Consider the following 576716-nt stretch of genomic DNA (forward strand, 5'->3'; position numbering starts at 1 on the left):
ATCCAGACTCTTTCGCCGGGCGTATAAGCGGCAAATTGGTGGCGGAGATTGTAGCGTCGTGCGTCGCGATCTTGCTGACTAGTTATCCTGACGCGGTTGAGCTGTCATGCTTCCCCGGCACTTTCAGTGAAATCTACGGCATCTGCATCTGAACCATTGCAGTCATGAGGCAGCATAGCGTCAAGCATTGTAGTGACTTCTCGACCATGGACCAGAGCGAACGGCGTCATTTTTGTTGTTTCTTGGCGTGCCGTATTGTATGCGAATGTGACGTACGGTAAGATTGTGTCCCAGTTCTTTTGCTCCACATCGACATACATGTAAAGCACGTCTGCGATAGTCTTGTTGAGGCGCTCGGTAAGCCCATTTGTTTGTGGATGTTAGGCCTACGTCTTCCTATGGGCTGTGCCACTCAGCGTGAGCACAATGCGCAGAAGCTCAGCTGTGAATGTGGCTCCTTTGTCGGTTATGATGATCGCTGGAGCACCGTGTCTGAGGACAATGTCCTCGATAAAGAATCGTGCTGCTTCAGCTGCCGTGCCGCTCGGAATTGCCTTGGTTGCCGCATATCGGGTTAGATACTCTGTCGCGACTATGACCCCTCTGTTGCCGCTGTCAGATAGTGGAAAGGGTCCCAGGAGTTCTATGCCAATTTGAGCAAACGGCGTTTCCGGTACCGGAATGGGGTGCAATAGCCCAGCGGGTTTAGTCGGTGGTGCTTTGCGTAGCTGACACTCAAGGCATGTCCTCACGTAGTGCTTCAACTCTTCTGCGAGCCTAGGCCAGTAGTAGCTTTGTTTGATTCGTGCTAGTGTTCGCGTGTACCCAAGGTGGCCCGAGGTGGCTTCGTCGTGGCAGGCTTCCAAGATTTCGCGGTGGAGCGCTTCGGCAACCACTAGCAGATGGCTCTTCCCTGTTGGAGAGAAGTTCTTCCTATAGAGAACGCCATCGCGCAAACAGAATGAAGGTACACCCCGTGAAAATAATCTCAACACCTTCATAGCTCGCCCTTCCAATAACTCGATCAAGGTGTTGAGCTCTCGGTCGGCTTGCTGTTGCCGAGAGATGACGGCCGCATCAACAATCCTTAAAAAGCCTGCGCATTCATCCGCATCTGCGTTCGGTGATTCAATAGGTGATCTGGAGAGGCAGTCGGCATCGAGGTGCTGTCTTCCCGATTTGTACACCGCTGTCATATCGTACTCTTGAAGCCGTAAGCTCCATCGTGCCAAACGTCCGTACGGGTCTTTCATATTGGTCAGCCAGCAAAGCGAATGATGGTCGCTTACTACTTGAAAGGCGCGACCGTATGAATACGGGCGAAAGTTCGTGACTGCCCATACGACGGTCAGACATTCTTTCTCCGTGGTTTAGTAGTTGGACTCGGCACGTGACAATGTTCGACTTGCATAAGCGACTACTCTCTCGGCACCATCCTGCCACTGAATAAGGACAACTCCAAGGCCCACGTTGCTGGCATTGGTGTGGATCACTGTTGACGCATCCTCCTCAAAGTGAGCGAGTACTGGCGGAGTTTGTAGACGCTGCCGTAACTCGTTGAACGCCGCTTCTTGCTCCTCTCCCCATAGAAACGCAACGTCGTCTCTTGTGAGGCGGGTGAGTGGAGAGGCGAGATGCGCAAAATTGGCAATACATAGTCTGTAATAAGCGCAGAGACCCATGAAGTGTCTGACCGCCTTCTTATCCGTAGGCCGAGGGAACTTTGCGACTGCTGCAGTTTTATCGGGGTCAGGCTTAACTCCTTCTTGATTAACTACATGACCTAGAAACTGAAGTTCTTCAAACCCGAAGTGACATTTTTCAGTTTTCAATTTGAGTCCCGCGGACCATATGGCTTGAAGAACTGACAGCAGCCGCTTTAGATGTTCTTCGAAAGTGGCGGAAAAAACAATCACATCGTCGAGGTACACTAGGCATGTCTTCCACTTCAGACCGGATAAGACAGTATCCATGAGCCTTTGAAACGTGTCTTGGGTTGAGCATAAGCCGAAAGGCAGAACCTTGAATTCATAAAGCCCATCAGGCGTCACGAATGCAGTCTTCTTTCGATCACGCTCATCTACCTTTATTTGCCAGTATCCACTCTTAAGGCCCATAGAGGAGAAGTAGCGCGCAGGCCGTAGCCTGTCTAAAGAGTCCTCAATCCGCGGCATCGGATACACATCTTTCTTTGTAACATGATTCAGCTTGCGATAATCAATGCAGAACCACAAGCTACCATCTTTCTTTTTGACAAGCACCAGAGGTGATGCCCATGGGCTAGTCGACGGCTGGATGACATCATCCTATAGCATCTTTTCAACCTGCTGTTGTATTGCGTCGCGTTCTTTTTGAGCTACACGACACGAGTTCTGTCGGATGGGTCTTGCTGTCTCCTCCGTGATGATGCGATGCTTTGCCAGCGGCGTTTGACCAACTCGCGACGTAGACGACAAGCAGTCCTTAAACTGTTCAAGCAGTTCCATAAGCTGGTGTCAACCTGCAGGTGTTAAGCTCGGTCCAATGTCGACGGTGGGTGTACATGGCGTTGTAGGCGCCTTGGCTTCTCCTTGCATAGCAAAACAGCCTTCAATGTGGTCGATTTCATCAAGATACGCGAAAGCGGTGCCTATACTGATATACCGACGTTCATTTGTGAAATCTGTCAATAGAACCTCTGTACGCCCGTCGACTAAGGAGACGATGCCATGGGCGATGGCGACTCCTTGGTGGAAGAGAAGGACGGTTGCATGCTCCGCGACCGCTTCTTCGGTGAGCTGTGTGCCACAACTGACGGAAACAAGGCTGCAAGCCAGTGGCGGTATGCAGACGTCCTCGTAGATAATACGTAAGGTGCGGCGTTGTCGCTCTGTTCCATTGATCGTGTCGATAACAGGGTAAAACGTTACTACGCCGTCGCGTATGTTGACAACGGCGCCATACTCCCTTAAGAAGTCCATGCCTAAAATGGGTGATTTGCAGCACTCTGGCAGAATCACGAATGTGACTGCAAAAGCTGCGTTCCCGATCGTGTGCCTTGCAGTACATTTACCTGTAGGCGTCATAATCTGTCCGCCAGCATTGCGAATATAAGGGCCCGTCCATTTTGTCCTGACTTTCTTGAGTTTGTCTACCAGCGGCTTGCTCCTAATTGAAAAGTCCGCGCCAGTGTCTACCAAGGCCGTCACTTCGTGCCCGTCAATCGTAACAGCGAGGTCGGCAGTCACATTTTTGTCGGCATTGTGCACGTTTTGATCGGCGTCTTCCTTTCTCGGCAACAAGGGGGGATTTTCTGCAATTTGAGTACTTGCAACCTTCTCCCTTGAGGTCGCTGCTTTCAGTTTCCCCGCCGTGGGCTGGGAGAAAGACCTCTCACAACGTCAGCAAAAGTGTGGCTGTTCGGTGAGGCCAAACGTGCTGGAGACGGTGAGCGCGACCGGAGAGTAGAAGAGCTCACTTGCCGGCCAGTGCGGCTGTCGTTGAAGGGGACACGGTTTTCATCCGCTAGGCGACGCGTAGTGGCATATGGGCCGCCCTGGTAGCCAGCCGGGCGATGAGGGCAGAAACGATAGATGTGTCGTGGTTCTCCACGATTCTAGCACAATGGTCCACGATCTTCAGTGCGCCATATATCGGTCCTATATATGGAGCTGGGGCCGTCTGACAGGTTCCCGTTGGGCCCAGGCGGCGACAGGAGGCCGTTGATGGTATTGTGGCGCCGGCAGGGAAGACAAGGGATGGTAAACAGCGTCTGTATGGCTGTATGTGTTCGGCTGATACGGCGGCTCAGACGGCGACGGACGGCGGACCGCGTCTGCGTAGCTGTATGCATTCGGCTGGTATGACAGCTCGGTACGGATCTCGGAAGGGGCAAGCACCTGTCGGAGTTCCTGTCGTACGACTTCAGCGACGCAGGCAACCGGGTACTCGTGCGGCGGTGGTGCCTGCGGTAATGGTGCGAGCCTAGCGTTCTCCTTCGCAATTTCCTAGCGCACAATCTGGCGTATCAACTGGCGCAAGCAGGTTTCATCGTCCGTATCCAGTGCTGTGGCTCCTGTCGGTGCCCCGGCAATCAGACGATCGTACCGTTGGTACAGCTGCTGCGGCGCTCGCTCGATTGCTGTAGCCTCTTTAATGAACTCGTCCACTGTTGTCGGCGGATTGCGCACAAGGCCTGCGAACAGCTGCTCCTTGACACCACGCATGAGATGGCTGAGCTTTTTAGCCTCCGGCATGTTGGCATCTGTGCGGCGAAACAAACGCGCCATGTCTTCGGCAAACGTGGCAACACCTTCATTCGGCTTTTGGATGCGCGTATCGAGAAGTCGCAGTGCGTTTTCACGTCGATTTCTGTCCCCGAATGTGTCGAGAAACCAACGCGAAAAGTCCTGCCATGTTGTGAGACTTCCCTCGCGGTTTTCAAACCACGTCTTTGCACTTTTTTTGAGGGCGAAATAGACGTTGAAAAGCTTCTGGTCGGGGCGCCAGTGATTCGATCTCGCTACCCGTTCATACTTCTCCAGCCAGTCTACCCCATCTTCATGCGCGTCACCATGAAATGATTCAGGAATCCGAAGATTTTGAACTGTTACCTGAGTTGGGCTGCTTGGAAGTGCCATTCCTGGAGCTGGGGTGGCGGCCTTTGATAAAAACGATGTTTGCAGGACACCAAATTCGGGGCTCAAACCTTGCAGGCGGCGGCTCGTGCGGTGAACAGGCGTCTCGACGCGTGGGTGTCATGTGGGGCTAGATGCAGGTCTGCTCGCGGGAGTGCCGATCATGAGGCGACGGTAAACAGCACCTCCACCAGTGTCGCGATACACAAAGCTCAAGGGCTTTATTATAGAAGCACCGTGCCGTACTCGGGAGAAGATTACCAGAGAGGCGCCAACAACAAGAACGTCTTCTTCTTCTCTTGATGCCTTCCGGAATCTCGAGCAGCCCAGTCGCCGTCTTTGTGGGTGCCAGGGCGCACTTGTGCACGAATTCCGACGCGGCAATATAAAGTTTTGTTAGTGAAATAATCTCAGTAGTGGTATGTAATTTGTAAATCAGGTTATAAAAATTCAGGAGAGCGGAGGAAAAGACTGGACTGGTACACGGCACATTGTGGATCAAACCTTCAGAGAAAAATGACACGAGCACCACCATAGGCCTGCATGAGTGCACGTTGAGTTTTTGTTTAATCAATGTATCCCTTAATTCTTTAAAACTAAATTGGCCCCTCAATCCTGCTTTGAAATGGTTTGGAAATACTAATTCTTATGCTAATTCCAGTCTCCACCAATAAATAGTATTAATAACTTTCCTAGGCCTGGAGCTGCGTCGTTTCCCCAGCAGAGCTACAAAACACCAAGAAAGCTTTCTTTCACCTAAAGATAGATCAACTGGTTCCAGCTCTCATTACCCATGCTAACTGCCTGTGTAATTAATGTAATATGCTTAACCTAACAGAAGTATAGTATATGTGGCTTACTTTCTTACACTTTGCCTGAAAGAGGACTTGTACATCAGTCTCTGCTACTATGCAGACGTAAATACAATGTACTTTATCGACCCTTACGTTTAAGTGTACAAGATTGCTGTACTGGTGATAGAACACTTTTTCAGAGGACGGGGTGAAATATATTTTAGCCTGAATGACTGCTATTGTTAGATTGCTTGCGAGGCACCAACCTTCCGAAATGTTGCCATCATGCTCCTTCTTTGATCTTTTAGGAGAGCATTGCGGCTTGACGTCAACCAACGCCACTCTGCTTCGGCCACGTGGAAAAAGCCGAGCAGCTGTTTCACTTCAGGCCAGACAGCTTGCAGAGCTGCTTTCTCAGCAGCTGAGTTGTCCGTCATGAATGCCTGGCAGCACTGCAAACGGTGAAAAGGCCACAAAAAGCATGCAACAACGCATTTTGAAAAACCAATACATACTGAATTGGCAGGAGGGGTACAGGTTTACCTTTTAGTCTAAATCAAGGTACTTTTTTTCATTTCATGAGTTGGTTTATTTATGCTACTCTTCTCTCTTGTGTGCTCTTCTTTTTTAATGACTTTTCTCTGAAAAGGTTACATTCTAAACTAACCTATAGCAACAGCCTAAATAACGAAACTCAATTCACATACACACTGCAATACTGTATGCAAAAACATTGTCAGGATGCGAAAATAATGAAATTTCCGCATGAACAAGGCAACATTTGTCACTATATTGCAGAACAGACAACAAATATACAAGTAGTTGTATAGATATCAGAATTTTTTGGCATAACATGATTATAATACCACACACAAGCTTTTGCCGCCTGCTCAACTGCTGCACGGACCTATTGGTGACAAAGCTAGTAGGCAGCAGGAGAGATAATGCTGACTGTGATGCAAAACCACACCGTCCTAAAATATTATTACATGCAATGCATTACTCCTCCATCATCAGTGAATGCTCTTTTCTTTATCAGTAAAATAACCATCAACCACGCATACACCGAGAGCTACATATAAAATTTGCTTAAAAATTCCTCTGAAGGCATCACTACTTGTTGCTAGGCTAGTTAGTCATATTTACTACAGTGCAATGGGACGCGAAATGAAAATTCTATGCGGATTTTACGTCTCCCCATTTTGCATCTCATGACGTCATAATATTATGAAGTAGCAATTTTTTATTTTCAGACAGGTCCCCTAAATGAACAGTATTTCACTTAGTGCATCTTCGGGTTTAGTTGCTTCTGGCATGGGTGACTGGCATGGGTGGCATTTTAAGTGACTGTTTGAGTGAGCTGCCTTAAGCCTGCCTTTGCCATACATTTAATTAACTGAAGATTAGCCGGTCAATCATCAATTCAGCATGCAGTATCTATATATACAGATGTTAATTTTGCTGTTGCCAAAGAACAAGTACGGTTTACCATGAACCTAACACAATAGAACGCCCGACTGAACTTTTCTATAACTATGGTGCTCGCTGAGTCAACACTTGAAAATATCACAAATTCTTTGTTCAACAAGTTCAAGCGCTGTTTTTACTGTATCTTTAAAGCATAACTTTTTTTCAAAGAATTATAATTCCTTTGATTGCAATAAAGATTGAACATCTTCTATTCTGCTTTTCAAAAGGGAATTCAGATCAGACATTCTCGACATCTATATTGCACTTACTGCGAGCCCTCCAAAGCACAGCGGATAAGAGTTGTTGAAGAGGCTGAACGCTGCCTTGTATCCTTCGTTGATTATGAATTATGTAACAAAACAGCAATCAGAATAGCCCCAGCTTTGGCTGCGACAAGGAGCACTGTTATAGTACTGTGTAATGCATCACAAGATAATGTGGAATAAATGAAGATTAGTTCTCTTGCTGCTTCAAGCTCTTGCGCCCGCTTCATTATTTAAGAAATGGCAAGAACTGCCCAAAGGTCGCTTTCTGAGGAGCGAGCCAGCTTCACATCAAAGCCAGCATGGAAAAAAGGCAAATTTAAAACAAAATACCAGGCACAACACAATCATTTTCAAGAAAGTGAAATTAACCAAAATTTATGAGTACATACTTCAAGACAACGAAGAGCACACATCTCATGTAAAACAAAGTTGAGAGACTTTGTATCAGATAAAAACCTGACCCAAATTTCAAAAGGCGTTGGAAACCTCCTGTTTTCATTTGAAACACAGCGAAATTTTAATCTTAAAGTTATCACATTCCTAAAGGAAAAAAAATATATCATGCTTCCCAATTAAGCATGGCTTCCTTCAATGAATATTTCTCTTTTTCAGAGCCGCACTACTTCTTTCTAGCTTATTTTGGGATCCGTAACGCAACCCCTTTATTAAAGGGGTTGCGTTAAAAAGCAGCTTGACTTGGTGTCTTGTTTATATGAAGATGGTGCCTTCAACAGTTTTCTCTTTATTCAGATGACTTTGCAAGAAATGATGGTTCTTGGCACTTGCTTCACAATGAAGTTATATAAAAATCACTGTGAAGTTTAAAAACCGAATGCATGTTCTTGTTTCTGTCGTGGAAGGGGTGCCCAAGATTATTGAACCACAGTCCGCAGAATGCCCTTCATCAGTGGAAAAAGGACACTCAGCCCATGGCAGCAGTAGCGACGATCTTGGAGACAAGCCTAAACCCTTGTTTGCACTTGCTGCAGGTTAGTGCCCAAATTTTGTTTCTCACGACTGCTACTGGTCTGCTTAAAGTCACTGCTGCTGCCAAGCTTTCATTGCTATTTGCGGAGTGTTTTCCTTTCACTCTTACCAATTGTGGTATCGTGTATGCACGTTTCTTTTTTCCTGCTTATTTTGGTTTGTACTAAGGCTCAATGGCGAAGGACGTCGGGCGTGTCAGAGTTGAAATGAAAAATGACTTTTCTAAGCTTAAGGAAGATCTTCTCCGGGAATTTAAATCTTCAAAAGAGTCACTAGAGAGAGAGTTGAGAATGGAAATCCGTGAGCTTAAAACTGAACAAAAAAACGTCACCCAAAGCGTCGAATTTGCCCATGGAACAATCATGGACCTGAAGCTTAAGTTAGAAAACGAAGAAGCAAAAAACGCACAGCTCAGAAAGGAAAATGAGGCTCTAAATGCGAAGTGAATAGCGGTGGAGGGTACTGTAAAGGAGGTAAATAATCGTTTAGCAAATGCAGAGCACTACTCAAGGAACTGCAATCTTGAAATAAAGGGCGTCGAAAAACAAGCAAACGAAAGCGTTCCGGACATCCTATCCAAAATAGGTAGCGTCATTAACGAACCGATAACTGCAAGTGATATCGAAATCTGCCACCGTGTGCCGACTCGGAACAGTGACAATATGAAACTTGGACTTCAATTCAGGTCGCGTGCGAAGCGAGATGCAGCCCTAAAAAGCGCAAGGAAGACTAGGTTCACTAATGCTGACATTGGACTACTCGGCCGGACCCCAATTTATGTGAATGAGCATCTCTGCCCAGCACGAAAAAGGCTTCTCGGAATGGCCATTAAAAAGAAACGTGAACAAAAGTGGAAGTCTGTGTGGACTTCCAACGGCAAGATCCTGGCAAAACAAACTGATGACTCAGAAGTTGTGTACATCAACAAGGAGCAGGATCTTGCTAGGATATGCAATACACCTAGGTCGGAGTAGCAGCACGTAGTAGTATTTTTTTGGCAATATGAATTACTGCGAGTTATTCCCTCCCAGAATCAATTCAACAGAAGCAGCTCTCTCACAAATCTGTTCTTCATTTGAACGCCCGCGCAGCATCGAACAAAGAAGAATCCATTGTAAATTTTCTTAATCAATTTTCTTTTAAATTTAGGATTATAACGCTCACCGAGACTTGGTACTATGATGGTTGCATTATGCTCCGCCTTGATGGTTATAAGAATTTCTGCATAAATCACTCAAATCGTAGTGGGGGCGGAGATTCAATCTATGTCGATGCTGATGTTCAGTGTGAATCTGTTACTGATTTTTGTAAATCAACTGATGCATATGAATGTCTAACTTTAAGAAGCAACCTCGAAATAATATGCGTCATTTACCGTCCACCAAACGGGGATATTACGGTTTTCTTGAATTTCTTTTAAATGCTTTTAGAATATGTTCGTGCAAACAATTTCCACCTAGCATGTACTGGCGATTTCAATATTAACATCTTAGAGCAGAACACAACCGTAGTAGATTTCACGACCAAACTTCTTTCCACTGGTTTCACGAACCATATTGAGACAGCAACACGTGTCACCTTGACTACATCAACGGCACTAGACTTAATCATTACAAATTCTGAAGCAGTCGTCACTCAACTGGTACTATCGCATCGGATATTAGCGACCATTGCCCTGTTTTCATGTTCTACCAGCTACCAGAAGATCACGAATGCGCAGCTCAATCAATTTTTACCGTCCAATACATATCAGATAGCGCTCTCGAGTCCACCCAATGCGATATAGCTACACACGACTGGTCGTCGGTCCTCACGAAAAAAAACGCAGACGATGCCTACTCTGAGTTTATCAATATTTTTGTGAACTTGTATGCTAAACACGTTCCTTTTAAATCGTTTAGGCCATCTAAAATAACAAGAAAGCCGTGGGTAACTCGACTACACGCCTCAATGATAAAAAGCAAAAATAACCTTTATCACTCTTTCCTGCGTACGCGAACGTTAGATGCACTCAAGACTTTTAAGAAAGCGCGAAACAAATTGAACGCAGAACTTCGATCCAAAAAAGCATATTATCAGCAAATGCTTTCTGGAATAGCTTTAAAAGATCCTGAAAGCGCATGGAAAACAATAAATGATGTATTGGGTCGGGGGGCTACAAAACTGCCACTAAATCAAATCACATGTAACAACACCGTGCTGAGTGGCCAAGCAATGGCATAACATTTCAAACATCACTTCATCAATATTGCCACAGCACAGAATACTTCTATAGGTAAGGTTAGCTTAGCTAGCCGTTCTGTCGAAAGTGTATTCCTTGAACCAACAAATGAGCTAGAAGTACAAGCGACAATTATGAACTTGAAAAACAGCAAGGCATTAGATGCAGATAATATTCAAATAAAACCTGTAAAGTATGTACTGCGTACTGCGTATGCGTATGTACCTGTAAAGTATGTACTGGGAAGTTCCCTAGCGCGATGAAAAAGAGCAAGGTAGCTGTACTGTACAAAGGCGGTGATAGAAACAAGGTAGCTAACTACAGACCAATAAGTGTTATTTCCGTTCTTTTTTCAAAAGGACTTGAAAAAGTTATATTAATCAGAGCAACAAATTTTTTAGAAAGACAAAAAATATTATCGGATGCTTTATATGGATTTAGAAAAGGCAGATCAACCGATACCACATTATTAACCATAAAGGAACATATACTACGCAATATAGATAAAAACCACTTTACTCTAGGTCTTTTCATTGATTTCACAAAAGCATTCGATTGTGTAAACCATAATATTTTATTAGAAAAGCTTTCACTATACGAGGTACGCGGTAACGCTCTTGAACTTTTTAAAACCTATTTGACGAACAGAAGTCAGACAGTATCAATAGGCGAAAACCAGTCTTCTTATCTCACAATTAAGACTGGTGTACCGCAAGGCAGCATTTTAGGCCCATTATTATTTAATACATTCATAAATGGCATTCCCGACATAGACACTTCACTTAACTTCGTTATTTACACTGACGATAGCACTGTTTTATTTTCTGGTCCAGATGCAGACGTTTTGGCAGGAAAATGCACCATTTTTCTTGAGAATTTGTTTTACTGGTCCCAACAAAATAAACTTGCAGTGAATCCAACTAAAACCAAAATCATTGTGTTCCGCGCAAGAAACAAGCCATTGACAATCAATCGCGCCGATTATTATGCAGGGCAGGAAATCGAATTCGTCCACGAACACAAAATACTGGGCGTCACTTTCGAGGCCTGTGTATCTTGGGATACACAGGTTAATGTATTCTGCAAAAAACTATCTCATGCATCTGGACTGATGGCACGTTGTCGCACAATTTTTCCGACATCTGTCAAAATTCAAATATGTCACGCACTCTTCCAGGCACATATCAACTACTGCAGCCTAGTATGGCTAACAACTACTAAGACAAATAGTATGAAAATCCACGTGTTACAAAAAAAGATAGTCCGATACATTGCAAACATTCCGTACTTATCACACACTGGCGCTGCATTTCACGCCTATAAGATTATGACCTCTCATCACATATACAACTTTCGTATTTTGCGCTCGTTCTATTTTTCGGCTAGCTCCTTTCACGAATTCCTTACACACACAGCTTCATTAAAACCCGCACTAAGTAACATATGCACACGAAACACGGACCTGTCGTTCACACCACGTTTCCGCACGAACTACAAGTTACAAACCCTGGAACATAATTTACCTAGTATCTTAAACAGGTACAAGCATACCATGGGCTTTACTTTGAAACAGCTTAAAGATTATTTCCGAAACATGTAGCCTTATAATACTGTTTACTATCAGGATGCAATTGCAAATTGTACAAGTGGTTCTATTTTAAATCGCGACTAAACTTTTCAAACCTATATTATTGTTCGAAATGGTTTTGTTATAAATTTTTACTGTTGGTATATCTGTGATCTGTTGAAGTCTAATCGGTTCATTTGTGTATTTACAATATATACGTGTGTTAGTATATATGTCAGTATATGTGCAAGAATATGTGCATGTCATCTGTATGTGGTATTAATGGTTATGTTTTTTTCATTAATCTGTTTGATTTCCTGAACGTCACCACTGCTAAATGTTTTTAGGTTGCCCGGGCCCAGTCAAGCTGTAAAAGAACAGCTTTTTGCCCAGGTATGCCTACCAGAAATGTGTATATTGTTTTCTGGAAAATAAAACTGTAATGTAATGTAATACCTACACGGACTGTCGCACAACGTCAAGAAGACTGCTCAGCGCCGTGGTGTGCATGTAAATTTTTCAGCACCAAACAAACTGCCCAAACTTAATAAATGGCACCGCACGTGGGGTGTTCAAAAACCACAGATCGAAGCACGTGGAGTGCGCAGAAGGCGTTGTGCATCAGCTGCCCCTTTCTTGCGGCAAGTTTTATGCGGGCCAAACTTGGCACTGCGTCAGTGACAGGCTCAGGGATCATGACGGCAATGTAAAGCACAACACGAAGGCTTCCTTGCCGTCCACTGTCGCTCTTGTGATGCGAGTCACTGTAGGCCGATCTTTCCCGATTGTTCAGTTTTGTGCAGCCACTAGAGCAAGTTCAAGAATCTGCAGACTCCACACTGATCTGGGGGAATGCCTTCTAGCTCTGCCATTAGTCTGACAACATTCAAGTTTAAATGTAGACTGTGTGGCATTACATATGAATGCAGGTATGATAAACTTCCCACATATCAAAGACAGCTGTTACACCCTACACTTCAGTGTGCCTGTGGAAACATCAAATAACGTTCTCTTTTTTACACATCGTCTTGTAAACCACCAACATTGCTGCCCTAACACATCACGTCATCAGAGGTCTGTCTGTCATAGGTATGTGTTCATATACATATAAAGCCAACAAACAGTGAGACCAATGAAAGGTCATGGGAAATTAGCTATCACTGAAATTGAAGTGATGAAAATAATAAGAAAAACAATGAAGATGAAAGTCCACAGGAACAAATCTTGCCACCAGCGGTAGCCAACCGGCATGTTACCTTTTCATCCACTTTAATTTTCCTTTTTCCTCAATATTTTCTATATTTCTATTTCACCGACATCTAATTTCCACAATGTTTTTAGGCTTCACTGTTTCTAGGCTTTATATTGTCGCGGTACAACACGAACAGAAGACAGGGAGACGTTCTTCAAGAACAGCACAGGACGACCTGTTCCAACAAAACAGAACAGAGAGACGTCTTCTTCCTCTAAGAATCCCCATGCACCCATCGCCGTTGTCGTCTGCCTAGAGCACGCGTGTCATTTGTCCCTCTCTAAAAGAGCATCGCCCCGATGCTAGACCAGAAATGTCACTTGCGGAAGTGAGGGTCCAGTCATTCGCTCGCATACGGCTTCATGCGCACAACATGCACAAATTCAGGGCGGTGCCGCGTACAGTTGGGACTATCAGGGACGATCTCGTAGGTGACATCACTGAGTCGCCGCAATACTCGATATGGGCCGAAGTATCGCCTTAACAGCTTCTCGGAGAGGCCTCGTTTCCGTATGGGTGTCCAAACCCACACTAGGTCGCCGACTTCATAGGTTATGGTTCTACGGTGAGCATCATAGCGGCCTGCGTCGTAGTCTTGCTGCTGGCAGATCCGCAAGCGCGCGAGCTGCCGAGCCTCTTCGGCGCGTTGGGTAAACACATCGGTGTCCGTGTCAGTGTCGCCAAATTCGTGTGGAAGCATTGCATCCAACATCGTTCGTACATCCCGGCCGTGAACAAGGCTGAACGGAGTCATGCGCGTCGTCTCTTGTTTCGCCGTGTTGTACGCAAACGTGGTATAAGGGAGGATGTGATCCCAATTTTTATGTTCGACATCCACGTACATTGAAAGCATGTCTTCAATTGTTTTGTTGAGGTGCTCCGTCAATCCGTTGGTTTGTGGATGGTAGGCGGTTGACTTCCGATGAGCCGTTCCGCTTAGCAGCAAGACGTGATCTAAAAGCGCAGCCGTGAATGCGGTTCCTCGGTCGGTTATTACGACGCGCGGTGCGCCGTGTCGCAACACAACATTCTCGATGAAAAATCGCGCCACCTCGGCTGCTGTGCCTCTCTGGATGGCCTGTGTTTCAGCGTAACGTGTCAGGTAGTCGGTTGCGACGAGAACAAAGCGATTTCCCGCAGTAGAAGCAGGAAGTGGACCCAAAATATCCATTCCGATTTGATAAAATGGTGTTCGTGGAACCTGAACAGGTTGTAGGAGGCCGGCTGGTTTCTTCGGGGGCGACTTGCACCTCTGGCAGTCGAGACAAGTGCGAACGTGATGTTTCACGGCGGTGGTAAGTCTCGGCCAGTAGTAGCTTTGCCGCAATCTGCCCAATGTTCTCATGTAGCCTAAGTGACCAGAAGTCACCTCGTTGTGATAGGCTTAATGTACTTCCGCACGAAGAGCTGCAGGAATGACGAGCAGATAGGGGGACCCGGTCGAAGAAAAGTTTCTTTTGTAAAGGACGTTGGCCCGTAAACAAAACGATGACAATCCTCTTGCGAAAACTCTAGGTGCTTTCGCAGATCTTCCTTCTAAGTAATTGATTAGACCAAGCAACTCAGGGTCGTCCCGTTGTTGTTGAGCGATGGCGGAGGTGTCCAGAACACAAAGAAATGCTGTGTCATCTTCTTCGAGTGAACAAGCCGACTCTATCGGTGATCGAGACAGGCAGTCAGCATCCGTATGTCGCTTCCCCGACTTGTACATGACTGTCATGTCAAACTACTGCAGCCGTAGGCTCCAACGCGCCAATCGTCCAGAAGGATCTTTAAGGTTCGTCAACCAACACAGTGAATGGTGGTCACTGACAAATTGGAATGGGCGGCCATACAAATATGGGCTAAATTTCATAACCGCCCATACCACGGCGAGGCATTCTTTCTCAGTTATGGAATAATTTGCCTCTGTGCGTGAGAGCGTTCTGCTTGCGTAGGCAGTCACTCTTTCCGTGTCCTCCTGCCGCTGCACAAGAACAGCTCCCAAGCCAACATTGCTGGCATCAGTGTGGAGCAATGTCGGAGCAGTCTCATCAAATTGGGCCAGCACTGGAGGTGTCTGGAGACGTTGCCGCAAGAAGTTAAATGCACCTTGCTCTTCGTCGCCCCAAACAAAAGCAGCGTCATCTCTCGTGAGGCGAGTTAACGGCGACGCAATGTGAGCAAAATCTGCAATAAATCGCCGGTAATAGGCGCAGAGACCGAGGAAGCGCCTCGCAGCCTTTTTATCGGATGGTACGGGAAACTGTGCGACGGCGGCAATTTTTTTCAGGATCTGGGCGGACACCGGCATGTCTGACGACGTGACCAAGAAACTGTAGTTCCGCAAAGCCAAAGTGGCACTTCTCCGGCTTCAGGGTGAGGCCGGCGGATCGTATAGACTGCAAAACCGCTTCAAGCCGTGGAGATGTTCCTCAAACGTTGCGGAGAACACGATGACGTCGTCGAGGTACACTAAGCAGGTTTTCCACTTCAGACCCGAAAGCACAGTATCCATGAGGCGTTGGAACGTAGCAGGGGCAGAGCACAAGCCGAAAGGCAAAACCTTAAATTCGTATAGGCCTTCTGGCGTCACAAAAGCAGTTTTTTTCACGGTCCCTCGGGTCTACCTCAATTTGCCAATATCCGCTCTTTAAGTCCACGGAAAAGAAGTAACGTGCGTGTCGAAGCCTGTCGAGGGAATCGCCGATACGGGGAAGTGGGTACACGTCTTTCTTCGTCACCTGATTTAGTTTTCGGTAGTCCACACAGAAACGCAAGCTGCCGTCTTTTTTCTCGACTAGAACTACAGGTGATGCCCAGGGACTCGTTATGGTTGGATCACGTCGTCTTCAAGCATTTTCGTCACCTGTTGTTGTATGGCTTCACGTTCTCTGGGAGCCACACGATAAGATTTTGGTGAATTGGTCTTGCCGTATCCTCTGTAATTATTCGGTGCTTTGTTAGAGGCATCCGACTGACTCGTGACGTCGACGCAAAGCAGTCGGTGAACTTGGCTAGTAGCGTAAGAAGCCGTTCGCGTTCATGTTGCGGCAAAACAGTGCTGACGTCAAGTGCAGGAGCTGGGTCTTGTGTAGGCGCTTCTTCGAGTAGTGAACAGCAGCCGCGAACATCCGCAACACTGTCAAAATAAGCCACAGCCGTTTCTTTTGGAAGTTGCCGTCGCTCTGTGCTAAAGTTTGTTAGCAATAGATTCGTGCGCCCGTCGGTGACATTTACAATTCCTCGTGCGACAGAGATACCGTGAGTAAACAACAAAATGGTTATTTGGTCGGCAACTCCTTCGCAATGAAACGGTACGTCACATGCCACGGAAACAAGGGTACATGAATGAAGTGGGATTACGACGTCGTCTTCTGTTAGACGAAAGGACTTGTGTTGCAGGCGATAAGCAATGGACTAAACCAGGGCTCTTATAAAACGTCACCATGTGGTCTAGGATGTTAATTACGGCGCCATATTCTCTTAGAAAATCCATTCCAATAATCAAATCTTTACAGCACACGGGAAGAACAATGAAAGCGGCCACGAACGACGAATCTCCAATGTTAAGCCAGTCTTCAATTTCTTCTAAGGCTGCACCGCAATAGCGATCGGGAACCAGCGGATGAAGAACGTTTACCTGTTGCGGGATGGGAGACCGGCTGCTTTGGGGTGCTTGCGGTGGGCTGGTTTCGGCCATTGCCAGATGTGTGGAGCTCCTGGGAGGTGGTTGAAGAGGGCAGAACTCCGGGGCAAGGCCTAGCAGTCGACGAGTGAAGCGATACACGGGTGTCGTAACTGGTGACAATGCGTCCGGGCTAGATGAACGACTCCCAGAAGGAGTCCGGGGCATCGGGCGCTGTCAATACCCCGCACCTCCACCAGCGTCGCGGTACAACACGAACAGAAGACAGGGAGACGTTCTTCAAGAACAGCACAGGGCGACCTGTTCCAACAAAACAGAACAGAGAGACGTCTTCTTCCTCTAAGAATCCCACTGACCCACTAGATGGAGTCCGTTCATGCCCCCATCGTCGTTGTCGTCTGCCTAGAGCACGCGTGTCAATATGGTTGTGATTAACAAACTTGGTGCCCCTCTGTTTCCCTTCTCATTCATAGTAATGTGATGCATTAAAGTGATCCTAGCATAATCAAGTGCAAATACAATAATAAGTGCAAACAAAAAGTTAGCGCAGTACTATGACTAGCACACCGCTACACTGCCTCATTCAACCATGTTTCTTAGGCTTGTGCAGATATCCAAGATATTGGCTACAAGTCCAATAGTCCCCACTGTTCAATTCATATTACATCTGATAATTGACTGTTACATCTGATATTGACAAACGCACCAATACTTAGCACTTGTGTCTTTTGCTTCCTCCTTGGAACTTAATTCTTGGTGCTATTTTTTTTAAACGTGAAGGTGTTTTACTTATTCTGTACTGCTATTTGTGCAGAACATTGTTTTATCAGCAGAACGTACTGCATCTTTGTTTCAGCAGCTGCTATATATTTGAACATGAACAATTGCTCCGTCCGTAATAGCATGCCGCCCTACAACTGTGGTGTTGCCGTATATCGCGAGTTGCTAGTACCATAGAATAAAGAACCCAACTCGTACGCTACAAACCAAAAAACTGAGACATCCGTTCACCAGGCCTTCTCCTGAGGGACACCGCGCAGCTCGTTAGAATAACGGAAAGGCACGCAAAAGTGCGTACAATCAGCACCCCGAATGAAAAGCTTGATTTTGAACCCATCATTTATAAATAAGACAAATAAATAAATAAAGTAAAATAAATGCGTTAGACGGAAAATCGCGCGATGTGTTCGGCACCAAGTGAAACCGGCTTTAGGCGACGCGTATATTGACGTAAACAGCTAGCATTAAAGCGACAATAAATTTCGTTACGTAATAAAGAAATAATAAAACGTCCACTGATTTGTACACAATAGTGGCAAGGTTGTTCAGCAACCGCAAAACTGCTAATGTGGTATTGCAGCAGGAAATGTGTGCATGAATTAAGGTGTAGTACTATTTGTAGTATTAATACCATTAACGCCCCATACATTTGGCATCTTGTGGTTGCCTGGACGAAGTCCACAATCCAGGATGTGTTCGTGCGTAGGGAATAATCATCCACCCAACGGCAAGCTGAATCTTCATCACTGAAGCTGGCACGGAGGACCTCAATTTCATTCGAAGAAGCATTGTCGTCCCTAACACACCTCTCAGGGAGGCGGGCTAAAAACATGAGCCTTTTCGTGGGCGACACGCGAAGGCAATAATACTCCTGGATGAAACGGCATGGCGATGGTGCACAGATCGGGAGCGTCCGTAAACGTAATGTGACAATCCAAAACCCCAGCGGGGCGTACCAGACTGGGAACAAAATCGCATGTGCGCGGCGCGGACCGCCGTTGCTACGGCGTGACATCAGAGCGTCCGGTTGGGCGTTTCAGCCAATCGCGTTCAACCCAGTGTTGCCAGGTTTGGCTATTTATAGCCAAATTGGGCTACACGAAAAAAATTTTGGCGTCCACTTGGACGAGTTGGCTATGTGGCTATATTTGGGCTACTGAAAATCTGCGACTTGGCTTTGTTTAGGCTATAAGTAGCGCCCTAGTCCACGCTCCGGAGGTGGCTCTGATCGGGTAGAAGCAAATATCGAAGGCTATGTTTTAGTTGTCTGAGCCGGCCGCGTGTCTGTGCGTGTGTGCGTGCGCGAAATGACCCCCCTCCCCTTCCCTTCCCTCCCTGCGCCGTTGTCTGAGCCGGTGGCTTCGATCTTTGATGCACTTAAACTTACACCCCGCTTGACCGTTATGCACCCGATCTCCGGGCATCGGGATGAACCTGGGAGTAGTGGGTTTTTCACAGTACACTGTACGAATATCTATAGTACACTGTACGAATATCTTTCACAATGCTATGCTCATGAAAGTTGACCAATAACATTGGGTCGGGGCCGTCGGGCAATCTTGGCGCCGACATGAAAGAAGGGAAGCACGGGGGGATGACACGCTGCTGTGTGTTCATGGCCATGTCTTCTGGGTAAAGTATCGCGCCGGGCACAGCTTCGACCTACTCCACGTTTCTCGTACGAAGCTTTACTGCCATTTTCCTTCTCCTGCTAGATGATTAGAATAGGGGCCCCCAAAGAGCTTTGCGGGTGTTAGTTGCGGCATGCAGGACTGAAGAGTCCTGCATGCCGCAACTATCCGCAATCTCGAATGTAAGCATGCCGTTCATGCTTACATTCGAGATTCACTTCGATAGGCCGGACGTTAGATGGGATCCTCCTCAGAGAGGAGAATCCAAACATGGGAAAGTGAGCCAAGTATGCGAGAAGGTATAAAAAAGAATGGGAGCAAGACCCCGAGCCAAAGATGGGTTCTGGTGCTTTTACTTCTAGATGCATGGTTTGCCCGTAATGCCACGGATGCAGATACTCATTCTACATTGTGACAACATGGTTGCCACAATGACATAAGTGCACCACGTAACATGAACTTCACCTACCGAGTTAGCTTAGCTTGTGAGGTGTCGCGCTGCTGGCGCGAGGACGCGGGTTTGATTCCCGGCCACGGCGGTCGCATTTCGACCAAGGCGAAATGCAGGAACACCCGTGTGCTTAGATTTTGGTGTACGTTAAAGAACCCGAGGGGGCCAAAGTTAATCCGGAGTCCCCCACTGCGTGATGCCTCCCAATCATATCGGGGTTTAGGCACGTAAAACCCCAGCATTTATTAGAGAGTTTTAGAATAGGGGTCTCAAACGTTTCGGGGCCCTGAAAAAATAGCCATCGAAGCCACTGCGCATGCGCAAGACGCGAACTGTGTTTTGGTTGTGCATCGGGCACGCTATTTCATCGATTTAGCAGGAGCCCCAAAAGCTGCCCCCAAAAGCTTTCGTCAACGAACATGCCGGCACCCCTTGAAGCGACGGCTCTAACCTAGCATCAAACTGGGCTCGGTTCGTGGTAACGCATGAAGTTCGTAAGCTAGGAGAGGTGATTGCGGTTATCGCTTTCTCTCAACTAATATGTGTAATGAATATTGATTCATTAGACGCCGCTGATTCCGAATTCAATTGTCGATTTCATGGTTCGTAGGCCTAACACGGATTGACTTGGCTGGGTGAAGGTATGTAAAGTTGGTTACTCAAAACTAAGCGCAACAAGTTGCTTGCTGCTAATAAATTAACTTCTAAATAGTAATTAAACGCGAAAACACGAAAATATAAATTACTCTTATTAACATAAAATGGTATATTTTATTTTAATATTTATAAGTTTTTCTTTGACGCCGTAGTGACGCAGCAAACGCAACACGCTATCCGCAAACGCAAAACGCCTATTCTAAAACTCTTCAGTCCTGCATGCCGCAACTAACACCCGCAAAGCTCTTTGGGGGCCCCTATTCTAAAACTTTATTAGCACATTAACATGGTTTGCTTTTTTACAGTAACCGATTTTCACAGCATAACCGCTGTTATCAATTGGTTGTTTACCTTTGCTCTTTGTGGGCTGTAGCGACTTTTACCATTTGGAGCGAGTTACGGTCGGGACGTGTTCGTCGCCGAAAACGACTGTGCGCTTCTTACACTGGTGTGCCGTTTTGCGCAGTAATCTTTTAAAGCTTCGCTTACACTGATTCAGGGCAGCGAGTGGCATCTGTTGTCTGACACTTTATTTTAACGCATGGTCTTGCCGTGCTAGAGACCTAAGATGGCGGCTAAACTGGGCCAAGCTAATTGAAAAAAAAAACGAGAAAGCAAGATAGGACGATGAGACAAATAACACAAGATATTATAGCGCAGAAGACTTGTTTTAGCTCATAAAAAAGAAGCCCTGAGCACGTCGCAGATCGCTGGACAGCTGAACTTCTACGCCGTAAGCAGAGATGACGTGAAATATCGTTGATCATGAAGATTATTTTGCGTTCACTACAGCTAAAATGCAGAGTTAGTAGTTATTACTGTAAATCACAAAAATAATAACTTAATAATATCTGTCATAAAATAGAAGCACTGATTTCGCCTTCTCCAGCGATTCGCTGGAACTTGAGAGCTTCCGGGCCCAACCAAAAAGTGTTCCGTGCAAGCATGATGTCGCTGTTGTTGATGTCAAGGGCCAACCGCCACGGCGGCAGGGATATTTTGTTACGATGGGTTGTGCAAAAAAGGATTGCCGTAGTCGAATGTGAAAATGTCTACTCAAATAAAACTGCAAATAAAAATAGCTATATTTGGCTACAAAATTTTTTGCACCTTTTGTGTTAGGCTACATTAGGGCTACAACTTCTCTATCTTTTGGCTACGCCTCCTGGTCAGACCTGGCAACACTGGTCTGTGGCTATTCAGAAAAATTTTCAGTTTTGTTTGGGATGTTAATGCATTTTATTTCGCGTACACGTCACATTGACGTGGTGAGCTTTCGCGGTTTTGTGAGGTCGCGTGACAGACAGGCGAAGTGGGCGTACCCAGGTAGCACACAAAGTCTTCAAAACGTCGTATTAATGGATTCAACGTCAACAACAGATTTTTGGTTAAAATCGACGCTTTAAAAACGTCGCGGGCATGACAGCTTAAAAACGAGGGGTGAATACGTCTTGAAAACGTTTTCATAAGACTAGCCGTATCTGTTCAATTGCCTAGCGTACCGTGTTTTCGACAGCGCCGTTTTTGGCGGGAGAATTCGCCATTTATCCAATCTTACGCAAGGTGGCGATACCGTCGTCACATCGGTCACATGACCACGGTGTACATGTCCAAGCTTGTGGCCGCGGCTGCCGGCTTCCGCGTGAAACCGGCCTGTGCATAGTTCCGTAATTGCGCTTGGTTTGGGCTGTCGTGTGGTTCTGCCTGTTTTCGGGTGTGCTGTCCTTTGTCATTGTGATGAGTGAAAGAAAATGATGACGATGAAATGCGCGCATGTGACCACGCATGTGAGTGATCTCGCCAAATCAGCGATGGCCCAGTGGTATTGGGCCACGTATGGCGAGCACGTAGCGAAATGCTTCGTAGCGAGACACGCGGCTAGTCAGCGGGAGAAGGATGACAGCAGGCCGACATGTCGGACGCGGACAATCAAGGCTCTAAGGAACGCGGCCGTCCATGGAGCTGCCGCCCGACCGTTGCCCTTCGCCAAGGCGTTCGCCAGCGCAAGTACTGCAGCTCGGAGCGTGGCTTGCCCTACTGTGCTACCACTTGCCGGGAGCATTGCGGAGCGGCAAGTGGTAGCACAGTAGTGCCTTGGGCAATTGTTCGGCGGAGCACCGTTCGTGGCCTAGCTAATGGCCGCATATGCATCGCGCACTGCGGCTCGCGCGCAACCTGTCCGCTGGGCACGTTGACCATTCCTGCAACGTGCACTGCGGCTCGGATGCAGGCTGACCGATGAGCTCGAGTGAGCGGTCGTCTTCAGTTCGGTCGTCTCCGGTTCGGTCCGGTTCGGTTGCTCCGCATCGTCTCGGACATCGAGGCGTATCCAACGTCGTCACGTCATCGCCCCTCACTTCGGCAAGCCCTCGTCTCGTGTACACCTTACCGTGAGTTATCGTGACTGTGTCTTTTTCGGACTCCTATCAACCCTAGCTGTTCTAGCCTTGTATGTATGTCGTGTCATGTGGCGTAAGGTTCTAAGTGGTTGTAGTTTGATTTTATAGTTTTCGTAAATGAAGTTTGGTTTTAGTTTTCATAAAGGTAGCTTGGATTTTCACATCACAAGTTCAACTGCTTTTCTTGCGTCCTTTTCCTCATCGCGCGGCACGATAAACAAGTGTGACGAATGTCCTCGTGATTTCCTTTACACTCGTGCAAGTATTGCAGTGTTGTGCTGTCTTATTCGACACTGCGTGTGCAATGATTTGTTTGTATGATATTAATTTGTTGAGCGGCTTAGTTTTGCATTAAAGAGCGCCGAGTGGAGGGCACGAATTTGCTCTTCAATCTGATTGTCATGTCACCATGTGAGGAGCCTTTTCAGTGATGTTGCATTTAAGGCGTTAAGCTCAGTATGAGGATGAAGGTCCGAAGAAATGTTGCTTTTGTGTGCCTGGCATCGGGATCCGCCGTCGGGAGTGAAACTATCAATTTTGGCAGGATGCGGGAATTGCTGTCTCTGCGCACTTTGTCTATATCCCCTAGACAGCTGTGATCGCGGTATTTCAGTTTCCCGTTTCGCAAGAATGTTGCAGACAAGAGAACTGACATACAGGCTCTTTGTTAATGATTCATTACCGGAATGGTAGCGCAAGAGATTTATTTATTTATTTACATACTCTCAGGGCCCGAGGGCATTACAGAGACGAGTGGTGAGCACATATGAAGTCGTTGTTTTTGAAATTAATGGTGTCACTAATGGAGGCGGGAAGGTGGGGCCAGTCGTCGGCAGTGCGTGGTATAAATGAGTAAAAGTAATAGTTGGATTTGCATCGTGGTATCCCCACCTTCATTTGGTTATCGTTGCGAGGTGAGATATAGGATGGGGGAAGGAACAACTTATCTTTAAGAACAGGATTAGTGTAGTATATGTTATGAAAGAGGCACAAGCGCATAAACTTACGACGTACTGCGAGGTCTGGCAAACCAAGCGTCCATTTCATTGATTATACGCTTGCGTGGCGTGCATAATTTGATAAGATGAAACGGGCGGTCCTGTTCTGAAGTGATTCTAGAAGATTTGTTAGATTAGCTTGACCAGGATCCCAAATGGAGCAGGCATATTCGAGCTTGGGACGTACTAATGTTTTATAAAGTTGTGATTTAACGTGAACAGTCGCACTGGAAAAATTGCGACGTATGAAACCGAGCATGCGGTTAGCGTTATAAAATAGGTATTGGAGATGCACGTTCCAGGAGAGATTACTAGTGATATTTAAACCGAGATATTTGTAACTTTCTACAGAGGCTAATGGTGTGGTATTGAGGGTATAGTTCAAAGAAACAGGGAAAGAAGAAGTCCATCAGACACGCATGCTCTTACATTTATTAATATTAAGGGCCATTAAAGAATCGGAACACCAAGAAGATATGGCTGTAAGGTCAGATGCAGGGCAGCATGATCAGAGGCATTATTGATGACGCGGTAAACTACGCAGTCATCGGCGAAAAGTTTTATAGAAGAAGAAACAAACATGGGAAGGTCGTCAATAAATAATAGAAAGAGTAGTGGACCCAGAACAGACCCCTGAGGGACTCCAGACTGCACAAAAGCAATGGAGGAGTCATGACCGTGAGCAGATACATATTGGAAGCGATTAGAAAGTAAACATTCAATCCAGCGCAAGATATGAGTATCGAGATTAAGATTGCGCAACTTATGGAAAAGCAATTTTTGAGACATTGAGTCGAAAGCCTTCGCGAAGTCCAAGAATCTATTGTTAGTCCCTTGCCTGGAGCACTAAATAAACCATTAGTAACAACCAAGAGCTGGGTGTGACATGAAAAATATTTTCTAAAACCATGCTGACAGTTACTTGATATCTCGCGCGCCTAGGCGATAAGGCATGCGCTATGGTGGCGGCGCAGCGTTATCACCTTTTGGTTGTGCTTAAAAGCGCCGGCATTCAAGCTGGCGCGTGCTTTTCATTCCTGTAACATTGAACCGGGCGGTTCGCCCGTTGCTGTTAAGTAGATGGCTAAATAAAGCCGTATTGTTTTCGCTCCACCTTTGCGCTGTCCTTCCGTCAGACACGACATTAGTAAAAAACGATTTTGATTCCAGAAAAGCGATAAGATGCGAGTATTTGACATGCTCCATGAGCTTACAGGGTACGCTGGTGAATGATATGGGCCTATAATTAAATGGAAAGTCAGTGGGACCTGATTTGTGCAGTGGAACCACCTTCCCTCCTTTCCAATCATTGGGCAAGGTGGATGATTCTAGTGACTGAACAAAAATGTGCTATAGTATTAACGAAGAATACGTCACCGTGTTTTTAAGAAATTTGGAATTGATATGATCAATTCCTGCACAAGAAGATATTTTTAGCTTTGTAATCAAACTAGCAATACCAACAGCATCAAAAGAGACAGGGTTCATGGGAATGCAATCAGCAAACGAGATGTCAGGATAAACGTGCGGCGATTTAGCAGGAAAAAAATGACATGAATAGATTGTTTAATGCTTCACAGCAGTCATGCGGGGGTATAGAAACACCATTTTCATCACACAATTCAATCGAAGATGACTTCTTGTCACTGACTATATTCCAGAATTTCCGCGGGTTATCAGAAAGAATTGAAGGAAGAGTAACTTGATAACATTCGCTCTTAGAAAGTGCGATAGCTTGCTTGTATTCGTAGTCAGCAGTGACATAGGCGTGCCAATGCTCTTCACTATTGGCTGTCTTGGTGCGCCGAAAAAGTCTCTTCTTTTTATTTAGCAGACGTTTAAGACGTGCATTGAACCATGGTGCATGCGAGTTAGAAGTGATACGTATAATTGTAATGAAGCGCTGAATGAGTGACAGTACTTCCTTTTTAAATAGGCAACAATTTTTTTCAACGGTTCTTGAGTGGAAGTTCGAAAAATAGTCAGTGATGAACATTTCTAAAGCTGGGTTAATAGAATCAAAGTCAGCATTTTTATAATCGCGAATTTGTTTAGACGATTTAACAGATGGAACAGAAGCACGTAAGTCAAACTGCATTATACAATGATCACTTAGACCTGGCAAGTAAGATATAGCGGAAACAAGGTGTGGTGCTGTCGTGAGGATTAAATACAAAATGTTAGCAGAAAGTATTGTGCACCGGGTCGGTTTAAGGGCGAGCTGCGTTAACTTAAAGTCTAACCAAATATTGATGAAAGATGAGCACTCGGACGAACTATTGATTACTGAGAGAAAATCATTACACCAATTAATAGTAGGGCAGTTGAACTCGCATAGGATCAATAACGGATACGAAGGAAATCTTACCGTCAGATTGCTGAGTGCATCATGAAAGTCTGAACAAAATGCGTTGGATGAAGTAGGCGACCGGTAACACACACAAAAGATGATGCCCCTGTGCCCTGCGCGTATATGCACGCATACTAATTCAAGAGGCGACGAAAGTGCTATGTTGCTACTGATAATCCCGTCACGGACAGCTATCGGTACACCGCCACCAGTGCGCAGTTCACTATCGCATCGAAAGAATTTGTAGCTGTTGCGACATGCCAATATATCGCGGTGACTAATTTTACTCGAAAGCCATGTCTCGGTTAGCATCACAATATCAGCTTCACATGTATCGATAACTGCGGACAGCTGATCGCGCTTATTGCATACACTTCGTATGTTCGAGTACAGGACGGAGACCGGTTTTTCCTTAGTAGCATGGGGTGGCTATAACTGTGGCGCACGGGAATTGCTAGGACTGGCAGTGGATATGTTAGCACGGTTGGCAGTTCTGCCATCAGAAGGATCCATTTCACGTACTTGGCGGGCAGTATGACAGTAAACATAGCACTTCCTGTTAATATACAGCTTAGTGAAACGGAGCGTGAATTGTTGGCCGCTAGCCCTGCCAAATTCAAGTAGCTTTTTACGCGACTGACGCGTAGCCACGCAAAAATCTTCACCGACCGAGACGCTCTAGTCACGCAATTTGGCGCGTTGAGAAATTATGTTTTCCCTTAGTTTGGACTAAGCGAATTTAACAATAATGGGTCGTCATCGTTTCGCATTGTAATGGTCTAACTTATGAGCACGGGAGATACCATCGTCAAGAAAACTAAGGCTTAAAGTTCTAGAAAGGACATCGCGCACCTGCTCTTCAGATTGTGTCCATGTTTCAGATGGGTTGTCTGCGAGGCCATAGAAAATAAGATTGTCCCGGCGCGATCTCTCCTCGAGCTCATCTGAACGCGAGATCAAAGCAGCGTGGTCGCTGACGGCGTCGTTAATAATGCTCGGCAGATTTGTAACGTCTTGGGATGTGTCGTAGGACTGAAAAATGGACTCAACAGCAGCAAGACGGGTAGCCAAATCGGATATCTTTTTCTCCAGTTGCTGTTGGTTATTTTTAACGAGTGTAAGTATATCGATCAGCTCAGTATGACGAGCATTTGACTTAGCTGATAGAGCAGTAATTGCGGCTAGGACGTCGCTATTCTTGTCGTCCTGAGGACCGGGGTTTAATTCTGCATCCCCAGACAAAAGAAGTAACTTGACTACACATACACATTCGCTGGCAATGTCAAACAAAACAAGTGGGCCGGGGAAGAGCAGCAAAGAACGATTGCTAGAACGTCTAGCGTGCAAAGGCGGGTATCTACTAACCTGCACAACGTAGCAGAAAGAATGGTAAAGCGACAGCATGTTTGCCGCTCTACCCTGGCCTCTGAAGGAAGACGAGGATTTCCAGGCTCTTATATGTGTGGCAGAAGCCGTCGTCGTCGATGATGATGCCCTCTCGTGAATCCCAAGGAAAGCTGGCAGCGGTGGATTTCGATACAAAGAATTGCCGTCGACATGATCCACCATGAACAAGGTCAATCACGTAGTTATGACGACAGTTGTTCCACCGGGAGGCAGCCACGTGGAAAGAAGAGCCATAATCTGCACAACGTAGCAGAAAGAATGGTAAGGCGACAGCATGTTTGCCGCTCTACCCTGGCCACTGAAGGAAGACGAGGATTTCCAGGCTCTTATATGTGTGGCAGAAGCCGTCGTCGTCGATGATGATGCCCTCTCGTCAATCCCAAGGAAAGCTGGCAGCGGTGGATTTCGATACAAAGAGTTGCCGTCGAGAGGATCCACCATGAACAAGGTCGATCACGTAGTTATGACGACAGTTGTCCCACCGGGAGGCAGCCACGTGGAAAGAAGAGCCGTAATCTGCACAACGTAGCAGAAAGAATGGTAAGGCGACAGCATGTTTGCCGCTCTACCCTGGCCACTGAAGGAAGACGAGGATTTCCAGGCTCTTATATGTGTGGCAGAAGCCGTCGTCGTCGATGATGATGCCCTCTCGTCAATCCCAAGGAAAGCTGGCAGCGGTGGATTTCGATACAAAGAGTTGCCGTCGAGAGGATCCACCATGAACAAGGTCGATCACGTAGTTATGACGACAGTTGTCCCACCGGGAGGCAGCCACGTGGAAAGAAGAGCCGTAATCTGCACAACGTAGCAGAAAGAATGGTAAGGCGACAGCATGTTTGCCGCTCTACCCTGGCCACTCGGTTAGATGAGGTCAACTATCCGTCCTATTCCCTTGCCTTGTGCTACAGCACACCCATAGAATATTGCGTACCACACCGTGCTGTTATCGCTTGCGATTCAGGTTCTCTGGATTGTGTTTTGGCCCGTTTTATCCTACGTTATTGGTATTTCATGGTCTTTAGAGGAACTTCGTTTCCAATGTGACACGGGCAAATTCGATTTTCTTTGGCACCTCGGCATGGTTGCGATATATTGCGCTGCTTACTGGAGCCTTCTTCTTCTTATAGTTTTTCTAGTTCGCGAATGGATACCACATATACGCTGCATAACTCGCTAGTGGATACTGCATATGCGAATCGTGAATCCCCTTGACGTAAAATATCCTGTTACTCCAGGTAGTCACGATTATTTGCAGTTTGTGACTGGTGTCGGACTCTACGTTGCGTAGCCTTCGTGGCATTTAGTCGGCCGTCTGCCGAGTTCGTGCGTGTGCCAGTGTACGCACGGTGCTTGAGAAGTGCTCGCGCGGTTCTTTCGATTTGTGCGCTCTTCGTGCACTTTCCGCAACTAGGGCATACCGCGGTTCTTGGTCCTTGTGCAACAAACTTTCCTATCGTATCAGACAGAGCAGAGAAGCCTCTATTTAGGCATATCAGCGCACTAGGTAAGTTGAAGGATAAAAGTACGTAGCATTTGCTGCTTAGAGACCATGTGATGGATTATTTACACCGCCATCTTAACCATAGCAGCGCGGAATGGATTCGTGCATGATTACTTGCATAAATTGGTCCCTGCGGGGAGGTCTAAGTAGAAAATACGGTTACAGGGCAACAGTGTACCAATAACTGCAGAAGTATCGGACGAATGCATTGTGACTGAATGTGGTGTCTTGAATGGTAGTGAGCAGTTCACAGGTGACTTAAAACGTGATAATGCTTTAAGCGCATATCGGCTTTAATTATTCTCGCTCCCTTGGAATGTGCCAACTGATCGTTCTCATTCAGTCCACTGGCATCAACACAGCGGCCACTGATGAAAGTGCGGGAGAACACATGAACATACATTGGGACATCTTCCCTGATCTGCTTTAAAGGGCGTTCTTCAAATCGCTTAAGAAATGCAAGCAATCAAGACTTAGAGATTGACTCCAACCAAATAAGGAAATTTACGAGCCCGACGTTTCGGAACCAATTCGGCTCCTTCTTCAAGGGGTATTCTTCGGAGGTGGCGGTGTGCCGCTTTTTAAAGGTCCGTCGTAACAAAGGAGAGGAAAGGGGAGAGAGCGTAAGGTGCGGAGACACTTGGCAGGGCACCTGTTCTAAACAGACAAAATAGGTGGTGGGAATGGGGGGGGGGGGGGGGGGAGGGCTTCGGCGTCGCTGGTCGGCTGGGTTGACCGATGCTGGGCGCGCTTTAGTCGCGGGAATGCGTTGACGAGGGACAGGGGGGGGGGGGGGGGACGAGTTGTTTTGGTGTTGCTGACCTAGGGCGGGGGGTCCTTTCTTCCCTTCGTCGCGTCTGCAAGGCCATGAACATACAAAGAAGGAAGAATGCCATTCACGCGGTTTCTATTACCCGCCGTGTTCTGAATGTGCCAAGACTCGAGTAGTATCCTTTTTCGCCAGTTTGTCTCTGTTTGAAAGATTTGGGTTCTTGGAAAGAAACCTTGTGGTCAGCGTCTTCGGAATGTTCGGCGACGGCGCTGCGTATTCGGTTGAATGTTCTGACGTCGTTTTCATGTTGTCTGATTCTTTCTTTTAGATTTTTGGTTTCCCCGATGTACGATGCCGGACAGTCGGCACAGCTTATTTTATCGACGACGCCTTGAGCTTTTTCTTTTGGTTGACGGTCTTTTGGTTTAGGAATGAGGATATTCAAAGTGTTCATCGGTTTATGCGCGACTTTGAGGCCTTCCTTTTTCAATATTCGGCTGAGAGCTTCGCTGGTACCTTTGACGTATGGGATGGACACTCGTTTCTGTGGTCGAGGGGGAGTCAACGGTATGAGGTCTCGTAGTTTGCTTTTCTTTTTTTTTTTTTTTTGTCGGGTTGTTTTTCGAATGAATTCCTTTGTATAGCCGTTCCTTTTGAGTTCGTTGAGAACCGTTCTCCTTTCTTTCTTTTGATCTGATTCCAATGTGCAATGAGTTTCGACTCTTTTCAATAAAGAATTTACGACCGATGCCTTGTGGTTTGCCGGATGGTTGAATATGAAGTGTAGGTTGCGGCCTGTGTGGGTTGGTTTTCGGTAGACTGAGAATTTTAGATTGCCGTTGGTTCGTGTAACTTGTACATCTAGGAATGGTAACGATCCGTTTTGTTCGCGCTCCGACGTGAACTGTATATCCGGGCCTATGGAATTTAAATGGATCTGCAGGTTTTCGACTTGCGACTCCTTCACGATACAGAAGCAATCATCCATGTACCTGAGGAAAACTTTTGGCTTCGGGGAGAAAGTACTCAGAGCTCTGTTTTCGATATTTTCCATAGTTAGGTTAGCCATGGTGACGGAAATTGAGGCCCCCATGGGAGTTCCTTTCACCTGCTTGTAGTAGCTGCCTCGGAAGGTGAAGTAGGTATTTGATAGGCATAGCTCGAGAAGGTGGCAGATCTCGTCTACACTCAAGGGGGTTCTCTCGTCGAGTGTGTCGTCGCGTTCCAGGGCATCACTTGTTACTTGTTACGGATATAGCTAACTGAATGGGTACTCTGGTGAGCAAAGAGATCACATCAAAAGAGACCAGACTCTGGTGCTACCAAGTGAAGAGCAAATGCATATACAGGGTGTCTCAGCTAACTTTAGCCAGAATTTTAAAATATGTCGATACATTCTAACGCGACCAAACCCATGTTGCTTACCATTGTATGGCGTAAGTCACTATTTTTTGTATTCTGCTTAATTGCATAATTAGTTAAGAATAATGAACCAATTTCTGAAGCAACGAAGTTAGGAAAGAAGAGCGCTTTGCAAAACGTCCAATTAAACAGTTTCTAACTTTCTATTAAGTATTAGTAATTTCGCGCTTACTGCAGATGCCCTCAAAATACAAAAAATACCATGTGACATGCCCCCTTGTACGTCGTGATTGCAGTGCCCCCAAACGTTTTGCGTACAAAAGAACATAGCATTTAGCAGGGTGTTGCCGCTTAAAAGGGGACAGGGCACCAACGCAGGCGTTGGCTGCGTGATTTACGCCAGCAACCGTTATCGCTTGCGCTGTGATAACGCTTGCCCTGTCGCGTTTTAAGCGGCAGCACACCCTGCTAAATGTTATGTTCTGGTGTACGCGGAACGTTTGGTAGCACTACAATCACGGCGCGCAAGCGAGCATGTCACGTGGTATATTTTTTTCGCAGGCATCTATAGTAAGAGGAAAAAAACTAATACCTAATAAATAGAAAGTTAGAAACTGTTTAATCGGACGGTTTATAGACCACTCTACAACCTAATAATTTGAATTTTGCTTGCTTCGATGGTTATTTAATATCAGATAATTATGCAATTGATCCGAATACAAAAGATAGTGTGATTTACTGCAAACAATAGTCCGCAACATGCATTTGGTCGCGTCGTCTTAGTGTGCAGCAGCATATTCTTTACTCTGGCTAAAGTTAGCTGGGACACCCTGTATATGCCAGCGATAGTATGTAGGCACGCCTTTCTGCTGAAGCCACTGCATTTGCATTCAAAACATTTCAACTAACAGCGTAGTGCAGGATACGTGTCCACTTCGACAAAATGGAGCACTATTGCAAATATCTAGGCGCACTTGTCCAGGGCAACAAGTGTGTCTACATTAAATACATTTCATCTACCAGCATGTACGACAGTTCCATTGCAAGAGGCACTGAATAATGTTAAATGGTGCCCTCCCAAGCTGTTCATCAATGGAATTCGGCCTGGACTGTGTGCCAAATACTTTTCGAGGTGAAAGCTGGGATTCTATCAGCCATCGTTATCTTCCTCGGCCGAATTTTATATATGGCGCGCTCCGGCGCGTGTGTCTCGTGCTTCGTGCTGCGAGCTGCGAGGTTATAAAGAAAGGGAGGGAAATAAAAGCTTCTTCTGCTCCTGCTATCGGTCCGAACGGTTCTCAGATCTTCCGCTCGCTGACACACGTTGTTGTAGTGGACCTAACCTCGGTCGCTATAACGTGGTGACCCGGACGTGATCGTATGGCGAGCACCCCGTCATGGACGAGAGACCAATGACCAGCGCAAAGGGCCTTGCCACGTTGGAGATTCACCTGCCGTCCTATTGGTCACAAAATCCTGCAACCTGATTTACTCAGGTGGAGGCCATATTCGACCTTCGGCAAATTACCTCGCAGAACGCGTCGTTTCTCCATGCTGTCTGGGTACTCTCTACAGACAGAGGGGGCTCAGGAGTTTCAAGAAGTTGTGGACTCGCCCCACGACACCACACCCTATTACCACTTCAAATCGACGATGCAGGATCGCAAGTCCGTGTCTGCACGCAGGCGGCTCCAGCAGCTTCTTAACCAACAGGAGCTCGTCGAGCTTCGGAACTTCTATGTCGTATGCGGTGGCTTCTGAGTGACTAGGCTGGACGCAAACAGGCCGCTGCTGCGTGAACTGTTCCTCCAGCGCCTGCCGCAGAATTGGGTGGTCGCCTTGGCTGCCACACAAGAAGACATGTGCCTCGACAATCATGCCGAGCTGACCAACCGCACCGCTGACAATTCAGCAAGAGGTGCTATACCAGCAACGACCGTTCCGCTGTAGCACCTCGAAGATGGGCAGTCTCACCTTCAGTAAAAGACCTGAGTACCGTTCGGACCGATGGCAGAAGCAGAAGAAGCTCTCTTGTTCTTCCTTTATTTCTAACCTTGCAGCACGAGACACGCGCCGGAGTTCGTCGTATACAGACTCGACATGGGAACAGCGCGAAAAGCCTAAAGACGAGAAGGGGGAACACACATCAGCTCTGGTGTGTGTTCCTGTTTTTGTCCTTCGTCTTTTCGCGCTGTTCCTCTGCCGAGTACGTACGACTAGCCCAAGCCTCTAGATTCACTTGGGCCAAACTTTCAAAAATGTGCGAAGGCTACGTAGCTGGACAGAACCAAGGTAATGTTTGCCGTCGCTTAGAGATACTCAGATTATATCAGTGATGTCAATCTCTAAATAACTCTAGTCTGTTCATCTGACTGCATGGGCTGTTTACTTTGCTAAATAAGAAACTTTACGAATTTTGTTTGCATATTGTAGTTATTGTTTATCAGTTTCAAGTTCGAATTGTGTCTGCGAACTTTAGTCATTGTTGGGGTATTTTTAATTCAGTTTACTTTGTATTTCTTATACATTTTGCTGAAATCTTGCACTTTTTCATTAAACTTTTGCTTCGTCATAGTGTCCTCATTCCATGCGCACTTGGCGCAAAAGCCCTGGCCTGGACGCTTGTCCAGACGCGCCCATTTTTTCTTAGCGGGATTTCATTCCCATTTTGGTTGTAAACATCGTTGCTGCATACAAAAGACAGTATTCTAGATTCATTTTCGTGGACATGTTCATTTCCATGTGACTTGGTAGAGTATGCGTCGGCGTCGATAGGCAACAGTGCTTGGCACTGCACCAGGAGCTCTTTTGCACTCGACACTGTCGCTTCGACTAATCTGGAACCCCCGAAAATTAGCTTCAGATTATCGTAAACCTTCCAAGACCATTTCTAGACCAGCTTTTTGATAGCGTCTTAAAAACGTTTAGAAATTGCATATGAATAGCTTTGGCAAAGGGCTTATTGTTTCTTTCCCAATCCTATTTCTGGACGAGCTTTTCGAATACGTCTTTAAGACATGTTATAGATCGTCTCAGAAAAGTAATTAGGCCGGACATTAGCCGATATATACGACGTTCTACCGACGAAGTTGTCTCACTGATGTCATCTTTAAGCCCTTTTATCGTCCTGTATAAAGGCTATGGGTGGTGGCGTGGAGCAGAGGTAGAATACCCGGCCTCGAATCTGAAGGTCGTAAGTTCGAATCCTGCTCCAGTCCACTACATTTTCAGGCATGGAGTGGTGCCTGACACCCGCAAGAAAAAATATATTGCCGAGAGCTAGTGGGGCTATACTAGTTCAGGTGCAACCAAACTAGGAAGGCCCACTAAGCTTCATCAAAGTCACTCCCTCACCAGAACAGGAATTGGCCTCCCTGGTGCAGTATTCGGCCACTACCTCCCTCATGACTCTGACAATTAACCCGTGGCCCTCAGTCCCCAGTGGCTACGGAGCAGCTGACCAAGGCGGCGGTCAGACCTGCTACGCGGCAGAGGGTGCTAAGAATCTCTGGGTCCGGACAGGCCGCCAATGGAAACTGAACCTGGCAACGTTCAACACGCGCACCCTCTCGAGTAAGGCTAGCTTAACAGGACTATTTGAAGAATTAGCAGGCGTTGCCTGGGATATTACTGGCCTTAGTGAGGTGAGAAGAACTGGTGAGGCTTACACAGTGCTGACTAACGGCCACGTCCTCTGCTACAGAGGTCTTCCAGATAAGAGGGAATCCGGGGTAGGATTTGAAGTTCATAACAACATAGCGGGCAACATTGATGAATTCTACAGCATTAACGAGAGGGTAGCAGTCGTCGTAATAAAGCTGAATAGGAGGTACAAAATGAAGGTAGTACAAGCCTACGCCCCAACCTCTAGTCACGATGATAAAGAAATAGAACAGATTTAGGAAGATGTTGAATTAGCAATGAGACAGGTGCAAACTCAGTATATTGTAGTCATGGGCGACTTCGATGCAAAAGTGGGGGAAAAGCAGGTTGGTGAGCAAGCAATTGGCAACTACGGCATCGATTCTAGGAATGCAAGAGGAGAGATGTTAGTAGAATTCGTGAAAAGGAATAGGCTCCGAATAATGAATACCTTCTTCAGGAAGTGGACCTGGAAAAGCCCTAATGGAGAAACAAGGAATGAAATAGATTTCATACTCTCTGCCGATCCAAGCATAATGCAGGATGTAGAAGTGTTAGGTAAGGTAAAGTGCAGTGACCATAAAGGTTAGTGAGGTCTAGGATTTCACTCAATTTGAAGAGAGAAAGAGTAAAATTAGTCAAGGGGAAACAGGCCAACCTAGAGACAGTAAGGGTAAAAGCAGACCAATTCAGGCTGGTGCTCGCAAACAAATATGCAGCTTTAGAAAAGTAAGATAAACACAACATAGAGGTAATGAATGAAACCGTAACTAGGTTGATCCGAGAAGCAGCAATTGAAGTGGGAGGTAAGGCACCAAGGAAACCTGTAGGTAAGCTCTCCCAAGAAACAAAGGACCTAATAAAGAAACGACAAAACATGAAAATGTCCAACTCAAGAGATCAGATAGAATTCGCTGAACTGTCAAAATTAATCAACAAGAAGAAAGTAAGGGATATTCGAAATTATAACATGGGAAAGATTGAGGAAGCCGTAAAATATGGACGCAGCATTAAATCAGTAAGAAGAAAGCTTGGCATAGGACAAGGCAAGATGTATGCACTGAAAGATAAGCATGGTAATATCATCAGCAATTTCGATGACATAGTAAAAGCACCGGAAGAATACTATACTGACCTGCACAGTGCCCAAAACATCCAAGCTACTTTAATTCGAAATAGTGAGGAAACAGATACAGACGCTCTTTCTATAACTAGCGATGAAGTTAGAAGGGCCTTGAAAGACACGGCCAGGGGAAAAGCTGCTGGAGAAGATAGAATAACAGTAGATTTAATCAAAGATGGAGGAGATATCATGCTTGGAAAGCTTGCGGCCCTTTAACGCAATGCCTCACAACTTCAAGTGTGCCAGAGAGCTGGAAGAACGTCAACATTCTACTAATCCATAAGAAGGTAGACGTTAAAGAATTGAATTATAGACCCATTAGTCTGCTTCCAGTATTGTATAAAATATTCCCCGAGATCATTTCCAGTAGAATCAGGGCAACACTTGACTTCAGCCAACCAAGAGAACAGGCTGGTTTCAGAAAGGGATATTCTACAATGGATCATATGCATGTCATCAATCAGGTAATCGAGAGAGAGAGAGAGAGAGAGAAAAACATTTATTTAGACCATTCAGATCGTTGATCTTGAGGACGAGTGGGTGGTGTCCTCATTCCAGGACTCCACTGGCCATGGCTGCTCGACGTACTTGCTGGACGAGAGCTTGTTGTCCCGCCAGGGTATCGCCGGTCAGCTGTACCTCCCACCGCTCAAATGACGTGTTAGGCGTCTTTAAATGTTGAGGTTTGCCCCCGCACCCCCACGAGATGTGAAAGAGTGTAGGGCGTGTGTCGCCGCACCAGGGGCAGATGCCGCGATATGTTTGTGGGTATATTTTGCTGTATCTGTGTAGGTTTGGGAATGTGTTTGTTTGGATAAGTCTGAGGGCTATTGCCTCTTCAGTGCTGAGATTTTTGTGAGGGGGAGGATAAATCCTGCGGTTTAGTCGCTGGATTTCGAGTCGGTCGCAGTAATTTGATGGCAGGGGCACAAAGGTAAAGGGAGGGGATTGATAAGACGATTGGTTTTGCCCCGCTCGGTTAATTAGCGCTCGAGCTAAGGCGTTCGCCCTTTCGTTCCCCTCCAGTCCCGCGTGACCCGGCGTCCAAGTGATTTGATGGGTTTCTTGTAGCCTCGGGCCTAGAATTTGAGCCGCCAGCACCGGTGTTCGTCCGTTGGTAAAGTTTCGGCAGGCCTGTTGCGAGTCGGTAACGACATGAACTTCCCTGCCCACCCTGTCATGTTGTTTTATTACTAGCGCTGCGGCTATGGTCTCAGCCGCAGCTGGGGTCTCTGCCCTGACGGAGGCCGCGAGGGTTAAGGAGTTGTCTCTCCCGTTCACGGCGGCTACCGCGAAGAGGCCCCCTGCGGGGTACGCCGCCACGTCCACGTACTGTACGTACGGGTCACTCTTGAATTGTCGGCGCTGTCTGTTGACCCGCGCCTTGCGTCGTCCTTCGTGGAGTTCATGACTCATGTGCTTTGGTATGGGGTTCGCCGTGATCTTGCTTCTGACCTCGGGCGGGAGTGATCGTTGCCCATCGAGGGCACGAAGCTCCGTGGCCGTGCCGGTCCGGTGGAGGATGGCTCTGCCCGCCGCCGTGTTCTGTAGTCTGGCTTTTTGCGAAGCCATAACCGCGTCCGACAGCTCAGCGAAGGTGTTGTGGATGCCGAGAGCCGCTAACCTCTCGTTTGAGGTGGTAACAGGGAGACCCAGGGCCGTTTTGTACGCGCCTCTGATGATGGCATCGACTTGTTCTTGGTCGCGTTTGTTTAGCGAGTCGTAGTGATACGGCATGCTAAACGTTACTCTGCTGATCACCAGAGCCTGGACGAGACGGAGCGTGTCCTCTTCTCGCATGCCCTTGCGGCTTCTTGTTATTCGTTTGATAATCCGCGAGATCTGGTTGGTGGTGGACCTTAGGGTTTGGATGGTGTGGGATGCTTTCAAGTTGCTCTGGATCCAAAAAACCCAGAATCCTAGTCTTTTTGCTTTCCGTGATCTTGTGGTCCTCTATATAGAGTTCGATAGGGCCGGGTGACTTATAGATTCCTCCTCCGTGCACCCGTATCACCTCGGACTTCTCGGGCGCGCAACGCATCCCGCTCGCTGCCGCAAATCTCTCCACGGCCGTCGCGGCCTCCTGAAGGGTCGCCTCCTTTTGCGCGAGGGAGCCCTTGGTGGCCCAGAGCGTGATGTCGTCCGCGTATAGGGCGTAACCGAGGTCCGGGATCTTCCGCAGCTCTTTGGTCAGCGCTAGCATCGCGATGTTGAAGAGAATCGGGGAGACTATCGCCCCCTTGCGGCGTTCCTTTGTTCGGCACGTCGATCGTATCCGATCGAGTCTGGCCTATTCCGATGGTTGCCGTCCGGCCCGTCAGGAACGATTTGACGTAATTAAAGATGCGCTCTCCGCAGCTGATGTCGTTCAGTCCCTTGAGAATGGCCTCGTGAGAGATGTTATCGAAGGCCCCTTTCAGGTCGAGTGCGAGCAGGAGGTGTTCTCCTCCCTTCGGGATGCCCTTGAGAACTTCTTCCTTCAGGATTAGGAAAGCATCTTGCGCAGAAAGTCCCGGCCTGAAGCCAAGCATGGTGTGCGGGAAGAGGTCACCGTCCTCTATGTAGTGTTGGAGGCGAGCTCCGATGACCCTCTCGTACAGCTTGCCGAGGCACGAAGTCAGCGAGATGGGACGTAGGGCGTCGATCGCGGGCTTCTTGCCTGGCTTGGGAATGGTCACGACTTCCGCGTGTTTCCACTCGTTCGGTACGTGGCCCTTGCTCCAGAGTTCCTCGTTTAGGTATTCGGTCAAGTCCAGGATGTGCTTCGGGCTCAGGTTTCTAATCATGGCATTGGTGATTTTGTCAGCCCCGGGAGCAGTGTTGCGCTGTGAGGCTCGTGCCGCGGCATACACCTCTTCCTCCGTGATCGGAGCGTCCAGTTCTGGTCTTGGTTCCCCTTCGTATTTTAGGAGGCAGGGTCGTATGGGGTCGCTACCCAGGTATCTGATTTTTAGGGTTTCAATCAGATCCTGGTCATTCCCGGGGAATTTGTGAGCGATTTCTTGAAGTGTCCGACTGGTTGTCGATTTGGCCTTGTCGGGCTCGATCAGGCAACGCAGGATGGCCCACGTCTTCGCCGTACTCAGGGTACCTTTGAGCGAGGTGCAAAACTGGACCCAATTTTGCTGCGTCAGCTCGGTCGCGTAATCTCTGGCTTCTTCTGTTATTTGCGCGATTCGTAGACGGAGTTTCCGGTTTAACCGCTGTCGCTTCCACCGTTTGAGGAGGCCCTCACGGGCTTCCCACAGGTGTAAAAGCCGGCGGTCGACTTCGGGTGTCTCGACCGTGCGCTGGATGGTTTTGGTGGTTTGGATGTGGGCGTCTCGGAGGTGCTTCATCCATTCCGCTATGTCCGTTATACCGCTTTCGGGTGGGGGGTACTGCCTGTACGCCTCCCAGTCCGTGAGCCTAATTTCTCCAATTGTTCTCTTGAGTTTCGGTAATCAGGTAGGTTTCAGGTAATCGAGAAATCTGCGAGTACAATCAACCTCTTCATATGGCTTTCATAATATATGAAAAGGCATTTGATTCAGTAGAAATACGAGCAGTCGTAGAGTCATTGCGTAAACAAGGAGTACAGGAGGCATACGTGAATATCTTAGTAAACATCTACAAGGATTCCACAGCTACCTTGGTTTTCCACAAGTAAAGTAGAAAGTTACCTATCAAGAAAGGGGTCAGGAAAGAAGACACAATCTCTCCCATGCTATTCAATGCATGCTTAGAAGAAGTATTCAAGCTCTTAGACTGGGAAGGCTTAGGAGCGAGGATCAACGGCGAATACCTCAGCAACCTTTGGTTTGCAGATGACATTGTCCTATTCAGCAACAATGGAGACGAATTACAGCAAATGATTGAGGACCTTAATCGAGAAAGTGTAAGAATTGGGTTGAAGATGAATATGCATAAGACAAGGATAATGTTCAATAGCCTGGCAAGGGAACAAGAATTCATGATCGCCAGTCAGCCTCTAGAGTCTGTAAAGGAGTACGTTTATCTAGGTCAATCACTCACAGGGGACCCTGATCACAAGAAAGAAATTTACAGAAGAATAAAATAGGGCTGGAGTGCATACGGCAGGCATTGCCAAATCCTGACTGGGAGCTTACCACTGTCGTTGAAAAGAAAAGTGTACAATCATTGCATTCTGCCGGTGCTAACTTATGGGGCAGAAACTTGGAGGTTAACAAAGAAGCTCGAGAACAAGTTAAGGACCACACAAAGAGCGATGGAACGAAAAATATTAGGACTAACGTTAAGAGACAGGAAGAGAGCGATGTGGATCTGAAAACAAACGGGTATAGCTGATATTCTAGTTGACATTAAGCGGAAGAAATGGAGCTGGGCAGGCCATGTAAAGCGTAGCATGGATAACCGGTGGACCATTAGGGTTACAGAATGGATACGAAGAGAAGGTAAGCGCGGTCGAGGTCGGCAGAAAACCAGATGGGATGATGAAGAAGTTAGGAAATTTGCAGGCGCAAGTTGGAATACGCTAGCGCAAGACAGGGGTAACTGGAGATCGCAGGGAGTGGCCTTCGTCCTGCAGTGGACATAAATATAGGCTGGTGATGATGATGATGATGATGATGATGATGATGATAAATGCTAGGAAAACGTTGTGTATCTTTTGTGCTACCTGGGTAGCCAGAAAACATTGGACCAATAGCAGAGGGCTAATGGTGAAAAGGCGTCGAATCAGGAATGAGTATTTTTCTTTTGTGCGGTTTAATCATGCATAATCAGTGTGTACACTTTATATCAGATGGGGAGCTATCGCGGTTTTCGGGACGTCGCGTGACAGGCAGGCGAAGTTGGGAGTGGCCTGAAAATGTTTTTACCAATCGTGGAGGCTGATTTAAGAAATTGGAATCAAAACACTATGGAATCATTTTACGTTATAGCACCCCATGTTCTTAAAATTGCGAGGCGCCCCGCCTCCCCGGGGGCGCGGGCAGCCAGACAACCCGGCGGGTCTGAACAGCCGTACGAGCTCGTCGCCTAGCCGCTTTGAAAATCCGATTGGCCGCTCCGCTTTCGGTGTGAACGTAGCTTAAGACGCTCTTCTCTGGGCTCTTCGGGCGTATTGTCCTTCACTGTACTTGAAGACTGGTCTACCGGACAATGAGGTCCTCGGACTTTACAGACGGAATAACACGCTGGACATCCGAGTCGGAACAGCGTAGACTGCAGCAACTGCTCACCGCAGAAGATCTCGGTGACCGACAGCCCACGGAGCTTCTGCGATGTTTGCAGCACCTCACCGGAGACTGCTCTGCTACACTGGACGCATCGATCCTCCGCGAGCTGTTCCTGCAGCGGCTACCTGAGCAGATACGGATGATCTTGAGCCTATCGGCATCCGAATCCCTTGGCTCACTGGTACAGATGGCTGCTATGATGATGGACGTCGGTTTACTCGTACTCTCTCCCGTCGAGAGACGACGCACTCAATCACTAGACGCGCCGGTCCGTGACGACCAATTAGACCTCCTTGCCGCCAGCGAGATGCTTAACCGCAAGGTAGACCAGCTGACCGCTCAGATAAACTAGCTCAAGGGCAACCACCAACGTTGCGCGTCACGAGACCGACGCCACTCCCACAGTCGCGGCAGTTCGCCGAGTACTCACAGCGGCATGTGTGTTGGTACCACCACCGGTACGGTGCACACGCTGGTCAGTGCGCCAACCTTGCACGTTTCCGGGGAACGCGCCGGCTTCGCACTGAAGGCGGCGAGTGCTTTCGTCCCCAGATCCAGCCGCCTATTCCACGTCACCCACCGCATCGCTAAGGTGCGTTATCTCATCGACACAGGTGCGGAAGTGTGCGTAATCCCTCCTACGCTGGGGGACCGTCACTGACGCCTCACAACCCCCACTGTTAACGCTGTTACCGGTACGAACATACGGACCTACGGACAGAAGCCTGTCACCCTTGACATTGGCACGGTGGCTAGATGGGTAGGTGTGTCTCGAGCGTAGTTCACCCCTACTCCACGTCATGACGCAAAATTGGTGCTGCGGTCAGTAAAACGGTTCGGTAGCTCGCGCCGTCTGCTACTGGTAGCAGACGACAGAAGCATGTATTGGAATAGTTGTATGTCGTCTGTTCATGTCAGCCTGAAATGTGAGGACCTCCGGGTCTATGTTAGTGTTTGAAAGTTCCTAAGGAATGTGGAATGTTCCAGGTCGGAAAAATGACCGACGATATTAGCGGCGGCATCGATTCACCAAAGAAGACCACCAAGGAGACTTACTGCTTCACTCCGAGCTGCAAGTCGGCCTCTAAATCTGTGCGAAAGAGCACTGGAATTTACGAATCTGGGCAAGGTTTCCTGACAGCGGAAATGTTCGCCCCGGGCTGCTCAGTAGCTTACTCAGTATCGGCGACGTTAATGAGCAATCGGTACACCGAAAAGCATACGTCCATGAGCTCCTGGACGTTAGAAATTTGCAAGCCGCACATGAGGTACTCAGCGCCTGCGACATCGAGCTCCGCTGCGCTGCTACAGGGAAAAGGGACTCTAGGCTTATATTCTATATAACAGGCTGTGTAGGAAGGAAGCTCTTGCAAAGAACCAAGTGGGCCGATTGCTCAGGGACATTACTGAATTCAACAGAATCAGCTCCTCCTCCCGAGTCGTTGCACATGAGTAGGTCAGGGCTGTCGCTCCCTTCTGAAGCACTCAACAAACTGGTGGCATCGCTAGAAGACACCTTCACGCTGTACTTCAGTTTAAATGAGTTATAAAAGAACAGTATCGTCGACTTTGCTTACTTTCTGCAGATGAATCCTACGAATTGGATCGGCTGTGATCGACACAAAAAAGAGCTCACAAACGATGTTGTGATGTTCTATTCAATAACACGCATTTACTTTCTTGTCAAGGGCAGGAACATGGCCCGCGAAAGCAACAGCGAGAACAGGAAGCACTTGAAGCTAGGCGTGTGCTGTGAATAATGTTATGATGAGGTGGACCAAAGTTGCGACCTTGCTGGCGCTAGGCTATCTATGTTGGTGCGTCTGCTGACTCAAGTTACGAGAGCTTTTCTTGTATTTTAAGTATATTCATGAATCTAGTCTCAGACGTATTCCTTTATTTCATTGCAACCAAAAAGTGAATCATGTGCACTTACCAGCACAATTCTTCTCGTAACAATATAAATACCGTAACTGAGGCAGCAATAAAACACAATAGCAGGATTTCTCAAAAATGAAACATTAGAACTTACTAAATATCGCGTAAACACGTTTCCATATATCGCATAAAACCATTGCAGTATTGCTTTATGCATGGAAAAATGCATCTACGTCTTTAATGCAATGGTCTGGAGCGCCGCGTTTGTACCAACAAGTGTGACCAGTCGCCAAGCTAGAAAATGGACTTCAGCATATCGTGTTTTCTGACTAGACTACAATAACAAATTCACCATTCTGGCCTTGCCTACACAGCTCAAAACACCATTATTTAACGCGTACTTCAAAGCTAAAGTCAGAGGCAGTGATACTATCAAACACGCTGCTCGTCAACACAGCGCAGCCGACGTTGCGCGCGGCTGAACCGTTATACTGTCCACAGCGCCACTTCTGCGCCATGATGCGGAGAATTGGTGAAATAAGCTCGGTCGGCACACCTACCCATCTAGGCACCGTAACATTGGTTTGCAATGGACGTTAAGATAGATCTTTTTAATCGCCGACGTCCGTCTGCCAATTATTGGGGCGGATATCCTATGGCATTTTGAGCTTGTGGTAGACCTCCGCCGCAGCCGTCTCCTACATTCCGAGACCAACCTATCGTTTCAAGGCGTCTCATCTAGTTTACCACCCTTGCGTCTTGTACAAGCACATGCCAAAGTCTACCCACCGTAGTCTTCACTTCTCGAAGAGTTTTCCGATGTCATCCGTGCGCCTTTTCTCGAACACCCGGTGCGCCATGCACGACGTCACCCATCACATTACGACTGAGGGAGCACCGGTTTTTGCACGTGCTCGCCGTCTTGCTCCTGACCATTACAAGATCGCGCGGCAAGAATTCGAGCACATGTTCGAAGCTCGGCTACGTCTGTTGGAACAAGCGCGAAAAAGAAGAGGACGAAGCTCGTGCTTGGGACCACGCGCAACAGCAGCTAACCCACGGAGTCGTCTCACGGTTTATTCATAATAAACCCTTTTCCTATGGAACGGGAGGCTTGATTTCCTTCAAGTTGTGCCGAAACTCATCGGAACAGCGAACTACATCGATGGTACCAAGGTAATCGCCTTCCTGCCTACCGATTCATCGTACCGACCGTTGGCTGCTCATCGCGGAGTCCAACCATGGAAGCGCTCAAGCTCAAGCGCAAAGCCGAGAGATCGCAGCTAACGCGGCTTATTAACGACATCGAATCAACGCTTAGCCAAGACAGTGTTACGGAAGAGCAGCTTTGCATCCTTAGCGAACGCCTCAATCATCTTCACACCGACTTGAGGGCAACTGACTCCGACATCGTACCTCTGCTCTCTACCACGGAAACTGAAGCAGAGTTTGATCGGGTTGTCGATTACAATGATCGAGCCACAGCGACGTACGCGAAGCTCAAATACCGTATGCGTCAGATTCATGAATCACTCAACCGTACGTCATCGTCGACGTCAAACGAACCCGTTCAACGCACGCTGCAACCCGGTGTTCATCTTTCAAAGATCGAACTTATAAAGTTCAATGGTCGACCATCAATGTGGCCACCTTTTTTGGGAACAGTTCAACCAAGTGATCTACAACAATGGTGGCCTCACCGACGTCGACAACTTCACCTATCTACGCGCAGTCTTGACCGGTGACGCGGCATTGGCGATCGCGGGACTTCCAGCAACTGCGAGCTGCTACAGTGATGCCCTGGACATTCTAAAGCGGCGCTTTGCTAAGGACGACTTGATCATTCAGGATCACATGCAGCGACTCAGCGACTTGCAACCCGTTCGATCCCCCAATGACCTTCGTGACCTTCGAAGCCTCTACGACACTGTGCAGTCCCAGACACGTGCCCTCAAGACTCTCGGGATATCGGAAGATAATTATTCTTCAATGCTCTACGCCATTCTCCTGAAATCGCTTCCTCACGATATTATCCTCGATTTCAACAAGACCATCGCACGCCAGAGTTCCGAGAAAAGGGGAGGAGCTGGAAGCATTGGCGAACAAGCACAGCGCACCCAGCAACAGAAGGCGAGCATTAAGTCTGCTGCTTTTTATTCAAACAGAAATAGAGTCTCGAGAACGAACAGTCTTGCATGTTTCTGTACAAGAGGACTGCGTTGAAGAGCAAAGATAAAGAATTTCGCACTACGGCGACATCCACTTCGCGACCTTTATCCTTAACGAAACAGCCGTGCCATCAACGCTCAACCACAGAGTCTTTGACCTCATCCGCTAAACCCGTTCGTCAAAAAAGGACTGCTTTTTCTGCGAATCAACGACCCATTGTACAGAGCAGTGCGACTCGGCAATTCCTCTCGAGGAAAAGAAAAAACGCCTTCTAGGTGCACGTCGCTGCTTCCGTTGTACCCTGGAGCATCACGTAGCAAAAAATTGCATAAGAAAGGTAAAATGTGGAAAGTGCAATCGGCGCCATGCGGAAACAATGTGCGACCCAAGGTTGATGAAATCGACCGCCGGACCCCAGACATTCCCTAAACAGGTACAACTCGAGATGACTGGAACTGGCACGTCCAAACGGCTCATATACCTACAAACAGCTGTTGCTTGGGCAGCCGGCCAGGATAGTAAAATGCTGGTTCGCGTTTTATTGTATGGAGGCAGCCAGCGCACTTTTGTGACCGAGCAATTGGCTGAAAAACCTAATTGTCAAGTTCTCGATCGTGAGTGTCTTACAGTAGGACATTTTGGAGGGCATCATGACGAGAAGACTTTCTGACGAGTGTCTATCACTCTGAGTTCAGTGCATAGTTGCAAGACACTGTTGATCGAAGCTCTTGTCACGACCAAGATCTGCGACCAATCCATTCCGCGACCGAGTGGAGACTTTACTGACAAGCTCGAGCACCAAGGTTATTACTTCGCCGATAACGATCAAGCTGAAGGCCCAAAAGCTGCAGATGTCTTAATCGGCAGTGACTAGTACTGGTCATACAACGATAGGATGCAACACATCAAGGAAAAAATACAGGTGAAAGGAAAGAGCGTCAGTATGAAGAATGTACCAACTAGCCCAACAACAAGTTTTATTAATTGTACTGATCATTTGTCACGGGCAACGTACGGAATTTGGAGAACGGACTTAAAGCTGTCGAGACATCCTTAGGCTGGACTCTGCACGGACCAGTAGCCTCTTTTGCTACCGTCACATACTGCAACGAGACAATAGTACTGAAAGCGGCAGTGGAAGAATTTAAGATCACCACAGATAATTACTGGGACCTAGAAATTATGGGGATTAAACCCGAGGGACATAACAAGACACAGGACGTAGACCCAGTTTTGGACATCTTCAAAAGCACAGTCAAGATGGAGAATCGTCGCTACGTAGTTTCATTTCCATGGAAACCGACAATTCTCAACCACAACAATCGAGAAAACGCACAGACGCGTTTAAATCAACTTCTTCGAAAGCTACGCCGATGCCCTCAGCTTCTGCAAGAATATGATGCTGCCATACGTAAATACGCCAACGATGGTGTAGCCGAGAAGGTCACTGACGATACTACAGAAAACGCAGTGTATTATATGCCACACCATGCAGTAATCCGCGAGGACCGTACTACAAGAGTAAAGGAGGTCTTCGATGCTTCTTCACATGAAAAAGGGGAACTCTCGCTCAACGACAGCCTGTACTCCGGACCAAACCTCAATGCCGATCTCATAGGACTGCTACTTCGCTTTAGAAAGCATCGCATTGCTTTAGTAGCAGACATCGAAAAAGCGTTTCTGCAAATAAGCATCACCAGCACAGACCGAGACGTTTTGCGCTACCTGTGGTTGGAGAAAGCACCCAAGCCAGATCAACCGTTGTCTAACGTTGGCATCTGGCGTATGACCAGTGTACCATTCGGCACGACCTGTAGTCCCTTTCTTTTGGCGGCGACCATCCGTCATCATCTGGATCAAGCGTCGTCTGCTTACCCCGAAACTGCAAAAAGGCTGTGGGGTTCCATATACGTTGACGACATTTTAACAGGAGCGGACTCCGTTGAAAAGGCGTCCAAACTGCGGTCAGAAGCCACCGAGATATTCGCAAGTGCCTCCATGAAGCTACACAAGTGGGCTTCGAACGACCCACGCGTTCTTGGCACAGAATCGACGCAACCTCCGGTGTTACCTCTCGGACAACTGACAGGAGTACTGAAAGTCCTGGGATTGGTATGGCATCCTGACACCGACGTACTGTCGTTTAGTCCGGGAAACGCTATAGAGTTTGTTCAACAAAGAACTGATACCAAGCGGTTCATGCTACAAACGACCTCTCGCCTATACGACCCTCTCGGTATGCTGACTCCTTTTACAATAAGGATGAAGATATGTTTTCAAAACCTTTGGAGAAAAGGCGTTGACTGGGAAGAACCTTTGCCACTGGACGCTCTACACGAATGGAAGAGCTGGTGCAATGAACTTCCACAGCTCTGTGACATTGAAATTCCTCGGTACTACCGCAAGGGCGTACATGGGCTTGGCGACAAATACGCACTCCATTTTTTTCGCTGACGCCAGTAAATCAGCCTACGGTGCCATTTGCTACATTTGCACAGCAGGCAGTACGAACGACAAAAGCTCAACGATAGTCTTGTGCAAGTCCAGGGTGGCCCCAATGAAAGAGGCAAGCCTTGCCAGACTCGAACTACTAGCCTGTCTCGTCTCAGCACGAATGTACGCGTACGTGCGTCAAGAGCTATCCGAGGACATTACATCAGTGCAGTTTTGGACTGACTCAATGATAGCACTGTACTGGATTACCGGCGATCCTAAGAGATGGAAAGACTTCATTCGCCATAGGGTAGCGGAGATTCAGAGTAAAACGGACATCACATGGTGGAGACACTGCCCTGGAAAGCAAAATCCTGGCGATTTTTTTACAAGAGGAGTTTCGGCCCGTGAATTGACTACAAACTCAGCCTGGTGGACAGGACCCCATTGGCTTACTTGTGAAGAAAATAAATGGCCACCACACCGTAGACCGAACTCAACCGATCTTCCACCGAGTGTCACGGAGGAGCGTACTCATCGGGTACCATGCTTGCAAGTCGCCATGCAAGCCGAACCACCTATTATAGACATTCACAACTACAGGTCTCTTACTCGACTACACCGTGTTACAGCTTGGATACTGCGATTTACCTCGAAGTTGAAGCGGAAAAGTGTGTCCCGGGGAGCCCTGAATGCAGAAGAAATACAAGCCGGTGAACTATACTGGATAAAGAAGGTTCAAAGCTCAGCCTTTTCTCCTGAAATTGACCGCGTCTCCAAAGGAGCTCAACATATAAAGGATTCTATACTGCGGGACGTGACATGCTTCCACGACAATGGAGTTCTTCGAGTCGCAGGACGCCTACAATACAGTAAAAATCATACGATGAAAAACATCCAATCGTCTTACCAAAGGACCACTATTACTGCGAGCTCCTCGTCATGCAGCACCATCGGTCGCTTCTTCATGCAGGAGTTCGGGATACACTTGTACAAATAAGAGAAAGATTTTGGATATTACGAGGACGGTAGCTAATCAAGAAGGTCATCAGAGGATGCATCGTGTGCCAACGCTACAACGTCAAAGCTTTCTCCGAAGTGACTGCACCGTTACCACCTGAAAGAGTAACCGCTTCGGAACCCTTTCAAGTAACAGGACTAGATTTCGCCGGTCCTCTCTACGTTAAACATCCAAATGACTACGCCAAAGTGTATATTTGCCTGTTCACGTGCGCCGTGATTAGAGCTGTTCACCTCGAACTAGTAGAAGACATGACCGCCACAAGCTTTCTCAACGCTTTCCGACGCTTTGTGTCGCGGCGGGGACTTCCTTCTGTTATATATTCCGACAACGCCTTAGCATTCAAGAAGAGCAAGAGAGAGCTTTCGAGATTGTGGAAGTCATTGAGAAACGAAGAAGTTTGTAACTTCATCGCGAACCATCACATAAAATGGAAATTTATCGCCGATCATGCACCGTGGTGGGGCGGTTTTTACAAGAGACTTATCAGGTCGGTCAAGCTGACGTTGAAGAAGTGCATCGGCAAGGGACATCTTACGGAGAAACAACTACAAACAACTTTAACTGAAGTAGAAGCTGTGATCAATTCCCGGCCAATCACATACGTTTATAGCGACTGTCGAGATCTGGAACCCCTCTCCCCGGCTCACTTTCTCATTGGAAAGCAAATATCTGCACTTCCCGACCTAACACGCGGCGAGATCACAGCCGATGGTCGCCATATACTACCTATGTGGGAACAACGAGAAAAAACTCGAAGAGCTTTCTGGGAACGTTGGTCCAAAGAATACCTCTCGGAGTTAAGAACAATGTCAAGCTCCAAGTCAACGACACCGTTCGACAAAATAAGAAAGGTGACCTCGTCCTTCTACAAGAGCCCAGCAAGCCCCGGCAACTATGGAGCATTGTTCGAATAGAGGAGCTCCATAAAGGAAGGGATGGCAAGACAAGAACCTGTACCTTGAGACTACCGGGCGGATCTACCGTTAAACGGGTAGTTCAACACCTGTACCCGCTGGAATCAAAATTTTTGTGAACTTCTGCGCGCGGGGCAGTTGTTGGAACAAGCGCGAAAAAGAAGAGGACGAAGCTCGTGCTTGGGACCACGCGCAACAGCAGCTAACCCACGGAGTCGTCTCACGGTTTATTCATAATAAACCCTTTTCCTATGGAACGCGAGGTTTGATTTCCTTCAACGTCCGCCCTTCACCTGGTCCGTGGTCATCACCGCTACACATGGTCACCAAGCCCTACGGTGTCTGGAGACCGTGCGGTGACTACCGTGCCATCAACAAAGTGACCATACTGGACCGGTACCCCATCCCATTCATTTACGACTTTACCACGTTGCTGCACGGGTGCACAATATTCAGCAAGATATGCCTTGTCAAGGCGCAGCATGAAATCCCCGTCGACCTTCCTACGTACCAAAGACAAGTCATCATAATCATCACCATCATCAGCCTATATTTATGTCCACTGCAGGATGAAGGCCTCTCCCTGCGATCTCCAATTACACCTGTCTTGCGCTACACTCTAAAAACTCGGGAGAGTCTCGCAGGAGTGAAGGGGCTGATTTACTCTTCAAGGCGTTGTTTTACTCTCGCAAAATGTCGGGTGGAGTGAAATGCATTGTTCGCTCTATCCGCAGTGAGAGAGTGAAATGTTATTTCTACTCCGCCCTTCTTAGAGAGAGTAGAATGCCCGTTCCATTCTTGTGGCAACAGAGAGCAAAACGTAGCATATACTGCTGCTTACTGCATGAGGCTGGTCGGGAACATCGCGATGTATCGCTCACGTACGCAGAGCAAAGAACGCATAGTTTTTTCTTGTAATAGAACAGGCATCCAGCGCGCAAACTGGTGCGGAGATCAGCGCACTACTTTTTGTTGCGGAGTCGCTCCACCGCGCGCCCGCACATCATCGCGGAACAGCACAGCGCCGGAGAGAAGGCCGTTTCACACGGTGCGATTTTCACACAGCGACACAGCCATGGAGGAAGGAAAAAAACTAATAGGGAGCGTCACGTGACAATCTTGAAGCCTAGTCATAAAAATTTAGAGCAATGGGATGATGGGAAATAGGCCCTCACGTGATATTCAAGCGGTATATTTTACTCGGCTTGCTTCGGTGGCTCGGTTTCGTCTGCTGCGGGGGTTTCGGAATATGCGCACATAGTCGGCGTGGCAAACGCGCGCCGAGGTTAGTGAAGGAATTCAAGTGTGTGAAGCAGTTGAGTCTCGCCGCTTAATTAGCAGATAGGTGCCAAGGCTGTTGCGAACGAAGGCGTTGGTTACCCAGCATTGCGCCCAACAACCCGGGAGGACCACCACCTCAAGGACAGCTGGTTGCGTTGACGGGTGGTTTCAGGGAAACGGCAACACCTTTCGCCCTGCAAACGTGTGAAGGCAACCAAGCCACTCTTCCGAAGACGATTCGTTGCGTTTGGGGACGTCTTCTGGGAAACAATGATGCCTTTCGCCCCCGCAAAAATGTGCAAGTGATTAAGCAAACGTACATGGTCCGAAGCGTCTGTTTTCCCACGGGAAAAAAGTTCGTCCTGTCTTGCGCCCAAGGATGAACTGGCGAGCCGGATCCAGACTCGAAACATATTTAGGGTCTTGGCGGCCCGTAGTTATCAAATAGCGGAGTCGACACTGTTGCTCTGCTTAAAGTATTCGACCTCCCAGCAGACCGGCGAGAACTCCCGTCAGCAGCAGGCACACCCACGTGATGAAGTGTTGTGTGCCAGGATGCCTTAATCGAACACAATATCGGCGCGATGGTTTGTCCTTCCATAGGTAAGCACAATCAACGTTTCTTTTATTTATGAAAAGGGAACTGCAATATTGGCTAGTGACTACGTGCTCGTGTGAATTATAACTGACGAAATAGTGGCGCAGTACAGGTCAACTCATTTTGTCCAGCTTTGTCATAATTCCCACAAAGTGTTAAACATTTATTTCTCCTTAAAGTACTTTTATCAGCTAGCGTGCACGCCTAAAAATCCTACGATGTGAAACTATTTATTGTCAAACAATTACTTTTTCTGCTATAAAAATTAGTATTGACTGAATTTTGTATGTATTTCTTGTGGCTGAAAACAATCAAAATTGCAATAAAACTAATTATTTGAAGAAACCATGAAATATTAGTCTTCATGTAACATGCTAAGTTTTGGAATAGTCAATAAGAACAATAATTTCGTAGAGAATATTTTGCACGTAGTAACTCTGCTTGTGAGTGCAAAGTTCAATCATCTTGTTGCAAAGTTGAATTACTTGCCATGTTGAGGCTAAATACCATTTTTCTTTTTTTTTTCAGAAGATATGGTGTTGGTTGACAAATATTAAACAACAGGTAAATGAAATTTGGAATAAAATGACGCAGCTGTGCTTTAAATTACGGAAGTCAAAATCATTTTCATTCATTTATTAGTAGTACCCTGAAGCCCTGGAGGCATTACAGAGGAGGCAATACATTACATTATGTGTGTGTTACAGCTATGTATACGATATTTTTGTGTGAAACATGCACTGCGAAGTTACTACAGCTCCATTTTCCCCGAAATTCAATTATATGTATGTGTATCTTACAAGCACACTTAGATCGAACATAGTTTCTACACAATGGGATGGGGTGTGTAGGGAAATCATGCATAGATCACGCAAGGCCTTTTGCATGACTCTGAAAAGGCTCTGTAAATTCATTCCACAGCAAATGCTATTGTCGGATTTAAAAAATACCTGGTGGGTTATTCTTTAACTGCAGACGCTTGCAAAGGACTATGTCACAACAATGAGTCAACCTTAATGTGAAGCAGCTACATCCACGGGAACATCACAACATCAAGATGAGCCAGCAAGTTTATTCACAGGTGTACAGAGCCCTAATGCATGTTTCCAGTTTGATCATGCCTTTTTCATGACTGTGGTAGATGTCCCCCACCATTCCTGAAGTGAAGTTTGTTTTTCATATATTCAGGCAGGTCTCTCTCAAGCCACAATAGACATGGACATCTCTGAGGGCTTGTCTGATCTGCTAGCAGAGGGTACTGCTACATCTGCTAGCTCGTCCTTCCCTGATTCAGACATCGCTGATGAGCCTTCCGAAATCCAACATGTCCTGGCATGTTTGTGGTAATGATCACAGGGCTTGCTTAAGACATTTTCTTATAGGTGTGCCTTGTGTGGTTCATGCCTCATATGTGTGGTTCATTCATGTTCGGACCTGATTTACAAAAATCTGGTGTTTCCCTGTAATATATATTTTGGATTTCACCTTTAAAGTAATACTTGCAGTTTCAAAAATGCATATGAGACTGTCATACAGCTTTTTGTAACATGTTTTCGACAGATTTAAAAGATCTATTAGTAATGCTCAGAATGAAGAGAAAGATAGAACTGTTCAACCTATCATTGGACACATTACAGCCCTTTTTTGACACAGGTGACAAGCATACTGCGTTCAAATTTCATTGTCAACACTGGCAAAAGCAAGTGCTAATGAATGAAAGCCATATATGCTACATCATAATCTCATTTTAGTCAATCTAGGATAAGTAGAAGATAAGAATAATAAAACAAAGTGCAGCGAAACATTGGTATGCAAGATGAAAAACAACTTTTTTTCAGTAAACTTGGAATAAGGAAACACACTCCTTCTCTGAATTATACTTCAGCCATGCCCTGTCATTACACGCAAAATTAACGCCCTTGCTAGGCTCCAACATTTACTACAGTAATAAAATTTAGAACCTGCCAACTGTGCTCGTAAGCTTTGTCAATATCATTTTTTGGGACAGTACATAGCCACAGCCACTGGTCTCCCTAACAATGTCCGGCTTGCTGGTCATTATTGTGCTGAAATATTAAATGAAGCCAATGGTGTCGCTATTAGTCCTGGGTTTTTAGCTTCAACTGTGCATCTGGTATTTCGTTTGCACGGTTAGCAATTTCAAGCTATCTTGCAGTAAGCAACCCCTTATCATTGCACTTGGTGTATTTTGTCTAGTATCCCAGTCGAAGGCCCTCCAGGACGCTCAAGGGTGAAGCTTCTGCAGCGCTGCCTACGCACAACCCAGCGACACCTCGAACAGCAAGGCATACTGTCGCAGAAACGAGACGAGACAGCTGCGTTCGATGCGAATGAAATCAAGATTCTTCTTTTTTTTTCTTTATTGCTTTTCTTAGCGCGCGCGCCTTTGGAGCCCGCCGTTTTGTTCTTTCTCGTCTTGTCCACTCCCATGAGTTTCAATAGCTTCCGGCCGCGAAAATTTCCTTCTCATCAGTGGAAGCAACCTTCGAGTGTGTATAGGTGTTGAACAGTTTTCCTTTGGATTTTAAGAGACAGGAGCGCAGCTTGCCGTTGACTCCAGAATATACTTCAATGACCTTAGCCAGGTTCCAGAAGGATCTAGGAGTACGTGCACCGATCAAAACGATATCTCCTTGGTTCACTGTCATTTCTTGCTTATTTCTCCACATTTCTTCTATGCTGATCTTTTTTTTTCACCTTCTGTACTGTCTTTGATCCTATGCTTTCCACCTATTATATAAGCCGGCAGAATAGGTAGAGGCTCATCCGGTTCGCTGTATACATAGGTCAACGGTCTGTTATTAAGGACAGCTTCAACTTCACTTGTTAGTGTTTGCATCTCTTCTCTTGATAAGTCTTTTTCCAATAACTTTCCTCATTGTTGATTTCATGCTTCGTACCATCTTTTCATAAAAGCCTCCCCACCAAGGCGCTTGTTCTGCGATGTACTTCCATTTGATTTGATCCCCTTGGCTTGCTCTTTCAGAGACTTCTTCCTGTAGTTATTTAATCATACGATTGATGTCTCTGTTGGCCTTCTTGAACGTCCTTGCGTTGTCACTGTAAATGATGCAACATAGTCCTCGTCTCGCTGTAAATCTTCAGAATGCATGTAAGAATGCTTCTGTTGTCGTGTTGTCCACAACTTCGAGATGTACAGCTCGTGTAGTAGCACATACAAATATTGCAACATACTGTGTTGAAGTACCTTTCATCGCGTCCTTTATAAGTAACGGACCCGCGAAATCCACTCCGATCACTTCAAATGGTTGTCGCTCGTGGACTCAGTCAGCAGGAAGTGGTGCTGTTTCTTGGTGTAGCGGTCTGGCGTCAAATCGTTGGCACTTTAGACATCCATGAATTATCTTCTTCACGAGCTGCCTTCCTTGTATTATCCAGTACTTAGTAGGAAGCTGTGATAATCAGACGCTTATTCTTCCGTGCAACCTAAGTTGATGGATATGGCGTACCAGCAGCTTTGTACCAGCCGTCCACTTTGGCAGCACGATATGATGTCTTTCGTTGTATGATAATTCACTTTGAAGTAGCCGACCTTTGTGTCTTATCAGACCTTGATCGTCTTCAAAGACTTCCGTACCATGAAGAAACATCCTTGTCTTCGTAGGAATGCTCTTCCTCTGTACGATGTTTTCTCGTATGTGTTGTTGTTCTAGCTTGATTATTGTCGTCTCAGCATTCTTCAGTTCCTCAAAACTCAGATCTCCGATGATCGGTCTCTTTTTTCGCATATTCCGGATATACCTGAGGACCCAAGCTGTGGCTCTGTGTAATCGTATGTATGTGCGATACTTCTCCGCGTCAATCACTGCCACATTTGAGGTGCATGTGCTAATCGCATAACTTTCACGATGCTCAGTGTCGTCTTCTGCTTCAGTTTGTTCTGTAGTTTTCTTTTTCAGAACTGACCATTTTGGACCATGCCACAATAGTTCTGAGTTTATCAGACGCTCTGCGCTTACACCTCTAGTCATCAAATCAGCTGGGTTTTCTTCACTTACAACGTAATTCCACTCTGACAGTTTCGTTTTTTCCTTTATCTCCTTCACTCTGTTTTCGATAAAATTCTCGTGTTTTTTTCTTTCCGCGTAACCAACTGAGAACAATGCTCGAGTATGTCCAATATCTCGTTTCGTTGAGTTTTCTTACAAATCCTCTTCTGATATATTCAGAGAGGCGTGCAGATAGCGTCGCAGCCATTAGCTCGAGTCTTGGCAAATATATTTCTTTAATTGGAGCTATTCGTCCTTTTTCTATGAGTAGCTCAGACTGTTTTTGGTTTTCGTAGGTATTTATCAAGTAGGCTATTGGTAAGGGAACAAACAGCGCTAGGACGGGACGAAGTGAGTAGACAGACAAGGCGCTGAGTCTTGTCTGCGCCTTGTCTGTCTACTCACTTCGTCCCGTCCTAGCGCTGTTTGTTCCCTTACCAATGATTTACCAACCAGCCCAGACCAGCACACTCCTTCAGATCAAGTAGGCTGCTGTTCCGTAGGCGTACGGGCTTGCATCGGAAAACAAATGAAGATTCGTGTGAAGAGGCTGGCTGCCTTGGTTAATATCAAACCATCTAGGTATGCTGAAGCCTTGTATTAATCGCAGCTCTTGAATCCTGTTCCTCCACGACGCCGTTTCATCTTCTGGTTGTTGGTCGTCCCAAGATGTTCCCTTCCTCCACATGTTTTGTATTTGCCGCTTAGCTGTCACTGCGAATGGAGTGAAGGCGCCCGGAGGATCGTATATTCTTCCTGTTAGCTGTAGCATTTGCCTCTTCGTAATTGGACCGCTCGTATCGATGTCCTTTATGTCAAAAGATGGGAGGTACAATCTATCTTCCTCGAAATTCCATCTGATGCCAAGTACCTTTATCTGGGTTGAGGTTTCCATGCCTGTGTTTTTCTTTTGTATGTTTACAGTTCGCTGTAATCCAGGCTCATTCGTTTTGAACTTTCTGAGTGTCATTGACGCCTCTTGAAAAATGTCTTTTGACTGTTTATAAAGTTTTTCGGCTTCTTCTGGTGAGTTGGCTCCCAGTATCATGTCGTCGACGTAAATGTTGTTCTTCAGCTGCTTAATCGTTTCCGGAAAGCTATCTTCCAACTTGCTTAGGTGGTTTTGTACAGTTGCTGCAAGTAAAAAAGTACTCGGAGCTGTTCCAAACGTAACTCTTGACATTCTCCATGTCACGACTTTTGCGTCGCTACCACTTGGAATTCTGTCCCACCAAAGAAAACGCAATGCGTTTCTATCTTCTTCGTGTATTGAAATCTGCAGAAATGCTTTCTCTATATCAGCTGTCATTGCTATGTGATGGTGTTGGAAGTTCATCAGCATATGCACCAGATCACAATTGATATTCGGTCTTGTTTAGAGGTTATCGTTTAAAGAAAACCCTTTTGTCGACGATGAAGACGAATCAAATACAATTCTTATCTTTGTGGTTTGTCGATCTTCCCTTATTACTGCCTGATGCGGCATGTAGTAGCAGTGTGTCATCGGTCTACTTTTTTCGTCGACCACTTCTGCTACTCCATTATTTAAATAATCTCTGATCGCACTGTCGTAGCGCCGGAGTATGCTTTCGTCCTTCTGTAGCCGTCGAGTGAGTTGTCGTGATCTGTTCATAGCTACGATATTGTTTTCATCAAGTTCCACGTTATCTTTCCATAGAAATCCGACAGAATATCGCTTCTCTTCAAGTTTTAAGTGCCTCTTGAAGTGCTGAATCACTTCCTCTTTTCACCTGGTTTACTTCTCAGGGCACTTTATGCCTAGATTTTCAATATCCCGGAAATGGCTGAGTTCTGTCTGTATGACGCAGTTATCCACGTTGACGTTAAGTACCATTACGGTTCACTTCTCCATTATTGTTGCTCATATCCTAGCTTGACCTTGTACTGTCCAGCCGAATATGGTTTCTGCTGCTGTCAACCTTTTTTCTAGTCTTCGGATCCCACCTGTCATTACTTGCCAATACTGGTCTGATCCAGTAAGTATTCCAATTTCTATGCATGATGTGCCTTTACATGAACCGTCAGCCAGCTTGAATCCGTCCTCTTCATACTTCTTTTGCAGTGAAATAGGCAGGAACGGTAATCTTTCTTTTGAAATTATGTCTACCTCCAGTGCTTCCAGAACCACTTTTTCACTACTGGAGGTACTTTTCAGTTTAACTTCAACTGAATTCATGACTCTTTCATTTTGACCTCCTCCGAATAAGCCTATCGTGAGTCTTTGTTTTCCTTTAACCTTACAGCCAAGTTTCTCAGATATAGTCCTTTCAGTATGAATGATCTTTGGCTGCCAGCATCCAGTAGAACACGACAATAACATGACTGCCTTATACCTTCTGCTAATGCAACTGCATTCTGCAGAAATACACTTGATGAGTTGTTCATAAACTGGCAAGTAGATGTTTTCTCTTCTTGATTTTCATTTTCACTAAGAGTAGATGTTGTACACTGTGCTGTCAGTTCTTTGCTTCGCCACATAGACGTCGCATGCCATTTTCGACATATCTTGCACCTAATGTTTGCCTTACATATTTTAGCAGTATGGTGAGGCCTGGTACAGCGTAAACATTTGTTTTCCTCTCTGAGCTTCATTTTATTGTCTTCATATAAGGCATTGTTTTCCTACAATCATCAGTACAATGAGTGGTATTCTTGCAAAATATGCAAAACTTTGCAGCTGTACTTTGAAAATTAACAGTTCTCGTATGCTGCTTACTCTCAGTCCTGTGGCTGTAGCTTTCTCTCCTTTCTGTTGACAATTCCTCTCTGCACTCTACTTGATCTTCGATGTATTTCATCAAGCGCCTAAGAATATCTTCTTGACGTAAAGCCACATTCTGATCTCGTGATGAAGATCCACTGATCGCTTCTCTTTGTTTTAACTGGAATCCAATGTACATATCTACTGGCAAAGCTCTTTTCAGGATCGCAAGCAACATCGATGCATAGGACTCACTTTTCCATCCTAAGGGTTCCTATCTACGTATGTGCACTTGCACCTTTTGTGACAGCTTTCTTAAACCGTCATGGTCATTGAAGCTTGCTACTGTATTCAAGTTAGTTCTTTCATATGCATTTCTACCAGCACGTCATCTTTTCTGTACCTCTGCTTGAGTAGATCTATGGCATTGCCATAGTTACTGTCGGAAAACTGTAGTCCCTCCACGGCAGCTGCCGCTTTTCCGGTTTGTGATGACAGAAGGTACGTAAATTTCTGATTTTCGTTCAAGTGGGTTCTTTCGTGTACAGCTGTTTCAAATTGCCGCCAAAATCTCTGCCATTTAATTTTGTCGCCGTCAAACTTCATTAGTTCTAGCTTTGGTAGCTTCACTATTGTTGCTTGCTGCGGGTCTCTAGCTTCGGCATTAAAGTTGGGTTGCTCCCTCGCTGTTTGCCGTACTTCTTGCCGAGAAAGGTACGCGTTGATGTTTTGAAGAGCACTTATTATCTTTAACTCGTACTCATTTGTTTTCGCAAACTCTGAGTCACCTGGTTCGGGTTTTATGAACTGCTCCATCTACTCGTCCGCTTTCTTTAGCGAGTCTGCAATACCTTTAATCTGGCTGGCTGTCAGCGACATCGCTGTAGGATCGTGATTCTCCTCCAGTTTCTTTTCAGCATCGCTCACTAGGTTTGTTATTTGCGTCCTCAGCGTTTTTCGCTTCTTCAAAATCACTTCTCTGTTCATCTTGAATAACTGAGGCAACCGCTGGTCGCTTACAGATTCTAGCGGCGAGGCGTCATCCGAATCTTGGTCGCCCTCTGTGTTCGTGCCGCTCCTTTCCGTCTATCATCTCGTCTCGCTGCTGTTGGTTCGTTCCTGGGCCTCCTCTTCGTCCGTCTTCTGTGGCCAGTCCGTCGTTCTGGTAGTCCGTGGCCAGTCGGAAGAGGAGTAGCCACTAAATCCTGGTCACGGCACCATGTCGTAGGAACGAGACGAGACAGCTGCGTTCGATGCGAACGAAATCAAGATTCTTCTTTTTTTTCTTTATTGCTTTTCTTAGCGCGCGCGCAGGTAGAGGTAGAGGTAGAGCCTTGGAGTTACTGGCACATACCCACTCTGGGGGATTGGCCAAGAACCGGGTAGTTTGAAATAACAATCAGAAAGGAGATGTATAAAACAATACAAACATAAATGTGGGAATATATACGCATATGAGAATGAATAATTAGAATGTATCAAATGACTTGAATAGAATAAAGGAATAAATGATGACTAAAAAAAGAAGCAGTCATCAAATTTGAAGTAGTGAAGTAGTCATCAAATTTGTAAAAATATTTCGGAACCCTAAGCCCTGATTTTGTAATCTAAATCTTTCTGACCCTGTAATGTAATTCTGAATGGCATCGACAACCTTCCCGTCGCTGTGCCCAAGGGTAGAGGCCCCCAATGATAGTAAATTTTGAACATTTAATCCTAATCTAAGAAGGCGGAACGGTGTTTCTAAGGTTCTTTTTCGCAATTCAGAATATCTTTGACAGACAATGACAAAATGATCTAATGTTTCATGTTGTCCACAATAGGGGCAGTTAGGTGAGGGAACCAGACCAGCTCTGTGTACGTAAAAATTTAAAAATGGAATTCTGCAGCGTAGTCTAGTGATTGCGACTTCAAGTGATCGCGTTTGACCGAGTTTGCTATTCCAATAATGCGACAAGTGCTGAAAATCTGACCAGTTTGTTAAAGAAGGGGCGTGAAATTCACGCAGCAACATTTTTCTCCGAAATCCAGCCCCTATGATGAAAGCTGAAATTGGTAGGATATGAATTACCGGGCCATTCAGGTACGCTTTCGCCAACGAATCTGCCATTTCGTTTAGAAATAGGCCCTTATGCCCTGGTACCACACCAATCTCATCAAAGCTAAGTGAGGGGGCACTAACGATCTGAAAGCTCGCAAAACCGGGGAATTATCGGAAGCTGTGAGGGAGGAGCACAGAGATAAAGAATCCGTCACGATCACTGTGGAACGTGTTGATGTATTGAGTTTACGGAGGGCTAGAACGACAGCTAAAAATTCCGCTAGAAAGATCGGTACGAAGTCTGGGAGGCGAAGAGAGAACGACCAATCAAGAATAGGAGAAAATATTCCAATTCCACACTTTTCTTCATTTTGAGAAGCGTCAGTGGCAATAACTGTCTCGATCGGAATGTGCAAAAAGTAATCATTTAATATTGAGCTTAGCATGCGGTAAGATAATGCCTTTGCATTTTTAGGAAAAATATCATCAGACTGAATTTTAATGGAATTGGTGTGGTAAACAACAGGACTCACCTCACGAATTTGTACGTTTAATTGATCTAGGTGAGTTTGAATAAAAATAATTTGTGGTGTGTGGAATCGCGGCCAGTACAAGCCGAAAAACAAGTCCGGCTGGGAGATAATAACTGTTTGTGAACGCCTTATAGGGGATTCATATAGTCTTAAATATGACTGCACAGCTAATAATCTAAACCTGGTAACAAGAGATGGCATCCTAGCTTCCAGATGTAAAACTTCATTTGCTACAAATTTAGGTAGCCCTAAACATTGTCGCAAGGCCTGCCTCTCCAGAAGAACAAGGGGGCGAAGTTTATATGCAGGAGCTCCAGAGTACAGTACGCATCCAAATTCCAATACCGGTCGAACATGCATGCGGTATATTGTTAAAAGCGTTGCTCTTCGCATTCCTGATCGACTATTGCTCCGCCTACGCAGCAAGCCAACCGCCCGAACACCTTTTGTTGCAATATAGTCAATGTGTGCCTTCCAAGACAGTGAACCGTCATATATCACGCCAAGATACTTGACTGTTTGTACTTGTGGGATAATATTTAGATGATAAGAGAGAGAAGTATATATGGGGTCCTTTAATGGAAGCGCTAGCACAGAGCATTTGTTAACGTTGAAACAGAGATGCATCGAATCAAGCCATCTTTCTATAGCAGGCAAGTATGTCTGTAATACTTGATAAAGTTTTTTGATGTCATTTGCCGATGAAAAAAACGCTATGTCATCAGCGTACACTTAAGTATGTGCATCATCATGACATGGGATGGAACTCATTAGAATATTAAATAAGACTGATGAAAGTACTGCCCCTTGTGGAACGCCTCTTGACTGCGTGTACCTTACCGAAGAAATGCCGTTTTGGAAGCAATAAAATTCTCTGTTCCTTAAAAATTCTGAAATCCATACTTGAAGGTATTTTGGAAGGTTAATCTTCTGAAGCTGATTGATCAATATCACATGTTCAACACTGCCATATGCTTTTGAGATATCTAGAGTGACTAATGCCGCATACTGTCTTTGGCGCGGTGCCAACCGAATACGGCTCTCAAGGTCAATATGGGCCTGCCATATAGAGCACTGTGATCTGAAACCAATTTGTTTCGGACTCAGAATCGATCCTCATTAAGAAAATTTACAACACGAATATTGATAACTCTTTAATCAATTTTACTAAATTTGAAGTTAACGCGATGGGTCTGATATTGTCTAATATATAGCCGTCACCCGGATTTTTAAGCAAGGGAATGACCTTGGCAATTTTCCACTCCAATGGAACCCATGCCCTTCTGACGGAATAATTGATTATGTCTAATAAACATTCTTGTGATTCGTTATATAAAATTTTAACATGGTCGAAGTGATTCCATCGGGGCCCGGAGCCGCTGATGGAAAGCTTTGTAAGACATCTGATAATTCAGTCTTCGAAATTTCCGTGAAATCTTCCTCAGATGGGGATAGCAATGGAGCTAATGGTTGTTGGGAAGAAAAGCGACGTTGTAGTCCTCTAGCGATTACCTCCAACGAATTCTTTATTTTTCCTGGAGACTAAACTGCGGATTCTGCATTTATTGGTCGCGGAATCATTTTCTTGGCGCGTAGAAAGCTAAACAGCGCGCGTTTATTGTTTGATTTAGAAAGAAATGCAAAATGCTGGGTGTCGTACTCATCTTTAGCCTTCAACACTGTCCGTCTAAAAGTACCTGCATAGAATTTGTAATCCAGCCAGTTTTGATGGCATTGATTATGTAACAGTTTTTTCCAAGCTGCCTTCCTTCGCCTGTAGTCACGCGAACAGTCATCATTCCACCAAGGGGAAGAATTCGTTTCAACTGATTGTATAACAAATTGAGATTTTCCCCGCGATTCTTTTAAAACAGAACAAATGCTCAGTGCTTTCGATTTGAGATTAACATCAGTCAGAGAAGCCAATGCGGATCGCAAGGAATTTTGAAATTTACTGTAGTTGATGAAAGTACGCGTATTAGAAAGGCAGGAGGTAACTGGACGTAAAATATTAAAAATGATCGGTATGTGGTCGCTATTTGTGGCATGATCAACAGTCGACCAGGTGGCTAGGGAAATGCTTGAGCTTGCAAAAGTCAAGTCTAAGGCAGAAGCAGCCTGACCTCTGACGAAAGTAGGTCGTCCGGAATTTGCGCACGTAAGATTATTGTCCTGGGACCAGTTCCATAAGCGATTGCCACTCTGATCTGTTTTTAATCCCCATGTAATATGGTGGGAGTTAAAGTCCCCAGCTAGTAAAACATCTTTTCCGCAAGTAGTAATGATAGTATCCAAAGGGCGCGTGTCCTGAACACCTGAGGGAAAATATACATTGGCTATAAAAATGGCCGACAGGATGGAAGGCGTATGTCTTACACTAGTATTTCGTACTCGGAGGACAGTAGCTTTAGAGCTATCTTCGCCTTATGGCAAATTTTGGAAGATATCAGTGTCAGTAAACCACCTCCTCTCGAAGATCGATCTAATCGGAATGAACGATAATTTTTAATGAAAATTTCTATCTGGTGTAAGCCAAGTTTCTTGCAACAAGATAATATCAGGATTTAACTGAACGGTAAGACAATCTAAATCTGTATAAGCAGCAAATATCGAACGACAGTTCCACTGTAATACTCTCAAGGATCCTATTTTGAAGATAGTATTGCAGAAGCAACAACCTTCTCCAAAATGTTTTCCTTGAGAACTGTACTGGGCGGAGACTTTTTGGACTTGTTCTGAGGGGACATAGAAGAAGCTCGGTTCAACGGGGACCGGCTGCGTTTTTGAGCCTGTGCATCCAGGTCAACGTCTGTGGAGACGTGCAAGTCTAGAGTATGTTGGTCAGGATTCGAGGAAGATGCACAGTTTTAGTAGCTGTTTTCAGAGGGAAGAGTGCCAACGTTATTTATATCTCTCCTTTCTCTAATAGGTGCATGGAAGTTTAGAGGTGTCAGGAGTCATTGCTGTTGTTAACTGCAGAATATTAGCGATCTGGGTATTGACTACTTGAGATATGCATTCAGAGATGCTGACTTACTAATCGCTCCATTGCGTTGGCCATTGCTTTTTCAACTGCGGCGTTAATTGCCTGCGTAAGAGTCGCGTCTGTGAAAGAAGGATGACGAGCAGTAACACCAGCATACCCGTGAGTCCTCTCCTTAATAGTGGCAATAGCTTCTCTCCTAGAACACCTCCTTTTATCAATTATTTCCGGCACCTGCGTTTCTTCCACTCGAGCTGGACAGTCTGAATAGTCAGCAGGGTGTGATCCATCACAAAGGCAACACTTCTGATCTTGGGACGTACAATCACTGTTAGAGTGACCCTCACCACATGTGCAGCATCGTAGACCAGATTTACATCCGCCAGCACTATGGCCATATCACCAGCAATTCCGGCATTGTAGAGGACGTGACGCCAGCGCATCGACTCTGAATACTAAAGGCCACGCTTTAATTTCCGATGGGCAAGAAGTGCCTGCAAAAGTCGCAATCACTGACTCAGTGGGGACTCTCTTATTGTCCACAACGCGATTGCAGCGGTAAACAGCTACCACGCCTGCCATAGAAAGCTTCTCCAAGGTCTCGGATGGACTTAGTTGCGAGTCGACTCCACGTACGATGCCCTTTGTGCATGCAAGATGTGGTGGAATATACGCACTCACCGGGACGGAAGCAAATGAGGAACACTTAAGCAGGTCCGCTACACATGCCTGGTCTGGTGACCTGCATACTATCCCTCCTCGACCGAACTGCCGGACATCAGTGATGCTCTGGTAGTTGGGAGTCACAGCATGTAGTTGTTCTTGGGTAGCTTTAGGGTTGTTCAATCTGATAAAGGCCCCACCCAAGGGCACCAACGCGACGGGAATGCTGCTCACGCCGCTGCGGAGAAAGAGGTCTAAAAGTAGATCATCATTCTGTAGAGAAGCTGACCCCTAGGAGAATTCCTAGACATCAGTGTAGTCGCAAAGGTATCACAATGAAGAAAATGGGCTGCTTCAACCTAACTGAAAAGAAAAGAAATGAACACAGATACCAACAAAATTAATGAAAACTACCCGGTACTTAACCAACCCGGCCCAGAGTGCAAGCCAAGGAGAGAAGAAGCCGCGGTGCGGACAAACCAGCAGCGCGCGCGCCTTTCGAGCCCGCCGTGTTCTTCTTTCTCGTCTTGTCCACTCCCATGAGTTTCAATACATACTCCACTACGGCGTGCCTCATAATCAGAACAGGTTTTGGCACCTAAAACCCCAGAAAGAAGAAGAAAAATCAAGGCATATTATGGTAAGGATAATACTCGACGACTACAAATTTTACATATTTGTTTCCTTAGGTAACTGCAAGTGAAGTCGCATTTATTTAATGGCAACTGTTTATTAGCTGAAGCATAATAAATGTCCCTCAGTTAACTGCACTTGGACACTAACATTTATGATCATGGCCACAATGTAATTAAAAGCTGAAACATTTATATTCGGCCGCAACGGTATGAGTTTCCTCGGGGTTTGCAATAAACACCAATTGGCGGCCAATAATTCGTTTTCAATTTCTCTTTTCCATTCAGATGACACAATGAACTACAATTTTTTAAAATTTTCTATGCTCTTTATTTGTTCGATCAGTCACGATGCGCCATGATACAGGCAGACAAAAGTGGTCTTTTGTGTAGGAATATGAGCTCAGTATATTTTGCCCACTCAAACTAAAAGGCTTCTGTGAAACATCTCGTGTTTAACTATGCTACATTGGCCTCTTCTGCGTTAGTTGTTTTGTACTTTTACCTTTCCTGCCTGGGCCCAGATGGGCCGGCAGTATTTTCCAAATAAATAAACAAAATTAAGTGGCACTAGCAAGATCGTATGGATATCAGTTTTATGCTCTCACAGTTTCTAAGTTCACAAAAGTGCAAACGGAAACCACCGTGAGCAAGGTAATGACCTAAAATTTAGCATTATATTCTTCATGGCTTGCACAAGAGTGTATGCCACAACAATCAAGTACTTTATTCGGCGTACGTGATTTGTGTCATGTTGGTTGCTCATGCACCTGTTACAGCGTGTGATATTTTGCAGCCACAGCCAGCAGAAGACACGCCTGAAAAGGCCTTTCTGAGACATGAAGTATGGCGTTACTCACAATTACAAACTGTGACCAAGAAGAAGATCAAGACTCTACAGCAATCCCATCACCGGCTTTTGCAAAAGGTTGCTGATCTCCAAGATGTCAAAGAAAATTTATCTGACAATCGCATTCTAGGAAATGAGGATGTTGCCATGTTGCAGAGTCTTGGTGGGGCAAAAAAATACTTGCTCATGCGTCAACTGCCACGTAAGTCTGGTGCAGCAGTGTCCCCCGCTTACTCGCCAGAGCTCGGGGAATTGGCACTGACTTTGCATTTTTATTCCCCTAGAGCATACAGATATGTACAAGCTGTTTTCAACACATGCCTCCCGCATCCAAAGACACTGTGTAAATGGTATCAATACATTGATGGTGCTGCTGGCTTTTCAAGAGGCAATGACTGCATTGCTTATGAATGTAAAGCACGGCCACTCCACATGGTGCAGTCTGGTTGTGGATGTGATGGCCATTCCGAGACATCTGGAGTGGGATGAAAAAAGGTTCCATGGATATGTTGAAATGGGCATTGATGTCAATCATGACAACTTTGCAGTTGCCAAAGATGTATTTGTTATAATGCTTGTTGCAATCAATGGCAGATGGAAGCTGACGATTGGCTACTTTCTAGTGGATGTGTTGCTTATTTTTCTGACAAGCACAATCACCGAAGCCTCTCGCTATTTGTGAGTACAGCGCAGATATAAATATTATACAATTATAGTCCTGCAGTGAAGGCGTTGCATACAAGGCATTGTAAGCAAAACTGCAGCTACAGTCAAGGATAGCTGATCCCATTGACCTGTTTTATTAAAGGTATCAATAGTACGTGTGATATAGTTTACTTTGTATAACATTATTGTACAAATCCCCTGTGGCATAAACGTATGCTAATACTGATACCATAGAGCAGTGGCACAATAAGTTTTTGTACTTGCTGTTTATAATTTTCTTTTGTGAATTATTTTTGCAATGTAATTCATTTAAATTATAAATGTGGTTTCCTTCTGTGTTTGTGTGAAATCTTCTGGCTTCTATAGGTGCAATAAACATCGAATAAAAATGAAACAATTGCAGTTGTCATAAAAATGTGCTTTCCATAGTACAAGTACACCAGCAACACAATGAATCCACAAGTGCAAATGAATTCTGCCATTTTCCCCTTGCCGCTATGTATTCAGTTTTAATGCCGATTCACACTAGCAGAGGAAGAAGGGTCCCCCTGGAAGTGTTTGACTCTAGGACATAATTCTGCTGTGGAGCTATACTCGCATTAGAAAACAGCTGAATAAACTCTAGATATTGCACAAATTCCGTCCATTTGCTTTACTATACAACGAAAATCGATCCCCGAGGCGCGTCTCAACAGCGTCTTCGCACCACACAATCTTACAAAATAGTGCATGTAAAGATGAATAAACGGCGACGACTTCGGCGTATAGACTGCAGGCTAATGCTATTTATTCTCTCTAAATAAAAGACGCACACAAGGGCCTTTTATTAAGTGAAAATGCGACAAAAAAGTGCCCCTCAAAACATTTCGTTTCTTCCTAGGTTGCAAGACAGCGGGACAAAAATTTGCAAGATAATACGCACCGCAGCTTAAGGTGCACAGCGGCTGATTTGACGAAACTTAATAAGGAGTACGTGGGAAAAATAGACCACACTCGGGCGTTCTGGTCGCGTTTCGAGCCGCGAGCGCGGGCAACTCCACTAACCGTGGTGCTAACCACAAGTGATGCCTTGAAAATTTTCTGTCTTCATGAGTCAGGCGCCCCAGTCTTGCTCCGCGTTTCAAGGCATCGCATTTGAAGCGAAGAACGACGCGCGCAGTAGCAGAAAGCCACCACCCGCATACGGGCCTCCAAGCCTGTGACGGCAGGCGCCACTAAAAGTTACCACGTGCCATACAATCACGAATCCTCCGGCAACCTTGTGGGCCTATTCCTAACCAAAAGGCACCGCGCATAGGGCCCCCCAGAGAGGGAGGGGCGGCCTCAGAGGAGGTTGGCTTGCCGAGACTAGCGGAATCACGTGACGCTCCCTCCTAGTATTTTAGGGGCGAAGCTCCTTAGGGTGTGGGTCGTTCCCTCCTCTGTAGTAGTAGTAGTATGTAGCCACCTCTAGTTTATAAAAAGCTCAATAGATGGCGTTGTGTGTCCGTGCGTGAAAGAGACGCCGAAGCCTGTCGCCAGGCTGCTACCTCTAGTTTATGAATTGCTCAATAGCTGACGTTGTGTGTATATGTGCTTGGAAATAATATCACTAATAATAAGAAAAGGCGCTCGTTCTTGGCATTCATGGTTACAGGAACAGACCGTTTCTACTCGTCGGCGATTTCAACGTCGACGTTGCAGACAGAAGTAAGGACTGGTTGATGCAACACACGGCAATCAGATATGGACTCAGATGCATATCGTTAGACCACCCGAAACCAACCACCATCAGGGGAACTTGCATCGATGTAGTGTTTGCCAACTTTACGTTAACACCCATACAAGAACCACTTTCCCTGCATTTCACCGATCACAAAGCGGGGATAATGAAGGGACCACGTAAACCAAAAGTACAATAAAAGCTTGATGTTTAATATATACACGGTGTTTCACACTCTTTATATGATGCACTGGGCGAATTTCACGAAAGAGTTTCACGGTTTACCGATTATTCCCTCCGGAGCTTCGCCCCACTCATCATCATTCACCCCGTGGATATGCTGTGATTTTTTCTTCCTCCATGGACACAGCGAATTCCGTCGCTCAGCGACCGCCGCGACGGGATTCCAACATGTTGGTATTTCCGTCGCTGAGTCGCAGCGATCGGCGCGATGTGGGCGGAGCAACGTGACGTAACAGCAAGCGCCGTCGAAATAGGCGCTTTCCTGTTTACCGCGTGTTGGAAGCTCAGCGGAGCAATGTCGCGCACCAGTTTTCAATGATGTTTTAACAGAGCGTACCCACCAGTGCCTGTGGCTCAGGAGCTTCATGAACAATTTTTGTTTTCTCGAGCTCACACAATTCGTTAAAATGAGAAGGAAGGAAGGAAGGAAAACATTTATTAGGTCCTGCTAGTTGTGAGTTGCCTCACAAAGTGGGCTGTTCCCACGTTGGGACCGGCAGGCAGAGCCTTTTGGCCGCGTCGTGGGCTTGCTGGACGGCCCATAGTTGGTCGGTCAGGTCCGGGCTGCGAATCGCGGTCTTTAGCCGGTCCCGATTTTTTCGTTGGTTCGGTTGCACGACCAGAGCATATGTTCTAAGTAAAGTGGTGCATTGCAGTCTGCACAATGTGTGTTGGGATATTCGTCTGCCATGTAGAAATGTAGTCTTCTTGGTGTGGGATAAGTGTTTGTTTGTAGTAGTCTTAAAGTAAGTGCCTGCGGCCTTTTTAATGTGGGGTGTGGAGTGCTAAATTCTCTTCGGCAGAGATAGAAATGTTTTGTGAGCTCGTGGTATGTAGAGTGGGCATCCCTGTTCTCTTGGAGATGGTTTGTACCCTCGAGGGTGGCGCCGCGGAGGGTCGGTTCTCGCGCGCTCTTATGAGCGATCTCGTTGAGATACGGAGGGGGGGCTTCTCTATTATGCCTGATGAGAAGCTGCACGTCATCCACTGGAGCAGACGCCGCCTTCAACATACGACACGTACCCACTTGATCGTCACCGTCGGGAACCTCTTTATCGCTACAAATTGTGGCAGGTGCTTGCACACTCAATGGTCGCTTCTTCTGCAGAAGCATATACTCCTCCAGGAGAAGAGTTGTGGCTTCGATATATTACCGCAACCACGACTTGCTCAACTCTAGACCTGCACAGCACTCAACTCTAGACCTGCACTCTAGACCTGCTCCAGCACGCCTAGTCTAGTTCACTCCTTTTGCCGCTAGGGATAGAACGTACGAGCAGAGTGGCGCTAGCTATAACCTGTTCGCTGTCGTCTGCTTCTGTGATCTGCTCCAGTGCTCGTGCGGCTCGTGCCGCTATTTCGGCAGTCACAGCGCGCTTACATTGTAAATGCCTAAATTCACGCAAATAAAAAAAGAAAACAAAATTTGCGAATGATTTCTTCTCATTTCAATTACGAGATAGCGTAGGAAGAGCGGTGCAAGAACGTAAAACGAGTACAGCCGGCCGACGATAACGTTTCCTTCCGTTGCCTTCGCAGTATGGGAAAATAATGTGATCAAGAGAACATTCATAGGATATAATATAGTGCAATAGAGTAATAATGAAATACAATAATAAAAAACTTTATATATTGATATGAACAAGAAAATTTATAAGAATCACGCAGACGATATGTATACGCAGACCACACACAGACAGCGAGAACCTGCAGACGCTGCAGAAGGCATGTAACTTCAGCCTTGGCTGCATGCAGCTTTCTTGAGTTAATTACAGATGGGATAACGTAAACGATCACATTATGGTATACTGCTGTGTGCCATCCATCATGTAAGTTAGAAAAAAGCAAGGGGTCTAGCATCAGTTTCCACAGTTTCATAAAAACTTTGCGATGCATATATGGCGGACCGAACAAACACGTAAACAATCACTCGATCAGATAATTTTTTTTTCTTGTGTGGAGCGGTGTGAAATTTCCGCATAATGGTAGACCCAGAAAGAATTCGTGTACTATTTTACACGTTATTGCATAGCACTACAATGACTACACTTACACAATTTGGCACACTAGCTGTTGTCTTCACAAGAAATTGTCACATATGCTAGCAGTCCGCCACAGCAGAAGAACAGGTGCACACATTCGAGTGAGTGAGTAAAAACTTTACTGAAAATAAAAAAAAAACACCGCTCAGCTGCACACCGAGTAGCAGACGAACAGGTTATAAAAGCGCCACATATGGCCACCTGTTGAACGAAAGTGGGCGCAAGCGGCTCCCATAGAACCCGGATATCTGTGCAGGTCTGGAGTTCCAGTAGGTCGTGACCGCAACAATGGGGTACTAAACGAAACCACCCCACCGACGCCACACTAGCCGCACGCTCATACTTGCGGTGTTGTGCAGCGTTTCACTCGCCGCGGTTGCAGACTAAGCGGTCGTCAAGTCTCAACGCGTTGAAACATTAAAAAAATAGTGTACTGATTCTATTTTCAAATAATAATAAGAAAATTTTATTATATGGCTAGTTTACACGTTGCTTTTATTTAGCGATGCAGGCTTGAATGCTTCGTGAGCAGGGGGCGACCTTCGGCATCGCTGCGACGGAAATCGTGCTGTCGCAGAGGCATGTAAAAACTCTCGGCAAAAATCGCTCTGCGACGTGCGCGGCAGAGCGATTTTTTTCGCCCCAATCGCGCCATGTGAAACAGCCTAAAGACGATCCGTCCAGCGGGCAGGCCGGGGCAGGCGGCGGGTGCCAAGGCCGTCTAAGAAAAATCTTGTGTCAGCCACGTTTCGCCGCCGCGAAAGGAGAATAGTCTTTCATCGTTCGTTGGATTGAACAACAAATCCTCCACGGTAAGTGATTTCTAACTTACCTGACACGTTCTGCGTTTATGACATACTATGGCTAGAAAGTGATCGCGAAGATTAGCCGCCGCGATTGCCAACGGACTACGTATGCGTGCTGCGTCATTCGATGTCAATGCGGCTCCTGCTTTGCCCAGGGGCCGCTGCGAAAATGGTGCTAAAGAGCGCCCTCTGTTCTGAACTGGGTAGTACCAAGCTCGGTCGTCTGCTTCGGAAAGCACGTTTACAATATGGACCCGCCACTTTCGGTTGTGTTGTACCACGGTCTGCAGCGTATATCGGGCACCGACGATTTTTGTCGGGGGTGGCACGCTGCTTAAAGGCATGAAATTATGCAAAGCCCAATACGTGTACACCGTTCATAAAATAAGCGGCGAAATTTTAGCGCGGTGTCAATCGCAAGTGAAGCGAGTCGCGTACGAAGTTGAACTTTAGGTAGGGTTTGCACGCTGCTAGATTCAGGCGCACAAACGCTTGCTATAAATGAATTCACAGCAGCGATAAGCAGACATCATGTGTATGGAACTGCTCGAGCGCACGATCGTACGCGCCGCGACGGCAGCGCGGCAGCATGCTGCTAAACGGCGGGCCTCCTGCAATCTTTGTAGACTGCATGCCGCTAGACAAGTAGTTATGCCTGCGCTGTAGTAGCGGTCATCTGTCCCTTTGTCAACCGATAAATACCTATGCAATGCATATCAGCACACAGTAACGTACGGGCGAATCGCGCTGCAGCGCGAGCTTGTGCGCTGCTCGCTTGATGTAACTTTTAATGACAGCGCTCGAACATCGATGTGCTGTAATCAATACTGCCTGGCTGGTGCTGCCTCAACGTGCTGGCTTGAGGTCACGGATGAGCACATTTAACTCTCAAACCTGTGCTGTTCGTAGTGGGGTAGTGGAGTTATCCAGTGCGCCCGACGCTCTGCTTCGTGAGGCCTTGATGGAAAACGGTGGAATCTGATGTTAGGATCCAGGCCTTCGTGCTCGTGGCAGCTCACGACGCAGCAGTAACGACGGTGACGCTTTTTAGAGGTTGAGCTAGGTCTCTCCGGATCGGCTTCGCCGATTCCTTCTGCTTCCAGCATTACGTCCCACGGCACACGGAGAGTCCGCTTTCGTTAAACTAGGCTGCGGCCAGCTCGCAGCGTGGTCGGCGTGGTCTGTGAGAACTGACGAGCCTTTTCGCACTCACAACACGGCTAAACTTGGGCTAAGAGCGTGCTTCGCCACAGTCAGAGCTCAATAGCACCCAAGCTGGTACTACCCACATAACTTTTCTCGCCGCCACCAGGCGCTGCTACTATACCTCAAACTCCAGCGCAAGACGCCCATAGAAAAAGCCAGTCGTCGCGATGACGGCATGTGATTATCACTTGCCGCCATCCGTAAGAGCTTTGAAAATCGCAAACGCTGAGTGAACCATGGTGTGTTCAATAAAGAGTGAGGCGCGGCGTCGCATAAAAAGGCTTCTTCACCAGCCCATGATTCCGTGCCTATGAGGAGCGAGCTTAGCGTGTGTTTTATGTGTGTGAATTTATTTAATTTGGCAGTCTACGGTGTGCGGAGCGCTGTTTAACTAAGGAGTTACATAACAAAAGGCTTCAGCTTGTGTGCGGCATGCTTTGGTTATATTAAGGCACGCGCATGATAGTGTGTTTCGCCCATGGGTAATCTGCGGCCAGTGAAGTTTCGTGCAGCGCTAGTGCCAGTTAGAAACTTGCCGCAGGCATACAGCGGCACGCTGCGTGAGGTAAGTTTGACGCGTCATCCTAAACTGCCTGAATATGCATTGGGAATTCTTGTTTTTTGGCTGAATAAGACTGACCTTTTTTTGCTAACGCATAAAATTGGTATGAATTTATCTCTGAGTTTGTGTCTCGTGTTGCGGTTTTCGAGCACGGTGCGAATGTGAACAAATGAATGTGCTCTCACAAAAGGCAGGACAGCTTTAACTGTCAGGGCGCACGGCTGCGATCAGTCGGATACCCTTGTTCTATCACGGTCGCCGTTGCGGAAAGCCTCCTTCAAAAATTGAAGGGTAAGCGGAAAGCCAAGCCGCTAGTAGAAAAAAGGCCTCAGGTTGTTCCGTACATGCATAAAGTGGCCCACAATTAAAAAAAAGAAAGTGGCCAGTAGGTACAAAGTACATACCTATTGTTTTTCGGCTCCACGGAAGCTTGCTGGCTTGTGCCCGCGCATTGTAGACCCGCAGAAGTTGACCCGCTGTGGTAAAAATCATACAAGGCCGTATGTGACTTGCGCGGTCGGTGTGGTTACGAAGTTCCACTTGATTGCGGCAGGGCTTATATCGGCAGACAGGCCGTTGCATCAATGATAGGGCAAGGAAACACGAGATGTCTATCAAGAATAAGATTAGTGCACATTTACCTATGCACTGCGATTCCTGCACATGTGAGGCAGTCAGTCAGTCAGTCAAATAACTTTACTTATAGGCCCTGTGAGTTTGTGGGACGGGCAAATGGTCCCGCCTAGGTGACGGCCAGGAGCTCTTGAGCCCTGGCGGCTTTCTCGGCCCGCTGGACAGCCCAAACTTGATTGTCAAGGGCAGAGCTGAGCAACACAGTCTCCCAGCGCACGCGGAGGCGATCGCGAGAGGCTGCATCCCCATTATTGTTTGTTATGCCTCGACATTCCCATAGCATATGTTCCAGATTGGCTCTAGAACCACAGTTTGTGCATTTATCTGTCTTGCACATGTCTGGGTAAATGAGATGTGAGATCGCCGGGTTCGGATAAGTTCTGGTCTGTAATTGGCGCCATTCGACAGACTGCTTTTTGCTGAGTTTTTGGTGAGGTGGTGGGAAAATGCACCTTTGCAATTTGTAGTGTTGTGTGATGTCATTAAATCTGGTCATACGATCCTTCCATTCCCACTCCTCTCCATGCTCGTTCTCAGGAGACGCTAAGGTGCCGGCCCTATTCTCGGCCGTGACTCGGTCCGTAAGCCCTCGAGCCACGTCATGCGCCGTCTTATTATTATTGCTGTCTCCTGGCGAGGTGGAGGTGTGAGCCGTTGTCCATATTAAATAAACATCTTTTTCTTGACTTTTGGTACCTGCCATTAGGATTCGTAGTGCTTCAGGAGAGATTCGGCCATTAGCGAAATTTCGTACTGCCGCCTGAGAGTCACTGACTATTACGTCCGCTTCGGTCTGTGATAGTGCTAGCGCAATAGCTATCTCCTCCGCAGTCTCGATGTACATGTGAAGCAGACTTTTTCCATATCCGCATTCTTGGCAAAAGCAAAGATTCCCTGGCACGGGAATTAATGGAGGCGTATTTCATTGCTATGAAACGTGACATCTGTGTCAGCGGCTTTACCCAGCACCGAACGCCAATTTCTGCACTATATGATTGGGTAACGATGAGAACTTTGAGTTATGTGCGCAAATGTACGTGCGCAGAAGGCCCCTTCTCCTACAAATTTGAACCCTGTCTGCTTTCAATAAACTAGTTGCAAGTAACGCTCTTTCCTGTCCTGATCTTTTTTTTTTCCGTCCTTGGTTGCGTCTTAACACTACGGAATGTCTCTTTAGAATTGCGCCTCCAGTGCAAGCTACGCTAATCTTCTTTTTCAAGTATTTTTTTCACGCACATTGTCAGTTGCTTCATTGCTATTTCCCTTGTTTTGTATGAGTGTTTTGTTCCACATTCTTTATTTGCTTATGCGTTTCATGTAGTTGTGTATAATGAGTTGTGCATTCGTATTTTTTACTCTGGTGTATTGTCAGTTGCTTCGTTTTTATTTCTTTTGCTTGTTTCAATGTTCTGTGATCCATCCCTGTTTTGGATGCCAAAAAGAGGCTGGCAGTATTATGTAAATAAATAAAATGAAATAAATCATACATTCAATGACACCAAAAATGAGTTTTCCGTATTCCTCGAAGTGCACAATATTTCTGTAGGGGCAACTAGCCCTTACAAACCTGAATGCTGTAGCAAGTTCTCCAAGCTCCAGGTGTTCTCGAATGTGGTGCTGCCGTGTGTGGTCCTCTGCGACAAAGCTCGATAGCTTCTCAAAGAGCTGCGGCGTCATGCGAAAGAACTTATAGAAAAATTCGTTGTCACCCGGACGCACCCGTTGCATCGGTAAAAAATGGTGCGTTATAACCTCACAGTGCGCCCTACCCACGTACACATGCATGTATCAGAAGCTGTACACTTTTCACGGATACAAGCGCATAGCCACTAGCCATGATTAACTTAATCCCTTGCATTGTTTATATGCATAAATACAAACATTGTGTCGGCAAAACCGGACATACAGTGAATGTTAGACTAAAAAAATTGTGCGGCCACCACCGAGTAGTACTTGAAGTAAGGGGGGGGGGAGGGGGGGGGGCTGGCTTCCTTCCATATTTAAGGAGCAGTGCCCCCTCCCCTAGCAGGCCAACTGGAGTGTAGCACTCTGACCCATTGTGGAACCCAAACGCAGCACTGTGGCACCCAAAAGTGAGATGTTGCTTTCGGTGACCGCGTCTCCGTCTCGGAGGTTTTCCCACGTGACTTCTACTGCAACAGTCGCTTGTGGCGGTAATCAGCAACACACAGCGCAGGTTTACGGCAGCTATCGGCGTCTTGCTCTGTGGCACGTTGTGTCGAGAAAGTCACACTGCGCTCACGGAGATTTATCATTGCACCGTACTCGCGAAGAAAGTCCATACGGAGAATGATTTCATGCGAACAGTCTTGGAGGACGAGGCAGGTGATTACAAATGTTAGAAGGACCGCCTGTTGGGCTAATTGGTCTAACATAGTTACTTTCAGATATAGCTCAAATAGGTACACACATGCACACATGAAGAAGAAGACACGACAGACGCGGACGAGCGCTACTACCAACTGTTTATTACAATCGACAAACCCTCCGATTTATAAGGTGAACCACGTACGCCAGTGTCAGACCCTCTTGTCCATGCGATGTGATAAAAACAAATCTAAATAAGTTAACAACACTACTGTCTGCCTCAGACAACAAAGTTCAAATAGTTCCGTTCGGCACTGTGCAAAAGAATTGACACTTCGCTTATGAAAATAGCCGAATTCTTGTGGGTATAGGATGCCTCTAGAGCCACTCGCGCCGTGTAGTTTTTAGATTTGCCTAAGATAGTGGTCTCATAAAATCGTGCCTCGCAACCACACGTGGTGATTTGGGCAACGAAATGTGCATACTTGTCCTCTTCTTTCTTAACTTTTAGCGCTTGCTCCCTGAGCCATGAAAGTGGCTACAAATGTCGACGCACGAATTTTAACTCTTGCAGTACAGCGGCCCAGCGGAACAACAACGGTACCTCCAGCTGTACGAATGCGCGTTCCAAGGGGTGATAACTTTCTTAAGAATATTTTCCAGTTTTACGCTAAAAATTTATTTAATAATTGACACCTGTGTCCACCAGTGCACTAACCTGTAGACCGTCTATAAGCACAGGCATGTCAAGCGAGACTCGGTCACCAGGTTCAGATGGAGTCACAGGCGATTCTTTGCCGCTGCACTAAAACGGGGGATGTGTCCGATATGACATCTTCCTTACGCATAGAACTTGCCGTTTTCAGTGAGTCTGCGACATTCCGTGGGAGTGCCGATGGGAGGTGTTCCGCACTTCCCAGCGACGTCGCCCCCGAAGTTTTCCCGACGGGGGCTTGGCGAGCGTCCCTGTGACGTCGCCGCGAAATGTGGACGAATAGGTGAGGGTTGCCTCGTCGTGAGAAAGGTACCCGTTGATGGGCCAGCTACTCTTCAATTTCCCTTGGCTTCTGGCCAACGAGGTGAGTTGATGGAGAAACCACGCAGCCCAATTTGTCGACACGGACACTCGCGGTAGATGTGACCGGACTCACTAATATAATAGCAGAGTCTCTCCGACGTACACCAGGGATCAGACTTCCGCGGGGTAGCTCGGCGACCGTCGACGTTCAAACCAGCGTGGCACCACCGTGGCACCACCGTCGCCTAGAGAGATCTTGTAGCGGACGTCTCGGAGTGCTTTGTATTCAAGGAAATTAATGCTGATTACAATTTTCTTAACCGCATCGACGTCAAGAGGAAGGCTGCACTTCACGACCTTCAAAAAGAATTTCAGTCTCGCTTCACTTCTTCGTCTAAAGTCCGCCAAACACCCCTTACCAAGCACCGAATTATTACCGAGGACGATGTTCGCCCGGTCCGACTACATCCCTACCGCGTTTCTGCTAAAAAACGCGAGGCTATTCAGACGCAAGTAAGCTCGCCGATTGAGTCATTCAGCCATCCAGCAGCCCGTGGTCGTCGCCAGTCGTTATAATGAATAAGGGCGGAACACCACGCTTCTGCATTGATTACAGGACGCTAAACAGCATCACAAAAAAAAAGACGTTCACCCGCTCCTTCGGGTCGATGACTCTCTCGACAGGTTGCGGCACGCGAAGTACTTTTCTTCCATTGATTTATAAAGTGGCTATAGGCAGATTGAGGTTGATGAGCGAGACCTAGAAAAGACAGCGTTTGTAACCCCAGACGGCCTTTATGAATTCCGAGTTCTTCCTTTCGGCCTCTGCTCTGCTCCGGCCACTTTCCAGAGGATGATGGATACCGTTCTCGCGGGCTTGAAATGGCAAAGCTGCCTTGTTTACCTCGATGATGTAGTCATATTCGCTGACACCTTCGAAGAACACCCAAAGCGCCTAAGAATGGTATTGGAAGCGACTCCCTCAGCTGCACTCACGCTAAAACCTCAAAAATGTCATTTCGGCTATGAAGAGCTGAAATTCCTTGGACATGTGAGTGCAGATGGAGTTCGCCCCGACCCGGACAAAACTGCAGCCGTCGCCGCTTTTCCTCTACCATCAGACAAAAGAGCAGTGCGACGTTTCCTTGGCCTGTGCGCTTACTATCGTCGATTTATTGCCAACTTCGCCAAGATAGCCGAACCGCCCACGCGACTCACCCGAGACGGTGTACCTTTTGCCTGGACCACAGAGCAAAAGACAGCTTTCGAAGAGCTACGACAGCGCATGCAGACAGCGCCTGTACTTGCCCATTTTGATGAGGAGGCAGATACAGAGGTCCACACAGATGCTAGCAACGTCGAACTTGGGGCTGTCCTAGTACAACGACACGACCATGCTGAGCACGTCATAGCTTACCTATGTGGCTAATGCCACCTAGGTAAGCCAGGTGTCATCCTAGAAATTTATTTCAAGTGCATGCGTCTTACAAGCTCACCGGCTACAATTCGTAAATTGTAATATGTGTCGTAAAGTAATTAACTAAGAAGTTCATTAAACAATTTTGTTAATTAGTTGAATATGTGTTTCGACTTTTCGTGCTACTAATGTACGCCTCTTCGAATAACCGAGCTTAACGATAAAGATTATGCTGTCACAGGCGATTTTTTACATTCCGTAAAACTTGAAAATGAACACCCTGTATTTGAGCGTATTTGAGGGGCGCACGCGCTATACTGGTCGCCGCCATATGAGCCCCTCCTCCTCCCCTCCACTGTGGGCAGACTTTAAGCCCTGCCGCCAAGAAACTTCCGAAAGCAGTTGGATAGCATTTTAACCGGCCAGGTTACAATTTAAATACATTACACTTCATATTCTAGACACACTTCTGAGAGACAGAAAATATAGGGAATCATATCTCATCCACAAGATTAATATATGTCCACGAGCACACAGAAATGTTTCAAAAGGTGCTCTTGAATCCATGTACTATACTAATGGTACGAATATATCTAGCAGTACTTAACGTTTCTTGTAGGGGTGTAGAAATACCGAATAGTAGATTAAGACGGATGTCGACGGATATAAGACGGTACCCTCTGGAATAGCAGATAATTTATCGTAAAACCTAATGCTTACAAATTTCGCGCAAGAAAAGAGGGTGCTGCACACGCTTTGTATATACATTAAGGTCTACTTCTAATAAAGTGAACTCCAAATGAGTATTCCAGCAGTGGTTAAAGCACTGTTCTAGTGTATGAAGGTCTGGGGTGGTATGCAGGATGCGCCCAGTTTCTCGTTCGCACGAGTTTTACCCACGTTGGCTCGACGGCAGTCAGTGAACGCAGATAGCAGGGAACGCGCAAAAACAATTGGCAAAAATAAATGTCGATAAAAAGCCGCGTATGACTAAGGTCCCTGTAAGTATGTTCCAAAGGTAGCGCCAACTATTGTTCAAATAGGAAATGAGAATTTCCTCCCAGCCTTCTACCCCTCTCCTGCATTCTTCGCCGTTTTCCGCTCTCCCATTGGACGAGGCTTGACACGTGACGAATAACCCGCGCGGCTTTCGTTATCGCGAGAAAACGGCCACGGAAAAACGGCCGGGACACATGTGCGCTATGCGTGAGTGTAGGATTTTTACATTTTTGAAGACGCGCTCGGCTGCAGCACGATGGCGACTTGCTGTGCTGTTCAATGTTCAAATAGCATTGCCAAGGGGCGCAAGCTTTTTGCCGTTCCTCGTGGCAAACGAAGCCTCAAACGGCGAGCGATATGGCTCCATCTTATCGGAAAAAAGAAATTTGACTGCCACCGAGGGAGGTCATTACTGAGGGAGCTTCTGGTCGCTGTTCTCACCCAGTTAGTCGTTGGCTGATGGTGAACTCGTTCGCGAGTTCGCCATCGTCGTTCACGAGTTCACCATCAGCCAACGACTGAGTAAAAAAAAAAAAAAGTCCCGGTTTATGCTCTGCGGCAAACAACAGGGCGCATTTTGGCAATATGAATACCAGCATGACTTCTCATAAAATGAGCATAATGGAAGAGTCGCCAATTAAAGAGCAAAACGATAAATGCGAGCGCACGCACGTGAACCAAGGCATATAACTGAGGGGGAAAGAAATGCGCGCGGATGCATTTTGGAAATAAAAAAAAACATGTTGAGGGTATTTAGCACATAAATGTCTCCGCCGTGTTGTGTGTGCATAGCTTGATGAAGCTCTTTGTTTTCGTAAATGCGTCAGGTAAACAGAACACCATTCGATTACGAGAAACAATCAGCAGTAGTAAAGACTGCTTAGGATTGTGTTAAACTTCTTCTACCTTTCAGTTTCCTCGTCTGTGCGACGCAGATTTTACTGATAATTGAAGGTACTACATATCTTACGTAGGTATCTTACGTACGAACAGCCTTGTGAAAATGCGCCCAGAACAGTCGTGTTTCAAGCAAGCGCTTCAGCATGCGATACGAAATGAAGCGGCCAGTATCGGCCGCGTGCTTCGCTCACTAATGGCGGCCGAAAGGGAGGGGCAAGGAGGAAGCGGTGCGGAGAGGAGGAGTTCGCACTACCTTTGAAAAATACAGGGATCTTAAGTATGACAACATGAGCGCACCTCGCTCGGCACAGTGTTTCCACTTTTCAAGCACAGAAGACTGCGCTACGAAACGTGCACCAGCGCCGCGTATTGTTATCAACGTGCTATCGTAATACAGAAATGCCGGGACTGTCCCGCTGTCTATCTGCACACTTGCCGTGAGCAGCTTGCCATGCCTTTCTTGGGCCCGTCAAGGGCGTACCTCCTTTTTCGAGCGTTATCTTTCTATCCTCCTTCGAATGCGAACAGGGTACATGCGGTGCAATCTTGCACCTACACTTTCCCTCAATCGAATGCGTTAAAATACAACAAATAAAACAACGAATAAATGTTTTTCTTAAAGTATCTGTTTTTTGTTTCGTATGGCCTAAATTTGTGATGACAAACGGAGAACGAACGAATTATTAAATTTTGCACTTTTTGCCGCGAGTTGCGACACTGAGGCCAGCGCCTCCTCCATTCTTTCAATGCCAGCGAGAGGCGGCCGATCCAACGGTTCACCACCTTCTCCGATTGCCCTTTCCTACTCTCCCCCGTCGGCTAGCGTTCGGGCCTGCTTTACGGTATTGGGGGAGAGTACACTCTGGGTTGGGCCTCACGACGGAATTCGGGGGAAGTAATCCCGACAGACGAAGCGTCTACCGCCTCTCCGCCGGAACGGCAGCGGTGCGCGCTCAGACGCACGCATGACAGAAGCAGTCGTACCTAAAGTCACTGGAACCTGGAAAGTACCGCAACCACCGGAGCGCGCGCGGGCAACACTGCGCTGCTGTTGCCACATTTGGTCCAGCGCGTCTCTCGGGCGGCAGCAGCTCAGCTATGTAGCTTCGCTATGGGCAGTTTATATTATAGCAAATCAACAGATTTCATCGTACTTTAGATAAAAGATGAGATGGTGCAACTCCTATGTGTGCGAAGCAGTACAGATAAGTACGATCGGAAGATTTTTACAGGCGACAAATTGCATGCAGGGAGACCAGCAACAAGACGGGAGCTCGAGCGGCCGGCCTTTCGCTTGCTCTCCTTCCCGATAAATTTTGTGCTCGTTGGGAAGCTAGCAAAGGAATATACTAAATTGCTTAATTGCATAATTGAGCAAGATTACTCGTGTTTTAAGCATTTTATACATCGCAGGCCTACGCGAATCTCAGGTTTGTTTACATTGACTGTTTTGCCGTCGTAGCTAACTCGTAGCTATTCGACGCGCTGCAAAAAACACGAGCAGCTCTTCCTCGGGTTTTCTAGGCTTGCTACGGTGAAGACCGGCACGATCTTTGTCGCAGTGGGCCCTGTGAAATCCACACACAAAAAAAACGTGTTTCGCTTAGCTAGATGCGATATAAATTACATGTACTCGGAAAGTGAAGCATTAAACTGCGCACCCCCCGTTCTGTGTGTCACACAAAATATTTTAGGCTGACTAGACATCAAGCGTTGCCACGCGTCGTTTAAAAGCAAGTATGTAATAGCTGTCGAACGTTGCTACTGAGTTACCCGCGCTCGAAACGATTGATACAGATCGACATCGACGAAGATAAACTATCCCTGACTGCAGTACAAGCAAAGAGATGCGAAAACAGAGTTTTCGCAACACAATATTTGACATGGACAGGTCGATAGATCGTTATTGCAGCGGTTTTCTCACTAGAGAGAGAGAGAAACGTGGTGGGAAAGGCAGGGAGGTTAACCGGAAAAGATTCTGGTTTGCTACCCTGCACTGGGGGAAGGGGAAGGGGAAATGAAAGGCGGAAAGAATAGGGAAGAGAAAAAGCAGTCACAAAAAAAATTAAGGTATTAAAAAAAAAGAAAAAGAAAAGGAGGAGGTTCGAAACGTCTGTGAGAACTATAGTCTGTCAGATAGTCCACTCGATCGCAAAAACTTCAAGAGTGCCTTGACTGACTTGTTGTGTGACGACTGTATAGGCCGGCGTTCCAGGACTGTCTGCTCCGAAAGCGGCCGGTCGTCAAGACGTGCCAGCGCGGTCGCGAATGACTGCCTATGTGCGCTGTATTGGGGACAGTGACAAAGTACGTGCTCGATTGTTTCCTCGTCGCCGCAGTGATCACACGCAGCACTATCCTCCCATCCGATGCGGAAAGCAAACGACTTTGTAAATGCGACACCAAGCCACAATCTGCAAAGTACTGTTGTTTCGGGTCGGGATAGTCCAGGTGGAGGTCGAAGTCGAAGACAGGGGTCCAGTCGATGCAGACGTGTGTGTTGCAAACTAGGTGTGTTCCACAACGATTGTGTGGCATCGTTTGCAAGCACTCGAAGTTTCGCAGCTGCATCTGTTCGTGACAGCGGGATTGGTTCCTGTGCGCCGTCTTCGTGAGCAGATCGAGCAGCTTCATCAGCATATTCGTTGCCCATTACGCCACAGTGGCTAGGGAGCCACTGAAAGGTGACGTCGTGTCCTTGCTCGACGAGGCAATGAAGGAGCTCTCGGATTTCTAGGACTAGTTGTTCGTAGGGTCCACGGTGTAAGGCGGAAAGCAAGCAATGTAGCGCTGCCTTGGAGTCACTGAAAACACTCCATTTGTTAGGTGGTTCCTCACGAATTATGCGAAGTGCGCTACGAAGAGCAGCAAGCTCCGCGGCTGTCGATGTCGTCTGGTGTGATGTCTTGAATTTCAAGGTGGAGACTTTCGCAGGAAAAAACACTGATCCTGCAGAACCGTCCACGGTGGTTGAACCATCAGTGTATAGATGGGTATGATCACTGTATTTTTCGTAGAGCATGATCAGCGAAAGTTGCTTGAGAGCTGGTGATGAGAGTTCGGCTTTCGTTCGAATTCCAGGCACTGTCAGTCGAACTTGTGGCTGAGCCAAGCACCAAGGAGGAAACAAAACTCTCGTTGCAGCTGTGTAACCTGATGGAAGGTATGTACGATAAGGCAGTATTGTCTGACAAAAAGAGGCACGTGGTCGGTCTTCTGGCAGTGAGGCTAGATGGTGGGAAGGGGCGCGAGCAAGGTGCCTGACGTGTGCTCTGAGCGCTTCCATAATAATGTGAATCTTGGCTGGGTAGTCATGTGCAATTGCAATGGTTTCTGATGTTGATGTACATCGTGGCAACCCTAGACAGACCCTAAGTGCCTGAGCACTTTCGATTGTACGAATGTTAGTTCTACAGGTATTGGTCAGCACTGCCAAGCTGTACCTCAGATACCCGAGAAACAGCGTCCTGTAGAGTTGCATCATCGCGTGTACTGAAGTACCCCAGGATTTTCCTCCAAGAAACTTGAAGAGATGAGAGATGGCTGTCAGGCGCTTCTTTAGGTTGGTGACATGGGGACTCCAACAAAGGTCACGATCGATGATTACCCCTAAGAACCTGTGCGTTCTGACGTAAGGGATATTTTGTCCATCGATGGTTATGGTGTATGGTGTCATTCGTTTCCGGCTAAATGCGATCAATGCGCATTTTTCTGGGGAAATCTTGAGGCCTTGTTCAAGGCCTCACTCACTAGGTTCAAGGTTTTCTCACTAGATTGTCATTTATGACACAGCTGCCCGCATTCCGACACTCTTCTAGTGGCATTTTGCTTGGATCTGCAAATTTCTGAGTATTCTCGCCTCGCCTTGTTTGCGGAAGGCAAACCGCAGTCTTCAAAGCAAACGCGTGAAGAAGCATCTCAATCACATTATGGCATTTACGCAGTTCGATGATCCCGCAAAGCTTCTCAGCTTTGCGGTATCATTAAGTTCACCTAGCGGGAGTGTAATTGTCACGCATTATTCGGTGCAGCCAGATAGCACAGCGCTTGCTGTCGCTCTTTCCGCTTAACTGGTATCGCGAAAAGCGCTTTCCCGGACTCCCGTTGGTTGCTGCACCCGAAAGCGCAGCACCCGGACATTTCATGTTGTTTTATTTTAAGTCTAGGAAAGTTACATGTGCCCTAAATTACACAAAATTCAGACAACGACCTCGTCGATGGCTCATAACGCGCGGCGTGTGCGAGCGATGACTTTGTTTGCTTGCCCACTACGGCGCGGCGTGGACCATCTATGTCGGAAAGTGATCACTTGACGGCAACTGACCAATCGGCGGCGCAGCGGCGAAGGGAAAAGGGTTGCGGAACTTTCCATGTTCCAGTGACTTTTGTCGTACCCTCTGGGTAGCGTCACTTCGCGGCAGCTCACTGAACCAAGGCTGACCAAGGGCGGAGCGCGCGATTCCAGTGGCATTGAAAAAATAGAGGAGGCGCTGCTCCGATACGCCACCGATGACAGAGCAACCATATCAAACGACAGCTGCGGTACGTTGTCGCTGGAAAACAATACATACGCCTTAGCATCGTCGTCCAACACGGCACATTGACGCCTTGCAAGCAGCTACAGTGGTGGTGGGGAAACTATTTCCGAATAGGGTCCTGAAGGACACCCGACAGTTGGTCAAGGTGTAGAGGGCACCTCCTAGGCTCTGCGCCGCTACGCGGGCCTTCTGGACAGTCCAGACTTGGTCTTGTAGCTCGCTGCTCCTAAACGCGTCGTCAGACTTGTTCTTGTCCTCCAAATAGGAGACCTGCGTCGCGCATCCCCACAACATGTTTCCCAAGTTCACATGTTCACCACACTCTGCGCAATTGAATCATCCGTTGTAGCCTGGGTAGATTCGGCTCATACGCCAAGGATTGGGGTACGAGTTCGTCTGTAGCAAGCGGATAGTGACTTACTGCGCCCTGTTAAGCCCTTTCTTTGGAAGTGAGAATTCACTACGTCCTAAATAAAAGCGCCTGGTGAGCTTATTATATGTCTGAAGCTGATCTTTAAAGGCCTTAGGAGGAGACAAGGGGGTCTGCAGGGGAGCGTGGCTGGCAAGTCCTCGCGGGGCCCTATGGGCGGATTCGTTAAGGTTCCACTATCCTCCCACGATATCGCCCATATGGGCTGGAAACCAGACTATAGAGTGGAGACTAATGGGTCTACCTTCGAGTAACTTAGAAACCTTCGTATCTACCACTCCCCTAGCAGCTACAGTGACGTGCCGATAAATATTTTATGTGCGCTACGTCACCACAATACAGGCAATGAACCGTGTTGTGGGGCCCCCACAGCCTTAGAAATATGCATAAACCAGTGAAAGTCGGCGCTTTGTTTTTGATCGTGGTGCTCAGTACATCACCGATGACAGTGCGCTGTGCGTGTTTTAATTCGGCGGTTAAGATTGTTGATGCCTCTCACCTAAGCACCGCGTTGCTGTTGCCTACGAATAAGTTGGGCGGGGCCCAACCGTGTTGGGTGCGCGCACAAGAGTCACATGCCTCGCGTGGGGCGTGACCTACGGTTTTGATTGACAGGTGAGCTCGTATCAAACTCGTACATCGCGAAAACCCCTCGAGTTGAACTCGGGAGCACGGCGGCGGCAGCAGCAGCAACCGTCAATATGAGCGTCTGGACCTGTTCGCCCACATGACCCACGCAGAGTTTCAGCGCCATTTTCACCTTTCCAAAACCTCAGTGCGCTGGCTGTGTGACGAGTTAGCCGAAGGACCTCGTCTGCTGAGACAGCGTGGTGGGCAAATTATGCTTTCCGAGCACAGATTGCTGTGCTGGGCTGCGGAGGAAGACTTCGTGCGATCGCTACAGCCCTCTCTGGCTTCAAGCGCTGTACGTCCACCGCGCCCCAGCGCCAGGCCAGGTTCGGCGGCGTCATCGGATTACTGGGGCACCTGCAAGGACCTGAGGTTCAAACCGGACCAACCAACCTTCGAAGGAGAAGTGGTCACATTATACAGGAAGACTCATAATGGACGCCGGGCTGCCTTCCGATGCAACAGGTGCCGAAAGCCCTTTTCGCACTTACACGGTAGCGCTGCACTGCATGGGCAGAGGGGCGAAAGAAGTTACTTCGCCAACACGGACCGCCTCGGTCGTCCGAACGCCCACCTCTCCAGGCGGCAAGTGATTTGGCTCACGTATTGCGTGAGCAAAAGCGTAGACGTGTGGCTGTTGAAGGAGATAACCGGCGACTTGTTTCCTCTGTCGGAGCACGCCATCGCCGACTGGAGGAGCTACGCCCGCGAGGTCGTGAGGGACGAACTTCTGGCGCGGCCTCCACTCGGTGGCCCCGGGTAGATAGTTCAAATTGACGAGTGCCTTCTTCGCGGCAAGCGAAAGTACAATCGAGGCCGCCTGATTATCGCCGACAACGTTCCGTCGTGCCGCCAAAATTACGGCGGGGTTAAAGATCATGGACCATGGGTCTTCCGTATGGTCTGCGCAAACATACGGGTGCTGCAACTTTTCAAGGTCAACCGACAAGACGCGGCGGCATTAGGCTCCATAATTCCAGCCAAGGTTCAACCACAGACCATTATACACAATGACGAGTGGGCCGCATACAACTGTATCCCAAATTTAGTGGACGCAATGAGAGCGAGCCTCAATCTGCATTGGGAGACAGTCAGCCACGGTATGAACTTTGTGGGTCCCATCACGAGCGTTGAGACGCAAACAATATAAAGTCATTGTCAAAAAGTGAAGCGCCACCTCGTCAGCGGTGGGTACAGGGTAACTGCAGCGCAGCTGTTGTCCCACCTGACATGGATGTGGTGGCAGTAAATTAACGGCCACGTGCGCTGCAAAGAGCCTTTCTTGGGTTTGCTAGAAGCCATCGCTCGGCGCTAGCCAGTATGAAGGTGCATCACAAGTTAAACGAAAATAAAGCGTAGTTTTCTGACCCTTCTATTAGTGTTTTCCGCCATTCTTGAGTGCGCGGTAAGCACGCGGCAAACCACTTCTGCGCTAGCCGACGCCCACTTCGTCTTACTTTGGCGCGAGCAGCGAGCGATCTGTTGAAAGCCCAGTGTGAAAACCAGGCGCACACCAATCTGTGCTCGGAAATGGGAGCGCAAGAACGTAGCGAGCCACACCAGAGGAAAGAAGAGGGAGAGCGTTCCCTCGTGGTACAACGCGAAACGTATTAAATTATGAATTGGTGGAACACATTCACTGTACATCTTGTAAACATTAATATTCTTCTAAACCACGGTAAAGTGACTAATAATATCTACTAAATGCATTTATTTTATGACTAGCTTGTGCCTGTAATGCACTCGATGGAGCGACAAACAAGTGAAAGAAGGCACGACCATGTACCGATATATCATCACGTGAACCCCAGTTTCTCGACCGCCCATATGGCAACGCCCCAGGGTTGATGGCCACTAGAACCAATAAAACTGGGGGCGTGCCGACGGATAAACTTTGTCTTGGTACCATTATTTTTTTTTATCTTGGGGCGTCGCCAGAGTTCGTGAAGATCCCGAGTTTCGCCAAACTCGGCACATCCTGCATACACTGTCAACATAAATGAGCCTGAATGTTTTTTTATGGTTGAATACCTTTTAAAACTCCATCGCCCAATATATTTATATCAGAGGTGGTCATAGCGCTAAAATACACGGACAAGAAAGAGATAACAGGACGAGCGCTAACTTTCTACTGAGTGTTTATTTCGAGAAACAACCGTATTTGTAGGCCCGCATACAGAAAAGGCCCAATCATCGCACATGAAAACCAGCCGCATCCTGGAACGCAAATTCCTTTGTAGTCAGTGCAACTGAAGGGAAGCTCATGCAGCTATCACCAGCCCTCGCTATCAGAGTGGCTTCAACAACCTCTCGCGTAACTTTATCCACATTTCTATACCAAACGGAACACCCATTGAACAAGGGTTTGCACCCACAATCACTGCAATGCACAGAAACATGACCATCTCGGTATCGGTTCAATTTTTGTTTGTGTTCTATTAACCTATCATTCAGACACCTCCCAGACTGCCCAATGTAGACTTTCCCGCACGATAACAGAAGGCGATACACAACATTCTTTACGCAACGACACAAAAGGGGTCTGATGATTCTTTTTACAACCTCCGCGTTTCTTGCCAAACGGATCAGTGGCACTGCATAAACTAAGCAATTTCTGCGGAGCGGAAAATATAACATCTACTTCAACCTTTCGTCCAATCTTTTTTAGAGCGTGTGATACGTTATGCAAATAAGGCACAACAACCTTTTTCATGTTGTCACTACTGCTCACGTGCGTGCCATTCTGTTTCTTTAGCTTCCTTAACGCACTTTCTGCTACTGATATAAGTACATGGTTGGGGTATCCTGCGTCCAATAGACGTTCTTTTTGTATGTCAAAGCTGCTAGACATTTTATGGGGGCATGATTTGCGGAACGCGTTGTCAAGACACAGATTTGCGATTGCTCGTTTCACCAGCTTAGAATGTGATGAATGATGCGGAAGCAGCATCTTATTGTCACGAGGATGATATTCCCAACAAATATGATGATCGAACAGAAAAATTCTTAAGTGTAAAAACTGGATGGAATTATTCACTGGTAGTTCATGCGTTATCTCCAGATTGTCAAGACATCGAGAAAAAATGTTAACTACATCATTTACAGATTGAGTGGAATCAAACAGGACTAGGTAATCATCCACATATCTAAAAACTTTGGAGATCTTCCCCGCTGACATACAGGTTTCTAAAGCATTGTCATAATGAGCCAGGAAAATATCACTTAGTATGGGTGCCAGACACGACCCAATGCAAACGCCTCTCTTTTGAAGGTAGATGTGTCCATCGCATTCAACGTAGGTTGATTGCAAATAAATCGTAAGAAGTTCTAAGAACCCACTAGCTGATATGCCTGTCTTAGTCTGAAACCCAATTACTCCAAAATGATCAATGCATTCTTCAACAGATGCCAAAAGGGGGCTTTGGGGCATGGAGTAATACAAGTCCTTCACGTCAATAGAACAGGCTGAGATGCCCTTGTCACAATTCGTTCTAAAGAACTGCACCACATCACACGAGCTTCTTGCAATGAACGGATCATCGATGTGCAATATTCATAATGAATCCTGAAGAAAACTTGCGAGCGCTTTCTGCCAAGTACCTCTCTCTGACACTATCACTCTAAAAGGCCAATCCGGTTTGTGAGTTTTCACAGAAAACATGACTTTCAAGTGAAGGTCCTCACTTTTCTCCAAGCGCTTCCCTAGCCTGGCTAGGTTGAGGCGAGAGCACAACTGCTTCCCCCTAGCCTTTACTTTCTTTAGTGACACCTCATCGCATCTTTTCATTACAGAAGTTACTGCTTCAAAAGCTTTTGATGCAAACTCACCCTCAGTGAGGACAACAAAACCACCGTCTTTATCCGCTGGTAGGATGCACAGAGAGTTGTCCTGTAGAAACTGTTTCACGCGGCGAACAGGCTGATGGGCCGATGCAGGTTTCTTTCGGGACACAACACTGACACATTCATTCACGAGAATGTCATGATCTTTATCCGGTGCGGCCTTTGCTACACATCTCGCCATGGAAATCAGCTCGGGTGCCGACTTTTTGGGTTCTATGGCGAACTTTGGTCCCAGGCCAAGCGTATTTTTCACGAAGTCAGGAAGGCGAACATCCCCCGACGTCTTTACCGCCTTAGTCGAAGCGCGCCGCTGCTCTGGAAAGCTGGCTCGCAGTCTTACCAGAGTGACAGACCACAGCCATTCTGTAGTCTGATCTGTGATGCGACGGAATTCTTGGTAGCGACCGTAGGCTTCCGAATTGTGCCTCGAAGAAAAAATGATGCGCTGTTGTAGAATACTCCTGTATATACGGGCTTGCCGGTGCCACTCAGTTGACAGTTGACAAGAACTTTATTAAAAGGTCCTGAGGAAAAAGATTGGGGGAGCCGAAGGCACCCCAATCAAGTTGGTGGCTCCGCCCATGACGGAACCGGGATCTGGTGGCTCTCGGCGACGTCGCGGGCCCTCTGGACGGCCTGTCGTTGATGCATAAAGTCTGCGCTTTGCAGTAGGGCGTCCCACTTGGACTTGTCGTGAAGATCAGAGCCCGCGTTGGACGGGCACAGCCAGAGCATATGGTAGAAAGAGCAGAAGTCGTGCCCACATTTGGAGCACGATTGCGGGAAGTTAGAATCTATCCGTTTGAGCGCTCTGGGGGTGAGCTCAGATCTAAGAATTTTTCCGATCCTCATCCCGTGACCAAATGAGGGCGCAAAGCCTCCGAACAATAGCTTGACTTCATCTGGAAGAACTCTGGCTCTGAAGTAGAAGGAAAGCGCCCTGGCACGGCAGGTGGCAATGGCGATGAGGTGTGCATTGCAGTGATTGTGGGTACAAACCCTTGTTCAATGAGTGTTCCGTTTGGTATAGGAATGTAGATAAAGTTACGCGAGAGGTTGTTGAAGCCACTCTGACAGCGAAGGCTGGTGATAGCTGCATCAGCTCCCCTTCAGTTGCACTGACTAGAAATGAATTTGCGTTCCTGGATGCGGCTGGTTTTCATGTGCAACGATTGGGCCTTTTCTGTATGCGGGCCTACAAATGCGGTTGTTTCTCAAAATAAACACTCAGTTGAAAGTTAGCGCTCGTCCTGTTCTCTCGTTCTTGTCCGTGTCTTTTAGCGCTATGACCACCTCTGATGTATCTAACCAACTAGCCCAAAAAGCCATACTTGTATACAATATATTTACTTCATCACCATGGAGTAAAAAAGCATAAAACCATAATTTTACCTCCTTCCCGAAAGGATGGAGTAAAAAACGGGATGACCTAATATTACTTCCATTTACAAAATGGAGTTTATTAGTGTGAAAACCTCCTGCCGTGAAATAGAGTGAAAATGTATTTTGTCCGTGCACTGTAAACACAACTTACAGCCGGCATAGGTACGAGATACGACGCACCACCTTTTTAAACTCGGCGCCACATTTTATTTCATCAGCGGGAACGTATTCAATATAAAAAAGCCGGCAGGTCCCACGCCGTGTGGGAATCGATGTTATGCGAAGCAGTGTACGGGGTGCCAAGTTAACAAAACGACCATGGCAGCACCGACGCGTAGGTGGCTGTTTCATGACTTACATGACACGCATGTCATGACCTATCATTTAATTCGAAACTCATTTCAGTGGTTTCTCAGCGTTAATCTTTTTTCGCTGACCCATTGTCATTTTTGCTGAGTCAAGCTTATGACTGACTTCTACCATGATCCTTTAATGCTTCCTTCACTCAGTGCCCACGCCTTAACCCATTCCAGGGGTTTCTGAGAGTTAATCACTTTTCGGTGAGTTAATGTCATTTTTGCTGAGTCATGCTCATGACTATGAGTTCCATCATCATTCATTAGTGTTTCCTTCACTTAGTGGCATGGCAAACCAATTGAACAACAAAGTTGAAACTGAAAACGCCGAACTGAAGGCAGCCAACAGCTCCCTCACGAGTGAATGCGCGCTGCTGAGAGACAAAGTGACTGGGAATGAACTTAGAATAACTCAACTAGAACAATACTCTAGAAATCTAGAGTAAGGGTGTTCCTACGACAGAGAACGAAAAACTAGAGAGCGTGCTTGCAGCTATTGGCAATGCAGGGAACGAACCGGTATCAGAAAGCGACATTTGAGGTTTGACACTGTGTACCAACACGGGACGCCTCAAGACATAACATTGTTGTCCAGTTCCATAGCCGCTCAAAACGGAATGCCCTGCTTGAAAAGGCACGAAAAAAAACGCGTAATCACATCCGACATTGGATACCAGGGGCGCTATAACGTAAAATGATTCCAAACTGTTTTGATTCCAATTTCTGCAATCAGCCTCCACGATTGGTCAAAACATTTTCGGGCACTCCCAAATTCGCCTGTCTGTCACGCGAAGTCACGAAAACCGCGATAGCTCCCCATCTGAAATAACGTGTACACACTGATTATGCTTGATTCAACCGCACAAAAGAAAAATAATCATTCCTGATTCGATGCCTTTTCACCATTGGCCCTCGGCTATTGGTCCAGTGTTTTCTAGCTATACGCCCACTTCGCCTGTCTTTCACACGACCTCCCAAAACCGCGAAAACTCACCACGTGTACGCGAAAAAAATGCATTAATATGCCGAACAAAACTGAAAATTTTTCTGAATAGCCACAGACTGCCCCGTTCCGAAAGGAATAGAAGATGCTGCCCGCCGACCGCTCAGGCCCTCGCTACTCCCACCTGCCGGTGAGCATGTACTTATTTGCGCGTGATAAACCTTTTTGAGGGGCAGTAAAATGTTACCTATCAAGAAAGGGGTCAGGAAGGCGACACAATCTCTGCAATGCTATTCACTGCATGCTTAGAAGAAGTATTCAAGCTCTTAGACTGGGAAGGCTTAGGAGTGAGGATCGATGGCGAATATCTCAGCAACCTTCGGTTTGCAGATGACATTGTCCTATTGAGCAACAATGGAGAGGAATTACAACAAATGATTGAGGACCTTCATCGAGAAAGTGCAAGAATTGGGTTGAAGATGAATATGCAGAAGACAAAGATAATGTTCAATAGCCTGGCAAGGGAACAAGAATTCAGGATCGCCAGTCAGCCTCTAGAGTCTGTAAAGGAATATGTTTATCTAGGTCAATTACTCACAGGGGACCCTGATCATGAGAAAGAAATTTACAGAAGAATAAAATTGGGTTGGAGTGCATACGGCAGGCATTGCCAAATCCTGACTGGGAGCTTACCACTGTCGTTGAAAAGAAAAGTGTACAATCATTGCATTCTACCGGTGCTAACATACGGGGCAGAAACTTGGAGGTTAACAAAGAAGCTCGAGAACAAGTTAAGGACCGCACAAAGAGCAATGGAACGAAAAATCTTAGGAGTAACGTTAAGAGACAGGAAGAGAGTAGTGTGGATCAGAGAACAAACGGGGGTAGACGATATTCTAGTTGACATTAAGCGGAAGAAATGGAGCTGGGTAGGCCATGTAATGCATAGGATGGATAACCGGTGGACCATTAGGGCTACAGAATGGATACCAAGAGAAGGGAAGCGCAGTCGAGGACGGCAGAAAGTCAGGTGGGATGATGAGGTTAGGAAATTCGCAGGCGCAAGTTGGAATACGCTAGCGCAAGACAGGGGTAATTGGAGATCGCAGGGAGAGGCCTTCGTCCTGTAGTGGACATAAATATAGGCTGATGATGATGAGTTAGTACCCATGTCCGAACCCATTCTAGTTACATACCAAGTTAACAAAACGATCATGAGAGCACCAAGACGTAGGCGGCTGTTTCACGACCTACATGACACACATGTCATGATATTCATGTCATGGCCTATCATTTATGCTCGTCTTACACTCTCGTCATGCTATGCCAATTTTGGTACCTAGCATGTTAACGAAATGATCATGAGAACACCAAGACGTATGCAGCTAGATAGATAGATACCGTCAAAGTGGCACATGTTCGCCAAGAATGGCTTTGCAGTTAAAACGTGAATTCATTCCGAACACTCATGGATGTACTAAAATCGGTCGTTATCGGTAGTTTTCTTTCCCTCACAGGAAATCTCATTTGTAAATGCAGTAAAATCAGTAAAATCGATGCTAGTGTGGCAGTCGCATAAACTAGTGACAGTCGAGTCTTTACGACTCTGCAATTGTTCCTTCTTTCGTGCAATACTACTTTGAATAATCAGCGGCCGTTTCTACAAGCCTTTGGCGTCACCATGGCAGCAACGACATCTTGATGTCTTCCTCAGCAGGAAGACATCAAGACAGTGTTTCCGACCACCTCGTCGATGACAATATGAAGACAAGATCATAGGCCTAACATGCATCGACCCCACCTCTAGGCCGGGCAGCAGGCCCGCCCGACGAGCCTCATCCAGCGGAGCCAACCTCGCTTGAGTCACCTCAGGTGAACCGTGAAACGTGGTAAACATGGTGAAACGATTTTTCGTGCACGATGAACATAGCTAGTGGTGCCTGCATTCGGAGTTGTGGCGTTTACTTGGGACGCCTCGGTCCCAGCGTGCAAGAATAACATTGTTCAAGAATGGCGGGCTATGCTGCGTGAACCAAGTGAGCCTGAACGTTTCGGGCGCCGCGTTACATGTTACATGTAGCGGAGGAGGTGCCTTTAATGTGGCGCTACCACTATGTTTAGAAAGTAGATTCAAGTTGAAAATGCCATTCAAAACTACAAAGTGGGCCGATTCGATGAAGAAAATATAGCGTGTCTGTATTTGGGTGTGTGTGCGGGAGGAAAGAGTGCGTGCGCACATTTCTTGAGTGTATGTGCGCGTGTTTGAGCGCGTGCGTTTTGACTGTGTGTCTGTACGTCGCTGCTTTTCCGTAGGAAGCTTACGCAAGAAAACTTTCATGTGTGTTCGTGTGCACATAATTTTGTTGCAGCAGCGCTTGCATACACTTGCTTGCGGGGTTTTGAGATCGGTCAGTGAGCACGTAGGCACAGACGCGCCACTAATCACAAGGCGACGCGAAGCACGGGGATTGCAAGCAAGTTGCGGAGGCGAGAACAATCGCCGGCTCTTTGTGGACACTGACCCCACCGGAATGCGCCGTGTTCATTGTCGCTAGCGTGCCTGCGTGTTCTCCCTCTCCCGGCGAGGAGGATACCGATCAAGCACCCTAAAAGTGTCATGGTCAATGGGCGCGATGCATTGCTTGAACGTCAGTTTGGTAGTCAAATTTTCGGTACGTGTCATCCAAGACTTCTATCGTCAGTGATTTATAGGAAGACTCCAGGTCCATCCGATTTTCAAATACGGGATGGTCTACGGACTTCTCACAATGCCACACGTTGAGTAAAAAGCATTTGCAAATATTTGTATGTCGGCTGCCATGTTAAGCTGCTTTTTTTAAAAGTAGATTGCGTTTCTTGTCTTAAATGTGGTTACCAGAAGTTAAGGAGAGCGATACTTTGCATTGAATTGAATTTATTTCCAACATGTTTACATACAACATATTTGAGGTGTACGGGAGTAAAAGCCGCTGAAAAGCAGCTTGACAAAGCTCCCATATCCCTATTGTGTTATATGGTTAACTTTATATGGTTCACTCGAGTAATTAAATTGTTACAGTTGACTACGCAATGTTCTGTCATTCAATGTAATCCGCGCTTCCTTTTATCAGTACATCTGCATCGTGTTGTTGTCGTGCGCGTTTGTTTATTGAATGTGCGTTATGTCAGACTTTTGGCCTTGCTGATGTTAGGTACACACTTTATATTATTGTTAATCTATAGGTATCATTTCAGGTAACATGCTCTTATTACGCATAATTTTCCTCTATGATTTGTCTCCCGTGTGCTGCTGTAATGCCTACAGATAATAAAGTATACCTCATACAGTTATCTGAAAAACTGCATTTTATTTACTTAGATCATAACGTGCGCTGAAATGCTAACAAGAAATACATATGCGAGAATGTACTCCTGTCAAGTATTCCATTCGCTAATGGTCTAATGGTATCAAGAAAAAAAAACGCTTAACCTTGCACTCGGCCGCGCAACGCTTGAAACAGCGAAGTTGGGCGATCGTAGCGCAGCATTTTCCGGAAGCGCGCGCGAACTTTTCATCCTATTACTCATGATGATAATTTCTTTTCGCGCGTCTCAGACTTTCCGCCGTCACTGCGCGTTGCATAGCGCAGCTTGCAACACCGACACCGCGCTGCAATGCCGACAGCAGACCCGCTCTGTGAATGCGCCTCTCTCTCTCTCGCTCGCTCTCATAGCGCGCAAAACCTCTTCACCTATGAGCACGAGCGTGCGAATGCGCCAGCTGTGGACGAAGACGACGACGCTCGAACGCAATCATATGGTTCGCATAAATGCATATTCTGCAAGCGTGGCTGGATAGCTTCACCAGAAGCTGAGCAAAACTGCTGCCTTATTGAGAAGAGTTCAGGGTTTTGGTTCGGTCTATGGTGTACAATGTCAACCCACTTCGCAGGTATTCAGTGGAGGCAAGACTTTGAGTACTTAGGTATCGGTACTCTCTCAATATCGCAATAGTAATCCACAGTGGTCAGCGGAAATTGCAGAAGTACAACGTAAAGCTAACAACTGGCAGGGGCGACAGTCGTCCATATTTATCCGAGCTGAAGCTTGCAATCTGTTTCTAGCAGCTCGACTTATGTATGTCCTGCAGGTATTACACTCCTCGCGACTTAGTTTGCAAGGTTTCCATCGTGTGTTTTCTACCTATGTGTGGAGCTCACGTGTTGAGGCCATGCGGCGTGATAACCTTCTTTTTCCCCCCTTGACAGTGGTTGTCTTGGCCTAGTTCACCTTTTTGTTAGGCAATTTGTCTCCCGGTTATTCTTCTTTTGTGATGTAAACAGTCCTTCACTAAGAGAGATGCTACAACTTGGATTAATGAATTACCTTCCAGAAATAGTTGTGTCGTCATCTGTCAGAGATGCACCACCTTGGGGCTTCTTGAAAGAGGTTGTTGAAGGCTTTCACTTTCTTAAAGCTCGCTTTAGCTTGGATTATATTTTCACTGCATCCCGTAAAGAAATTTCTGCTGCACTCATAGACACATTGTTTCCTGTTCCCCATTATCGTGCGCCATATTTGGAATGTTACTACTTAGATGTACTTAAGCGTGTCCGTCGAATGATCATTCCTCCATGGATCAAAACTTTTTCCTTCAACTTACATTCGGCAACCCTTCCTGTCAAAACCTGGTTAGAAAAAAGGGACTGTTTCGTGCCGTGGTCTACAAACTGCCGTTTGTGTCCACATGCTGAAACGATTGATCACTGTTTTGTCGATTGTAGGGATGCAGTGTTCTTCTGGGACATTCTCCAAAAGACACTTAAAAAAGATTTAGACATCACACCAAGCACAATTCGTTTCTTACCTTTTGAAGATCCCCCTAACCCACCATATGACATGTTCATGGTACTTGGCCTACATAGTCTTTGGCGCAGTAGAATGTGTGACAGGCACGCTGAACTAGAGCACTGCAAGGGCTCGGGCTTACGCGAAAGCCCGGGCCCGGCCCGGCCCGTGGGCCAGGCCGGGCCGGGTAGAGGAGTTTTTTCACGGGCTCGGGCCGGGCTCGGGCACGGCGTGTGCTTTTTGACCCGTGCCCGGGCCGGGCTCGGGTTTTTTGACACGGGACCGGGCCGGGCTCGGGCTTTCTGCGAGTTATTCTCGGGCTTCTCAACTCTGAAAAACATGTGTTTTTTGGTCTCGGGCCGGGTTCGAGTCGGGCTCGGGCCGAGCTCGGGCTTAAGGTAAAGGGGTGGCGGGCCGGGCCGGGCGGGTAACGTAGATTATTTCCGAGCCCGGGCCGGGCCCGGGTCTCGCCATAAAAGTTTTGATCGGGCTCGGGCGGGCCGCCCAATGTAAAAACGGGCCCGGGCCGGGCCCGGGCCGCAAAAATCGGCCCGTGCAGTGCTCTACGCTGAACCACCGCGAAGCACTCGGTCGTTCTTTCAGGAATCTGCTGCCTACGTTCGCAGTGTGTACCCTGCTCAAGAAACAGCGCCGGACTGGATGCCTTTATTGGACGCTTGCACATGTTTGCCTGACTCTTGAATATGTACCTGTAGCGCCTTGTTGTTTCTTGTGTTGCTGAAGATTCTGCTCCCATGTAATAAAGGAAAAAAAAGTGGCTGGATAGCTTAGTTATTACGACGCTTGCCTCGGTACCGGGGGCACGCGGATTCGAATCCCGCCTCGGCAAGAAAGTTTATTTTATTTTATTTGTTCTACTTTCTTGATACAACCCACAAATTACGGCTGGCTTAAACAGCTTCGCTGTAAACATCGTCGTGCAAACTTGAAACTTGTAAAAGTCACATACTCTCGCCTACGCGAAAGCGCAAATGCAGGCGTTTTATTTATGTTGAATTCGTGTTTCGATTTAGGTTATTGAACAGAGTTGACTAGCCGAGAAATGGCAGTTAACTAGATGTGTAGATAAAGGCTCTTACTATACTTCAATTCTATATTGGTCTCTAGTGAAGTATTTTAAAATAATTCAAAATCTAACTAGGAAGGTGGAAAACAAAATAAGCTACGGTAAAGATAGTTACCGGCACAAAACATAGCACCTGCAATACTTCATCGGTCACTAATAAGTGTCCTAAAGGCACGGCACCAAAGCTTCTTCTTCAATTCATTGCAGGAAAAAAAGTACAAATAATGTAGCAGGATCTCGAGAAACCCTCTTCAGACATACCATTTACTCTTCTAGCGGCCATCGTCATCTTCATCGGCCGCCTTTTATTTATGGCGCGTTCAGGTGCATGCGCATGTGCCTCGTTCCTCGTGCTGCGAGGTTAGAAAAATAGAAGAAGAATAAAATATATATTCTTTCGCTCCTGCCCAACACGCCCTGCGCTTGGTGTTCCAAAGCGCAGATTCCACGCGGGTTTTGGTCAAGTAGCTGGTGGTTTTCCTATCGATCTTTGCTTTTTCAGCTAATTGTTTTTGACGCTTCTTTAGAATAGCTTTAACATATTAGAGTAATTTCGCGCTCATCTGCAATGTCTCTCTCATCGCCAGGCCAGGAGGCATACTCCTGGTCGGCTTCCATTCCTCACCCTGATTGGCCTGTGGAGCTTTTCTTACGCAGTGGGACCACCAGCGTACCTGTGGCTTTAGTCCCGAGTGATGGCGAAATGTTTCGCATGAAGAATCCCAAGGCGATTCAAACCAAACTTCGGTGGCCTCGGTTAATTTTCAACAGATCACCGAGGTTCGACAATTTGGCCGAGGGGGCATCCTTTGCTGCTCGCCAGACCAGGCTTGTGTACAAGACAGGAGAGTAGCCAGAAATTTTTTTCGGGGGGGGTTCACCGGCCCGACCGGGGGGGGGGGGGGGGGGGGGAGCGTATGCTTTTCTCTACGTGACGTGCTCGATAGTAAATATCGTAGTTTAAGCAGACTCTATACATGTATGTCAAAGACATGGGACCCCCCCCCCCCCTCGCGTGTGCTTGTGCAGAAATTAAGTAAAAAGTAAAGTAAGTTCAGTAAAATACAGTAAGTACGACAGGTACAATGGGCGTTAGGAGCAACGGTCTCGCATCACGCCACTGAATGGACCAGTCTTCGAAAACGCATCATTGAGACGACCCGCCCGATCGGAGAAGACATCATTAATTGTTAATCTTCGTTAAGCGTAGATGGCGTCGTCCTCGTCGGGGCGAAGTGCGTTTCACAAGTCAAGGCCGGCTATACACGTCAAAATGCATGCGTGACCAGGCTATACCTACTCCCATAACAATAGCTTGTTCGCTGTGTCTTTGCGCTAGAAAACTTAAGTACGCGCAAAAGCGCGTAAGGCTTTTTTTTTTTTCGAAGCTTTCGTCGCCCTGCTCCCTCATACGAGAGGGTTGCATTTCGCGGCCGCTGTGTCTTCCGCTGTGTGCGAGCGTGCAGCCGTCATTTGCTTTTACGTCAACAGATTCAGAATGTGTACAGAATATTTCGCCGCACAGCATAGATATGGCATGTGCACGCATTTTAAGTAGTGCGTGCTAGAGACACTGCACTTAGTGCCTAGGCCGATTATTTAAGCCGATTATTTTACGTTGGCCTGCCCGCCCGAGCCCGACCAAAAAATTTATGGGGAACCCGGGCCCGGCCCGGGCCCGGAAATTTTCTACGTTACCCGCCCGGCCCGGCCCGCCACCCCTTTACCTTAGGCCCGAGCCCCGCCCCAGCCCGGCTTGAAACCGGCCCGAACCCGGCCAGAGACCGAAAAAGACATGTTTTTCAGAGTCGAGACGCGCGAGGATAACTCGCTGCACGTTACATGCACACCACCAGAAAACCCGAGCCCGGCCCGGGCCCGCGTCAAAAAGCACATGCAGTGCCCGAGCCCGGCACAAGCCCGTGAAAAAACTGCTCTACCCGGCAAGGTCCGGGCTTTCGGGTAAGCCCGAGCCCGTGCAGTGCTCTAGTGCGTGCATCTCATTTCTGCTTCACTTACGCCGGTGCAAACAGGAAGCGGCCTCGTACCTCACAGAATCTCGACTGTTTGGTGTACTAGTGATGCAGGAATGAACTCCGGTCTTGTTCAGTGCATAGTGCACATAATCAATTTCTCAGGAGGCGTGAACTCCGACGAGAACTGTCAGCGCCTGCAACAAGAGTTTACTTACGCTGTACTGCGCACAACAGTAATCCATGCTTGTCGGCTGTCTGTTTCGTGGATTCTGTTGCGAGTCGGTGGAATTTCACTGCTGTCATCAACCCCTTCGTGTGTACATTGCTGGTTTGGAATTCCACAACAAAACAGCAACTACCAGCCTTGCGTAAATGCTGGTTTGGGATTCAACACAACAGTAACTACCAGCCTTCCGTAGGGGCGCAATCGCAAACAAGAGACGTTTCGCGCGCAGACTAAGGCTATGTTCACACTTGGGAAGCGGCAAGCGGGCGGAAAGGCCAAAGCGGCTGGAAAATCTTTTCCGCGCATGTCCAAGTTGTTCACATTTGTTTTGCTACCGCCGCTGCCGCTTTCGTCCACATCCATCTAGTCTGCGTACGTTTGCCGGCGTGGTGGCGCTCATTATCGCATTATTTCGAGCGGTATGCTCATTCATTGACCCACCCGTCATCAAAAGTGATCATCTTGCGCAACTTCGCGTGTCATCTGCGACCTTCGGTAAATTCCTCGTTGGCGTTCCGTGATTCTCCTCACACGGGCGCGGTAGCGCTGAGTCACAGGTTAGTGCCTAGGCGTGATTATATTTCTTTAATACCTCTTATTTACAAGTTGTAATAACATTTCATCATTTCGTATTATTGTCGGCGCCTCCAGGACACCAAAGCGGCAACGGGAACACCAAAGCTAAAACCCTGGCTGGCCCTTGTGTTGAGGCTCGCCGAAGCCTGCGCGTCCTACGTGAGACCTACGCTCCCAATCTATCGTCGCGACGAGAAAAGCACCCCGTGACTTCTGCAACATACCGTTCACATGCGAGGAGATTTATGGAGCGCCAACGAGAAATCTGCCTAAATATTGTCTGCCATGGAAGTGAAAGAAGAAATGGCTTTTATACTTCTACCTACTTGTTTTCTAGAAATGGACAATGAATAAACGGAAGACGCGAACACCTCGGAAACGGTGGTGGTGGGTTCGCCTGGCCTTGCAAAAGCGCCAGAAGTTGGGTCACGCCAAGGCTTCGTTGCCGCACCTCCGGTCGCGCGATATTGAATACTATCGCGAGTATCGCTGACAGTACGTTTTAGTACCACTCTTGTCGTAGAGCAAGGGGTGGTTCTCGATCGCGTCGATGAGCATTGCAGCCTGCACTTTTGGTGCCATGTTCAATTAAATTACGACCGGTTGTTTACATGCTAGTGTAGCTTCCGGTCGAGCAGAACGACTTCCCGCCGCGTTTCCGCTTCGCCATAGCGAAAAAATCGGTCCGAGACCGATTTGGCTCGCCGCTTGTTTTTCTGCCTGTTTTGCCGCATAGGCGGGTGGATTTCTCAAGATTTTGCCGCTTCCGACAGCTCCGAGACCAAGTGTGAACGTAGCCTAAGATCCTGCGCGAGCGCGGCCTAACCGGCACCTGAAGGGAAGCGGCGGAAATGTATACCGGGAATTTCGACCACCTGGGGTCTTTAACGTGCACCTAAATCTAAGTAAACGGGCCTCGAGCATTTTCGCCTTCATCTAAAATGCGGCTGCCGCATTTTTTGCTTCAGAATGCGGCCGCCACATTCTCGCCCAAAACCTCAGAGAGTGTCGATCAAAGCCTTGACAAACACCGTGACAGTTTTTTTCCATATGCAGAAATGAGTCGCTGTAAATTACCAACCCAAACAGAAGCGCCCAGGAATGAAATTGTGATAGTAGCACCGGTTCCTTGAATTATGTCAGTGCGAAGCGACGAGAACAAAGGGTGGGTAAGTGGGGCGGGGGGGGGGGGGTTGCGGAAAAAATTTCGGGGGGGGGTTTGAACCCCCCCCAACCCCCCCCCCCCCCTGGCTACGCCACTGGTACAAGATTTACTGAAGAGCAATGTTTTTGCGACACATCCGGTGAGCAGCTACATTTCTCCTCACCTCGCATGTACCAAAGACCTAGTCCGTGGTGTTAACATAAGTCTGTGGCCCGCAGACATTTTTGAAATGTTTTCATCGGCAGGCGTGATTTCTGTGTATCATTGCAGTCGTGTCGCTGATAATAAGCGCATTCCCACAGAAACTGTCATTGCTACGTTTGCTGGCTTGAATCGTCCATCAGAAATCAAGGCATGGCCACTCATATACCGAGTTGAGCCTCTATCACCCCGTGTCCTTCAGTGTTTAAAATGCTGGTGGTTTGGACACTCCATAAAAGCTTGCAGATCAAACATACGATGCCGCGTTTGTCGAGAAGACCATAAATCAAATGAATGTTCTTCACGTGATGAATCCTGCTGCCTTTGTAGCGGTACTCATCCTGCAGATGAACCTAACTGCCCTGCAAGGACAAGAGAACTACAAATCCTTGAAATAATTGATAGACGCCGATGCTCTCGTCGCGAGGCCATTGCAAAAATTCAGAGTAGGACTCAAGGATATGCTGGTATAACGGCCCGTCAAACATTAGCTGTGGATAACTCAATCTCTCAGGCTGTTGCGGCTTCCGTCGAAAAGGCGTTGGAAAAAGCAATGGAACGCATCATGGTGAACCTCACCGATTCCCTTGTTCAGGCAATGTCCACACAATTCGGTCAGTGGTTTCAAATTGCTAATAAAACCAACACTGAGGGTCAGGAGCCTGTTCTACCAAAAAGTCAATCTAGTCAAGTGTCAACCGCGATACCAACGATAAAAAACGATGTTGCAAAGCCATCAACTTCTGAGAACGTTGACCACACCTGCCTTTCAGACATAGATGCGACCGAAAATCAAGATGTAGAAATGGACCCCCGATCACTTAAACGCCCAAGATCACCGGTAAACAAAAAATCTAGCTCTCCCACCAACTCAAAGGCTAAAAAGTACGTGAGAGAGACTCCTACTAAGAAAGACTTCTTAAAAGAGAGTGTTTTAGACCAAGCAGTCTCTGCTGCTCTGCTTTCTTCACCATAGGAAGCTTAACAGTAATTCAATGGAACTATCGTTCCATACTTTCCGCTGCAACAGATTTATCATATCTTGCTTCTAAATATTCTCCAGATATTATTATTTCACGGGAAACCTGGCTTCCTGCTGATCAAATTTTTAATCTAAAACATTTCCGATGTTTTCGATTGGATCGCCTTTCCCGAGGCGGTGGTTTAGCTATCTTTGTGTCAGCAAAGATCTACCATATAGCTACGATAGAACATCAGATAATGTCACCAGAATGTGAGATGTTAGTATTGGATACAACGCTTCCTGGTTGCACGCCATTTCCCCAAGTTAACGCGTACTTCCCTGCAGGGGTGCAAGATACCCGTTATCTCGATACCATTATTGCTAACAGTCAGAAAAACGTCATACTGGTAGGCGACTTTAATTCCCACCATGTATTGTGAGGTTTCCGAACGGATACTTGTGGCAAAAGATTGTGGGATTGGACTTTATCAAATCATTTCTCCTGTTTAAATTCAGGAGTACATACTTTCGTTCGCGGTCAGTCACGTTCTGCCCTAGATCTTACGTTTGCCAGATCGAGCATTTCAATCACATCCTGGAACACAGTTGACTCCGGTACTAACAGTGATCATCTACCTATAATTTTTGAACTAGTTACTCCGTCAACTTGTTTATATAATCATGTGCGCACTTTTGTAAATTACTCAAAATTTAAAAATGTGGTAAAATCAGCTTTAAACGCTCAGGAAGGCATGGAGAAGAATATTAAGGCAATGAGCCTTTGTTCAAGACTAAAACAAACATCAAATAAGTCTCAATTTGTCGTACCATCTACTAAAGGTGGTACTAAATTGCTAATTCATGGTGGAATTCTGACTGTGAGCGAGAGTTTAGACGTCAAAAAGCTGCATGGAAGAAACTTTTATATAACCAATGCCCTGTAAATTGGGCAGATTATACGTATGTAGCTGCTACATTTAAGCGAACAGTCGCAAAAGCTAAGGACGATTACGATTCGAAACACTACACATATCTTTCTAAGTCTAGTAATAAAAAAGCTCTGTTTAAATTTCTACGATCCCATAAAGTTATACCAGCCCCAGTGAATATTGACTCAGTCGTTCTATCAACAAAGGAGTTATCATAGTCACTTGAGAAAATTGCTAAAGGTCTAGCGCAGCGATTTACACATAAATTGCCGACAGGAGTATCGAAACCTCCCTCAGGAGACGACTTTGTGGAAGTCACAGTGACAGAGCTTGAAAACATAATTAGATTATTACCGGCGTCATCCCCAGGCCCACATGGAATTACAACACGAATGCTAAAAGTTTTGTTTCATTATGCGCCTCAAGACCTATTCAATATAGTAAATTTTTCTCTAAAAAATTCCTGGATTCCAAGAGAGTGGAGGGTAGCTAAAATTATTCCACTGTTGAAGAAAAAAGCAGCTGGACTTAACCTAGACAACATAAGGCCAATTTCTCTTACTTCCAATGTCGTAAAATTAATAGAAAGGACTGTTCATGGGCGCATAACACATTATATGCAGGACAATACAATTCTCAGTACTTGTCAGATTGGATTTCGTCCCGGGCACTCGATATGGTGCGCTCATGTAGATCTAGAGAGCCGCATTAAACTAGCTCGTCGCAAACGAGAGTATGCAGCTTTGGTGACGCTGGATGTGGCTAAAACATACGACACTGTAGAATACCTTATTCTATTCAATAAACTGAAGTCTACTAATTTACGGAAGTATATTACCGCATGGATATATGAATTTATGAGAGATAGAGAATTTTATTGTTATCAGCACGGCATTTCGACGTCTAAATACAAGCAAACAAGAGGTGTACCACAGGGTGCCGTTCTTTCGCCCATTTTGTTTAACGTTTTGCTAAGCACAATTCCTTTGTCCAGGGAAGTGAACGTTTATGTTTATGCGGACCATATCGCATTTTTTACATCTGCAACTAATGTACACTCACTGCACCAGTCGTTGCAGAATTAGCTTGGAAGGCTTGAGACATGACTAGATGAGTTATGTATGTCAATAAATGTTAACAAAAGTGCTGTACTAGTTTTCCCGTTAACTGCACCAGTACATATATCCCTCTAATATCACCAGGAAACCATTCCTCAAGTTGACTCGGTGAAATACCTTGGTGTCATATACGATGGAAAGCTTGTCGGGCGCACTCACATTGAAAATATCGCAACAAAGGCAGAAAGTTCCGTAGATATGCTCCACCGGCTCAGTCACCGTCACTCTGGACTACGCAGGGATACTTTAATGATGATATATAAAATGTATATTCGGCCCATATTAGAATTCGGTTGCGTGTTATTTTCCGGTGGTCCCGCCTATAAAATTAAACCTCTGATAATATTAGAAAGAAAATCTCTACGATTATGCCTTGGGCTACCTAGATTTGTTGCCAACACTGTGTTATATCAGGAAGCTAATATACCCACTCTAGGTTGCAGATTCCGCATGCTTACGGTCCAGACTTGTAAAAAAAAATTTATGATTTTCCAAGGAGGCGTTCATAATACATATTTTTCACTGAACCGTCTGAGTTTTTTAATGTATCGTGGTCGCGATTACACAATCCTCAGATAATATTTGTGCACGCACAGTTACAACAATTGAATTTGTCATTACGTCAAGTTTGCCATTCGAATAATGTCTTAACAGACCTCAAAATTGAATTCGAGGACATATTTCCAAATCATGCTAAACTATTGCCTAGCAGACATTTAAATAATATATTAAAAGACCAGCTAAACCAGCTAGCTACTGACAACATAATAGCTACTGACGCTTCCGTGTGCAATGAGAAGACAGGAGTGGGGATCTTCTCTGAATCTCTTCAATGGTCTTACTCTCACCGCCTTCCCGACTTCACACCCATTTTTCAGGCAGAGCTAATAGCGATTATATTAGCCGTACGAAAAATTCCCCAAAACGATTCACTATAGCTGTTATTGTGACTGAGTCACGGTCTGTATGCACAGCACTTACAGCCTCGTCAAATTCAAAAAATTTTGCGAACATTTTGTTCAATGGTTCCTTCGTACTTGCGGCAATTATACTTGCTTTGGGTACCGGGACATCGCGATTTGCACTTGAATGAAATGGCTGATTCACTCGCACGAGCATCACTTAATGGCCCTGTCATATCTGTTTTCCCGACATCAGCTTATGTCACCGCGGCTAGGTACAGAAATTTCTCTATATCGCAAAATTCCGCAAAATCTATTTTAACATCGTCTTCTGATTTCCACCATCTTCGCTTCTCATAGAATAATAATTGGTGTACATCAAGGCAATTGGAAGTTTCCATTACAAAATTGAGATGCCGTATACCGCCACTAAATTTTTACTTACACAGGTCTGGTCTCGCTGTATCCCCTTTATGTTCTTTTTGCAATGAATCCGAATCCATTGAGCATTTTTTCCTTTCGTGCCGCCGATTTTTAAGAGAAAGAAATATCTTAGAAATTGCATTTCGAAAACTTGGCTTATTATTAACCTCACCAACCATTCTCTCCTTTGGGGCGACTTCACTGGGACGCAGTCACAGGGATGCTTTTCTTGCAGTTTACAATTTCATTAGAGATACAAAAATATTACCTTGCGGAATTTCTAGAATTGTGAATTATTCCTATTATTTCATTTCTTTATGACAAAATTGCTTTATCTCAAAATTAAGATTAAATCTCAAATTAAGAATAAGTTTTTGTAAAATTTATCATAAACAGTTGAAACCGCCTGCTTCTTGGCCAATCGTATGCGCCAAAGTTTAGGAGACAAGACAAGGTCGGCCCGTCTTGAATGCGCACTTGGGAGCGCGACGGGACCAAGCCAAAGCCGCAGCCCAAACCACAACCACAGGTAACGCAGGTAGCATTGCCAAAGCCTAACAAGAAAGACCCTAGAATAGCTCAACTAGCAGAAGAAGACGCGCGCCTCAAGGCGGAGATTCAGCAAATGAGGGCGGATTTCGAATAAATTCGGGAACAAGGTTCCACTCCTCAGCCCCCGAGTCGAACTACAGCAGCAGCAGGTGCCGCAAAGTGCACTGACCCCGCAACGAGAGCAGTCGGTTCGCTCGGTCAAACGCAGGGCCCCTCGCCTGACGGAGGAGGGAAACCTGGTGGAACCCGAGTCCAGTAGCATCCTGTTGGGAATTCAGCAGTCGATTAGGTCTTTGCAGCTAATGGTCCAGCAACTAGCAGAAAGCATGGTATAACGCTAGCGGGTCGAGTGACGCGTATCGAAGCACACATGGCGCCTGCAGCTGCTAAACATATCCAGGGTGTCAATCATGGCGAACAACTCAACTAGAGAGCTGGTCGTGTGGTAGTGGAGTGGCGCTAGCTTCAAAAAACGTAAGGGTCCGCTGCTGCAGTTCCTTGCCTCACAGGCGGACAAACCGCACGTCATAATCTTACAAGAAACTTTGCGTAGCGAGGCGACCCTGCCCGGCTACCGGGTCGCCTCGTCGAAATTCGAACAGGGTAAGCGCGGAGTGGCGACCCTCGTCGCGAACAAATGCTCTTTCCAGGAACGAGATTTGAAATTAGGCAACATGAAAGCGGAGGCAACCGCGATCGAAATCATACCGAACGGTTGGCTGAAAAACAGCGTATTCGTAGTGAACGTCTGCAGCCCGCCCTCTGACCACAGCCAGTCGTTCGCAATGATAATAACGAAGGCGACATCAATGGCCAGGGGGGCCCCGCTAATAGTGGCGGGAGATTTTAACGCGTGACATAGGCGTATCCAAAGGGGGGGGGGGGGGCAAGGGGGGAACTTGCCCCCCCCCCCACTCTCAAAAGGGGGGCGGGGCAAAGTATGCCATTTGCCCCCCCCCCCCCCCCACTTTTGAAAGCGGGCACTTTTGGCTGCACGTTGGAGAGTCCAAGAAAGCCTCAGCAGAAGCTAAATTTTCTTTCAAAATAGAGTGGCCACGTATGTAATGCTTTTATTTACTGTGTATCCCCTGCTTGGGCAGCGAGGACTGTCTTTTGTGCCTCCTTGGGACACTCTGTAGCGGAGGACGCGCGGGATTCGCCATATACGCTCGCGTTGCGGAGAAGGCCTGGCGCTCGGCAGTTCCCGCCCTAATAAATGTCAGCTTGCGCTACTTGCATCATGCCTAGCTTTTTGGGCCGATAAATCTGTATTTGAAAACACAATGAGCTTGCCATAATTACCCTGCTGGCGAGGGGTAGGTCCGTATAAACAATTATAATCAGCCGCGCCCAACGACTGATGTGCCTTACACGAAATCGTTGGGTTATCAAATGCTGGAACTATTTAATCTCTGTCCAGAAATAGCCTACCCATCGTGGCAGTCTCAGTATCTTATCACCATCAAAAATATAATCAAACCTCTTACAGGTATGACTGTAGAATTTCACTGTGTGATCACGACTTATTGTAGACATGTTCGTGAAAATGACCTTGGTCGAAGATCATTTCAATACCAATAGAACACTGACTTAACTTTTTTCTAAAGCGAAAAAGAAAAACGGCGAAAAACCAAGACGCAGGACCAGAAAGAGGCAAACAAACTAAAAGTACGTGGATGCTTCAAATAAATCAGTTGTAAGTCCGGCGACTGTCTCTGTGTTTGCCTCCTTCTGGTCCTGCGTCTTGATTTTTCGCAGGTTTTTTTTTCGCTTTAGAACATTAACCAACTAGGCCAGCAATTCACGCTTCTAAATTTTTTTCTAAAGGCTTGTGTCACTTCTCACCTTGTCGATTTCATTTTCAGTTTGTTTCCAAATAAGAGCTGCTCTATTACTTCTTTCCCGACAGCAGCAAAACAGCAGATGTTTCATATTATGAAAGAATTAGGGCTACTTTTTGGTGGCGTGAATCGAAATTTTGCACTGTGTAGGTTTCTTATGTGCTCCCGAAGACAGTTACTGAATGGTCTCTCCCAATTTTTATGTGTTGTACACGGCATTCAGTTGTTTTCCCTCGTTATTCTAGGTAAACTATGCGGAGTACTATGCCGAGTTATTTATTCGGAGTACGGAGAAATTTTCTGAGTGACGAGCGATAAATCTTTATTATGTGTAGGTTCTTTACAGCCTTTGTAGAAAGTTACTAATTGAAGCGTTCCAGGGTGTCATTACGTTGCTAATTGAAATGTTTCCCAGACTTCTAAAGCAACAGCACGAGAAACGGTCGAAATTCCGTCAACATAGAGAAAAATTTTAACGCAGTGCGTTGCGAAACTTCACTTTCCTGCTTTAAAGCAAGTTATGCAGATAATTACTAAACCCTCGTTCTTCCATGTGTTTTCGTGCATCATACGAGATTCTTAGTTTGTTTCGCCACTGTCCTGTATGAGCTAAAGAAGGTATCTTGTTTACATCTGCGGATAATTAGGGTGATACTATGGGTAATATGTAGGCAATGTTCCAAATGTGTGGGTTAAATGTGCATTTTCCAGTAGAATGCGTATGCAAGTGGTCCATTGCGTTATTAGTCTGTTTTACGAGTGGTGTAAAACTAAGACGGCTGTGCTGGCATAATGATAACTACAACTGAGATCAAATTTTGCGAATATAAGTGGAACAAAACGCGAAGTTTATGTGCGATGGTAAATGCTTGTTGATCAAATACAGATTTTTAAAAATTGTAACCAAGTGTTCGAAAGTATCATGCTACTGCTAGGTTTCCCAATGTCCCAAAAGAACTCTGCGTTTCAGATATTTTATACTTCGAAGGAATAGACAGGTTTTAAGTGCAATGCGTTGCATATTTTAACGTTTCTGGCTTATTTAGAAGCCTCACAAAAAATTATTGTACCCTCATATTTTATTTCTTTTTACATTGTCTCGCGTGATATACTGGGTTCGCCTGGTGTCCTCACCGATCTGAAGGTGGCAGCTTCATTATGTTTGGTGACTGTAAGGACAAGTTAATAGGTGATGTGTAGGTGAAGTTCAGAGTAGATGGGTAATTGGGGCTTTCACAGTAAATCACGTATAAGCACTCTAGAGTGTTATGAGCGTGTCTAATGAGCGGGGAAGAATTGATCCGGCTGCCCTGGCAGAACTATAAAAGCCATCAAGACTAAATTTAGTGAAGATTGTTGGTACGCTATGGGAACTCTCTGTGCGAAGTTAAATGCAGTTGGATCAAACACAGCCTTTGTAAGACATTTCTTATTCGAGTGTTAGAGCGCGTGATATGACAGCTATCAGCTATGCTTCCCACTGTCCCGACATAGCTGTAGGTTACAACAGGTTTATATTTTCTGGGAAGGGGAGGGGGGGAGGGGGGCATGGAAACTGCAAGATGCGACAAAATTGTTACATTCCTGGTGCAGTTAGAAGCGTTGGAAATAATTATGGAGCCGTCTTTTTCCTTTCCCTATTTTCAGGCGCCATAATACGTTCAGACTTGGTTTCAGCGATGTCCTCGGTGAACTAAGCAAGACATTTTGTTTATACTTAGCGAAAATAAAGGACGCGTAGGTTATTGACAATATGTAGGTAAACTTCAAAGACAGAGCATGCAAGCGATCCAGAGCTTTGTGAAGGCGTTCTGCGAACAAAGAATTTATCCCATTGCTCTCGAAGAACTGTGAACTCAACCGATATCAAATCTAACGGAAATTGAGTAAGGAAGACGGGGGGAAGCAGAAATGGAAGGAGGAAGCACGCCATGGTAAATGTTATGGCCAAGTAACATGTGTGTTGATGAATTACTGGCTTTTTAAAAATTCCCAACAAGAAGTGCTCGCAAGCATTACACGGGGACGAAAGTTTCAAACGAAAGAGTCATATATGAGCAAGTTTTTAATGTATGCGATGTAATTACAAGAAAATTAAAGTTTTATCGCAGCTGTTCGAAAGAAACAGCTTCGGTGGAAACCGGGTTAAAATCCGCGATGGTCGCAGACATCTGCTGTCTTTTTTTTTTCTAGTGAATATTGCAAGTAGTATATGTTGATTGTACTTAATTTTGTTGCGTAGACCCTCGATAATACTATTACTTAAACTAGAGATACACTTATGATGTACATTTCCAAACCAAGTACACTTCATTGTTTAATTAGTAAAATTGGCAGTAACAGATGTGCCTTTTTTATGTGCGCTGTACTGCGGCTATATATATATATATATATATGTCACAAAAGAACGCGTAATCCAAGCGCGCGCCGTGTGTCACGCAAGTCAGCGAAAGAACACGCTGGCCCCGCGGCAACTTCAACAGAGGGGGAGAGCGCATACGCCTCAAACAGCAACGCGAACAACGGCGCCTAGATGTCTAGAAGAGCATCGACGAAGCGACGTTAACCGGAGAGAGAGAGAGAGAGCACACGCGCGCCGAGACACCTTCTCACCCGGCGAATCGAGAGAGATAACTACAGCGTGAGCGATCACCCCCCCTCGACAACACTATGACAGCGGCGGTCGAAGGTACCAGAAAAGCTTCGAAGATTCCCGGGCTTTGGCTATGCTGCGAGATCACGACTCGGGTAGGAATGTTTGAGAACGCTTGTGACGGCTATATAACCGCCGTACGAGAATCGTTCAGGGAAGTTCGGGAGTTCAGTCCGCACCGGTGAAGTGATGTAACGTGAAGACCGAGCGTCTGCGGAAGAAGGGAATTCCCCGGCAAGCTAGTCGACGAGTTCATCGAGCGTCTGCATATCCGGAAGAAGTTCCTTCTTCGAGATTTGCCCGAGCTACGCCGAGATCGTCTGACTCCAAGACCAGCCAGCACGGGTGAATACGATTGGACACTTAGTGTTCCTTTTCATTTTGTACTTTACGTGTTGGACTCTTAGTGCTTGTCGTAAATTATTTTCCTGCGTTTTTGTGAATACCCATCTGAACTGTATTGTGTTGTGTCTAGCCTAAGTGTGCACGTGTGTATGTAACTGCCTAGTTTGGAAGAATATATTTTGTTGTGTTTTGACAACTCTGGGCTCTGACTCGGTCTTTGGACAGCAACCGGCGTTCGCTGGCGCACCAGAGGGCCCATTCTTAATTGTCCTTGCTATCGTGGGATTATTTTCGGAAGCTGATAAATCGGCTTTGGAATTTGGTCCGGCGTCTGCGCCTCGTTCACGGGGTCTGTGACAATATTTCTGGCGTCGGCGACAGGACCTTTCTGGTGAAAATTCTGTGTCCATAGTAGGGAGAAAGAGCCGAGGATCGTTTACATTGCTATTGTAAACGAGTTTGAGTGTTCCACCACGGTTTTCTAACTTGTGTGCAGAGAGCAGTTCGATTGTTGAAATCTAGGCAGATATTTTTTGCACGCGGCTAGAATTTTTAAGGGCATCATGGATCTCGAGAAATTAGTTGCCCTTGGTGAGAAGATGGGTCTTTCCGGAGCTGAACTACGGAAATGGGTTAACCAGAAGGAAAAAGAAGCTGTAGAATGAGAGAAGCTAGCGGCCAAAAGAGCCAAAGAAGAAAGTGAAGCAAGGGAGTGACAGATAAGAGAAGAAAGAGAGGCGATGGAGCGTAAAAAAGAAAGATAGGCGGAGAGAGAAAGACAAAGACAGCACGAGTTAGAACTCGAAAAACTTCGTTTGGCGCAGCGTACAGACGCTCCCGCTCTGGCAAGAGCCGATAGCACTGAAAGGGACTTCCGTCTGAGCCCAAGCAAGCTGCTTGTTGCATTTGATGAAAGAAAAGTTGACTTGGATGCTTATTTGCACAGATTTGAGACAGTTGCTAAAAGCCAGAATTGGCCAAAGGATCAATGGGCCACTGCGTTGAGCACATCTTTGAGTGGCGAAGCACTTAGTGTGTACGGTAGACTGACGCCAACCGATGCCTCTAATTATGGAAGGGTGAAAGCCGCTTTACTAAAGAGATTTATGTTCACCGTAGAAGGCTTCTGAGACAAGTTTAGGACTGGAAAGCCCGCCGATGGCGAGACTGCTACGCAATTTGCCGCGCGGCTCAGTCACTATTTTGATAGGTGGACCGAACTTTCAGAGACTGCAAAGGAGTACGGTGCGCTTAGAGAGCTTCTGATCAAGGAGCAGTTCCTCATCAGTTGCCACCCGAGCCTGTCACTCTATCTGAAAGAAAGGAAAGCTAAATCCCTTCAAGATATGTTGGAATTGGCAGATCAGCTTTTTCGAGCACAGGGAGGCACCAATCTCTCTAAGATCAAAAAAGAGGAGCCAGGGGACGCAAAGAAACCGACATCCGATGAAAGGAGAAACCCTGAGAAGCCTGTTCCGAGGTGTTATCTTTGTAATCGACTGGGCCACCATGCTAGCAATTGTCGGAGCAATTTTACGCGCCCCTATGATGTCAAATGTTTTAAATGCGGGCGAACTGGGCACAAAGCCGATACATCTCGCAACGGAGGGAAAGAAGCTCCCCAGGCATCTTGTGTGTATGCCCCGCCAAAACACCAAGAAGACATAAACGCCGGCTTTGTAGAACTACGAAAAAGGAAAAGAATTCCCGTAGTTAACGCTGTGATGACACCACGCCCAGAATTTCTCGTTAAAGGAATGCCTGTACATGAGGGGAAAATTGCAGGAAAACAAGTCACGGTGTTACGAGATACCGGCAGTATATAGCACAGTGATTGTGCGAACAGACTTGGTCAATGACGACGAGCTCACGGGTGAAACCAGTTTAGTTTACCTGGTCGATAGTACGGCTAAGAAGCTTGCCGAAGCCAAGATTGAGGTCGAGACCCCCTATAACAGTGGGAATGTCACTGCGCTTTGCATGGACAGCCCACTGTATAACCTAATTCTAGGAAACATCAAGGAAGTTCGCGCCCCAGACGATCCGAAACCTTTGGAGGAAGAGCTGAAGATCGAACCATCGACGATTGAAGAGCCACGCGGAAAACCATCAGCACCTGACGAGAACACCGCGGCAGCGGTCATCCGAGCTCAAGCTCAGGTGAAGCCTTTCCAGCCCCTTTCCACGCCCGAATCCGAGGAGAACCCGACCGGGACTCTGAACTACGCCAAAGAACAGGAGCAAGACGAGTCCTTGAAGATATGTTTCTCACAAATGGGCAATGATCTCAAATGCCGCAACCGCAATTGTACAGGGGAGTTCCGGCGAGAGAATGGTCTATTGTACAGGTACTACACGGAAAACGGACGTCCAATCCGACAGCTCGTAGTGCCCAAGAGTCGCGGAGAAATCGTAATGAAGTTGGCCCACGACGTAATTATCGCCAGTCATCTGGGTGCCGAGAAAACCAAAGACCGAATCCAGGAAGAATTTTTCAGGCCCGGCGTCACCGCCGATGTAAAACGATTCGTGGCATCGTGGGACAGTTGCCAGCGTACTGTGCTAAAAGGGAGGGTCCCGCATGTGCCGCTCAGCAAAGCATCTATCATTGACACACCCTTCAAGCTGGTGGCCATTGATATAGTAGGCCTTATCCACCCACCATCAGGACGAGGGAACCGCTATATTCTAACGCTCAGGGACTGCGCCACGCGCTATCCTGACGCAGTAGCACTCCCGAGCATTGAGACCGAGCGAGTCGCGGAAGCTCTCGTCGACATGTTCTCGCGTTTCGGGGTGCCGCGAGAGGTTCTGAGTGATAGAGGCACCCATTTTACCTCAGAACTAATGAGAGAAGTGGAATGCCTTCTATCAGTGCGCCAACTCCACACCACTCCCTATCACCCAATGGCCAACGGAATGGTAGAAAAGTTTAACGGCACCCTAAAAATGATGCTCAAGCGCATGTGCGCAGAAAAACCTAAAAACTGGGACCGTTACCTAGGGCTGTTGCTATTTGCTTACAGAGAGGTACCTCAAGCAAGCCTCGGATTTTCACCCTTCGAATTACTATACGGCCGACATGTCCGCGGGCCTCTGGCAATCCTGAAGGAAGTATGGACCAACCAAGAGCTGGGCGAGGATCTAAAGACAACCTACAAATACGTATTGGACCTCCAAAACCAACTGGAAGCCACGTGTCGCCTGGCCCACGAGGAACTTCAAAAAACAGGAGCACGCTACGCGAAACACTACAATCGGAAAACCAGGGACAGGAAATTCAGGCCAGGTGATAAAGTCCTCATCTTGCTTCCAACCGAGCACAACAAGCTCCTACTTCATTGGAAGGGGCCATTCGAAGTCCAAGCAACAATCGGGGATTTCGACTACACTGTGAAGACGCCGAGTGGCCCAAAAATCTTCCACGCTAACTTATTAAAGAAATACACTGAGCGAGAAACAACCCGAGATACGCCGAATCAGTGTGAAGCCATCGTAGGAGTAAGAGACACGGGCGAAGAACAAGAAACCCCGTCCCGGAATACGCAAAAACAGAAGGGGTAGAAGACGTAAAATACTCCCCCAAATTGACGAGCCAGCAAAAGGAAGAACTGGAGGAAGCAATGTCGACGTATTCCAGCATCTTTTCCAATGTTCCGGTCAAGACTAAGTGGATAGAATGCCACTTGGCGCTAACAACCGGCGTCCCAATTCACGTCAAGCAGTATCCTTTACCATTTGCTACCTCTAAGGACGTCAAAGCTGAGGTACAACAGATGAAGGCTCTCGGCATAATTGAGGTCTCGAGGTCACCCTATAATTTCCCAGTACTACTCGTGGATAAGCCAGACAAAACCAAACGCTTTGTGGTCGATTTCCGGCGTCTGAATGACGTACTAAATGGGAATTCAGGACCCATGCCCAGAGCCGACGCGGGTTTCGCCAGTGCCGCGAACAAGAAATACTTCTCTAAATTAGACTTCGTGAAGGGATACTGGCAAATCCAACTTTCCGAAGAGTCTAAATTCAAAACGGCTTTTTTGACGAAATCCGGCCTCTACCAGTTCCGCTATATGCCCTTCGGCATAAAGACAGCACCCGCCGTGTTCGCCAGGTTGATGCGACAGATTACCCAGGGAATTACCGGCGTCGAGCACTACTACGACGACGTGCTCATAGCGAGCGCAACCTGGGAGGAGCACATCTCGTCCCTACGACACCTCTTCGATCGAATTGAAGCGGCGGGTCTGACCGTGCGTCCAAGCAAGTACGAATTCGGAACGGAAGAGATCGATTTCTTGGGTCACCGAGTCGGGAACAACAAGTTGGCACCACTGGGGAAAACTCTGGATAAAATCCAAGCTGCACCAGCACCGAAGACAAAGCGTCAGGTGCGGGCATTTCTCGGTGTAACCAGCTATTACCGAGAATTCATTCCGAATTATGCCGAGATCAGTGCCCCACTCACAGAGCTGACTAGGAAGGGCGAGGGCAACAACGTCCAATGGACAGTGGCACACGAGGAGGCATTTAGGAAGCTCTAACAGTGCATATCCAGCCCCCCGGTGCTTCGCCTTCCCGACCTCTCTAAAATGTTTATACTGCGAACCGACGCTTCCTACACCAGCCTAGGCGCCGTCCTCATGCAGTCTCATGAAGGTACACTCCATCCGATAGCCTATGCCAGTCGCAAGTTACTTCCCCGAGAAGCTTCCTATAGCACCATCAAAAGGGAATGACTCGCTCTTGTTTGGGGAATTTAGAAATTTAACATGTATTTGTACGGAGTACCTTTCTTGGTCCAGACTGACCATCAACCACTCTGCTACATTAAGCAAGCCAAGCATCTCAATAGTAGGGTATTACGATGGAGTCTGCTGCTCCAAGAATATCAGTTCCGAGTCGAACACATCAAAGGAAGTGAGAAGGTTGGTGCCGGTTACCTTAGTCGAACTTGAATGTGTTGACGGTTAGTGCGTGGTGCGAAGTGTTTTGGTTTAGTGCACCAAGTGTTTATTTATGCATCATGGTCATAGTGTTTGTTTGTGTTCTGTCAACTACCCTGTCATAGTTTTGTATACTTTTTTTGCACATAATATATTTCATATGTTTGCCTTGTTACGCGAGATATGTGTTTTTGTATAGTACAAGTGTAATCGTTATGCGAGAGATGTGTTATTGTGTAGTTCAAGTGTACTTGTGCGAATTGTGTGTGTATTCGATGTATCGCGAGTGACGTGGTGAATTGTGGTGGACTGATTATGGACCTATGGACTCGTACGTAGTGGACTTTTGTGCGCGCTTCTTTTGTGGTTTCTTGAATATTGCATAATATTCTTAAAGTGGGGGGCAGTGTCACAAAAGAGCGCGTAATCCAAGCGCGCGCCGCGTGTGACGCAAGCTAGCGAAAGAACACGCCGGCCCCGCGGCAACTTCAACAGAGGGGGACAGCGCACACGCCTCAAACAGCAACGCGAAGAACCGCGCCTAGATGTCTAGAAGAGTCTCGACGAAGCGACGTTAACCGGAGAGAGAGAGAGAGCACACGGGCGCCCCGAGACACCTTCTCACCCGGCGAATCGAGAGAGATAACTACAGCATGAGCGATCACCCCCCCTCGACAACACTATGACAGCGGCGGTCGAAGGTACCAGAAAAGCTTCGAAGATTCCCGGGCTTTGGCCATGCTGCGAGATCACGACTCGGCTAGGAATGTTTGAGAACGCTTGTGACGGCTATATAACCGCCGTACGAGAATCGTTCAGGGAAGTTCGGGAGTTCAGTCCGCACCGGTGAAGTGATGTAACGTGAAGACCGAGCGTCTGCGGAAGAAGGGAATTCCCCGGCAAGCTAGTCGACGAGTTCATCGAGCGTCTGCATTTCCGGAAGAAGTTCCTTTTCCGAGATTTGTCCGAGCTATGCCGAGATCGTCTGACTCCAAGACCAACCAGCACGGGTGAATACGATTGGACACTTAGTGTTCCTTTTCATTTTGTACTTTACGTGTTGGACTCTTAGTGCTTGTCGTTAATTATTTTCCTGTGTTTTTGTGAATACCCATCTGAATTGTGTTGTGTCTAGCCTAAGTGTGCACGTGTGTATGTAACTGCCTAGTTTGGAAGAATATATTTTGTTGTGTTTTGACAACTCTGGGCTCTGACTCGGTCTTTGGACAGCAACCGGCATTCGCTGGCGCACCAGAGGGCCCATTCTTAATTGTCCTTGCTTTCGTGGGATTATTTTCGGAAGCTGATAAATCGGCTTTGGAATTTGGTCCGGCGTCTGCGCCTCGTTCAATGGGTCTGTGACAATATACTTGGCGGAATCCGAGACCTCTATGAGACACTCATTGCCTTTTGTCACTGCATCATCTTGAAATTTTATATAGTGACAAGAAATAAATGTAAACTCAAATAATTTTGCGGGCTTCTGTGGTTCACCATGTGTGATTGATAAATAGGTCGAGGGCTGTTAAGTATAAAAATAACTGATAGACACATTGCTAGGCTCTTTCGCTTACTGTAATAGTGATTCGCAATCTATATATATATATATATATATATATATATATAGAGAGAGAGAGAGAGAGAGAGATATATATATATATATATATATATAGAGAGAGAGAGAGAGATAGATAGGTAGAAAGGTCATATTTCTTGCGGTTTGCCCCCCCCCCCCCCCCCCCCCGCTCGAGAAATGGTTGGTACGCCACTGAACGCATCCCACGAAGCCTGGGGTTACGCGAGGCCAATGCCCATGGGAGAGCGGCCTTTTGGAGGCAGTCACGAAGTGCTCGCTAGAGCTGGTGACGGACCCTCGCTATCCGACTCGACTAGGCACGTCGGTGGCGCGGGGCACGATGCCCGACCTGACCTTCGCCAAAAACGTCCGAGGGGCCGAGAGGCGCAACTTGCACGAGAACCTCGGCAGCGACCACTACATACTGGCGGTGACGATCCCCATCAGGGTGGCACCATCGAGAGAATTTAAGGTCACCGACTGGGACGCCTTCCGCAAAATAATGAAGGAAGACACTAGCGAATACGCGGACCTAGACAGCCTCTTTAGAAGGCTCAATGAGGACGTTAGCACCGCGACAAGGGTCATCCAAACCGAACTGAACGTGGAAAAGATGGACGCGAGATTGGCACACCTATTAGAGGCAAAAAATTCCATCACGACCAGGTGGAAAACGCAAAGACTAAATTACAGACTGCGAAAGAAAATAGCGGCACTAAACAGGGAAATCGAAGCACACTCGATCGCGCTTTCCAAGCAACAATGGAACGAGGTGTGCGCGTCGGTAGATGGACAAATCAGAACAGGAGGCAAATGGAACCTCCTAAAGAAACAGTTAGACGACAGGCAATCCAAAGGTAATCAGAGATTGGCAATCGATAGGAATTTACACAAGCAAAAGGAGCAAAACGTAGAGCGATCTCCTAAAGGATACGTGCCACAGGGCAGATAATTTCTTATTTGTTCATTGCATCATAGCCTTCTCATAGAATTCTCACAGCCCTGAATTTGAGCTGTTCTTATTGGTTTGACTACAGTATCAAAATCAAATTACACCTGATCGTAATCTAGACTGCAAGGGAATTCAAAAATTGCAAGAAACCACCTGTTGTGGTAGTTAAATAACTCCTTTTAGCAGACCATGTGCCTGCTTCTTTTACTGAGCTGCTCATGGAAATCGAAAATACGCTTGATTTAACACAGTTTTGCTGCAAATAGCGGCTATATCATTGTCTCTAAGCACAACCTTTCGTCTTTTGCATCGTGTAAGTCTGTCTCCTGCTTGTTGAGGGACAAGTCTACCCGCCGCGGTGGCTCAGTCAGCTAAGGCGTTACGTTGCTGAGCACGAGATCGCGGATCCAATCCCGGCCGCGGCGGCCGCATTTAGATCGAGGCGGAATGCAAAAACGCCCGTGTGCTTGCGTTGCAGTGCAGGTTAAGGAACTCCTGGTCGTCAAAATTAATTCGGAGCCCTCCACTACGGCGTGCCTCAAACCCCAGAAAAAAGAAAATGTGGGACAAGTCTTGACAAAAGTCACAGGCCTGCGCGACACACGCAGCACAGTCACAGCGTAAGCTGGCGGAGCGGCATCATCATCATCATCAGCATATATTCATGTCCACTGCAGGACGAAGGCCTCTCCCTGCGATCTCCAATTACCCCTGTCTTGCGCTAGCGTATGCCAACTTGCCCCTGCAAATGGCGGAGCGGCTAGAGCGGTGCCGAAATTGCTACTCTTACGCCGCTGGCCGACAGACAGACACACAGACAAAGAACTTTTATTTTGGTCCTGAGAAGACGATTAGTGTCCCCATTAGGGGGCATCACCTGCGGGCCGCACCCACGATGGAGCCGGGAGGTTGAGTCTCTCGGCGATCTCGCGGGCTCTCTGGACTGCCCTGAGCTGCTGTTCCTTGGCGGCACTGGTGACGAGCCGGAGCCAGTCTTCCTCCAAAGAGGAAGAGCCTGAGCCCCCGCGCAAATCTAGGCACTGCCAGAGCATGTGCTTAAGAGTGCACCTGGCGGAGCGGCTTAAGAGTAGTAATTTCGGCACCACGCACAACAGGGTCTTCCCGGCAAAGTCTGTTCGCCTCGTGTTGACGAGAGCGATCTCAAATGTCCGCCCGACGTCGACGGCGAGCTGCGGTTTGTAATGCTCTCTGCACAGCAGTCAGCTGAGCCCGATGATGCTTGGTTGTAGCCGCGTAAGTCGCTCTACGATTAGCTTCTTCAGCAGCGGTTCATACCTTACGAGGAGACGCCATAACGTGTACCGAAAAGGTACCGAGAATACGTGGCGCACATCTAACATCGGGATCGCGTTTATTGCGTGCCTCGTCTGAATCGCATCTGGTCGTCTGCGCCTGTGCACGCAGCTTTTGCAGGCGCCTTAACTAGATGGCGCCACCATACTGGCGGAGGCTCGGGTCGTCTGCGCCTGCGCGCCAGTGTATCCAGGTTTGGCTATATATATCCAAATTGGGCTACAGAAAAAAAAATTGGCGTCAAGTTGGGCGAGTTGGCTATGTGGATATATTGGGCCTACTGAAAATATGCGTCTTGGCTTTGTTTCGGCTATAAATGGCGCCCTAATCAACGCTCCAGAGGTCGCTCTGATTGAGTAGAAACAAATCTCGATAGCTATGTTTTAGCTGGCTCAGCCGGCAGCGCGCCTGTGCGTGTGTGTGTGCGCGAAATGCCCCCCCCCCTCCACCCCTCCCCCTTCATTCTCTGCGCCGTTGTCTGAGCCAGTGGATTTGATCTTTGATGTACTTAAACTTACATCGCGCTTCACCGTGAGACACCCGATCCCCGGGCATCGGGATGAACCTGGGAGTAGAGGGTTTTTAACAGTGCACTGTAGTACTAACATCGCTATGCTAAGAGAGCAATAAAATAGGGTCGGGCGATCGTGGCGTCAACATGAAAGAAGCACGGGTAGATGACACGCTCCAATGTGTTCTTGGCCATGGCTTCTTGGTCAACTATCGCGCCGGGCACAACTTTCGACCCGCTTCACATTTCTCACGCTAAGCTTTACTGCCATTTTCCTTTTCCTGAGAGATGAATTTTTGTTTGTGCTTACATTAGAGGTTCATTTTCATAGGTTAGACTTAAGATCGAATCCTCCTCGGAGAGGAGACTCAAACCATGGGGAAGCGGGCCAAGTATGCGAGAAAGTATAGTAAAGAATGGGAGCAAGACCCCAAGCCCAAGGTGGGTCCTGCTGCGTTTACTTATAGATGGTTTGCCCATAACGTGATAGATGCAGGTACTTATTGTGCTAATATCGAAACATGTTTGCCACGATGCCATGAGTGCGCCACGTCCCAGTGTGTTAGCTTAGCAGGTGAGGTGTCACGCTGCTGGCTCGAGGACGGGGGTTGGATACGCGGCCATGGCGGCCGCATTTCGATCGAGGCGAAATGTAGGAACTTCCGTGTACTTACATTTATGTGCACGTTAAAGACACCCAGGTGGTCAAAATCAATCCGGAGCCCCCCAATGCTTCATGCCTCCCAATCGTATCGTGGTTTTGGCACGTAAAACCCCAGTAATTATTAGCATATCAACATGCTTTGCTTTTTGAGAGTAACCGGTTTTCACAGGATTACTACTGCTATCAATTTGTCATTTACCTTTGCTCTTCGTGAGCCGTCGGGGCTTTTGCCATTTCAAGCAAGTTACGTTCGGGATGTGCTCGACGCCGCAAACGACTGCGCCCTTCTTACACTGGAGTGCCGCTTTGCACAGCAACTGTTTAAAGCTTCACTTACACCGATTGAGACAGCGAGTGGCATATCTGTTGTATCTCACTTCTTTTTAACTCATGTTATTGGCATGCTAGAGACCTAAGATGGCGGCCAGGTAAATGGAAACTATATAGAGTGTGTCCCAGGTAACCCTGGCCAAGGTAATTAACGAGAAAGCAAGATAGGACGATGAGATAAATAACGCGAGAAATCATAGCGCGAAACACTGGTTTTGGCTCATAAAAATGTCAGTTTCGCCCTAAGGGCTAAGCAATGAATGCGATAGCAACACAGCAATGTCATACGAAGTAAGGTGAGCGGCTTTGGTAGCAATATGAATTGTAGTAAACATGAGCTGATTAAGTAAGCAGGTGTGCTGCGGCGTAAGTAGACCGACATGAAGAGAAACTCGATGACCACGAGAAGGCGCGTGTGAAACGGTGGTGTTGATGAGAAGCGCTTCCCGTGGGCAGCGCGCGCGAAGGGACACACCTGTAGCGCTGCACTGCCGATCCGGGCAGCATTACATGTGTAGCGTGCGTTGGAAAATGTGGCCCGGCTATTACTAACTGAATGAACAAGCGTGGTGTGAGCGCGCACAAACAAACATGAATAGATCACACTGAATGACTGCAGACAACGACTGTCAAAACGCTGGCAGCAAGCCCATACGCTGCAGCGGGCGAAGGTACGTGCGGTCTATCGCTTCAACAGAAACTGAGCGGCGAATGCACAGTGCATAAAGGTCAGAGCCGTGTTGAGATAAGAGACGGTGCGGTCGAGCGACGAGCGCGGTTGTTGGCAGAGTAGAAGTGCCCCCCTCCCGCTTCCTCCGGCGCTGGCTTTCCGCTTCCTTGCTTGCGCGTGGGAGATTGAGTGCGTTCGCTCTCCGTGATAGCGCGCGTCCCCGCACGCTTCCGCTCGGGCATACGGCGCGCGGCGAAGATTTTATCTATACGGAACCTCACGGCGACGGCGACGACGACGGCGACGGCAACAACGACGGCAGAAATCCGGTTGAAGTGTCCATATAATTGCTATCGCAATAAAAAAGAAGCCGTGGGCGCGTCACCATCGCAGACCGCTGGACAGCTGAAGTTTTTATACGCCGTAGGCAGATGTCACGTGAGAGCTCAATGATGCTGAACATTATTTTGCGTTCACGTGAGCTAGAAAGCAGAGTTCGTAGTTCTTATTACTGTAGAGAACTAAAAATAATAATTCAGTTCTATTTGTCATAAAATAAAAGCACTATGATTTCGCCTTCTGCAGCGATTCGCTGGAACTTGAGAGCTTTCGGGGTCAACCAGAAAGTGTTCTGTGTGCAAGCATGATGTCGACCGTCATGGCGGCAAGGACATTTGGTTACAACGGGTTGTGCAAAAAAGGATTCCCGTAGTTGAATGTGAAAATTTATATAGAAATAAAACTGCAAATAAAAATGGCTACATTTGGCTACGAAATATTTTGCTCTCTTTTTGTGTTTGGCTACATTTGGGCTACACTTTCTCTAACTTTGGGCTACGCCGCCTCGTCCGACCTGGCAGCACTGCTGCGCGCCTGCCTAGGGCGCGTTTATGGGGCCTTTTTCTGACGCTGATAACAAGCGCTTGATGGCTCAGTGGTAAAGTATCCGACTCCCACGCAGCGGGCCTCGGTTCGATCCCGGCGGAGGCAGGGTATTTTTTTCGCATTTCGGGCGATCGCGGTTACCAGGCGGCGGCAGCGGCGGACAACAACGCGAACCGAAATGGCTATTAGAATGAGCCCATAACAGCTTACGCTGTAAAGCGAGCGTTTCGTAACTTTGAACGTACACCAAGTATTGGTTGGAGCTAGAAAGTTTTCATACAACCTGAACGTATTGAACGTAACCATTAAAGGACAAGAGAAAAAAAAAACGTTGCGCAGCAGCACTTTTCACCTAGATGCAATGCTTTTGGACACTCTTCAGGTGGGAAAATGTATATTTAAGAGAGAGTAGCCTTGAATACGAGTGGTTGGGGCGGGGAGCCGATTTGCAGGCATTGTGTCTCATGCATGTAGTGACAACACTGGTTGAGAAATGGTTGTGGCACTGCTGTCCAGTAAATAGGTCAGTACTTGTATAAAGTCCCCCGAGTGAGGGGCAAACGTGTAAGATATGTTGCGGGGGTAAAGATTGTGGTTTTAGGAGACAGCAGGAAATTTCAAGCTCTAGTCGAGCAGCTACAATATGAAGGACCGCGTAAATAGTGGGAGGCCAACATAAACTGAGTAGGAAGGACGTAACTGTTTAGAGCATGAAGTAGAAATTGAAAGCATGAGGAATGATTGTAAGTTTAAAGAAGGGTATAGTACTTGGCGGCGTATTGCCAAGCTAACACATTGGAACAAGAGAGGTGTGCTCTGAGGGAAATAGTTGAGAACATGCTAAATTTTACATGGAAATATGCCGAAACACTGACTCATACTCAATCAGTAAAGTACGCAATAATTAATAAACGATGTAAGTATACTGAAAGGGCATTATAGACGACAATGGAGAGTTAGAGATTGTTGGGCTGGATGTAAGTATTGCAGGGCAGGTGAGAATGCAGGTGGCAATTTCTTCATTTTTATCTCTTGTGCATTTGGTGTACAATAGTGCTCTTCGTCTCCAAGTACATAAACGTTGTGTTAAAACACTATTTTCTCATGCCTTTAGCATAGCAGTCTTATTACAGCGAAGCTGTCTAGGGCTAGGTTCCCCAGGATCGTGTCCGTGTGTAGAAAAAAAACTATCATCATCAGCATTGGCTCGAGCGTCGTCATCTTCTTCCGCCGCTGGCTCGTTGGCACCTCTCGGTTTGCGCTCTTGCTGTTGGATGCCGTGCCGAGCATGAGCGCGTGCTCGTCACGCGCAGATCGACCGGCGTGTGCAAAAATTTCGGCTCCATCTGCGTGGCGGTTTCCCGCCAGTTGTGACTTAGCTAAGTTGTCAAAACGGATGACTAAGATGACTGATAGGTCATGACATTAGTAACAACACATGCTCGTCAGTTATGTCACGGTTAACGATAGTAAAATCACGTGTGGCGCATACCAACATTGGATATGCGGGTATCAGCCAGGGATGGGCGGGTATGAGCCAGGGATAAGAAATAAAGAAAGAAGGTAGGAAGGAAGGAAAGAAACAAGGAAATCACGTGTGGTCATACGCACGTTGAATTGTGCGTATGAGCCTACGAGAGCAGTAGCGGGAGAGATCTCACAGGATCCTGACGCTGCCGTGCAGTGTGCCGCTGCTATGAACGCTGTAGCTCATACGCTAGTCTATGACGATGGGTCGGACTTCGCGCAGCAAACGCACTACTTGGCCATCGCGCTGGGCGAAAGCAAGACGCCGGTGTGTTTGCTCATTGAGGAACATGCCGAAGACGCTCAATATAGTCAATAATGATAATATATAACTTCACTATAGCAATATTGACTACATCAGACCCACCATAGTCACAGATTCGCTGGCTTCCATCTTCACAGTAGCGGAAGGGATCTGAACTTTTGTGTCTTGTCCGGTGAAGTCTTCTGCTGCAGTGCTTCTGAAGTGTAATGCGAAGCTATATTGCAGATTTATGTCAGTTTTATAGTGAGGGCACATCCATGCTCCTGGAGAAAGACCCATTGTGGAGAGATGTCGTTGGTAGTGGCTTTACATTTTATGCTCTTGTTTTTCCATGAAGAAAAGGCTACTGTAAATTTATTTATTTTTTCTGCTATGTGTACTATTTTTGTGTTCGCAATGACTTAGTGGTCATCGCGGTAATCGCGATTTTTAAATTGGGAAGCTAGAAATTTCCCCTACCTTTCTTTTGTCATGCCCAGTTACCTAAGCTGTGCTTTGTGTTCGGTCACAATAACTAGGATTGTTGTTTACAGAAGCTTCTTGCCTTATCACATTTCCCGCAGCATTCAGGATCATAATTAATTGTACAAAGTCAACTCTCATGATTCTGTTATGTTGCTAATGCAGCAAGCAAGATTCCAGCATAGCCATGCGCTGCGCTTATTGGTCAATATTCTCAGACAATGGAGTCCCTTGTTCCTAGTGGTTAACCGTGAACAGTATTCTCGCATTTATGAAAGCTAAAGGTGATTTGCTGCATAAATTCCATGTTTACAGCTCAAAAGTATAGATTTTTTTCTAATTCTGAATCAACTAATATATGTTGTTAAATATATTTATACTGTTGGATACAATCATTTTTCGGTAGAGAAAGTTTAACTTGTACTTATTTATGACTAGCTATTGCATGACTGCCTGCCTTTACAAAATGTGAACTCACACATTTGAAGCTTCATTCAGTAACCAGAGTACTCTTTGCTGATTTAATAAACATTATTTGCTCATTATGTACTCACATGCTGCAAGCCCTAATCTTACACTACCGCACCGAGTACAAATATTTCAAAAATTGGCAATGTATTTTAACTCACTTCATCCACCTGTTGTGGCCAGCAGAGTCCATTAATGAACAGTGGTTTGTTTTTATAGGTCCTTTATTGATACTGCTCTTTGCACCTAAACAGTAGTAAATGTGGAATATTTTGGCACTTGCTCTGCAGTAAAAAAGAGCCCATTTTCAAGCGACATATTTTATACCAGACCATGCAGTGCCTTCGCATTGCAAAAATTTTAAGAAACCAGAATTGTTATTGAAAAATCTGCTACACAGCACTTTTAGTCCAGAGAGCTATCATATTCACATAAAAAAAATTAGGTGCAAGAAAATTCGTTATCATTTTCGTGCCGAAGTAATCCTGCTGAGCGAAAATTCATAATAATGATCTTGGCTCAAAGCTTATATAAAGCAAGTTCATGCGTGGAAAATATTGTTCCAGCCTATCAAAAATGTTGGCCAGTCAAGCTTTGCATCGACTTTCCAAATGAACTTTTCAGAATGCTTTGCCATGACATTGGTGTACAACATAACAGGTGTGTTTTTTGTCATGTGCTTGCTCTGCGTTTCATGTAGTTCCGTATTTCACCTATTCCATATACCATTTTTTTTTCAAGGCAATCAAAACTCAAATTTTCGTACTTGCAATTTACTGCTAAAAATTCCTTTACTGCAAAATGTATTCCTTTGAGTGGCACAATGCACTTCGAGGCAAACTCGGGCTCTTTCAGTGTTACCATATAGTTTCTCCCTATATAAGGACAGATTTGATCAGTTCTTGAAGTTTAAAAACATAGTTTTGTAGGAAATGTAAATTTTGTACTTACAAATGTGTTTGGTGATTGCGCATACTTAGGTTATTGTTATTTATGTATATTGTGGACTCTGTATTCTATCATGGAATAAATATAGTTATATTTCCTTGAAAATTCAGTAACATATGTCTTGCCGGTCTGTATTACATATTATACAGATCTAGAAATTGTAGTAACCGTTGCTGTCACCGGTGAAAGATAAACATGTATACGTGTCAATATACACGCTCCGAAGTATAGAATTTACTAGGTTGTATTTGTGCAGTGAAGACAGGTTTGACCCTGAATTACTAATATTTATAGTGATCCACACGTATAAATGTTCTGTATGCCCATCGAAGCTTCAAGTTCGGCTATCAGGTGCGGTGTTTGATAGCACCCTTCCTCTAGGGTGCTATAGTAGCACCCCAACTGTTGGGTGTAGGCAACCACACCCTAAGGGTGCCCGTCCGGCGATAAACTGATTTACACCCTTAGGAGCGTTAAAATGTTTAGTGTGCAGGAGGGCACATAATTAGTTTATTAGCTTATATTGTGTGTTGGATTAAATAACTAATAAATTAATGCAATTGAAAGTGGGTGAAAAAACAATTGGCCGCAGGTGGGGCACGCTCCCACGTCTTGCTGCCGGAGCATTGATTCCTTCAGGTAGCATGTGTGGGTTTATTAACCAGTTGCCTTCATCCAAAGAGATAACGCACACGTGACGCCTGCGGTAGAAAGGATGTTCCACATCTGCCGTCAAGGCGTGAGTGGTGGCACTGGCTAACGCTCCCAGGGTTAGTTCTAGCAGAGTACAGTTACGTGGCCAGACTTTGTTTACTTTAGGGCACCTATGTGACTGAACTTTGTGGGCTGTTTTTCTGAGTTGACTTTCAGTATTACTGTGGCAGTAGTGTACTTATGTTACTGGATTTAGTGTTATCGTGATTTGGAGTCGACTTTTAGTTTTATTGCGTGTAGGTTAATTATTTTTTTTATATCTGTATGTGAAAAGGAGTAGCCGGCGCCAATTAAAGACGACATCTCCTAAATACCATATCTTAAAAAAACATAACTACATCAGAAAGTGGGTGGGAAAACGGCGCCGCGGAAGCTCAATTGGTAAAATCATCGCACGCGTAATGTGAAGACGTGGGTTCGTGCCCCCCTTGCGGCCAATTGTTTTTTTTTTTCATCCAGTTTCATTTCCATTAATTTATCATTTCTTTAATTCATTTAATAAGTGCAAGCAATTTCCCCTTGCACTCTCGGATTTTTGGCGTCTTATGATATGATTAATAAAAATAGAGCCCTCGGTTTGCTTTCTTCTCGTTTATTGTGTTGGGCATTAGCAATCTAGAAAATGCGTGGCTCTTCAGCTTTGAGAGGACGGCCACTGTTGCGGCTGCGTGCATGTCTCATTGAATATTCGAACAGCCAACATAGGGTTAAGGGGCGGAAGAACTTCTTGGACGTTGGTCGTGTTGTGATAATTAGGAACAATCCTGTGCCGTTGCCCATGCTGCAATAATAGTCAGACCTGTGCATAGCATACCATATTTCTTGTTTGCGACGGTTTTCTTTGTATACCTTCCTTGAAAATTCTGTTTGCGCATGTCCTTCAAACTGTTGCGTGCAGTATAGACTTCTTGTAGTAAGTTGAATTCTAATAATCACTTTCGAGAACTCTTGACTTCATTTCTCTTGTCATTTCACTGTCACTAATTGCTGACCTTTGTTTATTTGATTCTATTCACTCTGTTCCCTTTCCGACCCAAAAGCCAGCCAATGAGTAGGCAGTGAAAGTGTCATTTCAATAAAATGTCGATCCGTCGAAAATGCTTTAGCATTAACCCCTCGCAAGCTTCTTGACGACGACACTGCATGCATTTTAATCTGAACACAACGACACGTACTTTCACAAGATATGTATGAACGTTCTCAATGCCAGAGGCAACATGGCAAGTGCGCCACAGCGCGCCACAGGGAGATTCCTAAGGTGACTCCTAAGGTGTGACGTCACACCACCCTCTCTGTTCCTCACACTTTTATCACCTCCTCTCCCTCATTCGTTCCTACACCCGATTTGTGGCGTCACACACTTCCTTCTCTGCACTATTTCCAGCGCTCTCACGCTAAGAGGTAGCCGACGAACGCCACCGGGATTTCGCTCACATGAGCGTTCTAATGCTGACGCAGTAATACATAGATTTGCAACATCGTGTGCAGGCATACCATAATAAGCAAGGGCGGAGAGAAGTCAGTCGAGGCAGATGTTCGAGGTCTCATTTATTAGGACAGGGAGTACACATAACGGTTGGCCGATAAAACACTGGGTATACAGCGGGACACAGAGGGGGCCAAAACAACGGACAAAGTACACAGTCTGCCGCACGCCGAACGCGTGTGTGAGAAAGAACTGCTCTCCTCCGCCGGGGGGCGCCCAACGCCACCCGCGAAGCTGTGTCACCTAGTTTCGATTATTTAACTGCGTCATCTACTACATTTTTCTACACGTTGCCCAATTTTCTGAGTCGACGACAGAAATTGCTGGCTCTCTGCTCTCCTGCAAGCCATACGATTATCTTCAAGTTATCGCTAAGCGCAGCTTAGCTTCTTTTAAAACAAACTGCAGACAGCCACTACTCCTGTTTATACCTTAGACATAATAGCGAGTTCAGTATAGCGTGAAGCGCTTGCGTTAGCGTTAGCGTGCGACGCAACGCTAACGCAAAGAAAGGCTGCACTGCGCGCCACAAGGTAGTGTTTTAGAATAGCGGAATGGAGCAAAACGCTAACGCTAACGCAAATACACTTGGGCGCCATGTCGAGGCGTATACAGCAAACATGAGCAAACATGAGCGAACTCTCTCGTTAAGCCTACTGCGCCGCTAATCGAGAGCGAATATCGAAAACAACGCCCATTTGTCACCTGTACGCCGCTGTCGAAGCATCATCACACAAATCTAAAGCAAACACGAGCATTCGTGGGGAACGAATAAGCCGAACAGTGCAGGCCGACGATCTTAAGCGGGCAGCTCTCACTTCGAATGGCGCCGCCATGTTGCCGTACGTGAGGCTCCCCTTGCGTGCGTTACCTTTCACTGCTAAATCCCGAAAATAGCGTACGTACGTAAGAGCTCCAGCACCTTTTACGTACAGAGCATGCGCAGTGTGGTGCACGCAACGCCAACGCTATTGGCGTTTGCTGCTTTACGCTATACTAAAACTGACTAATACGTATAAGCGATAGTGGCTGCACTCGACGTTTCTGTCCCTGGACGCTTACGTGTACAGGAGCAGTGTTGTCAAGGCCCTGGGGTGCGTAGTCTGCAGTATCCAGCGTTCCTGCCGCCTAGTGCGGCTTCACAGATGGCGCCGGGGCGGAGCCAGTTCTTTCTCTCTTGCGGACACGGAGGCGGCGCGCGGCGGCACTCACTACGGCACACATGCACCCGGAGGTGCACCACTGCAGAACAGGCCAGCGACTGACTGAGGCCTCACGAATCCTGCTTTTTTTTTTCGCTTTCCAAGAAACAAGACCTTGTCCACATTGGTACAACTCTAATACTAACCTCTAATGTAGCACTTTTCCGATTGTGAGGCCTATAATACCACCAAATTTTCGCACAAATTATGAGGGACGACCACATCAAGGTACCTTCCGCGAAATGCCTCAAAGCCTTTCTATCCGTTCACCGCCGCTGGCAGGGTGCAACTCCGGGTTTGCTATGTACAGGCCGAGGGCGTCATGGTACGAGGCCCCGCCTTCTGACAGAGTGGAAACTCTGTGACGCATCTCAACATTGTGCGGGTGCAGCTGGCCGCTAGCGACGCATTTTTTTAGGCTTGGTTTGTTCTTTGTCGGTTTTAGGTTGCTCTTAACATAATTAATGTTGGCTGGTACACTGGGCGCCGTAAACTACTCTGAAACACGACACGCTATCATTACCAGCTTGGAAATAAAGAAACAGAAGGGCCAGAGCAGATAATGGGAGCACTCGTGATGACATGTGTCACTTTCCCCTGGCAACCATTGTTCAGCCGTGTTAATCAACCTGTACAATTCTGTAATTTTGTGGTGGAAGCGAAAATTGCTACACAGGGGCGAGCGTATAGTTTGTTGGAATTATCTCGCATTCCTTGGTATATGGCGCCACAGGTGACCACTCATCTGTATATAGTTCCACCATTGATAAAGAAAGGTAATTCTTTACTAATGCCCTTCAAAAGAGCAGAAAATATGGCTTGTATTCACTAGAGTAACACCAATCAATGACATTATTCGTTTGATTAACGTGGGATGCGTTTTCTCGTCACTGAGCGCCGCACCGACGACCCGAAATGGCGGATACGTAGTTCTGTAGGCTAGCACTTCAATGCGTGATGTTGGCACCATACTCAAACCCTATCTAGCACCGGGCACTAAGAATGGTGAAATGCAGCGGGACCTCGTGAACCGCCATGATGCCTCCGGCCACGAAACCACATTCCTTGCTGGCGCGCAAAATGAAATGCATGATATAATTTCCTCCTGGTAAGGTGCCTTGTAATTGGGACACTTTGTCACCAAGGGAGAGCGTCACACCGTGTTTTTAGGTGCGTAAGCTCAAGGCATGGAGGAAGATGCACTTCAGTACTCGCCAATACTAGCTGGAACGTCAACAAAACTCAGGGGTATAAATAAACTTTCCAGGGCATAAATTAACGGTGCTTAAAATGTAACAAAACATACACTTATTTGAAAAACGATTAACATGGCAACGCCAAAGGTTCACAACCGTGAATGCAGGAGCACACGCGCAACGCTGACTACGTCTCCAATCGAGCGCGTGATAGACTGCTTATATTTCTGGCGCATCATTTTTGCTGCCGCCGATATGGTCGATGACGACACTAAAGAACAAATGCGCGCACAGGAAAGAAACACGCACGGTGAGGAGGAGAGCACAATTTTCTCCTGGAAAGCCAAACATTGAACAATATTTAAAAATCCCATTTGGTCTCCCTATAACGGCAAACAGAACGACATGGCAACACGAGCTGATTTATCGTACGTATGAAAAATTGACGTCAGTAAGCCGAGATCTCGCAGACTACGGGTGAAAAGTTGTGCGAAAAACAGGAGTGAAATTGCCCATTCAAGCGATGAGCTATGCCGAATTGCTCGTGTGCTGTGATGGCGCAGCCAACATGTGGGGACATCACTTTCGGAGATATCACCTTGAGTGATTTATGGTTCAGCAAAACCACTAGAATCGTCCAACCCACCACGCTTACGTCCCCCGAAAATGATCGTGTCACCGAAAGTCATCAACAGAGAATACGACCCCAAATCGGCACAGATTTACTACTAGACAACACGTCCAACGAATTCAAAGATGCTACACAGAGCCATCGAAGCGTCTTGGTGTTAAATTTGACTTAAGAGTAGGGATGACAAAATGATTCCCCCAGGTCCTGACAAGCAGACACGATTTTCCTTTATTAGTTGAATGATTAGGCGTGAAAAACGCGGATACATCAAAGCAAAAGACAACAATAACGCTGCCCTTCTTCTGGGCCTAATCTTTCAAATCATTAAGGAAACTCGCTCTGCGTTTGGTTGCTCTACGCTTTTATTTCATTTAGTTTGTTCTCCTGGTGTAACAGCTTATCTGTTCAATACACATTTGCTGTATCAAGGTGGGGAACTGGGTGACTGGAACAAGGACAAGATACTGGAACAAGGACCGGACACTGGGACAACGACCGGACACGAACATAACTACCTATTGTGTGCCGTTGTTGTTGAGTGTCGCTCGTTGTTCTTTGTCTTCTGCGCCTTTTACAAACATGCATTTGCATATTAATTTGTAAAAATATAACGGACGTGCCCCACACACAATACTGACCTGCACGTTATCGGAATTTCATTAAAAGAGTACTTGGATTAAAAGGAAGTGTTTTGTAGCTTTGATGTTGTAGTTTATTATTATGTCAAGCTGGTTCCTGATACCGGTCTACTTTCTCAGCTTTTGCAGTTCTTCAATGTCTGATGTTTTCTTGTAAAGTATGTGAAATTTCCTGTTTATCACGAATACGCTTCTCTATCTTTTAGTGAAAAAAAAACTACAAAAAAAACACACACACACACACGAGAAAATAAAAAGAAGATAAAAAGGCTACTAGAGATACGACAACAAGGCAAGCGCTGCCTAGTTTCGGCTGTCCTGCCTTCGTATCCACCTTCCTCTCTCTTACACTGTTATCTTTAATCGCATCTCATATTGAAAGGCCCAGCAGCACACATTACTGCATTACTCTGTTGTTCTTGCGAGATATGTACTCTCCGTCGCTTTGTCGCTGTATGGTATTTTCAGCAAACCGCGCTTTTGCTTTACCGGATGAAGCTGAAAATGTTGCTCGCCGTGAGTGCTTCTTCTGTCGCCACTTGGTCACTTCAGCGGTGCCCCATGTGCGTCACACAACTGGAGCTCGTTAAGATGAAGTATGACGGGGCGTCCGTGCCCAGCCGCGTCAATCATCTTTTATGCACGGCGCTCACGAGTTCATATTTATTTCAGCCCCATAAGAGCTGCAATATCCGCCTCGGAGAGGCAAGAATGTTCTTATCGGCTTATTTCAAGCCACAAAGAAAACACGCGCTCATTTTGAGTGGGACAATGTGTAAGAAAAGGACTGGCAGTGAATTGCGTTAATGGTTGGTCATTTAAATAAATAAGAATAAGACATCCTAAAGCAGCAATCGACTGAAACATGTCTAACTCGATTGTGCTCTCTTTTTTAAAATTTAGGACCATGGTGGCACACTATTTCTCTCGACAAAGTCAACGCAAGGAAGGACGGATGACGCGACAGTTCTGAATAGGATCTCGTCCCGTGGTCAGCGGGCCCCTTTTTAACTAGCACGGACTCGACAAAGGCAGCGCATCAGCGAGTTTTAAATAAGCACTAAAACGCGACGCACCTGAAGGACCGACAACAACCGCCCGAGGAGAGAACATCCCTTCCATCACCCAGAACAGCAGGCGAGTTCTGGTTTTGGTGGAACGCACTAGCTACTGCGCGCAATCCTTTATTCGCGGTAGGGGGTGGGGGACAGGGTACGTAATACTTGCTCTGGTTTTATTAGTGAAACGAGTGGCTTGGCCTCTGTTTTTGAGCGTATCGAGACAGCAAAGTTTAGCGAGGCATGTTTCACTAAAGACGCCTGTCTCGCCGAATGAGTCAAGTGTTATTCGCAAAGGTAAACCTCGTTAGCACGTACGGTTGGACTACCGAGAAATACTTCTACTATTAATTTAATAAAGGAAGCCATGTCTTCATTTGGTAGTGCACAAATAGAGCGTACTTATCAGATGGTCATTTTGAGGCAAGAGGTTCCTCTCCTCGTCTGTCTTTTCGTAGTTGTCCAGCTTGCATACTGAAAGCTAGCGTCTACGGAAAGACCGGATAGTACTGACGACGTATGTTTCTAACGGAACTAACACTTACGAGTATTGTCAGCAACACTACTTTAAAATACTAACATAAAGAACCTTTTACCGCAAAAGCTGCGTTGAGACTTAGTCGACCAGATTATTTGGCGAAAACGCGCCGGAATTTTCGCGCACCTACCCTATCAGCGATATCAGTAGTTCAGTCCCCTTGTATTTGCAGTGAGGTTGGACTTTATCTTTGCGCGTGCAATTCGTACACAATTTGCGCACGGTCTTTAGCTCCTAATGTATTGGCCCCTTGGCGCGCCTTGCAACGCGCAATCTTCGACTCTAACTGCTTTTATATAAGATGACGCTGCATTTTCGTGTCGACCATGCGCGGTTCATGTGCTCACAGCAGAAGCAGGTTGAACTAAGTCAGTAGGGCGCGTGCTAGCAGTGAAATACATCAGGCTGCTGCAACCCCCAAAAGTGAGAGCAATTCCGGGGCACTAACACAGCCAGGGCAAGCTCTTGTTCGGGAAAGCACAAATAACGACTCATCGTCTCCTACCCCAAAGCCAATCTAAGAACATTTAAAGGGGCACTGAATCACTTTTTGAAGATGCTAAGTTGCGCTACGGATTCGTAGACAATGCTGCCGTAAACATGCGAAGCCATTCTGGTGTAGCAGGCAATCTTTCGCTCTCTCCAGCGGCTTTGCAAGCCCCGCTCTTCTTTCGCCTTATGCGACGTCAGCGATGACGCGAAAGCAAGAGATCGACTCGCAAGTGACTGCCAGCTATTGAGTGAACTATAGCTAATCTCACATGCTCAAGGTTTTTTGGGTGAACTATAGCTAATCTCACCTGCTCTAGGATTCTATTAGCTAACGGTAAAGCGGTCCTACTTGACCCAAGCAGCGCTAACAAAGACAAGAGCGAATAAATTAAGGTAGATTACCGCATGAGCGCTCACGAATGTTGGCACACAAGTTGTGGCTGGTAATGCATCCAGACCACCCTCTCACCGCCCTCTAGCACATTTGTAGAGTCTCGATGGCTTCACCGAAAGCAAACCACGGAAAGAGAGAAAGTGAAAGAACAGAGCATTCTTATCGGCGCCACCATAGCTGAGAGGTGAGAGCGAAAGTGAACGTTGCATTCTTTACATCTCCGTTCTGATTAGGTTCTTCGCAAAACTTTCTTCGGCTATATATTCAATTAAAGGTACCCGGCATATTTAAGTAGGTTACTCCGGCATCACACACAAAAAAAAATGTTCCAGGGCCCCTTTAGGAAAAGTTCCCTTGCCAAAAAAATAACGGAATGTTTTTATAACTCCTATGTTGTTTCACTCTGCACACATAAATGCACAAAAAAATGAAAGGAGAGGATCTTGAAAATTGGGTGCATATTTTTTTTCGCTTCCCTCCCCCCAACCTCTTGCATCATTCCTGGTATCAAGGCCTTTTTAAACAACTAATTTTGTAATTTGGTGGCGAGACAAACAATACACATCTCAGCGCTTTCTATCGAGAACGCCTTCTCAAACACGAGCTCTGTTGATAATTGTGCATCCTGTCACGCCATCCTGTGCGCGGAAGAATATTGGCCAATGGTGTCTTCGTGACTGATCACTTGCGTCTCGCGCCTTTGCTGCCAAAGCCAGTGTTGCCGACCCAAGGGTAAACATCGGGACAGGGCTGGCACGTCTTCATGTAGCGGAGGCCGCCCTGGTAAGGCACGTTGCAGACGGTCGGCCTGTGGCATGGCTCCGGTCGGTCACCCCTGGGCGTGCACTGCCATGGCTCGAAGCTGTTGATCCTGCGAAGCAAACGCCCGGCGATACACTGGGCTTAATCTGGAGACACGAGTAAATTGGCAACGCACTAAAACTAGTAGAAAGCTACAGCTGAAAAAAGCAAAGTGTTTCTGCCGTTGAACGCTTCCATAAAATTTAAAGGTGAATAAGTTCTGCGGTGATGCATGAAAGCTGTAATTTTTACATGCAATATTGCAATTACCTCATCTACCTAACAACACGAACGTAACACGAAGCACCGAGGAAATTTTCTGGTAAATTACTATTCGCCAACTCCCACCACCTTTTGGTTTTTCGAAATGTCACCCAGCTAGTACAGCTAGAATAGTTGACCAGCAACAGATAGGCAAAAAACACGTCAGCCTTTAATAATGGCTGCACCTTTACGAGCGCGCTTGCAACCACGAACTTCGTCGTTCTCGCCTCAAGGGGCCAGTGTCGCCACGTGCCACCTTATATCGCGTCATTGCTCCCCTCTCAAAAGCGACCAGCCCGGTCGCTTCAAGAGCAGCGGGCGAGCACTATGGGCAAGATTTCCAACATGAAAAGAAAGAAAAAAAAAACATAGCGGAATGTACACAATGCTGAAGCGGTTTGTTAGGGTTTCTTATCCCTCGCGTGCGTAGTACGGCTTCATCCGTACTACGTGGACGACTTCAGCAGGGGGACGGCATCGGTTCGAGCTAGGGTCAGAGCTTTGAGGCACCACCTCATAGTTCACATCACTGAGGTGGCGTACAACTTCGTAGGGGCCGAAATAGCGGCGCAACAATTTCCCCGAGAGCCCACGGTGTCGGATAGGTGTCCACACCCACACGCGGTCGCCTGGTGAGTACTGGACGTTCCGTCGGGTCCGGTTGTAACGGCAGGCGTCGGTATTCTGCTGGGTGCGGATACGATTCCGAGCAAGCTGGCGAGCTTCCTCTGCTTTCTCGACGAACTCTTCAGTGGTGTCATTTCTTGTGGTTGCGTGGTCTAGCGGTAGCATGGCGTCTAAGGGGGTTGTAACGCGACGTCCGTAAACGATCTCGAATGGTGTAAACTCGGTGGTCTCCTGCACAGCGGTATTGTAAGCAAACGTCACGTATGGGAAAATTTCATCCCATGTCTTGTGTTCCACATCAATGTACATGGATAGCATGTCGGCCAATGTTTTGTTCAGGCGCTCTGTTAAGCCGTTAGTCTGGGGATGATAGGCTATGGTCCTTCGGTGGTCGGTGTGCGTCAGCGTGACGACTTATTGCAACAACTCCGCTGTAAAGGCTGCACTGCGGTCAGTAATGAGCACAGCGGGTGCACCGTGACGAAGCACGATGTTGTGGACGAAGAAGCTGGCGACTTCAGCAGCAGTTCCCCGCGGCAGAGCTTTTGTCTCCGCATAGCCAGTTAAATAATCAGTTGCCACGATCATCCACTTGTTTTGCAAGGAAGACTTGGGGAACGGACCAAGAAGGTCCATTCCCACATGCTGGAACGGCGCCGGAGGCGGATCCAAAGGCTTGAAGGAGGCCGGCAGGCTTGACGAGTGGGACTTTACGCCACTGACTGTCACGGCACGTTCGCACATAGCGCTGAACCGACGAATAGGTGTGGCCATTAGTATTTCTGTCGTATGCGCGCTAATGTCCTCACGAAGCCTAAGTGGTCGGCGCAGGGATCGTCGTGACACGCTTGTGAAACTTCGTCGCGCAGCGCCGTCGGAACGACGAGAAGGAACGTTTCTTGGCTGTTCTCGAATTTTTTCTTGTACAGGACATCGTTCCGCAGGCAGTACGATGTCAATCCTCGTGAAAGTGGGCGTGGGACAACAACGTCAGCTCCCTCGTGATATCGGATGACTGGAAGCAGTTCAGAGTCTGCACGTTGATAGTCAGCGATGCGCACCATGTCGACGACACCAAGAAACGGCAAATCAAGCTCCAAGTCGGAGGATGCCAAGGGAATAGGAGAACGTGACAAGCAGTCAGCGTCGCTATGCTTATGGCCCGATCTGTAGACAACAGTTATGTCGTATTCCTGGAGGCGAAGGCTCCAACGAGCGAGGCGACCCGACGGGTCTCGTAGATTGGCAAGCCAGCAAAGCGAATGGTGGTCACTGATCGCTCAAAATGGCCGGCCGTATAAGTAAGGTCGGAACTTGCTGATTGCCCACACGACTGCTAAACATTCTTTTTCGGTGGTTGAATAATTAGCTTCTGCTTTTGTAAGACTACGGCTCGCGTACGCAATTGCACGTTCTGCGCCGTCTTGCCATACAATCAGAATGGCCCCGAGTCCTACGTTGCTTGCGTCTGTGTGAATTTCAGTTGCCGCGGTGTCATCAAAATGCGCCAGCACTGGAGCGGATTGAAGGCGTTTGCGCAATTCAGTGAAGGCCTGCTCTTGGTCTTCCGTCCACGCAAAGGGCACATCTTGTCGCGTCAGTCTCGTGTGAGGTTCAGCAATCCTTGATAAGCCTTCAACGAAACTACGGCAGTAAGCGCAGAGGCCCAGCCTTATCTCAAGGAAAACAGCCAGAGAAGTCTGTCACTAGGCCCAGCAGCTGATCCTTCTGTACATCTGCTAAGTCAGCATTAATGTGGACGCAGGTACTCAGGCTGGCGTGAGTTGTTGCATCCGGTGAAGTCACTTGTAACGTGCCGACGTCAGAGAAGTCAGAAATATCGTTCAGAAAGGCTACAGCTGTACCTTGAGGGACGTGCTGATACTCATGGCTGAAGGCTGTCAACAAAACTTGCGAGCACTTATTCTGTATTCGAACAAGGCCCCGGGCGATGCAGATGTGTTATTCGAGCAACAGCAGGATATTTACCTCTGCAATACCCTCATAGTCGTCTAATGTGTCGCTGGTTACGAGGGTCAATACGCTGCTCCTTGGCGGCACCGTGATGTTCTTGTCGACAATCCTCAAGGCGTTGACACACGTGTCGTCAGTGCTGCTCCCTGCTAAGGCCTGCGCCGTTGAAAACGTTACCAGCGACTTTTGTAAATTAATCACGGCTCCATTATCCTGCAGAAAGTCCATTCCCAGAATTAGGTTCCTCGAACAGCTTGGGAGGATAACGAAATCTCCGAGGTACGTAAACCCACGAATGCTCACTCGCGCTGGGCATCTTCCTACCGGGGTTAGCAGATGGCCTCCTGCAGTGCGAATCTGCGACCCAGTCCATTCGGTAGAAACTTTCTTCAGCTTGCAGGCAAGGTCCATGCTCATAACTGAGGTGTCCGCTCCAGTGTGTGTCGATTAACGCCGTCATTTCTTCGTCGTCTACGGTGACGGGAATGTTCGACGTTATTACCTCTCGTACGGTGTTTGACTGCGTCCGTACGTCTCCGTCGTTCTGTTTTCGTCGTTGTCGTCGTAGTGGAGGATCTTGCGCACAGTCGACGTCAGCGGCCTCACCTCCGGAGGTCGCTGAACTCAGTTTTCCCGACCCACCGGGCTAGGCGAGCGGCGTCTGAGAGCGCCGCGAGAGAAGGCTTGGCTTGGTGATGGTGACCTGTAACGAGCAGGAGACGACGAACGGGGCTCGTGCCATCGTTGATCACCATTGCGACGATTCGCGACGAAACTCTCTATTTCCGGCGGCCGCTCGCCAGGTCGTGGACGAGGTGTATTCGGCGAGAATCCTCGGAGCCCCACATGACGATAAGGACACATCCTGCAGATGTGCCCGGCTTCGCCACAATGATAACAAAGGGGCCTGTAGTCTGCGGTGCGCCAGACGTCGCTCTTCCTAGTTCTTGCTTCGGCTATGTGCGGTGGGCTGCGAGGCCTGAAGCTTACGTCCATTTGCTGAGTGGGGTGTACCATGCTATACGCACTTGAGGGTGGTGGACGGAGTACTGCTTCAGCGTAACTCATTTCAGGACGCGGTCCCTGCGGTGGTGCCTCGTACTGTTCAGGAACATGGACGGCCTGTCGGACCTCGGCGCGCACCATTTCCGCAATGGAAAGTTGTCCCACAGAGGCAGCGGTCGTCTGCATCTTCTGCAGTTCTTCCTTGATGACAGCCCTGATGAGTTCTCGCGAGGCGCCGATGTCGTTGCCGAGGGTAACGGCAGAGAGCTCCCTTGAAATCACGGCGTCGCGGTTGTATTGCCTGGCCCGCTGTTGAAGAGCCTTTTCCATGGTAGTGGCTTCGTCGTGAAACTCTGCAAGTGCGTCGGTGGAATTCGAATGAGGCCAGCAAAGATTTCCTCTTTGACGCCGCGCACTAGGTGGCGCACCTTCTTTGCTTCAGTCATAGAGGGGTCTGCACGTCTGAAGAGCCGATTCCTGTCTTCTACGTACGCCGTCACTCGCTCATTCGGGCCTTGAATTCTTGACTCCATTGCTAATTCCGCCCTCTCCTTCCTGTCCGCACTGGCGAAGGCATTGAGGAACTGCCGACGAGATTCTTCCGATAACGTCAGTGTCGCCTCGTGGTTCTCAAACCATATTTTCGCAGAATCTTCAAGAGCGAAGTACACGTAGCGTAGCTTACGCTCGTGGGTCCAGTCGTTGAGGTTGCCGACCCGCTCAAAATGGTCAAGCCAGTCGTCGGCGTCCTTTGAAGCACTCCCGTGGAACGGATTCGGCGTCCGGGTCTAATTGACGACCACGTGCGATGCTGCAGTAGTGGCAGGAGGTGGTTGGTTCGTCATTCTACTTCGTTAGGGTAGCAGACCGTGCTGTGGCTGGAGTCCCTGGAGACGTCGGCTGGTACGTACGTGCACAGGAGTAAGCTCGGCCGAACTACTCGCCGGGCTTAAGTCTGGGGTACGCGCCGGAGACCTTAACATCGACCGTACCCAACACATCCACCAAAAATGTCACCCAGCTAGTACAGCTAGAATAGTTGACCAGCAACAGATAGGCAAAAACACGTCAGCCTTTAATAACGGCTGGACCTCGGAGAGCGCGCGTGCAACCACGAACTTCGCCGTTCCCGCCTCAAGGGGCCAGTGTCGTCACGTGCCAACTTATTTCGCGTCAATATAAATATTAACTTATTCAGTGTTTCGGTGCTTTTAGTTATTTATTATTGTACCCTCGTCTACGCCCGCCTAGCCTCTAGCTAATTAAGTCATGAGCTGTACCGATTGCTCAGGAAAGATGATAGAGTCAGTAATTCACGACTAACTTTCCTGAAACTGCAAAACTTTCTTTCTGAGGAACCTATTCGAGCATCGTTTGTATTTTCTTGCTGCTTTCGTGCCAATGGCAGTTCGGAACGATAGCTTTCATTAGCCAGTTTTGGCCGACTTTGGCCGAATGTCGGGCAATCTCCCACAATAAACCTCACGATGACTGTTGATGCACTAGCATTGAATTAATATAGCGACACAGCGTATTGCCAAAACGAGTTATGACGCAGCGGGGCACCTAAGAACACTCGACGACATCAAATACTGCCGCCGCAAAGCCTCCGAAATGGGACGGTGTCGTCATGCAGCAACCTCTTTGTACGCCACCTGGTGGCCAACAAGTCCGCGCGTGGCCTCCGAGACGAACAGCGAGCCGCGCTTTCCGCACACTCGGTGACCCAAGTTGGACAGAGCGGCACATACCCCCACTGGCCCAGCCAGTGAGCCAGGTAGGCGGGAACACATGCTACGGCCAGACTGAGAAAGATGGCCCTCCGCCCGGGCTCGAGCCAGGTGGAACATGCGGCCACCGGGCTCGCGGTGACTTACGTTCGGGCGACGGCCCAAATAAACATGTGGGAAGCTGATCGTCTCCCGCCTTTCCACAAGTGGTGACTCCCACGTCGGCAACGCGCCACGTCCTCGTGCCTCCCGATACTCGCACCACACATTCACTGGCCAATTATCGTCGGTGGAAACCTGATCAAGCCTCTAGGCCTGCCCCCTCCTGCAGAACGTGGCACCGAGCCGAACAACGACGCGATGCCGAATCCCGCTTTGCAAGCATCTCCTCAACGACTCGACCAAGGTGAGTGTGACCGGGCCTTACGCCTACCTGCACACATCCTACGCTTGTTCGGGGTCAAGGCGTTGTATGTCGACATGCCGGAGTTCTGGTTTATCCAGCTGGAGATGCATTTGCAGGTGAACAATGTGACTGTCTCACTGCTGCGATACCACCAGCGCAGCGGAAGATGCTTCAAGAAGTTCGCTCCGAACGCCAGCGGTCATCCGTCGGTCTCGATTTTTACGAGAACTTGCGGGCAGCCGTAAACGTTCATTACGGGATTCCCCTACCTACACCACGCCAAGAACCTGTCGTCACGAGTCCCACTTAACCGCCGCATTGGCCTGTGCGGCCGCTGCCGACTGGCTTACACAACACGGAAGCTGCATCCTCGTCCACTCCAACCTCAACGCCCTCTTCCCCGTTTCGGACGCTTCGCCACTTCGACGCGCCTCGCTCAAAGCCCTCCGACACCACCACGAACTTCGAAGGTGTTTTGCTGCAGCGCCAAGTGGGCCTTTCGCCGCATGATGCAAAGCTGCAGTCCTAGGTTACGTACGGGCTGTATCATCTACCGCCTCAGCACCGACGACGCTCAACCCCCACGCTACACCATAGCGTCTTCCAGCTAGCTACTGCAGCTGCCGAGGCAATCTCCGTTACTTTCCTACGCTGCCCGTCCTCTCCTTGGGCCGACTTGCCGTCAAGCCCCTCTGGCGACTGCACTGACAAATCCGACATTGGCAGCTAGCAACAGTACTCAAGCGACACAGATAAAGCTGTTGGACTGACACCACCATCCCAAGCCACGATTCCCGATGGTCTCTCGCATCTTCCACTCCTCCTGTCTTTCGTGTCGTACGGGCACCTGAGCCCATTCACCTCTGACTGCTCCGACTTGCACTGGCTTTCGTCCCTCTGTGCCAGTGCCACAATCGAGTGCCGCTCGACGACGACTAACTTGGCCCTTACTCATTTGTCGTTTCTAGCGCCACTTGCGTCCAAGTCCATTAACCGTATTACGACCGAATTCCTGCCAATGTGCTTCGTACCCTCTTGCCGGCAGGGGCTCCGGAACCGGGGGAGCAGTGGGGGCAGTGGCTCCCACAGGTTCTAAGCCAGTGGGGGCATGCCCCCACCGCCGAGCCGATGAAAAGCAAGAACATAACAAAGATCGGTGTAAGCCTTTTCCTAAAAAGCGCTTTGTCTAAATCGGACTGCAGCCTTCATTTATCTGCACTGCACTTCGTCAGTGGTCATTGATACACAGGGTTTCCCATCTATCACGCAGCACGATTTATCACGCAGCACGCCTCGAGTGTAATTAAAAGAGGAAAGGCGTCACATGAAACAAACCAAGTGCGTATCGTTTCTAGTGCAGTGGAGTAGCTGCCAGTAATTTTTTTCGTTACTGAGATTGAATTACCTAATTGTAATTAATTATCTTATGTCAGCATTGTGTCACATTTTGGTGGAGGTGCTGGGTACATCTCATGCGAGACGGAGCTCCGAAGCGGACGTAGCCTGGCCGTTGCGACCATGCCGACTGACGAAGCGGCTACAACAACGGCGACCACAACGGTGCCCGCCATGCCAACCGCCATCTTGGCTCAGCCCCGTGACCCTGGCACGTTTACGGGTACCGACAACCTGGACGTCGAAGATTGGCTCCGGCTGTATGAGCGTGTCAGCGGAAGTAACAAGTGGGATTAGACCGTTATGTTAGCCAATCTGATCTACTACTTGAAAGGCACGGCAAGGGTCTGGTTTCAGACACACGAAGAGGAGCTAACGAGTTGGGAGCAATGCAAGAAAAAGCTGTGCGACCTTTTCAGGAGGACAGTTGGTCGACAACGAGCCGCGAAGAGGGAACTCGGAACTCGCTCCCAGACGTCAGACGTATATTCAGGACGTTCTTGCCCTTTGGCGAAAGGTGGACGAGCGAATGCCAGAAGATGAAAAGGTGAACCATGTGCTGAAGGGCATAGCTGACGATGCCTATAACCTGCTCGTGTACAAGAACTGCACCAGCATCGACGACATCCTAAGTGACTGCAGACGGTTCGAAGAAGCTATATATATATATATATATATATATATATATAGAGAGAGAGAGAGAGAGAGAGAGAGAGGGCGACAGAGAGGTGAACTACACGATGCGACATGAGCCGCCAGACGTCGCCCCCACACATCAGATATACTTCCGGAGCCCCTGCTTGCGGGACACGCGCGATATCGCACACAGATGTCGGCGACTCACGGTAGCACTCAAAAAGCTGACTAGAAGACTTTTCAAGAGCGTGCCCATGCCTCGAACACGAAGGCTTGCGTGCCCGCGCAAAAGCCTGCGCCAGGGCGTATCCGTTGCTGACGACATTCCTACCTCGCTCTGTGCGCACAGCGTACCTGTCCTGGTCCAGGGGCACTAACATTCGCCCCACTCTTCACGCAAAGATGCCTTGTGCCAACTTGTCCGCTGTACTATTCCCGGTTAAAAATTAAATTATGGGGTTTTACGTGCCAAAACCAGTTCTGATTATGAGGCACGCCGTAGTGGGGGACTCCGGAAATTTGGACCACCTGGGGTTCTTTAACGTGCACCTAAATCTAAGTACACGGGTGTTTTCGCATTTCGCCCCCATCGAAATGCGGCCGCCGTGGCCGGGATTCGATCCCGCGACCTCGTGCTCAGCAGCCCAACACCATAGCCACTGAGCAACCACGGCGGGTATACTATTCCCGGTCTCGATCTACCAAGAATCTTCACAAAGGAAATTCGCTTCCAACGGACTCGACTCGGACTGCCTGAACACGACACACAAGCTTTACACTTCGTGTAAATTCTAACCTTTTGCTATCACCTTCGTTGTTTTGCCCTGTTGACGAAACTGTGATTTTCACGGTAGAGTTGTTTAAGATTTTTGTTTCCCCGCGTAGCGTTTGCAAAATGAATGATTGAAATCAACTGTATTCAAGGTCCTGCAGGCCACGAGAGCTTTGGGCTCTCATGGAGTGGGCGTCTCCCACGACGGAACCGGGCGGTTGAGTTTCCTAAACTCACCTAGCGTTGACGTCACTGCGCACAGCTGCGCCTCGCTTCACCTTGCGATAGCCAATCGATAGCCAATCAATAGCTAATTGATAATCGATTAGTAATGAATAAATTTCGGAAAATGCTGGTGATGACTTGATAGTGCTTAGCGTAGCCCAAATACCTGGCGAATACCTTGCGATGGCCAATCGATAGCCCATGAATAGGTAATCGATAATCGATCAATAATCAATAAACTCCGCAAAATTCTGGAGATGACTCGGTAGTGCTTAGCCTAGCCCAAATACGTAGCAAATACCTTGTGGTATCAACAATAGCTAATCAATAATCTATCAATAATAAATAAAAACCGGAAAATATAATTGTACATAAGAAATGTGCTTGAATTTGACTTTACTCTGACTGCTTGACCTAGCTAAGTGAGAGACTCTACAGTCCTTGCATAGAAAGGTCAGCTGCATGGTTCAAAAATATAGCAAAAACCGAGCATCACCTCGCAAAACTTAGCGAAACCAAGCATCACCTCGCAAAAATTAGCCAAACCGAGCATAACCCGCAAGGCCAGGACCAGCTAAGTGCCGATCAGCTCCGCTGTTTCTTTAGCCTTGCGCCACTAGTGCAAGCTAAGCTAATATTTTTTTTTTATGCTTTAGCATTCTCCGGCTACTTTACGAACTTTGCGAGGGTTATTTATTTAGTTATCTAAGCTTGCATTTATGTATGCTTGTATTGAACTGTTATCCCGCCTACCTGGGTGATCAGTGATTGAGTGGGTCGAACTACTTACTGTGTAAAGAGTTTTCGAAACCGTACCATCTTGAGTCACTGAGTTTGTGCACATGCGTCCCGCACTTGAAAGAACCTCTTTGACGCCGAGACTTTAGACGCGACACTTTAGGGTGCTGTTCGAAAAAACTATTTGACGTCGACTAGGAGCACCTCTTTGATGCACTGGAGACAGACCGAGTGCAGCACACTCAGCAGCGGTTTCAAATGCGTACTCCTTTCTTATCGGAATGGCCAATAGCCCACTTTGTGAATCCTGCGGGTGCAAAGAAACAATGGCACACCTTCTTTGTGCGTGCCCTCGTTTCAACGCGCAGAGAGCAACTCTCTCAGCCACGATAGATCAACTGGGCAAGGAAGAGATCAAGGGATAGATCAGTGGGCAAGGAAGAGTGGCCACCATGCGCACGCTTGACAATCCGTTCTGCTTCCTTGCTGTACAGATTCCCGTTCTTCTTGGCACGTGGCTATCTGCGCCAGTCCGGGGATATGCCGACATCGCTGCAACGTCACCGTGCTCTGTGGCAGCAAACTGTACCGACGATTTCAACGCTATCGCCAACGTAATACTGCGACCAACGCCACCTTGCACCACCGGCACATCATCGGCGACAACCGAACATATAAAAGCCTGCGGTTCCAATGAATTCTTCAGTAAGCAAGGAAGAGTGGCCACCATGCGCACGCTTGCCAACCCGTTCTGCTTGCTTGCTGTACAGGTTGGTGACTGTCCTTCCTTGCAGGCTAAGCGTACCGGCAACATTTGTACGCTGCTCTTTGCCTGCCCACTAGTGTTAGTTTCTACAATATATGATTGCATACATGTTGTTAAGCTTTTAATGTTAGCAGGCGACACTGAGTCAAATCCGGGACCAACCGATGCTAATCCAAATGCCGATGTGCTAGCTGCTATTACTGCCTTGTCTGAAAAATCGGATGCACGTCACAGTGAGTTGATGGATACTTTTAACACAGCTAAAGGCGAACCAACTTGAACTAGAGCAGAAAGTGTGCGACCTCACTAGCAGGCTTGCGGCTGTCGAATCCCAGGTACTGTCACTGGACAGTGAAGGTGTTCCTGCATTTAATGATGTCATATCCGAGGCTGTTCGTATGGAGTCAGGTGCATTAAATTCACGGCTAGACGATCTCGAGGATCGCTCCCGTCGAGATAACCTGATTTTCTTCGGTATCCCGGACACTAGCTCTGAAACTTGGGCCGAGTCTGAAGAACACGTTCGCAAAATTCTTTCAGACAAACTAGATCTATCTTTTCCCGACGAAGGTATTCATCGTGCACACAGACTGGGCTCGTATGTATCGGAGAAATGTCGACCCATCATTGTTAAATTCGGTTCTCCCAAATTAAGAGACAAGATTATATCGCAACGTACAAAGTTCAAAAATGGCAAAGTATCATTTAGTGAAGACTTCTCTCGCGCCACACGCCAGTCCCGCAAAAAGTTGGCTGAATTCGGTAAGGCTTCGGGAGAGAAGTATCTCTTGCGGTTGAACCGATTGTACATCAAGAAAAAGTGCTACGTCTATTGTTCCACCACCGATCGTGTTTGTGAAGTAGATATTGCCGAAAGGTGTTCCAGCGAGATCAGAGGCACATCTGTTGTTTCGGCTTCGACGAATATTATCCCGAATGCTTCATTTGCCACTAGTAATTCATCGCTATAGCTACCTGCTCGTCCTGTCGCTAAACCAATTTCCTTCCTTTTCTCCAATGTGCGCAGTGTGCGTAATAAACGTGATGACCTATCTTCAGCCATTGATTCGTGTTCAGCTGACATTGTTATCTTGACCGAAACTTGGCTCTCGAGTGATATTGCAGATTATGAAATCCTTGAATGTGAAAGATTTTTCAATTTTTTTCGCTGAGACCGTATCTCGCGCTCGGGTGGCGGAGTGTTGATCGCCGTACGTGACGGCTTGAGTTGTTGTGTTATAAATATTGCTACTCATTTGGAAATCGTGTGTACGCGTGTCACTCTGGGATATCGTGATTTTATTTTTTGTGTGTGCTATCGGCCGCCCAGTTCACCCTTGACATTTAATTCAGATTTACATGACGTAATAAATGAGTTAATTGTCCGGTTCCCTTCATGCCCACTCTTCCTTCTTGGTGATTTTAATTTTCCAACAATTAACTGGCATGACTCTCCTCCCTCATCTGACTGCTCATCTGAGTGCTCTCTCTTCATCAACCTCTGTCTGGATTTTAATTTTAAGCAACTTGTCCTTCAGCCTACACGACCTACTCAGCATTCTGCTAACATTCTTGACCTCCTTCTCACTACTACACCCCAGCTTGTTTCCTGCTTAAGATATTTACCTGGTTTGAGTGATCATTGCCTCATTTATTTTGAACTACGCACGTCTGTTCCCGCTACCAAAACACCAAAAGTTATCCGAGACTATAAAAATGCTGACTTTGAGTCTATAAACCGCGAACTAATGGATTTTATCACCCAGTTTATTCCAAGTGTCCACACGCGCAGCGTTGATGAAAATTGGACCTTATTCAAAGAAAAAGTCAATTTTTTAATTGATCAATTCATCCCTGAGAAACGTATTATATCTAACTGTCATGCTCCCTGGTTTAACACACGCCTGCGGCGCCTGCTGAACAAGAAAAAAAGACTATTCTGGCGGGCCAAGGCAACCCAAACGGCCGAACGCTGGCACGCTTACGCCACCGCTAAGACGGATTGCAAACAAATTTCGTCTGAAGTAAAAACAAATTACTACCAGCACACGCTCCCGTTCCTTCTTAGAGATAATCCAAGAAAATTTTGGAATGTGGTCAGCGGGAATAAGCCGAATACATCTTTGCGATGATCACAACACTCCGATACACCAGAGTGACTGCTGCAAAGTGTTAAATGATTTTTTTGCCTCGTGTTTTTCGTGTACCCTGCCGAATGTTTTCCCTCAGCCTTGTACATCTGATTTTTTACCCATGGCTTCAATAATCATTGATTCTGTTGGCGTAACATGTTTAATTGAAAGACAGAAGATTTCATCTTGTTCAGGTATCCACGGCATTACAACGAAGTTCTTGAAAAGTACATCTACCTGCTCATCATTGATTCTTCGTGAAATCTTTGAACAGTCATTGCAGAGTTGTTCCATCCCTCTTGATTGGAAGGTGGGGAAGGTGGTTCCATTGCATAAATCAGGTAGTAACGCTTCAATACTTAACTATCGGCCCATTTCATTAACGAGCGTTCCCTGTAAACTTCTTGAGCACATTATTTATTCTCATCTTATTACCTTCCTTGAATCTAACAACTTTTTCAATTCATGTCAACATGGCTTCCGAAAATTTTTTTTCGTGTGAGACACATTCTTTCACTAATGATTTATTTCACGCTATGGATGCTAACGTTATTGTGGATTGCATTTTTCTAGACTTTGCTAAGGCCTTTGACACTGTTTCTCATGATCTCTTGCTAATTAAACTCGATGCTCTTAATGTTAACGATTAAGTATTAGGCTGGATTAAATGTTTTCTTTCCAACCGTAGTCAATATGTTTCAGTTAATGATTATGACTCACCTCTTGTTTCCGTAACCTATGTAGTACCTCAAGGTTCTGTGTTAGGTCCTCTCCTGTTTTTAATTTATATTAATGATCTTCCTAACAACGTTATCTCCCATATAAATCTTTTCGCAGATGACTGTGTGCTTTATCGTTCTACTACTAATCCCTCTGATGAAGCATGTTTGCAATCAGACTTGGACGCAATTTCTTCATGGTGCAGCGAATGGCTCATGACGCTTAACACCACTAAGTGCAAACATCTGCGTATTTCCAGCCGTCCTCCTGAATACACCCCTCGCTATCTTCTCAATAACTCTCTCCTATCACCTATCTCATCGTACAAATATCTTGGTATTCACTTAACGCACAATCTGTCCTGGAAAATGCACGTGAACTACATATGCAACCAGGCTAACCGCACGCTCGGATTCTTACGGCGCCATTTCACAGCTTCTAATAGCACCGTTAAGCTTCATCTGTATAGTACATTAATAAGACCTAAACTAGAATATGCTTGCTCCATTTGGGATCCTAATCAGATAACTTTAATTAACATTTTAGAGTCTGTTCAAAATCGCGCCGCCCGCTTTATTGTTTCAAATTATTCCCGAACAGCAAGCGTATCTGCAATGAAATCTGCACTTGCTCTTCCCATTCTTTCTCTGCGCCGTAAATATTTTCGCTTATGTCTTTTCCACAGAATTTATTATACCAACCCTATTCTCAAAGATAAGCTACTCCTCCCTCCATCTTATATATCTTCACGCATTGACCAACTTCAAGGTAGGAATACCGCAATGTCTAACTAGGCTTTGCATAAACTCATTTATTCCTCGAACTGGAAATGACTGGAACCATCTCCCTGCCTTCATCGCTGCCATCACCGACGTCAACAAATTTAAGGAAACTGCCGCCGATTTTGTATGCCCCTCCTCTCTGTAATGCCTCTGGCCCTGAGAGTACTGAAATAAATAAATAAATAAATAAAAACTGGACAAACGCCCAATAACAGAAAACAACATCCTTGGAAACTGGCCTACACGAGCAACGGCGCGAGCCACCCTGAAGGCACTGCTGCGTTACTTAAAAGACACCGGATACAGTGACAAATTGTGACTCTTCACTGTGTGACGTAGGATGGAACGTTGACGCTATTCAACACGAGAACACCTTTGCAGACTGCGTGGCAGTGACCACAGAAACAGTTCTGTTTTGTGTGTGATTTTCTTTTCTTGTTTTACTTATTTTTTTCTCTCTCTTTCCAGTCGCATCCCTTTACCCCTCCCCCGCTACAGGGTAGCCAACCGGAGATACCTCCCTGTCTTTCCTTTGATGCCAACTTGGGTAATTATGTATGTGCCACTGGGGAATGGACAATGACGAAAAAGACACCTTATCTGGTGTTGAGCGGCATCAAACCTACGTCACAAGGCAAGAAAAGCAAGCCGACCCATTAGCAGGCTGCGTCACAAATGCACTGGGCCGTTTTCAATGAACGCCTTTGACGCCATGAATGCCCTGGACATGTGCCGCTCTCCAATGAGCAACTTGAGTCACTGAGTCAAACGAAGAAATAATTCTCAGCGTCCGCAGATTCCGGCGCGAAATTCTCGTATCTAAGGCCACGCACGGACGATCAGCCTGTCCAGAGAAGCGTTCCGCGTGACGCGTTTTCTCAGCGTTATTCGAACGGCGTGCCATGCATTTCGGAGGCTTCGCGGCGCAAGATGGCGCCGACATTTCTTGGGGTTCCGCTGCAGTACACGCCTCATGAATGACTCGCTTTCGAAGGTCGCAACACGTCGCGTCGCTAGATTGATTAAGTGCATTACCGGCCACAGTCATCGGGAGAAGTGGTAATTCTGCCATACTGTCTTAATGAATAAATCAACAAAATTATCCAGTGGCTCGATTCTTACAAAGAACCTCTAAGATGGCATATTGGACGAGTTGGCAAAGCTTCATGGTAGCTTAGTACACAGCACCGTCGCCTTCCTTCTCATTTGTACGCACGTGTCGCGCTCAACACACAAAGAACGACAGCAACTGGTCTCTGCTATTGCAAACGTCGATAAGAGCCTGCTATCAGGCGAGTTTCTTTTGGGTCCTTGGTCCAATGCAAACAGCGCAGCCGTGGTTACAAGTGCCTTTCTATAAGCCACTGGGGTCCAGGCGCACGGCTTCAGAGACGCCACAATGTTGCGAACGTGTATATACGCAACTGTTCCTCATATCATCATCATCATCATCATCATCATCATTCATCAGCACTTTTCCTACCGGTCCCTTTTCCCCAGTGTAGAGTAGCACTCAGGTCGACCTCTCTGCCTTTCTGTAAATAAAGCTTTCTCTCTTACTCTGTCGCGCTGTAGCTACCATAGCACAGAAGCCCGAGTAACCATTAGGTCATTCACGTTTTCCCCCACAACGGCGTTCCTCATAAACACATCGTAGTTTTGGCAGGTAGAACCGAGAAAGTGTGTTTAAAGTAATTTAACGCATCATCATACACCCAATGTGGGCCTATCCCGAATACTCTGCAGTCTAAAATGTAAGCTAATCCGCAAGAGAGTGCATTAAAAATAGAAACGAGTCCGAAGCTCCTCCTACTCGCCTCACGTGAGGGGTGGCGCGATTGAGTGCGGTGCGCAGTTACTGATCTCATATTTAACCAACGACTCACTCAGGGAGACATTGTCGTTCATTGACTTCAACTGGAGGTTGAATCGTCTTCCAGGTTTTGTTATATCCTTAGTTGCTTACGGCTGCTAAGTGTTCTTGGCATGACGAGGTATTATGTATTACCATTGTCATGTTCATACGACATTTACGAGTAACCTAACCAACAGTTTCTTTCTAGAAGCATTACAATATACCGAGATCTGGAATACGCGAAAACCGCCTGCAGTCGTCTAAGACGTTGCCTTCCAAATAAAGAGAGCAACATATATGGATGCAAAGTTAACACACCTGCTGTTGGGCGTCGGGTTGCGGATCCACTGGATGAGCTGCCAGTTGGTGAGCAGCCAGACATCGCCCTTGGACAGTATGTGGTCGAGGAAGCGCAAGAAGCCCTTCTTGTGGTGCTGCGTATTGAACCAGGCCGAGTGATAGAAGAGGTTGAAGGGCGCCCGGTTGCTCTTGTAGTGGCGATTGAAGTTCTTCAACAGCATCTTGTAAACACCCTCGTCGTCAGCCGGGTTTGAGCATGCGTCGCCCATGGAGCAGCGACCACCGCGAAGGTCGATCCACATCACCATGCCCACCTGCGTGTGGCGAAGCGCAAGCCCCACGTTAAGCCTGCGAGAGCCTTTTTACGAACGCGTGTTTCACAACGGTCTGATCAACCTGTAAAAGAGCGTACCTGTGGATGAGAATGAGCGAGGCCAATGAAAGCAGCGAATTCAACGAGAAATTGTGTTCAGACAGAAAGGAGGAACGCTCACCTAATATAATACCGTACACTCTGTTTTCCCGCCAAAATGGCGTTCTGTATGCCATATAGGTGTACAGAGTGTCACATCTAACAAGAGCCAAAGAGGTTAAATATACAGGTTATGAGATACGAAGACGGGACCAACGGCGTTCTGCCAAAAATAAGTCTTCGAACTGCCTCTGTCCCTGAAGTAAATAAAAAAAATAGGCTGGAGCATTTTTTTGCGACAGACCAGTGACAACCGAGACGCATTTGTGTCATCGTGCTGTCACGCGGTATCGCAGATGCGGCCCACGCGTGCAGTCAACAGACGCGGGGCGCATTTTGCGGCGCTCATCGATCGGCTCTGCCCAGCAAGGACACCTTTCCGGCTTCCGCTGCTGGCATGAGCGTTTTGCGCGCACACACTGTGCGCTTCACCGAACTCCATAGAGTGGTCTCAGCGTAACGTGAAAGTAAGTCTATATAGTCTTTCTGTGGGTGCTCACAAATGCCGCTTTTCCTTCGGTGTCACCTTCGACTTTTACAAGCTCGTGCGTATCCTAACCTTGCGGTTCTTCACGCTATATACCCTGAAAGTTATCCCAGTGCGGACTGCCCTGCCTGTGGACTAACGGCAACATTGAACCATGTGTTGCGGGATTGTGAAGCCATCGGCTCCGCCTTCAGCGAGGATAGGTGGGCTACGCTTTTGGGCAGCCCCGAACTCAACGACCAAATCCTGGCCGTCCAGAGTGCCCGCGATCGGGCCATCAAGCTCGGCTTCTCTGGACCTCAATAAAGTTATTTCACTCTCACCATCGAGGTGCGACGCCTGCAACGTTCCTCATAACTGGCTCGGTGTTGGGCGTGCGAACTTGGATAACATTTTCGGGTAAGCACCGTAATGCGCTTCCTGGTGGCTACGTCTCCCTTTTCTCCGCGTCTGCTCGCGCTAAAATGTTACATTCCTCGTAACGTCAGGGCTCTGAGACGCCTGCAGATCAACTGTAAACTTTGCTATCGCTTGCAGTGCTTCGCTTTCAGGTTAATATGCTTAGTCATACACAATTATATAGATGATTTACAATTACTTATCCAATGACCGATATCTGAATGGAAAATTCTCATTCGAAAACACTATATCGATGATGATGATGATTTAATGGCATCGCTTTGAAATGGGGCGGTGACATATAGTTACTCCATCTCCCGCTAAAGGGAACCATGTGTGGATGCGAAGCAGCGGGGAGATGGTTAACTTGAGCGGGAGATGGTTTCGCGGCAGCGGCCCGAGCGCTCATCGCGGCGCTGCACAGGAGAGAGAATGAGGCGCGCGCGCTCCGTCATTTTCATACCGCGGAACTACCGTGGCGCCCCCTACCCTGGTGCCCCCACATTATGCAGCTGTCGCATCACCTGTCGAGCGCGCCGCTCCGGATCCCTAGAGGAGAGAAAGGGGGAGCGTAGGAGAGGAGAGAGAGGGGGGGGACACGCATTCGCTGTGGGGGTGTTGGACGCGGGCGCCGCTCCGTACAGGATTCCTAGAGGAGAGAAAGGGGAAGCGTAGGAGAGAAGAGAGAGGGGGAAGGGACGCGCATGCGCTGTGGGGGTGTGGCACGCGGGCGCCGCTCCATTGAGTATTCCTAGAGGAGACAAGGGGGAGCGTACGAGAGGAGAGAGAGGGGGAGGGGACGCGGGACAACAGAGCCACCGCCAAGAAATGCTTCGCATTTAATAGTCACCCAGCCTGCTTGATTTAATCAAGGATGCTATACATGTTTTTGTGGTATTTTTGTATACATTTCTTTAATCTTTTTTCCCCTCAAAATCTACCTTGTACCGCTGCCCATGACTAACAGATCTGGTCGTATCAATCTCTCCCCTGTTTTTTCCCCCCAACAATACTCTAAACGTCTCTTGTTTAACTCGAGCGCTCACCGGTTGATGCTTTCGTCCACTTTAAGTTCTATCGCTTCTGGAAGGCGTACGTAACGCACGGGTCTCCCTGGGTGAATCCCTTCGCATTCCATTAGGATGTGCTAAGTGGTCTCCAAATTAAAACAGGTTAAAGCGCACCGCATTTCCCGCATTTCGAAATTGTCGCGCAAAAAAAAAAAAAAAAAAAAAAGTGGAGCGAGTGCGCGCCCACGGCCTTGTGTGAGCGACAACAGCGCTCTCAAAAGGCGCCTAAAACAACCAATGCCAGTAAATGGCTTTTTTGTTGACAACGTGGCAGTGAAAATGCGTCAGCCTAAATGGTGGCTCCACAAGCCCCTAGCGGACGAGCCCTGCTAATGGTCGCGCGGCTGCTTTCACCAGGCAGCACGAACGTCTTGTCAGTTTTACGCGATCGTTCAGCCGGCCGCTTAGAAATGCCACTTGTTTAAAACCATCTTTGAGGTAGCTTTTCTTTTCTACTCATAACAACATTGAAACGTTCAAGAAATAACTGAGAAAACTGATGCAGGCTAAAAACTATGCCATATGTTGCTCCTTAATAAACAAAAAATCGACATTTGAACTTACGTCGTTAAAACAAAATTAAGTTTCTCAATTATTTACGTTAATTAGCTTATTAACGTATTAGCACCAAGTGTACTTTAGCACCAATATTAACACGCTATCATGCGACGCGTCCGTCAGACAGTTCGCAGAAATTAGCAACTGTTTTGCTTGTATAAATCTGATCACACATGCCACAGGAATAACAGACAAAATTGCTACCTTGCTTGATGTGGACATTACCAATTTCCGCTCAAATCACTGTACTGCTGGGATTCTGTCTGCTGAGAAACGTGATCACCTTCCGATTTCCTGCTGCATACCCTGTTCGCCCACCAAACGCGTGACAAAAAAAGCAGCCTTATTTAGAAGTATTAATTCCACAGCCTTGGACAAGTTCCCTGTGGGCAACAAACTGCACATGCGTATTTAAAAACGACAACCCAAACGCAGCATATGACGCATTTGTATATAAAGTGTGTTACAACCAGGCGTTTCCGCTAAAGCCTTGTAACCACAGGCCAAAGAGGGCAAGGAAGCTATAGGTTGATGCCAGACTTCTGAAGTTCATCAAAGATAAAAAAATGAAATGTATCATTACTTTGTAAGTACAAGCATTATTGAAATGCTGGCCGAGTATAAAAATCATCATCATCATCATCATCAGCCTATATTTCATGTCCACTGCAGGACGAAGGCCTCTCCCTGCGATCTCCAATTACCCCTGCCTTGCGCTAGCGTATTCCAACTTGCGCCTGCAAATTTCCTAACTTCATCATCCCATCTGGCTTTCTGCCGACCTCGACTGCGCTTCTCTTCTCTTGATGTAACCCTAATGGTCCACCGGTTATCCATCCTACGCATTACATGGCCTGCCCAGCTCCATTTCTTCCGCTTAATGTCAACTAGAGGTTAAACTATAGTATAAAAATATATAGTAATAAAGTAAACGCCGAGTTAAAATTTGCGAAGAACAGGTACTGTTAGGGGGGATGAAGGGCAAAATAGACTGAAAATGCGATTTTTCAATTTTAGTGGCACAATATTCCAGCACCCTTGACAAGTGATGATGATGATGATGATGATTTATTGGCATCCCCTTTGAAACGGGGCGGCGACAAATAGTCACCTAGCCTGCTTGATTTAATCAGGTATACTATACATGTTCTTTATCTTGCATTTTTGTATACCTATCATTATTTTTTCTTTTTCAAAAATTTACCTTGTACCGCTGCCTATGATTTTAAGAGATCAGGTCGCATCCATCTTTTCCCTACTTTTTTTCCACCAGTACTCTAATCGTCTCTTGCTGATCTCTACGGCTGATCTGTTTATGTTTCCTTCCACTTTAAACCCAAGCGTTTCTGGGAGTTGCACGTTACCTACGGTTCTCGCTGGGTGGATCCCGTCGCATTCCATTAGGATGTGCTGAGTGGTCTCTGGATCTTTACTGCAGCATACACATGTCTCATCTAATTCCGAATATTTGTTCCGATATATTTTCGTCCTTAGGCAACCGGCTCGAGCCTCAAATAGCAAGGCACTGCCCTTTGTGTTATCGTACAGATTTTCCCTTCTAATTTCTTTCTTCTCATTCTTGTAAATCTCCATTGTCCTTTTCGTTTCCATTCTTTGCATCCAATTCACGGTCTCTATTTCTCTCACTTTCTTTCTGATGACCCCTGGTTGTCTATTTACAGTTTCGATTATCCTGTACTTGGTTGCCAACTTCCTTGACCTCTTCCTCCATTCTGTGTCCACGCTTTTCATGTAGAGATACTTGTGCACTTTAGCTGCCCATTTATTTTCATCCATGTTCCTGAGCCTTTCTTCAAAACTAATTTTGCTTTGTGCTTCTCTGACTTCAAAAGAGGCCCAACCCATGTCTCCATGCACTGCCTCATTTGTCGTATTACCGTGTGCTCCCAAAGCCAACCGGCCTACTGATCTTTGGTTAACTTCCAAACCCGCCAATATATCCGATTTTAAGCATATAATGGCATTTGCGAATGTTAGCGCTGGCACCATTACTCCTTTCCAGATTCCACGCACCACCTCATACTTATTGTGGCCCCACAGTGCTCTGTGTTTCATTAATGCTGCATTCCGCTTCCCCTTTATTTTCAGATTATCTTGGTGGTTGATTGAGTAATTCTTTCCTTCGTTTATGTGTACGCCGAGGTACTTATATTGCTTCACTATGGGTATTACTTGCTGTTGAATTGACACCACGAAGTTACTCGTGTGCTCATTAAAGATCATAATCCCTGATTTCTCTGTGCTAAACTTAAGGCCTAGATTTGTCGCTGCGTTCCCACAGATATTCGCAAGTATCTGTAAATCTTTTTTATTGTCCGCTAGTAGCACAATGTCGTCTGCGTACATCAGTCCAGGGATCTTCTGTTGCACCATTTGTCCATTACGCATGTAGGATAAATCAAAACCTAATTCGCTGTTTTCCAGTCGTCTTTCTATGCCCTTGACGTAAAGCGTGAACAACAATGGTGACAGAGGGCATCCTTGCTTCAATCCTTTGTGAATTCCCACCATTTCATTTCCTTTTCGGCCTTCCCATGCCACTTGTACTTGGTTGTCTCGATATATCTCCCTCAGCAGCTCCACGAAATCGTCATCTATGCCTTCGTATTGAAGAATATCCCACAACAATTCAAGTGTTTCCTCGAAGTGGCGCCCTCTAATGCGCAACGGAGGCATTCAAAAATGGCGTCAAACGCACTTGCCCCCGTGGCTGCGCCTCCTTACGGCGCGAGATCTTGTAAGGGGTCTTGACGTTTGCTTTGTTGCGAACGTAATGACGGGCAAGCGTTATTTTTATGTATAATCGTTCAGATTGGCAGAATTCTATCTAAATAAACGGTTTCAACCGCTCAGTCTAGGGCCGAAGGGGGTCGTCACAGTCACTGAAGTTTGCTCGCGAAAGTTTGTTTGCATCTGCGTTCCCGCCGTTTCACACCAACGCTCGTGCGTTCTGCAATTCTTACCATTTTGGACGGCTTGCAGCTGCGATTTGTTTCCAAACGCACTGAACCAATGCCTCAGTTTTCACCAAATCCGCGCAAGAAAAGAAAATTCTGTGGAAACCAATACCGCAAAGTGCGCTGTTAACACAACACACCGAGCCAACGCCGGTGAGTGCAAGTGCCGCCAAGTTTGGAAATGCCCCGCGAGATTTCTTTTAGGGGCGAAGCTCCTTAGGGTGTGGGTCTGTCCCTCTTCTGTAGTATGTATTACAAGTAGTAGTAGTAGTCGTCGTCGTAGTAGTCGTCGTTGTCGTAGTAGGTAGCCACGTCTACCTTTATCAGAAAAAGAAATTCCCAAAGTTGTGTCCGTAGCGCGGAATCGAACCAGGGACCCCTCGCTTCCGAACGCGCGGCGCTAACCACTACGCCACGAAGCGCACATAGACACACGCACCACGATGGCAATAAATACCCAACATTAACGAAAGACTGCGCGTTTCTAACGCGTCTGTGCTAGCGCGTTACGGCCCGTGAAAGAAGCTGGTGTAAGACGCTGTTGCCTCTCCGCCTTACCCCCGTATTCATAAACGCTCCTCGACTTGAACTTGACTTGCCACCGCCTTGGGCAGCGCGTTCGAAACGCGTTGAAGGCGGTGGCAAGTCAAGTTCAAGTCGAGGAGCGTTTATGAATACGGGGGTTATACTCTCTCAGCAGTCATGTGATGGAGTCGGCAAACGCGGTGCACGTTCCGGCATGTGTAAACGGCTGCGTAAGACGCTGTGGCCTCTCCCCCTTACTAGAGAGTACTGCACGTTTCTAACGCGTTTGTGCTAGCGTCCCCTTAAGGGGCATATGATGCAATTATAATGAAGGGCGCTGTTATAAAATAGGAATGACGTCACATATGGCGCGTGTCATTGGTGGAAGTCAATCGTTCGATTTAGTGCAGCGAGACTGGGCGAATTACACGGAAGATTCACGATTTACCGATGATTCCCTCCGGAGCTTCGACCACTCATCATTCACCCCGTGGATATGCGGTTTTTCACAGCGTAAGCCGTTATGGGCTCACTCCAATAGCCGTTCCTGGTCGCGATGAAGCCGCCGCCCCGTAGCCGCTATCGCGGGAAATGCGAAAAAAAGTACCCGCTCTTCTCCGGGATCGAACCCAGGTCCGCTGCGTGGGAGTCGGATACTTTACCACCGAGCCACGCAAGCGCTTGCTATCAGCAGAAGAAACATTCCCTTTATACGCACCCTGCGCCTCTGCGCCGGCGCGCCTAGGTAGGCGCGCAGGCGCAGACGACCCGAGCCTCCGCCAGTATGGTGGCGCCATCTAGTTAACGTGCCTGCAACCACCGCGTGCGACGAGATGCAATTCAGACGCGATGCGATTCAGACGCGATGCGATTCAGACGGGGCGCGCAATGAACGCTATCCTGATGTTCGATGTGCGCCACGTATTCTGCGTACCTCTTCGGTACACGTTATAGCGTCTCCTCGCCAGGTACGAACAACTGCTGAAGAAGCGAATCGTAGAGCTACGTGCGCGGCTACAACCAGACATCATCGGGCTCAGCAGACTGCTGTGCAGAGAGCATTACAACCGCAGCACGCCGTCGCCGGGCGGACAGTTCAGATCGTTCTCGTCAAAATCGAGGCGAAGACACTTTGCCGCGAAGACCATGTTGTGCGTTGTGCCGAAATTGGAGCTACTGTTGCGCCGCTCAACTAGCTTACGCTGTGACTGTGCTGTGTGTGACGCGCATGCCTGTGACTTTTTTTTGACGATGTGGGTGCAAACTCATCTGGATTTCGTATAATAGACATTGCTTTGCTGAATGACTTCATTATGCGCGTTTCAATCTGCAAGAAGTGTGGTGAGGGCACCCTTCGACTCGAAGAGAGCTTGAAGAAACGCTGTGGCCTCGCGTCATTGGAGATTTATTTAGCGAACAATAGACAACCGGAGTAACGCCAAGGGCCTCGAGGACTTTCTTTCTGGCATTGTTGCCGTCATTGTAATAGCAGGTTTCACAGTGAAACCTGCTGTTTATGATGGGGTCAGCTATTACAATGACGGCAACTATGCCAGAAAAAAAGTCCTCGAGGCGCTTGGCGTTACTCCGGTTGTCTATTGTGACGCTGCACTAAGCAGGACGGACAAGGACAGGATGAAAAAAAAGCAGATTTTCAAGCCTCTGTGGAGAGGAAGAAAGAAAGAAAAACCAAGGCGAGTGAGCGAAAAGACTTCAAAAGACAGGCCGAAGAGAATAATGCTGAAGATTATGCAGCAGGAGCGCTTTAATATGACTTGACGGAAACTCGAACTTTCAGTGCGGTTTTCTCCAAAGCACTACTTTTCGTCAGAAAAGGAACATTTTCTCTGTGACCACTTCAGCTATCAAGTGGAAACTTCTGTGACTTCTTTCTGAATAGCATTCGCTTTTACTGAACCAAAAGAAAGGTTTTGCTGCCAGAACATTATTTTATACAAAAGCTTTTCTTCAAGAAAAAAAGCCTTCAAAGTCCAGTCCTCATGGATTAAATTTTTTTACTAAACAATGCTGATACCTATAAATATTATTTTGCTTCAGTAAAACACTCTGGACACATGCAACAACCACAGGAGTTTTCAGCTTTCTACGCGTGAAGCGTTTTTTGAAAAATGTTCCTTCAAAAATAAAACTAATTAAAACATATATTGTTTTATATTTTATTATTAGCTTCGCAATTTCTCACGAAATTCATACTGTATTTAGCAAACTATCCAATGAAACAGCTTGCAAAATTTGGTAGAGTTTGCTTTATTAATGACAGAGCTACAGGCGGTAGTAGTAGTAGACCTGAGCTAGCTATTAATCCCCCCTTAAATACTGTTGTCTAAGATAAAGAAATGACGCCAGAAAGCTATGGGAAGAAGTAAAAAATTTAAAATCGCAGAAAAAGCAGGTCTCGCAGCTGCGAACAAGTGCAGGCGATGTAACAGGTTGCGAAGCAGCAGCCGAACTGAATGAGTATTTTGTGACCAGTGCAAATTATATTGACGATCAGGGCCTTTCTGTGTCCTAAAAGATTCCAATCTTATCAATTCTGTAATACTGACCCCAGTCTTTGCAGACGAAGTCGTGCCAATAATAAATATCAGGAATAACGCAGCCGCTGGCTTTGGCGATACTAGACCAACACCAATAAAATACGTAGGTGTCATAATAACTCCAACCTCAGCGTATATTATTAACAGAATGTTCAAAACTGGTGTCGTTCCAGATTGTTTAAAAATTGCGAGAGCATGCCCTGTTTTTAAAGGAGATGATAAGCTACACTTAACCAATTACAGGCCAACCTGCGTCCTCCCAGTCCTTTCGAAAGTATTTGAGAGCGCGTTAAATATCAGGTTGCACCGATTCTCATCAAAGTACAACATAATAATAATAATCATCATCATCAGCCTATTTTATGTCCACTGCAGGACGAAGGCCTCTCCCTTCGATCTCCAATTACCCCTGTCTTGCGCTAGCGTATTCCAACTTGCGCGTGCAAATTTCCTAACTTCATCTTCCCATCTGGTTTTCTGCCGACCTCGAATGCGCTTCCCTTCTCTTGGTATCCATTCTGTAACCCTAATGGTCCACCGGTTATCCATCCTACGCATTACATGGCCTGCCCAGCTCCATTTCTTCCGCTTAATGTCAACTAGAATATCGGCTATCCCCGTTTGTTCTCTGATCCACACCGCTCTCTTCCTGTCTCTTAACGTTAGTCCTAAGATTTTTCGTTCCATCGCTCTTTGTGCGGTCCTTAACTTGTCCTCAAGCTTCTTTGTTAACCTCCAAGTTTCTGCCCCATATGTTAGCACCGGTAGAATGCAATAATTTTACACTTTTCTTTTCAACGACAGTGGTAAGCTCCCAGTTAGGATTTGGAAATGCCTGCCGTATGCACTCCAACCCAATTTCATTCTTCTGTAAATTTCTTTCTCGTGATAAGGGTCCCCTGTGAGTAATTGACCTAGATAAACGTACTCCTTTACAGACTCTAGAGGCTGACTGGCGATCCTGAATTCTTGTTCCCTTGCCAGGCTATTGAACATTATCTTTGTCTTCTGCATATTAATCTTCAACCCCACTCTTACACTTTGTCGGTTAAGGTCCTCAATCATTTGCTGTAATTCGTCTCCATTGTTGCTGAATAGGACAATGTCATCAGCAAATCGGAGGTTGCTGAGATATTCACCGTTGATACTCACTCCTAAGCTTTCCCAGTCTAAGAGCTTGAATACTTCTTCTAGGCATGCAGTGAATAGCATTGGAGAGATTGTGTCTCCTTGCCTGACCCCTTTCTTGATGGGTAACTTTCTACTTTTCTTGTGGAGAACCAAGGTAGCTGTGGAATCCTTGTAGATGTTTGCTAAGATATTCACATATGCCTCTTGTACTCCTTGATTACGCAATGCCTCTATGACTGCTGGTATCTCTACTGAATCAAATGCCTTTTCATAATCTATGAAAGCCATATAGAGAGGTTGATTGTATTCCGCAGATTTCTCGATTACCTGATTTATGACATGGATATGATCCATCGTAGAATATCCCTTCCTGAAGCCAGCCTGTTCTCTTGGTTGGCTGAAGTCAAGTGTTGCCCTGATTCTATTAGAAATTAGAAAGATATGCCGTTTGATTTTCGAAAAAAAAAATCATATGAAATGGCGCTTCTTAATACTAAACATGAAATAACTAAAAGAATTCGTCAGTCCTTCCACTAAGTGAAGATGCTTAACCATCTTCTTGAGTTAACCATCGGTTTCTTTAATGCCACTGACAATATTGACCATGCTCTTGTCTTCACGTTCAATAAAGTGAACACAACGTTGCAGTAAATACAGATAAATAGAAAATAGTTTACGTATCTTGTGAATATATTTATAAGTAGAGATGTTTATGTATTACAAATTGCAAACTTGAAAAAAAAAACAGGAAATGACAAGTGCGAGTTATATAGTATATTTCAGCGCCATAAGACAGCAGCTCTGGCATTAAAATAAGATAACTTACATTTAGGAACCAGATGCATACTCCATCTCATCATAGGTCAAACAATTCTAAAAAGAAATATCGCCAAGCAAGTCATGCAACGGGATCGTGATGCAAACAATCGACTGCCATCGCGAGAGACGCCGTGTTGTATCATGCAACCATCGCTGAAGCGACTACTGCATTTTCTTTTTTTGTAAGCATGCGTCCTTCCTAAAATATCCTAAAATATCAGCTGTCCATTGGTATCAAATACTATATTACGATCGCGTGCCTCTTTGAAAACAACACCACAGCTACTCTGTTACCTTCTCAATCCATGTTACACATTGGATGAGTAAAAACACCATCCCAACAAGAAATAATAGCGACTAAAAGGATAATTTCGCCATGAGAAGGCTAAGATGACCTGTATAAAGTTAAATTTGACTATTTAAAGTTAGACATTTCGTTTTTAAGAAGTTCCAACTTTGTAACTTTGAAGGTCTGCATCGTGTATTGCTACCAATCAGGCCCAGCGTACTTTATAAAGCAGACGATTGTACCGCTTGAAGTAACAGCGCACAGTTCACAAGACAATGCAGTTACAGTGTGAGAAGACCATTGTGTGACAAGTACAATAAAATTTGGCTGGTAGATTTTTCATGGGCATTGATGAGTTAAACATAACACAAATGTGTCTGCTGACAGACTGTCATGGCTCGCCAAGTGCAGAGGGTGCATCTTGACAGCTGAATGACATGCATACCAAAGTACCCACCTCCCACACACCCGGGAAGGACTTGCTCGGGCAGGGGGTGATCATACACTCGTGGTTGATGGCGTAGTCGAGCGTGTAAGGCCAGAAGGGCGGGTTGTTTTCGAACACCGGCATGGACGAGTCGTAGGTGAAGTTGGCCTCGTGCAGCATCTCGAACATTTTGTTGCCGCCAATCTGCAGGAATGGGGCGCGCATGCCTCGCACGTCCTCCAGCTTGACGCCGCCGAACAGGTGCAGGATCTCGCGCTGGCCGGCCACCTCTTTGAACCACTGCTGCTTGGAGAACTTCTCGCCGAAGCTGTGCCTGCGTCGTAACACATTCACTCAGCGATGCGGCTATATTACTGTGGCAAGAAGCCTCTGCAGTCAGTCTCCTTATCCGCTCATTTTAAGACTGCGTATGACTCAAAAATTTACCGCCTTTCCACTACTGTGAAGAGGCGTGCAAGCGAAGCTTGTGTTGACCCGTTCGTGGCACGAGCGCGTGCGGAGCACGAGCTGAGCTGCGGAAGACTATCACTCCCCGAATACGGTCAACCACGTGCGGCCCCGGTGTTTATCACTGGGTTATTTCCGAGGGTTCAATAAAGTATTTCTCTATTATGAGGTTACGTTCGGCTGCGACGGAGAGAACGCGGTCGCTTAGCAGCATTCGCCCGCCATTGGCGCTTGCGATTCATCAAAATTAAATTGCTTGAAAATTAAATCTCTCCATTACGTAAGACAATGAATGGCTCTTACCCCCCGTAAACGCGGCCTCGCCATTGCGAGTGCACGAGAGCGTGCCACGAGCGAGTGGCACGAGCGCGTGCCGTTTACATGTTTGATTTATTTACGTAGAAACGTAAATGTAAAATGTAGAAACATTTACGTAGAAACGGAAACGTAAAATGCAGAAACATTTACGTGTTTGTTTATTATCTTACGTCCTTACGTAAATCACACATACGCACACACGCACTGGCACGCACGCGCGCCCGCACCCATCAGAAGTGGAATATGATACAAAACAATATTAACATTATTTGATAAGAAAACACCCTACACAAAAAGAGAGAAATATGGAAGGAGCAGGATGGCAACTGCCACCGAGAGGTGCACAACGCCATCCTACTCTCTACGAAGGAGGGGGTGCAAAAGGAAGTTGAAGATAAGGAGAAGGGAAGAAAAAAAAACAACAGCATGATGACAGCCCAGAAATACGAAAGTAAAGCAAGGCATAGAGTGAGAAAGTAGGAACAGAACGTACACACAGGAACAGAAAAAAACAAGGTCACACTAATTACAGACGGATGTAAAAATACAAAACTAAGGTCAGCAAGAAAATATGATGCGTGGGCCAGACACAGCCTGTCGATAAAATGGAGGTAAGCGAAGCTTGTCGTCTGTATCTGACCTTCATGGTGATTTTCTTTCTTCCTCTCTCTTTCTCTCTTCCTTTCGCTCTCTCTCTTTCTTCCCTTCTCTCTCTTCCTCTCTTTCTTTCTTCTCTCTCTCTCTTTTTGTCCCTGGTATGCGCTATTGAGCTTAGACCCTTTTTGCACTATCGCCAGGATCGGCCCACTTTTCAGCGTGCCACCACCACCGCCGCTGACACATGTGAGCCTATAAAGCTTTACTTAACAGCAGCCCTTCCCCTGTCGCCAAAATGGGGGCAAGCGAAGCTTGTGTGTGTATCTGACCTTCGTGGTGATTTTCTTTCTTTCTCTCTCTCTCCTCTCTTTCTTTCTTTCTTTTTTTTCTCTTTTTGTCCCTGGTATGTGTCATTGGGCTTGGACTCTTTCTGCACTATCATCAGGATCGGCCCACACGACAGGAGTATGGGCCATTGAGCTTGGACCCTTTCTGCACTATCATCAGGATCGGCCCACACGACAGGAGTATGTGCCATTGAGCTTGGACCCTTTCTGCACTATCATCAGGATCGGCCCACACGACAGGAGTATGTGCCATTGGGCTTATACCCTTCCTGCACTATAATCAGGATCGGCCCACACGACAGGAGTATGTGCCATTGGGCTTATACCCTTTCTGCACTATCATCAGGATCGGCCCACACGACAGGAGTATGGGCCATTGAGCTTGGACCCTTTCTGCACTATCATCAGGATCGGCCCACACGACAGGAGTATGTGCCATTGAGCTTGGACCCTTTCTGCACTATCATCAGGATCGGCCCACACGACAGGAGTATGTGCCATTGGGCTTATACCCTTCCTGCCCTATAATCAGGATCGGCCCACACGACAGGAGTATGTGCCATTGGGCTTATACCCTTTCTGCACTATCATCAGGATCGGCCCACACGACAGGAGTATGGGCCATTGAGCTTGGACCCTTTCTGCACTATCATCAGGATCGGCCCACACGACAGGAGTATGTGCCATTGGGCTTGGACTCTTCCTGCACTATCATCAGGATCGGCCCACACGACAGAAGTATGTGCCATTGAGCTTGGACCCTTTCTGCACTATCATCAGGATCGGCCCACACGACAGGAGTATGTGCCATTGGGCTTATACCCTTTCTGCACTATCATCAGGATCGGCCCACACGACAGGAGTATGTGCCATTGGGCTTATACCCTTCCTGCACTATAATCAGGATCGGCCCACACGACAGGAGTATGTGCCATTGAGCTTCTACCCTTTCTGCACTATCATCAGGATCGGCCCACACGACAGGAGTATGGGCCATTGAGCTTGGACCCTTTCTGCACAATCATCAGGATCGGCCCACACGACAGGAGTATGTGCCATTGGGCTTGGACTCTTCCTGCACTATCATCAGGATCGGCCCACACGACAGAAGTATGTGCCATTGAGCTTGGACCCTTTCTGCACTATCATCAGGATCGGCCCACACGACAGGAGTATGGGCCATTGAGCTTGGACCCTTTCTGCACTATCATCAGGATCGGCCCACACGACAGGAGTATGTGCCATTGAGCTTGGACCCTTTCTGCACAATCATCAGGATCGGCCCACACGACAGGAGTATGTGCCATTGGGCTTGGACTCTTCCTGCACTATCATCAGGATCGGCCCACACGACAGAAGTATGTGCCATTGAGCTTGGACCCTTTCTGCACTATCATCAGGATCGGCCCACACGACAGGAGTATGGGCCATTGAGCTTGGACCCTTTCTGCACTGTCATCAGGATCGGCCCACTTTTCAGCGTGACACCGCCACCACCGCCGCCGACGCTTGTGAGCCTATAAAGTTCACCTAACACCAGCCCTTCCCCTGTCGAGAAAATGGGGGCAAGCGAAGCTTGTCGTGTGTGTATCTGACCTTCATGGTGATTTTCTTTTTCTTTCTTTCTCTCTTTCTTTCAATCTCTCTCTATATCGTTCTTTCTCTCTCTCTTTCTTTCTTCTCTCTCTCTCTTTCTTTCTCTCTCCCTTTCGCTCTCTCTCTTTCTTCCCTTCTCTCCCTTCCTCTGTTTCTTTCTCTCTCTCTTTTTTGTCCCTGGTATGCGCTATTGAGCTTAGACCCTTTCTGCACTATCATCAGGATCGGCCCACTTTCCAGCGTGACACCGCCACCACCACCACCGTGGTGGTGGTGGTGGTGGTGGCGCTTGTTAGCCTTCTTGTGCTTGTTAGCCAGCTTGTCAGCACTTGTTAGCCTATAGATCTTCGCTTAAAAAATTACAAACACTAGTATTCAGAGTAACAAATGAACACGGTGATATCTCTACAGCTGAGAAGTATTACTTCTAACAGAAAGCAAACTAATGTAACTTCCAATGTTCAGTGCCTTGAAAAATGCCTTGAAAAATGATTCAAGGGGCACTTAGTTATCTCTACGTGGATGAATGGGAAAGCATTAGGACTTATTGATGATATTGGATGAATGGGAAAGCATCTTGAACCTATTAAAAGCCATCTGCGCGGTCGCCCGGGTGGCAGGAGAAGAACGCATCCCCCCTCTCTACCCTCCCCCCAGAGCGTTGCGTGCGACGCAAGACGGCACGCTTCCTTCCCACTTACCTCACTTGCGTGCGCGAAATTGAGCCGCTATCACTTGCTCATCCTCGAACGCTGTACTCGCACATACAGCATACGGCGCGCAGTCACGATTTCATCGGCATTGGACTTTATATGTAACCTCACGGCGACGACCACGGTGACGCCAGAAATGCGCCTGTAGTGTCCATATAGTTGATAACGCAATAATATCATGCAAATACACTATGCGAGCATATTGTCTATGTGTGTATAATGATGGAATGCCATGATCACGCATAAGCTTAGTAGGGGAGTGAGTCCTTTTATACTTCCCATAAATAAATCTGACATCTTTCCGGTGTAACTACTTCAGCTTTTGTATATCCTGTTAAGTTTGGGGATCCCAAATCATGGAAACATGTTTTATTTTAGCACTGACGTACGAATTGTATATCAATTATCTGAGCTTTGTTAGGTCGTTTCCAAATTTCCTCCTTAAAAACACAAATTCGTAACGGCTGATGCACAAATGTCAGAAACATGAGCTGACCAGGCCAATATTGAAGTGATTTTAACGCCGAAATATCAGTTATTTGTACTACTTCGTGATTGTAAAGTGTATTGGCTTAAATACGAGGCTGTAATTTGCGTTTGATTCTTAGTAAGACGGCTGTCAGAGCACAGCTCTTAGGCGCCCGTTCATGCGGCGAGCGTCGGCGTCGCAGCTCGTAACCGAGCGAACGAGCACGGCGATAGATGAGAGCGAACTCGGAGCGCAGCGGGTGAGGAAAGGCGGCGCGAGGCGGAGAGCGGAGGAGCAGGGTGCAGCGGAACCATGAAGCGGAAAGCGGAGCAGCAGGGTATGCCGAAAGTGTTAGAAGAATACGACGCCGACGCTCTCCGCAGAAACGGGCGCCTCAAAGCTGCGTTCTAAAAGCGTTGTGCCGCGCAAGACGGACTATGGCGACTATGGATCCTAGATCGCGACAGAGTAGCCGCATCGTTAGGATGCCTCGATGTGCTTGCTCGCCTCCGCTTCGTTCGCGAGGGCGCGCGCATCGAGGCACTATACGCGTCGTCTGTTCAGCAAAGTACTGCATGAGCGGAGGTCTGTCTGCGGCGGCTTCTTCACTCCCCATGGATTCAACCAGCAACGTTCATTTCTCGTCGCACCAACAAAAAGTAGCAGTGCCCCATTGCAACATAGTACCACGTGCGCATTCATATTTTCCAAGAACTTGTTAACGATTAAAATTCCCTACCCGCATCACTAATGAGCATCACTGATACCATTCAATTTAAAAAGATCCTTACGGCGATGATTACCTAATTACCGTATTTTTGGTTTTCACTAACTGATTTTTGTATAATGTTTTGGTTCTCGCATAATATAATTATTCTTCAATTGTTTTATTATATTCTTTTAAGAAGATTGCTCGCATTATTAATAGTTTTCCTCTATTGTTTTATATTCTTGTACGAAACGTGCTTTCTGTTCTTTTTTATTGTTGTGAATTGCTATTCCCCTCTGAAATGTACTCTGTACCCTGAGGGTAACATAAATAAAAAAGTTGTCGCAGTTTCACCTGAAAGGCGAAGCATCAATTGCGATAGCAAATTTGTAGAGAGCTATACGGAGTAATGATATTAGCTTTATCAGCTGTATAAACTTGGACATGCAGCAGCACCGGCAACACGCAGAACTGTTGTCGACGCCGTCGGCGTTTTGCCCGCGTTCTTTTAAAATGCGTGTGGCGTTGGTGACTGTTGCCGGAGCCTCTGATATAAATAGGCACTTGGTGCCGCAGCTACAGTGTACTAGAAGCTAGTACACTGTACCGCAGCCCGCAGCTAAACGTCGCCTCTCCCCCCCCCCCTCCCCCACGGCCTCTCGCGCGTTGGAAGAAGGCGCGTTTGCTCCACATATATGGTGATTGTAAAGGAGGAAAGAGACGCCTACTTCTGCAGCCCTTAAGCGAGCACGGCGCAGAACGCGCGTTTGTTCTCCGCCGTGCGTTCACTCCCCGTGAAAGCATGCGCCCCTCGCGCCTTTTCACTCGCACATACAGCGTTCGGCGCGCGGCGGCGATTTCATCTTCATTGACGTCATACGGAACCTCACGGCGACGGCGACGCCGACGGCAGAAATGTGCTTTTGAGTGTCCATATAATTGCTATCGTAATAATAAATAAATAAATAAATAAATAAATATAAGGCGTCTGCTTTTAAAGCCGTTCATTTCTCTAGGTGACCAGACACGGGAATCTATGACTGTGTCTTAGCCAATCGTATTCGTCACACCGTTCGCAAAATCCCTTCCATGACAGGACACCGTTCCGCCGGACTCCGCATCCAATGTTGCGCGATCGCCCCCGCATAGGAGGCAACCACGTGGCAATTTGAGAATCTGAAGTCGACGGAGCTCGTACGGAAGTCCCCAACGTTGGCCCCTTGCATCAATTAGCGGGATCTCGTGGCTGTCGGCTTGCAGGGACCAGGAAAGCCTGGCCTTCGCAGTCGTTGCCACGTCTACAGAATCCGGTGGTCGTTGTCACCTTGAGGGGAGCTTCTTTGTTAGCCTTTTAACAGTGGGCACCAGGTCTACGTCGCTGTCTTGGCGGGCGCTGATGAAGGGGCTGCCTCGTGGGAAGCACCTAAGGAATGCCTTTTGACGTTTTCAGACGTAACAGCGGGCCGGCGGGCAGGCGGGTTTGTGGCGACGGCGTCTGACGACACAATTCCGTTGTCATGGGTTTGAGGCGGACATGGAGGAGGAACATGGAGGCGGGTGGCAGAGCCGTTGTTCATGGCTTCCGGTTGAGCCTCCAGTCGATTAGGAATTTCTAATGACTGCTGCTTTTCTTCGCGGACGGTGTCGGCAATTCATGCCACTTCAAGGTTGCGACGATGGGAACATTATTTGTAGTGCTTCGCGCACGAGCGAGCTGATGGTTCCCCGCAGGTCATTGGAGCAGAGTGCATGAGCAGACTGCATGGGCAGAGTGCATGGGCTCAGTCTGGCATCGAGCGGCGGTTGAATTGTCTGGTGCTCATTTCCAGTGTCTTCTAGGTGAACGAAGCCTCTGGCAGAAATTCAGCTACGGTAATCGGCGGGTTGCGCGTTAGTCCGGCGAAGAGATCTTACACTACCCCACGCATCAGCAAACAAACCTTCTCTTCTTCGGACACGTCGTGGTCGGCGGGGCGGAATAGCCGAGTCATTTCCTTGGTGAAAATCGTGACGCTCTCATCTAGTAGCAGCATCCGGACTTGCAACAGAGCGTGAATTCACTCTTGGCGCATCACGCTCGTGAAAGTCTGTACGAAGTCTGCGAAATAGGTCCCATGTGGTTAGGGTGGATTCGCCGTTCGCAAGCCATGTCCTCGCGGCGTCTTCCAAGTAGACGTATATATGGGGCAACTTCTCCCCAGCGTTCCAGCTGTTGAATGTCGAGATCCTCTCAAAAGTCTCATGCCAGGTTTCTTGGTCATCCGACGAGGACCGACAGAAAATAGGTGGTTCCCTCGGCTGCTGCATGACGGATGGTGCATCCGTCATCGTGGCTGCTGGCTTGACCTTGGTTTTCCTGGTAGTCTGGAGTAGACGTCCGTGCTCCGGGGTTAGCTTTTTTGTCCGCGACTAGCCCGATGGTCCGGGGCGACGCTGTTGCTGTCACCGTGGTACGGGCTAGGGTCGCGGCCTTGAAAAGGTGTTCGGAAAATAAACGATGAAGCACTTCTACCAAATATCACGTTGTATCGGTAAAGAACCACAGTGATACAACGCAAGTCATGAAATTAGCTGTTAATGGGCGATCCTGTGCCCAGCCAAACAAGTCGCACTCAGCAAAATGCAATTTGATTACAGAAGGCTCAGCGAGAACATACACAACAGATGTAAACAAGAATAAGATTCGAATAAGTTACATATCATGCAGACGCGCCTTGCACTGAGCGATAATTTTCAGTGGTTGGCCGGTGAAATGCAGAGCCCGGTAGAAGGATAAATAAGAACACGTGCCAATATCTACTCGTGCTTACCTACATTTACTAAAATGCACTGAGAAAATTGAGCACCTTTAGACGCAGACATGCCAGGTAGGTGTAAGTGTGAGGAAGCGCGCACCGCCGTGGGTGAGCGTGAGTCAGTGGTGTCAAGGATGAGTGCTCCGTGCGAACATGAGTGGCTACCTGTTGTACGTGAGTTTGACTGTTAGTGGACATGAATATTGGCGTGAATGAGTACGTGTAAGTGTAACCTGATAAGTGGGCGTGTCAGTGCATGTGAGTAGACGTGAGTGCGAGCGTGACTCTGATCCCATCTCTTCCTCGGAATCAGTAAGCCTTGTATTGAACTGGTGATTCAGATGAGTTATAATCCTGTAAGTTCGAATCAATGAGTGAGAGCGAGATTCCACGATCTTGAATGGAGTGTGATCTCATGATTCTGTTAGTATGGTCGTGCGTGTTACAGCGTAAGCCTGAGTGAGCCTGAGTCAGTGGTGCGAGCCCGTGGGTCTATATCCTCATCAGCCTATTTATGTCCACTGCAGGACGAAGGCATCTTCCTGTGATCTCTAATTACGCCTGTCTTGCGCTAGCTGATTCCAACTCACACCTGCAAATTTCCCAACTTCTTCACTCCGCCTAGTTTTCTGCCGTCCTCCACTGCACTTCCCTTCTCTTGGTACCCATTCCGTAACTCCAATGATCCACCGGTTATCCATCCTACGCATTGCATGGCCTGCCCAGCTCGATTTTTTCCCTCTTAATGTGAACTATAATATCGGCAATCCCCATTTGCTCTCTGATCCACACCGCTCTCTTCCTGTCTCTTAACATTAGGCCGAACATTTTTCGTTCCATCACTCTTTGTGCGGTTCTTAGCTTCTTCTCGAGCTTCTTTGTTAAACTCCAAGTTTCTGCCCCATATGTTAGCAACGGCAGAATTCAATGATTGTACACTTTTCTTTTGAACGACAGTGGCAAGCTCCCAGTCAGCATTTGGCAATGCCTGCCGTATGCACTTCAATCCAATTTTATTCTTCTGTAACTTTCGTTATCATGATCAGGGTCCCCTGTGAGTAATTGACCTAGATAAGCGTACTCCTTTACAGAGCACAAATGGTTTCCAGCAGAACGTATGCACACGGACAGAAAGGGACGACGACACACGCTGGGACGACGACACACAACCAACGAGCTCAGGCAAACACTATTCTGAAGTTCCTTTACAGACTCTAGAGGCTGACTGGCGATCCTGAATTCTTCTTCCCTTGCCAGGCTATTGAGCATTATGTTTGTCTTCTGCAAGAAGTAGGTCTATGTGGGCTTGCCTAAATCTGATTCTGGCAGGTCTTAGTGGGTCGGCTAAATCTGTTCTTGGTGAGTATGAGTCCGAGTGAGCCCACCTGCGTAGAATATCGGTGAGTGAGTCCGAGTGAGGAAAATGTTTAATATGTGAGTGAGTCCGGATTCTGCTGTCCTATTTTAGAAAAACATTTCTATATTCGCCACCCTGGTTTATTTTAGGCACTATTGAGACTGCGCATTGTTGGATTCGGGAGTCTTGGTATCGGAGTCTCAGTGAGAGTCGCGCCTACGCCACCGGTGCGTCTCGTAACGGGTAGCTGGCCTACGCTACCGGGGCGTCACGCGGAGGCTTAGCAGGCCCACGCCGTCGTCCGCACAGACTTCATGAAGGGTGCTTCTTTAGTGCGAGGCCGAGAAGTAGAGGAACAGGGCGTTTATTTACATCAGATAGGTAAACTTCTTCACCCCGCCTAGTTTTCTGCCGTCCTCGACTGCACTTCCCTTCTCTTGGTACGCATTCCGTAACTCCAATGATCCACCGGGTATCCATCCTACGCATTGCATGACCTGCCCAGCTCCATTTCTTCCGCTTAATGTGAACTAGAATATCGGCAAACCCCATTTGCTCCCTGATCCACACCGCTCTCTTCCTGTCTCGTAACATTAGGCCTAACATTTTTCGTTCCATCACTCTTTGTGCGGTTCTTAGCCTCTTCCCGAGCTTCTTTGTTAACCGCCAAGTTTCTTCCCCATATGTTAGCACCGGTAGAATGCAAAGATCACACATTTTTCTTTTCAACGACACTGGTAAGCTCCCAGTCAGGATTTGGCAATGCCTGTCGTATGCAGTACAACCCATTTTTATTCTTCTGTAAATTTCCTTCTCATGATCAGCGTCCCCTGTAAGTAATTCACCAACATGAACGTACGCCTTTACAGACTCTAGAGGCTGACTGGTGATCCTGAATTCCTGTTCCCTTGCCAGGCTATTCTGTGATGAACGTCATGCCGTGGGCATTACCTTTGTCTTTTGCATAATAATTTGCCACCATGTAAATTATTAAACCAAGGCAAAAGACCCAAGGCCGCAGAAAGCAGATGGGACATCATAAGCGCCAATTTAACACCTGGAAAAGCCAGCGAAAGGTTACTCTACACTCACAAACCTAAGCTGTGCCGAAAACACTACGTCTTTTTTTTAATAAATGAACACCCAAATCAGTGAAAATGAACAGTGAGAATGTTGCATGCAAGAAATCACAGCATCGCCATCTTGTCCAAAAATATTTGATGGCATCAAGAGCGCTAAAAGAAGCAAGCAACTTACAACGACAATAACTCCTTATCAAGCTCATCAAAGTGTGTGCCAATGAAGAACACTCACGTGACGGTGTGCGAGGCCAGCTCGTGCCCCTTGGAATAAAGAGTCTGCACCTGGCCGTAGTCGGTCCACTCATGCGACACGTAGAAGGTTCCGCGGATCGGGCAGCCGTTGGGGTTCTTGCGGCCCGTGTCGAAAATTTCCGTGTAGTGGTCGAAGTTCAAATCGTTCACCGCATCGTCGAATGTAAGAAGCACCACCTGCATACAACAAGTCTCTTTTCGTCTTTGCTGTGGTCAAGAGGAAGCTTAGTCGAAAGTCGCAAAGTGACATCTTGTGAAGAAAGCGAGTGGTCGCCCAATCACCGCGCCAAAAAGAGTTAGCTTGTAATATTTGCTATCCTGGGTGTATTCCGCTCAAACTTCCTCTAGTAAGGCTCTCAAGCAACTGTATGGTAATAATGTACCTAAAAACAACTGGAAGCGATTGGATATAGCTTTAGTGCATTCTCTGATCTCCACGACCAAGCCCGTTGTGGTACTCATCTTTCTGGCCCACAGGTTAAAGGGATCTCCACCTAGCGGATTTCCGCTGAACTATTACGTCATACTCATGGCCCACGGGTTTTATAACAAAATGAGACGTGCAGAATGGCAGCACAAGGCAGACAGGAGCCAATTGACAAAAAAAAAGATATTCTCCGACGATTACGATGCTCCCTAATGCGAAATCTGAGGACAGCTCTATACGTGATTTCATTTCGCGATATATTAAGACATCACAGCGATCACCGCACCGACTGGCAGAGCCATGACGCGCGACACTATACTATATAGACCGGCCACACAGTTGCCCCTACCCGGCAGCAGTGTTGCCAGGTTTGGCTATATATAGCCAAATTTAGCTACAGGAAAAAATTTGGCGTCAACTTGTGCTAGTTGGCTATGTTTGGGCTACTGAAAATTTGCTGGCTGGCTTTGTTGGCGCTATAAGTGGCGCCCTAATCCACGCTCCAGAGTAGAAGCAAATCGAGTAGAAACAAATCTCGAAGACTATCTTTTAGCTAGCTGAGTCGTGTTGTGTCTGGCAGTCCTTCGGGACACAGGAGGCCGGCGCCGACTCAGACGCGCCAACCTGGCGCCCCTTTCTCGCGGCGAAGAATTGTCACCTGGGACTGAGGGATTAGCAGTTGGTCTCCGGGCTACTCATGCGTGGCTAAACGGCAGCGTCGCCCCTTGCTGCGGTCCCGTGAATTACCAGCGCCGCCTGAACCACGACGACGCTACGCCGACTGCTGCCTTTCGAGACAGCCACCGCCCTACCTGGTTCCGCGAACTGACCGCTATGGAGAGGCGAATCTTGAAAGGGGCCCGTGTCTGGCAATCCCGGGGGAACGACATCAACGTTCGGTTGCCAAGGTGTCAACCGCTGCCTGTGTTCGGGGGCGACCTAGCAAGATTGGAGGCGGAGCCCGGCGGGAAACGACGACACATCACGTGCGGGATATGGCCACCTGATCAAAAAAGACTGTCATTGGCTAAAAGAACTAAAGTGTATTCCCTCGTCGAGTGAAAGAGGGAAACGGAAGGGATAAAACAGGAGGCTTCACCATGTAGAGACGCTTGACCATGTAGAGCACGCTTGACGATGTAGAGCACGCTCGACCATGTTGAACGCTCGGAGATGTAAAGCTACTACATGCAAAGATGTTAGCACGTAGACGGCTCCAATATCATGGAGCCCATCTTGTAATATACCATGTACAGTGTATATAAAACAGTTTTGTAATCACTATGGATAACCCTTCCTCTCGGCACCTGGCACGGCACCATACATGGAAACCTTCGTGGACGCTCGGACCATCACCATTCGCAACAGTGGCTGGCAGCTTATGGGATCGGCCGGCGTTGGCTACATCGGTGTGGTGAGTGCTACGTGTTTGCTTCTCTTTTCGCCAGACTCATTAGCGCAGGTGACTAAGTCGGTAATGGTGGTTTGGTGTTGTTGGTGATTTCATCTCGCAGACCAAGAATATAGTGTCTCGTGGGCTAGGTTACTAAGGGGAAGAAACACAGGGTGCACTGTAAATACGGATAAGTTTGAAATCCAGGAACTCCTCAAAAGTTGTGAGCCGATGGGCATTTTGGTTCGCCCTGCGGTAGGCAAAAGTCAACAATTGGAGCTTTTACAGAATGAGGAAGTGAGTTGGGAGAAGGCCGGTGAGGCCATGAAAATTGTTTTGCTGGGAAAGAGCACGAAGCGAGAAATTCTGCAATCTCCCTATGTGGTAGCGATAAGGACGGGCTTAGTGCCGGAATTTGCTCTTCATGTCGCCAGAACTCTCTAGTACAAGTAGGTAGTTGCTAGGAGAGTAACTGTGTGTTTTCTGGCGGGCACCGTTCTGGAAATTCACCTTCTTTAAATAGCGATTTTTAGGAAGGGTGAATTTTGAAGGCAAACTAGATCGCTATGGAGAAATTCAGAGTGCAGGACCTACTTCTAGTTTTTGAGGAGTTAGGCATTTCGATTGACTCCGCAAAAACGAAAGAAGCGGTTCTCGACGTCATGAAGGCAGAAGAAGTGACGGTTGAGGAAGCCGACGAGGCTTGGGAAACCATCGTTGAAAGAATGCAAAAAGCAGAGGAGTGCAAGAGGCGCGAGCTTGAAGCTGTAGAGAAGCGCGAGAGGCGCGAGCGTGAAGAGCTAGAAAGGGAGCGCGTAGAACGAGAAAAGCGCGAAGAAAGAGAGCATGAGATAAGGCTTAAACAACTTGAGAACGATGGTCGTCGCATGGGTACGGGTAGGTCCGAGTTCAAGATGAAAAACCTTCTGCATCCCTTCAGAACGGGCGAAGACATCGCCCTTTACCTCGTACACTTTGAAAGGGCATGTGAAAGAGTAGGCTTCAGTAAAGATGTTTGGCCGCAGAAGTTGTTGACACTTTTACCATGCGAAGTTTCAGATGTGATTGCACGGCTGAGTAAGGAGGACTATGAAGCGTATGACAAGGTGAAGGCTGCATTGTTGCGCAGATATCGCCTGTCGGCAGAGGCTTTTCGCCAGCGCTTTAGGTACGCGAAGAAGGGAAACGAATCTCACCCGGATTTTGCTTACGAGATTAAAGTCAACTTAGTGGAGTGGCTTAAAGGCGCACAGGTCTACGGCGATCACGACAAGGTAATTCAGTGCATGGCACTCGAGCAGTTTTATCGAGGTATTCCCGAGGAAGTAAGGCTTTGGGTGCAAGATCGGATGACAAATTCAGACGTAGACAGAGCGGCAGAACTCGCCGAGGATTACTGCACGCGCCGAAGTTTCCGCAGTACGGCGCGACGACTAGAGAGAAGCGACAGAGCGGGATTCAGTTTTGGGAAGCCAGAGGGTAGGAAGTCTGTCCGTAGGAATTTTAAACCGGAGACTTCAAAATTCCCAGGCACGCATCAAGAGAAAGATGCTGACGCACCTAAAGTAGAGCAAGCTACGAGGGCGCCCGCTGACAGTGCGCGCGCACTTGAGACGCGGAAAACAGTTGTCTGTTACAACTGTGGAGAAAAAGGCCACATGGCCAGGAATTGTGAGAAGCAGGTGGTATTTGCCACAATTCAGGACTCTGATAAGAACCTGCATCTGTTGAGGCCTTATATACGAGAGCTTTCAGTGAATGGTCGGGTGTACAGAGTATTGAGAGACTCTGCGGCAACGATGGATGTAGCTCACCCTAGCTGTGTATCTCCCGACGATTTCACAGGAGAGTCCGCTTGGATTCGGCAAGTGGCCCAAGAGCGAAGCGTTTGCCTTCCAATAGCGAGGGTGGTGATCGAAGGACCTTTCGGCCAACTGAGTACGGAGGCGGCAATTTCGGCCAGCCTGCCAGATAACTTCCCCTGTTTATTTTCTAATAGGTCGGAGGAAATGCTGAAGGAACGAGGAGAATCTTTCTCCAGTGAAGCAGCTCCAAAGTCAGAAGCACGTAAAGAGACTCGGAGACTGATAGGCGTGTTCCCTATTGAGCAGTGGTCAGAGTACCATGGGGCGATTCCCGAGGCAGCTGCTAGCGGTAACGAACCATACGTGTCAGTAGCCGAATGCGAGGGGAAGACAGTTACTGAAGAGAGCAGCGGTTTTCCCGCTTCAGAAACCGAAGGCCCTTTAGGCCAAGTGTGTACGGAGGCGGCAATTTCAGCTAGCCTGCCGGAGAAAGTCGCCTATTTTTCGAACAGCTCAGATCAAGTGCTGAAGAAAAGACGTAAGCGCAAAGCGAGAAAGGCGGACGCGGTCGAGGCGCTTAGAACCAAACTTGCGAAGCGCCACTGCGACAGCGGTAAATGCGCAAAGGTGAAGTCCCAGCCAGAGACTGAAAAGGCGAAGGAGGGCAAATCCTAAGCTTAGGCGTTTGCTGAGATCAGGGATCGGCGTGACGCACGTCGCGAAAAAGAGGGTTTCGCGAAGATCCAGGCGTGGTAACAGTCACCTAACCGCATCGAGTACAGCCCATCGTAAGCAGAGGGACAAAGGGAAGCGTCCTGTAGGCTGTTACAATGGCCGATCACTCGCAGGGGGAAAGAAAAGAGTCTGCCGAGCAGATAACTGGAAAGTGCGCGCCCGGGTCTGTCAGTGTATCGCCTCCCAGTACTTAGAAGCGGCTGTTCGAAAGTCGCAGCTACAAGGTGTGTCAGGCAAATTAGTGGGTTTTGCCTTCTTCGCGACGACACCTTGCGAAATCCCCGGAATGCGCGACCCCATCGAGTGCGTTTGAAAGTAAGGGGTGCGTTTGGGGCCCGAGAATAAGTGAACAAGGAAGACGGGTGGCAAATTTTTCTTTTTAGTATTCATTTTATGGGAGATGCGTGTTGAATGTTTGACAGGCGTAAAGAATGCCGCAGTTTGTTATGTTGTTAACCTCTTCGGCTCAGGTTAGACCAACTATTTAAAAGGGAGAGTGATTACGTGACGACAGCTATAGAATTGAAATGCAAAATGTCAGTTGCATATAGTTTGGCATGTCACGCGCAAGCGGCTCAAGTTACTGTTTGCGCGAGTTTGTCATAAGTCGTAGATGGTTTGCCCATTTGTTTATTTAGTATCTCGGCACTATGTAATGATTGTGTAGCTTTTTTGTGCTAAGTGTTACGGACTATGAATTACTGAAGGCCATCTCTCCCTTCGCCTTCCTGATCTGTGGAAGCTCTAATTCATAATAACTTAGCTTCATTACATTAACCCAGATGGTGTCTGTTTCCGAAGACACATCATCGGAAGTTTTTTTGCTACTTGTCCGGATCAACGAGCACCTTGTGTTTAAGGGTTTTCTTTAGATAGGGGGTTGTCAGATTTTTGGAATTGGTAGAGTCTGGCGATGAGAGTGGCTTGCAGTGGCGCTTGCAGCATAGTGTGTGGCTGACAAAGGTCGCTCCTTGGAGCTTGTCATCTTGCATTTCTGCAGCCCAGTCAGAGCCCACCTATGAATAGGCCTTTGGCGAGAAGATCATCATTCCTGGAAGCAGCGGCCCCATGGCTTTGAGCGAAGCAGGCATCAAACCGGCCGAGCTGCATGGAACAACTCGACCTCCCGATGCATCATCTGGCGGCGGGGGTGCTGTTGTGTCTGGCAGTCCTTCGCGACACAGGAGGCCGGCGCCGACTCAGACGCGCCAACCTGGCGCCCCTTTCTCGCGGCCGAGAATTGTCACCTGGGACTGAGGGATTAGCAGTTGGTCTCCGGGCTACTCATGCGTGGCTAAACGGCAGCGTCGCCCCTTGCTGCGGTCCCGTGAATTACCAGCGCCGCCCGAACCACGACGACGCTACGCCGACTGCTGCCTTTCGAGACAGCCACCGCCCTACCTGGTTCCGCGAACTGACCGCTATGGAGAGGCGAATCTTGAAAGGGGCCCGTGTCTGGCAATCCCGGGGGAACGACATCAACGTTCGGTTGCCAAGTTGTCAACCGCTGCCTGTGTTCGGGGGCGACCTAGCAAGATTGGAGGCGGAGCCCGGCGGGAAACGACGACACATCACGTGCGGGATATGGCCACCTGATCAAAGACTGTCATTGGCTAAAAGAACTAAAGTGTATTCCCTCGTCGAGTGAAAGAGGGAAACGGAAGGGATAAAACAGGAGGCTTCACCATGAAGAGACGCTTGACCATGTAGAGCACGCTTGACGATGTAGAGCACGCTCGACCATGTTGAACGCTCGGAGATGTAAACGCTACTACATGCAAAGATGTTAGCACGTAGACGGCTCCAATATCATGGAGCCCATCTTGAAATATACCATGTACAGTGTATATAAAACAGTTTTGTAATCACTATGGATAACCCTTCCTCTCGGCACCTGGCACGGCACCATACATGCAACCCTCGTGGACCACGCACAAGTCGACGTTCGCAACAGCCGGCAGCACGGCTATGCGTGTGGCCGTGCGCGAAATCCCCCCCTCCCCCCTTCTTTGTGTCGTTGTCTGAGCTGGTGGCTTTAATCTTTGATGCACTTAAAGTTACACCGTGCTAACATTTGCGCCAGTAACTTCGTCTCATCTTCGTGTTATCGGTTTCAGCCATCACACACCCTGTACCCGGGCATCGGGATGAGCCTGGGTGTAGAAGGTGTTACAGCCCACTGTATTAACCTGGCTATGCTCAGAAAGGGAGAGCAGTAAAATAGGGTCGCAATGAAAGAAGGGAAGCACGGGTATATGACCATGGCTTCTGGGCGAAGTATCGCGCCGGGCACTGCTTTCGACCTGCTCCATGCCAGTGTTGCCAAGCCAATTTATAGCCACATTGGGCAACAGGAAAAAAATTTTGGCGTCGACTTGGACGACTTGGCTATGTGGCTATATTTGGGCTACTCAACATCTGCGAATTGGCTTCGTTTGGGCTATAAGTAGCGTCCTAATCTGTGCTCCAGAGGTGGCTCTGATCGGGTAGAAGCAAATATCGAAGGCTACGTTTAAGCTGGCTGAGCCGGCCGCGTGTCTGTGCGTGTGTGCGTGCGCGAAATGACCCCCCCTCCCCTTCCCTTCCCTCTCTGCGCCGTTGTCTGAGCCGGTGGCTTCGATCTTTGATGCACTTAAACTTACACCCCGCTTGACCGTTATGCACCCGATCTCCGGGCATCGGGATGAACCTGGGAGTAGTGGATTTTTCACAGTACACTGTACGAACAATGCTATGCTCATGAAAGTTGACCAATAATATTGGGTCGGGGCCGTCGGCCGATCGTGGCGCCGACATGAAAGAAGGGAACCACGGGTGGATGACACGCTCCTGTGTGTTCATGGCCATGTCTTCTGATTAAAGTATCGCGCCGGGCACAGCTTCGACCTACTCCGTGTTTCTCGTGCGAAGCTTTACTGCCATTTTCCTTCTCCTGCTAGATGAATTTTTGTTCGTGCTTACATTCGAGATTCACTTCGATAGGCCGGACGTAAGATGGGATCCTCCTCAGAGAGGAGAATCCAAACATGGGGAAGTGGGCCAAGTATGCGAGAACGTATAAAAAAGAATGGGAGCAAGACCCCGAGCCAAAGATGGGTTCTGGTGCTTTTACTTCTAGATGGTATGCCAGTAACGTCACGGATGCAGATACTGATTCTACATTGTGGCAACATGGTTGCCACAATGACATAAGTGCACCACGTCACATGAACTTCACCTACCGAGTTAGCTTAGCTTGTGAGGTGTGGCGCTGCTGGCGCGAGGACGCGGGTTTGATTCCCGGCCACGGCGGTCGCATTTCGATCAAGGCGAAATGCAGGAACACCCGTGTACTTAGATTTAGGTGTACGGTAAAGAAGCCGAGGTGGCCAAAGTTAATCCGGAGTCCCCCTCTGCGTGATAATTCCCTATCATATCGTGGTTTTGGCACGTAAAACCCCAGCATTTATAAGAGAGTTTTAGAATAGGGGCCTGAAACGTTTTGGGGCCCTAAAAAATAGCGTCGAAGCCACTGCGCATGCGCAAGACGCGAACTGTGTTTGGGTTTTGCATCGGGCACGCTATTTCGTCGATTTAGCAGGAGCCCCAAAAGCTGCCCGTCAACGAGCATGCCGGCACCCCTTGAAGCGACGGCTCTAACCTAGCATCAAACTGGGCTCGGTTCGTGGTAACGCATGAAGTTCGTAAGCTAGGAGAGGTGATTGCGGTTATCGCTTTCTCTCAACTAATATGTGTAATGAAGATTGATTCATTAGACGCCGCTGATTCCGAATTCAATTCTCGATTTCATGGCTCGTAGGCCTACACGGATTGACTTGGCTGGGTGAAGGTATGTAAAGTTGGTGACTCAAAACTAAGCGCAACAAGTTGCTTGCTGCTAATAAAATAAGTTATAAATTGTAATTAAACGCGAAAACACCAAAATCTAAATTACTCTTATCATAAAATGGTATATTTTAAATATTTATAACAACTTTTCTTTGACGCCGTAGTGACGCAGCAAACGCAACACGCTATCCGCAAACGCAAAACGCCTATTCTAAAACTCTTCAGTCCTCCATGCCGCAACTAACACCCGCAAAGCTCTTTGGGGGCCCCTATTCTAAAACTTGATTAGCACATTAACATGGTTTGCTTTGTTACAGTAACCGATTTTCACAGCATAACCGCTGTTATCAATTTGTTGTTTACCTTTGCTCTTTGTGGGCTGTAGCGACTTTTACCATTTGGAGCGAGTTACGGTCGGGACGTGTTCGTCGCCGAAAACGACTGTGCGCTTCTTACACTGGTGTGCCGTTTTGCGAAGTGATCTTTTAGAGCTTCGCTTACACTGATTCAGGCAGCGAGTGGCATCTGTTGTCTGACACTTTATTTTAACGCATGGTCTTGCCGTGCTAGAGACCTAAGAAGGCGGCTAAACCAGGCCAAGGTAATTGAAAAAATAAAAAAACGAGAAAGTAAGATCGGACGATTCGACAAATAACACAAGATATCAAAGCGCAGAAGACTTGTTTTAGCTCATAAAAAAGAAGCCCTGAGCACGTCGCAGATCGCTGGACAGCTGAACTTCTACGCCGTAAGCAGAGATGACGTGAAATATCGTTGATCATGAAGATTATTTTGCGTTCACGACAGCTAAAATGCAGAGTTAGTAGTTATTACTGTAAATAACAAAAAATAATAACTTAATAATATCTGTCATAAAATAGAAGCACTGATTTCGCCTTCTCCAGCGATTCGCTGGAACTTGAGAGCTTCCGGGCCCAACCAAAAAGTGTTCCGTGCAAGCATGATGTCGCTGTTGTTGATGTCAAGGGCCAACCGCCACGGCGGCACGGATATTTTGTTACGATGTGTTGTGCAAAAAAGGACTGCCGTAGTCGAATGTGAAAATGTCTACTCAAATAAAACTGCAAATAAAAATAGCTATATTTGGCCACGAAATGTTTTGCACCTTTTTGTGTTTGGCTACATTAGGGCTACAACTTCTCTAGCTTTTGGCTACGCCGCCTCATCGGACCTGGCTACACTGGCTCTCTCGCCGCTAGGTTACGGTGTTTCCTGCTGTTGAAAAGATGCGTTCACTGGGCACCTCTGTAGCAGGGATGGGAAGGTATCGCAAAGCAATTTTGGAGATTCCTGGATACAGTGAAGCTCCACGCTCTTCCCAATATTTCAAAGGATCATCCTTTCTTGGGATCAGCGGCTCATTGAAGTATTTTTCAACTTCTTGACTATAAGGTGCGAGTTCATTGTGCTGGTTCTGTTTTGATGCCAGCAGTTCAACAGTCTACCAGACCCTAGCCTTATTTGTTTCCGGCATGACTTGTCGATGGCTTCGGATTTCGAAAGTGCTGGGATGGAGAATTCATGCGAGCGTGTCGACCTGTAATTTCGACTACCATCAGCTCAGCAGCCTGTGACTGATTGGAAATGGCATAATCTCCTTTAATCTAAACATGCACTCGCTTTTGAACCAGCGTATACCGGTGAAAGTTTTAACGAAAGGCCTACTGTAACAACGTTAGCATTAGTTTTAACCACACCACCCTAACGAAGTTGCACCATAGACCTTTGTCGCGTTTTAGATATTCGTCCTGTCGAATGTCAAATTATTCGGAACTTCGAATGCCGGCTATTCGAAAATCGAATCGAATTATTCCATTAGATATTATTCGATTCGAATTCGGAACTTCAATATTTGCACAGTCCTACTTTCTTTCTCTCTTAGCTGAGCTGTCCATATTTTGTTACATGCATTGGACCGGCCACAAGCCACTTTAGGCTATCGGCCCAAATAACCTTTCTGTATATTTTTTGTTCATGAAAATATAGTTCCATTGATTGATTGATATTGCTGTGCTCTTTACATTCATTATGGGTGACACCACCTACTCGGCAAGAACGACAACGATGACGACTCGCCAAACGGCAATGCAGAGGTCGGGAAGGAAAACTTGTCATTAAAGAAAGAGGCCGCACTGCTGCCCACATTCCACGCAGAAGGGAGCGAATGAAAGAGCACCGTACGGAGTTCGTCCTCCAATCTCACCTGCGGCGTCTCGTGGGGCGGCAGGTCTCCCGGTATCTCGGATCCTCCACAGTGGCAGTCGGGAAGGCGGCACTTGCGTGCCTCGCAGCGGCCGGCCGTCTCCAGCGGCGTGGGCGTTGCGTACAGGTTTCGCGGCCTAGCCGGCGGCGGCGCTGGCGTCGTAGGCACCGGAGGACGAGTCGCCGGACGGCTGAAGCCCTTGGGCGGTGCTCGACGCGTGACCGGCCTGCGTGTGTGTGGCTTTCAGGCAAATCGTGCTAAAGGCACGTTTCCTTCACCCCATACAAACTATTTCCTAAGCATAAATAAAGTAACATTTAGTACATATAAGCTGCTGGCAGAGGTACCAGGTCTCCTGGAGCCTTCGGTGGGCCCGTATGCCAGAAATCTGGCAGTCTGGGCAAAGTTCTGAAATCTCCTTCTGAATCGGTGCTAAAAAAGGTTGTAGCAGTTTCACCTGAAAGGCAAAGCATCAATTGCGATAGCAAGTTTGTAGAGGGCTATACGGAGTAATGATAGTAGCTTTATCAGCTGTATAAACTTGGACATGCAGCAGCACCGGCAACACGCAGAACTGTTGTCGACGCCGTCGGCGTTTTGCCCGCGTTCGCACAAAATGCGTGCAGCGTTGGTGACTGTTGCCGGAGCCGTTGATATAAATAGGCACTTGGTGCCGCAACTAAACGTCGCCTCCCTTTCCTCCCCCCCCCCCCCTCACGGCCTTTCGCGCATCGGAAGAAGGCGCGTTTGCTCTACATATATGGTGATTGTAAATGAGGAAAGAGACGCCTACTTCTGCAGCCCTTAAGGGAGCACGGCGCAGAACGCGCCTTTGTTCTCCGCCGTGGGTTCACTCCCCGTGAAAGTGCGCGTCCCTCGCGCCCTTTTACTCGCACATACAGCGTTCGGCGGCGCGAGGCGACGATTTCATCTCCACTGACGTCATACGAATCTCACGGCGACGGCGACGGCAACGACGACGGCGACGCCGACGGCAGAAATCTGCTTTGGAGTGTCCATATAATTGCTATCGCAATAATAATTTCGCAGGATTCTAACCTAATGTACAAGTCCATTATGTTTACAAGACTAAAATAAAAATTTGGAGGACACTTAAGCTTCGCCTTTAGGAGTGGAACGCGATAGCATTTGAAGATTCCTGGCTACTTATCAGGCTTTCCCGGCAACTGCAGCTTTCTTTTTTCTCCAACTTCGCCTCCGCGTTTGGCTGCCGAGGCCATTTGGATGGTGTTTTTGCAAGCAACCTACCGCGGCACGCCTCTGCATAAATGGTATAAATGCTTGTGTTTGAGTTTCCGCGTAAGTCAATTATGTCGTCGCCTATATTGAAATTACAATCCGACGCTATCACGTCTGTAGTTTGTGGTTAAGTCGTACTTTACGATTTTTCTGACGCATCTTACTTTGAGAAATTCAATTAGTTCACTAACGCCTCTGTGCCACGCCGATGGCCTACGTGGTCGGGTTGCTTCGAGATGATATTGTCGCAGTATGTACTGTGGGAAGAAGAGGGCATGGTTGGTGTCCTGCGAGACGACAAAGAAGATGCTGGGTTTTCGCTTCTCTACACAGCCATTAAAACACATCTGTAAATACCAGCACGCTTCTTCCTTCGCGTAACATTATTGGTGGAGGTGCGGGGTAGTCACTTGTGCAAGACGGAGCTCCGCAGCGAACGTAACCTGGCCGCCATGTCATCCAAAGGGGAGTCTTCAACCGCGGCTCTGTCGACGCCACCGACGGTCATCCTAACCCAGCCCCGCGACACTGGCATTTTTTATGGGATTGACAACGTTGACGTCGATGACTGGTTGGTAAATTACGAACTGGTCTGCGCCAACAACAGGTGGGATAACGCGCTTATGCTGGCCAACGTAATATGCTACCTCAAAAAAACGGCACGGGTCTGGTTCGAGACACATGAGGAAGAGATTACAAGTTGGGAGCAATGCAAACAAAAGCTTCGTGATTTGTTCGGCAAGCCCATCGGCCGCCAACGTGCTGCTCAGAAGTACCTTGGGACCCGACCACAGACGCCCACTGAATCTTACGTGACGTACATCCAGGACGTCTTGACTCTTCGTCTGGTCTTAGATCATTAATGAATGTCGCCGCTTTGAAGAAGCGAAGAGCCGCCGCATAGTTCAGCAGTTCACGCGTCTACCCAACACCGCTGCTTCATCGACGTGTGAAGACCTTTGTCTTCAGCGTGAGCACACCCCCTCTGAGAACGTCGTACGTATAGTCCGGCGAGAAATTGAAGCAGCATCTCCTTCAATTTCTCCCTGAAGCAACGATTCCCGGCCGCTCGTGTCCCTCATTCAATCGGTCGTTCGCCAAGAACTTTCCAATGTAAGTTTGCAATCCATCTGCTCCGCCAACCGTCCTGACTTCGGTTCGTCTGCTGCCTCTGCCCCTGTTCACCGGAACCAGTGCGGTCCTTTCCCGAGCTATCGCAACCGGGCCGAATGGCGCACACATGATGATCGACCCATCTGCTTCTATTGTGGACGTGTGGGCCACATCTCTCGCCACTGCTTGGCCGGCCCTCTCTCGACCAAGCTTCCCCGCCTACCGCCACTCCCCACTGAATCCTCGCCCGCCTGTGCCCTCCAACGAGTTCGAAGATACACCTGACAACGCTCGAGTCACTGCGACTAACCGCTCACCATCACCGCACAGTAGCCGCTCCCGTTCACCCCAGCTGCGTCGTTCCCCATCCCCTGCTTACCGTCGCCGCTCTCCTATGGGAAACTGACTGGGGCAGCTCCGGGAGGTGACGCTGCTCTGGCACCCCGGTCTGAAATTCCTCTGTTGACCCTGCCTACTGATGGGAACCTTCTGGACGTGGATGTGGATGATTTGCCTGTTACAGCTCTCATCGACACGGGGGCGCAAGTTTCCATCATGAGTGCTGACCTGCGAACGCGCCTGAAGAAAGTCGTTATTCTTGCTCCGACTTGACTGCTTCAGGTCGCCGAGGGTTGAACTCCAGCTGTACTCGGAATATGTGCTGTACGCGTCAGTCTCGCCGGCCGCCACACGTCCGTTTTGTTTAGTGCGCTCGAACGCTGCCCCCCCCCCCCCCGCCCCCCGATGTGATCCTCGGCCTCGACTTTTTGACCGCCCATTCTGCTCTGATTGACTGTTCAGCCGGTGTTGTCCAACTTGACCTACCCCTTTCCATTGACCTTCCTGCTCAAGCCCCAACTCAGCTTTGTTCTGCGGATTTCATTCATCTTCTTCCCCAAGCAGCAACCTGCATCACCGTTTTCGCCTCTCCACCTGTTCCTGACGGTGATTATGTCCTCACTCCCGCGACTTCACTCCTGCTTTCCCACAATGTCTCTTTCCCACACACCATCATTTCTGTAGCGGCCAATCAGACCTGTCTTCCCATCCTCAATTTCGGCCAGTGCCCCCAGGTACTTCCTCGAGGGATGTCGCGTGCCACGTTGTCACCGTCCCGCGAGATATTTCAGCTCTATCAGTTGCGACATCTTCAACCAGTGCTCGTTCTGCGCCTTCTGCATGTGCCCCGGCCGACGACATTGCAAAGATGATTGCGCCGGACCTCGACCCCCAATCTGCCGCAGAGCTCCGTCACCTCCTCGAGTCCTACATTTTCGACCTGAACGATCGCTCTTTGGGTCAAACTACGGTTGTGAAGCAAATATTCACAAAGTGCTTATTCACAATATTCACAAATCACAAAGTGCCCACTGCTGTTTGTTTTTAACATACTGTATGGCGACTATTAAAGTCCACGAGCACAGACAAAGGACCTCACCTCGGAGTTGTGGTGGTTGTGGTGGTTGTGGTGGTAGTAGGGGTAGTTGTCCGATATTTCACGCGCCTCGTGGGCCGAGGAGTGGTGGTGGTCGGGTACGGCTCCTCGTCATCCGCGTACGCGTATTCCGACTGTAGCTGGTAGTTGTGGTCGTAGTCCTGGTAGGACGGGTACGTGGGCACCCGAGTGGGTGCCTGTGTTGCCCTTTGCGTGGACGGGTATTTACTCTCGTACGTCTGCGTCACCGGTGCCCTCTGCACCGTCACCAGTGCAGGTGGGGGGATTTGCGCCACGAGCGTCTGCTGGGGCGCCTGCTGCGTCCTCGGGTAGAAGCGGGCGTCCCTGTTCCTCCCGCGGCTCGACGGTCGCACGCTTGAGTCGCTCAGCACACGCTGCACGTCCGGTTGCACAGCTGGCAGCTGCTGCCGCTGCTGGTCTTGCAGGAATGCTCGAAACTCGTTTTCGTCGTCGCTGTAGCTTCCTCCGCTCGAGTACTGATAGCGGTTCTGGTCCCGCGGGTACGTGACCAGGACCACATCCTTGCGGCCTCCCACGTCCGCGGTGGTGCCCAGAGATGGCGCGCGCGCGCTGTTGCCGCCGTACACGGACGGAATGACGGCGTCGTCCTCGAGGTGAGGGCTCGGCGCCGCCAGAATGGCAGTCTGGTCCCTCTTGAACACCTGGTCCGACTCCTTGTCCTTCTGATCACCCGTGTTCCGGTAGAGTGGCTTGACGAACACACTCAGAGAATCTGGCTGCTTGGGCTGCTTGTCCAACCGCGGGATGAACTTGTCCGGCCGACCACTGTCCGAGCCGAGAATCTTCCCGTCTGAGTTGACCAGCTGCGGCACGGCCTCGTCATACTGGGGCTGTTGCGGGTCGTAGCTGTTGGACTTGGGCGCCGAGCTCTTGCGCGGCCCTCCTTCGAGGCCCGGCGAGACCGTGTCGTGCTCGTCGGGCGCCTCGGTGGAGTCCTCGTCCTCTTCTTCGCTCTCTTCTTCGTCCTTGCTGTCCTCCTCCTCGTCGTACAGCGTTTGATACTCGGGCGCCACGGTCGGATGGCGCCGCGTTGACGGTGGAGCGGGCGTCGTCGTCGTCCTCAGCGTCGTGGTCGTGCGAGCCGTGGTGGTGGTCGCAGGCCGACTTCGGAACCGCGTCGGCCTCGTTGTCTCGCTCGTCTGACGACCTGCGGACGACTTACGCGTGCCGCTGCGACGCTGGCTTCCGCCGAAGGTCTCCTCTTTCTTGACTGGTGTTGGCGTCGCTTTCCTCGACGCTACAGCAGAGAAAGCCAAAGAAACGGGCGCTGAATCAACAGTCTGTATATGCACGCATTTTTGGCCAACGACATAACATTCTCGGGAGTTGGAACCACAAAAATTCTAAAACGTACAGCTAAGAAGCACAACGTATGCGTCTACGCCATGCGGCATCGCAACTACGGTAGTAGCGAACGCTAAAATGCGCGAATGTTTAAAAATCCCACGTTTGTGCGTTAAAGGAAATCTTTCGCTAGAAGCCAACGCCGATTTCGCTATATAAATAAATCTAAACCGCAGAGGTGCTTTTATCAGACAACCACTGGACCGACAAATAAAATGTGTTGCATTTGCGATAAATAGGTTAATACTAGTGACTCAATAGGACGCAAAACCTGAATCTGTGGCGGCTTTTCCGTATCAATATAAATTTCGCCCATTTCAGATACACTATCAGGCGCACTTACAGAATTGCAGCATTGTCTTTTATTGCCGAATAAGACGCTGTTGGGCGAGTTTGTTATGGTCGACGTAAGACATTTTAGCGCAATAAAAGAAACCAAAGGACCGAGAAGGAGGAGAAGACGAAGACAGTGGACAAGGCTGACTTACAGAGCTGTAGAATGATACGATACAAAATCTGCTTTCACAGACATCATATTATAACTTTCTTTAAATGTACCGCACCTCATCAAACTCGGGGCAATGGTCACCAGAAAAACGATGTATCTGTTTCCATGTCTGTCGATGGGAGCAGCGACCTAAAGGTTTCTTTTAAAGGAACCCTACAGAGAAAGACCTTATCACTTTGGGCTGATAAAGTATTCTTTGAAATCTCTATTTTTGTCAATTTCGCGTTAATAGGTATTTTCTAAAAATACATAATGAGGATAAAAGTCTCTTTTTTATTTTGCGTCGGAACCCCAGCGCCGGTACGTCAGTGAAACGTCCTGTATTTTTTCGTATTTTGGTCCCATTCGGCTTCTTCCCGAAAATTGCGATGTTCAGTCTTTGGCTCTATTAGAACACGCTTTAGTTCACTTTTACCGGTAAACCATTAACTAGGCCTAGCAGCCGCCGTAAAAAATTCATGATACCCCGGTAAGCTGGTTGGGAAACCTTTCGCGCTTTTTCTGGCTTACCAGGCCTCTTCTCACAGAAAGCGCGGAGTTCTTGGTGCAGCATTAAAAGGGTAAGTAGCGTGTGCTACTGCTTTCTCCTGAAATGCCGCCGTAGGAAAAAAACTAGCTAAAACATAGTTCTATGATGATACTGATGATTTAATGGCATCGCCTTTGAAACGGGGTGGTGACAAATAGCCACCTAGCCTGCTTGATTTATTCAGGTATGCTATACATGTTTTTTATCTAGCATTTTTGTATACATCTCCTTAATCGTTTTTCTTCCTTCAAGATCTACCTTCTACCTGCGACTGCAAGAAATGCGGTCGCATCAATTTCCTCTTTGCTTTTTTTAAGTGCGGCGCACTTTAGGGGCCAGAGCTGTCGGCGCCTAATGTGTCATGTCGTCACGCCCAGAAAACACAAACGCCAAACAGGGCCAAAACATGGCAGTACCGGCACGAAACCGGATAAAATTAAACTAAATAGATTCAGAATAATATAAAATACAGGAATACTCATGAATTAAACGAAATAATTAACAGAACTTTGTTAAAATTGCTTGTGCAAGGCTCGGGAAAGTTATGCAAGCCTAAAGAAACAGCGGAGCAGGTGATCACCTAGCTTCCTCCAGTTTCGCTAGGCTCGGCTACGTTTTGCTATTTTCGGCTAAGTTTTGGTAGGCTCCGGATGATAATCCGGGTGATAATCCGGATGAGCACGCAATCGTCGCATTCGTTCTCCGCGGCACGACGAGCTTCCAGCTGAGCGGCTTCTTCGGTAGCGTAGTACTTCTACGGCCATCCCATGTTACATGTACTCAGTGCGAAGTCTACGAGAGTTGCCATTGCGGCTACTTTATCTTTATAATCAGGGTGACGTCATGGCCAAGCTTTACAAAGTCTTGTCATGACTAAGCAAAGCAAGAATTGCGGCGCGAAGCAATGGCATGGCTGGGCGAAGCTGGCTAAGTGATTGCTAGGCGGCCCCATTGACGGAGCGGGTCTGCTGGAACGCGGTGTCGGCATTGCAACGCGGTTGAACGCGCTGTCAGCATTGGAACGTGGTATCGGTGTTGCGAGCTGCGCTATGCAACGCGCAGTGACGTCATCGCTGGCGCAGCGGCGGAGGAACGTTGCTGGAGCTAAGAGAAGCGAGGCGCAGCTGTGGCAGGTTGTTGCTAGGCAACGCAGGTGACGTCATCGTTCAGCGAGGTTCTTTGTTCGCGACACACGGACTGATGGTCGGCTTAAACTGCTCCGCTGTTAAAAAGTGCCACGCGCATTGAGCCAAACAACCACGCACATGGAACCAAAGAAACAGCTCCACTCAACGTGAAAGCTGGGGAAGTGCGGATCATACGGGCGTGTTAGAACCGGGTAATATTAAACTAACTAGACAAAGAATAATATAAAATACATGAATACTCATGAATTAATAGAACTAATTAACAGAAATTTGTTCAAATCGCTTCTAACACGCCCGGCTTCACCAGCTTTCACGTTGAGTGGAACTGTTTCATTGGCTCCATGTGCGCGGGGCAATGCCTCCATGTGCGTAGTGGTTTGGCTGCATGTGTTGTGAACACTGGCTCAGCTTTTTCTTTTTGCACCACTACTGTAAACGTCTCTTGCTCATATCGACTGGTGACCAGTTGACGCTTCCGGAAGGCCACGTTAAACCCAAGCGCTTCTGGCAGGTGTATGTTACCTACGGTTCTCACAGGGTAAACCCCTTCGCATTAGGATGTGCTCAGTGGTCTCCGGCCGGATTTTCGCTAGAGCATACACGTGCCTCATCCAGTTCCGAATATTTTCTCCGCTATGTTTTTGTCCTTAGGCAACCGACACGATCCTCAAATACCAAGGCACTGTCCTTTAGGTTATCTCACAGAATTTCCCACAGAATTCGTCTCTTATCAGTCTTGTAAATCTCCGTGGTTATTTTTGCTCCCATTCTTTGCATCCAATTCACTGTCTATGTTTCCCTCACGTTCTTTCTGATGACTCCTGGTTGTGTATTTACAATTTCGATTACCTTGTACTTGGTTGCCAACTTTGTTGACCTCTTCCTCTATTCTGTGTCCACGCTATTGAGGTACAGATACCTTTTTTTTAGTTTGAAGTTTATTTGTCCGGCCTGCTTACACGAGCGGGAGCAGAGGCTAGAGGCTACATAGCCTGACAAAAGGCCTCTGCTCTTGCTACAGTTCGTCACGCAGGCCTATGTACATGACACAATATTGCACCTCTAAACCTTTCGAGAAAAAATTATCTTTCACAGAAGAGAAAAAGAGCGTAAAAAACAACTATGGCACAAGTCATGGTACATTGTCAACATTCACACAACTAAGCGAACACATACGTGTACATCAGGTGAAAAAAAAATCATTTCTATCTCCCAATGCAACACGACAAAGTAGGGCAGCACAGAAATATTTCATTATTTATTTGGGCACTTTAGCCGCCCGTTTATTTTCATCTATGTTCCTGAGTCTTTCTTCAAACCTAATTTTGCTCTGTGCATTTCCGATTTCAAAAAAGGTCCAACACATGTCAGCCTGCACAGCCTCATTTGTGGTTTTACACTGGGCTACCGTAGCCAACCGGCCTACTGATCTTTGATTAACTTCCAACCCTGACAAGATATCCGATTTCAAGCATAGAATGGCATTTGCGAAGGTTAGCGCTGGCACCATTACTCCTTTCCAGATTCCACGCACCGCCTCCTACTTATTGTGACCCCACAGTTTCATTTCTGTTTCATTATTCGTGCACTCCGTTTGTCTTTATTTTCAGAATATATAGGTGGGTGCTTGAGTAACTGTTTCCTTTGTTTATGTATACACCGAATTATTTATATTCATCACTATGATCATGACTTGCTGCTGAGTTTACACCAGGTAATTTCTCGTCTCTTCTTTAAAGATCATAATTCCCGATTTCTTTGTGCTAAACTTGAGGCCTAGATTTGTCACTGCGTTGCCACAAATATTCGCAGGTGTATGTAAATTTCATGCATTGTCCGCTAGTAGCACTATGCGTTACGCGTACATCAGTCCAGGTTCCTTCTGTTGTACCATTTGCCAATTATGCAGGTAGGATAAATCACACCTTAATTGGCTGTTTTCCAGTCGTCTTTCTATGCCCTCAACATAAAGTGTGAACGACAATGGAGACAGAGGACATCCTTGCTACAGTCCTTGGCGAATTCCCACGACTTATTACGTTTCTGACCTTCCTTCTAGCCGCATTTCTAAGTGAAACACTAAGCGGACATAATCTCCACAAGCTGTCCTGGCTGCTGCTTTACAACAGGACCTTCCGTATCTAGCGCATGCTGTTATCAAGCTGGTAGTAATCGGTTTGAGTTGAACACTTCTCGCCCAGGGACAAACGCTTTCGTTTTACTGTCATGCAGCTGCTGGGGAGTGCTGTTAAGGCCCCATATGCTTGCTCTAAGCTCTAGCTCTTATGTGTTTACGTAAGGCATTGACATGCTTGAAGTAAGCAGGAGCAGCGTTTTGCATTGACATCGAGCACACTCAGCCACATAGCCAATTAGTGGGCCAGTGCAGCGTGCACGAGGTAGAATTAAAACATTATATATCGCGTGTGCAGCTAGTTAGAAGCGGTTTGTTATTTTCTTCCTCGAAGTGAATAGAGAAAACACAATAATTTGCCTATTCCTGTACGAAATCCCTGCACCAGCTCTTTCCGGAAAGAATGAACATGCTTCTCGTGAAGCTGAGCCTGAACATTTGCACAACTATGGGAGTTGAAGCACCCGCCTATTACAGAAAAGAAAGAATAAATCACGTGAAGCATTGATATATGCACAGCTCTGTGCACGCTAGTCAGGTGCAACTTTCTTTTGCGGCGGTCACGATTACTCTATTGCGGCTCATTCATGCATGAGAAACAGAGAACCTTCCAATTCCGTGCAGTCTTGTTTATTTGTGTAACGGAACAATCACTGCCCAAGTTACGAAGTCGACACTCGCACCCGACGGCTTTCTGCTTACCTGTCTTTCGTATCAAAACGCCATTTCGTGTACGGGTAGACCTGTGGGCGCTTTCTCTCCGGAAAGGGAACACCCAAAGAAAGACCGCCGAATAAACGGTAATAATATGCTGTTATCACTGGTCCGCAACGTAGGGAGGCAACACTATCGCGTAGTTTACTACAACAAAACCCGACCATGCACGTCGTCTTTTCTATTTAAAGTCGCTATTTCTCAGGCGCCACAGGAAACACAGTCACACGCGTCTAGTGTCTCCCTGAACGTCGATCGCAGGGCCTGAGCACCGTCCTCTTTCGCTGGTCGTTGGTGCGCCTAAAAATGGCACAGCGGGCAAAGAAATATTTGCACATTTCGCTCAACAGATGCGGCAAGAACACGGCCAAAAACGCACTCGAAGGTATGATCCCTAAGGGCACCTAGACTGCACTCGTTGCAGATCGCTTTCAAAAACACAGGGTCCGCGCGGCCGCGCACAGCCCAGCCATAGGCAGCCAGCTGCCTGAGTAGAACCTCCCCCCGGGGCCTTGCCCGTGGTGGAAGACGGCAGGCTTCCTCCCCGCTTTCTTCCTTTGCGAGATCAAACCGCCATCTTCGGCTCACCCTCGCATGCTTTCACTCGCACTACAGTATACGGAGCGCGGCCACGGGGACTTTATACGCACTTGCGCTTTATACGGAACATCACGGCAACGACGACGGCGGAAATGAAGCAGCAGTGCATTTGCAAAAAAAAAAAACGTTCAACGAACTTGAGCCAAAGGAAGGTGTTCCACAGTCCAGTTCCGCAGCACGCTGTCGACACTAGGCAAGAAACCCGCCGCGGTGGCGTGTTAACCCCGAGGACGCCGGTTGGAACCCCGTCCGCATTTCAGCAGGGGTGAAATGCAGACATGTACGGTGCATTCAGTGCACAAGGTGGCCGCAGCTTATCCGGAGTCGCCTACTGGATTTGTCTCGCCTTCGTGCTTGGGGCTTCCGACTTTTTTTCCGGCTTAGTTTATTACGCTCTATCTGGGCCTAAATTGGCCTAAACTTCAAAGCAATTTATACATTTTTTAATACAGACTCTGTCAGCACGCATGCAAACTCTGCCAGACTCTACCAGTGGCCGAATACTGCACCAGGGAGGCCCAGTCCTGTTCTGGTGAGGGAGTGCCTTTGTAGGAGCTTAGCGGGCCTTCCCAATTTAGTTGAACTTGGACTAGTACAGCCCCACTAGCTCTGGTGTCACGCGCCATTCCAAGCCTGAAATTGTAGTGGACTGGAGGGTGATTCGAATCCACGACATTCGGATTAGAAGCCCGGTGTTCTACCACTGCTCCAGCCCACCATGCGCAAGCTGGAATCAGCTAGCGCAAGACGGGAAATTGGAGATCGCAGGGAGTCTTCGTCCTGCAGTGGACATGAAACAACAAAAAAAGAAAAATAGGCTGATGATGATGATTATGATATGCTACCTAGCACTGGAACGACCTTCCTGCCCGCGTCGCTTTGATAACGGATCACTACTAATTCATGTCTGCCAGCGAAGAACATTCCAACCCACGACTGCCATGCACTAGCTTATGCCCACCCCTCATGTAATGCATTGAGGACCTTTGATATAGAATAAAAGCAAAATGAAATAAAAAACAGCTACCAGCTGCACGTACTTGGAAAAAAAGTTAAATTGCATGCATAAAGTGTGTTCGTAATTGCGCTGCATTTATTTGAAATTTTCATTCAGCGCTTCAAGCTTCGTGTTCGATTCCAACAAGTACATTGGACCTCGCATAATTTTTTTTTCTTTCACGCACGGAAATGTACGCTCTTACACCCAATTCCGTCGCGACATTCATTGACATTATTGTATTGCGATAGCAATTGTATGGACACTCCAGGCACGTTTGTGCCGTCGGCGTCGCCGTCACCGTCGCCGTGATGTTTCTATAATGTCCAAGGGCGATGACACCGTCTCCGCGCGCCGCATGCTGTAAGTACGAGTGAAAGCGGGCGAGACAAGCCAATTGATCGCGGCTTAATCTCGCGCGCGCAAGGCAGGAAAGCGAGGAGGAAACACGCCCCTTCCGTCGCGCGAAAGGTCCCAGGGGGAGAGGAGGGAGGGCGGCGGCGTTGTACTCCGGCAGCAACTGCGCGTTGCACGGCAGCGCGCGCCCTACCTGCGTCGGGGGGTGAGTATAGGTGCGACGGCGGCTTGCTGCGTTCGAGACGCTCAGCTTGCGTAGAGGCGACGCACAGCACGAAAGTCACTTCGCTCGCTGCGAGGGTCCGCGCTCATCGAGTGTGATGTGTTCATGTTTGCCTGTGCGCGTTGACACCATGATTGTCAATTTAGATAGTAAGCGATTGTTGACAAGCTTATACGGCCGATAAAACTAACATCCTTACTTCGTATAGCTATCCACGCATTTGCTATCGCAATCGATGAGTCGACTTTCGGGCGAAGCTGCGACTTTTAACTACTGCTGCATTCAGTTTACTAATCTACCTCCTTGGAAGTTTTCTTTAATTCCCGTGAATGCGGTGAATGCGGCATATCCACAGCGCCAGGAACTAATCTGTCGCTCGAGTTCGCTCGGTGTGCTTTTCCTGACCGCCGCGTCACAGGAAATAAAATGATTTACAGTTATTTTATTGGAAACAAAACGGTAATTCATTGGCATCTGACTGCTCAATCAAACTGCTTCTTTTCATTAATTCCTGGTGAAATTTATTCAGTTACGACTATTGCAATTTCCCTGCGCCACCGACTTCCTGGGCCATAGTCCTCCGACTTCCTGGGCCATAGTCTTCGGATCTTTTTTTGTCAATCAAAGGAGGTGACACATCCGGCAGGCCACTTACCTCCAGCGCACTGCACGTTTCGTGGCCAGTCACATGTCTGCAGCTCGACGCTGAAGTAGAGGCCGCCCGTGCAGCTCTCGTGCAGAGCGTCGCCAAACACGCACACGAAATACTTGCTGCAGTCATTGTCATCCGCGTAGTAGCCGAACTGCTCCGGGCACTTGAACTCGTCGCTGGGCGCGCCCTCTGCAAAACAAATGCGGAATCAAGAATGCATGACGCCTTTTAATTTCTGCGTGCGTTAGTGCGTGCATGTGTACAGTTTGTAAAAGTGCGAATGCGTGCAGGCCTGGCGTTCGGCTTCCTTCAGGGGTGATACGCTTGGGAAAGGAGCCTGCGCCCTGAATTCCCGTCGAAACCAACGTGAGCACGGAAAAAAAGTGGTGTCTGGGCAGCTCCCATGGCGGTCGTTTCCCATGTGCGTAAAACTGCGAATGCACGCATTCGCACTTTTACGCACGGGGGCACGCACGGGGGCACGCATTCGCACTGGTAATAAATGATCACGAAATACTGATACCTATGGGCCATCCTGCCCACTGTAAGAACATCGCAGACGCATCATGTGGCTGAAAACATGCGTGGCCTCCAAGCTGCAAGAGAGAGTAGTGACCAATTGTTCGAGATTGTAGCTTCCCTGCCGCCTGCAACCGAATAATATTTGCCTGTCCCTATAATAAATATCATGCCCGAATACTTGGAGTGCACCAGAGAGTGGAAAGAATGCAGCATGATATTAAGAAGACCGGCTACGTTGAAGAATTGAAGATTTGGGGGCCCATCAGCTCACTTTCGGTATTTTGCAATATATTCACCAATGTCATTTCCGATAGAATCAGGACGACACTAGAATGCTTTCAGACAATTGAGAGAACAAGCTGAAGGGGTATTAAACAATGAATCAAGTATATGCACTAATCAGGTAATTGATAAATGAGCGCAATAGAAACAACCTCTCCATATATCTCTCAATGATTAACAAAATAAGTTTAGATTCAGTACAGATGCCAGCAGTTAGGCAGGCATTGCGTAGTGAAGGCGCCCAGAAAGAATACGTGAATATTGTTTCCGTTTTAGTGACGCTGGACAACCACCGTGGTGCAAGGTAGCCAAAAGCAACAAATGAGTACGCATTGCAGAATCATAGCAGATGTCTATAAAAATTCCCCAGTTACCTTAGTTTGTAAAAAAGGAAAGCATGTACCGCTCAAGAGAGGAGTAAGTCAAGGAGACACAAACTCTGCAATGCCTTCGGTTTGCAGATAAGATTGTTCTGTTCGGCAATGCTGCAAATGACTTGCATCGAATAAATGAGAATATAAGCAGACAAAAAGTAAAAGCAGGGTTGAACATTAACGTGCAGAATACAAAGATAATGTTCAACAGCCTCTAACGCCGAAATTTCGGTTATTGGAATTTAGAGAAAGACAGTAGCCTGGCAAGAAAACGAGAATTCGCGAGAATCATTGCTAGAGTACGTGTACTTATTTATTTAAATATACCTTACAGGGCACCTGGACGCATTTCTTAAAGGGGGATATACACGAAATGTTAATACGTAAGTATCAAAACACCGGTTGGAGCAATTATTCCGAACAACTTAACTAGCTCACTTAACGGCAGTGATCATGTGTTAAAAATAGCCCCTGACTCAGCAAAAACCCATGGCTTTTTGAGGAGTTCCCTTGCACTATGTCTGCCGTCTGTCCGCAAACTTGCTTATGAAACCTTCGTGCGCACAAAACTCAAGTTCGCGTTTGCCATCTGGTCCCCCCATCAAGCTTATCTAATTAAGGCTCTGAAATCAATACAAAATTTTGCGGATCGCTACATTTCCTCTAATTACGGCCGCTGCACCAGTATCGCGAATGTCAAATCATCCCTTGGTCTTACCACTCTGATCTGAATTGCGCCCAAAAATCAGCCAGCTATGTCTTTACCGCAAGCTCTATTACAGTTTCCCTCATCTACGAGGAACACTTCTATTGCCCACTGCCCAGTCTTCTCGCTGCCTTTTTAACTATCGCGATGTACAACGCTTGCAAGGATCTACTACGGCTTTTAATCAATCGTTCCTGCCCTCTGTGATTGAAACATGCAATTCTTTGCCTAATCTCATTGTCAATGAATGAAATCCTAAAAAAATTTAGATGTTAAAGAAACACATGCAGTAACCACTGTGTCCTTTTTACCATTCATTTAATTATTTGTTGCTAATTGTATGATTTACTGCGTCAGCGCTTTTATATTGTTACTGGGAGTATTTACTCAATAGAAAAAGGCTAGCACTTGTCCAGTCAAGACTGCACAGACCACACAATTATCAGCAGGTTTTAAGTCCGACAGGACAGCCACTCCCCCACTACAATGTCTTTGTCTTCGCCATTGCTCATGACATTGATCCCGGCCGGTGAAGCACCGTCCCGGTGCTTGTTGTGGTCAGAATGGGTTATCACAGTTGTAACGATTGAGGTGGGAAGCATGTATGATGTCACTTCGTGGTGCGACAGTCGATGAGGTGGATGCCATGGGAGTTATGGATGGATGGATGAGGCTGAACCATTTAAATCGGGCGGTGGCATACGCCACCTAGCCATGACTATTAACATATTTTCTACTTTGTGGTGGGTGAAATTTCACTCCTGCCTTGATTTTAGCCACCAATCGGATAACCTCCGTTTGGTTACTTCTACCCGCTTAAAGTCTATTTTGCCTTCACTGTCCCTGAACCATAATGCTTTGAAAAAATCAGCCACGTTGCTTTGCACTGTAGGGTTAACCCCTTTACAGAAAAGTATGAGGTGTTCAACCGTTTCCTCTTAGCGCATAGGTGACAGGCGCCACCTGGCGCAGCACGCGGTAGGCCCCGACTTACCGCGACATTTACTTTTCACACAGGCCGACACGACGAGATGGGAGCCAGAGAAGGACGAGAGAGCCCGGCGGAAAATAAATATCCCGGTGTCAACGATCGTAAATGGACTTTTGCGCAGTCTGTGATGGCGAGAGCCGAGCGCGGGCTACTGTGCGCGCGACGAGCGCACGCGTGATGGCACGTTGCGCATAGGAAGTCGTGGAAGTGGAGGACGGATCAGAAGGGAGCAAGGTGTCAAAGGGTAATAAGGTATGGCGTCCGAAGAGTTTGAGTCACCGGCAGTTTCATGACGCGATGAGTTGTATGCAAATGTGAAGAACGGAAGGGCAACGTCCCAATCGTGGTGGTCATCGGAAACGTACATGGAAAGCATGACGGTCAGTGTATGGTTGAGGCGTTCGGTGAGTCCATTGGTTTGAGGGTTATATGAGGTGGTGAAGTTGTGATGAATAGCACATGATCTAAGTAAATCATCATCCTCACGAGATTGGAAGCGGCGACTGCGATCTGTGAGTAGGTGACGTGGAGCACCATGTTGGACGATGACGTCGTACAGTAGGAAGTCGGCTACGTCTGTGGCGCAGCTGGTTGGTAACGCCAGAGTAATTGCATATCGCGTGGTATAATCTGTAGCGACGGCAACCCATTTGTTGTCTTTCGTCCAGGCCCACTCGATAAAACAGCTCGGTTGGAACGTTAATTGGCTGAAGGATACCAGCAGGTTGAGTCGCAGGTTTCTTTCGACGCTGACACAGGTCACAAGATCTGGCGTAGCGGTGAACGGAACGATAAAGGCCCTTGCAGAAAAAAATTCGACGTATGCGATCATAAGTTCTCGAGACGCCTAAGTGCCCGTAAGTGGGGGCGTCATGAAACTGGACGAGGACATGTCTGCGCAGATGATGCGGGACAACGAGCAGGAGTTCTGAGCTGTCTGGGTGCATGTTGCGGCGGTAAAGAACGTTATCCTGAAGCAAAAACAGGTTGAGTGAAGAGTCGAGGTTGCCGGATTGCAGACGGTCAATAAGAGAGAGCAACCATGGATTTCTACGTTGTTCCTCGGTCACATTGATGAAGTCTGTCATTGCTAAGACGTAGGTGTCGGGGTCTGTTTGAGTGGTGGTCAACGAGGTGACGGGATAGGCAGTCGGCGTCGTTGTGTAACTTGTGAGATTTGTACACTACCGAGAACGTGTACTCTTGTAATCGTAATACCCAACGGCCGAGCCTCCCTGTGGGGTCTTAAAGTGTTGAGAGCCAGCAGAGCGCATGATGGTCTGTTATGACCACGAACGGCCGTCCATATAGGTATGGACGGAATTTCGCGACAGCCAAGACCAGAGCTAGGCACTCGATCCCGCTGAGTATTGGTATAATTCCTTTCCGACTGTGACAGAAGACGACTAGCATATGCTATCGCACGGTTGGCCCCATTCTGTGTTTGCGCGAGGATAGCACCAATGCCATGGCCACTTGCGTCGGTACGAAACTCTGTTTTAGCAGCTGAGTCAAAATGAGCCAGCACAGGTGGTGAAGTGAGGGCAGAAATCAGCGACGCAAAGGAAGTCGCTTGATCCGAGCCCCAAGAAAATGTCGCATCCTTTTTGAGTAGGTCCATGAGGGGTCCAGCAATGTCCGCGAAGTTGAGAACAAAGCGGCGAAAGTAAGACCAGAGCCCAAGAAAGCTGCGTAATTCTTTCGTGGACCGTGGAACGAGAAACTCGCGGACGGCACGGACTTTGTCAGGGTCCGGTTGGACACCAGTAACATCAACTAGGCGTCCAAGTAATTTGATCTGGCGGCGCCCAAAGGTGCATTTAGATTAATTGATCTGGAGGCCAGCCCGGCGAAATATGTCAAAAATGACCGACAGACGCGGGCAGGTGGCTTTCAAAGCTGGTCGAGAAAACGATGACGTCGCCCAGACAACAAAGAAAGGTTGACCATTTAGGACCACGTAGAAGAGTGCACATCATGCGTTCAAAAGTTGCAGGTGCATTACACAACCCAAAAGGCATGACCTTAAATTGGTAGAGGCCGTCGAGTCTGATGAATGCGGTCTTTCCGCGGTCGCGGTCATTGACGGGAATTCGCCAGTATCCCGAGCGGAGATCTAACGACGAGAAACGTTTGGCACCATGGAGGCAGTCGAGGGCATCATCAATGCGTGGGAGAGGATACACATCCTTCTTCGTTACCCGATTGAGATGGCGATAATTGAGGCAAAACCGCCAGCTGTTGTCCTTTTTCACAAGCACTACGGGGATGTCCAAGGCTAGAGGAAGGCTCTATCACATCTTTATCAAGCATTTTCTCTACCTCCTTTTCGATGACTTGGCGCTCAGAGTGAGACACTCGGTAAGGGAGCTTGTGAAGGGGGCTGGCGTTTCTAGCGTCGATGCGGTGGGTCACGACATGTGTACGGCCTAGTGGACTTTTCTCAACATCAAAAACGTCAAGGTAAGAAATTAGGACAACACGAAGTGCTTCACTTTCGGAAGGTAAGAGGTCGGGGGATATCATTTTGTCCAGAAGTACCTTGGTTGGCGCCGGTATGACAGGTCGGGTCACGGTCTCAGCGTCAGCTCGCTAGCGAATGCAGAAGCAGTACATTCTTCCAGAGGTGACATTTCGGCTAGTGAAATTCCTTGAGGAAGAATATGGGTCGAAGTAGAAAAGTTGAGGGCTGGAAGCAACGTTCCGTCGTTGGCAACAACCACTATGGTATGAGGAAGTGTGATGTTGGGCGAGAGTATCTGATCTGTGAGGGGAGCGACCACATAGTCACCATCAGAGACTGGGGACAAACGGTGACATAAGGACGTAGGTAGCAGCTTGAGCGGGTAGTCGTAGAAGCTCCACGGAACGTAGGCGAATGTTACTTGATGCAGCGTCATCAGGACACAATGGCAGTTCGAGCGGCAAAATGCCAGTAGAACAATCGATAAGGGCAGAGTGGGCGGTTAAGAAGTCAATACCAAGAATGACATCATGTGGGCAAGCGTCGAGAACAGCGAAGAGAACTGAAGTGGGATGGCCGGCAACAGTAACGCGGGCAGTGCACATACCAAAAACCGGTGTTCGGGTGCCTTCAGCTACTCGCACAGCAGGGGAGACGGCAATTGTCAGCACTTTTTGTAGGCAGCCTCGGAGCGTAGAACTCATAACAGATATGTGGGCGCCAGTATGAATGAGAGTAACAACGTTCACACCGTCGACGAGAACACCAAGCAAACTGCATCTCGAAGTATGTGTCAATAGAGGTTTTTTGGTCCGTGTCCTCAATGCAGCCTCACCTCCCGGAGCTGCACTGGCTAGCTTCCCGGGTGGTGTCCGGAGTAAGCCGGAGAAGGAGAGAGACGGCGTTGAGGGGAGCGTTACTGGCGACTGTGAGGTGACGGCGATCGGCTAGACCAGTGTCCTTGTGCAGCAATATCAGCGTACGTCAATTCGGAGCGTGAAGCTGGTGACGTTTACGGGCCGGAAGGTGGTTGTCGAGATGTGCTAAAATACGGGCCACGATCTTGGCGGCGGTCACCGGGGACGCGTGATTGGTAATACGGATGATTGCGGCAGTGGCGTGAAATGTGGCCGACGCGAGAGCAAGAAAAACAGATTGGTCGATTGTGTTGCGTCCTCCACTCAGATGAGTTTCTGTAGCGGGGTGTGAACCGGGGAGCGGAAGCGGCAGTAGCAACAATTGGGACGGTGAGAGGACCGGAAGCGCACATGGGCGGAGCTGCGTGACTGGTAGCTTGTGGAAATAGGATGCCCATATTCGGTTCTCCACAAGAAAAGTAGAAAGTTACATGAAGAAAGGGGTCAGGCAAGGAGACACAATCGCTCAAATGCTATGCTTAGAAGAAGTATTCAAGCTCTTAGCCTGGGAAGGCATTGGAGTGAGGATCAACGGCGAATATCTCAGCAACCTTCGGTTTGCAGATGACATGGTCCTATTCAGCAACAATGGGGACGAATTACAACAAATGATTGAGGACCTTAACCGAGAAAGTGTAAGAGTGGCGTTGAATATGAATATGCAGAAGACAAAGATAATGTTCAATAGCCTCGCAAGGGAACAAGAATTCAGGATCGCCGGTCAGCATCTAGAGTCTGTAAAGGAGTATGTTTATCTAGGTCAATTATTATTTACTCAGAGGGGAGCCTGATCATGAGAAAAATTTACAGAAGAATACAATTGGGCTGCAGTGCATACGGCAGGCATTACCAAATCCTGACTGGGAGCTTACCACTGTCGTTGAAATAAAAAGTGTACAATCATTGCATTCTACCGGTGCTAACTTATGGGGCAGAAACATGGAGATTAAAAAAGAAGCTCGCGAACAAGTTAAGGACCACACAAAGAGCGATGAAACGAAAAAATGTCACAGTTTCGCCCTAAGGGCGAAGCAATGAATGCGATAGCAACACAGCAATGTCATACGAAGTAAGGTGAGCGGCTTTGGTAGCAATATGAATTGTAGTAAACATGAGCTGATTAAGTAAGCAGGTGTGCTGCGGCGTAAGTAGACCGACATGAAGAGAGACTCGATGACCACGAGGAGGCGCGTGTGAAACGGTGGTGTTGATGAGAAGCGCTTCCCGTGGGCAGCGCGTGCGAAGGTACACACCTGTAGCGCTGCACTGCCGACCCGGGCAGCATTGCATGTGTAGCGTGCGTTGGAAAATGTGGCCCGACTATTACTAACTGATTGAATAAGCGTGGTGTGAGCGCGCACAAACAAACATGAATAGATCACACTGAAGGACTGCAGACAACGACTGTCAAAACGCTGGCAGCAAGCGCATATATATACGCCGCAGCAGCGGGCGAAGGTACGTGCGGTCTATCGCTTCAACGGAAACTGCGCGGCGAATGCACGGCGCAGAAAGGTCAGAGCCGTGTGGAGATAAGAGACGGTGCGGACGAGCGACGAGCGCGGTTGTTGGCAGCGTAGAAGTGCGCCCCCCCCCCCCCCCCCCCGCGCTCCCTCCGGCGCTGGCTTCCCGCTTCCTTGCTTGCGCGTGGGTGATTGAGTGCGTTCGCTCTCCGTGATAGCGCGCATCCCCGCACGCTTCCGCTCGGGCATACGGCGCGCCGCGAAGATTTTATCTATAGGGAACCTCACGGCGACGGCGACGACGACGACGACGGCGGCGACGACGGCGACGGCGACGGCAGAAATACGGTAGAAGTGTCCATATAATTGCTATCGCAATAAAATATTAGGCCTAACGTTAGGAGACGGGGAGAGAGCAGTGTGGATCAGAGAGAAAACGGGGATAGCCGATATTCTAGTTGACATTAAGAGGGAAAATGGAGCTGAACAGGCCATGTTATGCACAGGATGGATAAACTGCATGTGGACCATTAGAGTTACAGAATGGATACCAAGAGAAAGTAAGCGCAGTCGAGGACGGCAGAAAACTAGGTGAGGTGATGAAGTTAGGAAGTTTGCAGGCGCAAGTTGGAATCAGCTAGCGCAAGACAGGGGTAATTCGAGATCGCAGGGAGAGGCCTTCGTCCTGCAGTGGACATAAATATAGGCTGATGATGATGATCATGATGATTTGCAACCTCTTGACGGACGACGGCTTGAAAGAGGCATATTGTCGCCAAATAGTTGTGAGCAGGTGCCTGATAAGCGGGTGGAGCCATGGCTTCGAGCTCCTAGCGAACAATCCTGGTCAGGTTGTTAGACGTCGAGAACGGAGGGGGCGTCACAGGACTTCGCCCGAGGAGGTCGCAGCTGGGTTCGGGAGTCTGGTAAAGCATCGAGTAATCCCCGCCTGCTTTTTGCTTGTTCAAACCGCCGGCATTGTTATGATGGAGTCAATCGTGCTGCAGTGCTTACGTATGAGTATCTTGAAGGCATCGTGACTTTCAACACGTGGCCAACCTTGTCCGCTTCTGGTATGTCTTTGTCAATTGTGCGGCACAAGGATTGCACGTCTTGGATCTATGTGACGTACGATTCCGTTGACGTCTGAGCTCTGGCCGCGAACTCGTGCCGCGCTGTCATTTGTCGTGCGACCAATCGGCCAAACAATTCGCGCATCTTCTCCTTGCGTACGTCCGAACTTGTCAGTTCTCTTTCGTGCGTGTTAAGCCCCACGACAGCTGTGTTCCGTAGGTACAAAATGAACTTGGCGAGCATTAACGCCATATGCCACCTCTGGTGCTTGCTGACGCTCTCGTAATATAGGATACAATAGTCAACGCCATTGTTATCCATGCCGTAAAACGTGCCGGGATCGAGGGGATGCGAAAGGACCACGGCTGCCGGAGCCGCGGGCGCGGGCTGCTATGACTGCGTATTGTCTTCGGCCATGGAGGCGCGAGTAACGTGGCCTCCGCTCCGAAGAATCAGGGCCGGGTGGAATAGAGCCCGCATACTCCCCCGAGAAGATCTTACGGGGTGTATTTACTGAAAAGTAAACGGCTATAGCACTTGTCTAGTCAAGACTGCACAGAGCGCACACGTTTGAGCAGGTTTTCAGTCCGACAGGAGAGACTCTGCTCCTGCCCCATTACAACGTATTTGTCTTCGCCATTGCTCGTGACAATATTATTGTACCATTCTTGTAGCAACTGAACATGTTTGATGTATGTCAACATTGCTCGAACGTTGACCCCCCATTATGTCTATCCAACCTATCAGAGCTTATTCAATGCAATATTTTGGTTTATTTAATTTATTTTAACCGTATGATTTACTGTGTCATTTGTGACAACTCGCATGACTGATGTATGAATCATTTTTAGAAAGTTGCCCACCCTCCCACACTCTTATGTAATACCCGCAAGGCCTCTAAGGGTCGTAATGATACTGATGATTGTCTGCGCTCGCAGACAAGGGCGCCGCAGCTAGACTTTTGTGCACCGTTTTTAAGTTTCACTTTGCAGTCTTCTGCACTCTTGATGGAAAGTCTCCCGTGATTAAATGTCTCCCGTGATGAAAACCAAGCTTTTGCAGAGCACCCAGAGCATAGGGTTTGCCTTTATCAATGATATGGACACTCCAGGCAGATTTCAGCGGACGACGTCACCGTCACCGTGAGGTTCCGTGTAACCGTGAGGTTCCGGTGCCGCGCGTTGATCCGCAGCGCTCTCTTCCTGTTTTCTAACGTTACGCCTAACATTTTTCGTTCCATCGGTCTTTGTGCGGTCCTTAACTTGTTTTCGAGCTTCTTTGTTAACCTCCAAGTTTCTGCCTCATCATTTAGCACGGGTACAACGCAATGATCGTACACTTTTATTCTCGACGATAGTGGTAAGCTCCAAGTCAAGACTTGACAATGCCTGCCGTATGTACTCTAAGCCATTTTTATTCTTCTGTAAATTTTCTTCTCATGATCAGTGCCTCCTGTGAGTAATTGACCTAGCTAAACGTACAGACTCTAAAGGCTGCCTGGCGATCCTATCGTCCACCATAACATTCACCAAAGTTATTGGACAAACACTGCTTGACAAATGCCCGCGACACTACTGAACACGGCAAAGCCTTAGGCGGATTACGCGGTGATGCACCGCGCGACTTCGAAGACCATTGACTTTACGCGCCACACAGCAGCGCCTGTCGTATGTTTCACGTAAATTATTCAGTAAACAGTGTTGAATGTTCGTTACGCACTCACGTCCCGCGAGCTTCGTTTGTATGGATAGAACGTACAAAACTTAACCAAGTGAGGAAGTGAGATTGGTGACGTGTCCGGCCGATAACTTTCCTCAAAGCCTGTGCAAATAAATCGACGCAGGAATATTTTTTATCGACCACAGCAACACGCAAGTGCGGACTGAGATACTTTCTGAAGAGGCATCTTTTTATTGCGATAGCAATTATATGGACACTCAAAAGCAGATTTCTGCCGTCGGCGTCGCCGTCGCCGTCGCCGTCGCTGTCGCCGTCGCTGTCGCCGTCGCCGTCGCCGTCGCCGTGAGGTTCCGTATGACGTCAATGGAGATGAAATCGTGACCGCGCGCCGCCGAACGCTGTATGTGCGAGTGAAAGGGCGCGAGGGACGCGCTCTTTCGCGGGGAGTGAACGCACGGCGGAGAACAAACGCGCGTTCCGCGCCGTGCTTGCTTAAGGGCTGCAGAAGTAGGCGTCTCTTTCCTCCTTTACAATCACCATATATGTGGAGCAAACGCGCCTTCTTCCGATGCGCGAGAGGCCGTGGGGGAGGGAGGGGGAGGGAAGGGAGGCGACGTTTAGCTGCGGCACCAAGTGCCTATTTATATCAGAGGCTCCGGCAACAGTCAGCAACGCCGCACGCATTTTGAGCGAACGCGGGCAAAACGCCGACGGCGTCGACAACAGTTCTGCGCGTTGCCGGTGCTGCTGCATGTCCAAGTTTATACAGCTGATAAAGCTAATATCATTACTCCGTATAGCTCTCTACAAATTTGCTATCGCAATTGATGCTTCACCTTTCAGGTGAAACTGCGACAACTTTTTCATTCTTCCTCGCGGAACCGTAAACACAAGGAGCACCGCGCTTATACCGCGAAGGCCTATACTGGAGCCGCGCTCTTTCACCTTTAGCAATATGGCCACTGCCGGCCTCACTCGCTACCGTAGGCGGCAGCTCGGACTGCCACTCCGCAAGTTTTATATAACTTTATTGGTGTCCTTTTACAGCGAAGCTGTATATGACTAGGATCCCGGGATTTTTTCGTCTCTTTAGCCAATACTCAACCAATCACAGCGGTAGGAGCGCACCGCGTGCGCCACTGGGATCCTTGCAGCACCACAAGATGGCGCTCGCATCCACGCGTCCGGGAACAACAGGAAGCCAATGCTAGATCTCTGTGAGTACCATAGCCTCGTTACCCGCCGCGGTGGCTCAGCTAGCCAAGGCGTTGCGCTGCTGAGCACGAGGTCACGGGATCGAATCCCGAGCGCGGCGGCCGCATTTCGATGGAGGTGAAATGCTAAAACGGCCGGGTGATTGCGTTGTAGTGCACGTTAAAGAACCCCAGGTGGTCAAAATTAATCCGGAGCCCTCCACTACGGCATGCCTTATAATCAAAACTGGTTTTGGCACGTAAAACAACAGAAAGAAGAAGAACCATAACCTCGTTGTAGTGAATAGCCTAAGTGGGACGGGCTGACCACGTGGGAAGTTGGAAACAGGCAATCGACCATTGATTACTGTCTGATGACAGAATGAAATTATTATACGCTGATAGAAATACCCATTTGCTATGTGCTAAATGGTATGAAAGCCCTTGTCAAGCCTTGATGGCTTTTTGCTTTCACCCCACAGTATCACTGTTGTGACTGTTGTACTCTCTCATCTGATGCTCAAATAAACTGATTTGATTTGATTTGATTGACGAGGAAGGGTACAGCAGAATATGGAGTTACCATAAACGCAATATTTTCAAAATTAGATATGTAACTGGGTAACAGAGCAAGGATCGAAGAATGGCCAGTCCAAATTTGAACGCTGAACAACTAGCAAATATAGTCACAAGAGCGGAGAAAGAACTTGGCAAATGGACAAGCAAGGATTTGGAATATAGTGATCTTCTAAGTGTAATGGCGATAAAAATACGGAAAGAGAAGCAATATGCTAGTTGGAAAGGAAAAGAAAAACTTCGCGGTTTCGATGAAATATGGATTGCGATGCTGTAGGATGAAGTTACCGCAGCATGAAGTAGACAGGAAATAGGAAATCTGCCGGGAGAAAAGATATATGGTTCAAATACTGGTTCAAGCAAATATAAAAGGGTGAAAGTGAACGTTTCAAGTTCACCCTTCAAGTTTTTCGTCCGCGGGTCCGAACTGTTACTTTTTCAGCTTCCTTCTTCCCACCTGCAGCTAAAGATTGGAACGGCCTTTCCCAACATATCGTCGACATCACCTGTGAATCATCATTCGCTGACAATTCAAATCACGTTTTCTGCATAGATATACATGTGGCGTTCTCATTCGTGTTTTTGCTGACCCCACCCCTGATGTAAAACCCCTACGTGGCCGCTTTAAGGAAATAAAATGAAAAAAAAAATGAAACGTTGGTTGTCAGAAATACGTGAGAAAAAAATATGGTTGATCCCTTTTTCATAGGAATCGGTGGAAGTCGAAAGTGAAACGTGTCTTCACAGAAGCTGTTGCATGTTTGCTTCGTGAACTCACGGTCCGCTGAAGCACGATTTGCGGGCCGGCGACCATGTTGCAAGTTTGCTTAGCGCGCGGCGTCCTGATGGCCAGTGGCTTCGGCGTAGGTGCGAGCATTCTGGTCCGGCTCCGTAGTGACTACGGCAGCCAGTCAGTCGAGCTGCGACGCGCACAGCTGCAGGAATGCCAGTGGCAGAGTTCGCATCTTGCGCCGCGAACGCGCGAAGGCATTCTTCTTCATGCTGGCATGTCTCTCGCTGGAGCGAAGCAAGAGTCGCCAGGCGAAGTCGTTACCTTTCTGCGTCTTTTAGTCTTAGGTGGCGCCATCGCAAGCGAAGCAGTAGAGAGAGAGAGCAAGGAGAGGAAAGGCAGAGAGGTCAACCAGAAGAGCGTCCGGTTTGCTACCCTGCACTAGGGGTGAGGGAAAGGGGGATTAGAAAGAATAAAATAGGGAGAGAATGAGTACTGAGTACACGTGGGACGATGTACAGGGACACTATAGGCGGTCTCTTAAACTGGTGCACTTCAAACACTGCACTAATGCACGCATCGCTTTTTGTGCCAGTGACGGGTGTAGCCATGGTCCGAGTATCTTTGACTCAGAGAAGGGTCTCGAGTCCAGTCGGTTTAAAGTGGTCCTGAGAGAGAGGCGTTGCACGTCGTAGCGAGGACAGGTACACAATAGGTGCTCGATGGTTTCCTCGCACATACAGGCTCTCGGCCATTCCCATTCGGTATGAGTAAGCGTTCGTGAACGCCACTCCCAGCCACAAACGGCACTGCAAGGTTGTTTCGCTGCGGAAAAGGCTAGATGGCAATTGTAGACGCAGCAAGGGGTCCAACTTGTACAATCGGCAATTGAAGGCACTTGAAGCAGTAGGCGATGCACTGCTGATGCACGCTGAAGCCGCAATCCGTAGGCGATGAGGCTCCACAGGCCAATCCGACGCTACTGCCTACACGAGGCCATAGAAGTACATGGATTTGTCTGGTCTTCGTGCTTGTGGATTTAGACGTTCGTGTTGCTTTTGTTTAGTTCGCTTTATATGCCTTCATTGCCGTAAATTTCACAGCAATCTATTCGTTTTGAAGTGCAGAAGACGCTGCGAACGCGCACAATCGCTACTAATTACAATATTTGAGCTTGTGGAGGTGGCAAAATCGAAACGCGCCAAGCGTATCAATGCACTGGCTTGCCTGCGATCAATTCATAAGGGCGTTTTATGTCGCTTGTCGATGCATGCGTCCCTGGGGTACATTCTGCTCCCGGTCACCGACGCGTGCGGACGCAGGATGGTTGGCTCAGAGCGAGCTGCATGCGACAGCGGTCGTCAACGGCCGTGGTAGCGACTAACGAGGATTAGCGACTAAAAGAAGGCAAAAGCAGTTCTATCGTGTTGCGATGGAACAAGAATTAGATATAATCGCCGTGCAGGAAACAAAAGTTCAAGGCGAGGACCAGACCGACGGCATGTTACGCCCGTTCTCGGCGCATTATAATGTGGGCGTCAGTTATGCGGTGGGGACGTCCGGAGGGTGTGTATTATTTATGCGTAGTTGCTTAGGAATTGTTATACAGTCTGTTATAAGCTGTCCATCGGACCGCTTTGTAGTTTGTGACTTTGTTTTTGCCGGCAATGACTGGCGCGTGGTTTGTTTGTATGCTCCAACTGAAGTTGCGCAACGTCTAGATTTTTTTCTGCCGCATTAGTGAGTATTGTAACACTGACCGTATACTCATCCTTCTCGTTGATTTTAATTGTGTTTGCTCAGCACGAGACAGAACGAGTACTACGCCACATCGTGAGACTAGCACGATAAAGTTAATGAATATCATCAACGACTTCGCTCTTGAAGATGTGGAAGAATGTATTACCAGTGGGCATAATGTCCAATTCACTAATTTTGAAGGTTCTAGTCACGCACGCTTAGATCGTGCATATGTGTCGCTGGATATTGTGCCTCTGTGTAAGGATTATTGCGTAACACCCCTCTCCTTCACTGACCATTGCCTCGTGATGTTTAGCATTTGCAGCAAAAAAGAAAGAAAGGGAAAATTTAACTGTGATTTATGAAAAATTAATAATAAACTACTTGCTGACGATGATTTCAAAACTTTAGTACATGAGAGCATACAAGAACTGTACCAAGAAAATAACTCAGAAGTTGGGCCGAAATAGGAAACACTTAAGCAGAAAAGTAAAATGAAATCTGTAGAAAGAAGCCGCAGACTTAAACATGAAGAACGAATTCATGAGAGACTGTTACGTTCAAACTTGCAAACCCTTGTCAAAGAAGAGTGTCTAACGCCTGGAACGTTTAAGGGAGATCCGTGTGGTGAAAGAAAAATTGCAGTTGTTAGACATTGAAAGATTTCGGGGTGCAATTATAAGAGCGAGAGCAGAGAAAACGGTAATGGCCAAAATGCCTACAAAGCGCGCACTAGGGACGAAAAAAAAAAGTTACGCGCAACGTAATATAATTGCAGAAATAACATACAATGGTGCCTTGACAAGTGCGAAAGACGAGATTGAGAGCCTTTTATGAGTATTACAGTGCTCTGTTTTCTTTAGGTACGGTAGATAGCCACCACTTCAAAAATGAATTTTGTCCTTCATACCACAATTAGATGACGAAACAAAGGATAGATTGGAACTTTCAATCTCGGTAGGAGAAGTAGAGAAAACAATCGAAGACCTAAATCCCGGGACGTGATCTGGACCTGACGGGCTAAGTGCGGCTTTGTATGAGACCTTCAAGCGAGAAATATCTCCTATATTGGGGCGCTTATTCAATGAAGCATTTGAGTTTAAATCTCTGCCTCCATCATTCCTCACTTTCCATACTATTTTTATTCCTAAAACGAACTATTCTTTGAAACTTCGGCAGGTATCAGCCTATCGTCTTATCAGTCTGACAAATGCAGATTACAAAATTTTTATGAAAATAGTGGCTAGAAGGTTGCAAAGCGTAATAAAAGAAATAGTGGGCCCGCATCAAACATGTGGAATAAAGGGCAGAAGCATCTTTACCAACATTCACAAAGCGAGGTGTGTATTAGAGTGTTGTGACGTCATGAAGGGTGCAGTCGCGATGCTCTAGATTGATTTTGAACAGGCCTTTGACCGCGTGCCACATGACTTGCTTATAACTGTCTTAGAACATGCAAATGTTGGTACAGTAATAACAGAAGCTGTTCGCATGGCGTACAGTGGTTGTAGTACTCGGCTCGTTGTTAAGAAAGAAGTTGGAAATCTCATCCAAGTGCAGCGCTCAGTTCGCCAAGGATGTGCTATTTCCCCTCTCCTTTTTTTGCATGTTTATTGAAACCTATTGCCTAAGTATTATAAACCGCAGTACATTTAGCGGATTCAAGCTACATGCATCTGAAGTACGCGTTCTGGCCTATGCATACGATAAAGGTGTTTTTTCTTCAAAGTATAGCGGAAGTTATTACCACTGTAAAACGCTTTTGTGAGGTAAGCGGTAGTGCAGTCAATTGGGTAAATGTGTAGGTTTTTGGCATGGCGATTGGGACCTCACGCCGCAGTTTTTCCTAAATGTGCAGTGGGGAACAACCCCGGTAAAGTATTTAGGCGTACCCTTAGAAAATTACGCCGACAGTGATCCCTATTGGAGGAGACAGACAGAAGAAATCCGAGAAAAAGCCGAGAAATGGAAGGGCCGAGATTTATCCATCTTTGCTCGTGCTACGGTTTGTAATTTGTTTATCATTAGTAAATTGTGGTATGTGTTGCAAGTGCTCTACTGTTCTCGAACGAATGTGCAAAGACTTCATCGAGTTTTTGCCGTGTTTATATGGAGATCGACATGGGAACGAACAAGTCGGACGAACCTTTTACGGCGTGTTCGTGATTGGGGCTTAAGTTTATCGCATTTATTTCTGAGACAGCTTGTAAATCGTTTTTTGTACATTCGAGATGCTCAGGATCCTTTCCTGCGCACAGTTTGCCAAGTACAACTGGTCAGTGCTTTGCCCAACTCTGTCATCTCTTCCAATAAAATGGAAGGTCGACTACAGGGTTACCTTAAAGAGGTTGTTGAGTCGTGCCGCTTCCTGGAGACCCGTTTCCCGATTGAATATTTAAGCGCAGTGTGTCGTAAAAAATTGTATAATGATTTATGTGATATTGTCACGTAGTAGTGACGCTGAAGAAAACAGTCGTAAAACCGTGTACGACGAAACTGGTTGTTTATTGGGCGAACCTGTGCCCACAAAAGCAAGGTACACTCAAAGCACAACGATAGCGGCGAACACAGTCGGCGATCGTCGAAAATCTGATCAGCTGCGAAACGCGTCGGCTTTTATACCTGAGTCATCGAAGGTTCCAGATTAATCCCTGATGCCCGCGTGTCTTCCAGAAAGTTCTAGACAATTCGCGTCGCTCATACAATCAGATTACATGGGCGTCGGTGACCACAGACGACGGATAGAAGCATCGATAACGTCCTAGAAGCTTCCAATGCAGGCGCGTCCTGCGCCGAGCGATAACGTTTAACATTTGTCAGCCAATGTTGAAAGCGGCCACCAGTGAAAGATAAACATGTGTACGTGTCAATACCCTCCCCTTAAAAAGCATCGTCCCGATGCTACAAACAAACACGAAAGCGAAAACAAAACCATGCGTAATAAACAAAATAACAAAAAAAAACAATAACAAAATAACAAAGTACCTAAGTTTGTCAGCGGGCGTAGAAAGGCTTAAGACGCACCACGTGGATGACTTCAGGTCGTGCCCGGCGCCGCTGTGATTGCGAAATGCCGTCTGGCACGACCTCATAGTCCAGTGCGCCAATACGTCGGGTGATCTTATATGGTCCGAAATAGCGACGTAACAGCTTCTCGCTAAGTCCTCGTCGGCGTATCGGAGTCCAGACCCAAACACGGTCACCGGGCTGGTACTCGACGTAGCGTCGTCGAAGGTTGTAGTGTCGGCTGTCGGTCCTCTGCTGGTTCTTGATGCGCAGTCGGGCGAGCTGTCGACCTTCTTCGGCACGCTGCAAATAAGTGGCAACGTCGAGATTTTCTTCGTCAGCGACGTCTGGTAGCATGGCGTCAAGCGTCGTTGCCGGGTTCCTTCCGTAGACCAGGTTGAACGGCGCCATGTGCGTCGTTTCTTGCACGGCCGTGTTGTATGCGAAGGTCACGTACGGAAGGATGGCATCCCACGTCTTGTGTTCGACGTCGACGTACATTGCCAGCATGTCGGCGATGGTCTTATTTAGGCGCTCGGTGAGGCCATTCGTCTGCGGGTGGTAGGCGGTGGTGCGGCGATGGCTTGTCTGGCTGTACCGCAGGATGGCTTGAGTTAGTTCTGCCGTAAAGGCCGTGCCTCTGTCGGTGATGAGGACTTCTGGGGCACCGTGACGCAGGAGGATGTTCTCAACGAAGAATCGGGCTACCTCGGCGGCACTGCCTTTGGGCAAGGCTTTTGTTTCGGCGTAGCGGGTGAGGTAGTCCGTAGCGACGACGATCCATTTATTTCCGGACGTCGACGTCGGAAAAGGCCCCAGTAAGTCCATCCCGATCTGCTGGAACGGTCGGCGAGGTGGCTCGATTGGCTGTAGAAGTCCGGCTGGCCTTGTCGGCGGTGTTTTGCGTCGCTGACAGTCTCGGCATGTCCTTACGTAATGGGCGACGTCGGCAGAGAGGCGAGGCCAGTAGTATTTTTCTTGAATCCTCGCGAGAGTGCGTGAAAAACCGAGATGTCCAGCCGTTGGGTCGTCATGGAGAGCTTGCAGAACCTCTGGACGCAATGCTGAGGGTACCACGAGGAGGTAGTTGGCTCGGAGAGGCGAGAAGTTCTTCTTTAGGAGAATGTCGTTTTGCAAGAAAAACGACGCCAATCCTCGCCTGAACACCTTCGGCACAATGACGGTCTTGCCTTCCAGGTAGTCTACAAGGCTCCTTAGTTCCGGGTCGGCTCGCTGTTGTTCGGCGAATTCGTCGGCACTGATTGGTCCCAAGAAAGTGTCGTCATCCTGGTCGTCCTGTGGCGGCGGTTCGACGGGGGCGCGAGACAAGCAGTCGGCGTCAGAGTGCTTTCGCCCGGACTTGTAAACGACGGTGATGTCGAATTCTTGAAGTCTCAGACTCCATCGTGCGAGGCGACCTGAAGGATCCTTCAAGTTAGCTAGCCAACACAAGGCGTGGTGGTCGCTCACAACTTTAAAGGGCCTGCCATAGAGGTAGGGACGAAACTTTGATGTAGCCCAGATGATGGCGAGGCACTCCTTTTCTGTTGTGGAATAATTTGCTTCCGCCTTCGATAGCGACCGGCTAGCGTAACTTACAACCCTTTCTAGTCCATCAGTCCTCTGCACAAGCACGGCGCCGAGTCCTACGCTGCTTGCGTCGGTGTGGACTTCGGTATCGGCGTTTTCGTCGAAATGCGCAAGTATTGGCGGCGATTGCAGGCGTCGCTTCAGTTCTTCAAATGCTTCGAGTTGCGGCGTCTCCCACTTGAACTCGACGTCGGCCTTCGTGAGATACGTCAGTGGCTCTGCGATCCGTGAAAAATCCTTGACGAAGCGCCTGTAATAGGCGCACAGTCCAAGAAATCTACGCACTGCCTTCTTGTCAGCGGGCAGAGGAAAGTTGGAGATGGCCGCAGTTTTCTCAGGGTCGGGGCGCACTCCAGACTTGTTGATGACGTGGCCCAAAAACAAGAGCTCCTCATACGCGAAGCGGCACTTTCTGGCTTTAACGTGAGTCCGGAGGTTTTGATTGCTTGAAGAACTGTTTCAAGGCGCCGCAGGTGTTCTTCGAAGCTTGAGGCAAACACAACGACGTCGTCCAAATAGACGAGGCAAGTCTGCCACTTCAAGCCTGCCAGTACTGTATCCATGACGCGTTGGAAAGTCGCAGGTGCCGAGCAAAGACCAAACGGCATGACCTTGAACTCAAACAGTCCGTCTGGTGTTATAAAGGCCGTCTTCTCCCGATCCCTCTCGTCGACTTCGATTTGCCAGTAGCCGGTTTTGAGGTCCATCGACGAAAAATACTTTGCATTGTACAGTCGATCCAAGGCGTCGTCAATCCGTGGGAGGGGGTATACGTCCTTCTTCGTGACCTTGTTGAGGCGACGATAATCGACGCAGAAACGTAGGGTTCCATCCTTCTTCTTCACTAACACCACGGGGGACGCCCACGGACTCTTGGACGGCTGGATGATGTCGTCGCGTAGTATTTCGTCGACTTGTCGCCTTATGGCCTCGCGTTCGCGCGCCGAAACTCGGTACGGGCTCTGACGCAATGGGCGGGCATTTTCGTCGGTTATGATGCGGTGCTTGGCGACAGGGGTTTGTCGAACTTTTGACGACGACGAGAAGCAATCCTTGTATTGCAGGAGCAGAGCTTTTAGTCGTTCTTTCTTGTGCCTGGGAAGGTTCTGATTGACGTCGAAAGTTGGTTCAGGTATTATAGTCGTCGTTGCGGGTGCACTGGAATCCGTGAAGGCGAAAGCACTGCTGGCTTGTACTATTTCGTCGATGTAGGCGACCGTGGTGCCTTTGTTAATGTGCTTGTATTCGGGGCTGAAGTTCGTGAGCATCACCGTTGCTTTCCCTGCACGTAGCTCAGCTATGCCTCTAGCGACGCAAATTTCACGGTCGAGCAGTAAGTGATGATCGCCCTCAATGACGCCCTCCATGTCTGCAGGCACTTCGGTGCCGACGGAAATCATTACGCTGGAGCGAGGCGGAACGGTGACTTGTTCTTCAAGCACATTCAAGGCATGGTAACTTATGCTTGTATGCGGTGGTATCGCGTTGTGCGTTGAAAGCGTTATTGACTTGGACCTTAAGTCGATGACTGCACCGTGTTGATTTAGAAAGTCCATGCCTAGGATGACATCCCTGGAGCAGTGCTGCAGGATTACGAAGCTCGCCGGGTAAGTGCGGTTGTTTACCGTGACTCGCGCTGTGCAGATTCCAGTCGGCGTTATTAGGTGGCCTCCCGCTGTCCGGATATCGGGTCCTTGCCAGGCTGTTTTCACTTTCTTCAACTTGGCGGCGAACGGGCCACTGAAGACGGAATAGTCGGCTCCAGTGTCGACGAGAGCGGTGACGTTATGGCCATCGATGAGCACGTCTAGATCGGTAGACCGGCGTCTGGCGTTGCGGTTAATTCGTGGCGTCGGATCACGGCTGCGTCGGCTTGCTCTGCTGCTGCTACGTCGCGTCGGAAGGTCTTCTTTCGGCGGCGAAGTGTTGTCAAGGCTGTTGCTAGGCGGCGTGCTGATATCTCGTCGTGATGAATCGCGAATCGTCGTCGTCGGCGGCGTCGGAGGATCTTCGGCATTGCGTCGTACAGCAACCGCACCTCCATCGGTTGCTGCCTTTAGTTTCCCGGATAGGGGCTCACGGACCGGCCCCGGGCTGGGCCAGTGTATGGTCGGCGCTGCGGCGACAGGTAACGTCCTGGTGACGGCGAGCGTGAGGGTCGTCGTGGTTGCCACTGGGCTCCGGCGAGGTAGTCGGCGATGTCACGTGGCCGCTCGCCAAGCTGTGGACGCGGCGCGTTGACGGCGAACCCTCGTAGGCCCATCTCGCGGTATGGGCATCGGCGGTAGACATGACCAGCTTCCCCGCAGTGATAGCAGAGCGGGCGGTGGTCGGGGGCGCGCCAAATGTCCGTCTTTCTCGGGTAGCTGCGCTGGGTGACGGGCGGGCGTGCTGGCTGCGGCGGCGGCGGTGGGCGACGGAACTGCGGCGTTACTTGGCCCTGGTGCGAGCGTGAAGGAGGGCCTTGACGACGGGCAACGGCGGCGTAAGTCAGCGCTTCCGGCTGGGGTTGCGGCGATTGCGGCTGCACATCAGGAACTCCAAGTGAGCGCTGAACTTCTTCTTTGACGACGGCGGCGATAGATGCCACTTGAGGCTGCGACCTGGGTAAGAGCTTCTGCAGCTCCTCGCGAACGACTGCTCTGATGGTCTCGCGCAGGTCGTCGGCGCCTAGAGCTTGAGCATCGGCGTAGTTGGTCAGGGCACGGCGGTTGTATTTCCTGGCGCGCATTTCAAGCGTCTTCTCGATCGTTGTGGCCTCGGAAAGAAATTCGGCGACAGTCTTGGGCGGGTTGCGCATCAATCCGGTGAATAGTTGCTCTTTGACACCCCGCATCAAGAACCGAACTTTCTTTTCTTCAGACATGTCGGGGTCGGCGTGGCGGAAGAGGCGAGACATCTCCTCCGTGAAGATCGCGATGTTCTCGTTCGGCAATTGCACCCTGGTTTCTAAGAGAACCTCTGCCCTCTCCTTTCGTACGACACTCGTGAAGGTCCTCACGAAGTTTTCACGAAAAAGGTCCCACGTAACCAGGGTGGTCTCTCTGTTTTCAAACCAGGTCCGAGCAGCGTCATCCAACGAAAAATAGACATGGCGTAGCTTGTCGTCGTCGCTCCATTTGTTGAACGTCGCGATCCGCTCGTATGTCTCCAGCCAGGTTTCAGGGTCTTCAGCCGATGATCCACGGAAGGTCGGGGGCTCCCGAGGTTGTTGCAGCAGGATGGGGGACGCTGGGTATGCTTGTTACACACGAAACAGTTGTAAAATTATGAATTTGGCATTATGTGGTTTACTGTTATACCAATGCAATAAAGAAAAAAAGCGTCCCTGGCGTAATGGTTTAAATCTCGGGCTTCACTGCTAGAGGTCCTGTGTTCGAATACTGCCATCTGACAATTTTAATAATGTTTTTTAGTGTATGCTTATTTATTGTATAAATATTGTATAAAACTCTATGCATGAGGCTACACTTGGTTCTTAATTCTATGTTTACACCACGTTGGAGTCTTCGCTGCTCTATGACTACCGAAACGCTCCCTGTCGGCGCTCATTAGTGTCACGATGCAGTACTTCGCTTCACCGCTCCTAGATGGCGTCGCCGAAGCTGACGTCACATCCGTTAACTCCGTTGTCAAAAATCTGTCGTAAAACCTGGCATGAAACACCTTTGTGTTAAAAGAAGCCCGCACATCGAATATTTTGGAAACACAAACTTATTAGCCAAGAAGTCTGGAACAATACAACGTAGCCTAGAGAAACATGGAAACAAACTGGAAGTGGACGCGGCATTAAATTATATCCGAAAAATAACAGCGGATTCCTCCCAAGGCAATGACGAGGTGGCATTTGAGAAAAAGAAAAAATCACCGCCCTTTCCACTCCGCGAAGATGGTCGAACAGCGAAGCTGTGTTAGTTACACCGAGTGCTATGAGTGTTACATGTATCATAAGAAGCCAACAAACAATGACACCAAGGACAACATAGGGGAAATTACTTGTACTTACTAATTTATCATTTCTTTCATTCAATTAGTAAGTACAAGTAATTTCCCCTATGTTGTCCTTGGTGTCATTGTTTGTTGGCTTCTTATGATATAATAAAAATCCGGCCCCTCGGTTCCCTTTCTTCTCGAGTGTTACATGTGCATGTGTTGCACGTGATACAATTCCGTAAACACAGATTAACAACAGGAACTTATACTGAAATGTTGCGAGGCGAGAAGAGGCAGCGACTTCCGACGCTACTCTGCGAGTGTCCAGTTCTCTTACCGAACCTGCCGAGCTGCCGCCAGAGGCATCGACTGCAGTCACGGACAACACGCGCGTTCGGCGCTAACGCGGGGAAACGCGGACGGCGTCAGCAGCAGCTCTGCGCGTTGCCTCGTTGGTGCTGCTACATATTTGCGGTTCTCTTAGTGTTTTTTTTTTCGCATGAGGTTTCTCTCTGTGTTTTGCCGTGCTTTTTTTTTCGCGTGCAAGTTGCACGGCCTATTTTGCGCACCACTAATGAGAGCAAGCGACGAGCCCGTTCTTGAGCCAACTCCCGCTGACGCTCGCGGTAGGCAGCCTCTTCCTCAGAAGTACGCAATGCCCGTGGTATTCATATAGTCGCATCTCAGCTGGGCTGCGATGCGACTATCCCTCCGAAAGTGTGCACCGTTATTCCCCCTAAAGTGTGCACCACACAGAAACACATTCTCTTATATCCATCGCCTGTCCTCCTGGCGCCAAGCGCGGCCTCTCATTGGTCGCCTCTTCCCGAGCGTGCTTCTCTTCCTCTGCTGGTCACATCACCTGCCCTCCCCCGGCGCGGCTATCATCCTCTCCTAGTCATGTGACCTGCGTGACAACGAAGGCTCGACGAAGAACAGCTCCGCTGTTAAAATAGTATGAAAGATAACTAGATGAAAAAGTTGTCGCAGTTTCACCTGAAAGGCGAAGCATCAATTGCGATAGCAAATTTGTAGAGAGCTATACGGAGTAATGATATTAGCTTTATCAGCTGTATAAACTTGGACATGCAGCAGCACCGGCAACGCGCTGAACTGTTGTCGACGCCGTCGGCGTTTTGCCCGCGTTCGCTCAAAATGCCTGCGGCGTTGGTGACTGTTGCCGGAGCCTCTGATATGATGATAAGTGGTTCTTGAGGGAAAGGGAAAGGTTGGCGCTATCTTCTGCAGCCCTTGAGGGAGCACGGCTCAGCGCCAACGGGGAGGGGTAAGTGGGAGCGAAAGAAGGGATAATATAAAATAGGCACTTGGTGCCGCAGCTAAACGTCGCCTCCCTTCCCTCTCCCCCCCCCCCCCCCCGCGGCCTTTCGTGCGTGAGAAGAAGGCGCGTTTGCTCTACATATATGGTGATTGTAAAGGAGGAAAGAGACGCCTACTTCTGCAGCCCTTAAGGAAGCACGGCGCAGAACGCGCGTTTGTTCTCCGCCGTGCGTTCACTCCCCGTGAAAGAGCGCGTCCCTCGCGCTCTTTCACGGGGAGTGAACGCACGGCGGAGTGAACGCTGTATGTGCGAGTGAAGAGCGCGTCCCTCGCGCTCTTTCACTCGCACATACAGCGTTCGGCGGCGCGCGGCGACGATTTCATCTCCATTGACGACATACGGAACCTCACGGCGACGGCGACGGCGACGGCAACGGCGACGGCAACGGCGACGGCGACGCCGACGGCAGAAATCTGCTTTTGAGTGTCCATATAATTGCTATCGCAATAAAAGGATCTGGCGCTGGCGAACTTGAACTGGAAGAAAGCTGAAGAGAGGTCCCCTAAGCGCACAGCCACGGGGCTAGACGAGGTTCCCGTTCGGCTGATTAATGAACTAGGACCAAAAAGTAAGGAAGCTGTGTTGAAAGCAGTACAAAAATTGGCCATTATGGACACCTTTCTTACTGTTTTAGCTTTAATTAGTTATTACAGTTAGCACGAGTTAAGTCGTGGGCTTGGTTTGAGCGGTGAAATAAATTTTATGCACAAGTGTCAAATGACCCATTGAGCGACATGCAGCACCACTAACGTGAAACCTGGGGAGGTGCGAAGCATGCAGTGATGCACCGCTAACGCGCTCATACTGCCTTATGCAATAGCTCATAACCCCGTAAACGCGGCCTCCCCATTACGACGACAGAAGAGAAGTGAAAGTCTACGCTGGAATGAAGAGCGGCAACGCAGCCAGCTGTAGAAAAGGACGACGACGACAAACGCGGGAGCAGTGGCACGAGCGCGTGCCGAGCGCGAGCATGAGCCGCTCGCTTAACCATGACGACCATGTCCTTTTGTTGCGCAATAATAGTTCAGTAATGGACTACCAACTTGCCCGGAATGCTGCTCTCATTAAGTTATTCTCAAGTACATTTCTTATAAAGTGGTCCCCCCCTTTTCTACCCCCTAAACCTCACCTTCATGCTAATGTGCAAACGCTTTTAACTTGCTTTGTGGCGTCGACATGCCGCTCAAGAACTATCGGCTTCTGCGTTCGGAAAGGCTTACCCCCTCAGGACGTCCTCACCCTTTTAGGATCGGTGCAACCTTCGGGGCAACACATCAAACGGGTGAGCAACATCATTCGTTCGGAACTATTGGCTAGCTGTTAAAAAGTTGAATGAAATGCGGCGTCTCATCAACCAAAATGTAGAAATATCGTGGAAAAGCATCTTGGGGCGACTCCTCGGGATCCTGGAGAATACCAAAGTTAGCAACAAGCAAGAAAGTAGGCTACATGACGACGCCCACATCCCGGAGGACATCGCCAGCGTGCTTCGTAAATATGGACTCGAACCAAAAACCACAGCTCACGAGTTAGCTGCAGTAAATAGAAGTATGGCGGCAACAGCGAGAAAGGTGTTTACTTGTGGGTGCCGATCGTCTCTACAAATGTGCTGCGAATCGCAATTGTGGGGGCAACATGTGTTCAACTCAGCGTATTGTGACCTATTTGAAGCAAAAAGATCTGTGCCTTTTACAAGCAGACAAAGAAGGCGGCTTCGTTGTTTTACCTAAAGGTACGTTGAAAGACAAAGCTGTCATTGCCATCAACAAGAATTTCGCCCCCCCCCCCCAAAAAAAAAAAAAATCCGGACATCACGCATGAAGAAAAATTTTCTTTGTTTCTGCGAAGATAACAACCTAACGAACTTGCGAAAAAGCACAGAAAAAAAAAGCAAAAATGACTCGCTTGCTGTGTTTTTTAGTACAAAAAGGCACAAGCCGGATACCCCTTTCAGAGCTATCGTCAGTGAACGTGGCACTTGGCAACTCGAGGTTAGCCGTTTTTTGTTGAATTTCCTCAAGCAACTAAAAGTCGATGATCCTTTTTTAGTTGCTAACTTCGACGACATCGTCAGCTTTTTTCGTGATAACCATAGCATTGGTTTTGGCCTTTCTGTAGATATAGACAATTTATTTTACTCTATACCGCATTGCGAATAGTTTGTTGCTATCAAAGCACGCATAGATGCCCGTGGTGAATTGGAATTTCAGACTACAATAGACCGATCCCACCGGCCAGTTTCACGAGGCCACCGCTGCCGCGGTGCATGCTGGTACTTGTAGTCAGCCGGCCGCTCGAGCCGCTCGGAGTGCCTGTGCGTCCTGTTTCCGAACGCTTTTTGGCAATTTTTATGGTTCGTGTAGAGCCATCGTGCGATGGGAGGATTGACCTGCTGCGTTCTTGGGTGCTAGAACAACCACACAAGGGACAAAGGCTTCGGGTTCTATGTGTTTTCTAAAGAGCGAAAGGTTCGAGAGACGTGAATCCAACGGATTAATAGGTGGTAGTGGTACTACACAGCGCGAGAAGAAATACGGGGACGAATAGCGGCCGCATTTCGATGGGGGCAAAATGCGAAAACACCCGTGTACTTAGATTTTCCGGAATTTATAGATTTATCGATTATCTATTATCTATTGGCTATCGATTACCTATCCCAAGCTATTGACCACGTATTTGGGCTAGGCTGAGCACTACCAAGTCATCCCCAGCATTTCCAGAAATTTATTAATTGTTGATAGATTATTGATTAGCTATTAATTGGCTGTCGCAAGGTATTGGCCATGTATTTGGGCTAAGCACTACCAAGTCATGCCCAGCATTTCCGTAATTTATTAATTATTGATTGATTATCGATTAGGTATTGATTGCCTATCGCAAGGTATTGGCCACGTATTTTGGCTAGGCTAAGCAATACCAAGTTATGCCCAGCATTTTCCGGAATTTATTGATCATTGATTGATTATCGATTAGCTATTGATTGCCTATCGCAAGGTATTGGCCACGTATTTGGGCTAGGCAAAGAACTACCATGTCATCCTCAGCATTTTCCGTAATTGATTATTCATCGATTATCGATTAGCTATCGCAAGGTATTGGCCACGTATTTGGGCTAGGCGAAGCACTACCAAGTCATGCCCAGCATTTTCCGGAATTTATTGATTATTTATCGATTATCGATTAGCTATTGATTGGCTATCGATTGGCTATCCAAAGGTATTGGCTACATATTTGGGTAAGGCTAAGCACTACCCAGTCATCCCCAGAATTTTCCGTAATTTATTATTATTGATCGATTATCGATTAGCTATTGCTTGACTATCGATGACTTAGCGATGATTGGCTATCGGTGTTTTTATGTTAAAAACGCCGCGTAGCTTACCCAAGAACTTCTAGATATCGCTGTTACCGAAGTCTGCAAGTCGTGCGCGAAACCCCTGTAGGTAAGCATCATTACGGCACGAAAGTTTCAGCGCCGCACTTCAAACCTGTCTCCAACAGGTATACAAATCCTATTATGTCCGTCGCTAAGCAAACATAACGGTGCAGTCACCGAGATGCACGTGTGCAAAAATAGTAACACAGAACGACCGCATACATCAACATGTACTACATACAAAGCTCGAACAAATATGATGCCCAACGCGTTATCAGCGGGTAACAACCGAAATGAAGGAGCCGCAGGCTCTTTTCAACATTCCCCTCACATGCTGCAATGAACAGCTGATGTAATTTCTTAAAATACATGACGAATTTTTCTCGGTGGTGGAGTCGTAGAGATGTCTGGGAAGCTCGTGCGCAGTACACAACGAGCGCGGATTGCGGTTACAGTGGCTGTACTGCGGTTGTGTGGTTGACCAGTTGACTACAACCAAGATGGTGGCCGTGCTACTTCCGGAAAGCCGGCGCAAGCGCAGATCGGTCGGTGGGATCGGTCTATTGGTCTTAGTTCTGACAATTTTCTGGCCTTATTGGAAGCCTATCGCAAAAGTACTTTTATTCTTTTTGACAACCAACTATACTTACAAAAGAAGGGCATATGTATTGGTTCGTGCTTAGCGCCCTTGCAATGTGACCTATTTCTTTCTGAAATGAATACAATCCTTGACAACTGCTTTAAGAACACGCATGGGATAAAAGTATTTAGATATGTAGACGATTTTAATACTTTTGGACGAACAGTGTTCCTCAACTGACAATGATGTAATAAGCACAGTTTTAAGCTATTTTAATCTTCATGGCAATGGCCTATCTTTTACCTACGATATTCCGGTTAACAACGTGCTGCCGTTTTTAGATTTAAACCGGAAGTTTTTAAAACATGTCTGTTGGAGCTATTCACCACGTGCTGAGAAAGAGCTTTTACCATACGATTCTGCCCACTCGAAAATTATTAAACGAGGGATCGCTACAACCTGCCTGGGGTCTGCGCTTAAGAAATCGTGCGTTCACAGGATCGGGACGAGTTTTGACAATCAGATTCAGCGTCTTTTAAAAGCCGGCTACCCTCGCTCGGTGTTGACGTCAGTGGGGGAATCTTTGCTCCCGAAGCTGAAAGGCAACAAAAAGCCTAAGGTTGGCGATGAAGTCGAGCGCAACGCTAGAAAAAAGGCACAAGTGGTGCCGTACATTCACAAGGTTAGCCACAACGTTAAGAAGGTGGCGAACAGGTACGGAGTACCAGTGGTTTTTTCCGCCCCGAACAAGCTATACCCGTCTCTGCCCTCGACTCGCGGGTGGCGCTACGAACGGGTGCACAGTACAGCACGTTCAGCGTTACGTGCATTTCTCCACTGGAGTGGTTTACCTCATTCCCCTCAGCTGTGGAAAGTGCTACATTGGGCAAACGGGGCGCTGCCTCAACGACCGAATGAGAGAGCACGCAAATATTTTAAAGAACGATACCTCCGCGCACTTGTCTGCGCATTGCAGATCTTGTCCAGACTGTGAACCGCTGTTTTTTAATGTCAGGATCCTGGACAAAAGCAAGAACAAAACCGCTCGTGAACTGTTACAGGCCTGCCACATCCAAATCAATGGTCTAGCCTGCGTTAGTCAAACGACCTTTACTATTCGGAAGTGAGAATGTTAAGCATATAATGTGACTGCACTGCCTTCGGCTGACTGGTGCCCTTTGTGTGTTTTATGCGTTTGCGCATGCGTATGTTTGTGTATACTGTGAGACGTCGGCCGATGCGATGCCTTTATTTCTGAGCAGCCGCCCGAGTCAGAGACGAAGCACCGCACGAGACAAAAGATGATGATGAGTCGTATGTACAAATGAAGACGACGATATGCACAAATAGCGCTCACACAAGATGATGAGTCGTATGTACAGATGACGACGACGATATGCGCAAAATGCGCTCACACTAACTTCCCCCCTTCAGGAAAGCGGTCAGCAAGACCGCAAGCTAGAAAGGGTAGGTACGGCGAATGTAAGGTTTCAGGCGAGAGACGTGAACGATTTCAGTAGAGCGGCGGCGGCGGTCAGTAGCTGAGCTGACAGGAGTGACGCGGTAGTTAACGGCCGAAGTTCTTTGCAAAACGGTGTAGGGGCCGAGATATCTCTGGAGAAACTTTTCACAGAGGCCCGGTGCGCGAACAGGTGTCCACAAAAGAACTTCGTCGCCTGGGCGGAACGAAGCAACGCGACGCGTCGCATCATAACGAATTTTCCTTTTGTCCTGAATGGTAGCGGTGTTGGCGCGAGCAATTTCACGGCAGCGGGCGATGCGAGCAGCAAATTCTTCAGGAAGAGACGCGGATGGAGCCGCAGGTGCTGAAAGGAGTGTAGTGTCCAAGACGAAAGACGGCGCACGACCGTACACAAGGAAGAAGGGACTGTAATTGGTTGTACGTTGGACGGCAGTATTGTACGCAAACGTCACGAAAGGTAGGATGGTGTCCCAGTTGGTGTGATCGGGTCGAACATACATTGACATCATGTCGGACAAAGTTCGATGAAAACGCTCGGTAAGGCCATTTGTTTGCGGATGGTACGCTGATGTGGTCTTATGGGTGGTGTCAGAGGCCTGGAGGACTTCACGAAGAACATGCGAAAGAAACATCTTGCCACGGTCACTCAGGAGGACACGAGGTGCGCCGTGGCGCAAAACGATAGCGTGCACGAAAAAGTCGGCGACTTCGGAGGCAGTACCAGAGCGGAGAGCAGCTGTCTCCGCGTACCGCGTGAGATGAACCACTGCGGTAACGATCCAGCGGTGACCAGCGGGCGTGAGTGGGAGGGGTCCGTACAAGTCTATGCCCACAATTTCGAAGGGGGTGGACGGGCATGGTAGAGGCTGCAGAGGACCGGCTGGAAGGGATGTCGAGCGTTTTCTGTGTTGGCATGACGCGCAGGAGCTAACGTATTTGGCGACAGAGACGGAAAGACCCGGCCAGAAACAACGCGTTTTGATGCGGTCGTAGGTCTTAAGAAAGCCCAAGTGGCCAGCCGTCGCGTCGTCGTGAAATGCTTCTAATACTTGGAGTCGAAGTGAGCGAGGTATGACTGGTACCCACCGGTTACCGGAAGGATGGTAGATTAATCGAAATAACGCTCCACCCTGAAGCTTAAAACGTGAGAGTTGTCGCCTTAAGCGACTGTTGGGGGGTCGTGCCAAGCCAGTAAGTCGGTCGATCAGCGTTCGGCAGTATGGGTCAGTACGCTGGAGTGAGACGAGGTCAGTGGACGGAAGAAAGTCAACTGAGGCAACCGCCTGTCCCGGGCTACTGGACGTGTTCTGAGACGTGTGGCTAGATGGGGACGTGCAGACCGAAGGTGAAGCATGGGCGTTTGGAGACAGCGGGCAGCGTGACAAAGCGTCGGCATCTTGATGTTGTTTGCCGGACCTATACGTGACAGTAAAGTCATATTCCTGCAAGCGCAGTACCCAACGGCCTAGGCGTCCAGACAAGTTTTTCAGGGACGACAACCAACAGAGGGCATGATGGTCGGTCACAATTGTGAAATGGCGGCCGTAGAGATAGGGTCGAAATGTTTGTATTGACCACACGATGGCGAGGCATTCCTGTTCTGTAATTGTGTAGTTGCGCTCAGCAGGAGAAAGCGTCCGACTTGCATAAGCCACGACTTGCTCTTCAGATTTCTGATTCCGCTGCAGCAGGACAGCGCCAAGTCCATGCCCACTGGCATCAGTGTGTAGAATAGTAGGGGCGGTTGCATCGAAATGACGGAGCACGGGCCCTGACGTGAGAAGTCGTTTGAGGGTCTGGAAGGCGGCTTCACAGTCGTCCGACCACACAAAGGACGCGCTCGAAGTCAGAAGTTTGTGTAGAGGAGCGGCGATGGTGGCGAAGTCACGGACAAAGCGGCGGAAGTAGGACGCGAGTCCTAGAAAGCTGCGGAGTTCTTTAAGTGTGGTTGGTGGCGGAAATTGCAGCACTGCAGCGATTTTATCGGGATCAGGCTGGATGCCATGCTTACTGACGACGTGGCCCAATACTTTAATGCTTCGGCTTGCAAAGCGGCACTTTTTAGTATTGAGTTGGAGACCAGCCTTTGCTAGACACGTCAGAACTTGGTCTAGACGTTGTAGGTGCTGGGAGAAACTCGACGAAAAGATGACAATGTCGTCCAAGTAACAAAGGCATGTCTTCCACTTTAAGCCACGGAGTACTGTATCTATCATACGTTCAAACGTAGCTGGCGCATTGCACAGTCCAAAAGGCATCACGTTAAATTCGAAAAGGCCATCAGGTGTAGCAAACGCCGTCTTTTCTTTATCTTGCTCATGCATTGGAATCTGCCAATATCCTGAGCGCAAGTCGAGGCTCGAGAAATACTCGGCACCTTGTAAGGTATCCAAAGCATCGTCAATACGAGGCATAGGATAAACATCCTTGCGGGTAATTTTGTTTAGCGCCCTATAATCGATGCAAAAGCGCACAGAACCATCCGTTTTCTTAACAAGCACAACAGGAGAAGACCAAGGGCTTGCTGAAGGCCTTATAATGTTGCGTGTCAGCATGTCGTTCACTTGTTCTTCTATAACTTTTCGCTCCGAAGGTGACACACGGTACGGGCGACGGCGAATGATGCGAGAGCCGTCTGTTTCAATTCGATGAGTAGTTACAGCGGTCTGACCCAGGCCTCGCGAAGAAACGTCAAAACAAGCTGCATGCTTCATTAAAATGGTGAGGAGTGCATCCGTCTGGGCCGGATTGAGATCTCCACTCAAGGTGGCCTTAATAGCACTAGTGTGGCCTTCTGCGGGCGTACAATGCGCGGAAGATGTGGCAGGCGAAACACTGACGACACATACCGGCGCAGCGTCGGCGAGCTTGGCGACGGTAGACCCTTTGGGCAGTAGTAGTGGCTCAGGAGTCGTGTTAAAGGCTGTGAGGCTGGCATAGCCACTCGAGAACCGGACCAAGCAAGAAGCGATGGCGAGTCCTCGAGAAATGCAGCGCTGAGAAGGTACAACCAATGCGTCTCCGTCGACAATGTCTGTTGACTCAAGGGTAAGAACACGTTCTTCGTCTGGTTGTATAATAAAATCCGCTGCTGCAATGAGGTTGGGACACGGGGAATCGAAAACAGCATAAGTCTCGGTGTCGCTGATGTGGATGCTTGGGTCGCCGCACGAAATTAGTGCAGAAGCAGCAGACAGGAAGTCCCATCCTAATATCATCTCATGAGCGCACGTCGAAAGCACCGCAAATTGCACATGGTGACGAATACCGTCTATCAGGACGCGAGCTGTGCACTGTCCGGTAGGAAAGATGGGAACGTCATTGGCACCACACAGGACCGGACCAACATACGGCGTTTGCACTTTTCGCAGACGGAAGCACAGTTCACGATGTATAACAGAAATAGCGGCTCCAGTATCTACAAGGGCGTCGACGGAAAGACCTTCCACACAAACTGAGAGCAAATTGGCGGGGCGAGCAGGAGGAATTGGGACAGTCCGATACGATGCAGTTTCTCCTCCGAAAACTGCAGCCTCTAGTTTTCCGGACGGGTGTCCACAACGTGGGAAGCAGCACGCAAGGGCGATGAGGAACGGCGGTAAGGTGAAGGAGAGCGACGCCGGGGCGAGCGGGATGCTCGAGCCATGTCCTGGGAAGGTGAAGGAGAGCGACCGGAAGAGGTTGTGTATGGTCCGGGAACGTACGAATCTGGGCCTGGTATCCTTTCTCGCTCAAAGGTGTCATAGCCTCGCCTTTCACCTGGGTGACGCCCGGGAACGTAGGAGTCAAACCTATGTGCGCTGTCTCGCTCAAAGGTAGCATAGCCCCGCCTTTCATCTTGCTGACGCCGACGGCAGAAGCGAGAAATGTGGCCGCGAATACCGCAGTAGAAACAAACAGGGCGCGACGACCGCCACGGAGAGTAGTACGGCTCTGCAGGAGTATTCGCTGCCAGCGAAGCTAGGGGGTCGCGGTAAGCTTCGGCACGTGGAGACGGAACAGTCGAGGGAGGCCGGGAGGCAATTTCGGCATAACTTGGCGGACGAAATGGTGCAGTAGACTTGTCCATTTGGACGTTTGTCATCGACGCCAGTTCGTCCTTGACGATGTCACGCAGTCCAGGAGGAGCGGGGCGAACGGTTGCAAGCGTCGTAGGTCCAGAAAGATGGCCGTGAAGCTCCTCCCTGATGAGAGTGCGTATCAGGGCGCGCAGCTCAGCATCACCGTTGAGATGAGGGTCGGTAGAGGCGCGTGGCAGGCGAATAGACTGGAGCGTGTCTAGACGCTGGCAGGCCGTGATAATATCCCCAACGCAGTTTGGGTTCTGCATGACGAGAGCATTAAAGGCGACCGTGTTGATGCCTTTCAGTATGTGGCGAACGCGATCAGCTTCCGCCATGTCACTCTGTGCGCGGCGGCAGAGAGCGAGGACGTCCTCAATGTAGGACGTATAGGACTCGTCTTGCTCTTGTATGCGCGTTGCCAGCTTCTGTTTCGCGACGGCGGAGCGTCCAGAGGACATGCCGAATATCTGGCGAAATTGCTGGGTGAATGATGACCAGTCCGAAAAGTCACTTTCGTGGTTAAAAAACCATGTCTTCGCAACTTCGGTCAAGTAAAAAGCGACATACCGCAATTTGTGCGTGTCGTCCCAATGATTGGCGTCGCTGGCTCTGTTGTAGTGATCGAGCCAATCGTCGACGTCGTCGCCGCGGAGGCCGGCAAAGACGGGAGGATCTCGGTGTGTGGTGTTCACCGTCCAGGTAGGCCCAGCGGGCTGAGCAGAGGTGGTAGCAGCACTGGTGGACGGGTTGGTTTCTGCCATCACCGTGGTAGGCGAGAGCAAACGACGACCGGATCGGAGCTCCAGGGGAATCGGGAAAGTAAGAGGACGTGGGAATCGAAAGCACTCTCCACCACTTGTGAGACGTCGGCCGATGCGATGCCTTTATTTCTGAGCAGCCGCCCGAGTCAGAGACGAAGCACCGCACGAGACAAAAGATGATGATGAGTCGTATGTACAAATGAAGACGACGATATGCACAAATAGCGCTCACACAAGATGATGAGTCGTATGTACAGATGACGACGACGATATGCGCAAAATGCGCTCACAATACATAGGATGCCCTGCTTCGGAATAAATAGTTGTGAGTGTAGCGCTCGTCTTTCCTTTCCTCTCGCCTCTCACTGTTGTCTTTTATTTCGAGTTTTGCGCTACTAAGTATCATGTTCAGTTAACACCAACTCGCCCAAGAAGTTATTCTGCATAAGGTGAAGCACCTTATGCTTTCGAGCAAAAGTGTACGACGAAATGCATGGGCGTTCCAATTGACTTTTTGATGAAAACGCTGTTTTATGCATTGAAGCTTAAAGTAACTGGAACACCAATGCATTTCGTCGGACACATTGAAAATTAATATCTCGAAACTGGTTCAGTCCTGAGTATTCATTCTAAGTGGATGCGCCTTGCGAACTCAGCAGCTATAGTTCGTAGGTCTAAAGATGTGCCGTAAAATAATTAAGTAAAAAAATTATGGGGTTTTACGTGCCAAAACCACGATCTGATTATGAGGCACGCCGTAGTGGAGGACTCCGGAAATTTGGATCACCTGATGTTCTTTAACGTGCACCTAAATCTAAGTACACGGGTGTTTTCGCATTTCGCCCCCATCGAAATGCGGCCGCCGTGGCCGGGATTTGATCCCGCGACCTCGTGCTCAGCAGCCCAACACCATAGCCACTGAGCAACCACGGCAGGTAACTAATTAAAAAGGTAATTAGTGTATTTGTGTTAATTATTCAATTAGGCGTTTTGATTTTTCGTGGAAGTAATCGCCACCTCATCGAGTAGTTTAGATCAAGGATTATAATTGTGCTATCTGCCACAGGCAATTTGAAAAAAAATTGATGCAGCTAAAATGAAACATCCTGTGTATACAGAACGAGCGGAAACAAAGAATTTAAAAAGGACAAACAAGGAACAATCAGTGGCGCATATCGATGGACCGTACGCATGTCTGAGGCACAATCAAAACAAACACTGCAAAAGTTACAGCAATAACCCCCCCCCCCCCCCCCCATAGGTATTGTATCTCTTTTTCAGATAGTGTCACTGAAGGCTTGCTCACGCACCTTTCTCCTAATTTTGCAATTTCTTCGACCTCCACAATCTTCTGTTTCTTTCTACGTCCTCCTTCAGTCGCGCTTACACATTCTATCATAGCTGAGGGGGCGATAGCAGTCGAGGTCGCTGAAGAGTTTCTGCGCCGAACGGAAGTACGTCCTGTACTGTTCCCGCCAGAGTATAAAGTACGCGTTTTCTTGTGCCTGAAATGACTATAGTGGCCACCAGAGTAACAATTTTCGTTGTGACCGTTGTGAGGGCGCAAACTTAGGTGCGATTACAAAACAAGCTTTGCGGAGTGTGCAACACGCTGTCGCACCCCGTTGGGGTTAGCATTCTTAGGGTACTTCACTAACTTTCCCTCGGGGGCCAACGATCTATGTATGCATGTTTGTCTCTGACAGTTTACCCCGCCTACCTGGGCCCTGTTGTCCAATGGGTAGCGCATATGGATGCTGTAATGTTTGAGCTGGATATTAATAACCTGTTCCGCAATTTTTGAAAAAGCAGAAAGAACCGAGCTGGATCGACAGTTCCTTAATACATTTCTTTCTCCTCATTTTTAAACTGCACTGAGTCTATAGAAGAGCGTTGACTTAAAACAAGGTACTCATGGTCATAAGTAAAGACTGAAAATTCCGGAATAACATGATAGACACATCGCTTATTCACTATAATGGCCTCACTGCCTCTCCACCGGCTCTGACAGAACAAACTTGACAAAAATAGTTATCAAACGGTCTTATACCTGACGTATCAAGTAACAGTTCTCGTAAAGCCAAGGACGTCGAATTTCTTTCCTTGCACTTATAGGTAAGGGCACACACAGTTCGCTCCCTTCGTTAAGAAGGCTATGTGCGTTTATACGAAAAAAAAAAGTTAGGGTTGATCCCTCTTTCATAGGAATCGGTAGAACACGAAAGTGAAACATGTCTTCACTGAAGCTGCTGCGTGTTTATTGCACGTGAACAATGCATAATTGTAATAGCACAAATGCGCACAATGTCTAATGATATTTGGTCGGCATGGCATCGTTCGATGTGAATGCACCCACACTGACGTCAAGTAGCACATCTCCTCCATCTTGACGTCGACGACCATGACCTTGTGGTAGCTGAAATGACCTGGTCAGAGTGGATGGCAAATGCCGCGATAAGATGCATGTCCTTGAACGTGTCATTGGTGTCGGTGACGAGCTGTAGGTTCAGCACGTTGGCTATGTGTTCGATGCGCCACTTGGCTTTGATAAGTCGACATTAAAGTCGCGGGCGACTATCATGAGGGCAGTCGTGTACCCTCTCTAGTGTACCCTGAAATGAAAATTAAATTACGGGGTTTTGCGTGCCAGAACCACGATCTGATTATGAGGCACGCCGTATAGTGGGGGACTCCGCAAAAATATTGGACCACCTGGGGTTCTATAACGTGCGCCTAAACTTAAGTACACGGGCGGCTTCGCATTTCACCCCCATTGAAATGCGGCCGCCGTTGGCGGGATTCGATCCCGCGACCTCGTGCTGAGCAGCCCACCACCATAGCCACTAGCGACCACGGCGGGTCGAGTGTGCCCTAAGGAACGCCGTAGATCGTAACCATTTATCGTATGTGCGGTTTTCTCGGAATTCCTTTCACTCGATGTGAACCGCACCAACTATACCTTTTCTTTTCCGACAGCACCGTGTTTCCATGCACGCGTATTAGAAAGCACATTCTTTGTATTCAGCGCACGCACTCTTTAGATGCCATGAAGGAAACGTGACTGCTTTCGCCATTACTCTACTTTTCGTACTGGGCTGGCACGCGCTTCGCGTTTTCAGTGGCACAACGAAGGCTCACTGCCTGAAGCCGTGCGCAGCACGTAGCGGCCTTCGAGTGGGCACCTGTAGTCGCCGACAAACCATCTGATTCGAGGCGTGCCGCCATGTTGGTCGGCAAAGGAAGGCGCTTTCGTTGTCTAGCGGGATACTATCGCCATTGCTGACTCTGGCCATCGTGTCAACCGAAACAGTTGCCCGGGAGATGCTGACCGCGCTAGAGAAAAGAATATGAAAATAAACATGCAATTCAAGATTACACGTGCTGCAAGGAAGCATGTGAAATGTTTGCTGAAAGTGGTATGCGAGATCCTCCTGACGTGCTGCAAGTCCTTTATTAGGCCCCTATGGCTATGCTTTAATGAGCTGGCGATGCTGTACATATAAAATATTGGGCAGAACCTACGTCGAAATGGCTATCGACAGTAACACGTTTTGCATTGAATAAATGTAGCGACACAGCGTATGGCCCAGTAGAAAGGCGTTACGTAAGAGGCTTTTACTATACAGCGGGACTCCTGCATTAGTACATCTCTTTCGCGCTTTGAGGATGATGACGATGATGTTGAAGAAGAAGGTGATAATTTATTGGCATCCCCTCTGAAACGGGGCGGAGACGAATAGTCACCTAGCCTTCTGTATGATATACATGTTTTCCTTCAAGTATTTTTGTGCATATATCTCCTTAATGTTCTTTTTTTTTTCTTCAAGATATACCTTGTACCGCTACCTATGCCTGTAACAGATCCGGTCATATCAATCTCTTCCATGCTTTTTTAAGCGGAGCTTCATACGTCTAGGCGAAATCATATATGGCTGTAAGCGAAATCGCCTGTGTAAGAAAAACTATCATCATCATCATTGGCTCGAGCGTCGTCGTCTTCTGCCGGAGCTGGCTCGTTGGCACCCCTCGGGTAGCGCTCGTGCTCGTGCTCGGCACGCGCTCGTGCCACTGCTCCCACTTTCTTCGTTATCTTCTTCCACAGCTGGCTGCGTTGCCGCTTATCATGCCAGCGGCTCCGGATTAATTTTGACTCCAGGTGGTCAGAATTCATCCAGAGCCCTCCACTGCGGCGTACCTCGTAATCATAACTGGTTTTGGAACGTAAGACTCCTGAAAGAATTTAAATTCTCTTCTGTCGTCGTGATGGGGAGGCCGCGTTTACGGGGGTATGAGCAATTAATTGTCTTACGTAACGGACAGATTTAATTTTGAAGCAATATCATTTCGAAGAATCGCAAGCGGCAATTGCGAGTAGTTGGGTAACCATGCAGCCGAGCAAACTCGAGGCATCGAACGCAAGCGACAACGGCGGACTTCGTACATACCGTCAGTGACGTCGTTCTCCCCGTCGCAGCAGAAGGTGTGTGTAACCTCATAATTTAAAAATACTTTAATGAACCCTCGGGTTAGCCCTGTGATAAACACCGGGGCCACACGTTTAAGCTTCGCTGGTTGACCATCTTCACGAAGTGGAAGGACCGCCGATTTTTTTTTCTTCACCAATACTCTAAATGTCTCTTGCTCATCTCGACTGCTGACTGGTTGATGCTTCCGTCCACTTTAAATCCAAGCGCCTCTGCACGTAAGCTACGGGTTTCACTGGGTGAATTCCATTAGGAGTTGTCTCCACATTTTGCTGCAGCATGTTAAGCACACTCGGTGCCATACAAATTGACGAACGCTGAGAAACGCATCATCTGTTCACGCTGCGCCACCTATTGGCACAAGTGGCCTCCGAGACGAGACGCGAAAACTGAGCGTGCCGCAAGTTGGCGACAGATTCTTTGCAAAGCTGCACATGAGCAGTGCATTTTTGGCGTAGCCGTCGGGTCCTTGAGGAGCCCTTGTTTCAATTCCACTAAGCATCGAATAAATTTAAGGGACCTCATTGTAGAGCGGCACATTTCCACTGGCACACATCCTAGCTGACATCAAAGACGTTCATGAAACAACCTACTGGCACATATCAAGTTGACATCAAAGAAGTTTATTTCATTCATTTATTAATGCTGTTAGCCCATTTTTCGCGCCGTTACTGGGTGGAAAATATTTGTTACAATGCAGAGAATGCATTGACAATTACAGCCTTGTAAACATGTATATACAAAATAAAATTAATGTGCGCAACCTGCGACTTGCAACAAAATACAAATGCGGTAGTAGAATCCACGCACAGCAACATCAATATTTCCGAGTAGTTGAAATTCGCTACAAACCAACTATCGTGGTTAATTTGGTAGGTCAAGGTAAAGGTGTATAGATTTTTCACACGAATTGACAGAGTCTGCTTGCGTTATGTGCTGTGGCGGCGACTTCCATTCTTCAATTGTTCGTGGGAAGAATGAATATTCGAATACGTTGATCCGAGCTCGGAAGGGTGTAAGTTGTCGGTTGTGACTGTTCCTCAATGTGGGGGCCGACCGATGCTTTATGTATAGTCCGGTGTTAAAGTTAAACAAGTTACCCCGCAAAAGATAGAGCAACTTAAGTCTAGCAACTCTTCTCCGCTCTAGCAGTTGAGGTAATTTAAGTTCTGCCAACATCCCCGAGACTGAATCTGTGGAATTATATCTGTACAATAAATCTAGCCACCCTTCTTGGTACTTTTTCAATCCTTGCTAACTGATTTTTCGTATAGGTGTCCCGACACGATACAGCCATATTTCAAAGTTGGTCTTACGACAAATAGGCGGTTAGTTTCGCTCTCGTGGTTGCCTGCCCTAGTTTCAGGCGCAAAGTCCACAATTCTCTCTCTACTGCACTACATAAGCTATGAATGTGCCTATCCCCATTTATATTTTCAATATCGTTATGCCTAGATACTTCAAGTAGCTTACTTTCTTTAATTTGTGTCCTTCGAATTCCTATTCAAATGGAAGAATATCTAATTTTGTTTGTTATTCTTATAAATGACGTTTTGCTATGATTTATTTTCATTTTCCATTTTGTGCACCAGTCATGGACACTACTTAATGCCGTGTTTAACGTAGTTTGATCTTCTTTGGATGTCATATGTGAGTAAAGCAGGCAGTCGTCTGCGATTAACCGAATCTTAACACCTGAGGAAACTGTCTGTACAATATCGTTGATATAACACAGAAATAAGACGGGAACGAGCACGCAGCCCTGGGGAACACCTGATGAAACGCTCAGAACGCCGGATTTCGCGCTGTTGATTTCCACATACTGCGTTTTATTTTAAGATATGATTTAATCCAAGCGACAATAGCACTATTAATTCCAAAATTCTTTAGTATCCTTATAAGTTCATTGTGTGAAACCCGATCAAATGCTTTTTAAATATGAAGACAAATTGGATGTACCTGATCTTTATCATTGATTGTTTTTGCTAACTCGTGGACTGTTTCTACGATCATTGACAATTTGCGTGTAAAGCCATGCTGATTAGGATTAAACAGATTTTGGCCCTCAAGGTAATCAAATAAACTTGCTGATATTATATGTTCTAGTATTTCGCAGCATGTGGACGTGATTGAAATTGGCCTGTAGTTTTCAACACAATGTTTGTTTCCCGTTTTGTGAACAGGTATAACTTATGCTATTAACCAGTCTCAGAGCAATTTGCGCTTATCCAGGGACAAGCTAAAAATTATGTTTAAATATTTAGACACCGATCTGCATAACGTTTTAAAAACTCATTAGGGACGTTATCAGGACCAACAGACTTTCTTGTGTCAATCTCTAGTAAAAGCGATAATATTCCTTGCTCAGATATCATAAGATATCATATAATAAATAATAAAAAATCGGGCCCCTCGGTTCCCTTTCTTCTTGCTGAGATATAGTGATATCTGGCATGCCTTCCTGTTCGTGGATAGTTTCTGCGCAGAGGTCTGCGCTTTCAACTTCAGAAGGCACGAATACAGAGTTAAAGAACTCGTTACACTTTTCAGCAATTTCTCTGTGATCGGTTATGATGTGGCCTCCGAAATTTATGTACTGAATGCTATCTTGCATTGAATTGAACTCTCTTGCATTGAATTCTGTCTTCAGAATACCGTCTTGCAGTCGCGTTGTACACGACTGCAAGACGGCGCTCTTCCTTCCTGCTTCGTTCGCTTGCGTTCACTTGCACATAGAGAATGGCGATGATTTCATCGCCCGTGCACTTTATACGGAACCTCACGGTGACGGCGGCGTTGGGGCAGAAATTCACCTGGAGTGTTCGTATAATCGATATCGCAATAAAAAAGCAGAAAGAAATGTCCGTAATAGCACGGCTGCAGGAATCAATAAAATCCCAATCTAGCTAATCAAATAGCTGGGTCCAAAGAAGAAGGCACTAATGCCATGGAACAAGGGATTGCAATGAAGCAAATTCCCTTTCGCAGCGTGAATGCAAGATGAACGTTATTTATAAAGGCAAACGTGATAAAGATAAGACGCGATCGTACACACACTTATAGTAACGTCGGTGATATATGGAAAGAAAATGCAAGCCGTAAAATTGGAGCTGTCAAAGTGGGTGGCGAAAAACGATATACTGGGGAAACTACACAATGGGTTCAGACCAGCCAGGCACTTAGAGTATATGTTTGTACTAACTCAGTGCATAGAAATTTCCGTAGATTTGAATATAACTTTATGGATAGCTTTTCTAGATAATAAGGTAGCTTACGACGCCGTAGACAAGGAATTGCTGTGGGATATTGTCAAGCACGAGGGCGTAGACCACGGTTTCGCGGAGCTGCTGAGGGGGATATATAGAGACAAACGAGTACGAGTTGGATCTGAAGGTCGAAAAGGTAATGAAGTGGTGGGAATTTAGCAAGTATTGAAGCAAGGATGTCCTCTGTCTCGATTGCTGTTGACGCTTTATGTTAAGGGCGTAGAAAGATGACTGCGTGCTTATATTAAGTTTCATACGGATGTTATGTGCGTGGCAACCAAAGCGAAAAAAGAAGACTGGAAAACAGTGAATTAGAGTTTGAGTAATCCTACAGATGATGCAACAGAAAGTCCCTGGACTGGTGAATGCGGACGATATGACGTAAAGGTAATGAAGTGGTCGATATTCACCATGACTGAGTCCTGAGTCTTGATTGTGTTTAACGCCTTCTGTTAAGGGCATAGAAAAACGACAGTTAAGAAGTGAATTCGGTTTTCATGCGAAAGCAACAATTGAGCGAAAAAGCCGGCGACGCCTGTGGCAGTGAAACGGTAGCTCCATTGGCTGCGATGCAACGTCACGAGCGCACCTCGACGAAGCACAGCGGCCCAATCGGAACACGTGCTGGGGCAATAGTGCGCCAGGTGTTGTCTGACGGGAGAGGGCATCGCCGCTACGCCACGTCAGCAGGTACGGCGACGCGACGCTGAACGTCTTTTGTGAAGTGTGGCCAAGAAAGCTAGCGTCTGTTCGCTTCAAAAAGCCAAGTGGAGCGGCGTCGAGTGGCCGCGATGAGCCCCGAGAAACGTAGTGAGCATAGAAACGCGAAGCGCCGATGCGTCGATCCTGTGCAGTGACGCTGCAGCTGATCTGCAAAACTGCATAACATACCCCGCAGCAAAGCTCGAAAGCATTACTCGGAGCGCAAAACTCGAAGGACCGCTCAGCGGCGTTGAATTGGACGTTAATGCTTTTGCATTCACAATTATAAGAACTGCTTAGGTATGACCGCATTTCTTTTATCTACCTTAGATTCGTAATGGGTTCACCATATGCCCATTACGTGGGCATATAGTGACAAAAGGTCCCTGGATTTATGTATGCGTAGGACATAGTGCTACTGGCGGACAGCGCTTTTGAATGTAAGTGGCAATGAAGCAATGAATTGAGCCTTAAGTTTAGCACACAAGTTGGCAATTACGATTACTAATGAGGAGAGGAGTAATTACGTGCAATCAATTCAACAGGAAGTCACACTCAGAAATGCAATGGAATTGCCTATGTTGCTTGACATTAACGAGGAAGAACCTAGTCAAGCGCGCACCAAACTGATCTACCATTTCAATAGAAGTAGAATGCAGCAATAATTGAAACATAGAGCGAATTTAGGCTAGAATAAATCCGACGTAGTGCATGGGAGTGGAAAAACTGTAATGATGCCAGCGCTGTCGTTCGCTAGTGCAATTCTGTGCCATAAATCAGAAATCTGTCGGGGTTGGAGATGAACCATAGCGTGGTGGGCCGATTGGCTTTGGGGGCCCACGGTAAAACTACAAATGAGGCAGTGCAAGGTAACAGTGCATGGGCTTCTTTCCAAGTCAGAGAAGCGCAGAGCAAGACTAGTTTTGAAGAAAGAGTAAAGAAAGTGGATGAAGAGAAATGGCCGGCTGAAGACCCAAATATCCCCACCCGAAGAGCGTGGACCGGAATGGAGGAAGAGGTCAAGAAAGTGCGCAACCAAGTACAGGGTAACTGAAAGTGTCAATATACAACCAGGAGTCATAAAAGAGGAAGTGAAAGAAACCGAGACGGCAAATTGGGTGCACTGGAAGGAAACATATACGACCAGGAGTTTTACAAAAATGGTCAGAAAGAAATCAGGATGGGAAACGAGCATGACAATCCAAAGTCTTGCTATTTGACTCTCGAGCTGGCCGCCTGCGGACCTAAACATACTGCACCAAGTATGTGCCGCCGGGTGAAGCATGTGTGTGCTGCGAAAAAGAAGTCTGGAAACGACTCGGCACATCGTAATGAAATGGCGAGATCCGCAGGGAGCGGCGTCGGGATTCAAAGAACATGGAAGGATTAACTGGTCTGCCGTCGAGATAAGGAAGAGGCGATTAGAGTATTGATGAAAGAAAAGCCGGGAAGATATTGATAGAGCCGCAATCATTGCAAGTTTAAGTAATCGAATAGTAGAGTTAAAGAGGTTTTAAATACGAAAGTTATGGTCGAGGTCAGATATACCGTATATCTAAAAGGCCATATAGCGGTAAGTGTAGTAAAACCTGAATAAATCAGGCAGGCTAGGGGATATCGCCCTGTTTCAAACGGTAAGCCAATAAACATCAACGACAGATGAACATGGCGACGCCATCGCAGCTCTAATGGCGCATTCTCGCCACATACGAACCGACCGTTGCGTCGGATGATGTCTGGTAGCCTCCGGAGTGCTGCTTACTCTGGGCAACACCACAGGGTTCGCGTGCTTCCTATCGCGGTCATTGCTTCGCCCTTCGATCGAAAGTGCACTTATCAAACGTTTGCCCATTTATGGCCTTGCATTTGTGAATCTGCTACAATGCGGCCACTGGTTCTCATGATAAAAAGTTTCACTTCCGTGTTATGACCGATTTCAATGACGGAGAAGTGAATCAATTTTTAAGTGCCTTTAACAATATTGTGCACTCTCCGTTACAATGCCAAAATGACTTGGCCTTTTCAAGGAATGGAAATGCGTTCAGCAGGCAGCCGTTCCGCAGCTTCCCGTGCTCAGGAGCAGCGAGGCTTTCACCGCCTGGACGCCTTTGTTGGGGCGGCGGCCATCGGGGCCAACGGGCAAGGACGGCCGCCTTTGTCAAGGACGCTGTAAGAGGGCGGGCCTCTCCCGCCCGAGGGCAACAATGTCGCCATTCTCTAATCCCACAACTGGCGAGGTAAGCAGTGATCGCAGGCATTTGGAATCCCACCACTTCTCCACAAAAGCTTTCTTGGCAGTGATGTTGTGGTGACAGCTTTACGAAGCAAGTGTATCCGGAAATATATTCTCCTTGAGTGGCAGGCGTTAGTTCAGCCAACAGCCTTGCACACAAACAAATGACATGCAAATTACGAAATAGAAACGTTTTATTTCGAGTTATAGTTAATTTACTTTGCTTATCTGAAGCTCTCAAAGTTCTAGTTACACTTCGAGGCTGAAGCTCTGAAATCTTCATTTGTGGTGGCAAATTCAGCCAGGCAAGGAACAGGTAAGCAACGTTGTTGGAGAGACAGTTATGATGGTCGGGTGCTGCCAACCCCCTTGGCTCTCATTCTGCAGGTGGACGGCACCCTTATTGTATGCGTAGTTTCGAATAAGCTTCGCCTATAAGCAAATATTTCGAGAAGCAGTCGGTGAATTTCGTGACTTCTCTAAGAAGCCAGATAGTTTAATGGGCGCAAGGTCGCACAAGGAGCTCGCGGTTCTTAAATACCTTTTCATGTCCTGCTTTGATTAAAATAATCAAGCGTGGGAATTTGGCGTGCTCACCCCTGACTAGGAAAGAATTGTTATCGTTGTTTCCCCTTCAAAACCAGCACGACAGCACACCTCGAACCTTCACTTTTATATCTCCGCGTTTATTCCGCGTCCTTATGATAAATAAGAGCACCCTGGCAAAAATATACCCGCGTACATCATTACTTCGTACAGCCTTTGACACTGCGATCTCCTTCCGTAACTGTGCGTGCAAAGCATGGAACGCTTTTTTGCGAAATACACAAACTTGCATTTAGCCAAATGAGTTCCCCGAAGAATGAGTTCAAGGAAAATATTATTTCGCAGCTTTCGTTGATCTTCTCCGTGTCGATACCCTTCGTCCTTGTCTCTCATTGGCACAGTATCTTTTTAGTGGCACGACCATCGAGTGACACTCTCGCTTCTTGCGCAGCACTTCCGGTTTACCTCCTGAGACGACCGGAAACAAAATTCAAAATAAGTTAGAAAAAATGGAAAAAAATAATAAAGTACAAAATGCATGGGTTTCATTATAGATATGATATCAGAGCATAAGTTTAGTTACAATTTGAGTTACTGCAGTGTCTGGAATATTTATAATTAGAAATCACTGATTACCAGGGGGACGAAATTCAAAATAAATCAGAAAGAATAGAAAAGAAATAATATAGCACAAAATTCATGGGCTTGCTGCAGCAAAGTCTGGCTGCAAACAAGAAGACACACAGATAGTGCACTGTCTTCTTTTTGCTTAGCCCCGTTTTTAGCGCTGTTCGTTTTTTCAAGTCATATACCAGCTACATATATATGACAACGGGAAAAAGATTATATATATATATATATATATATATATATATATATATATATATATTGTGAGCGCATTTTGGGCATATCGTCGTCATCATTTGTACATATTAGTCATTATCATCCTTTGTCTCGTGCGGTGCTTCCCTAATTCCGTAAAAAACGGAATTGCCATGTCGTGCCTTAAGTCTTCTCTCACCAGATCATGCATGCACAAAATGAGCGCCAGTTTTATTGCACAGGTCCGGCGTCTATTAGAAGCAGGTTATCCTCGCATGGCAGTGGCCACTGTAGCTGAACGCCTAAAGAAGTCGATTTCGCGGGGGACGGACGTGATTGCAGAAAGAAGTAATAGCTAGGAAAGAGTCGTGGCTTTTCCTTACATTCATTCAGTATCGCACAGGCTTGAGAAGGTTGCAAGTGTTAATGGTGTTAGTGTTGTTTTTACTGCTCCCAATAAGGTAGGTAAGATATGCGCTGCAGTGGAGAGGAAAAATTGTCGCAGTTTCATCGGGAGGGCGAAGCATCAATTGCGATGGCAACTTAGTAGAGAGCTATACGGAGTCAGGATAGTAACTTTATCAGCTGTATAAACTTGGACATGCAGCAGCACCAGCAACGCGCAGAACTGTTGTCGACGCCGTCGCCGTTTTGCCCGCGTTCGCACCGAACGCGCGGGCATTGGTGACTGTTGCCAGGGCCTCTGGGTGCGGCTCGGAAGTTTTCGACGAGATCAGAGCGGGAAACTCGTCGAGCAGCGTTGGAAGTCTTTAGAACCTTCTCGCCTCGCACCGTTTTGTAGCGTTAGCTACACTGGCCTAGCCAAGCCCGTTTCGCGCGGCACATCAAGAGCCGTGCTGCGCATGCGCAAGGGTCAGTGATGTCACACGGCTTGCGCACCGGAGCCACCGGAGCCGGCACCTCTCGCGCACTCCGCAGCCGCCGCGCGCGGATCACCGCCGCCGGTCTGCGCATTCCAGAGGAGTGACGTCGTAGCCGTGGTAGACGCACTGGCGCCGGCGCGCGCTCGCTGTGCAGTCGCCGTCTGACACTGCGCTGGAGCCGCTGCGCTTCTGACTGGCGTTTGCCAGTGTGGTATAGCCATGGAGAAGGAGAGCGCAAATGCTGCTCAACAGCGCAGAAGAACGGAGAAGCTTGACTCATAAGAATAATCTTATCTTAAGAATAATCTTAAGAATAAGCTAAGAATAATCAGCTGAACCTTTGCTAACGCTACGCATATCCTGGCATAGCCGATCTAAGCCACTGCAACTTTTTATTTATTTATTTATTTATTAATTTATTTATTACAAATACCTACAGCGCCCGAGTTGGGCATTATCGTAGGGGGGTTAATTACAAACATAAAGGTCATATATTGAACTTCAAGAAAAACATCATCATATCATTTATGGTATTACAAATACAATAGTAATTACAGAGAAAGACAACACATCGAAAAAAAAACATTCGATTATAAAATTTGCTACACAATGCATGAAACGGTACACTAGAAAATATTGTCTACAACAGATTCATGTAAAGTTCTCTATGGCAGATGAAAAATTGGGTGCAGACACTATCTCATCCGGGAGAAAATTCCATTCCGCAATTGTTCGCGGAAAGAATGAAAATTTAAATACATTAATACGACTTTGGTAGGCCCTTATTTTCTTGGAATTGTCGCGTCTCTTAGACTGATAATGAGGTGGTTTTAAATATATGTTCTTATCGATTCCTGTGTTACCGCTGTTAATGTTGTGTAAAAGCTTTAACCTGATCATTTTTCTGCGCGTGGACAGTAACTTCCACCCCAGATTTTCCCTGATTTGCGAACCTTTTATACAAATACGCATTTGGTGGCGCAGATAAACGTCGCCTCCCCTCCATCCCGTCCCCCCACGTCCTTTCGCGCGACAGAAGAAGTCGCGTTTGCTCTCTCTCTCTCTCTCTCTCTATATATATATATATATATATATATATATATATATATGGTGACTGTAAAGGAGGAAAGAGACGCTTAATTGTGCAGCCCTTCAGAAAGCACGGCACAGAGCGCGCGTACAGTGGCTAGCCTATTCTAGCCACTGTAGGGCGCGTTTGTTCTCCGCCGTGCGTTCGCTCCCCGTGAAAGCGCGCGTTCCTTGCGCCTTTTCACTTGCACATACAGCGTCCGGCACGCGGCGACGATTTCATCACCGTTGACGTCATACGGAACCTCACGGCGACGGCGACGACGAAGGCGACGGCGACGCCGACTGCAGAAATCCTCTTTGAGTGTCCATATAATTGCTATCGCAATACAAAGAAACATGTGAAAGGCAAAAAAAAAGAACAAATTTTTGTCCAGTGAAGCACATCAAGAACAACAATTTTACTGACTGTCGTATGGGTGCGGTTTATAAAGTTCCCTTTAGCTTTGGCCATTTCTACGTAGGGCAAACAGGGCGGTGTATCAATCAGAGGCTAATGGAACATAAAAGGTCGTTAACTGGCGGGTCGCCTTCCAATCTTTCCTTAGATTGCCAAGACTGCCAAGATTGTAACTGCACGCCAGAGTTAGATGAATGCGCGATATTGTACAGGCATAGGAATGAAGATACGCATCTGATGGTCGAGGCTTGGCATATCAATAATGGTAGAAGTGCGTGCGTGAGTCAGCCTTCGATTATAAAGAAGGGATCAATTTCCTGAACAGTTATCTCTCGCGTAGACCGGCACGTGTACCCGATTGACACAAGGTGCTACCATTCCAGAGCATGCGCAGATGAGTTTTGTGTCTTCTTTCTGTTTTCGCCTCATTGCTCCCTTCAGTTGATAGTCGGCGTTTGTGTTGTCCACTTCTCTCCTCTTGTGTCCGTGTCTGCACGCTCACCTTTTTTGCATTATGAGCCGACGAGGGCTCTCCTGCTCCTGCTCTCGGCGGCTCATACCCTAGCGCAGCTAAAACGCATGTATGCGGAGCAGGCTAAAGAAATCCAATCGCTTAAAGAAGAGCTAGCAAAGCAACAGGCCCCCTCATCGCGCGAGGGTAGCATTAGCAGCGGCCCCGTCTCGATACGCGGCGCTAAAAAACGAGCAGGCCTGACGCCTCAGGCTGAAGAGCAATCCGAGTTTGAACGGTTTACAGCTAACATATACGCGATACTAGAAAAGTACCGCGCGGAGACCATGACCGAGTATGGCGCTTTCAACGCTAAACTCGAGAGCATGCAGAAACAACTTAACGAGCTGGCTACATGGCCAGCACAAATGTCACGGGACTCATCCCCTGACCTGACCCTAGTACGCAACGTATCGAATCCCACATGGGTTAACCTGCAAGCTAACCTAGGTAGTGATCACTTTATCTGTAGCACTACATTCAATATAAGCAGCCCCGAGCCCAGACACTTTAAAATAGTAGACTGGGACTTCTTTAGGCAAATTCGAAAACAAGACACCAACCATTACTCTTCCCTCGCTGAACACTTTACCAGACTACAGCGGGATGTAAAACAAGCTACCAAAAACATCTCTACAACACGCAACATCGACCACATGGACAGCCACCTCGCACATCTCCTGGATTCTCACAAAAGTCTTCAAGAAAGATGGAGAACGCAAAAGCACAATCGTAGGCTACGAAAAAGAATCGCAATGCTCAACCGACAAATCGAAGAGTACAGCCAGACACTAGCACGCCAACAGTGGAATGAGGTGTGCAATTCGCTCGACGCACGCATGAGAAAAGGTCTAAAATGGGACCTTCTCAAGCACCTGCTCGGCGACAAGCCCACCAAGTCAGAGCAACGACTAACCCTAGATAGACTGTTACACAAAGCGCGAGGGCAGCAACTTACAGATGCGCAGATTTTAGAAGCTACAGCAGCCCGGTATCTATGCACAGAACCTAGCTCGCATGAAGACTACCCACCTTACGCGGGGGCCACTCACGACCCATTTGAGGAGGCTATAACCAGCGCTGAAATACGCGCGGTAATAGCAGAGCTCAACACTAAGTCGGCCCCGGGTCCTGACGGAGTCACCAACAAGCTACTCCGCAACCTGGCTGACAATGACATTGAATCACTAGCCACCCACAAGAATGAGGTTTGGAAGCAAGGGAGCGTCCCGCCAGAATGGAGGGCCGCGACCGTCATTCTCATTCCCAAACCGAACAAACCCCTGGAGCTTGACTCTCTACGACCCATTTCCCTCACATCTTGTGTGGGTAAGGTCATGGAGCACGTCATTCTCCGCCGAGTCACAAAACATGCAGAGCAAGAGCACCTCTTCCTATTCAATCAAGTCGGGTTCAGGCCGGCTATGGCCACGCAGGACGTACTCCTCATGCTGCAGGAGACGTTACTTAGAGTAAGGAGCAAAGACCTCAAAGCAATTCTAGCTCTCGACTTAGAGAAAGCTTTCGATACCGTACGCCACGCTCATATACTACACGAGATTCAGGAGGCAGGCCTAGGTCGCCGCTTCTACGAATACATCCGCTCTTTCCTAAGAGCCAGAACGGCTACACTTAAAGTTGGAGATTTCAACTCACACACCTACAACCTAGGCCCGCGCGGCACACCGCAAGGGTCGGTGCTCTCACCGTTTCTTTTCAATTTAGCCCTCAGACAACTTTCGCAAAAGCTGAAACATATCGAAGGCGTCGAGCACGCGTTCTACGCCGACGATATTACTATTTGGCGCAATGCAGGCAGCGACGGACAAATCGAAGCAAGCCTTCAGGAAGCAATCAATACAGTACAAAAATTTTTAAAGCCCACGAGCCTCAGACTATCGGCAGCTAAGTCCGAGTTGCTGCTTCTGCCACCGCAACACGGCCGCAACAACGGCGAACCAACTATACACCTCTCCATAACGGGCGGCTCGGATATCCCGATAGTGTCGTCGGTTCGAATTCTGGGCGTTACCCTGCAGGAGAATGGCAAAAACGACGTAACAGTCACACATCTCACCAAAAAAGCTGAGGCAGTCATTCACCTCGCCCGACGCGTCGCTAATAGACACGCGGGACTCACAGAAGAGAGCTTACTACGCATATTTCACGCGTTCTTAATGTGCCACGTTCACTACGTTGCCTGCGCTCACCCGTGGAGCAAAGGCGATGAAACTAAAGTGGACAACCTCATCCGAAAATGCACGAAACGAATACTTGGTCTACCCATGACGGCAAGCACGCAGCGCCTGCTAGGCCTTGGGGTACACAATACGTTCAAAGAAATCACAGAAGCACAAAGAATGTCCCAGCTCATACGCCTGTCCTCGACAGCTGCGGGCCGGGAACTCCTCTCACACATAAGTCTTCCTATCCCAACTGAAGTCAATGATCCAACACCATTACCGCAACACCTTCGTGCTAAAATCACAGTACTACCCTTCCCCAGCAATATGCACCCGGTGCATAATCGTACTCGAAGAAGGGCACGCGCTCAAGCATTACTAAAAGCGGCCGCCCTACACGCGACAGACGTGGCTTTTGTAGATGCCGCTAAATACGCCGACAAACCCTACTTTGCGGCTGCGGCGGTCGCCCCAGACGGTACAGCCCTCAATGCTCTTGCTATACAAAGAGAGCCTGCGAGGCCGAACAAGTGGCCATTGCCCTTGCTCTAGCCCTCCCTCAGCGCGACACAATATTTACCGACTCCAAACCCGCTGCACTGGCATACCGCCGCGGTACACTATGCCAGGCGGCCTTACGCATTCTAGCATACGCTCAAATAAACGAAGACAAGCATATCCACTGGTTCCCGGGGCATGAAGGCCTCAACGTTCAACCAGGGGTCCCCAACGGTAATGAGCTAGCCCATAACCTCGCGCGAGATCTTACGCGCCGCGCGGGGACGCGGGCCGGCTTACCGACCGGGAGCCCCAACACGCACCCGGAGCCACTCCTCTCCTATCACGAGATTTGCTCGGCCTATAAGTTATCGAGAAAGGAATTTCCCTCACCTAACCCAACACTAAATAAAGCACAACAATTAACGCTTAGACTGCTGCACACGCACAGTTACCCCAACCCCTATATATTGTCACGAAGTAGTGACGCTGAAGAAAACAGTCGTAAAACTGTACAACGAAACTGGTTGTTAATTGGGCGAACCTGTGCCCACAAAAGCAAGGTACACTCAAGGCACAACGATAACGGCGAACACAGTCGGCGATCGTCGAAAATCTGATCAGCGGCGAAACGCGTCGGCTTTTATACCTGAGTCATCGAAGCTTCTAGATTAATCCCTGATGCCCGGGTGTCTTCCAGAAAGTTCTAGACAATTCGCGTCAGTCATGCAATCAGATAACATAAGCGTCGGCGAAAACAGGCAATGGAAAGAAGCATCGATAACGTTCTAGAAACTTCCGATACAGGCGCGTCCTGCGCCGAGCGATAACGTTTAACATTTGTTAGCCGGTGGAAAGCGGCCACCGGTGAAAGATAAACATCTATACGTGTCAATATGCAGCAAATACCTCCCAGATATAAGGCCAGAATGCCCTAAATGCAAAAATCCAAAGTGCGACTTAGATCACATGCTGTGGCAGTGTCCCGCGCTAAACGCTTGCTTCGGGTCTCCTGCCACCGAGGACGACTGGATCAACCACCTCAGGAGCCCCGACAGGGCCCTGCAACACCAGGCCGTCCAGAAGGCCCAACAGGTGGCTGGCGAGCTCGGACTCCCAGTCCCCACATGGGCGGAGCCACCGGGCCGGCCCACGTAAGGGGTGCCCAGGCCCCTTCAGGACATTTAATAAAGTTAATTCTCTCTCTCTCTCTCATACCCACATATCCAACACGAGTATGACCCACACATGGTTTGTTTCTGACCTTCGTTCCCCCCTTTATTTCGTTCTCTATTTTTCATCCTTTCTTTCTTTCGTTCATTGTTTCCTTCCTTCCTTCCTTCCTTCATTCTTTCTTGTCCCTGGCTCATACCCGCCTGTCGAATGCAGGTATGTTCCACACGTGATTTTATTATAATTAATCGTGACGTAACTGACGAGCATGTGATGTTATTGATGACATGACCTATCAGTCATGTTAGTCATACATTCGTACCCTTCCATGCCAATTTTGGTATATACCAAGTGTACAAGACGCCACAAAACGACATGCCACAAAATTGTTGCCTACTTCCGGTGTACACGGACGCGATCTCCTGGAACTGACGCCTATAACAGCGTCGCTGTCAAACAGAGCAACTTTTCACGCACGGAGACAGAATAGCCACAAATACAACAGCACCGGCGTCTGTCTAGTCTGTCCCCGTCCATGTAAAAGGTGTCACGTTGTTTTTTTCACCATTTGTCAAACCAACTTGCCCAAGTGTCAGCTTTCTTGAACATTTGGCAAGGGCAGATTTTGTGTGGCTTGAAAATCTGAGGGCTCCGCATCGCTGCAAACCAAGGCGTAGCGTGGAAGCAATCAGTGGAACGTGCCACAAGTGTGGCTGATATCAAAGTTGAGCGGCACGATATGTAAAGCGTGGTGGGCTGCAAGTGCGGGCGAGGGCGATGTTTGCCGATAATTGCATTCACACGAACCGCATTCAATACCGCTCGGTTGGGAGGATTCTGAGTGTGGTGCCCTTTAATATTCCAATGTAGCCAGAGTACGAAACACGACGATACAAAATGCACATCTTTCACACGAGGACCTCGATGGTGCGCGGACCCTCTTAGTCGAAAACCTCGACTTTGAGCGGGACATGAGCGCGGTGGTGCTCGTGGGTCTAGAGTGGCATCGTCGACGTGCTTCGCGAGGATAAACGAGCAATGGAGCTACATAGTAAAACAAGCTTTGTTGGCGCATGTCGGAAAAAAAATCTAGCGCGAAACAAGGTGACAGAGTAAGTGCTCAGTTACAGCGAGTCCTTTGTTTGCACACCAATCCGAGATATTTAATAAACAGCTAAAAAAACTTGACTTACGACAGCTGGTGGTTTATTACACGGAACTGAAATATATGCTGAAAAAAGGCAACGACGATAGTTAACGTCGAAAATATAAATACGGCATTGCCCTTCCGATATGCGTAGACGCAATAGTGAACACATGCTCAATTCAAAGTATCTACGAATCAACTTAAATTTACTTTTTTCTTAGATAACGAATGATTCAACAACGCATCGTGGATTAGTTGGTCGAATGTTAAACCTCTCGAGCAATTCAAGCGCCATCGCGTTCCTGCTTTTTCCGAGCACTTTATGTCAGGCGGGGTTCAAGAGCGGCCAGCACAATGCATCGGCAAACGGGCAACTGCTTTATTCCTAATTGAAAGGCACTGTTTCCTGGTCAGATAACTTACTAATCGTTCCGTTCGCCCACGATGCCCACTCGGGATGACCACTCGGGAACAAGAATTTTAATTAAAATATAAGACGCTCTATCAATTGTCCATATGGACTGCACTGAGTGCTTTATGGCACGCTGCAGTTTCATGACCTTAAATTGCTTGAGAAATCTGTTCTTCTCTCGAAATCAGTGAAAACATGAACAAAAGATTCTCGACACGTTCCATCACTGAGATGCAGTGGGTCTCGGAGATCAATTGTGTCTTTCAATCGAGACGTTGGGAAACGTCCTTTCATGTCCTAATGAACCACGTGAACACCATTTGTGATGTATAAACCAACGCCACTATAAGCAAGCGCTCCTTGCCTAAGCTGCTCCCCGCTAACATCACAGCCGCTCTTTGAATTTTCCTCTACGCAGTTCAGTTGTTTGAGACTCCCATGACGCCTACTCGACGAGATATCGAAGCCAAGCCCGGAGAAAAGGTGAAACATGAAAGGTCTACATTACATGCTCCTCACCCGAGCGGCTTTAATGCGTAATCGGACCACCCACGCATTTGATTGCGTTGCCTCCAGGATTGGACCTGGGTAGAAACCGCATTAAAATTATCGCGGGAGCACTTGTGCACTGCGGTCAAGATCGGCCCACCTAGTCACAATCGTTGAGAACACACAGACTCCGGGTTGGCCTATTAAACCATCTCTGGAATGATGCTGTCTCCGGCATCAGCGCACTTTACTCGGCAAGGCGCACAACACGTCAAGCCCGGGGGATGCAGGCTCGTGAATTGTTTGTGGCGTTTTACATTCAGTGAAATGGTGACCACTGCATTTATAACGTATCCGTTATGAAAATGCGACTTAGATTTAATTAGTAGACATTTGAATAGTAGCTGAGCAGACAATTCACCCTTGCTTATTCTATTGCATTTTTGCCATTAGCTCTCCACGAATGATGAAATGTTTTCGGGCCACGCACTATTCCCGTGACTGTCACGCGACGTCTCGAAAACTGCGAAAACGCCCTATCTGTTATGGCATGTACACAAAGATTATGCAAGATTAGGCCGAACAAAACAAAATAAAATATTTCCAATTCTACGCAATTTTCGCTATTAGCTCTCCGCTAAACGTTTTGACCTCTGGCAACTTCACCTGTGTGTCACGTTACGTCACTCGACATCACAAGACCATGAAAACTCATGATGTCTAAATGACGCGTACGACTAAAGATCCAACATCAACCGAACAAAACTGATTTTTTTTTTCGGGATTGCCGGAGAAAAGAATAGACGATCGCTGCTCGCCATCACTTTGGCACTCAGCGCTGCCGGAGAGGATGGATTTTCTTGCGTTTATTCGAATTTTTTTCGTGGCAGTAAAATGTTATCGAGTTCTTTCTGCATGACATCGCTCTGCCAGCTATTCTTCGCTGAGGCGGCATTTTCAACTACTCGTCGCAAGCCGCCGCAATTTCGAACTGGCCACCCACCACAATTAAGCTAAACAAAGTGAAGCAGACCGATCACAGACGCCCTCCTCATCCAAACATCTACGTTCACTTCGCTAGCTCAGATCCACTGAATCCCTCTCCACTTCTGTGCGCTCCTCGCATCTTGTAAGCCAATTAGATAAGAAAAGAAAAAGCAGTAGCCCCTCCCCTTTCTAGGAAATGGGGGTAAGCGAAGCTTGTCGTGTGTTTATTCGGTGTTCCTCCGAACAAATTGTTCTGACGAGTACCACGTTGTGCTCGCGCCGCAACCGGTCATGCACACTGCAGCTGACTGCGAAGTTCCGGCTGAGAAAATCGCGTTGAAACCTGGCCTTCGCACCGGGGAAGTTGGCACTAGCGTTTCCGAGGCGTGCACCACCGTTGTCGGGTTCCTGGAGGACTATACGACGCTGACGTTTGGCCTCAACATCGCGCTCCCTCAACTCGGGGTCCGCCGCTCTTCGCAGAAGTTTCGCCTGGGCTTCAGAAGCCTTCACGCTAGAATTGGCACGTGGACGACGAGCCCTTTCCCAAGCGCGTTCATTCTAGATGCATTTCGATAGAATTGCTTCAAAATTAAATCTACTTAAGGCAATGAATGGCTTTAAGCAATGGCTCATACCGCCGTAAACGCGGCCTCCCCATTACGCCGACAAGAAGTACGTTCTACACTGGAATGATTAGCGACAACGCAGCCAGCTGTGGAGGCAGACGACGACGACGACGAACGCGTGAGAGGCGACACGAGCGCCTCCCGAGGGTCGCCAACGAGCCAGCTGCGGAAAAAGAAGACGACGCTCGAGCCAATGCTGATGATGACAATTTTGTGTGTACATGGACACCACTGAAATGTGTGAGTTATCACAAGTTTCACTTGAAAACATGTGCAGGTAGACATTGCTATTTACTTTTAAAGCAAACAAAAGTGACCTATAAAGAAGGAGAGCGTTTTATTGGGCTGCTCAATCTATGGTGTGGGTCACGGCCTGATACTTGCGTCGGTGGTTACGTAAATTGGACGTCAGGAAATTGAAATGAGACCAGAATGGCATAGCTTACGTTCTAGGGCACAAACATGCGCCTTGCCGTCGCTCTTGTACTCGTCTTTTTCACGTCCTATTTATTTATTTTTTTATCCTAAGCTGCAGTTATTACTCTGTGTCAACAGCTCACCATCTGCGAGCTATTTTCTTGTTGCTATCCAACTGCATTGGGAAGCACCTATGCTGTTCGTGAACTGCATAGTCAGGCGCGGACATCCAGTATTAGCAATCGAAAATGATTCCAATAATATTAGTGTTAAAGCTCCTATACGTTGAACTGAGATTAGATACAGACAATACAGACGTGTTTATGCAAGCATAATGAAGAAAAAAAGACTCATAAACGCTACGGTATTTAACTTTAGGCCGAGAAAAACGCACACTTTACGGGATGAAGAAGCTGACACACATGATACCGCATTCTGTGAACGCGCCGTATCACTAAGAGCATAACGGAACAAAGGGCCTTCAACAAGGGTTTATAAAAAAAAGCACATTCACTGACTCTTCAGATGTACCGTTTGTTTGTTTCTGTAGGCAATGCTCTTGGCTCATGTGCGATTCTCTGCATCAGTATGTATACGAAAGCAACATTGCAATAGACAAATCCCTTGCACTGCTTCATTCGGCTAATTGCTTGTTGCCAAAATACGTGTGCACGCTCAGAATTGTTCGCCCACTGTGGCTGCTTAGCGGCAATGGCGTTGCGCCGCTGAGCCGCCGGGGCCACGGCGGCCACATTTCGATGAGCGCGAAATGCTAAGACGCCCGTGTGCTGTGGATTGGGTGCACGTTAAAGAGTCGGCATGCCTCATAATCGGATTGTGGTTTTGGCACGTTTAACCCCATATAGTTTAATCATCTAGAATTGTGACGGGATTGTCGGTTATTAAAATACGTCTGTACAATATGGACATTTTTAAAATGATATCCTTCTCATATAGCTGGTCCCTTTTTGAGGTATATACGAGACCAAACGAGTAAAGAGAAAGAAAAGAAAAACGTGGGTGAGGAGCCAGGAACCTTGCCTGGCTAACTTGTGCAGGGGAAGAGGCTAAAGGGAATAAAAGATGATGGAAGAAACAACAAAAATTATAAAATTCACTAAATAACGCTATGCTACGCGTTACAAGTTTTAAAGTTGGTCGCACAATTCACAAGTCCTTAAGAACGTGAGCAGAGCACTTAAGGCCTTGAGCCGAAACCCACCTTGACCATCCACTTTTTCGAGCGCGGTCGCGAGCATTTTCTTGCCACGTTGCAACGGGGAAAGTCACAGAGCAGAAGATCGTTTCTGAATTTTCTTAATACCGCAGTGACCACTAGTAGATGACATTGTGCCCCTTGTCGATTTAGTGACGATGAAGTACCGAATGTCAGCGATTAACTGCACGTTAGGTCCATGGTTGAAAGGGAACCGCAGACACTTCGAATCACAAAGGATGAACCATGGCTGCGACGATTCGTCACGAATAAACTCCAGCGCAGCACATATAGATGCGAGTTCTGCAGCCGTCGATGATGTAATGTGAGCCGCCTTGAAATGGATGATGATAAATTTCGCGTGAATTACCACTCCTCCACCTGAACAGAAGTATGTGTAAACATGGAGGCACTCTCTGTGATACTCATGCAACAATAAGTATGAAGTGGTGCGTGGAATCTGGAAAGGAGTAACAGTGCCAGCGCTAACGTTCGTAAATGCCATTTCATGCTTAAAATCGTATATCTTGACAATGGTGGAAGTTTACCGAAGATCGGTAGACCAGTTGGCTTTGGGAGCTGAGGGTCAAACCAGAAATTAGGCAGTGCAAGGTGACATGCATGGGTTGGGTCTCTTTTGAAGTCAGAGAAGCACTCAGTAAAATTGGTTTTGAAGAAAGACTCAGGAACATTGATAAAAGTAAATGGACGGCTAACGTTCACAAGTATCTGTATCTGAAAAGCGTGAACACAGAATGGAGGAAGAGGTCAAGAAAGTTGGCAAACAAGTACAGGATAATTCACGAAGAGTCATCAGAGAGGATTAGGAGCCGCTAATCATTCCAGCGTAGAATTTCACACCTCTGCTGTCGTCGTAACGAGAAGGGCGCGTTTATGGGGGTATGAGCCATTCATTGTCTTACGGAACGGACACATTTAATTTTCAAGCAATTTAATTCCGAAGAATCACAAGCGGCAATAGCAGGCGAGACCAAACTCGAGACATCGAACGCAAGCGACAACGGCGGACCATCAGTGAAGTCGTTCTCTCCGTCGCAGCCGAACGTGTGTGTAACCTCATAATAGAGAAATACTTTAATCAACGCTCGGGAGAAATGGCTCATACCCGCCCGTATGGTAGAGGCTACAAGCAGTGACTCATCAATGGTTCATACCCCCGCAGCAGCCGTCGGTAGTGGCAGGCTAAGTCCCAGTTTGACCTTGGCTGAGCTTGAAGGTCAGATTTACGGAAACAGGCCTTATCTGGGGTTTTACCTGGAGTAGTAAAGCTGTCGCGCTAAAAACACGTCTAAAAATGATCCGATTGACGTCAGGTTTCTCAGGGAAGTTCCTGTAAACAAAGTAAATAAGTGGCTTTGAAAATGAAATATGGTACACTTCGGTCTGGATGGGAATCGAGCCCGGGTCTCCGCGGTGCGAGACGAACCCTGAAGCCACTGCTGCTCCACGGTTGTGGCCTACTAAGGGTGTGCCTGGTTGCACACGTCACGTGCTCATAAAGACGCGATCGTGCCACTGCTCGTGCGTTCGTCGCCATCTTTTTCTCCGACGCCACTCATAATGCCAGCGTTCACATACTGCCCCTCCCTCTGCGAATGAGGGGAAGAGGGAGGACTTAGGGGACGTTGTTTTCAGGAATCAAGTTCGGTTTCTAGTTCAGCCACCTTCCTGTCACTTGTCTATCTGTGCTTCTCGATTTTTGCTATTTTCAAGTTTGGTAGCATTCTCCCAGTATAATCATGTACTAAGTAGCCCAACAATCCACTCTCATGACCTCTGCGAAGTCACTGACAGCCCTGGCCCACTACCAGTAGGTGCGGCGATTCGGTGAGTTCTGTCGTGCTCTCCAATGAACAGTTGCCACAATTCCTCACAAACGTGTCTTAATCGTGACAATTAGTGTGCAATGAGGTCTTGCTTAATTTTTTTTTCTTTTGCGTGCACGGCCACCGCTGCTGCGGACGCGCGGAGGCAAGCGCCATCTGGATGGTGTAGCAAGTAACTGAGCGCCATTCCCACTAAAACAGACCTCAAAGGGGGGAAAGGGGATGTTTGAGTTTTCGTTAAAAGAATTATGTTTTCTGGTATATCCGACGCTATCATGTCAGTAGGTTGTGTGTAAGTCGTAGTTTACGAATTTTCTGATGCATTTTGTTTTCAGAAATTCAATTAGCTCAGTAACGCCTCTGCATAAGGCGTTACTGAACTGGAACGGACAACAACGCCGACGCCCAATTTTATGCTACACGGGGCCCTTAACGCTCTCGCGTTAGAAGCAGGCCCTCTGCCAGTAAATTATCTGGGGCGAGAATTACGGTGTTTTGTGCACATAGACAGGTGTGTGCACCGTCGCATGGGTGTCTCTTGTACCCGATATTTCATGACATCAGAGCACCACCTCAATAACAAAATTGTGTTCATGAGGTGTGCACTCTTCATGCTTGCGGAAATAAATATTATATGTCCTCGCTTCGAGATAAGGCGCAAATTTTGAAACAATTCTTAATCAAAGTGCCATTTTCCCGCTTGCTTTGCCTAAACCGCTGCTGCTTAAAGCCCGTCCATAACCTCTTATATACCTTTCTTGTGTCTGCTCAAACCTGGCGCAAGCGCCGTCGATGGCAACCCTGATTCGGGCCGTTTTTCTCAGCGAGGCGACGCAGCCAGCCCTGGGTTGGAAAGTGGCGGCGCATTGGTACGTGAGTGCTAGCTTTGCGCCCAGAGATTAGCACGTCATTTGGCTTACGCCGTCAAGTATGCCGTACTGATGTGTACCCACTTCTGAGGCGAAGAAGAAAGAGCAAGGCGTTTCCTTCCACGAAATTCCCAGCGACGCCGAGCTGAGACCGCAGTAACGGATACGCGCGTCGCAAGAAAGAGATGGTTGCCGAATACGCCGTCGTGCTATTCTGTTGTTTGCCGCAAGCACTTCCTTCCGACTGATTTCAAAGAGGGATGCAAGACCCGAAAGATGAAAAGAGGAGCAACTCCCAGTGTGCGTGACGGTGACCCCGAGTGTATGCAGCAACCAGCGAAGAGAGCCCCGAGAGATCCTGCTGTGCGCAAGCTGCCATGCCGTGCCCTGCCCCAGTTAATTCATTATTAATCATAATTCCTGATTTGTCTGTGCTCAACTAAAGGCCTACGCGGCATAACATTCGTATGAAACTTAATATAAGCGTGCAGTCGTCTTTCTACGCCCTTAACAAAAAGCGTGAACATCAATGGAGGTAGAGGAAATCCTTACTTCAATGCTTGCTGAATTCCCACCCCTTCATTACCTTTTCAACCTTCCCATCCAAGTTGTACTCGGTTGTCTCTATAAGTGTCGCTCAGCAGCTCCGCGAAATCGTAATCTATGCCTTCGTGTTTAAGAATGTCCCATAACAATTCCCTTGTCTACGTGGTCATAGGCTCCTTTAATATCAGAAATGCTATCGATAAAACTCTATTCTGAGCTACTGAAATCTCTATGCTCTAAGTTAGTACAAGCATATTATCCTCTAAGCGCCTGCCTGGCCTGAACGCATTCTGTAGTTCTCCTAGCACATCATATTTCTCCAGCCACTTCGAGTTAAAATTTTATAGCTTGCATTACCATTCTATATATCACCTATGTTAAATTAACTGGGCTGTACAAGCTTATTTTATCCTTATTCCCTTTGCCTTTATTCCCTTTGCCTTTGTACATGAGGTTCATCTTGCTTTCACGCCATCCAACGGGAATTTTCTTCGTTTTAATCACTTGCTCTATGGCAGTACCGAGCAGTGCCTTACTCTTTTGCACCTAGGTTTTAAGCGAAGCTTTATTGGCTCACAAGTTTTGGGCGGCGGTGGTGGTTGTGGTGGTGTCAAGCTGAAAAGTGGGCCGATCCTGGTGATAGTGCGGAAAGGGTGCAAGCTCAATGGAATATGCCAGGGACAAAACGAAAGAAAGAGAGAGAGAGAAAAAAAGAAAGAACGAGAGAAACAGAGAGAGAAAGAAAGCGAGAGAGAAAGCGACAGAGAGAGAGAGGAATAGACAGAGAAAGAAAGAAAGAAGAAAGAAAGAGAGAAAGAAAGAAAATCACCACAGAGGTCAGATACACGCACGACCAGCTTCGGTTACCCCCATTTTCTCGACAGGTGATTTTTTTGATTAGCTATATTGGGATATCATCGGGTCCTGCGGCCATGTTAGTAGAGACATCTTTGCTTCTTTTCTGCAGTAAAAGTTTTCTATGCTTTTCTATAACGAAGTGCATGGTGCTTCCGAAATCATTCGTTATACAGGTCACTTCGTTGCAAAGTTCGCGCACCGCACACCTCACAATAGAACCGGGACAGAATTATTTCTTCGCTATACAGGCTGTAGACGTTCTGGAGGCGCTCGATTGTACTTGTCAAACATGCGACAGCATATGTGTAAAACGTCGTTCATCCTGCGAGACCCGCACCACCGGGAGAGGTCGGTGGCCTCCGATTACCGCTGCCGTGTTTTGCATGAGAAACTCTCGTGCCGGTTAATCATCGCTTGCAGTGGATCCACTGATGATCTGGTCAACGTGGCCGAAGCATAGCGCAACCAGCCCGCTTCCTCGTATATGCATGCACCGGGGACGTTTCCTCGACGAAAGACCCACAGAAACGGCTCTCGAGAGAGTTGACCGCTATTTTCCTGTGGCCGGACGAAAGAAGAAAGAAAGCTGGCAGAGTCAACGGAGCCTTAATTATGTGGCCTTAATTTAATCGAAGCATTCGTCGTAGGAACCGGTCACACTGTGATGCCTAGACTCGTCCTTGGGCGCCATTCATTTTGCATTCATAGCGACTTCCCCGCTGCGGTTTTCTCACCATTCCGGGTGATCTGCACGGGATCGGGGATGCCTGTCCGTGGCACTACGTTTGGGAAGGTTGCAGGCGCAATCTATGACATTCAACCAACGCAGAAACCACGCTAACCACAAGTGTGGTGAAAGAAACGTGCATTCAGCACTGCCTTCTATTATTTAACCATTGCTTCAATCTACACGCTGGCCAGCCTTGTGGATACTGTGAGCAGCTCGATTTGCAAGACTCTAGCGCTGTCTTCCACCTAATGTTTGCTTCAGTCATGCGTACATACCGGGTTTGAAGGAATACTACCAAAATTATTTGAAAATAGGAAATTTCAGATATTTGACGATTTTCTCTGGATAATATTCACCACAGAGGCACTCATTTGAAAATCTTTCTATGGAAATTTCAAAATACTTCATACCACCCGATCTCACACACAGAATCGAAACTGAAGAGCCGAAGAGCTCAACTGTGACGCCCTTAAGAATCCATGATTAACGTGACTACAGGCCCCTCACCATCGGGCGACCGTCCTCATCAAGCCGCGATCTTCATGCTCGCCCGACGGAGTACGTCACTCATCCATGATCGTCTACTGAAGTTCAAAAGGACAGACTAATTGGTATGGCATCATGTACACTTCAGCACAAACCACACGCGGACGTAGAGAGAAAAGACGGGACACAGCACCAACTAACCACTGAGGGTTTATTTCCCTTGAATTGAAATACATATATATCACCGCACAACAGTAAAGAAAAAGAAAAACGGAACCATTCACTGGCCCTTCCACTCCGTGAAGATGGTTAACCAGCGAATCTGAATCGTGCGGTCCTGTTGTTTTTCACTGGGTTAATCCCGAGGGTTCACTAAAGTATTTCTCAGTTATGAGATTACACACACTTTCGGTTGCGACGACGTCACTGACGGTATGCCCGCAGTCCGCCGTTGTTGCTTGCGTTCATTCATTTATTTGTTCATTTATTCATGATACTTCAAAGGGCCCAGAACGCGACATTACATGAGGGGCCGGCAAGTAGAAAAATGGCGGCACAGGTTAGATGGCGTGACTTGAAAGATGGTCTTCAATAGCAGCTTTGAAACAGGAAGTGTCGGTGATGAGGGCGATGTCAGAAGGAAGGGTATTCCATTCTCGGGCTGTGTGCAGAAAAAAAGAACGCTAATACGTGGTGGAATGGGCGCGTGGTAGATACACAGCACTGGGATGCATGTGGCGGGAGAAACGATGCGCTGGAATGATGATTTGGTTACATATGGGCAGCGAATGAAAGAATCTAAAAAATAAAAAAAGACGAGCAATTTGGCGGCGGGAGGAGAGCGAGAGAAGACACAACCGGGATTTTAAGGTTGAGACACTTGTATTATAGGAGTAGTCAGAAAGAATGAACCTGGCAGCATGGTTCTGAACTGATTCAAGGGAATTAATCATATTAACATGGTGGTTGTCATAGATATCACTGGCATATTCTAGTTTAGAACGGATTAGGGTTTTATATGCAAGTAGTTTAACCGAAGGAGATGCTGAAGACAAGTTACGGCGTGAATAACCTAGTAATCGATTGCAGGAATTAGTTAACTGATTAATTTGGTGCGTCCAAATAAATCACTCGATATATGCATTCCTAGCTATTTAAATGTCTCATACTGTGTTAAAGTAGAGTTCTTAAGGGAGTATGAAGGCACTACGTAATTACGACGTCGATGAAAGGACACGTGGGAACACTTACTGACGTTGAGGGAAATGCATCATTTGCTGCACCGTGCCTGGATTTGAAGGAGGCCTACCTGAAGAGCGGAACAGTCTAAAGCATTTGTTATTTGACGGTATAAAACGCAATCATCCGCAAAAATGCGAATGTCCTGAGTTTGCTCGGCGGCGTGGTTCGCAGCATTCGCCCGCCATTGCCGCTTGCGATTCCTCGAAATTAAATTGCGTCAAAATGAAACGTGTCCGTTATGTAAGACAATGAATCGCTCTTAGCCCCTTAGGAACGGCTGCTGCCCCCGTAAACATGGGCTCCCTATTACGACGACAGACGAGAAGTGAAATTCTACGCTGGAATGATTAGCGGCAATGCAGCCAGCTGTGGAAGCAGAGGACGAACTCGGGAGCCAACGAGCCAGCTGCGGAAGACGATGACACTCGAGCCAACGCTGATAATGATAGTTTTCTGTGGACAGGCGATTTCGCCTATACATATGAAGCTTTGCTTTAAGAGTCACAGAACCAGATCAACCCAGCCGTCCGATCTCTGCACAAGAGTGAACTCGGCTTCGCGCACGCCACGTAGGTGTGACAAGAAGCGCTGAAATCAGTTCGTGTCTTCTGAGACGTGCCCCTGCGGGAAAGAATATGTGGTTCAGACGGGCAGCTGAGATTGTGTGAGCACCAAAATAACGTTGGAAAATTAACTTTCTCTGATCTTGTTGTTGCGCATGTGTTGTCGCTAGAGACCGGATTTTAGGCAAATGCCGTTTTTGTTCCTTGCGCCCCTACCGCCCCATTTTGATATATGAGCATGAATTAGAGGTTAAGAAGGGCTTTTATAGTGTTTTTATAGTGCCTATAAATGCATATTTTGCCGTTTGTGCCTAAATGCCTATAAATGCCTATAAATGCCTATTTTCAATATCGGCGCCTATATGAACACTATTTAGCCTCAAGTTTCGCTTTCGAGTGCAGTTAGAGACCGTTATTCATGTTACCGGGCAACATTGACTGTTCGGAACTCTATGTGGTTCAACTTAGTCATCTAGTTCGATCAACTCCCGGAAAACAACTGCTAGCAGCACTGAAATGGGACGCGCCGGCCAGCATACGCCGCCGCGCTGACATTGCGCGAGCGGTTGGCGAATGCGAAACCGCGGAGAGCCGTCAGGGGAAAGGAGAGTAAAGAGCAAAATAAGAAAGAAAAAAAATGTAGTGTGCACGCGGCTTTTTTTGTTTGTGACTTACTTTTTTAAGGTGTTCACTGTCGTTAAGCGTTCCTTCTCAGCGTACAGGATCATTCTCAGTGACAAGAGGAACAATTTTGAATTCCAAAATCTGGAAATGGTGGTAGTTTGCAATTGTTTCCACAATCTTCACAGTCATTCTTAGACTACGTTGCGCGTGCTCTCCAAACAGATTTCTTCAAACACGTGCACTTCAAATGGGCGGAAGTGTATTTGGCAGTGTTGGAGCGTTTTGCCTGTACAATTCCAATGATTTCATTGCATATGAGAAAATTGCCAGAGTTTTACCTAACAGTCCTCATGTAAGAACATGTTAATTTCTTATTAAATTGTAGTCTCTCTTGCATTTATTATTTGTCTGTTTTTGTTCTCTCTTAATTTAATTGCGTCAGGCAGACATAAAGTAGCACTTTTTTTTAATCAGTATTCCCAGCTTTCAAGTGTTCTTTTTGATTCTTGTTTCACTTTATGCAACGCTCGAGTACAGTGGCCATTGAACATGGATATGAGCAGTGTGCTTGTTGAATTACGCCAAATGATCGTCATTAGACCAGCAGTTTTATGGGACAATTGCACGGCTATGTTGAACTGTTGGCATCTTTGTGCCATCATAAACAATAACATTTCTTGTTTTCTTGTCGTAGATACAGGTCGTGCACGTCTTCGTTTGAAATTATTTGCATTTATGTAAAAATTTATTGTGCCTATATTTACGGCGTTGGAGGCCTAAAACGTTGCTTTGCCTGCCTATTTTTGGCGCCTAAAACGCGCTTTTTTAATGCCTAAAGATCGGGCCTCTAGTTGTCGCTGCGGATGCAAGCCTCTGTTTAGCCATACTCGTTCGCTGGCCAGAAACTATGTCCAGCTCACCAGGGAAACACCAGAAGCTCTAGATGTTAAGATTAGAATCAAAACATCGATCGGTCGGTTGCATTATTCAGAAAAGAAGGGCAGTTTTTGTCACGTAGCAGCCGGTGTCAGTTGAAATTGCTGGGTTCATCTGGTTTGTGACATTGTACAGCGAAGCTTTATATGGCTAGGGTTCCAAGTATATTTCGTGTCCGTGCGTCAACAAAAAGGTGAGCGTGGGCCGATCCTGGAGAAAGTGCAATACCGGGCAGACCCGACGCGGAGGTGAAGCAGGCTTCAAGCACTCCGTCCCTAATAATAATAATAATAATAATAATAATAATAATAATAATAATAATAATAATAATAATAATAATAATAATAAATGGGTGTACTGGAATCGTTTACGAACAGCACATGGGACCACAAGCAGGAGGCGTTGCCATATGCGCAAAGGACAACCCTTGACTCGCAAGAGAACAATGACACCGACTGTAGGGATGTCTGTGCCGTACAAACGAAAGAAGCAATTGTGATGTCCAATGTGTATACATCTCCAGGCACCCCCAACTGTGATATCGGGAAGTTCATGACCAGGCACTTTACATGGGTTAACCGTGATGACTCTACCCTGTTATCACCGTAGGAGACTTCAATGTAGACATTTCAAAACCATACAAGAAATGGTTCACTCAGTTTGTACTAGAAGAATTTGGTTTAAAGTGCCACACCAATCCAATTCACTCGACTACTCAACAACGGTCGTGTATAGATTTAACTTTGGCCAAGAATCCGTCTATGGTTGTAATCGAACCAATCAGCGTATATCACTGTGATCAGAAAACTAGCGTTACTACCATTACCAAATGATGAATATAAATACATGTACCGTGTGTGATCTGCTACATCTTCGCTGGTCATCCACCTTCACAGAGTGGAATGACTCTTCAGTTTTTAGTGGCACGACCACCGAATGACACTCTTTGTTTCTTGCGCAGCAACTTCCGTTTAAGGCCCGACTTCCGGTTTGTAAAAGAGGTGGGACGAAAGAAAAAATAAATCATAGAAAAATAAAACCAGGTAGATATCGGTGTTCTACTTATGGTTGATGATAGATATGACATCAGAGCACAGGTTTATTACAGTGAAGAGCTAATCAAGTGTCAGCAATAATTAAACAATTAAGGAAAGTCTAACTGCCACACACCAAAGCACAGAATCGTACACTTTGATGCCCACCGCCTCATTACAGGTTCCCGCGAAACTCCAAGACCAGAAGTGACGTCATCAGTGACGTCCCACCTAAACCAGGGGTACCAGCTCATCACTCATTAAAATAAAAACAAGCTAATTAGAGCTACACACCTCGTGACACGCAGTGAACGCTTGCCTAACACAGCGGAGGGCTGACGTCACTTCCTCCTCTCGCGCTTCTCTCCCGGCGCACACCTGTTCCGTCGCGCCGTAACGAGCGCCGGCGCGCGAGCTGCGCGCCAGCGCTCGTTACGTACTCTCACGTCAGTAGCGGAAGGGCGCGTAAGGTGCGATTCGTGTAGATTCGTGCGCCGTCTGTTAGGGGGCTACGCGTGTCACCCTCCTCGCCCACCTTTGCTCCGTCGCCCGCTCCCAAGCCACACGCTACCGTCGCTTTTGCTAAGTAACGCCAACCTTTGATGTGCGCCGCTGTTCCTGATTCGTCGCCCAAACCAGTTCCGCTTCCAGGGTTTCCGGTTCCAGAATTTTTGCTTTTTGCACGCTCGCACCTCTGCATAGCACTGACGTCGCTTCTGCTTAAAACCAGAAGCTGGGATACGTAATGAAAACGGATGAAAAACCAACTGTCCGCAGGTGGGGAACGAACCCACGTCTTCGCATTACGCGTGCGATGCTCTCACCATTGAGCTACCCCGGAGCCCTTTTCCCATCCGCTTTCGGGGGTATTTATGTTTTACAGCTAAACTAACCCTGGGAGTGCTAGCCAGCGCCACCACTCACAAACCTAGGGGCGGATGTGGAACATCCTTTCTGTCGCAGGCGTCACGAGCACGTGATCTTTTTGGTGATGGCAACTGGTCAATAAACCCACACATGCTACCTGAAGGCATCAATGTTGCCGGATTCAAGCCCTCGTTATGTAACGAACGAGAAGAAAGGGAACCGAGGGGCCCGATTTTTATTAATCATATCATCATCATCATCATCATGATATGATTAATGATGGTGATATAATAATGATGTTGATATGAGTGTTAGCCAGCGCCACCACTCACAAACCTGGGGGCGGATGTGGAACATCCTATCTGCCTCAGGCGTCACGAGCACGTGATCTCTTTGGGTGATGGCAACTGGTCCCTCATATGCTACCTGTAATTTGATATTGATACCTGTGTGTACAAGTAATTTCCCCTATGTTGTTCTTGCTGTCATTGTTTGTTGGATTCTTATGGTAGAATCCCGTAAGTGGCACCACGGCATTTTGTTAAAAGGCTGGTTGTTAAGAGATAGAAAATTGCGTTTTGTCATGCCAGGTGGTCTCCTGTAGCGGAAACAAAACTATACTTCCTGGTGTGGAATTTACTAACTCGACAAATTACACTTTGACGTTCGCTAAATATTGAAAGGCTTACAAGTGTTTGTTAACTTGAATATATTCTTGTTAGAAGTTCCAGTGAACATACGCATCGAGCGCCCATTTTGCGAGACGAGCACTGTTTCGGTTGCTTCTACGCCAGCCATGATGGCAGCAGAGTCCTACACATGACGTCACCAGAGCTGTTGACGATAGCGGGCACGATGGCATCAACGTTAGGAGTACCGACACTGTATTAGGATAAGATGGGGTCGGGTCGCCCATTAGGTAGCTGTCGGGGACGGATGTAGAAGGATGCAGAAGTGCATACATTGCTGTTCTCATGAATAAAATTACTCTTGGAAGGTATCGCTCGGTCTTGTCTATCCTTTCATTTTGCTTCTTTTCGCCATGGCGAAACGATGAATGCCATACGAACGTGTTGAAATACTATTTTACGAATTAAGGCTTAAGTGGCAGCATGAATTGCAGTAAGCTGGCTAAGTAGACACTCGTGGCGTGGTGTGCGCAGACACACATGCACAGAAAGAACTCGATGCCCACGAGCAGCACCGGCGAGAACTACAGACAGTGTGGTCGCCTTGCATCAGCGTCACGTTTCTGTACTTTGGCATGCTCACGGCGGGCACGATGCGCGTCCGCTTTGCGCCTCGCCCTACTGTTCCCACAGCGCAGCGTCTGCAGCGGGCACTGCACACGCAGGTTGTTCCTTCGGTGGAATGCGCTCAAGCTCTTTGGCCAGCGTTCTAACACCGGGGAGATGATGCGATGCCTCACTGCAGAAGCCCCGCACCCACAGGTACTGCCATGGCTACTACGTGTGGGAAAAAGTTGGCACAAGCTGGCGTGGTCTACGTAGCTGTGTTAACATTCGTTCCAGGAAGCAAAGCTGTCCAACCAGCTGCTTCTGAGCCTGTGTGAATGAAACACGAACACGCCGAGACATATTTCGCCACCTGGCGTTCCAATTATGAGACAAGGGAAAAGCGTATGAGTAATATGTGAGTAATATTTTTCAGAAAACGAATGAAACCCCAAAGAAATGAGTACTTTTTTGTGTAATTATCAACGGCGGCGAAAGATCGAATGGAGTGTTCACATAAATGATAATGGGAGAAAACGCGCAAAACGCCTCTGCGCGCGGGCTTGCGCGTGGGAAATGCTGTTCTATTCGAAAGGGAAACAGCGCGAAAAAAACACAACAAGGGAGACACACACCAGCGCTCACTGACGACTGATTCCATCTGCGGAGGCATGCGCTTGTGGCCTAATGGTTAGAGCATAGGGTTGGTGCGCTAGGGGGTGCTCTGTTTGAATCCTGCCGTCGGACAATATATATATATGGATCATCGCGGCGACCAGCAGTTTCAGGGGCCCCAGTAGCCAGCAATTTTAGGCTGCACTTTCCCCGGAATCGGCCTACGGTAAGAGGCTGGAAACATACCAATTACAGAAAAGTGGTGGCGCTAACTTGCTAAGAAAGACTGTCTTTAAAAACTTACTCAGGCACTCAACAAGGGCTGCTGAGGATGAAGGGAATATAATGAAACCCAGAACATTTGGGGGATAAATGAATGTACGATTTTACGAAGAGCTTGGTAAAGGCTGCAAGCGCTAGCGTACGCAAGCGTTGTTCCGCGCTTTAAAAAAAAAATCTGTAGTCAAGGGTTGGAAGTTAAGGAAAGGGCGTGGAACAACTTGTGTTGGGGGCCCACGGTAAAAGCACAAAGGCGGCAATGCAATGAGACGCGGGTTGGGTCTCCCTCGACGCCGAAGAGTCGCAGCCGGCGATGGACTGTGAACAAATATCCGTAACTCAAAGCATGGAATGGAGCATGAGCTTTGCTACCAAGAAGGATAATTGAAAGTGTAAATAGACAACGCGGAATCATTAAAAAAATATCAGAAAGAAAAACACTGCGGAAGACATTACCTAAGGTTAATTGCCATGTTTGCCATGATTAATTGCCATGATTAATTGCCAGGTTAATCTGCCATGTGCCTCAGTTATACGTTTGGGCCAGCAAGCAGGCAGGTTAGGCACGGCAGTGCACCACTGGCAAATCAGTTGCTCACGACGCGTGAATTGCAGCACGCAAAATGAATGAACTGCCCAGATCACCGAAAAGAGAAAACCGTTTTGCAAACGAATATGTGGCAATTGCCGGTATGTACTGCCCATGATTGCCATGTCAGCAGATTTCGCTCTCGTAACCTCACAGCATGAAGGCTTCCAGCGCGGTGGCTTCCGGAAACAGACGCCGGCAGTGCATAAACAGCCTCGAATGGCGGCGTCCTTGGCTTCGCCGTCCTTGTGTCGGGGGCTCTTCGCCGCCGCCGTAAGAATGCGTGTTCCGCCCGTAACCGGTTGGTGCCGCCTCCTCTGTCTTTTGAGCCGGTCAGTTTCGTCACACACTCGCTCGTGTTACGAGGGTCACTGTGTAAGCTCGATCAGAGCTCAGCTGCTCCACAGTGAAACCGCGACAGGGAGTGGACGCGTGTCGGCCTCCTTTGTGTCCACTGCACTGTTTTCAATCGAGAACCACGGGAACAACTTGCGAAACTGTTATGAAGCAACTGTCCTGCGTATTTCTCTGTCTTGTGTTGCCGTTATTTTTGCGCTGCTTTTACCACGAAGATCAACAAACTCTCCCAGTTGTACACTCTATTGCAACAAACTTTTAAAGGTTAGACTTAAGCTTTATATTGCCCGTTTACCCTAAAACGCAGTCCGTGACAGCTCTGGCCATCCAAGCCCGTTGCAGATGAAATGAACTTTCATAAGTTTATTTTATTGTTCATTTATCTTATTTTTATTTGCAGTACTGTGAGCCCCTTGCCGGCTGTTACTGGGTGGGAAAGAAGAAATACAGGAGAAAAGCACGCTGCTATAGGAAGCACAATTCCAGCAATAGCTGAAATGTCTACTAGCCACACGCAGAAAAATAGCTCGTCTCAAGTTTCTTTATATGATCCTTGAAAATAATTTTAATTTCGACCCCAGGCAGAATATCTCCCCGTATTGACAACACATTCGCCATTATGCCATACACACCTAGAGGCGACCTCTTTAAGTGCTCGTTCCTCCCAAAAACCATTGTTGAAGTTAATAAACTCGATCCGCACTTGCATTACAACACCAGTTCAGCTCAGACTTTTCAGAGAAAGCCGCATTTGTGCTTCCTGTAGCAATATACTTTTATTCGGTATTTTGCCACTCTGTAACAGCCAAAAAAGCGCTTACAGTATTGTAAATAATAATAAAAAAGTTGTCGCAGTTTCACCTGAAAGGCGAAGCATCAATTGCGATAGCAAACTTGTAGAGAGCTATACGGAGTAATGATATTAGCTTTATCAGCTGTATAAACTTGGACATGCAGCAGCATCGGCAACACGCAGAACTGTTGTCGACGCCATCGGCGTTTTGCCCGCGTTCGCTCAAAATGCGTGCGGCGTTGGTGACTGTTGCCGGAGCCTCTGATATAAATAGGCACTTGATGCCGCAGCTAAACGTCGCCTCCCTTCCCTCCCCCTCCCCCACGGCCTCTCGCGCGTCGGAAGAAGGCGCGTTTGCTCTACATATATGGTGATTGTAAAGGAGAAAAGAGACGCCTACTTCTGCAGCCCTTAAGAAAGCACGGCGCAGAACGCGCGTTTGTTCTACCTGACTGGAGCAGTATTTTTTTATTTGGAGTGTTGCTACGCTGCGCTGCGCAACACCCCAACGACCGCCGCTTCGCGTCGGCGCCCGGCACCACCGCTGCCGCCTTGGCACCGGGGTTCAAGCGACCGCGCTGGCAAACAGAGAGGGAGAAAAGGAAAAGGGTGGGAAAAAAATTCTAGCCGGGGCAGGATTCTAACCAGCGTAGGCGTGATCCCGAAGCGAGCGCCGTAACCACTCCAGCCATACAGCCACTTTTTTTTTCTTTATTGCATGGGAGCAGTATCTTCAGCAACACAAGAAACAAGGCGCTACAGGTACATATTCAAAAGTCAGGTAAGCATGTGCACGCGTCCAATAAAGGCATCCAGTCCGGCGCTGTTTCTTGAGCAGCGTACACACTACGAACGTAGGCAGCCGATTCCCGAAAAAACGACCGAGTGCTTCGCTGTGGTTCAGCGTGCCTGTCACACATTCTACTGCGCCAGAGACTATGTAGACCAAGTACTATGAACATGTCATTTGGTGGGTCACAGAGATCTTTGAAAGGTAAGAAACGAATTGTGTATGGTGTGATGTCTAAATCTTTTTTTAAGTGTTCATTGGAGAATGTCCCAGAAGAACACGGCATCCCTACAATCGACAAAACAGTAACCAATCGTTTCAGCATGTGGACACAAACGGCAGTTTGTAGACCACGGCACGAAACAGCCCCTTTTTTCTAACCAGGTTTTGACAGGAAGGGTTGCCGAATGTAAGTTAAAGAAAAAAGTTTTGATCCCTGGAGGAATGATCATTCGACGGACACGCTTGAGTACATCTAAGTAGCAACATTCCAAATAAGGCGCACGGTAATGGGGAACAGGAAACAATGTGTCTATCAATGCAGCAGAAATTTCTTTACGGGATGCAGTGAAAATATAATCCAAGCTAAGGCGAGCCTTAAGAAAGCGAAAGCCTTCAACAACCTCTTTCAAGAAGCCCCGATAAGTGGTTCTTGAGGGAAAGGGAAAGGTTGGCGCTATCTTCTGCAGCCCTTGAGGGAGCACGGCTCAGCGCCAACGGGGAGGGGTAAGTGGGAGCGAAAGAAGGCCAAGGAGCAGGTGGTGCATCTTTGACAGATGACGACACAACTATTTCTGGGAGGTAATTCATTAGTCGAAGTTGTAACATCTCTCTTAGAAAAGGACTGTTTACATCACGAAAGAAGAATAACCGGGAGACAAGTTGTCTAACAAAAAGGTGAACTAGGCCAAGACTACCACTCTCAAGAGGAAGAAAAAGGTTATCACGCCGCATGGCCTCAACACGTGAGCTCCATATATAGGTAGCAAACACACGATGGAAAGCTTGCAAGCTAAGTCGCGAGCAGTGTAATACCTGCAGGACCTACATAAGTCGAGCTGCTAGAAACAGATTGCAAGCTTCACCTCGGCTAAATATGGACAACTGCCGCCCCTGCCAGTTGTTAACCTTACGTTGTACTTGTGCAACTTCCGCTAACCAGTGTGGATTACTGTTGCGATATTGAGAGAGGGGTACACCTAAGTACTTAAAGTCTTGCCTCCACTAAATACCTGCGAAGTGAGTTGGCATTGTACACCATAGACCGAACCAAAATCCTGAACTCTTCTCAAAGTTCATACAGCCACGCTTCCAGGAGTTGCATTCATGCGAACCATATGATTGCGTTCGAGCGCCCTCGGCGAAAGAAACCACCTAAAACGCGGTACGCGCGAGCGGCGTGGCGCCAGCAGTCGAACGCTGTATCTACTATAGCAATTGGAGTGTTGCTTCCCGGTCGGGGTGATTCGGGATGATGTGGTTCGGCATGATTATTCCCACCAAGGACGCCTGCGCTTACGCCAGAACCGACGCCAACGCCGGATTTTCTGCAATCGCATTAATTACAAAATAATAAACTAAACTTACGAAACGGGTCGACATAGATCCACGCCATTCATCGCAATGCTGCGTCGTATGCTTCCGCTATTCTCAGCGTCTCACCTGTGCTTCCGTTTATGCCGTTTTGATGTCCATGAACACGTCCAATCAAAGACACGTTTGATCGCCTCGATGGCGGGTCAAAAACAAAAATGGCGAAAGTAAACATGTTAGCCCCCGCTGAAGAGATATCAAAACGAGGAAACACGCTGTGTGCCTCGTGCTGTTCAAGAATAGGCAAACTAGGCCAAAGGCACTGGTGCTCATCGAAATATGCGTCCAAGAATGTTGCGCGTCGGTGCGGCGGAGAAGGGCACTCCGACTTTTCCTGCAGCGAGATCTGCGTGCACCCACACATTGGATGTAGCTGCCTAAGCGTGCAGCGTCCGAGCCACGTGAATGGCGGCGGCGCGCAGTGTCGCAATGGCGCGTCCACTTATCGCCGCCCGGGTCACCGCCGGGGTCGTGAGAAACGCGGCCAGTCGGCGGCCTCTCGGCGCTGCCGCGGGAACGTGGCCGCTTTGCTCCGGATCCACGCTTTCGTCCGGGGCCCACTCTTCGTGATGGCTACCCCTTCGGGGTGGCGACAAACATTCTGGCTACGCCTACTTCATCTCGTGTGGTGGCCACGCCTTTCGCCGGCCCCAAGAAGCCAATCGTCTATTACCCATATCGACCGTGCACCCGTTAACGCTCTCATCACCTTTGAACGAACTAAAGAAATGGCTGCGGCTTAGATCGGCTAGGTCCGGTTATGCAAGACAAAGCTCCGTCGTTTCCGAGGCCGTCGTCGAGGCGCACATTGCCGCCTCTAAAGATCGTGCCTGCCGTCTTTCTGCATTCTTCTCCAGACGCGTAGCTCGCCGAAGTTGCCGTTCTTCACTCGTTTTAGCCGGCCGCCTTGCGCGCCCGCACTCACGTTGCCGCTTTATCTGATTCGCAAGCCGAGCGAAATCTGCAGGATGGTCCGACGCAGCCTTTGGGACCACGCAGACCTCGCACCCACCTTCCATCGCACAACGGCTATAGTGAGAAACTGCGAGGCGGCAGAGACACCAACTAGACGTTATATAGGCGGTTGTAATATATCAATACATATGAAGGGAAGAGGAATTCAAGAATAAAATGTGCAGGATGCCTAAGCAAATCATGGACCACCTCGATTTTTATTTCTGCCGTGTAATACTATAAAGATCTGGCTTACACAGACAGCAGGATATTTATGAATGAAGTAAGCCACGACTAGATTTAGTGCTGTTTGATTGGTGCTTCCATATAAAAACATTTTTTAAAGACCATAGCAAGGACACTGTCTACATACGGGGCCAGACTTGAGTGCGCCGAATTTTCGACCACTGCGTAGTGCTCTTCCGTTTGCCCGAAGTATATTGTGCAGCCAGATAACGGTGTGACGAAAACATATGAGCGACGCCCTGCAAGGCGGAAAATGCTGAAAGGGCGCGGATGGCTCAAGAACAGACGCCGATTTATTTTTCCAGTGGCTGGTCCGGATCTGCCACAGTCCCTCCAGCAGAGCTCCCATGTAGCAAGTGGCATTGCACGCGCTGGGACCACGAATGCGCACGTGACTGCAACAACAGCATGGTAGTTGTGATCGAGTGCTTGCACAATTTCAGTTACGTCAGTGTAAAAATGGTTACCTAGTTAAGAAACAACTTCTCACTTGATCAGCTGAGACCTTCTCTGCGAGGCACACTTTTGCCGCCCTTGGGTTGGCGAAGGCCAAATTAAGAAAAAAAAATTAAATATAGTTTGCTGTCTATAGAAATACTAAGCAAGTGGGCGAATGATTAAATTACGACAAAAACTGGCACTGCAAGAATGACTACAGTGCACATTCACAAACATTTTCAGATTGACATGCATAATATATAATAATGTAACCCATTACATCCTTGATTGATTTATTGATTGCTTTATTTGCTGCGTCACAGTACAGTGTAACAGGAGGCAGAGGGAAAATCCGTTCAAATGACGGCGTGGGGGGATCCTCCGCCCCCTTTTCTGTGATCGTATGGGGGAAAATTATTTTAAATTGATCATTGTGTAACAAAAAAAGGAGCAAGTTCTGGGCATGTCCATGTCGGGGTGCACGTGAAGGGGACGGTGTTGTGTGGTAAACTGTCACATTAGAAGGCTTACAAAAAACCTCGTTGTCACGATTTGCCGCCATCTCCAATACGTAGGAATGTTGCGCTTCTACACGATATACGAGTTGGTGAATCCACCGATGTATATTTATTTAAGATAAAGCGCACAGCGCGCCTTTGTACTATTTTCACTTTGCGTACGTTCTCAAACGAAAGAGCTTCCACGTGATAGCAGCATATTCTAGTTTAGGAATGTTAACCATTTCAAAGGCCAAAAGTTTAGCGCCAGTGGAATGCCCCTCTAACATTATTAGCTTTTTTGGGGAACTTGATCCAGCTAGCGGTATGCGTCTATGTGTCTATGGCTCGTATTCACAAACGGGACTTATCCTTAACGTATGATATAAGTAGCCAGTCAATGCTTAACGCGTTTCATAGGCAAATCTTGCACTTAAGGTAAACTTTAATCGACACTTGAGTGCCGGAAAGTAAAGTACAGCTATTGGCAACCTTAAGTGCGACTTTCGCTACTCTCGCCTAGCAAGCAAGATGGTAGACTGCTACGGCAGCCTCGCCGACTTTGCCGATTTCGCCGGAAGTGTGCACGATATTACGGAGGATGAGGCATACCGATACGCGCAGCTACTACGGTCACGGCTTAGGGATCGACAGAATCCCATGAAAGTATACAACGACGCGGAATTCTTGTGTCGGTACCGGTATGTCGGTGTGTACCAGTATGTCGCGGGGGTACCAGCAGTTTTTAAGTTGGACCCACGACCACGGCGTCACGTTCTGGCGGCAGTTGAACTCGTCCTGTATTTTTTTCCACGACTCCCGTTTTCGACTGACGAATACAGCGTCCGTTCTCTTGTTCTCCACCACGCTGCGATGGCGCGAAACGAGCTCCAGGAGCACGGCGCGTACTCCTTCGGAAAAATTCGTTTTCTTTTTTTCCACCATCCGCGCGGGTTGAATACAAAGAACACACACACTCTCTCTACGCACAAACACCGCACGTTTTCAGCAACAAAACCAACAACACATCTAAAAAAGGTCGGGATGGCGGCACACACAACCGCAGTGGCTGCGAGAACCAATGTGAACTTGTGGCCAGACGAGTTTGAGTAAAGCGCTGAAACAAAATAGTTATTTGTAGTTTACTCGACAGAATGCGCGTGCAAGCACTGAAGCATTTATATCCGCATTACTCTGCAGCAAAAATTAATGTTTTACGATTGAACTGATGGTACACGTAAATTATTTACGTATCCTAGACTCCAGACAACATACTTGACCCGAAAAGTGTTAGGCCCGTATTCACAAACGGAACTTAAGTAGCGCGTCAATAAGTGCGGGAAAAGTACAAGGGTTAGGAAAGTTTTGGAGAGCACTTCAAAAACAACACTTAAGTATCACTTTCAAAAGTAACACTTTTCGGGTCAAGTATGTCATCTGGTGTCGAGGGTACGCAAATAATTTATGTGTACGATTGGTTCAATCGTAAATATATATATATTTTTGCAGCAGATTACTGCGAATATAAATGTTTCAGTGCTTGCCGCGCATTCTTCTGAGTAAAATGCGAAGAACTATTTGGTTTTAGCGCTTTACTAAAACTCGTCTGGCCACAAGTTGACATTGGTTGTCGCAGCCACTGCGGTTTGTGTCGCCGTCCCGACTTTTCTTTTTTTTTTTTGCTGAAAACGTGCGGTGTTTCTGCGTAGAGAGTGTGTGTGTATTGTGTTTGCAACCCGCGTGGACGATGGAAAAAAAAAGAAAACAAACTTTTCCGAAATAGAACGCGCCGTGCCCCTGGAGCTCGTTTCACGCATTAATTAAATTAATGAAATTTATTAAACATTGCTCGATTGATTAATGTGGTTTATAGGCGCAAGGTCCAGATGTGGCCAACGAGCGCCAATGCCAATTAATCCATTATTAATTATTTATTAAACATTAACGAGGCCCCCGGAGACAACCTGAAAGGTTCCGGCGAATCACAGCGCGATCAGAAGCTGGAGCAGCGGCGGCACGGGGTGACCGCGTTCGTTGTCTTCTCCGGCCAGTGGCATTATTTCCAAGAGCCGTAGCACTGCTTGCTTGGAAAAGCGGTACCGCCACGAGAATTCCGCGTCATTCCATGGTATTCTGTCGATCCCTAAGCCGTGGCCGTGTGGCGGCGCGTACTGGTATGCCTGCATCCTCCGTAGTGTGGTGCACACGTCCGGCGAAATAGGCAAAGTCGGTGAGGCTGCCGTAGCATTCGGCCATCTTGCTTGCTAGGCGAGAGTAGCGAAAATCGCACTTAAGGTTGCCAATGGCTGTACTTTACTTTCCGGCATTCAAGTGTCGAATAAAGTTTACCTGAAGTACAAGATTTGTCTACGAAACGCGTTAAGCATCGACCGGCTACTTAATTCGTAAGTTAAGGGTAAGTTGCGTTTGTGAATACGGGCCTTGCTTTCGAAAGTGTCGTTTTTCAAGTACTCTCCTAAATCTTTCCTAACACTTGTACTTTTCCCGCACATATTGATGCGCTACTCAAGTTCCGTTTGTGAATAGGGGCCTATGTATGTGCACGCCTTTCCAACCAGCTTTCCATAGTCGCGGAGCATTGGGCTGCTGTGACCAGGGCTGAAACAACTTGCACCTGTAACTCAGGCAGCTTGCTCCCGGTGCTCCGGTGCGATATTCAGAAACGAAAATTTCCTACTCTCCTTGCGACCAACGTTTTGCAGCCAAATATATAGAAACGGGGCAAAAATGGTTTGCCAGAGCAAACTAGTGTTGCTCTTCATCGCCTTTCTGAGACTCTAGATAATTGCATAACGGTTGTCGAGATGTCAAAGTTGCTTCCATACGTCGCCTCCAACGTTGTCACAAAGGTCGCCTACAATGCGTCCTTTGAGTGCCTACAGGGCTGTGTGTCCCCGTAAACTATTTGCCCGGCATTTTTCCACAATGAATATCGAGGCTATAGGATAGACCTGTCCATGTTCCGAAGCCCCTGGCGCTCGCGTTTTTTGGAAGCACTGAAACCAAGTCCCCCCGTGGCGACACCCGTGCCACATGAAGCGTCGCTTTGGCGTAAGCGAATTGACCAAGTCAAAGGCAAACAATGGCACCGAGCACTGTACTCGTCCTTGTCGGGAGTAACGGCCGCGAGTTGACAAACAAGGCCTGGGCGACAATGGCCGGACACAGAGAGCCCAATTACCGAGTCGGTAGCCGCATCGGCGCGCGGTTTCCTCAACGTTTCGCAAAACCTTGCCGCGGTACAGGCGTCTGGTAAGCAACCGAGACGCCAATTGCGACCAACGTTACTGGACTTTCGTCATTCTATTCAACAGTGCGCAACGAAGCGTGAAGCCCACTGAGCTTCAAGTGCGCATTGGGAACGCGATAGACCCCACGTTTGCAGTGCAAACAATACTGGCCAATATACACCTCCGCTTTTATTCGAGTGACTTTAAATTGAATTTTGCACTTACAACATTTCTGGAGTTATTCGCATGCATCTTTTAGCGAAGCTGATCACACTATTTGCTCCACTTTTCATTGGCAACAAGCGCCAACGCCTCTGCAGGGCACCTTACTCCTGCGGCGACGGCGAGTGGCCTTGCCTTGCCTGCTTGCCGTCCAGAGAGCAAGACGGATTTCACAGAACATTCACTTTTGTGATGGCGAAAGTGTGGCCACGCTTGTGGCTGTTTGTGGCCCTATCGCGACCACTCCCAGTAAACTGGGTGAGAAAAGTACAACTTTCAGTAGATCGGATTGTAGGGCTTGCTGTAAGTTCAATGGCATCGAATATATTCACTGTAACCAATGCGTAAAGGGACATTACGACAAGAACGCAGCGCTTTCACGAGTAAAAGGAAATTTTATTTAGTTAAATTACAGTCACGTGATGGTAACAGAAAAACAAAACTACACGCGTAACCGTCTGAAATGACCAATGAAGCACCACAAGGCGATAAAGGAACTTATTATTCGGTTATGAACACCATTAAAAGAAACTCTGTTTCGGTCCTGCAAAGGTTGGCTGGTACACGCATTGGTTACCTGATTGGTGAATGTGGAATTCTTCCATGACTTTGGGGGAGGGGGGGGGGGCGTTACTTACAATAAATTAATTCCGACTTGCCCAAATTGCAGTAATTCTACAGAAGGAATGTGCGAGGGATTTTCCAGTCAACTTTTGTTAGTGTGTATTGTTTTGACGTCGCCGGGCAGGTGACGTCATACCATGTACATGCGCATGTTTCAGTTCAATTATTTACCATAAAGTCCCCACAAGGGGTATCACGTAAGTGGTCGAATCTTTACTAAAGAAACAACACGCGATGAAGATTGTTTCGGCAGTTACTCAGTCACATCTAAAAAAATTAACCAACCCTTCCCCTGTCCAGAAAATGGGGGTAAGCGAAGCTTGTCGTGTGTTACCTTGATCTACTACTTTTCTTTGCCCTTAAATTCTACTTTTCCTTTCATTTCGTGCAACTTTCGAGCCTCGGCTACGGATGCCTTCACGAACGGGTCGGCACTTCTACGGGTATGTCGACAATGGTGGACCAAGTTCGCCGTTGTTGCTTGAGTTCGATGTCTCGAGTTTGCTCGGCGGCGTAGTTAGCAGCATTCGCCCAACATTTCCACTTGCGATTCTTTAAAATTAAATTGCTTCGAAATTAAATCTGTCCGTCACGTAAGACAATGAATGGCTCATACCGCCTTAAGCAATGGCTCATACCCCCGTAAACGCGGCCTCCCCATTACGACGACAGAAGTGAAATATGGAATGATTAGCTGCAACGTAGCCAGCCGTGGAAGCCGACGGCGACGAACACAGGAGCAGTGGCACGAGTGCCACCCGAGGGGCGCCAACCTACGGAAGAGGACGACGATGCTCGTGCCAGCTCTGATGGTGATAGTTTTCCGCGTACACCGACTCAGACACAAGCGAGCCAATACAAGCTTCGCTTGAAAAGGCCAGGTGATAGCAACGATATTGTGAAGGAAGCCGCTCCGGTGTTTGGCTGCGCGGGGAAAGTAGGCTACTTACAAATTAGCAGCCCGTGGGCGAAGCTTGCAGTTGGTCACCGCTTCGGTGAGATATACCGGGTGTTATTACGAAGATTTTAGGTAATATTGCCACGGTGCCACGAAAGGGACAAAGACGACGCTCACCAACAAGACGACGTAGTGGGGCTAACCTAACGTTCCGCCATACTGGTTGTACCAGCCTTATCTTCTGCAGAGTAAACATGGTCTCATTTAACCTTACATCTCTGCCCGTTTCATTTTTGGTGGAGCTGCTGGGTATTGCACAAGACGGAACTCCGCAGCGCGCTTGTCCTCGGCCGTCCTACCATGCTCACAGACGACCAGGACGCTGGGTCAAGCACGGCGTCAGCAACCGGCGCACACGGGCCGTCAGCACCCGCGACACCGCAACCGTCAGTCGTCTTGACCTATCCGCGCGACCGCGGCACCTTCTCTGGTAACGGCACCGACAAAATCGACATCGAATAATGGCTCGGTATATACGAACGACGCGTTCGTATATACACAACCGACGGTACCCACAGTGATGCTCGCAAATCTTCCCTTTTACCTCCAGGGACCAGCACGCACCTGGTATTACACATATGAAGAAGAGCTGAGCTGGGACGTATGCAAGCAAAAACTTCGTGACCTCTTCGGCAAGCTCGCTGGTCGCAAGTGCGCCGCTGCGACAGACCTATCCTGTCGGGCTCAGACAGCTACCGAGTCGTACGTTGCGTAGATCCTTGATGTCCTAGCTCTTTGCCGCCGCGTCGATTCCAGTATGCCCGAGGCTGACAAAGTGAGGCACATTCCGAAAGGCCGATTATGCGTTTAATTTGCTTTTTTTTAAAGACTGCTCTGCGGTAGACGAAATTATTCCTGAGTGTAGACGTTTCGAAGACGCTACGAGTCATCGCATCGCCGGACAGTTTGTGCGGCTTCTCAACACCACCGCTACGTCATCATGCGAAGACGCTCATTCGGCCCTTTAATCGTCCACTACAGATAGCGTTGTCCGAATTGTGCGGCGCGATGCGTACAGATGCTAGTGGCTATGGAATTGGCGCGGTTTTAGCTCAGTGTCAACGTGAGCGTGACAAAGTTATTGCGTACGCAAGTCGCCTGCTTTCACACGCTGGACGCAATTACTCTATGGGCAGTGAGCATATTCCGGCCGTACTTATACGGTCGACCTTTCACAGTTACCACGGACCATCACGCTCTCTGTGATGGAGCGTCCATCCAACTGGTCGCTTAGGTCGGTGGGCACTACGTCTTCAGAATTCACCTACACATTGTTGTACAAGTCTGGTAGACTACACCAGGATGCCGATTGTTTGTCTCGGTACTTGCACTGCTGAGCACGAGATCGCGGGATGAAATCCCAGCCGCGACGGCCGCATTTCGATGGAGGCGAAATGAAAAACACCCGTGTGCTTGCGTTGTAGTGCACGTTAAAGAACCCCAGGTGGTCAAAATTAATCCGGAGCCCTCCACTACGGCGTGCCTCATAATCAGAACTGGTTTTGCTACGTAAAAGCCCAGAATCAATCAATTTGTCTCGGCACCCCGTCGACGCCCCAGGCTCCAATGATGGAACTGCAGGAATATTCACGCTCTCCGCTTTCTACGATTCTACCTCCGCTTTCTATCTTATACCGGCGGAATATGCGCACAGAAGGACACGAACTGCTGATAGTCGTTCCCACTCATCCCCGGGAAACTGTACTCGCGCAACTCCATGATGTCCCCACTGCTTGCCACCTGGGTGTTTCCAGGACCTACGATTGTGTCCGGCGACGATTTTCCTGGCCTGGACTCTACCATACCGTGCGACGTTATGTCGCTGCTTGCGAACCATGCCAACGTCGTAAGAAGCCTGCTTTGCTTCCGGGTGGAACCCTCCAGCCAATTGATATACCCACCTAACCGTTTTTTCGTGTTTGCCTCAACCTGTTGGGCCCTTTCCCTACCTCCAGAGCTTGAAATAAGTACATCGCCGTTGCAACCGATTGCTCAACCCGCTACACCATCACATCAGCCATCCAGACCAGTTGTGCTACCGACGTCACAGACTTCCTGCACCAAGACGTCATCTGGCACCACGGAGCTCCTCGCCAGCTTCTCACAGACAGGGGCCGGTACTTTTTAATTATCTGGAGTTATCGACGGTCTACTTCGCTCTTGTACAACGAAACACAAGTTCACGACAGCATACCACGCTCAAACGAACGACCTCACTGAACGCCTGAACCGAGCACTTACAGATATGCTATCGATGTATGTCTCCTCAGATCATCGTGACAGGGACGCCGCGCTCCCATTTGTGACGTTCGCGTACACCTCGTTCCATCGCGACACCGCTCTCTACTCCCCCTTCTATCTCCTCTTTGGTGGTTACCCGACATTGCCTTTCGACACGCTCCTGCCAACTGCTCTCGAGTCCCCGTCTGAGTACGCTCGCGACGCCATAGCTACAGCCGTCAAGGAACGCCAGATTGTCCACCATCGCCTTTCTGAGTCGCAGGCAAGACAGAAGTCTCTATGACAACTGTCATCGTGTTGTCCAGTTCTCTGCCGGCTACCTCGTCCTTCTTTGGACTCCTTCACGGCGCGTGGTCCTATCGGAAAAACTGCTCTCCCGGTACTCTGGCCCTTACCGCGTCGTCCGACAGCTCAGTGGTGTCACCTATGAAGTAGTGCCGGCCGATGCTTCCCCGTCGTCCACGTCATCTGATATCGTCCACGTGGGTCGTCTCAAGCCATACCATGCGGCCGCCATCTAGAATACGCCGGGTCAGCGCTTTCGCCGCCGGGGGTAATGTCACGGTGCCACGAGAGGCACAAAGACGACGATCACGAACAAGACGAAAGAGAGGACGTAGTGGGGCTAACCTAACGTTCCCCCATACTGGTCGTACAGGCCATATCTTCTGCAGAGTAAACACGGTCCCATTTAACCTTATATCACTGCCCGTTTCAATATTTAAAAATAACCGTGTTGAAATAAAAAAACAGGCAAGTTTGCACTCGGTCGCGCAAGGCTTCGGCACAGCGAAGCTTACTGGCTGCTACTGCTAGGTATGAACTTGGTTGCTGCTAGGTCTTAACTTGGTTTAACTTAACTACGCATGTAGGAAGGTATTCTCGAGTGATCATTTTCGGAGGTATCTTCCCTTTCGATACTTTTCGCGTGACTAGCGCTTGACTTGTCGGCGCCTACGAGTGACAGCGTTCCTGGCATGCCACAAACGCAGGCAGGCTAACCAAGGTTGGCACAGTGCCAAGAACGCTGCTGCTTGCCGACGCCGAACGCATTGGAGGCAGGCTAACCAAGGTTGGCACAGTGCCAAGAACGCTGCTGCTTGCCGACGCCGAACGCATTGGAGGCTAGACGCTCGATATCAATCGGCCAGCTTCGCGGTGTCTCGAGCTTGCGCGGCGTAGCGGAAGCTTTCGCCCTGTTTTAGATGCGAAGCAGCTTATGCCGGGGGCTTTGTCCGTCCTGCGTCCCGCGGCGTCCCACACCCCCACAGCGCATGCGCATCCCCTCCCCCTCTCTCTCCCCTCTCCTACGGTCCCCCCTTTCTCTCCTCTAGGAATCCGGAGCGGCGCGCACGACAGGTGGTGCGACAGCTGCATACTCCGCTGGGGGCGCCACGGTAGTTCCGCGGTATGAAAATGACGGAGCGCGCGCGCCTCATTCTCTCTCCTGTGCAGCGCCGCGATGAGCGCTCGGTCCGCTGCCGTGAAACCATCTCCCGCTCAAGCTAACCATCTCCCCACTGCTTCGCATCCACACATGGTTCCGTTTAGCGGGAGATGGAGTAATTTTTTTCTCCTGGCTCAGCGCGCCGCGGAGAGAAGAGAGGCAGGGGTCGGGAAGGCAGGGAGACCGCATGCGCATGCACGCGGTCTGCTCCTTTCCTTGTCCTGGTCGCCGTGGATACCACAGCTACGCACCACAAATCACGGCTGGCTTAAACAGCTTCGCTGCTAAAACACGGTTCTTTCGGGGATATGCCGTTAGTGGTGGCGACCATGGCGGGTGGTGCATGTCGATAGGTGGTAATTCGTTACTTATTAACTAAATCACTTAATTAACCTTTAAAGCTTTAGTTTCAGCTGGCTTTCGTAATTCGGAGATTGGAGCGAGCTCTCCCTACAAGTCATATCAACTGGCATCAACTGGCGCTGGCATCAACGCGAACTAAGCCGCGAAAAGACAGCGCAGGGCGGACTTCGTCCCCACCGCAGACGGTTTTCAAGATACAGCGTCGCCCCCCTCCCTACCCTTCCTCCGGAGCATTGCGCGCGACTGGAAGACAGCGCGTTTCCTTCCCGCTTCCCTCCCTTGCGCGCGCGAGATTGAGCCGCGGTCGCCCGCTCACGCTCGCACGCTTTCACTAACACAGACGGCATACGGCGCGTGGCGACGATTTTATTGCCCTTGGACTTTATACGGAACCTCACAGCGACGGCGACGACGATAACAACGGCAGAAATACGCCTGGAGTGCCCTTATAATTCTTATCGCAATGAATTTTGATAACGGTGGAACCGTGGCACGACGAAACTCAGCTACAAGAGCGCGTGAAACCGAAACAGGGAGGCTGCGGCGAGCCCAAAGCCTCTACGCGATGTTCTGCTAACGTCAGCCAAGGATGTGATATAAAACTGATATAAAACAGCGCGCGTAACCTGATCTCGGAGGCCATGTCTCCACCTTGTCTCTCCTTGATGCGAGCGTAAATGGTATTTGCAGAATGATTCGAAAGTATACTTGAACATTGATTTTAATTTATTATTTTTTCCTTAACATTACTACGTGAGCTATTTGCTTCCTACTTCAGTGCGTGTGTATTGCGCAACTTTTTAACAGCGAAGCTGTTTAAGCCAGCCCATATCCTCCTATATACTGGCCAGCCGTATACTTGTGGTGCGCAGCCGTGGTAGCCATGGCAACGCGGAGGAGCAGGAGGAGGAGGCCCCGTGCATACGCATGAGGTCTCCTCGCCAGCTCCCTGCCTTCCCGATCCCTGCCTCCCTTCTCTCCGCGGCGCGCTGAGCCAGGAGAAAAAAAAGGCGAAAGCTTGCACTAGGCCGCGCAAAGCTCAAGACACAGCGAAGCTGGCCGATTGATATCGAGCGGCTAGCCTCCAACGCGTTCGGCGTCGCAAGCAGCAGCGTTCTTGGCACTGTAGCAAACTTGGTTAGCCTGCCTGCGTTTGTGGCATGCCAGGAGCGCTGTCACTCGTAGGCGCCCACGCGTCCAGCGCTAGTCACGCGAAATGTCGCGTAAAGTAAGGTACCTCCGAAAACGATCGCTCGAGAATACCTTCCTACATGCGTAGTTAAGTTAAACCAAGTTAAGACCTACCAGCAACCAAGTTCATACCTAGCAGTAGCAGCCAGTAAGCTTCGCTGTGCCTAAGCTTTGCACGACCAAGTGGAAACTTGCCTGATTTTTTTTTTTATTTGCGACTTTCTGCTCTACAGTCAAGACAAAACGGACAAAACGGAATGGAGACCGAGAAGGCACAAAAACTGAAAACCAGAACTATGGTATACAAACACTCATATGTACAGGTTGATTAAGAAATGTAGACAAGCACAAAAATATCGCAGTTTCATCCGAAAGGCAAAACATCAATTGCGATAGCAAATTTGGAGTAAGGATAGTAGTTTTATCCAGCTGTATAAAATTGGACATGCAGCAGCACCAGCAACGCGCACAAGTGTTGTCGATGCCGTCGGCGTTTTGCCCGCGTTCGCACCGAACGTGCGCGGCGTTGGTGACTGTTGCCGGTGCCTCTGGGGGCGGCTCGGAGGTTTTCGACGAGATCAGAACGGGACACTCGTCGAGCAGCGTCGGAAGTTTTTATTTACCACCTTCTCGCCTCACAACGTTTTTATATAATTACGCATTTGGTGCCGCAGCTAAACGTTGCCTCCCCTCCCTCCCGTCCCCCCACGGTCTTTCGTTCGACGGAAGAAGTCACGTTTGCTCTCCGCCGTGCGTTCGCTTCCCGGGAAAGCGAGCGTCCCTCGCCTGCTTTCACTCGCACATACAGCATACGGCGCGCGGCGACAATTTCACCGCCGTTGGACTTTGTACGGGACCTCACGGCGACGGTGACGTCGATGGCAGAAATCTGCTTGAAGTGTCCAAATAATTGCTATTGCAATAAAAATTCAGAGCCCTTCCACTACTGTGAAGATGTAAGCCAGCGAAGCTGTGACTACGGTAGGTCTGCTGTAGTGAATATTACCTCCCCCCCCCCGCCCCCGATGAGAATGGGCGTATCGTCATTAGGCATCAGAACATGCCTATCATGAACGTTCCGGTTGACAAACTCGCGTCGAAACCTGGCCGTCGCACCGGGGAAGTTGGCGCTAGCGTTGCGGAGGCGTGCACCATCGTTGTCGGGTTCCTGGAGGGCAAGACGACGCCGATGGCTCTTCACTGACGTTCGGCGTCAACACCATGCTCCCTCAACTCGGGGTCCGTGGATCTTCGCTGACGTTTCGCCTGGGCGTCGAAAGCTCTCACGCTAGAATCACCACGTCGCCGACGAGCCCTTTCCCGAGCGCGTTCACGGCGGTGCTGCTTAAGCGCGTTAGGACACGTCGTCAGTTGCTCATAAATGGCTCATACCCCATTAAGCAATGGCTCATACACCCGTAAACGCGGCCTCCGCATTACGACGACTGAAGAGAAGTGAAATTGTACGCTGAAAGAATTAGCGGTAACGCAGCCAGCTGTGGAAGCAGACAACAGCGACGAATGCGGGAGCAGTGGCACGAGCTCGTGCCGAGCCCGAGCACCGAGCGCAAACTTCACTCTCTCCCAGCTCACGCTCTCCCAGCTCGGCGATGCTGCGCACTACAACGAGCCCAACCTAGCGAGCCTTTAAAGGGACACTAAAGAGAAACCGGAAGTTCAGCTTTAATGGTCGATTATCCTATCACAATCACAGACATCCCATTATTACTACGAACAGAGGTTTAATAAGCGAGAAAATAGCGAAACACTGAAGGATAGGTGCTGACGCCCCTTCGAATTTCCCGCACTACACGTTCGCGACGTCGGAGATCACAAACGCAGCCCGGCCGCGATTGGTCGAGAGCGATTTATCGCTGTTAATAAAACGCAAAATGAAATACACCTTAAACGTACAAAACAGCATTTGCCAACTTTTTATGCCGTTTCAAGCAAGGACGTACAAGTTTGCGCAAAATTAAGTAAGTATGAAGAAAAAATGGCGTGGCGCTACATGCGGCCGCGATGGTTTTGTAGTTTCGTTTTTGCTCCATGCATCATCGCGCGCGCCTGTTCCGCTCTAGAGGGTTGCAGTATTTGGTTGCGTCTTGCGTGGCTCGAAAAACGTTGACTTCGCGGGAAACAGCCAGAAAATGCCTCGTGTGTGTAGTGTTGAAGTCTGTATAAACGGCGTAAGGTGCTTGCTTAGGGGCAGCGGCAGTGTTGACCCGACTGTGTGCTTTCATGTGCCGCGCGATGAGCCCCGGCGTTCGCAATGGCTCAGTGCTCTGCCGATGATAAAACGGCAAAAAAGCCAGAGAAACCGATGGTGTGCACTCTTCATTTCTCGCCCTGGGATTATGTATATAATCCTGCCCTCGGAAAGTATCTTGGCGTGGCCCAGAGGCCAGTCCTTTCTCAAGCAGCTCTCCCATCAATGTCGCCTTCATCAAATCCCCTACGGATGCCCCTCCAGCAGCAAACTGGCGGCTCAGTGACTGCTGAATGTCAATAAAAATAGCTCCGTCGCATGCCCCCGCGCGAGGGACACGTGTAAATTCAGAGCATGGTGGGGTTCCGTGGTGTTGTTGGTGTGGTGGTGGTGGTCTGGGTTGAGAGAGAAGAGAGAATCATAAGTAGGTAACGTAAAGTTGTTATTATTTTATTGGCATCACTGCGATTCTTATTATTATATTACCCGACCGTGGTTAAGTTGTTGTCGAACCACAGCCGGTCGCACACGTCGCAGCTGTGCCCGAAGCTCCGGTCCAGGAACTCGCGTTTGAAGCGCGCGTCGGCACCCCCAAAGTCCCGTTGACGTTGCCCGACGGCTTCCGCGCCAGCGCCCTCCGCGGCGACGGGCTCCGCGGCAGCGGCGACGGCCTCCAGACGACGACGCTTGCTCGCCGCCGCCTCTCGTTCCCGTACGCCGGGGTCCGCGGCCCGACGCTGACGCCTGCCCGCGGCTTCTCGTGCACGCTGCTCGGGATCCGCTTGTCGACGTTGACGCCTGGCCGCGGTTTCTCTTTCACGAAGTTCGGCGTCGGCAGCACGCTTACGACGCTTGCGTTCGGCGTCGGCAGCGCGCTGCCTCGCCGCCTTGTCTTATGCCGCCGTCGACGAAGACGATGGTACGATGTCTTGAACTGGTGCTTCGCCGCTGATGTTAGATTGCGTCGAGGTACTAGTTGAAGGTCTTGCTTCCATCGCTTATCAACTGCGACTGCCGACGAACGCAAGAGAAGAGAGCGCAGGAGTTGACGAGTGGAGCCCGCGCCAACCCGCTTTATTGACCCTTTTCGCGGAGCAGTTTGTTTTAGAGAAACGAGATGGCGCTCACGGCGGCGCGCCATATCTCTCCTCAGTGATCGCGCACGAATACGAAACAATTACCGCTTCTACCTTGCTTCTGTGCGATCAGCTGTCGGAAATGCAACTGAGTTTTCGCTAGCACACTGTGATCCAATCATGCTAGATTGAATCATGTGGATTGAAGACGTGTGCAGTAGTTGGCTGCAAAAATAGTGACTGGCATGTTAAGGAACAGAATGAATCTGTGTTGCCAAGTTCGTGGACCGCTGCTGAAACTGTCCGAACGTGTTACCGGCACTTCGTGATGTAGGGCTTTCCTCGAGGATACATAAATTTGCTCATCCGCCAGCCTTGTATCGCTAACCTTCAAAGAAAGGGCTTCATCCCAGGAACGTCGGCAACAGTGAGTACCGCTCGGTAAACAATAACGAAGGGAGTAGCGCCGCTTGCTGTCATAGTAGTTTCGCGCAGTTTCTGCGCACATCTACTCCAACTGGCACGGAAACTTACGCGCACTTTTTCACCAACGTGTTAAGAATAAGAGAATGGGTGCACACTTGAATATATGCGCGCTATATACGCCCAATAAATGACGGACTACACCGATGGCGCACGAATGGTCGAAGCTGAATGCTTCGTGACGGTCCACAAGAGTAAGCGAGTTACTAGCTTTAATATATATTTGTTACAAGGTATTACAGTGTACAAAACAGCTACTTTTCAAGCCTTGTGCGCAGCAAGAATAAATCTATCGGCACTGAGCACACCCGCGAGCGATTAGGCAGAAAATAATCAGATAGTGGCCGCACCGAGGAACTTCACTGAGTCAGAAACTGACAAGCCACTGCTTCAAAATATTTGCCGAATAAAGAACAAAGAGCAAAACACACTAACCCTGACTGAATTCATGAGCGGAATGTTTGGATAGCTTGGAATACATATTTAGCCCCGCTTTTAGACCAAGCACCATATACACTGCTTGCCCCGTTTGGAGCTTAATCAGCTCCGAAAGCGTTTTTGCATGTTCTCTGAAGCTGTGATGAAAGCTTCGTGTCGTCCACCTAGTCACCGTCTACGATATCTCCGAAAACAGAGGTTTTCTAAGCCGCGCCGGCGTCATACACTTCCATTGGAGACAAGGAGGCAACGGAAGCAGTTGAGGCAAGCAATGGACGCGTCACCACGTGATCAAACATGGCAGCGCCCACGGGATCGCCGCGAAAAGGGTCAATATTCCTAGCGCGCGCGTTAGAGGAAGAGGGGGTGGAAAGAGGGCGCGCTATCACGCCAGCACCTGCTGTTGCTACGTAAAGTCCCTATATAAGAAAAGTACCGCCATCTACTCTTTCCTCCGCCGCCTCCTCTCCTAAAGCGCTTGCTTTTTCTTTTTTACTTTTTGCTTGCGAAAGCCAAGTCGACGGTGCCGCACCTAGAAAGTCCACGTTGGAGCTTTCAGGCCGGGCGCGCGCCGCCGCCGCCGCCGGCGACTGCGGCTGCGCAGAGGACTTTCAAAATGGCTCTGAGGTGGAAAAAAAGAAAATATAAAGAAGTGAAAAGCGCGTGCTATCATCGTCCAATCGGAGATACAGGAGAGAGGGAAGCGGCGTTCATCGAAGGATGGCGGTACTTTTCTTATATAGGGACTTTATTGCTACGGTGCTTGCAGCGCCGGAGCGCGACTCAACTACGACGCTCCGCGCGCTGCACCTGTGCTGCAAGCGTGATGCGGGAGAGGAGGAGTGGGGGAGAGGGCGCACCTGTGCTCGAGCTGTTGCGGACGGACGGCGCACGCTACATGTGAGTTAAAGAAATTCTCTGCATTTAAAAGCCACGAAAAAAAATGTCACAGTTTCGCCCTAAGGGCGAAGCAATGAATGCGATAGCAACACAGCAATGTCATACGAAGTAAGGTGAGCGGCTTTGGTAGCAACAACACGCAGAACTGGCGACGATTTCATCTCCAAATGACGTCATACGGAACCTCACGGCGACGGCGACGGCGACGCCGACGGCAGAAATCTGCTTTTGAGTGTCCATATAATTGCTATCGCAATAAAACCATACCGAGTACGCACTCAACTTTCTACGCTTGTTCTGTTGGGGACATCGTCGACTGGCGGACCGGCCGCCTCGCCTTCCGTCGACGAAAACGAAGCTTCGCTTTCCGTCGGCGCGGCCGGCCGCTCACCGCCATCGTACGCGGAAACACCTACCGCGAGAGCACGGAGGATGATTTCATGCTCCGTTTCGATGAAGTCGCTCAAATGCAGTCCTGTTTCCCTGGCGAGCTCTTCGTTGCAAAGTTCAGCGTCAGCAACGGTATCCATCGCGGCCACAGAACACCTGAGCAAAAGTCGCAGTGAACGCAAACGCAGCGGCCATGCAGCCTATGATGGAGCGAGCGCCTCGGCCGTTTACGCAAGCGGCGACGTATCATGGCGCCCTCGGATTCTCTGACAGCAATGAAATCCGTGACGACACTGGTTCAGCGCCGAATCTTGGGTGAGAGAAATTGAGGAAGAGATATTTGGTCTTTTTTTTTACGAATTTCTCCGCTAATATATAACTCATATATTTGCGCCCAACAAAGCTGCATGCATTCCTGAAGGTCCCTCTTTTATTCCATCCGAATTTCCTGTTTCTCTTAAGTGTCCCTTTAACACAGCTACGTTGTAAAAATATGCTGCGGAAGTATGCTGGAGGCCTCTTCCGTCAGAAGAAGAAGGCGCCGAGTAGTGCGGACGTGCATTTATCGGCTCCTGCTTTTATCAATGTTTACGACAGGATTTCCGAATAGGAACCAAGACAACTGTGTATTTATCGACGCAGCAAGTCTCAACGACCCTACCGATATCGGACTTTTATCGGTAGATAGACTTTTCACCATTTTGTAAATTTGTGATCTTTCGACCCCGGCAAGGCAACGGGGGTAGGCCTAGGCCTAACCCCGCTGAAGTGGGACGGAATGCCCGAAGTAGAGATGGTTGAAGAGGTGGGCATCACCCACGAAGAAGCAAATGCCAGGATGGACCATGGAGTTAAGAAGAAATAACAAGAAGGCTCGACTTGAGGCCTCCACCTCGTCGGGCAGTGCAGCACGTTTTGGCGGGAGGGGCAACAGCTGCATTACCGCTCCGCAGGACGTATCGAAACGCCTCGTGGCCGCTTCAAGGCTTCCTCGACTCCCGAGGGACACTATACGCATCATTATAAGACCGAGGGATGGCCTGAATGTAACAAAGGTCAATCAAATACGTTTCGCGCAAGCCCTGGCTATGGCGGCAGCTTTGGCTCCGGCGGAAACGGTGCGCAATATCATCTGCCCCAACACAGCTCAGAACATCTTTGCGGTTTGCACGCCGCACAAGAAAAACGCAAATGCCTACGCAGGAATTCAACAAGTTCGGATGAGCGAAGGTACGTACAAGGTGTCGGCTTACATCACCGCCCCGGACAGCACGTGCAAGGGAATCATACGAGAAGTCGACGCCGATATCAACAACGCCCAACTCGAAACGATGATCGTTAATCACCGAAACCCTGGGACCCTGTGGCCCTGGAGGCTCGAAGAATCAAGACCACAAAGACGGTTGTCGTGCTGTTCGCCGGCATGAGAGTGCCAAACTACATGTTGTGTGGCGCCAGCACGTTTCGCTGCACGTTATACAGACGACAAACGGATGCTTTGTACGGGTGTGGAGGCCTCGGACATAGAGCGGATATTTGCCCTAACCCAAACAGGACGGTGTGCCTAAGCTGCGGAACAACATCTCCAGTGGAGGGACATCAGTGCATCCCAAAATGTTCATTGTGCGGTGCACAACCTCCTACAGCGGACAAGAATGCAAAATTCCGCGAAATTCAGACAACAGCTTCGTCGTCGGTCGTCGGCGCCGCGGAACAACCTTTTTTGACGAGTCATACTGTCCGATTGAAAACACAACGCGTGCCCTGATTTGCCAGCGTGCCGTGACAACCGAGCCAACAAGGGCCATCAATGCCCACCGGCAGCGACATATGTAGCGTTTCCAAGTGCCCTACATCGTCAGACAAAGGAGGCGGCGGCGCCGAAGGCGCGCCAAGAAGACACAGGTGGCTCGCGAGAGCCAATCACGTAATTCCACCGTGTCAAGCGCGCCCAGACGGGGGCCGCTCCGTCACACCAGCTGCTCGTCGACGGAGTCTCTCCAGGGGGCGCTCCCGTTCCAGGGGGTGCTCTCTTAAAATCATAGGCAGCGGTACAAGCTAAATTTTTGAAAAAAGGTATACAAAAATGCGAGATAAAGAACATGTGTAGTATACCTGATTAAATCAAGCAGGCTAGGTGACTATTTGTCGCCACCCCGTTTCAAAGGGGATGCCAATAAATCATCATCATCATCATCATCGTGCTCCAACTCCCAGGTGTGGATCTCAGGAGGAGCCAACCTGGGCTGATCGAGTCAAGCCACAGACAACGACGCTGAAAGATGTAACGCAGGTAGCATTGCCAGAGCAAAGGAAGGACACGAAGGTCACTTTTCTCTTACAAGGAAATGCTCGTCTAAAGGCGGAAGTGCAGCAAATGAGGGCCGACTTCGATGCTTTTCGAAAGGCCAACGCCCAACAAAATGTTAGTGTTCAGAAACCTTCCACCCAGGAGCAAGGGTCGCAGGCTAACCAGACCAAGCGCAAGGCCCCCCCTCCGCAGGACGAGTCGGATTCTGTGGACACTGAATCTAGTAATGAAATTCTTGAGAATATACAGAAGTTAAAGAAGCAGAGTATGGAGAGTAGTAGCATGCTCAACCTGAGAGTGGGGGTGGGGTGGTCGAAACAAAGCTAGCGATCGTGGGTACACCAAACGCCACGAACCAGGGTTCAGTACGGACCACGTCGGGCACGGATGGTATTAGCGCCCCTAAGGAGCTTTTAATGTAATACAGGCACCATGGCGGGGAATACTAATGAATTGGTAGTTTGGCAGTGGAATTGCGCCAGTTTTCAAAGGCGCAAGGCTCCACTACAACAGTATATTAAATCACAGGAGTTCAACCTGCACGTATTATTATTACAGGAAATTTTGTGTGAGTCTCCGTCCTTGGTGGGCTATCGAGCCGTTGCGGGGCGGGATGAAAACAAACGAGGGATAGCAACACTAGTTAGTAAGAAATGCTCTTTCCAGGAGCATAGAATGCAGCTAGGCAGATCCAGGGCTGAGGCACTCCTCGTAGAAATGATACCCAATAGCTGGCTTAAGCACAGCGTCTACAAACTCAATGTATACAGCTCACCATCCATCACAGCAGAGGCAGACCTTTTACTCCATCTTAGCTAAAGCCTCTTCTTTAGCTAGAGGTTCCCCGTTAATCGTGGCTGAAGATTTTAATGCCCCGTACACTGTATGGGGTTACACAAGGCAAAACGCGAAAGGAATAATCTCGTTTGATTGGCGGACGACTGCGCCCTGGAATTAATCACGGACCCACGGTTCCCCACACGGATGGGGACGTTCGTAGCACGGGATACGACACCGGACTTGACATTCGTTAAGAACGTAACCGAGGTGGCGTGGCAAAACCTTCAGGAGAGCTTGGGTAGTTACCACTTCATCATAACCATCTCTGTCAGGGTGAAAGCCGCGCCTCCCAGGTTTATTCGAGTCACCGATTGGGATGTTTTCCGTACAATCAGGAAAGAGGACACCGAAGAATACGGTAGCCTAGGCGACTTATTCGAAAGGCTAAAGAAAGATTCCGAGCAGGCTACTAAGGTGGTCAGCACGGAGGTTGAGATCCCAGAATGGATTTGCATTTGGCGCACCTTCTGGAGGCGAAAAGCACCATTCGGGCACGTTGGAAAACACGAAGACTCAACCGCAGACTCCGGAAGAAAAATAGCGGAACTCAATAGAGAGATTGAAGAGTACTGCGCAGAACTAGCTAAGAAATTACTAGCAACTCGCTAAGCCAAAACGTCTGATAGCTAAGCAACAACGGAGTGAGGTTTGCTCGGCGGTGGATGGGCGAATGCGCACGGGAGGAAAGTGGAACCTCCTTAAACATTTGCTTGACGACTCGCAGGACAAAGTAACCAAAGGCTTGCAATTGATAGGATAGTGCGGAAGCACAAAGAGAAAGGAGGGTCAGAGACGGCCCTCATCATGGAGCTGGCTAATCGATATCTACCGATAACTGGTCATCGGGACTATCCCAGCTATCGGGATAGTCCCGAGCTCCCAGCTACCGGCTATCCTCAGAAATAGGGTGGCTACTGGTTTTCATTCCATTACGTGAATTCCAGCCCACGTGGGTCCGAAGATTCTTATAAATCTCCCAAACCCCAATGAGCTTGCTCATAACCATGCGCGAGATCTTAGCCGCCGCGGCGCTATGGAAGCGCTTTTGGGGGGCTCAACGAAATTAAGCACAAGCGACCCATTACTTACTTTCCACGAAATAGTTTCTCACTACCAGTTAGAGCGGAGGAGTTTTCCACAACCGCATCCTAAGCTTAACAGGTATTAATCGTCGATTTTTAGAATGCTCCAAACGGGGTCATTTCCTTCGAGGGACTTTCTAAGTCGCATCGCCCCAAAGATAAAACCACACTGTCCAGATTGTGGTATGCATTTCTATACATTGGCTCACATGCTCTGGCAATGCCCTGCGTTACGTAACGCACCGTTCAACAAAGAAGTGGACTATAGAACAATGCCCTTAAAAGCGGCGTAATCTCGGTTCAACTCCAGGCTGTCCAGATGGCCTGCGAAAGGGGGGAGGACCACGGTCTTCCCTACGTGCTTCTGCAAACGTCGGCAAGGGTCTTACCGAGCAAGGAAAATTCCTGCGTTGACTCGTGCCTACTAGCAACCATCCGTCATTAGCAGCAGCACGCCGAGCGACACATGAATCTTCTTGCCGTCGTCCAAGCCAAGCAGACCCAACAATGACATGGTAAAACCTGACCCACTTTATGGGGACAACTCAAGCCGAGAGACTTGGAGCCCGTTCAACGAACAAGCATGTGAGGACAACTCATGAGCGCGTCACGAACAGGTGTCAGTTTCTGACGGGACTGAGCGAGTGGTACGAGCTCCATTTCGCTGGGCACAAGAGGAACACATGGGACGAGTGCCAAACGAGCTTTCTGGCACCTTTCTAGGAAAACGCAGTTGAAAGGTGGGACCAAGAGATTTTCTATAAATATCGATCGGGAAAGTCCCTAGACTACTTTTTAGGAAAAGGTGGCTTCTTCAGAAAGCAAACCCGGAACATCCGGAGCCTGCTGTCATGCCACTTATTATTATGTGCCGTGCCACTTGAATGATGAAAAGGACTGTAATTAATCCTTTATTAGTTCCTTTCATGGAACTAATCACAGGCGTTCTTTATTTCATTTGAATTATTATTGGTGACAGCCACTGCTACACGTACACGACAGATAGAAATAAAAAAGGCAATATCTGACCTATAATAAACGTCGCCTCTGCCAATATAGGCGGCATTCATGAGAGACGTGCGAGCCAATGTGCTACCCAAATTACAAGACTCAGATTGGCCAATGCATCTTACAAAATAAACGGGCACCAAATAAACACAAGAAGAAACAAAAAGGTCGAAATACATTTTGAATTATCACAAAAGTGTTCACACACATCAACAGCCTCATAAGGCATTAGTATTTACATCAACTATGTCCATGCACCTCGGCGTCTTTGACGCATGAAAACAGGGTCCCATTAGACGTCGTTAGGTGTCTGCGCAGTGTTCCGTTATAGCGCGTCTCGAGGAAGAAAATAAAATCATGACCCTTGCTCTTAAATTGCTTTGTGTCGAATAAAAAGTTGTCGCAGTTTCACCTGAAAGGCGAAGCATCAATTGCGATAGCAAACTTGTAGAGAGCTATACGGAGTAATGATATTAGCTTTATCAGCTGTATAAACTTGGACATGCAGCAGCATCGGCAACATGCAGAACTGTTGTCGACGCCATCGGCGTTTTGCCCGCGTTCGCTCAAAATGCGTGCGGCGTTGGTGACTGTTGCCGGAGCCTCTGATATAAATAGGCAGTTGGTGCCGCAGCTAAACGTCGCCTCCCTTCCCTCCCCCTCCCCCACGGCCTCTCGCGCGTCGGAAGAAGGCGCGTTTGCTCTACATATATGGTGATTGTAAAGGAGAAAAGAGACGCCTACTTCTGCAGCCCTTAAGCGAGCACGGCGCAGAACGCGCGTTTGTTCTCCGCCGTGCGTTCACTCCCCGTGAAAGACGCGCCCCTCGCGCCCTTTCACTCGCACATACAGCGTTCGGCGGCGCGCGGCGACGATTTCATCTCCAAATGACGTCATACGGAACCTCACGGCGACGGCGACGGCGACGGCAGAAATCTGCTTTTGAGTGTCCATATAATTGCTATCGCAATAAAATTGAATTTATTGAAATTCAATTGCACATTGTGTCATTGCGCATCATTTTTCGCGTGGCTGGAAATGTGTAACACCGAATATAGTTGCATAATTTGCATGCAGTCACATAGAGTTGCAAATATATCTACATAGCATCGGCAGTTCAGACAAGCTTCTGGGGCCTACTTCTCTGCCTCTCTGCAGATATTTTTTGAAGCGAAAACTTCATTACGCTACCTCGGGCGGTCATCGGCGACTCAACAGCTTTAACCCTGAGAGCTAGAGGTCAAACCACAAGAGAGTATTAAGGCGCGTTTATAGTCCGACGTTATCGGCACGCGGGCGAGCGTCATCAGACGCCCGGCGCGTCGGAGCGCATTGGCCGCGCGTCCGGTTACGTTGGCGGCGCCAGTACGTCGAACCATCGATCAAACTATAGCCGCTGTTGTTCTCACCAACGTTACATAACGTGCGCGCGCGTTCCCGCTAGGTCGGACTAAAGTTGGGCCCAGCTGCGAGTTGAAACCAAGTCTCACTACTTTAGTGATCGCCGCAGTGTCGTCGTGAGCGTAAAAAATGATGAATAAACACTGTATTCATTGCAAATATGTCGGTATATCATTGCGAAACCACACCTCGGCCACAGCTCGACAATGGGCCTAGTCAGGGCAGTGAAGCTTTCGCTATCAACCAGGGTTAAACAAAGCTAAACCACACCCATTTTTTTTTCTCTTCTGCATAGTGCAGTACAGCGCTCACAGTCGTCGCTAATGCAAGTCGTTCAAGAGTATCGTGAAGCCAGCCGTAGTTCTTCAACCTAAATATGATTTTAAAAATGCGCTCGTATCCTCTGTCCTTCGCGCATCAGTCACCGTATTCTTTCCCCACCAAGTGAACTTGGATGTTTTGAGGCACGGGGACATTGTGATCGCCTGTTCGACATGGCTGCAATGGCGACGCCTATCCGAGCAACTCTGAAGCAGCGAAGGACAGAGCAGGTGCACAGTTCTAGGCTGTCCCTCACAGACTCAGCATCTCAAGAGAAAAACAATACGACATTCCCGTCTGTAAAGCCGCTGTCGCTGTTGTGGTTGCGTACAGGATTTCGCAAACCTGGGCATCGTTATGATACACAAGGATCAGCGCATACGTGGAACAACTAATGCTTATCATATCCAGAAGCAAGCACAGGTGTGTGTGAGTCAAACATCTCCTTAACGCAGGATGAATATGTATACTTGAATAATGCGCAATGATGTGTGTACGGTGTTTTGTTCTCTTGTTCTTAATTTACTTCACTTTCATTTTTTTGTGCGTACCGTTGTTTGTCCCATGTCATAACAGCAAGAAACAACACTTGCATCGTTGCTTGTCGGCCGTGTCCGCTTATCGCGCTGCTACACAATGAACGTCTGCCAACTCGCCCAATTCGCTATTATTTTCCACAGAATAATCGAGAAATCTTGAATGTACTTGAGGAAAGCATCATCGTCTGCCAACAGTATTTGACCTCTATTCGGCTGGTGTGTCGCAGTTGCCGTAGTACATCGCCAAACACGAGGCACGAGAACGCTCATGTATCATGGCATCAAGGAATCAAGTGTCAGGATGTGTTTCCTTACGATCAAAAGCTTACTGTAGCGCTTGTAGTATTAAGACACCTTAGATAGCTCGTCCGTTTACGGTAGAACAAGTCAGCTGAGGGTATACGGCATCATGAAATCGTCGAACAAATCGCCCTGGCTTGCCTTGACGGGGCTTGCGCAAGGTGACCGCAGCGCGCGCGTGAACTGTCGTTATTGCGCCCATTTTAGAAATGCGTTCAGCGACAAAGGTGCGGTGTCCGCCAGATGGGCGTGGTGCCTCACGGCTGCCACGGCCGGAATAGCACGCCGGCTCTGGCCGAGCCTTTTCTCGGCATTGCGGTCAGGGCTGTCAAAACGAGCCGCGCTGCGATGTGGCCCGAGGGTAGGTAACAGCGCGGCAGCGCATACCGCGTTCTCGGCTGCCTCTGCATCAGCGGAACATCGTAACAGGCATGTGCTGTTAGACTCGCATGCTCCAAGAAATTTCAAAAGGGCCGAGAGAGGCCCGGGCTACTTTATTCCTTGCTTTTCTGGTCACCATTCCGGCGCAGCACCACACTGATGGAGCACGCAAAAGAAAATAATTGCTGTGGAATCGTTAAACTGTACCGACGACGACGACTCCCTCGTTGGGTGGCGCTTAACGACATTCAATCTCGTTCGGAGCAGTGACCGGCAGGCCCAGGACAGTGCATCGTCGCAGCGTTCCACACGTGCTATACTGGATTACTGCAAAACTAAGAAAGTCAGTCGACTTCGACCGGTAACGGCGAAATCACTACCGTGCGAGCTACAGGGCGGAAAACGCGGTAGTTCTCGAGCCCTGCTCGGAACAAGGAAGGGCGCCCGCCGTGACTTCCTCGACTGGAAACGCGCGTCGTGACGGGCACCGGTCGATCCGCGTCTGGTCACTTTTTCCGGGCCGAGGAACGAGCATCGGCGACGCACGTTACGCAAAAGAATTCGGGTCGCGTCAGAATCGACAAACCCGCTCTCGAACACGTGGCGAAACGAGTTACTTAATGGGCGTTCTCCCAACGTTGCACGTCCCGCGTGCAAGCCGCCTCGAGAAATGGCGCTGCGGTTAATGAATTACGGCAGCAACTGACGTCAGAGCGACCGAGTGTTCTGTAGCTTAATATGGGCCAATTATGTTTATGTGTGTCTACGTGGGGTCAGTAAAATTCTTCAGTTCCGAGTTACCCTGTGATTCCACCCCCTGTCGGCTGCCACGGGGGTGCACACGAAGTTCCATCTCGAAGCTCGGGATTGTTGGAAACAAGGCGGCAAGTTGGTCAATCTCGTTCACTGTGAAATGCTCCGTGATACACGCAAGAAGCACAAGGGCGTTTCATCTCTGTGGTCTGCTGCATTTCACAATGCACATAGGCTTCACTCGCCATGCCTTGCGCCGAATTCGATCAAGCATTTACAAGAAAAAACTGAGATCTCGTGACTGTAGCAAGTAGATTTTTTCTTCTAGTTAGTGTTATTGCAAAAATTGTCGAAATTTTGGAATTGCCAAGTACGTATATACTCGTGTAATGGCCGCAGGTTTCCTTCCGAGACTTGGGGTGAAAAACGGGGGTGCGGCGGTGGAGAAGAAGACATAACATTTGTTTTTTCGTGAATATATTCGATGGTACTTGCCTTTATTAAACTACAGTACTCGCTTCCACTGGCTCTGGCTATTCTTGGCTATTGCAGGAGCGCGTCACCTGCCGGCTGGAATACAGGGTATGACCGAAAAGTAATGTTAGTCAGTCAAATAAAAAAATGTCATATGAGTACAACACTTTCAAAGGTTTCAAAATAGGCTCCTCCTGCGTCGTTACATCGCTTCCAGCGAGACTTCCAGGCATCGAAGGCGTCACGGTAGGCCTCCTCCGGAATGTCCTTTAGTGCCTTGGTGCAAGCCTCTTTTAAAACTGTCCCAAAATGATGTCCTTTCATGGAAGTTTTCAAGCGCCACTGGTAGACTTGACGTCCTGACAGACAATTTTCACCAAAGGCCGTCTTTATCATAGGAAATATTTGCACTGCAGACTTGCTCACACAAATCTTGAAGGCAATCCTTTGCTCCAACGAGCGCTGCATTCCGGCTTGCATGGGAAATCGAGTTTCACGGAAAAGCCTGTCCTTACTTTCCAGATGGTAGCAGACGATAAAGCGACCGCGCTTGCGTAAGCTCACTTCCCCCTCCACCACCGGTCCTAGCGCGCTGTGACGTATAGTCGCCTCACAATATAATCACGGGCTTTTCGGACAAACCCTGTAAATGGTGATGCCCCACAGACAAGTGACGTCTCGGAGGCAGCTGCTAAATCTCGAAGGCTGTGCTTTTGCTACCTGGAGGCACCGAAAACTTAAAAAAAAAGCTTCAGTATTCTCGTACCACACAACAACCTTCTCAAAAATCAAGGGTGTGGCTTATACACAGGTAATTTTGAAATATATCTTTCGGTAGATTTTTTTACAATTTTCTGGGTGCGGCTTTTACACGGGTGCTGCCATTACAGGAGTATATACGTTAACAATTCTAGCTCTTTATAGGGCTTACGTGTGCCAAGAAAACGAGTAGCACTCAAAGCACAACGACAGCGGCAGGAAAAGTCGTGGATCTTCGCAAATCTCATCAACGGATCAAGTGCTTTGGTAATTTAAATATAACTAAATTTACATTGCAGCATAATCGCTGGCGTGCATAGCAGAAATAAAAGTCATATACCAAGTTTTCACTGCGTAACTCAGTACTGAATAATGGTATCACTATTCTGTGCTGTTAAGACATGTACAGCTGGAAATATTGACCAATTTACACCGCTCTCAAGTATACCAGTAATTCGTGTGTGAGACTGTTGCTTGAGCATTGTTACAATATCGCGTAAGTTGCCAACCAATACACCTATTTCGAACGCTTTAGAACAGATGCCTCTTACACTCTATTTCTGGTGCACTATTACGGATTTGTAAACTTGGATTTGCGTAATCCCCATACAGTAGAGCACTGCACGGGCTTGGGCTTACCCGAAAGCCCGGGCCCTGCCCGGCCCGTGGTCGGGCCCGGCCGGGTAGAGCAGTTTGTTCACGTGCTCGGCCGGGCTTGGGCACGGCATGGGCTTTTTGACCCGGGCCCGGGCCGGGCTCGAGTATTTTGACGCGGGCCCGGGCCGGGCTCGGGCTTTCTGGTGGTGTGCATGTAACGTGTTATCCTTGCGCGTCTCGACTCTGAAAAATCTGTTGCCCCGGCGCAGCTGCTCCTGCGTACTTCCCCTTTCTTCTTCCGTCGTATTTTGCGCTGTTTGAACAGAATGTAAAAGTCCAGAAAGGCCGAAGTCGCCTCAACCCAAAGGATGCCATTCTATTCCTTACCTAAATCAGTGTAATTAATGCTTTCAGCGCGGTGCAAGCGCGTTCGCGACTTGCTGATTCTTCAAAGGCGAATTGGTAAAAAGATGACTGGTAAGATAAGATAATTCGTCACGCGGCTGAAATATGGCACTTCGTCCATCCATGATTGCAGGCATGTTCTCAACCGGCCGCCTAGCAGCAGCGCATTACGCTGCACCATGGAGGAACGAGAAGCTTTCGTTCTCCATTTAGTCCATCCATGCGCTGCGCTAACGTCCGGTCGTGGCTGCGCTTCGGCTATAGTGTACTAGAATACGGTTGAGTGGGACGAGCGGCTGGGGCGGCGCATGCTTTGCAGTGAGGCGCCCGACGTGGAAAAAACTGTGGCGGCGCTGCGATCGAAGTGGATTGGGCCGCATCAAAGTCGCGTCGTTGCAAAGTGCTAGCGATACTGCTCGGCAGGGTCATTCATACTACTTCACGCGCTGGTATTGGCATTCAGACCGCTCAAGTGGTGCTCATAATTTCATATGACATGTATTTATGCCTTAAAGGCAAATTCCGTTCATTGTCTTTATTTTATTTTTTTAATGCCGCTCGGTGATCTTTTTCGGCCTCGGGCCGGGTTCGGGCCGGTTTCGAGCCGGGCTCGGGCCGAGCTCGGGCCTAAGGCAAAGGGGTGGCGGGCCGGGCCGGGCGGGTAACGTTTCGGGCCCGGGTGTCGCCATAAAACGTTTGGTCGGGCTCGGGCCCAACGTAAAAACGAGCCCGGGCCCGTGCAGTGCTCTACCATACAGTCGTCGTCATCCATTGGTTGTCGTGCCGTCATCGCGGTCGTTCCATTGTGGTAATTCTAACTTCGACATCCGAATCATGTCATGCCGACGTCACCAAACTGTCATCGTCAAATTATTGTCGCCGTCATCCTGCCGTCGTCATTAGGTGACGTCATTCCATTGTCGTCATGCCATCGATGTCATTCCTTCTTCTATCGTAATCATGTCGTTGAATCGGGATTGCGCCGCGGTTCTCGTACCACCGTCGTCGTCAGACAGTCGCATTCGATTCTCATACCGTCAAAGTGACGTTGTCGTCTCACTCCAGCGTCGTCATCTGGTTGTCGCCCTTCTTCGTCGTCATACACTTGTCATCGAGTCGTCACACTCGGGTCTTTATACCATCGTCATTATTTAGGAATCGTCATCTCATTGTCGTCATACATTGTCGACGGCGGCAAGCGAGTGCTATGTGGGACCATACCGGAGTACATATATCGCATATAGCCGAGGCAAAGCAAGTCTCAGACAGACCCCCACAAATGTTAATGTGCATCACTTGAGAAATACGGCGTGTCACTACATTTCACGAAGCATTACCATCGTGGCAGACATCGTGAAATGAGTTCTGTCGTAACCTTTAGTCTTTTCCTACTTGGAGAATGTTGCGCTGCAAAGCACGAGGTCGCGGAATCAAATCCCGGCCACGGCGGCCGCGTTTCGAAATGCGAAAACACCCGTATACTTAGATTTAGGTGCCCGTTAAAGAACCCCAGGTGGTCCAAATTATTCTGGAGTCCCCCACTGCAGCGTGCCTCCCAATCAGATCGTGGTTCTGGCCCGTAAAACCCCATGATTTTAACTTAGAGGATGGCTACGTAAGCAAGAAAAAGTACAATGTTTGCTGGAACGTTAAACTCGCAAAACAATTCCGTTGCGTCCGCGCTGCCGACCAGCCGTGGCGTTGCGCTGCCAAGGCATGGGCGCTAAAGTCCCTATATAAGAAAAGTACCGCCATCTACTCTTTCCTCCGCCGCCTCCTCTCCTAAAGCGCTTGCTTTTTTCTTTACTTTTTGCTTGCGAAAGCCAAGTCGACGGTGGCGCACCTAGAAAGTCCATGTTGAAGCTTTCAGGCCGGGCGCGCGCCGCCGCCGCCGCCAGCGACTGCGGCTGCGCAGAGGACTTTCAACATGGCTCTGAGGCGGAAAAAAAAGAAAATACAAAGAAGTGAAAAGCGCGCGCTATCATCGTCCAATCGGAGATGCAGGAGAGAGAGAAGCGGCGTTTATCAAAGGATGGCGGTACTTTTCTGATATAGGGACTTTAATGGGCGCGGGATGACATGCCGGCCTTTATCGATGGAGGCAAACACGCCCGTGTACCATGCATTGGTGGTCAAAATTAAGCCGCTGTGCTCCGCTAAAGCGTGCCTCATTTTTACAATGACGTTTATATTCGCCTGGCGCAAAAGTACTTTAAAGGAGTACGTTTATCTAGGTCAATTACTCACAGGGGACCCTGATCATGAGAAAGAAATTTACAGAAGAATAAAATTGGGTTGGAATGCATACGGCAGGCAGTGCCAAATCCCGAATGGGAGATTACCTCTGTCAGTGAATATAAAAGTGTCCAATCGTTGCATTCTACCGGTGCTAACATATGGGGCAGAAACTTGCAGGTTTAACAAAGAAGCTCGAGAACAAGAGCGATGGAACGAAAAATGTTAGGCCTAACGTTAAGAGACAGGAAGAGAGCGGTGTGGATCAGAGAACAAACGGGGATAGCCGATATTCTAGTTGACATTAAGAGGGAAAAAATCGAGCTGGGCAGGCCATGTAATGCGTAGAATAGATACCAAGAGAAGGAAAGCGCAGTCGAGGACGGCAGAAAACTAGGTGGGGTGATGAAGTTAAGGAATTTTGCAGGCGCGAGTTGGAATCAGCTAGCGCAAGACAGGGGTAATTGGAGATCGCAGGGAGAAGCCTTCGTCCTACAGTGGACATAAATATAGGCTGATGATGATCATGATTACAGTGTAATGACACGATAGAAGCTTGCGGGAGAAGCTGTCATTTCGACAGCTTGACAAAGCCGCAGGCCCACGCGTTGGCGTTCACAGCACTGACATAAACACAATCGGCTATAACTTTTCAGCAATTATATAAGAATTACGCAAATTACTATCTATCGTGTAAAACTATCTAGCACGTAAACCCACGAATTTCTTTTTCAGCGCTATCGATCTTATTTGGCTATTCTGGCCTATTGCCACCACCACAGCGCTCGTTGTCAATGTAAGAACGCGGTATATCGAGGTGACAGTGTGCCGAACTATCGGTGTCGGTAGAATGAATACCCGTCTGCCAGAATAACGCCCTGACCAGTCAGATGTGGACAATGCGCCTATGCTGTAGAGATTGCCACTCACGCGTCTAAGTGCGCCTAAGCACGCAAGCATCGTCTCGATCTACGCGTCTCAATGGTCGAAAGACGCTTGCCGAAGTGTGGTGTCGCGCACATAGAGACGCTTCCAGGGCCGTAAGTGAGTGTTCCGCGACCCCCATTCGGAGATATAATGACTAGAAAAAGAGCCGTGAGTTCCGAAGCGGGCGACACGGTTGCAATAAAGACCTCATTGCACCACTCGCGCTGTTCACGAGGACACCATCCGAAAGCACCTATTTCGACGTGTTGTTTGAGACAAGCCCAAAAGCCATCGCATGGCACGGTGCTAACCGGGCCATGGTCAGGCGATACTCTGATTAATCTCATTCGTCGCTACAAGTGGCGTCGTTTTCTTCCGTCCTTCTATTGCGATAGCAATTATATGGACACTCCAAGCGCATTTCTGCCGTCGGCGTCGTCGTCGCCGTGAGGTTCCGCATAAAGTCCAACGGCGATGAAATCGGCGCCGCGCGCCGTACGCTGTGTGAGCGAGTGAAAGCATACGAGGGTGAGCCGGCAATCACATTTCAATGTAGCGTACGCAAGGGAGGATGGCAGGCCGGAAGCGCGCGGACTAATTTCGCGCGCGAGGCACGTGGGGCAAGTGCGTTCTGCTCCATCGGGTGCTGCTCACAGCCCGCGCTGTGATCTGCGATGTGGGACGCCCGCGCAGGCCCCATCTTCAAAGCGATCTGCGATGGGGACCAAGTGCATGCGCCGAGTGCCGGTGGCTTCGTATGCGCTGTGCTTTCGGACATTTAGTTCGTGTTGAGGGACAGCGCGATGGTCAATTTGCCCACTGCTGCTGGCGCGCTTTCTCACTCCCGCGTTTTCACAGCGAGTTTCCGCGGTCATCGAGCGAGATGTGTTCATGTTTATCTGTGCACGCGTGACACCGTGCTTGTCTATTCAGTTAGTAAGCGAATGTTTACAACTTGATACGGTCCATTAAACTACTACCCCTGCTTCGTATAGCTCTCTAATAATTTGCTATCGCAATCGATGCTTCGCCTTTCGGGTGAAACTGCGACTATTTTCTCGTTCCCATCACGCCTTTCTCGCATTGTGCGAAGGCGCCTATAGCGAGGATTCGATGGCTGGTGCCTGCAAGATATATATAGAAAACGGACGGGGCACCACACAGCTTGCACAGACGCTGAAAGCGCTGAAAGTTTAACGCAAGCATCCCTGTCGACTCGCTTTCTTGCAACGACTATCTGGCCGGTATCTGGCCACTGGCTGTTCTTGCGGGCCGATCTCGCAGGTAGTGTAGTTTCAAAATGTGGGCCGTTCCCGTGGGTATGTGCCATTACTGGGTATATGCCGCTACTCAATGAAACGCGATCTGACGCCAAGTTGGGTATGGGCGTATGTGTCATTAGGTATGTGCCGCTGGGGCCACTGGGTGCGTTTAGTGTTGAAAAAGGTTCCATGAACCTATATGGGTTGCTGGGTATGAAACCAACAAACACCAACGTAATGACACCTATGTAATGATTCGCGTTACGTAGACGTCAAATGAGTCTGCCTAAAATTTGAAGAAAAAGCGCAAACTAGGCCGAAGGGAAAAAGGACCTGCGTTTCCCACAGCGCATTTGTACCCGTTACACTGTCAAGTGTTGCGTGCTCGTGGCATTGTTCGTGAGGAATAGTTACTGGCACCTCGTGAAGATTGAGAAGGAAGGACACCACCCGACGCGTACGCTTGGCGGCTATGTTGTTGCGCTGCTAAGCACACGAGGCCGCGGCGGCCGCTGGGGTCGCAATGCAAAAACGCCCGTGTCCCGAGCATTGGGGGCCCCTTAAAGATCTCTGGCGGTCAAAATTAGTCCGGAGTACCCCACTATGCGTGTCTTCTAATCAAATCGTGGTGTTGGCCCAGAATTCAAAAAGGAGGAACCTTGCTCGTACAAGTGCCGTTGCAACATAACGAACCTCCCCCGCGAGACGGCGGCGGCCGTTACCTGACCTCATAGTGAAAGGTCGCGCCTTCCTTTTCTGAAATAAACGCGCCAAAAGAACCCGCAACGCAACAGCGGTGAAACGCAGCGGAAGCGGCCGCTCGACGACACTGCGGCGCTGAAGAAGTGTCAGCTGGCGAGACAGTAGCGCCACCTGGTGCACGCACTGATGCAGTCATTTCAGTCCAAAGACTTTGCGCAGTCAGGCGCCCACGAGTTTTCGAGAGTCACCGCAACTCCTACCTGCCTGTCTGCTTCTATGGCGCTCTCAGTTGCTGTTGAGACGCAATTACTCACGCGTAAATTTCTGCTGCTATTCAATTAAAGCCAGTGTGAAATGATTACCGGTGCTGACAAGCATACTCGCTAAAAATTTGAATTTGCGGCTTATACAAACCATCGGTAGTGATCACGAATAATTCATTCTGTTTCAAATGTCGCAGTACGTAAACAAGTCTTTCGATGAGGCCAGCTATATAAGGCTTGTTGGTACGGCATCATTTACTTTTTTGTAGCGTAGGCAGAACGACCGCGCACACATAAAGGCACATGTGCCACACACAAAACGCTCCCTTCCAACAATAGGTTCACAGCCATTTCTACAGGCCCTCAAAAAGTCATAGGACACATATACGAGTATATTGCTTGGTAAACAAACGATACTGGTGAAATCACAAGCACACTGTCTTGAAGCCACATTGATCAAAATCGATAACGAATGAGCGAATTATTGATGCACGCGTCACCAAATGCTACTATGTTTTTATTTTGCTTCCATAACCAATCGCTCATAATACCTGTTCTTTTAAATCTATGTTGACATTTCTGGCAAAGGACGGCAAGTAAGCCGTCAGCCGCCACGTTATTTACCTCTGCGCTTCTGTTAACTATCGTTCACGTGTGTCCAGGTTCGCCCATTCTTACCACAGGTGAAGGGAATACGCTATACTACAGAGGTGGTGCGTTCAGTGAATTAGTTTCTATGTTTAATTTACACAGCGATCCCTTCCTACTCTAGGAAGTTAGCGCTGTGCGTTGTCTAATGTGCCTTTCTGATGTTGCGCATGCGCTACAACAAAGTGAAAATGATGACTGCGTTCAGACGTTCGGGGAAGTAACACGCATCCTATAGGTGGATATTTTTAAGGCGAAAGCCTTAAGGTCTATGTTGGCGGTGAGCTTTCCGTGAGACTTTCGGTGACCTTTCCGTGACCTTGCAGTGGCCTTGGCGAAAGTGCGCCATGAAGAAAAATAGCGGAAGACGCAAAGAGTAAAAATACGCCTAAAATGCTCGGATTGACGTCACATTTCTCAGGGTATTTCCTGTAAATAAAGTAAATCAGCGGCTTTAAAAAGAAAATTTGGTAAATTTCGGTCTGGGTGGGAATCGAACCCGGGGTGCGAGACGAGCACGCTTCCCTGAAGCCACGGCTGCTTTTGTTTTCTCTTTATTGCCGGAACTTTCACTTTGCAAACACCATTGCATAAATTTTTGCCAAAGAAAGCAATATATAATTATACATATACACATTACTTTCAAACTTGCATGCATACATGTTGTGCGGTCAGCCACACTTTGGCTGGCACTGTCATGTCACGTTTAAAATTCTTTTAATGTTGCGAGGCGCTCAATCTTCGTCAGCCAATCCGGGGGGCATTCTTGATCTTTAATTACGGGGACGAATTTGGAAACACCCTCCCGGAAAAGTAGTCGTGCAGGCCTTCGGTCAGGCTCGCACAAACAAAAAGAACTGCCATTCGAGCCCACCACAAACAGTGGAGACCCATTAGCATAGTGAGGTCCAAGGGCAGTCCGTCCTCATTTTCCACAGTTAAAAATCTAATACCTAATGAATTTAAGGGCATTTCATTCTGTAGTGTTTTTTGAAGAACGTCCCAATAATAAACCCCTTCCCAACAATGAAACAAAAAAACGCGGTCGATTGTTTCCACTTGTTTACATATAAGGCAGTTTGCTCCCCAAACTTTATAAAATGAGAGGGATAAATTATCGCCACAAATATACACACGATGAGAGGCGTCTAGGAATGCCGTGACGATTATCAGTAAGCCGTTGCCATTCTGCAGATAGATTTAGAAAATACTTTTGAGTTTGTCCCGGATGATATTTTGTTGTTAGTTCTTGAACATGTGAATGTAGGATCAATCATCGCTGATGGGGTAGCTCTGGCGTACCGGAACTGCTCAACACGGCTGATTATTAATAAGACACTGGGAGCCCCCCTTAACATACAGCGTTCCGTTCGCCAGGGAGGTCCACTGAGCTCGCTTTTGTTTGCCATCTATCTAGAAAACTTTTGTATGGCAATAATTCAGAACAGTTGCATAAGGGGCTTCAAACTCATGGAAGACGAAGTGAAACTCTTAGCATATGCAGATGATGTAGCGGTGTGCTGTACATCGAAAGAAAGCATTACACAAGTAGCCACATTTTGCAACACTACAGGTAGCAGTGCACATTGAAGTAAATGTCTGGGTTTTTGGTATGGTGAATGGCAGTCAACACCGGAAACGTTCGCCAACATTAGGTGGATTAAATCGCCAGCTAAATACTTGGGCGTACCACTCGAACATTACCGTCGTAATGAGGAGTACTGCCTCGACGAAGTTAAGCGAATCAAGGAAAAAACAACAAATTGGAAAGGCAATCATATATCAATGTTTACGAAATCCACTGTATGCAACTTGCTTTTAATAAGCAAGATATGGTACGTCATGCAAGTTTTCTGTTGTTCTCGTATAAATGTGCAAAAGATTCACAGAGTTCTTGCTGTGTTCATTTGGACATCAAAATGGGAGAGATGTAGCCGCCCGAACTTGTTTAAGTGAGTCAAAGACGGGGGCCTAGGCCTGTCACATCTTTTTGTGAAACAGCTAGTGAACAGGTTTACTTTCTTTCTAGACGTGCGTGACACCTTTCTGCGCACAATGTGCCAGTTGCGAGTGAGCAAGCATCTGCCGGCTTATGTGGTGAGCAATTTAAGTATGCCGGGTGTTCTTCGAGGGTACCTACGGGAAATAGTTGACAGTGTCCGTTTTCTGTCCGTACGTTTTTCTAATGATTACCTTTTTTTGGTGTCACGGAAGAAATTATACAGGGATACACTTGACGTGATCATACCGATTCTTATGTACAGAGCCATAAACAGTGGAGGACATGACGTTTTAAAGCGTGTTAAAAAAGTTGTCGCAGTTTCACCTGAAAGGCGAAGCATCAGTTGCGATAGCAAATTTGTAGAGAGCTATACGGCGTAATGATGGCAGCTTTATAACCTGTATAAACTTGGACATGCAGCAGCACCGGCAACACGCAGAACTGTTGTCGACGCCGTCGGCGTTTTGCCCGCGATCGCACAAAATGCGTGCGGCGTCGGTGACAGTTGCCGGAGCCTCTGATATAAATAGGCACTTGGTGCAGCAGCTAAACGTCGCCTCCCTTCCATCCCCCCCCCCCCCCCCCCACGGCCTTTCGCGCGTCGGAAGAAGGCGCGTTTGCTCTACATATATGGTGATTGTAAAGGAGGAAAGAGACGCCTACTTCTGCAGCACTTAAGGGAGCACGGCGCAGAACCAACACCACCTAGAACTTCTAGTCTAGGTGGTGTTGGCAGAACGCGCGGTTGTTCTCCGCCGTGGGTTCACTCCCCGTGAAAGCGCGCGTCCCTCGCGCCCTTTCACTCGCACATACAGCGTTCGGCGGCGCGCGGCGACGATTTCATCTCCATTGACGTCATACGGAACCTCCCGGCGACGGCGACGACGACGGCGACGGCGACGACGACGGCGACGACGACGGCGACGACGACGGCAGAAATCTGCTTTGGAGTGTCCATATAATTGCTATCGCAATAAAATGCAGGTGCAGCCAAGTACCGAAGCCGCGGCTGCTCCACGGTTGTGGTTTACTAAAGATGTGCCTAGTGCGTGCCTGATTGCACATGTCACGGTCACAGAGACGCGCTCGTGCCACTGCTCGCGCGTTCGTCGTCGTCGTCTTCTTCCACAAATGGCAGGCTTTCGTCTTCACGTTTTACAAACTTGTAACACTTTCTTGTTTTTGTTGCTATAAAAAGTTGTCGCAGTTTCACTTCAAAGGCGAAGCATCAATTGCGATAGCAAATTTGTAGAGAGCTATACGGCGTAATGATAGTAGCTTTATCAGCTGTATAAACTTGGGCATGCAGCAGCACCGGCAACATGCACAACTGTTGTCGACGCCGTCGGCGTTTTGCCCGCGTTCGCACAAAATGCGTGCGGCGTTGGTGACTGTTGCCGGAGCCTCTGATATAAATAGGCACTTGGTGCCGCAGCTAAACGTCGCCTCCCTTCCATCCCCCTCCCCCCCACGGCATTTCGCGCGTCGGAAGAAGGCGCGTTTGCTCTACATATATGGCTATTGTAAAGGAGGAAAGAGACGCCTAATTCTGCAGCCCTTAAGGGAGCACGGCGCAGAACGCGCGTTTGTTCTCGGCCGTGGGTTCACTCCCCGTGAAATCGCGCGTCCCTCGCGCCCTTTCACTCGCACATACAGCGTTCGGCGGCGCGCGGCGACGATTTCATCTCCATTGACGTCATACGGAACCTCACGGCGACGGCAACGGCGACGGCGACTGCAGAAATCTGCTTTGGAGTGTCCATATAATTGGCAATAAAAATGGTGCTGTTCAGCACGAATGTAAAGATAATCGATTATATAAATATGGCTGCCATAAAACAAGTTTGCAATAAGGGGTTGAATGAAGCAAATAAATGGTTGACTGTAGCCAGAGATATGTTCAGACAAAGCTGCCGCTGCATGCACATTAGCGGTAGCGATCAAGAACCTACGTTACTGTGACACTATATGTGGTTTCACGCAGCCGTGATCGACCGCATGAGCGCTAAAATCCAGTGGCGAAAGCTAGAAATTTGGGCATTTGTTCTCATTTTGTGCATCCATTCAATATGCTGGTTCCCTGCACACCTGGGAAACATCGAGATGGCCCCCCTGAATCTCCAACGAGATGGCCCTTAAGAGCGCGCGCGAACTAACCCTTTGCAACGCCGCCCTCAAGGGTCCGGACCATCTTCGAGACGCCCCAGGGACGCCCCACTTACCTATAACGAGCTCACTTCTACCTCAGCCAAAGAGAATTTGCCGCACCGCATCCCACATTCAAGTGGCCACACGCACTCACTTTGAGACTACTTCAAACCAATACATACCCCACACCCAAACGCCTACGTACAACATGGCGGAACGATTCCCCTATACACAGTGCGCGAACTGTGATGAATCACTTTACCTCAGGCATATACACTAGCCTTGCAACCGAACCAGCAATGCCGATTACACTCAGGACATGGCGAGGTTCGAGGCTGCCATTCCGGATCAAGTTGAACAGCTTTGGATAGTCCAGCAAGCCCACGACGCGGCCGTGAAGCTCCGTCTTCTGGTCCTGACATGGGATTAGCCCTCCTATGGGCCACTTCACAGCCTTGTAGGACCCAATAAAGTTTTCCATGCATCCATCCATCCCATTTTGTGCCAGATGCTAATCACTATAAATAAGTGATAGCGTCAGGGAAGGTATACGGTAATTCTTAAGTATGACAAGAGTGTATGACAAACATAAATCATAGGTCATGACATGAATACTGTCACGTAGTAGTGACGCTCAAGTAAACAGTCGTAAAACTGTGTATGACGAAACTGGTTGTTTATTGGGCGAACCTGTGCCCACAAAAGCAAGCTACACTCAAAGCACAACGATAGCGGCGAACACAGTCGGCGATCGTCGAAAAACTGATCAGCGGCGAAACGCATCGGCTTTTATACCTGAGTCATCGAAGATTCCCGATTAATCCCTTATGCCCGCGTGTCTTCCAGAAAGTTCTAGACAATTCACGTCGGTCATACAATCAGATAAATAAGCATCGGTGAAAACAGGCAACGGAAAGAAGCATCGATAACGTTCTAGAAACTCCCGATACAGGTGTGTCCTGCGCCGAGCGATAACGTTTAACATTTGTTAGCCGGTGCAAAGCGGCCACCGGTGAAAGATAAACATGTATACGCGTCAATATCATGACATGTGTTTCATACATGTCATGAAACAGCCGCCTTTTCTTGATGCTCTCATGGTTTCCTTAACTTGGTATGTAACTAGAATCGGTTCGGACATGGGTTCTAAATGAAGGAAACACTAAAGGATGATGGTAGGAGTCATAGTCATGAGCATGACTCAGCAAAAATGACAATGACTCAGCGAAAACAGATTAACTCAAAAATCACTGAAATGGGTCCGGACATAAATGATAGGGCATGACATGAATTTCATGACATGCGTGTCATGTAGGTCATGAAACAGCCGCCTCACTAACCAGACGTCTCTTGCATAACAATCGTTCTTGCAAATAAACGAGAGCGCCTTGGTGCTCTCGTTTATTTGCAAGAACGATTGTTATGCAAGAAACGTCTGGAAACGTACAATTTTTAGCCTTTTATTAACCAACAAAACGTGGAAAATTAATAAATTTGTTTATCATGACATCACATGAGAGAACTACGCCAGGAAAATATTCTAAAATAAGTTTTGTCATTGTACCTTGTTTCACACTTAATGAAAAAGATTGACTCCAACCAACTTTTGCTTCTTCACGGAAACTTCAAAAAGCGCTGAGGTCACCAAAAAGGTTTTTTTTTCTTTTTTTTTTAGAAAGATCCTTTTATGAAACGGCATTCACGCAATCGCCAACAAGGCCTATTTTTTTACAAGAGAATCGGCGATGGTCACTTTTGCGGTCTGGGACGTTTCGGGTGCAATGACTCCCATGTTATAGTTTTATGTTAGAGCTACCGCTGTACATACATACTAAAAAAAATATTCCAAATTGCCATCGGAGCATTTTTACCGCTCCTTCGAGCACTGAATTAAATAAATAGAACAAGGATTTTGTGGGCTTACGAGCCAAAACTATGATATGGTTATGAAGCACGCCAAAGTGGGGGGACTCCAAGTTAACTCTGACCACCTGCGGTTCTTTGACGTGCACCTAAACATAAAGCGCTCCTGCATTCTGCCCCCATCGAAAAGCGGCCGGGAATCGAAGCAGCGGCCTCGTGCTTACCAGTGCAACGCCGCTGAGCCAGCGCAGCGCGGAAGCTCTCCGTGAATGGCCGAACACATGAAACCTGTACATTTATAATAAATTCAAGTGGAGTTTCGTAAGTGCTACTTTCAGAGTTGTAAGCTGCTGCACTGACACCAGGCGAGATGGACTGTGCACTCGTTCTTTCGGGCCTCTCAGAAATGTCACCGAGGTTTTTCAAAAGCATGTAACTGCCTTGTTCCCATTCGACAACGTAACGTTCTCAGTCGTGTCCTTAAGCGACTGCATGCAACCTGGAAAGTTGTGGCCGGCTCTGCTATATATGCAGCGTAAGCCATAATTTCTTTTTTTTTATTCACTGTTACAACAAGAGAGTATCGAAAAAGACGTGTGGCAGGCGTTTTCGAACTGTTCTTACAAAAGGCGGTAATAACGCTCTGGACAGCAGAACTCCCAATAAAATATCTAAAAAATGTGTTGCATCAATGGGTCTGGTGGCATCATTAGTGGGCCTGGCGGCAGCATCGCAAATATGCGCCACACATTTGCCTGCAGGTATGCAACCGGCATGGTTGTAAATGCTTTGGAAGAGATGATCGTTTCTTGTTGCTGCTGCCGGACCCTCCCGCGTTTTTTTCCAAGAAGAGCTGCCTCTCTTGTGCACATTTTGAGAAACTTGTTGATTCTTTCAGGCGACATAGAAAGAAACCCGGGTCCCAACACCGAGAGAATGTTGGCCGCACTGCTATCAGGACAGGCTCGTATAAGCAACCAAATATCAGCACTATCCTCAAAAGTGGCCTCTTTTTATGAGGCCCTGTCCAAGCTTCTCGCCAACACTGTTTCTAGTCTCTCGGATGTCACACGAAAGGTGGAGCGCAAGAACGACGACCTTGAAAATCGATCGCGACGGAATAACTTGGGAATTCACGGATTATCTAAAACACCCAAAGAGACAACTGACGCACTTCTTACTTCAATACTACGCATGCTGACGTCAAAGCTTGACGTCACGTGTGATAACATCGAGCGTTGTCACAGGCTTGGGCGAAAAAGGACAGGGAAAGATAGCCCTGTCATCATGAAACTGCTGGATTTTCGAACTAAATCAGATATCTTATATAACGCACGAAAACTGAGAGATTCAAAAATTTATATATTAGTGAAGACTTTTCTGCATACTTGCGGCAGGTGCGCAGATCGCTGTGGAAGAATTCTGCTGAATTCAGAAAAGTCGCCAAGAAATTACGGTTACAACAAGAGCACCTGATTATCGACAGTTTTCAGTACGAGTGGAGCGACGTCAGAAAGTGCGTTGTTAAGGCGTCTGATAATATTGCTCCCAGGAATTCCAACTGACTTCCACATAAAAGGACGCTGACACTTCCGACCTTTAATGCGCGCAGCTTGGTTAATAAATGTTTGCTTCAACTGGCTTGTAGGATGTCACAAACGATCAGTAATATCTGTTACTGAGGCTTGGTTAAATGACACCATTTCTGAGAGTGAATTTTTGCCCCCGGGTAACTCGGTATTGAGAAATGACAGGAGTGTTGGTCGCGGTGGTGGCATAGCGCTTTTTATTTCTAAATATAATAAACACTTTGGTGGCTCTACTATTGTGATTGGCGCTGTATACCGTCCGCCAAATTATGTCAATTCAATCCACGCTGTCACCGATTATATGGCAGTAAACAGGCTACAGAATACTAAATTATTAATATGTGGCGATTTTAATGCCCGTTGCACAGACTAGCGTTGCATAGATCGAGCCATCTGTGGCGCTCCAATCAATCTCGCTATGTCATATGATTTAGCACAGGTCCTTAGCTCGTACACCCTTGAATCTGCAATTTTGTATTTGGTCTTTCTGAGTGATGAGTTCCTGTACAGTGAATGTGACGTTGTCGAAGGCATCTCCGATCACAAGGCGGTAATTGGCCGTTTAGATGTTGCACTAGAGCCCAATAAACCAACATACAGTAGTGTCCATGACTTTTCTCGAGCTGACGACAATTCGATCGTCGCCTCGCTTGCATCATATTTCGATGAGTTTGTTTTCTAGTGATGCAATAAGTGTTGACTTGTTAGTTGTAATGTTTCACGTCGTTGTCAAAGAGTGTATAGCTACGCTCGTACCCAAAAAGTGTGTAAAACGAAACCCGAAGCACCCATGGTATACTAGAATACAGGTGATTCGCCGGATAAAGCGCTTTCGCCTTAGCTCTCGCAGTCAGAAAGTCCCACAAAACTCACTGCTAACATCACTTACAAATATTCTTAAGACTAAAATGCAGAATGCTAGAGACTACAACTATAAGAACACTTTCAAGTTTCAAGTTCAAGTTTCAAGTTTGACTTTGACGACATTCCTAAAAGAAAACCCATCTGAATTCTGGAAAACAGTTGTTCCTCCTGGTGTCCAACTCAACTTCCATGTTCGTTAACAGACAGTCGTGTTATAATGCTGTCATGATCTCTGAAGCGTGCAATACTTATTTTAAAACAGTTTTTATCGAATATAACGGCATTATCCCTACTTTTCATTGCTCTAGTGCTTCGGCATATTTCCCAAAACTTCAGATAACAATGTTTAACGGAGTTCACAACCTTTTGTTAAATATTGATACTGGAAAAAGTGCATGACGAGTTAACATTCCAAACATGTTCCTAAAGAGATACTCTTAATACTATGGGCGTTATCTGACTATCATCTTTCAAAAATCTATCGATTCACAAACTGTTCCTCGCGTCTGGAAGGTTGCTCAAGTTGTACCGATACACCAACCTAGCAATAGGCAAACAATTTCCAATTATAGACCACTTTGTTATTATCTACCTGTTGTAAACTACTACAACACGTAATTCAAAAGCGTATTGTACAGTACCTCAATGATAACAACATCCTTTCACTTTATCAGCATGGTTTTAGATCTCGTTTCACCACGGTTACGCAACTAATTCAATTCAATCACGTGTACGACGTTGCCACTACACTTAATATTCGTGGTCAGATTGACGCTATTTTTGTTACCTACTCCAAACCATTCGACAAGGTATGTAATACTAAGCTGCGTATGAAGCTTGGCACTATTTTCAGACGTATACACGGCAATCAATTGCTTGCCTGGATAGGAGACTACCTCTGCGGTCTCAGGTTGTTTCATTTCATCAAGAGCATTCATCTTCAGTCGGTATTTCCTTCGGCGTCCCACAGGACTCCGTATAAGGACCACTTTTATTCATTATTCATATTAATGATGCCGTGAACGTTGGTACTAACACTGCTATTAAACTCCATTTGTAGCAGACGACAGTATCTTGTACTCTAACTTTACCAGCGTGAATGACCAGGAGATGCTGAATAACACGTTCAATGCCTTTTGCAGAAGCACGTCGATTTCATTTATTCCAGGGTCCTAAATCGACTTGTATATTTAAAAAGAACGCTAAGAATAGCAACCAAGAAATGCAAACTAGCAGCTTACAAATCCCTCGTGATCCCCGTTCTAGAATATACATCTGTTGCATGTCCGCTCGCCTCACTGCGTATCTGCCGTATCAAAGCTTGAGGCTGTGCAGAAGAAAGCTGTTAGATTCATTTGTAATCAATATGATCGCAATTTCTACCCTTCTCTGAATGCTGGCCTGCTATCACTTGAGCTGTTGGCCATAGACGGATGTGTTAAAGGATTATATGTTGCACAAAATTGTACACGCTTCTGTTATCGTCGATGTACCTGTGCCATTTAGCTCCTCAGCGAGTAGAACGCGTAGAGTAAATCCTTTTAATATTGTTCCCTTCCAATCTTACTTAGATAGCTTCAAATCTTCTCTTTTGCCATTTACCATTGAATTGTGGAATAAATTACGTACTTATCTCCGAGAATGGCCACATGAGCGTTTTGTAAAGGAAAGTTCTTTACATCTGACATCTTGATTACATGTTGAGCGGCCGGAAATTTTTAAGCACTACCATCTTGTCCTTCTGGATTAGCCACCGCATCTTCGAAGATGTAAGTAATCAACATGTTGTAATGATGTACTTACTCACTTCTGCTATGTCTCAGATCTGGAACAGCAGTATTCGTAAAGAAAATAAATAAACCAGGTGGCCTCAATCAAAAAAAGTGAAAATGGGAAATGAGAGCAGTAGATATTTTGTTGAAAGTAGGAAAAGATAGAAAAATTGAGCCATTCACCCAGCATATATTAAAAAAAAAACGAGCGAATTCACGAAGTGGCGCATTCATTTCCAATTTGCCGGCCGCCTTCGCTATGTCCAGCCTCGGGATTGGCTGCGGTTTTCTTTTACGAACAATTTTAGCGTAAGAGTTTCTTTTCAATACACGCCCACAGTGGTAATGCAAATAACAAGTGAAAACTATGAAACATGGCTTGTGAGGAAAGTAGTTTTTACAAGCCATATTATTAGCCCTGTTCCAACCACATCTTAAAATCTGGTCCCTAGTTTAACTACTGTTCATCACTTCCTACTTTATCATGTCGGCTTTTCCTGGGAGTGGCCGGAAATTTTTAAGCACTACCATCTTGTCCTTCTGGATTAGCCACCGCATCTTCGAAGATGTAAGTAATCAACGAGATACTCCGTAATACGTGCTGCCCGGTTATGAAATGAAATGCGTTTATTTACCACCATGTACAAGAAACTGATAGGGAGAAACACTTTGCTAGAATTCGCACATTGTAAGTGCAAATCCTGTCCAAAGCACAATCAGCAATGCGTAGAGATTTTTCGTCCTTGTGAACATTTGGAAAAACAGACGGCACCACGGCCGATACCACCCCATCTCCGGGGTGATTATTATGTTCACGGCGCCAAGTTTGCTGTTGCAGTGCCCAGGTTTAACCGCCTCTAAAGCTCAAGAAGAAATGGTACCGAGGGGCCCATTTTTTATTAATCATATCATAAGAAGCCAACAAACAATGCCCTTCGGTTCATTGATGCCTTCAGGTAGCATATGTGGTTTTATTGACCAGTTGCCTTCACCCAAAAAGATTAGGTACACGTGACGCCTGCGGCAGAAAGGATGTTCCACATCCGCCGTCTAGGTTTGTGAGCGGTGGCACTGGCTAACACTCACAGGGTTAGTTCTTGTTGTAAAACAAAAATACCCCAGAAAGTGGATGGAAAAATGGCGCCGCGGTAGCTCAATGGTAAGAGCATCGCACGCGTAATGCGAAGACGTGGGATCGTTCCCCACCTGCGACCAGTAGTTTTTTTCATCCATTTGCATTCCCATTAATTTATAATTTCTTTAATTCAATTAGTAAGTACAAGTAATTTCCCCTATGTTGTCCTTGGTGTTATTGCTTGTTGGCTTCTAAAGCTCAAGGGCGTTTCTAGTGCTTGCTGTGTGTACTATTTCTGTTCACCGCCGCTTAGGAATGAGTCAACTATGCATTCTGAAAGAGCGCATCACATAGCCCGCTAGTCTGTTAACTTCCCTACATTTCAATGTTTCAGACCAATCTCACGCAATAAAGGTACATTGAAGACAGACAGATATACAGACAGTACTCGTTCAAACTCTCTTCATCCATTTATCTCAGCGCTTTATAATGAACAAAGTGAAAGCCAAAATTCTTTTTTTTTTAATTTTGCACCCGAAATCTCAGTTTCTCTATTTTGGTGTGACGAAATATATTTCAACGTATTTGGATTGGTTGGACCTAGGAGAAGTTCTTGAAGCTTTCAAGCTGATTCCTTGGTTTCTTAAGACCCCAACGTACCCGAAACAGTTTAACAGACCAAAGTAGATGTTTAAATATCCATAACGTCACGGCTCTCTAGTGCGGAAAAATGATTACGGCTTCACCAGTCTCCTATTTTTTTATCATTTGTTTTTATTTTTTATCTGATTTATTTGGTGGTATTTGAACTGTTAGGAACTATTGTGGGCAGCTTTTTCAGAACATTTGATTGTCTAACTATCATTCAAAATTCACATGCAAATCTCCAGTCATAGTTAAAATGGCAGTATTGCTATCGCATACTAGTGACCTGTTCTTAAATATTTATTTCCATAATGCCGCCTTTTTACATGGCAAAACTTAGCAGGATTGAGTACCGATTGACGAAGCAGAGAATATATAGTTGACTAAAGCGTGCGTTACAACAATATTAGTAAAGGAATTTGCAGTATGATTTGGTTTACAACTCAAGAGGCAGGTCGCAATGCCTTTTTTTAGGTCATCCTACTGCTCGAAAGTGTTCTACAAAAATTAATACACTATACATTTGAATAAAATGATAGCGCTATTTGAAGAGCCCCTGCAAGAAGTTTTTTATTTGCTTTGTACAAACGCGTTGATGGGACAGGCAGGTCTGTCGGTGACAAGCAATGTTCCCTATAGGGCCTCATTTTTCAGAATGAGCCTATGCTTCGTGCTGCGCTTCGGACAGATGCAGCAAAGCAACTTCATCACCATCATAAAGTTTTCTCCATACCGTGAGTGAGAACAGAAATTTCACAGACACATGTTGCCACACCGTGTGAGCTAATAATGCTAAAACAAAGAATATATTAGAAGCGACAATTTCCTTCCTGGTTTTGATTGCCTGCGAAGCGTTTGCTTTCAAACTCTTGTTTTTTCGGTCTTTTATTAGTTGGCTGGTAGGCGCACCTACCTTCGCGTATTTATTTATAGAGGCAAGTGGCAGAGGTAATCTTGCGTAATGTGAACGCTTCAACTTCAGCTCACAGATGAAGCTATTTCTCGTGATCACAGGTTAGAGAAATATGTGCCAAACAAACGCCACCCCCAGTATCGCCAGGTTTTTTATTTTTAAGGTCAATCATCCAATTTTCACGGCCAGGTCAAAACTAAAGGCAGCCGACATCAGTGTTTCGGGGGATCATAGCATCTCCACTCGTACATCTCGAAAAATGCTGTCAGAATTCGGGAAGGCTAACAGAAAACACTACTCCCAAACTATCCCCTGTTCCCCACCCAACTCGAGAGGACTGGGAGGCGACCGTGCTCAGCTGCTCCTCACTAGAGGAACAACGAGCTCTGGTCCAACGGGCTAGAGTGGCGGCTTGGACCATTGACGTCCCGGACTAAGGACGACACCTAGTTTGATGGGGCTCACGGGCTTCACCTCTCTCTTTGTTCAATAAAAGTTTTCACCACCACCAGCGTCAATACAATAAGCTTTATATGAACAATAAATGCACGTGTTTGCGAAGTTGATGTTCGTGTAGTTCCATCTTTTCACACCCGTGAAAGCGCCTCCCCTGGTCATAGTTCCTCTCCATCACAACAATCACCGGAAACCATTTCTTCGTCTGGCGAAATGTCATTTCTTTTTCCAACATACGTAGGTTTTCAATAAGCGTAATGATCTTCCATCATTTATTGACACGTGCAATGCTGATGTTATCATACTAACGGAAAGCTGGTTATCTTCAAAGCTATGCAATGCTGAAATATTTGAATGTGAAAATAATTTGAATTTTTAGGTTGTGACAGCGGCGGCAGAACAGGAGGTGGCGTCCTAATCACTGTGTCTGATAACTTTCACTGCTTTCAAATTCATATCGTCAGCACTTTAGAATTAGTGTGCACGTGTATTCGCATCAGTCAGCGTGACATGATCTTTTGGGCCTGTTACCGCCCACTAACCGGGCCTTCTTTTTGTTCTGAGCTTGATGACGTATTGAATAGCATTATACTCTGGTACCCTCACTCACCAATATTTTTAATGGTCGATTGCAATCTCCCTAAGATAATGTGATGTGGCATGTTTCCAATACCCTTTGGTACTTCTGGTTTAGCAGAGGATCTTGTGAATCAATGTAATGAGTTTAATTTTGCGCAACTAATAACTGAGCCAACCCGAATAACGTCTACAACTGCTAACATACTTGACCTCGCCCTCACTAATTCCCCCGATGTTGTTACCTCCCTGAACATGTTTCCTGGCCTAAGTGACCATTATTTCATAAGCTTTAGGCTAGAGGAGAACATCAAGCGAGTTCCCAAGAAACAGAAATATATATGGAATTATTCAAAGATTATTTTCTTTCTATTAACGAAGAACTATCACATTTTATTGATGACTGCATGCCTAATTTTTCTGAACAAACCATTCAGTCTAATTGGTCTTTGTTTAAAAATAAAGTGAAGAATCTGATTAATAAATTTGTGGTCATTGCGTATAATGCCTTGCGGACATCGATCGGCGTGGTTCAATAGTTCTTTAAAACGCCTTCTCAAAAAAAAGCGCAAGTTTCGCAAAGCTAAGCAGTCTAAAAACTATGAGTTGTGGAATAAGTACAATCTTGCATTTTTAGCATTTAAAAAGAACAGCATGTGAAGCGAAGAACTTTTTTTTTCAATAAATCTGATCCGGAAATCGACGAGGGTGGAGGACATTCCCATCAACTAAGCCGTAATACTGCAGCATTACCGACTCGAAAGAAGAGAATATCCTTTACCACATTCAAAATTAAGCAAGGAAGAAGCCACCGCCCTCAGCAGACTACAAACAAATACGTATGTCCATGGAATTATCATGCACCGGATGCATCCCACTAAATTCTCATACCTATGCCGATATTGTGATGTACCAGACACCCTACAACACATGGTGTTGGTGTGCCCACACCGCGAGAAAAACAGTCAAGACGATGCCTCAGAAACGATACAAGCCACCGAAGAAACGTGGGAGGCAATGTTAACGGCACAGAGCCTGGAGAATCAGCGAAGTCTGGTGGACCGGGCCCGGGCTGCGGCATTAGCCAACGGCTTTCTGGACTGAGAGAGCCGCCCACCTAGGGCGAAGAAAGAACACTTTCTCGCTGTTTCTAGCAATAAACGTTCATTCCTCCTCCTCCTCCTCCTCCTCTCCCATCATTACTTACCAAAAATATTAAAAAGCTTTGGACCGTAATTGGTGGTTGTAAAGGCAGTACAATCTCAAAAAACGGTGTCCCTGCTCAGTGTCCTATTCGGTGACGGTGTCCCTATTCCACTTTCTCGATGTTGTTCTGTGGTAAATTCACGTTCGCCATGTCCTTTTCCCAAGTGTCAGCTGTCTCCCAAGTGTCATCTGACTATTGTAAAATGCATTACCCACCGATGAGTGCTGGCTCAGACATTCTTTTGGTGTGTTGCACACAATGAAAAACTTCAAAATTGTCTTCGTCATGCGAAACGGGCGGTATCAACTCAAATTTTTTGAAGAACACTGCAACGTACACGTCTATTATATTAACAGAACTTTTTTCACAGTCCATCGTTTCTGGCCTGTTACCTTTCGATTGGAAGGTGGGCAAACTGGCACCGCTTTTCACGTCTGGTGACGTTCATTCACCATGTAATTACAGACCTATATCATTAACTAGCATTCCTTGCAAACTATTAGAACATAATATTTACTCATGTTTAGTTAACTTCCTCGAGTATACTGCATTCTTTACGACGAAGCAGCATGGGTTTCGTAATTTATCTTTGCGTAAGACGAAGCTTAACCAATGAAGTTTTCGCAGCTCTTGATAACGGGTGTTTCGTCGACTGTATATTCTTGGATTTTCAGAAAGCGTTTCACCTTGCATCTCACCTTCTACTTCGTTTTAAGCTAAGCAGATTAAACATCGACCCCAATATTTCTGCCTAATTCACTGAAAACTTTCTTTCTAATAGAACGCAAATTGTGACAGCTAACAATACCTTTTCCTGTACTTCCGGTGTACAGCAGACTTCTGTCCTCGGCCCACTTTTATTTTTAGTCTACATGGCCAGTGTAGTTCAATCATCCATCAGGCTATACGCTAATGACTGCGTAATTTATCGCATAATATCATCTGACACTGACCTTGCAGCACTTCACTCTGACCTCAACACTATAACTAACTCGTGCAACGCATGGCAAATGCATTGGAACGTTAGAAAGTGTAATGGGAATCTCTCGAAAACCTTCTTCTTGTAACCCTCATCTGTAACATATTGATGGCTTTGTACTAGACGAGGAGTTCACCTACATACTAACCTTTCTTGGCAAAATCATGTTAACTGCATCGTTAACAATGGTAATCGCACGCTAGGTTTCTTACGCCGCAACTTTCCAAGGGCACCATCTTCTCTTACATTAACATTATACAAAACACTTGTGAAGTCTAAGAGTGATTATGCTTGTGCTTTGTGGGATCCTAGTAAAGAATTTCTTACTAAAATGAGAATCAGTACAACACTGTAGTGCGCGTTGTATTCCGCCAAATTATACCCGCTTTTCAAGTATATCATCGATGAAACACACTTTGAAACTTCGTAACCATTCTCTGCGCGGAAAAATGTTTTATTTATCCTTATTTCATAAGATTTCTCATAATCCACATCTGAAAAATGAACTTCTTAACGAGCCATCTTGATTTTCTTGTCGTACTAATCACCGTAATAAAGTTGTAGTCAGTTTTTGCCTTACTAACATATTCATTCTTGCCAAAGACATCGAGGGAATGGAAGCACCTGCCCACCTTCGTCGTCACCATTCCAAGTGCTTCTGCATTTAAATCCGCTGTCGACGAATATTATTGTATATACTAGTTGCTAACAATCACAACAATCATGTAATTTCTTTTTTTCCCACTCCCTTCTGCAACGCCTCCGGCCGTTGAAAGTAATAAATAAATAAATAAATAAATAAATAAATAAATAAATAAATAAATAAATAAATAAATAAATAAATAAATAAATAAATAAAATGTCGTGGTGTGCTGTCGTCTCGATTGTCACCACCTCTTGGGCCGGATGGTTCTGTCACTGTGCATGGCTATGATGTCGTTCTTCTAGAGTGTCCTGGCGATCCTGAGATTTGGTTGCTTTATCACGAATATGATAACCGGTGCTGGTCTCGTGCTGTTCTTATAAATGTCAAATTTCATGAATAAATGTCAGTTGTAAGCAAGCGCCTGTATGTGTCTCGTCCTTGTCTTTGGCGCTACTGTTTTTTATAAACTTAGCTGGGCAAGTCAGCACTGCCAAACGCAGCCAGCCCTCGGCGACCATATATGCGGATCACATCTCGTGCGGCCAAACGAAAGACGGATGGCTCCTACGAGAGACGCGCGTCACACCCGGCTGCATCGAGGCCACGTTTGGCGCTCCTCGAAGCTGCTCATACGCGCGCTGTCCATTATCGAGCGGCCGCGCATTGTCTGCCAAGTGGGTCGGCGGGCCTAATAAGACCGCCAAGGGTAAAAAGCGGGTCGCTCGCTCACACGATTCACCAGCGGCCGAAATGATTCGCACACGTCTCGCCGATTTCTATGCCACGCGCGCCACCGGGAAGGCCTCGCCGGGCGCCTTCGAGTCATGAGCCGCCGGGGAACGCGCCGCGAGCTGCGTCGAGATGAACCGGCACGCGTGCACCAACCGAAAGCACCACTGCCCTCGCAACACTTGACTACCAAGGGCGTCACATCGCCTTTATTGGGCACACTATTTCTCTCCACATGTTATCATCGCATTTAAATCGGTGTGTCAGGCAGAAACATTCTCACTGATGGTCCACTGCGAGGACCACTGGCAAATCCGATAATTTCAGCGTTATTTTATGCCGAAGCTGTACTCCACGTAATGACCAACGTATGACGTACACTACGCCGAGATTGATACCCCAAAGGTCTAATTGAGATAAATTAATTTAACGCAAAGGCTTTTGAGATTGGCTGTGCAGTTATGGATAACAGACCTTTCCCTGTTTCCAAACAGCGTGACGTAACTGCGAGTACCTCTTCCATCTGCGGCACCTCCGAAGTTCGTCAAAAGACGTTCTTGGAACCGGCGACACTTGTATGCAAGTTGCTGCGATCACAATTCCTCCATATTGATACTTTGTCAAGTGACAGCCCACATGGTGTGGCCCACACCACCCAACAACCCGGCCTACCCCATCCTTCCCGAGAGAGCTGGGAGGCTGCACTGCTCCGCTGCTTGACCATACAGGACGAACGTGCCCTGGTGGACCGAGCCCGGGCTGCCGCAAAAGCCACAGGGGTCCCGGAATAGGAACCCCTCCTAGACTTTGTACAGGGCGGGCCCTTCTGGCTCGTCCCAAAGTCTCTCTTTGTACATAGACACAAGAAATGTTTTTTCACTCACTCACACTCTCAATCAGTCGAGATATTGCGCGTTGCATTTCTCGGCCATTTTCACATTCATTTGACGCAATGGGCCTCTCAGACTAACTGCAAAATCATTTGCTTTTCCCGTAAAGCTAAGAGGCATCTTTGACATTCATTGTGAAAACCACGTAGCAGTTGCCACGTTTCCGATTTAAGAAAGGCTCCATATAAAAAATAATTGCGCTTCATTGACTCAACAAAAGCCTAGGAACAGATTTCAGTTCTTGTCAATCAGCAGGCTGAAAAATTACTTTCTTGATCAGATAGCACGGGCACGTGAGCCCGTGTAGACAAACAGCCACGTTTCCTTGCTGAGTGAAGACGTTTTTCTTTGCATGAACACATTGTCGGGAACGCCGATTAGCAGCATCGGGCACCGCGCTGCGCTGATATGACGGTCTGCGCACTGTGGCGCAAGCGTGGCTTCCATAAACTGAGGCCAGCGCAGCAAGCGCGTGTGCTACGCCCAAGTACACGACAGCTGCCGATGTGCTTGAACGCTTGCCTTGAACCGTTTGTAGAGTTCCAAATTCACTGAATAAATATTGCTTGGTTTCCGCAAGGTTTCCGCAAGGTCGGTGACGTACCACCCCCGCCCGAACAGAATTCAACATCCCACACCCCGTGTTTACCTTTCACCCTATAGATTTATGCATCATTTGGTGACACATGACATATGAACTTCACATTCATCTTTCTCGTCATCGGTTGCGATGCAGTGGTACTTATCCTACAATTTATCAATTTACTTCGAGAACCGAAGAAAAAGAAATATTACACCTGTGCCATCTAGTGTCGCCTGAATGTAGCTTCATGTTAGGCCAGAATATACCATTTCCCGTTTAATTGTGGAAAGAATCAACGTCGCTCAGTCCGGGGGGTCTGAGCAGGTCGGCTGAGATGCAGAAGAATCAAAATACGTTTACGGTACCTTCATTCAAATAATGAGTCACGAACCGCGAGTAAATCAGCCCTTGTGCGGAGAGGAACCTAATAGGTGTCCAGGGATGACTCACCTGCATGGAAAACAAATTAGGATTACTTGCAGATTTACATTGCTGCATCATAGTACGAATTTGGACATCGTAACAAGCGCTAAGGAACGCGAACACCAAGAAGAGACTGGATGGGTGCTAGTGCCCACCTCTTTGTGTTCGCGTTCACCAGCGTTTCTTACGATGTTCAAGTTCTGTTATCACCAACTAGCCCAAATTTCTGTGTTTGATAACAATACGAGTGTTCACTTTGTGAACCAATGGCACCATTTCATCGACACACCAAGCACCAGCCGCGGTGTTCGAGTTGTCCTGCAGAGCCCGGGTTAATTGTCCACCAGGGTTTCCTGAATGCAGGAAGGCGAAAACACTCACGTGGCCACACTCTAAAAAACAATTTGCCGTGCATGAACGCGGTTAAACCAACTTTTTCGAGCGGACTGCACCGTTTTGCTCGCTTTAGGAAAGGACACAGATGCTGCTCGGCACCGTCAGAAGCTGCCGCATCTACAATTGCACGACAACACACACACGCTGCTCGGCGCGGCAGCAGCAGCGAGCGAATTGACCTTCCTGCTGCGTCTCGCTTTAACGCAAACTAAGCGTCGGAATCACAGCGCATACGAATCTACCAACACTCGGCGACTTTGTACACCTTGCAGATCGCTTTGAAGATGGGGCCCGCGCGACCACGCACTTTGTCCACATCGCAGATAGCTTTCAAGATATGGGCGCCCACGCGGAGTACGCAGCAGCCGCCGGTATTGGCAGGCTGAGTCCCAGTTGGAGGTCAGATTTACGAAACCAGGGGCGCTATAACGTAAAGCTATTCCAAACTGTTTTTATTCCAATCTCCAGACGTCAAATTTACGTAACCACCGATGCAAGCATCGGGCGGTGACTCGCAGCGTTGTCTGCACAAACCAATCAGTCTCCTCGTTTATAGATCACCTTTGTTCGCTAGCAAAACCAATAACATTGTCTGCATTGAGAGGTGTTTGTTATCTAATTGGCTGACACGAGGCGAGGAGCACGCTCTAGTGGAGAGGGTTTCGATGGGGCCGAGCCAGCACAGTGAAAATAGATAACCGCATGAAGAGGGTAGTGCCGGCTTCTCCCATTGATCCGCTTTGCCTTACTTAGCTTGTGGTGGCTGGTCTAAATTCGCGGCGGCGGGCAACGGAAGGATAAGAATGCCACTAAAACGGATCCTCGGCAAGGAAGAATTGGCAGAGCGATGTCTTATACGTGCCGAAAGGGCTCGATAACGTTTTACTGCCGCGCAAGAAGGTTTATGATGCGCAAATAAATACATGCTCACCGGCAGGTGCGAGTACCGAGGGCCTGAGCGATCGGCGGGCAGCCATCTTCTATTCGTTTCGGAAGGGGGCAGTCTCTGGCTATTCAGAAAAATTGTCAGTTTTGTTCGGCATATTAATCCATTTTTTTTCGCGTACACGTCACTATGACGCGGTGAGTTTTCGCGGTTTGGTGAGGTAACGTGACAGACAGGCGAAGTGGGCGCAGCCCGAAACCATTGGACCAATAGCAGAGGGCTAATGGTGAAAAGGCGTCGAATCAGGAATGATTGTTTTTCTTTGTGCATTTTAATCATGCATAATCAGTGTGCACACGTTATATCAGATGGGGAGCTATAGCAGTTTTTGTATTGTCGCGAGACAGACAGGCGAAGTTGGGAGTGGCCCGAAAATGTTTTCACCAATCGTGGTAGGCTGATTTCAGAACTGGAATAGAAAAGTTTGGAATACCTTTACGTTATAGCGCCCCAGACGCTTTTGGAGTTTGTACCTGGAGTAGCAGAGCTATCGCTCAAAAAAATCTGTAAACTTAAAAAAAATTCACAGATATTTTCTCTACCATAAAAGAAATTTTCTGTGAATGCGCTATGACAGAACCATGTTAAAAGAAAAAAAACTGAAATTCTGTGTTCTTGATCTCCAGCCTATAAATCGAGTCAACACTAAAATATAGCCGTTTTAACTTATTGTAGCTGCAGAAAAAACTACAAAAAAAACATTTTAAAGTTTCACACGCAGTGTTTTTTGCGTACATCACGCACGACCAGCTGTCTGCGGGACGGCTGTGGTGCCCCGCGGCATATACAAGATGGCTGCCCTTCAAGTGTCTGCACTGCTCCGTTTCTTCTTTCGCCAATCTGTGAGTGGTCTTTTTTTCAAGTACATTACAAAGAGTGCACGACATAATTTTTAAACCGATACTTTCCGCTGGTTCATGACATAGAACAAGACCATTATTCCCGCAAAGAAAGTTCAGGTGGACAGACAGACAAAATTTGACAAAGGTGACAAAATTTAGCAACTACGTGTCCCCACATTTCAGCGTACGTTGCGCTTTGTGAGACAACGTGAGATTTGGTTCTTAAATTGAGCTCTAGTTCTTCGTTACAGCACGCGTAAGGTCTGGCCAGTGTGCTTGACGAATGTCTCACTGTCGCCTTTTCGAAAGGTTTCTTTTTGCTGTGGCTTCGAGAAAAAAAAAAAGGGTGCGTGAGTTCTCAACAACAAAGCTCCGTCCGGGACATTATCTCTTAGCTACGATCAGTTGTTTAGTTTCTTGAAGTAACCGGAAAGTGCGACTTTTTTCTGTTGTGGAATATTTTATTTTATTTGTTTGAATGCTGACACATGAACCCGCCGAATATAAGGGCACGCGGATTCCAGTGCTGACTTTATTGCTTCGTTAGCAGCGGTTAGAGTGTTTTAGTGCGCTAACGTCAAACAATGATTTTGTCTGGCCACTGACTACGCCGTTTCATTTTGAAAATAGCGGGAACACTGGACTGCGAGGCTTGCTGCGCAATGTACACATTTTAAAAACCCAGTGCTGAAGCAGCGAAGTTATGCAGCGGTCACGCTCGTGGCCCCCAATAATTGCTCTCATACTGGCCTCACTTCCTGACTCCTACCAAGAATAACTAAATGTATGGATGACGGACCGCAGAAGGTTAGAAATAAATGGACAAATATTTGCATAAATTGGGCTGCAGCTAAACTTTTTGTAAGAAGGTAAAAATGCAGCATGTGTCAATTTCACTTAACTGATACTATACATTTAGCGTAATATGTCCACTGCTTTGCATTATCGGAACTATTTTCTACATTGTGCCATATCACTTGATATTGTTACAAAAGAAGGTCACGGTTTCGGCCGAAAGGTGAAGCATCGATTGCGATAGCAATTTAGTAGACACCTATACGAAGTAAGGATAGTAGTTTTATCAGCCGTATAAGCTTCTAGACTTTCGCTTTCGCTTACTAACTAATTTAACAAGCATGGTTTCACGCGCGCACAACGAAACATGAATGCATCTCACTCGATGAGCGCTCACGCTCGCTGTATGAACGCTGGAGCGAGAAAGCGCGGCGGCAGCAGCGAGCGACCTTTGTCCCGCCGCTCGTTTCAACGCAAACTGAGCGGCGAGAACCCACCGCACACGAAGCGATCAGCACTCGGCGCACTCTGTCCCCGGCGCAAATCGCTTGCAAGATAGGGCCGGCGCCGCAGTGTAACGCCCCAGTGCCTTGCGTGCGACGGACGAAGGCGCGCTTCCTCCATTGCGCGAGCTCCCCCCCCCCCCCTCGCACACTTTCACTTGTCCATACAAGTTACGGCGCGCAGCGAGGATGTTATCGACCTGGGACTTCACACGGAACATCGCGGCGACACCGACGGCAGAAATGCACCTCGAGTGTCCATATAATTGCAATAATATCTCAAGTTTGATTTGTTTGCGACGTAGGTAAGGTGCACTCCAAGGGTCGTGAAATGCTGTAAAATTGCGAAATGCTGTAAATATCTCGTTCACTTTTTTTTCGTTTCTGCTGTTCAACGTTACTGCAGACGACACACGAGAGCTCGGATTACAAGGTGGTCACGGTGAATATAGTTTTGTGTTTCATGCCCTGTGCGCCTGCGCGGAATTTTCAGCGCTGATAGAAGCGGTAAAGAAAACGCGACGATAGCACAGACGTTCCTAGAGTGTACGAGCTTTTGTGGTAGACTCTCCCTCCAAACGGTGAAAGCACGTTTACGCACTCTGCGGAGCGTGTATGCACCCAGCATGGCCGCGCGTCGCAAAGCCGCCCTGACGCCGGGAATCCGGTCATGCCTGGCTTCTTGTCGACTGCTGCATGTATTGCGCGCACCTAGCCTTCATTGCGGGGAAGCAAACTTCACTTCTTTCTGGTGCTTTACGTGCCGAAACCAGTTCTGATTATGAGGCACGCCGTAGTGGAGGGCTCTGGAATAATTTTGACCACCTGGGGTTCTTTAACGTGCATTACAACACAAGCACACGGGCGTTTTCGCATTTAGCCTCCATCGAAATGCGGCCGCCGCGGCCGGGATTCGATCCCGCAATCTCGTGCTCAGCAGCACAACGCCTTAGCTGAGTGAGCCACCCCGGCGGGTAAACTTCACTTGCATTCTTATATTTCAGTTGCAGAAAAGCCATGGCTTCACATTTATGCATCGGATATACCATGTGTTCTTCGCTTTTTTTTTTTTTTTTTTGCTGGGAAAATAAAAAGAAAAGCGCATGGAGCATATGGCCCAATTCGGCGTATTGATTTGGATTACCTGAAGAATTGAGCTTTACTTGAGGGACAAATCGCAATGTCCAGGTTGCTAATTAAAGCGATTTCCTAAATAACTTCATAATCATTTTCTTTGGGGCATATGTTCCAATTCCGAAATTGAGGCCACGTTATCAAGTCATTGCTCTGTAGTAGGAGTTGTAACTCTAGCAGCACTTTCGAGGCCTCCGTCTCCAAAATCTGCTAAAAGAGGCATTGGCGTTACAGTTCAATTGATCCTAAACCATTTTATGCACGCATTCGCGAAGCTATAAGCTGGAACGCCCATAAATTTCATTGCAGATTTGAATGAAGGCCTGGATATCTCAAACGTCTCGATGGCGTCACCTGGCGAAAGATAGGGGCAATGAGATCGCTGTGGAGAGACCCTCGTTCATCAGTAGACATAAATAGATTGACAATGACGATGCTATTAATGATCGATCATCACCATCATCATCTCGAAAGTGGTGCTCGATTTAAGATTTCCGCTAAACAAGCATCACTTCTCCACTGATCGGCTTCAATTCCGCAGTTTCAACCATCCGGCCTAAACTGAATAGTAAGATTAGTTCAGAAGAGGTATAAAAAAGGAAGTCATGAGAGGATGTGGATGTTCGTCCCTAATATCAAACTCTAACTGCATGGTTGTGAAAATGTTTCAGCCATAGTTGCACAGACAGTTTGTTAATATTGTCACGAATAGTTGACACGTATAAAAACAAGACTAACCACACAACCAACACCGTGGGAGGGTTACACTTGCAGCTGAATGGGTGGAGCTCCACGTGGGATGTTTTGCTTTGTTTGGCTTCATTGACTGTTGTTCGTTTTAATTGAAGCAATAGTCGTTCTGAATGTGTCTCTTTTGTATGCTTAACTGTATCATCTCCTTGGCCTGCGGTGCACGACACTAGACGAATGTTTGTACCCCAGTGGTTGTGCGTCTTAGAGCCATGCACGTTCTCGGGCTTACCCGAAAGACCGGGGCCGGCCCGGCCCGTGGGCCGGGCCGGGCCGGGTAGAGGAGTTTTTTCACGGGCTCGGGCCGGGCTCGGGCACGGCGTGTGCTTTTTGACTCGGGCCCGGGCCGGGCTCGGGCTTTCTGCGAGTTATTCTCGGGCTTCTCAACTCTGAAAAACATGTATTTTTCGGTCTCGGGCCGGGTTCGGGCCGGTTTCGAGTCGGGCTCGGGCCGGGCTCGGGCTTAAGGTAAAGGGGTGGCGGGCCGGGCCGGGCGGGTAACGTAGATTATTTCCGTGCCCGGGCAGGGCCCGGGTCTCGCCATAAAAGTTTTGATCGGGCTCGGGCGGACCCGCCCAATGTGAAAACGGGCCTGGGCTGGGCCCGGGCCGCAAAAATCGGCCCGTGCAGTGCTCTAGTGCGTCTCGACGCGATCAAGCTCATCGCGCTCTTCTTACTTTCCTAGAAGCAACACGAACTTGGGGGCACGTTTGTAACCCTGCAACTATTCCTTTTATCTTACATTCTTTAGTAGCGTGACCTGCAGGGACGGGCCCTACTGTATGTTGTACTTCCTTCTTTGAGATTTGTCATCTCGCTCTTTCTTTCCTCTTTCCTCCTTCCTATCTTTCATTTCTATGTTTCTATCTCCTCCTTTCTGAAGAATCGGCAGGCGTTGTGGTCAGTGCAACTCAGTGCATAGTGATTTCAGTAGCTCAGAATAGACTTTTATCGATAGCGTTTATAGATCATAAAGGAGCCACGCTTTTCAGGTACAGATACTTGTGAACTTTAGCCGCCCATTTCTTTTCATATATGTTCCTGAGTGTTTCTTCAAAACTAATTTTGCTCTGCGCTTCTCTGACTTCAAAAGAGGCCTAACCCATGTCATCCTGCACTGCCTCGTTTCTGGTTTTTCCGTCGGCTCCCAAAGCCAACCGGCCCACCGATCTTTGGTTAACTTTGAACCCCGACAAGATATCCGATTTGAAGCATAGCATGACATTTTCAAACGTTAGCGCTGGCACCATTACTCCTTTCCAGATTTCACGCACCATGCACTTATACTTATTTTGGCCCTAAAGTGTTCTGTGCATCATTATTGCTGCATTCTAGTTCCCCTTTTGTTTCAGATTATCTCTGTAGGTGCTTGAGTAAGTCTTCCCTTCGTTTATGTATACGCCGAGGTACTTATTCAATATACTTGTTCAAAATAATTCGGTACGCTTCATTCTTTCCATCTGTAATAGAACTGCAGCATAAGCACTATGAAAAGTAACCTCAACACACCGCCATTAGCTTCTCGCCGAAAAATATCCCGTCTAGCTCTGTTTCATAAATTATACTGTCACCGTGTGCTACGAAATGATTTAATTATACGCAACCAATGTATGTTTCTCATCGCATTTATCATTATCTCAAAGTAGGTATAGTATCGTGCCACACCAAAAGTGTTTTTCAGTCATTTCTTCCGCGAACATCTCGGGAATGGAACTATCTTCCTCCAGACAACGTTACTATTACTGATAACAATGCCTTTAAACCAGCACTAGCTAATATTGCATAAGTAGCAGCTATTTTGTACTCTCCCAACTGTCTAGTTTTCCCAACTTGACTTTATGGTCATTTCATTTGTACCTTACCTAACATTGTATAAATCAGCAATGATTACTTCTTCTTTTTATTGTAACCTACTGCATTCTTGTAACCTTTTGAAACTGTCCATACCACTCCACTCTGCAATGCCCCCTGGCTTTGAGGGTAATACAAATAAATAAATAAAATAAAATATTGCTTGACTATGGGTATGACTTGCTGTTGAATTGACACTACGTAATTACTCCTCTTCCTTAAAGATCGTAATTCCGAATTTCTCTGTGCTAAACTAAAGGCCTAGATTTGTCGCTGCGTTGCCACGAATATTCGCAAATGTTTTCGAATTTCTCGTATTATCCGCTAATAGCACTAAGTCGTCTGCATACATCAGTCCAGGGGCCTTCTGTTGCATCATTTGTCCATTACGCATGTAGGATAAATCAAATCCTAGTTGGCTGTTTTCCAGACGTCTCTCTATGCCCTTAACATAAAGCGTGAACAATAATGGAGGCATATGACATTCTTGCATCAATCCTTGTTGAAGTCCCACCATTTCATTTCCTTTTCGACATTCCCATACCACTTGTACTTGGTTGTCTCTATATAGCTCCCTCAGCAGCTCCACCAAATCATTTCAAGCAGTTCAAATCAAATCAAGCAGCTCCACCAAAAATTTTGGTCTCTCAGACTGATTTGTTGTTGTTGGATCTGTTTGAGTCTCAACTACGCTTTCTTTCGTGCCAAATTTATCCCTAATAACGTCTGGGGTGTACCGCAGCGCATCGTCTCCTTCGTAGATGTTAACGTCTTCATCCCTTATAGTCGTATGCTAATTTTTAGTTCGAGCTACGAGTATATGGATCCAGAATCTTTTTGGGGCGCCTTTGTGTCCAACGTTCACTTACGCATTTAATTTTCTCTTGTGCGAGCTCACTCGCCACCCTTTTCTTTTCTCGGTATTTGTTCCATCTAAGGAGCACCTCTTGTAATCCCAACTTTGCAGGCTTCTCTATGATCCCTAGACGCCTGCTCTTCTATAGCTTGCCTCCCTAGTTCCACCACTTACGTGGTCTCATCTTTCCAAGCCAACAATTGTTTTGCCGTGTCGGATGCGCGGAGGAATCGCCCTCTGGTGGTGCTGCAAGGAACGCAGCGGTGCACGAGACGCGCGCCTCCCGCTGAGATTGGTTGAGTTTTTGAGTGCGGAGACAAAGAAATCCCGAGATCCTAGCCATATACAGCTTCGCTGTAAAAATCAGAGGACACGTAAGCACTTCTTATTAGCAGTGAACGCGAAAGTATTAATGTCCAATTGAACGCCGCTGAGCGGTCCTTCGAGGGATCAGCTCCTCGCGGACAAGCGAGCGCGTCGTGACGCTTGGCCAATGCCTCCTACGTAGCGGATCCAAGGCAGGTGCGCTTGGATCCGTGACGTCATGCTACCGTGCCCGACTGCCACGGAATCTAATGGCGACGCTCCCGAGTAAACTGCGGTGATTTTCAAGTCATCGCTTCCGCCACGCCGGGCTTGGCAATGGAAATTTCGTTCCAAGTGGCATCATGTCATAAAGCAAAGTTCAATGGCTAGCTATCTAGATTAGCCCACACATCTGCACGCCAAGAGGACTTCTCGTAGATTACCTTTAATTAACGGCACCACGCATTGCTTCAAACGAGCATACAACAAATCCGGGAAGATGAAGGCTCACTTGCATGACTGTGCGAAGGAACCGATCGTTCTGATCGCGAAAAAGCGCGATACAACTTGTCGCACAAATAAATGTGCCACACCAAGATGACCTTTCTTTACGTGCAAGAACAAGTTTGTACGACTGGTTCTTTCCCAAGTCGATGCCCATATGAAAACAGCGACGACACGGTGAATGTTTTGAATGTTAATCCGCGAAGCAAACAGCACATTCATGACGTACCATATCTTGGAGGTTAAAAATAGGTTACAGACTATGGCGCGCGAGAGCATTGATAATTGTCGCCATTGACACGCATTAGCATTTTCCTTTTCTGCCGCCGCTCGTTCATTCCAGTACAGCACCGGGTCACGATAAGAGTCAAGTCGCACGCCAAAATAGGTTGTTGCTATGGTTGGCCACTGAGGTCGAGAGAAGTAGTGTAGCGTTTCATCCCATTCGCCATGCCAGAACCCATAAATCTTCGCCCAGTTTATTCGCGCCCCGATGCATTTGCAAAAGGTTTCAACTACCGCCGCGGCCTCACAGATACTCTCTATTAATATGTCGTGCCAGTAAAAAAATTACTGACACGTTTTATCGTTAGTGTTTTGTGTTTTTGTTGGTGTATAATGTCAAAGTCGGCAATAAAGAGAAAACTAGCGCTGGTTTAGCTGAGTGGGTAAGCCACTCTGCTTCTGAGCGCGGGCTCGTAGGTTCGAAGCGCACTACCGCCAACGTTTATCGCTTCATTTTATTTCAGTTTTCGTGCATTCTGTACTTCGTGCATAGTGCGCAATTCTTGCATTGATATATGTCAACACATGCTTGCCCCTTTATTGTTGTTTTTGTTTCCTGCACTACTCTCTGCCACCATGTAAAAGAGTGTCGGGACTTTCACTGTAGGTTTTAGTTCTGGGCCCTCCGGTAAAAGAAGAGGTAGTTACTCTGCTGAAACCGTCCTTGATCAATGCGAAACATTTCAATCGTGGCGCAATGTCCCAACGTCCTCCCGGGGACCGGCACAAGCACGGGCCGCGATGCCCTGTGATCTGAGCCAGAGGCCATCACGCAATTGTGGGGTTACACGTGCACAAAAACACCATTTGATAATGAGGCACGCCGTAGTGGGGGCCTCCGGATTAATTTTGATTACCATCTTTGCCCCCAATGCTCGGGTTTTGCATCTCGCCCTGATCTAAATGCGGCCGCAACGGCCGGGATTTGATCCCGCGGCCTCGTGCTTAGCAGCGCATCACCATAGCCGCTAAGCCACCGCTGCCGGTGCGGTCGCAGACGTTACATACCGCAACAAACTCGTCTTAGACAAAGCGTGCTGCTGTTCTTCGGCCACGTGTATCTCGTCGGCCCGTCACTACGCCTCGACGATTCGGTACTCGTCGCCTACCTTTGCACAATCTGTGCACGCTTCCGCTTGATACTTTCGAGGGTGCACTGTTGCAGCTGCAAGTCGAGGCGCAGCGTGGCGCAACCAAGCCACTTGTGGCGCGCACAACCTCACCGGCGACACGGAGGGAGACACCAGTCCAGCATAGGAGCGGCAGCATGGGGGAACGCCACGTTACTAGATTACCTCTTTCTGTTTGCAAACTCCGGCGCAGCGGATGTCACCCTTGCCTGTACCGCCGAGCGGGGGCGCGTTCGTCGCCGTTTGACTAAACCCCTACATCAAGGGACTTTACGTTTGACCGGTCTGACGGCGGTACCGGTGATTCCTCCGGCTTCTCGGACCCCACACTGGCGAAGTCAACACAGGCGTGGTTTTGTGCCGGGTGTTTCTTGGTTGCCTCCACCAAATTTAGTAACATTGCCTTCAACTGTGTTGCGCGCAGTGAGCGCAATCCCTGTGAGTCCCAGCGAGATATATCGACGCAGCTCGTGCGGCCTGTGCTCCGGCTGCAACTTGTGACAAGAATGCACTTTTTCTCCCAAGATTTTAACCACCGATAAGAAAGCAAAGACAAGATGGCTGTAGCAATAAAAAAGCACGTCTTTTGTAACTGTCTCTTCAAAAGTGATTCCCAGTTGATGTTTGTTGCATTGTTCAAAAAGTTGACAGTCACTTTAGCATACGCTAAAGAGAATGAATGCGAAAGCGAGCGCGCTCACGAGAAATTAATGAAATTCCTTGACATTCTCATTAAAATGCGTTGTTAATGAAAAGAAAATTGAATGAGAGTCTGGCGTTTTATGTGCCAAAATCGCGATATGGTAATGAGACGCGTCGTAGTGGGGGAATTAGGGGTAATTTTGACAACCTTTAACGTGCGGTTGCTTCCTATGGTTCTTTCCTCCACGTCGTGGGTTCGAGTGCCTTAATTAACTTTACATTAATTGTGCCTTAACGAACTCTCTAATTACCACCAAAAGTCGTGGGTTTGAGTGCCTTAATTAACTATATCTTACTGAAATGTGCCTTAGAAATGTGCGCACGGTTATGCATCACGTGTTCCCATGACGTTGCCGCCAATGCAAATCCCGGATTACGGACATGACCAAGAACTTTGTGTGGCTGCGACTACAAGGCTCGTCTTCGGGCTTCCATCCGCATCGACTTCGCCAACAGTGCCTGACGTCCATTTAAGCAAGTGGCCGCGTTGACCTGCCTTTCAGTGGGCATGGAAACAGTGCGCTTCGCACAGCTTCTAATCACCGTATTTTCGCCATGCAGGTGTGTGTTGAGTCTACCCTTTACGCTAAAAGGTCTAACGACCCATACTTAATGCTGTTTCCATGCCCACAAGTGTTGTGCGAAATAGCATGTGACTGTTGTTCTATACTTCTATTGCTTTTACAATGTGGTGATGTTGAAGCTAACCCTGGACCTAGCACGCGTTCCGAGACTTTAACTGAAATAGAATCGTTACCGGAAAATCCCGCAGAACAGATGAAAGTACTGTTGGAATTACTAAAATATGTACACGCTCGTTCCCTCCAAAGTTCAAAAGCGCAAACTGAACTGGCTGCTGACGTGAAGGCTATTAGAAATGGGCAAAAGAACATAGAAACATAAATCCCCGGAATACAAAAAAAAGACTGTTCGAACTTCAAGAGAAATCGCAGAATTTCGATCAACTTGGAAAAGAATTAAAAGAAATTCACAACGTATTTGGCCACTTTAACAGACCGCATGCAGTAATTCCTTTCAAGCACGCCTTGATGAATTGGAAGATAGATCGAGGCGTAACAACTTAATCTTCCATGGTCTTACTGGCGCTAAAGAAACCTGGAGCGAAAGAGAAAATAAATTGTCAACCGCGATAAAAGGAGTGTTTGAATCCTTCAGCAACGACTTGATTGATCGCGCGCACCGTCTTGGTCCGTTTTCACCTACGAAATGCCGTCCCATTATAGCAAAATTTACGAGCTTAAAAGCCAAACAAAAAATTATTTCACTTCGCAACCAGCTGAAATAACACAACATTTCAGTGAGCGAGGACTTTTCCCCCCGCACCCGTATCTCTCGAAAAAAAAAAACTAATCAATTTTGCTAAGAGTCAACCGGATTCCCCTCAGTTCAGATTGCGCCATAATAGATTGTTCATGCACAACAAATGCTTCAGCTACAGCCTTGACTTGGACCGAATTTAAGAAATGGATACGCGTGGCTTTGGGGCCAGTCACCGAGACACTACGGCGCCGCGTGTTTCACCTTAGGAAAGGCAGAGGGGCATATCATCGCAGTCGAAATTATCCGAAGTATCGGTACTCTTCACTAACGCCAGAAGTGTTCTTAGTAAACGTAACGCTCTCTCTTCCACGATAGATACATGCGGTGCGAAAATAATCGCCTCAACCTGATGCCCGCGCATGTGCTTCACTCGGAGATATTTCATGATGCGCACCAGTTTACAATTTATCGCTGTGACCGCACTGAACGTAGAGCAGGAGGTGTGCTGGGCCGCTATTTTGTAGCGATGCCTTTAAAGTAATAATGCCTTTTCGCGCTTATCGCGCTTTGTCAGTGGTCAGAGCGACGGTCCGCTCACAATATCAACGTTGATAACGCGAGGGGACCGTCGCTCTGCCCACTGACAAAGCGCGATAAGCGCGAAAAGGCATTATTACTTTAAAGGCATCGCCACAAAATACCGGCCCAGCTTGCCGTTTCAAAAGACATCCCTTCATCACCTATCCAAATTAACAGCGCTCTAGAAATAACATGGGTTATAATAACTCTATAGGTAATTCTAAACTGATTCTTGGCACTTGTTATCGGCCACCGCCCACATTTATTAACGAACTGCATGACACTATCAACATAGTATCTTCTCGTTTTCCTTCCCAACCTTTGTTTTATCCAAACATAATGTGGAACTATTACGTCTTTCGCCATTCTCGCAACAAGCTGAGGACTTTCTTAATTTATGCTCCGTTTTTTCTCTCGCACAGTTAGTCACTCAGGCCACAAATAACGTAGCTAACACCCTCGACTCGGTATACTTACAACCTCGCTTCTCGTATCACATACTTACCAGGAATTAGTGACCACCTCTCGCTCAACTTTATAATTAACGCTCCTATCCCTAATAAGTCCAAACACTGGAAAACTATACGCGAATATCGGAAAGCTAACTTCGTAGCAATAAATAATGAACTGTCTCATTTCTATGACTATTTCGTTAAACACTTAGATGATCGTTCAGTCCAATCTAACTGGGATTTGTTTGCAAGTACAGTTGACAGATTAACTGAGAAATACATTCCTAACCGCACAATCATTTCAAATGCGCAAGCGCCATGGTATTCCAGTAATCTAAAGCGCTTATCGAACCGGAAAAAGCGCTTCTATCACTTAGCGAAATCATCCCCCTCCGATGCGCGCTGGGCAGCTTATAAATCCGCTTCAGATATCTATATAGCAGCTCTAAAAACTGCCAAAGACAACTACTTGTCTAATACACTACCATAAATACTAAAAACAAATCTCAAAAAGTTTTGGCAAGCAATAAACCCAACCACTAATAATGCTATTTCATGAGAACATTCATCTGGAAATGCTGTTTCCGAGAACAGATGTGTGACCGTACTAAACGATTCATTTACAAGTCAGTTTTCGAAAACTGGCAATGTTGAACCTCCTAACGCATACCAGTACAAGTACTTACCAATGCATCCTGTAATTGTTGCAGTACCTGGAATTAACAAGCTAATAGATAGCTTACCGTGTCATTCATCACCTGGATTCGATTGCATTAACAATAAATTCCTTAAAAGCACTAGCCTCTTTAGCTACATGACACTGGCAAAAATTTTCCAACAATCCCTGAACTCATGTAAGCTTCCAAAGGAACGGAAAATTGGGAAGGTGGTTCCAATCTTTAAATCCGGCCCCAGAAACTCACCTCTTAATTATCGACCCATATCCCTTACAAGCAGTAGTTGTAAGCTGTTAGAGCACGTAATTTTCACCAATCTGGCAAACTTTCTAGAGTTTAACTCTTACTTCACTACAGCACAGCATGGCTTTCGAAAATCATATTCCTGCGAAACTCAACTAGTATGCTTCACCCATCAGCTGCATCGTATCCTGGATCGCTCATCCTCCGCTGACTGTGTCTTCTTGGATTTTAGTAAAGCATTTGATAAAGTGTGCCATAATCTACTACTTTTTAAACTGAGCTTACTAAATATCGACCCTAACCTTCAAAAGTGAACAGAGCATTTCTCTACAAACCGTTTCCAATTCGTCACTGCTAACGGTCATAACTCTCTACTTACTGAAGTACAATCAGGTGTACCACAATTGTCTGTGCTGGAACCACTATTATTTCTTATCGATATTCATGACCTAACTGTTACAATATCCTCTAACATACATCTGTTCGCAGATGATTGTGTGATCTTCCGGGAAATTAACAGCTCTGATGATACTTTAACACTCCAATCTCATCTGGATAATGTAGCTGACTGGTGCGGGAAGTGGTTAATGAAATTAAATATTAAGAAATGTAAAATAATGCGCGTATCCAGATCTAATTCTACTCCTACCACCTATCATCTTAACAACGTTACCTTAGATTTCGCCATGTCATATAAATATCTCGGTGTACACATTACGAATAACTTAAGTTGGACCATTCATATAGAGTACGTCATTAACAATGCTAATCGCATGCTCGGGTACTTACGGCGCAACTTTTCGAAAACACCGCCTACTTTAAAACTACAGCTTTACAAGAAACTTGAATATGCTCAAAACTTGAATATGCATCTGCAATATGGGATCCCAGTCACGTTAATCTCATTACCTCACTTGAACTAGTACAAGATAACTCTACCCGTTTCATTCTTGCTAATTATAACCGTACCGCGAGTATAACCTCAATGAAAACTAACCTAGCACTTATTCCATTAGCTAACCGCCGCAAAGTCCCCCGTCTTTCGCTATTTCATAAAATTTTCCATCACACCACGCTTCACGACGACTTCATATTGCGGCCTCAGTACATTTCAAACCGCGTCGATCATCGCAGTAAGGTGGGAATTGATTCATGTCACACGAAGTCTTTCTTTCAGTCTTTCATCCCCCGTACATCGCAGGAATAAAACCACCTTCCCTCAAGTATCTTAGCCATCACCGATAACAAACTTTTTCGCGAAACATTAGCTAACATTGGATGATCAGGAGAATCATTGAATTACCAGAACTCACTGCACTGGTTCGTTTGATTTGTCTTTCTTTACTACTCTGTAACCACTCCCCTCTTTAATGCAATATGGCCCTGAGGGCATCTTAAATAAATAAATAAACATGGAAGGTCATGGTTTCGAGTGCCCTAATTAACGATATTAATTAGAGATGTCCTAATGAAGACCACAAAGGGTTCGAGTGCCCTCGCTTTCAGTAACACCAAAAGTGGTGGGTTCAAGTGCCGTAATTAACTATATATTAATTAAGGTAGAGTTAATTAACGCACTCGAAACCACGACATTTGTTGGTGGCACCATGAAGTTTAATGTCATAACGACGAATGTTGGATTTTTCGGCCCATATAAGGCCTTAACAAATTGTTTTCAATTCGTCTTTTCCTGTTCTCGTCGTTTTTCGCGCTTATAGCCTTATCTTTCACTGAAGTACTTCGGTATCTTGCTTTTAAAAAACGCGTATCCTAGCATTGAGTGTTGTCGAACAAACGAGTGGTTCTAGGCTTTTTTTCGGCAGGTTCAATGTTTTTTTTTTCGGCAGCATCAGATACCTATGTTACGTGGCTCACCGTAAACACGTGATCTTATATAGAACTGAATGAAAAATAACTGGAACCCGTATCATCTTCACAACTGAATGAATAGGAGTTCCGCATAGCACTAGCTAGATTGAGGCATCTCAGTCACATCTCTGCCGTGCGGCATCACTCTAGTGGCTCAGGCGATACTCTAGTTGCACACTCGAAATAACGTTTGCTCACAATCTCGGAAATAAATCCCCTTACACAGAATTCACTGCGTAAATTGCGCTTAACGCTGCGCGCAGGATCCGTTACTATGATGCGACCGGGCCAATGACGTCGGAAGCGCCACCTCACGAGCGAGAGCCGAAGGGGGCCACGTTTTGCCGGTGCATCCCGGCGGAGTTTGCATTACATAACGAGGGCTCAAATCTGGCAACATTGATGCCTTCAGGTAGCATATGGGGTTTATTGACCAGTTGCCAACACCCAAAAAAGATCACGTGCTCGTGACGCCTGCGGCAGAAAGGATGTTCCACATCCGCCCCAAGGTTTGTGAGTGGTGGCGATGGCTAACACTCCCAAGTTTAGTTGCAGTTGTAAAAAACGTAAATACCCCACAAAGTGGATGGGAAAACGGTCCCGCTGTAGCTCAATGGTGAGAGCATCGCACGCGTAATGCGAAGACGTGGGTTCCTTCCCCACCTGCAGACAGTTGTTTTTTCATCCATTTTCATTTCCTATAATTTATCATTTCTTTAATTCAATTAGTAAGTACATGTAATTTCCCCTATGTTGTCCTTGGTGTTAATGTTTGTTGGCTTCTTATGATATATATATGCAAAGAAAATGCAAATGAAAGTGAAATAAAAGACAACGTTCGCCGGTGAGTAATTCGCGGTGGTGTTGAATAACGCACGTTTCAATTCCCACTGGAACATATGTGGCGCAAAATGCGCCATAACCCACCGTGGTTGCTTAGTGGTTTTGGCATTGCACTGCACGAGATCGCGGCCGCATTTCGATTGGCGCGAAATTAGCGAACGGCCATGCAGTGCGCATTGGGCGCACGTTCAAGAACCCCAGGCGGTCAAACTTAATCTGGAGTCCCGCGTAATGCGGGGGTTGTGAGTTGCCCTCGACTTGACTTTAAAATTTTTGGTATCGGCGTGCGAAAATTGTTTATGTAACAGTGGTTTGCACAAAGCAAGCTCAGCCAACATGTCGAGGCTGCAGAAATACCCTTCTCGAGACACACTCGCTCACGTGACCGACCAGACGGCCTCGCTTGCTTTTCGTTCTACGCCTGTGAACCAGGAGCACCCCCAGCAGTGTCGCGATGAAAGCAGCCGATGTCGCGCACCTCACCGATGCCAGTGGCGACCCAGAAAGCGGCGCTCTGCACCAGCCGCCTTTCTCCTCCGAATCGCGATAACCGCATCGAGGAAAACGCTTTTTCCTGCTTTCGCTGTTCGGTTCCGGCTTGACAGCGCGGCGTGACCTCCACGCCGAGCAGATTTCTGAGAACGGACACCCTGCGTGAGTGCTGTGACTTGACCGTACACATGCGTTTGCGCCAAGCGCGGGCATTCACTTGCACAACCTTATTTCGCGGAGAAAAAGAAAATAAATTTTCAATAGAACACCAACAAATAAAATTGATTTATCGCTCTGGAACAAACCACGTTAAATAGTGTTGGAGGCACGCCACCGAATTCCATTGTGAAAGCTATATTCGGGTCCTTTAAGTCAGCCATATGCGTGTAATAACACCCTGGATGCCTTGAAATGTGCATATTGTTTCAAAATAGATATAAAAATAAAGATTTTAGTTGGCACTAATAAATAGCCGTACTCTTATGCCGTCATGTTACAGATAGAGATATAAGCCAAGATATATGCACGAACGATTTACAGAGTCCAGCAATATAGTCAAGATTTATTTATTTTATTTATTTATTGGTTACATGCATCGCCCCGTAGGGCATTACAGCAGATTGTTCATGATGTATGTATGTGTGTGCGTGTGTGCGTGTGTGCGTGTGTGCGTGTGTGCGTGCGTGTGTGCGTGCGCGTGCGCGTGCGCGTGCGCGTGTGCGCGTGCGCGTGTGCGTGCGCGTGTGCGTGCGCGTGTGCGTGTGCGTGTGCGTGTGCGTGTGCGTGCGTGTGTGCGTGTGCGTGCGCGTGTGCGTGTGCGTGTGGTGTGTGTGTGTGTGTGTGTGTGTCCAAGGCTGTCCGTCGTCTCTAGGCTCTTAGTGGCCAGCGTCGTCGTTCGCAGAACCACAAATCTATCGACGTCCAATTGCGAGGTAGCTGCGACTAAACGAAGCACGAAAACGTACGGGCGCTTTATTTGTAAAAGAACACAGCCATCTCCTCTTCCATACCGCTTTCATATTTCATCAAAAATGAAACAGCATTTCAGCATCACGTCAATAACCGATACTTTTTTTCCTTAAATACGTAAATGATCCTGTTCCTATCCATAGTGAACCAAAATATATAATCTACGCAGATGATACAACCGTGCTCTTTTCGTCGCGCTACATTGCAAGCCTAATTTCAACCGCCAACTCTGCCCTTGCTTGACATTGCCATTGACATTGATGGTCACAGGACAATGGCTTAAAAATTAACACTGACCAAACGAAAGCTATTTTATTTCGAGCCAAAAATAAATATCTGAACTTAGAGACCGACATTATTATTATTATTATTATTATTATTATTATTATTATTATTATTATTATTATTATTATTATTATTATTATTATTATTTCATATACCTCACAGGCTCCAGAAGGAGTATTGCGTGAGGGGGGCGGTACAGATAACAAATAACAATTGTGGAGCAAGAACATGTTATACGGTTACACATATAAGAACACAACGAGAATCAAATAATAAACAAAGAACGCAAAATAAAATAAAAACGAGAAGAAAGGAAGGTGAACTAACAGCTGTTAGCTATCCTGTATGCAGTACAGCAAACAATCTTAGCACAAATGCTTACATAAATATACAACAATGAAGTTAAGAACAACAAAACTAAAACCGACACTGATTTTTAGTGAAGTACTAGCCAAATATTGCACTGATTTTTTGTCTGAAGATTACTGGGTCATTAATGTCAGCGATGTTATCAGGAAGACCATTCCACAGCGCAATGGCACGTGGCAAAGCTGAGCAGTTGAATGCATTGGTGTGGCCGAAGATGCGTTGAAAACTGAGATGATTATGCAGACGTCTAGATGTGCGAGAGCCGTCTATTAGGTTCTTCGAGAATTGAGCTTGTGCGGACTGCGAAAACGCTAGGTGTGTTTTTTGATTGTCATATCTCATGCACTGGTCACATAGACTTCCTTTCAGGAAAACTTGCGCAAGTCGCTGGAATACTGTTAAACTTCTCTTGTACAATGCTCTCTTCCCGAGTCGCATACACTACTGGTGTCTGGTGTGAAGTACGACGTCTACTACCAACATTTATCGATTATTCCTGCTTAAAAAAGGATAATTCGTACTATCTGTAATACTGCAGCAGATGCTCATACTGCACCTCTCTTCAAACAGCTGAAATTACTCACGCTGCACTCTCTGTTAGACTTGAGGCTGTCGTTCGCATATATCGTAAGGACGAGGAACAAAACCAGCCATGCATTACGTCCTTGACGATGAGCAACACGAGAACAAGACCAGCGTTTCGACAAGCAGACCTGTCTTCTACAAGGCGACGTATGCTCTCCTCGGCACATAGGCACGGTTCTTCTAAAGGGTGGGTAACGAGCGAGGTCGTGCTAGCGGAGGGGGTGTACAATTGAAAAGAAAGTTGACGCGCTACTGAACGTCGGTGGAGGAATGTGAGGAAGCCGGTTGACGTGTCATTGTAGGTTCTTTTTGCGGAAGGGGCCCGGACGACGTGCCGATCCGCTCTCGAACGAGAAAGTTCCTTGGCGACATTCTGCCGCTGTTAATCGCGCTCGGCTCAGAATGCAAGCGTCTTCCTTGCCTCGCCGAATAGCTCTTGCCCAATGCGTGCGCCACTGGCATACCTGCTGGCTTGCGCGATTCGCTTGTACCAGACCAATGCAAACCGGATATAGCGCAAAACAAAGCATACCGATCGGCCGGACACGGTAGAAACAAGCATCAAAAGCGCGGATGAAAGTGGCCCGCAGCGACGGGTGATGCACGTGACCGCCGTCATTCATTCCTTGTCACTCTTCTGCCGTTTTCACTCTGTCATATCGTCGTCATCACTCCCCCGTCTACGAGCCTTCCGTTGTGAGCATTCCATCCTCATCATGCCATTGCGCAGTTGTTACAGACTCGCCGTCGTGGTATCGTCTTCATAGCGCTCTCGTCATGGCCGTATCGTCGTAATTCCTTCTTCGTGGTCTTATTGTAGACACGCCATCATATCGTTGTCGTCAATCATTTTATAATCATCCTTTTGTTGTAGTCTAGTCGTCGTCGTAACTTCACATCATCATCGTTTCCTTCGTCACCGTCATGCCGTCACATCGCCGTCGTTATACCATCATCGTCACTTCAGTGCCAAATAAAAAAGAATTTACCGTATTCCCACAGAGCCAAGGATTAGCTGATTTTTCCTATAGCTGGCCATCATATGTGCATGCACTGAATCGTTGTTTCGAACTTTTCAGCTACGTGAAAAGACGAAATTTTGATTTCCATATTGAATTTAATATGGTGCGCAGCGTTACTGCTTGCTTTCGAGTTTTGTGCATCGTACTACTATTATTTGGTTTCACGCATCAAGTAATCACAATTAGCTGGCAACTGCACAACGCCTGCCAGCTCTAGAAGAGAAAAGGTACATTGAAAAAAAAAAAGACAACAGCGAGTGAAGAACAAGAGAGAGATCAAACGGGAGGCGCATTGTGAATAAACAAAATGACAGAAAATCAAGACAAAAAAATCGGGGTAGCTTGCACTAGTGGAGCAAGCCTAAAGACCTAGCTGGTTCCTGGCTGGCATAGAGTTAATATACCTGACTCTAGAGGCAAAGCTGGGCCGAAAAAGGGGGGACAGCTAGGGTACGGCGGATAGATGGGCAGGTGTGCCGACCGGCGCGTCTGGAGCGTAGTTCACCGCTTCTCCGCGTCATGACGCAAAATTGGCGCTGCGGTCAGTAGAACGGTTCCTCAGCGCGCGTCGTCTGCTACAGGGGGCTGGCGGCGAGCAAAAAAATAAAAATAAAGCCCGTATTGGAATAGTTGTATGGCATCTGTTCGTGTCAGTTTCAAAGGTGAAGAGCTCCATGTCTCTCGTACTGTTTGCAAGTTCCTAAGCGATGTGGAATGTTCCAAGTCGGAAAAATGACCGGCGAGATTAGCGGCGGCATTGCTCCACCAAAGAAGACCACCAAAGAGACTTACTGCTTCGCTCCGAACTGCAAGCCGGGCTCTAAATTTGTGAGACAGCGGAAATGTTCCGCTGTCTGACAGTGGAAATGTTCGCCCCGGGCTGCTCAGTATCGGTGACGTTAATGAGCAAGCCGTATACCGAAAAGCGTATGTCGATGAGCTGCCTCGACATTGGAAATTTGCAAGCCGCACATGAGGTGCTCAGCACCTGCGACATCGAGCACGGCTACGCTGCTACAGGGAAAAGAAAAGTGACTCTAGGCTTATATTCTATATAGCAGGCTATGTAGCAAGAAAGTTCCAGCAAAGAACCAAGTGCGGCGATTGCTCAGGGACATTACTGAATTCAATAATAATGAGTAGGTGAGGACTGTTGCTCCCTTCTGCAGCCCTAAAAAAAAACTGGTAGCATCGCTCGAAGACACCTTCACGCTGTGCTTCAGTTTAAATGAGTTACGAAGGAAGAGTATCGTCGACTTTGCATCCTTTCTGCAGCTGAATCCTTCGAATTTGAGCGGCTGTGAGCGGCACAAGAAATAGCTCACAAATGATGTTGTGAAGTTCTATTCAATTACAGGCCTTTACTTTCTTGTCAAGGGCAAGAACGTGGCGCGCGAAAGAACCAGGGAGAAGATGAATCACCTGAAGCGGAGGCGTGTGCTGTGAATAATGTTATGATGTGGTGGACCAACGTTGCGACCTTGCTAGTGCTAGGCTATTTATGTTGGTGCGTCTGCTGACTGAAGTTATGAGAGCGCATTTTGTATTTTAAATATATTTATTAATCTAGCCCAAGACGTATTGCTTTATTGTATTGCAACCAAACACTGAACACGAAAATTGCACTTACTGATACAATTCGTCTCGTAACAATTTAAATACCGTAACTGAGGCAGCAATAAACACAATAGCTGGATTTCTCAAAATTGAAACATTAGAACTCACTAAATATCACGAAAACACGTTTCCACATACCGTATAAAACCACTGCAGTATTGTTTTATGCATGAAAAAAAATGCATCTACGTATCTATTGCAATGGGCTGGAGCGCCGCGTCTATACCAATAAATGTGACAAATCGCCAAGCTATAAAATTCACTTTAGCATATGTGTCTTCTGACTAGGCGACAGTAACAAATTCCCCATTCTGGCTTTGCCTACACTGCTCAAAACGGCATTGTATAGCGCGTACTTCAAAGCTAGAGCAGAGGCAGCGATGCTATCAAACACGCTGCTCGTCTACACAGCGCAGCCGACGTTGCGCGCAGCTCAGCCGTTATACTGTCCGCAGCGCCACTTCTGCGTCATGATGCGGAGAAGTGGTGAACTACGCTAGGTCGGCACACCTACCCACGGTGTAAGTAGGTATGTGTTCCGACGGCACGCCCGCGCTGGGGCGAGAGAGCGGCCACTGTGTGTGACCGGAAGTGAGCGCCGCCGCTAGGGGCAGCACGTGTTCAGGAGGCCTTGGAGAAGCGGCATAACAGTGGATAATTTACGCCCTCCGTCAGCATTTAAACACCCATACCCAATATATGCAATTTTTCGTTATTTAGACGCCAAATCCTGAGCAGGTAGAAGGTTTCATGCCACTTACAGTCAAAATACCGTCATTTCGAACACGAGAGAGACGCGTCGTCTGCTCGAGCAGACGGCGCGCTGCGCTTACCGCTGCTCGCCGCGTCGGAGTCAATCGGAATGTCGGCAGAAATATAAAGGCATGTTCCTCCAACCAAGTAGAGTCGTTTTAAGCAGGCGAACGACATATATTCATCGAAATAAAGCACTTCTGCCGCACGTGCCCGTAAAAGCGCCAGCAAAGTGAGCGAAAAAGTGGCCTCCAGAACAGGTGCTGCCCCTTGCGGCAGCGGCGTGCATAGATTCACACTAAGTGGCCGCGCCTCGCACCGCCGCCGGATCACCTTCCTTTTTTACACCGTGCACCTACCCATCTAGCCACCGTAGCTAGGGCGCCGCCATCTTGTCGGCGCCATTTTGTAACTCGTCAATGTGGCCAGCGCAATTATTTTTGAGAGATGGAAACAAGTATAGGTCGCCTTATGCTGTGTCATAAAAAACGAATACCTGATGGCTTTATGAAGGTGATGTGTGAATATTAAGCTTACAGGAAGCGCTTGCTAACGTAATTTATGCAATTCACGATGCACTCATTCCTTCAATAACGCGAGTTTCGGTTTCAGGTATTTTTTATTTGTGTTTTCGGATGCGCGGTAGTTTCGTTATGGGTGTTCTGTGGTTTCGTTTGGTATAGTTTGGTACAGTGTAGCTCTGACATGTGATCGCGCGACGACATCGGTTGACGCGATGGCACCTTCGTGCCTTTTGTGCAAGACTAATAAAGCTCCAAAGGGCTCTGGCATTTCCCTTCACACGTAAGTAAACGTGTCTGACTTGCTCAGAACATCACGCGTGTAGACAGCTTTCGTGATTCATCGCAATCGTTCGAGAAGCATCACAGTACAGCATTTCTTTTACGTATTGCTCGTCAAGTGAAACTTGCGGCAGCAAACAGGGAAGCCTTAAGAGCTATACGGTATTTTCGCTAGTGCATGACCGTTGAAAACCACATACAGCCAGAAAGTGTCCAACGAAATGCATGGGCGTTCCAGTTAACTTTTATTGCGATAGCAATTATATGGACACTCAAAAGCAGATTTCTGCCGTCGGCGTCGCCGTCGCCGTGAGGTTCCTATGACGTCAATGAAGATGAAATCGTCGCCGCGCGCCGAACGCTGTATGTGCGAGTGAAAGGGCGCGAGGGGCGCGCGCTTTCACGGGGAGTGAACGCACGGCGGAGAACAAACGCGCGTTCTGCGCCGTGATCGCTTAAAGGGACACTAAAGAGAAACCGGAAGTTGAGCTTAAATGGTAGATTATCCTTTCACGATCACAGCCATACCATTCTTACTGCAAACAGATGTTTAATAAGCGAGAAAATGGCGAAAAACTGGAGAATAGGTGCTGACGCCCCTTCGAAATTCCCGCACTACGTGTCGTGACGTCGGAGATTACAAACGCAGGCCGGTCGCGATTGGTCGAGAGCGATTTATGGCTGTTAATAAAATGCAGAATGAAATACACCTTAAACGTACATAAACAGCATTTGCCAACTTTTTAAATCGTTTCAAGCGAGGAAGTACAAGTTTAGCACAAAATTAAATAAATAAGAAGGCTTGGTGATACATGCGGCCGTGATAGTTTCGTAGTTTCGTTTTTGGTCAATGCATCGTCGCGCGCGCCTGTTCCGTTCTACGGTGTTTGGTTGCGTGTTGCATGGCTCGAAAAACGTTGACTTCGCGGGAAACAGCCAGAAAATGCCTCGTGTGTGTAGTGTTGAGGGCTGTATAAATGGCCCAAGGCACTTGATCAGGGGCAGCGGCAGTGTTGACTCGATTGTGTCCTTTCGTGTGGCGTCGCTCGGAGAGCCCCGGCTCTACGGCGTTCGCAATGGCTCAGTGCTCTGCCGATGATAAAACGGCAAAAGAGCCAGAGAAACCGATGGTGTGCTCTCTGCATTTCTCGCCCTCGCATTATGTGTATAATCTTGCCCTCGGAAAGTATCTTGGCGTGCCTCAGAGGCCAGTCCTTTCTCGAGCAGCTGTTCCCTCAATGCGGCCTTCATCAAACCTCCTACCGGTGCCCCTGCAGCAGCAAACTGGCGGCTTGGTGAGTGCTGAATGTCATTAAATAAAGCCACGAAATAACCATACCGAGTACGTGCACAACTTTCTACGCTTGTTCTGTCGGGAACATCGTCGCCTGGCGGACCGGACGCTTCGCCTCCCGTCGACGAAAACGAAGCTCTGCATTCCGCCGGCGCGGCCGGCGGCTCACCGCCATCGCACGCGGAAACACCTACCGCTCGAACACAGAGGATCATTTCGCGCTCCGTTTCACTGAATATCGATGAAATGCAGTCCTGCTTTCCTGGCGTGCTCTTCGTTGCAAGGTTCAGCGGCAGCTACGGTATCCATCGCGGCGAACGCAAACGCAGCGACCATGCATGCAGCCATGATGCATCCAGCCCAGCGCCTCGGCCGTTTACGCAAGCGGTGACGTATCATGGCGCATTCTGATTCGCTGAGAGCAATGCAATCTGTGACGACACTGCTTCAGCGCCAAATCTGGGGTGAGAGAAATTGAGGAAGAGATATTTGGTCTTTGTTTACGAATTTCTCCGCTAATAACTCATATTTTTGCACCCAACAAAAACGGCATGCATTCCTGAAGGTCCCTCTTTTATTCCAGCTGAACTTCCTGTTTCTCTTTAGTGTCCCTTTAAGGGCTGCAGAAGTAGGCGTCTCTTTCCTCCTTTACAATCACCATATATGTAGAGCAAACGCGCCTTCTTATGACGCGCAAGAGGCCGTGGGGGAGGGGGGGAGGAGAAGGGAAGGGAGGCGACGTTTAGCTGCGGCACCAAGTGCCTATTTATATCAGAGGCTCCGGCAACAGTCACCAACGCCCCACGCATTTTGAGCGAACGCGGGCAAAACGCCGACGGCGTCGACAACAGTTCTGCGTGTTGCCGGTGCTGCTGCATGTCCAAGTTTATACAGCTGATAAAGCTAATATCATTACTCCGTATAGCTCTCTACAAATTTGCTATCGCAATTGATGCTTCGCCTTTCAGGTGAAACTGCGACAACTTTTTGAGGAAAACGCTGTTTTATGTATTGAAGCACAGTTAACTGGACTCGTACCATGCATTTAGAACTGACGGCCATTCACTGCGACCACCACAGTGCTGACCTTCAGTTGCAGGCGCGGCAGGGATTTTCCTGCATTCGGATAATGGGCAGTGTTTGCACAGCTGTGCAGCAGTGTTTACGACCCTTAGGTTGAATGTTGGAGATTACGCTGCGCGTCTCGTGATAAAGTCAAGTTTCGCAGCAGGGAGAGCTACCTGGTCAAGAGTCATTCTTTCGGAGCTCTTGCAAACGGCCGATCAATTTATTTATCTTAAGAGAGAGAAACGAAGAAGGAAAGGTAGAGAGGTTAACCAAGGACGTGCCCGGTTGGCTACCCTACAATTGGGAAGGGGGAATGTAGAAGAATAGATAAGGAGAGAAAATAAAAATAATAGAGTCAGTCATTCGCAGAGAAAGTCACAGAAGAATCTCCGCTGTCACAAGCGTTCGTACAATCCAGTATTCTTCACGAACTGCAGAAGGGCTTTTGTGGCCTTTTGCATGCAAGAACGCGTAGGCCAAGGCCCAAGGATCTTCCGCGACCGTTCTGTAATCTAACAGGTTGAGTTTAGCTTGGAGAGTACGTCGTTAAATGTGACACAGAAGGTGATCGAGAGTCTCGTCGCACCCGCACAAATTGCACGTCGCACTGCTGGCCATCCCTATTAGGAACGAATAGGCGTTGGTAAATGCGACGCCCCCGCCGAACATGCGACCCAGTAAAGTTGTTTCACAACACAAACTCCTTACGAGACGCTACCAATAACTGAACCGCACTTATTTCTCGGACGATAAGTCTGTCGCAAGGCCGACAGCCCGCCATCGACGGGTGCTGAGTCTCTGACGGTGGAGCTCCGATGGCAGACTGCGTCAGCGCACAACTAGCTCAGCAATGTGAAGGTGTCTTGTGCATTAAAATCCACACAACCAAGAATTCGTAAATGGAAGCACCACAGGGCACGCAGGAAAGCGCGCTATTGCGCAAATATGTACATTATGTCAGCCTTCTAGAAGCAGACTCGGCTCAGAGGGTGCAAATCCTCGGGGGTCGAGAACCAGCTGCCCTCGGTGGAACACTGCGTATACAAGCGGACACTGGAACAGATGAGTGCTGTATAGATGAGCATTCAATCATCTCGCATTTTATTGCCTAAATGCATTCGCTGCTTACTAGTATGCAGCGCTCTCTGCGTGCATGCCTTGCGCTAGCTCTCTTTGTTTTATATATACCGAAGTCACATTGAAAAAGACAACGCTAACGACTTAGCGCTAACACAGCTGTTAGCTTCGCCGTAAATGCAAAACGCCTCAATATTTCTTTCGTTCGCGTTGCCGAGTGGCAAGAGCAAGTTTTCAGCCATATTCATTTCATTAGATTCGCTGATTAAACATGTCAAGTTCGTGCTAGAAAAGTGAACAGCACTGCTCAGTATCAACAACGAGCTCTTTGAAGAGAATAGTCGGACGCGTGGCACATCCTGTACCAACGCGAACAAGAAAACGAAAGTTTGCGGATTGTTGAGGAGGAAATTGTATTTGCTCGAGTGGCACTTCATTTGCGTCTCTTTGATTTCTATGTTCTTCTTTTGGGTTTAAACCACCGTGGTTGATTAGTGGCTATGATATTGGGCTGCTCAGCCCAACACCATAAATCCCGGCCACGACTGCCGCATTTCAATGGGGGCAAAATGCAAAAGATTTAGGTGGCCATTAAAGAACCCCAGGTGTTCAAAATTATTCCGGCGCCCCCCACTGCCTCATAATCATATCGTGGTTTCGGCACATCAAAGCCGATAATTTTTACAAAATATCACGTGGAAAAAGTGATTGCTTTGAAGATGCCAACGTCTAAAATTCATCGGCCACGTCTAGTATGATGGCGACTCCCGTCTGCGGTAAATTGTCGCTGCTGGATGATGAAAGAAGGACGACGAGGACATCGCGCGACACGTGTGTGCGTAGAAGGTGAAAACAACTAATCTCGCAATACGATAACGGTCCAGTGGAATCGTCGCTTTCACTGGTAACAAAAGAGCCCAACAGCTTGTCAAGTCCAGCACTTGCGAACTAACCAACAGTGAGAGCCCCGATGAATCGCCAACCATTAAAAAAAGAAGTCGGCCTATAAGACCTACGTTGTAAAGGCCTGCGCAGAAGCCACCCTTCTGCACAAAGAAAGAACGAGATCGGCTTTCCCTCCAGCATTTGAGGTCGGTCTCGCCATCTTGCACTGTGTGCAAGAAAGCGGGAGATAACCAGCGTCCGGCAAAATTATTGCGAAAGAAGAGGTTTCTGAACAGCGGGAGATGACGGTTTACTCACCAAGAAGAAGTGCGGTGAGTGTGCAAGGAAATGTCGCCCATTTTACTGACCTTTGTGCGATATTTATGACATGCTCACGGAGCCAATTGTGGCCCAGCCTGCCGGGTTGCCCGTACCATCACCGTCACCCGTTCATTGGTCGTCACGAAATGTGATAGCCTTCGGCATCAAAGGGCGCACCGAGTGCACGCTTCAGTACCTCCTCGCTTGTCTTCTCGCGTTACGTCAAAATGTCCTCCCCGCTGCTTTTTCACCAACAAGTCCCACTGATGAATTTCGCCCTCACATCTGAGCGGACGACGCTGCAAACGAAAGCGTTCCATGCGATACGGCCGCGGCGGCCAGGAAATGTGGAGCAACGAGGAAGAAGAGCCGTGAGGCCTTCGCACGCCTCGGTGAGCACCGCCGCGAAGGAGAGAGAGCATTTGGGTCCCGTAAAAAGGACGACGATGTGAAGCAGCGTTTTGGATGCAGCCTGATGCGGGCTCACTCGAACATGTCGTTCAGAGTAGCGCATTTTAAACCCTTTGCTTCAACTGAATAGGACGAGAGGAGGCGATATATTCAAATATGGTTCCAAGTACGCGCACGAGCCACACGGACGAGGAGGAAGGAATGGCCGACACGTCCGCAACCCGCAGTTGATGCCAGCTGTCAGTTCTTCTGCTAGGGCGCCAAACAAGGAAAGTAAATTGTGGTGCCCGACCAATGGCGGCCGTGATGTCATCATTGCTACTGGCACTCGCTGTCTTGTTATCCTGTACCATTCCCACCCACTCACGTAAGCTGCGCTACTTGTGGAGTTAGCTGCTGGACTGCGTCGCATCGGTAAAACGAAGTATGCTTTTTCCGTCTTAGGACGAGCGACCTGTTCACCACAAGCAGCATGACCTTCAAATCATTAAGCGCCTCGAAGGCTATGTATACCTAATACAGACCCAGCATATTGAAGCAGTGTTCTGATCATAAACAACGCCTAATGAAAGCAAGATCATCACATGTCATTTCTCGGCATTTAATATCATGAGCAAGCCAAGCCACAGCGTAGATTGGGTTCTTTAATTAGATTCGTGACGTTTACGGATTCGTTACATTCTACGTAAATGCCCACCAAGCTTGTCTAACGTGCTTTTATCGTGTTCGCCCATAACTGCGCTTACCGAAACCCAAGGACACGTTGTCACCTTACTTTCGCCTACACTATGACACTTTTAATCCCCTTCCATGAAGTAGAAAATTCACGAAATTCTCGTTTTAGAGTACACATTGATTAAATATATCGTCATTTATTTTGACAATACGAAAGTGTACGTTTAAATAATGTTAATAGCATTTGTGGTAGAAGACTTTTACTCGAGATTTTTACTTGCACCACCTCGTATTAGTCTACAAATGTTCATTAACGTACTAGCCTCTAGAGTGAGCATCCACATTAGCCACAATGTACTTTATTTCAGAATGCAAACGCGCCCTCAATTGTAAACGGGAGAAATATCACATCAATTTTTTCGAATGCCGTTTACTGTATCATTCTGTGCTGTCTACATCGAGAACTACTGCGAAAATATATCAGGTATCACAGCTCGCCTTACATTAGTCTGCCGCGTCATTGGTGTGTACATAGCTAAACGCAGTGTCAACCAGCGGACACCTTTAGGCCACAAGTGCTCACTTGTGCAATGTTATTTCGTTTCGTTTTTACGTCTGTGTGAAGGACGTCGCCGCAATATCTCATTTTTGTTGCATGCTGGAGAAAATAAGGTATCTGAACGTGTTAGGCATGGTTGGACGCGACCTACAAGAAGACATGCCCGCTTGCGAGCACCTCTGTGTTATTGAGCAAAGTGAAGCCCCGTAACTATTTGCATCTGTTCTACAGCGAAGCTATTAAGGGCTAGGCTCCAGGAGATCGCGTCCGTGTACACCGGAAGTAGGCGACAACCTTGTGGCGTCTCTTTCCCTTGGTATATACTAAAATTGGCATGGAAGGGTAGGAATGTGTGACTAACATGACTGATAGGTCATGATATCAATAACCTCACATGCTCGTCAGTTACGTCACAATTAACGATAATAAAATCACGTGTGGCGCATGCCCACATTGGATATGCGAGTATGAGCCAGAGATATGCGGGTATGAGCCAGGCACAAGAAAGAAAGAAAGGAAGGAAGGAAGGAAGAAAGAAAGAAGGAAGGTAAGAAAGAAATCACGTCTGGCTCATACCCGCGTTGGATAGGTGGATATGAGCCGCCGAGAGCAGGAGCGGGAGAGATCTCGTCGGCGTCGCGGGCGCACTAGGCGCAGCAAACGTACTACTTGGCCATCGCGCCCACCCGGCGAAAACAAGGCGCCGGTGTCCTTGCTCTTTGACGAACATGCCGAAGACGCTCAATATAGTCAAGAATGGTAATGCAAGAAAAACGCATAACCTTGCATTCGGCCGCGCAACGCTTGAAACAGCGAAGTTGGGTGATCGTAGCCCAGCATTTTCCGGAAGTGCGCGCGAACTTTTCGTATTATTGCTCATGGTGATAATAATTTCTTCTCATGCGTCTCGGACTTACGGCCGTCACTGCACGTTGCATAGCACAGCTTGCAACACCGACACCGCGTTCCAATGCCGACCACGCTTTCCAGCAGACCCGCTCCGTGAATGCGTCTCTCTCTCTCGCTCTAATAGCGGGCAAAACCTCTTCACCTCGCAGTGCACGAGCGTGCGAACGCGCCAGCCGTGGACGAAGACGATGGCGATCGAACGCAATCATATGGTCCGCATAAATACATGTTCTACAAGCGTGGCTGCATAGCCGAGGCAGGTTCGAATTATCCCGCCTCGTCAAGAAAGTTTGTTTTCTTTTATTTCTTCATAGTTTCCTGATACGAACCACAAATTACGGCTGGCTGAAACAGCTTCGCTGTTAAAAATTACTATAGCAGACGCACCATAGACACAGCTTCGCTGGCTTCCATCTTCACAATAGAGTAAGGGCTATGAATTCTTTTATTCCAATCTCCTGATAGCTTATTTACGCAACCGCCAACGCAAGGATCGGGCGGTGACCGCCATTTCTGTTTGAACCTCCCAGTGAAACGCTCTCATCATTTATAAGAGGTCACTTTTTTTTTTTTTTTTTTGCTTTCAAAGCGAATAGAATTGCCTGCCTTGACAGGTTTTTTTATCTAATTGGCTGACAAGAGGCGGGGAATACGCACAAGTGGAGACAGTTTCGGTGAAGCCGAGCTTGCGCAGCGAAAGTGGATCACCTGATGCCTGCGTCTGCAATCGCTCCTCTTTCCCTTGCTTAGCTTGCGGTGTCGGCTTGCAAATCGAGGCGGCATGCGACGGAAAGTTAAAAATGCCGCTAGAACGGATCATCGGCGAACAACAGTTGGCAGAGCGATGCCGCACACGTGCCGAAAGGACTAGACAACGTTATATTGGTACACAAAAAGTTTTATTATACCCCAATAAGATTCATTCTCCAGGGCAGCTCGAAGTAGCCAGTGCCAGAGCGATCGGACGGTGGGCTTCCTATATTCCTTTCGGATCAGGGAAGTCTCCAGCTATTCCACAGAAATGTCAGGGCCCGAAATTACAAAGCCTTTTTTCTAGGTAAACTTGTCTGTGGCGCGAAATGCATTTTGTGAAAAGGGGACACAAGAGAGGAGACAGTGAAGCGCCAAACTACCAACTGTTTAATGACAGCGTCAGAACATACAGAAAGAAAGTTAACTTCCGCGCGTGCGCGGAGAGCCAAGGTATGACATGGAACTACATGGTCATGATAAGATTTTTGTAGCGTTAGCTACACTGGCCTAGCCAAGCCCGTTTCGCGCGGCACATTAAGAGCCGTGCTGCGCATGCGCAAGGATCAGTGATGTTACACGGCTTGCGCACCGGAGCCGGCACCTCTCGCGCACTCCGCCGCCGCCGCGCGCGACTCACCGCCGCCGGTCTGCGCATTCCAGAGGAGTGACGTCGTAGCCGTGGTAGACGCCCTGGCGCCGGCGCGTGCTCGCTGTGCAGTCGCCGTCTGACACTGCGCTCGAGCCGCTGCGCTTCTGACTGGCGTTTGCCAGTGTGGTATAGCCATGGAGAAGGAGAGCGCAAATGCTGCTCAACAGCGCATAAGAACGGAGAAGCTTGACTCATAAGAATAATCTTATCTTAAGAATAATCTTAAGAATAAGCTAAGAATAATCAGCTGAACCTTTGCTAACGCTACGTATATCCTGGCATAGCCGAGCTAAGCCACTGCAACTTTTTTTCAAGAAAGCACATTTCTGCAGAATACAATGTGATGGATGTGTCACTAACGCAATCAGACCCTTTCTTTTTTAATAAAGAAAGCTTCCAACAACTCTCTCGAAGTTTTGTCGCCACTTTTGCCCAGAATCGACACTTGCTTAAAGCGTGGCTCACAATGACAGGGCTTACAGTGCGCAGGAAGATGCGCATTGTCACACTTACCAATACTATTAGCATGCTCCCTCAGGCTGTCATTAATGCAACGTCCCGTTTGTCCAATGTAGGACCTACCGCAGTCTAGGGTTATTTCATAGACCACCCCTTCAATACAGCTCCTGACAGGGTTCGTGTGCTGCTTCTGGCAGCCCCGGCGACCCATCGCGTGTGATACGAGGGCATAATTGAGCCAATTTGTTGGGAGGCGAAAAAACAACGGGAATGCCATATCTGGTAGCCACCTTCTTGAGGTTATGGCTCAAACGGTGAACATACGGGACTATCTCTGGCTTAACACGCTCCCTTTCCTTCGAGTGCGCCTTCACATTGGCAGTGGAGGCTTTCAACGTTTGCAGCAGGAACTCAATTAACAGAATTTACTGAGGGAAGCCAGCCCTTAACAGTCCTTTTACAAAGCCTTCTTACGCTAAAATTGTTCGTAAGAGAGAATTTCAAGCAATCATGATGCTGAACATATTATTAGCAAAGGCGGTTGGCAAATGGCAGAGAGTATACTTGCGTCAGTAAAGCTTAGTGAATTCGGCCCCCGTTTTGCTCCGCAAATGAAGGCATCTTTAATGCGTACACGTCACTTTGACGTGGCGAGTTTTCACGGTTTTGTGACAGGCGCAGTGGGCGCATCCCGAAAACATATTGACCAATCGCGGAAGGCTAATGGTGAGAAAGGCGCAGAACAAGAAAGAAATGTGTGTTTTCTTTTTATTTTGTTCGGTTTAATCATGCATAGTAGGTGTGTACAGGTCATATCAGATGCGGAGGGTTCGCGGTTTTAGCAACGTCGCGTGACAGGCAGGCGAAGTGCTTGAAAAATATTTGACCAATCGTGGAGGACTGATTGCAGAAATGGAATATAAACAGTTTGGAAAAACTTTGCGTTATAGCGCCCCTACTTCTAAATACAATCAGAAGGAATACTTTATAGCTGCCCATATTTCCGTCCCATGCATCGTTAACGACGAAGTCCTGCAACAAGTAGACTGACTGTCAAGTAGACTGACAAGTACTGCAGACTGACACTCCTAATGGCGCGTAATAAATAACAGCTTGCAAGCGACAAAGCGGGCACACATCAACAAGAAGCACTAGATTAAACGCATTCTGCTGATGCTGTGAACATCTCAGCCAGTTTTTATAGTTATGCGTGGCGTGTGAACCTAGCAAGAACAACATGACAGCTAGTGAGGGCATGGAGGATAAAACACGGGACATTATTTCTGTTCATTTGAAATTTCGAAATAACGAGGGAGCTAAAGCTGGCCAAAAAAAATTGGAGCCGGACATTATGTTGGGCGATGCTTTGACCAACCACCGATGTCGTCGTGTGCACTTAGCCCAGGGAGTGTTAGCCAGCACCACTCATTCTAATCACGAATACATTCCTTGAAAGGCACCGCACCGCACCGCGAGTTTCGAGAAGGTGCTTCGAGGCCATTTTTGTGCAATCAGCCGAGGTTTCCTAGATAGGAAACCTCGGCTGTAGCGGAAGATTTGTTTGCGGAATTGCTCCTTTTCAGCCATATCGAATAACATGGTGACACCCTCATACAGCAAATTATTTCGATATTGAGTCATGTATACTGCCAAGATTTTTGGCGACATTCTTTAGCAAGGCTACACTAAATGTCGGAACAGTGTTTGGTACCGCGCGTTTGTAGATTCGTTGATGCTTGTTTCAACAGTGCTGAGAAAGACTCGCGAAAGCAATCCACCGACTGGTCATCAGTACTCAAGTCGTCGCGACGTGCTCGTATGCTTTGAAGAAGAAAGGAAAGGAATGTGTGCGTTAGTCATCAGTCAAGTGGCGCGACATTCCATGTCGGCCGTGATGACGGCGGTGGTGAGCTATATTTTGTCAAAAATGGTGGTCAAAAATCCACGTGTTTGCGCCTGTGCCTCATCACATCTTTTGGCTCATTATACATGTTAATGCGATGTGTCAGTGCTGACATACATTTCCTGAAGTCGACTTCTCCTGGTCTACGTATGTACTTCTTCTGCTGGCGTTAAAGTGAAGATGGTCTAGTTGCTTCTGCAAACATCCTGTTGGGGATTATTGCGATCGGTGCTCTACACGTGGAACGAGCGAACCTTTGGAATCCGGTGCTATTTAGTGCAGGGTATGTTTCAGTCCGCATTTACTTTTAACACTAACAGCGCGAAATGGTCGTAATAGAACAAAAACAACGGAAGAAATCTAAAACGAAGCTCATACGCTAAATACAATCTGGTTTATTGAAGCCGAGCTTCACGATACATGCAATTCAAAATAGCTGCAGTTGCATGGATAGATACCTACTGGGTTAAGTTGAGCGAATCCGATAAAAGTGACAATATGTCGTCCGGAAAGTATACTTGAAAGTATACAGTGACGTGCAACTCAGAGAGATAATTCCCTCATTTCCTAATAAATTCTTAGAGGCTTCGTGAATCGTTGCTAAGATACTCCGTGGCCACGGATTGTGCAATGGCAAGCCATATTTAGCGTTACTTTTAATTGTCAGTTCGCACGATTTATCCATTAAGGAGCGTTCCATCTCGTAAACATCGCACACCCTTCCAGGGTCGTCCTTGCCCGAAATGCACACACACGAGCGCGCAAGCCTTCGTGGAGTTCCGAGTTCCTATTAATTACTTTGGCCATATTCGCTTTCCATGCACGGTGAACACACGCAGCAGCCTTTGTGTGCGCCAGGCATCTGTAACCACTAACATTGTTCGCAGAGCTAGCTGCACTCAGCTTACGAATCTGGCGCGCACAATCTGTACACAGCGCTACACAAGGTTGGCACTTCTCAGAGTGTTTTTGTTGACAAATTTGGCCGGCAATAAACGCACACGCGTAGAAGAGGACAGGACCGGCAGGCACGCACTTGGATTTGTGAATGCGACTTTAAGAAAACTGTAGCATTATTTGGGATCGCATTCCTTCATTCGAGGAGGAGGAGGAGGATGAGAGGAAGAGAAGGCAGGGATGTTAACCAGAAATGCGTCTGGTTGGCTACCCTACTCTGGGGGACGGGAAAGAGGGAATAGAAAGATGTCCTTCATTCGAAGTTGGCTGTGGTAAATGAGTAGCTTCCTTCATTCGAAGCTACTCATTTACCATAGCCAACAAACTTCGACACCATTATCAATTGCTAGTTGCGTCATCTTGTTTTCATTTTTGGAAAGCTGAAAACATTCCACTTACATAAATGTCATCAACAGGATGTTTGCAGAAGCAACTAGAACATCTTCACTTTAACGCCAGCAGAAGAAGTACATACGTAGACCAGGAGAAGTCTGTACAAACTAAAGGTAAATAACGTTACAAATTACCGGAGTGACACGTGAAACTGTAGAAATAATGCTTCCGATATAACAACCCTTCAATGTGATTTAAATAACATACATGCCTCACTTGGTGCATAGAGCATAATAAATGCAAATCTATGCGCATTTCTCGTTCTAACGCAACTTGCCCTATCTACGTCCTCAATGACAGCCCCCTTCAATCCGTTACATGCTAGCGTTAATTATCTTGGCGTTCATATAACTAACGATCTTTCTTGGAAGCAGCATATACAATACATAATATCTAAAGCTAACCGCTCCTTAGGATACCTGAAGAGAAATTTTTTGCTTGCACCAGTTTCATTAAAATGGCTGTTGTACCCAACTTACGTCCACCCCCAATTGCATCGAAGGAAGCGCGATGAATTTCTCGCCAAGGCCAGAAAGAAGTGGCTGACATGTAAAGATCTTGGTCTGGAATCTAAAAACTCTGTGTATGTAAATGAACACCTGACACAAAAAAACAAGGAACTGCTCGCATCCGCGCGCAAAGAGAAATCCGAGGTGAACTGGCAGTTCGTTTGGACATCCAAAGGACGGGTGTTGGCACGGAAAAATGAGACTTCAAGGGTCATCCGCACAGCCTCCCAAAATGACCTCGAAAAAATGACGTCAGAGGGCGAATAGATTGTCAGGCCCGCCTACATTACCTCGAAAATTCTTTTAAGATGGGATTTGGATCGATCAGTCAGACTTATTATGACGTCCTTCGTCTCAACAGAGAAGCCACAGGTTTAAAACATTTTTCAACTATACATATTAATGCCAGGAGTATAAGGAACAAAGTAGACGAAATTGACAATCTGATGTCGTCAATAGAAAATAAATTTGATGTTTTATGTTTTACCGAAACTTGGTTATCACCAAACGATCACATACCTTTCTTTGAAGGGTATCGCTCGCAGCACATAACTAGAATCAATCAAAGGGGAGGTGGTGTAGCTATGTACATAAATGAAACGATACGTTTTACAGTAGTGGAAAAATTCTCTGTAGTTACCGAAGACGTAGAATGTCTTACTGTACATTAAGGAAAGGCCTCGGCATCGGTGATATATAGACCTCCTACTGGCGACAAAGAAAAGTTTTGCAATTTTTTAGACATGTTGCTATCACATGCCTGTTCTAGCAATGAGCCTGTGATAATCATGGGAGACATCAATATAGACATGAGCTCCCATGACACGTGGGCACGAGAACTGAAATCACTTCTTGCTTGCCACGCCTGCACAAATCATATTAAGTTACCAACCAGAGTTACAGCGAATAGTGCCACTTTAATTGTACATCTGTGTTACAAACGTAAATGAAGATGAAGTATTTGCCGGCGTTCTTGCAAGTGACATAAGTGACCCCCATTTACCCCTATTTTCCTTTACCAATTTCACTAACAACAATCGCTCTACCCATGCGCCTTGTTATCGCCGAATAATAAACAATTTTTCTTTAGAACACTTTCGGGAATTAATTGTAGCTATAGACTGGCAGGCGGTCTACAATGAAAGTGATGTTAACACAGCTTTTAACATCTTTCTTTTAAACATACAAAGTTCTTATGAATCGGCTTTCCCGCTACGATATGAACGAAACAGAAATAAGAAAGTACGAAAACCTTCGATAAACCGTCATTTATATAACGACATAAAAACGAAAAATGCGATGTACCACCTTTTTATAAAAACACGTGATCAAGAACAGTTCGCGGCATTCAAAAAGTTCAGGAATCACCTACAAAGCAAACTGAAGAAAGCCAAACAAGATTACTACCAACAATTGTTTTCTGGCATACGCTACGAACCAAAACGGATATGGAACGCTGTGAATAAAATAACGAGTAGAAAGTCAGGTTGCACGTCACAGATACAACTGCTGAACAAAAGTCAAATGAACGAACATTTTCTACAAGCTGGGTCACGTGCCTCGAGAGGAGGCGAAAGAAGCATGGTTCGTGTAATCGCGATATCCCGCCGGTGACCAGCTCTATCTTTCTGCAACCCACAGATAGTGTTGAGATACAAATTCTGATAGACAAAATGAAGTGTACAGCCTCGGCAGGACCGGACGGAATTCTGCCGCAGCCGATTAAGTATGTTTCGAGCGAAATAAGTGTCGTTCTAGCTTATATTGTCAATTTGTCAATATCTTCAGGAATTTTCCCTGATGCGCTAAAAACCGCTCGAATAACACCAATCCATAAAGGTGGTGCGAAAGATCAAGTCTCAAATTACCGGCCAATATCGGTCTTAAATATATTTTCAAAACTTTTTGAAAGTGTCGTGTTCGACAGGTTGTGGTCTTTCTTGACCAAACATAACGTAATCTCTAAGTACCAATATGGTTTCCAAAAAAAAAAAAATAAGTCAGCAGAGCAAGCCCTTCACGATATCAAAGATAAAATAATTGAGAATATTGAAAAACAGAAGGTTACACTTGGTCTTTTTTTAGATTTTCGGAAGGCTTTCGACTCGATTGATCATAAAATATTATTAAATAAATTAGAAATCTACGGGGTACGTGGCATCGCTAATGATTTAATAAGAAGTTATTTAACAAATCGAAACCAATTTGTTCAGATAAATTCTGTTGCCTCTGACATTTTACCTATAAAGCAGGGTGTACCTCAGGGCTCGAAACAGGGCCCACTATTGTTCTTAATTTATGTAAACTATATTGTGCGAATACCTGACTTACCCGACTTGGCAATGTATGCCGATGATACCAACGTATTTTTTACATCCAATGACACTTCCGAACTTACTAATATTGTTAACGCGTATCTAAATCGCTTGTCAGTTTGGCTGAGAGAGAATAGTCTAGAATTAAATACTGCAAAGACAACATACATTTTATTCAGAGCTCGTAACAAGAACATACCCAATGAGATTAACATTTATTTCAATGAAACGGCTATTAACCATGTCCAGGAACAAAAATTCTTAGGCGTATGGTTTGATGCACATTTATCCTGGGGTTCACATATAAGGATGCTTTGCAATGACCTGTCTAAATATGTCGGTATCATTAATAGAATAAAACATCTAATTCCGCTTTGGCTCAAACAACAGTTATACAATGCTCTTTTTTACTCTAAACTCTGCTACGGAGTCTTGGTATGGGGTACAACTTCAAAAACAAACTACAACAAATTAATTCTTTTACAGAAACGAATCCTTCGTATGTACTGCAATCACCATGGCCGTTTCGTAGACCTTGAAACAGCTCCATTATTTCAGCGCTACTCCCTTCTTCGAGCAGAGAGAATATACCATAAAAAGCTTCTGGTCACCATACATAAACAAAAATTATTCACCAAAACGGACAATGATGAAATATCTCGTTACCCTCTACGCCGGAAAACCAGGCACATTCCAAAAACAAGAACAAATTATGGAAAACAAACATTCTTATATAAATCGACAGAAATATTGAACAAGGTAGGAGAACTGTTAAATTTTAGCGCTTGTGAAAGCTCGTTCAAAAAAGAGCTTAGTGCATTATTACTCGCCGAAGATATTGCTTTCACTAGTTATTGATATTTGGTTTCTTTCACATCTGTACGTATGCATGTACGACATAAAATGTTCATATAGGTACCATTTGTGCTAATGCTTTTTTTTTTGGTTTACTGAATACAACGAAGAAATGTATGTTATCACCGCTGTTGTAAGTGTGGGGGCTGGGACCTCTGTCAGGCCTCTGTGCCTTTAGTCCCAGTCTCCCCTCGTTTGCACGAGAAATAAAGTTCATTCAATCAATCAATCAATATGCCTCATCTGTCTGGGATCATCATCAGGTCACATTAATTAACGAAATTTAATCAGTACAAAATCGCTCTGTTCGTTTCATCCTAGCTAACTACCATCGCACTACTAGTGTGACATTATTGAAGAGAACCCTTCAAATCCCGTTATTGTCCCATCACAGAAAGGAATCACGCATTTCACGTTTTCATAAAATCTACTACCACAACGCATCTCTTCGCTCCCTTTGTATCCAACCAGCGCCTTATTATTCATCTCGTCGTGATCATGTGCATAAAGTTAACGTACTCCGTCGCTTACTCACAATCGTTCCTTCCTAGGGCTTTGATTGAATGGACCTGCATCATTAGTAAGCACCAGTGACCCCACTCGTTTTAAGAACGCACTAATTAACATGAAGCAATGTATGGTACCAAACAGTATAATTACATACTTATTCGGGGACATGGCCTGTTTGGCAAAGTGTATTCTTTGTGTACTTAATTACTTCGTATTGTGTGAGTGTTTTATTTTTCCGGTTGTTATGTAAATATTACCTCTTTTTTTCAATGTTTTAGTTCTGAACTGTGAATTCTCAGAATTATTCCTGTATTTTTTTACTGTTGCATTGTATTCTCGCCCCTCCCCTCTGCAATGTACCACTATGTACCTTGAGAGTCTCACAAACGAATAAATAAATGAATAAATAAATAAATAAATAAATAAATAAATAAATAAATAAATAAATAAATAAATAAATAAATAAATAAATAAATGCTTCTAGACAGGCAAAATTGACAAATGCGTGGTTCAAATACAGAGCTAATCAAAGCGTCAAATTTTAACATTCACTTCATTACATGGCTTCGCACTTAAATACCTCATTATGACGGACTCATTGACACAAGTGTTGAACATCAGTAAAAAGTGACACTCCTGAGGAAAGGCCACCTGCAGATAACCGCTTTTGCAGTTTCCGCACGGTCACCAATAGAAACTGACAGATCTTGATGATGGGAGCTGCCAGGAGGAGTTTTTACTTACAGCGGTACGATACAATATGGCCATTTCGAAAGTTTTCGCGCTGCGAAACAATTGCAGGGTGCTTAACTCACTGTGGGGGATATCGCTACGTAGCTTCAGCAAGTCCATAATATGCGCAATGTCCCAGCCTTAACCTGAGCACCACTTTATTTCGCCTCAAAAAATCCATCCCGGCAGCTTGTGCAGTTTGTTTTTTCCTTTTAGAGCCATCGCGGCACAACTACAAAGACCCCTGCGGCGAGCATGGCTCTCAGGCATTGAAAAACGACAAGCTGTCCTTCAGCCGCGAGGTTGTGAACGCCCACGCCGTCCAGCAATGCATCAGCGTCGGCCTTCATGCTCAGCTGTATTCTCCATTGTATATATCTAGACGCATAAAGGATTCCTTTTGTGCTACCATTTTAAGGGCTACACTGACGTGCGAAAAAAAAAGCACCGTTTAAGACAGCAACAAGTCATCTCTTTAAATTTCATTTGGTCCGAATTCTTGCAGTGGAGGTTAAAATATTCTGCAAGGCTCGTCCTAGTGCTGTGTCTAGAAAATAGAGAACTTGGTAGCTGGAAACTGTGCTTTGAGAGGGAAATGAGACGAGAAATTTACTTATCTATACTTGTCTATTTATCTACTGTGTTATCGAAATTTACTCTTCTATTAACCTACTTATAGTCGTGGTTCTTTTTATTTACTGCGTATTTGCATTCGGAGAGGGGATCGCAAGATTTTCCTTTGTGCACACGAATTCATTGTTGAAAATTGTTTGGAACCTGGCCGTATTCATAATAGCAATAAACAGCGTGAGAACGAATAGCAGACACGGGCAAGCGCTTGTCTGCTATTCGTTCCCGTGTTTGTTCTCGCGCTGTGCCAGTATGAATAACCAACTAGCCCAGTCTTAATACGTATTCAGAAAAAGCTTTTACGATTTTTAAAATTTTTTATCGACTTCTAGATACTGCAATCCCAGGAAGCAATTTTGACAGGGTGGAATAATACAATCAAGAGTGGTACAGAATATTGGCAGGAAAACAATGACTAAAGGAAAGCTATGAATTGGGCTAGTTGGTGTGCATTTTTTTTTTTTTTTTGCGCTAAGTACAGTAAGATGCCACAGGGATGAAACGGACACTGGATATTAAGTAGGGAAGGTCGATTATTTTTTTTATTTGATTACCGAATAATCGTTCATCATTTTAGCCTTTAATCGATCAATCGCTTTCGATGCAGGGTATTTCATCGATTAATCGATTAATCGAAATTTTTGCCGGACACGTTAAAAAGGTTGAGACACAGTTACCTACGTTTCTAGAACTCTATTTTAATGATTAAGAGCTGAACCAAGTTAGAAATACAAGTGTATAAAGTTTAATCTGTAATTTGTTAAAACCTAAATAGAGTTGGCACTAGTGACCTGTGAAAATATAAACACTATATGCTATAATATGGCACTTAGAGCACCGTTAAACAAGATAAGTAGCACTAGTGAACTCCTGCAGATTACAGTTAAGCAAGAAATGAGAAAAATGGCAGAAGGTGAAGTCGAACTATAATGCAATATTCACAGGGGAAAATAATTACGGGAGTGAGGCGGAAGTGAACACTTCTGACACTGGATATCAGAGGCCATCCAATTCGTAGTGCAACTAGTGTTTGTTTCCTGGGCGTCAGCATAGCGAGATACTGTGGCGAAGCGTGGTTGGAAGTGTTGTCGCTGCATCAGTGCAAATAGACAGCGCTTGGCAGGTGTACATTGGGGAAACAATCCAATGTGCATGCTTACACTGCACTGACAACAAGCCGCATTGTTTATGAGTTGAAGCTCATATATACTGTATATATAACCATCACCGAGTCAATTCGAGCGCTTTGAGGCAGTTTATAGAAAGGACTTCGCTTGGCGATGGGAGTTCCTCGGGCAGCTTCAAACAAGAAGGTTAGTAGTGAAGCAGAGTCTCTTCCATTCCACCTCTTGGGATCGCAGGCCTTCTTCACTCGCTGCTATTAAAATAGGCTCGGCGAGTCCCCTGCAGACACGGTGCTTCACCGGTGGCTTAGAGCAAGAACTCGCTCCCATTTCTATGGGGCGCTGAACACCTTCCGATTTTCAGGATTGGAATGGTCTAAAACGAGTCGTCTCGACCCGCCATGGTCTGCACCTGAAGCCTTAATGTACCCCGGCTACCAGCGAAACGGACCATTCGAACTGCCCAAGTTTCTTGTACTGGACCACTTGAGCACAGCGTATCAAAGCCACACCTACAAGCGTACACAGGCGGGTCGGTGTGTGCCAAACAGACAGCTGCGCAGCGGCATGCCCTTCCTTGATGTATCGTGGTCTGGCCGCCTGGATCGCGTAGTTTCGTCCACAACAGTACAAAGCGCCGCAATTACCACGGCCTTGCGAAAACTACGGGCCTATTTGCACGAGATATCGTAAAGTCAGCATTACAACGATTACATCTTGGCCAACCTCGAGAGAAGTTTACAAGGCAATCTCTAGTGCTGATCAAAGATCTAATGAGCAAGGAATTTAACGTAAAATTCCAAGGGATCCCATCCCACATACGAATTGAAGGAAACGAAAAAGCTGATGATCTTGCACGCCTAGCGCTGAACGTTGCGCTTCCCCGCTTTATGCCTTTTGTGGTCATATCGGCGACATTGAACATTTTGTTTGGATATGCCCACAGTTTGACACACAAAGAAACGCGATGGTTGACATCCCGCAAAAGAGTGTTCTTTCGCACAGGACCTTTGAGGACGTCGTTTTCCCCGGAGGGCCCGCGAGAATCATCAAAGAGTGCAACGAGTGCTGATTTCCTTCCTGTGAGACACGGGGCTCACGGACACCTGGTGACACACCCCCGACCTCAACTCATAGGAGGATCGGGCGGGACCGGCTATGTATGCCAGGCTAACCCCGCCTCCTGCAACACCACCACCACCCCAAAAACCATGATTTAAGATTTTTAAGCCACGTGCTCTTTTCTAGAGAGCGAAGGAATATCAATTGGCTGGGATGTTCGGGTGAAACCAACACCTTCTTTGAATGGCCACACAACCAGCATGCGAGAATAGACGCTCGGAAGCTGCAGATTTGCTGGAATCGACATGAACTTCATCGTTATCTCAAATACGTGCTCCAAACCGGCGGGCATGCTGTGCCACGTCTTTAGTGGAATGGGAGTGACACGACGATCAACGACTGGGTTGCTATAGTATGCCTTGAATTGCGAGGGAATTTCGGCCTTCGGCTTCAAGTGGCGTGTGCGGTGTGGGCATTGAAAGGGGAAGCATTCGGCTCGGCATCACTCGGGACTCGGAGAAACAGTCGACACAGCCGCACAGTCACTGCTTGTGCTCCGCCATTGTAGTACGATTTCAAAATTTTCGCGCAACTCCTCTCGAAAATGATTAATCGACTATATCTAATCGATTAGGTCGATTAAATGAAAGGTGGACATCGATGAAGATTAATCGTGTTGCGGGGTACTTTTAATCGATTATTCTATTAATCGTTCGACGATATTACCAACGCTAATATGAAGCCGACACGAAGTGACACCCGGGAGCGCTCCCGTGTGTCACTTCGTGTCCGCTTCATCCCTGTGGCGTCTTACTGTACTTAGCGCAAGAAAAAATGAATGACTAAAGGAAATAAAAAGCTAGTAAAACGTATACACAAAGCTGTACACGGATCAAACAAAGGAGCAAAAAATAGATGCTACAAACATACGTATACCATCCAACACCAGATAAAAAAAGATCTGGAAAGCTAAAACACGACGCAGGAAATTCTCAGTGACACGAGACAAACATTTCGAAAGGTGGTTGCGGAACAACGTCAGTACTCAGTTTGTTCCAAAAAATGAGTGCCTACAGCCATCGTTGCGCGTTCGAAAGGGTGTTTGGGGTTGTCTCATCGCGTAACCTCAGGCAAAACATATGAAATGACCTACCTTATAGTGTCCATTGATAATCTGATATGAAAATTTCAGACGAAGAACTATTTATTTCAGTTACAAACGGTGCGTTTGTTCTCGCTATTAGAGCGCTTACTTAAGTTTGACCGAAATTATTATAGATAAAACGAACAGTCTTCTGTATGCTTTAAATCTTGTTTCCGTTGTCTGACGAGAACAGACGGCAAAGGATGAGAGCGTAGTCAAGTGTTGTTAGTATTGTGGACCCAGCGCGCATAGGCGGGAAATTCTGTGATCTTGAAAGTCCTCGCGTTTGCCCTTGGCTCCGACTTGGCAAAAAAGTGCATAGGATTTTAAAAAGATTGCAGCAGATCCAACGAGTTTTAAGCCACGTGCGATCTACAGCGAAAGTTTGTGTGAGTGCATAAAGAGTCGAACCGTGAGTGCACGCTCGCACGCAATCACACAAACAAGCGTGGGCGCACACAAATTATACCGAGCCTTTTGTTAAGAAGAGTTGGTGACTACTATAGTCGGATACAACTTTAGAAGACAGCGGCATTTGCCCCTCAAAGGCGGATGCACACGAGCCGACACCAATAGGCGCGCACTTCAGGTGACGTCATGAGCCGGACGGCCGGTGTCCCCACCGACGGAGAACATGCCTAACATGGCCGCCCTCGCTTCGAACTGGGCCGAGTCGCGTCAGCTCTGTGCGTCTCCCTTCGTCAGAGTGAATTCGAATTGTTTCGCTGACACCGAGCATGTCGGCGACAAACTTGCTCGTGTCCTCCACGCTGCGTTCAGGCTCCCTGTTACGCCAAAACGTGTAGCAGTGGAAGATCATGTTGCGTTCAGGATGTGGCCGCTCTTGTTCTTGCCGAGGCTCCTTGGTGGTGCGGTCATCGAGGCGACACAAGGCTCGTTCGGCAACAAAGGATCGCGTTCCGATGTCACCTCGCTGGGCTCCATGGCTGAAAACATGGCACGGAATGCCGCGCGCGATCGTGCGCGAACTCACGAGATCGCAGGTTCGCAACCACGAAAAAAAAAGAAAAAAATATTAATTAAAAATAAGCCCAACACATTAAAAAAGTAAGGTTGTGCAAACACACAAAAAGTATATATGAATATTATGCTATTAAGCCAGCGACTACTACTCCCGGTGCCGTCGATCTTGCTCCGTAGCAGACGACGCACAGCGTTGCAGAAGGCACCGAGTTATTTTTCTCTCGCGATCCGGCATGTGCGGTAGCATTTCCCTCATGATAGTTTTACCAAACCACTCGTCAAGATACACAAATCTTATTTATACCGACAACTACGCATTTTAGAAGCAGTCACCATTTTTTGAGCGGGACTATTTCTTGAGTCGCGGAGGAATTGGCTGCTGCGCTTCGGTTAACTGGGCGGGGCCTCCTCCTGTCTTCTAAAGTTGTACCCGACTATAGGGAGTACAACGGACGCCTTGAACGCATCAGAGTCAACATGCGCATACGCACGTAGCGCCAATTCCAATCCATTCTTTCCACAAGAAGCGGTTACTTCTTTTAACCGTACAACTGTGGGTCACCGCCCGATGCTTGCGTCGGTGGTTACGTAAATTTGACGTCAGGAGTTTGGAATCAAAGCAGTTTGGAATCATTTTACGTTATAGCACCCCTGGCCTGCTTGATTTAATCAGGTATGCTATACATGTTTTTCCTTCTAGCAATTTTGTATATATATATGTATATATATCCTAATTATGCTTTTCCACCAAAGCTTCTCTATCTACCTTGTACCGCTGCGTATGCCTGTAACAGATCCGGTCTTCCCTGCTTTTTAGAGCACCCGTTCCTGCAGCGAGCGTCGGCCTCCTTCGCAACCGAGCGAAGGATGAAAGACGGCGATAGCAAAGAGAACGCGAGGAGGAAAGCGGAGGAGGAGGGCATGGCGAAAGCGCGACAAGAACAGCAAGACGGGGCCATGCGAGATGGCGCCAGAGAAGCGCTCGTCAAACGTATGGAAACAAAGCGCTGCATGAGCGGGGGTCTGCGCGGCGGCTGCTGTGAATCGCACCCACGCGCTGCCTCTCGCGATCTCCGGATTGGCGAGGCAGTCGCGACACACTTCGCTCTGCTTGCAACGTGCCGCACGAGACAGATTGTCCGCGCCATCCAATATATTGCGATATGGAAATACGTATAGAGCTGCACTCAAATTTCGCATTAGGGAGTATCGTAATCGTCGATGAATTTTTTTTGTTCGTTAATACTCTAAACGTCTCCAGCTTATCTCGAATGCTAACCGGTTCTTGCATCCACTACGACACCGCTCTGCCAACGCACACGCCTCTAGTGTCCAAATTAATTTCTATCGTATTAAAAAAGCAGGGAAAGAGAGCCCACGAAAACCTGTTTATATGACAGCAAAGCTTTCTTGCTTAGTTGGAGGCACTTTTTCGTACGTAGGGGCCTCTAACGCCGAATGCGTTTAACGGGATGGCGGCGCTATCTAGGAACGGCGCCGCGAAGAAGTAGTTGATGATTTTACCGCTTCAAGCACACGGTTGCATACAATAATTACTAGAGGGAACTGTGGCGCTATTGTCTGCGGCAGCTGCGAGCAGGGCGATTCAGCCAGCGCGAATTATGGTAATTGTATCTACCCTGTCACCACCACGCCACGGTGTTACCAATCACTACTGTGTGGTTTGTACCGCGGTGTTAGCACCATAGCGGCATCGACCAATGCATTCGTAACTGAACTTTACCAAGGAAACGCCCTCTAAAAGGTGGCGCCATTCAAACGCAACCCGCGAGTTGACAAGGCATTCGGGCCGGCCCACCACGACTCTACACCATGTGACCATTTAAGCGCGGCGCGAAGGGGCATTGTGGGGGGGAGGAAGCATTCGTTGCGCGGTGTCCCCACCTAAATCGTACACCGTGGTCGTCACTTGTGCTTGTCAACATCGGGCGCAACACGGGCCCATGAGAAATGCCGCCATGAAGAAAAGCTTCGTGACGGTGCAGTGGAAAAGGGCCGCTCGTGTTTGAGGCAAGGACGAGCGTGACGAGTGGCTGCTGCACCGTGTCGGCGCCATTGCGGTGGGGCCCACTTCCGTCAGCCGCGTGCACAATCGTCTTTTGTGCGCGAACTGTGCACAGGACGAAAACAATCGCGCCCGCTCGTCCATTACAAACAAGCACGCCGGCGACAGCGGCCATTAGGCGAGTAGGAAGTGGTGGGCGCAGGGACCCCCCAACGGGCCGCCGCTGCTGGCCCAGAGACACCTCTCGCGACGACACGCGCGGCTCGTGTAAAAATGCGCTTCTGAAAAAGTGCGATTCTGGCATGCACAGAGAGAGGGCGCCAAAAGAACTGTCACATCTGGAGACAAGCTGCATGTTTCCGCAATGTGGCCGATGCGCGCACAGTCATAAACTGCTCGGACACTCAACATATCTACTCTGATTCTTTGAAGCGACGTTTCGTCTCATGCGCTACTCAGCCACTGAATCTTCCTTGATTTGCTCACGCGAGTGATTCCCTGTTCAAAGGCATCAGGTTGCACATATGGCTGGCATGTGAGCTAAAAAGGAGGCAAGTGACGCGGACGCTGCCGTTAGCACAGACAAAAACAAAAAATGACAGCATTCGACGCAATCTATACTGAAGTTATGCAGAGCCAAGCGAAAGAACATTGCACACATTATGTTGTTTTCAACGGAGCACAGGCGTTTGTATATATATATATATATATATATATATATGTATACGATTCGTTGATTTTTTTCTTGTCGTATTTCACCTTTTAAGAACTTTTGCATGGATCATCTTGCTCTGACCTATATTTTTGTCGCATAACTTGGTTGCTGTTGTTATATAAATTGTAGTCCCCTCCCCTTTACAATGGTTTTCCGTTTGAGGGTATATGGAAAAAATAAATACCTGCGGGATTCTTCTTGGCAGAATGCTCTAGAAATATCAATGAAAATAAATTTTGGTGTTTGACATTTGTGGCCTCGTACCATCAACCACTCAAATGCGAAGCTGCAATCCAAATTTCAGCAGCTCCGATAGTGTTGGGCTGTGCCTAACTCATTGTAGAGCTACTTTGCGTATTAGGCTTAAGAATAAATACAGAGCAACATAGAGAGCACTCTTTTGGGTCAGAAGTCGCCCATTCAAGCAAGTCTTCACACACGCGCTGTGTGGCAGTAAACAATAAGAGAGGATATAAGAAAAGTGACTGAGTCACTGGCACACGCGACTAAACAAGGAAATCAGCTCCACGCATGTGTTATATTTGGAGGCGATTTTGGCATTTTTGAACACGCATGTCTCTCCTGGTCTTTATATGTGTTGCTTCTGCGCACATGCATTACCAAGTTCCGTTCCCGTTGGAATGCAGCAGCATAGGGAAAGCCTCGACTACAGCACGGCCGGTGATCGAGCCGGCGCTTCGATCGCCAGACCCGTCAATTGCATCCGCAGCGGCAAACGGAAAGCCCCGTGATTGGTATTTTCAATTCATCTTTTATAGATTGCACATATATTTTTCATGCACAACTAATGTCAATAGCTTTACGAAAGTTACCCGTTAGATTGTGACAGAATGTTGCCTTTCTTTTGCAGCGTATTTAATGCGTCTCCCCTTTCGAAGCATCTCATTCGTTAGCTGCAGCTCACTCACGATTGCTTCATTTAATATGGGCAGCAGGCCACCAAGGAACTCATCCTAACGCACACGCTTCTTTGAATGGTTCAGTGCTTCCGACTATGTCACTGCAGCTAGGCATAAGTCGTTCCCTTTGGCGGACGACAAGAAAGGCCTCGCAATACCCGCAGAATTTCTGCGTCCACATTATCCTTGGAACCGGCAGTTGTGTCCTATAACCGATGATTGAAATTTTCATTCATAAGGCTGCATGTCGCATCCCACCATTTAATTTTTATTTGCTCAGAGCCGGTCTGATGCGACTTTATCACTGTGCTACATCTGAAATGAGCTGCAACATATTTGGAATTATTTGCTATCCTGCTGGCGGCTTTCCAGTTAACGAGTTTAAGCCTACTATGCTCGCTTACAATTACTTGGACCATCCATGCTATGCTACAGCCACAGGAACGTTTGCCGCCTCGTATATGATTGGCTCCACAAAGCAGAAAAATTTGCTCGTTAATATTTCCCCATTTTACTGACTCTCTGTAATAATTACACCGATTTGGTTCTCATTCATCAAACTAAAATTTACAATTTCGAAAAAGATAAATCTAGAAAAATTGATTTTAGCATCTTTGAATTACCCGTTACCTTCATTTGTTGTTTTACCTTAATTATTTTATTATTTATCCTTATGGCTTGTTTGTGCGAAGCTGACTGCATGGTTTATTTGATTTATTATTGGCTTGCTCGATATTCTTGTTATTATCACTCGGTTCCTGAGCTGTCCCAACAGTGGATTTGTGCCCTTGTTGACACATCATGATCATTATCATCATCACCATGATGATCCCCAGCAGCAGCAGTAGGGGGACAAATTGTGCCGCTTTTGATGCACACTCTATGCGCCCACCCACGGGCTCCTCTAAATGCACAGACTGCGGCGGAGCGGGGATCCCGCGTCAGCGCCGACGCGGCACACGGCGCTGCTGCGCTCGATACCCTAGCAGAGCAAGGAAGACGATGACACAGGAGAAGCACTCACGTGACACTAAAACCCCCCGACAAGAAGCACTCGAAAGCCCGCCGTGGTGCCTTAGCGGCTAGGATGTTGCGGCGCTCAGGTCGCGGGTTCAAATCCCGGCCGCATTTCGATGGGGCCGAAATGCAAGAACGTGCATTGGCGGCGCGTTAGAAATCTGCCGGTAGTAAAAATTAATCCGCAGTCCCCCACTATGCCGTGCCTCATAATGAAATCGTGGTTTCGGCGCGTAAAACTCCAGAATTCACTCAAAAGTGGGACAGTTGATGGCGCGTGCACCCTGAGAGTACCAAACGTCTAAACATTATTTATCGCACCGCTGCGACCTCACACAGCAACACAATACACAATAAAATTTAATATCTTCCAAAAAAAAAAAAAACATGCCACAGGTCATCTGCAACATTGGCATATAGACAGTATCAAGTTGAGACTATAATAACGACTATTTTTGAGGAATGCGCTATACTTGATAAACATTACGGGACTGCTAACTGGAAATCATCAAAAAGAGCCTTCTGCAGTATCAACTTCGTAGTGTTTATGCCTTTGTTGTAGGCGCATAAACTGTGGCGTGTTTTTGTCGTGACGTTCGACCTTTGTTTTCTGTATTTCCTTTTTCTTTTTTTTGTTAGTTTTTTTTTTTATGAGCGCGCAGTGGTGTGATGAATAATGTTGTGATGTTTGGTATTCTCAAAGCGCACCCGCCGTGGTTGCTGAGTGGCTGTGGTCACGGGATCACCCGCCGTAGTTGCTTACCTCGAGGTCCCGGGATCAAATCTCGACCACGGCGGCCGCATTTCGATGGGGGCGAAATACGAAAACACCAGTGTACTTAGATTTAGGTACACGTCAAAATACTCCAGGTGGTTCAAATTATTCAGGAGTCCCGCCACTACGGCGTGCCTCATAATGAGATCGTGGTTTTGGCACGCAAAACCCCATAATTTTATTTTTGGTTTCGCAACGCGCACGCGTTGTGAGTACTTTTGCTTTTATGTTTTTGTGTTTGCGTGAGAAAAAGTGCTCTCTTCGGGAACAAAGAACAAGCTTGTCCTTCGCGCCTTCCTTGCGCTACAATCACGGTGTACAGAAATTAATGACGTGCACACAGGACGGGCAGCAATGCCACCCACCGACACGTGTGCGCATTGCTGCACATGCACGCCGTCGTTGCATCATCGCACCAACGGTCAGTCCTCGCGAAGTACATTTCTTGCGCTGTGAAGCCAATCATTTCTTGTCAGCTAAGATGCATTCTACTCGAATCTTTGGCAACGGACATATTTTTGTGTGCTAAAAGCTTCGTTTCGATAACATGCCATGTTTATGGGCCCTGGCGAGCTCTGCAGGGCGGCGCCTCACTTTCCCAGCTGATTGCCAAACGCGAGCACAACGTTGGCCCCCTTTCTACCTTGCTGAATCTCACAGACAACGAATGTAGGGCGCACCCTCAACTTCCTTCTCCTTGCTCTCAATGCTACCTGAAATCGTACACTAACCGGAGGAAGATGGTATGCACCATCCGTCAAAGTGGCTATTGGCGACAAAAGAAAAAGCAGTTCCTAATTAACCATGTCACCAGCCTGCTCAAGCTGATGCTCACCATGTCAACTTGAATTTCCTCACACAGGACCTAACACAAGAAATAAAGCTGTTCCGTTTTTGTCTACTGGGCATGGTTGAATGCTGCCCTGCCCGTCCAGCCCAATGTGGCTTTGACAGCTTTATTTGCAACATATTAGTATTACTGGTATTATTATTATTATTACTAGTAGTAGTCTCAACATTATTATACTAACGTGTTTCACTGCGGGTTCCGCAGAAGACTACCAAGGAACCCTTCAACGCCTCTTTCAGCGGACACTCGCCTCCCCACAGAATGCAGTCCTTTCCTCTTTCAAAACGCGTCGTCTTCTTTCTAGCTCCCTGCGACCCCTCCTCTTTCAGTCCCCCTGTTGAGGTGTCCTCTATTGAGCGACAGTTATCGCGCTGCACCCATTCCTTCACCCTTTCCAACTTCTCTCTTTCTTGTGCCCTCGTAGTTTCTCTCTCCTTCCTCCTCAAAGGTGCCCTTCTGGCCATCCACTGGTGTTCAAGCGTCTTTATTCATCGTGTCACCTAACTTTGTGTTACTGCAGAATTCTTTGCTCGCTATGTACCTGCTTACGCCGCTATTTTTTTTTTTTCATTCTATTTTTACCCCATACCTTGGCAGCCATAAGTTGCAGCTTATTAACCTTTTTTTTTTTGTCTGTGCACCGGAACTCGGGCGTCTTGTTGTTCCGAGCACGTCAAATAACTATCAATTGATCCATTCGTTATTATTATTATTATTATTATTATTATTATTATTATTATTATTATTATTATTATTATTATTATTATTATTATTATATAAATCTCTTGCAGAGGGATCTTATCGATAGAACACTTTATGTTAACGTCAATGGGCAAACGCGTTCTTCTTACATGGCAATTAGCGGCGTCCCACAAGGATCAGTATTAGGACCACCCCTTTATTTTAATTTTTATTACTGACGTTCTTTCCGCCATTCGGAATTCTTCATTCCCTCTATATGCCGATGACATCAAGATTTTTTAAGGAAATTCATTCTGTTCATAACTGTCGCAACTTGTAGTCTGACCTGGCGCGCTATAACGTAAAATGATTCCAAACTGCTTTGATTCAAAACTCCTGACGTCAAATTTACGTAACCACCGACGCAAGCATCGGGCGGTGACCCACAGCGTTGTCTGAACAACCCAATCAAACACTCTCCTCGTTTATAGGAGGTCACCTTTGTTCGCTTTCAAAACCAATAACATTGTTTACACTCAGCTGTTTTTCTTATCTAATTGGCTGACAAGAGGCCAGGAGCACGCTCTAGTGGAGCGGGTTTCCATGGGGCCCAGCCAGCACAGTGAAAATAGATAACCGCATGAAGAGGATGGTGCCGGCTTCTCCGATTGGTCCGGTTGCCTTACTGAGCTTGCGGTGGCTGGTCGAAAATCGCGGCGGCGTGCAACGGCAGGATAAGAATGCCGCTAAAACGGATCCTCAGCAAGGAAGAGTTGGCAGAGCGATGTCGTATGCATGCCGAAAGGGCTCGATAACGTTTTACTGCCCCGCAAAATGGTTTATCACGCGCAAATAAATACATGCTCACCAGCAGGTGCGAGTAGCGAACATTGGCCTGAGCGATCAGCGGGCAGCCATCTTCTATTCCTTTCGGAACGGGGCAGTCTGTGGCTATTCAGAAAAAATTTCAGTTTTGTTCGGCATATTAATGCATTTTTTTCGTGTACACGTCACTTTTACGTGGTGAGTTTTCACGGTCTTGTGACGTCGCGTGACAGACAGGCGAAGTGGGCGTAGCCAGAAAACATTGGACCAATAGCACAGAGCTAATGGTGAAGAGGCGTCGGTCTTCACGGTCGTCGGTTTCACGGTCTTGTGACGTCGCGTGACAGACAGGCGAAGTGGGCGTAGCCAGAAAACATTGGACCAATAGCACAGGGCGAATGGTGAAGAGGCGTCGTATCAGGACTGATTATTTTTTTGCGGTTCAATCATGCATAATCAGTGTGTACACGTCATGTCAGATGGGGAGCTATTGCGGTGTTCGTGACGTCGCGTGACTGACAGGCGAAGTTGGGAGTGGTCCGAAAATGTTTTGACCAATCGTGGAGGCTGATTGCAGAAATTGGAATCAAAAGAATTTGGAATTATTTTACGTTATAGCGCCCCTGTTTTTTTGTTGTTGTTTTTTTTTTCTAAATGGTGCGGAGATAATAACCTCACTTTGAATGTTGCTAAGACCGAAGTCATGATTTCACCCGCAAAACAGCAATCATTTCTATTTCTTATTCGGTATCATTGTGCAAGGTACGTGAGATCAATGATCTCGGTGTAATTTTTGATACAACCTTATTCTTTTCAGCCCAGACTAAACGCGTTACAATGCGGGGTATGCGGACTCTTGTCTCTGTTTGGAGACTATATCGAGAGAATTCAATTCTGCTACACCGTTCCGCAAGTTGTACACAAAAATCTGTCTTCCTCAAGTCGAATACGCGTCCGTCGTCTGGAACGGCATTTGTAGATCCAACAAGGACATTATAGATCGGGTCCAGGAAACTTTTATATAAGCATATATCATACCACTTTTCTAACAGGCATACCGGACCTTCTTCTAGCACTGCTGGATTATTTTGTCATTGCCCTTACTTCGCTGCCGACGTAATCGCGCTGACCTTCCGTTTCTTTTCAAACTCCTTCACGGTATCCTTATGTGCCCCGAACTCCTCAGTTGTATCAGGTTTCGTATTCTGCGCAAGATAACCAGAAAACTTAGACCTTTCCATGTTCCTGCCTGTCATCACCAACACTCAACCGTCCACAGAATACAGTCTTTATAACGCCCACTTTCATGATGTTGATATTTTTTCACAAATCGCTGTCATTCTTATTTTCTGAGCTTCGCGTTGTTGTATCACATATTGTTCAGCTGCCCTCCGGCCGTCTGGAGAACACCAAACGATAGGCCGATTTGTTTCAATTGTTGAACATATCGCTCGTCATTGCCGCAGTCGTTGGCCATCGCCCCCTAGGTGGAGCTTCCCGTCCAACCTTTCAGATCAAGGTTCTCGCCGTTTCTCTGTGCGTCCGCCTGCTACGAATACTGACAACGTACCGACGACCTTCTGTACCAGCCGGTCACCATCGCCTCAAAGTGGTCGGTCTCGTTCGCCCAAGGCTCTTCTTCCCCTGCGTTCATGCCGCCGCAAAACTAGTCGGTGCAGCTCCCGGAGGTGACGCTGCATCAACGACCCGGCCTTTAAATCCTCTGATAACATTGCCTACCCGTGGAAGACGTCGAGGTGGATGGCGTCCCAGTCAAGTCCCTCGTCGACACCGGTGCGCGCAGATGTCTGTAATGAGTGCCGCCTGCCGTACCGCGCACAGTACGCGTTGCCGACGACAGTACACCACCGGTTGTCGGCACGTGTACAGCACGAGTGACGATTGCCGGCCACCGCCTTATTTATTACGTCTGATTTGGGGCTGTCCGCATGACCCATTCTGCCTTACCGGTGTCGTGCACTTGGACCTTCCTTCTGACAGCAACTTCGTTTCTGATGCACAACCTCCGTGCCTGTGTGCTGCCGAATTATCGCGATTGCCGCCTCAAGCCGCTACTACTGTACGCTCGATCACATGTTCCTTCCTGATGGCGACTATACATCGTCTCTTGTCTGCTTGTCCTGTTCTTCTGCATCGCGACAATATATAAGCGAATCGTAATCAAACTTTAAAAGAACTAAACAATTCAAATGTGCAGAGGAACACATTTTCGAAACACTGCTTTAGGTTGAAATTTCTTTCTCTCAGATCGGCACGTGTCTGGAACAGACTTTCAGAGCACGTAGTCACGGCGTGGAAGCTGTATGCTTTTCTGCTTGATTCTTGTATTAATGCAAACTAATAATTCAGTAATTATTTACCATACACGCTTTATATGGACCCCAACATAACTAGTGCATTTTCATAGAGATAGTTTAGCTATGCCATTGAAGTATAATGGTGTTCGTAGTACCTAAACAAGCAGGCATTGTTAACATGTTTCTTGCCTATTGTGAGCGATATGCATTGATATGTTGAATGTATATTTGTTGTAATTGTGTGATGGATTGTTATTTATTTCGATTGTAGCACCTAAATAGGGAGTTATCCTTTATGTCTGCACTACTTATTAATTAGTTGCCATGTTATTTGTGAGTGAATTATATGTAATATGCATCCCGCCACTCCTATCTTGGTCCTGGGTTGCACCAATAGTACCAAATAAATAAATAAAAATATAATAGTAGTAGTAGTAGTATCCTAACGAAAATGAAGAGGTGTTAATCAATCATTTACCACGTCCAGTGGATAGCCAAGTGCGGCCACCGCGCCTTGTATCTGTGAAAGTGGCCTACGTTACGCTGACGCCACCCAATCAAGCAACTCGTGAGTATGTTCACCTATCAAAACGGTTCATCACGCGTAGACGAAGCCAAGACCAAAGCAATTGCTCATGAGTGGGATGATATTGCGCGCGACCTGCAGCCGCCGCAACGTTTATTCTGACGTGGTGGCCATGCCGCGTAATACAGTATGCTTCTCTTCACATGCGCCGCTGTGATGCGCGTTTTTCAAGCGAAGCTTTCTTCGCTCGACATTTGCACTGCTGCTGCGCTGTCTTGCACGCCGCGTCGGGAGGTGGCTGAGGGCGTGTGCAATATAGATGGTAGGGAAGCAGGTCTTTCCACCGAGAACTTCGCGGGAGTCCCCGCAATGCCCTCTAGGGTGCCTCAATGCACCTTAGCTCCGGAGCGGTGAGCGAGGAGGCTATCGAGGCACCCTAATGCCCTCTGGAACACGCTGGCCATCGACCCAATGCTCTCTGGACGGTTGCAGAAGCTGCAGCGTTTACTTTTGTACTGACGTGCAACAGCCAACAGGGGAGATAGTATGGTAGAAAGAGAAGAGAGAGAATGCGTAAAGCCCGAGCCCTGACGAAACGGTGAATAATAGCCACTCTTCGCTTGTGGCCGCTAGCATACATGGGCTGATCGCGGGAGAAGGGACAGGCGCCGTCAGAAGGCATGGCATGCTTCGTTCGGAGTAGTTTTTAAATATTTCTTGTATATTTATTTTTTCAATAAACAATGTTACTAATAAACATGGCAACAGCTGCGGACAGCAGGTAAATTTTTAATTGAAGGTATGATACGGCACATTCCTGCTATTTCTGAAAAATAAACAGTGTGCAACTTTGTCAGTGCAGATAACTGACGCAGGGCGTGCAGACGCAAAACCGCTCTGAAGCACCGCAGCGTCAAGACGACAACGCTTAAGCGGTTGTCCAGTAAATCAACACTTCAGCCACGATGCGAGGCGCCCGTGCGAGGGAATGTCAGTGCTAACTTTCTCGCGGGCTACGAACAATGGCGCAGAACAACGCCCCGAGCAAGCACGTCTCCCTATGTGTTCTGTGTACTACGTCGACAAGCGCAAGTGGTGCACGCTAGGTAACATTAAGATCACATCACGACTCGCAGGCCGTCAACATATCGTCAATGAACGCAAACAGCGCAGCAAGCTTCGCTTACATCGATTCCCACACTGCATCCAACATCATAATTTTTCATCCCAGTCAGCCTCTATTTGGCGCATTTAAAGCAATACGCTTTGTTAGCAAATTACCTAGTTTACGTGAGATGCGATACATCTGAAAGTTAGTGATGCGCTTCTGTCGCATGCGTGTATACGCGGATATTAGAGCCTTGTGGTAGCTCTTGCGTGAAGCAGTGCCTAGCCTCGACCGAAGCTACTGCGATGACGCAGTTCATAACAATTAGTATCCACCAAAGGAGTCGGGCACACTACAATCATTGTTCCTACTCATAGCACAAAAGTTTGTTAGCAAGAAATTAGCGACCGTTTAATCTGTCCACCTAGTTTCTCGCGGTAGCCTTATACAAAGAGCCCTGTAACATGCAGCAATTAGTCTTAGTTGTCATTTTACTATGATCGTTCGTGGAGAACGCTTACGCGGAGCACCATTAAACCAAAGGCGTATCAGTATTAATGAAAGTGCGTACGTATCAGAGCTAAACTGGTGCGTATGCGTCACGCAGATATCGCGGAAATTTATGAACTGCTGCTTTCTCTTGAGGGAAGAGTTCGCAAGGGGCATTCAAAGTTACGCGTCTGGTCAAAATTCTGGTCAAAATTCATCCACTCCGTAAAGCGCTTCAGTAGTCCGCTGTACGGATTTTAAATTTCGGGACGCGACAAAATCGTTGCGAGCGCGGTGCCTTCATTCTCTTTGCACCTCACTCTCGAAATTCTTCCACCTTGCCAAATCACTTGAGGAAAATAAAGCGAGGCAAACATCCTTAAACGCTCGCTTGGCGCAGCTTCAGCCGGAAAAGCGTGGACACTGGCCCTAACGGAACCGGCCATGAGAACCGCTCCTCGATCGACGTGCGCCTAATGCCAATGGCAACGCGTCTGCAGCGCCGATTCTCACTAGCTGTGTTTTGGACCACCGCCGGCAATCTTTAATGAGACCGGGAGGATGTCTGGTCTGGTTTGGCACGGCTTCTCAACGATGCGGTTCGGTCGGTTGCGTGGCTCAGCGGGCAGCCTGAGAAACTCTAGGAGCTTTCATCCCGAACAATCACCCGAGCTGTGAAACAAGACGGGAGAAAAAAGGCAGTCCGCACATATGGCGCATGTTTTTTTTTTTCTGTGTCCCATTCCACCGTGTTTGATGCTTGCAATTGACTCTCCACTCAATGAAGTGAGTTTCTGCGATCTGGAAGAGCATTCTGAATGTGCACAATGCGTGCATTCCACGTGTCTCAGCCATTCTTCATGAAAAGATAATTTTCTTAGCAGCTTCGAAAGCAAAAATGTGATACAGCGTGTTTTTGTGGACTTGTACAAAGTTTCTGATTGTTTAAAGCACGCCTGATTAATAAAAAATCTAATGAGGTGCCATAAGAGGACTGGCGCTACACCATTTCAGATCATATATCTGAAATGGCGAAATGTACGACGGCTTTGATTAGAAGGTTAGAAGCGTCACCTGTTGTGTGCCTCGGGGGTGCTCACAAGCCCCGCCATTGTTCAACATCAACCGTAACGATATATTAAATATAGGCGACAATGTTGCGTTCTTCATCAACGCAGACTTCAAAGCGACCAATTGTGAAAAGTTGATAGAAATAGCCAGCGCAACTCTCACGAAGCCGTACACGCGGACGCAGCTCAACGGGATTCGAAGAAGTGCTCACAAAAGTAAAGCCTCCTCGACTTTCTTCCGTCCAAATGTTGAATTTGTACACGTAACAAAAACGCTGAAAATCACTTCTGATGAAATGGAAATTGTTGATTCATTTTAATCTCTGTGTCAAGTTCCACGAAACGATTCTGTAGAATTATCTCTACTCTACTCTGGGAAAATTTTCACGCGTTAAATTATATCGCTATAGAACTATACTTTCTCTTGAGATAAAAAAAGGTCACTATAAAATTCCCTGTTTTGGCTTGAATGTGATTTACTGCCACCGTGTTTGGGGCTCAACTTCTAAAAGCAACCTCTAGGAAATGTACACCTTGCAATAAAGATCCGTCAGATCGGCGTTGGAATTTAGATTAAATCTAAGCTCGAGAGAGGTTTCTCGCATTGCCTACATAGCTGCTCTATTTGTAGTGTACCATTTTCAGCTTATATCTCGCGAATAAAAAAAGCTTAATACGTCCAGTACGAACCCAACCCTGGCTAGGAACAATACTATTTCTGGTACTCGTCCAAACAAACTATGGCAAGCCGCTATCCTCAATGCACTACCTGCCTGGCACAAGCGTTGCGTGAACTGCTTTTTTGTGGTTTGCATTGTTTGCAATGTTGCACTGGCTCACATCATCACCCGTCTATGTCCACTGCAGGACTGGCTCACATTGCTTGATTTAAAATATTTCTTTGCACTCGTCGTTTTTATAATACTTCAACTGATAAATACTGTCTATATTTCGTATACGTAAAATAGATCTACGTGTTCTGTATCCCAGCATATATTTGTTTTCAGTTTTCGCTTGTTTCTGTAAATATATTGTAGCGTTGTTATTATTGTTGTTGTTTACAGGCAACTGCTTTGTTACATGTGATTGCTCAGTTACCATTGTTATTAGAACAATTCTTCTTGCCCCGAGATTAAGAAAAATCTCGAGAATTAAGAAAAATTATTGCCGTATGCACTACGCGTCACTCCAATATTTCGCGCATACCTACTCCTCAAAAGAACTATGCGAAACAATCAATCGCTTTTACTCTTCCAGCTTTCCTCAATAATCTTGCCAACAAATCTGTAGATGTGTCACAGTTGTAAAAAAAAAGTTGTCGCAGTTTCACCTGAAAGGCGAAGCATCAATTGCGATAGCAAATTTGTAGAGAGCTATACGGAGTAATGATATTAGCTTTATCAGCTGTATAAATTTGGACATGCAGCAGCACCGGCAACGCGCAGAACTGTTGTCGACGCCGTCGGCGTTTTTCCCGCGTTCGCTCAAAATTCCTGCGGCGTTGGTGACTGTTGCCGGAGCCTCTGATATAAATAGGCATTTGGTGCCGCAGCTAAACGTCGTCTCCCTTCCCTCCCCCTCCCCCCCTCCCCCACGGCCTCTCGCGCGTCGAAAGAAGGCGCGTTTGCTCTACATATATGATGATTGTAAAGGAGGAAAGAGACGCCTACTTCTGCAGCCCTTAAGGAAGCACGGCGCAGAACGCGCGTTCGTTCTCCGCCGTGCGTTCACTCGCCGTGAAAGAGCGCGTCCCTCGCGCCCTTTCACTCGCACATACAGCGTTCGGCGGCGCGCGGCGACGATTTCATCTCCAAATGACGTCATACGGAACCTCACGGCGACGGCGACGGCGACGCCGACGGCAGAAATCTGCTTTTGAGTGTCCATATAATTGCTATCGCAATAATAGGCACTTGGTGCCGCAGCTAAACGACGCCTCTCCCCCCCCCTCCCCCACGGCCTCTCGCGCGTTGGAAGAAGACGCGTTTGCTCTACATATATGGTGATTGTAAAGGAGAAAAGAGACGCCTACTTCTGCAGCCCTTAAGCGAGCACGGCGCAGAACGCGCGTTTGTTCTCCGCCGTGCGTTCACTCCCCGTGAAAGCGCGCGCCCCTCGCACCCTTTCACTCGCACATACAGCGTTCGGCGGCGCGCGGCGACGATTTCATCTCCATTGACGTCATACGGAACCTCACGGCGACGGCGACGGCGACGCCGACGGCAGAAATCTGCTTTTGAGTGTCCATATAATTGCTACCGCAATAAAATCAATCCGAGATCAGTTTCTGTGAAATATTTTGTATTTGTTAATTTATTTTCTTGCATCTGCTCATTAATGTGAAGCTCTCGTCTGTATTTTGCAAAATGCTTGTTTCTTTGTGCAGTCATTGTCTGCACGTGTGTGCAAAGTAGTCATTTGTATGAAAGTGTTTGTAAACCGCTGCTGCTGTGTAAAGGGGCAGCCACCTCGTCCAGCTACTGATCTCAGTAGCTTTCTGTTGTTACTCCTGCCTTGTACATTTGATCAAGAAGAATAAATTCAATTAAATTTATTAATGCGCACTTTCCTTGTTGTCAATGTATATGTTGGGGCCTTGGGCTTGTCAAGCTCGTAGATTTTACCCTCGGCCCCCTGATATTTCATGCGAAATAAATAAATAAATAAATAAATAAATAAATAAATAAATAAATAAATAAATACTTAATTGAGTGTCTTTACTTTAAATTTACAAATAACACGGAAGAGAAAAAGAGACTTCGTGACTAAACTTCCCCAAAACACGTGAAACAGTGACCCACATTACTTATAACGTGTTTCATAGAAGCTGAGGAATTTTGACACTTATGCTCCGTTTTGTTCCTTTCTTTCTTTTTCTCGGTAAGCGAGAGTAGTCGGTCGCCTGCTAACGTCAGCAACACGACTGACCTAACGTGACCATGCAATGCCAACTTAATGTAAAACATGATACATTCCTTTGGCATAGGCAATAATTGCTGTCTTGATTTCACTGTTAACAAGTTATGCAACAAGATTACTAAAAAGCGTTAGATTATACGGAATTGCGATCGACGGAGAAAACTTGCGATGCCCATTATAAGAAAAATACCGCTTTCCTCCACACTTTGTACCAGACTTCGATAGTACTGTTCATGCCTAACAGCAAAGAGAAAATGGTTATCAAGCAATAAATAAATTAAATTCTAGGGTTTTACGTGCCAAAACCCCAATAAGACTACGAGGCACGCCGCGCCTCATATCCACTTCGGAGTATGTTGATGAGCTGGGTCCTTAAAAGATCCCCGAGGGCGCACGATCGTTCTTGCATTTCGCCCCCATCTTAATGAGGCCGGGGTTTTATCGCGCGTCCTCGGGCTTAGCAGCACAACGGCGGGTGAAACATGCAATACGCACGATACAGATGCTCTGCGACGTGAAGCAGGTTGTTATGAATACAAGCAATCTAATTGTAACAGCGGCGCTACTTAAAAAAACAATGGCAGCAAGACCAGAACATGGGGATCGTGTGACACAGCATTCATAGCGTAATAAGCTAAGGAAAAACGCAAAACACAAATAAGAAAGAAGGCGTGACGCAACAAAAATAGGACCAAGAAATTATATTCAGGAACTGATCGCCATTCGCCTCCTAGTTTATCAGGACCCTGACATGAATGAACCTTAAGTAAAGCAATGAGAGACGCTAGTCATGCTGCACATTCATGATTACGTTGCGCTGCGTTTTACAATGTCAAAAAATTTCCAAGTTACAAAGTCCCTCTGTCTCTCTGTTTCCTCGGAGGACGTTATTTTAGGCCCTTGGCCAGACGCTCAATCGAGTTTCAAGGCCATCCAGGCGTTACTGAACTTTTTAAAAAGTACGGGCCTGGACTTTGAGCATGCCAAATTGCTTGCCATATGTTTCACATCCTCCTCCTCTCGTTACCCATCATGCGCCTTTCCCCCTTCCCCCAACGCCGAGGCTAGAGGAATTTACCTCAGGCCGACCTCTCTGCATCATTAAACTTCTCTCTCTCCCTTGTTTGTAAGTTTTTGCCGGTATAAAACTCAACGCGTCGTAATCGTGAACGAACCAAGAACGCTTTTTGTTCGTTTACCATGCGAGAAAAAGCAACTTGAAAATGATTGGACGGGACATGTACGTGAACTAATCGCAAGCTCAGTGATGTCTCTATGTTCGAGACAAGAGAGGTTCGACGCAGTCTAGCGCGTCAAAATTTATCTATAACAATTATGAACAGAAGATTAAAATTAGAGGCTAAATATCGGAATACTGTCCTCTATCCATGCGTCCGCTACAACGACACGTTACAATTTGCAGGAAACACACATTGCTCCAATCGCTCTGCGCCACTGGGCTGCCTGTCACGCAAGTAACCCGAATTTTATTCACGAGGAGGACCTCCTTTCAGCCTATTTGGCCGAGTATTATATGCGGATGGCGGCATATGTCAGCAAGCGTTCACAATTTTGCTTTAGGGCGCGCCGGACCAGCGTCGCCGCCAGCAAAGCCGACAAGCAGGATAAGAAAGGCCGAGCGCTTAATTAGGGCGCGACAGGGCGTCGCCCTACCGCTCCAGGGAAGGGTGTCGCACTTCCGCCGCCTTTGACCAAAACTTGGCAGGACCAGGGCTGTTGTAGCGGGGCTTTTCTCACAGCCTTTAGCTCGACACTTTCAAAACATTTCTGGCGGATTAATGCAAGGTTGACGAAGGTTCACGAAGGGGAAAGCTTTCGTAGGACCCGGAAATATGTTGGTCCCGGGTTCGACTGCCAAGCATTCTTTTTGAGAAACGCGTATCCTTTGTAGCTTTGGGCTACACTCGGGTGGATGACATTTTACAGAATTTCATGTCGAAAATACTTGGATTCTTCTTCCTGTGGAGCGGACGCCAGCTTTTTTCTTTGCGCAGGCGATCAAATAAAGCTTCCAGTTTCAAACAATGCCGCCTTCCCGCCGCTGTGTCTTCCTGGTGATGGAGCGGCCGCATCTCGCCAAGTGCCATTCTCATTAGTCAGGAAAGATGCGACGATGTGGAAAGAAACACGGGTTTCGGCAAAGGCGCTTCACTTTCCTCACTTGGAAGGTCTTATTGTGCCTACATTCAAACGCCTTTACAACAAAGTGCTCGAGACCTCCAAAATTCTTTCTTATACACGTCACTTCGTTGTAAATGTCGCGCACCGTACCACCCACACTAGAGCAGACTAATCGCGATCAACAAAAGAAAACCTTTATTTAACATGCATTCAAACGACACCTACTGAGATAAGCTGCAATTATTATTTTTTTTTGTGCACAGTTAATCTGATAGAATGTGCGACTGCAGTCAACCTTATTTCGCCGGATAACCTTGCGTGATCCGCAGCGAAATCTATGCAAAGTATATCTGTAGATCACCGAATGCCGCTATCGTCTTCCTTTCCGTCGAAATTATCGGTTCGCTTACAGCATCTTCATCACTGTTGCCTTGGTCGCGGAGCTTCCGCCCTAGCTGGTTTCGCAGACGTCATCGGTCGCGATGACGTCGTCATCAACTGCGACGGATCGGTCAGCCGTCGCACTCTCTTTAGCAAGCGAGATTCGTGTAGCAGTGCAGCAGGGCGGCGCCAGTAAAGCAACAAATCGGCGCTCGGGGAAACCTACATTTCTTCGTCGTACCGGCATATTTGCTTTAGAGACCTTCTTTGTTTGCAATCCACGTGAAAGATATGAATTCAGCCGGGGCATAATCAATCCTTCGTTATGGAGGTCATGTCACTGTATATAGGAGCTCGCTATAGAGGCATTCCACTGTGTTGATGTTACATGTTCGAGTAAACAACTGCAGCACAAACAGAGAAGTACCTAAAGACAAGCGCGTATGCATACCGCGCATGAATTTAACGCATTGCACTGAAAAAATGCACTCGCGAACAGGAAATAAAAATTAAGCCACGCTTGCGATGAAACAGCGGAACTCTGCAAGCGTGGGTGTATAGCGTAAGACGCTCGCCTTCGGACCGTGGGTACCCGGGCTCGAATCCCGGCTCGCCAAGAAAATTTATTTATTTATTTATTTATTTATTTATTTATTTATTTATTTGTTTAATCCGCTCTCTGTCTGTCTCTCAGCATGCACCTCCCTCTCCTCATTTCACATTCTCTCCATTTCTCTCGACACTGCGAACACCATCGCTCGGTAGAGATCAGCCTCGACCTTAAACAGCTCCGCTGTTAAAAAAAGAATTCAGAGTGAACCATCTACATTACATATCATAAGAGGAGCTTCTGTTGTTGGCCCGCAAAAAAATTTTCGCGCTCCGACAGCCGATCACCTGTGGGCCGTCCGGCACGCCGAGGAAGCCGCACGTATCCAAGGATTCGAGGCTGGGGTGCTTGTGGCCCCATCCCGCGAAAACGACGGACCTTTTCAATAAAGTTTTCACTTACGCTCACTCCGACAGCAACGCAACTGACGCGCTTGGCTGACAGGTATAACGTGCTGCGCCGTCCTTCCTCCAGACCACAAGTATATCTAGAGCTTTATTGTTGTAAGGCATGGAAATTGATTACAAGCTGATAACGGTGCCTTCTGCATACGCACTGCGATAAGTGAGAGAAAATAATAAGTGGCAGAAAATAAGGCTCCTTCCGCGCCGTGCGCCCCTCGGGTCAAATGCGCCTTGGCGGAAAAGCAGCAACTGCCACGAAGCTTGCTGGTAGCAAGAGTTTAAAGAACGAGAAATAAAATGCAAGCGCCCCTGTACACGCGGCGCCTAGCATCTGATCGAGGAGTGGCGCTGGCCTATTTGCGACGACCTCCTCTCTCGTCGGCGCGGCCGCCGCGAGGAATGCGGCCCAGTCCCGTTATCCGGCAGCGGCTACAAACTGGTTGCAGGCAAGGTCGCCCGGAACAGCGCGCCGCACCGTGAGACTCACGGGCCCGGGTCTCTGGCATTCCCAGACGCCGACCAACACCTCTGGCCGTCTTGGTTCCTCGCAATGAAAAAGGCAACGGGCGATGTTTAAAACATTGACTCTGTGACGTGTTCCGGCTCTGGGATCGTTTCCGGCGCATGCAGAAAGCAGTAGCATGGCCTTTGAGATCGGTTTTTCTTAATCGACGGCGCCGTCGCTGGCGCGTGCATTTGGACACCACCTATATCTACGAGCGTGAAACAACGTTTTGCAGCAATTACACACGTGTCCCAAAATATGCTGCAGTCGCGTTCCATTCAGTCTCATTCTGCAGTTCTCTCAACTACCGTTGACGCTTAATGTCCATAAGGTGGCACTAGTCTCAGAATTTCTGCTATTTAGATGGGGCTGCACTTCTGCCTGTCGTCAGTTCCTCTGTTGCAATATACCATACTCCAAAACTTCGAAATTGTAATGAGCAGAATTCGCGTAATTAGCTATCTACACATTGTGACTCGACGGTTCCTCACATAATCATTCTTTTTCCGAGGTTTTACGTGACAAAACCAGTTCTGATTATAAGGCACGCCGTAGTGGAGGGCTCCGGATTAAAACTGACAGGGCAAATTATAATTTATGGAAAGCTGCCATTTTGAAAATTCTCTCGGTTGCTTCCAAAACGAGACACGGTTTGAGACACGGTTCCGATGGCCACGAAAGTAAGCTTCTCTCGTACAGAATTCAGGCAACAGAACTCCACGGATCGCTGAGCAGACCTGCCCGAAGTTCTCGCAGATGAGGCGGGCACACTTGGACAAATATCGCACGCATGCAAACGGGAGCACATCTCTAAGTAAATACAAAATTATCAAATAAGATAATACCGAGAGTAGAGAAACCGAACTGTGTGACCATTCATGGTGGAAGTAAACATGCCTGCGGTAAAACGATGTCTGAGTGGGGAAATCGCCGAATCCGCTGACGCTGGCCCTTTTTTCGCAAGCCATCTTTGTGCACTACTGAGTAATTCACTCTGATCAAATTACGCAGACAAGTCTCGTGTAGAGAGCCTGTTGTTTCGGCTGCGAATTACATCACTTGGAATGGGCTCTGGAAAATATTCTCCGAACCGGCTCCGGAAAATATTTAAATGGGTTGAATCTGAGATTGTGCACGTCGTCTATAACACTGAATTTTGGTGACTCGGTTGCAGGAAATTAGTTAAACATTTTCCTTAAATATATTCCTTCGTGATACCCCTTAAGTATTATATTGCACCGTACATTATATCCTTTTTCAAATAAACTCGCGAGGCATTAGGTGAAATGTTCATGACGGATAAAAAGTCATGTTATGCATACAGCACAGCATGGATGGGGTTTAATTGTATTCTTAGCGTCAGTATTGGAGAAAATCTTAAATAATTCAAGCGAAACCACTGTGTATTCACCGGCGACAAAAGATAACCGTAAGGTGCGGTTATTGATGCCGCGTCCACAATACGGCATCAACATGCTAGCGAATCATGCAGTGTTACCGCTTCTGTGTTGACGCCAATAAAAACGTTTTTTACAATAACAGCGATGCGCAAATGGTCTGTTTTTTTTTTCCACGTACATGGAGATACTGCCTTAAGCATCGTACCGGTGGAACTGAACAAAAGAAAATGGGTTTTTTGAATAGCGATTATGTGCCTCAGCGGTCTTCAGGTTTCAAGAATCTATAATTTTTCTTAGCTTCAGAGATGTCACAAGGACATTTCATGTAGAAAAGAACCGACATGAGCCGAGTTTTGGACAGCGCCGTTTTGCATTGACCGAACAGGCCACACGAATATTGTTCAAGATGTTTCATTTTTTTTTCGAAGCATTCATAACGAAACTGAGGAATGTTGGGACAGGCACTGTCAAAAATACCCAAGCTATACCAATAGAAATAAAAGGTATTTGTTACGTTATTTCAGTATTTAATTACTTAGGGTGTGCTTAGGAACCACCACATTGGTTCACTCAGTTCTTATCTGGCCCTCTCACAAGCGTAGTATCTGCCCTCAAACTAAATACGTTGTAGACCTCTGCTTCTCTTCACAGACCCCGGAGGTGCTAAACACAGCTCCTGGAGCAAACTTCTTGGTCGCTGAAGGACAAATAATTCTAAAACAACTCACAAATGTATCACCTTTGTCTCTGGTGCTCTTCTGGGCCCCGATGCCAGTTTAAAATTGCTAACTGCACGACCTTCCCTGGGATCAGAAAGTAGAAAAGTACTCCGTAGGCATGTGGGAGGTTATGCCGTATCAGCCTCTTTTTAATGCGCTAGAGTACTTGACGCACTTTCCAGGGGCCATGCATTATCCCGCCAACCTGCACAGTCAGCTGCCGATTTTGGCTGCTCTGGGTTGGAAAGCAACGTGCCGCTCCTCAACGATCCTCCTTCACGCCAACATGCGTCCCGCGACCATAGCTGCGCATCTTGGACTGCCAGGTAGACAAAACTATAGGCACCCCGACAAGATAAGTTCAATTTTAGCGCGCACAAATAGCGTAAAGTTTTCGTTCTTCCGCCAGAACAATTGTTGGATGAAATGCCCTGTCTGCCGATGTATTCGTGTCCGATAATGTACCATTGTGCTTGGAAAAAATGCGTTTGAGGCAATGTATTTTTTTGTGCGTGTGTGCCGGCATGTAAAAGGATCAACTCTGCCCATGCTCTCACTGCGTTAAGTTTGGTACAGCTTCTTTATTTCATAGATGACAAATTGCTCTTTGCAGATATTTTCTTCTTTCCGCGGACATGTTTCCTTAGCTTTTTCTACAATGCATACACAGTCCCGTGCTTCTTTAGAATGTCATTGTATTAATCATCGCAACTGTAGAAAAAATAATCCGCGCCTGCCAGGGCCACTCGTTGGCATGTGTTATTCTGTAAATAAATTAAACAAGAAACCTGATCGCAGATGTTATGCGTGGTTTAAGCCGTGGGGCGACTATCGTTTATCATGAATTCGTTCAATCTTCCAGCTCGTGACTTGAACCAATCTTGCGACATTATTTATTTCACTTTACGTTCCTACATTTTCAAGCACTCACTTCTTTCTAAACACAGAAAGGCAAGCATTTTCTTCACCCATCCGTAGTGATAACGACTTGTGGCATTATGACCGCTGTATGTTGCTGAAACCGATCAATTATGAAAATCACAAAGACGTTCGAAGCCAGAAGGACCAAGTTTAGGCAAATAGATGTATACTAAAGAGTATCCCCACCCTGACTGTCATGCCTCAGCTCCCGTACGCACAGGGATCCGCGTTGCCGCTTTTTGAAGGTAACTGGTTGAAGCAGCGTATCATCATCAGTCTATATTTATGTAAACTGCGGGACTAAGGCGATCTCCAATCACCCCTGTCTTGCGCTAGCTGATTCGAACTTGCGCCTGCAAATTTCCTAACTTCGTCACCTCACCTAGTTTTCTGCCGTCCTCGACTGAAGCAGCGTATAGGAATGGACAAACTTTTTCATGGCCGTTTGTATTCTCTTTGCGGTTCATGTGAAGAATTGCGCGCCCGATCGTCCGTGGATTAAAACAAGCTAGCCCAAGAAAATGTTTCGCTAATATTCCTACCTTCGCGAGTAGAACGGAAAGCTGAACGAACTCACTTTTGATTGCTATGGGTGAAGGGCGAGAGACGAACTCTCGAAGCAGGCGAAGAGGAAAAGCTTCGTACAATGTGTGCGTGCAAAGATGTGCAGTAAACCGCGCACATGTAGAGCGCGCTCTCTCGTCGAACAAGCTTTCTGCCGTCGTCGGGAAGGCGGGGCGGGTGCTGACGTCACCCGCGTCGCGTTCCTTCTCGTCTCGGGAGAATTCTTTGGAAGGGGTGCGCCCTCGACATAGTGCGGCGCAGTATTAAGCCCGTTTCACATACTGCGATTTTGCAGTGCGTTTTTCGCAGCTACGACTTCTGCAGATGCGAAATTCGAAATCCCCGTTTCACATGGATCTACGGCAGCTGCGTTTTTCGCATACTCGTTAAGCATTCTGACTGGCGATGACGCATGAGCGAGCCGCCTCCTATTGGTCGTCTGTTTCCACCGCTACAGTGGCTACCACCGCATCTGCGTTTCTCGTAGAGAAGTTCAGCACGCCGAAAATCGAAAAAACGCACGCACTAAGGGTCCGGCGGCCTGTTTTCCGCAGCTGCGAATTCGCACGTGCGAATTCGCAGACAAAATCGCACCATGTGAAACGGGCTTAATGCGGCGCTGAAAAGACGAAATGGCAGATGCGGCGTCACATGAGCCACGTCTGCGTGCCTTCAAGACGTTCAGTTTCTTGCCTAATCACGTCATGACGTGTTCGCTGGACCAGGATAATGCTACAAAGAAGAAGCCTCGCGTGTTTTGTTACGTGACCATTTGAGGTGACTGCTTTCGAGACTCGACAGCAACGCGACCTCCGCAGATGCCCCAATAACTTTGCCGGCAGAAAATGGAAAACGACTCTGTTGCCGCAGTGGTTGCGTTATGCTCGGATCTAGAATTACCGTTGTTGCATCAAAGAATGCATACTTTCTTGGTATCACTTCCATTATTCGGACCAATCTTTAGATAACGATCTAGGGGGCAACGTCTTAATGGAAGTTTTACCTGAAGGATGACCCCAGTTAAATTTGAATTCAATTGAATTCTGGGGTTTTACGTGCCAAACCCCCCTTTTGGTTATGAGGCACGCCGTGGTAGAAGACTCCGGATTAATTTTGACCACCAGGTGATCTTTACAGTGCCCCCAACGACACAGGCGTTTTCCCAATTCGCCCTCATCGAATAAATGCGGCCGCAATTTGATCCCGCGACCTCGTGCCTAGCAGCGCAACACCATAGCTACCGCGGCCGGCGAAGTCATTCCTCTCCGTGCTTATTGACAATTAGAAGAAAATAAAAGGAAAAACCACCTCCCTCCACGGATCTCGCCAAGTACACGCAAGTATCAGCAGCGCGCGCTTGAAGACTAGTTTCTGGAAGCTGAAAGACGAGCAATGTGGTATTACGGCAGAGCAGAACTTTCTGCAACAGCCGAGGTAACTACGCAGGTCATAGTAATGAAAGAAAGCAGGTTTATTCAAGTTTGTTGTACCACTGATCGCTTTGTGCATAGAGGTTTCTTCTCAGTGCCATTTTCTATGCCCTGCCGTTTGCAAATTAGCTCCAATCGGGGCCAGTGAATGTCTCGACGTGCTCTCTCGCACGGCTCGGAACGAACGGGTTCGCTCCGAGGCAAGACTCCCGACGATGTCTCGACCGCACGCAGGAGTGGGCGCAAGAAATAACGTCGAAGGCGGCCAGTGCAACTGTGACGCACATCGCCATCCTTGTCGCTCTTGGCGCCAGCAGGGCACGACCTCTGCTTCAAAGGACGGCCGGTTATGCTGATGCCAAAGCTATCTGCCTGCCGATCTGCCGAGAAAACTCGTCGGTCGCTTTGGGGCAGCGGAAAGACGTTGATCACGAGGGTTGATGGAGGATCGAGAGCTGGTCTCAGGAATGGATCACAGCACCGACAGGGCTCATCAAATCGAGAGCCTCTTTTGCTTGGCGCTTAAGTATTTGCTGCAGATGTTCCTTTCGCGTTTGCCGAGTGGTGCGGCACAGCCCGGGACGTGCCTAAACTTGGCGGTGATAGGTTCTGTCGGAATGAGTCACGTGACCAGACGCGGGCTGTGCAGCCTCGGCGATGCTGGCACGGCACATGCCTTGTCGCACTATATTTGCGACGGAATTCACACGCCACGAGTTTCACACGCAAAGTAGCATCACCGACCTAAATGATGTGTTTAAGTAGTCAGCGGTTTGGTACTCAAAAAGGCATCTATGTCACTTACGGAGTCCTCCAACGCGGAAAGGTATCATTCAGGCGAAAAATCTCAGATCGCTTTACGGTGTGCTCCAGTTGCGTTGATTGAGTAGAAAGCTTATCATTACAACGAGACACAGAAATGACCACGAGGAGAGAATTAGACAATATTACATGTGATTTCTGCTCTTTAACTCAAGTGTCATCCAGCAAGGCACTATGAAACGACAAAAATTTGGAGGACGCTGAAGCTTCGCCTTTAAGAGTGGAAAGCGATAGCATTGAAAGGTTCCTAACTGCTTCCCACCGGCAACCTAATGTTTGTCGGGAAACGCTGGCGGCTAACGCTATGCACGATGGTGGGCTTTCGGGTAGAAACGCAGCCTCTTGCGTGGACCGATCTTCTGTTATTGTTTCGCACTTTTAATATTCGAGCCCGAGAGTAGTTATTATACAAAGCATGCTTGGTTGGTGTTTTGTTTCATGACATTTGTTCGTGGGCTCTCATTCTTTGTAAAGGACGTAAGGCAAAGTGTGAGCAACTTTTGCGGTAGAAGAAGTATTTTAGTGGCGTATTTTTCGCTCGCAGGACGCCGGCTACGGTGCCGGACACCTGATTTTCTGCGACACGGGGCCCTAACGCTATCCCGTTAATAGATGGACGAAAACGACAAGATGCCAGTAAAGAAGACGATTCTTGCGCGAACCGCAAGAGACAGGTGGGCAGCTACCTGTTCTCTTGTACAGTCTATGCGAAGCAGTGTATGCAGAGGACATAAACACAGGCTGATTCGAGATATTAATTTGATTCAAGAATTAGGCATTTAAATTATCCCACGCGTCATGGAGAAAATTGGGAGGTACACAATACGATTAAACTCCGGAAAAGAGCTCTTATCTTACACTCTTCGCTCCCTTCTGAATCACTATGACCTTAACAATTTTGACTTGTTTAATTGTTCATATCAGGATATCCGCAAGTTATATACATTGATGTATAGCTCTGAAATTTCTACTACTTAACACATGTTTTATTACAAACCTTGTCTCATTTAACATAACCATAATCGTATCGAATTGTTTCATCTGTTTGTAACAAATTGATTTCTATACTGTCTTTTTTCCCCTTGTATTTTCAGTGTATATATGCTAGATATTTGTATTTTGATCGCATTTCAGACATTCATTTTCTCTAAGAAACTGTTTTGTATCTATTTTTATGACGATTGTAATAGCTGCTTAAACTTTTCTGTATTAACTTTACATTTCCATACGTTAGTGTGTGCCCTAATGTACTTCGCTGTCTGTTAAGTGTCAATTTTTCTTTCATTCATTTTACGGTAGTACTGATACCGCTCCGAAATTTTTCTGTGGGGCCTAGTCAAGCTGTTCTGACAAACAGCTTTTTGTCACAGTCCTTCTTTCTGTATCTTTTACAGATTGAAAATAAACTTGATTGATTGAAAATGCATGGGCGTTCCCTTTAACATTTTGAGGAAAACGCTGTTTTATGCATTGAAGCACAGTTAACTGGAACGCCCATGTATTTCGTCGGACCCTTTGAAAATTAATATGTCGAAACTGATTGAGTCCTGACAATTCGTTCCAAGTGTATACGCCTTGCGAACTCAGCGGCTGTAATTCGTAGATCGAAAGATGTGCCATAAAATAAATAAATTAAAAAGTTAATTCGCGTAATTATGTTAATTATTTAATTAGGCGTTTTGAAGTCTCATGAAGTAGTTTAGATCAAGGATTATAATTGTGCAATCTGCCACAGGCAATTTTTAAAAATGTGGTGCAGTTAAAATGAAACACCCTGCACAGTAGAAGCCAGGTTCGCGTCGAACACGTCGTCTACAACGTGGTTGTGCCGACATGCTGCCGTCGTCGCCCGCACGCACTCAACCGCTCAATTTACAGGGACACGTTTGTCCTCCTAGTATGGTTTTTCGTAACCCCAAATAATGTTGGACCTGCAAAGTGTTTCGCATAACACAGCGTCGCACACTCAGTGGGACATGCGCGATTTCCCTTTTGGGGTTGTCTGGTTCTAATGACTGGCATTGCGGCCACGAGCCCAGCAACATGTTGTTCTTAACCACAAGATGCAAGCACCAGAGGCAGAATAATTACTTAGGTAACTTTCAGCGCTTTGTCTGGTGCTACTGGGTGATAAAAGACGATGGGGGTGTTCCGGTGAGCCTATACTCCGTGACGCTAGAAGTACTTTTTGCAGTTGCTGCGTTCGCACTCAGATATAGTTCAGTGTTTTTCGACCGATCTTTGTGAAAATGTTCTTTATACAAGCACAGTTCCGAATGAAAAATAGAATTTACCCTTTCAAAGAAACCATGCAGTCACACGGCTGCTAACACGACGTTTTAAATCAATTTGCTTTTCGTTTTTCATTTGCAGCCCGTCGAGGCAACCTCACGTGCACGCTGGCGCGAGCGTACGCCGCTGACGCGCATCGAAGCATAGACGGAACGCGCGGAGTGATAAATTTTGCTGAACGTACTTCTTGCGTAGCTTCCATAGAGTTGCACCTTATGTATGAAACGGAGTATAGGGGTCGTGAAGACGACTTGTAGGCACCAGTCCGTCCGTGTACTAGCTCGGGCCACGTAGTCGTGAAGCATTTGTGGTCGTTCCATCGTCGACAATGCAGCTTCTGACTTTCGTCATGCCGTCATCGTCACGCTGTAAATCATCACGATTCATCAGAATTGTCATGACATTGCCGTCATGACGTAATCGTCTTATCGCCTTCGTCATTTCATTGTCATCACTGCGTCGTCGCAATACAGTCGTTGTTATGACGCCATGCCCTGGCAAGCGAGTGCCTTAGCAAAATATAAGCCGATCCCGTAGGCAGTGCATGTCACGTTAGCCGAACGAATAAAAATCTCAGCGTTCTAAAGAACCTTGTTTTGCACAGTATGGTCTGTCGCTAGATTGCGTCAATGCTAGTGGCATAATGTCGACAGTCGTCTTGAGATGGGTTCTACTGGAATTTTGCGCCATAGTGTCGTAATTAAGTACGCATCGGGCTGCACATCCACTATGTGGCCAATCCCGTCGTGTTTGTCGCCTTTCTCGCGTATATGGTAAATTATATTTAGTGTGGGTAGGCAGTGTGTGTGCGGTAAGACAACTTTCAGTTCTTAGTGAGCCGCTCCCGACGGAGGTGATCAGGATGGCAGCGCATTGTGTATGTCACTCTTTTCTGTGTGCTTCGTGCAAGCGCTGGTTCACTGAGGTGATCAGGGGAGACCTGTAAGCATACGTGCGAAAAGTCTCGCATATGATCAGTTGACTGACATCAGAGAAGCATAGTGGGACAGGGTAAACGTTGACCTTCAATCTCAGTTTTAGCTTAGAGCTCGCTCAGGCAAAAACGGAGCGCAGAAACAATGCAACTCTTTCTCGCTAACTGGGCTGCGACTAGACTAGGCGCCAAGGAAGAGCTCACCAATATCACACCTATAACATGGTTGACTCAATCATGAATCAGAACCAGCGACCAAATTCACAAACTTCTTCTTTCGTAAGTGCTGTTTCGAATTCGCCGGCCGCCTTTGGTTAAAAAATGTGGCCTGCTTGCCGAATGACTGGTATGTCCTGTTCCATACATTTCTGGCTTTAAGAACGCCTTTGAGAGTACAGGTCTCGTTTGGCTCAATCGTTCTCAAACGTAGAGCGACTCCCGTAATCGTGAGCTCATATTTAGATTCGTGGTATGATGAGTGCACGCAAGAGTAGACCATTCAGAACAATTTGGCTCACATTTGCATGAGCGAAAAAAAAAAAGACGAGACACAGGTCGCAGCGTTGGTGGCGGAATGCCCGTCCGCCTAACTCTACTCTAGTTGGGCGGACGGTAAAAACCCGGTGTGTACGAAATAATTCAGGAGCCCCGAATTACGGCGCGCCCATGTGTGTTCTCTTGCGATGGAAAACAACATGAATTTATTTGGTTAGCATTTCACGAAACACATAGGACAGGACACAAAAAAGCAGGCCCCATACACTACATGAGATTTACGTATACCTCTTAGTGACCGCAATGCAGCCGTCAATTGAGACTCACTAAAAGTGTCTTGCAGTCTCCTTTCTTTGTGCGTTTCTTCGCAAAAGAAATTTTCTCTAAAATAAGCACTGCCAGCATTAAAAAGCATGTGTATCCGACTCGCTGCGAGATTTGGTTTAGGTAACGAAATATAATAACCTACTTGAAAGCGTTAACAAAATTTTACAGATTCATCTTTCACTGCAGAGTGATTTACAGGCTCTAACTAAACGTGTCGTAGAACTAGAGTCAAAAAGCCAGGCGACAGCATCACCCGGGGCTTCTACTTCCTTTCAACCTGACATTTCAAAAATGCAAGAAAAAATAGACGACCTGGAAAACCACTCACGCCGCTCTAATGTTCTCTTTTACGGTATTAGCGATACGATCAAATCTGAAGCATGGGACGTCTCCGAGCGTCTCGCCCGTGAATTTTGCACTAACAAACTTGGCATATACGTATCCACCATAGCTAGGGCGCACCGCATAGGCCGTTTTTCACCTGATAAACGAAGGCCTATCATTGCTAAGCTGTTCAACGAAAAGGAAGTTGAAACAGTCATGGCCAACGGCTTCAAGCTGAAAAACACGACATTCAGCGTTTCCCGTGACTACTCAGAAGCTGTTCGCGATATCCGACGTAAGCTGTGGCAGTTCTCTAAAACGGTAAAGAAAGATGGTGACCGCGTGCGCCTTAACATTAACAAACTTACTGTTAACAATGACACGTATTTCTGGGACACTGAAGCTGAATGCGCTGTACGTGCTTCTCAGCCTGTTTCAAAACCGTGCAATAGCGACAGCCATTGACACTCTGCAGTCTTTCGCCCAACTACAAGGGCTAATCAGCATTTTTGCTCACGTGTACGTCTTAATACGAACATGACTACGACTACGACTACGAGTTTTTTTGTTTACTAATATCCGAAGTGTAGTGCCCAAAAGCGTGCCTGTTTCCTCGCTGATCGATTCATGCTCTGCATCGGTCGTCGCACTAACGGAAACATGGCTAAATGACAGCATTCCCAATAATTCCATCCTTCTCACTGACTCTGAATTTAAGTTGTATCGCTGCGACCGTGAAAACCACCGAGGTGGGGGTGTTCTTCTTGCCCTTAGTAAAGACCTTATTGCTATTCCCATTTTCATTCATACATATCTCGAGTCTACATGGGTGTCTTTTGAAGAATGGTGCTACCAACATAATTATTGCTACTGTTTATCGTCCCCCTGATATGAATATGTTCACAGTCGAATTTCTCAGAGTATTGGTCGACATATCACCGAAATTTTCTAATCCAACGCTAGTCAAATTTGGTGATTTTAATTTTCCCACTATCGATTGGTCTACCTTGTCTGAAGCTTCCTTGGAATCGGAGCCTCGTGATTTCCTGGGCATCTGCCTTGATTTCTCATTGTTTCAATTAATCAGTCAGCCCACATGACGTTCTTCAACCTCCCCGGCTAACATCCTTGACCTAATTTTAACAAACCATCCCAATCTTTGTTCTGATATTGTACATCATGATGGTCTTTCCGATCACGCCATTATCACAGGAAACCTGAACTTTTCACCCATTTCAAAAAGCGTTACTAAAAAGCAAATTAGGTGTTACGGTAGAGCTAACTACGATCGTATCAACGACGAATTGTCTACTTTCGCAGGAGTGTTTCTCGACGATCATGAAACCCGATCGGTAGATGAAAACTGGAGTTTGTTTAAAACTAAATTTGCCGACTTCATAACAAATTTGTACCCGTCATAACAATTCCATGTACTAACACAGTTCCTTGGTTTAATAACCAGCTTCGGCGACTTAATAACAAAAAGGAACGCCTTTACAGGCAAGCTAATAAAAATAAAGAATCGGCTTCCTGGTCCCGGTACAAATTTTGTGACAGTCAGTACCAATCGCTGCTAAAATCAACCCGCCGTAACTTTTTCACTCACGATCTGCCATCAATGTTAACCAACAACCCAAGAAAGTTTTGGCGCACAATAAACCCTTGTAATCATCCCGACATCACCCTTTCAAATGCTACCGGTGACGCGATTCCCGAGGACGAGTGCGCGCAGGTCCTAAATAATTTCTTTTTGTCAGTGTTTACTCGAGAGGACGTTACGACATCGCCAACTGTAATCCCTTTTTCCGTTAACTCAATGCCCGAAATAGTTATTGACGAAGCCGGTATCTTTTCCTTACTCAGCAAACTTAAAACGACTTCAGCATCTGATCACCTTGGATTCAATAACAAGATACTAAAAAATGTTGCTCAGGGCATTCATCGCATCTTATCTGCTCTCTTTACTCAGTGATTGTCATCTGGTTTAATCCCTGAAGACTGGAGAATCGCTAAAATAACACCCATCTTTAAATCTGGACATCGTTCATCCCCACTTAATTAAAGGCCAATATCATTAACTAGCACCATTTGCAAACTTCCCGAAATTCACTCGCAGGTAATTAACTATCTGGAAGAGCATAACATCATTTTCAAATACCAACACGGCTTTCGAAAGGGCTACTCGTGCGACACTCAACTTGCTGGGTTCGTTCATGATTTACATTCTTTCGTTGACGCTGGCATACAAACTGACGCAATTTTTCTTGATTTTTCCAAAGCATTTGACCGTGTGCCTCATCACAGGTTGCTAATCAAATTAACACAGGTTAATATTCATCCACTTGTACTCGCATGGATTAAAGATTTCCTTTCAAGAAGAGTCCAATTCACATCCGTCAATAACAGTTCCTCATCCCTTGGGAAAGTGTACTGAGGCGTTCCTCAGGGCAGCGTCCTGGGCCCCTGGCTTTTTAAAAATCTTTATTAATGATTTGCCCTAACACAGTTTTCTCCCAAATCGGGCTCTTCGCGGACGATTGCGTGATCTATCGCAAAATTTTATGTAAAGATGATGAACGGGCACTCCAGGCTGACCTGGACTGCGTAACCTCTTGGTGCTCTAAACGGTTAATGTGCCTTAATACTTCTAAAACTAAGCTTATGTCCTTCACTAAACGCCCTTATCGCATTTCCACCTCGTACTCTTTAATTAATACTGCAGTTGAACTTACTACTACTTACAAATACCTTCGTGTTTACCTTAGTTCAGACTTATCCTGGAATTATCACATCAACGTCAAACTCGCATCTGCTAACCGCTCACTAGGTCGCTTAAAACATTACTTGAAGCATGCTCCATAGCACCTATGTAAACTTGCTTACATCACCATAATACGGCCTAAAATCGTGTATGCATGTGCCATTTGGGACCATTACCAAGCTTGCTTAATCAACAACATCGAATCACTTCAAAACCGCGCAGTTCGCTTCATCTTTACAGACTACTCCCGTCATTCGAGTGTCTCAGCATTGAAAATTCGTGCAGAACTGCCAGACTTGTTTCAACGACGCACAGCTTCACGGTTATCATTGTTTCACAAGCTTTATCATCACCCATTGCTTCATGACGACTTCTTTTCTTCACCAGTTGCCATCCTTCCCAGGCGTGACCATCCTTTCAAAGTGAAGCGTTTTGCGTGTCATACCTTTAACTATTCACAATCATTCATTCCACGTACAATCGTTGACTGGAACGCACTGCCATCACACATAGCCACCGTCATTGATTCTGTTAAATTTCATGAACTAATAATGACGGATGTTGTGTAGTGAAAATAAAACTATCGCTATTTTTATTGTAGAACTTCCGACACATTGTTCTCTCTTTGTTTGTTGTTGCTTCTTCCATGTCTATCTGTGTGTTATTTGGAACAAATATTACTTTGTGATATTTGTGTTCGCTCATGCTTTGTTCTTTCCACGTTTGAATAATCCCACTTTATAACATTTTTTTTTTGTATTGAACACCCCCTATGTAATACCCTCCTGCGCGAGGGCCTTTAGGGGTATTTTGAATAAATAATAAATAAATAAATATCGTCTCTCGGCCCGCCGGCGGATCGCCCGAAGTCTGTTCTATTCTTGATCGAAATCTGTGGGTCTTGTAGATCTTGTATACGTCCGCGTAGAAGCCTGTAGCGTTTGTATTATCGTGTCTTCAAGGGGCTCGGGATGCTTATGTCTGCACTTGTCCTCGATCGAAATATGGTACGCTTGCCAGTCTATCTGTCTTGAGAGCACAGGGAAGATAGAGTTGTCAAGGCCTCTGATAGTCATGTACGTAGGAATATAGTCGCTGCCGTGAATTTCTATGTCTGTGAACCATTAAACCTTTGAACTTAAGCTATGCGACACTAATGTCAAGTCCAAACAGCTGCTCCTCGGAGATATGTTGGGATGCCATCGTTCAAAACAATCAGTCCTATGCTCGGCAGCGAGATCCACTAGACTCGTGCCTCGTTGATTTGTCCTGAAGCTTCCCCAGAGTGGATGGTGGGCGTTAAAGTCACCCATGATTATCCAAGGGCCTGGAGTGTTCGTGAGCATGTCCTTTAGTCTCTCTTGATCAAGTCGACGTGATGGGAATATGTAGGCGCCTATGAGTGTAAATGAAACTTTCTTCTTTTTAACACGGAGACACACGTATTGATAGTTGTCGTGAAACTGCACTATTTGGAGAACAAACGTGAGCTCCTTGCGGATATAAACAGCAACTTGACTACGTTCACTGCATGGCGAAGAAACAAATGATTCGTAGCCCGACAGTCGAATTGTCTTTGAAAAATGAGGTTCACAAATTATGAGAATGGGGAACTTGTTCTCAAAAACAAATTGACGAAATTCTGAAATCCGTGACTGCAGACCTCTGGTGTTCCATTGAAGTATGGAAGTGCACTTGACTTGCTCCCGGAATGGCCGCAGTGGTTGTGGATGGCAAGCCATCTTTATACTGTAGACCTGCAAGTACTGCTTCAAGGGAATCCAGCACTTGCAGTGCGCATTTAGCGGATGGCGTTTGCATGTTATTCAGGAGTGTGCGGATAACACTCACCAACGACCTCAGCAATGCAATGACTTGGAAATCTTGCGCAGCTTGTTTATCTGTTGTCGACGTAGCGCTTGGCGGTAGTCGATGCTGTCGCTCCGCGGGGAAGTGTGCCTGTGGTAATGCAGGCCAAGCAGCATCAGATGCTCTTCTCTGAGCCTCGGTATTATTCTCTCCATGTAGGCGTATGGTGCTTGACGGTGGTGGCGGTGGCGGCAGCGTAACGGAACGCTCTGGAGGTAAAACAGCACTTTTTCTTTCTTGGATGCAGCGCCGTCGACGAGAACGTCGTCCTTTAACAGTCGTTATCGCTTCCTTCCGTTATGAGCCGTCCTTCACCATTTGTCTCAAGATTATCTTCTCCTTCTTGATTAGTGGGCAGTTTTTTGAAGAGGCATCATGAACTCCTTTGCAGTTTCTGCATTTCAAGGTAGTCGCCTTGCAAGACTCTGCTGTGTGGGGAAATGCTAAGTGCTGCTAGGCACGGTATTCCGGATCGGCTCGACGCCGACACGCAAATTCTCGCTTGGTCGCGCGACGCGCTTCAAGATGAGCGGCTTCTTCTTTGGGTGTCCGGATCTGCTTTGGCCGTCCCATGTCTCCCCACAGAGTCAACGAGAGTTCTGCCGCCGTCGCGGCGGCTCCGAGCTTTATCTCCCCGGTGACGTCACGGCCAAGCTGCGCCTCCACACTTGCCGGGGCGTAGCTGGTCGAAACCTCACGAGCCGCCGCTAGAGGCGCCTGCTGCAGTCACGGACACCGCGCGGGTTCGGTGCGAATGCGAGAAAGCTGGGAAACACGAACGGCATCGACAGCAGCTCTGCGCGTTGCCTCGTTGGTGCTGCTACAATTTCTCTCTCTCTCTCTCGTTCTTTCTCTCTCTCTCTCCCGAGCGTAGCCAACACCACCTCTTGTTTAGGTGGTGTTGGCACAGCGCGCACGCTCTCTTTCCCTCTCTTTAACGTCCCATGTCAAGGCAACATGTGCACGGCACGGAGAGGAGGCGAAGCACACGCCGCTCCGCGAGGTGGTTGCTAGGCAACGCAGTGAATCATCGCTCGGCGAGTTTTTTTAACCGCGACGGACGACTAACGGCCGGCTTAAACATCTCCGCTATTAAAACCACCATACATGAGCGCTTTACAAGGTTGCGAATAAGCAGTCACTCAAAGCAGCGGACGCGAGTAGAAACAGGCCGAGTCCGTAGCCGAGCAAGTTTTCGTTGCGATTTTGCCGTGTGCGGATTCACACTCCCTTTTAAGTGCGAAGCACTTTAAGTGCCGGGGCTGTCGGCGTCTGTCGCGTGATCACGCTCAAAAACAAGTGCTCAAAACAGAGTCAAAACAAGTGCAGAATTGATCAAAACTGGTTCAAAATAAACTAACATAATTCATAATAATTTAAAAGACAGGAATAATCAGGCTCTAAGGGCATTAATTAACAGAAATTCGTTAAAATCGCTTCTAAGTATCACCAGCAAAGGCTTTGGCTCCATGTGCGTGGTGTGTGTGGCACTTTCCCACCAGTTGCGCACAGGTGTCAAAACGGATGATGGATTGGTAAACACAAGATAAACACAGGATAAAACAAGATAAACACAAGGGAAACGCAAGGGAAACACCGGCGAATCACTGCTCCGCGCTTGCCCTAGCTTTCACGTTGAATGAAACTGCATTACCGCCGAGTTTACCATTGCATGATTTGCTTCGTCGTATTAGCGGGAAAGCACTTTGATTCATTCGTGCTTTCAGTGCTTTATGAGAACGCATTCAAAACAAATAACGCGACTATTGAATACCGCGAACATCTCGAGGTAAGAGCGTTTGAACCTTGTGCTTGATTACTTGCAAGTATTTCTACATTTTTGTATACCTACACCACGTCTGTACTACAAAAAATACTTGAGCATGTACAAGCACTGATGGCACGAACAATGCTGATTGATGAAATAAATTATCCGTGTTTTCATTGGCTGGCCAAGGTTAGAAAACAGGGGGTAAATCGACTAGAAAATAAGAAAAAAAAAAGACTTTTTCGAGCTTCCAAGCAGAGTACGAATGCCAACACACGGGAAAAGTATCATTCTGCCGAAAAAAACGTACTTATCTGCTGTTTGTAGTGCCAAGCATACCTTTTTTAACAACGATTTACCAAAAATACTCAGAAAAAACCCCAAGAAATTCTGGGACGTAATAAATCCCACTCAACCTGGCGCCATAACTCTTGCTGACGATTCGGGAGACATCATGACTAATACTGACTGTGCCAATTCTTTCAACAATGACTTCGCCTCAGTTTTTACAAAATATACTAGTGCCCCTCTACCATTACTGTCTAGCAACATAGTCTCTGTAATGCCGGCCATCACGTTCTGCGCAGATGACATCTCCAATGTAATTGATAACCTCAAGCTCTCGTCCTCCGCCGGTATGGATGGTATTAACTCAAAACTTAAAAAATACTAAAGATATCTCAGCTGCATTTTTGTGTCTTTTGTTTTCTCAGTCGCTTTCAGCAGGCTGCATACCTGATGACTGGAAAGTAGGAAAGGTCATTCCCATGTACAAAGCAGGCAACAGGTACAACCCACTAAATTATCGCCCCATCTTCTTAACGAGCCTTTCATGTAAGATAATGGAACACGTCATTTACTCACTCATCATGGACCATTTAGACGCCAACCATTTATTTCATCCTGCACAGCATGGATTTCGTAAGGGCCTCTCTTGCAAAACCAAACCATTCACGACCTTCATGCGAATCTTGACTGCAATCAACAAACTGACGCTACTTTTCTAGACTACGAAAAAGCTTTTGATAAAGCTACTCACCGTCGTTTGCTACATAAACTTTCTTTCTTAATTAAATTAGGGGGTTTTACGTGCCAAAACGACTATCTGATTATGAGGCACGCCGTAGTGAGGGACTCCGGAAATTTGGAACACCTGCGGTTCTTTAACGTGCACCTAAATCTAAGCACACGGGTGTTTTCGCATTTCGCCCCCATCGAAATGCGGCCGCCGTGGCCGGGATTCGATCCCGTGACCTCGTGCCCAGCAGCCCAACACCCTAGCCACTGAGCAACCACGGCGGGTAAACTTTCTTTCTTGAATTTAAACATCGATGTATTAAAATGGCTAGAACCATTCCTCACTAACCGTGCGCAATTCGTTGCTATCAACGAGCAGTCTTCCGTCCTTCTTCCGGTACTTCCCTCAAGGATCTGTTCGTGGTGCACTTCTTTTTTTAATATGACTTACCCCTTCACGTAACTTGCAAAATTCGGATGTTCGCTGATGACTCGCGATTCATCATACCATTAACAATGTCACTGACGAAGATACTTTGCAACAAAATCTTCACCATGTGCAGTCTTGGTGCAGTTGGCAAATGACTCTTTATCCGAGTAAATGTAAACATATGTCATTTACCTGTAGGCGTAAACCCTTCTTGACTTCATACACAATAGTCAACAAACCCGTAGAAACAGTAAAATCAGTCAAGTACTTAGGCGTCCTAATATCCTGTGATATTAACTGGGACACACATCCACTCGCGCCATAACCATGGTATAATCGGCGAACAAAACACTCGGCTCTTTGAGGCGCCACTTGCGTCATGCTCCTCCGGATGTCAGACTTCTGGCGTAAAAATCTCTTATCAGGCCTAAAGTCGAATATGCGTCACCAGCCTGAGACCCATACCAAAGTTATCTCGTGAAAGCACTTGAGTCCTTTCGGAATCGTGCTGTAAGATACATTCATTCATCCTACTCATATGACGTAAGCATATCAACCTTAAAAGAGAAATCTGAGTTACAGTCCAATCTCTTTTTGTCATCACGCATGCCTTCCTTCAGATTGTTATTTAAAGAAAGCGTCATTCTTATGTATCTATGGAATAATGAATTCTGCCTCCCATACGTCCCTGTTCGTACACTGCGCCCACGTGGCCATTTCATTTTGCCTAGAGTGCGCACTAGGTACGGTGAACGTGTTCGTGCTTTTTATGTGCCAAGTGCTCTAAATGACCTCCCAACCTATGTTTTCTCGTTACGCAGTCGGAAAGACGTGAAGTCTGTTATATTTGATTTGTATGCTTAATTTCTTTTTTTTTTACCTTCCTACCTATTTTTTTTTCTTGCTTTTTCCCTGTTTTTTTTTTCCTTTTCACTTCATAAATGAACAGATATGAATTGACAGTGGCGCATGCTCCGTTTTTGTGCCCTGCTGCCGGACACTGCCCCACAAGCCATTGTCGGCTTGGGCAGGCCCGTATTTTGTACCCTGTAAATCCACGAATAAAGATCATTATTATTATTATTATTATAGTCGCTCTCGCACCGCCGTAAGATAGCCAGCGTTGGTCTTTTCCACAAGTTCTTCTACAGTGCACTCAATCGTATGCCGTACATCACCCCGCCCGCAAGAATATCACAACGCACTGATCATCCGCTCCAAGATTTAAAACCACGCTCACACACAACGACCTTCTCTGCTTCATTTGTTTTGTCGAACAGCGACAGATTGGAATGCCCTTCCTCTCGATGTTGTATCTACAAGTAGTATCCGTATTTCCATGGCTGATGTTTCTTCTGTTTTGCCAGATTAATTACCCTTTTTGTAGAATATCATCATTTAACGTGTGCTTTTCATTGTATACAATGTATCTACGTCTTTTTTTTAATGTTCCATTAGTTGTTACGCTGAATTGCCCATTTCCGATGTCTATTCTGTTTTGCCAAAATAATTATTTATAGAAATTCATCATTTATCGCGTGTGTTTGTTTGCACAGTGTACCTAACATTTTTGAAATATCGATCCCATGTTGAATTATTCGCTGCATGATGTACCCCACCCCTTACGTAACACCCCTGAGAAAGGGGTCTTTAGGGAAATAAACTGAACTGAATTGATCGCGCAGCAACATAGCGACCGACATGCAACAACTGATGTCGGACACTCCATGCAAACATATTCTATCAGTGATGTAACGCCGTCATTTGGGCCTACATTCAGGCTGGCTACACTTCGCACAATTCCTGCCTGTGAGTATTGCCACACAAGATGGCGTCCACCGCTGGGAGCACATATACGTGCTCCGAACGTTGCATGAAACGCCACAACAATTATTTCTCTGTTGTGTATTGGGTGTTTAACTAACTAGATGTATATTTTTTTTACATGAGGTCTTTAAGGTCTTGAAACTGTTCAGCGGTTTATAAAAGGCAGAAAGGTTTAACTGAAGAGGTTGCAAGCAGCACTCCATTTTACTTATATACGAAAAAAACAATTTGGTTTAAAATCAAAAACGGACAATAAGAAATCAAACGAACACTTTAGTACGCACAGACACTTACATTTACAAGAGCGAAAAGAACAAACAAAACAACAACTATTTCTCTGTTGTGTATTGGGTGTTTAACTAACTAGATGTATAATTTTTAACACGTGGTGTTTAAGGTCTTGAAACTGTTCAGCGGTTTATAAAACGCAGAAAGGTTTAACTGCCTTTTTTTTTAATGAAATGTGAGTCACTGCTCAAAATCGTCCCTAGTACATCGCCCACATGGCCGTACTTACAAAAAAAAAGCATTTTATTGCACTGAAAGCTGTTCTTTCCCGGTCATTAACTGGCCATGGTCCAAGTATTCTGCCAATTTACCAGAGCACCAAGTTTAAAGCGCATCCTTTGCTACATCACGCACACGGCAGCCGCATTTCGATGGGGGCGATAATGCAAAACACCGGTGTACTTAGATTTGGGTGCACGTTAAAGAACCCCCGGTGTCCAAAATGAATCCAACGACCCCCACCACGGCGTGCCTCATGATCAGATGGTGGTTTTGACACGTAAAACACCATTGTGTAATTTTAAGTTGCGTTTGCTGGGCGCATGATTGGCCGTTCCGCAGCACGTGGGCTATGTTCTCGTCCGCGGCTGCACACAAACATTACGCGGAGTTTGCACGGTGAATCTTACAAAGAAAGTGTATGCCACACCAAGGCGCAAGCGCTATCTTTCCATATACACTGAATTTCATCTAAGAGTCTACGGTAAAGAAAATTTATCTTTAGGGCTCTTTATAAAGACATGCCGCAGAAAAATGTTGCGTTTTCATGATATCTTTATAGCTTCATTGCTGAACTTGTTGTAGTCTGCGCCATGTTGGCGTACACATTTGGTCAATCGGTCTGCTGGCGCATTGCCAGTGATGTTGGTGTATCACTGGGAACCCACTTAAGTGCAATCCGTGTATGAATTGGTATCAACTCGCCTAGCCGTCTGCTGATCTGCTCAGTTTAAAATTGCGTCATCATCGCCACCACAGTTAGGCGCTCAATTACGCGCGCCACAGTATACCCGCATTCGTGGCGTGTCATTTGAGCACGATTGCCAGCGCCTGAACAGGAGCCAAGACGCGGCGACGCGCACACGTTGCGAACAGCTGTGCACGCAAGGCGACGCTGTCACATGGCGCTCCAAGGACGCCGCTGGGCTGCGTCTAGAGCGACGGACCCTTCGCAACCACGGTGGGCGAGTGAGCCCCGGCAGGGCGACCTTTCTTCGTTTCCGCCTCTCTCTCGCTATGGGGGCGCTACAGGTCAGGGACCATCGATCCCCAGCGCGAAAGCATAGAACTCGATATGCGCGAGCGTTTATAAGAATGGGGGGAAAATACGATAGAATGGAAATATTGCCTTCAAACACCCAGTGTCGTAATTGCTGTTCTTCTTCAACGCGGAAGAGTTACTTTTTCCGCTTCAGTAATTACTGGGGGACCTCAAATGAATAAATGCTAGGGAGGAGGGCGGGGAGTCCAGCGCTTCCAGAGCTTTCTGACGTCGTTTCTTGGTCCTACACGGGACGAAGCCCGGGTAGATAGTTTCCGGAAATATTGTGGCCACGTTGGTATATTGGGTCTTCAAATCGCATTCCTGAATGTTATTGAGGCTGTGCTTATGCTTGGTTTGTTTTACTGGGAAACGTTTTTTCTACCACTGGAGAGCAAAACAGCGCCTCCTGACAATTCATAGGTATATTTACTCAGGTTATAAATTGTTCGGATGTGCCAAAATGCACTCGAGGAATAAAGGAGCAACGTCTCCATTTCTCAAGTTGTGCACACAATAGCTGCGCATTCATGCGCGCAGCAAAGTGCGCGGTAAGCTAGTTACATTATTCTAATCTACTTTCGCCGAGAAGCATGTTTATCTAATGCTGTGCGAAAAGTAAGCATATACAGAATAATGTTTGCATGTTGCCCGGGACAGAGAGAATAACGCGTGAGCTATTTTCGGGGCCATAACAATGAGGCACTGATGCTTGTTCGTCGGTCAGCGGAGCAGCACTCACAAACGGCAAAATTTGTGGGTTCCCGTACATAGCGAACGAGATGTACGCGGCTTCGACCGCATTCTACCACTGCAGGTGCACTGACGCACAATCGAGGCGACTGTGCAGCAACTCGCTGAAAAGCAACAACTAAGACGTTGTGTAAAAAATTGCCCGCATATCTGTCTGCTTCGCTGCAAATGACGTCGAAGACGATATTCTTCTGCCGCCCCTGATACGTACCACCCCTGATCTCCACCCCTCACGCTCTTCCCCTCTCCTCTCACTCCTCCCATGATGGATGCAATGGAGGTTTTGCTGAATTCAAATTTCCCGCGTTCGCCCTGCTCTCGCGCCATCTGTTGGGACCCTTTATTACTGTTGCCTTAAAGCCGGCTACAGAGCCGCGGCTTCAGTCGGCTTGTTTGTAAGGCGTAGCTTCTTTTCGACACCATTTCTAACGCATTGATTTTTTCTTTAGCAGCGTTTCTTCCGAAGCCTGGTAACAGCCGCATTCCTTAAAGCAGTTGTCGATTTCGTATTTCACAGACTATCAAAAAATTTAGACTTAGGCTGTGTTCCAATTCTTTCCATCATCGTAGACAGTCTACTTTGACGTCTACGAAGACAGCCAAGACAGCTCCGAGGCCAAGTAATGGAACGCGTTTCGAGCCGTCTGGAAGACGCTTCTGCGACGTGACGCCACCTCGCGGCGACAAAAAAAAAGTTGACAAAAGCACACATTATAGTTCTGTATTTTAGCTATTTTCGCCTGCGAACCTATGAAAAACATGATGTGACTTACATTTAGGGTATACAAAAGTGTCTCTACGTTTTTGTGTGCCCAGACAACCTTCCCGTTGAGTTTCTACGTCCAGCTCAGTCGCCATCTTGTTTAGACAGGAAAATTGCCTGCATCGTTCTTCACTTAGATGCTGTCTTAGCGATGCTGTCTACTTTGACATCTTTGTGAGAACTCGAACGAGACTTAAGATGGCTGTCGTCCGCTTAGCTGTCTATTTAGCCCTCTAAGGCGAGTATTGGAACACACCCTTAGTTAAAACTTGTGGCCCTAGCGGACACGAGTGCGTGAACGCTCGCCTTCCGACCGGGAGTATCCCGGCTCAAATCCCGCCTCTCCTTCTCGCTTTCTTTCGGTCCATCTCTCTCACTTTCTTTAAAGGTCTCTCTCTCGCTCTCATTCTCTTTCTCGACCATAGCAAGTTCTGTTACAATCGTTGGTACAACACAATCATATGTGATATGTCGCCAGGAGACGACAACGATGAAGTGCGCGTGCGAAGGCGCTGGCGCTCTGGCACGAGTGCGCCACATAGAACGAATGCCTCGCCAGTGTTTGCTCCGACGCCTGGACTACTGTCTACTATTATGTTCCTGTTTCCGGTAGTGTAATAAATCGTCGGCAGCCAACTACGGCTGTACAGACGCAACAATATGGTTCCCATTAACGCATGTTCTAGAAGCTTGGGTGTATAGCCTAGTGGTTATGGCGCTCGCCTTCGGACGGTGAGTACCCGGGCTCGAATCCCGCATCGCCAAAAAAGTTTATTCATTTATTACTCTCGCTCACTGTCTGCCTCTCTTTCTTTCTCTCTCTGCACCTCCTCTCCTCATGCTTGGTTTTGGCCGAGCGGTTGAACCGAGTGACAGACTGGCAAAGTTTTTCGCGTTTAGGTAGGCCATGAAAGATTTTAAAAGTCATTAAAATGGCATCTATAGCAGAAAACATTCACCAACGATTACGATACTGGAGCTCATGCGAAATTTGAGCGCAGCTCTACACGTTTTTTCATTTCGCGATATATTGTCTGTCGCGGACAATTTGTCTCGTGCGGCACGTTGCAAACGGAGCGAAGTGTGGCTCGACTGCCTCGTAATCGGGAGATCACGAGAGGGCGCAATTCACAGCAGCCGCCGCAGAAAGGCCCCCGCTCATGCAGCGCTTTGTTTCCATATATTCTATCAGTGGACGCATGCCTTATCGTTGGTGTCACCGGTGAAAAGACGACGCACGCTACTCTGGCTAGCTACCACGTATGCATCGTGGACGCATCTTGCGCGGCACTACGCCTTTCATCTCACGCTTTCGCCATACCCTCTTCTTCCGCTGCGTCCTCCTCCTCGCGCACTCTTCGCTATCACCATCTTCCGTCCCCCGCGTTCGCTCTTTCATCCTTCGCTGTGCTCGTTCGCTCGGTTACGCCGACGCTCGACGCAGGAACGGGTGCCTAGTTCGTCACCCGCGTACGGACTCAGAGACGCGTACGCTCACGTATACGCTTATCGAGACCCGTGTGGTTGGGCCTTATGAGCGGCGCCTCAGGACTAGGGCGGACGACGGAGAATCGCGACTGAAACGCTGCAGCACCGGTGGAAGGGGCCGTAGTCACCCGGCTACGCCAACAGAGAAGGTCGTTGAGACAGCAATCAATTCTTGCACGTATGGTTGCACCTTTGCAGTAACCAGCGCGGCCTATTCAACTCTGTGCTCCAGACTGCGTTCTAGACTACAACTAACATGATATTTGTGAAAGTGATAGCACTATCATAACTACGGCGGGTACATGGATGGGCAAAATTTTCTTCAGAGTAAGCAAGACCATTTCTGCCCGAATCTCACATGGTGCCCGACATCCACACAGTGCTCCATTAAGCGAATACGTTTGCGAGCCGGCATGATATTCCGTTGTCTTTTCAGTACTCGTCAGGTGGCCGGTGGTCGACTCGAACTTCCTGCCTCCACGGCCCTTGTGCGTTCCAAAATAAGCAATCCGCGCCGTACACGTGTTGTCCTCAACCGGTGTTGTATGGAGCTCTCCGACAAATAGGTCGGTGGAGGACGTGTTTATGGCGACGCATGAGGGAATGTCTTCACAAAATGAACATTATAAAGATCATTGGAAACGTAAATAAGCATTATCAACATGTCTGCGTCACTTTTCATAAGCGAGATGCTGTTTTTCTTCTTTGTTTTTCCTGTGGTGCTTTCATTCCATCTATTGTAAAATCAGGGCCATGATCAGGGCCGAAGAATTGCAGAGAGCAGTGGTTACAAATAATACGTAAAAAAGAACAATATCTGAATATAACACATTAAATATTGGAAAACACAACCACTAAGACAATAATACAAATTTGAAAAAGAATACCACAAGCAAATACAAATACAAGATAGAACAACAGAGAACCAATAAAAAAAGTGTTAACATTAGTTGTTGCTAGCTAAAGTGCATTTGAAAAGTTTGTGGTCAGTGCAAGGTAAATACAGCTGGTAGCGAAGCTTCCATAGAAGCCCATACGTTCAAAACATGGCGACTTATCGGCGGTTCATGGAGCTTAGCGCCATCTGTGTGAGGAGGGAACACTTCCGGCGGAACAAAAAATAATTTGAAGTCAAATCCGTTAAAAACTGAAGTGACGTCATTTTGTTCTGATAGGCGCGAAGTTTGTTTTCCGAGGCCTGCCATTAGAGCTGTATATTCAAATGCCCTGCCATTCGACTTGATGGGCGTTCGGGGCTTTCAGCGTGGAAAGTGATGCAGGAAAAGGTCAGCCGTACGGGTGTGGAAATCGCATCGCTGCACAGAACATACTTTCTCTGGAGGCCGAGGAACGCTTTGGGCGTAGATTGCGTAGAGTGCTCGTCCTTTCGTCGGACGCCAAGCCCGTCGGCGAGCGCTGTCTCACGAAAACAACTAAAGTAAACAAGTATCTGACAGTCACAACTCACTACTTATGACTGCACAGGTTAAGAAACAATAAAACCACCCGCGTCACCGAATTTAGACACACGTTGACATGCAAAACAACACAACTTGTGAAGGGGGGGGGGGGGGGGGGCGTATTGTAACAGGTGAACTTTACGAACGCGCCTTTCAAATAGAGTTATCTTCTCGCCATGGGTATATAAAATGGATTAGGAATTATATTTTCGTTGAATTAATCTACCTGCGTGTCGCTTTAATGAAACAACGCATTTTTCTTTCCCAGTGTTTATTCTCTCCAAACATAGTCGCGCTTCAATCGCTGCTCCCATAACCACCCTGGCTGATGTTGGTGACAATTGGTTCTTAACCGCTTTTCGCCCGAAGCTTCGCGACCTATGTGGATCGACCTTGGTCAGTGCAGTGAACGCAAGAATGTGGTTCCACTTTTCAGAACTCCCTTGGAAAGAATGAGTTGCGGAAAGTGGAAGTACTACAAAAAAGGACCGCAACCTTATATCTGTGGTTAATGCATGATACAGGCGAGGAGAAATGAATTTGTGGTGCAGTGAACAATGATGAAATATGCAATGAAACAGGCTCAAATGGAAAGGTGCGAGTGGTTGTAGTTGAAGGCGGGATTTCATATAACTGACACTTGCAGCTCGAGCGTAGTTAGACATAAAACACGCCGAGTTATTCGGGTCTATTTCGAGTGAGTGAATCAGATTGTCGTTGCTATACTGGGGCGGCATATTCCAGCTTGGAACAAATTAGTGTTTTATAAAGCAATAGTTTAAGAGCTTGAGAAGCGCACGAAAAGTCGCAACGAAGACATCCAAGCGTTTTGTTGGCGTTGCCGATTACGGATTCAATGTGGCCATTCCGCGTAAGTTTAGACAATATACTGCCGTCGAGACATCTGAATGAGGTTACTACTTCCAAGGGAGAGTTGCCAAGGTAGCATGCATTCGATGGATTTGCGGATAGAGTCACGCGCATTACTTTAATTTATTAGTCTTGAGTTCCATACACCAAGTTTTAGACCAAAGGGACACAGGATCAAGGTCGAATTGCAGTATAGTATTGTCGTTTGAACCAGTTATTTCTCAAAATATTTCGAAATATTTCTGAAACGCTTTGCCATGATGGGTGCATATGGCTGACTGCAGTCTAGTGTTGAGTCGAGAGTTCAGTATACGCGTATTTCGTGTTTGTTGCTGCAGTTTCACTGCTGCCTACACTGCTGCCCAAAAGTGAAATACTCACAGAGATGGGCGACTACACATATACATACATCATGCTAAGCGGTGTGCGTACGCCGCATCACTGCTTCAGACAATGAAAGAACTCCAGAACACCGATAGGAAGCCTACGATGACTTTAATAGAATGAAAGAGATGAGTGCGCATTGAAAATGTATGAAACCAGTAGGAAGGTGTAGCAAATCCGTAGAACAGGTTATCTATCGGAAGAACAATATAAGCCCAAGCATGCCTAGTGCAGTTTGTGAGCACATGCGTTTGGTGCAACGGGTAATCGCACAGCGGCAGATGTAGGGGTAATTTGGGAGCTACCGGTAAACAGCTATTCCGACAGCAACTGTGATGACGAGACCATTTATTTATATACCATGTAAATGAATAAACAAAATGCAGAAGCATTAAAACTACCACGGCAAGCAGATCTTACAAACGCAGTGAAGCTGAGGCGTTTCTGTAGTATATGCGTGAAGTCGCCGATTTTAGCGAAGCAGTCTGTTTTTGCTGCGCGAACCTGCAAGTAGCGAAAATAGGAAAGGGAGGGATAAAATTCTCACTCCGCAAGACACAACCGCTTGGTGAGGCAGAACGCACGGTTTTTGAAGCCGGGATTTGATCTTGAAATATCGAGACGCCTTGAGTGGAAGATATGCAAGATCTGTATAAAACCTAATTATTTCCACTGGTAGAGTGGAACACGCTGCCAGCTCGCGTCATTGAGTGCCCCACAGAAGGTCGATATTTATCACATGTTTGACGTGGACATTTAGTTTGCGCCTATATGTGATTCTTTTCTGTTGTGTGATTACATTTGTGGCGCGTCGTTGCCCTCCTCTTTGGATGCGAAGCATCTTATGCTCGGGGCTATGTCACTCCCTCCCTCCCTCCACCGCGCGGCGTCCACATCCGCACTGCGCATGCGCATCCTCCTCCCCCTCCTCTCCTTGTCTCATCTCCTCTCGGTATTCATGCGCATCCTCCTCCCCCTCCTCTCCTCTCGGCATTCCTCCTCTCCGACGCTCCTCTCCTCTCCGGATTGCGCAACGAATGGCAACACCTGCGGCTCGAAGCAGCTTAGGTTAGAGGCGCGACGGTAGGCGCCCCAGAGGCACCGGCAACAGTCACCAACGTCGCGCGCGTTCGGTGCGAACGCGGGCAAAACGCCGATGGCGTTCACAACAGTTCTGCGCGTTGCTGGTGCTGCTGCATGTCCAAGTTTATACAGCTGATAAAACTACCTTGAGTCGACCCCATGGCTGCTTCGCATACTACTCAGGGTTCCCCTACGGGAAGATGGTGTAAATTTTTTGTCCGTAATGTTCCATTAGTATTTTCGTGTCATATTTTGTGTCGCATTGATGGCACATTTTCTTGCTTTCCTTTAAGCCTAAGAAAAAAATATTTTTTTTTCATCTCTCGCAGCAATAATGCATTCTAGCACTGTAGAATCTGTAATGAAAATAAATAAGTATGATTGCAGTGGCCGGAGAACTCGAAGATAAGTTTTTCCCAGCGCCACCCCAGAACGTGCAGTTGGGGCACACTTCAACGCCAGCTGGCCCAGAAGAGAGCGATGACACGCAGGGACAGCTGCGGGATTCCCACGCACCGCCAACTCGACCCCCGCCGAAGAACGCTCGAACTACGCTCTGAGCGTCACAAGGGGGTAAAATGGCCTCATAATTTATTGTGCGATTGAGCTTTTATTTTATTGCGATAGCAAGTATGCGGACACTCCAGGCGCATTTCTACCGTCGCCGTCGCCGTGAGGTTGCGTATAAAGCCCGAGGACGATAAGTTCGTCGCCGCGCGCTGTGTGCTGTATGAGCGAGTCAAAGCGTGCGAGCTGGCGATCGCGGCTCAATCTCGCGCACCCAAGAAAGGGAAGCGGGAAGAAAACGCGCCGTCTTCAGTCGCGCGCAAGGCTCCTGGAGGAAGGTAGGGCGTGGAAAGGGGGTTCGTTCTACGACGCGCGCGCCCACCCGGGCCGCTTTATCTTGAAAGCCATCTGCGGCGAGGACAGAGTCCTCCCTGGCTCTCGTTGATGCGAGGGGCAGCACGAATGTCAATTCGCTCGCTGCGGCTGCCGCGCTTACTCACTCCAGTATTTTGACAGCGAGTTTGCGCGGTCATTGAGTAAGATGCGTTCATGTTTGTCTGTGCGCGCGTGACACCATGCTTGTTAATTTAGTTATTATGTCTATGTTTATAATTTTTATATGACCACTAAAACTACTATCCTTAATTCGTATAGCTGTGCATTAATTTTCTATAGCGATCGATGCTTCGCCTTTCGGGTGACTTTTTTTATGTTCCCATCATGAGACCGTCTTTTGGGTTAGGCAGCTGCATTCTTTGGTTGTTCTTCGTCTTGGAGTATGCTGGGGTTTATTGTGAGGTTCCAAAGACGCTTATTGCGAGGCTTCAAAGTAGTCATGGCCTTAGGACCACAGCTGTTTCACGGTATTTAAGTATTTGTGGCGGCCATGGAATAAGTTTTTTTTTAACATTCGCGTCCATTCACTGCTTCGGCATGGCATCATGCCGCCAAACTTGCTGGTAGAAATTGATTATTATTATTTCTATGATGGCTGTTTTTCTTGACGCTTAATTCCACCAAAAAAGAAAGGCAACTAGTGCGGCGACCAGCATCAGCCTGTGAACGAAATTATTCAATGTTACCGGCGCAGGGCAGCTCGCACACTATCCGGGCGACATTGCGGCTGGCTTCGTTGATGCGATTTTTTTCAAGCATTCAATGTTGTCAGCGCCGATTACACATTGTCTCGGGTTCAAGGTGAAGCTCCGCCGTTATTAACTGTTAGACAATGAAGCCAAGGAAAGCGCCGGGGAACTAACTGCTTTCTCTCATTGGACTATGGAACTAAATGCGTCTAAATGTGATTTTAGCGCTCAATTTTAGGGTGAAAGCCTTAAGTGTCTCATACCTCCGATGGCCCTGGAAAAAACGCGTCGTGCGGTTCAGTGGTACAAAATTTGTCATCATCAGCAATGGCTCATACCCACCTAAGTAATCAAAAATGTAATGTCGCATTCCTCTCGTAATGCAGAGGCTACAATCACTCAGCCAAGTGAAGCGAACAGTGCATACATTCATTGGAATCACGCAGACAACGTACAGAAACGCGGCGTCTAGTCGAGTGGCACAAAAAAAAAAAAAGACACGCGACCTCCTCAGTGGCTCATACGCCCGTAAGCAAACAAATAAATCCAATGGTTCATATCCCCGCAAGGCTGAGGCTACAAGCGCTCAGCAAAGTGAAGTCAACAGCGCATACTCTCATTGAAATCATCCATACAACAAACAGAAGAGCGTGCGTTTCAATCCCCTACAGACAGGATTCAAATTAAAGTCGAAGAGAAACGTCGTTGCCACGAGTCTGACCCCGCTATAGGAGCGTGCGAAACCGCAGCTAAGCGTCGAAAACGAGCTGACGAAGCCGAACTGCGAAAGCAGCAACGCGACGATGCGAGACGGCGCATTACCGAGTGGGCAGCAGGCTTTCGCCTTCACGTGTTACAGGAGTGTAACATGCTGCCGAACTTTTTATGCTCCTAAATAAAGAAAATAGAAGAATAATGTGAAACAAAGGTCAAATGTGCCGCTTGTCGCACGAAAAACAAGAGGCTTTATTGGCCAGTTCCAAAGAACTGCGTGAAGGCTGGTGTTGACTAAATGGCTTACATCGCAAGCTGTGGCCGCGAGTGGCGCTGCACGCTTTCAGATAGTCCAAAGAGCAAGACACTACTGACTAATGCCATACAGCAAGTGATTATAACGAAGAAAATTCCGGTTGAATGGCGTGAAAGCAAAATGAACATCATCTACAAAGGCAAAGATGATAAGAGGAGCTCGTACAGGCGAGTTACAGTAACGTCGGTGATATACGGAATTGCAATGCAAGCAATAAAATGACAACTGTCCAAGTGGGCGGAGAAAAAATGATGTCCTGGGGGGAACTACAGAATGTGACAAGACGCTTAAAGGATAATATGTTTGTAAAAACGCAGTGCATAAAAATTTCAGTAGCTCAGAATCGACCTTTATCGATAGAATTCCGAGATATCAAGGGAGCCTATGGCAACGCAGTAGAGAATTGTTATAGGATATTCTTAAGAACGAAGGCATACCTGACGATTTCGTAGAGCTGCCCAGGGGGATATATAGAGACAAGCGTGTACAAGTTGTGTGGGAATTCACCAAGGACTTAAGCAAGGACGCCGTCTCTCCATTGTTGTTCATGCTTTATGTTGAGGGCATAGAAAGACGTCTACATGCGTATTAGACAAATCGTGCAACAGAAGGTCCCGGGACTGATGCATGCGGACGACATAGTGGCACTAGCTGGCAATACAATAGATTTGCTGGCACTTGCGAATGTCTGTGGCAACGCAGCGACAAATCTAGGCCTTAAGTTTAGCACAGAGAAATCGGGAATTATGGTCTTTAATGAAGAGACGAGTAATTACGTTCAACAGCAGGGTATACCCATAGTCAAGCAATAGAACCACCTAGGCGTATACATAAACGAAGGAGAGACTTACTCTAGAAGCTACCAAAATAATCTGAAAATAAATGGGAAGCGGAATGCAGCAATAATGAAACAGAGCACTGTGGGACCACAATAACTATGAGGTTGTGCGTGGAATCTGGAAAGGAGTAACGGTGCCAGCGCTAACGTTCGCAAATGCCATTCTATGCTTAAAATCGGGTATCGTATCGGGGTGGGAAGTTAACCAAAGATTAGTACACCGGTTGGCTTTGGGAGCCCACGGTGAAACCACAAATGAGGCAGTGCAAGGTGACATGGGTTGGGCTTGTTTTGAAGTCAGGGAAGCACAGAGCAAAATTAGTTTTGAAGAAAGACTCAGGAACATGAATGAAAATAAATGGGCGGCTAAAGTGCACAAGTACGTGTACTTAAAAAGCGTGGAAACAGAATGGCGGAAGATGTGAAGAATGTTGGCAACCAAGTACAGGATAATCGAAACTGCAAATAGACTACCAGGAGTCATCAGAAAGAAATTGAGAGAGGCGGACACAGTGAATTGGATGCAAAGAATGGAAAGGAAAGGACCATGGCGATTTACATGAATGAGAAGAAAGAAATTAGAAGGGAAAGTCTGTACGATAACACAAAGCCTTGCTATTTGAGGCTCGAGCTGGTTGCTTAAGGACGAAAACATACCGGAGCAAGTATTCGCAGCAAGATGAGTCATGTCTATACTGCAGAAAAAACTCGGTGCTCGAATTGAGCGAAATGCAGCTCGCCTAAGGTGAAACGTAGTGAGGTGCGAGGCATGCAATGATGCACCGCGAATGGGCTCATGCTGCCTTAAGCTCATAACCCCGTAAACGCGGCCTCCCCATTTACGACGACAGAAGTGAAATTCGACGCTGGAATAATGAGCGGTAACGCAGCCAGCTTTGGAAGAAGACGACGAACGCGGGAACAGTGGCACGAGCGCGAGATTACGACAGGAGACGCCGACAGCCCGCGCGCATAAGGTGCTTCGCACCTAAAATCCGGAGACCACTTAGCATTTCTTAATGGCATTTGAAGGGCGACCCAGTGAGACCCGTAGGTAACGTGCACCTTCCAGAAGCGCTTGGATTTAGAGTGGGCGGAAGCATCAACCGGTTAGTAGTCGAGATAAGTAAGAGATGTTCAACGTATTGGTGAAAGAAGAGCAGAGAAGATATTTATGAGGCCGGATCTACTACAGGCATAGGTACAAGGTATGTAGAGAAGTTGTGAAGAAGAGAAAAAAGCTTAAGGAGGTGTATGCGAAAATGCTGGAATGAAGATCATGTATAGCATACCTGATTAATTCAAGCAGGCTATAGTTGATCACCGCCCCATTTTAAAAGAGATGCCAATAAATTATCATCATCATCATATTATTCAAGGCACACTCAAGTAGGCTACGCGACAAGGTCTCGCCACCCAGCACGGTTTCAAAGGCAATGCCAATAAATGATTATCATGATCAAGATAATGAGGCCGTATGCGCGTAAATATCCGGAAAAGTGGTTGCAGCCGCAGTAGTATGGAGATTCGTCACGCAGCGGTTGTGGGCTTGGCTCCCTGAGGCGGCAAATTGGCATTTTTCCTTTATTCTTATTATACATCGCAAATTCATTTCTCATCTGTGTTTTATCGTTTAGTTGAATAGCAAATGCTAGTGACTTTCTCCCGTGTTTTCAGCTACACAGGATCGTTAGTTGAGGCCCAGAGGCAACTGAACATAGACGGCGGCACTGGACTAACTTTTACGGAACGCCGAGTTTTGGAATCTTGAAATTAAGCAGTGCTTGTCTGGTTGCAATTGCGTGAACGGCAAATTTCTGTTCCTTTTTGTTTCGTAAGGATGTTACCTTGGCCTAATTCATGAAATGTCATTTGCAGTTCGCTCGCATGACAACCTAAGTGAGTCTGGCGGGTCGGCGTCGCGCATGAGGTATTTATTTGGTAAACGTACTTCTTTGCCAGAAGAACCCGTTTAAGAAAGAAGAAAGTGCCACAAGGCAGTAGCGCACCCTGGATCTCTGCCGGGGGGGGGGGGGGGAGAAAGCACTTTGCATAATATGCAATTTCCTTGCTTTATCCAGAGGAAACCAACCAACAAGGCAGTAGCGCACCCTGGATCTCTGCCGGGGGGGGGGGGGGGGGGGGGGAGAGCACTTTGCATAATATGCAATTTCCTTGCTTTAGCCAGAGGAAACCAGCAGCAAATAAAATGCCTAATAATTATAATAATATTTACACCAAAGATGATGACGATGTTTATTTCTTCAGCGTTTTACGCAAAGTAATTTAGGAGTGAATGAATAAATACGAGACAGTGATAAAGTGTGTTTGTTATTCGGGCAAATTTGACCTCAAGCCACCTTCTGCATTGTAATGACAATGTGACTGAAGGTACACGTTGGACTGGTGGGGCTGGACGCGTCGGGGGGGGGGGGGGGGGGAGTTACAACCCCCGAAACGCACTCCCCTCCTACCCGTCGGCGCGCAAGGTAGACGCGCTGAACGAACAGGCGGACCCCGGAGCACAGCAATTTGGACGAGGCTTGTGGTGTCGCAGTACCACACCATACGCAGCTACGACGCCTATTCTTCAACGATATGGCACCTATGTACACAATTTTCAGAAGATGCGTGTTCGACACCCCACCAGGGGCAAATTGTGGAATTTATTTCTCTTTTCCTCATTATTTCTACCCTTCCATAAACATAACAGCCTCTGTGCTTTCTCTAGCTTCATTATCTGCTGTGCTTGCGACCAGCAAAAGGTCGAGCCCCATCGCGCTTCTTGCACGCGTGACGTAATCAAGATGAGTCATGTTTGCACCAGTGACAAGGTTGAATCATTCAGAAGGTACTTCGCGTAAAAGGGCGCGATGCCCTTTATTCCACCGTACTTCAATGCGCAATTCTTTCACAGATGATACCAGCACGAAAACGAGGTTCGTCAACAACGCCGCGGTCACGCACCACGCGCACTCGAAAAACACAATTTCCAAGCGTGCGGACCAAGAAGCCAGGCCACAGCACACACTTGAAAAGGGGATCAGTGACGGCGTACACGAAATACACTTCCTCGCCCACCCTTGCGTGCGGGTGGTGAGATGTAGCAGGAAGGGATGATGCAGGGTGCATATCTGATGCATTATTCAATTGGATTGAATTGAAGCGTTTATATCTTTAGACCAGAAAACGGAGCAGCAAAGCAATAGTCTGACGACGTTCGTTGCTCCGAATACAGTTGAGCGGCGGAAAGCTGAAGGTGACAAAATCAAAACACCAACAAAACAGCGTATCGGCAACAGTTCATACACATGAATCATAATGAAGTAGGATAGTAGAAATCAAGAAGAAAAAATATAATGCATGATGCCATATCACACATCTTAAAGAAAACAAGAAAGAACATATCATATCGGCATACTCATAAAATCTCGTCCCCATTTCAGAAATATAACCCATGATGCTATTTCTCACATCTAAAACAAAACAAGAAAATACATATCTTATCCGCATACTCGGAAAATCTCGTCCACATTTCAGAAATGTAATCCATGATGCCATTTCTCACATCTCAAGAAAAAAAGAATGTCGCAGTTTCACCCGAAAGGCGAAGCATCAATTGCGATAGCAACTTAGTAGAGAGCTATACGCAGTAAGGGTAGTAGTTTTATCAGCTGTATAAACTTGGACATGCAGCAGCACTAGCAACGCGCAGAACTGTTGCCGACGCCGTCGCCGTTTTGCCCGCGTTCGCACCGAACGCGCGCGGCGTTGGTGACTGTTGCCAGGGCCTCTGAGGGCGGCTCGGAGGTTTTCGACGAGATTAGAACGGGGAACTCGTCGAGAAGCGTCGTAAGTCTTTACCACCTTCTCGCCTCGCAACGTTTTTATATAAATACGCATTTGGTGTCGCAGCTACAGTGCCTAGAATAAGTATATTCTAGACACTGTACCGCGGCTAAAAGTCGCCTCCCCTCCCTCCCTCCCGTCCCCCCCACAACCTTTCGCGCGACGGAAGAAGTCGCGTTTGCTCTCTCTCTCTCTCTCTATCTATCTCTCTCTCTCTATATATATATATATATATATATATATATATATATAGTGAGGTGATTGTAAAGGAGGAAAGAGACGCTTAATTCTGCAGCCCTTCGGGGAGCACGGCGCAGAATGCGCGTTTGTTCTCCGCCGTGCGTTCGCTCCCCGTCAGAGTGCGCGTCCCTCGTACGCTTTCACTCGCACATACAGCGTCCGGCGCGCGGCCACGATTTCATCGCCGTTGACGTCATACGGAACCTCACGGGGACGGCGACGACGACGCCGACGGCAGAAATCCTCTTTGAGTGTCTATATAATTCCTATCGCGGACAGACAGACAGACAAAGAACTTTTATTTTGGTCCTGAGAAGACGATGAGTGTCCCCGTTAGGGGGCGTCGTCTGCGGGCCGTACCCACGATGGAACCGGGAGGTTGAGTCTCTCGGCGATCTCGCGGGCTATCGCAATAAAACAAGAAAATACATATCATATCCTCATACTCAGAAAATCTCGTCTATATTTCAGGCCATTGGAGTTTAAAACTGATAAAACTATATTTCAGGAAACATTGCTTTCTCGTTACCATATGTTCACTGACAATAGTTTCAATTAGTGCATTGCGTCAAGGGGTAATACATATCCAATCCATCTACAGCTCCGTTGCAATACGTTCCAAACCAGGCTATCCCCATCTTTATCTTGTGACCCAGAAACACCTCACTGCAACTATTTGCAAGAGCATCCCATTCTGACAATTCATAAACATTTCAAATTGAATATAGCAATCCTTGTTTACAAATTGATTCACTCAAGCATCCCTTTCATAATTTTCACCAGAGAACTAGTTGTCATTCTCAATGTCCCTCGGTTTATCATCAGCCAATAAATTCCTTTTGCTGAAAATTAGTATTGAATGAAAATTGCTTCCCGGCACTGGTCTGGCAGCCGCATGTGCCACACTAGGGCCACTTCCTAAGTTAACGCATACCCCTTCTTTCTGGGGTTTTACGTGCCAAAACCAGTTCTGATTATGAGGCACACCGTAGTGGAGGGCTCAGGATAAACGTTGACCACCTGGGGTTCTTTAACGTGCACTACAACGCAAGCACACGGGCGTTTTTGCATTTCGCCTCCATCGAAATGAATTCGATGCCTTGCCACTGAGCCACCGCGGCGGGTGTGACTCCTGCGGACGCACGCCACGGTCAGGTGCTGCACTCCCACGCCGTGGCTCAATTGGTGAGGAGCGTCGCACGCGTAATGCGGGTTCGGCTCGCATCAAGGACAAACGGTTTTTTCGTCCACTTTCATTTCACTTTGCTGAGTAATTATGCAATTCGGTTAAAGCAACAAATAATTTTCTTTCTGCGGCTCCGTTGGCTGCTTGATGTCGAACCAAAAGTTCCTCGGTTGCCTTTCCCATCGACACGTATTGAGACGAGGTGTCTTCGTGAGTCCCGTCATTTATTAAACACCTCGGGGGAGTCTTGCCGTGAATCAAGTCACTCGTGCACAAATACTATCGCATCACTTTCTCACAATGTCAAGTGTAGGATAAATTCTATGCGCCGGGCATTCTTCAATTTGAACGACATATGAAATAAGACGACGGCAAAACGAAAGCTCAGTACGGGATATCTTCACGCTCAAATACACAGAGTCTGGCTACCGTGTTCGAACGCAACGAGCTTTCAGCAGCGTCGAGAAGGACCATATCGAAAGACTGTTCAAATCGGAACAAGTTCCAAGTTCCGTTACCCCTTCACGTACGTTCTGCATCGCCTTTGTTCTGCATGACGATGTCCGGATTCTCTCCAGTGCCAACCCAGTCGTGCCATTCAGACTGGCGCGACATTGTCGCGCTTTCCTTTTCCGGGCCGCCGACTTCCGCGAGGCGCTTCCCGCACGCACCTGGCACGCTGCATCCTCGTACGGGGGAACAAGACGCTCATTTGGGCAGCGTGACTTTTTTTCTTCTCTTACAAGGGACTGACGTGACGTTTCCTAGCGCAACTCGGCATGAGCGGAAGCAGGATAAGGGGAAAGCAGGGGAATTTCTTGTTCTTGTTTTGTTTCTTTTTGTTTTGTTTTTAAATGCAGATAAGCCCAATATAAACTAGCAAGCGATCATTCTCAAACTCAGAATGTTCCTCAAGGATCGGCGTGCTCGAGGTAAACGTGTTAGAGATACCTATAGCGGTCTGTGATTGGACATCGAATAAACTACTAATAAAGCCTCTTATTTCCAGCATAATTAGGAGGTAATGATTCCGTAAGATGCTCCCTCGTTATTCGCTCATTTAATGTTTGACATGTTTACGGTTCAAGGGCAGAAACGGATTTTTTCTACCCTATTTGCCTACCATTAGCTTTCTGATGCTTGTCAACGAGGCGCTTGATCTAAATTCGGAAAAAGTGATGCAAACAAGTTTTTGTAAATTTTTTCATAATACATATTTGTGTAATGGTTTCATACACCTTGCTTGGAATAATTTCTATCCGGAAGATACGTACCACGAAACAGCCCTTCTGACCGTTATTGTGGTCATTTTCCTGCCGCTACTGCGCTTCATAAGTTTATAGTATATTTCAGTTTCACTGCCTAGAGGATACCATTATTCAATATGACAACCCAAGAATCCTCCGAATGGAGCAACAGGCCTCATATTACGTAGACGCGACGAGTAAAAATGTCGACACAGCAGAGTTCTCAGCATAAACCCACATAGAGGATTTGGCAGTTGGGCTATGCGGTAAAAAAAAAAAAAGGCAACGGCACAGTAGCTCCGCGACGCCCCTAAACTTTTAATTTTGAACGAGAGAACATATTTCAGTTGCAGCTTCAGCCCTGACGCTTTTTCTTTCAACTTAGTTTAGAGTATGCGACGTAAAATAAAGCGAAGTACGATATACTCACTAATGCGAAATTTGTATAGGTAAAAAAAAAGTATTTCCAGAAAGCCGAAGTATAGCCAGGTTCTCTTTTATTCGGTGCTTTCTGAGAGCGCAGTCCTGCGTCGGCGTTGTGCCTCGTAACCGAGCGAATGATGAACGCGCAGGGAGCGAAGCGGGGGAGGAGGGTGGAGCGGAGGCGAAAGCGTGAAAAGAAAAGCATAGTGCCGCGTAAGATGGGATCTGCGGCAACGATGGCTACGAGATGGCGCGCGTCATCTGTATGGAAACAAAGCGCGGTCTGCGGCGGCTGCTGTGAATCGCGCCCACGCGTCACCCACGCGCTGCCTCTCGCGATCTCCCGATGAGCGAGGCAGTAGTGCCACACTTAGCTCCGTTTGCGACGTACCGCACGAGAATATATCACCAAGTGAAAACACCTATAGAGCGGCGCTCAAATTTCGCATTAGTGAGTATATTGTAATCGTCAGTGGATTCTTTAATGTTTGCTCGGTAGTGGAAGAATTTCTTGTCGAGTCCAACCGAAAGCCGCATTAAATGTGTGCTTCTCAAATAGTAATTATTCGTTCTTCCTAATACATTTGCTTCCATTTTAACACGTTATTCCGCCTTTACACAGCAATTACTCTGTAGCATTCCTCAGAGTTTATTTGCGGTTATAGCGTGCAATGATCAGCCCACTCCCGTAGTTGGTATGAGCCACGATTCGGATGGATAACAAACGCGATTCCTCGAACGGTGTTCACACTACACGCGGGTGGAGCAACTCCTCCGCTGCTGCAGAGGGAACAGCGCCATGGCAGCTACGACACTTGCACACGGGATTCATGATTCCCGCCTGCTCAGGCAAGCGTTCCTTAGTGGCTTTCGAGTCTGGACGGGTGCCCGACTTTTGTACTTTCATTGAACTATGAGCGCTGGTTTATCGTGTGTGTGTGTGTGAGAGTGAGTGTGAGTGTGTGTGAGAGTGTGAGTGTGTGTGAGAGTGTGTGTGTGTGTGTGGTGTGTGTGTGTGTGTGTGTGTGTGTGTGTGTGTGTGCGTGCGTGCGTGCGTGCGCGCGTGGTAATTAAACATTTTCTCATTACATTGCTGATATTTCCATGCAATAAAGCAGAAAAAGAGGGTTAGTGGCCTCATGTTTAGAGTGTCGGGCTTCTCTTCTCGAGATTCGTTGTTGGCATCTCATCGATGCATAGATTTATATATATATATATATATATATATATATATATATATATATATATAGTTGTGGCTAAGCACATCACGCTGGCCCGGGAAGTATAAAGAAGAGAGTAGGACGTACGTTGGCTTTGCGCAGTATATTTTGCTAACGTTTCGGCTGGTGCACCAGCCTTCGTCAGAGTAACAAGTACATGCCATAGGGTTTCCTTATAAACACACTATACATGAGATAGTGTTGTGCACAATAAATGACAATGACAATAAAACGTAAAAATAGCGATAACACCGGCGAAGTTTATCATAATGTAAGTGATAGGAAATTTGACATAGATTCAGTACTCGTGACAGTGCAGTCAAATTGCATGTGACAAAGAAAAAAAAAGATACACTACGCAGCTACACTATATCCAGACATGCTCCGGCCTGAACTAATCAAGTAATATAAGCAGGCGTGGCAGCACAGTACCCACGTAGCACACAGCACAGAGATCAATTTTTATTTTCTAAGCATTGTAATGCAAACCACTCGATATGAACTAAAAAAAGAAAAAGAACACGAAAATGTGGCTCACACGTGGCATAGAGTACAGAAATGAATCGTTACCTCGGGTGACCGTTGCTGGCAACCAGGTGGTTTTCATTTTTACGGTCCTTGTGCCGTGCCCTCACGACCTCATACTTGGACTTGATTTTCTTTCTGCCCATTCCGCTCTAATTGATTGCTCCACCGATGTCCTGCGCCTTGAACTGTTACGCCTCTGTGAACCCAGTGACCCACCTCCTCCGTCTCGCTTACATTTCAGAGATTTTGTTCGCCTACCATCCAAAACCATGACCTATGTCGAATTGTAATGCTAACCGGCTGTTCCAGATGGCGACTACTACGTGACGCCTCTTACTGACGTCCTGCTCACGCACGGCGTCGCTGCACACTACACGGTCCTGAGCATTACGGCTAGCAGAACCTGCCTTGCACTTGTGAATTTTGGCTTCATCAAGCAAGTCCTACCACAGGGGCTTTCCGTGGCCCACCTTTGTCCCCTGCCAGAATTTCAGCTCCAAGCTTTTGCGCTGGATGCTACACGTCTTCCGTCAAGCACTTCGATGTCGACAACTTGTGGCAGCAGTGGAATGCGCAGCGTGATCGCCAATAACCTTCCGCCTGAGCATACGGAAGCCCTCAGACGTATTCTCGAGTCGTAACGCGATATTTTGGACTTCTGTAATCGGCCTTTGGGCCAGACGTCCGTTGTCTACAGGACAACGGACAGGTGATGCCAGCCCTGTTCACCGGATCCCGTATCGAGTATCTGCGACTGAGCATCTAGCAGGATGTCAACATGGTGCTTTCGAAGGACATTACTGCGCCGTCCTCTAGCCCCTGGCAGCCCCTGTTGTTTAGTTAAAAACAAGGATGGGTCGTGGTACTTCTGCGTGGACTATCGTCACCTCAACAACATTACGAAGAAAGACGCTTACCCGTTACCACGAATTGATGATGCCCTTGATTGTCTGTATGGTGCCGCTTACTTGTATCCTATCGACCTTCGATCTGGCTATTGGCAGATTGCTGTGGACCCAATGTACCGAGAGAATACCGCTTTTGTAACTCCTGATGGGCTTTACCAGTTCAAGGTCATGCCTTTCGGTCTGTCAGCCACATTTGGGCGATTGATGCACTCTCGACTCCATGGGTTCCAGTGGTGTACATGCTTGTGTTATTTAGACGACGTGATTCTGTTTTCGCCTATGTTCGATGCACACCTCGAACGCCTCTCAGCGATTCTTGACGTCTTCCACCGTGCCGGACTTCCGCTGAATTCATCGAAGTGCCGGTTTGACCGTCGCCACATTACAATCCCTGGCCATATTGTGGACGCTGCCGGCGTACAACCTGACCCAGAGAAAATTCGAGCTGTGAAAGACTTCCCTGTGCCAAAGTCTGCCAAAGATGTTTGCAGCTTTGTGGGGCTCGGCTCCTATATTCGCCGGTTCGTGAAGAATCTTCCAGTGGTTGTGAAGCCGCTTACAGGTCTCAAACGAACCTGGGATCCTGCACAAGCCGCGGCTTTCTCTGAGTTAACCACACTCCTCACAACGCCTCCCATTTTGGCCCACTTCGAGAAATCCGCTCAAACCGAAGTCCGCACTGACGCGAGTAGTAACGGGTTAGGCGCTGTGTTGGCCCAACGTCAACGTCGAAGCGAACTGCGTCATCGCTTATGCCAGCAGGCTGCTGTCCGCACCGGAGCGAAATTACTCAGTTACAGAAGGTGAGTGCCTCGCTCTTGTATGGGCAGTTGCAAAATTTGGCCCTTATCTATTTGGCCGACCGTGCACAGTAGTTTCCGACTACCATGCCCTCCGTTGGCTCGCCTCTTCGAAGAGGTAGATTCGAGATGGCGTCCGCTTCGAAGATCCGTCGGCAGAAGAAGTACGCAGCACCTCCACCAAATAAATGTTACGTGGAAGCACAGTAGGGAAACTATTTACAAGCACTGGCCAACATGGAAGCCAGCCAACATCAAACGCAGCACGCCGTCGTCTTCAGATCAGCCAGAGACCGGTTATGGGTACGTCCCACTACATCGAAGTATCAACATCATCTTCTTCGAATAGCACGCAGCAAATATGGAAAATCTGCTCGAAGTGCCTATATAAATGCTGTCGCCACATTAAACAGAGGCCTGGGAACAAAATCGACGCACAGGAAGACGAGTTCGACGTACACGGTAATACGTATATATACGTACTGAATTTGTGGGCATTACATACGATGCCGAATTGCATGATAGTTTGGCTTTATTTGTACTATTAACTTCGCGCTGCCAAGCACGAGGTCGCAGGATAAAAAATGGCAGCCGCGACGGCCGCATCTCGATGGGGGCGAAAAGCAAGAGCGCCAGTGTCGTGTGCATTGGGGGCACGTTAAAGAACACCAGGTGGTCAAAATTAATCGGGAGTCACGCGTGCCTCATAATCAGATCGTGGTTCTGGCTCGTAAAACCCAAGAAAAAACTTTTGCATTCCCCCCCCCCCCCCCCCCCATGGCAAGACCTTACATTTTTTCAGACCCCCTATTTCTTTTCTTCATGACATTAACTTCTCTATTGCGCGCATATACGTTAGCGCTGTCTTTTTCGCGTCGACTTTGGTTAACACGTCTTTCTTTCTTTCTTCACCAAGAGGCCAGCTGGGCCATTATGCGGTCTGTGGTGCAATTTCTTTAATTACTTACTACATTGGCACGAATTACGCCCGCTGCGTTAATTTTACCTCCTCTGCGACTAAATCTCGCTTCTTGACTGGTTGAGACCTACATTTTGATACCTTCTGCGACTCGCTACGATATGGCCGGCCCAGATCCCACGTACGCCAAGCTCATGTGAATTCACCAAGGAAACCTTGTCTTCAAAAACTGCTTTTTTGCCGAAAGTGCGGCGGCTTGTCCTCTAAAAGGGTTCGTTCACCAAGAGCCGCACGCTGACGTAACGTGAGCTCCAATCTGACGCTCAGTTGTGGCTGCGTCATGAGGCATTAGAGCACTGGTATACTAAAATAATAAAAGGACCTAATTAAAAGCCAGAAATATCTGTTCCGGTACTTTGAGTCCTTTGTACAACTCAGATGCTTTCCATGTAGGTTCTAAAGCTTCTTTATCGTTTTGGCGTTCGATCATTTGCAACGACTTATTATTGTACGGCCCACAACCCACCCGTGTGTGTAGAGAGGAAGCACGAAGGCACAGCGATGCTCAGCTCGTTGGTTGCTTCAGAACCCCTTGTGTTTGGTGCATTTTGCAAGACAGTTGGCGTTCAGCTTACTTCCTCTGCAGGTTATTATGTGACAAAACTGCGGTGCGTTGTCGTGAAAATGCGTTTTCGCTTTATTATTGCGCTAACCAAGCCAATAAACTAGGATCGATCCAACCTTGCGAAGTGCGATTTTAAATTGCAAGACCGCAGACGCTTGGGCTAGTCGGTACATACTGAAGTCACTACATACTGTTTTTTTTTTTTTGCGCGGTTCCCCTATCGCGTATGATTTTAAAGACCACAGTCATGTGATCATAGGCTGCTCATAGGCTGATCATAGATCATAGGCTGCTAGCTGCTGCACAAAGTTCACCCTATAATTTGTTAATGCGTCATGAAATTCCCCAGACTAGGGAAGTCACCTACATTCCCGATACAAGGTTTGTCAACTGCGTTTTGATGCCTGCGCGCTTTTGTTCGTAGCCGTTTTCAGCGCTTCATGCCTCAGATCGAGTATGTTATTTTTCTAAAAAAAGAAAATGTTGTAACTGGGCCCTGGGTTAAACGTCCCCTGATCGAGAATGAAAAGTACCATGGAATCCCCTTCTGATGACAAAACATCAAACCAGAATGCGCCTCGTGTTAACACCTCGCTGATTCCTTTAATGTAGAAATTAGGTGCACAAAGTACAAAACAGGACTCCCGTGCATATTTCTCGGGCTTTAGGTTATCATATTGAAACCATAAAGAACTACCAATACTAAAGGAATTAAATAAATGAGCCAGCATACAGTGCTAACGAGGGATATATGTTCATGAAAAAAAAAAAAACCTTTAGGGCTGACAATGAATACTTTCCCAGCTTACCCGTTCTTTACCCAGGTTGTATGTGCATTATTCTTAAACTTATATGGAAGGCTTTGTTCTGGTGGCTTAAATTTATGGTTCGAAATGAATGAATACACCGGCGGGACTGTTTCGAGTGCATGTTGACGCGCACACGTCCCATGCATGCCCGTTTGCACAAACCAGCGGTGTAATGCACGATTCAACCACTGCCCGCTACGAGGAACTTGGTCAGCAGAAGACAAAAAGACAAAAACCACAAGGCGAAAAACAAACACACAAGTTTGGTTCCATATGCTGTAGTGATTGTCCTCTAAACAGCGTTGTATATTGCAGAATATGTACCAACTCAAGCCTCTGAAGCAGCTCTTCTCAACACGGACCTTTCGAAGAGGATATCGGCAATGTGAGCAATTAGGATCTGCTTTCCTGAGATAATTCTGTTCGGGTAGCTCGGAATTATGTTCCGCTACTATCAAGACTTTATCGGCACACACAGACCAGACGCGCATTCGCTTCGTAAATGGATGAAGCGCGGCCCTCACGCGGCTTCCAGGGCTAACCCGAGCGCCCTGTCCGTAAAAAAAAAAGTTTCGTCTCGAGAAGCCTGCGCGGACGAGCAGCCCTGCCAACCCCGTTGCACCTTCCGCATCAACCCCTGTCAACAGCGGCGGCCACCGCACGCGGATAACGAGACTGCGAAGTATTCCTGGACGGTAGGGAAGTGCAGCTCGTCGCCAGACTCACCCGCGTGTTCCGGCGCTGCGACGCATGCGAGGACCACAAGGAGCAGCGGCTGGGCAGTAATCCAGGCCATGGTATCCCACCACACTCACACCACACACACACACACGCACGCTGCTGCTGTGCGGAGTCGCAGCGGAGGCTGGTCGAGTAGGCAGCGGCGACGGAGGCCCGCTTGCAAGTGAAACCGGTGCCCGCCTCGGTCTCGCGAAAGCGAAACGTGGAAAGGGTGGCCGCCGCCGCTGCAAATCAGAGCAGCCGGCGAAGGAGGCAACTGGGCTGCGCTTTCTCCCCGCTCTCCCGCCGCGTGTCAACACTGTTGAAACACAAACGGGGCCGAGACACGCGTCGCGGCCTTGTACTTGCACCAGCGTTGCCAGGCGCCTGAGTAGCCCAGTTCCACGATGACTGCTCAGTTGGCACCTCAGATGTTGGCATCTTCGTTGGCACAGAGCGACGGGAGCCGTTGTTGATAACTTAGCCGCGTGGCTGCTAAATCTAGCCATTAGCATACTTCGCGAACTTTGCGGTGTGTCTCTGTATCTACCCTCTTCCGCCTTCCCTGACAAGTAGCGGCAGCAGTCGCACACAACATGTTGCGAGTCTCCGGAGGTGTTACGCACATTGGCGAATCCTCCCGTTGAATCGTGTACTTCTAGTACATTTCTTTTTCTTTTTTTTTTTTTTGAGGCAGCGGCTGCGGCAACTAGAACCTGTGCTGACTGATTCATACTTGCTCTGCAGATTACCTGGGTGCAGCTGTCCTCAAGGCACGTTTGTGGCGCAGCAACTGTCAAGTAAAGCGGCCATAGCACCGGCTACGACTGTGACGTCAGCATCCAGAAGAGGGCGCCTGTTAAACTTGACGCCACCAACGAGGATTTATAAGGACGCTACCCGGCGACACACATCATTTTTGAGGCAGCGGTTGCGGCAACTAGAACCTGTGCTGACTGATTCATACTTGCTCTGCAGGTTGGTGTCTTTGTTTTCTACACGCGATTGTTGTATTGCTTCTTGCCGTGACTGCTGCCTCCTAGTACGTTTCTTTTTTCGTGCGTGTTTTTGCTACCTTTGCTAACCATGCCGTCCAATGCAGAGCTGGCGAAAAAAATTGAATTACTTGAGTCACTGCTTCGCTCTAGTCTTGACACTCTCGCTAATGATTTAACAGTCAAAATTAAGGAGAAGTTGGCTCACGAAGGGCTCTGGGAGCATGCGTCCCTAAGATAGAGTGTGCGATTTCTATGTGACAGTTTTGACTCTATTAAGGTGAAACAGGATGAATTGACACTAGCCAACAAGGAACTTGTTGCGCGAAATGAGGTGCTAACCAGAAGAGTTGCGGAACTCGAGCAGTACTCGCGGCTAAATAATCTTGAAATTAAGGGCGTACCAGTCACTCAGGGAGAGGACTGTGCGGCCATCGTGAAGCGCTTGGGTGAAGCTATTCAATGTCCTGTCACGCCCAGCGACTTTGATACAATTCATCGCGTCTCAACTAAAACAGATGAAAAGAACATTGTCGCGAGGTTGTGTTGCCGGGACAAGAAAAACGACTTTGTCCGTAAAGCGCGTAAGGTCCGTCCGAGCACTTCTGATGTTGGCTTCTCTGGTAGCCCTGATAGGGCAATTTATGTGAATGATCACCTGTCGCCCGAGAGCAAAAGGTTGTTTGCTAGGGCCCTTACACTGAAAAAAAAACGCACAAATGGCAATTTCTGTGGACCGAAAATTGCAATATCAAGGCTCGCAAATCTAGTGAAAGTAGGGTATATCGTATTGTCAAAGAAAGTGACCTAAGCATCTTTGCTTAGCCACTAGATTCTGTGTTCTTTCTTTGTTCCTAGCACTTATTTTCCACTTCCTTCCTTTCATCATGGCCCTGCTATCTCCTGAAGAGGCTAAGCACATACTAACTGAATGTAATCGTTCCTTGGTTCATTTTAATGCACGAAGCCTCCGCAAAAATTCAGATAATATCTATAACTTCATAAGTTCACTTGCTCATTCCTTCGATATTGTTTGCGTCTCTGAAACTTGGCTCTGCACGTACGACAGAAACCTTTTCGGCCTGTCATCGTACGAAGCTGAGTACTGTCACCGTTCATCAGGTAGTTATGGTGGCTCAGCAATTTTTCTTGACTCTGATATACCCTACACAAGATATTTTGTTTGACGTCATACATTGTGAATCCGTGTGGATTGAATTAGATCATTCTTTTTTAATGATAATAACAACGTTATCCTGGGTGCATTTACCGCTCTCCTTCCTCGAACGTGAGGGATTTCATTTCTGACCTGGACACCATTCTGCATAAGTTATCATCAGAAAACAAGCGTGTTCTCTTAATTGGAGACATCAACATTAACTTGCTTTATATCGAAAATACCGCATACACAGAATATTCGGATTGTTTCAGTGGCTATGGTTTTGAGTCTCTCATATGTCCTCTTCTTGGTTGTGCTTCACTGCTGGATCATGTACTTTGTAATTTCTCGCCTTCTCCCTATGCTGGAGTAATAGATGTCAACATTACTGATCACTATCCAAAAAATTGCCCGCCAATCCACCCTGTGAAGGTGGTTGGAAAGCGAAGCTTTTTACGCCACCCTCACGGTTACTGCGGCGCACTTGATATTTCACACACTACAACGTAACTTTAACCACGGCCTTTATTATTATTTACTTCACAACAATGTTCACGACTGCTTTATGATCGGTGTGATATACACTACTAGACTACTCCATAGTGGGGTAGTCTAGAAAATGAACCGAAGCAGTTACTAGGCTGGAAGGGTTTCGAATGACGTCAACCCTCTTCCAAGCAGCGGCATAAGCTTTGCAACAGCTGCAATCTAATCTGATGGACCGCGCCGAGCCTGTTTCCGTTGTTTGCCCGCAGCTCTTATCATCCATCATGTTGGCTCATCACTTTGAAGCTTGTTTTCGTGGTTTTTCTTGCGAAAACGAGTGCTTAGTTGTACGCTGAATGCCTGAATTCAAGTAAGCTATACTGCTATACCTGCAATTGCTAGCGGTTCGTCGGGATTGTTTTTTGATTACAACGACGGACACGACAGAACCCTTGGCTGGTAGAGGTACAAAGCTTCGCTTTAATATTTCTTGCATTCAACGTGGTCAAGCCCTTTAGAACACTTACTGATGTTACTTCCATATTTGACCAGGAATCATTCCTTAATTCGATAACTTCAACTGATTGGTCTATCGTTACATCGTTATTTGATGCAGATCAAGCCTTCAACAAGTTTTCTTCTCTTTTTCTCAAAGCCGTGCACGAGTGTACAACAACGATAAAATGTAAAAGAACATACAAATATCCCCATAATCCTTGGTTATCGCAGGGATTGCTAAAAAGTATGCGGAAGAAAGATAACCTTACAGAACAGTTAAAAGGCAACCATTTAACGCTGCTTTAGCTTCGTGCTATCAGAGGTATTCCAACACTCTTTCATGCCTGCTAAAATCTGCGAAGAAAAAATATTACGAAACTCAATTATATAATGAAACAAACAGTTCTAAGAAACAATGGCAGCTCTTGAACGACTTCTTAAATCGATAACCACATAGTTCACCTTTTTCAGAAAGTAATATATAATGGCATTACACATGACAGCCCTGACAGTGTTGCTGACGCGTTTAGTAACTACTTTTTCACAATTTTCAGTCAAGAACATAGCACTTCGCATCGTAACCTAATTCGTTCTGACCACGCCTTCTTTCTTTTTCCCGTGACACCTGCTGATGTGTCTACAGCAATCGTAAATCTTAAAGAGACCAGCCGCGGTATAGATCAAATTTCAGCCCGGCACTTAAAACTTGTAGTTGATGTTATTTGTGAACCACTTTCTGTAATTATAAATCTTGCGTTCAAGAATGGAATATTTCCTAACTCGCTAAAAGTAGCTAAAGTTATTCCGGTGTATAAAAAGGGTGACCGACTGTCAGTTTCCAACTACCATCCCATCTGTATTCTTTCATCCCTTAGTAAAGTTGTCGAAAAATTATAATTCGCCTAAGCAAATACCTGCAAAAATTTAATCTACTGAAGCCATGCCAATTCGGTTTTTCGAGAAGGAAGTTCCACTAACCTTGCCCTGCTTTCGCTGACTGACTATATCAAGCGCTCTATTGATTCAGGATGCGTAGTTGGCTCAGATTTCTTGAACTTCACAAAGGCATTTGACACCATTAATCATCTCGTCCTGTCTAACAAACTCGAAGCATACGGTATTTCAGGTCCGGCCCTCAAGTTCTTAAAACGTTATTTACTGAACAGAAAGCACAAGGTATACATATCGAGCTGTTTCTCCGCTACTAAAAGAATTCACCAAGGGGTGCCTCAAGGCTCATTACTTGGTCCATTACTTTTTTTACTTTACATCAATGATCTTCCTGACAGCATACACATGGCTCACTACGTTTTATATGCCGACGATACCACTATTTCCTTTGGTGATACATGTAATAATGCTGTCGCTGCCAAATTAAATGATGTCCTATGTAGCGTGTCCAAGTGGTGCCACGAAAATTATTTACTTAATAATCCAAATAAATCTAAATTTCTTATTTTTAAGTCACCTCATCGTAAGTTAACCTCATTGCCAGGCATCAGAATTGACTCGCATTTCATAAGTGTCAGTGATAGTGCATCATTCCTTGGCGTTCAACTCGATACTAACTTTAAGTTCGTTAACCATATTGCTCACATTAGAAAGTAGCAGCATTCGGCATTCGCGCATTGCCTGAAGCACGCTCATATTTCTCCCATCAGACCCTGCTTTGTCTTTACTTACCTTTTATTCATTCTCATACCACTTATGGCATCGCATCGTGGGGACATACTTGTGAGTATCGTCTTTCATCCCTTCAGCATTTACAAAATCGAGCCATTCGCATTACTTGTCACTGTCTTCGCGACGTCAGCGCCACTGCTCTTCTTCGTTGCAACAACATCTTATCTATTGATAATTTGTTTCGGTTTAGTCTAATGTTGTTGTTATATAAACAATTAACAAATCAAGTTGCCATCAATTTCATTGGTTCAGATCTTTTAGTAAATTACAACTGTACTAGGTTTGCTGCTAACAATAATTTTTTGTTACCAAAGGTTTCTGCCAATTACGGTAAATCATCTTCATCCTTCTGTGCGATCACATTGTGGAATCATTTACCCATGTCCGTTAAATCCAAAGTTTCTTTAATTTCATTCAAGAATTCATTAAAAGATTATTTGTTGAATTTTTGATGTTGATGCTTGTTAAGTTGTACTGGATTTGTGTTTTTATATACAGTATTTATTTCTCAATTTCCTCTTTTTTTGCGTTCATGCATTTTGATGTTTTCTATTCCTTTATGCCTAATGTTATTTTTTACTTCATATATTTGTTCCATTGGTTCACACTGCTGCTAACCCTTGTATTATTTATTTGTAACCTTCATCGAGGGTCCCGTTGCAGTCTTGTACTTTGGGACCCTCGTCTGTATATTTTATATCCTGTCATTAACATACGATGTAATAATAATACTAAACTGATTTGATTTGAATGTAGGGCACGTTAAGACTGATGCGGTAAAGTCATGTATGTTTTCGCCTATTGAGGCCTCGTGGCATATAAAACTCACAAATTGGGTCAATTTCGTATAGGGGTCGGTACTTATGGCATGCATATCTCCAGAGGGATCGCTGTAGACGCCAAGCGTGTGCGGCCGCGGCTTTATTTATTTCATTTTATTTCATACATACTGCTAGCCTCCATTTGGAGTCTGTTGCAGGACATGGGAAAATACATTGCATCAAAATATGAATGACAAACTTATACACTTGTTAATATGTAGTTTACAAGAAGACGTAGTTGAGCAATACAATAAGATGGTGTGGCCTTCCTGAGCCAGCCCTTAAAGGTTAATGAACAGAAATACGAAGCACAAGATGAACAACAAAAAGTACACCAAAACCAATTTGAAACGAAATGCGGTGTCTGTAGGCGATAACTATCAATCGAGATGCATACTCATAGACATATTTTTCAAGCATAGGAATAAAATTATCAGGTGAGCAAATTATAATATCACTAGGCAATGAATTCCAATCTCCGATTGTCTAAGGAAAGAAAGAATACCGGAATGTCTCAGTGTGGAACCTGTATTCAAATAAATCATTGTATCATTGCATCATTGTATTTTTAACATATCATGTGTGAAAAAAATGTTCAATAAACGAAAATGAAAAAAAAATGAAAAAAAAATGTTTAGGATGCTGAGTTCTAGTGTTTCGGTGTTCAGAGAAACATACATATGCACCGCTGTTTAATTTGTAGCCCCCATTAAGTAGGTGGAATAGAAACTTCAGGCGTAAGAATTCAGCACGCTTGCAAATAGTCGAAAGGCAAGCTTTATCAAGGAGTTGTGTTGGCGAATCGTTACGGTTGTACCTATTTTAAATGAATCTGATGGCTTTTCCCTGTATTGCTTCTAAGCATTGTATGCAGTGTTTGGTATGGGGGAACCAACAGCTAATGCCATATTCTAGTACAGGACTAACGAATGAGGTGTAGATTAGCATCTTAGTGTCTGGTGAGGCAGATTTTAAGAGTTTGTGTGAACAAAGTGTTGAAAATGCCTTAGAAGATATGTGTGCCGCATGTTTGTCCCATTTCTTATCAGATTATAGGGCAATGCGCAAGTATTTTTCATCATCGACTATTTTTAATTTTTGCTGTTCGATCGTGTAGGTGAATTCTAGTGGGTCTTTTTTTCGGCTTACTCTCCTAAAAACAGTCTTTTCTAAATTAATCTTCATTTTCCATGCCTGACACGAATTTGCTATTTGCCCAAGCTCGTGATTTAGTGTTACTTGATCATTATGGTTCCTAATCTCCCTATATATAGTGTAATCATCTGCAAACATGTGCATTGTTGGTTTCATGCTATCTATCTGTCATGATGTATAGTAAAAAGAGAATTGGTGCTAAGACTTTTACTTGTGGTACTCCGGATGACACCTCTACTCAGATTGCTGATTTTCGATTTCTACGTATGCTGTCTACCTGCAAGATTACCTTTTATCCAGTTTATTATGCTACCAGATCCGAAAATGCGGTGCAGTTTGCCCATGAGTTTAGGATGGGATACCCGGTCGAAGGCCTTTGATAGATCTAAAAATATTATATCAGTCTGCCCGCGGTTGTCAGTTGTTAGAGCGAGATCATACACAGTTTGTATCAGTTTCGCAACGGTAGACAGTCCTTTTCTGAAACCATGTTGGTTGTTGCTAAGCAAGTTGTTATCTTCTGCAAAGGATCCGATGTGTTTTCGTAAGAGGTGTTCGAGAATTTTGCAAGATGTGCAAGTTAGCGCGATCGGTAGATAAATTGACGGGCATGTTGCATCACCTGATGATCGGGGCAATCTTTGCTATTTTCCTGTCTTTAGGCAGTTCAGACGATTCTAGAGATTTTTAAAGGTAAGTAAGAGGTATTTCGAGACCCATTCTGCGTATCTCTTGAGAAAAGTATTTGGAATTCCATCTGGGTTGCAAGATTTTTTAAAGTCAATGTTAAGCTGCAGTGAAAGTATACACGATTCCGCTAGCTCTAGATCACCAAGTATGTCGCCGGTTCCCTTCAGCTGATGGCTTAAATCTGGTGAAGTTCCGTTGTCTTGTGTAAAAACGGATTTAAAATACTAATTGAACTGATTCGCTTTTTGGAAAGCATCCTTAGACGGCAAATTGATTGGCTTATGCGTGTTCGCGTTAAAATATCTCCAAAATTTTTGTGGAGCTGTCTTGATAAAGTTACTAAGTGTGACGTTCATGTCGGTATGTTTTGCTTGTTTTATCGCTGCTCTCAACACATGTGCCAATTTGCTAATTTTCTCAGAGTAGCAGGAGATTGATGTCTTATTCTTAAGTTTCATCAGCCTTGACATCTGACGTTTTATGTGTATTATATTCCTTGTAATCCAAGGGTTTCTTTTGCGCACTTTCTTTTTTTTTTCATGGGTACAAAGGTTGATAAACAGTGCTGTACATAGGTCTTCAATTTCTCCCATTATACATATACTGACACAGAACTGTCATGGAAAAGGCAAGAAGCGGCGTAAGTTTACGTCCGCACATGCAGTCTCGTTGCTCTTGGCAAACTTCCGCAGCCTTTATTACAAAATTGACGCACTAAAAACACTCATGCATTCTTGCACCACAGATATTGTAATAGGTACGGAAACGTGGCTTTCCAGTGACATCACAAGCAGCGAACTTGCACTTGACCCATCGTTTTTAATCTTTCGTAAGGACAGGGAAGGCTCTAGAGGAGGCGGAGTCATTATAGTCATTAAAAAGGTATATCAACCATGCCTCGTGAAAGTCGACTCTCCACTTGAAATAGTCTGCGTCTCTGCGCGCATTGGGCATGCGCAATGTGTTATTGGCGCATGCTATCGTCCACCAGATAGCCGTTCGGAATTTGTTCATTTTTTCAATGATGCTGTAGAACAGATTATATCCCACTTCCCAAAATGCATATTGATATTAGGGGGTGACTTTAATTATCCAGGTATCGAGTGGTCAACGTCGACCTTGAAAACAAACAGCAACAGATCGGAATGTCTTCATTTTCTACAAACCTTGCATTATCATCAGTTAACTCAGCTCGTGCACGAACCGACACGAGGTGACCACGTACTAGACATTCTGTTAACAAATCATCCAGATCTTGCTGCGACGCATGTACTAGAACCAATAAGTGATCATAGGGTGGTGCAAGTTTCCTTTGCATTGAAAGCTGTCGAGCAAAATAAAGTAAAAAAATGCATTCTCAACTACGCACGCGCTGACACTGGAAGAATTATTGCTATGTTAGCCTCATTTACAGCCGACTTTGCAAACACTTTTCAAAACAGATCGGTAAACGACAACTGGTGCTTATTCCGCGATAAACTCAAAGAAGTTGAATCTATTTGTGTGCCAAAGATAACGATTAGCTCAAGGCAGAGTGATCCGTGGTTTAACCGCGAAGTTAAGAAATGCATAAACAAGAAAAAAAGAGCTTTCAGAAAAGCTACCCGAACAAATGCTCCAGAAGACTGGCAAAATTACAAAGCCATAGCGCGCCATACAGAAACTGCAATTCTCGAAGCTAAAGAAAAATTTTTTAATTGCACCCTTCCCAATATGATTAAAACTGACCCGAAAAAGTTTTGGCAAATAGTTAACCCAAAACCAAATAGCCCTGCTCCCTTACTAATTTCCGAAAACGGAGCCATGCTTGACTCGAGAGATAGCGCCGAGCAATTTAGTAAATGCTTCTCAGCAGCTTTCACTAACGAACTGCCGCTTGATAATACTCACATACTTGAACAACCCTCAATTCAATTCGCTTTTTCTTCCATCTTGGTATCGGAACATGGTGTCTCTCGTTCAATTGACAGGCTTCCTCATAAAACCGGCCCAGGTCCTGACGGTATAAGTGCTAAGCTTCTAAAATTAACGTCGCACTACTCTTCTGTCTTGTTATCTCTAATTTTTCAGCAATCCTTAGATACCGGATGCCTGCCGCAAGATTGGAAATCAGCATTAGTAATACCGGTATTTAAATCTGGTGACGCAACAGATCCTAATAATTACAGGCCTATATCACTGACATCAATTTGTTGCAAATTACTGGAACACATCCTGTACACTCACATTATAGCCTATCTTAACGAAAATAGTCTGCTGCTCAATAACCAACATGGCTTTCGTCAAAATCGCTCGTGTCAGACGCAGCTATACGAACTTATAACCGATATTCACATTTCTTTACACAAATTGGTTTGCACAGACGCCATTTTCATTGACTTTTCTAAAGCTTTTGACCGGGTGCCTCATAATCGTCTAAAACTGAAAGTTCGGAACCTACAGCTTGACTCTAACACGACGCGATGGATTGAGGAATTCCTAACCAATCGATTTCAAGTAATCTCTTTGAACAACTGTTTTTCTAACCGCACTCACGTGACTTCGGGAGTTCCTCAAGGATCTGTTCTTGGTCCGCTACTATTTTTAATTTACATAAATGACATCGCAACTAATGTTACTTCACAAATACGTCTCTTTGCAGATGACTGCGTCTTGTATAATGAAATAAACTGCCCGGCCGACATCACTGTGCTGCAGTCTGATTTAAAAAAACTTACCGAATGGTGTGACATATGGCAGATGGAAATCAACATAGCCAAAACTAAACACGTAAAATTTGCTCCGTTTACTCGAGTTACCTCTGTCCAGTTTAAAATACGTGGTATAACTATTGAAACAGCATCTTCAATCAAATACTTGGGTGTCTTGCTTACTTCCAATCTAAGCTGGAATACACACATTGAACACATTACCACAAAAGCATGTAAAAAACTTGGTTACCTAAAACGGCACTTATACCTTGCGAACACAGATACCAGGCTTCGCGCATGCAGTTCTCTTATCAGGCCCTCTTTAGAATATGCGTCCATAATTTGGCACCCCCAACATTCAAATCTCACGAACCTACTTGAATCAGTTCAAAATAAAGCTGCGCGGTTCATCTCGTCTTCATACTCTCGCTATCAAAGTGTGTCAGCCTTAAAGAAATCACTAAATCTCTCTTCTCTTGACATGCGCAGGAAATTAACACGGTTGTCGTTCTTCCATAGCCTTTTCCACAGCAACATTCCATTTGCCCGAGCTCATATTCTTCCCGCTGCTCACATATCGACGCGCACAGACCATATTCATAAAGTAAAACCTATATTTGCCAGGACTAATCTTTATCAAAATTCGCCTCTAGTTTTATCTATTGCCGAATGGAACTCACTCCCTTCAAACATTGTCTCGCTTACGGAATCATCATTTCATGCAGCACTACTAACCTTCTTAGAGTGTGTCAACCTGTCATAACCCACGTATTACGCTTGAATATTTACTTGAACATGTTTTTATGTTCTTAGTATCGTATAATTTTTTCCATTTCATCTGATGTGTACTTGCGAAACATCTTGTCTATATCTGTAGTCCTCTTCGCGTTTTCAGTTCTCTTGCGTTTTTTTTTACGCTACCATATATTGTATAAACATTGTTTTCGTTGTTGTTTTCGTTTCTTTATATCTGTTGCACGCTTTGATAATTTTACTGTACCTCACAGCTTGCCATATTATTTATATTCTACACAGTGCACGTTCATTTGACCTTTTTCATCCCCCCCCCCTATGTAATGCCCTAACGGGCCTTTAGGGTACTTAAATAAATAAATAAATAAATAAAATAAAAATGGGGGCAGTGATAATCAAAAAGGCCAAGAATACTGACATCATCTGCGTTTTTCCAATCATATATTCATGTGATTAATTTTTCTGAGCGTGCTGACGACGGCATTTGCTTGCCTTATGGTCCGAAATTGTGTCAATAATTTCACATGATATGCTCTCTACAGGAATGTTTTCGCTCACGAAGGTTAGATCAAGAATTGTGCTGCTCGACGATGTTGCTGAATGATTTGCTTTAAACCCCTATTGAAGGCCATATCAAGTATCGCCTCATCGCTGTACTTGTCAATAACACCAGCATCGTACCATTCCCACTTTATACCTGGTAGATTGTAATCCCCCGTAAGGACAACCTTTTCGTCCCCTCGAAGGTGACCCTGCATGTAACCAGATAATATATGTAATGGCTCCGGGCTAGAATTCGGTGCTCTACATTTTACCAACATAAAGAAAGTATACGCCGATCGTGATTCTTCTAAACAGCGCTTCTGTGCCGGTAATGTTAGGTAGGGGTGTGGTCTGAATGTCGTCTTTTACTAAAATCGCCACGCCACCGCGACGTGTACATCTATCCTCACGAAGAACTATATATAGCCTGGAGGGAATATATTGTGGGTCAAGATACATGATTACAGCCAAGTTCCACCAATAGTTATGATATCAGGTTCAGGTTCAAGAAAGAAGGCCTCAAGTTCTACCGCCTTATTAACGATACTCCTGGCGTTGATATTCAGAATAGTAAGTTTTTTTTCTTAACTTAGCAGGTTGCCGTTCGGCTATTTGAGGAAACACTTTTTTACTGGTACTTTCTCGCCTGATTCTTCATCGCATGCAAAGAGTTCATCATTTACTTTTATCTTATCGTAAACGAGTCTCACCTTTTCGTGCTTTTCTCTATTAAGTTTATCTCGAGGCAGGCATCATTTCTCTGAGCCACCCCTGGAGTTCCATGCGAGGCGATCAGCCAGACTAATATCACCAGCACATCATTAAAGATTGTATCTCTCTGTTTCAACCAACGACCCAAGTTTTCTACAGAGAGAGAGAGAAACGTGGTGGGAAAGGCAGGAAGGTTAACCCCAAAAGATTCTGGTTTGCTACCCTGCGCTTGGGGAAGGGGAAATGAAAGGCGGAAAGAATAGGGAAGAGAAAAAGCAGTCACAAAAAAAAATTCAAGGAATAAAAAAAAAGCTTCGGCTAACACGTATGGGCTGGATCCTTCTTGCCGAGCAAACATGGGCCGCTGGATACGATGGAACATTCTATAACGGCGCGTGTGACGACGGGACACCGTATAGAATGCACATAGGACAATCGCAGAACTTCAACTGAGGTTTACTGCAGAAAAATTACACAGGCAGCAGTTGCTGCGCAGAAACATTGAAAAAAACACCGCCACGGCACACATTACTACACTGTTGAACTTCCTGATCTGCGCAGAATTAAAGACACATTTTTACACCACGCTATAAGATCAATTTACGCTCTTCAAGCCCGCGAATTTCGAAACTTTTTTTGCAAATATATCTCTTCTGTGTTTTGACGAATTAAGTGACGCGGTGCTAATGCAATCTTCTCCTTGCTTTTTTTATGTGAAATGCCTCAAACAATGCTCCTTCTTTCTGATCCATTAAACTTTCAAGTATACAAGTGTCGTCGTACACTGGAGTGCGAGGACACGTTTTGCAATGGTCAGCCAAGTGACCTCCCGCTACGAAAGCCTGCATGAATGCTCTATGCTCCCTTAAACGGTCATTCATCATCATCATCAGCCTATATTTATGTCCACTGCAGGACGAAGGCCTCTCCCTGCGATCTCCGATTACCCCTGTCTTGCGCTAGCGTATTCCAACTTGCGCCTGCGAATTTCCTAACCTCATCATCCCACCTGACTTTCTGCCGTCCTCGACTGCGCTTCCCTTCTCTTGGTATCCATTCTGTAACCCTAATGGTCCACCGATTATCCATCCTACGCATTACATGGCCTGCCCAGCTCCATTTCTTCCGCTTAATGTCAACTAGAATATCGTCTACCCCCGTTTGTTCTCTGATCCACACCGCTCTCTTCCTGTCTCTTAACAGTACTCCTAAGATTTTTCGTTCCATTGCTCTTTGTGCGGTCCTTAACTTGTTCTCGAGCTTCTTTGTTAACCTCCAAGTTTCTGCCCCATATGTTAGCACCGGTAGAATGAAATGATTGTACACTTTTCTTTTCAACGACAGTGGTAAGCTCCCAGTCAGGATTTGGAAATGCCTGCCGTATGCACTCCAACCCAATTTTATTCTTCTGTAAACTTCTTTCTCATGATCAGGGTCCCCTGTGAGTAATTGACCTAGATAAACATATTCCTTTACAGATTCTAGAGGCTGACTGGCGATCCTGAATTCTTGTTCCCTTGCCAGGCTATTGAACATTATCTTTGTCTTCTGCATATTCATATTCAACCCAATTCTTGCACTTTCTCGATGAAGGTCCTCAATCATTTGTTGTAATTCCTCTCCCTTGTTGCTCAATAGGACAATGTCATCTGCAAACCGAAGGTTGCTGAGATATTCGCCATCGATCCTCACTCCTAATCCTTCCCATTCTAAGAGCTTGAATACTTCTTCTAAGCATGCAGTGAATAGCATTGGAGAGATTGTGTCTCCTTGCCTGACCCCTTTCTTGATAGGTATCTTTCTACTTTTCTTGTGGAGAACCAAGGTAGCTGTGGAATCCTTGTAGATATTTGCCAAGATATTCACGTATGCCTCCTCCACTCCTTGATTACGCAATGCCTCTATGACTGCTGATATCTCTACTGAATCGAATGCCTTTTCATAATCTATGAAAGCCATATAGAGAGGTTGATTGTACTCCGCAGATTTCTCGATTATCTGATTGATGGCATGGATATGGTCCATCGTAGAATATCCCTTCCTGAAGCCAGCCTGTTCTCTTGGTTGACTGAAGTCAAGTGTTGTCCTGATTTTATTGGAAATTATCTTGGTGAATATTTTATACAATACTGAAAGCAAGCTAATGGGTCTGTAATTCTTCAATTCTTTAACGTCTCCCTTCTTATGGATAAGTATAATGTTGGCGTTCTTCCAGCTCTCTGGTACACTTGAAGTTGTGAGGCATTGCGTATAAAGGGCCGCAAGCTTTTCAAGCATGATATCTCCTCCATCTTTGATTAAATCTACTGTTATTCCATCTTCTCCAGGCGCTTTTCCCCTGGTCATGTCTTTCAAGGCCCTTCTAACTTCATCGCTAGTTATAGAAGGAGCTTCTGTATCCGGTTCATCACTATTTCGAATGGAAGAAGCTTGGCTGTTTTGGCTACTGTACAGGTCAGTATAGAATTCTTCTGCTGCTTTTACTATGTCATCGAAATTGCTGATGATATTACCATGCTTATCTTTCAGTGCATACATCTTGCCTTGTCCTATGCCTAGTTTTCTTCTTACTGATTTCATGCTGCGTCCATATTTTACGGCTTCCTCAATTTTTCCCACGTTATAATTTCGAATATTCCTTACTTTCTTCTTGTTGATCAGTTTTGACAGTTCAGCGAATTCTATCTGATCTCTTGAGTTGGACACTTTCATGTTTTGTCGTTTCTTTATTAGGTGCTTTGTTTCTTGGGAGAGCTTCCCTACAGGTTGCTTTGGTGCCTTACCTCCCACTTCAATTGCTGCTTCTGAGATCAGCCTAGTTACGGTTTCATTCATTAGCTCTATGTTATCTTCATCTTCCTGTTCTAAAGCTGCATATTTGTTTGCGAGCACCAGCCTGAATTGGTCTGCTTTTACCCTTACTGCCTCTAGGTTGGCCTGTTTCCTCTTGACTAATTTCACTCTCTCTCTTTTCAAATTGAGAGAAATCCTAGACCTCACTAACCTATGGTCACTGCACTTAACCTTACCTAACACTTCTACATCCTGCACTATGCTTGGATCGGCAGAGAGTATGAAATCTATTTCATTCCTTGTTTCTCCATTAGGGCTTTTCCAGGTCCACTTCCTGTTGCTGCGCTTCCTGAAGAAGGTATTCATTATTCGGAGCCTATTCCTTTCCGCGAATTCTACTAACATCTCTCCTCTTGCATTCCTAGAATCGATGCCGTAGTTGCCAATGGCTTGCTCACCAACCTGCTTTTTCCCCACTTTTGCATTGAAGTCGCCCATGACTAAAGTATACTGAGTTTGCACCTTTCTCATTGCTAGTTCAACATCTTCATAAAACTGTTCTATTTCTTCATCGTCGTGACTAGAGGTTGGGGCATAGGCTTGTACTACCTTCATTTTGTACCTCCTATTCAGCTTTATTATGACGACTGCTACCCTTTCATTAATGCTGTAGAATTCATCAATGTTGCCCGCTACGTTGTTATGCACTAGAAATCCTACCCCGGATTCTTTCTTATCTGGAAGACCTCTGTAGCAGCGGTCATTAGAACGCATCTACTAGTTTGACCGACATAACACCTGCCACAGGAGAGCGGAATGGGTAAACCACCTCCGTCTGGAAGCGTACGAAGCCCTTAACATGCTTTTTGCGCACTTTTGTGAAGTACTTGCACTGTTCACTGCACGTCACATTCGCGCCAGTTTTCCCGGGGCAGAGAAGACTATGAAAATGCCGCTCTTCCTGGCCACTTTCTTCAAGCGGTGAGATAACTTATGCAAATAAGGCACCACCACCGGCTTACTTGGCCGTTCTTTGCCGGTTACCCTGCTCCGCACGCCAGACCTTACTTTACCAATAAGGCTTTCAACAACAGAAGCGATGGCTTCACCAGGACAACCCGCCGCCTGCTGGAGCCTCTTAAATTGGCTGCTGAGGCTCTGAACTTTTTTATGCTCGCATGATCGATTGAGGGCGTATCTGATACTGTTCAATGCGATAACTTAACAAGTTTTGAGTGGACCGAATCATGATTCAACCATCACTTTTTTGATCTCGGCTGATATCTCCAGCATTCACCATCATTTCCAAAGAAGAGGCGCAAGTCCAGAAACTACAATTCCCCATTCAGTGGAAGTTCATGCGTGAACTTAAACCCGCTGCAAATTGCCTTGAACTTATCAAGCACAGGTTTGACCGTAAGGCTTTCCATTCCCCCTCTAACGCCACACAAGGTAATCATCTACGTATAAAAAAAAGCTGTCGCAGTTTCACCTTTAAGGCGAAGCATCAATTGCGATAGCAAATTCGTAGAGAGCTATACGGAGTAGTGATATTAGCTTTATCAGCTGTATAAACTTGGACATGCAGCAGCACCGGCAACACGCAGAACTGTTGTCGACGCCGTCGGCGTTTTGCCCGCGTTCGCTCAAAATGCGTGCGGCGTTGGTGACTGTTCCCGGAACCTCTGATATAAATAGGCACTTGGTGCCGCAGCTAAACGTCGCCTCCCTCCCCCCCCCCCCCCCCGGGTCGGAAGAAGGCGCGTTTGCTCTACATATATTGTCACGTAGTAGTGACGGTAGAGAAAACAGTCACAAAACTGTGTATGACGAAACTGGTTGTTTATTGGGCGAACCTGTGCCCACAAAAGCAAGCTACACTCAAAGCACAACGATAGCGGCGAACACAGTCGGCGATCGTCGAAAATCTGATCAGCGGCGAAACGCGTCGGCTTTTATACCTGAGTCATCGAAGGTTCCAGATTAATCCCTGGGGCCCGCGTGTCTTCCAGAAAGTTCTAGACAATTCGCGTCGCTCATACAATCAGATTACATGAGCGTCGGTGACCACAGACGACGGACAGAAGCATCGATAACGTTCGGGAAGCTTCCGATGCAGGCGCGATCTGCGCCGAGCGATAACGTTTAACATTTGTCAGCCAATGTTGAAAGCGGCTACCGGTGAAAGATAAACATGTGTACGTGTCAATACCCTCCCCTTAAAAAGCATCGTCCCGATGCTACAAACAAACACGAAAGCGAAAGCAAAACCATGCGTAATAAACAAAATAACAAAAAACAATAACAAAGTAACAAAGTACCTAAGTTTGTCAGCGGGCGTAGAAAGGCTTAAGACGCACCACGTGGATGACTTCAGGTCGTGCCCGGCGCCGCTGTGATTGCGAAATGCCGTCTGGCACGACCTCATAGTCCAGTGCGCCAATACGTCGGGTGATCTTATATGGTCCAAAATAGCGACGTAACAGCTTCTCGCTAAGTCCTCGTCGGCGTATCGGAGTCCAGACCCAAACACGGTCACCGGGCTGGTACTCGACGTAGCGTCGTCGAAGGTTGTAGTGTCGGCTGTCGGTCCTCTGCTGGTTCTTGATGCGCAGGCGGGCGAGCTGTCGACCTTCTTCGGCACGCTGCAAATAGGTGGCAACGTCGAGATTTTCTTCGTCGGTGACGTCCGGTAGCATGGCGTCAAGCGTCGTTGCCGGGTTCCTTCCGTAGACCAGGTTGAACGGCGCCATGTGCGTCGTTTCTTGCACGGCCGTGTTGTATGCGAAGGTCACGTACGGAAGGATGGCATCCCACGTCTTGTGTTCGACGTCGACGTACATTGCCAGCATGTCGGCGATGGTCTTATTTAGGCGCTCGGTGAGGCCATTCGTCTGCGGGTGGTAGGCGGTGGTCCGGCGATGGCTTGTGTGGCTGTATCGCAGGATGGCTTGAGTTAGTTCTGCCGTAAAGGCAGTACCTCTGTCGGTGATGAGGACTTCTGGGGCACCGTGACGCAGGAGGATGTTCTCAACGAAGAATCGAGCTACCTCGGCAGCACTGCCTTTGGGCAAGGCTTTTGTTTCGGCGTAGCGGGTGAGGTAGTCCGTAGCTACGACGATCCATTTATTCCCGGACGTCGACGTCGGAAAAGGCCCCAGTAAGTCCATCCCAATCTGCTGGAACGGTCGGCGAGGTGGCTCGATCGGCTGTAGAAGTCCGGCTGGCCTTGTCGGCGGTGTTTTGCGTCGCTGACAGTCTCGGCATGTCCTTACGTAATGGGCGACGTCGGCAGAGAGGCGAGGCCAGTAGTATTTTTCTTGTATCCTTGCGAGCGTGCGGGAAAAACCGAGGTGTCCAGCCGTTGGGTCGTCATGGAGAGCTTGCAGAACCTCTGGACGCAATGCTGAGGGTACCACGAGGAGGTAGTTGGCTCGGAGAGGCGAGAAGTTCTTCTTTAGGAGAATGTCGTTTTGCAAGAAAAACGACGCCAATCCTCGCCTGAACACCTTCGGCACAGTGACGGTCTTGCCTTCCAGGTAATCTACAAGGTTCCTTAGTTCCGGGTCGGCTCGCTGTTGTTCGGCGAATTCGTCGGCACTGATGGGTCCCAAGAAAGTGTCGTCATCCTGGTCATCCTGTGGCGGCGGTTCGACGGGGGCGCGAGACAAGCAGTCGGCGTCAGAGTGCTTTCGCCCGGACTTGTAAACGACGGTGATGTCGAATTCTTGAAGTCTCAGACTCCATCGTGCGAGGCGACCTGAAGGATCCTTCAAGTTAGCTAGCCAACACAAGGCGTGGTGGTCGCTCACAACTTTAAAGGGCCTGCCATAGAGGTAGGGGCGAAACTTTGATGTAGCCCAGATGATGGCGAGGCACTCCTTTTCTGTTGTGGAATAATTTGCTTCCGCCTTCGATAGCGACCGGCTAGCGTAACTTACAACCCTTTCTAGTCCATCAGTCCTCTGCACAAGCACGGCGCCGAGTCCTACGCCGCTTGCGTCGGTGTGGACTTCGGTATCGGCATTTTCGTCGAAATGCGCAAGGATGGGCGGCGATTGTAGGCGTCGCTTCAGTTCTTCAAATGCTTCGATTTGCGGCATCTCCCACTTGAACTCGACGTCGGCCTTCGTGAGGTACGTCAGTGGCTCGGCGATCCGTGAAAAATCCTTGACGAAGCGCCTGTAATAGGCGCACAGTCCCAGAAATCTACGCACTGCCTTCTTGTCAGCGGGCAGAGGAAAGTTGGAGATGGCCGCAGTTTTCTGAGGGTCGGGGCGCACTCCAGACTTGTTGATGACGTGGCCCAAAAACAAGAGCTCCTCATATGCGAAGCGGCACTTTTCTGGCTTTAACGTGAGTCCGGAGGTTTTGATTGCTTGAAGAACTGTTTCAAGGCGCCGCAGGTGTTCTTCGAAGCTTGAGGCAAACACAACGACGTCGTCCAAATAGACGAGGCAAGTCTGCCACTTCAAGCCTGCCAGTACTGTATCCATGACGCGTTGGAAAGTCGCAGGTGCCGAGCAAAGACCAAACGGCATGACCTTGAACTCGAACAGTCCGTCTGGTGTTATAAAGGCCGTCTTCTCCCGGTCCCTCTCGTCGACTTCGATTTGCCAGTAGCCGGTTTTGAGGTCCATCGACGAAAAATACTTTGCGTTGTATAGTCGATCCAAGGCGTCGTCAATCCGTGGAAGGGGGTATACGTCCTTCTTCGTGACCTTGTTGAGGCGACGATAATCGACGCAGAAACGTAGGGTTCCATCCTTCTTCTTCACTAACACCACGGGGGACGCCCACGGACTCTTGGACGGCTGGATGATGTCGTCGCGTAGCATTTCGTCGACTTGTTGCCTTATGGCCTCGCGTTCGCGTGCCGAAACTCGGTACGGGCTCTGACGCAGTGGGCGGACATTTTCGTCGGTTATGATTCGGTGCTTGGCGACAGGGGTTTGTCGAACTTTTGACGACGACGAGAAGCAATCCTTGTATTGCAGGAGCAGAGCTTTTAGTTGTTCTTTCTTATGCCTGGGAAGGTTCTGATTAACGTTGAAAGTTGCTTCAGGTATTATAGTCGTCGTTGCGGGTGCACTGGAATCCGTGAAGGCGAAAGCACTGCTGGCTTGTACTATTTCGTCGATGTAGGCAACCGTGGTGCCTTTGTTAATGTGCTTGTATTCGGGGCTGAAGTTCGTGAGCATCACCGTTGCTTTCCCTGCACGTAGCTCAGCTATGCCTCTAGCGACGCAAATTTCACGGTACAGCAGTAAGTGATGATCGCCCTCGATGACGCCCTCCATGTCTGCAGGCACTTCCGTACCGACGGAAATCATTACGCTGGAGTGAGGCGGAACGGTGACTTGTTCTTCAAGCACATTCAAGGCATGGTAACTGATGCATGTATCCGGCGGTATCGCTTTGTGTGTTGAAAGCGTTATCGACTTGGACCTTAAGTCGATGACTGCACCATGTTGGTGTAGAAAGTCCATGCCTAGGATGACGTCCCTGGAGCAGTGCTGCAGGATTACGAAGCTCGCCGGGTAAGTGCGGTTGTTTACCGTGACTCGCGCTGTGCAGATTCCAGCCGGCGTTATTAGGTGACCTCCCGCTGTCCGTATATCGGGTCCTTGCCAGGCCGTCTGCACCTTCTTTAACTTGGCGGCGAACGCGCCACTGAAAACTGAATAGTCGGCGCCAGTGTCGACGAGAGCGGTGACGTTATGACCATCGATGAGCACGTCTAGATCGGTAGACCGGCGTCTGGCGTTGCGGTTAATTCGTGGCGTCGGATCACGGCTGCGTCGGCTTGCTCTGCTGCTGCTACGTCGCGTCGGAAGGTCTTCGTTCGGCGGCGATGTGCTGTCAAGGCTGTTGCTAGGCGGCGTGCTGATATCTCGTCGTGATGATTCGCGAATCGTCGTCGTCGTCGGCGGCGGAGGATCTTCGGCATTGCGTCGTACAGCAACCGCACCTCCATCGGTTGCTGCTTTTAGTTTCCCGGGTATGGGCTGGGAGATCGGCCCCGGGTTGGGCCGGTATACAGGCGGCGATGCGGCGAGATGTAGCGGCCTGGTGACGGCGAGCGTGAGGGCCGTCGGGGTTGCCACTGGGCTCCGGCAAGGTAGTCGGCGATGTCACGTGGTCGCTCGCCAAGCTGTGGACGTGGCGCGTTGACGGCGAACCCTCGTAGGCCCATCTCGCGGTATGGGCATCGGCGGTAGACATGGCCGGCTTCCCCGCAGTGATAGCAGAGCGGGCGGTGGTCGGGGGCGCGCCAAATGTCCGTCTTCCGCTGGGAGCTGCGCTGGGCGACGGGCGGGCGTGCTGGCGGCGGCGGCGGTGGACGACGGAACTGCGGCGTTACGGGGCCCTGGCGCGAGCGCGGAGGGGGGCCTTGACGACGGGCGACGGCGGCGTAGGTCATCGCTTGCGGCTGTGGTTGAGGCGATACCGGAACTTCTGGCACTTCTAGTGATCGCTGAACCTCTTCTTTAACTATGTCAGCGATTGAAGTCACCTGAGGATGCGATCTTGGGAATAATTTCTGTAGTTCTTCCCGTACAACCGCTCTGATCGTCTCGTGCAGGTCGTCGGCGCCTAGAGCTTGAGCTTCGGCGTAGTTTGTCAGTGCACGGCGGTTGTATTGCCTGGCTCGCATTTCAAGGGTCTTCTCGATGGTTGTGGCCTCCGAAACAAATTCTGCCACAGTCTTGGGCGGGTTGCGCATCAATCCAGTGAATAGATGCTCTTTGACGCCCCGCATCAAGAACCGAACTTTCTTTTCCTCTGACATATTGGGGTCGGCGTGGCGGAAGAGGCGAGTCATCTCCTCCGTGAAGATTGCGATGTTCTCGTTCGGCAATTGCACTCTGGTTTCTAATAAAACTTCGGCCCTTTCTTTTCGCACGACATTCGTGAAAGTCCTCATGAAGTTCTCACGAAATAGGTCCCACGTCACCAGGGTGGTCTCTCTGTTCTCAAACCAGGTCCGAGCAGCATCATCTAATGAAAAATACACATGGCGCAGCTTGTCGTCGTCGCTCCATTTGTTGAACGTCGCGGTCCTCTCGTATGTCTCCAGCCAGGTTTCAGGGTCTTCAGCCGATGATCCACGAAAAGTCGGTGGCTCCCGAGGTTGCTGCAGCAGGATGGGGGACGCTGGTGCTGCCATTTTGGTCGTTGACTTGGCCTTGATTGCAGTGGTCTTTTCGGGAAGAAGTCCGAACTCCGGCACAAGTCCTTGCTGCCTACGGCTAGCTCGCTGGTCCTTGGCGACGTTGGTCTCGTTCTCCGGTTTCGGGCTTGGGTCGCGGCTTTGCGGGGGCGTTCGGTGCATGAACGAACTAGCACCTCCACCAGATGTCACGTAGTAGTGACGGTAGAGAAAACAGTCACAAAACTGTGTATGACGAAACTGGTTGTTTATTGGGCGAACCTGTGCCCACAAAAGCAAGCTACACTCAAAGCACAACGATAGCGGCGAACACAGTCGGCGATCGTCGAAAATCTGATCAGCGGCGAAACGCGTCGGCTTTTATACCTGAGTCATCGAAGGTTCCAGATTAATCCCTGGGGCCCGCGTGTCTTCCAGAAAGTTCTAGACAATTCGCGTCGCTCATACAATCAGATTACATGAGCGTCGGTGACCACAGACGACGGACAGAAGCATCGATAACGTTCGGGAAGCTTCCGATGCAGGCGCGATCTGCGCCGAGCGATAACGTTTAACATTTGTCAGCCAATGTTGAAAGCGGCTACCGGTGAAAGATAAACATGTGTACGTGTCAATATGGTGATTGTAAAGGAGGAAAGAGACGCCTATTCTGCAGCCCTTAAGGGAGCACGGCGCAGAACGCGCGTTTGTTCTCCGCCGTGCGTTCACTCCCCGTGAAAGCGCGCGCCCCTCGCGCCCTTTCACTCGCACATACAGCGTTCGGCGGCGCGCGGCAACGTTTTCATCTCCATTGACGTCATACGGAACCTCACGGCTACGGCGACGCCGACGGCAGAAATCTGCTTTTGAGTGTCCATATAATTGCTATCGCAATAAAATGAAGCTGGCACGGGTGACTGTTATTCATAAGGGTGGTTCAGTAAATGATACGAATAACTATACGCCAATCTCCGTACATTGTATTCGCTAAAATTGCTGAGCACGTAATAAACAAAAGACTCAGTGGGTTTTTAATCGCGCAACAATTAATAGCACATGGAATATGGTTTCTGTAAGGAAAAATCTTCAGAAACTGCTTTACTTAAAATAAACGAGCAAATCCTTGACAACATAGAAAAGCGAATATTAACTCTCGGTATATTTCTGGACTTTCGAAAGGCGTTTGACTGCGTTCAACATGACGTTATTTTTGAAAAACTACCGCTTTACGGAATTCGTGGTGTTCCATTATCTTTAATAAAAAGCTATTTAACCGGAAGAACCCAATACACAACAACAAATGGCGTTAGTTCAGAAGTTCGCACCATTAAATACGGCGTACCGCAAGGCTCCGTCTTAGGGCCCGTATTATTTTTATTGTATATCAATGACATTGTAAATGTTCAAGACTATTCCAATATTATGCTATACGCCGATGACACCGTCTTTTTTCTCAGGAATGGTTATACAAAACCTTTTTGAACAGGCTAACATCTGCTTACAACAATTAGATATGTGCCTCAATGCAAACAAGCTACAGCTAAGCATTGGTAAAACTAAGTATTTACTTTTCAAATCAAAGGGAACGATGACTCACTCGCATTTTCAGCTGCAATTGCAAAAAGTAAAGATCGAACAGGCAAAAACAGCCAAATTCCTAGGGGTCATATTCCAGGAAGACATGTCGTGGTCGCCGCATGTAGATTCTCTCAGAAATAGTATGCTGTAGGTGCGCGATACAGGTTGAGATATCTGTTACCGACAAGCGTGAAACAACATTTACAATGCCCTCATACATTCTCGAATAACATATTGCCTCTTAGTTTAGTCCACCAATACAAAATATAATTTATCATCACTTCAAACACTGCAAAACTGTGCACTACGTGCAATAGGAAACTTAGGACGTATGGAAAACACCTAACCATTCTATAGCAAATACAAAATGTTGCCAACATCAAAACTTTGCACTTATAATAAACTATTCCTTGAAATTTTCCGGCAATTTCAGATAGACATATCCTCTTTCCAAAAAAATATTCCACGTAAGAACAACAGGATATAATTTCAGAAATAGTCTTGTAGTTACACCACGCAGTAGAACAAAAACTCGCCGTGCAAATTCCTCATCTCTTAAACGACTATCCTCTGGCCAAAGATCTCTTAAATTCTGCAACCTCCAAGCAAACTTTTAGAAAACAGATGAGAAAATTATTATTTGCAGAAGAAGAAAACTAAAGTTAGGCTATCATGTATATTCCTTCGAAACCATTTTTTTATCGTTTTGGCCTACAAGTGTTTGCTGATTGCGTAATATTGCTTTGCTTACCTAACTTTTTGCTTGATCTTGATTTACTGCTGTGTGTCATTCTTCTCATGTTATTTTTCCACTTCAAGTGCTTATAAGATGTACAAAGTCGTACTTGACTTTCATTTTTTTTCTTCTCATTTTTTTAAATTGTGCGATCAATCTGTTTATTATAAGTATAATATTTCATTTTCACATGTCTTTAAAATGTTCTGTACTGTCATGCTGCTGCTGCTGCTGCTGTATGGGTGGCACGGCCCAGTCAGGCAACGTTTTTGCTTTTAGCTGTGCCCCCTAGGACAATTCTTATATTGTCCTAAATACATCAATAAAGAAATAAATAAATGTGTCTGCTGAGTTGAATGATGATGAATGTGTGATGATGATGAATGATGATGAATCTGTCTGCTGAATCTAAAAAACACCCTCGCCGAGCGATGAGTGCATCGCCATGGCAACCGGGCGCAGTTGTTGCGACGTCACGCATCGCCGCCGCCTAGCCGCGCCTAGCGATGAAGTCGCTACGAAACACTTGTGCCCGCTCCAGTGCAGCCACGTATAGCTTTACCTAGCTGCGCCAAGCTCTTCTCTGCCGCGCCAAGCCGAAGCTGCGCTTGACCTTTGCCTGACTTTCTGAAAACTGGCCATAACCCTTGCAAAGGTGGCGAAGGGACAGATAGATAGATAAACTTTAATTCAAAGATAGTTTTGTCTTGCCCCAATGGGGCATCGCTAATGGTCGGGGCCCCTGGTCCAGAACTCCGCTGGCTCTTGCCATCTTCTCTGCTCTCTGGATCAGCTTGAGCTGGTCGTCGAGGGCCGAGCTGGACAGCAGTGCCTCCCATTGCTCCCTCGTGGTGTTCGTGTCATGGTGTTCTACGTTGTGTAGCGTGCACTCCCACGTAATGTGATATAGGGTTGGTGTGGCCCCACACCACGGGTATTCGTCCCTGTAGGCTGTGGGGTGCAGGCGATGTAATATGTGTAGGTTCGTGTAAGTGCCTGTCTGGAGCCTACGCCAGGCAGCGGCATCCTCCGTATTTAGTATTCGATGGGGTGGGGGATAGAGCAAGCGACTCCCTCTGTGGTAGTTCAGGATTGCTGAATACTCGGGGTCAACTGGGTCAGGGTCATCTGCAGTCGGCGTGATGAGTGCTCGGTTATGTGCAAATTCTCGAGCTGCTCTGTCGGCATACAGGTTACCCGTGATGGCAGCGTGACCCGGTATCCAAATGATGGTTATGATGGTGTTGTCGTCAGTGTCCTCCTTGGGTATTTGGGCTAGGACTTGTGCCGCAGGTCTTGCGATTCTACCCTGTAGGAAGTTGCGGCAGGCCTGCTGGGAGTCCGCGAGGATCGTCAGTGGTTTGCTTGCGTGTTGGCCTTCGCGGATGGCTAACGCGATGGCCAGTTCTTCCGCTTCCGTGATCGTGCAGGGGCGGGTCGATGCACTGAAGGTGACGTGGCCTCGGCGCTCGCAAACCACTGCCCCTGCGCCCTTTTTCTTCGTTCCGTACATAGCGGCGTCCGTACAACGGGCCGTGGTATCGAACCTGAATGTTTTCTCTATGTATTGGACCCTTGCTTTCCTCCTTCCGGAGTGTAGGTTAGGGTCCATGTTGCGTGGTATTGGGGCAATGTGATACCTGTCCTGGACGTGACGAGGTATCGTGCAGGTTTCTTGGGTTCGTGTTGCTGTAGCTTTGAAGCCCAAGGTTTGTAGGACCTGCCGGCCCGTGTGAGTCCGCGCAAGTCTCTGTTGTTGTGAGACGTGAAGGGCTTCTGTGAGTTCGCTGAGGGTGTTGTGTAACCCCAGCGCCAATAATTTCTCAGTCGATGTACTCATCGGCAGGCGGAGAGCGGTCTTGAAAGCCATCCTCAAGAGCGTGTCGGCCTGTTTCGTCTCGGATTGTGTGATATGGTAGTAGCGCAGGCTGTATGTGATTCTGCTCACCACCAGGCTTTTGACCAGTCGGAGTGTGTCCCCTTCCTTCATGCCTCTATTCTTCGATGTTACACGGGATATCATGCGTGATATCGCTTTGACACTGGTTTTGAGGAGCGTAAGGGTGCCGTTGTCAGATGGGAAGGGGACTTGGCACCTGTAGGTACCACGCCCCAGAGCGTTCATGTACTCAACAACCCAGCATCATTCGGTACATTGACCCCGGCACCCCCCCCCCTACCCGGGCTGACTGGGGGGGGGGGGGGGCTTTGATTTGGGCCAACGGTCCTTCCCGGACAAGGCGGCCGCTGTGGAGCGGCGCACACCGTGCTATTTCACGCTTCACACAAACAGCCATGTCGGTCGTCAGGGACACAAGCCCATCAGATCCCTGGATTGCCTCAACGGAAAAGGTGTCAAGGCAAACAACCATGGAGACAACAGAAGCTGTCCGCGGCGCAGCGCACTCTGTTGCGCCAGCACCGGTTCCAACTCTGTGTTCCACTGAGGCGAACGGAAACACGTGGATCGACTGGCGCATGCTGTCCAGTCGAGTGACCTTAGAAGCATGCATCATAACTTAATGGAAAGCTTTCCACCTGACTCTTCAAAAATCACAGCTGGGCGAGCCCACACTTCGAGAAACTTCTTCTCGCGTAGGTGATGCCGCTCCCGGGTGAAATGGAACCAGACCTCCTTCCGTGCTTTTCCAAGCACTTCGTGAAGACCCGGCGCCGCTCCCCCGAAAACCGCATCACAGCGTGCTAACCAAACTTGGTATGAGCACTCGACAAGAAGCACGAACTGGTTGATCGCCTGGCTAGACAAAGGGTGCAAGAAACGGACTGTCTGAAATGGAACGCCTGGGAGACTAAACAAACTAGCTATCCGTTGGAGGAGAGCAGCAGAAAGTAAACACTGCGAAAATATGTGAACTGTATCTTCTCGACCGCGACAAAAGGGGCACACTCCACGAGCCGGGATGGCTGTGAAGGGTCGGAAGCTAATCGGCAAACAGCCTCGCGCCAGGCGGTACATGAATGTAGCTCGCCTGGCGTCAAGGAAGCTTGCCGTAATGAGCTTCCAGCTTGGCCTGTGAAAATACAGGTCATACCTTTGGCAATGCGGGGGGAGACCGGGTGTAAGGATGTCAACTAATTCTTGGAGCGGAGTAGAAATTACATCGATGTCGGAATGGACCTTGCGAAGGCGTGCCAATGAATTGGCAGCCATCGCATAGAATGGGGACGGGGTTCCTGAGCGAGGTACACAGTGAGAGAATGTGCTCTGGGAAAACAAACGGAGTCTAGTACTAAGGAAGAAGAAAGTAAAGCTTCGAGTCAGGAGCATATCTGAGCTAAGGTCAACCTGGGTCCACCTGACGTGCAGTGCAGCAGCTACGATGCCCAAGTCGGGAATTCCGAGTCTTCCCTTATCCTTGGGCAGCTTAAGTACCTGCCTAGCTACACAGCCAGTTGTCCCTTTCCAGAGAAACCGAAAGAGAACCCTCTCCAAGATAAGCTTGGTTCGGGTTGGAACAGGGGACACACATGCTACATACGTGAGAAAAGAAAAAAGAAGAGACCTAAGAATGTTCGCTCTAGCTGTCAATGGACACGACAACACGCTGAACTCCTGAATCCTTGGTTTCAAGCTTCTCTTTAGATTGCTGCCAGTTTTCAGAAGACAGGCCGTCTGGATCGAAATGGAAACCCAGAATTCGCAACCGCGTTTTCACGGGTAGACCATGAACGGGCTGCGGGCTGGACGGAGTGGAGTTCAAGTACATGGCTGCACTTTTCGACCTATTCAACCTCGCACCGCTGGCCCTGTAGTAACTGTCTATGACGTCCAGCACGGTGCATGCTGATGCCTCGTCCGGGACGACAATAGACAAGTCGTCTGCATAGGCGAAAAGTGCAACTGGAGGGGAACCTGGTGGAAGTAGGAACTTGCCAATTCTACTGTCACCGGGTCGCCTCTGCAGAAGGGGTTCGATTGCGAGTACGTAGAGAGCAGGTGAGAGCGGATCTCCCTGCCGTACACCACGACCCACAACGAAAGCCTCCGAGACGCGATCCTGTATGAGAACAGCAGAAGTCGGTCGAGAGTACAAAGCTTGGACCATACGCTGAAAACCCACGCTAAAGCCGGCCTCCTTCAAAACCCGAAAAAGGTACCTGTGGCTAATGATATCGAAAGCCTTCTCCTGATCAAAGGAGCAGAAAATACCGGGAAGTTTCCTGGCATTTGCCCACAGGAGAAGGTCTCTAACTGCTAAACCGTGAAGCTGAGTGGAACGTCCCTGAACGCAGCATGCCTGGTATGGACCCAAAACAGTGTTGAGAACTGGAGTGAGTCGCATACACAGACACTTTGCTATGAGCTTGTAATCGCAGTTCAGAAGTGTGATGGGCCGCCAGGCTCTTAGATCGGTGCTTCTCGACTCGTCCTTGCACAGGAGAGTGATTAGCCCCTCTCTTTGAGACGCTGACAAAGTCCCTTCATTGAGCAGCCTGTTCACCAATGATGTGAAAGGCTTCCCTAACAGCCTCCAAAACTTCACATAAAATTCAACTGTCAAACCATGGGATCCTGGACTGCGATTGTGCTTCATAGACTTCAATGCTGCCAAGAGCTCGTCTTCAACTATGGCTGTGTCACCAACCACCGGCGGTTCGGTTGGTGGAACGAATGGAAAAACAGCCGGAGTAGCAGCTGGCTCAGCATAAAGGTTCATGTAGAACTGCCTTGCCAGTGCGAGCACTCCTTCTGGTGAGTCGACTAAGCTACCATCACTTGGATCTACTACGGAAGAGAGAGTTGTGCTCTTCCTTGAAAGATGCCTGCGGAGAATGTTTCTGCTGCACCACGCTTCCATTTCCCACCGCTCCGCTCGGGTTATAGCTCTCAAGCTATCCCAGCGTCGCTGTAGGAGAATCCGAAGTTCCTTTCGGAGTGAGGCCAGCGCCGGACCAACCCCAGGCCCACCAGACAGTGGCCTCGAGAGCAGAAGGATCGCGTCGGAGACGATTTTTATCTCCTCGCGCTCCTCCCGCGCCCGACGCTTGCCCCAGGACCTGAAGCACTCGCGGACACTGGCCTTCACTTCGTCCCATTCTCTAACTTCTAGATTCGCTCTGTTGTGCAGCGAGCGTAACAGAATGAACGATACCTCTGCGGTTGCCTGCCTGTCTTTAAGGAGCCGTGGGTTTAGACGCCACGGTCTCTTTCCCTGCGGCACTAAACTCGAGTCGGCAAACCGCAGTGTCAGGAAGCGGTGGTCGCTAAGAGCAGAATGAATTACCTTGGAGGAATGCATACTGGGAGCCAGTGATGACGAGACATAAAACCGATCGATGCGGCTCTTCACCCCTCGCCCTGTCCAAGTCATTCCTGACTTCGCAGGGCGAAGCGTGCGCCAAGCATCAACCAGTCCCAGCTCATCAACGAGCCCCCGTAGTACAATATCTCCAGCCCTATCCCTGAATTTCGGAGTACCTCTTTTAGATACACGATCTACCTGCTCTAACACACAATTGAAGTCGCCTACAAGAATAAGCCTGGAAGGGCCCACTAAGCAGGGATCCAATGCAGCAAAAAACTCTTTTTGACCTTTATCTCTGTTTGGAGCATAAACATTAACAATTCGAATGCCAGAATCAAGATCCACTGACAGAATGCGGCCCTCGGCATCCCTGGCATGGCGTAGAACCAGGCCCGTGAAGCGCGGCATCAAAATGATGGCCGTGCCTCGGCAGCCTGACCCGCCATAACTCCAGAAAGACCTCGTGCCAAAAGTCCTGTCAAAGTGGCTCATCTGACCTAACCTGTGGACATAGGTTTCCTGAAGTACAAGAATATCTACATTTGCGGATCTAGCTAAGTCGACTATCGCGAACCGTTTTGAATTTCGAGTCAAGCCTCTACAGTTAAAGGTGGCTAGAGTTAGAGAGAAAGCCATATTGAGTGGAAGAAAAATTTAGCAAAAGACTAAAAGAGAGCTAGAGAAAAACAAGAAAGTTAAAGTAAAAGGAAAAGGCTAGTACTGGGTAATACTAGCCGCAAATAAATCGATGGTACAATTGCCTAAGCGAGAGTCTCCTCGAGCGGAGACCCCGCGGCTGTTGATTCATACGACTTATCTGATACAATCGAACAGTCGCAATCGAAGCCCTTGCAGTGTACACAAGGAGTGTCCTCCTCGCTTCCTGAAGAGTCCTCCATTTCTGACTCTGATCCTGAGGCCACCACAGCCGTGCGTTTGGTTGTAGGAAGACCAGGCTCCGAGCTATGGGAGCCACCACCTTCCGAGTCCGAAGACGACCGCCGTGAGGCCGCCTCCCTGGCCGCCGATCCAGAGCGCTTGCTACGGTTTTTCTTCCGTTTCTTACGGGACACCTCAATGAAAGGGGCCTCCGTGCTCGTGCTAGCAAGCGGTTCCGGCTCGCCAGAGAGTTCGGCCGCCACGGCGGGCACCGCTGCTGCCGCGGGGGCAACTACGGGAGCCGCGACCACCTCCTCGCCACTTCCCCCTCCGCTCGTCGCCGCGGCAGACAGGGAAGGGAGCGCATCGGCGGCCGCGGAATCTGCATCGACTCCGGCACTGTCTCCCTCGCTCAAGGGGCCCTGGCTGTCTCCGTTTTCCGTCGCAACTGTGGGGCTACCTAACACCGAAGTGGCCGCCGGCTCCGACGCAGATGGCTGCGGCTCAGAGCCCGAGGCCACTGACGAGTAGGTGCGGACAGGGCACGACGAGACCGCGTGATCTCCGCCACATCGTACGCACGCCGCGTCGCAGCTCTCGTGACCGAACTGGTCGCAGCGTACGCACTTCGGCGTCTCACACGCGACCGCGTGGTGCCCCTCTAAGTTGCACCTACGACACAACCGTGCAACACCCTCGTACTCACACTGAATTACTCTATCACCAACCCGGAGAAGGTTAGGGACGGGCCGCGCCATCTCCATCCGAATGCGCCGGTTTCCTGTACCGACGCTAGGAAAACCCGGCACGCACTCTTCGGAGATCCCTAGGACCTTTCCAAAAACCTGTAGCCCTTCTGAGAGGGCTTGGTCTGGCAAGTCCGAGGGGTAGCCAAAAACCCTGACCACCTTCGTCCGCACACCTCGATACTCAAACTGAATCGTAACATCACGAACCTTCAAAGCGGGATCGGCTGAGGAGCGATCGACCGCGGCCTTAGTCTTAAACGTCACCTCGAATCGGCCTGCGCCGAAGTCCTGCACAGACTTCAGCTCCGACAAAGAAACGCGCTGAACGAGCGCTTTGCAAACGTCAACATTGGTCGCCCCTTTCGGCACGCGACCAAAAAACGTAAACGGCCGAAGCCGTGAAGGGGCCACCATCACGGTCAAAACCACGTGGCAGCCGCGTCTAGCCGAAGTTAAGCTAAAACAGGCTAGCTGCAATGCTAAAAACCTCAGCTAAACAGAAAAAAAAGAAAGTAAAAAGCCACGATGGTCTCTCACCAAACCGCTGGACACCTGGCTTGAATCCTCGAGGACCCACGCCGTATCCAACCAGGGAGAGAAGCAGCCACAAACAGCAGGTCACGGGTCAGGCACGCCGCACGATCACCAGGCCCTGGCCATGGCGGAAGAAGGAGACGGGAGCGTAAGGGTGTGTGTAGCACGCTGGTTAGACTGCAGCCACATGCCCAGCACCCTGAGCAATGACGTTTCTGGCATGAGGCTCCCGTTGAGGTGTACCTCGATCTTTCGTGTTGGGTCTGTGGGGACTGTGTGGTTACCCCGGCCTCGCCAGACTCGTATGAGTTCAGATTTCTCGGGCGAGCATTGTAGTCCCCGTTGGCTGACGTATTCTTGGATGAGGTCAGCTGCAGTTTGCAGCCATTCTTCTTTTTCAATAAGGGACCCTGTTGTGGTCCAGAGTGTTATGTCGTCTGCGTAGAAGGCGTGGCGGAGGCCTTCTACGTCCTGCAGTTTTCTTGCGAGGCCGATCATGGCGACATTGAAGAGCGTGGGTGAGATGACTGCTCCTTGTGGTGTGCCCTTGTTGGGAAGGTGGTATACTGCAGTCTGGATCTCCCCAATCTTCAGCTCTGCCGTGCGGTGGCTTAGGAAGCTCTGAACGTACTTGTACGTTCGCTCACCGCAGTTGGTGTTGGCGAGCCCTTTTAGGATTCCTTGGTGGCTGACGTTGTCGAAAGCTCCTTTGATGTTGATTGCTAGGAGGGCATGTTCGCCGCTGCGGGGAACGTTGCTGAGGAGGAACTTTGCAGTTGCGTTGCAGAGTTGAAGCCTAGTTTACCTTGTGTGTAAGCGTGGGTTTATAGCCTAGTGGTTAGGGTTAGGGGTTAGCGCTCACCTTCGGACCGTCGGTACCCGGGTTCGAATCCCGCCTCGCCAAAAAAGCTTTCATTTATTTCTTTATTTCCATCTCTCTCTCTCTCTCTGCACCTCCTCTCCACATTATTCGCTCGAAACTGCGAGCACCAAAATAGAAATAGATACCTTCATAAAACATGGGCAAATACTTGAATGAAGCTCGTATAAGGAGGGTGAAAGAGGGATAAACATTGTCTAGCTTTATGTAGCATAACCATTGTAATGTCAAGGTGTTTATTGACAAGATTCAGAGGTCGAACTCGGTGCGGCAGTCAGAACCCTGCGAGCAGTCAGGACAAGCCCCGTGCGTAAAAGCGCTGGTGATGCGCCTGACTGACCGGCACTTCTTCGTCGTATTTCATACACCGGAGATGCACCTGGCTAACCGGCACTTCTTCTTCCTTACAGTAATATGAACGTTAAAGTTTGATATGACTTGCCGAACTTGATATAGCATAACCTTGCAAAACTATAGCAAAACCTTATCAAAACCATCGAATAACAGAAAATACAGCTCCACTGTGCCTTTCACCTTGCAACAGCAGCGCCATGCAAAGATAGCCGCCGTTTTTAACAGCGAAGCTGTTTACCCCAGCCGTAAAATGTGCGCGTTTCACGAAAAGCCAGCCGCGCCGTAGCCATGGCAACCAGCGACGCCGCAGCTGCTAGAACACTTGGTATAACCACCTGGCGTCATGCCAAGCCGCGCATGCGGAGTAGTGACATCCACGCAGCTGCTACCGCTTAAGCCACGCCAAGCGCGGAGACACCTCGCGCAACCGAGTTCCGCCGCGCTCCCGCCGCGCCGCAGCTTGTGCGACGTCACGATGTCTTCCTTGCAGTAGCCGAGTTCCGCCCTGCCGCAGCTGACGGTAAGCCACGCCTACCGCCGGAGACACTGAGTTCTGCGCATGCGCCGACAGCGGGCAACGGCTATGTAAGCCGTTGCGCGGCGACGCTCAATCAGATGCAGTCATCGTAGTCAAGTTCAACGTAGCTACTACCAGGAGACACAATCGATCGGTCAGCTTCGCTGTGTCTCGAGCTTTGCGCGGCCTAGTGCAAGCTTTGCCGTTTATAACAGCGAAGCTGTTTAAGCCAGTCGTAATGTGTGGTTCGTGTTTCGTATCAAGAAACTGCCGCGCCGTAGTCATGATAACCAGGAGGGTGGCGCGGCGCATGCGCATGCGGTCTTCTCCTTGCCAGCTCCCTCCCTTCCTGACCCCCGCCTTTTCCCCGCGGCGAGCTGAGCCACGAGAGGAAAAAAAGTGCGAAAGCTTGCACTAGGCCGCGAAAAGCTCAAGACCACGGTGTAAGATATATAGACACAGCGAAGCTGACCGATTGATTGCGTCTCTTGGTTTAAACATAACCGCCGCGGTGGCTCAGTCATCTAAAGCGTTGCGCTGCTGAGCACGAGATCGCGGGATCGAATGCCGGCCACGGCGGCCGCATTTAGATGGAGGCGAAATGCAAAAACGCCCGTGTGCTTGCGTTGTAGTGCACGTTAAAGAACCCGAAGTGGTCAAAATTAATCCGGAGCCCTCCACTACGGCATGCCTCATAATCAGAACTGGTTTTGGCACGTAACACCCCAGAAAGAAGATGAAGGTTTAAACTTGGTTTTAGCTAGGCCTATACTCGTGTACGTCATCTGTGCTAGTATTGGAAAGGTTCGCTAGTACTGGAAAGGTGCGCGGTGGTAGCGCGACGGTGCGGGGGAGCATGACGTCATACCAGCTGTGGCGGCACTGCGTCGAACGACTAATAATTCCGACTTCTATTATTTGTGCATATTGCTGGACGACGTCGGTCACTTGTTAGAGTGCGTCTTGTTTCTCACCTTCTGAACCAGTGGTGGCCTAGATAGTGATATTGCCACATGTTGTGGCACACCAAGAGGACTGGAGAAGAAGAGAACGAGGTTCGTCTCGGCATCGCGCGTCGACGCTTACGCTTGCCTGGACCCTCATTCAGTGTGTATTCTACAACAGGGTATACGCGACAATTTGGTGGAGGTGCGGGGCACGCTCAACTTATACAGGAGACCCCACTGGGCAGCAAGAACCTGGCCCCACAATTGGAGCTGACTCCAGTTCACCGCCCAAGCCAGCAGAGCCGAGGCCTTGCCTCAGAATTTGGAAACCTACACGAACAAGTGATGACTGCGACCACTGCGACTTCTACGGAAAGGGTGACACCGACTAACCTAACGGTGCTGAACCTTCAAGTGCCGACGGCTTTTCATGGCGACACATTTGAAGACGTGGAAGACTGGCGTGGCTGCGTGTAACGAGTGGGAGAACAACGCCAAACTTAGGCACGTCTATTACAGCCTCCAGGATGGTGCTCGCACATGGTTTATGAACCGCGAAAGTACCCTGTTATCCTGGCCCGAGTTCCAGTGCAGGCTACTGGAGACTTGCTCCAGCCCCGATCGCCGGGAAAAGGCGGAGCGGGCCCTTCAATCACGCATTCAAAAGCCCAACGAGAGCGTCACGATGTACGTGGAGGACATGACGCGTCTCTTTCAGCGTGCCGACCCGAGCATGTCCGAAGAGAAGGTGCGTCATCTGATGCGAGGCGTAAAGGAGCAGCTCTTTGGCAGTCTTGTCCGGAATACGCCCAAGACTGTTGCGGAGTTCCTCACCGAAGCCACCGCGATGGAGAAGTCGCTTCAGCAACGATCGACCATGTACAACCGGCAAGTCAATGCCGCCTGCACTCCGGATACGGTGGTAGGCTTCGGGTGCGACGTCACCTTGCTTTGCGACCTGATTCGCTCCGTGGTTCGCGACGAGCTGCAGAAGCACCACGGTACGTCGTCACCTCCAGTCAGCTCCCTCGCCAGCGTCGTACGCAACGAACTGCAGCAGGCACTGCAGGCATCTATTTTCAGCAGTGAAGCATCACCTCTGCCAAGCGAGTCCCGGCGCAAGACTTACGCGGAAACATTGCTGAGCCCCGCCCAAGCTTTCACACCTACTTATGTTGCGTCGCTTGCAGGCAGCGCAAGCTGCTCCGACAACCCCGCTACCGTACTTCGACGACCGTCGAATACCCGCGCGGAAATCAGAGGTTTGGCGAGCACCCGATCGACGACCGCTGTGCTACCACTGTGGCGAAGCGGGTCATGTGTATCGGGAGTGCCCCTACCGACGACTCGGACTGCGGGCTTTTTCTATCGATTCGCCTCGACCTAGGTTAGGCCAAAGGCCTCCCGACATCGCAGAATTCCTCGACCAGCAGCGCAGGCCGGACACATTGCAGCGGCAGTCAAGCTCACCCTCACCGCGGCGATATTTCCCTGGTCGTGATACCACCTCGAGGACGACGCAAGGGAGATCACCAAGTCCATGCCGGGAAAACTGACGTCAGCGACCTTCCGAGGCGGGGCCGCTGATACTCGACACGCTGAAGACCTCGTATCGTCCCGACTACCGAAGAACAACGAAAACACGATGACGCCAGAACCAGTTCACGCGAACAAGATTTCACTGGACATACCTGTGTTGATCGACGGCAGAAACATGAGTGCACTTGTAGATACCGGCGCCGATTACTCTATTATTAGTGGCAAACTGGCGAGCGTTCAGAAAAAGTTTACGTTGCCCTGTAATGGGACACCTGTTCGTACGGCAGGTGGCCACGTCGTCACACCGCTTGGCTTATGCACCGCCAGAGTAGAAATTCGCGGTGCTGCTTTTCTCGCCACTTGTCTGGTTCTACGCGAGTGTTCCCGCGATGTAATTCTTGGGATGGACTTTCTCCGGAAACATGGCGCCATTATTGACCTCCGCGAGCGCTGCATCACTTTCTCGACACACAGGGCAACAACACAGACCGACGCCATTGGACGCAGATCCGCACTTCGCGTTTCGGACGACAGCATCCCGATACCGCCGCGTGCGAGTGTTAGGGTTCCGGTCAAGTCCGACGAGCTACAAGACGGTGAAGCCATTGTAGAAGGCAACATTTCTAGGCTGCTGACCCAAGGTATTTGTGTAGCGCGAAGCCTTGTGGAACTTCGTGATAGCCAGACAGCGATCCTCGTTACCAACTTTACTTTTGAGCATCGGCCCATTTTTCGTGGCACTGCCGTCGCCTACGCGGAACCATCAACGGAGATCGTCGAGTGTTTTGCTTCTGAAGTGGACACAGACGACGGTTCGCTCAGAGACATCGATGTAAACTCTGAGCTTATGGATGACCAAAAGAACGCACTGCAGGAACTCTTGAATGAATTCCGCACGTGCTTCGCTCGGTCTACTAAGGCGGGCCAAACGCCAATCACGAAGCACCGAATAACGACATCCGACGACGCACGCCCCATCAAACAAGAGCCTCACCGTGTCTCGCCGAAAGAACGTGGGGCAATTCAAGCCCAAGCCAAGGAGATGCTAGATGATGGTGTCATTCAGCCTTCGCACAGTCCGTGGACCTCCCCGGTCGTTCTGGTCAAGAAAAAAGACGGAACGCTTCGTTTTTGTGTTGATTATCGACGCCTGAACGATGTTACCAAGAAGGACGTGTACCCAGTACCGCGTATCGATGACTCTTTAGACAGGTTGCGGCGAGCTAAGTATTTTTCGTCTCTCGATCTAAAGAGCAGTTACTGGCCAATTAAGGTAGATGAACGAGACCGCGAAAAAAACTGCTTTCGTCACTCCAGATGGCCTTTAGGAATTCCTTTCGGTCTGTGTTCGGCACCAGCAACTTTCTAGCGAATGATGGACACCGTTCTCGCTGGTCTGAAGTGGCAAAGCTGCCTCGTCTACCTCGACGACGTGGTTGTTTCTTCGGCAACATTTGACGACCACCTGAAACGACTGCGGCAAGTTCTCGAAACCATCCGATCGGCTAACCTCACCCTTAAGCCTCAGTGTCATTTGGGCTACAAGGAGCTGATGTTTCTGGGACACGTGGTCAGCGCGGAAGGCGTGAGCCCCGATCCCGCGAAAACTGCCGCTGTAGCCACGTTTCCAACACCGACCGACGACAAGGGTGTCCGACGCTTCTTGGGCCTTTGCGAATACTACCAGCGTTTCATCGAAAATTTTTCGAAGGTGGCGGAGCCGCTGACTCGCTTCACGAGGGACGATGCATCATTCGTCTGGGCCGCAGAGCAAGAAACTGCTTTCACCGAGCTTCGACAGCGTCTGGTGTCAGCACCAGTTTTGGCCCACTTTGACGAGGAGGCGGACATACCTGTACAGTTCATACAGTCTTGGTGCGGTGCTTGTACAACGACAGGAAGGTAGTGAAAGAGTGATCGCATACGCAAGTCGCACGCTATCGCGTGCAGAGACCAACTGCACCACCACGGAGAAAGATTGTCTTGCCGTGTATGGGCGCTGGCCAAATTTCGACCTTATCTCTACGGCCGCCCGTTCAAAGTTGTAACCGATGATTACTCGTAATGCTGGCTTGCAAATCTGCGGGACCCTTCTAGACGACTGGCACGGTGGAGCCTACGTTTGCAGGAGTACGACGTGACCATCGTGTACAAGTCGGGCAGCATACACGAAGACGCACTCTCACGTGCCCCCATCGACACTACCAACCAAGACATTGAGGACGACGGCGCCTTTCTTGTGACCGTAAGCGTTACTGATTTGTCCACACGGCAGCGCGCAGACGACGCACTATAGCCTATATTCGAACATCTGGAAGGACGAAACCCATCAAAAGCGCGGCATATCTCTCGAGGATTGTCGTCTTCTTGTTTACGACATGGCGTCTTGTATAAGAAGAACTCCGCTGCCACCAACAAGACCTACCTTTTGGTCATTGCAGCAGACCTCCGTGCTGAAGTTTTGTTCGCCTGTCATGACGAGCCTCCGTCTGGCTATTTGGGTTTTACGCGAACGCTTGATAGAGTGCGCAAATCCTACTACTGGCCCAGACTAACCGAGTGTGTTAAGCGGTACGTCCAAGCCTGCCGTTAATGCCAGCGCCGAAACTCGCCAGCTGTGAAGCCTGCTGGATTGCTGAATCCGATTGACCCACCTTGCAAACCTTTCGACCAGGTCGGCATGGATCTTCTGGGCCCGTTTCCACTGTCATCTTCTGGCAACAGATGGATAATTGTCGCCACAGATTATTTAACGCGGTAGGCTGAGACAAAGGCCCTGCCTCGAGGCACAGCTTCGGAGGTTGCCCAGTTTTTCATACAGAGCATCGTCCTACGGCATGGCGCCCCATCGCACGTCATCACAGACCGAGAAAAAGTCTTTACAGCACAGCTCATTGAAGACGCTTTTAAACTCAGCTGTACGACCCACCGAAGGACAACTGCCTATGATCCGCAGACAAACGGCTTGACCGAACGACTGAACAAAACGATGACTGGCATGCTGTCTATGTACGTAGACGTACAGCACAAGACGTGGGACGAGATATTCCCTTACGTAACGTTTGCCTATAACACTGCTACGCAAGAAACAACACGCTTCACGCCGTTTTACCTCGTTTACGGTCGTGAAGTACAGACTATGTTAGAAGCAATGCTGCCGTGCGACAACATCGATCATCTGAATCTCGCCCAAGATGCCGAACTTTTCGTGCAACGCGCGGAAGAAGCCCGTCAGCTTGCCCGAGTGCACATAAAGAAACAACAGAGCATCGATGCGCACCGTTACAATCTCCGCCATCGAAAGTCGAGTTCCAACCTGGTGATCAAGCCTTGGTCTGGACTCCCGTGCGCTGAAAAGGACTATCTGAGAAGCTTTTGAGTCGCTACTTCGGACCTTACAGAGTGTTGCAGCGAATTATTGACGTGAATTACGAAGTCCTTCCTGGCGGAAGCCAGCCTCCCCGACGTCGACAACCGCACTCTTGAGATTGTGCACGTTGTGCGGTTGAAACCGTACTATAGCCCCTAATATCCGACGTTTTCAGCCACTTAGGTTAGATTTGGTTGTTTGTCGTCCCTCAGTGCCTTGTGACTATATCGCAAACCAAAGTGATTGTGACTACAGCCTATGTGTTCGTTCTATAGGCCATCTCGGCGCTCTCACGTCAAGCCTGTGTATGTTTTCCTTCTTTTTTTTTTGAGGAGGGGGTAATGCCACATGGTGTGGCACAGCAAGGGGACTGGAGGAGAAGAGAACGAGGTTCGTCTCGGCATCGCGCGTCGACGCTTACGCATGCCTGGATCCTCATTCAGCGTGTATTCTACAACAGGGTATACGCGACAATATCGTCGGTGAATATTGCGTGCCTGATTCCTGGTATTGAAAAGGGCGGGTGATAGCGCATAACTTTGTGAGGTTGCTTTGTTGCGGGTAGGTAACGTCGGGGTTCTGAGTAAGCCAATGCCTATTGTGGCCATGCGGTTGGTTAGTAAGGCGCGTATGTAGTTGTTAGTATTAATACCAAAGTTGGTGAGACTTAGGTTTGTACGGATGGTGTGGTGAGCTACATTCTCGAAAGCGCCTTTAAGGTCGAGAGCTAGGATCGCTCCGGTGCTGTGTGGTGAGATGTGTTCAAGGACTTGTTCCTTCAGCTGAATGAGGCTGTTGTGGGTAGAAAGGTGCGGCCGGAATCCGAACATTGTTTCGGGCAGCAAGTCGATGGATTCTAGATAAGGCTGAAGTCGGTTAAGAATGACGTGTTCCAGCAGCTTCCCTCCGCATGAAGTCAGTGATATTGGACTAAGATTTTCTAAGCTGGAAGGTTTGCCTGGCTTTGGAATGAGGATGATGTCCACATGGTTTCAATCGTTCGTAGCGTACCCGCCTCCCAATGATGACTAAAGAAGTAACTAAGAGATTGAATGGTGCCGTCGTCCAGATTGCACAGGAGCTTGTTATTTATTTTGTCTTTGCCTGGAGTGGTGTTTCGTGCGAGTGCATGCATTGCTTGCTGCACCTCAGAGATGGTGACTTGATCGTTGCCCCTGCTGTACGTGGGAGGTAGTCTCTGTGTGGGTTTGAAATCGCCTATGTACCGCGCCCGCAACTCGTCCAGGATGCCGTCGTCGGAACCCGGATGGTTGCGGAGGTGACGTTGGATTGTTTGCTGACTGACTGCTTTGCTTTGCCTGGGATCAAGAAGATGATGTAGCAGCGACCATGTTTTGGCGGAGGTAAGAGTGCCCTGCAACTTATTGCCTAGGTGTCACCAGTTGTGACGGGTGAGCTCCCCAGCATAAAATTCCGCGGTTGCTGTGAGTTTCGCTATACGTATACCTTCTTCACCTCTGGGAGGCCCGTCGAGGCCTCCCAGAGGTGAAGGATGTGCGGCTCTGCTGTCGGTATGTCTGTGGTGTGTGTGATGTGTTTTGAATGTCTGTCTACGTCTTCTTGGAGATTTCGTGCCCACTATTGGAGATCCGCAATACCCCTCGAGGAGTCATCCGCTTGCTCTTTGCGAAAAGCTGTCCGAACTGTGACAGTTGACAGTTGACAAGAACTTTATTCCAAGGTCCTGAGGAAAAAGATTGGGGGAGCCGAAGGCACCCCAATTAAGTTGGTGGCTCCGCCCATGGCGGAACCGGGAGCTGATGGCTCTCGCAGGCCCTCTGGACGGCCTGTCGTTTATGCGTAAAGTCCGCGCTTCGCAGTAGGCCGTCCCACTTGGACTTGTCGTGAAGACCAGAGCCCGCGTTGAACGGGCACAGCCAGACCATATGATCGAAAGAGCAGTACTCGTGCCCACATTTGGAGCACGATTGCGGGAAGTTGGAATCTATCCGATAGAGTGCTCTGGGGGGTGAGGTACGATCTCGTCTGTAAGAGCCTGAACGTGACAGACTGAGTCTTGTTTAATTTTGGGTGAGGGGGAAGGAATTTCTTCCTGCTCAGTCTGTAGTGGGATGTGATCTCGTTAAAGGTGGTAAGAGGGCATTTAGGGGAGCAATCCTGTGAGAGAGCTGGACCGGGCGCGGTTCGTGAATTCACGCGCTAGGCAGTGGGCCTGCTCGTTGGGGTTGCAACCCCCTTGATTACTTACTACTTTAACGTGGGCCGGGAACTAGGTGCTGTGGTTGCCTCCTGTCTCGTTGTCCGCAGTATTTTTAAGAGATTTGTTGGCTAGGCTAGCCGTGTGCTTAGACATTGGGCGGCGGAATGCATAGCGTACAATGTGGTGGCAGGGATGTTGTCGTCACTCCCCTAAGTTTCCTCCGTGTTGTGCCTGTTGGCTTGTTGTATCCCTTTAGGGATCTATGGCACATATTTCTGGAGACGCTGTTTCCTAGACGAGTGGGGTATGCTGGGTCTGTGAGGATGGTGAGGTAGTGCTTCTGTATCATATACTGAAGTGCAGTGCCTTTTGCTGTGGCTGTTGTGTAGCCCTCACGCCTGGTGAGCCGCATTGAAGTCGGGTACTGTAAGCAGGCTGTTGTTTTTGGCTATGGCAATCACTTTGGTTATCAAGTAGCCGAACTTGGCCTGTTTCTACTTGGGTGGGCTACGGTCCACGTAACTGCCATGTATGGTGTGTTGTATTGGCGTGAGCGTTTTAGCTGTAAGTGTGGCCACGTGTTTCTTTATTAGGTACTTTGTTTCTTGGGAGACCTTACCTACCGGTTGCCTTGGTGCCTTACCTCCAACTTCAATTGCTGCTTCTGAGATCAACCTAGTTGCGGTTTCATTCATTACCTCTATGTTGTCTTTATCTTCCTTTTCTAAAGCTGCATATTTGTTTGCGAGCACCAGCCTGAATTGGTCTGTTTTTACCCTTACTGCCTCTAGGTTGGCTTGTTTCCTCTTGACTAATTTCACTCTTTCTCTCTTCAAATTCAGAGAAATCCTAAACATCACTAACCTATGGTCACTGCACTTTACTTTACCTAATACTTCTACATCCTGCACTATGCTTGGATCGGCAGAGAGTATGAAATTCCTTGTTTCTCCATTAGGGCGTTTCCAGGTCCACTTCCTGTGGCAGCGCTTCCTGAAGAAGGTATTCATTATTCGGAGCCTATTCCTTTCCGCGAATTCTACCACCATCTCTCCTCTAGTGTTCCTAGCATCGATGCCGTAGTTGCCGATTACTTGCTCACCATCCTGCTTTTTCCCCACTTTTGCATTGAAGTCGCCCATGTATACAGTATACTGAGTTTGTACCTTTCTCATTGCTAATTCAACATCTTCATAAAACTGTTCTATTTCTTCATCATCGTGACTAGAGGTTGGGGCGTAGGCTTGTACTACCTTCATTTTGTACCTCCTATTCAGATTTATTACGAGGACTGCTACCCTCTCATTAATGCTGTAGAATTCTTCAATGTTGCCCGCTATGTTGTTATAGGCTAGAGATCCTACCCCGGATACTCTCTTATGTGGAAGACCTCCGCAGCAGAGGACGTGGCCGTTAGTCAGCACTGTGTAAGCCTCACCAGTTCTTCTAACCTCACTAAGGCCAATAGTATCCCAGGCAATGCCTGATCATTCTTCAAATAGTCCTGCTAAGCTAGCCTCACTCGAGAGGGTGCATGTGTTGAACGTTGCCAGGTTCAGTTTCCATTGGCGGCCTGTCCGGACCCAGAGATTCTTAGCACCCTCTGCCGCATAGCAGGTCTGACCGCCGCCTTCGTCAGGTGCTCCACAGCCACTGGGGACTGAGGGCCATGGGTTTATTGTCGGAGTCATGAGGGAGGTAGTGGCCGAATACTGCACCAGGGAGGCCAATTCCTGTTCTGGTGAGGGAGTGACTTTGATGAAGCTCAGTGGGCCTTCCTAGTTTGGTTGCACCTGAAGCCCCACTAGCTCTCGGCAATATTTTTAGGGGCGAAGCTCCTTAGGGTGTGGGTCTGTCCATAGCCTCCTATGGTCTGTCCCTCCTCTGTAGTATGTAGTAGTAGTAGTAGTAGTCGTCGTCGTAGTAGGTAGCCACGTCTACTTTTATGAAAAAAAAATTCCGAAAGTTGTGTCCGTAGCGCGGAATCGAACCAGGGACCCCTCGCTTCCGAACGCGTGGCGCTAACCACTACGCCACGAAGCGCACATGGACACACGCACCACGATGACAACCATACCCTCCTCTATAATTTATAGAGGAGGCTATGACCCAACATTAACGAAAGACTGCGCGTTTCTAACGCGTTTGTGCTAGCGCGTTACGGCCTGTGTAAGAAGCTGGTGTAAGACGCTGTGGCCTCTCCGCCTTACCCCCGTATTCATAAACGCTGATGGCGTCGGCAAACGCGGTGCACGTTCCGGCATGTGTAAACGGCTGCGTAAGACGCTGTGGCCTCTCCCCCTTACTATAGGAGGAGGAGGAGGAGGAGAAACTTTATTAATACAGTAAGCTATGCGCGGTTTATTCCTGGGTGGTTCCCTCTGACAGGGCTCCACTGGCAATCGCGGCTCGCCGGGCCTGGTCGAGGGTCGCCAGTTGGCTTCCCAGGTCCAGTTCGGAGAGTCTTGCCTCCCAAGACCACGTAGTGAGCGTGTGTGATGTGACTCGGGGCGAGATTGCCTCGTCCGGTCTGTCTGTGCATTGGTGTGTTATGTGCGCGAGTGTCGCTGTGTGTGTGCTACACCAGGGACATGTCCGGGACGTATATCTGTCTGGGGAGATGGCGTGTAGTCGGGGCAAGTGTGGGTATGTGTTTGTTTGCAGGCGGCGCCAGTCCCTAGCCTGGAGTCTTTTGAGAGCTTTGTGCGGGGGAGCGTATTGTCTTCTTGCAAGACGTTGGTCCTCCAGTATTTGTTGACTCGTGGTTAACTCATGGGTTGCTATTCGATCTGTCGGGGGCTAGTCCACGGTGTGGACTAGCCCGGCAGACCACGGTGTGGTGTGCCGCTCGGGCAGTGAGACCTCGAGCGGCACAGTGCGCCTCTTCGTTGCCCCGCAGGCCTTCGTGCCCGGGGCACCAGATGATCCCGTGAATCCCCTCTAGTGAGCGGCCCAAGATTCGAATGGCTTGTATAGGGAGTGTTCCATTCAGGTATAAACGACACGCTGCTTGTGAGTCCGTAAGGACGCGAGCGTTTCTTTGCTTGCTCTCGGCGTCACGAAGTGCGATAGCGATCGCTGCAGCTTCTGCTGCTGCGCTGCATGTCGGCGCGGATGGAGGCAGAGGCAACGAGGTTGCCCTGATTTACAGCGGTGATCGTGTATTTCGTCTCGCGTCGTGGCGACGAGGGATACGGGCTAGCGTCCGTGTAGTATACATTTGGGTCTCTGAAACAGCGTTTGTGCAACATGCGGGCACGCGCTGCTCTCCTGCCTTCATTGTGAATTGGGTGCATGTTCTTGGGGATAGGGTCTACTATAATGTTTTCTCTAATTTGGTTAGGGAGGAGTTGTGTTTTTTCTTCGCAGTACTGGGGTGTCAGCGGGTACCCTAGGCGTTGAAGAAGGTGCCTTCCCTGTTTCGTCTTGTTGAGGCGCTCCCTCTGCGCTATGAGTGCGGCGTTTGCCAGCTCCTCGAAGTTGTTGTATACCCCTAGCGCTAGTAATTTCTTTGTGCTTGTGCCTGACGGTAGCTGTAAAGCCGTCTTGTACGCCGTTCTTATAAGAGTGTCCATGCGCTCGGTCTCAGTCTTGCGCTTAACTTGATACGGGAGTGCGTGCGTGACACGGCTGATTACAAGGGCTTGTACCAATCTTATGGTTTCGTCCTCTGTGAAGCCATTTTTGCTGCGCGCTACCCTGGCGATGAGTCATGCTATGCTTTTTACTACGTGATTTAATTTATGTGAGGCTTCATTTATGCCATTGTTTTCCTGGATGTGCATACCCAGTAAGCGTGTTGTCGGGACTCGCTTAATAGGTTGCCCTGCAATCTCGAGATGTATCGCCGGTGCTCGATGTTTCTTAGCTTACTTGGGCCGTATTTGTGGTACTCCGACTTCTGTGGGCCACATCTCATTCCTGCTGCTGTTAGATATGACTCGATGTGTTCGATAGCAGTAAGTAAAGTGTTCTCTCTGTCACCGTATGAGCCCTTGGTGGCCCATAGGGCGATATCGTCAGCATAGAAGGCACATCCGAGTTCTGGGATGTTTTCAAGTTGTAGTGCAAGTTTCCTAAGCCCGATGTTGAAGAGGAAAGGAGATATTATAGATACTTGCGGAGTACCCTTCTGTGGTAGATCATACATGTCTGATTTTATGCCTGCTATGCCGATGCGGGTGCGGTGACTGAGAAAGGCGACGGTATACTGATATACTCGCTCCCCGCATCCAATGGCGGCAAGACCATCTAGGATGGTCTCGTGGTCTATGTTATCAAAAGCTTTTTCGACGTCGAGTGATAGGAGTATGTTGTTGTTGCTGCCCGGTTGTGGGTTGAGTACTTCTTCTTTCAGGAGGAGGAAGACGTCCTGTGCCGACATCCCTTTCCGGAATCCATACATGGAATTTGGGTGTAGTTCATGTTCCTCCATGTGTTGTTCAATTCGAGTGAGTACGATTCGTTCAAAGAGTTTGCCCAGGCAGGACGTTAGCGAGATCGGTCGTAGTTGATCGAGCCTGCGTGGTTTGCCCGGTTTGGGTATAAGGACTATCTGAGCGGTAGTCTATTCCTCGGGTAATGTTCCCCCCGGTGTCCATATTTCTTCGTTCAGCTGCTGTGTAAAGGCTCGGAGGGTTTCATCGCTTAGGTTCCTCAAGATGGCGTTGGTGATCCCGTCGGGGCCCGGTGCCGTGTTTTTCTTGAAGCTCTGTGCTGCCGCGTATACCTCTGCATACGTGATGGGTGCATCGAGCCTCTCGTTTGGAGGTCCCTTATAATGAGGGTGTAGGAGAGACGTGACGGCGGCTGTACGAGCCGTGCCGTCGTTCCCTACTCAGAAGGGCGAAGGCGGCGAGCCGAGCGACGGGGCTGCGACGACCAGCGTGGCTGGCTTTTTGAACGACACTGCGCGTGCCGAGCTTGCGCCCCGAGCACGCGCTGCGCTTCTTTATTTTTCTCTTTCTTTGATAGCCGGTGCCAAGGCACCGACTGAGAGCGCCGAACAAAGCGCTCGCGCTGCGGCGTCGGTGGGCGCTACAAGGGTATGGCTTCGGATGCCCGGTCCGGATTCCCGTGTATCTTTGCTGGAGTTCCTGTATGAGTTGGTCCTGGGTTCCCGGATATTCGCCAACAAGTTTTTGTATGGTTGTGTTTGTTTCTGTTTTTGTACTTGAAGGATCGAGGATGCTGCGGAGTATGTTCCACGTCTTTTTGGTTCTGAGCGTGCATTTAAGCGAATCACAGAACGTGCGCCAATTGTCCCTTTCTACCTTCAGAGCATACTTGCTGGCCTTCATAGTGATGTTTGCAATCCGAAGTCTAAGTTTCCGGTTTAGTTTCTGTTTGCGCCATCTTTTGGTGAGACCTCTGCATGCTTCCCATAAGTGTACTAGATGGTTGTCGATTGCTGGCGTGTCGGTATCGGTTTGGTAGACTTTGGTGTTGGCGTCATGTATTTCTTTGATGCGCAGGGCCCACTCCTTGATCGTGGCATCGCGGCCTTGATATTCTGGTAAGGGTGGATTTATATCTAAGTCGGACTGTTGCCTCTCCCTGAACTTAGGCCAGTTTGTAATTTTTGCCTTCCCTAGGGGTCGGCGTGGTTTGGCCGAGGCGCTGGTGATTTCGATAATGTAGTGATCGCTACCCAGCGAGTCGTTTAGGACCCTCCAGCTTGTTCCTACGGTATCGTTGGTTATGGTGAGATCAGGGGTCGTATCCCTGCTCGCGCTGTTTCCTATTCTTGTAGGCGTACCTGGTAGAATAATTAGTGTGTAGCCGTGTTGTTCTATGGTTTCAAGGAGCTTAGTGCCCTTGGCGTCTGCTTTTGGGTAGCCCCACGTGTTGTGCTTTGCATTGAAATCTCCGGTTATGAATAGGCGATCGCGATGTTCCAGCATTCCCTGTAGGTGCCGGAATAGGGTCGCGAAGTCAGCCTTCTTGTCGCGGGGGGGACTGTATACGTTGCATATGACGTGTTTTGGCCTCCCCTTCTTTACGGGCCATATTGTGATGATGAGATGTGGGATTTCCTCACCGGGAAGTATTGTTAGGGTTGTTGCCAAATCTTTGCGAACGAGTGTGGCCACCCTACAGTGATTGGGGTCGTAGTGTACTTTATATCCCGTAATTGGTTTTGGTTGCTCTCCCGCCTCTTGCAGGCAGATAATGTCAGGGAGGACTAGAGCCACCTTTACGTATAGCGAGAGAGATGCCAGTTTGCTTTTAATGCTCCTGCAGTTCCAGGACCAGATCGTGATACTTTCACCTTCCATTTGGGTTTTACGGGCCATGATGGACTTAGACGCTATTGTGCTATCTGTGTCGAAGTTCAGCATGCGTTCAGCATCCTCTGTTTGAGAGCGTATTTTACTATTTTTCCGTTTACGTTTGGGTTCCTTGGTTAGGGACTCGTTAACATATTTCTTTAATTCTTGGAATTCAGCAAAAAACTGCTGAAATTGTTGCTGTATCTGTTGTACCATTTGTTGTTGTGATTGTTGTAGTGCTTCTTGTAATTGGTGCTGGGTTACCAGGGTGCTGTCTGACGGCGTGGGCGCCTGGGGCTGCTTTGGTGTTGATGCTTGAGAGGTGGGGGAAATTTGTGCTTGCAGTGGTGGATGCGCGGTGAGAGTGCTTAGCTGCGGCAATTGCGATTGTGGCAATTTTTCGCGAATCCCAGCCTGTGCCGATTCGGGCATAGCCACTCGTTTCATCAAAGTTTCGATTTTGAGCTCGTAGTTGGTTAGGCGCTGTTTTTGCTGCCTATTTTCCTCAATGACTCTCTGGTATTCCGGATTTTGTGTGATCGGTGTGGATATGTTCCGTTGCTTGGGAGACACTACTTCCGCCCAGCTTACCTCGTGTGATGGCTTCTGCTTCTTGGCTGGTGGCGATGGGTTCCTTTTGGGTGTCGGTGGTGCCTTGTGCTCGCGGCTCGGTGACCGAGAGCGGGATCGATGCTCGGTATTGTCCGGCCGGCCAGCCGCGAGTGTCCGCCCTGTAGGTATCTTCTTCGTCTTCCTAGGCGAACCATCGTAGGGCTTTCAGCTTCATCGAGGCCGACGATGGTGCGGGTCTGAGTCGAACTGGTTTGAGTCGCTGCTTGCACGAGTGGTCGCCGGTAGGGTGAGCCTCCCCGCACGAGGCGCAGTTTATCTCGCACTTGTGTCCGTCGGTTGGGTCAAGCAGTCCGCACAGTCTACAGATGGGTCTGTCCGGGTTTGGGCACACGTCGGTACGGTGGCCCTTTTCTCTGCAGATCTTGCAGACCTGGAGCGTCGGTCTAAATGGGTAGCAGCGAAGTTCACCTCCGTAGTAGTACACAAATCGTGGTAGAAGGGGCCCAATGAAGGTCAGCGCTGCACTTTGGGTGGCGCCGATCATCCTGGCTGTAAGGATTTCTACCCCTTGTGTTCTCACTCTGAGGTGGGCCATGAGGGTTTCGGTGGTTGTGTGCAAGGGTATTCCATGTACCACTCCCCTGAGGGTGCCTTCTCCGTGCGCGGTGTATGCGCGCACTGCGTGACTTCGGCCGCTAAGTGTTAAGGTGTGGATGTGTCGTGATTTTTCGGCGACCTCTTCATACTGGGTCGATAGGATGGCTATGTTGGATCCCGGGTTGATTCTCAGGATAAATTTGTCATCCGTGAACTCGTTCTGGCACGCGTCGATGATTGCTCGTGCGAGTGTATGAGTGAGCACGTTTCTTAATGGTAGTCCTTGATTTGGACGAATGATTATCTTGTAGTCATTTTTCGGGAGAGGTGGAGGTCTGGGGACTCTCTCCGTTGTTAAAGAGTTCTCAGGGGGGGTTGCAGGGTCTTGGGGCTTTACGCTACCGCGTCGCCTCTCCAAGGCTTCTTGCTTGCGTTGCTTTTGCGTTCGGACTGATTGCCAGTTAATATCTTCTCTCACGGTGTTATGGTATAGAGTTTGTTGTCTCACCGGTTCGGTTGTTTGGTCCATGCGCTCTTCTTCGGGTCCTCCGGAGGTTGCATGGAGGGGCTCGACGATCGTAGTTGCTTCGTTCACCATGGTTAGGCCAAGCGCCGACGCGGGAAACTCCGCCGGCGAGACGAGCGGCTGCCGCTACCGGTTAGGGTTCGCGGCTCACCGGTGGCGACGAAACTTCCAAGAATCCTCCTGGGGTCCCTGGTGATTGGATTTCCACTCGGTTGGTGTCCGTACGTTCCTTAGAACGTTAGGCAACTGGTGAGAGCGCTTCCGGGCGTTTTCTTGCGAAAATACCATCGAAAACTAGTGAAACTGCGGAGCCCGATGCGAGCCGGTGCTGACTCGACGCGGCGCGCGTTTCTCTTCCCTTACTAGAGAGTACTGCACGTTTCTAACGCGTTTGTGCTAGCGTCCCCTTAAGCGGGAGATGGTGCAATTATAATGAAGGGCGCTGTTATAAAATAGGAATGACGTCACATATGGCGCGTGTCATTGGTGGAAGTCAATCGTTCGATTTAGTGCGGCGAGACTGGGCGAATTACACGGAAGATTCACGGTTTACCGATGATTCCCTCCGGAGCTTCGCCCACTCATCATCATTCACCCCGTGGATATGCAGTGTTTTTTTTTCTTGCCGGTGTCAGGCACCACTTCATGCCTGAAAATGTAATGGACTGGAGTAGGATTCGAACTTACGACCTTCAGATTTGAGGCCGGGTATTCTACCTCTGCTCCACGCCACAAAGGACCTAATAAAGAAACGACAACACATGAAAGTGTCCAACTCAAGAGATCAGATAGAATTCGCTGAACTGTCAAAACTGATCAACAAGAATAAAGTACGGGGTATTCGAAATTATAACGTGGGAAAGATTGAGGAAGCCGTAAAATATGGACGCAGCATTAAATCAGTAAGAAGAAAGCTTGGAATAGGACAAGGCAAGATGTATGCAGTGAAAGATAAGCATGGTAATATCATCAGTAATTGTGATGACATAGTAAAAGCAGCGGAAGAATTCTGTACTGACCTGTACAGTGCCCAAAACAGCCAAGCTACTTTCATTCGAAATAGTGATGAACCGGATACAGAGGCTCCTTCTATACCTAGCGATGAAGTTAGAAGGGCCTTGAAAGACATGACCAGAGGAAAAGCTGCTGGAGAAGATCGAATAACAGTAGATTTATTCAAAGATGGAGGAGATATCATGCTTGAAAAGCTTGTGGCCCTTTATACGCAATGCCTCACAACTTCAAGTGTACCAGAGAGCTGGAAGAACGCCAACTTTATACTAATCCCTAAGAATGGAGACGTTAAAGAATAAAAGAATTACAGACCCATTAGCTTGCTTTCAGTATTGTATAAAATATTCACCAAGGTAATTTCCAATAAAATCAGGGCAAGACTTGACTTCAGGCAACCAATAAAACAGGCTGGCTTCAGGAAGGGATAATCTACGATGGATCATATCCATGTCATCAATCAGGTAATCGAGAAATCTGCGGAGTACAATCACGCTCTCTATATGGCTTTCATAGAATATGAAAAGGCATTTGATTCAATAGAGATACCAGCAGTCATAGAGGCACTGCGTAATCAAGGAGTACAGGAGGCATACGTGAATATCTTAGCAAAAATCTACAAGGATTCCACAGCTACCTTGGTTCTCCACAAGAAAAGTAGAAGTTCACAAGAAAAAGGTCAGGCAAGGAGACACAATCTCTCCAGTGCTATTCACCGCATGCTTAGAAGTATTCAAGCTCTTAGACTGGGAAGGCTTAGGAGTGAGCATCAACGGCGAATATCTCGGCAACCTTCGGTTTGCAGATGAAATTGTCCTATTGAGCAACAATGGAGACGAATTACAGCAAATGATTGAGGACCTTAATCGGGAAAGTGTAAGAATTGGGCTGAAGATGAATATGCAGAAGACAAAGATAATGTTCAATAGCCTAGCAAGGGAACAAGAATTCAGGATCGCCAGTCAGCCTCTAGAGTCTGTAAAGTAGTACGTTTATCTAGGTCAATTACTCACAGGAGACCCTGATCATGAGAAAGAAATTTACAGAATAATAAAATTGGGTTGTAGTGCATACGGCAGGCATTGGCAAATCCTGACTGGGAGCTTACCACCGTCATTGAAAAGAAAAGTGTACAATCATTGCATTCTACCGGTGCTAACATATGGGGCAGAAACTTGGAGGTTAACAAAGAAGCTCGAGAACAAGTTAAGGACCGCACAAAGAGCTATGGAACGAAAAATCTTAGGACTAACGTTAAGAGACAGCAAGAGAGCGGTATGGATCGGAGAACAAACGGGGATAGCCGATATTCAATTGACATTAAGCGGAAGAAATGGAGCTTGGCAGGCCATGTAATGCGTAGGACAGATAACCGGTGGACCATTAGGGCTGCAGAATGGATACCAAGCGAAGGGAAGCGCAGTCGAGATCGGCAGAAAACCAGATGGGGTGATGAAGTCAGGAAATTTGCAGGCGCATGTTGGAATACGCTAGCGCAGGATAGGGGTAGTTCGAGATCGCAGGGAGAGGCCTTCGTCCTGCAGTAGACATAAAATATAGGCTGATGATGATGATGATGTGGCCACGCGGCTTTCAGGCCGGGTGGTATGTGTGTTGTAGCCGGTTTGAGTTGGGTGTGTGCCTGTTTCCTGCAGTGCGATTACGCTCGGTGTCGTGTTGACCTTACATATGTACTGTCGCAATGATCCGCGATTGCGTTTGTAGCGGCGACGATCCCGTTGCCAGATTAGGAGGGGGTTTTTATTGCAGTGGTTGTTTTGCTATTCATCCTGGCTTACGGGAGGATCGGCAGGGTGTCCCTGCTCTACATCCTGTTGTGTCATTGTTTTCACCTTCTTATATCGCTGATCTTTTGCAAGCAGTGTTTCTTCAATGGCATTTGCCAGTTGCTGAATACTTTGTTGCATGGCCAGCATCTGCAGTTGCAGTGCATCGACTTTCTCCTCGACTAGCGCGATTTCTGTCGGTTTTGCTGATTCTGCGAGAAGCATGGGTTCAGAACTTTCCGAAGATGATGGCGATGAGGGTGTGCTTATTGGTGTGGACTCTTGACTGGCGGTACGACTGGCGTATAGTTCTGCAATGTGCGTGCGAAGTTGTTTTTCTCGTCGAGGCGTTTTTTCGCTCTGACAGCTAGAATTTGCTGTTGAATATCAGTATTGTGTATGGGGACATAATTTTGTGGGGTGTCTACTGGATGTAGGTGTGGTGAGAGGGTGCTATTTTGTGGGGCTGTGTGAGCGGGTGTGGTGATGATGGGGATAGTGGCGTGTGGCCGTGACAGTGTATGATAGCTTGGAGTGATTGTGTAACAGCAGCAAAAGGAGAATTAGTGCTGGTGATTATGGAAGAAGACCACGTGCCACGAACAAGGAAGCGGCGTGCGGAGCGTGAGAGCGAGGGGACGTCTCGAACGGCAGCTCGCTGACCGGAGCTTCCAGGCTGGGCGACCGGGTGTCCTGCTACCGTGTGGACCTGGGCAGAGATTCCCCTCGTGACTGGGCTCTCCTGCGCACCATGCAGTGGCCTGCTGCCATGTGCAGTGCTTCCTGATGTGCTAGCAGCCGAGGCGTTCTAGGAGTGGCTCACGAGCCAGTTACAGCAATGGTCTGCCGACCTGCTGTCTCCCCTGCTTACACGTCGCGACAAGCTGCGTCGCGGTGGTGACGACGTAGGAGGTCGCAAGCAACATACTAGCTGAGCTGATGTGTCGGACTACGCAGCGACGCAGCCGCAACGACAACCATCACGGGCACCACAACGAAGACGCACACCGGCGAGTCGTGCTGCCTGAGTGCTAGGCACATCCCTATTAGCGGCGAGATGTTGGAGTCGCGCCCTCTACAACTGACGTCACGGCCAGGACCGCGCTCGCTCGGCTGATGCGCGCGCTCGTTCCCTTAATTCGTGCATGCTTGGGGTATTCGTGGCTCGGGCCGTGCTTATTGAAGAATATGGCGGCTTCTTTTTACTGTCATGCCTGAACGGCAGTCTCTTCTTCAAAACTGCAAGTCGTAAAAATTTGCGGCGTGGATATCGCAAGCTATGTCGCATTGAAGGGGTCTACTGGTTTTGCAATGCGTATATGTGCAGTGTCTATCCATAAACTTTGCGTGAAAATAATGTCTGCAACTTCAACACACGAAGCTGTGCATGATGCTCCGCAAAACACTTAATATACCCTTAGTGCTTAGCTATGAGAGACATTGCATTTTACAAGGAAGAAAAATCTTGGTGTTGGTATTTGATGTCAATATTATAAATGCGTGTAAGAAGGAAACGGCCCAGAGAATCTTTTATGGTGATTCTTATTACTATTATGAGCTGTTCTAGTCAAATATGGCTACTTTAATTATTAAAGCGTAAAAAGAAGAGTTAGGCGCGCATTTTGCATGAAAACGTTTGCTTATACTTTCATCGTTTTCTGAAACAGGCACCCAGAAAAAGCATTGTTCGTGGCTGTTAACACGACGGCGCGTCACGTATAGCATGTATATACTTCACGAATACCGTAACAGCAATTACCTGAAAAAAGTTTCGTGGTTAAGATCGAGAGCCTATCAATTGCACGCGAGAAAATTTTTCATAGTGACCCTCGGTTGCCTTTATCGACATCATGGCACAGCCCTTACGCAACTAAATCTGCCGACTGTGGCTATGGCGAGGCACGCATTATTCGCGAAACCCATCAGTTCACTACAACTTCGAATTGAAACCATAAAACAGTTCTTTAAGCGCCAATTGCGATGCCTAAGCTATACTCGAGGCTATACAGCGCAGCTTAGGCTGCGATGAAGAGGAAAATTCAAGCGCCTTCTGCCTCACCATGTCTCGATCCTGCGTTGTTTAACTACACAAACTGAGACCTATTCGCTTAGTGAGTACATAAAAGAGAACCTCACATTCCCGCCTCATAGAGAAGATACCACAAGCCTCAAATGAATTCACTTGATTTTTGACCTCCAGAAGAGAATAATAATATTTTCAATAAGCCTCATACTGCTAATGAATAAGGCTTCGTCTTTTTTCTAGCTGCAGCCATACGGTCCAAAAGGCATATTTCACTAAAAATTTTGGGCCGAGCATCCTGTGTCAGTTCGCCAAACAGATTCGTGATGTCTTTTTCTCAAGAAACAAGCAGCAGTAAATTGCGCAAATGAGTTGAAGGTGTCGCACAGAACAGTGAATAAATATTGGTACATTCCTTTCCGTATTCTGCAAATGGCTGTAAGCCTCAATTAGTTTTGCTTCAAATTACTGCCACTTGGAATTAACCGGTGAAGAACGACCTAATTTTGAGAAGCAGTTAAAGGAATAAGTGGTGCTGGTTGAATCTAACTGCAGTGTCAGATCCTTGTTTTACTGCAGAGCGTTTGTGTGAAGAAATGAAAAATTAGACATTATACCATTAGCTACTCGTCATAAGCAAACACGTTTTAATTGGTTAAAATCAAGGTAAATATAGCAGTCATATATGTAGCAGACATAGTGAAATGCTCGTTGCACCACTGCAGATATGGTGTCCTAACTGGATTCTGATGTGCTATGTTTATGCGTTTATGCTTTTATTAGACACGTGATATTTATGCTTTTTTTATTAGTCCCTCAATCTGAAAAGTCTAGATCCGCGCATGAAAAACACGCAATGGGCTGGTCTGAGCTCCTTCGGCTGGCACTGCAGCGTTGCCCTTGAGAAATAAATTGTCGTCTAGGAAATAAGCTCTCTGAATAAGTTTGCGCGAATGAAGACGTCGTAAAAATGTATTTGAGATGACTGTCATCAGTATGCAAGCACATGGAACGACAGCGAACAAACGGAAACACTGCAGAAAGTACCCGGACAGCGCCCGAACGGCACCAGACGACAGGCGCGAGTCTGTGCCCTGACGTCACGCGAGCGGCGCTCGCAGCGCCCCTGCAGGTCGTTCTCGGGGCTAATATAGACCAACAGACGTCTTCAGAACTCTTATTTTAGTCCGCGCGCATGTAAAGCGTTCTGTACCGTTTTAACGTGTCTGTGTATAATCTGTGTTGCATGTTAAAGGCTCCCGTCTGTCGTTTCGTTACTAAAAGGATCCTGGTCCCAAAGGAAACAGGGAGTTTCCATTACAGAGGGAAGAGCCATGCTGACCATCTCACCGTTTGTGATCCCGGCGCAGCAGGGCCGCGGTGGTTCCGGGTCACTCCCTGTTGGTTGCGCGAGCAGGACCTGGAGCAGGAACGCTGCCGTTGCTGGTCTGGGCGCGACCAAGACCTCGATCGTGAGTAGTCCCGGCGGCTGGTCTTTTGTGCTGTTGGGGGTCAGTCGAACAAGGCACTCCTTGGAAGCCGTAGAAGGAACCTCCGGCATAGGGCACGCCAGGGGTAGCATGGGTGGTCCTGAGTGGGGTTCCCTGCACCATCAGTTCCATGCGCCATCATAATTTCTGATGGAGCACACACACCTGACGCGAAGTTGGCCGACTGTTTTAATAATTATTTCACTAATCTACCTAAATGCAATGTGAATGACAACGCATGCCGTTCCATTACAACGAACTGTGTGCATTCAATTCTTTTGCGTCCCACAAGCACTTCAGAAGTAAACTTACTGTTCTCCGCACTAAATAATAGCAACTACTGTGACGCTTATAACATTAAAATCAACCCTGTGAAATTTGTAATCGATACATTGTATATTCGCTTCAGTACTAGCCCATATTTATAATATCTGACTTTCTACCGGTGTGTTCCCGTATAAAATGCAGATGGCAAAAGTAGCTGCACTGTTCAAGAAAGGCGACAAAACTGCCTTATCTAATTATAGACCTGTGTCTATTCTCCCTATCTTTTCGAAGTGTTTCGAAAAAATATTTTTGCAGAATATCGGACTTTCTGCACAAGCACAATTTGATGACTAAGCCTCAGTACGCTTTCCGGAAAAATATGTCAACCCTGTGAAATTCAACCCTGTTGCAGCTTTGCTTGAATAAAAAGAACTAATTCTAAATAATTTTGAGGAACGCTTGCTAACATTGGGAGTATTTGTCGACTTTTCAAAAGCCTTCGATTCTATAAATGATGATCTCTTGCTTAGTAAGTTAAACCACTATGGTATACGCGGCATTGCACTTCACTTGATTATGTCGTATCTTGGTCATAGACAGCACGTTGTACAAGTAAATAGCTTTAAATCTGAAGTTCGGTCGGTCAAGGTAGGTGTACCACAGGGCAGTATTTTAGAGCCCCTCCTCTTTAATGTTGTCACAGTATGTAATCTGGAAAGAATAGGACATGAATGGTGCCCTGGGAGACGACAAAGAATATTCTGGGTTTTGCTTCTCTACGCAGCCATTAAAACCCATCTTATAAATACCAGTACACTTCTTCCTTCTCGTAACATTATTGGTGGAGGTGCGGGGTATCGATCATCAATAGACCTTCGCTCCGGATATTGGCAAATTGCCGTGGATGAAATGGACCGTGAGAAGACCGCATTCATTACACCTGACGGCCTCTATCAGTTTAGGGTAATGCCTTTCGGCTTGTGCAATGCCCCGGCGACCTTTGAACGTATGATGGACATGCCCTTGCGTGGATTGAAATGGTCCATCTGCTTGTGTTACTTGGATGACGTCATCGTATTCTCTCCAACTTTTGCGGCCCATCTTGAACGACTTTCATCTGTGCTTTCTGTTTTTCGCGCCGCTGGTCTGCAGCTCATCCAAGTGTCCACTTCGGTCACCGCCAAATAACCATGCTCGGACATCTCGTCGACTCGTCAGGCATTTGCCCCGATCCCGCTAAAGTTCGTGCAGTGCAGAATTTCCCTGCACCAACCTCTGCCAAAGATGTTCGCAGCTTTATCGGTCTTTGCTCTTACTTCCGCCGGTTTGTGAAAAATTTCGCGCATGTTGCTCGTCCCCTGACTGACCTCCTCAAGAAAGACGTTCATTTCTGCTCGGGCTCTGAACAAGCGACTTCTTTCTCGCGCCTCATCACGCGACTCACCACACCTCCTGTTCTCGCCAATTTTGACACCTCCGCTCCGACAGAAATTTGCACTGACGCCAGTGGATACGGCATCGGCGCAATTTTAGCCCAACGCCAACGTGGGCACAACCGCATTATCGCCTACGCCAGCCGCCTCCTCTCCCCATCCGAGCGCAATTATTCGGTTACTGAGCGGGAATGTCTCGCCCTCGTTTGGGCTGTGGGCAAGTTCCGACCTTACGTATATGGTCGACCATTTACGGGTACAACTGATCACCACGCCCTTTGTTGGCAGTCTTCCCGCAAGAATCCCACCGGACGCCTCGGTCGCTGGGCCCTACGCCTTCAGGAATACACATACACTGTAGTCTACAAGTCGGGTCGTTTACATAAGCACGCCGACTGCCTGTCTCGTCACCCCGTCGATGCATCGAACGATTTAGTGGATGCCGCACCGATCTGCGTTCTCTCGCTTTCCGCCTTGAAAGACATAGGGGCTGAACAACGACGCGATGAATCGTTACGGCAGCTTATCGAACGCCTGCTCTCTGACCCGTCTGACCCATCCCTTCACATGTTCGTACTACAAAATGACACCCTGTATCGCCGCAACATGCACCCAGATGGGCCCGAGCTGCTAATCGTCATTCCGTCTCATCTTCAGCAGACTGTACTCCAGCAACTGCACGACGTTACCACTGCTGGACACCTTGGCGTCTCTCGGACCTATGACCGAATTCGGCGACAATTTTTCTGGCCCCGTCTCAACCGCTCCTTCTGTCGCTATGTCGCCGCGTGTGAGTCGTGTCAACGCCGAAAACGACCAGCTGTACATCCTGCTGGTCTGCTGCAGCCTCTGGATATACCAACCGACCCTTTTTTTCGCGTTGGCCTTGATCTTCTCGGACCATTCCCTATATCAAACGACGGAAATAAGTGGATTGCCGTCGCTACGGACTATACCACCCGTTATGCCATTACAAGAGCCCTTCCCACCAGTTGTGCTACAGACGTCGCTGACGTCTTGCTTGACGACGTTATCTTACACCACGGCGCACCTCGTCAACTTCTCACCGATCGCGGACGATACTTTCTTGCCAAAGTCATCGACGACTTACTTCGATCCTGTGCTACAAAACACAAGCTTACTACAGCTTGCCATCCTCAAACTAACGGTCTTACTGAACGCCTGAACCGGACAATAACTGACATGCTCGCGATGTATGTTTCCTCGGATAATCGCGACTGGGATACTGCTTTACCATTTGTCACGTTTGCGAACAATTCCTCGCGCCACGACACAGCTGCCTTTTCGCCCTTCTACCTTCTATATGGCTGTGAACCGACCTTGCCTTTCGAGACTCTTATTTCGACCACACTCGACTCGCCGACAGAGTACGCTCGCGATGTCATAACCGCAGCGACCCAGGCGCGCCAGATTGCCCGTCTTCGTCTCTCTGCTTCACAGACACGTCAGAAGTGCCGTTACGATCAGCGCCACCACGACGTCGAATACGAACCAGGTGCTCTTGTGCTAGTTTGGTCTCCATCTCGACGTGTCGGTCTTTCGGAGAAACTCCTTTCGCGATACTACGGCCCTTATCGCATCATCCGCCAGGTGACGCCTGTCACACATGAAGTGTCTCCACTGGATGCTACCGTGCCTTCACGTCGATCTGACATCCACGTCAGCCGCCTCAAACCGTTCCTTCCTGGAACCAGTGAGTCGCACCAGTAAGGTGCTTCTTCTGACGGGGGTAATGTCACAGTATGTAATGTGGAGAGAAGAGGACATGGTTGGTGCCCTGGGAGACGACAAAGAATATTCTGGGTTTCGCTTCTCTATGCAGCCATTAAAACCCCTCTGTAAATACCTGTACGCTTCTTCCTTCCCGTAACAATATCTTTATTAATGATTTAGTAAACATTGATGCGATACGCGTTACGTTCTCTACGCTGATGACACTACGTTATGATTTTCATCTAACCCCTCTGCCGAATTGATTACAAGAGCTACTGCAGTTTTGAATAAACTGTACACATGGTCACTTCATAACGGTTTGCCTATTAATTCTAAAAAAACTAAGGCGGTGTTATTTGGCGCTAAGAACACGCAAATTACTCTAGAGCAAGATTTGCTAATGAACAATTGTAAAATTGAACTTGAAAATTCGGTAAAATTCCTATGTGTATGTTTTGGTCATACTATGACCTGGCAGAGCCATATCGATTTTCATGTAGTAAGCTTTCACAAATCACTGGAATTTTTGATCCCTTGAACTATCTAGCTTCACTAGATAGTTCTAGCTAGCTTCAGCTCAGCTTTTTTCAGATTTGTTGTGATATTCTCCGTGTACCGTAATGCATTCTGATTTTTCAGGTGCACATTTCATTCCGTTCTCAGTGGCGAAATCGTGCACTATGTTTATTGCGTCTTGAAGAACTTGTTCTTTTGTTCCGATTGGGCCTTTTGTCGTCCAAAGAGTAATGTCATCTGCATAAAGGGCAAAATGCAGATTTGGACACTTTTCCAGCCTATGAGCTAGGTTATTCATCCCCAAGTTGAACAGTAGGGGTGAGAGGATGGCACCTTGTAGTGTGCCCCTATTTGGCATATTGAAAGAGCCGGATTGCGTTTCTCCTATGCCGATAGTGGCAGTTCTATTCCCTAAGAAAGATTTGATATAATTCTAAGTCTTTTCACCGCACCTGGTTTTCTCAAGTTCGTGCGCGAAGGTATAGAATGCGCTTTTGAGGTCTAGGGCCGCTAGTAAATGTTCGCTTCCTGTTGGAATGCGGCTCAGTACCTCTTCCTTGAGTCTTAGGAATACATCTTGTGTCGATAAGTGTGGCCTGAAGCCATACATATAGTTTGACAAGAGGTTATTGTCTTCTATATAGTTTGTGTGGATGACTCGCTCAAAAAGTTTTCCCAGGCAAGACGTGAGAGAGATCGGCCTCCATGGGATCGATGGGTGTCGGAGTTGGAGAGGGAATTGGTGGGAGTCGATGATTTTTTTTCTGAGCGTACTTAACAGTGAGCCAGTCCCAGCCGGAACCTTCGTCAGGAAGTAGGATTGGTGCGTGCTCGAGACGCATCTCGGTACCGTCGTTGATGGCCATTGGTGCAACGGGCTGGGTCAAGGCGTTCGGCCAGACCGCTAGGAAGCTAAGTTTAACCTCGCCTAGGCTTAGCTGTCGAGTGTGGCAAAAGATGGCGACAGGCCATACTGGCCGTTAGGGTCAGCTGGGCGGACGCCTCTTACGAATTTTAGGGTCAGGTAATTCGTGAAGCAAGACACTCACAGTATAGATTTGGGCGTCCACGTGTTCCGCTCGACGCAAGGAGCCGATTGATGGTGGTTGTGGCGGCATTGATGAGAATTAACCGGGAGTTTAGCGATGTAGAGACGGGAGCCCATGTGCGGTGCGACCGCTCAGGTGAGCCCCTGGTGGTCGTTTAGAAGTGCCTGCGACATTGTTAAAGGCATAGAGCTGGCATGCAAAGAAGACCAAGAGTTCCAGCCCAGCCGTCTTCCATCAGTGAGCCGTAAACCATACAGTGGGAAACGCGCAGAACCGAACAGACAAGCTTGTATGCCACAAATGTGTACGCACGTGTCATGTGTCTGCTAGCGTTCCGCTTTCTGGCACGCCTACAGTACGCACCCGGCACTGCTGTGTTTGTGCTTCATTCGTTCCGCTACGGCCTAGCTTGCCAAATAAACAGATTCCGTTTCACTGGCCTTCACATGCCCGCCGCGGTGATGACAAAAATTATTCCAACAGACGATGCTTTTAGGGTAAGTCGGTTTTCTAATAATGAAACACGAGACATGTGAAAGCTGTGCGCCACTAGTTTACTGCTGAATAAAGCTTTACGTATTCATTTCGTTTATTGTCATTTTGTGGAATGTGTTCAAACTGCAGAATGGGAGTCAAGCAAGCGTCCAGGTAATGGCGCATTGCTATAAGCTTTGCGCTTAGAATTAGATTTGAGAATTAACGTGTGCCATGAAATGCATTGCTGTTCCAGTTGACAGCTTTACACGCAGCCAAGAAACATATTATGTGGAACAGCAATGCACATCTCGCTGCCAATTTTGAGTACATTCATTGCACTTAGCAATCGCTGATCAAGAGAGCGCTAAATAGCTACACAGACGCTTGGTAATTTAATTCGAAGCCTCAAAAGAAGGTGCTAATCAAGAGAGCATTGCTTGATTGACTTATTCTGCTCGCAGCGGTCAATCAGTCGCCGCTGTCACATATCTCATTCTGCACCGGTGCGCTGTTTGCAGCCACGTGACCACGAACATTATCCTCTTCAGTCATGTATACACATCTGTGTACGCGACTTATTTTTGCCATTTCTGTGCAGTTGCGGCAAGGAATAGACAATTAGGGTAAATTAAACATTCTGCTTACCTCAAGTACCTTCATATTACTTCTGAGGGAAATATATCGCTAACGAAGATCCCTTTGGAGAAGGTACTACAGCATTTGATGGGAGGTGTGACGTGGAACGTTTCTGTAGCAATTACGAAATAATTCTATTCTTTCTAGTGGCCGACACCTAGGCAGGGATATTCGCCCAAATCCCCGAATAACTCGCCGGTCTTTCAATAAAGTTCTTGTTTTTCGTCGTCTTTGTATGAAAATCTGGCAATCCTTAAATAAATTGTGCAGGTAATTCTGACTCAATTCCTTTTTTATGAAGAAACGTATCATTACAGAGCGTACAATAATTAGATACTCACTCTCTAGTTATGGGGACTCATCATAGAATGCAGAAAGGTTCATTATACTATATTGACTGGTTCTTAATGAAGTCTGTAGCACCTTGGCATAAAACTTTGTAAATTTCATACATTTATCAACAGTCGATGATAATTCGTGACTAAATGGGCTATTTTTAAAGATTATTGTAGGGTAGCTGCAGAATGTTTAGTAAGCAGTTCATCATTGGGAATTATCTGGATAACATAAGTCAAAACAATATTGCTGTTTCAGCACCTGTAGCGCAAGGTGTACAAGGGGGCCTCCTTTCGCTCTACTGTGTGAGTACAGCGAACTCTCTTGCTATTAAAGTGAACATTTCTTGGCCTCCAGACCGTGGCTGTCTTGCCGAATAGGCCCTGCGCCCCACGTCAAGTAGCCCCTGCGTGTGAGTCCTCGTTTGCGCGAGAACATGCGCGCGCCAACTTTCATTAGGCCATGGGCATCAGAATACAAGAGGAGAAATAATGGTGGACATTAACCCTTTCTTTCGCGTCGTAATCGCTCAGCATAAATTTTTCCTCACCATTTATCCCTCGATTAACATAACTTCCGGTTGACATTTCGATTTAGACACCAGTGCAGCGCATAAACATAAGAATTGCATCGCGTTCAAGTTGTGACCAGTACGGTACACAAACATTAGGTCATTGCATGAGATTACGCATACCACATACGACAACAAAAACAACTGTACGAATCGCATTGCGAATTTGGCACTTCACTAGCGGCTTCTCGAAAGCTTCGTTTCAGAGATTATAAAATGTGAGTTGGATCTCCATCATTTCTTTGTTTTCCACCGGCCAGGTCAAGCCCGAATTTTACTTTTTTCCTACTATCTTTAGAATTCACGTCCTTAAACAGAGTAACTGCTGCTTTATTTTCCTCTATATAGGTACTTTGGTATTACAGCAGGACATGCGCAATAATTTTTGCACTTTTTCCAGACAATACAGGGAAAGAGTTGTCATTGGCGAATTTTGTCCGACAGCTCTGCGTCCACAGAATCATTTACCATTATATGGTTTCGAACATTTGTCCTCAGTGCTTTCAATTATCATTAAAATTTAAAACTTGTGATTTTCTTCTTTGCTATTTAATATAGTTTCATAGCTGGCTTCCTCTACATCATCAGCAGCATCATCAATCACTTACCATCACTTATTTTACCCTTAGGGGCATTACACCAGGGGGAGACGATAAATAAAAAAGACGTCATAAAACGAATGCAGTAATTAAAAGAGAGCCAGCCGTTTTCCAAACAAATAAATACGAGGCGAATAGAACAAATACCAAAACGTCTATGGGTAATATTTGGTATAGTACTACCAGTAGTGGGAAAGTAGAGCAAATAAACTGCCAATGTATAGAGCAGGAGGAGCAAGCGAGGAAATACCTAGAAAAATATCTAAAGCGAAAACAATAATTAGTAGAAATTAGCATACCGACAGTCAACCAGGCAATGAAATACAAGCACTGCACAATAAAGACCAAAGTTAGAATCATTTTTACCCATCAATGTACATAACATATGAAAGGGAAACAATTGCAATCCACCTTAATGTAGCACCAAGCTGCAAAGGAAACCCTCAGCAAAAATGATTCGCAGTTGAGGAAAAATTGGTCCTGATCCGAGATACTTTGTAGCTTCGAGCTAGATTAAGGTGGATGACAATGGTTCCATTTCATGATACTTCCTCGACCTTGCGCTATTCCGCAGAACTTATTGCCATATATAACTGCAGTAGCAAAAGTACAATAGAGAACGTGCAAGACATTAATGGAACAGTGTTTTACGTAAGAGATTAAACAAAATCCGAGGACACCTAAGCACTTAATCATCATCAGTTATATTTATGTCCTCTGCAGGACGAAGGCCTTTCCCTGTGATCTCCAATTACCCCTGTCTTGCGCCAGCTGATTCCAACTTGCGCCTGAAAATTTCCTAACTTCATCACCCCACCTAGTTTTCTGCCGTCCTCGACTGCGCTTCCTTTCTCTTCGTATTAATTCTGCAACTCTAATGGTCCACCGGTTATCCATCTTACGTATTACATGGCCTGCCAAGCTCCATTTTTTCCGCTTAACGTTCGGCTATCCCCGTTTGCTGTCTGATCCACACCGCTCTCTTCCCGTCTCTTAGCGTTAGGCCTAATATTTTTCGTTCCATCGCTCTTTGTGCGGTCCTTAACTTGTTCTCTAGATTCTTTGTTAACCTCCAAGTTCTGCCCCATATGTTAGTAGCACCAGTAGAATGCAATGATTGTACACTTTTCTTTTCAATGACAGTGGTAAGCTCCCAGTCAGGATTTGGTAATGGCTGCCGTATGCACTCCAACCCAATTTTATTCTTGTGTAAATTTCTTTCTCATGATCAGGATCCCCTCTGAGTAACGGACCTAGATAAACGTACTCGTTTACATACTCTAGAGGCTGACTGGCGATCCTGAATTCTTGTTTCCTTGTCCAGGCTATTGAACATTATCTTTGTCTTCTGCATAATAAGCGAACACCCTCACCAAAACCGCCCACCATCCTGATGTACCAGTCACATGAGCAGTCGCTTCCTCTGACTTTTCGAGGCAGTGCCTGAAAAAACTGCTCGAAACTGTTCACCCGGATGCCACAGTGGTAAATGGCAAGGGTCCCAGACTACTTCAAGAGGGTGGCCTTACCAGGAGGAAATGCGCAACGTTGCTTCGACTGCGCACGGGCTGTCTCTGGACAGCGGCGTGGCTTCACGCCAAGGGACGCTCCAGCTCACAGGTCTGCGAACGTTGCGGTGATCCCGAGCACCCTTCTGTGCTTGCCCAGCGCTGGCACAGGACCACTCAAAAGCCATCACTGCCTACAGACAACAGGGTCTACCTGCTGCGACAACCAGCGACCTCCTGTTCCCGTCGCCTCCCCACCTCCGAGCTCTCCACAGCCTCTTGGAGTTTGTGGAGTTGAACGGGATCATCGCCCATCACTAAGCGCTCACCCCCAGCAGGCCATCGCCTTCATCACCGGCCTCCTCCATGATCGGATGAGACTATTGCTGCTTCTCCTTCTCTTCGCTTCCTCACATTTTTAACTCCCACTTCCCCTTCCCCTGACGCTGTGCCGTACTCCCTATTGCGCAGCAGAAATAGGCGTCATTTTTCCTTAATAAACCACTACTATCTTCAACCCCACTCTTACACCTCCTCGGTTAACGTCCTCAACCATTTGTTGTAATCTGTCCACATTATTGCTGAATAGGACAATGTCATCTGCAAACCCAAGGTTGCTGAGATATTCGTCATTGATCCTCACTCCTAAGCCTTGCCAGTCTAAGAGCTTGAATACTTCTTCCAAGCATGCAGTGAATAGCATTGGGGAGATTATGTCTCTTTGCCTGACCCCTTTCTTGATAGGTAACTTTCTACTTTTCTTGTGGAGAACCAAGGTAGCTGTGTTACCTTTGTAGATATTTGCGAATATATTCACGTATGCCTCGTGTACTCCTTCCTTACGCTATGCCTCTATGACTGCCGGTATCTCTACTGAATCAAATGCCTTTTCATAATCAATGAAAGCAATATAGAGAGGTTGATTGTACTCCGCCGATTTCTGGATTACCTGATTGATGACATGGATGTGATCCATCGTAGAATATCCCTTCCTGAAGCCAGCCTGTTCTCTTGGTTGACTGAAGTCAAGTGTTGCCTTGATTCCATTGGCATTTATCTTGGTGGATATTTTATACAATACTGAAAGCAAGCTAATGGGCCTATAATTCTTGGATGCTTTAGCGTCTCCCTTCTTATGAATTATTATAATGTTGGCACTTCTTATGAGTGGTCAATGCAAAAGCAATAACGTCCAATTGATAGCCGCTGAGTGGTTCTTCGAGTGTTGCGCTGCGTGTAATATGTACCATAGCGGTACGTGCTGCCCGAGCCAGCAAGCAGCAGCAGCCTGCGGTGCCAACGCCACATGACACAGGCGTTCTTCAACACGAGAGACCGAGCAGGGGCCACCAAAACCGGCACGCGCGCGCACCAGATAAGCCCCGTGGGGGGGAGAGGGAGATACGGACCACGCTAGTGAGACAGCGGCACCAACACGAGTGCGTCATGTGACTGCCTCGCCGACCCTTGTCGCCGTATGTGCTCCGTCGAGGTGCGCACGTGACGTGGCGTCGCAGCTAGTAGGCGCCGTTTCGCTGCCTTTTCGCTCAATCGAGGCATCAAAAGTGCTGCGAAAGACTCCTTAAATTTAGTTGGATCAAGAACGGCAGCATTGGGAATACTGTTTCATTCTTCAAGGGTACATGGAAAGGATTGATTTATTGAATGCAAGCGGTTGTACTATGAGAACGTTGAATGATTTTGGAATTAAATAGGCGACTAGAAGATCGAAAGGGCGGAAATAGCCGTATGCCATGGAGATGAGAAAAGTTTAACTCGTGGAACAGGCAGAGTAGTGCGATTCTCAACCTAACGGCTAAATGGGGTAGCTCAAGAGATGATTTAATAAGAGAAACGCTGAGATGTTTATCATAATTTGATTGCATAAACCGGGTAGCACGATTCTGACTGAGTAGGCACTCTATATTGACATGTGTTCTTGTTTATTTTTCTCGGGTGACCGCGTTCCACCGTCTAACAAATGTAATCGCTCAGCGGCGGACATGCCTGCATGTATCGGAATTTTCTCGAATGTTATCGATGCTTCTATCCGCTGTTTGTTCTCACCGAACGTTGTGTAATCTGACTGCATGTATAAGCGACGCGAATTGTGTAGTACTTTCTGGAGGACACGCGGGCACCAGCGATTACTCTGGAACACTCCAAGACTCGTGCTTAAAAGCCGACGTGCATGACCCGCGGATTAGGTTTCGATGATTGCCGACTGTGTTCGCCGCTATCATTGCGCTTTGAGTGTAGCCTCTTTTTATTCGTTCGCCCAATAAAGAGTTAGTTTCATCATTCACAGTTTTGCGACTGTTTTCTTCACTGTCACTACTACGTGACATCTGGTGGAGGTGCTTTGCGTTCACGCACCGGACGCCCCCAACAAGCCGTGATCCAAGCCCGAACTCCGAAGACAACACCAATGCTGCCAAGGACCAGAGAGGTAGCCGCAGGCTGTAAGGACTGCCCGCTGAGGACGGACGTTTGCCTGAGGCGACCAGGAAGATCGTGGCCAGTCCACAACCACAATGGCAACCCAAGCGTCCCCCATCATGCTTGAACAACCCAGCGAGCCACCTACCTTTCGAGGAGCTTCATCGGACGATCCGGAATCTTGGCTCGAGACTTTCATTTCATTTCATTTTATTTCCTTAAATACCCCACGTGGAGGTATTACATAAGGGGTGGGGTCAGCAAAACATGAATGACAGTGCCATATGTGTTTATGTACAGAAAAGGTTATTTAAATTTTCAGCGAATGATGATGCACAGCTGATATCGACAATATGTTGGGGAAGGCCGTTCCAATCTTTAGCTGCACGTGGAAAGAAGGAAGCTGAAAAAGTAACAGTTCGGACCCATGGACGAAAAACTTGAAGGGTGTGGCTGGTGTGGTGCGAAATGTACGACGCTGGCATGATGTAAGGTGCGCGATTAAGTGATGAGTAATAGAACTAGTGGTACAGTAATAGAGTGGCTATGCGACGGCGAACTGAGGGAGGCGATATCGCAGATTTAGTTTTCAAAGCTGAAACACTGACGTCATACGAATAAGAAGAATGGATGAACCTTGTAGCGCGATTTTGGACTGCTTCTAGTTTGTTTATTTGGTTAACATGATGCGGGTTCCCTATGGCAGATGCGGGTTTTAGTTTAGGTCGAACGAGTGACTTGTAAGCGAGCAATCTTACGGGGCGAGGCGAAGATGATGTTTAAGAAATCCCAGTGTTTTGTTTGCTGATGATATCACGTTTGCGACATGTGCGTTTCATGTTAGGTCTTTAAGTAATGTGACGCCTAAGTATTTGAAAGACGATACGGATTCTACGGATTCCTTAGCGATTTTGTACTGAAATGCATGAATCTTGTGTCGACGGGTAATGGAAAGGAGCTTGCATTTGATATGGTTAAGAGTCATGAGCCAATTTTCACACCATTGTTGGATGTGGTTAAGATCCTGTTGGAGGGCTTCTTGATCAGTAGTGTTAGTTACTGGGCGGTAGATAACGCAGTCGTCAGCAAACATTCGAATTTGGCAATGTACCTACAGTGGGAGGTCGTTAATATAAATCAAAAACAGAAGAGGGGCGAGAACGGAGCCTTGTGGGACACCTGATGTTACAGGAAGAGGATTAGACGGCTGGTTATATATGATGACTGACATAGAATAAAGAACCAACTTTAGAGAAGGGAAACTGTACCTTCCACAGTGGTACGAAAATAAGAAGCGGCAGCGCATGGAACTTACTTAGGCGTAAGACAGATGGCGCTGCTCAAACAGGAAGCGGAAATGTAGTTTTTTTTAGCAAAATTCAATATGGCCGTTTTTTACCGGTCGCATACGCTGGTACGCGCCGCGCTCGCCCGGTTGGCGTTGCGGCACGCCTCATTGCCTTGGCTGCCGCGTAGTTTTTGCGTTCTAATTGCCAGGAGACCAAAGAGCCTCTACTGACGCCCATAAAAACAAGCCACAAGTGAGTGAACGGAACGTGCGACTTTATTGGCAGAATACAGGCAGTGCACCTTCTCGTACAAGAGCAGAAATAAACATGTCGAGATACGCTGGAATCATTAACGCGAGCTCGTAAACGGCTCACTTTCGTCATCGCACATGGCGGCCTGGTTCTTCTTCTTCTTTCTGGGGTTTTACGTGCCAAAACCAGTTCTGATTATGAGGCACGCCGTAGTGGAGGGCTCCGGATTAATTTCGACCACCTGGGGTTCTTTAACGTGCACTACAACGCAAGCACACGGGCGTTTTTGCATTTCGCCTCCATCGAAATGCGGCCGCCGCGGCCGGGATTCGATCCCGCGATCTCGTGCTCAGCAGCGCAACGCCTTAGCTGACTGAGCCACCCCGGTGGGTGGCGGTCTGGTAACGAGCGACAACCAGCAATGTAAGCAGATTGGACAGTGTCCCACCTGTTTGCACCGCCAGTCGCCGTTGAAGATGAGCAACTTGCATCGCGAAGCAATCGGGTGACGCCGGCATCTGCTGCCGCAGCCAACACAGCGACATGGACTACCCGGAAATTTAACGTTACCTCCGTTCCAACCTGCACGTTTCTGTTTTGTTATTTCGGGGGCCGCGAATGTGTAGATCACACTTGGTGCCCCTCTTTCAATATGGACATGGTCGGTTTCGTGGGCATCACCTTCGGCAGCCTTTTTGCGGGCCTTTCAACTTCACACACATCGGACCATGTAAGCATGTATGCCGGTCTAGGATTACCGAAAAAAAAAAACGAGACGAAGAAAGAGATAACACGAAGCTGTACTGACAACTTTTTATTTAATGAAACGAACGCCGAACTTATATAGATCAGACACACGTGTGCACCCGAAAAGCAACGAGAAATCCAACAAAAACACAGAACGACCTTCAAGAGGGGTGCGATACAAATGCTAAGATAAACACTTGTAGACTACCGAGGCACCTAACAGGTGTGTATCACGTAGAAAAATAAAAAAGTTCCTTCTGGGTAACAGCAACTGACTGAAAACTAACGCAATCGCCATCCTTAAAGCGTCGCATGGCTACTGCCTCTACAACCTCTTTTCAGCTGCCCATTTTTTCTGCCGATAATCTGCTGTTACCCAGAAAGAACTTTTGTTTCTTTCCACGTGATACACACGTGTTAGGTGCCTCACTAGTCTATCAGCGTGTATCTTAGCATTTGTATCGCAGCCCTCTTGAAGGTCGCTGTGTGTTATTACTGTTTTTTTTCGTTGCTTTTCGGGTGCACACGTGTCTGATCCGTATGAGCTCGGTAATCATTTCATTAGATAAACAGTCATCAGTACCGCTTCGTGTTATCTCTTTCTTTTTCTGGTGTGTTATTTGCGGTAACTTCCCAAATCATAAATCACCAACTGGCCTACACCCACACTCTTCTAAATGCTGGTCTACGTTCACGCCAAATCGCGGCCGAGGAAGGCCACATGCACAATTTCCCCACGGCTGCAGCAGGAAAGGACAGAACGGGGAGCACCAATCACGGAGCATGTAAATCGGGAGTCCATGTCATTGTGCGGACTGCTTCCCAATGCAGCTGACCAGGCCGCCACATCCAAGAAGCGTAACACGGCAACCATAAACAAGTCAGATAACAGTGAAATGAGACGCTGCAATAAATGACCGCATAAGGTCCACACAATACATTATACATTGGTGAAGATCCATATGGCAACAGTGAGCATTGACGTACATGGGTCGCTTGGGGCACATTCAGCTGTCCGACTAAAGGCATAGTGCTGGCCTCCGTCACACATGGTGGTCTGGTAATGAGCGACAACAAGCAGCGCAAACAGATTGGGCGGTGTGTCCCACCTATTTGCACCAACAGTCACTGTTGAACATTAGCAACTTGCGTTTCGAAGCAATCAGGTAACGCAGGCATCTACTGCCGCAGTCAACACAGCAACATGGACTACCCAGCATTTTACCATTACCTCCTTTCCAGGCTGCACGTTTCTTTTCTTTAGAGGGCCGCTAATGTATGGCTCACACTTGGTGCCCCAATTTGTCTCAGTATGGACAAGTCGCTTTCGTGGGCATCACCTTCGGCAGCCTCTTTTGCGGGCCACTCCACCCAGGTGGCTATCAACTTCATACACCTCAGATCATGTAAGCACGTATGCTGGTCTATGTTCATGCCAAATTGCAGCTGACGAAGGCCACAAGCAAAATTTGCACATGGTTACAGCAGGAAAGGACAGAACGGGGAGCACCAATCACGGTGCGTGGAAATTGGGAGTCTATGTTGCTGTGCGAACTGCAGGAGCAGGTGCTTACCTCGAGAGACTGCTTCCCAATGCAACTTACCACGTCCCCACATCCGAGAAACGTAACACGGCGACCACGACCAAGTGGGACAGCAGCGAAACAAGACTCTGTAATCAATCACTTCAGTGTAGCTTGTGCTATACTGAAGGTTATCGAACAAGGCAAGGCTACACCCAGGCTATCGAGCAAGAAGAGCAATGCTTAATGAAACTAGGAATTAAATATAGCAATTAGAAAGCTTGCGTTCATGAAAGAAGCCACTCGGCTCTGCAAGCACTGAAGGCCAAAAGCATTAAGAAAAGTTGAATGCTACATAGCACACGCTGCAACGGTTAATGCAAGACGCATGCCGATGCTGCATCGGCTATTTCTGGAGAGCAGTTGCACATGGAAACATACGCTAAGAAATACTGCTACAGATATGGTATGCTACTAGACAGTGAATGGTGTTAAGTATGAGCAAAGAATCGGTTGACCTTTATGTTTGGATGAGGAAGAAGAATTATCCCTAACAATAGTGGGGAATGAAAAAGCTTGCATATATAGAAAAAAATGTATACTTGGCACAAATGGACTTTGACATGGCCAGGAAGCTGATTAAGGAAGGGCATACTGATGGAAGGAACTCTTTTGGCCAGCGTCCGTCCGTGCTTGTTCAATGGTTGCAGGTACATCTCAACATGAAGAATTTCTAGAAAGTCTTTGTTGAGGTACCTGGATGACTCGGCCAATATCCGTGCTGGTGGAATGATGGCTGAGGCTCTTTTCAGTATTGACAGTCATCCGTAGACTTGATATTTCATCCAAATACTTCTGCGTCCGCTTCTTTGTGGTGTAAAATTCCTTGTAAATTTGGCTCCAGCCCCTTCCTGTCAGGGTAGATGGGGGCTTCTGTGATGAGGACCATGGTGTGCTTGGTGCAGATTCTGTTGGGACACAACAGTAACACATGAGATAAAGCACAGATTAGCCAAACCCATGTCGTGTTTTCTTTTATGTTTGAACCAATTATGCTGAACCGTAAATGTGGAAAAACGTTCACATCATTTCCTACAAACAAATGACATGTATCTCAAGACTAGCGAGCCAATACAGTATATATCAAGCATATTTATTTCCGAACTTTGTGTTGTTTACCTTGAAGTAACAGCCAAAGTCCACAAAATGGCCTTGTTGTAGCAGGAAGTAGCTTGTCTTTGGTGTATGGAGTGCTGCTTTGCACTGGTGCCATCCTCTTTACTGCGTGTCTGGAACAGAAATTTTGATCGCATCAGAAATTTAAAAAGCACAATTTTGCTATATGAAATGCAAGAAGGCGTGACATATATATTGTAATGGTTTTAGACTGCAGAATACATGGAACTGTACACTTTGTTCTAGGGTGCTTAAGCAACATGTTAATTAAATGAATATTGCTACCTGCATAACTACAGTGCATGTCAACAGCTTAAGTATTATTAGGGTCACAAATGAGAGTATTTGTGCGCTCATTTATGCACCAGAAGTTATCACGCTGCTGATTCCACAAGCAAATGCAAGACAAACATGAAGCTATTAGAACTGCTGCATTGTTTTTCTGCACGAACGTGATGCACCACTTCATTACTGCAAAAATAAATGCCCCAAGGTAAATCAAACGGAACAGCAAGAACACTTGGAACCAACAAGTACGAAATATGAATAAATGACCATGCATGCAACTGTTTAATACATGAAATTCAGTACTTTCACTTCAATTTACCAAAGGGTTATCCGGTTTTGTGGACGAAAGTTGCCGGCGGAATCGAAAAAAAAGATATATATATATGTTGATAAGGCTACTCAGTGGCCTACGGCCACGGATACAACGAGATGAAAAACGTGACGGGTGTTCCGATATCGCTCTCTTTTTTTCGAGATTCTGTATGCATAACGACGGCCTCGCAACTAATGATTTATTTCGGAAACAGCAACGGAGGGTCCTGACTGCCCATATGTAATGCAGAATCTTGTCTCCGTCAACTTGTCTCCGCCTGTAAGTTAACGAGACGAATATTACATAACGATTCAAGCAGCAGCGATGTTAAACGACTTACCGGTATTGCCGTCCTCAGTCGCAGCAGAAACCGGCTCCCGTTTCGATGCATACACTGTTCCGCATGGCTCACGATCAAAACCTAGCTTTCTGGCTTACATCTCCGCTCGCAAACCCGTCACTTCACCCCAAGTTAAATAACGCGAGGTGCCGAAGCGCAATAAACTGGTTTTAGCACAAAATAAGCAACCACCATATGTGTACGAACCAATGAATCCGTGCTTGCCGTGTACGCGAAAATACCGGTAAAAATTTTTAATTCGGGCCAGAGGTCACGTGAGAGATCGATGATGCTGAGCGTTATTTTGCGTTTACAATGGCAAAAAAGAACAGAGCTAGTGCTCAATAGTACAATCTCTGATTAAGAATAATAATTTTGCACCCTTTGTCAATTAACAAAAACGCTTCGATAAGCGCGGGAGAAAGTATGTAGGTTAAAATTGCGCTTATTACGGCGCCTCTAGTGGGAGCTACTGAACTCACTTAGGCATTTTTCGAGGGGATGTACTATGCTTGTTTTGTTAGCAGCGATTTTTTCGCCCTCTGTGGCCATTTGGTTAACTCGCGAGTTTCCGGGGCCTGATGACTGATTGAGAGCGATTTGTTAAGAAGGCTTTGATCCACTGTAGTACGTTATGATACAGTTTTAAGCGAGATAGTTTTTGTAATAACCGTTGATGTGGAACTTTGTCAAATGCCTTGGCGTAATCCAGAAAAATAGCGTCAACCTGAAGGTTAGTATCCAAGTCAGTATCCAAATCATTGAGGAATCTGGCTAGCTGAGTTTCGCATGAATACCCTTTGCGGAAACCGTGCTGGGATGGATGGAAGAAATTGTTAGCGTCCAAGAAGTCCATAATGTGAGAGTATATGACATGTTCCATGATTTTGCAAGGGACGCTAGCTAAAGATATTAGACAGGTAGTTTAGAGGACAATTTTTATCACCTGATTTGTAGAGTGGAACGACCTTACAAATTTGCCAGTCATTTGGAATGAGACCTGTAGAAATTGACTGTGAAAACAACAGTTTCAAATACACTGCAGCATTACACTTCGTATTTTTTTAGTATTTTCGAGTTGATTTTGTCGATTCCGGCTGACCAAGGACAGTTTCATTTTCTCAGTTAGGGACGAGATACCGTTTGAAGAAAAGGTTATCGCGCCCATCGGTGACGTGGTAGTAGTAGGTGGCATCCATGAAGGCAGGTTGCGTTCTTGTGTGATAACTGTTGAAAATACGGTGTTGAAGATGTTAGCACAGTCTGTGTCGGAGATTGGTTCACCCGACACATGAGCGAGTGCAATTGAGGGCGTTGGTGCAGGGTTGATGACTCGCCAAAATTTCTTTGGGTTATCGCATAGCATGCGCGGCAGGTTGTTATTAAACAATGAGTGTTTTGTGTCGGTGATCGCGTTCAAGTATTCTTTTTCGGCTGAGTAGTATTTTTCCCACGCTTCGAGGTTGCCTTTTAGCTTTGCTGCGCGAAAAAAACCGCTTCTTTTTATTTTCGAATTTTTTTAGTGACTTAGAAAACCAAGGTTTAGAGCGATCTTCACGAAACGTTATTCTGGGGATAAATCTTTATGTTAGGTCCTGTAGTATATTCTTAAATATCGACCAATTGTCGTTAACCGGCCTCTGGTTAAAATTGGCTTCGAAGATTGGGAAAAAGTTGGTGAGTTCGTGATTAATTGCGTTGTAGTTACCTTTGTCGTACAAATTTATTGTTTTCTTTCGTGTTTCATGGCGCTCGGTGCGGAAGGAAAATTTTGATTGAATAACTTTATGGTCGCTAATGGGCTCTAGATACGTAATGGATGATAAACTGTCAGGATGAGTGCTCAGTATTAAGTCTAAAATGTTGCTGGAGTTGCCTGCGATGCGTGTTGCGCTGGTAACTAGTTGATTAAGGTTAAAGTTTAAACAAACATTGAGAAAATCTCTTGATTCTGCGGTGATTGTTTGTGAATGACGTTGCTTATGCCGACCTATTCCTGAGTAGTTAAAATCACCGAAGAGGAGAATATGTGCGTTCGGGTATGATGTCGTAAGTTGATTTAGCATGTTGTTAAGCTCATGGGGAAACGCTGGGTTAGCATGCGGAGGCCGATAACACACGCCGATTAGAACAGAGGGTGGTGAAGTATATACGGCAGAGACGCCACAGTATGTCCAAGTCAGATGTGATACTGATGGATGAACATGATAGCTCCGGACTAGCCGCAATCAATACACCGCCCCCTCGAGAACATGTGCGATCATTTCAATAAACAGAAAAATTTGGTAAGTCAGTTCAGAGTCGGCGATATTGTTGGTAAGCAAGGTTTCGGTTAGTATCAGCATATTGCTGTTATACGACGTGACTATGCTAGACACAAGTTCTCGTTTCGGCATAAAACTGCGAATGTTAGTATAGATTATAGAAAAGGAAAGGGGGTTGCTTGCTGAGGTACCGGGACGGGTATTAGCTAATTTTGGGAAAGGGGACCGCTATATTTCTCTAACCGTATGCGATGAGGTATCGTACACGAAGCGCTTTGTACCGATGTGCAGCGTCTTGTAGCGCTGTGAAAATTGAACACCTTTGGATTTGGCGAATGCTACAAGATGACTGCGCGTGGTTTGGACAGGACGAGAGAAGTCTTCACCGATGCTATAAGATGTGTTCCTTAGTTTCCGGGCATTTGAAAAAATAGTGTCTTTGCTATTGTAGAACATGAATTTGGCTATTATTGGGCGGCGACGGTTATCATAATGGCGCTCGAGTCAATGTGCGCGTTCGTTTTCTTTCGGGTCGATTGATATGTTAAGGCGATCCTGGCAATGACGAATGATTATATCTTCAGTTTCGGCATATGTTTCGGTCGTATTAGTGTCTTCAAGGCCATAAAATATTAGATTGTTCCGTCGCGATCGATTTTCAGCGTCGTCTAAACGTGCGTCTAGTGTAGGCTGTCTTGGTTGCGTTAGTTTGAACGGAATCGAGTTCTGTTGTGAGGGTTATAGTGATTCTGATGAGTGTAAGGAAGCACTTCCCTGGGTCGAACGACGACTGTATGTCACCGGATTGACACTGGTGCTCACTCACCACTACGGCAGCGACCATACCGCGTATCGTCGACAGAACGACGCGTCATTGATGAGCAAGTAGGTGAAATGCTGCAGCGTGGTGTCATTGAACCGTCCGACAGTCCATGGGCATCGCCAGTTGTTTTGGTTAAAAAGAAGGATGGCTCGATCCGCTTTTGCGTGGATTACCGTCGCCTAAACAAAATAACTCGACAGGATGTTTATCCATTGCCGCGGATCGATGACGCCTTAGACTGCTTACAAGGCGCAGAGTTCTTTTCCTCCATCGATCTACGCTCTGGTTATTGGCAAGTGCCTATGGCTGCAGACGATAAGCCTAAAACTGCTTTCATCACACCTGATGGCTTATACGAATTTCGTGTGATGCCTTTCGGCCTTTGCAACGCACCCGCCACTTTTGAGCGGATGATGGATACTATTCTTCGAGGCCTCAAATGGAACACGTGCTTGTGTTATTTGGATGATGTAGTAGTGTTTGCACCAGATTTTCCTACTCACCTTCATCGCTTGGAGCAGGTTTTACGCTGTCTCAGTGACGCTGGCCTCCAACTCAACCTGAAAAAATGTCACTTTGGGGCACGAAAGCTGACAATTCTCGGACATGTCGTATCGAAGGATGGCGTTCTCCCCGATGCCACAAAGCTCCGTGCTGTTAAAGAATTCCCAAGGCCGACGACTCTAAAAGACTTGCGTAGTTTCATTGGCCTCTGCTCGTACTTCCGCCGCTTCATTCGAAATTTCCCTTCAATTATGGCACCGCTGACAGAGCTACTTAAGGGAGACCCCAATCTTTCCGCGTGGTGCCCGGCTTGCGACGAGGCCTTCGCGACGCTACGGCGCCTGCTTACAACACCACCGATACTGCGCCATTTCGATCCCACTGCTCCCACGGAAATCCATACGGATGCTAGCGGCGTTGGTCTTGGCGCTGTGCTCGCCCAGCGAAAGCCCGGCTACCAGGAATATGTTGTTGCTTACGCGAGCCGCACTCTCACCAAAGCTGAGGACGAATTATTCAGTCACTGAAAAAGAATGCCTAGCGATCATCTGGGCCATTACAAAGTTTCGCCCATACCTGTACGGCCGGTCCTTCGATGTCGTTACCGATCACCACGCACTTTGCTGGTTGTCGTCCCTCAAGGATCCCTGCGGCCGCCTTGCCCGGTGGGCACTGAGGCTCCAAGAGTACGACATCCGTGTTGTCTACCGCTCCGGCAAGAAGCACGCCGATGCCGATGCTCTTTCGCGCTCGCCTGTCCACGCCGAAATTGTCAGTGTCTCCGTTCTAGATGACCCAGTTCCCCCATTCGCTTCTGTCGACATGGCTTTGGAGCAGCGCAAGGACTCCTGGATTTCATCTTTAATAGATTACATCTGTGATTCACCTGCACGCCCACCATCCCGAGCGCTCCGCCGACAAGCTTTGCACTTCGCCATCTGCGACGGAATCGTCTATCGCCGTAACTACAGTTCCGAAGGCCGCAAATGGCTGCTTGTCATACCCCGGCAGCTCCGCACTGATGTATGCGCCGCTTTCCACGCCGACCCTCAGTGTGCACACGCTGGTCTCTTCAAGACCTACACCAGACTGCGTCATAGGTTTTATTGGCGCGGTATGTATACATTTGTGCAAAAGTACATTCGCTCTTGCACAGAATGTCAACGCCGCAAGCCTGATCCTTGCCGCTCTTCTGGACCAATTCAACCTTTACCGTGCCCTTCGCGACCCTTTGACCGCGTTGGAATAGACCTATACGGGCCTCTGCCATACACAGCTGCTGGCAATCGCTGGGTCATTGTAGCCATAGACCACCTCACGAGGTATGCAGAAACGGCCGCTGTACCAGCCGCGACAGCTCGTGACGTTGCCTCCTTCCTGCTTCAACGCTTCGTTCTCCGTCACGGCGCCCCCCGCGAACTCCTGAGCGACCGAGGTCGCGTCTTTCTCGCCGATGTCATTCAGGAACTTCTCACTGAATGCCGAATTATTCATCGCTGTACCACCGCATATCACCCGCAAACAAATGGATTGACAGAGCGGTTTAACCGAACTCTTGGTGACATGCTTTCGATGTATGTCGCCTCCAACCACACAAACTGGGACCTCATCCTTCCCTATGTCACGTACGCCTACAATACGGCACCCCAGGCAACGACGGGCTTTTCTCCCTTCTTTCTTCTCTACGGCCGAGAACCGTCATTTCCGATTGACACTATTCTTCCTTACCGTCCCGACTTATCAGAGGGTACACGGGTTTCCGAAGCCGCCCGGTATGCGGAAGAATGTCGGCAACTAGCTCGCTCTCTAACAACGCAAGAACAAGCGCTACAGAAATTTCGTCATGACGACGGGCGCCCCCACAACCAGTTTTCGCCTGACGCTCTCGTTTGGTTGTGGGTGCCTCCTACTTCGACACCAGGTGTCTCCTCCAAGTTTGTATCCCGATACCATGGACCCTACCGGGTTCTACAGCAAACTTCTCCGGTGAACTACGTCATCGAACCTCTGACGCCCCCTACGGACCTGCGTCGCCGAAACCGCGAAACTGTCCATGTCGATCGGCTCAAGCCGTATCACGAGCCCTTCGTCCTTACGACGCCTTAGGCCTCCTGTGCGGCTCCGTCTTCAGCGAGGGGGGAAGATGTAAGGAAGAAGAAGTACGCCGTGCAGAGCTCCGCAGCCGGATTGCCAGCGCTACTGAAGTGGGGCTCGGGCTCGACGCTGTTCCTGGTGCGCCTGGCTAAGCCTACGCAGTTGTGTCTTCCTGTCGGCGTCCTTCGTGTCGTCCACAGCCGTGCCAGACTTCTTTGTCATATGAGTGATTCTCGAGAACGGTCATCCTCTCATTCAGATCACGAATGGTTTTGTCTGTTGTTAGTAACTGGCTTTTTTAGTTCGCCAACCTCGGCGATGAGCAGAGATTAACCGGCGGAAATTTTCTGCAGTTCGGCGAGAATGGCGTTAGAATCGGGACCGGGGTTAGATTCAATGTCACCGGATAACAACAAAAGGAGGGAGCAGATGGTGTGAAAACAATCAGTAGTGATAGCATTCAGACACTGGGGGCTTGGTAGCTGCATTAAGAGGTAATTACTAGTTTTCTTTGAAAAGAGGCTATACCGTTTACTAACCTGCATTGTCAGGAAGAGTGGAGTAGGGGTCTTTTTTGTGTTACAGCCACCAAGCCCACGAATGTCAGCCTTCAACAGCTGTACCTCTGAGGATAAGCTACGCCTGTATACTTCTTAGAAGATGCCATGAGGACATGGTTCGAGAACCGGGAGTCCACCCTTACAACGTGAGACCTGTTCCGCAGTAACTTCCCGAGGACCTTCACGATCGTCGTCCGGAAAGAAAGGGCCGAAGTTCTATTGAGAGCCCGAGTGCCTCTACCTAATGAGAACGTTGCCATCTTTTCGGAAGAAATGAGCCGTCTATTTCTCCACACTGACCCAGAAATGGTCGAAGAGGAGAAGGTTTGCCTACACATGCGCGGTGTGAAGCACGAACTTTTCGCCGGAATGATACCAAGCCCACCGAAGACCGTCGAAGAGTTTATTCGCGAGGTCACCAGCATCGAGAAAACACTGGAAATGCGGTATCGAAAATTCAACCACCGCACGATCTCAACAAACTACGCCGGAGTTCTATCACTGGGAACCGACGACCTGCACGAGACCATCAGAGTGGTCGTGCGGGAGGAGCTTCAGAAGGTGTTCCCTTCATCACAGCCTCAAGTAGCTTCGATTGCCCACGTCATACGCGAGGAGATGCAGCGGCCACTCGGAAACCCTCAATCGCCGCAGCTCACCCGGAAGCGATGACATACGTCACCGTAGCCCGCCGTCACGTTCCCCCTCCGCGCCTGGTAACGCCGCAGCACAGTCGTCCGCCGCCGCAATCACGCCAACCCGTCGCCCCGCGCAGCATGCCAATGTAGATCGACGTTTGGCGCCCCGCCACGACCGTCCGTCCGCTCTGCTACCACTGCGGAGAAGTGGGCCACATCTACCACCGATACCCATACCGCGAGATGGGCCTACGAGGGTTCGCCGTCAACTCGCCACGGCTTGGCGAGCGGCCACGTGACATCGCCGACTACATCGCTGGAACGCAGTGGAGACCCCGACGTCCTTCGCGTTCACCGTCACCTCTCGCCGCAGCGCCGACCATACATTGGCCCAGCCCGGGGCCGGTCCGTAAGCCCCTATCCGGAAAACTAAAGCAGCATCCGATGGAGGTGCAGTTGCTGGACATCGAAATGACGAAGATCCTCCGCCGCTGCCGATGACGCTTCTCGATCTATTTCGACGACGCAGCAACACGCTGCCATCCCGGCGAAGCTTTCAAGCCAAGAATGCGCTGACGAAAGACGACCTGACGACGCGACGTACCAGCCACAGGTCAACGCGACGCCGCTGCGATCCGGCGCAAGACCTCACTGCAACGGAAGACAAAGAAACGCCGACCTCGACGTGCTTCTCGACGGCCACGAAGTCACCGCGCTTGTCGACACTGGAGCCGATTACTCCGTCATCAGTGCATTATTTGCCGCCAAGTTGAAGAAAGTCAAGAGTGCATGGGACAGCCCTCTAATTCGAACAGCTGTGGGACACCTCATAACACCGACTGAGATCTGCATGGCAAGAATTTCAATTCATGACCGGACCTACCATGCGATGTTCGTTGTCAATCAACAATGCTCGCGAGACGTAATTCTCGGCATGGACTTCCTGGACCAACAGGGCGCAATCACCGACCTGCGGTCGGAGTCATAATGCTGTCCACGCACAAAGCGATACCGACGGAGAGGCCTTCCAGTCAGCCTTCCAGTCAGTGTACTTGAGGACCCAAGTCAGCATCCCGCCTCGCTCCAGCATTGTCATTTCTGTCGGCAACGAAACATCCAAAGACGTAAAAGGTGTCATCGAGGGCGACCAACGTATACTGCTCGACCGCGAAATTTGCGTCGCAATAGGGATCGCTTGACGGCACGGAGGGAAAGTGAAAGTGTTGCTGACAAACTTCAGCCAGGAGTTCAAGCACATCAACAATTAGGGCCCGACGATCGCATAGATCGAGTAAATTGTGGAAACCAGCAACGAGTTTGTCTTCTCGGATTCCGCCGCATCTACCCCGATGACAATAGTTCCTGAAAAAGAATTTCACATAAACAACAAGTCTCCCCATAAGCGCAATAGCTCGGATGTCTTCTACGATGCAAAGACTGCTTTTTGACGTCATCGAGGATTCGGCAAACACTAGTTTCCGCAGAACAACAACAACAACAACAACAACTTTAATGATAAATAAAATGCTCAATGGGTGGAGCCACTATAGACAAAGGCCCCATTCGCTTCCCCGCGCCGTCTTGCTTGTCGGATGATTACTCTTTGGACCTCTTCCTGTGATCTGCACAGCGCCGCCTCCCACTGTGTGTGTTCCGTATTTCTGTCTTTGTCTTTCGTATATATGCCGTGCATGCCCATGAGATGTGGTCTAGGGTTTGCTTGGCACCGCCCCATGCGCATGTGTCCGTATATCGCTGTGGATGAATTTTATGGAGAATGTGCAGGTTGTTATAGTATAGGTTTGCAGCTTTCTCCATATCACATGTTCTTCCTTACTGACATTTTTATGGGGGGGGGGGGGGGGGTGGTAGTTTCATTCTATTCCCTCTGTGATAGTTAAAAATTGCAGAGTAGTTCTGGTCAATCGGGATCAGGTTGTCAGAGGCGCCCAATGAGTATCCGTGGTGTGCGCATGAGCTACTCTGTCAGCCTTTTCGTTTCCCCTGATTCCCTTATGACTGGGTACCCAGAAAAGGTAAAATCTCGCTGGGGGTGTTATATCTCGTATAATCCTATAGGCTGCGGCGCATACTCGTCCCCTGAGGTAGCTTCTGTATCCTGCATGAGAGTCCGATAGGATGGTTATTTGTTAGTATGGTTCCGTCGCTTTCATAGCAAGGGCTATTGCGATTTCTTCTGCTTCCATGATAGTGGTACTGTGACTGGAGGCGCTAGTGACTTCTGTGCCCAAGTAGTCAGCGACGGCAGCTACCGTCCTTTTCTGCCTGCCTGGGTACCTTGCCGCGTCCACGAAGCGGGAGTTTGGTTTTGTCTTCATGCATTTTCTCAGAGTATGCAGCTCAGGCTTCTCTTCTGCCTGCATGCAGAGTTGGGTTCATATTTCTGGGTATAGGCGCCAGTTTGATGCTGTTTCTGATTCTTGTGGGGATGGGTTTAGCTTAGTTGTTTTTCCAGGAGTTCGTGATACCTCAGTCTGCCCAAGAATTTCCTACCCGTGGTCGTGCGTGCGAGTCCGTTTCTTTCGGTTATCAGTTGAGTTTCTGCCAGTTCCTCAAATGTGTTATGAATCCGGAGAGACATCGTTGCAAAGACTGCTTTTTAACGTCATCGATGATTCGACAAACACCAGTTGCAAAGCATCGCATAATAACCGAAGAGTGCGCCTCGACTACCCCACCTTACCGAGCTTCGACGCGAGAACGTGAAGCTATACGGCAATAAGTGGACGAAATGCTGCGCGACGGCATCATGCCGCCGTAGAAAAGCCTGTGAGCATCTCCTGTAGTATTGATGAATAAAAAGGACTGAACCCTACGTTTCTGCGTCGATTATCGTCGACTAAACAAGATCACGAAGAAGAAGGTATACCTAAGGTCCCTGTATTTTTCAAAGGTAGCGCAAACTCCCCCTCTCCGCGCCGTTTCCTCCTCGCCCCTCCCTCTCGGCCTTAGTGAGCGAAGCGCGCGGCCGCTACCACCCGCTTCATTTCGTATCGCATGCTGAAGCGCTTGCTTGAAACACGACTGTTCTGGGCGCATTTTCACAAGGCTGTTCGTACGTAAGATATCTACGTAAGATATGTAGTACCTTCAGTTATCAGTAGAATCTGCGTCACTCAGAGGAGGAAACCGAAAGGTAGAATAAGTTAAACGCAATCCAAAGCAGTCTTTACTACTGCTGATTGTTTCTCGTAATCCTGACCTGACGCATTTACGAAAACAAAGAGCTTCATCAAGCTGCGCACACACAACACGGCGGAGACATTTATGTGCTAAATACCCTCAACATGTTTTTTTTTTTTTTCCAAAATGCATCCGCGCGCTTTTCTTCCCCCTCAGTTATATGCCTTGGTTCCCGTGTGTACCTGCGCTTTCTGCGTTTTGCTCTTTAATTGGCAAGTCTTCCATTATGCTCATTATATGAGAAGTCATGCTCGTATTTATATTGCCAAAATACGCCGTTTTGTTTGCCGCAGAGCATAAACCGGGACTTTTTTTTTATTCAGTCGTTGGCTGATGGTGAACTCGCGAACGCACCCACCTTCCCGCGTTCATCACTAACTGGGTGAGAAGAGTGATCAGAACCTCCCTCATTAATGACCTCCCTCGATGGCTGTCAAATTTCTTTCTTCTGATACGGTGGAGCCATATCGCTCGCCGTTTGAGGTTTCGTTTCCCACGAGGAACCGCAAGAAGCTTGCCCCCTTGGCATTGCTATTCGAACATTGAACAGCACAGCAAGTCGGCATCGTGCTGCAGCCGAGCGCGTCTTCAAAAATGTAAAAATCCTACACTCACGCACAGCGCACATGTGTCCCGATGTTTCCACGCTCACTAATGGCGCCGTTTTCCCGCGATAACGAAAGTCGCGCGGGTTATTCGTCACGTGTCAAGCCTCGTCCAATGGCACATTGGAAAACGGCGACGAAGTTAGGAGAGGGGTAGAGGGCGGGGAGGAAATTCTCCTTTCCTATTTGAACAATGGTTTGCGCTACCTTTGGAACATACAGGGAGCTTAGGTATACCCCCACCCACGAATAGACGTCGCATTGGATTGGTTCTGCAACGCTAAGTACTTTTTATCGATTCGTCTCAAGACTGGCTACTGACAAATAGAAGTCAACGAGAGGGGTGACGAAAAGACCGCCTTCATCAGGCCGGACGGCCTCTATGAATTCAAGGTCGTGTCATTTGAACTGTGCTCGGCGCCTGCAACGTTCGAGCGCGTTATGGACATGGTTTTAGCAGGATTGAAGTGGCAGACCTGTCTTGCTTACTTGGTCTTGCTTACTTCTACTCTGCCAACAACCGCGCCGTCGCTCGCCGCACCGTCTCTTATCTCCACACGGCTCTGACCATTATGAACAGTGCATTCGCCGCTCAGTTTCTGTTGAAGCGATAGACCGCACGTACCTTCGCCCGCTGCAGCGTATGGGCTTGCTGCCAGCGTTTTGACAGTCGTTGTCTGCAGTCATTCAGTGTGATCTATTCATGTTTGTTTGTGCGCGCTCACACCACGCTTGTTCATTCAGTTAGTAATAGTCGGGCCACATTTTCCAACGCACGCTACACATGTAATGCTGCCCAGATCGGCAGTGCAGCGCTACAGGTGTGTCTCTTCGCACGCGCGCTGCCCACGGGAAGCGCTTCTCATCAACACCACCGTTTCACACGCGCCTTCTCGTGGTCATCGAGTCTCTCTTCATGTCGGTCTACTTACGCCGCAGCACACCTGCTTACTTAATCAGCTCATGTTTACTACAATTCATATTGCTACCAAAGCCTCTCACCTTACTTCGTATGACATTGCTGTGTTGCTATCGCATTCATTGCTTCGCCCTTAGGGCAAAACTGTGACATTTTTTTTTGTCACGAATGACTTACGCTCGTAAATAATTGCATATACTCATCAAAGGGCTACAAGTCAGCACTGTACAGTTTATGGGTGCACAAACAACCAGCGGAAAATAACGACTTTGGGGAGTATAGTGTGTCTACAACACAGCACTCCACGAGACCACTGCCAATGTGGTATGTTCACGCTTCATTGACTTCCTGTATCAGCTGAGGACTTGGCATTTCAGTCTAATTTGAACCAATGCACACATTAGTTTAATAACGCATTTTGGTAAGCCCTTTTCGGCACATTTCCCAATAGGTTGCGAAAATTGGCAGCCCTTCGATGCAATATTTTCTCGTATGTAGTGGCAGAGGCTACATTTGTTATTCTTTTAAACATAACTTCATTCCAATGCCTAATACGGGGGTCACACGGCGCACTTTTGATCGTGATCGAGCCCGATCTGGATCAAATTTCTCGGTCGCGATTGGCTTCTTTGCTCAATGTGCGGAAGGGAGCCAATCGCGGTCGAACCTTCCGATACATACCGAGCTCGATCGCTATCAAAAGCGACCGTGTGACACCGGTATGAGACAAATTTAAGCATTCTGCAAGAGAACTAGTCGGTAAATACACTTCTCAACGATCTGGGAAAATTGTGTGCTGTGGAAGATGTATGCAGCCCCTGTGTCCACCAAGACAATGTCTCTGCGTTCACACGCACCCTGCGCAGCCCTGCACATAACGGTAATTTCGAAATATAGCACCTGGGTTGTATCAACTGTGTTGGCATCTGTGATCACTGTCGCGCGTCGGTTCGCTGAAGGTACCGCGCTGCTCGAGCGCCACGCTTCTGCTTTGACATTTGATTATAAGCACCCTGCGCTGCACCAAATTCAATAAATTTTGTATTATTGAGCTGTTGAGTAGCGTCGGAATCGTATGGAGTAACCACCACAAATGTACCAACCGATGACACTCATCGGCGGGCCGCCGGCGCCTGGTTCTAAGCATTGCCCGATAGCTACGCAGGCGCCTGCTTTCGCTAAATGAGGTAACCCTCAACCGCGAAGCGTAATGGTAATCCGATTCAATTGACGACAGTCACATGTGCCTAGCAATAAGAATGAAAAATACCGCTGATTAGCACGCCTGCTCTCGACGAAGTAGAGGCGGCTTCCACCGCTACCGACGACGATACGCCACATCCACTGGCTAGGCTTGCTGTTGCCATTGCACTTCACTCTGAGCGCTCACGCGAGCACATGAAACATGTAACAATCAAGCGGCACAAGACAAGCGAAGCGGAAGAAAACAATCGAAATAATGCTCGGCGAAGATCCCATAACGGAAGTCGTAACCGAAGTGCGGCCGGCCAGCTCTCGCAAGGCTCACATTCCAAAATGGCATAACATGTTCTGACGCTACACGTCGCCCGTGTCGGGCAATGGCGATGCCCTCTGTCACCATTGTTGTTCGCGCTTTACGTCAAGGGTATAGAAAGACGACTGGAAAACAGCGAATTAGGTTTTGATTTATCTTACATGCGTAATGGACAAATGGTGCAACAGAAGGTCCCCGGACTGATGTACGCAGACGACATTGTGCTACTAGCGGACAATAAAGAAGATTTACAGATACTTGCGAATATCTGTGGGAATGCAGCGACAAATCTAGGCCTTAAGTTTAGCACAGATAAATCAGGAATTATGATCTTTAATGAACACACAAGTAACTTCGTGGTGTCAATTCAACAGCAAGTAATACCCATAGTGAAGCAATATAAGTACCTCGGCGTACACATAAACGAAGGAAAGAATTACTCAAACAACCACCAAGATAATCTGAAAATAAAGGGGAAGCGGAATGCAGCAATAATGAAACACAGAGCACTGTGGGGCCACAATAAGTATGAGGTGGTGCGTGGAATCTGGAAAGGAGTAATGGTGCCAGCGCTAACATTCGCAAATGCCATTATATGCTTAAAATCGGATATATTGGCGGCGTTGGAAGTTAACTGAAGATCAGTAGGCCGGTTGGCTTTGGGAGCCCACGGTAATACCACAAATGAGGCCATTATGGTCTGGATGAAAACAGATGCAGGGTGACATGGGTTGGGCCTCTTTTGAAGTCAGAGAAGCACAGAGAAAAATTAGTTTTGAAGAAAGGCTCAGGAACATGGATGAAAATAAATGGGCGGCTAAAGTGCACAAGTATCTCTACATGAAAAGCGTAGACACAGAATGGAGGAAGAGGTCAAGGAAGTTGGCAACCAAGTACAGGATAATCGAAACTGCAAATAGACAACCAGGAGTCATCAGAAAGAAAGTGAGAGAAATAGAGACCGTGAATTGGATGCAAAGAATGGAAACAAAAAGGACAATGGAGATTTACAAGAATGAGAAGAAAGAAATTAGAAGGGAAAATCTGTACGATAACACAAAGGGCAGTGCCTTGCTATTTGAGGCTCGAGCCGGTTGCCTAAGGACGAAAACATATCGGAACAAATATTCGGAACTAGATGAGACATGTGTATGCTGCAGTAAAGATCCAGAGACCACTCAGCACATCCTAATGGAATGCGACGGGATCCACCCAGCGAGAACCGTAGGTAACGTGCAACTCCCAGAAGCGCTTGGGTTTAAAGTGGAAGGAAACATAAACAGATCAGTCGTAGAGATCAGCAAGAGACGATTGGAGTACTGGTGGAAAAAAAGCAGGGAAAAGATGGATACGACCTGATCTCTTAAAATCATAGGCAGCGGCACAAGGTAAATTTTTGAAAAAGAAAAATAATAATGAGAGGTATACAAAAATACTAGATAAAGAACATGTATAGTATACCTGATTAAATCAAGCAGGCTAGGTGACTATTTGTCGCCGCCCCGTTTCAAAGGGGATGCCAATAAATCATCATCATCATCATCATCGGCGCTACTCAAACGCGGGTTTGTGAAAAGGTCTATACGGAACCTCACGGCGACGGCGGTGACGACGGTGGAAATTCGCCTAGAGTTTTCATATAATTGCTACCGCAATCAAACATTTTATCCATGATAATGTGAGAGAAGAAAGCTTTGTTTGAGCACTTTCAATGACGGGAAGTTCCTCCTGAACATCGCAGCCATCGTCCTCGACGAAACCAGCAGGGCTGTCAACGAAGCCAACGGCCGTAGTTTTGAATAGGAGGGATACCTGGGGTGCTATGCAGGATGCGCCAAGTTTGGCGAAACTCGGGATCTTCACGAGCTCTGGCGACGCCACGCCCCAAGATGAAAGAGCTAATGGTAACAAGAGGAAGTTTGTCCATCGGCACGCTTCCAGTTTCATTGGTTTATCTAGATTCACTCTGGGTGGCTGTCATTCATTGGGCGTTGCCATATGGGCGGTCGACAAACTGGGGCTCACGCGATCATACGGTCGGTGCATGGTCGTGCCTTCTTTCACTTGTTTGTCGTTCCACCGAGTGCATTACAGGCACAAGCAAGTTATAAATTAAATGCATTTAGTACAATAATATTAGTCACATTAACGTGGGTTGTAAGCATTTTAATGTTTACAAGATGTACACTGAATGTGTATTAGGCTAATTTGTAGTTTAATACGTTTCGCGTTATATCACGAGGGGACGCTCGCCCTCCTCTTTTCTTCTCTGGATTCGATGGGTGCGGCTCGCTACGTGCTTGCTCTAGAATTTCCGAGCACAGATTGGTGTGCGCCTGGTTTTCACAATGGGCTTTTAACAGATCGCTCGTTGCTCGCGCTAAAGAAAGGCTGCGAGTAGGAGACCCCAGCTGCTCCAGCTGCGAAACGAAGTGAGCGTCGGCTAGCGCATAAGTGGTTTGCCGCGCGCTTACCGTGTAAGCTCTCAGGAATGCCGGAAAGCACTCATACAAGGGTCAGAAAACTACGCTTTATATTCTTTTACTTTGCCATGCACCTTCATTCTGGCAAGCGTCGAGCGATAGCTTCTAACAACTGCAGGAAAGAGTCTTGATACTGGGTAGTCCCGAGCGATCCGTGGCTTCTAACAAACGCAATAAAGGTTCTTTGCAGCGCACGTGGCCGTTCACTGCCACCGCATCCATCCCAGGTGGGACTCCAGCATCGGTGCAGTTACCCTATACCCATCGCTGACGAGGTAATGCTTCACTTTTTGACAATAACTTTCTATTTTTTGTGTGTGAACGCCCGTGATGGGGTCCACAAAGTTCACGCTTTGGTTGACTGTCTACCAATGCAGATTGAGGCATAGCCCCGTTACCATCCACTAAATTTGGGATACATTTGTATGCGGCCAATTCTTCACTATGAATAATGGTCCCCGGTTGAACATTGGCTGCAATAATGACGCCTAGCGTCGCCGCCTTTCGTCGGTCGACCTTCAATGTCGCAGCACCCCTCTGGTCGCGCAGAATATGCCGAAGACCCATGGGCCACCAACTTTAACACCGCCGTAATTTTGGCGGATCGGAGGAAAGTTGTCGCCCGTCATTAGGCGGCCTCGACTGTACTCTTGCTCGCCGCGAAGAAGGCACTCGTCAATTTGCGCTATCTTCCCGGGGCCACCGAGTGGAAGTCGCGCCAGCAGCTCGTCCCTCGGGGCCTTACGGGGGTAGTTCCTCCAGTCGGCGATGGCGTGCTCCTATAGAGGAAACAAATCGCCGGTCATCTCCTTCAACAGCCATATGTCTACGATTTTGCTCACGCAGTACGTGAGCCAAATTATTTGCCGCCTGGAGAGGTGGTCATTCGGATGGCCGAGGCGGTCCGTGTTGGCGAAATAACTTCCTTCGCCTCTCTGCCCGTGCAGTGCAGCGGTACCGTGTAACTGCGAAAACTGATTTCGGCATCTGTTGCACCGGAAGGCAGCCCGGCGTCCATTCTGAGCCTTCCAATATAATGTGACCACTTCGCCTGCGCAGGTTGCAGGTCCGAGTGGAACCCCAGGTGCTCGCAGATGCCCCAGTACTCCGATGACGACGCCGGACCGGAGCTGGGGCGCGGTGGACGAGCAGCGCTTGAAACAGGAGAGAGCCGAAGCGATCGCACGAACTTTTCCTCCGCAGCCTAGTGGCACCACTCTGTGCTCGAAAGCATAATCTGTCCGCCACGCTGTCTCCGCAGACGAAGGCCTTCGCTTAACTCGTCACACAGCCAGCGCACTCACGTTTTGGAAAGGCAAAAATGACGTGAAACTCTGCGTCGGTCATCTAGGTGACCGGGTCCAGACGGTCATATTGACGCTTACCGCCGCTGGATGCGATGACACAGGCTGCTGCTGCCGCCGCCATGCTCCCGAGTTCAACTCGGGGGGGTTCGCGATGGACGAGTTTGGCACGAGTTCGCGTGTTAATCAAAATCATAGGTCACGCCCTGAACGAGGCATGTAACTCTTGTGCGCGCCCACCACGGCTGGGCCACGCCCAACTTGATGATGATGATGATGATTTATTGGCATCCCCTTTGAAACGGGGCGGCATCAAATAGTCACCTAGCCTGCTTGATTTAATCAGGTATACTATACATGTTCTTTATCTAGCATTTTTGTATACCTATTATTTTTATTTTTCAAAAATTTACCTTGTACCGCTGCCTATGATTTCGGCAACAGCGACGTGGTGCGGAACTGAGAGGCATTAACAATCTTGACCAGCGAAATAAAACACGCACAACGCACTGTCATCGGTGATGTACTCAGTACCACTATCAAAAAAAAAAAGCGTCGACTTTCGCTGGCTTATGCATATACCTTCTTGGGCTGTGATGGCCCCACAACACGGTTCATTGCCTGCATTGGGGCGACGTGGCGCACAGCAAGTAATTATCGGCACGTCACTGTAGCTGCTTGCAAGGCGCCGATGTGCCATGGTGGATGACTATGCTGAGCAGTGCGTAGTGTTTTCCAACGACAACGTATCGCAGCTGTCATTCGAGATAGCTGCTCTGTCATCAGTGGTGTATCGGAGCCGCAGTGCGCAAACACGGTCAGCGGTCAGCGCAAACACACCCAGTGCGATGGCATTTCATCACAAGCACGGCACACTAAACAATTGCAACACCTTCCTGCGTTCGAAGTCTAATTTCCTAACTGCACACAAGAGCCCTCACCCGCCAAAATGCGATTGCTGCGCTGTCGTTACGATATCCATCTGCGATCGCTGTTAGCTCAGCAGCAGAGGCAATCGGCAAGCACATTGGAGTGAACAACACACTCAAATTCTGCGTACATGCGCACGGAGGTACCTTCACTGGGCAAGCGGTGACAAGCGACGAATTGTGTCGCTGGGTAGCATGCTCTTGTTCGCAATGCATCGCGGAGACTTCGCGCACGCAGATAAACTGGTGCATTTTCACTGTGCTGCGTCACTACGGACCCTAGAATACCGCACAGCCATTTCGCAGCGACAGCTGTTGCTCGCGTCTCTATGGCTAGAGTGTCGTTTCAGTTGGTAAAGCGGCGGCCTTAATAGCCGCCTCAGTGAAGCACCTGCGGTGAACAGCCATGCCGCAGCGCTGCGTTGCCATTCCCTTAATAGACAGGGAATGGACAGATCATTGTTATGACTGACTTTATCGAACATAGCATTGCAGCCCCCCTGGCGATTGCTCACCGCATGAACTCCCTCGTGCGTGCGACCCTCTAGAATGTATCCGCTTTTAAGCTTTCGCGTCACTGTCGCCACTCGCGGCAAAAAAGTGCAAAATTTAATAATTCACTCGATGTCCGTTTGTCATCACAAATTTAAAGCATTCAAAACAAAAAACCGATACTTGAAGAAGTAACATATTCGCTATTTTATTTGTTGTATTTCAAAGTATTCGATTGAGGGAAAGTGTAGGTGCAAGAATGCACCGCATGTTCCCTCTTCGCATTCGACGCAGGATAGAATGATAGTGCCCGAAAGAGGAGGCACGCCCTTGACGCGCCCGAGAAAGGCGGGGCAAGCGGCTCAGGGCAAGTGTGCAGGTAGACAGCGGGACAGCGACGGTATTGCTAAATTGCGATAATACGTTGATAACAATACGCGGCGCTGGCGCGTTTTGTTGCGCAGTCCTCTGTGCTTGAAGCACGGCAGCACTGCGCCGCGCAGAGTGCGCTCATGCTGTCATGCGCGGCTTTATCTCGACATTTCTTTTTGCCTGATGTAATTGCACGTCTATCTTCGTTCACTGACTGCCATCGATAAAACTCGGGTAAAACTCGTGCGAACGAGAAACTCGGCACATCCTGCATAGCACCCCTGCACGGAAAAGGGCATTCGCAAAGCTGTGCTCAAGGCTATCGCGTGCCTCAAGTGACATTCAGGCTTGGGCGGCATTTGCAGGAAGAGAGGTGCTCATGCGCATGCTGTTCTTCGTTATCTCAAGACAACAAGGCGGTTCCTACCCATGACTCGTAGAAGCAAGATATATTCGCTTTGAGCACTTTCAATGACTGGAAGTTCATCCAGCACGTCGCAGCCATCTTCCTCGACGAAAGCAGCAGGGCTGTCAACGAAGGCAATGGCCGTAGTTGTGAGTAAGAGGACTACCTGCACGGAAAAGGGAATTCGCAAAGCTGTGCTCGTGGCTATCGCGTGCCCCAAGTGACATTCAGGCTTGGGCGGCATTTGCAGGAAGGTAGGTGCTCCTGCGCATGCTGTTCTTCGTTATATCAAGACAACAAGGCGGTTCCTACCCATGACTCGTAGAAGCAAGATATCTTCGCTTTGAGCACTTTCAATGACTGGAAGTTCATCCAGCACGTCGCAGCCATCTTCCTCGACGAAAGCAGCAGGGCTGTCAACGAAGGCAATGGCCGTAGTTGTGAGTAAGAGGACTACCTGCACGGAAAAGGGAATTCGCAAAGCTGTGCTCGTGGCTATCGCGTGCCCCAAGTGACATTCAGGCTTGGGCGGCATTTTCAGGAAGGTAGGTGCTCCTGCGCATGCTGTTCTTCGTTATCTCAAGACAACAAGGCGGTTCCAACCCATGACTCGTAGAAGCAAGATATCTTCGCTTTGAGCACTTTCAATGACTGGAAGTTCATCCAGCACGTCGCAGCCATCTTCCTCGACGAAAGCAGCAGGGCTGTCAACGAAGGCAATGGCCGTAGTTGTGAGTAAGAGGACTACCTGCACGGAAAAGGGAATTCGCAAAGCTGTGCTCGTGGCTATCGCGTGCCCCAAGTGACATTCAGGCTTGGGCGGCATTTGCAGGAAGGTAGGTGCTCCTGCGCATGCTGTTCTTCGTTATCTCAAGACAACAAGGCGGTTCCTACCCATGACTCGTAGAAGCAAGATATCTTCGCTTTGAGCGCTTTCAATGACTGGAAGTTCATCCAGCACGTCGCAGCCATCTTCCTCGACGAAAGCAGCAGGGCTGTCAACGAAGGCAATGGCCGTAGTTGTGAGTAAGAGGACTACCTGCACGGTAAAGGGAATTCGCAAAGCTGTGCTCGTGGCTATCGCGTGCCCCAAGTGACATTCAGGCTTGGGCGGCATTTGCAGGAAGGTAGGTGCTCCTGCGCATGCTGTTCTTCGTTATCTCAAGACAACAAGGCGGTTCCTACCCATGACTCGTAGAAGCAAGATATCTACGCTTTGAGCACTTTCAATGACTGGAAGTTCATCCAGCACGTCGCAGCCATCTTCCTCGACGAAAGCAGCAGGGCTGTCAACGAAGGCAATATCCGTAGTTGTGAGTAAGAGGACTACCTGCACGGAAAAGGGAATTCGCAAAATCTGTGCTCGTGGCTATCGCGTGCCCCAAGTGACATTCAGGCTTGGGCGGCATTTGCAGGAAGGTAGGTGCTCCTGCGCATGCTGTTCTTCGTTATCTCAAGACAATAAGGCGGTTCCTACCCATGACTCGTAGAAGCAAGATATCTTCGCTTTGAGCACTTTCAATGACTGGAAGTTCATCCAGCACGTCGCAGCCATCTTCCTCGACGAAAGCAGCAGGGCTGTCAACGAAGTCAATGGCCGCAGTTTTGAATAGGACTACATGCACAAAAAAGGGACATTCGCAAAGCTGTGCTCATGGCTATCGCGTGCCCCAAGTGACATTCAGGCGTGGGCGGCATTTGCAGGAAGGGAGGTGCGCCTGCGCATGCTGTTCTTCGTTATCTCAAGACAAGGCGGTTCCTACCCGTGGCTCGTAGTAGCAAGAGATATTCGCTTTGAGCACTTTCAATGACTGGAAGTTCATCCAGCACGTCGCAGCCATCTTCCTGGACGAGAGCAGCAGGGCCGTCAATGAAAGCAACGGCCGTAGGACTACCTGCACGGAAAAAGGCATTCGCATGACTTTGCGCTTGTAATGGCGTGCCCCAAGTGAGATTGCGGCGTGGGCAGCATTGGTAGCACGGGGGTGCTCCTGCGCAGACTGTTCCTCGTCATCCCCAGCGGTTCGATCGCAACAATATAATGCATTCTTTTTATCTACATCAAATTATTGCCACCTTGTATGGGGCACTACGTCACTAGATTGCATTAAAAATACTTCATGTATGTCAAAATCACGAATTGCGTCGCAGCCATCGTCCTGGACGAGAGCAGCAGGGCCGTCAATGAAAGCAACGGCCGTAGGACTACCTGCACGGAAAAAGGCATTCGCATGACTTTGCGCTTGTAATGGCGTGCCCCAAGTGAGATTGTGGCGTGGGCAGCATTTGTAGCACGGGGGTGCTCCTGCGCAGACTGTTCCTCGTCATCCCCAGCGGTTCGATCGCAACAATATAATGCATTCTTTTTATCTACATCAAATTATTGCCACCTTGTATGGGGCACTACATCACTAGATTGCATTAGAAAAACTTCATGTATGTCAAAAGCACGAATTGCGTCGCAGCCATCGTCCTGGACGAGAACAGCAGGGCCGTCAATGAAAGCAACGGCCGTAGGACTACCTGCACGGAAAAAGGCATTCGCATGACTTTGCGCTTGTAATGGCGTGCCCCAAGTGAGATTGCGGCGTGGGCAGCATTTGTAGCACGGGGGTGCTCCTGCGCAGACTGTTCCTCGTCATCCCCAGCGGTTCGATCGCAACAATATAATGCATTCTTTTTATCTACATCAAATTATTGCCACCTTGTATGGGGCACTACATCACTAGATTGCATTAAAAATACTTCATGTATGTCAAAAGCACGAATTGCGTCGCAGCCATCGTCCTGGACGAGAGCAGCAGGGCCGTCAATGAAAGCAACGGCCGTAGGACTACCTGCACGGAAAAAGGCATTCGCATGACTTTGCGCTTGTAATGGCGTGCCCCAAGTGAGATTGCGGCGTGGGCAGCATTTGTAGCACGGGGGTGCTCCTGCGCAGACTGTTCCTCGTCATCCCCAGCGGTTCGATCGCAACAATATAATGCATTCTTTTTATCTACATCAAATTATTGCCACCTTGTATGGGGCACTACATCACTAGATTGCATTAGAAAAACTTCATGTATGTCAAAAGCACGAGTTGCGTCGCAGCCATCGTCCTGGACGAGAGCAGCAGGGCCGTCAATGAAAGCAACGGCCGTAGGACTACCTGCACGGAAAAAGGCATTCGCATGACTTTGCGCTTGTAATGGCGTGCCCCAAGTGAGATTGCGGCGGGGGCAGCATTTGTAGCACGGGGGTGCTCCTGCGCAGACTGTTCCTCGTCATCCCCAGCGGTTCGATCGCAACAATATAATGCATTCTTTTTATCTACATCAAATTATTGCCACCTTGTATGGGGCACTACATCACTAGATTGCATTAAAAATACTTCATGTATGTCAAAAGCACGAATTGCGTCGCAGCCATCGTCCTGGACGAGAGCAGCAGGGCCGTCAATGAAAGCAACGGCCGTAGGACTACCTGCACGGAAAAAGGCATTCGCATGACTTTGCGCTTGTATTGGCGTGCCCCAAGTGAGATTGCGGCGTGGGCAGCATTTGTAGCACGGGGGTGCTCCTGCGCAGACTGTTCCTCGTCATCCCCAGCGGTTCGATCGCAACAATATAATGCATTCTTTTTATCTACATCAAATTATTGCCACCTTGTATGGGGCACTACATCACTAGATTGCATTAAAAATACTTCATGTATGTCAAAATCACGAATTGCGTCGCAGCCATCGTCCTGGACGAGAGCAGCAGGTCCGTCAATGAAAGCAACGGCGGTAGGACTACCTGCACGGAAAAAGGCATTCGCATGACTTTGCGCTTGTAATGGCGTGCCCCAAGTGAGATTGCGGCGTGGGCAGCATTTGTAGCACGGGGGTGCTCCTGCGGTCATGTGCTCAATATGCTGCACATAAATCACCTTATTTATATACAGGGTGTTTCATTTTAGCTGCACCAAATTTTTAAAAATTGCCCGTGGCAGATAGCATAATTATAATCCTTGAGCTAAACTACTCGATGAGGCGGCCATTACTTCCACGAGAAATAAAACCGCTTAATTGAGTAATTAACATTACTACGCTAATTAACTTTTCAATTATTTACTTTACGGCACATCTTTCAATCTACGAAATATAGCCGCTGAGTTCGCAAAGCGTATCCACTTGAAACGAATTCTCAGGACTGTGCCAGTTTCGAGATATTAATTTTCAAAGTGTCCCACGAAATACATGGGAATTCCAGTTAACTTTGTGCTTCAATGCATAAAACAGCGTTTTCCTCAAAAAGTTAACTGGAACGCGCATATATTTCGTCGGACACTTTAAAAATTAATATCTCGAAACTGGTTCAGTCCTGAGAATTCGTTCCAAGTGCATACGCCTTGCGAACTCACCGGCTATAACCCGTAGATTGAAAGATGTGCCGTAAAATCATTAATTAAAAAGTTAACTAGCGTAACTATGTTAATTACTCAATTAGCCGTTTTGATTTCTCGTGGACGTAATGGCCGCCTCATCGATTAGTTTAGATCAAGGATTATAACTGTGCTGTCTGCCACAGGCAATGTTTAAAAATTTGGTGCAGCTAAAATGAAACACCCTGTATACTAGATACACTAAAGGTTAAATCTATATACGCGTTCCGTCTGTGTTGTGCTTACTGTTTGTCCATAAAACCAATAAGATAGATTACGTCAACTTGGGACTTTGGCTCCAGCCTCAATAAATGAACCCTTGACTCCAGCGCATTGCACCCTATGCAAATCGGTTATTATTACTTCAAGCAGTTGCAATCTCAAACAAATATGCCAAACTTCGCATAAGCGCTGAGACTGCATCCACGCGCACGTTTTACGCGTACTTTTTTCTGTCCGATCATAATGTGACTGAGTACTGATAGTCGGTAAATCGTTTATGGCTGCTACTGGCGAAATTCAGCTGCATTGTTCTTTGTGTCTTGCAGTCACAAAACGCCACTTTATTGAGCAATTAGTACATATTTGTCCAATGACTGTTAATCTGGAATGTTGTCTATTTTTTAGCGTTCCATCTCTTTTGTAGCATGTGCCCTATAGTTCGTTCTCGTTCTTTGCTCACGTTTCTGTTCTATTTCTTTTCCCTTTGTCCAATCTGAGGTTGCTTTTCCGTTTTACACTTGAAATTATTTAAATATTCTTTTGTATTTAATTTATTTAGCGAATGTGTCTGTATTTCTCGATACATGCTATGAAATGTGTTTTTTTTTCTTGTTGATTAATAATTTATCGGGGGTATCTTTTAAGATTTTTTTTTCGCTTTGTAATGTCTTTATTGCGCGTGTATGTCGGGCCTTTGTATCGTGTTTTCTTTTTCTTTTCTTTTTTCTGTGCTTTGCACTGTTTTTCGTGGTGATGCATCCCAATTGATATGCTTTTCTATATTATTAGGTGTGTGCAGAATTTACGCTATGTTCTTACTCGCTCCGAATATATTACTTAGATATATACCGCGGCTCGCTTGCGGTCGAACTCTCTAGGGAGCCCGATCATAGTCAAGCTGCAATTTGCATTTTGAACGTCGCCATTGGAAAAGACAAATAAAACTTGAGCGTACTAGAAGTTATAGCTTGAGGCTGTCAGCGATAAGTTTTACGACAAGGCTTTGACCTGCAGGCGATCCCGCTCAAGTCTCGGAAACGGTAGGTTCATATGCGTTCTTCAACGACGTGTATAGCACAGGTGTTCTGGATCGCTAAAGAATGGCATGGGTTACCTAGGATATCTGGTACCCAGGAAAGATGCTGCTGATTGAGCCTCGTATCACCCGGTTTCTCGAACATCCTGCGTGTGTAATGTCATAGAAATATTAGTCCACACCAGGTTGAATTGGTTTGTGGAGCCGAAGAGAAAACTTCCCGTATGAATGACTGGTCTTAGGTAGTGACTCTGCGCCAAAGGCTGCAGCAGATCTCATAAGCACAATAAACATCACACAGATTATGGTCTTTCAATCCTAGCTCTATTAGTGGTCACTTCTAAAGCCTATGACTGTGCACTACAGCAGGGGCGTAGCCGGGGGGGCTGATAGGGCTTCAGCCCCGCCGCTCCTCCCTCCCGTATTTTTTCGTGCTGTCGTGCACCGCCGACCAAAACAACTACCGGCACAAGGAATCATTCTGGATTTGTCTTTTTCAACAATCTCTTGTTCACGCTCGAAAATACATTTGGCGCGAACATTGCGAACTCGGGCTGGATTTTGTGGCAAGGCCCATGTACCTGGAGTCACATGACGCAAGGAGCCCCATCTGAGCACGAAGTTTCAAGGGCTTTTCGATGGCGAGCGGGCGCGTCGCGGCATCTCGTGGCGGCCGCAGAATCTACGGACCGCATGGATTTCAATTCCGAAACTTTGTGGGTATAAAGATATAAACTTTTGACGCGAAAGGCGCGCTGACATTTCCGAAGGCGTGCTTTAGATTTTCAATTTTGGAACTTTATGGGTTTCATGTTCATATGAGCATATGTACGCACTGGAGCAATCGTGTCCAAGCCGTTTCAGAAATAGAAGCACACGCTCGAAATCTTCCACACACACGAAAATACTAAATATCACCGTGAATGCCCAGCTGGGAGCTGATAATTTTCTCCAAACATTTTCAGTTTTCAGGAAGCGCCCAATGTGATCGATCAGCTGAACCAGGGCAGGCAAAGTAAAGCAAGAGAAAACAGAAGAAAGTTAACGGCCTATTATTGAAACAGATATTTTTCTCGGGCGTCAAGGTCTGGCTCTCCGTGGCCATACTGACAGTGGTCCTATGGACTTAACCGCCGCGGAAAATACTGTTATTTTCAGGGCGCTTCTTCGCATGCGAGCTGATTCTGTAGATACGGATCTGAAGAACCATTTGAAAAGTTGTCCCAGTAATGCCTCGAATTTAAGCGCAGATGTACGAAACCAAATTAGCGAAATTTGTGGTGAAATTATCAAAGAAAGCCTAGTTGCAAAAGTAAACGCTGCAGGCTGGTTCTCCCTACTTTCTGACGAAGCAATGGATATTGCTGGAATCGAACAGCTTACTGTTTGTGCAAGGTACCTAAACAAGGATGCCGACGACATCGAAGAATTGTTTTTAGATTTTGTGCCAATTCAGGACCAAAGTAGCAGAGCCCTCGCTGACGCCATTATAAAATTTCTGCTAAACCTTGGAATTACCATGCATCATCTTGATGGCCAAGGTTATTATGGTGGCAGCTGGATAAACGAATGGTGTACAAGCTGCCGTTCGCGAGAAATATCCAGCCGCACTATACACACATTGCGCCAGCCACTCCCTCAACCTAGTTCTATGTGCGACGTGCTCCATCACAGGTATCCGAAACTGCTTTGGAACGCTGAAGACAACACCGCACATTTTCAGCAAATCTCCTAACCACTCACACGTCTTACGACAAATGATAAGCTTAATGTGTCCTGAGTCCGCAAGGCAGCGACTTTTGGGATTATGTGAAACGCACTGGGTGGAAAAACATGATGCAGTTCTTTCATTTGTCAAACTGTTTGAACTGGTGATCGCAGCTCTAGAGGAGATAAAATTAAATGGAAGTGGCGAAAGTCAAGTTCAGGCAAATAGTCTAGCGTTGGCACTTTTGTCACCGGCATTCCTTGTGAGCCTGCATGTGGCGGAGCATGTGTTAACGGTTGCTCTGCTTCTGACAAAGAAGCTTCACACCAGGAACGTCGACATGAGCGCCGCCATTGACGACATAGATGTTGTACAGCAGGCGATCAAAAATGACCGCAAGAATGCCACTGCTTCATTCTGAAAAACATTTGCACAAGTATAGGAACTGGCAGAAAACTAGATGTGGAAATCACCAGGTGACGAGCCGGTGTCCGACAGCAGGATCGTGGGAGCGTTGCGTCAAAAAATGCTGAGGAATATCTCCGTAAAACTGGGTTCATTCCATTCACGGGCCACGTATCTGAGCACGAAGTTCTGCCATTCTGCAGTTCTGCCATTCAGGGCAGTTGGGGCCTTGATAGGCAGTTACACCAACGGTTCGAAATCCACAGACAACCCAAAGGACTTTTCTGTAATTGTACCATCCGCAATACCATCTTGGCATTTGTATATTCCATTGCATTTTCGCATTTTTGGTGTATATGTTGCAGAACTCCTGCTTTTTATATGTACTCTCTGTTGCGACTATGATTTCGGTGCAATTACTCACAATACACGATGGATAACAGCTGCTCCTGAGTAATACCTCGGAGCGTCATTGAGGTTTTTCTCTGGCCGTTGCGTAAAAGTATGTGCAAAAATGTAAACAAGGTTCTTGAATGACAAAGAGTTATCAAAATATTTGTCCTCAGCTTGTTCATTTTCCGGCCTTTACGTTTTTCATATCAACGGCGTGCACAGCTTTGCTGGTTTCAAACTGATCTAGTTCTGAAGTTCGCATGATATTTTCATTACTTATTAAATAGACAAGAAACATGGAAGCATTGATACCAGTTACTCCATCCACAATTCTTGGGAGGGGGGGGGGGTTGACAGTTTACCAATACCATCTAAACAGCACTAATTTCAATTTCATCGCGGGTAATCGTCAAAAAATGCGCTTTTTGCTAGTGTGCAGACGATTGCGCGTCTTACATCTTAGTTGCAGTACTCAAATGCGCAAGGAAAGAAAAGGATTTAAACAAAAGAGGGGGATAAGTCGGCCTCAGGGGGGGGGGGGGTTCACAAACCCCGAATCCCCCCCCCCCCCCCCCCGTCGGTGCGTTCCTGTCTTGGGACATACGCATATATTCTGTTATGAAAAAAAGGTTGTCGGAGTTTCACCTGAAACGCGAAGCATCAATTGCGATACAAAGTTGTAGATAGCTATACGGAGTAAAGATAGCTTTATCAGCTGTATAAACTTGGACATGCAGCAGCACCGGCAACACGCAGAACTGGTGTCGCCGCCGTCGGCGTTTCGCCCGCGTTCGCACAAAATGCGTGCCGCGTTGGTGACAGTTGCCGGAGCCTCTGATATAAATAGGCACTTGGTGGCGCAGCTAAACGTCACCTCCCTTCCCTCCCCCTCCCCCACGGCCTTTCGCGCGTAGGAAGATGGCGCGTTTGCATAGGCGGAAAGTTTTCATTTTCCGGGGGGGGGGGGGAGGGGGGGGGGCTGGGGCCCGACCAGCTTGCCTAAGCGGTCATATATATTCAAAAAAGGAAAAAAGACGAACGTTTATGGCATATTTACTGACTGACGTTTCGGCCGGAGGAATGGCCTCCGACGAAGGCCGGTCCTCCGGCCGAAACGTCAGTCAGTAAATATGCCATAAACGTTCGTCTTTTTTTTCCTTTTTTGAATATACCTTGGGGTCTGGCGCGAAACGCTTCATCCTGTATATATATATATATATATATATATATAGTTTAATTTCATAATTTGAGTCCCCTCGTACCACAAAGAGACTCGCGTCTCTCGGATGAGCCATGCGAAAATTCGATTAAGTTAGTCACGTTAGGAAGATATGTGTGTTTTGTGCCTATAAGTCGCACAACAACACATAAATGAAAACAGCCATGTAACGATTTGTGAAGGTTTTAATATACAAAGACACAGTCAAGAAATATTTCCTGACTACAGGTCAGTTGAAAAGATAAGACATAACATATATAAAACATACACATATATAACAATTTCTGTACATAACTTATGACTACAATTATTAGCATAAAACAACGTGACTCCATGACGCAATACTTTATTTACTTGTCCAAGCATGCCTTATGCCACTGGTTTCATTTATTTCCCGGCGGCGGAATAAATGATTATAGAGTAATAAATTATCAGGCGCAGAAATACAGAGTCATATTAACAAATAAATAAACAAGACACAACGGTATCTCAACAGTGGGAAAGGGCACGAGAGGAAGTAGTAAGAGCGTGGATTGCGTTCTTGAGCAGCTAATGCAGCATATGACAAATAAATATTAATAAGGAAAAAGCACAACATAGACTGGGAAGCTTTAAAAATAGCGCAACGAAGCGTCTTTACGTACCCAAAAGGCCTCACCCTACTTGCCCTGTCATGCACCCCGTTTTCGTTCCTGGAAATAACTTTTTACTTTGTTTTCTTAGCCAAATGGTTAGCTTTAACTTGTGAGTTGGCAACTTTCTCTTTCCTATTAAAGACATCATTTCGTTGTCTGATGGGATGGTTTCACCTTGAGGGAAAATGTGTTCATTGAAGCATGAAGTCATCGGCAATTTTATTTAAATTGATTTTGCGGGAGAGTTCTTTGTGAGTGTGCAAAATGGCCAGATGGTTCAAACGGGCTTGACCCGTCGTCGACCGCAGGTACGTTTTCAGTCGCCGAAGACAAGAAAAGGACCTCTCGGATGTGCTTCACGAGACCGGTATGGTCAACGCAATTTTTGTTAGCTTGGCCATTTCCGGCAAAAGGTTTCGCAGGTGTTCGCCCTTCTCCCCCGAAAACATCTGCACGACGTCCTCAAATGTGTGCAATGGTGCCGACTTTTGTTGGCTTACGATGTCAATGAGCATGTCTCTGTGCAAAATCAGCCGTCCTCGTTCAAGGTCGTCACCGTAGAACTTTTTTATGTATGCTTCGTATTGCTTTCCTGTGGCAAACTGCTCAATGTGTGACATATGCTGCCACATCTCAGGTGGATATCTGTCGCTTAACGAGGACAGTACAGTGTCAAGTACTTCGTAGTACCTCTGGCGGTACATGTCCTCCGCTGATGTGAACACGTGAGCTGAGGAACCTTCTTGATAGCGGTGTGGAGTTTTCTTTCGCCTAGCAGCTGGAACACACGGGTCCTCAACTCCTACTTTTCCTGCCTCTGCCAACACCTGCTCCCAAACCAAAGGAAAACTTTGCCTCAGTTCAGCGACGCTTGCAGTGACGGATTTCACCATTTGCTCCGCTTGGTCAAACCTGAGCGTTCTTTTTAAAGACGATAGTCTTTCTTGGGGAACATAAACGCTGAAAATTTGATCTATCTGTCTGTCTGTCTGTCTGTCTGTCTGTCTGTCTGTCACCCGATTCAGCCACCCGGCCAAAGTTGGACCACTTGCTTACCGCCCACACTACTTAAACTGGTACGGCTGTTCATACTTGTGAACGTTATCGATCACAAAGTAAATATTGCGCATATCTGAGGCGCAACATCACTAGGTAAGTATTAGGAGGTGTGTTCCTTTAATAGAAAATACATAGATACGTAACTCTAAAGACCCTAGTTTCTTAAGCTGCGCTGAAAATGCCATGCTATGCGCGCCGACGAACGACGTTCCCCGACTGCGCGCCGACGAGCGCCCTCTGCCATGGAGGAAGGAAACCCTCTGCACAAGCTCACGTTTCCCGATGTATTGCCAGATGGCGTCCATGTCTCACGCAGCGCCTCCTCAATTTTATCAATGCCATCCAGATGCGGCCGATTCAACATAAAGGAAGCGCTGTCTGAGGCAGGACAAAACATAAATGGCCGCTTGATGAAATAATGCGGTAAAATGAAATCTGTTCAAACAAACCTCCACTGCATTTATCATGCCAGGACGGAAATGGTACGAGAACAGCATCGCGGGTAGCCGCGGATCAGAGCAGCACTCATGTAGTATGGCCGGCAGAAGACTTTCGACGACATTTGCAGCGAAGCACGCAGATATGCGGCAATTTTTTGTAAGGCGGTATTCAGTGCTTCCATTCGTGAAAACACTTTTGTCAGAAGCGTCAACATGAAAAACGATTCAAACTTGAACAGCATCCTTAAAAATCCGCTGGCTTTCGCACCGGCCTCAGTTCGCTCTTCGAATGCTGTTTCAGAGAAAAACGTTATGAGACTGCTATAATTTGAAAGAACTGATCGCAGTGATGAAGCCTTTAGCGTCCACCTTGTCGGGCAGAATTTTCGCAAGTTCACATCCTCTTCTACCTGAATCTCTTGAAAAGAAGCAATGCGCTTTGGAGAGCAGGTCACGAAGTTTATCAGTTCAGTGACGGCGTAAAGATAATCACGGCACATGTGTACTTTCTGCCCGACATCATGCAAAACCAAATTCAGGATGTGCGCTAGGCAGTGTACATATAGCGCGCGAGGTTCCTGTTCTTGCATGAGAGCTTGTACTCCTCGGTGCTTCCCTCTCATGTTTGCCGCACCATCATAGCACTGCCCGCGGCACTTTTCAATGGGCAGATTAAATCTACAAAGAATGTCTTTCAATATAGCAAAGAGGCTCGTCGCTGTGGTGTCCGTCGTGTTGAAAAACCCACAGAACAGCTTCTACACTTCCAGGCTTTCTGTGACCACCCGAAAACAAACTGAAAGTTGTTCTTTGACAGAAATGTCTGCTGTCTCGTCCATAATGACAGCGTAGTGCTCCGCCACACGAACTTCGTCTGTGAGTGAACGAAGGATGTCATGTGCCATGAGTTCCACCATCTCGTTTAAAATCTGGTGAGAAATCCATTTGTATTTTGTTCTTAAAAGCCACGATCGCAATGAAGAAATATTGTCACGAGCAATGGCAAAGACAAAGACATTGTAGTGGGGCTGGGTCAGAGGCTCTCTTGTCGGACTGAAAACCTGCTGGAACCTGTGCGCTCTGTGCAGTCTTGACTAGGCAAGCGCTAGCCGTTCACGGTTAATTAAATACTCCCCGTAACATCTTTTTGGTGGAGGTTGCGGGCTCTATTCCACCCGGCCCTGGATCTTCGGAGCGGACGCCACGTTTCTCCCGCCTCCATGGCCGAAGACAGTACGCAGTCATCGCAGCCCGCGCCTGCGGCGCCGCCGACCTTGGTCCTTTCGCAGCCCCTCGACCCCGGCACGTTTTGCGGCACGGACAACAAAGACGTCGACGATTGGCTCCTATTGTACGAGCGCGTCAGCAAGCACCACAGGTGGGATGAGACTCTAATGCTTGCCAACGTCATTTTCTACCTACGGGGCACGGCTCGGGTGTGGTTTAACACGTACGAAGAAGAACTTACAAGTTGGGACCTATGCAAGGAGAAGATGCGTGCACTGTTTGGCCGATCGGCCGCGCGCCAAATGACAGCCCGGCACGAGCTGGCGGCCAGAGCTCAGACGTCCACGGAGTCGTACGTCGCATACATTCAAGACGTACTAGCCTTGTGCCGCACCATTGACAAAGACATGCCAGCGACGGACAAGGTTGGCCACGTGTTGAAAGGCATAGCTGACGATGACTTCAACATCCTCATGTGTAAGAACTGCACCACGGTTGACTCCATTATCACTGAATGCCGGCGGTTTGAACAAGCCAAAAGCAGGCGGATTACTCAGCGCTTTAACAGACTCCCGAATACAGCTGCGACATCCTCGTGCGATGACCCCGTGACGCCCCCTCCGTTCTCGCCGCCTAACAACTTGGCCAGGATTGTTCGCCAGGAGCTCGAAGCCATGGCTCCAGCCGCTTATCAGGCACCTGCTCACGACCATTTGGCGACAATATCTCTCATTCAGGCCATCGTACGTAAGGAGGTTACCAATATGGGCGTCGTATTTCCACAAGCCCCCAGTTACGCCCCTCCGCCCATGTGCGCGTCTGGTCCTCCCACTGAGCACCACACCGCCCCAATTGTTGCTGCTGCCGCTTCCGCTCCCCGGTTCACACCCCGCTTCCGCAACCCTTCTGAGTGGAGGACGCCTGACGATCGACCAATCTGTTTTTCTTGCTCTCGCGTCGGCCACATTTCACGCCACTGCCGCAATCGTCGGAATTACCGACCAAGTTTCCCCGGTGACCGCCGTCAAGATCGTGGCCCGTACTACAGCACATCTTTTCTTGACGACCAACTCCCGGCCCGTGATCCTCACCGTCTTTCTTCGCGCTCAGAATTGACCTACGCCGATATTGCCGCACAAGGACACTGGTCCAGCCGATCGCCGTCACCTCAGAGTCGCCAGTCGCGCTCCCCGCAACGCCGTCGCTCTCCTTCTCCGGCTTCCTCTAGACACCACCCGGGAAACTAGCCAGTGCAGCTCCGGGAGGTGAGGCTGCATTGACGACAAGGACCGCAAAACCTCTATCGACCCCTACTTCAAGACGCAATTTGCTCGGTGTTCTCGTCGACGGCGTGCCCGTTACTGCTCTCATCGATACTGGCGCCCACATATCTGTTATGAGTTCTACGCTCCGATGCCGCCTACGCAAAGTGCTGACACCTGCCGTCTCTCCTACTGTGCGAGTAGCTGACGGCACCCGAATACCTGTTCTTGGTATGTGCACTGCCCGCGTTACTGTTGCCGGCCAGCACACTTCTGTTCTCTTCGCCGTTCTCGACGCTTGCCCACATGATGTCATTCTTGGCATTGACTTCTTGAGCGCCCACTCTGCCCTCATCGATTGTTCTTCTGGCATTTTGCGGCTCGAACTGCCATTGTGTCCTGATGACACCGCATCAAGTAACGCTCGCCTACGTTCCCTGGAGTTTCTACGACTACCCGCGCAGGCTGCTACCTACGTCCTTATGTCACCGTTTCCCCCAGTCCCTGATGGTGAACATGTGGTCGCTCCCCTCACAGATCTGATCCTTTCGCGCAACATCGCACTTCCCCATACCGTAGTGCTTATTGCCAACAACAAAACTTTGCTTCCAGTCCTCAACTTTTCTACTTCGACCCATGTTCTTCCTCAAGGAATTTCACTAGCCGAACTGTCACCTTTGGAAGAATGTATTGTTTCTGCATTCGCTGCTGACGCTGAGACCGCGACGCAACCTGCCATACCGGCGCCAACCCATGCACTTCTGGACAAAATGATATCCCCCGACCTCCTACCTTCCCAAAGTGCAGCACTCCGTCGTGTCCTATTTTCGTACCTGGACGTATTTGATGTTGCGAACAGTCCACTAGGACGTACACATTGTGGGAATCCTCGTGTCCCATAACCGCCGCACGGGCAGCGAACGTCGCGTCAAGCGCATGCGTGCCAGGGAGAGTTGGGAGAGGGGAAACTTTCCTTCCGCGGGCGGCGCGCGGGAATCGCAAGCGCTATCAGCGCCACCGGGTGGGTCACGTGAGATCCCGCTGATATCGCCCGGGGCTCTTTGGTCGCCAGCAAGCGGCGATGGCGGAAGTCTCCGCCGCCGCTCCCGTATTCCAGCACGTGGTTAGTCAACCGCGTTCTTGCCGCGGCAAACGCCGCGGCCCCCCCGTATTCCCCAGTTGGTAAGTCGGAAGCCCCTCTTTATTATCCTCTTCGAGGGAACCCTCAGCGATGTCAACTATAGCTAGCTGGCCTGCTCGAAGTGTTAGTTGCAGTCGTAATAAATGCTTTCCGAGTGTACACGTGGTTGTCGTCTTTTGTTTCCTCGAGCTTGTACCGGACCGCGGTTGATGCGCAGGCATGCGCCAACCGCGGGGCTCGGTGTGTCGAGGCAGAGGGCCGTGGGCAATCCTCCCATATCCCGACATTTTGGCGTTCCCAACGTGGGGCAAGCTCTTGGAAAACGGGACGACGATCGGTTCGGATGCGAGGAAGCCTGAAGGCTTTGTCCGGACCAGCGTTAGGCCTCAGCCGAAGGCGTGATTGCTAGCTGGATCTGTGTGTGCTTTCTTCAGGGCGTGTTAACGCTGCGCCAGTGTCGCCGAACTCGTGTAGACGCTGAGATTTGTAGCAAGTTTTCTTTTAAGAGTACGCCCGAAGCGAGTGAGTGCAGCAGCCGACGCGGTGGTCGATTTTCCCTGTACATATGTAAATAGCCTCCTTTCTGTATCTTTGGCTCTGGGAACCGGGCGCCGGAAACGCTGGCTAGGACGTCAGCGGGGCGCAGTCCCAGGAGTCTGCTCGAAAGCTGCGTGTTGAGCAGCGAGCGGGGACCACTTAGCTAGGCCTGCATCTCCTTGCGGCGGCTCATTGGAACCCTTTATGGGTCTTATGTGGCATTGGTATCCGTCATGGACGCGATTAGGCCTAAGGCTCTGCGGAGCTGCCGGTCGCATGTTCGAAGACGACCATGCCGTGACATTTAGCGGGTGCAACCGGATTCGCTAGTTCTACTATACTCGCCCGAGCGGAGAAACCTCGTTCGAAATAGAAAGCTTATTTTGTTCAGATGAACTCAATATTTTGGGGGCGGAATAACCGAAATCTCGGTGGGACCAGAGAGCGCTTTGTTCATACGAGCATCGCCCACTTTCACGCTGTATCGCACCGGAAAAATTAGGTCGAAGCGAATAACTTCATTCAAACGAACTGGATTGTTTTTATTTCTTTTTCCTCGTTGCCACATAAAGTTATGCGGTAGACGGGTGGTTCAGCATCGTGTCAGACGGCCGACGCTGCGGCGGCCTCTACTGCCTTAATTCTAAGTGTTTGTGGAGTGCATTTGAGCGACTTTGCAGAACGAGTGAAGTCGCCTCGACTTGCTATTGCTGCCATGGTCCACGTCCCTGCCTGCTGTCTCGGCCCCTCCCTATTCGCGGCCCGATGAAGCAGCACATGGCAGCCACGAGGAGGGAGGCCTACCATCATACTCCCACGAGGGTGCGTCGGTGCGAGGTTCATCGTGCCGGCGCGCGGGCCGCTTCGAGAAAGTCCTGACCCGCTGTTCCCGGGAGGACATTGCGGCGCGCATCTTGAGGGCAATCCATCTTCAGCCCCCGTCATCGTCAACCACTGTGACGGCTGCCACATGTGGGCGGCCGCCACACAGGACTGTGCTGCCTATCAACATGGATTCGGACATTTCCTGCCGGAGTTTACCATCGCATCTGCCCGGATACTTTGTCAATGCCGTCGTTCCAGCGATTTCTCCGCCGTAGGGCAATATTTAAGGGTGGAGGGATGTGGCAATCCTCGTGTCCCATAACCGCCGCACGGGCAGCGAACGTCGCGTCAAGCGCATGCGTGCCAGGGAGAGTTGGGAGAGGGGAAACTTTCCTTCCGCGGGCGGCGCGCGGGAATCGCAAGCGCTATCAGCGCCACCGGGTGGGTCACGTGAGATCCCGCTGATATCGCCCGGGGCTCTTTGGTCCCCAGCAAGCGGCGACGGCGGAAGTCTCCGCCGCCGCTCCCGTATTCCCGCACGTGGTTAGTCAACCGCGTTCTTGCTGCGGCAAACGCCGCGCCCCCCCCCCCCCCCGTATTCCCCAGTTGGTAAGTCGGAAGCCCTTCTTTACCTAGTGTATTATTCTCTTCGAGGGAACCCTCAGCGATGTCAACTATAGCTAGCTGGCATGCTCGAAGTGTTAGTTGCAGTCGTAATAAATGCTTTCCGAGTGTACACGTGGTTGTCGTCTATTGTTTCCTCGAGCTTGTACCGGACCGCGGTTGATGCGCAGGCATGCGCCAACCGCGGGGCTCGGTGTGTCGAGGCAGAGGGCCGTTGGCATCCCCCCATATCCCGACAACATGTAGTGGCCCACCGCATCGACACTGGAGACGCCAGCCCCCTTCACAAGCACCCTTACCGAGTATCTCACTCTGAGCGCGAAGTCATCCAAAAGGAGGTAGAGAAAATGCTTGATAAAGATGTTATAGAGCCTTCCTCTAGCCCTTGGGCATCCCCTGTAGTGCTTGTGAAAAAGAAGGACAACAGCTGGCGGTTCTGCGTCGATTATCGCCATCTCAATCGGGTAACGAAGAAGGATGTGTATCCTCTCCCACGAATTGATGATGCGCTCGACTGCCTCCATGGTGCCAAATATTTCTCGTCGCTAGATCTCCGCTCGGGATACTGGCAAATTTCCGTCGATGACCGCGACCGCGAGAAGACCGCATTCATCACACCCGACGGCCTCTACCAATTTAAGGTTATGCCTTTTGGGTTGTGTAATGCTCCTGCAACTTTTGAACGCATGATGGACACTCTTCTACGCGGTCTGAAATGGTCGACCTGTCTTTGTTATCTGGACGACGTCATCGTTTTCTCGCCCAGCTTTGACAGCCACCTCCCTCGTCTGTCGGCCATTCTCGACATCTTTCGCCGGCCTGGCCTCCAGCTCAATTCGTCTAAGTGTACCTTTGGGCGCCGCCAGATCAAATTACTTGGACACTTAGTCGACGCTACTGGTGTCCAACCAGACCCTGACAAGGTCCGTGCCGTCCGCGAGTTCCCAGTTCCACGGTCCACTCAAGAAGTACGCAGCTTTCTTGGGCTCTGCTCCTACTTTCGCCGCTTTGTTCTCAACTTCGCGGACATTGCTCGACCCCTCATGGACCTACTCAAAAAGGATGCGGCCTTTTCTTGGGGCGCGGACCAAGCGTCTTCCTTTGCGTCGTTGATTTCTGCCCTCACTACACCACCTGTGCTGGCTCATTTTGACCCGGCTGCTAGAACAGAACTTCGTACTGACGCAAGCGGCCATGGCATTGGTGCTATCCTCGCCCAAACACAGAACGGAGCCAACCGTGTGATAGCGTATGCTAGTCGTCTTCTGTCACAGTCGGAGAAGAATTACACAATTACTGAGCGGGAGTGCTTAGCTCTCGTCTGGGCTGTCGCGAAATTCCGTCCGTACCTATATGGACGGCCGTTCCTGGTCATAACAGATCATCATGCGCTCTGCTGGCTTTCAACACTCAAAGACCCCACAGGGAGGCTCGGCCGTTGGGCATTACGATTACAGGAGTACACGTTCTCGGTAGTGTACAAATCTGTCAAGTTACACAATGACGCCGATTGCCTCTCCCGCCATCCCGTTGAACCATCCGACTCCACTGAAACGGACCCCGACACCTATGTCTTGGCGATAACAGACTTCACCCATGTGGCCGACGAACAACGTCGAGATCCATCTTTGCTCTCTCTTATTGACCGTCTGCAATCCGGCACCCTCGACCCTTCCCTCAACATGTTCTTGCTTCAGGATAACGTTCTTTACCGCCGCAACATGCACCCCGACGGCGCAGAACTCCTGCTCGTTGTCCCGCATCATCTGCGCAGGGATGTCCTCATCCAGTTTCATGACGCCCCCACTTCCGGGCACTTAGGCGTCTCCAGAACTTATGATCGCATACGACGACGCTTTTTCTGGAAGGGCCTTTATCGGTCCGTTCGCCGCTACGTAACATCTTGTGACCTGTGTCAGCGCCGGAAGAAACCTGCGACTCTACCCGCTGGTCTCCTTCAGCCAATTGACGTTCCAGCCGAGCCATTTTATCGAGTGGGCCTGGACTTGCTGGGTCCCTTTCCAATTTCCACGAAAGGCAACAAATGGATTGCAGTCGCTACGGATTATACCACTCGATTTGCAATTACTCGAGCGTTGCCAACCAGCTGTGCCACAGACGTAGCCGTCTTCTTACTGTACGACGTCATCCTCCAACATGGTGCTCCACGTCACCTACTCACAGATCGCGGTCGCTGCTTCCTGTCTCGTGTGGTTGACTGTCTACTTCGATCATGTGCTACTCATCACAACTTCACGACCTCATATCACCCTCAAACTAATGGACTCACCGAACGCTTAAACCGTACACTGACCGACATGCTTTCCATGTACGTTTCCGATGACCACCATGATTGGGACGTTGCGCTCCCGTTCGTCACATTTGCATACAACTCATCGCGTCATGAAAGTGCCGGCTACTCACCCTTCTATCTTCTCTTTGGACGCCATCCCTTACTACCCTTTGACACCTTGCTCCCTTCTGATCCGGCCTCCACGTCCACGACTTCCTATGCGCAAGATGTCATCACGCGTGCGCTCGTCGCGCGCACAGTAGCACGCGCTCGGCTCACGTCATCGCAGACCGCACAAAAGGCCATCTACGATCGTCGACACCGGGATACTGATTTTCCACCGGGCTCTCTCGTCCTTCTCTGGCTCCCATCTCGTCGCGTCGGCCTATGTGAAAAGTTAATGTCGCGGTACGTCGGACCCTATCGCGTGCTGCGCCAGGTGACTCCTGTCACCTATGAGATATCTCCCATGGCATCCACCTCATCGACTGCCGCACCGCGAACTGACATCGTACATGTTTCCCGCCTCAAACTTTACAACTGTGATAATCCATTTTGATCACAACAAGCACCGGGACGGTGCTTCATCGGCGGGGGTAATGTCACGAGCAATGGCAAAGACAAAGACATTGTAGTGGGGCTGGGTCAGAGGCTCTCTTGTCGGACTGAAAACCTGCTCGAACCTGTGCGCTCTGTGCAGTCTTGACTAGGCAAGCGCTAGCCGTTCACGGTTAATTAAATACTCCCCGTAACAATATCATTAGCCCGGAGTTCCAGCAGCTGCCTCAAATTACTCTCTGTGTCTTCGTGGCCACGTATTGCTAAGCCTTGGGTCGACAGGTACAGTAGTGACGACAGTGTTGCTAGGAGAGCCTGTCGGGCGTTGTCCATTTCTTTCGCCTTTCCCTTGGCGCAAGCATTCGTCACATTCGCGCTGCCTTTTGCAGCTACGACGGCATTACATGCCTCCTTATGAAAATTAGACCTCTCATGGGATTTAAATCTCTCAATTGCCTTTTTCCAGTTTGAGAAACCATTTTTCATAAATGCCAGGTAAGAATCCTTGTCTTGGGAAGTGTTAGGGAGCGGCAGTTTCATCTCTGATGCTGTGCAACAGGTCTCGCAAAACGCTTTGTCACTGTGGACATTGTAAGATAACCACTTGTAGGTACTTTTCCAGGTAGGCTGGAAGCGCCGCCCTTGTTTTTCTGTAGATGGTGCATCAGAAATCCTCGCCGATGGATCAAATTTTGGAAGGACCGGCTTCTGCAGTGCACAAAGAGCTTGGCGTGCTAGAGTCATCAGCGCGCGGTGCAGCTTCAGCGACTGAACTGGAAATGCTAGATGAGGGACGGCTCTCCTCGCAGTCTTCACCGGGGGCTTTCCGTTTCCTGATCAGATATTTTTTCATTCCTTTTGAACAGTCTGCAAGGGAAATGAATAACATTCTGAATAGACGCCCGCATAAACATACAAAGTTTGGTATAATATTCATATTCAGAGTTGGTCAAGCGCGTAGGAACCCTGTCAATTTTTAGAAAGACAAAAGAATCTTGACCATTTCTGGAAGCATCAAGAATTATCCCGCGGTAAAAAACCCCAATTTTCACACAAAAAATAGGATTTGCCAAGTCTGAAAGATGGCGCCGCCTGTGGCAATGAGCTGTAAAAATTTTCGGCTACCCATAATATCATTTAGTGCGCGCTGCAATAAAGGTATGCGTCTTCTTGAAATTAGAAATGCATTTCTTCAGAATATGGGCCGACCAGCATGCGAATAATTTTATACCCTCACGTGGCAACGAATATGAGACGATCAACCTACATTTGTCTACAAGCTATACGCGAATACACATGGCATACGTACTATCACGATGAAAAAAAGCCGCGTATCTGCGTGCTTCGCTGCAAATGTCGTCGAAAGACGATAGTCTTCTGCCGGCCATACTACATGAGTGCTGGTCTGATCCGCGGCCACCCGTGATGCTGTTCTCGTACCATTTCCGTCCTGGCATGATAAATGCAATGGAGGTTTGTTTGAACAGATTTCATTTTACCGCATTATCACTGCTGGCATGCCATGTGTTCGTACCTCCACGATATGTCAGCAATGTTTCGGTCGCGTGTGGTATACTGTATAGCATGATAGTTTGCAAAGAAGAACCATTTGTGAGACATGAATGTATTTTATTGCGTGGAAGGGTCAATGGCTGTGCGCATGTACTACTGGTGCGCCGAAGTAGACGCCTTCCCGTCTCCGGTGACGCCAGGGTGTGAGGCACGATCACGTTCCACAGTGGCACTAGTACCACTGGCACACTGAGTGTCACCATGACATCCCTCGTCGTCCGACGCATTGGCAACCAAGCAGAGCAGAGGTCTGTGTACGCTGAAGTAGGAGGCGTACTTCAGTACTTCCACGTTCTTTAGCCCGCGTTGGAAGACGTGGTCGAGAGCCGTTCCAAACCGGGTTGTAGGCACTTCGCTTTCGCTTGCCAAGCTCATGCCGAAGAGGTCACGCATGAAGTTTGGTAGCCATTGGTTTTGGCCATTACGCAAGTTGACGTTGAAATCACCAGTGATTATCATTGGCATGTCCGCAAGCGTGCGGTGGGTGCCCTCGAAATGTTGTTTCTGAGCAGGCAGCTTCGAATGGGCCCAAAGGCGCGTTCGGAGGAACGCCTTGATGGCCTCGTGAGTGTGGCCGGGCGACACATACACAGCTACCACTAGCAGTGGCGTGCCCTCTAGGCGCATGTAAACTACGCAGATGTCACTTATATGGCGAGCATCAACACTAGGATCCATAGAGTTGTCAAAGATTAGGTCGGCGCGCGTCGTGCAGAGGGCAATGTGTTCGATTTCTTGGATGTAGATGGCGACGCCTGCGGCACGCTGAGCTCCCCGCTTCTCGTGCGCCACGCACCTATAGCCCGGTATGTCGACTGTGCGCGCAGTCCAAGTTTCGCACAAGATAAGCAGATGTGCTCTTATGAGTACGTTGTCGCCGGTAACATCCAGGTGGTGTGCGTTGAGGCTCTGTACATTGAGCATAGCCACGGACAGTTGGCCCGTAGCATCAGCTTTGTCCATGAACTCCCGAGCTCGCATACAGACGGTGGGTAGTTTACGGTTGCGGAGCCGACGCATCTCGTCACGCAGTGACCGGTCTTCTGCCCCACGCGTGTGGTAGAAGCGGAAGTCATTGTGTTTGTTTGTGAGGAAGAGGCCGTCGAGGCTGGTGGCCCGTGAGAGTGCAACGTACACAAGGCGAAGTGGGTGGGCCTTGTCATATGAGTACACCACCTCGCCGTAAGTCGCGCCCTGAGATTTATGTATTGTTATTGCGCTCGCTTGGACAAGGGGGAAGTGGGTGCGCTTGCATGCGACGCCGGTGCGTTTGCCGAGGGTCACATTGATGGAGCGTCGCCCGATGGGCACCCAATCTGCGCTGATACCTGAGAATGCGGCCCTCACTGGGGCCACTTTGAGCCTTGCCAATCGGCCAGCCGTCTCGGATGGGAAGTCAAGCCAGAGGCGTTCCACCTTGTTTCCTTCTATGTCGTGCTGTATGTAGCGTAGCAAGCCAATGGCACCGTTCACCAGTCCGTCCGTAACGTCCACGTTGGCCGTAAGCATATACGGTTTACCGACGCAGAGAGAGATGCGTGCGGGAACACCACCTGTGTCGCACAGTTTCATGGTCGCGAGGTTCGCCTTGGCGTTGTCGTACTGATTCTGCGATTTGTGTCCGATTATGATTTCGTCCGCATTTGACACCACCAGTGACCAGGGAACTGTTGTACGCATCGGCGTCGTTATTAGAGTAAAACAACCGGACCCCACCAGGGCACACATTTTGTGCGACAGCTGTGGTCACAAAACGCTACTGCAGCATGCGTACGTCCTCTTCGTCTAGTGGATCGCCATCGCCAATCTTGGTAAGCAGCGAGGAGAAGAAGACCTCTTTCTGGCGTATTACCTGCACAAGTGGATGGTAGTCGAAGTTCTGCCACGGCATGTCGGTTTGCATGCGGACCTGCTTCTTACTGGTCTTGTATATTTCTGTGGCTCTAACAGGTGGCAGCTGGCGAAGGTCACCACAAAGCAGCACGTCCATTCCTCCAAAGGGCTCGTCGAAGCGGTACTTGATCTGGCGCATGCGGCTATCGACCTTGGCGAGTAGCTCCGAGCCCATCATGCTCACCTCATCGATTACTAGGAGGCGAACGTTGGCAAATGCGAGTGTGAACGTGTTGAGGTCGCTGTGGCGCAGGCCTTCGTCGGCATTCATGTTGATCTTGAGCGCTGAGTGCACAGTGACACCGCCGATGGCAGCCGCGGCTTTTCCCGTTGTCGCGGTGGCCACGTAAGCGTTGTGTTTACTCTCTGGCGTGGCGTAAATGCGGTTGAACGTTTCCATGAGCGCAAGTGTAGTGAATGTCTTGCCACAGCCCGCAGGTCCCGTCATGAAGACTTGCATGGGGTTGCGATTGGGCAGCATGAGGTTGTGGTAAGACTCGATGACAATTTCGCGCTGTTCGGCGTTCGTGAGCCTCATCATTGCGTTGTAGTCGGCTGCCGACATGACGTCCTCACGCACCTTGACCGCAGCGCACTGCCGTGGTGGCAAGGCCATAGTTGCAACATCCGAGAAGTCGTTTACCACAGCCAGAGGGAGCTCACCACGTGTCGCGTCAGCGTCATTGTCCACACCTACCACCACCGGCTCCGAGGTGCCCTCGCCGTACTGGGGCGACTCGCACCGTTCACAGAGTATATCGCGGCACATGTCGTCCAACTGACCATCCGACGCACCCTTTTCGTAGCCCTTGCGGTGCTCGACGATGGAATGCAGGTGCTCCTCGTAGAGCTCAACGTTCCGACGTCGGTCGAGGATGTCGACCTCCCGTTGGAAAGGTACGTACAGGAGCACCATCTCTCTCTTGTAGTTGTCTTTGTCGTCAGGGCGGTATGCCCGGTAGCGTATCACGCGTGGTAGCGTTCGGCGACGGTAGTTGCTTTTGGAGTCTGTGTAGGAAGAGACAAATTCGGCAAGGTGTACATGCCGCAGGCTCTCTGGGCGATCCTCGTACTTCTGTATAGCATTAAGCTTCCACACGTCGGTCGAGTCGGCGGCCACATTCTGGGCGTCCATATCGGCGACGGATTTCCGCACACGTGTACGTTCCGCCGGTGGCATATATAGTCGGTATGAAGGTGACCTTACGGCTCACCTCAGACATTGCAAGACGAAGGATGGTCCAAGCTGCTTCCTGGCTGCTCATCTCGACTGCGTCGAGCACCTTCACGCCGAGGCGACGAAGCAGGTTGTTAATGTCTAAGTCGGGGTTGTCCGCCTTCATCTGTACGAGCGCCCTATGCAAATTTGAAATTCCACGATTTGACTTATTGACGTAGTCGACGACGTACGCAGTGCATGAGTAGGGGTCGACCACAACCTGCAAATGCATATTGGAGTCCAAGACGGATGCAATCCATGGGTTGAATCCATTGACCCACTTTTCGTGTACGTGCCTACGCAGAAAAGCGGTAGGACGCTTAATGCCCGCTTGGACAACGCTTAAGTAGTGCGACTCATTGACGATGCCGTTATGGCCCCAGAAATCTTGTATGGAGTCGTACTGGACGGTTGCGAGCCTTTGGTGCATGTCGTGGAACTTCATGTTGAGTGCTACTACTTCTGAGCGGTTGGTGTCGTTCTTCAACGTAGGCGTCAGCACCCGCGCCTCGATCATCGGCCAGAAGGGGGCACCGAATCGGCACTGTGTCTTGGTTGGGTCTCGCTTGTAGCAAGTGTGTGTGTGCTGGTGAAGTTGACAACGCTCGCGACGAAGCAAAGACGTGTCGAGTGAAACCAGGAAGTCGACCATCTCAGTAGTTTCGGGCATGTCGTCGGAGAGGTCCTCGGTGGGTGCATCCTCAAGCCTGAGCAGTATGTGGGCATGAGCGCTTCCCCGGTGCTGGAATTCAATCCTCTTGAAGTAGTCAAGCACCCGGTACCGGCCGAATGGCGAGGCTTTACGACTCTGTAGGATGTTCATGATGACACGAACGAGCTTGTCGAAGTAAAGCGCACAAGCGACGGGATCATTATTCACAAGGTCGGCGCGGTAAAGTGGATGCATTGAGTCCACATCTACGTCAAGCAGTGGTTGGTCTCGCTTAAGTCTCTCTAGTAACGTAAGCAACCGAGGCCAATGCAGCTCAGAGGCACTGAGCGTGAGGAAGATGGTCGGTTTGCCAAGTTGGCGAATCATGGCGAACACGTCCCGTTTCCTCTGCGCCCAGTAGTAAATGGAGTTTGGTATGCCGCGAAGGAATGCGAGGTCGTGCTGCACGCACTGCTCGAGGAAGTTCTTGTCGTCCATCATGCAGCGCGTGACGTCCGGCGCATTCGCCACGTTGCGGAAAGTAACCGAGAGCCCCTGTGAGATGCGCAGGCGCATGATCTTGGCAGCCATGTAGAGGACATGCGAAGGAACGACACCGCGTCGGTCCCAGCGGCGCGCTTCACTAGTGGCGTGGTCGAATGGCGCGGCGCGCACTTCGGGGTCGATGCGGCGCGGCTCACCCATGTAAATCTGGGGGAATGACAGTTCTTCAGAGTGGTCGTCGAAGATAAGGCTGGCTGGGCGAATTCCCTCGCCTGGCGCGATATTGAGGTAGCGCTGCTCATCCCACACTAAGGTTTCTTGGTTTGCGGTCATGGCGAGCGCCGCATCTACAGGATCATGCACGTTTATGCAATCGGGGTCAAGCACCTCAATCTCGTCACGCTCGTTCTCAATCTCAGTCATACACTGTTGTAAGAGCTCCTCGTCCACTGTTATACCGTAGTAGCGGTACAGGGTACTGTCGCACAGCACCCGCAGCCACGCACGGATTTGGGAGCGGGTCAGGTCACCGTGCCGTGCATGTACACGGTCTTGCTCGCGAGGCGGCGCTTGAGGATCTATTCCTTTTCTTACAGCATTGCCGGACACTTGTTGGAGAATGCGCACCAGTTCAAGTATTTAGGGGTAACAATAACACGAAATTTGACATGGAACCAACATATAGATAACGTCTGCATGACAGCCTATCAAAAGTTGTACTTTCTGAGAAAAAAACTAGAACATGCATCGCGTAATGTAAAACTTATTGCATACACCACCTTCATCAGGACGATACTAGAATATTCAGCCGTTGTTTGGAGCCCCCATCAAGTGACGCTTAAGAGGAAGTTGGAAAGGATACAGAGACTGGCGGCACGTTTTATTTGTTCGACGTACCGAAGGAAGGAATCGGTCACGCTGATGTTACAGCGTTGCAACTTGGATCTTCTTGAGGTTCGTCGAAAGAAATTTAGGCTGAAGGTACTTTATCAAATAATGCAGGATCAACTTAAGATTGATAAGCTCAAATATCTACATGCTCCAGGCAAAAGAAACCCGCGAACTAACCACGACTACGTCATAAAGCACGTTGATCGCGTGGTCATCGTGAACCGTACGTGGTAGAGCATAAACCATATCCGGCACGCTGACGGGCACGTTTACCACTTGGCCCACGATTCCAAACTGTCCCCCGGCGTACTGAAGACGCCTCACTCACATGAACGGCACTCGTGGCGACACCATGCGCTCACTAATTTGGTTTAACGGCTTGAGGTGACTGGGGATGTCAGGGTAGCAGAAGCCATGGCTACGGGACAGACGGGGCACGCGATTGCTGTTGAGGCTAGTACGGCACGTAGAACACAGTAGAAAGGAGTCCACGTCTTGTCCAGGGAAGACGTTGTTTAGCAGAGGCTTGAAGGAATCGCGAACGGCTGACAAGTTGCTCCGAAACCAGAGGCGATCGCAAACGCTGCACGCATCACCGAACGGATCGTTTGTGAACTGGCGGTCAAACTGCCTCGTAGCGTAGTCAACATTGAGCGTGTGGATCCCCTGTTTTCGGTAGAAGGCAAGGAGGGAGGTTTGCTGGTGATGCACGCGGCCCTCTGGTGTAGCCCGATATGCTTGCTTGGCCTTGCGGTCTTTGGCGGTTGTCGCGGCATGCGCTTCTGGAGTCTCTTGAGTAGCCCGGTACGCTTGCTTGGCCTCGTGGTCTTTGGTGGTTCTCGCAGCATGCGCTTCTGGAGTCTCTTGAGTAGCCCGGTACGCTTGCTTGGCCTCGCGGTCTTTGGTGGTTCTCGCGGCATGCGCTTCTGGAGTCTCTTGAGTAGCCCGGTACGCTTGCTTGGCCTCGCGGTCTTTGGTTGTTCTCGCGGCATGCGCTTCTGGCGTCTCTTGAGTAGCCCGGTACGCTTGCTTGGCCTCGCGGTCTTTGGTTGTTCTCGCGGCATGCGCTTCTGGCGTCTCTTGAGTAGCCCGGTACGCTTGCTTGGCCTCGCGGTCTTTGGTGGTTCTCGCGGCATGCGCTTCTGGAGTCTCTTGAGTAGCCCGGTACGCTTGCTTGGCCTCGCGGTCTTTGGTTGTTCTCGCGGCATGCGCTTCTGGCGTCTCTTGAGTAGCCCGGTACGCTTGCTTGGCCTCGCGGTCTTTGGTGGTTCTCGCGGCATGCGCTTCTGGCGTCTCTTGAGTAGCCCGGTACGCTTGCTTGGCCTCGCGGTCTTTGGTGGTTCTCGCGGCATGCGCTTCTGGAGTCTCTTGAGTAGCCCGGTACGCTTGCTTGGCCTCGCGGTCTTTGGTTGTTCTCGCGGCATGCGCTTCTGGCGTCTCTTGAGTAGCCCGGTACGCTTGCTTGGCCTCGCGGTCTTTGGTTGTTCTCGCGGCATGCGCTTCTGGCGTCTCTTGAGTAGCCCGGTACGCTTGCTTGGCCTCGCGGTCTTTGGTTGTTCTCGCGGCATGCGCTTCTGGCGTCTCTTGAGTAGCCCGGTACGCTTGCTTGGCCTCGCGGTCTTTGGTTGTTCTCGCGGCATGCGCTTCTGGCGTCTCTTGAGTAGCCCGGTACGCTTGCTTGGCCTCGCGGTCTTTGGTTGTTCTCGCGGCATGCGCTTCTGGAGTCTCTTGAGTAGCCCGGTACGCTTGCTTGGCCTCGCGGTCTTTGGTGGTTCTCGCGGCATGCGCTTCTGGAGTCTCTTGAGTAGCCCGGTACGCTTGCTTGGCCTCGCGGTCTTTGGTTGTTCTCGCGGCATGCGCTTCTGGAGTCTCTTGAGTAGCCCGGTACGCTTGCTTGGCCTCGCGGTCTTTGGTGGTTCTCGCGGCATGCGCTTCTGGAGTCTCTTGAGTAGCCCGGTACGCTTGCTTGGCCTCGCGGTCTTTGGTGGTTCTCGCGGCATGCGCTTCTGGAGTCTCTTGAGTAGCCCGGTACGCTTGCTTGGCCTCGCGGTCTTTGGTGGTTCTCGCGGCATGCGCTTCTGGCGTCTCTTGAGTAGCCCGGTACGCTTGCTTGGCCTCGCGGTCTTTGGTTGTTCTCGCGGCATGCGCTTCTGGCGTCTCTTGAGTAGCCCGGTACGCTTGCTTGGCCTCGCGGTCTTTGGTTGTTCTCGCGGCATGCGCTTCTGGCGTCTCTTGAGTAGCCCGGTACGCTTGCTTGGCCTCGCGGTCTTTGGTTGTTCTCGCGGCATGCGCTTCTGGCGTCTCTTGAGTAGCCCGGTACGCTTGCTTGGCCTCGCGGTCTTTGGTTGTTCTCGCGGCATGCGCTTCTGGAGTCTCTTGAGTAGCCCGGTACGCTTGCTTGGCCTCGCGGTCTTTGGTGGTTCTCGCGGCATGCGCTTCTGGAGTCTCTTGAGTAGCCCGGTACGCTTGCTTGGCCTCGCGGTCTTTGGTGGTTCTCGCGGCATGCGCTTCTGGCGTCTCTTGAGTAGCCCGGTACGCTTGCTTGGCCTCGCGGTCTTTGGTGTTCTCGCGGCATGCGCTTCTGGCGTCTCTTGAGTAGCCCGGTACGCTTGCTTGGCCTCGCGGTCTTTGGTTGTTCTCGCGGCATGCGCTTCTGGCGTCTCTTGAGTAGCCCGGTACGCTTGCTTGGCCTCGCGGTCTTTGGTGGTTCTCGCGGCATGCGCTTCTGGAGTCTCTTGAGTAGCCCGGTACGCTTGCTTGGCCTCAGCGGTCTTTGGTGGTTCTCGCGGCATGCGCTTCTGGCGTCTCTTGAGTAGCCCGGTACGCTTGCTTGGCCTCGCGGTCTTTGGTGGTTCTCGCGGCATGCGCTTCTGGAGTCTCTTGAGTAGCCCGGTACGCTTGCTTGGCCTCGCGGTCTTTGGTTGTTCTCGCGGCATGCGCTTCTGGCGTCTCTTGAGTAGCCCGGTACGCTTGCTTGGCCTCGCGGTCTTTGGTTGTTCTCGCGGCATGCGCTTCTGGCGTCTCTTGAGTAGCCCGGTACGCTTGCTTGGCCTCGCGGTCTTTGGTTGTTCTCGCGGCATGCGCTTCTGGCGTCTCTTGAGTAGCCCGGTACGCTTGCTTGGCCTCGCGGTCTTGGTGGTTCTCGCGGCATGCGCTTCTGGCGTCTCTTGAGTAGCCCGGTACGCTTGCTTGGCCTCGCGGTCTTTGGTGGTTCTCGCGGCATGCGCTTCTGGAGTCTCTTGAGTAGCCCGGTACGCTTGCTTGGCCTCGCGGTCTTTGGTTGTTCTCGCGGCATGCGCTTCTGGCGTCTCTTGAGTAGCCCGGTACGCTTGCTTGGCCTCGCGGTCTTTGGTTGTTCTCGCGGCATGCGCTTCTGGCGTCTCTTGAGTAGCCCGGTACGCTTGCTTGGCCTCGCGGTCTTTGGTGTTCTCGCGGCATGCGCTTCTGGCGTCTCTTGAGTAGCCCGGTACGCTTGCTTGGCCTCGCGGTCTTTGGTGGTTCTCGCGGCATGCGCTTCTGGCGTCTCTTGAGTAGCCCGGTACGCTTGCTTGGCCTCGCGGTCTTTGGTGGTTCTCGCGGCATGCGCTTCTGGCGTCTCTTGAGTAGCCCGGTACGCTTGCTTGGCCTCGCGGTCTTTGGTTGTTCTCGCGGCATGCGCTTCTGGCGTCTCTTGAGTAGCCCGGTACGCTTGCTTGGCCTCGCGGTCTTTGGTGGTTCTCGCGGCATGCGCTTCTGGAGTCTCTTGAGTAGCCCGGTACGCTTGCTTGGCCTCGCGGTCTTTGGTGGTTCTCGCGGCATGCGCTTCTGGAGTCTCTTGAGTAGCCCGGTACGCTTGCTTGGCCTCGCGGTCTTTGGTGGTTCTCGCGGCATGCGCTTCTGGCGTCTCTTGAGTAGCCCGGTACGCTTGCTTGGCCTCGCGGTCTTTGGTGGTTCTCGCGGCATGCGCTTCTGGAGTCTCTTGAGTAGCCCGGTACGCTTGCTTGGCCTCGCGGTCTTTGGTGGTTCTCGCGGCATGCGCTTCTGGCGTCTCTTGAGTAGCCCGGTACGCTTGCTTGGCCTCGCGGTCTTTGGTGGTTCTCGCGGCATGCGCTTCTGGCGTCTCTTGAGTAGCCCGGTACGCTTGCTTGGCCTCGCGGTCTTTGGTTGTTCTCGCGGCATGCGCTTCTGGCGTCTCTTGAGTAGCCCGGTACGCTTGCTTGGCCTCGCGGTCTTTGGTGTTCTCGCGGCATGCGCTTCTGGCGTCTCTTGAGTAGCCCGGTACGCTTGCTTGGCCTCGCGGTCTTTGGTTGTTCTCGCGGCATGCGCTTCTGGCGTCTCTTGAGTAGCCCGGTACGCTTGCTTGGCCTCGCGGTCTTTGGTGGTTCTCGCGGCATGCGCTTCTGGAGTCTCTTGAGTAGCCCGGTACGCTTGCTTGGCCTCGCGGTCTTTGGTGGTTCTCGCGGCATGCGCTTCTGGAGTCTCTTGAGTAGCCCGGTACGCTTGCTTGGCCTCGCGGTCTTTGGTTGTTCTCGCGGCATGCGCTTCTGGAGTCTCTTGAGTAGCCCGGTACGCTTGCTTGGCCTCGCGGTCTTTGGTGGTTCTCGCGGCATGCGCTTCTGGAGTCTCTTGAGTAGCCCGGTACGCTTGCTTGGCCTCGCGGTCTTTGGTGGTTCTCGCGGCATGCGCTTCTGGAGTCTCTTGAGTAGCCCGGTACGCTTGCTTGGCCTCGCGGTCTTTGGTGTTCTCGCGGCATGCGCTTCTGGCGTCTCTTGAGTAGCCCGGTACGCTTGCTTGGCCTCGCGGTCTTTGGTGGTTCTCGCGGCATGCGCTTCTGGAGTCTCTTGAGTAGCCCGGTACGCTTGCTTGGCCTCGCGGTCTTTGGTGGTTCTCGCGGCATGCGCTTCTGGCGTCTCTTGAGTAGCCCGGTACGCTTGCTTGGCCTCGCGGTCTTTGGTGGTTCTCGCGGCATGCGCTTCTGGAGTCTCTTGAGTAGCCCGGTACGCTTGCTTGGCCTCGCGGTCTTTGGTTGTTCTCGCGGCATGCGCTTCTGGCGTCTCTTGAGTAGCCCGGTACGCTTGCTTGGCCTCGCGGTCTTTGGTTGTTCTCGCGGCATGCGCTTCTGGCGTCTCTTGAGTAGCCCGGTACGCTTGCTTGGCCTCGCGGTCTTTGGTGGTTCTCGCGGCATGCGCTTCTGGAGTCTCTTGAGTAGCCCGGTACGCTTGCTTGGCCTCGCGGTCTTTGGTTGTTCTCGCGGCATGCGCTTCTGGCGTCTCTTGAGTAGCCCGGTACGCTTGCTTGGCCTCGCGGTCTTTGGTGGTTCTCGCGGCATGCGCTTCTGGAGTCTCTTGAGTAGCCCGGTACGCTTGCTTGGCCTCGCGGTCTTTGGTGGTTCTCGCGGCATGCGCTTCTGGCGTCTCTTGAGTAGCCCGGTACGCTTGCTTGGCCTCGCGGTCTTTGGTGGTTCTCGCGGCATGCGCTTCTGGAGTCTCTTGAGTAGCCCGGTACGCTTGCTTGGCCTCGCGGTCTTTGGTGGTTCTCGCGGCATGCGCTTCTGGAGTCTCTTGAGTAGCCCGGTACGCTTGCTTGGCCTCGCGGTCTTTGGTGGTTCTCGCGGCATGCGCTTCTGGCGTCTCTTGAGTAGCCCGGTACGCTTGCTTGGCCTCGCGGTCTTTGGTGGTTCTCGCGGCATGCGCTTCTGGAGTCTCTTGAGTAGCCCGGTACGCTTGCTTGCCTCGCGGTCTTTGGTTGTTCTCGCGGCATGCGCTTCTGGCGTCTCTTGAGTAGCCCGGTACGCTTGCTTGGCCTCGCGGTCTTTGGTTGGTTCTCGCGGCATGCGCTTCTGGAGTCTCTTGAGTAGCCCGGTACGCTTGCTTGGCCTCGCGGTCTTTGGTTGTTCTCGCGGCATGCGCTTCTGGCGTCTCTTGAGTAGCCCGGTACGCTTGCTTGGCCTCGCGGTCTTTGGTGGTTCTCGCGGCATGCGCTTCTGGAGTCTCTTGAGTAGCCCGGTACGCTTGCTTGGCCTCGCGGTCTTTGGTGGTTCTCGCGGCATGCGCTTCTGGAGTCTCTTGAGTAGCCCGGTACGCTTGCTTGGCCTCGCGGTCTTTGGTTGTTCTCGCGGCATGCGCTTCTGGCGTCTCTTGAGTAGCCCGGTACGCTTGCTTGGCCTCGCGGTCTTTGGTTGTTCTCGCGGCATGCGCTTCTGGCGTCTCTTGAGTAGCCCGGTACGCTTGCTTGGCCTCGCGGTCTTTGGTGGTTCTCGCGGCATGCGCTTCTGGCGTCTCTTGAGTAGCCCGGTACGCTTGCTTGGCCTCGCGGTCTTTGGTGGTTCTCGCGGCATGCGCTTCTGGCGTCTCTTGAGTAGCCCGGTACGCTTGCTTGGCCTCGCGGTCTTTGGTGGTTCTCGCGGCATGCGCTTCTGGAGTCTCTTGAGTAGCCCGGTACGCTTGCTTGGCCTCGCGGTCTTTGGTGGTTCTCGCGGCATGCGCTTCTGGCGTCTCTTGAGTAGCCCGGTACGCTTGCTTGGCCTCGCGGTCTTTGGTTGTTCTCGCGGCATGCACTTCTGGAGTCTCTTGAGTAGCCCGGTACGCTTGCTTGGCCTCGCGGTCTTTGGTTGTTCTCGCGGCATGCACTTCTGGAGTCTCTTGAGTAGCCCGGTACGCTTGCTTGGCCTCGCGGTCTTTGGTGGTTCTCGCGGCATGCGCTTCTGGCGTTCCATTTGTCTCACGGCGGGCTCGCTTGGCTTCACGGTCTTTTCCACGCCTTTGGGCGCCATCTTCTGGAGTTTCTGTTTCCCGGCGTTTCCGTTGTCCCTGGCGGCCCTTGATTACCCGTTCGGCACGAGCTTCGGGCGTCTCTTCTGCCACCCGGTACGCTCGCTTAGCCTCTCGGTCGCTGACGATTCGCGCGTCGCGCACCTGGTCTGTGTCGTGTTGCCTCCGGGTGCGCCTCGACTCACGATCTTGCGCTAGCCGCTCGGCTCGTTGCTCGGACGTTTCCTGGGCACGCTTGAGACGACGAGCGTCGGCACGCCGGCGCTTCTCCGCTGCAATTTGGTCGTCGGTCTTTTCCCTGCGCTGTCTGGGCATGTCTTGTAGAGTGGGCTGTATTTCATCAAGCGGCCATTTATGTTTTGCCCTGCCTCATCGCTTCCTTTATGTTGAATCGGCCGCATCTGGCTGGCATTGATAAAGTTGAGGAGGCGCTGCGTTAGACATGGACGCCATCTGGCAATACATCGGGAGACATGAGCTTGTGCAGAGGATGTCCTTCCTCCATGGCAGAGGGCGCTCGTCGGCGCGCAGTCGGGGAAACACGAGCTTGTGCAGAGGGTTCCCTCCCTTCGTGGCAGACGTCGTCCGTCGGCGCGCATAGCATGGCATTTTCAGCGCAGCTTAAGAAACTAGGGTCTTTAGAGTTAGGTATCTATCTATTTTCTATTAAAGGAACACACCTCCTAATACTTACCTAGTGATGTTGCGCCTCAGATATGCGTAATATTTACTTTTTGATCGATAACGTTCACAAGTATGAACAGCCGTACCAGTTTAAGTAGTGTGGGCGGTAAGCAAGTGGTCCAACTTTGGCCGGGTGGCTGAATCGGTTGACAGACAGACAAGCGCGGCGCGTATCTGCTAGTTTGTAGTGACTGCGGCTGTCCGTGCGCCTGGGGAGTACTACATACGCGGGTCGCGCGCTTTGTTTTTGCGGTAATCTGCGCGCGGTATCTTGAAAGCGATCCGCAGACGGCTAACACCTTTGTACGCGCTGTGTTTTTGCCGCTCAGTTTCCGTTGAAGCGATCGACAGTACGAACATCACTGCTTGCTGCTGCTGGTGCCGCACTTTCATACGCCAGCGTTTTGACGGTTAGTGTCAGAGGTCATCGAGTGTGCTGTGTTCATGTTTGCTTGGGCGCGCTGACAACATGCTTGATAATTCAGTTAGTAAGCAAATGTTTGCAAGTTTATACGGCCGATAAAACTACTATCATTACTTCATATAGCTGTCTACTAATTTTCTATTGCAATCGATGCTTCGCCGTTCGGGCGACACTGCGCCTCTTTCTTTTTTTCTTCTTTTTACGTTTAGTGCGAGTATAAGCGCTGCTGCGCATGGCGGCTATTGATTCTGATTGCGAGTGAATCCGGCTTAGCCTCACTTCGGTTACTGAGTAAATTATTTTTATTTATGACCGCTGCAGGCATGTGGCGATGTTTCCATCCCTAATGAATGTTGTAAATTATTAGGGATGTTCTAATTAAATGTTGTAATTAATGTTTTTGGTTTTTTTTTTCGTGAGTCGTTAGCATTGTCTACTGGAAACAGTAGCAATACTCAGACACACAACATTCATGAGCATTTCACACGCCGCTGATAAAAGACTGCTGAAGGGGCCACTGAAGACTACAGGTTTTTCTTTTTCAGGGTAAAAAAAGCACGCAAAGCAATTTGAAGAGGGGTAATCATTCTTCTTCTTTTGGGGGTTTTACGTGCCAAAACCAGTTCTGATTATGAGACACGCCGTAGTGGAGGGCTCCGGATTAATTTTGATCACCTGGGGTTCTTTAACGTGCAGTAAAACGCAAGCACACCGGCGTTTTTGCATTTTGCCTCCATTGAAAGACGGCCGCCGCGGCCGGGATTCGATCCTGCGATCTTGTGTTCAGCAGCGCAACGCCTTAGCTGACTGAGCCACCGCGGCGCGTGATAAGTGAACATCATCATCATCATCATCATCATCATCATCAGCCTATATTTTATGTCCACTGCAGGACGAAGGCCTCTCCCTGCGATCTCCAATTATCCCTGTATTACAAGCGTATTCCAACTTGCAGGCGCAAGTAGGAATACGCTAGCGCAAGGCAGGGGTAATTGGAGGTGAACATAGAGCAACGCATTCATTCTCCAGGCATAACCTATCCTTACAATTAGAAATAATTGTTACTTGGCTAAACCCTTCTCTTTAAAAAACTTTTTCCTGTGTATATATTTAAATATATTGTATGTGTGTGTAGAGTGTTCACAGTCGAATTTAAAAAAAAAGAAAACGTTGAAGTGAGAAAAAATGCTTATGAGGTAGCTGCCGCTGGCGCTTCTAATGCGCTTGTCGTGCTATGGTCAGGATTTGCAGAAATAAAGCGAAAGTGTGAATGTAAAGCCGTGCACGTCCGCGCTGATGCAGTAAGCTTTCAGCCACAATAAATTTTTAGTGAAACGTTGAGGCAACTCTAGAGAAACCGCAAATGATGTGGGCAACAGAACTCTGGTGATGACACTTTGGCGAGAAATAGGAGGGGGGGGGGGGGGGGGGGCTCGAGTCCCAGAGCCCCCCCCCTCCCCCCCCCCCCGCGTAGTCGGCGCCTATGATAATGGTGAGAGCATCGCACGCGTAATGCGAAGACGTGGGTTCGCTCCCCACCTGCGGACAGTCGTTTTTTCATCCATTTTCATTTCCATTAATTTATCATTTCTTTAATTCAATTTCTAAGTACAAGTAACTTCCCCTACGTTGACCTTGGTGTCATTGTTTGTTAGCTGCTTATGATATGATTATTAAAAATAGGGCCCCTCGGTTCCCCTTCTTCTCCTTCATTACATAACAAGGGCTCGAATCCGGCAACATTGAGGCCTTCAGGTAGCATATGTTGGTTTATTGACCAGTTGCCATCACCCAAAAAGATCACGTGCTCGTGACGCCTGCGGCAGAAAGGATGTTCCACATCCGCCCCAAGGTTTGTGAGTGGTGGCGCTGGCTAACACTCCCAGGGTTAGTTCTAGTTGTAAAAACATAAATACCCCAGAAAGAGGATGGGAAAACGGCTCCGCGGTAGCTCAATGGTGAGAGCATCGTACGCGTAATGCGAAGACGTGGGTTCGTTCCCCACCTGCGTACAGTTGTTTTTTCATCCATTTTCATTTCCATTAATTTATCATTTCTTTAATTCAATTTGTAAGTACAAGTAACTTCCCCTACGTTGACCTTGGTGTCATTGTTTGTTAGCTGCTTATGATATGATTATTAAAAATCGTGTCTCTCGGTTCCCTTTCTTCTCGTTCATTACGTAATGAACTACTACTACTACTACCTACTACTACTACTACTAAAGCGATTTCGAGGAAGCAACAGTGAGAGCTCCTGTTAATCACCAACTTCGTTGCCGCTTTCGTTCACTTTGAAAACCACCGCATCAGCCTTGACTTGTAGAGGATTTCGAACAACAGGATCGGCCTATACTCCTGCATGGATGTTCAAAGTCAGCAGTGCTGCTTCTCCATCTTGCACCTACTGCAAAACGTCGGCGACACAACCTTGCATCTGGTCCTCCAAGCGCTTCTGTCCTGAAAGGAGGAGACTTCTGGACAACATGAAAAGATTTCCTCCCGAATGTACCGCGACCACTTAAGCTTCCCGGAAGGAAGCATTCTTCTCGGTTTTCGTTGAAAGACATGACTCGTGGACACAGGGTAATATATTTGGCGCTGAAAGAGACGCTCAGGCAGACAAATTGCCTGCCAGGTCTTCCACCCGCTTGTAGCAACATCATCCCCACCACCCCATACAGAGCAGCTCACTGTTGAATGCACGTGCTGCCTTTATCATGCCATAGACATATCTGACGCGTTGCTAGGACGGGAACAGCGCTCGGACGGGACGAAGTGAGTACGGCCGACAGGGCGCTGAACTCACAACCACTAGTTTATTGCGGGGAATCCAATATATGTAAAACACGGGCTCTGACGCGTTGCCCTGCTTAGCTATCAGTACTTAGGTCTTGGTCCTTCCAATGCCAAGTTTCTTCCTTACCACTCCGCAGCGCGTCAGCAGGTCGACTCGTCGCTGTCATAGAAACGGTGCATTTGTTGAAGCTGCGCCCGCACCCTGTGCAGTATAATACTAAATATGACAGACAACGGATGGCTCAGGCACCGCAGAGCAGTCGCGTGCACGTATCCTGTTTGTGTCCAATAGGCCTCTGAGTGCTGCACCAACGGGACACAAGCGTCCTGTTGATCGCACTCCTCTGCTCGATCCTAGAATGATAAGCTCAGGCTCTTTGAGCTGCTCGACGGCGACGTCATGCGAAGCTGTAAGGAAAGTGCACCTTCGTCGCCCGAACAAACTGCATCAAACTCAAGACCCCGACATAAGGATGTTCCCGGTGCTTCCGAGCGCCGCTCGCTCTCGGCGCAAACCAATTAGACTGCGACACCCCAAAATAAGTCCCGTCCCCCAAGGAGAAAGTGCGCGAAGCTCGGTGTGGCTGCCACGCTTTCCAACGGCTACGAAGACACATGGCGTCCCCGCACTTTCTCAGGCGTGAGAAAGTGCGGGCAGCATTGCCCGCGGAGAATACCTGGACAATGGCACGGCTCTTATAACGGGATTGCCGAGGCGCCTTTTGTCCCGGCCCGGGGAAACAAAACAGCGTGCAGCCGGGGCCTACTACGCCCCCCGTGAGCGCGGCATTGTTTTGTCACGAGGGCGGCATTTCGCGCCGCTGTTCCTTTGTCTCTTCGTCAAGCGCCATCGCGAAACGTGCGATGGTCGAGCAGACAAGCGGCACTCACCGCGCTCGCGAAAAAATCTTGCGACAGGAGGTTCTGAAAACGTGTTGCCCTTCGCGTGAGTGTTTTCTGACCATCAAGTGCTTCTGTGCGAATGTGTCAGAATAACTGACTTAGCACTGCGTAGTGCGTAGACGGCATGCGAATCAGCGAGTCGTGGAGGAAGCATACACGTGAGCATACATTTATTTATCTTCATACTTTCAAGGCCAAGTGTTACAGAAGGGATCCGGCAAAAAGAGGTTCACATGTGCGTTAACACGTACGGTTAACAGACGCCAAAGGAACAGTAAAGTAAAAGCATCTAGTACGCGTAAAGCAATAAATGAGAACAATACCATGACTAAACAAAAAACACCCAGCAAAGAGAACGAGCTCTACAACCAAAAGCAAATGTTTAAAAAGTATGGGGTTTTACGTGCCAAAACGAAGATCTGATTATGAGGCACGCCGTACTCTGGAATAAGTTGGACCTCCTTAGGTTCTTTAACATGCACCTAAATCTAAGTACACGGGTGTTTTCGCATTTCGCCCTCATCGAAATGCGGCTGCCGTGGCCGGGATTTGATCCCGCGACCTCGTGCTTAGCAACCCGACACCATAGCCACTAAGCAACCTCGTCTGATAAAAAGCAATTGACATATAAATCGTACAAGGTAATTTTCAAGGCAGTCTTTCAACAAAGGAAGATCTGAAATCGTAGCAATGTAAGTGGGTACTTGGCGCCAGTACATACGGTGGCGTCATCTACCAGGAGTGCGCCGCTCACGTGTTATGAGGGATAACGCGGCACGGTACTCATGGTGTGGTTAGGGTTCCCTGAATGATCTCTTCAGGGCACCAGCGCCACGGAGCAGCGGTGAAGGAGAGACCAGTCAGGCAATCTAGGTTTGGTGGCCGACGCACGCCCTCGAGATTTTTGTCTAGAAAACAGTAGCTTCACTAAGTGTGGGCGTAGGGGACGGACGGGTGCAGCGGTCAGGGGGGTCAAATTGCAAATAAAGGTGCCTTGTGGCATTATGAGCTCACGACCGAAGTAAAAAGAATTGCCATGGCTCTCCCGTAATCATGAGTAGATGTAAGCATAGTATAATAGCTACAATATGGCGTAATTTGCTGCCAGTGGTGCCACCGCCTTCAACCGCTTTCCCTCTCCCAGCAGTGCAGCGCGCTAATTTTTCCTCTTGTCGGGTCAAAGCGATCGGCTGCAAATGTGCGGCCTTAGGTCTGTGGGGTGCCCGACGCTGAAGGCTAAGACGCACCGTGGCGCCATCTCTCGAGGCGCCGCAAAACCCGCGCCGCGGAACTCACGGACCACTGGCATTGAAAATAGCACAGCCTGTCTCAGCGCCAGAAGAGAGCCTGTCTCAGCGCCAAAAGACGAAAATCGAGTGTATGGTGCCCTGTATCTGGCTTTTGAACGTCGCTATTGAAAAAGACAAATAAAACTTGAGCGTACTAGAAGTTACAGCTTGAGTGATATTGTGACATCAGCGGCAGTTGGTAAAATATCCGGTTGGTAACTAGAGCTGCTTTATGGTTTGATAATCGAGCTTGGGTGGTTGCCGCAGTGCATGCCGGCAATTCGCTGGATTGCGTGAAGCCACTACATGATGTTTTTGATGCATAGTCAGCAGGTCGTCGCCATAAGAGCCTGCTGTCCAGTATGAAGCCCGCGAGTCGGACACTTGGAGCATGTCGAATTGTATGACCTTTCAAGTTCAGCTGCAGCCACGTAGGCTTTTGTATTAGCCCAGGAAAGAACATAAAAGGCAATTTCTCCGCTGCTATTGACAGACCGGATGTAGGCAAATGTATATGAATAGAAGAGATTGCTTTTTGGCAATAAGTGCCAGACGCTTGTGACAGTATCCCGAGACCCGAATACAGATGTCGTCCATATACACTGACATTCTGAGCTGCATGCGGCTGCAATAAACTTTATTTTGGAGAACTGCCAAAACAATGTTAAGCAGCAGGGAAGAGAGGACACCAGGAGAAATGCGTGTGACTTCATTAACAGTGTTTTGAAGACGGACAAAACCTAGAGAAATGGTATAGCCGCGAGGGACTCTTCCGCTCAACCTCTCTACAGCAGTCCATATATAACAGAACAGAGCAGAAAGCCATTGCTGAAAAAACGCGTGTATAGGCATAAGATGTTGTCCTTGAGTCCTAAAGACCACAGTTGGATGATTATACATCTCTGTAGTGCACAGTCATAGGCTTTAGAAGTGACCATAAATATCGCTAGGATTGAAGGACCATCATCTGTGTGATGTTTAATGTGCATTATGAGATCTAATGCAGCCTTTGGCGCACAGTCACTACCTGAGACCAGTCATACATACGGGGAGTTTTCTCTTCGGCTCCACAAACCAATTGAACCTGGTGTGGACTAATATTTCTATGACATTCCCCACGCAGGATGTTAACCGGATGAACAGAACCGGATGATACAAGGCTCAATCAGCAGCATCTTTCCTAGGTACCAGATATCCTAGGTAACCCATACCACTCTTTAGGGATCCAGAACACCTGTGCTATACACGTCGTTAACGAACGCATATGAACCTACTGTTTCCAAGACTTCAGCAGGATCGCCTCCAGGTCAAAGCCTCGCCTTAAACTACTTATCACTGTCAGCCTCAAGCGGTAACTTCTAGTACGCTCAAGTTTGATCTGCTTTTTCCAATGGCGATCGGGCTCCCTACAGAGTTCGACCGCAAGAGAGCCGCGGTACATATCTAAATAATATATGCGCAGCAAGTAAGAACATAGCGTAAATTCTGCACACACCTAATAAAATAGAACAATATATCAATTGGGATGCATCACCGCGAAAAACAGTGCAAAGCACAGAAAAAAAAAAGAAAAAAACACGCGATACAAAGGCCTGACATACATGCGCAATAAAGACGTTACAAAGGGAGAAAAATAATCTTAAGAGATAAGACACCCTTAAAAAATATTAATCAACAAGAAGACAAAAAAACGCCTTTCACAGCGTGTATCGAGAAATACAGAGACATGCGCTAAATATAATAAATACAAAATAAATATTTAAATAATTTCAAGTGTACAACGGAAAGTAACCTCACATTGGACAAAGGGGAAAAGACCCGCCGGGGTGGCTCAGTCAGCTAAGGCGTTGCGTTGCGCTGCTGAGCACGAGGTCGCGGGATCGAATCCCGGCCCCGGCGGCCGCATTTCGATGGAGGCGAAATGCAAAAACGGTCATGTGCTTGCGTTGGAGTGCACGTTAAAGAACCCCAGGTGGTCACAAATTTATCGGGAGCCCTCCACTACGGCGTGCCTCATAATCAGAACTAGTTTTGGCACGTAAAAACCCCGAAAAAAGAAGAAAAGACAAAGGGAAAAAGATATAGAACGGAAAACTTGAGGAAAGAACGAGAACTAACTATAGGGCACATGCTACAAAAGAGATGGAGCGCCAAAAAACAGACAACATTCACGATTTACCGACTATCAGTACTCAATCGCATCATGCTCGGACAAAAAAAGAAAACGTGTAAAACGTGCGCATGGATGCACTCTCAGCGCTTATGCCAAGTTTGGCATATTGAATGCGAAGCATTTCTTGGCGATCATTTGCAGCTCTGACAGTATCTGTCTATCTAGATATCTATCTAGTTTTGGTGGTCTCATGGTCGTATAGTTAACTTGGTATTCACCAAAATTGGCATACTCTGACAAGCGTGTATGATGAACATGAATGATAGGTCATCACATGAATATCATGACGTGTGTATTATGTAGGTCATGAAACAGCTGCCTACGTTTTGGTGCTCTCATGATCGTGTCGTTAACTTGGTAGGTACCAATATTGCCATAGTATAACAACAGTGTATGACGAACATAAATGATGCGTCATGACATGCGTGTCATGTAGGTCATAAGACAGCCGCCTAAAATGACAATGATCCAGCCAAAAAGCAATAACACTCAAAAACCACTAAATGGGTTCTGACGTAGATATTAAGTGGAGGAAACACTAAAGGATGATACTAGAAATCATAATCATGAGCATGCGTCAAGAGAAATGACAATGAGTTAGCAAAAAAAATATTAATACTCAAGAACCACTCAAATGGGTTTTGACGTGGGTACTAATTAAAGGAAACACTAAAGGATAATGGCAGAAGTCATTGTCATGAGCATGACTCAGCAAGAATGACAATGACTCAGCGAAAAAGGATTAACACTTAAAAACCACTGAAATTGGTTCTGACGTGGGTACTAAGTTAAGGAAACACTAAAGGATAATGGTAGAAATCATAATCATGAGCATGACTCAGCAAAAATGACAATTACTCCACAAAAAAAAGAATAACACTCAAGAACCGCTCAAATGGGCTCAGATGTGGTACTAAGCGAATGTAGGACGTTCTGGCAGGCTAGTTGGTTCATAGCTTTTAGACGTTTATACAACTGCGCGAAAAAACGAGGACACACGAAAGAAACACTCACGACACCACGAGCGCAGTATATTAAATACTAAGTGAAGGAAGAGGCTAAAGGTCAATAGTTGGTCATAGTCATGAGCATGGCTAAGGCTTTCGCCTTAAGGTCTCCTAGGCGTTGCTAAAGGGACTCCCGAGGACTCATGACGCGGATGTCATGAAGGATAGGTCATGACATGAATATTATGACATGTGTGTTATGTAGGTCATGAAACAGCTGCCTGCGTATTGGTGCTCTCATGATCGTTTCGTTAACTTGGTAGGTACAAAATTGGCATAGTATGACAACAGTGTATAACGAACACAATGATACGTCATTACATGAATGTCGTGAAATGCGTGTCATGAAGGTCATAAAACAGCCGCCAAAAATGGCAATGACCCAGCCAAAAAGCATTAACACTCAAAAACCACTAAATGGGTTCTGACGTAGGTACTAAGTGGAGGAAACACTAAAGGAGGATACTAGAAATCATAATCATGAGCATGAATCAGGAAAAATGAAAATGACTCAGCAA

The 576716-nt window shown here is 47.9% G+C and overlaps 1 protein-coding gene across 1 annotated transcript; it reads right to left on the bottom strand.

Annotated features, from left to right (window-relative positions):
- Window positions 1-130024: 130024 nt before the first annotated feature.
- Window positions 130025-441073, bottom strand: LOC119458715 (uncharacterized). The gene is made up of 8 exons (XM_037720571.2): window positions 440909-441073; window positions 199140-199325; window positions 189892-191167; window positions 186081-186306; window positions 175649-175845; window positions 164996-165299; window positions 153271-153566; window positions 130025-136995 (listed from the first exon to the last, which is right to left on the bottom strand). The coding sequence occupies exons 1-8, from the start codon at window positions 440976-440978 to the stop codon at window positions 136806-136808; spliced, it is 2745 nt and encodes a 914-aa protein (XP_037576499.1). The 5' UTR covers window positions 440979-441073; the 3' UTR covers window positions 130025-136805.
- Window positions 441074-576716: the final 135643 nt, after the last annotated feature.

Source organism: Dermacentor silvarum, chromosome 7 (genome assembly GCF_013339745.2).
Source record: "Dermacentor silvarum isolate Dsil-2018 chromosome 7, BIME_Dsil_1.4, whole genome shotgun sequence".
Classification (NCBI taxonomy): domain Eukaryota; kingdom Metazoa; phylum Arthropoda; class Arachnida; order Ixodida; family Ixodidae; genus Dermacentor; species Dermacentor silvarum.

Excerpts from the sequence above, each read along its gene's own strand:
- LOC119458715 (XM_037720571.2), bottom strand. The coding sequence starts at position 440,978 with ATGGCCTGGATTACTGCCCAGCCGCTGCTCCTTGTGGTCCTCGCATGC. Across the intron at positions 175,846-186,080 it reads CGCCCCACGAGACGCCGCAG|GTGGTGCTTCTTACATTCGA; the intron begins GTGAGATTGGAG and ends TGTTGTATGCAG. Across the intron at positions 136,996-153,270 it reads AACCCGACGCCCAACAGCAG|GATCAACAGCTTCGAGCCAT; the intron begins GTGTGTTAACTT and ends TTTGCTTCGCAG.